General features: G+C 42.7%; 1 protein-coding gene across 4 annotated transcripts; it reads left to right on the forward strand.

Moving 5' to 3' along the window:
- Positions 1–12,268: 12,268 nt before the first annotated feature.
- atp10b (ATPase phospholipid transporting 10B) lies at positions 12,269–376,552 on the forward strand. Of its 4 annotated transcripts, none has more exons than XM_041194601.1 (25): positions 12,269–12,390; positions 146,588–146,734; positions 151,879–152,026; positions 234,875–235,218; positions 246,782–246,976; positions 280,893–281,097; positions 282,436–282,521; positions 283,151–283,254; positions 285,155–285,286; positions 289,531–289,658; positions 291,295–291,547; positions 292,207–292,445; positions 313,247–313,432; positions 321,460–322,063; positions 333,735–333,829; positions 334,475–334,601; positions 338,601–338,785; positions 354,788–355,091; positions 359,481–359,557; positions 360,339–360,464; positions 361,331–361,531; positions 369,823–369,903; positions 369,995–370,099; positions 373,953–374,140; positions 375,363–376,552. In XM_041194601.1, exons 4-25 carry the CDS (start codon positions 234,938–234,940, stop codon positions 375,643–375,645), a joined length of 4,185 nt encoding a protein of 1,394 aa, XP_041050535.1. In that variant the 5' UTR covers positions 12,269–12,390; positions 146,588–146,734; positions 151,879–152,026; positions 234,875–234,937; the 3' UTR covers positions 375,646–376,552. The 4 variants fall into 4 exon arrangements, 3 of the variants coding, with proteins under 3 accessions (XP_041050535.1, XP_041050534.1, XP_041050536.1); XR_005943877.1 differs by lacking the exon at positions 12,269–12,390 and adding an exon at positions 12,427–12,538 and having other exon boundaries at positions 374,021–374,140; positions 375,363–375,493; XM_041194600.1 differs by lacking the exon at positions 12,269–12,390 and adding an exon at positions 12,427–12,538.
- The last annotated feature ends 86,898 nt before the right edge of the window (positions 376,553–463,450 follow it).

Here is a 463,450-nt window from a genome sequence, read left to right on the forward strand (position 1 = left end):
GGTGCTGGAAGGAGTACACATGGCGGAGACTGGGTTCCCTGAGGCCAATCAGGATCAGCACCATCCCGGATGTGACCTCCCCCAGTTGGCGAAGTTGGGGGAGGAGGGCTAACCAGCAATGCAGGGCCGGACTTTGGATAAGAAAAGCCTCTCCGTGGTGGCCTCAAGAGGAGCCACCACCAGATAGGTCCTACCTATGGTGAGCCCCTTGGCCAGGGCTAGGTGCACTGCCTGCTCATACCTCGGGAGTTACACCACCTTACCATTCATGTGTGAGGCTGCAGCAATGGCCGAGAGGCTGATAGCCCTGGCCAAAGCCTTCACACATGTTTCTACAGTCATCGCGGGGTGAATGTAGCTCCCTACCCCCAAGGCCCTGGTCAGGAGGCAGAACAGTGACAGGGCTCGGGAGCAGCGAAGGGTATGGAGGCAGTCACTCCCACATAGGTCTTCTTGGTGAACCCCACCACTGGTGATAGTGCCACCTCCACAGCTGGCCCGGAGGGCCCTGCCACCGGTGACCCTGCGGCAGCCATTGGGGGAATGAGCCACACCCACCGGAGCTCTGTCAGTGGTAGCAACAGCATTTCTAAAGGGAGAGAGGGGGAAATAAAGATTACCCTCTCTCTCCTGATGGTGTATAAAGATGGGAGGGGAGGAGAGAGGGAGGAAAAAAGGACAGCAAGGCACAGAAGGGGTAAGGGTAATGGGTGCAAGGTGGGTGGGTGTCGCTGGGTGGAGTGGAGCAGGGTGGTGGGGGCCTAGCTGTTCTTCCCATAGGGGGAGGGCGATGTCTTTGCCAGGCAGCCGGTACTGCCTGGCACATGGAAATCAGGTCCATCCCTGTTCACCAGGCAGCCCCTGCTACCTGGACTTGGACACAGGTGGGGCAAGAAGGGTAGGGGGTGTGGTGGAAGATCTTAAATGGACACATACACACACCCCTGCTCCCCAAGTCACTTCAGTAGTCATCTTCCTCCCGCTACAATTAAACATGGTCTTCACAGTCCCCACCAAACTAAAGTCCAGACACCCACCGCAGATGTAATAAAAACATAAGTCCTTGCCTCCTGGCCTCACTGTCTCGCAGCACCTCCTCTCTCTCTATCCTCTAATTCTTCAAGCCTCAGGCCTTGCAAGCTCGAGGCCCTAGCAGGAACAGCCACAGGAAATCCCCCAGCAGCAGAAACATCCACAGGAAAGCAGCAGCAGGAACAGCCACAGGAAAACAGCAGCAGGAAAAGGCACAGGAAAACAGCAGCAGGAACAGCCACAGGAAAACAGCAACAGGAACAGACACAGGAATATAGCAGCAGCAGGAACAGCCACAGGATATCTTACAGCAGTGGGAACAGCCACAGGAAGTCCTACAGCAGCAGGAATAGCCACAGGGAATCCCCAACAGCAGCCACAAGAAATCCAACAACAGCAGGAACAGCCGCAGGAAACCCCACAACATCAGCCACAGGAAATCCCACAGCAGCAGGAACAGCCACAGGAAAACAGCAGCAGGAGCAGCAATAAGAAAACAGCAGCAGGAACAGCCACAGGAAAACAGCAACAGGAACAGACACAGGATATTGCACAGTAGCAGAAATAGCCACTGGAAATCCCACTGCAGTGGGAACAGCCACAGGAAATCCCACAACAACAGGATCAGCCACAGGAAATCCCACAACAGCAGCCACAGGAAATCCCACATGAGCAGGAACAGCCATAAGAAACCCCACAGCAGCAGGAACAGCCACAGGAAATCCCACAACAGCAGCTACAGGAAATCCCACAACTGCAGGAACAGCCACAGGGAATCCCACAGCAGCGTGAACAGCCTCTGGAAATCCCACAGCAGTAGGAACAGCCATAGGAAATCCCACAGCAGCAGGAACAGCCACAGGAAATCCCACAACAGCAGCCGCAGGAAATCTCACAGCAGCAGGAACAGCCACAGGAAAACAGCAGCAGGAACCACAGGAAAACAGCAGCAGGAACAGCCACAGGAAAACAGCAGCAGGAACAGCAATAGGAAAACAGCAGCAGGAACAGCCACAGGAAAACAGCAACAGGAACAGACACAGGATATCGCACAGTAGCAGAAATAGCCACTGGAAATCCCACAGCAGCAGGAACAGCCACAGGAAATCCCACAGCAACAGGATCAGCCACAGGAATCGCCAACAGCAGCCACAGGAAATCCCACACTAGCAGGAACAGCCACAGGAAATCCCCAACAGCAGCCACAGGAAATCCCACACTAGCAGGAACAGCCACAGGAAATCCCACAGCAGTAGGAACAGCCACAGGAAATCCCATAACAGCAGCCACAGGAAATCCCACAGCAGCAGGAACAGCCACAGGAAATCCCACAGCAGCAGGAACAGCCACAGGGAATCCCACAGCAGCGTGAACAGCCTCTGGAAATTCCACAGCAGTAGGAACAGCCACAGGAAATCCCACAGCAGTAGGAACAGCCACGGGAATACAGGAGCAGCAGGAATAGACACAGGAGCATAGCAGCAGCTGGAGCAGCCACTGGAAACCTCACAGCAGCAGGAACAGCCACAGGAAATCACACAGCAGCAGGAACAGCCACAGGAAATCCCACAGCAATAGGAACAGCCATGGGAATACAGTAGCAGCAGGAATATACACAGGAACATAGCAGCAGCAAGAACAGCCACAGGAATACAGTAGCAGAAACCCGACAGCCAGCATCAAGCCACAACCACGGAAATAGCACACAGATCAGCAGTAATGAGCTGCAGTTGAGCCCAATCAGGATGCAAAGCCTGGGCACGGGTGTTAATTGCTTGTACATAATACTCAGTATTGTAAATAATCTCCCAAGAATGATACCTTGCCTATGGCTCCTTATTATGATGAGCAGTGTTCGTGTCACTCAGAAGTGAAACCTTGGCTTCTGCACAAGATAGAGGCAGGTGTCTCAGTCCAGGGCCTCTCTCCTGTGCCGTGTGTTAAGTTCAGCCCAAAGTGATAGTCTGGCTTCACAGTTACTAGACACATTATTAATACCCGCATCTGAATGTGTGTGTCATTGTTGCCAGAATGTTTTGAGCAGGCATCACAGAGTTCTGTCATTCTCTCTGGGTACTATCAATACGTTTGAGGTGGGTTTGGCCCCCTCATCTCTTCAGCACCTGTGACCAATGATGCTGTGCTCCTGAAGGGGACAAGTACTGCAGCCTGGCAAAGGATCAAGTGCATTTAATGGCTGTGTCTCCATGATATGACACTAATCACAGAGCTCAAGTGAACTTCCCTCAGCCAGACAAGAAACAAACATTCACAGAGGCTATGTGAAGATCTTTGGGATGTCTCTCTGCATGTCATCATCATTTTCCTGGAATCTAGCAACTGTTAGGGCCTCTGTTGCGCCTCCATGACATGAGCCTGGGCACTGAGAGTATGTGTGTTGCCATCAGCCACACAGGAGTCAAATGTTCTCAGATGCAATGTGAGGATTTCAGGACTGTCCTCACTGCATCTCATCATCATCCTCTATGAATCTTGGGGCTATGAGGGCCTCCTGAGTGCGCCTGCCTCATCTGATCAATGCGGTGGCCTCATTGCCAGTATCCTCACTTTTGAGGACCTCATCACGATCATCCCCTTTGGCATCCTCATTGTCAGAGGAAACATGCAGCTCTTCAACCTCCCCTTCAGCCAGGTTGTGTAGTGCATAGCAAGCCTACGGTGATGTGCACCACCCAAGGTGGACTGTATAGCAGTGCTCCACAGGACCTATCCAAGCACTGGGACCTCATTTTCAAAATGCCTATTGTTTGATTCACCAAAGTCCATGTTGCCACATGAGCCTCGTTGCTCTGCTGCAGTCTGAGGCTGCCACGTGGGTGTCATCAGCCATGTCCTCTGTGGGTAGTCCTTGTCCCTGAGAAGATAATCCTGCAGCCTCTGTGGACTCTGGAAGATGTCAGGGATCTGAGACCGGCTGAGGGTGTAGGGGTCATGGGCGCTCCCTGGGAAATGAGCATAAACCTGCAGGATGCATTTGTGGTGGTTGCACACCAGCTGAACATTCGGCGAGTGGGAGCCCTGCTTGAGCTTGTGCTTGACGTAGTTGACTGCTTGTTGTCACAGAGATCGAAGCGCCATTTGAGTGTAGTCAATGGCATCCTGCACCTGTGGAAAACCAGAGATCTGTGCAAATCCCAGCGCTCTTGCTTCCTGGCTTTCCTGATCCTGAGCAAAATGCACAAAGTTCTGTGCCTATGCAAAGATGGCAGCCATGACCTCCTGGTTACACTTGTGCTTGGAGGCTTGCAATACCCCACATAGGTCCCCCGAGGAGCCCTGGAAAAAACCACTGGTGTAAAAATTGAGCGCCGTGGTCACTTACACGGTCACTGGCAGTGGATGCCCTCCATGTCCCCACGGCACCAAATCCTGCAGCAGGTGACATATGTGACCGACCAGTTCCCTAGACATGCAACACTGTTTTTCAGTTAACTGCAGGAGTGACAAATGCCGTGCATAGACCCTGGGTCTAGTGAGGCGCCGACAAGGGACGGCTCTCTGTGGATCTTCAGCTGTGTATGCAGCAGGCCCTGCTGCCCCTTTATCTTGAGGGAAGGGCTCCTCCCTTTGCTGAGCCAGGTGCCGTTGCCGCTCTCTTCCTCTTCTCTGCTCTCTGTAAGTCATGAGGCATACCGCTAAATCACCAGGCTCCATGATCCTGATGTTCTCCTGCAGGGTCAAAGATAGAGACACATGGGTTAACATATGTGTCCTAAGAACTTCTCTTGGTTAAGGTCCCTTCATGCACGCTGGAGAGTGCTGGCCACCACTTGGATGGCCAGTGTATAGTGCACATCATGGCTGTCCGAAACCCCACCTCCGCCTCACTCCACTTGACCGATTGGCAGCAGCTTCAGCCTTTGGACTGCATGCTGTGCTCTTGGCTCGGGCGCTGGCATTCTCCTAACCCACACTGCAAGGTTGCGCTTGAGCCACGATGGCTACTGGTCCAAAACTTAATAAAGACATTGCAAGAGGCTGTGAGCACCTCCACCAGTGACTGCGCCATGGCTACTTTTTGCAAGGGGATTCTACAATTTGCCCAGTCAGCCAATTGTTCTGCTGCACCCAAAAACGTACATTAATTTGCAGTCTGCACCCGAGGAGTGAAGAGTTTTGGAGCATTTGGTGGCACATTCATGCTTTTGCATTGCCTGAATGGGCAGAAAAGCTTCAGAGGCCCAACTTCAAGGATGTCAATGGACCTGCTGCTAAGCGGTCTCAGCTGTGGAAGAATGCTCAGTTTTGACAAGCTCTTCCAAGTGCTTGGCTGCTTCACTCACCCCCTCTCCCACCTCCACACTCCCCCACCTCCAGCACGTGCTTGTGTATCTCCTTCGGTCTATGCTGCCTTGCCACCCGTCCCCGAGCTGACCCACACTGGAACCCTTACCCCGGCACTGCACTGAAAGCCTGCCAGTGACTTGACTATGCACGCCCCCCCCCACTGAATGCGTGGTGTCTCTTCCTTGATGTCCTATTGGGTGATGGCCAGGAGCTCTGCGCAAGGTTCTGTGCACTCACCTCCAAGTTCCCGTCAGAGTTCAGGTCACCAGGTGCAAGTCTTTTAAAGGCAGCTGTGAAGCATGATATTCAGAAGTCACGCTGACGTGGGCGGTAAATTTGATGTGGGGCGCTGATTCCAACGAGCAGGGCTTATATTGAGGTGCTAAAGTATTGAAATTAGGTTCCCGATGTGTGGAGGAGGGAAATGTGGCCCACCATTGACAGGTGGAACATGCGCTTGCAAACTGGTTTTGCGACGGTGTGAAACTGATTTTTGGCCTTCTCACCCCCATTCCCACTATGATGCCTGCCACCGATGGGATTGGACGATTCCGCCCTATGTTTTGAGATTTGCAAGCATGGGCTGGTTTGGTACGGTCAGTACTTTGCCTGTTGCAAACACCCAAAGGGATGTGCTGTTTGGTACAATCTGCCAATCATTGGGAAATACGGCCTACATACCTCGCATCACACTGGCACTGAAATTCATATACCACATTACTCCATTTTGTGATCATGGGAACATAGGAGTAGGGGTAGGCCATTCTGTCCCTCGAGCCAGCTCTGCCATTTAACTAGATCATGGCTGATCTTCTACCTCAATGCCATCTTCCTGCACTGTCCCCATATCCCTCAATGTCATTGGTACCTACAGATCTATCAAACTCTGCATTGAACGTACTCAAATTACCTAAGCCTCCACAGCCCCCTGGGGTAGAGAATTCCAAAGATATACCATCCTCTGAATGATAAATTCCTCCTCATTTCATTCCTAAATGGCCTACCTCTTATTATGAGATGTGTGCCTTGGTTCTAGACCCCCCCCAACCAAGAGAAACATCCTTCCTGCACCTACCTTGTCAAACCTTGTAAGAATTTTGTACACTTCAATGAGATCACTTCTCATTTTTCTAAACTCTAGAGGATACAGGCCCAGTCCTTCAAAGGACAATCCCTTCCACTCCTATGGTAGTCACTTTAGGCCCTGAAAAGTGTCCAGTCTACTGCAGATTACCCTGGAAGGATAAGATATCTTAAAAATCTGAGCAGCAGGTGAAGCTAGTCATTGCACACTTTTATGATGCAGTTTCGCCACGAACAGGATACTGCCATCAAGCCAAAAAGACATTTTGCCTTTCACACAGATGAGTAACGTGATGTATACATTTCAGTGCCAGTGTGATACCAGGTATGTGGGCCGTATGTCCCAATGACTGGTAAATCTTATCAAACAGCTTTTCCCTTCGGCTGTTCACAACAGGCAAAGTACTGACTGTATCCAACAGCCTGCGCTTGCAAAACATTAGATATGATTCCACAATTGGACAACAGTTGCTAAACAATCCTGTTTGCACTAAGAGTTACACCAAAAACCAAGTTAAGATCATCAGCTGGGCTCAGAGGTGTCTCACTTATGCATGCTGGAAGCCACATATATTCACACACAGGGCCCTGTTCCTTGCAGACAGAAGGAGCATGTTCACGCATTACATCTTTTCCAATTAAACAAAAGCTTGGTGGACAGCCATTCCCTGGTTCATTCCTCAATGCCTGACCAATCAGAGGTGAACTGTCTGGTTTGAATTTGAAACAAAAGTGTGGCAGTTAACAGTTAACTGTTCCCTGTTGAATTCTCCGTGGCAACGCCTCTATGAATCAGTGTCCATTTGCCAACCAGTCAACACTCTCTCTCTCATGCAGTATACATTGTTGTTTCCTTTACTGCCAGTTTATGTTGTGTAGCTGGCCTGATGAGTGCATGGCAAAAAGCTTCGATAGCATGTCTCTTTTCTCAACAATTAAAAAAATCTTATGGTGACATGGAAACATATCGAAAGAAAAAAACCCATTGAATAAAATATTTGTACTGCTTAGAAGCACAATGATAACATCAACACTGATGGAGCAATAATAAAATATATTTTCCTGTGCATTTTTGCTGCTTAGACTGGGATCTGGTGGCTGGGGATTGGTTGCCTTATTGACAGCATTGGTTTGCAGGTTTTCAGGTTGGAAAACTAAATCTAACAGGAGGACCAGTGAAGGTTGCTGTCTCCCTCCTTCCTGTGGACATAAAAATAAATATGCACTTGTCTGAAATCCCATTGTCCCCACTGGAACACACTCCAGATGCTGCAAACTGACAACAGCCCCACCTCTCGATGGTGCACCTCCTTGTTGACTCCAAAAAGCACCACCCACAATATGGTAACTGACTCGAGTGATGACGTCCCAGGTTTCAGCCTTCGCTGGTAAATCTGGACAACTCTCAACTGTTTGAGGAGGAGCCAGGGGAGATGTGGTGACTTGCACCACAAGTGGAACATGAGGAATGACTCAAATTGTGACTGTCACCATCCAAGTCAGAGCATTGTCCATATACTGAACTTCTTCCCTGAGAGATCCATTTCTGGTGGCATCACAACCATTCACACCCTGTCAGCTGAAGCCATTAAATAGATTGTTAACCTTGACATCGAACAATATCTGCTTCCCCAGCCATACGAATGAAAAAATAATCTTGTCATCCATTTTCCATTGCATGAATTTACTCTCATTGAAAGCAACTAATTTCTGTTACAATCAATGGAATGAAAATCAGGATATTTCTTTGACAGGTGGGAAATCCGCAGTGCTAATTTTATGCCAATGTGGCAAGTTGGTAATCTATTCATGGCGGGGACTGGATTTCACAGACAAGTGGAAGAGGTTTTGAATGTATGTGAGAGTTAAAACCTCTGAAAGTGACTTCAGGTCTGGATCCCAGCATCATTCCACTCACTTCTGGGTTGCCGCCAGACTGGTTTGGAGGGAAGTGGAGGAGCTCCCTTGGAGCTGTCAGGTAAGTAATAAGAAGAATCAAATAGGTCATTAAATGCTGTTTTAACCAGCAATTCTGACTTTACCAGCCAGCACATTGATTTCCTGAGCTGTCAACAACTTGTCATTGCCAACCAAGTGGGTGCACAGCAGCCAGATCTTCTTCAGTAAAACTGACAGATGAAATGTTAAACCAAGGCCCCATCTGCCCTCTCAGCTGCACGTAAAAACATCCCACAGCACTATTTCAAAGAAGAGTGGAGGGATGGTAGGGAGAAGTTTATACCTGGTGTCATGGTCATTATTTGCTCCTCAATCGAAATCACATGCAGAAAAAAAAAATCATCTGGCCATTCTCCATTGCTGTTTGTGGATATTTGTACAAACTGGCTCAGGGTAGTGTCCCAGGCCCAAACATCCTCAGCTGCTTCAATGAGCTTCCTTCAAACATAAGATCAGAAGGGGTGATGTTCGCTGATGATTGTAATATTCAGTACCATTCACAACTCCTCGGATACTGAAACAGTCCTTGTAAATATGCAACAAGACCAGGACAACATCCAGGCTTGGGCTGATAAGTGGCAAGTGACATATGCGCCACACAAGTGCCAGACAATGAATATCTCCAATAAGAGAGAATCCAACCATCTCCCCTTGACATTCAATAGCATTACCATTGCTGAACCCCTCACTAACCTAAAAGTTACCATTGATCAGAAACTGAATTGGACCAGCCATATAAATACTGTGGCTACAAGAGCAGGTCAAAGGCTGGGAAATTCTAAGGTGAGTAACTCACTTCCTGACTCCTCAAAGCCTGTCCAGCACCTACAAGGCACAAGTCAGTAGTATGATAGAATACTCTCCACTTGCCTGGATGAGTGCAGCTCCCACAACACGCAAGAAGCTCAACACCATTCAGGACAAAGCAGCCTGCTTTTTCAGCACCCCCATCCATCACCTTAAATATTCATTCCCTCCACACTGACACACAATGGCAGCAGTGTGTACTATGAAAAGATGCACTGCAGCAACTCAGTGCAACTCAAGGCTCCTTTGACAGCACCTTCCAAACCTGTGACCTCAACCACCTAGACAGACAAGGGCAGCACACACATTGGAACAAGTCCTCCGCCAAGCCACTCACCATCCTGACTTGGAACTATATCACCTTTCCTTCACCATTGTGGGACCAAATCCTGGAACTCCCTTCCTGGGAGCACTGTGGGAGTACATACACAGATGGGCTGCAGTGGTTCAAGAAAGGCAGCTCACCACCACCTTGTCAAGAGCAATTAAGGAAGTGCAACAAAATATTTTTTTTTTAAATTGTCTTTTGTGCTTCCTATATTCCAACACCTACCTATTCTTCAGAAGCACTTCTATGGTTGTAAAGGACTTTGGGTAATCCTAAGGTTGTATAAGGTGCTTTATTAGTGGAAGTCTTTTCTTCAGTTATCACAGCTATAGCAATACAAGACACCAGTAATGTTTTATGGACATGTAGCATTGATAGGGCTAACAAGTATGTTGAAGATTTTAGTTGCCTATCCAAGTGAGTATAATTGATTGTGGTGAAATCCATGCACTCTCCCTCACGGTAAGGCTTTTCCAGTTTCTGCACAGTCCTCACTCTTTCTTCCATTCAGGTAGGAGCAGTTCTTTTAAACTGCTGTAGCCACTTGATTTTCCTGACCCCCACCCACCCCCACCATCATGACAGTCTCTTTATGGGAAGATCTCTAAGTTAGAGCACAGTTTGGAACCCAGCAAACAATTCAAATTGTGTTGTCAACAGAAAATTTGCTGGAGTTAGGAGGGGGGCAGTAGGCTGGGGACAAATCTCACAATGGGTCCAATTTTATTGCCTACCCCTAATTTCTCTGAGAAGATTCTGGTTGACCTTTCCCTTGAACCTCAGCAATCCCTGTGGTGATGGTGCTCGCACTGTAAGGTAGGGTACTCTCAGGTTTTGATCCATTGACAATGAAAGAACAGTTAGCCTTTCTTTGCAAAGGTGCTGCTGGTGGTACTTCTCTAGTGCTTTCAGGTGCCTGCCATAGGTTGTCCAAATCTCTGAAGCATATACAAGCTTGGAAATCACCGCTGTCCTGTAAACTATGACTTTAGTCATGGAATGAGATCCTGGTCTTCCTCAATTAGCTGAAAGCTAAGCTAGCACATTGGAGGTGATGGTGAATTTTGTCATCTATGCCTGCCTTAATCGAGAGGAGGCTCCCAATATAATGAAAGTGGTCCACATCAACCAGGAACTCACCATTGATCTTAACCGATGAGAGTTTCAAATTGCTTACGTGTGTGGAAAAAATTTGCAGAACAGGCAGAAAACTGTTCAACCTTTGCCGTCTTCAACCCAAAACCAAAATCACATCAACTTTAGTCATTGCACTCCAGCATGCAGGTGATGCTTGCATGTGTGCTCACACAGGAACTGAGCAACACGCCATTGTCAACTCCTTCTCTGAATCGTATGAGAAAATAGGCCTTTCACTAAACCTGGAAAACTAAGATCCTCTTCCAACCACCACCTACAGCAGGTGAATAATGAGTATTCAATCACAGTTTCTAGGGGGATTAAGTTCAGAAACCTCAAAATGGCCTCTATTTGGGCATAACCTCTTGTTCATGTAGGTAGTGCCCCTTTACATGTTGTATCTTATTGATAATTGGTTCGGCCTTGGGGGGCTGGGGTGGGGGATGGGGGAGGTTGGGTTTGGCCTCGGGAGGCAGTTTCGGGTCAGGTTTGGCCTTGGGGGTGGTGTCGGGTTGGGCGGGGCCTCAGGAGGGATGTCAGGTCAGGCCATGGGGTGTGGTGGATTGGTTTGGGCCTTGAAGGGGAGTGTCATGTCAGGCCTCATGGGGAGAGGGGTTGGGTCAGGACTTTGGAGATGATTGCGTCAGGGCTAGGGTGCAGTTGGATCGTGCCTTAGTCGATGGTCGGGTCGGGCCTTGGGGGGGTGGTCATGTTGGGCCTCGGGGCCGGTTGTGTCGGGCCTCAGTTTGGGTTGGGGTATTCGGTCGTGCCTGGGGGTTGGATCAGACCTTGTGGAGATGTGTCAGGTCAAGCCTCAGTGGAGAGATGGGAGGGGGTTTGGGTCAGACCACAGAGTGGGGGGACGGGTTGGGTTGGGTTGGGTTGGGCCTTGGTGAGGGGTCAGATTGGGCCATGTCGGGCCTGGGGAGAGGTGTTAGATCAGGCCTTGGGAAATTGGGGATGAGATTCAGACTGATGAGGAGGGAAGGGGAGGAAATATTAGTCGTGCCTGGCCAGGAGGTGGCGGGAGTGGGGAAGCAAAGAGTCCCTGTGGGGGTGATGGAATCCCGTGGGTTTGGGAGGGTGTACTCCCTTTGGGGTGGTGTAGTCCCATGGAGGTGATAGTCATGAGGGACGGTAGGAGTCCCCTGAAGCGACTGGATGTGGAGGAGTCTTGTGGGGGGGTGGATCTAGTAGGGGGGGGATCCCACATGGGTTCATGTGTGTCTGTATAATAGTTCTCTAGAAGTTTGAAGGGATTTTAATACTTCAAATTTTCCTGGGTAAATATTGATGTAACACAGTCAGAACATCCGAGGTTTGCGATTTAAATCACATCTTTGATTGTTTCCAGTGCAGGGCAATTGCCAAGGGGAAGTTTGCACTTCTGGGCAATTGTCATGCAAAGCTTACCTGGGAACTTCCAAAAGGGATTTCCTAGTGCATCTTTGGGCTACCCCCCCCAGTATGACACCCTGGAGCTCGGAATTTACGACCCATTACTTTTAGGGGAATCCAATGCAATGAAGTTCTTGCATTGTTCATTCTGCAATTGATTAACTGCCTTGGTCAATGACTCAACAAATCTGTGTTCTATTTGTCTAAACTGGTTTGCCTGCTTTCTTTATTTAGAGCCAAGATCTCCTTGTTTCATGATGACATTTTACGGTGCAGTACGTAAATACCGAGAATGCAGCCCCTTCAAGAAGGCAGTGATCAACTCTTCACGATCTTAAGTAAGTGAGCAGTTTTACTTCTTGGGACTTCCTGGGGATTGGCAGTCCTTTTGTGAGAAAATCAAAGAGAAAGGAAATATGAGCCCAGTAGTCACTGAAGCAGTTTGTGATGGCAAGAAAAAAAAATAATGTCTTTGTCAAAATTTAGGTGAGATTTACAGGTGATAGCTGTTATTCACAGCAATACATTTGAAAAATATTTGGAACACAAACAGGAAAAACTTCAGTTGGGATGGAATTCTCGGCATCTGTTGTCTTGAGAAAAGGTGCCTGGCTTTGTTCCAAATGCCTTTTCTTTAAATCTTGTATATGATGTTTAATCTTGCCTTGTATTTCTGCATTTCTGTCAGCTTTAGAGAGTTATGTTCCCAATGAGATATATCCATCATGGAACTCTGTGCAGTATTTTACAATATTATATCCTATGAGGAAAAGAAATGGGAAACCAAGTGATCTACTGGGAAGAGAATGTGAAATGTTGCCTCATTTTAAAGCTGGAACAGCGTCTGTATCACTCATGGAATGTAATCAGTCATGTGTGATTCCATTGTGGAAATTACACTTACTTATGGGTTAATCACGTTTGCTAGACTCATTATTTGGAATTCTTCCATCTCGTTCACAGTGGGTTTCATGACGGGTGGGAGCAGAGAATTTAGCAGGAAGCCAAAAATTGGAAATCCTCCGGGGCAAAAATAGTTTGCAATTCTGTTAATGACGGGTTAATGGCGGCTCAGGTATTCCATTGTGCAGTGGCGTGAACGCCATTTGCATTCATTGCCATCTCATGAATGCTCCTTAAATCAGTTTCTCGCCGGAATCACTTTCCACCTTCCAATCTCACATCACGCCAGCGGGAAATCACATCCGTCTGCATCATGTTTGAAAAGGGTGGCGCGCAGAAGTCTGACATCACTTCACCCATGGCTTTGAGGTGAGTGGAACACAACTAGCCTACCTTCCATAGCGCTGCGCTGGTCTCATTGCAATGCCAGTGAATGCCACCCCGCTGGGGTGTAGGGTTGGTCTGCTCCCGGTACCTGTCTCCGTAGTCACAAGGACAGCAGTACTCAGGCAGGGCTCAATTTTCAGACACTAAGTAGTTTTGCGCCCGGGGGTGATCTGCTCCCAGTGGGTAGGCTATTGTCCAGTAGAACACCAGTGTGCAGTGGTATTCATACAGGTCTGAGCATTCAGAAACCAGCATTTCAACCGGGGAAGAGGTCGGGGGAGGGGAAAGGGGGAACGCATGGTGGGTAAGGGGGAAGGAAGGCTTTGCAAGGGGAAGGAGGGGTGGGGAAGCGGGTACACATGGGGCAATGGGGAAGGAAGGCTTGGCATGGGGTTGGGGGAGAAGGGGGGCATGATGGGAGGCAAAGGGTAGATCAAGTAGTGGGAAGCTAGAGCCTGATAACGGTAACTGAAATTCTGACAAACAAGGGGGTTAAAGGGACACCATATATATGAATGGGATGGAATGCACTCAGACTGAATAGGAAAGGCGGGGGGGGGCGGTGGGGGGATGGGTAATTAGTGAATTAGTGTGCCACAAGAGGAATGGGTCACATGCAGACTCACAAGTTTGGTGGAGTTGTGTAGTCTGCAGTCCTGAGGGCAATGGGGAACTCCTTGAAAGTCAAAGTCTTTGGCCTGGGGCTCGCAGTCAGGAGTCAGAGTACAGACAATCCTGGGGCTCTGTGGAAAGCAGTCAGAGAGTAGAGTCAGTCCTGGGCCTCTGTGGATCTCATAGTCACCAGTCGGAGAGTGGAGACAGTGATGGGGTGCAGCAGGAATGCTGCAGGAGTAATCATTAAGAGCACGGTGTACTCCACTCAAGGGATGGGCAAGACCTGTGCGCTCAGTGGGAAGAATGCACGGCTTGGTGTGCAGGACAGGTGCACAGTCGCTGTCCACGGGCTTGCCTGACTCTGTACTGGGCCGCAGATGATATGGTGCTGGTAATGGGAAGCACCTGCAGCCTGTATTTGGGGAACACATAATGAAGGGGGATGGGGTATGTGAAACTTTCCTGTGCGGGTTCACCTCGGTAGGTGAGTGTGCACAGCCTCCAGATGGGGAGGGTAGAGGCCCACATGGGGAGGGTAGAGGTTTACTTGGGGCATGGGCGCTTCCATAATGATGGGCTTAGCAGGGGAGGGTAGGAATGTCCATCACAACAACTATCTAGTATTATTAGGGGAGGCTGGGGAATAACTGGAGACAGCTCTACCTTCACATCATAAGTTTCCAGGTAGATTTCTGGGACAGATAGAGAGAGAGGGAGTGTCAAAGCTCATTTTGAAATAGTGGTGCAGAACCACCATCTTGCCACACTGGAGTTATGACGCAGTTATAAATCAAAAGTAGAAGTGAACCTGAACAGGAAGGGTCTGAGACTGTGGGAGAAGCACAATGCTGGAGTAAGGGGCCCTTCCTGAAAGCCAATGCCTTTACTCAGAAGTCAATGGCTTAACATCACATTCATAGCACATCAGCATTAACACATCGGAATGCAAAATCTGGGAATGCAGGCAATCAATAAGGAGGCAGAGGTGCAGCATATATGGCATTCCATTAATGGAGGATTGTCACGTTCTCTCCAGAATTAGCATTACTAATGGGCCAAAAGGCACCCAGCCATTAATCGTTGGCAACTTATTGTTCATTAGAATGCCAGATCAGAGGTTGGAGCACCGAGCCAGGTTAGGTAGCACTTGTCATTCAAACCTCTCATAGCAATGAGGGATTCAGATGTAACGTTTCTGGGATGGCATCTTGATTACCATAATGTGGGTGGAAGAGCCTCAAAGACAAGGCAGCATTAGCGACAATGCAAGTACGGCAGAAACCACTGTAGACAATTACAGTTCCCATAGGTAACAGATTGTGAACTTCATTATCTTGACCCGTTACTCACTAATGTCTTCAATGTTTCATTTCAGAGAGAAGGCAAAAGCATAAATGGATCCAAGGCTCAATGCTTCCTTTTTGAGTGTCCTAATGCAATGGAGGAGGTGAAGGAGGGTGAGGCGATGCACAGTGCAGCTCCATGAGGGGGCCCCACCTGTTGTCCAGGCTCAGGGGGAACCACAACAAAAACAAGAGGGCCAGAGGGAGAGACCCAGACAACAGAGGCGAATCACCAGGCCAAGGGTATACTGAAGAAGACAATCCTATTTGCAAATGAGTGAGACAATACTGGGCATGTCTGCGCTTGTCCCGAGTTTTGGTAGATCACATATGCCACATTCTTTGTGATGACCTGATGCCCATGGAGTTGGAGAGTATCCCCTGCCATTGGCTTCAAATGTGACTGCTGTGCTCAATTTCTTTGCCCGTGGGTTTGCCAGAGATCCACAGGGGACCTGTGCAGCATCTCGTAATCTGCAACACATAGGTGCATAAAGGAGGTAACAGATGCCCTTCACAGCAAGGCACATCACTTTGTGAGGTTTGCTCTGGACAAAAATAGCCAGGCTGCAAGAGTAATCGACCTCGCAGCTATCTGAGGCTTCCCAAGAGCACAGGGTGCAATTGCCTGTACCAATGTGTCTTTAAGGGCTCTGTAGCAGAAGCCCCTAATGTTTATAAACTGCAAAGGCTGCCATTCCATGAATGTATAACTGGTGTGTGATCATCAGTAGCACATATTGCACGCTTGTGCCAGGTACCCTTGGAGTTGCAATGACTCCTACAACCTGAGTCACTCCAGGTGCCTGAGGTTTTTGAAGGGGCAGAACATCAGCAGAAGTGGCTGCTTGGGTTTAAGGGGTACCCACTGAAATGCTGGCTGATGATACTGATGCGTTTCCCTCACAGTCATTCTGAGGAGAGGTACAACATTGCTCACAGCTCCACATGGTCTCTTATAGAGCAGACCATTGGGATTCTGAAGATGCACTTCAGATGTTTGGACTGCTCAGGTGGACTCCCGATAGCGTTTCATGTGTTATTGCCATGTATTGCACCCTTCACAACCTCGCACTGCAAAGAGGTGATCCCTTACCAGAGGGTGAAATGGAGGAGGATAAGGGCTCTTCAGGGGATGAAGATCAGGAGTCCCAGGAACCTCAAGAGGGTGATGAGGGTCATTTTGAAGGCAACAATGCCATAGAGGAAGCAAGACATGGGACACATATCCATGACACTTTAATAACTGCCAGATTCCGGGAGGAGTAAATTGAAGGCAAGGGGAGATGGCCACAGTCCCCCTGGCCCTCAGTGCCATTCCCTTTCATCTCAAGACATTTCCAACCAATTGACACTTGCAACTTTTGGCCACATGATTCACCAGGCCATCATCTCTACAAAGGTCTGTGGAACCCTTTGCATGCACTCGCTCTGGGAAGTGAGAGTCAACAACGACAGCAATGTGAGAAGTGACTTGAAGCTGTTGCTGCCACATAATTAAGAAACAACAGCAGACAGTGAGATGAGGACATGGTCCTCTCTCTCCATACCTTATCCTTTTCCACTGCCACTTAGGAGACATAAGTGCTGCTAATCCCTCAAGGCTGATGAGCTGCCCTCACACAATGGTCTTCCGTGAGGAGGAAAGGTTAGAAGTGCATAAATCACACACTTCTAATAAAGATTTTAACGCATCTCCCTGACATTACAGAAGGGTACGGAGAACACCTTCAGTAAGGTTGACATCACATGAATTTGAATCTCACAGAGGTAGACTGTCACTGAGTCAGAGAATGGATAAACCTCAAAATAAGGGGATTCAAGTGTACATAATCACAACGCCTCCAGTTGACCAAGCCATTCATATAAACATCAAATTTATTTGCAAAAGTTCAACATTTTTACAGTTGTAGCACACCTGTATCCCAAAAGTGATTTCAAAATTCCTTAATTTTCCAACCCAACCACTACACCTGGGTGTTACCCTAACACCCGCAGCACAAGTGGAGGCAGCCTGCTAACTGCTGTGTCCAGATGTCTGCGATGACCTTGTTGGATGTCCTCTGGTAGAGGGTCCCAGCCTGATAAAAGTCTCCTGCTCAGGGGCAGATGTTCCCTCCTCGGCCTGAGCAGCTGGAGTGAGTAGGGCCACAAGCAGAGGGGACTCTTAGTGGCTGAATACCCTTGGAGTGTCCTGTACGGAGGCCCCTGGGGTGTCTGGCTGATGCTCATCCTCCCTGTGGGTGTCTGAGGGCCCCATCCTGACTCCTTGAGGAGAAGATGCGCCTGGAGGGAGGTCAAGGTGCCTCCCCCCCACCCCCTCTGTCTCACCTACATCGTGATGGTGGCCATGGAGTCCAAGGCCAAGCCCAAATCCAGAAAAATCTCCTGGACCACGGTGTCCATGATGGTCATCAACCTTCTCACGGTGACCTTGAGGCACTGGCAAATTGGAGCCACAACATCAGAGAGAACGCAAACGGACTCCTCCATCATTCGCTCTAGTCTGCCGAGTGACTGCTGAATCTTTGCCTGATGTTCTGCCGCCTGTTGTTGCATCTCCAGCATTGAGTCGGCAGCCACTGGCTGAGGTTCATCATCTGACTCAGACTGAGCGGCGGCTGGTCTCCAGGAGCCCTCCGAGTGCCTGACACCTGGGCTGCCCCTGCCTCTGACTGCTGCATGTCAGTGAGGTGTTCTCCAGTTGGTGAGCCCAAGTCTAATCTACAGCAGACACTGAGGTGTATCTCTGTACTGGTGGAGGGTGCAGGTGGGCATTGTGACAGTTCTTCCTTAGCTTCCTCTTTGGACATGGTCTGGGGGCTGGGACTTCTGGTGGGCACCCTGGTGGGCCTCGTAGTGCTGGTGTCTATACAATAGAGAATGGAGTTTTAGTTGATGAGCATGAGGAACATAAGATTGTGTGTCACTCACTGTGACTGTCAGGATGTGACGAAATGATGGAGATGTGATCTGTACTAGGCTGCTGAGACAATCCGATCTCCCCTTCCCCAAAGGAATGATCCCTGTCCTCCACAGTGATCTCAGCTGTAGCCTCCTGAGCTTGCTGAGGGCAATGATGTCGACCATGACCCCCAACCCCTCCCAATTCCCCCTGCTCCCCATCCTTCCCAACTCTGCAGCGCACCCCCCCTCCCCCACAACTGGGTCTGTGCTATTTTCCACCTGTTTTGGGCAGGCATGCCCTGGATGAAGACAAAAGAAAGGCATGTGATGAGAAGCAATGGAGCATAGGCAGGGAAAGATGCATATCCCCTGTGTGTGGTGAGCCCTCCCCAGCAGATCTGATAGATGTCGCATGATAGATGGGATGGTGGTGATGTGAAAGATTCCATTAATCAATCAGTGGTGATATCTACCCCCTGCTAATGGTTGTGTGAGATCCCTGAAGAGAGCAGCCCTTTGAGTACATGATGCCATGATGAGAGTTTGATATTGGAGGGAGTTGAAAGATGACTTACCCTGGCGAAACGGATAAGATCATTCAGCCTCTTCCCACAATAGGTAGTGTTTCGGGTGCAGTTGCCAGCCACGCTGCAATTGTCTCCCAGGTCGGAGACGTGAGGCTGATGTGCTTCTTGGAACTGTCCCTGGGATATAGGACATCCCCATGGACCCGCGCTCCTCTGATCAAAGCCTCGAGTGGCTGGTGGGTGAAGTGGGGTCCTGCCTTCTTCTTGAGGCTTGCTGCCCCCTTCTTTTGGCTTTTGGACATCTTGAATGGTGTCCAGGGGAGAGGTGGGCTGGACACAGTGAAACGTGTATACTCCGGTGGCATTTAAATATGATGCCCGGACCTTCAACCCCACCAGGTAACAGTGGTGCAGGCGCATCTGCTCCCAGCCTGCCGGGTGATTCAGAGAGACATTCTCCTGTGCATAATCAATGAGCTTCCAAGCATGGAATTGGCTGTGATTTCCCACCATTTCGAGCAGCAGAATACAAGCTGTGGAACCCGCCTTGAAAAACAGAAACTTCCATGCCCTGAGTGGGAAGCATTTTCTCTGGATTTGCTTAGAAAATTAATGAAGATTTCTTTTATAAATAGGTCAGTTGGAGGCTATTTTTCTCCGAATTGGCACCTCTTTGTACAACCCTATATACTGTATTTGATTGGCAAAATTAGTATATGCGCTGCATATGTCACATGAATGGTTTAACAAAATATATCTTCAATTATGTTGCATATGATACGTTTCTGTCATCTTTTTGTCACATTTTGTCTCTTCCTTCTTTGCCAATATATTTCTGTCTGTGTATTCTTTTACTTTTGTTTCAATGGATAGAATGGTGGGGAATAGGGAAATTTCTGACTTGGAAAAATATCACTATTCCTTCACCGTTGCTGGGTTCAAATCCGGGAACTCCCTTCCTTACAGCACTGTGGATGTACCTACACCACATGGACTGCAGCGGTTCAAGAAGGAAGCTCGCCACCATCTTCTCAAAGGTAATTAGGGATGGGCAATAGATGCCGGCCCAGCCAGCGAAGCCCACATCCTGTGAATGAATAAAAAAAGTAGTGATGATTGCAGCTATATCCGCTGTTGCCCCTCCCTGTTATTTCATTGGTGGCATGCATGTCTGTTTTGCCATTTTCCCAGTCTGTCCCTTTGCCTGCTTTGTTTAATCAGTTGCCTTGTTATTTCTGCTGTATTCTAATGGTGGTTTTTCTCAGTAAACTTTTTTATTCATTCAAGGGATATGTGGTCAACACTGGTTTTTATTGCTCTTCAGAAAGTGATGGTGAGCCATCTCCTTGAACTGCTGCATTCCTTATATTGAAGATAATCCTCCAGTGCTGTCAGGTAAAATTCCCTGCTTCCACGGTGCCGTCAGGTAAAGTTCCCTGCTCCCACAGTGCTGTCGGGTAGGGTTCCCTGCTCTCATTGTGCTGTCGGGTAGAGTTCCCTGCTCTCCCTTCATTATTTATCAACCTTCCATATCCTTCTGATGAAAGGTCATCAACCAGAAATGTTAACTCAGTTTCTCTTCACAGACACTGTCTGACCTGCTGAGAATTTCTAGCAATATTTGTTTTCAATCCATTATCCTTTTGTTTGCAACACTTAAGTTATCTCTGCAGGTTTTTTTTTCCCTGAACATTGTGGTCTCTTCCAATCCATCCACGCAATGGCCTCTCAATCTCAGTTCACCCACTGGCAGACAGGAGATGAGAATAACTTCAAGGCAGCATTTGAGTGAATGTATCAAGGAACCTCAGCAAAACCTGGAGTCAGTAGGGCAAGTGGGGAACAGTCCAATTGTTGGAATCATGCCAGACACAAAGCCAGTTGTCAGATTCCCACTGTTGATTGTTGCTGGAAGTTCTCTTCTCAGTCTGAGGGCTATTCTCAAGTGTCTCCCACCATGAGTGCTCCCTCCCAACTACAATTTGGCCAGTTGCCAGTGTCATTAAGATTGGCAGTATCTCCACTTCCGTGAACTTGCTGAGTTCTTTGACTATTTTCCTCCTCATCTCCTTGTTAAAGTCTGGGCCGGTGTACAACTGTTATGACCAAGACGACTGTTTCAAGGTAACTAATAACTTAAAATTCTTATTCTTTATATCATATTTTGAAATTTTGATAGTGTTTTCGGACCACAACTACAAACTGGTAGCCAGTTATGGTTGGTGATTTTTAGTGTCAGTACAAAATCCATCCATTGAGGGCTATGATACTTTAGCTCCTGGCAGGTTAAAATTCTGAATGATTGGAATTTTAACATGGATGAGCAGGTGGGGTTTAAATAGGCAAAATTGCGGGTGTGTTGGGAAGCTGATTCCAACACCAACCTCTGGGTTTCACCAAGGCGAGGCAGTGGGCAGGCAGCCAAGCTGCTCCCGAGGAGGTTTGGCATTTGAAAAATGTTAATGAGGCTGGAATTCTAAGCTGTAACCTGCTTTGCAGGTTTAACTGTGGCTGGCTGCCCTGGACCTCAGTGAACCAGGCAGCTGCAGTGGGGCGAGGGCAGCTTTGGGGAGAAGGCAAGTGCCTCCCCAGCAGCCCAGACCCCTGAACTCCCTCCATCATCAGACTCTGCTGCACACTGTGGAGTTAAAGCTCTGCAACATGCAAGGAATTCCTGCATTTCCCATGCATAACTGGACTCCCACTCCACTCCTAATGAATCAGCAAGCAAAAATTCCCCACACCCAATACTGTATATCTCCAAGTAAACTGTATATCTATGAAATACTGTATATTTCTGTATATCTTTGAAAGCTTTCATTGATAATTACTACTGTACCTCTGCATTTCTATTTGTTTTGTTGAAAGCATTCAATTTCCATGTTTTACAAAATAAATCAATTGATGCTAATGCAGTACCCCTTCACTAAAAGGTTCTTAAGATACTGTAGCCTTCAATATGGCATGCATAACTTGTGGCCTTTGCCTAATTTAAACCCTGTATAATTGAAGAACTGGTCACAAGTATCAAATCAATACTTCTTTAAATGAGGTTATACAGCTTAATAATCTGTACCACGAGTTTCTCATAGAGAATTAGTTGTGTAGAGTTGATGCCCAGTACAAACAGGTGATGCTAAGCCAGCTGTACACTTCAACAACAGAGCTGAACTAATATCTGGCTAATCCTGAAATTGAAGGTTATATGAATAAGTATAAACATATGAGATGAAAATTCTAAGTGACATGATGGTTCCGATCCTGCTGGGATCAAGATAATGTCATCATTGAAATGCAGCCAGTGAAGGTTGAATAAAGGACATTGTCACGGTGATGTTCTATAGATTTGATTTGGACATCTTTCAGGGTTGAGGAGAAACTCTAGAGTTTGTTTGAGTTTTAGCTCTGAAAGAGTCTATGACAGTGTTAGTAACATACTCTGTTGGAAAGAACTGAGTCAACAGATTAATTGTCTTTTTTTTCCCTGTTCATTTTGAGTTATGTGAAAACTCCTCTTAGTTAAATGTCCATCATTAAACTTTTTTTCAATATAACATGGATTTCTTACTATTGTAAAATAATCACTACACCACTTATCACTCGTCATAAGGCTCTCCCTGTGTCTCCCTTCCTGTGAGCCCTTTCAGCTCAAACATTATGCAACATGACGTTCATTAAAATACCCTGGCATAATTCCCTCTTATACATTCCACAAGCCTCCGTCATCCTACATAACAACTGGACTTTGTTATTTACTTATCAAATAAAATGCCTAAGATTTATTTTCCCAATTATTAAAAATAAACACTGGTCTGAGTTGCCAATATGTGATTATAAGTAGCATTAAATAATGTTGGAGCAGCTTATTCATTATATGAATCTACCCATTATGAATAACTGGAAATCTTCAAGACTGTCCTCCTGTGAAAAAACTGTAAAGTCATGATTGTAAATAATCCCTGACTCTGTGATTACATTCAAATGCTTTTAGACTGCATTATAGTTATGTTTTTCAGCTGCTTATATCAAAATATATCCTGGGTCACAATAAAAATGAATTAATGAATACCTGTGATGACCATGTGCGTTCATGTGCATAATAATATAGTGTCATGACTACATCAGGAAATTTCATATAAGCAATACTAGCTGAGTATCTTTGGCTAATATAAAAGGCTAACTGTAGTCGGCATTAATGTCACTGCTAATTTAAGGGTACAAGTTGTTTGCAGTAAATCCCCAATTGTGACTGATCTAATAAATCATTTGGTTCGCGCTAGACTTAACCATCAGGGAAGACTGAATACTACAAATGGTAAATTCAAAAGATTTATTGACAATTAAAAGGTGGAAAGGTAACAGGTTAAAAATGTAGAAGACAAAGCTTCAATTAACAGTAAAAGGAGAAAGCTTAACTTAACAACAAAACAGACTTCTCACAGCTTCCACGGGTGATCAGGCAGAAGACACGAAGCGATGATAACATTTGGTCATTCATACGTGGGTAACACACTAACAAAATGGCTTTCCGAAATCTTAATTTTTATACCCTCAGCTCACATTTTCTTATCTTGAATTAGCCCAACTGTTGAACAATAATTGGTTAAATTAACCGACTGCCAATTTATAATTGGTTCCTGACACCTGTGAGCATCTCCTCAAGCAGTAATACAATGGGGGCTACTCAGAATGTTTCATGTGACCATTTTCCCATACAGTAATACAATACATTATTCTTTATCCGTTTTCATGTAACTTCCCAAGGTCATGAATGTTTTAACTTTAGCGCACCTTGTCTTTTCAGACTGGCTTAAGAAACACATTTTATAGTGTACAGACTTCTCATAATGTACATTTAGTATATTAAAATCAAATGTTAATTATGAAACATAAAACATTACATAATTTCTGTTAAGGTTATATTACCAGCCTTAGCAATACATCCATTGATTAATTACTTATTCTTCAACTGTCTCCTAATTGAGACTTACTACTTGCCCTGGCTGGTTTCCAATAATGCAGTAACTGGTTACTTTCTGAAATGGCTCCTGGATTAATTCAAAATGGTTTCTGAACATGTTAGTTTACTATAACTAAATAACATATTGAATCAGACTACAAAATGGTAAAATTATTGATTTTAAGACTACCAATATAAGTATTGAACAGAGAAATGCAGTCGAAGTACTGCTATATTGGCAGTTGCATTACATATAGCCATACCAATTTCAGTATTTCTTTAAGCTGTAGGGACAAACCCCATCAGTGGTGTGCAATTAAATCATTGTGTCATAGGTCATTTTAATTGCTGCATGCTTCTCTGTGTATGTTGGGGTCAACCCTACAGAACATTTTGATTCTTTAATTGTAACCCTTGCATAACATTTGTTTATTGATAGAAACCTGTGAGCTACATTTAAATAATATATGGCCACCCTCCAGTATCTCACTTAAGTGCCCATTCTTCAGCAATAAGTGTTAGCAAGCTATTCACCTGTGAGAAGTATATCTTGTCCGACATCCAGATGCACATATTAGCAAATCATTGAATAGTATTCAAGAGTGGGAAGCCTGACTGTTTCTTTGCTCTTGTTCATAGCCAACTGTAGCCGCTATTGCCCTCAAAGATAATGGCAGCTCAAATAAAATCTAGGAAATTTCTGATCTATCTAATTTATAGTACTGCATTTATAACCAGATCCACTGAGGAGTTGTATATTCTGTGATTTTGGGAGAACTTAGGAACATAGGATCAGGAAAGGCCCTTCGAACCGGCTCCACCATTCATTGAGATCATGGCTGACCTAGTTGTGATCTCAGCTCCACTTTCCTGGCTCCACCGCCCCCCCCCCCCCCCCCCCCCCCCCCACCCATTAGCCCTTGACTCCTTTGCCTAACAAAAATCTGTCTAAATCTGCCTTGAATAAATTCAAAGACCCAGCCTCCACTACTTTCGGGTGAAGAGAATTCCACGCACCAGTGATCCTTTGGGAGAAAAAGTTTCTCCTCACTTCTGTCTTAAAAGGGAGACTTCTTATTTTTAAATTATGTCCCATAGTTTTAGTCTCCTCCAAATGAGGAAACATCTTCTGGGTATTCACTCTATCAAGTCTCCTCAGGATTTTATAGTTTCAGTCAGATAATCTCTCATTCTTCTAAACTCCAATGGGTATAAGCCTAACCTGTTCAACCTTTCTTCATAAGACAGTCCCTTCATCTCAGGAATGAATCAAGAGAACTCTCTCTGAACTGCTTCTAAAGCAATTATATCTTTTTTTTAAAATAAGGAAACCAAAACTGCACACAGTACACCAGATCTGGTTTCACCAAAGCCCTGTGCAGTTGCTGTTAAACTTCCATACTTATGTACAAAAACAGAAAATGCTGAAAAAACTCAGCAGGCCTAACAGTATCTGTGGAGAGAAATACAAAGTTAACATTTCAAGTCCATTTGACTCTTCTTCAGACTTTGAAGAAGGGTCATACGGACTGGAAACGTTAACTCTGTCTTTCTCTCCACAGATGCTGTTTTTTCCAGCAATGTTTGCTTTTGTTTCAGTTTACCAACATCCGCAATATTTTGATTTTACCTTCCTAATGACTTGCTGTAGCTGCATACTAACGTTTTGTGATTCATGCACCAGGACATCTAGATCCCTCTGCACCACTGAGTTCTGCAATCTTTCTCCATTTAAATAGTATATTGCCTTTCAATTCTTCCTGGCAAAGTGACCAAGTTCACATTTACCTGCGTTCTACTCCATCTGCCAAATTTATTCCCACTCACTTAACCTGTCTATATTTTTTTAAAAATCATTTAGGGGGTGTGGGCTTCACTAGCTGGGTTAGCATCCTTAGTTGCCCTTAAGGAGGTGGCGGTGAGCTGCCTTCTTGAACCGCTGCAGTCCATGTGGTGTAGGTACACCCACAGTGCAGTTAGGGAGGGAGTTCCAGGATTTTGACTCAGTGACAGTGAAGGAACGGCGATATATTTCCAAGTCAGCATGGTGAGTGACTTGGAGGGAAACTTCCAGATGGTGGTGTTCTCATCTATCTGCTGCCCTTGTCCTTCTGGATGGTAGTGGTCATGGGTTTGGAGACTCTTTACCTCCTCTTGACAACTTATTTTCCTACCTATGTTGGTGTCATGAGCAAATCTAGCTACCATACATTCACTCCCTTCATTCAAGTCATTGATATAGATTGTAAATAGTTGAAGCCCCAGCACTGATCCCCGTGGCACACCATTAGTTACAGCTTGCTAATCCGAAAAAGATCCATTTATCGCCATTATGTTTCCTGTTAGCCAACCAATCCTTCATCCATGCTAATATATTACCCCCTACATCATGTCTTCTTATCTTTAAGGTGATACCTTCACAAATGTCCTTTGGAAATCCAAATGTGCTACATCTACCAGTTCCCCTTTATCCACCTTGAATGTTATTTCATCAAAAAAACTCTCATGATTTCTCTTTCACAAAGCCATGTTGGATCTGTCTGATCAAATCATGATTATCTAATTATCCTGCTATAACCTCCTTAGTAACGGATTCTAGCACTTTCCCTATGACATATGTTAGGCTAATTGGCTTATAGGTTCCTGCTTTCTGCCTCCCTCCTTTCTTAAATAAATGTATTACAGTAGCTATTTTCCAATCCACTGGAATCTTCCCAGAAGCTAAGGAATTTTGGAAGATTATAACCAATGCATCTACCATCTCTGCCGTCACTTCATTTAAGATCCTAGTATACAGGCCAACAGGCCCTGAGGCCTTGTCAGCCTTTAAGTCTAATAGTTTTCATAGCACCTTTTCCCTGGTGATAGTGATTGTATTCAGTTCATCCTTCCCTATCACCTTTTGACTTTCAAGAATCTTTGAGAAGCTTTCTAAGTCCTTTACCATGAAAGCAGGTGCAAAATACTTGTTCAACGCCTTCACAATTTCTTTAATTTCCAATATCAATTCCCCATCCTCACTCTCTAGAGGACCAACACTAACTTTGATCTTTTCCCATTCAAATACTTGTAGACATTTTCACTATCTGTTTTTATATTACTAGCTAGCTTTCTCTCATACTCTGTTTTCTGCCTCTTCATTTTTTAAAGTAATTCTTTGCTGGTCTTTAAAATCTCTCCAATCCTCTGATCAACCACTAGTCTTTGCAGATTTCTACAGTGATTCTTTCAATTTAATATTATCCTTAACTTCATTATTTAGCCACAGATGATGCATCCTCCTCAAAGAGCCTTTCTTTCTTACTGGAATAAATCTTTTCTGAGCATTATTAAATATCTCCTTTAAAAGTCTGCCTCTGCAACTCTACCTTTTAATTTAGTTTCCCAGTTCACCTTCCCAAACTCTACCTCCACAACCTCATAGTTACTTTTATTTAGGTTTACAGCATTAGTCACAGACCCACACTTCTCACTTTCAAACTGAACATGGAATTCTATCATGTTGTGATCGCAGTCACCTAGGGGCTCCTTTACTATGAGGTTTTGATTAATCCTGTCCCATTGAACATTACCAGCTCTAGGATAGCCTGCTCACTTGTTGATTCTAGAATGTGATGCTCTAAGGAATTGTCCCAAAAGCACTCTATTAACTAATTTTCCAGGTTACCTTCACTAATCTAATTTTCCCAATCTACATGGGGTAGAATTTTCTGGGTGGCATGCGGAGATGGACCCGACACACCGATGCATAAAATGACGCGTGATGACGTCGGCCTTGCGTCCTGATGTCATTGCGCGCCATTGCAATATTTCGTTCAGCAGGCGCGCACCGGATTCGGCTGCATGCCTGCCAAAATTTCAACAGTCTATTCAGGCCATTAAGAAATTAATTAAAGTACTTAAGAACACTGCCCATCCAAACTTAAGGTTGGTGGTCAGGTGAAAAACCCAAGTGGCCTTTGTGTTTTTCAGGAAACCTCATCCGCAGGCGGGAAAAGGTTTCCTGAACATTTTATTAAATAATTTAATCAATTTTCATAAGTATAAAAACATGTCCCCACTCATGTGTCACAGTTATATGAGGGAACACGTTTGAATGCATTTTTTAATTGATTCTTTAATTATTTTTATATTCATTCAATCTCCCTGAGGCAGCTTTGTGCCTCAGGGAGATTGCTGTGCTCTTTCACGCGCATGTGCGAAAGAGCTCTGGCCCCTGCTCACCCCCCTCCCCCCCGTTCTCACAGGTAGCACTGAGCGCGACTGGCCACATATTATGCTGGGCGGGCCTTAATTGGCCCGCCCACGTAAAATGGTGTCACGGATTGGCTCCACACCCACTCCTGCCCTCTCCCACCCAGCCTGCCCACCATAGGAAAAATTCTGGCCATGTAGATTAAAGACATTCATTGTTATTGCAGTACCTTTCTTACACACCCCATTTATTTATTCCTGTATACTCTGTCCTACAGTGTAACTACTGGTAGGGGGGCCTATAAACTACTCCCACAAGTAACCGCTAGCCTTTACAATTTATTATCTCTACCCAAACTATTCTACAACCTGCTCTTTCAAACTAAGGTCTTCTCTCAGTACTAATGCCACTCTTAATTAACAGAGCTACCCCACCACCATTTCCTAGCTTCCTATCATTGCAGTATGGCAAAAACCCTTCAACACTTAATTCCCGGCTTGGTCAGCTTTCAATTATGTCTCTGTAATGTCTATCAGATCAGGGAGGTCTTCTCAGTTTCAATCCCATGATCTTTGTCATGTTTGTTTCTTATCTTGTAACTTAATTTTGTTTGCCCTCTACATTCAACTATCCCAGCCTTTTGTCATTAAGCAAGACATTGTTTCTTGGCTTACTAACACAAGTCCATACATTGAAACAGGTTGCATTTTTTTAATGATATATATGAATAAACAATGAATCATACATCATGTTTTAGTTTGGATTTAGTTTAACTTGGATTTGGTTGCACTGGAATGATGTGATTTATGTGCAAAGAGAAGATGAAACAGTTGAGGTGCTTTGTCCTGATCTGTTCTACCAGATAGGAAAATTACCTCTTGTAAATAAGATTTTTTTAAAAATCATTATAGCTAGACATTTAATTTTAGTTTGTGAAGTATTTTTATTGAAGCAAGTAAGCACAGGCAGACATGGTATTGTTTACTGTTTCCCAGATAACTTTGGAGTACAAAAGAACAAGTTGTTTGAGGGAGTGTCAGCCTAACATCTTTATAGAATGAATGCGCCATTGTTACTTTGTTGTTACTTTCAGCAGGTTTTGTTGCTGTACTCATTCTGAAAATGTTTGCTTCAGGCTGCAACATGAACTATATTCACCATAATATATAGCTGCCAGGTTTAAATTTTGAGCAATGCTTAGCAGTTAACTGTCAGTCACCATCAACTGGTGCATTCTCTATCGCAATGCCTCTACCAATCAGAGTCCACTTGGCAATGAATCAGCACTCTCTGCTCTTGCTGTATAAATTTGTTGTCTCCCTTGGTTTTGTATTCTTGCAAAATGTCCTGATGAGTACAAAATAAAGAGCTTCTGCAAAATATGTCTCTTTTTTCAGCAATATAGTATAAATATTGTGTGGTAAAAGGGTCTGGCACATATAAACATAAAACTGAGTACAGTATCACCCACACAGTGATGTAAGAGAACACATGACCTGCACCTAAGGGTCAGTCTAGTGTTGGACAGAGCCGTGTGACAAGCCAGCATGAAGGTAGCTCCTCTCTTGAACCTCTTACTCTATGTATGTATATAGTTGTGTAGTTAATAAATACATACAGTTAATCTACTTAAGACTATGAGAACTTCATTAAGACCTACTGAAGGTATCCAACACCCTACAGCATATTGATATATTTTGTTTTTGTTTATGGTTGTTATCCTGAGGAAAAGTAAAAGCTTCAAACACCTGAATGCCATATTGTGCACAAGACACTGATTCATTTGAGGCAAATCCAGAGAACTACTTCAAGGTAAATGAAGGCACTAAAATGCAGGCTTAAACTGGTGAAACATCAATCTGGGAGAGATGACTAGTAGAATATCGACACACACAGATCAACATATGTGGAATGGCCTTCTAGGAAGATAGTACAGGTGCAAACCTTGTGTTACTTCAAAGTTAGATGCCAAAATTGGGACAATGGGTGGTATGGAGGAAAGGGGGGTCTCGCCTGCTGGTTCTCCCCACTTTGCTTCTTTTAGGGAAGGCCCACTGCATCAAGTGCCACTCAAGCACTCAGCATGCCAACAGCAGGGCTTCTCCAGAAGGACCCCGGGAGCAGAAGTCCTGCCTGCCTAGAGTTGCCGGCCAATAAGAGGCTGGCAGCTCTATTGAATGGCAATGCCACTGGGAAGGCAGTAGCTGCTGTTGGTATGACACCCAGCCGAGGCCTCAAACCTCACCCCAAGCCCCCAGCTCCATTATTTATCTTCTGGTGTGTCCCCAGGAAGGAAGAATGCTTCTGTAATCAGCTGCAATTTTAGAATATTTTTGCATTTTGTGCCTGAAATTCATTGGGAGGTCTTCTAGAAATGTTAAAACTATAGCACTGTGGCTCTGAAAAACAACCTAACAAAATAACTGTTCAAAGCATCTGAAGGTTTTTCTTTTGAGGACTTCCTGACTCAAACCAATAAATGACCAGAAGATCGAATGTGTCTGAACACATAAATTCTCAGAGTGAAGCATAAATTTGACTTTATTTTTCTTGTTTGAAAACATGCTGATCCATTGTGAATTGGGATTATTTTTGCTCCATCAGTCTGTTCTGAGCAACTTAAATGCTGAGTGTGAAGATCAGCTGCTCCAGCCCAGTGGTATAGAATGCAAACTGTGATAAAGGCTGTTTACTACCACCAGTATTTCTATTTGGTTCAATGCACATTAATCTCTTAAAATGTAAAGTAGTTTTAAAAGTCACATTGAGCTTTACAGTTTAACATTTCCACTGAATGAGGTTACAAATTTTAGCTTCAGGAAGAAAATTTAACTTTTTTTTAAAGAAGAATGCCATGCATTCATGGCAAAAATGTTGGGGCAGTGAGGGTAGATATGGCAAAGAGGAAGAAGGACTTTGTGAACTATTTTTGATTGTATTTGACACAACTGATTTTATTTTGCCAACTCCACCTCCCTCCCCACGCTTTCTTCCCTTTGGAAGGTTACAATTACCAGTGTCCATTTTTCACACCTAAATAGTGATTGTTAGTAGGCTATGTACACCCAAGGCCATGATTTTCTTCACCTAATTGTCCAGTTGTGCTTTTTCCACCAGATATCTCTGGATAGCAATTGGGAACAAGTACACTAGTTCATGATTTTTCTTTATCTCATTTGCAGGGTGGTTAATTTGTCTGACTCCCTTTGTTTAAATATCAAGTATCAGGTGACAGTTGATCTGTAAATATATGCATTTATCACACAGCTCAAAGGTCATATTTTATTCTCATTGCATGGATTCTTCTATTGCATAAACTTGCTCTTTTGTGAAGTATTTCCTTTGGTTACCAGGCTTGCCTTTTGAGAGGTATTTGCTAATTGTTCAGTGAAGCAGATTTGAAGTGCTCACTCTTTCTTTTTTTGTTTCATCTTAATTAGTCTATGATGTTCCTGAGAGGAAAGATCTGCTCAAAGCATGATCAGCCACTCTGGAAACCTGCCTGTTTTCCACAAAGGGTACGGTCTACACCTGCTTTCAATCTGTTGAGGAGCACTGTGCTGAAGACCTTGCCAGGTACTGACAGCAGTGTTACGCCCCTCCAGTTGTTGCTGTCACTTTGGCAGCTTGGCGATTACTCCTCACCTCCACCATCCAGGATGTCCTCCACAGTCCAGATTTTGTTGAACAGGTCTGTGAGCTCTATTGTGATGGTATTCTGGTCATGTTTCAATAGCTCTGCTGATCTCTCGTCAATCCCAGGTGCCTTGTTGTTCTTTAGATTCTTTGGACCTCTGATCTGGCAAATTCTCAGACTGATGTTCAGCTGCTGAGGTCCAGTGCTGTCATTAAACTCAAACATGAAGCTATGGTTGGGCTGGTTGGGAATCTCCCAAAAGAGTTCCACCCACCTCATCTCCTGCTGCCCTTGTCCTTAATTGGTACAGTGGTGTTGTTTCTTACACCAGTCAATTACTGTATGATCCTATACAATGTCTTGGAGTCATTCCAATTTTCTGCCTCTTGTGCCTACCTGTCTTTTAACTCTATCCATCCTCATTTGTCATTCCTGCAACTCTTCTTCATGGCTTTATCCAGTCTTCTGTATTTCCCAACACCTTCTCATCTTTGCTCAATGTTCTTTTTCTGCTCCCTGCTTTTAGCCAACTTTCTTTCATCAATCAACTTACATGGCGGAACAGTGATCTATCTTTCTTTGTTGGTTCCTCTCCTTCACCTGATGGTGACTCTTGCTCCCTCTTTAATCCTTCTTTTGAAGAATTCCTGCTGTTCATCGAAGTTTCTTGACCTCAGTGGTACTTTGAATCTGTTGAAGAGGGTCATGTCTTTGTCCTTCAGTTTCTCCATTGCAGTTTGTGGTTGTTGCCTTCTTCAGTTTTAGGTGGATCTTGCCTTACACAAAATGGTGGTCTGATCCTGCATCAGCAGCTTGATATGTCTGGACATCTCGTAGGGATGTCTGCCATCTGCTACTGATGCACAAATAGTCAATCTCATTCAGAATGTTCCCATTTGGAGTCGGCCATATCTTTCTTTGGATGTCCTTGTGCTTGATGAAGGTATTTCCGATGCTAACCTATTGCCGTTGCAGAAGTCCAGTTGAAGGCCATGAAGCTGGGACTCTTCATGTCCATAGGAGTACCAAGCGCAATTTATGCCAGACAGACCTGGAAGAGAACAGCAAATATGTCACATAAGTTTGACATCTTTAACCAGCACTGCTGACATAAGATCCTGGGTATCATATGGAAATACAGCATCAGCAATGAAGAAATACTACAGAGGACTCAGAGTTGCCTATGGGGCGTTGTGATGGAGAGACGACTGAGACTGGCAGGACATGTATTTTACCTCCTAGAGTGGCAATAGAATTGACACTACCAGATGGAAGAAGAAGACAGGGTTGGCCAAAGAAGACCTGGAGGTCAGAGGACCTCCAAGAGCAGGACACGACCTTGGCTGGAGCGAAAGAGATTGCAATTCACTGGGGTCACAGTGACTGAGTTTGTCCATTGTCCTGCATGGGACTGGAGGAACTAAGTCTTATTGCCATTTATGCAAATGTTCCCAGGTTCCTTTTGTCATCATTCCCAGGAAGAAAAAACTCTTCTCTGCCATGTATTGTTGCATCCTTGCATGTGTTGAAAAATGTCTTCTGCTATTTATGGCAGCAACCGCAGTTACATAGTCTATTAAGATTTACAGGTGATGGGACCATTTGGAATTTTGTTTTGAGCATTTACTAGCAAAAGTTGGAAATTCTAAGGTGGATTTTAAAAAGTAAAATCCTTCAATCCTTTGACTCTTTCATCCTTTAACACCAAAGTGCTGAATATACGACACAAGTAATGGTTGGGAGTTGGGGCGGGGGTGGTACTGGTTGATCGTAATGCTACCCATCAGGTAGGTGACAGTAAAATTTCCACATTACTTAGCTGCTGTAGTAATTATGGTTTTATTTAATGTATAATGTACCTTTAAGAATAATACTTGTTAAGGAAAATCACATGACCTGTATTAACCAATAGGAGAGTAGCTTGGGTTACTCAGCAGTCAGTGTGGAGATAGAGTTAGAGTTGAATGCACAAGTGTAGTTGCTGCTGAGTATATTGTAAATAAGCTTAATGGTTCCACTCAAAACATGTCTACAAATCAACTCTATCATTAATAGTGCAACTCGGCCACCCCATAATAGCTGCCCTGACAATTTGTCTCACAATCAGGTGGCAAGGGCACCCACCCTAAGCCAACAAGGTTGTTTGCAACAAATGCTTGCCATTTTAAAAAAAACCTTTTAAATTTCCTTACTCTCCTCCAGGCCGCATATTGAAACGTTTTAAAATTTATTCACTCATTCACTTATTGTTCTTGTCTTTGAGAAGGTGGTGTGAGCCACCTTTTTAAACCTGCTCCAAACTGTTGTAAGGTTTTGACACACTGAGTGTCTTGCCAGGCCATTTCAAAGGATAGTTAAGAGCCAATCACGTTGCTCTGCGACTGAAGTCACATGTAGACCAGACCAGGTAGGAAGGCAAGTTTCCTTCTACCAGTTAACGGGCAGCCAGCATGAATTGCACACTGAAACATTCAGTGCTGCCCTGGGTCGTGGGGAGGGAGGAGGGCGAGCATGGAAGTCAGCACGTGAGCGCGGATGCCCTCAGTGAAAGCTCCCTGAAGGCACAGAGCTGAAGATTTTTAACATTAAGAATAAAGAATGGAAAAATAAGAAAAACATGCCCCCTAATGTGATTCTGGCACAAGAGCAGGGACATGTTAAAAATTTAGTTTTAAAAGTTTTTTTTTAATCACTGGTCGAAACCTCATACCACTGCTGGATGGGGTATCGCAAAAATTGCAAAGGCCCCTGAACGGTTGGATGGGCAGCGAAAAATTCAAATTAATGAATTAAGGGCCTTGACAGGCTTCTTAATTATCAGCAGGCAGGCTGCTGCCTCTCGCGCGCGCCCACCGAGTGAAATATCACGAGACTGCGCGATGACGTCAGGACGCTCACCTGACATCATCGTCTAATGTTTGACTCCCATTCGGGTCAGGTGCACGCCTGCCAGACAAGGAGAAAATTCTGCCCTGTGTTTTTTTTATTTCAGTTCTCTCAACATTTGGAAATAGTCTGTCTCTATGCACTGTCTTATTCATTTTATATTTGTAAATACCTCTTAAATCACTCTTTAATCTCTCCTGTTCAAAGTTATTTTAATTTTCTTAATCACTTATTCTGTGTCTTAGCTTAGTTTTCAGAGGATTGGTGTTTGCGAACTGTTTCCATTCGGAAGTATGAAGACAATACAGCAAGTTAATTTGATTTTAGGCAATCAAAAGAGAAGAATCCTCCATCTCAGTACCTTAGTTGTAATAGAAATATTTGCTTCTCAACCTTGGCTTAAATCACTGACCTGTTTTCTTAAATAAGTGTCTATGCTGTCTTCACCAATAATGTCCTAAAATGGTTCAAAAGTGCCATTCAAATAATTTCATCTTTTAATGAATGGCAGATTTAAACAATGGGCAGAATTTTCCCTTCTGGGGGCAGGGACAGAGGGTGTTTCCTACCACAGGGGCTGCTGGGAATTTGTGTGGCCCTGGCATCTTTAATTATGTAGTCGGGGGCTTCCTGACATTTTTTGGGGCAGGGCAGGCTGGATGGCACGCTCCCCGCCATCATATCTGGGCACCATATTTAAAAGATGCCTGGACAGCAACTTGCCCAACACGCTGATTTAGGAGATGGCCAGAAGAGGATAGGAAGTTCCAGTTCCCAAGTTCAGCAACACCTCCCTGGGCATCCTGCTCGACCAAGTGCAGGCCAGAAGGGACGTCCTCTATCTACCAGATGGGAGGTGGAGGCCGAAAAGGGATACGAGCCCTGCATGGGAGCAGGTCTTCAGGACAGTCAGTGCCCAGGGCCTCCAGCAGAAGGCTACCCTACAATGCTGCAAAAGGATGAATGATGTTATCTGCTCCGCCAGCGTAAGTGAACTCTCAGTTGTTCACAATCACCTCAATGAATGGTACAGGAGCCATGGGCCTCAGTGGCAATGTGATAAGGTCATGCCTCATAGCCCCACTTCAGCCCTTCTACACTGCAGGTGCAGATGCTACTGTGGGCCCCTCACCCTTCCACACACAGAGTTCACATGCTGTCTGGGAAGATGGGGTGGGGCAAGGGGCTCAGACGTTGAGGGCACCAGCAAGCACTGCTAATGACATTCCATTCTGCACCATATCCTTATATCTGCATGGGCTCACTACTCTGGTGGGTGCTACCCCAGAACCCTTCTGGACAATGTGCAGTGCATCAATCACATGGCACGCAATGCAGTAGGCTATTTGTAAGATTGGAAGCATGGAAAAGATACATGAAACCCAGTTGCTTTCAACACCATCTTATCTCTTTGCTCACAAGAAGTTAAGCCATAATCGGAAAGAGGGGGAGAATATGGGAGGAGGTCCTAGCAGACACCTGCACCCTCCACCAGCCCAGAGATACACACCTTGGTGGGTATTAGTTCTAGTTTAGGAAAGGTCTCACATTCTAGTGGTCACTGTGCGGACACATGTCCACAACAGGAGGAGGCAGGGTCAGCCAAGTTCACTGTTACTTGGAGGAGTGCTTGGGAAGAGGAATGTGCAAGGTTCGCACTTGATGACGGGCATCTGGAATTGGCCTTTCAAGAGATGCTGGAGAGGCAGCAAGAAACAGGAGAAAATCAGGCAGAGATACTGGATGCCCTCACTAAGGTGTCACGTGAGGCGGAAGAGTCCATCCGCCTGCTAGCTGATGAAGTGCTGCCAACCTGTGCAAGCACCGAGGTCTCCATGGCAAGGGGGGCGAACTTCATAGAGAACCTGGGCCAGAAGATGCTGCCGGAGACGTGTGGAGACCTGTGCTCCATCGCTGTAGCCATGGGTGAGCTTCTGCAGTGGCTTCATGAGAGGGGGATGGGGCACCTCGACCTCCCTCCAGGTTCTCTTTCCTTTCAAGGAATCAGGCAGGGGCCTCCAGGCGCCCAAAGGGTGGAGAAGCGGCAGTTGCCTGGTGTCCTGTTTTTCGTTTCAATGATGCACACAGGCCATCGACATTGTAGCTGAGCTAACTTTATTGATAATACATTTTCCTAACATGAACACATATCTGCAGTCACTGAATTCTAAGAAGACAAGCTCCAACATATCAACCCCAGGTCAGGTGATACCATAATCTAATACAGAGTACTGTTTGGTATCTAATATTGGAATCCACCACCACAATCAGCTATTACCATGAGATCTCCCTTTTAAAAAAAAAACTTTTATACAATGCAAGTACACAAAGTCTCTTATCTATTCTTTCTCACTCTGTTTTGATCAATCTGTTTAGTCCTTTACTCATCTCTGTATCTCTGTGGTTTTTCACAATTCTACTGGATGTTCTGAATGGTGACAGAGGTGATTTTGAAGAACAAGGAGCCTTCTCCAGCTCTGTGTCACTATCACCCCTTGGATAGTTTTCAGGACTCTCAGGCTTGTCTGGTTATCTGTTGCTTCACTGGTGCACTCTGTTTTTTGATCTTCAGCTACATTTTCTGGTTCAGAGCAGGGTTGCATTTCATTTGTTTTCTGTAAGATTTCTGGTTTCTCCTGTACTGTTGTATGTTTGTAGTCTGCGCTATGTTAGATTTTGGTTCTCCTGTGATTCCTGTGACAACAGCAGGATTCCAGATCCCTTCGTGCTGAACCCTCACTGACTCTCCCATGTTCAGGTCAGGCAGAGGTTGGGCTACTCCTTCAAAGTACTGTTCCTGCTTCTATTGTCTCTGTTTGAGCAGGTCCTAGCTGTGGAAGTAACAGTTGGGGCACAGTTGGAAGATTAGTCTTCTCCCCATCAGGAGCTGTGCTGGTGATTATCCAATTCCCTCTAATGGAGTATTTCTGAAATCCAGCAGAGCCATGTAGGGGTCTCTTCTGTCCACCTTTGCCTTCTTCAACAGGTGTTTTAAGGTCAGCATGGTACGTTCCACCATTCCGTTGGATTATGGATATTTGGGACTTGGTGTAGTGTGGCCAAACTCCCAGTCCTGTGCAAATTTGGGAAACTCAGTGCATGAGAATTGTGGACTGTTGTAGCAAGCAAAAATTGATTTTAAATGATTTATTACAGTGATTCTGTCATTATTATTTCTCAGCAGCAGAGACTCAAAAAACTTTGAGTAATAATCTACTGCTATTAGGTAACACACTGTTGTCAAATATGAACAAGTCTGCTCCAATTTTCTGCCAGGGCCTCTCTGGAACCCTGTGGGTTGAAGCGGTTCTTTTTGTTGCGATTTACTGTACCTTTGGCATACAGCACATTCATTTGCCAATTCCCTGATTTGTGCTCTCATTCCAGGCCAATACATTACATCCTGAGCTCTTCTCCTGCATGTTTCTATGCTGAGGTAACTTTCATGTATTTACTGCAGCATTTCTTTCCTCAGTGTTGCAGGAATTATGATCTTTTCTCCTTTGTAAAGTATTCCTTCTGCTACATGAAGGTCCTCACAAAAGTTCCAGTTCTCTTGTACAGCAGAAGGGGCTCCACTCCGATGTGTGGGTCAGCCAGTTTGCACAATCTGCTGCAGTTTTCTCAGGGTGTTGTCATTCTTGGTCACTTCCCTGATCTCATCCAGTTTGGTTACAGCCACAGGTAATGTCGGCATGTGAACCTGTGCTTCCATTTCTTTATTCTCTTCCTCTGTGATGGGGAGGTATACATGTGACAGAGTGTCTACGATGTACGTTTCCTTTCCCAGTTTGTACTTAACCCTGGTACTTCTGCAGACACATTAGTAATCTATGGATTTTTGGTGCACAGTTCAGGGGTTTTTTAAGTACACTTCCAAAGGCTTATGATCAGACTCTGCCTCCACGTCTTTGCCATAGACAAACTGGTGGAAGCTCTCTAGGCCAAACACAATTGCTAGCATTTCTTTCTCTATTAGGGCATACCGCTGCCGTGTTTCAGTCATTGCCTTTGAAGCCTATGCCACTGGTGCCTCATTTTGCAAGAGGACAGCTCCCAGGCTAGTCTTTGAAGCATCCACTGAGATCCTGACTGGCTGACTGACATCATAATACTTTAACACTGGCGCCTGGTCAGTGTTCTCTTCAGAGTGGTCAAAGCTTCCTGATGACTTTGTTCCCAGTGCCATTCCACATCACTTAGTCGAAGTTTTCTGAGAGGTGCTGTCAGGTCTCACATGTTCAGAATGAATATCCCTAGATAGGTCACCATTCCCAAAACCTCTCCAAATTTTTCTTACATTCTGGGCGTGACATGTTTACGACTGCTTTGATTTTACTCGGGTGCGGTTTCAGTCGCTCACTTGTTAGCACATGTCCCAAGTACTTGATTTCATGAAGACCTATTATGCACTTTTCCTGCTTCAACCTCAGGATCCTTTCTCTAGCTCTGGTCAGCACCTGCCTCAGTCTGTGGTCGTGTACTTCTCGTGAGGCTCCCCAGACCAGCAGATCATTGATATAGGTTTCCACACCCACCAACCCTTCAAGCAGCTGCTTCACTGTTCTGTGGAACACCTCCAGAGCTTAATTAATACCAAAAGATAAGTGTAAGAACCTGTATCGCAATATGGTGTGTTGGAGGTACAGAGATAGGAGCTGCGTTCATCCAGCTTGACCTGCCAGAAGCCTGAACTTGCATCCAAGACTGAATAGTACTTAGCATCAGCTAGCTTACATGTGATCTCTTTTACTGTGGGCAACTGGTAATGCTCTCCTTGTACTGCCTGGATAAGGTCTCTGGGGTCCGGACAGACTCGCAGATTCCCATCCGATTTTTCTACAATAACAATTGGATTATCCCACTTTGTTGATTCTTCAATTTTCTTGATGATGTGAAGTTTCTCCATTCTGTCCAACTCTGCTTTCAGTCGATCTTTCAGCATTACTGATAGTTTCCTGGGCGTGTGTGTTTTGGGTGTCACAGTTTCGTCAATCTTGATGGTATGTTCTCCTTTTAGGCAGCCAATCCTCTGGAACACATCTTTATACTGGCTGAGGATGTCATCAGTGGTGACAGTCATTATTCTCTTGATCGCTTCTGATTTTCACAAGCCTTAATTCCAAGAATGGGTTTTGCCTCAGTTTTCACCACTATGAATGGAAATGCTTGAGACTGTTCTTTGTTGTTCACTTTAAGTGTGAACTTGCCTTTTGCAGCAATTTTTTCACTTGTATAAATAGACAGCTTCACTTTTGTTTTAGTTAGCTGTTTTTCTTTGCTTATCTAACAATACAGGCTTATGAGAATAACATTTGCTTGTGCACCTGTGTCAAGCTTGAAATTCACCATCATGTTGCCAATTTTTTAATCAACCTTCCATTTGTCTTCTTTGGAATTTATTGTTACTGCACCAACGAAAAGTTCAGTTTCAGTGTCTGTGTCATCTGCAATCATCTGCACTTTCTTCGATTTACACATCTGAGTGAAGTGATTTAGTTTATTACAGTTCTTACACTGCTTTCCGGAGGCTGGAAAATTACGTGGTAAATGCTCTGTTCTGCATCAGTTGCATTTAAATGTTTTAATTGCAGTTCTGTTCTTTTTACTTTCAGGTGGTCTACTTGTTCTTTCCCGGGACTGTTTCTGTTTAACTGCATCTAACCACTTGACCGTGTGTGGCTTATCATCTTCTGTCACCTGTTTAATCTGGCATTTCACTGTCTCTGCTGCTCCGCAGATATTTATTACTTTCTCTAGTATGAGATCAACTTCTCTCAAAAGCCTTTCTCTTAGAGAGTCATTTGCCATCCCACAAATTATTCTATTTCAGATGAGTGATTCTTCAAGCTCTCCAATTTCACACAATTTAGCTAATTTTCTTAGCTCAGTTACGTACTGACTAATGTTGTCACTGCCTTGCCTGCACGTAAAAAATCAATATCTTTCATAAGTAATGTTTTTCTTAGGGCTGCAGTAAGCTTCGAATTTTTCCATTATTTCTTTCAAGTCATTTTGTTTCTCATCACTTTCAAATGTGAATGTATTATAGACCTTGAGGACTTCTTCCCCTACTCCATGAAGAAAGATGGAAGAGGGTATTTTTTATCACTGTCCACCACTATGAGGTACAGTTTGAATCACTGCTGGAACCTCTTATAGTTTTTGGTGAGATTACCTTCCAAACTGAGCTCTGTCGGTGGTTTCAGAACCTCCATTGTTGTGTTTAGTTTACTTCTGACACCGTGTCTTGTTTCTTGTTTCAGTGATGCACACAGGCTGTCGACATTGTAGCTGAGCTAACTTAATTGGTAATATATTTTCCTAACAAGAGCACACATCTGCAGTAATTGAATTCTATCAAGACAGGTTCCAGTGTGTGCTATCTGACCTTCAGCCTCCAGGTCAGGTGACCCCATATCTTGCACAGAGTACCGTATAGTATCTAATACTGGAATCTGCAACCATAATCAACTATTATTATGACACTTGGGACCTCCATTCAGGGCTCTCTGAGGGTTTCCTGCTCTTCCAAATCTCGTTTACCTGTGATCCCTTCTGCCTTGTTCTCTGTGACCGCAGGGAGAACAGCTATTCCACATCAGGACAGCCAAAGTAAACCGGGACCCTCCAGGCCTCAGGTCACCAGAAGATGCCACCAAGGTCCTCCAAAGCAACAAGGCCAAAGGGTCAGTAGGCTGCCAACACCGCAGCCACAGATGTAGGGGAGCACTTAGAAATGGTAGGGAAAGAAAATTAGGAAGTTCTGAATTCACAAGTGGTTGCACGGGTGCACTATCATTGTTACACATTGGACCCTTATGTAAATAAAGTTCACTTGCACTTTAATCATGTCAGATGAGGTTTATTTGCGATAGTCCTTAATCCGGTGCACTCCCTCCACCCCTCCAACCCCACCCCATCATCTTCCATGGGACACCCCATGTCCCCTGGAATCAGGTATGTGCAGGGAGGCAAAGTTCTTTGGCAGGGCTCTTGTGAGCCATGTGCAAGAAGCCTCCCGCGCACGCTGAACCTTTGCTCTCCACACTCTCATCTGTCCTAAGGCTCTAACATTATAAATACAACATGCTGGGGTTTCCCTTCAGTTGTCCAGCTAAGCTGACCTACATCTTCGCCTCTCCCGATGGTCCAACTCCCATGCAGCATCTTGAGGTCTCCACCAGGAGGCTTTGCATGGTTGCATGCAGCCATGGTGCTCATAATGTTTGAGGTAGAGTCTAACACCTTTTTCCCTCCACCCCCATAACTATTGACCCCACTCCCCCCCTCCCAAAATTCACTTTTGACCTCTCCATGGTCACCCTTCAACTCTCCCCCTTCACTTTCCATCCCGTGCAGGTAAATGTAGAAGTCCCCTACCTTCATGACAATGCCTCAATCGTTATGATTGACATGCCCCCATCTTCCTTATGACCCCCCAAAACTGTGTCATCTTCTGCATACCCTCCAGAAACCCTCAGTACCCCTTCACTGTACATTGCCGCGCTCTCACCCTCACACCCTACTGACTCCCACTGTCCCTTTAACCATCACCATCCTGTCCTTCCACCAGTACCCTCAATTGCTCCCCTGGAATGATCCATTGACTCCACTGACCCTTCCCCCTGAACCCCTTTTGACTCTACACCCTCCTCTGCACTCCCCCAATGCCTGTTGCACTCCATTCCTGTCCACACTCTGCATCTCCCCAGGCCCATTCACGCCTGTACAAACCCATGCTTCTGCCCACACTACAACTCGGTGATTCCCAGCCTCCCGCTCCGCACCAGTTCACCCATTGCATGGCCCCCGCTGAATCTCTCTCTTTTCCCGACCACCTCGAGCCTCCCTGCTCCCGTCTAGGCCTGCAAGCCCACTCCACCTCTTCATTCCTCTTCTCCCCGTCTACCCTGCACCCTCCCCGCCTAGCACCAACCTTCGCTGCCCACCAGTACCTTCTGCAGCCTTCCACCTGCAGCTCGACGATCCAAACCCTGGAGTCACTGGCTGAAGATCTGAGCCCTGGAAGTAGTTGCTGCGCTGGGAAGCAACCACCTCCTGGATGCTGCTGCGCAGGGAAGATCCACCTGGCTGATGCTCCCCCTGCCCATTGCTGCACATAGTGTTGCAGGGTCCGGTGGCTGGGGGGGGCCTCCATCTTCTCCTCATCTCCACAAGCTGCCCGGGCCTTCTTAAAATAAACGCTGACCTTTCCATGCCACGTTGGTCCAGACATGTTCTGGATTGGTGTGATTTCCCACTGGTGGCACGGACGATCGGGCAGAGGGGCGATTCCGGTTGGGTCATCACCTGCACTCCCCCATTAGCGGGATACAAATCGGTTTCACGCCAGCCTTTGGAGGGAATTGCGACCTGCTAGGGCAGCGAGATCAGAAGTTCCCACCGCCGTTTCACGCCAGCGGGAAACCGATTTTTGAGCTCATGTCGCATTCCTCCCCCCACCCCCCACCCTGCTTCCCCCCCACCCCACCCCGGCCACCATTAAACCCACTGCGGGGGGACTGGAAAATTCTGCCCTATGTGAGTGGAATCCTATTAAATGTATAGCCATCCACAAGAACATTACAGGGTTTGGATAACCCACAGATGGAAACAAGCAGTTTGCAAATTTTAACCCCACAGCACATTTAATCATTCATTCAGTCATTCCAAATAAAACCGATACTAAGAGGTGAAATTTAATGCCCTCTCCTGTGGCGAATATGGTGGTGGGGGAGACATTTTAATCAGGCATGAGGGTGACAAGTGGAGGCTCTGCTGCTTATCTGCCTCCACCATGATTAAATCCATGGTGGGAAGGCCCATGAATGGCTTCTCTCTCCTTGCTCCCCCGCTGCCGATTGAGGCATTAACCCAGCAGTGAGCAAGGGCTCACCAGGCAGGGAGCGTGACCAGCAAACCCATGTGGGGTTGCTTACGCCGCTTCCAGGGGTGGGTGGGGGGTTTGATTTCCTGTTGAAAGACATTCAGCGCCTGATCAAGAGACCCAGCTTCAGGAAGAGGGGCAGGGTCATCTGAGAGCCACCCCTCTGCCCTTCTTGCTGACTGCTCCATCTCTCAACCTCCCTTCTCCTATCGCTCACCTATGGCTTGGAATCCGGCATCAATACTAGGCCTTGGGTGGAGTCGCACTGGCAGAGCCACCACCACCCCTTGTGGTGCTGCTGCACAATAGAGCTGTCAGCCTCTGATTGGCTGGTTGCTCTCTGTGGTGGTGGGGGGGGGGGGCGGGGGGGGGGCGTTTTCCCGCTCTAGGGGTCGGCCTGCCGCTGTCCAGTTAAGTGCCTGAGGGTCTCTCACTTTGGTAGCCTTCCCTAAAAGAGGCGACGCGGGGCTCTTGCTGGCTCTCACGCTGAAAGGCGTGACCCCATTGCCTCTATTAAATCTGCCCATAGTGTCTGCCCCACATAATTCTCTCTCCTGCTTTCAATCTGCTTTCTCTCCTGGGTGAGTCATGGACTTCACGAGCACACAGCAATATTACATCATTTGCTTTTACTTCTTCCACAGAATTACATGGCATTTTGTGCAGGTTTAACCTTTATTCATATTAATTGTGGTGAAAATGGCAAGAGTGCTACCAGAATCAACGTGAATTCTTTTTTCCATACTTTGCTTTCAAGTCATTTATTTCCTTAGTACGCAAGATTTCTACAGCTTTTAAGTAGTGATCCGGACAAATGGTCCGGGGTAGTTTCTTGCCATCCCTGTAGTTTGGGACCAGGCCAGCCTATAAAGTCTTCAACTCCGAGATACCTTTTCTGTAAAACTTTGTTCTGCTACCATTGTTTTCCTCTGTGGAATGTCATCTCTAGTGCTCTGTAGCTATGACTAAACTGCAGGTGAGTGGCAAAAAATGCAAAATGTTGAAAGAGTAAATCACCAAAAGCAGCATCTGCATTTGGGAGTGCATCGGTGCTTTCATAATTCTGATTTTTTTAAATCTAAGCTAATGATTAATTGCTTGACTATTGATCTAATTAAAAGTCTATTTATCTTCTTTAAAAGGAAACAAAGCGATGAATTTTACATGCCTCCAGCAGGTGTGTTTGCTGCAGGGGTGGGGCAGGGCACGTAAAATAGGAGGGGTGCCCACCCAACACCCAGCTCACCCCATAATACAGGGGGCAGTGGATGTTGAAATTGGCAGCCCGCCCACCATACTTCAATTAACAATTAAGTGTCAATTAGGCTTGTTATCAAGCCTATTGACCCTAGTAAGACGCCGTAATGCATTTGACTTGGCAGCAGGGTGGGGGCTGGAGCGGGAAGGTTGATTTCTTTTTTAACTCAAGTGTTTAAAGCATGGGAAGGAAGTAGGGGCTGAGGGGGGAGGGCGTCGCTATTCGGGGACTGCTTTTTGCTGATCGCAGGATAGCCCCCTTAGGTTGAACACCCCACTTCATTCCTACCTTCTCTCTCATTTAAAACCTATTCCCTCCCCACCCCCACTGTCCGTCTCCCTAACCTGCCCAAACCCTCCCTGCCCAAGACCCTGGACTTACCTGCTCTGGGGATCCAAAGCTTTGGGGTGCTCTCTTCTCCTGGCACTACTGGCTGGGACTGATGGATCTGCCGGCCAATCCGATTGGCCAGCTACCCCAGAGGGCAGGACTTCTCCTCCCATAATGAGGGCAGAAGTATGCCCCGTAACGCTTTATGGCTGCGCGGCAGGTTGGCATGGAGTGCGTCTGGGGGCAAGGGGGGGAGTGGTGCCATCCATGCCCCCAACAACCATCACCCCCTCCAGTATTACTCAGCCCAAAAGCTTTATTTTTGTCAGTCTAACAGAATCTTCCACAGACATTACTCTCTTTATGCAGTCCACACATTACAAACAATTTTTTTTCTGATCCAAACATAAGTTTTATTCTTGTCAGTGCAGCAGACTTGTGCATGGTGGCATTCTGATTGGATCTACCTTAGCTCCATAGGTCCAAAGTTCACTGAAATCCCACTTCAGGGATAGAATGTCTGAGTCAATTCCAAAACAATGTGCTGAGATAACAATGTATATTCAAGAAAATATTCATGGTATTTCCAAGCACTTGCAGAAGTGTAATATAAACACAATAATCTCCTATTTGCTTAAGTTACAAACGGAGGAATGAAAATTAAACTGAGTTTCAGTTTTTCCTTTGTTTAACTCCACCAAAATATGAGACCTCCAAAACCCAAGTTATGAAAACGGAAACTCCCTGATTAGAGTTATTTTGTAAACTGCGATGTGCACAGAACTTGGATTATTACAAAGCTTCTCTATGCTTCTATGTTCCTTATCATGAGAAAATTCCTTTTGGTAGCTCCCATCACTAACTTCAGAATATCTACCTGAGTTTAATGGTCTGCTGGGCATTTTAATATTTACTGCTCACTGAGCTGAGTGAGGTTTTTCAAAACTTTCTGCTGTCAATGAAGCTGACAACAGCACCCTCTATTGGAGGTATTGTTGGAATCATCACATAAACCTTAATAGATTGATGTCTGGTTGTACTGCCTATATTCTGAGTTATGATTTCACTATGACTGTTTACAACCTGAAAGAAAGAGACAGTGATCTATTTGGACCAACAGCTTTGATCTATTTCTTTAGGTTTTCTGCTCCACTTTATAGAGGTAGTTTTTGCAATATAAAGTAAAAACTTTATAAATCATGAAATAAGTCCATGTTCCTAAAGCAGCAGTGCACACATATTTTCCAGAGTCTGTTAGATCTTGCACACTGTTATATAAGCAACTCCATGAGCTTTCAAGGCTGCAATGATTTATGTCTAGTCACTGCTCAGTCAGTAGGTTCTTTTCTGATCAGTACCAATTTCTGTACTTTGGAACAGTTTGGGTGCTTGGGTTAATTACATATGATGATCTTTTAATTCCAACAGCTACAGCAGTACATAATGATCTCTGGATGATAGCTACCAGAATACCAATATAGTTACATTTCCTTTCCCTTTTATTAAAACACAGCAAGCTTTCATTGTCCTTTTGAGTTCTCTATTAATTACTCGTGACATCTATAGACCTTGGATGTGTCACTTAAGATGTGTTACAAATATCATGGTGTCTTTCATTTCAGTATTCATGCTGGGTCTGGACATAACATAAAGGGGGAGTTTTTAACTCTCAAGGATGGTTCAGGTTGGAAGTGAAAATTGTAGAAAATGGAAGCACAACTGTGCCTGTGCTCCAATGTGCCTACTTCCTGGTTTAACGGAGACATGTTTGGCTGTGTGTGAGCTACCTACTCACCGGAGTCAGCACCATCATTAGGCAGCCAGATCGGTAATTAGCACAGCTGTTAACATCATTAGCAGATGATAATGAGGTGATTTTCAATTGAATTAAAGAGGCATTTGAATTTAATGCCTTTAGTATGAGTTTCCCGGGGCTTGGGGAAACTTGCCAGTGCGAAGATGAGTTTGAACTGTACTTCATGTCTTTTAAAGTTCAGATTGCTCAATATCAATTAAGACCTGGGACCAGATTTTCATGGTCCTGCTTAGGACCAAATGAAGGTAGCTCTGAAAAAAATGGCCACAGAACCTGGTGACCTGCTGCCCTCGGCCACCTTCATGAGGGTTGGAGAGGAAGTGGGTCTCAGAACCCATCCGCTCCTATGAAGGATGAAACTGACAGCATTGTGGGCTCATTAAGAGCCCACCCCAGGTAAGGTTTACAACTTTAATGGAGGCAGCTGGCCTTTAGCAACTGTCAGGTTTTACAACAGCTGCATGGATACGTGAACCATGGATTGGAAATGGGAAGAGTTTAAAAGGTAACTCAAATGATTTTGTCTCATTTACATTCACCATTGAATGCTGTAGCATGAGTTGTACCTGTGTTCATTAAGGTGAGTTAGGAAAGTGCTGGATAGGAAGATGTAACTACCTATCAAACAATGTAAGCCAGATTGTAAATTCTGCCAACTGAAAAAGTCCCAAGCAAAAGATCAACATTGTAAATGTGGAAAAGTCTTCAGATAAATTAAAGTTTTTTGAATGGATGAAAAGGTAAAACACATTTGACCCTATTGAAAAATAGTCTGGTATGATAATCGAGTGTAAATGATTCATCTTTTCCCATTGCTTTTATGCATTCAGTCTAGAATGCTGTTCAGATAGCAGTTATGAAGTCTGTTTGTTCACACATGGAGTTTTATGGGCTATTCAACAGCTTCCAAAAGTTATAATAGGTATTCTGTTCAGAAAATGGATAATGGATGAAGGATTGAGCACGGGGGTGTGTTGTCAGAAGGCTCAACTGTATGTAGGTAAACCTCTGATTTCCTCAGAACCATCGTGCCAAGGCTTTTTGGGTATGGGGGAAGACCTTTTAACATGTCCACTCTGGACTTGGCTGACCTCTACTCCCTACAGTATTTGATTTCTACAGTTTACACCTAAACGTGCTCCACAAGGTGAGGGTCAACCATGTATGTTGATCAAAAATGACTTTCTAATTTTGAGTGAAAATGATGACTATGATTTGGTTTGGTGTTTCACTTTATGCCTGATAGCTATTACATTCATGAAAACCAGTTGGTGAAGGATATAACGAGAACCAAACATTCTATATATTTTGAGAAGCATTTATTTACACAGTTACAGATTATGAGCAGGCACTCCCTTACACAACAATTGCAGTTGCAGTCTTTGTGTGTATTTATAGGGGCAAAATGAATCCCCAGTTAATGCCCACTGCCTGCCAAAATTAAACACAATATACAATTAACAATAGAGTGTGTGGGATTCTACAGAGATTTCAGAAGCAACTCTTTACCTCCAATTCCCAGCCAACCAGAGTATAAGATTGATAATTCGGAATCCTTTCTGTTGAATCCCAAGGTGTGGCACATATAGGCACTTAGAGATCCAATCAACATTTCCGTGCATTCACCCCAGAACTGTGTTCTTTCATTGACTTGGAGCCCAGTACTTCAATATTAGGAGGGACTGCATTTTATTCCCACTGGCACTATTTAATTGAGATTAATCTTAACTTCAGCACATTAGCTAGCTTATTACACTTTATTACTGGCAATTCTCTTTATAACAGTAAAACCATCAAAGGGACTTAATAAAGCTTATTGCTGGAAGGTAAAACGTACTATAAGGCCATAACATCTAATTTAGTGGGATGCTGTGCAGAATCGGTGAGCTGAATATTGGGAGGAGGGGGCGGCGCAGTGTTTTGGGGTACTGGGAGAGCAAACGGCATGCACAACCCCCATCCCCCCACCAGGCAGCCATGTTGGCATGGAGCTGACACTCTCCATGCTGATCTGCCCCGCTATCATAAAGATCTGCGGGACAGACTAATGATGACTGAATGGGGGTGGACAGGAAGGTGGTGGGATGGGCACCCACCCCATTTTACGTGCCAACAACTGTGGGAAACACATCCGCCGGGGGCATGTAAGTTTCAGCCTGGTGATTTTTGATTTGCTTTTTTTCTTGCTCCTAATCTGTGAATTCCCAAAATTTATACAAAAAGCTTTAGCCACAATAGAAGCCATTACTTGCATTTAAATTTCACCTTCTAACCCAATAAATTATCCCAAGTTCTTGAGCTAAGTAACAAGATCAGAGGAAAAGGAGCAAGCCATTCTGCCCTCAAACCTATTCCACCATTCAATAAGATCATTATTTATCTGTATCCTACCTTCAGCTACCTGCCTTGGCTCCATATCCTTTTATACCCAAGTCCAGCAAAAACCTATCGCTCTCAAATTTAAAATTATTAATTTAATTAGCATCTGCTTTTTTTTAATGGGAGTTCCACACTTATACCACTTCACATGAAGCAGTGTTTCCTAACTTCTCCCCTGAATGTCCTGGCTAAAGGCCACTTCCCAAAATAGAAGAAAGACATTGTACAAGGATGGTGTTATTAACTTGTCAGCAGTAACAGAAGATGAGGAATATAACAGGTCATAGTCACAGAGGCAGTCATTGTGACTTCGCTAAGGGCAAGATTGGTGCTGTGGCAAGGAAGAAAATCTGACTGGAGAGATTCTGACATGTAATAGCTAATGGTACAATTACACTGGTAGAGACAACAAAAAAAAAATTCATCCCCACTTCGGGGGGCAATGGCGATTAAGGAGAAATTTCATAACTCTCAACAAAGACATATTCCATTGAGAAAGAAATGCTCTTTGAGAAGGATGCACCATTCGTGGCAAGTCAGGCAATGCTGTGAAGATTAGTGGTCACCCAGATGATTGGAAAATTATTAGAAACCAGAGGGAGAAACAGAAGTATGGCCGAAAACTAGCAACAGTAAAAGCTTCTACAAGTATATAAAAAGGAAAAGAGTAGTGAAAGTGAGTGCTGGCCCCTTAAAGTTTGAGATTGGGGAATTAATAATGGGAAACGAGGAAATCGCAGAGGCTATGAAAAAGTACTTTGTATTTATCTTCACAGTAGACGACACAAAAAGCATCCCAAGAATAGAAAATCAAGAGACAAAAGGAAGGGAGGAACTTAGAACAATTATGATCACTAGGGAAAAAGTAACTGGAAAACTGATGGGACTAAAGGCTGACAAATCCCTGGACCTGATGACCTGCATCATAAGGTCTTACTGGAAGTAATCTTCCAAAATTTCCTAGATTTTGGAAAGGTTGCAACACATTGGAAAACTGCAAATGGAACACTTCTATTCAAGAATGGAGGGAGACCAAAAACAGGACACTCTAGGTCAGTTAGTCTAACATCTGACATTGGGAAAATGCTAGAATCCATTATTGAGGAGGTGCTCTTTGTCTTCTGTCTTTCACCCATCCTCTAAGGGTTGGCCTCAGTATGATAAATCTTGCTACACTGATTTTTATTTTCCCTTGCCCTGACTCCCTGTCCTATAGAGAGGCCACATTCTGTGGACACTTTCTGATATTATCCATCTGTGCCATCTTGGGTCTACCTTGTGCACATTTTACAGATGTTTTCCTTACATTGCCTCTTTTACCAAACACCACACCTATTCACATCGCATGTCCAAAATATATAAGCTTCCTCTATATCATGGCCTCAAACATGTTCCTCTTAACACCAGCTTTCTCGAGCACTCACTCGTTTGTTCACTTGCCCATCCATGACTCACGTAATATGCGCCTGAGTCCTTTCATTTCAAATGCTCTTATTTGAGCCTTGACACTCTTCCAGGTGGTCCAGCTTTCACAATCATACATTCTCATTGGCCACACAAGGGCTTTCAGAAGATGAACTTTTTGTTGTCGTCGTGATTCTGTGGCTACTCCATACTCTTTTAAGCGAATTTACATCACCATGACTCTCCTTAAGCCTAACTTGAATTTCATTGGCAGACTCTCTATCTTGCAGGAGCAAATGTAGAATGTAGCCACATGTTATTCATTTAACCATGTTGATGAGTGCATGGGACGGGGGGATGAAGGAGGAGGGATTGGGTAATGAAGTCATTGGGATGGAGATAGCAGGGCATTTAGAAAAACAGAATACAATCATTCACAGTCAACATGGTTTTGTGAAAGAGAAATTGTGTTTGACAAATTCATTAGAGTACTTTAAGGGTGTAACAAGCAGGTTGGATAAAGGGGAGCCAGTAGATGTAGTCTATTTGGAATTCCAAAAGACAACTGCTAAGATGCCACACAAAAGATTACCACACAATATAAGAGCTCATGGTGTTGGGATGATAGACTATTGTGGATAGAGGATTGGCTAATAAACAGACCACATCTAGGGCTGGATTTTACTGTTTTTGGCAAGGTAAGGGAGGCAGAATGGAAAGTGAGTGCTCTGTCTGCTCCCACGCCACCATCTTTGAACGGTGACAGTTTTGGATGGCCTATTATCATCTGCCCAGCAGGAAGGCAGCCAGTTAGTGATGCAAAGAGGGTCCCTGTGCTCAATCAGGCTTCTAGGCCAGGATGTCATTCAAGAGAGGGGTTATGTCATGAACAGGAAATTGGTTGCTGCCACCCATTTAAAGGCCCCAAACATTACACACATTTGGATCGTTAACCAATTAACAAGATATTGAGCCTGCTATTTCAAAATGGCGCGCAGGCTTCCAATATCTGCACCTATCTTATCTTCCATAATATTGGAGACTGGTATGATGATGTTAGATTGCCGCCTCAATGTCATCATGCCTTATTTTACGTATGCACAGTGTGGAGGTGTGGAGGCCTATCCAGTTTGCAAACATAAAATCAGGCCCGTGGAGTATTTTTACTGTTTTGGTCTTCTTACTTAAGGAGAGATATACTTGCATTGGAAGCAGCTCAGAGAAGATTCACTAGGCTGATTCCTGGGATGAAGGGGTTGTCTTATAAGGAAAGGCTGAGCAGGTTGGGCTTATACTCATTGGAGTTTAGAAGAATGAGTGATGATCCTATTGAAACAAATAACATTCTGAGGGACCCGGACAGGGGAGATGCTGAGAAGATGTTTCCTCTCCTGGTGGAATCTAGAACTGGGGGCACAGTATAAAAATAAGTGGTCTCCCATTGAAGATTGAGATGAAGAGGAACTTCTCCTCTCAAAGGGCTGTTAGTCTTTGAAAATTCTTTTCCCCTATTAGCATTGGAGATTGGAAACAATCAGATCAGCCATGATTTTATTGATTGGGGGAGCAGGTTTGAGGGGCCAAATGGCCTACCCCTGCTCGTACTTCTTATGATCTTATTACGATTTCATTATTTTACGCAGGTTTCTAAAAACAAAGCCAGAGACTTAAGATTTTGATCAACTTGTTTAAAAATTTTCAATTTCCGCTAGCATTTTGAATACTTTCCAAAACTGAGACTGGATTTATGCGCTAGAGTATTTGTAGTAAGTTCTTATTGACCAAAGCATTTTTAACTATAGCTTGATGTCCTATTTTAAGAGGAGATGGGATGGTGGAATGTCAACAGGGACAATGTGGACAATGCTTTTATTTAAATAAAAGCAGCAAGTAATTGTTTTGTGAATGAAATGGGCAGCATTTTCCCCCTGTGGGGGGGGGGGTGGGGTTGTGCGGGAGCAGGCACGAGCAGGCGGGTTCCCGATCAGCGCCCCGAGTTGGGGGCGTGCCTCCATTTTACGTGGGCGGGCCAATTAAGGCCCACCCAGCGTGACGTCCATCCGGAAGCGCTATGCGCTCCCAGCACAGGTGGAGGGGTATTCCCTGAGCCAGGAGTGTGCTCTTTTGCGCATGCGTGCCAAAGAGCAGACAGATCTACCTGAGGCAAAGTGCTGCCTCCGGGAGATCGGATCAAGATTCAAAAGTTCATCAAAGGCAGAAAAAATATTCCTGAAATGTCCCCTCATGTGACACTGTCACATGAGCTGGAACATGTCAATTCCTTTTATTTAAACATTTTATACAAGTTTTAAAACCCTCATGAAACCTCATCCCGCCCATGGATGAGGCTTCATGTTTTCTCTGAAGGCCGTCTGGTCTCTTCGCCTCCCCGCCAACCTTAAGGTTGGACGTGCAACTCAGTTGATTGTTTTAATTGCTTGTTAACTGGCCTTAATAGGCCTTTGATAGTTCGGTGGGTGCACAGCCAATTTGGCTGCGTGCCCGCTGAACTGAAAATCTAAATTAAAGTCGGGATGCCCACCCAATGTCACCGTGCGTCATTTTACGTGTCGACGAGCAGGCCCCACCCCACTTGCCGAAGGGAGAATTCTGCCCAATGTGTTTTTAAAAATGCTGCAATATTTTGGTTGACTTGCCCAAGTGGGAGTATCTTCTGTTATGCTTAGTTGTATTTTTGAATCTAATGAGGGGGTTGATATTCTTGAATAATTTGATATGTCATGACCCTATAGTTAGAAAGCTACAACATTGACCAAAAAATAAAAAGTAAGGTAATCCAGAAGCCTTACTAAAGGTTCTATTAAGTGACAAACTTTGGGTTGAATCCTAAGTTCTCAGAACAGACATGTTAGGGGTCAAATCAGAAGTTAAAATTAAAAAGAAAAATTTTAAAATCTGAAGGCAGAACCTATCTTGCGCAAGTGTAGTTTCAACACTGTTGGAAGGGGGGGAGGGCAACCAATCCGATCACAGGGATTGGTTATTTAAATATTATAAGAACTGTGTCTTGTTAGCAGCGATTCTATTTTAAACTTGTGTCAACTAAGTGTCCCAGGCCTTCAGAATACTCGACAGATGAAAGCAGGTCAGAAGGGCTACACTCAGGTGATAAGTATCTTATTTTTGTGAGCAAGGAGGAGCAGGTGTGTTTCCTCCAGGATTAAAAAAAAATCTGGAATTAAAAACCTGATGATGACCATGAAACCATCACCAATTGCCATAAAAACCCATTTGGTTCACTAATGTCCATTAGGGAAGGAAATCTCCTTACGTGGTCTGGCTTACATGTGACTCCAGACCAGTTTGACTCTTAAATACCTTTTAAACAAGGGTAATTAGGGATGGCGATGAATCCCAAGAACGAATATAAAAGAAAAATCCTCAGATGGCTAGGATACAAGCCTCAGTGTCACATTTATACATGCCATCAGTTTTTTCTGTAACATTATAATTTCAATTGCTTTTCATTTTAGTGGGCGAGAAATTTCTAATCTATAATGTTGTGGCTTGTTTAGAGCTGGTAAGAATCCTATTTCTATTCAAAATAAGATGATCAGCAAGTCGTAGATGTGATTGGACAGCCATCTTCACCTTCTGTTTTATGCAGATGTGTTAATTGAATAGAATCAAAGGGGGCATTGACATACTTAGCCACTGATACAGAAAATGTATGTTTTTCATGGTGCACCTTCCCAATGGATTTATTTTTCCTTTCTTTAATCTTTGCTATGTTGGCGATGCTGAGACAGAGCTTTGATTTAAAGTGATGGCATTTCTTGTCCTTGACCTGTTGTATAGATAAAAGCTTTTTAATTCACAATATATATTTATTTTGACATTTTAATGTTGGTTTCTTGCTGCATTTATACTGCCACTACCAGTCTGCAGACCAGCAGCAGTAGGAATATTTCCAATCATGCAGTACCATATTTATACTTCCTGGATCGAACTTCAGTTCTCTCAAGGAGCTGGAAACTCTGTGTTTAACAACTAGTACAGAGCCCATCAGTAGCAACTTGTATTTATATATCCCATTACATTTAATATCCCAATAATATTTAATACATCCCAAGATGCTTCATGGTGGCCTCATAAAACAAACCAAAGAACTTAAGGAGATGTTAGGGCATATAATGAAGAGCTTAGTCAATGCAAGGTGAAAAGCCTTAGGGAGGGAATTCCAGAGGTTAGGATCTAGGCAACTAAAGATTTGGCCACCAATAATGGAGCGATTAAAATCAGGGCAGTTCAAGATGGCAGAATTAGATGAGTGGAGATATCTCTGAGCCAGGGTTGTGGAGCTGGAAGAGATTACAGATTTAGGGATAAGGCAAAAGGGGAGTTCTGAAAACAGGGATGAGTTTTATAAAATCAGGCAATGCTTAAGCGGGAGTCAGCAGGGAGCACAGGGGTGATGGTTGAGTTGGGTTTTGTGCATATTAAGGAATGAGCATCAGCGTTTTGCATGACTTCAAGTTTATGGAGGGTACAATATGGGACACCAGCCAGGTATGCATTGAAATTTTAAGGTCTTTAGGTAACAAATGCATGGATAAGGGTTTCATAAGATAATCTGAGACATAGGTGAGTCAGGCAATGTTATTGAGGTGAAAATAGAGGGTCTGAGTGATGGAGCAGATAAGTAGTTGGAAGCTGTCCTCAATGACAAATACGACACCAAAGTTGTGAGCAGTCTGGTTCAGTCTCAGCTGCTGGGGAAAGTGATGGAGTCAGTAGCTAAGGAGCAGAATGTGGTGGCGGAATATAGAGGCTTATTTTTAAAAAAGGCGGCTTGACATTGCAATATCATTCCTACATGATGGGAGGCTGTCTGGAGGATTCAGTCTCACAAAAGAGTCTGATTTCTTAGTTTATACCGTCCTTCTCATCACCTTGCATTTTTTTATTCTTGCATTACTTAGGCAAAAGAAAAAATGTGAACTTGAAGCCCGAAAATGATGTGATTTCCAACTAATAGGAACACTGAATATATGAGGTCTCCTGTTCCTACTGAAAGAAAGAAAGACTTGCATCTATGTAGTGTTTTTCATGACCATTGGACGTCTTAGCGCTTTATGGCCAATTAAGTACTTTTAAAGTGTAGTCACTGTTGTAATGTAGGAAATGCAGCAGCTAATTTGCACACAGCAGGCTCCCAAAATCAGCCATGTGATATTGATACTGACCAGGAGTAATGACCCTGCTGCGAAGTGCCTCCCCCCGGCGGATGCAGCGAGCCATTTAAATCTCCATTCAGTTCGGTGGGACCATAATATCCCGGTAGGCGGATGAGTTGTAAAATCCTGGCCAGTTGTTTTTGTGATGTGGATTGAGGGATAAATATTGGCCATGATACAGAGTTAACTCCCATGCTCGTCTTTGAAATAGTGCAATAAAATCTTTTACGTGAACATGCAGATGGGGCCTTGGTTTAAAGTCACATCTGAAAGATGGCATCTTCAACAATGCTGCATTCTCTCGGTATTGCACTGGAATGTCAGTCTTCACTTATATGCTCAAACCCTGGAATGTGAACTCAACCTGAAACCTTGTGACTCCAGAGGCAAACTGAGCCACAGCTGACACTCACAATGCCTAAATTACTTCACTGCTAACTTTGTGCTCTGGGGAGCGCTGGCGAAGTGGTCTTGTCACTGGACTAGTAATCCAGAGACCCAGGGTAATGCCCTGGGGACCTGCGTTTGAATCACAACATGGCAAATAGTGAAATATGAATTCAATAACAATCTGGAATTAAAAGCCTAATGATGGCCATGAAATTGTTGATTTTAGTTAAAAAAAACAAACCCATCATGAATGTCCTTTACAGAAGGAATTCTGGTCTGATCAACGTGTGATTCCAGATCCACATCAATGTCGTTGACTCTTAAATGTCCTCTCAAATAGCCAATCTACTCAGTTGTATAAACCACTAAAAAGTCTATGGGCAGAATTTTCAGTTTGGCAAGCGGGCACAATCGGCAGGCATGGGATTGGCCAGGAAAAGGGTCGCCTCCCGCGATTGACCGCTGACTGCAATGTCACGCTGGCAGGCCAATTCAGGCCCGTCCAGCGTGAAACATGGCTCCCCCAGGTTGGGAAGGGCCAGACGGGGGCCTGTTGGCCGCCGGATCACCATGCAGTTTAAAAATGGCACAGGCAGCCCCTTGAAGGCTGCCATGGAAGAACGTCGCTTCTGCGTCTTCAGCATTCAAGTTATGGAGTCGAGTGCAGCTTGGGAGGGCAGATTGAGTGGGCATTCAGCACCACCCCTCCGCTTTTTGGATGAGTGTCTTGCGGTCCTCCCGGAGGAGGTGGCTGCTAGGAGGGACACCCTTGTCCCCAGAGATGGGAAGAGGAGGCCACTGCACCTCACAAAGACGGCATGGGAGGAGGTTGCAGTGCAGATCAGCCATGACATGGTGTGGAGCACATGGGTGCAGTGCCGGAAGAGGTTCAATGACCTGCTGTGCTCAGGAAGGGTGAGTACCGTGTTGGCATGGATCAGTGTGTAGAAGTGTTAAGGTGTGGATGTCCCCCCTGTGGATCTTAGGGGTGCTAGAGTCTGAGTGCCAACTGTCAATGACGCCAGAGCTGGTCGAAGGGGTGAACCCTGGCTGCTTGGATTTAGTAACTTGCAGCTCGTGGGATGTGACTTGGATGTGCCCTGCGAGGTGCCCCTCAGCTGGGGTTGGCCAGGCTGCAGTGGTACTGCAGGTAGACAGTGGACTAATCAATGCTCCTCTGTCCTTTCAGGAGAAGACAATCCATAACCAATCAGATAGATCACGTACAGACGGAGGCCCGTCCAACCTCCTGCTGCTCAGCAGGTTTGAGCAGGATGCCCTTGAGTTGGAGAGCTGGCACGCCCCATGTGTAACTGAGCGTGGAGAGGCAAAGGTGCCAGATGAAGTTAAGAGTGCAGTACACAGAGGTGAGAGCTTCAGATTCTCATGTTGTCTCTTCATTGATGGGAGCCTCAAACCTGGAGTCCCCAACTGATCATTGAAAGACAATGGCACCATGATGCAGATCTCCATTGTCACACCAGGGTGCCTGGCGTGCACAGTGACAGTGTGATGACTTTAGCTAATGACATGTCCTTGTTCTCCCTTAGATTCACCAGTAATCACTCGCACTCTGGTCCCCAAAGGGCCACCCCTGATGACAGAGGACAACCGGGCTTTATTTGCACCTGCATCACACCCACTTTCTGAACCAGGCACTAGCGCAGATACCAGCACCTCGGCGCGCAATAGTTCAGTGGCCAGAATGTCGGTGCACATTGGTAAGGGCATTTCACACTCGCTTGAGGTGCAGGTGGAGACAAAGAGTGCCCTGGGTGCCGGGATGATGCTGAGACGAAGGCAGATGATGAGCCTCTGGAGTTGCTGGATGTCCAGTTTGTGCTGGAGGATCTGGTGGAGATCCATGAGGGTCTGTGTGCCATGGCCTCTGTTGTGCAGGTGCCCATGCAGAGCATGAGCACTGCGTGACCCTCATGGCCAAGCGCAATACCTCCTCCATTGAGAGAATGGCGACTCTCATGGAGAGGCTTCTCCAGGAACAGAATCAGGGGTCCCAGGTTTGTGCTCGGACCTGCAAGCCCTCAGACAGGCAATGACCTCAGGTGCTCAGTGTCAGCGTGGGAGATGGATAAGGTACCCAGTATCCCAGCTAGGTGCCCATCCATCAATGGTGCGCAGGGAGGTCCAGAGCAACCTCATATTGGTTCATGAACTGCTTGTCGTCTCTGAGGGCTCCTCTCAGGGTGTTCTGGGTGATGGCAGCAGCTCCTCCACCCCTCTGCCATTGACCGGGGCATCTGATGAAGCTGCGATGACTGAGGAAATGCCAGCCGTGGCACTGGCTGCTTCCTCCCAGACGGGGCCAGCACAGGCTCCACTGGTCAGAGGACAAACGCCAAGGTCATCAAGGCCAACAAGACAGCAGAGTCAGCAGCTGTCTCCAATGCCAGTGCCAGCAAGGACGGGGGGGCACCAAGATGTAGCACTCAGAAACATACGTTAAAGGCACCATGAACACAAGAGGGACAGCAGTTCACAGGTGATTTTCTGTTCATTTATATTTGGTGCATATGTCTGCTCATGTGGATATCAACACCAGTAATCATAATATTATGCTTTCAATGTGACAATAACATTAAATTTGCTTTGGTTCTGTTGGCCTGAGTATGCTTCACCATTTTTCTTTCTGGTGCAGGGTACACCAGTCTGGACGGGAGTGGCTGGATACTTTATTGCACAGGCATTGAGTGGACTTTGGGTTCAAATGAAAGGGTCATTTCAGACATCCGGGATGGAGGTGACAGCCCTGGCATGAGGTGGAAGCAGATCTTTGGCAGCCTAGCTGAACAAGCATTGCATCAATGCGTCCCTGGTGTCCCTGCCTCCCTGGAGGTTACCAAGGTCTGCCTCCACTCCCTCAGCATTCTCCTCACTGTGCTCCTCTTCTGACTCACCACTGGATTCATTCTTTGTGGCTTGTGGAGCTGCATCAAAGTCTTCTTCCTCCAGTGGGATTCCACCGCCCCCCCCCTCCCCCTTTGCCAGTACCAGATTGTGGAGAGCACATCATGCAACCAATATCAGTGACATCCACTCTGGGGTGTATTTTAGTGAACCACCTGAATAGTCCAGGCATTGGAAGTGCATCTTGAGAAGACCTATGGTCCCCCCTGCCACCACGCCTGTGGAGGCATGACTCCTAATATAACCCTGCTCTGCCTCTGTTCTTGGGTGGGGGAGAGACATCATGAGCCACCTTTCCAATGGATAGCCCTTGTCACCCAGCAGCCATCCATCCAGTCGGACTGGAGCACTGAAGAGCCTTGGCACCTGGGAGCGTCTCAGGATATAAGTGTCACAGGAGCTGCCTGGGTACCTTATACAGACTTGCAGAATCTGCATCCTGTGGTCACACACTACTGCATGTTCACGGAGTGCAATCCCTTCCTGTTGACGAAGGCACCCGGCTGACCCGTTGGCGCCTTGATGGCCACATGTGTGCAGTTGATGGCACCCTGGATGCAGGGGGAATCCAGCAGATGCTGCAAAGCCTCTGACTCACTTAGCCTGGCTGGCCTTGTCCGTACGGTAAAGAATAAAAGTCAGTACTTGCCTGAACAGATCTCCTATCATCAGCTTGATGCAACTGTGGACAGCTGATTGGGAGAATCCACACAGATCCCCCACTGACCCCTGGAAAGAGCGCAGCATAGAAGTTGAGAGACACTGTGACCTTCAGAGCCGCTGGCATGGGGTGTCCACCCACACACTTGGAGCTGATCTCAGGCCTAATCATCTGATAAATGGAGGTCACGCTCTCCCTAGAGAGACGGAGTCTCCTTCAGCATTGCACCTCAGACATAATGAGGTAGCTGCTTCACTACCTGTAAACCCTGGCAGCAAGATTGTGGCATCTTCTTTGGCCCCTTCCACTTTGGACTTCCTGCTGGCCCTGCACCTCTTATGCCTGCGCCTGTCCTCCCACAGGTCACGCCCCTGGAAACTGCATTGCGACATCTGGCCTCCTCTCCCTTCTGCCCCTCTCTTCCTCCTCAGAGGAGGTGCCACCAGAAGAGACCATAATTCCCATTACCAGGGTAACGGAAGGCTGTCTTATACCTGGAAGGGTGCACATGGTCTGAATCCTCCAGGGGCCTTGGAGACACCAGTAAGTCCTGAAATGAAGCCTATAAATGCAAACAATGAAGCCCCGAGCAGAGATGAAGCTATCAAATAACAGTAAGCAACCAGAAGTAAACTATCTCCAAAACTCCTCACGACTCATACTCGCCATGCTGCTGACCCTTTTTATCCTGCCCTTAGATGAGGTTTTGCAAATTGTCGGCTGCCCGTCTGCCGTTTTGCCCATGTGATGAACACAAAATCTAGCTTAATTGCCTTTTCAATGGCTTTAACTGGCCTTGTAATTCTTGGCAGGCTCAGCTCCATGTTTGCCCGCCGACTGAAATATCGCGCAAGTGTACGATGACATCGGGATGCTCGCTCAATGTCATCATGAGCTATTTTATGCTCGAGCGGATCAGGCACCCACCCACCAGCTCAGCAAAACATTCTGCCCTATATACGACATCGACTTAGGCACCAGAAATGACAACAGCAATCTCAGCCCTGTCTACCTTGCAAAGTCCTTCTTACTAACATCTGGGGGCTAGGGCCAAAATTGGGAGAGCTGTCTCACAGACTAGCCAAGCAACAGTCTGACATAGTCAAGCTCATGGAATTGTCCAACTTAATGTCTCAGACGCCAGCATCACCATCCCTGGGTATGTCCTGTCCCTCTGGTAGAGGTGGCGGCACAGTTGGTATTCAGTTGGGAGGGAGTTGCCCTGGGAGTCCTCAACATCGACTCTGGAACCCATGAAGTCTCAAGGCATCAGGTCAAATCTGGGCAAGGAAACCTCCTGCTGATTACCAGGTACCTCAGCTGATGAATCAGTGCTCCTCCATGTTGAACACCATTTGGTGGCAAGAGCACAGAATGTACTCAGAGTGGGGGACTTCAATGTCCATCACTAAAAGTGGCTCGGTAGCACCACTACAGACCGAGATGGCACAGTCTTAAAGGACTGTTGGACTGGGTCTGAGGCAGGTGGTGAAGGAACCAACAAGAAGGAAAAACATACTTGACCTCATCCTCAACAATCTGCTTGCCGCAAATGCATTTGTCCAAGACAGCATCAGTAGGAAATACCACTGCACTGTCATTGTGGAGACAAAGTCCCATCTTTACATTGAGGGTACCCTCCATCATGTTGTGTGGCACTACGACCGTGCAAATAGGATAGATTTCAAACAGAACTAGCAACCCAAGACTGAGCAACCCTGAGGTGCTGTGGGCCATCAACAGCAATGGAATTGTACTCAACCCCAATCTAACCTCATGGCCCGGTATATCCCCTACTCTACCATTACCACCAAGCTAGGAGATCAAACCTGTTTTAATGAAGAATGCAGGGGGGCATGCTATGAGCAGCACCAGGCATATCAAAAATTGAGGTGTCAACCTTGTAAAGCTACAACTCAGGATTACTTGTGTGCCAAACAGCATAAGTAGCAAGTGATAGACAGAGCTACGCGATTTCATAGCCAACGGATTAAATCAAAGCTCTAATGTCCTGCCACAGCCAGTCTTGAATGGTAGTGGACAATTAAACAACTCACTGAAGGAGGACACTCCACAAATATCCCCAGACCAGTGATGGGCGAGCCCAGCACAGCAATGCAAATAATAAGGCTGAAGTATTTGCAACAATCCTCAGTCAGAAATGCTGAAAGGATGATCTGTCTTGGTCCCCAGCATCACAGATGTCAGCCTTCAGCCAATTCGATTCACTCCAAGTGATATCAAGAAATGGGTGAGGCACTGGATACTGCAAAGGCTATGGGCCCTGCAATGTTCTGGCAATACCACTGAAGACATGTGCTCCAGAACTTGCTGCGCCCCTAGCCAATCTGTTCCAGTACAGCTACAACACTGGAATCTACCCGGCATGTGGAAAATTGCCGAGAAGTGTCCTGTACACAAAAAGCAGGACAAATCCAACCTGGCCAATTACTACCCCATCAGTCTACTCTCCATCATCAGCAAAGTAATGGAAGGCGACATCAATAGTGCTATCAAGCAGTGCTTGCTTAGCAATAACCTGCTCACTGACACTAAGTATGGATTTTGCCAGGGTCACTCAGCTCCTGACCTCATTACAGCCTTGGTTCAAACTTGGACAAAAGAGTTGAGCTCCTGAGGTGAGGTGTGAGTGACTGCCCTTGACATCAAGGCAGCATTTGACTGAGGGTGGCATCAAGGAGCCCTAACAAAACTGGAGTAAATGGGAATCAGGGGGAAAACTCACCACTGGTTTGAGTCATACCTAGCACAAAGGAAGATGGTTGTGCTTATGGGAGTTCAGTCATCTCAGCCCCAGGACATCACTTCAGCAGTTCCTTAGGGTAGTTGCCTTGGCCCAACCATCTTCAGCTGCTTCATCAATAACCTTCCTGCCATTTTAAGGTCAGAAGTGGGGGTGTTCGCTGATGATTGCACAATGTTCAGCACCATTCACGACTACTCAGATACTAATGCAGTCCATGTCCAAATGCAGCAAGACCTGGACAAAACCCAGGCTTGGGCTGACAAGTGGCAAGTAACATTCGTGCTACACAAGTGCCAGGCAATGACCATCTCCAACAAGAGAGAATCCAATGATCACTCCTTGACTGTCAATGGCATTACCATTGCTGAATCCCCTACTATCAACATCCGGGTGGCTGCCATTGACCACAAACTGAGCTGGACAAGCTGTGTAAATGCTATGGCTACAAGAGCAGGTCAGGGGCTAGGAATCCTGACTCCCCAAACCTGTCCACCATCTACAAGACATAAGTAAGGAGTGTGATGGAATACTCTCCATTTGCATGGATAAGTGCAGCTCCAACAACACTCAAGAAACTCGACACCATCCAGGCCAAAGCATCCCCTTTGATTGGCACCTCATCCACAAACATTCACTTCCTCCACCACCGACGCACAGTAGCAGCAGTGTGTACCATCTACAAGATGCACTGCAGGAACTCACCAAGGCTCCTTAGGCAGTACCTTCCAAACCCACGACCACTACCCTCTGGAAGGACAAGGGCAGCGGATACATCGGAACACCACCACCTGGAAGTTCCTCTCCAAGTAACTCACCATCATGACTTGGAAATATATTGCTGTTCCTTCACTGTTGCTGTGTCAAAATCCTGGAACTCCCTGCCTAACGCCACTGCAGGTGTACCTACACCACATGGGCTGCAGGCGTTCAAGAAAGCAATTCACCACCACCTTCTCAAGGGCAATTAGGGACAGGCAATAAATGCTGGCCTAGCCAGCGATGCCCATGTCCAATGAGTATATACATTAAAAAAATGTGAATATAGGAATGAAGCTTCTTAGGCCTAGTAATTGGAGTCCACAGGCTGCATTTTACGTGTCCCTACCTAACGCGTTTTTAATGGGGGGCATGTAAAATAGGGCAGGTGCCCAACCGCCCTCCTTTCAACCCTACCCCGAGCTTATCCCCACAATACGGGGGGTGGTTGGACACCAAAATCAGCAACCCACCCACCATATTTAAATAAATGAGGGGTTAATTGGTCTTGTTAACAAGCCAATTAACACTGATAATATGCTGCCCATGCCATAAAACAATTGGAGCAGGAAGTTAGGTGGGATTGGGTAGACTACTTTTTTAAACGACTTTTTCAAAGGGTAAGAAGGAAGGGGGAGGTTATGTCTTCAGTGGGTAGGCCCTTTGCACAACAGGGGCAGCCCCCCTAAGATAGTACCCCCCACTTTCTTCCTACCCGCCTGCTCTATAAAACACACCACACCACCCCACTGCCCCCTGCACCCCCTTCTCTAAAGTGCCCAAACCCTCCTTGCCCAAGACTTAGCTGGCTCCAGGACCCATTCACGGCCGCCTTATTCCTGGTTGCAGTCCTGGCAGTGCCCCCTAATACGCTCTTGGCTCTGCTGGGATTGCTGGAGCTGCCAGCCAATAGGATTGGCTGGCAACTACCGAGGCTAGGAATTCCTCCCCAGTGAGGGGGTTAAGTCCCACACTGCTCCAATTCAGCCTGCCCAAAGCATGTCATGGCTGTGGGGCAGGCTGGAGTGGAACGGGTCAGCTCTATGCTGACTTTCCTTCTGGCGGGTGGTGGTGGGGGTGGGGTAGGGTGCAATCTGTCCACCCTCTCGTTATATGCTGTCCCATATCTTGTCAGTCTTTGCAGTTAGATTGAAGTTGATTAATCCAGATCACACATTACAATAAAAAATAAAGATTTAAAAACCTCCTACTGTTTGCGTTTACTAACTTGTTTACTAAGTTCATTAACCAGTTTAAAGCAATGCTAGCTCTCTAAGCTTTACAATAATTCAATCTGTACATTTAGCTCAACAAAACAGATGGTGATTAAATGATACATATCTTACAAAGCATTGTACATTTTTATTTAAATGGAATCCTATTCTGTCCCAGTTGTTGCATTTCCTAGTATTTTAAACACTGCATTGACCTATGCAGATTTCATTAGCCTCCAGGGAATTGCTTTTTTTAATATATCAAGTTGTGTCTGCTTCTAATTTTTTAAAAAGAAATTTGTTTTACTAAACACTGAAATGAAAATAAAGTGTGACTTGATGTTTGGAAGCATACTGTGTTGTGTTGGCAATGTATTCATTGCAAGTTTTCACAAGTTTATTTTAAATTAATAACTACTTGTGTAACATTACTGAGAGTGTACGGGAGGGGAGCAAAAGTTTTCTGAGAAAAGGTTATGGTTCCTTGAGTGCTGTCTCAAAACTGCCTGCCCATTTTACTTATTTCTTGCTGCTAACAAAATTACTGTGGTTAAATCTCCCGAAGGCAAAACACTCCTAGAAACCATTTTCCAGAATATTTTTGTATTCCTTTCTTGTGTTCTGTGTTTTATTTGGATGGGTCAATGAAATTACTGCATGAGAGGTACCATTTCTGTCTTGAAGATGTAGATAGTTACTTCTCCCAAAACTGCATCAAAAATGTCAAAGAGCATTGATGAGGAAAAAGCCCATAGGCCCATCTACCTTGTTCTGTTCCAGACTATGAATACTTTATGCTATAGTGAGCTCAAATCAAATTATTTAATCTCTTGAAGGCTTTGCAAATCTCTCCCTTTTCCTCGGCAAAGGTAATTGAAGGAAAATCCACACTATCGATCTGACCTTCAAATTTATTATTTGTTTATTGACCAGCTTTTTGTCATACCAAACAGTTCCAGAAGCACAGGAGCTATTGTGTCTTTTTGTTTCTGTTTTCTTCTTTCCCCCCCAACCCCCCTCTCCCCACCACCCCCCCCCCCACAACCAAACCTTGCAGGCTCTTCCCCTCCCCTCTTTGCTCTTATACAATGATCTAAGTTTTCCTTGTACTCATCAATCTATCCCAATTATATTAAATAAAAAGCATTAAAGCAGATTTTTTAAAAAAATAATTCACTGTTGATATCTTGAAAACTTTCATGGAAGAAAGATGGCATTTTTAAAAATTCTTGGGATAACTTTCAAATCTGTCACTGAACTTCTGTCTGCTAATTCAGTGGTCAATCAAAGTTTAAAAGTTAACAGTAAAAAACTGCAGATGCTGGAAATCCAAAACAAAAATACCTGGAAAAACTCAGCAGGTCTGGCAGCATCTGTGGAGAGGAGCACAGTTAATATTTCAAGTCCGCATGACTCTTCAACAGAACTAAGGAAAAATAGAAAAGGGGTGAAAAAAAGCTGGTTTAAGGGGTGGGGGGTGTTGGGACAAGAAGACCTGAATAAAGGGCCAGTGATAAGTAGAGATAACCAAAATATGTCACAGACAAAAGGACAAAGAGGTGTTGAAGGTGGTGATATTATCTAAAGGAATGTGCTAATTAAGGGTAGAAAGCAGGACGAGCAAGGAACAGATAGGCCTAGTGGGGGTGGGGTGGGATGAAGGAATTGAAAAAGGCTAAAAGGTGGAGATAAAACAATGGATGGAAATATATTCAAAAATAATGGAAATAGGTGGGAAAAGAAAAATCTATATAAATTATTGGAAAAAACAAAAAGGAGGGGGAAAATCGGAAAGGGGGTGGGGACGGAGGACAGCGTTCATGATCTAAAATTGTTGAACTCAATATTCAGTCTGGAAGGCTGTAAAGTGCCTAGTTGGAAGATGAGGTGCTGTTCCTCCAGTTTACGTTGAGCTTCACTGGAACAATGCAGCAAGCCAAGGATGGACATGTGGGCATGAGAGCAGGGTGGAGTGTTGAAATAGCAAACGACAGGGAGGTCTGGGTAATACTTGCGGACAAACCGAAGGTGTTCTGCAAAGCGGTCAGTCAGTCTGCGTTTGGTCTCTCCAATGTAGAGGAAACCGCATTGGGAGCAACGAATGCAGTAGACTAAGTTGAGGGAAGTGCAAGTGAAATTCTGCTTCACTTGAAATGAGTGTTTGGGCCCTTGGGCGGTGAGGAGAGGGGAGGTGAAGGGGCAGGTGTTGCATCTTCTGCAGTTGCATGGGAAGGTGCCCTGCGAGGGGGTTGAGGTGTAGGGGGTGATGGAGGAGTGGACCAGGGTGTCACGGAGGGAACAATTCCTACGGAATGCTGCCAGGGGGGTGAAGGGAAGATGTGTTTGGTGGTGACATCATGCTGGCGTTGGCGGAAATGGCGGAGGATGATCCTTTGAATGCAGAGGCTGGTGGGGTGATAAGTGAAGACAAGGGGAACCCTATCCTGTTTCTAGGAGGAATACGAAGGTGTGAGGGCGGATGCGCGGGAGATGGGCCGGACACGGTTGAGGGCTCTGTCAACCACAGTGGGTGGAAAACCTCGGTTAAGGAAGAAGGAGGACATGTCAGAGGAACTGTTTTTGAAAGTGGCATCATCAGAACAGATGCAACGGGTGCGAAGGAACTGAGAGAATGGGATGGAATCCTTACAGGAAGCACGGTGTGAGGAGCTATAGCCGAGGTAGCTGTGGGTGTCGGTAGGCTTGTAATGGATATTGGTGGATAGTCTATCACCAGAAACTGAGACAGAGAGGTCAAGGAAGGGAAGGGAAATGTCAGAGATGGACCATGTGAAAATGATGGAGGTGTGGAAACTGGAAGCAAAATTAATAAATTTTTCCAGGTCCAGATGAGAGCATGAAGCAGCACTGAAGTAATCATTGATGTACCGGAGAAAGAGTTTAAAAGTATACTGAAATGTTCACTGCCCTTACTAAACATTTAAAGATTAGTATTGAGTTACCTCTTAAACATTGTTACTCATGAAATCAATTCCAGTTCTGTAATTGCCTTGTCAATATTAAGTCTTAGTCAATTTGGCATCCTCTTCAAATATCTCTCAAATGTATCAATGACTGTTTGAAAGTAGAATGCCCACAACTGTATGGAAATTCAAAATAGCTTAGGTTAGAATGACTAATTTCTACTTAAAATTAAATGATTTCAGTTCTGCCAATGAAAACTTTTCCTTGACTCGGATAAATGCTACAATGTAGAAAACTCTTCTGAAATAAGTGCTAGCTACCAGGAATGTTAAGGTTGTGATGTTTAATCTCTAAATTCAGATATAAAAACAGCTGTTATATTTTCCCTATTTTAAATTAATCTTTGTAGCCCTTGAATGGGTTCCAGTCAGTATCTTGCTTTCTGATATTTGTTAGCCTAGCCCAGTGCAAGCACTCTTGAGAAAGTTGCAGGTTTAAGATTGACCCCATGAAAAGCAAACATTTCAGCACAGTGAGGAAGTGCTGCACAATTGAAGGTTTTTTTTTTCCAGCTGAGGTGTTCAACCAAAGGCCTCAGCTGCCTGATAATAGACCTAAAAGATTCTATTATAAAAAGTAAAAAATACCTGGAAAAACTCAGCAGGTCTGGCAGCATCGGCGGAGAAGAGTACAGTTGACGTTTTGAGTCCTCATGACCCTTCAACAGAACTAAGCAAAAATAGGAGGGGGGTGAAACAATAAGCTGGTTTAAGGGGAGGTGGGGGGGGGGGGTGGTGGCGGGGGGAGAGAGAAAAGGTGGGGTGGTGGTTGTTGGGACAAGCAAGCAGTGATAGGAGGAGATAACCAAAAGATGTCACAGACAAAAGAACAAAGAGGTGTTGAAGGTGGTGATATTATCTAAAAGAATGTGCTAATTAAGAATGGATAGCAGGACAAGCAAGGTACAGATAGCTCTAGTGGGGGTGGGGTGAAATAAGACTAAAAGGGCATAAAAGGTATAGATAAATAATCGGTGGAATACATGAAAAATAATGGAAATAGGTGAGAAAAGAAAAAATCTATATAAATTATTGGAAAAAACAAAAAGGAGGGGGAAGAAACGGAAAGGGGATGGGGGTGGAGGAGGGATTTTAAGATCTAAAATTGTTGAATTCAATATTCAGTCCGGAAGGCTGTAAAGTGTCTAGTCGGAAGATGAGGTGCTGTTCCTCCAGTATGCATTGGGCTTCACTGGAACAATGCAGCAAGCCAAGGACAGATATGTGGGCAAGAGAGCAGGGTGGAGTGTTAAAATGGCAAGCGACAGGGAGGTCTGGGTGATGCTTGCGGACAGACCGAAGGTGTTCTGCAAAGCGGTCGCCCAGTCTGCGTTTGGTCTCTCCAATGTAGAGGAAACCTAATTCTATTATGTTCAATGCTGAAGAACAGGCTGTACTGGTGCCCTGGGCAAGGAGATTGAAGAGTGATTTGGTAATTGTGAGATTGCTGTATACAAATCAACTCCAGAGTCAATATGGAGGGTTTGGGGTAAGGAATGCCAGGGCTTGTGAAATGTGTTCTATAATAACACATCTTTTCCCCATTCCTTTTCTCTTTTTTTCAATCAGAAGCCATTGATTCAATCATTGCTCACAAATACACGAGTTACTTTCGAGCTATGTGTTGATGTTTTCAGGAAAAACCCATCTGTGGAAGTGCATTGATTTTATTTTTTCTTATTGATTGATAATGAATCACATTTTTCATTCCCCTGGAAACATGGGGCAGGATTTTTAACCTCGTTGGACAGGCGGGCCCGGGAGCGGTTGCGAAGCCGACCACTGCCCATGATCGGGCCCTGACATTGATTTCGCACCGGCTGACCAATAAATAGCCAGCCAGTGTGAATCGTGCACTGCAACGTTGAGGGCTGCTGGGGTGGGGGCGGGAGGAGGGCGAGCGCGGAAGTTTGCACATGCACGCGGATGTGTGCAATGAAAACTCCCTGAGGCACAGAACTGCCTCAGGGAGCCGAAGATTTTTTAAAATAAATAAAGAACTTACAGGTGTTAAAAATGCTCTTTCATGTGACTCTATCACATGAGCAGGGACATGTTATCAATGATATTTCAACATTTTTATTTTATTTTTAATTCCTGTTGGTGACCCTCATCCCACCCGTGGATGAGGTTTCATAAAAATTCCAAAGGCTGCCTGGATGATTCGCCTGCCCGCCAACTGTAAGGTTGCATGGACAGTAAAAATTGCATTCAGTTAATACTTTAATGGCCTTAATAGGCCTGTTAATTGTCAGTGGGTGCGCTGCCAACTCCTGCGTGCGCCCACTGACCGAAATATCATGCGAGTGCACAATGAAGTCAGGACGCACGCCCGACGTCATGTCATTTTATGCTCGAGCAGGCTGGTACATGCCCTCCTGCTCAGCGAAAAATTCAGCCTTTAATAAATGTAACAAGAACCATGACACAATGTGTTAAGTATGACTGTTCAAAACTGAATATGCACAAGCTGGTAAAATGCATTACTGTAGGTTATGGCAGTCAGTATTTATTCAACAGCTGCTTGCACCTTTTTAACAAAAAATAAGTTTGAGCTTTAATCAGGTGTTTTTCAAATGGACTTTGAGACAAGGAGAGGTGAAGAAAAGATTGATGAAAGAGATGGATTTTAAGGAAGCCTTTATGACAGAGGTGAAAATGTGAAGGACTTAATGAAAGGAATACCAGAGCATGGGGCTCTAGGTGGCTGAAAACATGGCTGAAGCAGATGGGATCAACAATGCAGAAGTGGCCAGAGTCAAAGGAATGAAAAACTCAGAAGTGGGTGATTTACACTCTGTTTAGGTTAATATTTTTGAAGAATGTTTAACTTACCCCACCTCCCACTCAATTTATAACTTTCCACAATCAACATCAGATACTCACTAAACCTGATGACTCCAGCTGAATATTCTAGGGGAAAATAAAATGCATTTGACTTCCAGGAAATGCGCAGCAACAACTCCTCATTCCATACAGCAGATACTGGCAATTAAGCATCTGGAGAATTGGAAGCAGGAACCAGTACCCTTCTATATGTAGCAGAATGTTGGAGTTCCAGCAAACTGCACTCTCAGTTTTGTTGCCTGTTCTTTTCTCTAGTAAATAGGCTTGCATAGCCTGTTAACCAGATTAACCTAATCTGTACCAGTGATTCATATATTGGAGATCGTTGTGATACCTTTTAAGGTCGATATGCAGTGAGAAAGTGGATGCAAGACAGACAACTTTACTACAGACCAAAATTCAGTATGAAATAAACATTCTGTGTTCACTGTACATTTTATAATCTCTACATTCCTCTAAAATTGATTCATTGTTTCCTATTCATTTATCAGAGTTGAAAGAGATCTGTTCTTTGGTGCTGTTCAAGTTGTAGAAAGTTTGATCAGGGAATAGAACAACAGCCTTAGGCCATAATCAATAATTGACATGTCTGATATATTATGAGTTAGATGCATGCTTGGTAAGTGAAATTTACTCTACTTCCTCCAATAATACAATTTTAACCTTTAATGCCTTAAAAGCTACTGAATATTTCAATTTTTTTACATTTCTTACACTGATAAGTATCAATGACATAATTTGAAGCCGTGCTGAATTCTAAGTAGATTTCTGCTGTGCACCTGTACTCCATACAAACTGGATGATGCAGTCAGCAGTGAAATCAGCTTCAGTGGGAGTGCAAAATGTACAACAGTGAGCAGTCACCCATTCTATATTTTGCCCAATTATCCTTTTCATTGTGGATTTACCAAAGTTGAACTTCGCCTTCTAGATTCTTTCTAGTGAAACCCATTTTCAAGGTAGCTGAAGCTGGCAGACAGTGGACTCTACTCATCTTTGCTGGATTCAAACCCAGGTTCCAGTGATGACCTTAAAATATATTGACCCAGATTTTGTTGCCAATGGCGTATCAGCAACACTCGCCTCTGATCTTGAATAAAGCTACCCATAAAGACCTAGTGATCTCTCTGGCATGGACTTTCCCTACCGTGAAGACAGTTTAAATCTGGTAGCAAGACAAGGGGAGTGTGCAGCAGCAATGATGTCAGCAAGCAAGTAGGCAACCAATCACATTGAAGTATTCACACACATCAAACCAGGAATTTAAAAATCACTTATTTTTCCTTCACTTTTAATTTAAATTTTCAGATCACAAAGTAAATTTATTATCACTGCAATAAGAAAGGAGCTAAAATAAAGATAAACTTTTTAAAAAAAATCTATTACTTTAAAGATGTGGAATTTTTGCACCTCATTCAACAAGGCGTAACCTTTTCAAAGATTTTTACAGTGAGACAAACTGTGTAAGAGTAGAAATTCTTATTGATTTTAATTGATTGCATTCTAGCAGTCCCTCAACACTGCACCCTCTGGAGATCATTGAATCACTGACAGCAGTTTCCGGATTTCCAAGTTATTTTGCACATGTGCAGACCCTAGAAGTTGCTATCAGTTCAGAGGAGTTTGTTATAGAGTTGATCTTCCAGGTAACTTTTCTTGGTGGACACATTTAACTTTATTTTCAAGACAGCAGCAGCAGCTACATGTGTGTATCTAACTCTATAACTAAAGAAGAACTCTCCCCTAGAGGTTCCCCGCACTGCTAATCCAATGGTTTACATAGATCATGTGATCTTACACCGCAGGATTATTCTGAAAGCTGCAGTCTATAGTTTATCCAAACTATAATTGCTAAATTCCCCCGGCCCCCCCACTCTTTAACTTTTCTGTACGTTTTGTATTTACAAGGATATTTATCTCATGACATTACAGTATTTACACAGATCATGAAGTTACAAGTTCAGTCTTTCAGGTAGTTTCCTGATATGTGTGGAATTTCGCAGCTCCACGACTTCTGATTCTTCTGTGGGAACCACACTCTCTGGAACCGCATTAACATCAGGTACCTCATTAGGCACATGCAGCTCAGTGCCTTCCATTCTGACAGAGACATCGGGCATGTCTGTCCTTTGTTGAGCAACTTCAACAGGAACCATTGGTTCAGCAACTGTTACAGATAGAACATCATTTTGTTTAGGTATCTCCCTTTTTCTGAAATGATCTACATGCTTATGGGTGATTCAGCCCTTCACTTCCACGTAGTACAAAAAGTGGTCCTGGCACAGAGCTTACTATACCAGGTAACCACTTCGGTCCTCCACCAAAATTCTTTATATATACTGCTTCTCCAACAGTAAATTGTTGCTCATGCCTATGCAAATCATGAGTCGCTTTTTGGTTCCCTTGATTTTTCTCCACCTTCCCCTCCAAATTGGGAAGTATCATGCTTAATCTTGTTCGAAGATGGTGCCTCATCAGTAATTCTGCATCTTCTTTCTATGTGTCTTCTTCTTTCTACCATAGAATTTAGTCTTGGCCTTTTTTTTACTTCACTGTCGGCCAGACTTCTCACAGATGCAATCTCAAATTGTCTTAGTTCAGTAGTTGGGCTACCCATGACTTCATTATCTACTTACATCTTGGAAAGTTCTATGACCTTTGCTTTCAAAGCCTCTTTAGCCTCATTCAGCTGATTCTTCAGCTCTTTTGTCTTCTTGTATCTGTTTGCTTCCTCCAGAAACCTTGAACATGGCTACGTCTTCTCTGCCAACTGGTTCTTCAATTTGTTCAGAGTGACATTAAATTCTTCCTGTTTCTCTTCGTAATTTTTCAGAGACACAAACTTTGACCTGAGGGAATCTTGTAGTGCGTGAAGGTCTTTCAACAGGATTTCCTTTTCTTTGTGAAGCTCACTCACTTCATCTTGAACTCTGCCATTAAGCAGAGTCTCTTTCGGTTTCTTCTGCTGTTTTTCCATGTGGTTGTTTAAGACAGTCTTTATTTCTTCCGGTTGCTGAATGCTTACACACTCCTTTTTCATCCAATTGTGATCCTTGGATTCTCCAGGCTCTTTCTGAAGTACCTTGCCTTGTTCCTTTTTCAACTCAGGAACTCTTCCTGCTTCCTTTTGAAATCTCATTGGCCAATCAAGGTTAATTTCCCTCAACTAATTTCGACCTAGGAGGCTTGCTCCTCTGCTTTCTAATAACATCACTGGTAGCTGTGCCCACTGGTGTCTATAATGAACAGTTACATGGTGATACCTTTTGCCTTGATTTCTTCACCTGTACACGTTTTCAACTTGGAAAATGTTTGTTCCAATTTAATTGCTGATAACCTTTATTTAAACATTTGAAAGTGTGTTCTCCTATTATTGTGGTAGAAGTACCCGTGTCTTCTTCCATTTTTAAGGGTTTACCATTCACTTGCACTGTGACAATAATTGGCTCTGTCTTTCCAACTTTCATGCTGAATAATGAATGAACATCAAAATTTGTTATTTCTGGCTCTTCTACACTATATACTTCATTGGACTTCGATTGTTGTCTGGAAGCCTGTTTAAATCTTGCTTTGCAATGTCTCATTATGTGTCCACTTCTGTGACAAAAATAACACTCTACTTTTTAAATTGCCAATCATTATGAGTATGATTGTTTCCAAGTTGATAAAAATTAGTTTTCGACTTTGCTGCCAAGCTGTTTCCTCTAAATTTTCGGTTAGCGGGCTTTGTTTCCCGCTTTGCAGTGGAGTCCCAGCTTTGCACGCCACTTTCGGCTGACTGTTCCCGCCCAGCTAGGAAAACGGCAGCATTTTGCACAGTTTGAATCACTTGTGAATCCCTTACAATGATTTCCATTGCAAACGCTATTTCTAACGCTTTCTTAAAATCAGGAATCACTTTGGCCAACAATCTTTGCTGAATAGCATTCTCCTGCATGCCACATACCAAACAATTCCTGAGCATGTAATTCAGGGTTTCACCAAAATCATAATATTCCATTAGTTGCTTTAATTTCACCACCCCAGAGCTCTATTTCATGAATTGAACCTGAACCTCTGCATTGTGACTGGGCATTTGGGCTGAAAATGTCCCTTAAGGATTCACTAATTCACTGAAAGTCTTCAAATCTGGGGCACTGGGGGCTTACAAGTTTTGAATTAAACTGTAAGTTTTGCTCCCATAAATACTCAGGAGAATCACCCTCCTCTTTTCCTCACCTGTGATTTTGTTGGCTTGAAAGTAGAACGCAACTGAGACCAGTTGTCTGTGGCTGGTTCAAAGGAATCAATTCTGCCAAACTGTGGCATCTTGGATGAGTATATCTTCCTTTATTTTTAATGAACTTAGATACTCACAGTCACTAAGTGAGGTAGAGCACGTATCTGATGTATCCTCATCGCCAGTTTGTTATAGAGTTGATCTTCCAAGCAACTTTTCTTGGTTGGACACATTTAACTCTATTTACAAGACAGCAGTAGCAGCTACATGTGTGCATCTTACTCTATAATTAACGAAGAACTCTCCCCTAGATGTTCCTCACGCTGCTAACCCATTGGTTTACACAGATCATGTGATCTTACACCACAGGGTTATTTTGAAAGCTACAGTCCAATGTTTATCCAAACTATAATTACTACAAGTAATGCTGGTGAACAATAGCCATTTTGCTGTCATTACCATGGCAAAATCTGGGTCATTAAAACAATTCCTTTTGAAGTAAGAATTAACAGCACTACTTTTCACTTCCTTCTCATAAACAATCACACTCCACCTTCATAAGGGAGAAGTACAGGCCTTCTTCAGCTGTCCCATCTTAATTACCTCTCCTTCAGGGCTTGCTTACTCTGTTCTGCAAAACCTCTTTAAAATATCATACTTCAGAAGACTAGTTTGAATCCAGAATGAAATTTTTCTCTCTCTCCAATTCCAGGGGCTACCTGGTAATGTCACTGAACTAGTAATTCCAAGGCCCAAGCTAATGTCCTGGGCACTGGTGTTCAAATCTTACCATGTTAGCTGGTGGAATTTAAATTCAATTGATAAATTTGGCAGATAAAGCTTCTCTCAGACATGGTGACCATGACAACTATCACCCATTGTTGTAAAAACCTATCTTGTTCACTTATGTCTTTTAGGGAAGGAACTCTTGTCATCCTTACATGGTCTGGCCTACTTGTGTATCCAGACCCAGAGCAATGTGGTTGACATTGACAACCACCCTCTGAAATTGTTCAGCAAGCCATCAGTTCAAGAGCAATTAGGTATGGGCAACAAATGTTGGCCTTGCCAGTGATGCCCACATCCCATAAAAGAATAAAGAGGAAAAAATACATCTCTGAGTTGATTACAGGCCTATTGTGTGCAATCACCAAATGTATTTGGTACTAAATTGATCGTCTCCTTTAAAGACAAGAAGGTGTGGAGAAATTGAAAATCCTCACTGTTGTGGTAGGGGGGTGGAACATCAACAGACCATGTCACAACATGGGACGTTGGTTGGCTGGGTCTTCAATTTTACTTTACACTGAGAAATATTGATCCCAACTGCTTTGTTATTGAGACATGGGGAGGAAAGTTTGCCTACCTGGTAGAAGGAAAGGAAAGAAAATTGGATGGAGCGTCAACAAAGGTCATATCCCAGCTGTTTTGGATGATAACAGCTGTCTTCCCCTTCAGCTGTAGTTGACATACTGCGTGGAGAGATTAGGATGAAAGATTTCCCTTGAATTATGTATTACTGCACTGTAAACATGGTGAGAAGACTTACTCTAATCATTTATAGAGACATAAGAAAAGCATTTTAAAAAAGCTTGTGTATGATTTTACTACAGATTTTAATGAGAGAAAATCTTCCCTACAAGGATATAAAAATAACAAGGGAAGCCTTACTATTTTCTTTGTTTCTTTTTAATAAACAGTTAAACAAAGTCTGTACTGAAAGGGTTATATTTGATATTTTCTACAAAACACCATGTTTGTTCCAATTTTGACTGATGCGAGATAAATGTCTGAAAAGCAATGCATTTTAATGTGTTTTGAAGTGAAGTGTGAACATCAAACCTAGCTGCAGCTTACTGATAGCACAGCTTTCATTAGAGCTGGCTCATCATAGCAACTCTCAGTAACTCCCATGTTCATGGCATTTCATAGGGAATGAGCTGTTGGTTCAAATACAATCGTGAAGTACATTCCCCTGCATAAGTAGTTTACTTATTCAGTCACTCAAGAGTGAAGGGTAAAGCAATTCTTTATTTTAGTGCTACACTACCTTGCCTGTGAAACTTGAGGTCCTTTCTAAAATAGCACTGAGTGCCAAGTCTCCCTCTTGCATTGTGATGGTAGTGCAAAAAGCACAATTTTTCAGAGGTGTAAACTTCTGCTCCTGCTACAACTGATTAACATTTTAAATGAGAAATTGGCAACATTTTTTTTTTGAAAGAAAATTGCATGTTACGCTTCTATAATTTTTATCACAATGGTTGTTTTGAAATATGAATGACATTGCATGTTTGGAAATAGAAAGCAAGAAAGGGTGGGATTTTCCAGTCTCTTCCGCCAGTGGGATCTTCCGGTCCTGCCGAAGGCAATGAACTTTTTGTTGGCTCACTGTATCCACCTTGGCGGGACCTGCTGCCAGGGGCTGGAAAATCCCGGCCTAGGACTTGCACTCTATAATGTCTTTCAAGGTTTCACAATATCACAAAGCACTTTACAGCCAATGAAATACCTTTGAAGCGTAATGTCGGAAACACAGCAGTCAATTTGTTCACAGCACAGTTGCACCGACAGCAGTGAGATGGGGAATGAATAGTTTGCTCTTACTGATGTTGGTTGAGGGATAAATATTGACCAGTACACCAAGAGGACATCCCTGCTTTTCTTGGAAATCATCCCACGTGGTCTTCCACCTGAGAAGGTAAATAAGGCCCCCTGCCCCTTCTCCACCTCTCCGACTTTTTTTTTTATCCCCCCCCTCTCTGTCTTGTCTAAAAACTCTGTAAGCAGGAATATTGAGCTGCCATTCCAGCCCTTTTTTTAAAGCCATGTTTCAGTAATAGCTCTGATGTCATACTTCCAAGTGTTGATCTGTGTCCTCCAGTCATCTGCTTTATTCACTAGAATCCTTACATTGAAGTTTATATTATTAAGCAATACCAAAGTCATTTAATGTCTATTTTCTAGCCTTTTTTTCCTCTGCCTTCGATGCTTGCTTGCTAATTTTCTACCTTTCATTTCCATCTTTGCTTTTCTCTCTTCTGAATCTAAGCATAACTCCATAACTCCCTGCCAAGCCAGGTTAAACTCTCCCCAACAACACTAGCAAACCTCTCCATGTTGATATTGTTTCTGGTTCTGTCGTGGTGTAGCCCATTCAACTTGTACAGGTCCCACTTCCTAGTTCCAATGCCCCAGGAGTCTAAAGCTCTCCCTCCTGCATCATCTCTCAAGCTACACTTTAACTGCACTATCCTTCTATTTCTGTACTTGCTAGTGTGTGACACTGGGAATAATCCAGTGACTACTGCTTTTTGAGGTCCTGCTTATTAACTTCTGTCCTAGCTCCCTAAAATATACCTGAAGAGTCTCCCCCTCTTTCTACTAATGTCAGTGGTACTGATTATGGGCTACTACCTCTGGCTGTTCACCCTCCCTCTTCAGAATGTCCTGCAGCTGCTGAGTAACATCTTTAACTCTAGCACCAGGGAGGCAACATACCATCCTAGAAACAGGCGTGCCCACAGAAACGCATCTCTTCCCCAACTATTGAATCCCCGCTATCATGTTGTTTTTTTTTTTTGCCCTTCCTTCTCCCTGTACCCCGTACAGCTGAGGCACCCATGATGTTGTGGACTCTGGCTATAATCCCCAGAGGAACTATCACCCTCACCAGTATTCAGATCTGAAAACTTGTTGGAGAGTGAGACAAACCTGGGAGTCCGGCTATTTCTGCCTGATCCTCTTTGTCTATCTGACAGTCACCCACTGCTTCTCTTCCTGCACACCCTTAGGTTGCACAGTGATACCTACTGAAATCTGCTAGCCACGTAGCTCTCAGCCTCGCTGATGCACCATGCTGATGGCAACTGCTGCTCAAGCTCCAAAACCTAGATCTGCAATTCCTCCAGCTGATCACACTTCCTGCACATGTATTTGTCCAGGGCACAAGAAGCACCCTGGATTCCCCACATGGCACAGGATTTGCATTCAGAAGGACTCCTGTGCCCTGCCAAGCTTCTGTTTGTTAGTCTACTGTCCAAAACATACCAGAAATAAACTTAAGAATGGTTTCTGACCTGGACAAAACCAAAACTGACCAGCTCTTCACCAGTAAGCTCATAAAAGGGGAGGAGACACTGGCATGACATTGTTTTAAGAATTTACTCCATATCATAGGCAGGCGTGGAATTTTGTACATATTCATGATCAGTCACCTCACTGTCTTTTGCCATTGCTGGTCACATATTTACTGTATCATTGAACAGAAAGGTTTACTCAGAAAAAATATAAGAAGGAGAAAAGATCACAGCTAGCTTATCCTTATTATCCCAAGATCTTTCCAGCACCCAAACCTCCACAACTTGACTCACACAGCAGAAAGAAAAAACTTTCAGTTATCATGCACCTTTCATGTCCTCAAGGCATCTCAAAACACCTCAGCAATGAGGTACTTTTCAGATGTAGTCACTGTTGTTACGTAGGCAAATAAGACATCCTATTTGCTCAGGGAAAAATCCCCTGCAAAAAGCAATGTGATAGATGGCTAGATTATCTGTTTTTAGTGGTGTTGGCTGAGGGATGGTGGGGACACCACAATAACTTTCTTCTGCTTTTTAAATAGTGGGATTTTCAAACTAAGAAATCAGAGCTTTTATACCTGATCCTGAGCCCACCACACTTAGAGGCTGCAAGAAATGGTTTAATATTGTAAAAAGTATCGGTCTTACTTGCACAGATATCAAGGGCCAGGAAAAGATCCTAATTGTCACACTGCAATTAGAGAGGCTTTTCCCTCAATAAAAGTAGAAGTGCTCTCCCATGTAGTTGGAAATGGCATAACAGTAAAAATTTTAATGGAACCTAAACATGAATTTACATTTGTACCAAATTTTACATTGTTAATGGTTTATGGAAAGAAATCAAAATGCATTTTAAGAAATACATAATTTTATGGGGAGGCAGGGGAGTGGTGGTATTGTCACTAGATTAATAATCCAGAGACCCAGAGTAATGCTCTGGGGACCAGGGTTCAAACCCTATCACGGCAGATGGTGGAATTTGAATTCAATGAATACATGGAATTAAAAGTCTAATGATAACCAAGCCATTGTTGATTGTCATTAAAAATCCATTTGGCTTACTAATGTCCTTTAGGGAAGGAAATCTGTCCTTACCTGGTCTGGCCTACATGTGACTCCAAATCCACAGCAATGTGGTTGGCTCTTAAATGCCCTCTGAAATTGCCTAGCAAGCTACTCAGTTGTATTAAACTGCTAAAAACAACTCAGTAAAGATCGAAATCAGACAGACCACCTGACATCAACCTAGGCACCTGAAATGACAGTGACAAATACAGTCCTGTCGACCCTGCTAAGTCATCCTTACTAACATCTGGGCACTTGTGCAAAATTGGGAGAGCTGTCTCAAAGATTAGTTAAGCAACAGCCTGACATAGTCATACTCATGTAATCATACCTTACAGATAATGTCCCAGACACCACCATCACCGTGCCTGGGTATGTCCTGTCCCAACGGCAGGACAGACCTAGCAGAAATGGCAGTACAGTGGTATACCATCGGGAAGGAGTTTCCCTGGGAGTTATCAACATTGACTCCCAACCTCATGAAGTCTAATGGCAGCAGGTCAAACGTAGGCAAGGAAACCTCCTGCTGATTACCACATATCGTTTCCCCCTTTGCAAATGAATCAGTGCTCCTCCATGTTGAACACCACTTGGAAGAAGCACTGATGGTGGCAAGGATGGAGAATTTTTTCTAGGTGGAGGACTTCAATGTCCATCACCAGGAGTGGTTCATTAGCACCATTACTGACCGAGCTGGCTGAACCCTAAATGGCATAGCTGCCAGACTGGGTCCGCAGCAGGTGGTAAGGTAACCAACAAGAGGGAAAAACATACTTGATCTCCTCATCACCAACCTGCCTGTTGCAGATGCATCTGTCCATGACAGTACTGATAGAAGTGACCACTGCACAGTCCTTGTGGAGATGAAGTCCCAGCTGCATATTAAGGATACCCTCCATCATCTTGTGTGGCACTACCACCATGCTAAATGGGATAGATTTCAAACAGATCTAGCAACTCAAGACTGGGCAACCATGAAGTGCTGTGGGCCATCAGCAGCAGCAAAATTGTGCTTAACCACAATCTGTAACTTCATGGCCTGGCATATGCCATTACCATCAAGCCAGAGGATTAACCCTAATTCAATGAAGAGTGCAGGAGGGCATGCCAGGAGCAGCACCAGGTAGACCTAAAAATGAGATGTCAACCTGGTAAAGCTTGAACACAGGACTACTTGCGCACCAACAATGATATAAGCAGCAAGCGATAGAGCTAAGCAATTACACAACCAATGGATCAGATCTAAGTTCGTCAGTCCTGCCATATTGCGTCATGAATGGTGGTGGACAATTCAACAACTCACTGGAGGTGGAGACTCCACAAATATCCCCATCTTAAATGATGACTGAGCCCAGCACACCAGCACAAAAGATAAGGCTGAGCATTTTCAACAATCTTCCGCCAGAAATGCCAGGCGGATGATCCATCTCAGCCTCCTCTAGAGGCCCCCAGCATCACAGATGCCAGTTTTAAGCCAATTCAATTCACCCCACCTGACATTAAGAAACGGCTGAAGGCATTGGATACTGCAAAAACTATGGGCCCTGACAATATTCCGGCAAAAGTACTGAAGATGCGTGCTCCAGAATGTGCTGCACCCATAGCCAAGTAGTTCCAGGACAACCTTAACACTTGCATCTACCAGGCAATGTGGAAAATTGCCCAGGTTTGTCCTGTGCACAAAAAGCAGGACAAAATCAACCCGGACAATACCACCCCATCAGTCTACTCTCGATCATCAGTAATGTAATGGAAGGGGTCATCAGCAGTGCTATCAAGTAGCACTTTGCTTAACAATAACCTGTTCACTGACTCTCATTTTGGGTTTTGTCAGGGCCACTCAACTCCTGACCTCATTACAGTCTTGGTTCAAATATAGACAAAAGAGTTGAACTCCAGAGGTGAGGTGAGAGTGATTGCCCATGATATTAAGGCAATATTTGACCAAGAATGGCAAGAAGGAGCCCTTTTCAAAACTGACCTCAATGGGAATCAGGGGGAAACCTGTCTGTTGTTGGAACCATACCTCAGTTCCAATACATCACTGTAAAAATGGATAAAAAGGAGCTCCTAGGGAGTTCATCAGGGTAGTGTTGTAGGCCCAACCATCTTCAGCTGCTTCATCAGTGACCTTCTTTTCATCATAAGGTCAGAGGGGATGTTCGCTGATGATTGCACAATGTTCAGCACCATTCGCGACTCCTCAGATACTGATGCAGTCCATGTCCAAATGCAGCAAAACCTGGACAATATCCAGTTTTTGGCTGACAAGTGGCAAGTAACATTTATGCCACAGAAGTGCCAGGCAATGGCCATCTCCAACAATAGAGAATCTAACCTTTGACCTTTGATGTTCAATGGCATTACCATCACTGAATTCCCCACTGTCAATATCCTGGGTGTTACCATTGACCAGAAACTGAACTGGACTACCCATATAAATACTGTGGCTACGACAGCAGGTCAGAGGCTAGGAATCCTGCTTTGAGGAACTCACCCCCTAACTCCGCAAAGCCTGTCCACAATCTACAAGGCACAAATCAGAAGTATGATGGAATACTCTCCACTTGCCTAGATAAGTGCAGCTCCAACATTACTCAAGAAACTTGACACCATCCTGGACAAAGCAGCCAAGTTGATTGACACCGCATCCACAAACATTTATTACCTTCATCACTGACCCACAGTAGCAGCAGTGTGTACCATCTATAAGGTGCACTTCAGAAACTCACTGAGGCTCCTTAGACAGCAACTTTCAAACCCACGATCACTAGCATCTAGAAGGAAAAGGGCAGCAGTCAGATAGGTTCACCACAACCTGGGAGTTCCCCTCCAAATCACTCATCATCCTGACTTGAAAATATATCACCGTTCCTTCACTGTCACTGGGTCAAAATCCTGGAACCCCTTCCCTAACAGCACTGTGGGTGTAGCTACACAATTTGAACTGCAGTGATTCAAAAAGGCAGCTCACCACCACCTTCTCAAAGGCAATTAGGAATGGGAAATAAATGCTGGTCAGGCCAGCGACACCCACATCCCATGAATCAATAAAAAAAGAAGAAAATTAAGGATTTGGCACTTATACTGAGTTTAAGAAAGATCCTGTATACCTGAAAGAACTTCTGAACCAGTTAATTACTTCTGAAGTGCAGTCACTGTTACAATGTAGAAAAACACAACAGCCAATGTGTGCACAGAAGGTTCTGCAAAACAGCAATCAGATAAATGATTAATTCAACTCTTTGTGATATTTCTTAAGGATATTACTAGTTGTCAGTTGAACTCACTTGCTCTTCTTTGAATATTGCTTAGATATTTTTACATCTACTTGAATGGGTAGACAGGTCTTCAGTTTAGTATATCTTCTTAAAGAGGCCACTCCCCCAGTATTGGATCAACCAAGATTATGTCATCAGGACCCTAGAATATGCCTTGAAGTCTCAACTTCTGAGTTAAAAATGGGAATGGTACTAAGGAGCTAAGCCAGGCAATTTACTTTCTCTATTGTATTTGAATTGAAGCACAATGGTGTGGGAGCAAAATACTCAAGGTCCTTGTATTCTATGCCATATATTTTCTGCAAATGCTGCATGAACAAGGTCATAGGGAAATTCAGATATTCTACCTGAACATAATATATTGCAGTGAGGCATACTAGGAAGCTAAGTAGATCTCCATCCTTCTTCAATTCAGTATTTTTGCATTTGCTAGGCCAGAAACAATTAGAGAAAAGGCAATCTTTTCATTTAAATACACCTTTCTACAGCAACATCAAGGAAGCTGCATGCAATCTCATAAGAAAGTAAATCTAAAATGTCAGCAAGAGAACTTTCTACACAAAACACCTGGTTCCATGTTAGCTCTGACCATCAGTTTCTCCACCGCCCCACTTCTCTTGAGAATCATATCTTGCTTAGGTGGTGGTGCTGCACCAATTGAAGTCATGTGGAAAATTATTCAGGTTCAAAGGATTGTTAAAAGGGCAGCAGGAACATGGAATGGAGAAAAGGAAGTGTTTTAAGGAACATTATTGTTCCCAGAACTGAACTGTAGAGCCGATTGTATAATTATGTATATCTTCATTATTAAGAAACGTGGGTGAAATGCAAAAGACCCTATTTCAGGATTCCAAAGCTTAAAAAGTCAAAGTACATCAAGCAGTTTTTAGACATGATGCACACCCTCAGTCAGTGCATTGAACATTTTACAAATCTAAAATCAAACTGTTCTTGCAAGAACAATTGTCATGATTAGTAAAGAAATTTTCTGAAGTAAATGCGAACTGTGTGGGTAGTGTAACAGATAGGGATGAGAGAGAACTGAAACCCTTGTTCCCTTCTCTTACTGACTGTAATCGGTGTCAGTTTTAAAAAGGTAGAGGTGTGTGATCTTTTTAATCCCTGAGTGTGTGGGCAATTTGAATAACAAGCAGCAAGCTTTTTGTGGGTTTAAATAAAGAATATTATTTATTCACATGTTCACCCCAAAAATCTAATGCTATGTCATCACTCACACCCACACGCAGGAGAGGAAAATACAGTTAAAGAGAACAGTGCATTGAAGTTATAAACAAAGCTATAGTTAGTAATTCACATAAAAACAACCCCAGCCTATATAGTCTCTCTTCATAGCTGAAACATTCCAACTAGGGAATGTCCTGGTGAATTTCCTCTGCACCCTCTCCAGTGCAATCACATCTTTCCTATAGTGTAGCGACCAGAACTGCACACAGTACTCCAGATGTGGCCTAACGCTTTATCCAGCTCCATCATAATCTCCCTGCTCTTGTATTCACTGCCTCAACTAATAAAGGCAAGTATCCCATATCCCTCCTTAATGATCTACCTGTCCTGCTGCCTTCAAGCATCTATGGATATGTACACCAAGGTCCCTCTGATCCTCTGTACTTCCTAGGATCCTACCATTCATTGTGTACTCCCTCACCTTGTTAGTCCTCCCAAAATGCATCATCTCACACTTTTCAGGATTAAATTCCATTTGCCACTGTTCTGCTGATCTGACCAGCCCATCTATATCATCCTCTAGTTTTAGGTTTTCCTCCTCGATATTTACCATACCATCAATTTTCGCCATCTGCGAACTTAGTGATCATGCCTCTTATATTCATGTCTGGATCATTAATGTACACTACAAGTAACAAGAGACCCAGCACCAAACCCCGTGGTATGCCACTAGACACAGGCTTCCTCTCACAAAAAGAACCTTCGACCATCACCCTCTGCCTCCTGCCAATAATTTTGGATCCAATGCCAAATTGCCCTGGAACCCATGGGTTCTTCTTGACCAGTCTCCCATGTGAGAGCTTGTCAAAAGCCTTTCTGAAATCCATGTACACTACATCAACTGCACTACCCTCGTCTACACACCTAGTCACCTCCTCAAAAAATTCAATCAAATTTGTTAGACATGATCACCCCCTGACAAAGCCATGCTGGCTATCCTTGATTAATCCTTGCTTCTCCAAATGGAGATTAATTCTGCCCTTAAAATTTTTTCAAAGAGTTTCCCTATCACTGTTGTTAGACTCATTGGCCTATAGTTCCCTGGTTTATCCTTACCACTCTCCTTGAATAATGGTACCACATTCGCTGTTCTCCAGTCCTCTGGCACCTCTCCTGTGACCAGAGATGATTCGCAAATTAGTGTCAGTGACCTGCAATCTCCTCCCTTGCCTCCCACAGCAGTCTGGGATCTCATTTGGGCCTGGGAATTTATCCACTTTTAAGCCTGCTAAAACTGTTAATACTTCCTCCCTCTCAATGCTAATTTGTTCAAGTATATTACAGTCCCCTTCCTGATTTCTATACCTACATCGTCCTTCTCCATAATGAATACAGATGCAACGTACTCATTTAAAACCTCACCTATGCCTTCTGGCTCCTCACACAGATTGCCACTTTGGTCCCTCATGAGCCCTACTCTTTCCCTAGTTATTCACTTGCTCCTAATATACTTATAAATGCCTTTGGATTTTCCTTTATTTTACCAGCCAGTGTTTATTCATGCCCCGTCTTCACTCTCCTAATTTATTTTTTAAGTAACCCCTGCACCTCCTATAGTCCTCTAGGGCTTCTGTTGTTTTGAGCCCTCAGTATCTACCATAAACTTCCCTTTTTTTCCTTATCCAATCCTGTACATTCCTTGACATCTGGACTTGTTGGTCTCACCCTTCATCTTTACGGAAACGTATCGGCCCTGCACTCTCACTATTTCCTTTTCAAATGACTCCCATTACTTTGATGTAGATTTTCCTACAAGTAGCTGCTCCCACTCCACTTTTGCCAGATCTTGTCTTATCAGCTTCCCTCAATTTAGAACCTATATTTCCAGTCCATCTTTGTCCTTTTCCATAACTACCTTAAACATTACTGAGTTATGGTCACTGTCATAGAAATGCTCCTGCACTGACACTTCTACCACTTGACTGGCTTTGTTCCCTAAAACTAGATCCAGCACCACCCCCTCTCTTGTATGACTTTCTTTGTGCTGGCTTAAAAAGCTGTCCTGGATACATTTTAAAAATTCTGTCCCCTCTAAGCTTTTTCACACTTTGTGTATCCCAGTTAATATTAGGGAAGTTGAAATCCCCTATTATTATTACCCTATTATTTTACACTTCTCTGAGATTTGTCTACTTATCAGCTCTTGTATCACTGACTGTTTGGGGGTCTATAGTACAGTCCCAGTAATGTGATTGCCCCCTTTTTGTTTTTAAGTTCTACTCATATGACCTAATTTGGGGAACCTTCTAAGATACCATTCCGCCTTATTGCAATAATTGACTCCTTGATCAATATTGCAACACCACCTCCTCTTTTACACCACCCTCCACCCACCCCTGTCTTGCCTGAAGATCCTATAATACAAAATATGGAGCTGCCAGTCCTGCCCTTCCCTCAACCATGTCTCCGTGATAACAATGATATCATATCCCCATGGGTTAGTAAACATCCTCAACTCATCTGCCTTACTCACAAGACACCTTGCATTAAAATAAATGCCAACCAACATTGCCATGCTCCCTTGTGCTTTAACTTGACTGTATATGCTCTGCCTACCAGATTCACTTGGGGGAGAATTTTCCAGTTGGCGAGTGGGGACGAGCCCACTTGCCAACGTGTAAAATGACGCGCGGTGACGTCGGGCGGGACTCCTGATGTCACCGCGTGTCATTTAGATTTTCAGTTCAGCAGAGTCGGCTGTTCATCCACTGAACGGTCAAAGGCCTATTAAGGCCTGTTTAAAACTAATTTAATTAATTAAATAGCTGCCTGTCCAACCTTAAGGTAGGAGGGCAGGCGAAGAGCCCAGGCGGCCTTCGCATTTTTCATGGCACCTCATCCACAGGTTTCATGAAGTGTTTATAAAGTAAATACATTTTTAAGTTAATGTTCCTTGATATGTCCCAGCTCATGTGACACTGTCACATGAGGGGACATGACTTAAAATATTTTCAATTCTTTATTTAAATGTTTGAACCTTAAACAAATCTGCGCTCTTTCGCGCACATGGTGCTGATGGTGGCATTAAGGTCAGAAAGCAAAATGTGCACCTCCTTTAGCCAGTACCACTATCACTAACACCTCTTTGTCCTTTGTTCGTGACATCTTTGTCAATCTCTCCTTAGCCCCCACTTATCACTGGCCTTCTATTCAGCTTCACCTGCTCCACTCACATTAAACAGTATAAATTTCATCACATTTTTACTTCTCTTTAGGTCTGAAGAAGAGTCATACAGACTCGAAATGTTAACTCTGGGCCTAATTTTAACTCTGTGTAAGTGAATGGGTTTTCAGTGAGTTAGATTTGGGCCCTCGGTCTTTCTTTCCACAGATGCTGTTAGACCTGCTGTGTTTTTCCAGCATTTTCTGTTTTTGTTCCAGTCATTTCTAAGTTTTACTATTTTTTTCTTCTGGGAACTCACAGTACTAACACTGCACGTTGCAGTACAGGCAGTCCTTCATGGCTGTACAATATGAGTACAATAAGCTAATGATCAGGTCTAGCACATGTATCAGAAAGCCACCAGTTAAGTCCTACTCACCATATTTATAAACAGATTTCACTGAAGAATCTTTCAGTCTGTCTCCTGAAGGACGCATAATTTTTGTTGGTACAACTGAATAATTAGGCCTTTATTTGAAAAAGGGACAAACAGAGCTGTTTAGCCTAGGTCTTTTTAATTAGGTGATTTCAGGAATTCCAGTGCCCAGAATAGGCAAGAACTTAGTGTAATACTATATAGGTACCAGAAAGAACTTGCATATCTTTGACAATAGCGCCGGTCTTCTATGGAGCAGCAAGCATCATCAGATTGGTGCTCTGCTCAAAACTTTCCCCGCCTCAATACTGCTCCGCATTTCTTGCCAGGTTTTCTGACATTGGGTTCTCCAGAAATGCAGAGTGCAGTGTCCCTTGGGAACTCGATCGCAGTCCTTTAGCAGGGGGTTGGCGGGTGGGGTGGGGTTTTCATGGTAAATTTAAAAGCCCAGTGTCAAAGTTAGTGAATGTTTGGACGAATGAGTGGGTGGGTAGGTGGGTGAGGGAGAAGCAGGCAATGTGGCAGCTGGGTGTGGTGGCAGGTGGGTCAGGGGGTAGTTGGGTTCAGAGGGATATAGTCAGTTCAGTGGTTAGTCAGGTTGGGTCGGTGGGGTAGTTGGGGTATCCTGGGTGTCATGGGGCATAATAGGATTAGCGTGTGGTGGTGGCGGTAGGCAGGTGGTCAGGAGCTAGTCAAACCAGGTTGGGGGGGTAGTCAGGTGTCAGGGGATACTGGGAGGGATGCTGGCGGTGTCAAGGGGGATTCGGTAGGGGTGGGGGGAGGTGGGGGTGGTTAGGGTGGGGGGATGTCAGTGTGAGTGCTCTGTAAATGCCCAGGAGATAGACAAGGATTTTTCTGTCCAACACTTCCTGGGTTAATATCCAGGTAAGTCTCATGGAACTGTCCAAAGTCTTCAACTCTAGATTAGAGTTGGAGGCTTTCGTGGTGGGTCCCGAAGAGTTGGGGAAGTGTTCATCGGAGGTTCAAACTTTCTAAGAAATTCCCATGAAGATCAACGCATCAGAGCTTCCAGGGGGTTCCGATGTGCATCTTGGGTCACATGTCCAGACTCCAATGATTAGAGACCATAAGCTCTGTGCCGAGGTGTTTTTCTCTTTCAAAAAAAGTGTGAAACCTATAGGGGGAGAAATTTGTTAGCAGTGCTTCTGGTTCACACACTCTTTTTCATTTCATACTTCTCAACATTCACCACTGCTCATTGCTTTCTGTCCTTTAGTCCCTACTTTTTAATCCCATGGGCTTCAACTTTGTGAATAGGTCAATTTATGTAGTGCTTTAACGAACATCTGTTGCAAGTCCTTATACAAAACATGAACTGTACTACCCTCATTGACCCTCTCTGTTACTGCAACAAACAATTTGATTCAAATTAATAAAACACTATTTGCCTTGAATAAAGCCCAGCTAACTTTCATTTATTAACCCATATTTTTTCAAGTACAATTGCTTTTTGTCCTGATTAGTGCATCCAAAAGTTTTCCCATGACCAACATTATGCTGACTGGCCAATAGTGGTGGGATTATCCTTCTCCCTTTCTTTCAACAGGTGTAACATTTGCAATCTTCTGGTCCTCTGGCACCACTCCTATATCTAAGGAAGATTGCGGCCAGAGCCTCTGCAATTTCTACCCTGAGCAACATCCCACCCAGTCAACTTTTTAAGTCCCTCCTCCTTTATCTACTTTCATTCTACTCAATGTTTCTATCATTGTGACATTGGAAGCATCCTATTCTTCAGTGAAGACAAATCCAAAGCATTTATTTAGTATCTCAGAATGCCTCTGCTTCCAGAAGATGATTTCCTTTTGTAATCTGTAATCAGCCCAGCTTTTCCACAGTTTATGGGGAGAATTTTGTCCCCGTCGGTCTGGCCGGTTGGGAGTGGGTGTGGGCGGGTGTGGAGCCGATCGCCGCCCACGATTGGCTGCGTGCCCTGCCATTTTACGTGGGCGGGCAAATTAAGGCATGCTCATTGTGAGGTGCACCTGGAAGCACTTAGCACTACCTGTGCGGGCGGGGTGAGGAGGGAGAGTCAGGGCCTGTGCTCTTTTGCGCATGGAGCTGCCTCAGGAAGATTAATTTAATAATAAAATATTGCAATATAGAAAAAATAACATTACTCAGACATGACCCCTCATGTGACATTGTCACATGAGCTGGGACATGTTTTTGAATTTACACAAGGCATTTTATTTAATTAATAAACACTTCATGAAACCTCACCCCACCTGTGGATGAGGTTTCATGAAAAACGCGAAGGCCGCCTGGGCCCTGACAATCAGCTTAATTAGTTAATTAATGGCCTTAACAGGCCTTTGGCAGTTCGGCGAGCACACAACTGACTCCAGTATGCGCCCGCCGAACTGAAGATCAGAATGACGCGTGGTGATGTCGGGATGCACACCCAACGTCATCACGCATCATTTTACGCTTTGGCGTGCAGAGCCCATCCACGCACACCGAACGGAAGATTCTGGCCTATGTGTATATTTTTTTTAAAACTTTGAGTTCTCTCCCAATCAAAATGTGTTTAGCAATCTTGCCTAGATCTCATCTGGCTTTCTTCAGCTTAGTTTTCAATACTCTTGCAATATGCATCCTGGTTTATGGGACGGATTTTCACAGAGTCGGGAGAAGACCATTTCCGACAGATCCCATTTTTGCCAGTAGGGGAAAGGGAGTAGGACATGAATCACACGGGTGGGAAACCTAAACTCAGCAGTGCCATTTGAACTTGGGGTAGGATTTTCACTCCCAAGGTGGGTAGTGGGAAATTTCATGACTCAGAGGAAGCTTGTCATTGTATTGGGTTATGTTGTATCTGACCTGGTACCGCTCAATACTAAGACACCTGAACAGATCTCCAGGTTAGACATCACGTCTCTCGACAAGCACAAAAAATGGCCCAAGATCTTTTGAGGGCCCTGAATTGTGTCAATTTTGCTCCGGGGCAGCGGTTGCAAAATAGAGTCGGGCCCACTGACTCCAGAAGCAGATCCTTGGTGACCACAGGGGTAGGCAAGTGCCGGGGAAGGCTGTTTGGAATGCCTTCATCAGTTGTCTGGAACTTCATCCCAGTTATAATAAAAGCATTTAGGCCCTCTAGCCCTCACCCCTCACCCCCATGCACTCCTAATGGCTCTCATCTCTCTGGGCTCTCAACCAAGCATGCATAATGAGGACAGTTGGAAATCCAGGGCAATAAAAGCACAAACTCAACAGGAACTTTGTTTTGACAAGTGAAGTGAATTGTTGACTTCCCTTAATTCATATCTTTAAGAAGTGTGCAGTTTTCGAAGCTTCTGTTGTCGATACTTTAATAATCTCTCTGATTTTTTTTTATATGGGGCTGTAGGAACCGCAGTTTGTTTTTCAAAGAACATTTATGATTTTTTTTTCTCAGCTGTTCCACACTTGTCATTGTTATTGTATAGCTCATGGGTTATATACATAGTGCATCCTGGGTGAATGGGCACGGAAGGGCCATGAGTTGGCACTGAGTTGCATGGAGGATATGAGGGGCCATGGGGAGTGGTTAGGGGAGCATGAGTTGGCATTGAGTTGACATGGGGAGCGAAGGAAGGGTGCATTGGTTAGATCTTTCAAAAGGTTCCTGAAACCAGACTATGGTTCACAACTTGTCTGAGGGGCCACGAATCACACATTACAGAGAAGCTGGCCCAATTCCACAAAGATTGTGGAGCATGTGGAGATGCCTACCCCTCAATGGAGCCTGCCAGGTCTGGAGTACGGGTGCGGGTTTGCCACCCAAAACCTTGAACCCGTGCTGGTGAAAATTGGAGCACTGAGAATTGGGGGTGAGATCCTGGAACCTTGTCCTGCCCTGCATTTTTAAATGGCTCCAAAAGCTGGCCTTATGTTTTTTTTGTGACGTAAAATCTTTGGTTTCGTCTTGGTTCAGTTATTTGATGGTTACAAGCTTGTATTTCAATAAATTCTTTCTACAGTATTGTCATTCTGCTGCTGGCAGTGTGACGTTTTACCTCTTTTTAAACATTTTGTGTTTTTGCTTGAGTTTCCTTCTCACGTGATGTAACTATAGTCATATAGTTGAATATTCCACCTTTTAACATGAAATTTTAAGAAACAGGAACAACGTAAACATATGCATTTTTCTTCTTGAAGTCAATGGAAAATAAAATCAGATGAGGTGTAAAATGTCTGCCTATCCACTACTGCCCAGTTTAACCACTCAAGTTTTCTTCTGGTTTATTTTACTAATAATAGATCTGACTGTGCTTTAACTTAAAAAAAAATGTAGACCAGAGCACCTCAGCATACGGAAGGAATTTAAACATTAAATGGTGAGTAAAAAGTTCTCTTGTAATATTGGATCAAAATATGCATCATATTTACTTCAGTAACTCCTCAAAACACATTCAGCTAAGATAGTGGTAATCTTTTTTGCTTTAGGCAAATACATTCAAGGTTGGGATGAGATTTTCCAAATTGCTGTCTGTCTGATAAGCATTTTCCAAACACACACAATGCTCAACTTTGCAGTACGACAATCCCCTTCAAAATGTAACTTTGAACATGTTCAGGATAATCTGGTTTAAGAGGTGGAGGCGGAAATTAAATTTTTCAGGAGGAGCAGAACAGCCATGTGTTGAGTTTGTCATATCATTTAAGCAAAACAGATATTTTAGACACAACTAATGAGCAAAACAAGGAATTTATATAATATTTCTCAGTGCTATTTTAATTTTTGACAGAATTTCATGGAAAGCCAGCCATTTACTTCCAACAGTTCAATCAATTTGACACAAAAATGCTGCGTGATTGGAATTGTTCAGTTTGTCCTACATTGAGACAGTTGGGGTCAGTAAATAGTTTATAATAGGATACCTGAATGTTTTAATTACATGTGGTGCAGCTGTTGAGCTAAGGAAAAGCACCTCTTTACAAAAGCACTTTAGCATATAAAAATAAAGAAATAGGAGCAGAGGGGTAGGCCATTCGGCCCATTGAGCTTCCTCTGCCATTCAGTAAGATCATGGCTGCACATCATGTTCCACTTTCCACCCTATCCTCATATCCCTTGATTCTTTTAGTCCAAAAAATCTATAGAACAGAGTCTTGAATATCTTCATCGACTTATCATCCACAACCCTCTGGGACCAAGCAAAGGGCAGTCCAACTGAGCTGGACAACGAAGCTGTGGTTAACTGTGTCTGCAAAATAACTGAGGAGGTGGAGGTGTTGGGGTGGCGGTGAGGGGGGGTAGTGGGTGGCGGTGAAGAGGGTAATGCACCACTGTCTCAGAAGAGATTTTTCTTTGTAGTTTTGATCAGGGCCACTGCTGTCGCAAGAACAGAAATTGGATTGAGAAATTGAAACATGTGATGGGAAAAGTGAACTTGGATTTGGAAAATGACAAAACACTCAAGGACTTTTCTGAATAAACGATGATTTTATATTAAATTTAAATCATAAATTTTCTTTTATTAGTGAGCACACTCCTGAATCCCCCTAGAAATTTACCTCCAATTTTGTGCTTTCAACATTTAAATTATTCTTTCAAAACGTTCATATTGGAGAAACAAAAAATGTTAATAACTACTTATTTTTACATTTCAAGGCCATTCTTCTGTTACCAAATTTTTTGAGGTTTTGCTGCATTTCTAGATTGTATGTTTGAATCAACCTTTGTAGCTGTGTATTCCTTACAAACCTGTGAAGTATCATGCAAGACATTGGCTAGTGATAATATTTGCTCTGTATCTAGTTATAAGATGTTTCTACATGGCAAATTATTGCCATGTATTTACAATTGTACTGTGCTAAGTGGCACATACTTATTCACACATGTACTATTTGTTCTTCCGGTAGCCAATGAATGCTTCACATAGAAAGCAATAATATGGGAAGCAAAAGACATTCTACTGCAGTTCTATTTTTGGATCAGTATGACAAATGAGGTTGCAAGTGTGGGATCCTACAGTGGGATAGCAATGCACTTTACATGAAATGTGATCATTATGTGGTGCAGGAAGAAAGTTGGAGACAAAAGAGTACGCTGGTCATCTAATAATAGATCATTCATTGGTTGTGATGCTTTTGTTTGGATTGGAATATTAGGTTGTGTGAAACATGTGGCTGGATATGTATCACCACTCTGCTGTGTAACTGTCCATTCTCAATCAATCTATTTTCATTGTTAGGGTAATTGTGGATATGGTATCAGTGGGTTAATTAGGTACACTTAGAAAAGTATTGTTGAATTTCTTTAAAAGTATGGTCAATTTCATTTATTTCCATACTTTGCATAGCGTATTTTATATGGGGTTGGATACAGGAAAATAAACGAAGGATAGAGAAAACAGTATAGTTTATAGGGAATGTTCAGTCTGGGAACACTTTCACTCAGAACCAAAAGGTTGGATTCTACTGTGGGATTTGGGACCCCAACATCAGGGCCAAACGAGAGTTCCGAGCCTGCACTTGCCAGAAGTGCAATCCTCCTGGACCCCACCTCCTAATTGGCTATTTCTGCACTCACCATCCAATTAAGGACAGAGGGTAAGATCTCAATATTGTCTGAAGCAACTGGAGTGCTGGCAGCTCTGCAGCCTGGGCAACCCCACCAGGAGAGGAGGGTGCTGTGAAAGCAGGTAAGATAACGCAAGGGCATTTCACCATGGAGGTGCCCTTGTTTTAAAAATAAACAAATAATTCAGATGATGGAAGTCAGTAGGCCCCTTGGAACGGAGGGGAAACCCCATCAGTGGGATTACTGGGCCTAGGGGAGCAGCTTTCATGCCCATGGTCCCATCTTTTTGGGATGAAGTTCCTGGCTCCAGTGGCATCTCAACCTACCACAAGGAGGCTACCCCAATTTACGATGATCTGGGCATTTGATCTGGATCCCAGACCTCCGTTGGAAAAAATTCCTTGGTAATGGGAATGTGTCATGGAGCTGGCTTCCTCCTCCCTGTTTGACTTGGCCCCTTGACTCCAAACACACCACCATAGGGCTGGGAAAATTCAGGCCAAGATTTTATCACTTATGGTCTTTTCCTACCAGCAGAAGGAGCAGCTGCTTTCCTCCCAGCTGTTGAGGCCTTGATTAATCCTAATCTCTTCCCAGCAGTTAGTTTTATGGGAATACTGTTAAAGATTTCGAAACAGGCACACTGCCTGTCCCCTTCACCCACGGATGATGCGTAAGCAGAAGTTAGTTAAATGGGAGCCGAGAAAAGGAGCGAGAAAGTATTCAAAATAGAGCCTTGCACTGAAAAGAAAAAAGGCTGTTCCTTGGTTGCTATATCCTAAAGCAGGAAATTGATTGTACTTCTTCCCATTACCAGGAAATAACCATAATCAGATTTCACTATTGTTCTACATAGTCTAATCTCTTCTTAAATTTATTCAATTAAATTTTTTTTAGAAATTGTTTATAGTTAAACTCTCTGTCCTCACTTAAGGAACTACAGGTTAAGCATGTGAATGACAATGAAAAAAGCCATTTATTTTCTTTGGAGATTTATTTACCCTTACTTTAGCTAGTGTTTTCAGGACAATTCCTCCACAGATTGGAACAAACTCTTTGGGTGGAATCATCTCAGGTTTGCAATATTCAATGGAAATTGGTAAAAGTTTTCCTTGTTCTCTCTTGGAACTTGATGTCTCCTAAGAGTTGTTTGGCATCAATGACCACGGCATATGGTACTTCTCCTGTCCACCTGTTATCCAAGTGAGGTAATTGAATCTGTCAGTGTCTGCTGTGTGCTATCAAGTTGATGGACTCTACTGTCACAACTGATTCTTTTGTCCTGATTTGTGTCCAAATATTGGCCAACGAATCACGTTCAATGTCCCCTTAAGGGCATATTGATTATGGGATCCCGGCTGATTCATAACTTGAAAAAAGTTACTTCAAAAAACGTACTCACACACCTGAAGCCTGACTCCATTTATCAGCTGGTTACAATACATCCTGGAACATGAAGACATACTTACTTAATATAATTACATACAATCTAGGAAAAACAACAAAGTAGCATTTGGCAAGTGACCAGCAAGTTACCATAGTAACACTTATCAACATGTATCTCTTTTAATAACTATTTTCTTGATCTGTCTTAACCAATCTATAAACCAGATTCTCGAGTTATTTTTACACTCATGCAAATTATTTTTCTGAATTCCTCCACCTCTACTTTGCCAAATATTAATTTGTTAGTCCACCTTGAAACCTAAGTAAGCTGCCAATTCCACGTAATAGCCTTTTATCACCACCATTCATATGGTGTTCCAAGAGCATTCATATCATTCAATTGCCAACTTTTTCTTTTTAAATACCCTTTTTCATAAGGTGTGCTGCTTTAAATTCTCATTAACATTTTAATAACTGGAGGATTGCTAGAAGTAGTTGCAGATTGTGTCATTGTAGAAGCTGACAGGATTGCCTCTTTCAGCTGGGTTTGTATGAATGACATGTATTCCACCCACCTTTGCATCATTGAAGCATTATGCATAAATCATTAAAGGTGGCAGGACAGGCTGGGACAGCAGTTAACAAAGCATAGAGCCTCCTGGGCTTTATAAATATGAGCATAGCAAGAAAGTTATGTTAAGCCTGTGTAAAACACTGGTTTAGCCTCAAATGGAGGATTGCAACTAGTTCTGGGCATCACACTTTAGCGACGGTGGAAAGGCATCAGAGAGAGTGCAGAAAAGGTTGATGAGGATGGTTTTAGGGATGAGGAAATTCAGTTATGTAGATGGATTGGAGAAATTGGGACCCTTCTCCTTGGAGAAGAGAAGGCTGAGAGGAGATTTGATTGAGGTATTGAAAATCATGAGGGGTCTGTTTGGAGTAGACGGGGAGAAATTGTTCCCATAGGCGGAAGGATCAAGACCAGAGGGAACAGATTTAAGGTAATTGGCAAAAGAAGCAATGGTGACATGAGTAAAAACTTTTTCATGCAGCAAGTGGTTAAGATCTTGAATGCACTGTCTGGGAGTATGGTGGAGGCAGAGTCAATCGCGCTTTTCAAGAGGGAATTGGATTACCAGCTGAAAAGGAAGAATGTGCAAGGCTACATGGAGAAGGCAGGTGAGTAGCTCTCAGTGAATTGCCAGCACGGACACCACGGGCTGAATGGTCTTCACCTGTTGCTGGAACAATCCTATGATTCTATGATGTGATACTGTGCCTGTGCCTTCAGCTGCCTCAGCTCTGGGATCCCCTCCCTAAATACCTCCGACTCTTTACCTCCTTTTTTTGCAAAGTAAGGCCGAACCAGAATCGCCACCCCTGCCTCGCCCCCACCATGCCTGATTTACCGTTACGCGGGTGGGAAACCACATCAGCCCATAACACATTTGGACAAGCGTCAAGTGCAAAAGTCGGGACTTACCTTTAGACCCTGGCTGTGATCACAGGCATCCAAGGAGAAGAAGATGCTGGAGGACTACAGCTACCGGACCCTGGAGGAACATGGGCATCGCATGTTGGGGGATCCTTATGCACATGGCTCCGCCGCAAAGCAGCAGCTTCAACTTCGCTGAGGCTTTGGAACTTCATGGACTTCGCCATGGTCTTTGCCATGGCATCTTCCATGGAATTCGTTGATGCTTCGGACATGCTTTGGAACTTCACAGTCTTCGTCAAGGTCTGGTATGGATGATCAGTGAAAGTTAGGGGTAGAGCAAGTTCTAGGTGAGAGTGGGAGAGGAAGGAATACTGGGTTGGTTGGGGGGATGATGGGACGGGGGGTAAACCAGGGCGTCTGGGGGGAGTGGAGGATGTAAGTATGGGGGAGGAGGGAATCTGGGGTGGGGGAAGGTGTAGCAGGGGAGAATGGTGCATGTGGGGAGGTAGGTGTAAGGGTGGAGGAAAGTGTGAGGGAGGGAGTCCGGAGAAGGGAAGGTGGACTTGGCGAGGAGGGAGTCTGGAGGGGAGAGGTGTCAAGAGTGGGAGGAGGAGTCCAAGGGAGGAAGGAGTCTGGACGGGGTAACGAGTCCAGAGGGAGGAAGGAGTCCAATGGGGAGGAAGGTGTCAAAGGGGGGTAGGATGTCCACCAAGAGTGCATGGGAGGGGTTTGTGCAGTCAATGACTATCTCCAGGGGAGTGAACTCAGGCTGGGCATGGTAGGAGGGGATGGTTAGAGTAACTGGGTAGAGGGAGCTAGTAGGTGGGAGGGTGAGGGTGTGACAGTATCTGTAGAAAGGGCATCGAGGGTGGTTGGTGGGGACATGGAGGTAAATGCGTATACCGGGGAGTGGGAATGAGGAAGTCGGGGAGGTCAATGTGGATGGGGTTAGGATTCTCAGGGAGGTAGGGAACATACATGTTCACATGGACATCCCGGAATGACAAAGGTTCAAGTTTAAAGATTATGGTGGGGAGGTGAGGTGGAAGGTGATGCTAAGGAGGTCTATAGGGGGAAAGGACATTGGTGACTGCGGGAGAGGATATGTAGGAGGAACAAGTGAGGATTTCGACCACTACCATCTTTTCAAAATCGAAAGTGAGCGGAGTCTCGTGTTGTAAGGGCACAGGTGCTGCATGGGAGTGCAATCAGTAGGTGGACGGAGATCCAGGTCAGCTCAGATGAACAACTGAAATAGAACCCCAGTACGCAGCATTGAAAATGCTTGGGACACCGTGATGAGTGTGATGGATGAAGGCTCCGTGTGCATGGGAGAATGCTTGCACGAGGCTCCGAAAGGCCCTGCCACATATACTTCTCCCTCCAGAATCACTTGTGGCCTGGCTGTGTGCAGCTGAACTGCTAGTGAGGGGAGAAGCAGAGGGACCGCTCATGAAAACTGTAAATTATGCTGAGAAACAACATTGCACATTAGTCAGTGAAAGTGAATATATTTTCAGATTATAAAGTGACAAAACAGGTTCACTGGTGCAACCACTTGTGATCGGAATTTCTTAACTTTTCAAGGCCAACCACTTCTTCTAGGTGCTGCCGTAACATCTGCAGCAGGGGTGGAGACACCTTGTGCAATGGTTGGCCCTGTTGCCTCTGATGATGTCGGCATGCATCCTCTGGGGAGGCGAGGCCATTAGGGCTGCAGCTTGCTTTGGCTGTCCTCTTGTGGGCCAGCTGATTCCTCTGCATGACAGAGGGTGAGATTGAGGGGATCATAGGCAGAGGGAACTAGGAGGGAGGGGACAGCCTCTGAGATTCCTGAGTGGATGGCCCAGAGGTATCCAGCTGCCTTGAGGGGAAGAAGCTCATGGAGGGATGTTGGGGTTTCCCTTATCCCCCTTGCGTTGCCACTGTAGAAGCTCACCCATGGCTCCTGTGATGGAATCCAGGTCTGTGTGCATCTCCACATTCTGCTGGACCAGGGTCTCCATGGTGCCCATGATGCTTCCCATGGCACACATGTGGACACCACTTCATCAGAGAGCAGGCAGACGCACTCCTCTGACCTCTGTGCCACTCTCTTGAGGGCTTTGAACAATTCTTCATGATGTCCCGCCACCTTCTGCTGACTCTCCACGATGAATTAGCAGGCCAAATCCAGCGGGTCATCATCTGACTTCAGCCTCAAAGATGCCTCTTCCCCAGCAGTCCTCTGGATGCTGGGAAGTTTGGCTGAACCTGTCTCCGCCTGCTGTGGATGCGTGTCTATGTGGTGGCCACCAGATTGTGAACCTGAGCCTGCTGTAGATCTAGATTCCACCGAAGTGGTGTGTCTCTGCGCTGGTACAGGGTGTGTGTAAGCCACTGTGATGGTGCTTCCAGGCTGCTTATTTCCAGCTGTTCAATGGAGGAGGTGTCCTCTTGGCTGGAGGTGAGGATGTGGATGGAGCTGAGGGACTGGCTGGCTGATGAACCAAAGGAGAGTTCATTAGTGCATGGCAGCAGAGTCAAAAGCAGGAGAGAGAGCACTCACAGTTGTGTTGAGAGAGGGATGATGTGGGGCAGGATCCTCAAACGGGTGTTCGCCATGGACCTCACTGCTGCCGCAGGTACGGTCCACATCCTCACCAGTCAGCGCGATGGCACACTTCTCAAAGTGAGTGAAGGGCTTAAGCCAGTTTATCCTGCATGGAAACAGATGGAGGGAGTGTGGGCACAACACATGCCAGGGTGCAGGGAATGGATGATAAGGGTGCATGGAATGTTTGTGTGGTGAGTGGAACCATGGGCGGGTTGAGGATGCGAACTCCTGTGGATTTTAGCCTGATGGAGATGTGAGGGTGTGTGTGAGAGTTCGTGGTGTTGTCTCTTGAGGTGTGAGATCCCTGTAGATGTGTGATGGGTTTGGGAGTGTCTGTTCAATGTTATGCAGTGGTTGGCTTGCCCTGCCGGAACAGATGAGATCATTCACCTCTTCCTGCACTGGATTGCTGACCTCCTCTGTGCTCTATTAGCACTGAACGCCACTGCCACCACAGCCCCAGCTGGATTGGTGACTCTGCTGGACCTCCTGCGGCCAGAGCAGGGGTAGAAGACATCAAGGCATCCAACAGGCAACACAGAGATGCATCAGCAAATTTGAGGGCTGCCGTGACCTTTGCTTCAAGCCATCTGGCACCTGGAGCAGTCCTGGCCGGTAGACATGAAGTAGGCTGTGTTTTGGTACGCTTTTAAGTATAGCTCCCAAAGCGAGGAAGCACTGAGGTCATGGCAGGATGCACGAATTCTAGCCTGCCTGTGATTTGACGTCAATGCATTATTATGAGAATGAGAAGTGGATGATACGGCGTGAAAATCCGCCATTGCGGCCGACAGGTAAAAAGTTGTTTTTTACGTCTGCTACTCCACTTAGTGCAATTCTGGGACGATTCTGCCCTTCATGTGCAGTGACCTTCAATGTTTGGATTTACAAGAGCAAGATGCTTCTATTTTGCCTATTCGATGTTTTAAAAACAAATCAATCCCTTGATATCTGAGCTTGTTAGCAAGATTTAATTACTTTTATGCTTATGACCCCTCTTATGAGATGAATTTCTTGTTTCATATTGACATGGCTCACCGACTGATGGGAAATGTTAGTTATGACTCAATTGACTGTACAAGGTTGATTAAAATCTGCTGCAGTATGTTGATGTGACTTTGAATTTTGACATTGACATGGCTAATGAAGAATCCTTTTAACTTTCTCATCATGTTTGGCCCATATTGAAAGACAGATGTGTACTCTCAATACCAGAGGAACCATCTGAATAATTATGTCCAGTTTTTATGTTCAAGTTCAAAAAAAGTCCCATGTTTTATTCTGGACATTAATTCTATTTTTGTACCTGAATTATTTTAAATTTTGTTATATTTTTGCTACTATTATAATCTGCTTCTCCCATTGCACCCTCTTTTATTTAAGGTCTCTTGCATGCGGGACTTAGATTGTGTTGTCACTTTATGAGCACCAGGAAATCCATGACAGCTGTATATGCAATTTGCTGCACAGTAACTTCTGACCTGCCCTAGAATATTGCTGAGCACTGAAGGAAGAGATGAGATGTGAGGGGAAGGCTGATCTTTTCAAATTAGAATTCCCAAGTTTTAATAGCATTTGACATTAGGCTGCAACATGTTTACCCAGTGCCAGTAATCTTGGGAGTAATTGGTTTTTATCTGGTCCAAAATGACATGGAGCCAGGATTTTAGCTCCAGGTGGTCTTTAGGTGGGTAGGTGGCGAGGCTTCCCAAAGACCCATTGAGCTAACCATGAGGTAGGGACTACTGGGATGGAAAATTGGACAGGAGGCCTAAATTTTCCTTGTGGAGTCCAGGGAGCAGTCTTGCTCCTCCTGAATTGACAAAGGAAAGTTATTTTTAATATATAAAGGCTTGCCTGTTTGGCCCTTTGGTAGGATTTTTAAAATTCATTCATGGGATATGGGCTTTGCTGGCTGGGCCAGCATTTATAGCCCATCCCTACTTGCCCTTGAGAAGGTGGTCGTGAGCTGCCTTCTTGAACTACTGCAGTCCATGTGGTGTAGGTACACCCACAGTGCTGTTAGGGAGGGAGTTCCAGGATTTTGACTCAGCGACAGTGAAAGAACAGCGATATATTTCCAAGTCAGGATAGTGAGTGACTTGGAAGGGAATTTCCAGGTGCTAGGCTTCCCATCTATCTGCTGCCCTTGTCCTTCTAGATCGTAGTGGTCGTGGGTTTGGAAGGTGCTGTCGAAGGAACCTTGGTGAATTCCTGCAGTGCATCTTGTAGATGGTACTCACTGCTGCTACTGTGCGTCGGTGTTGGAGGGAATGAATGCTTGTGAATGTGGTGCCAATCAAGTGGGCTTCTTTGTCCTGGATGGTGTCAAGCTTCTTGAGTGTTGTGGGAGCTGCACACATCCAGGCAAGTGTGGAGTATTCCATCACATATCACACTCCTGACTTGTGCCTTGTAGATGGTGGACAGGCTATGGGGAGTCAGGTGGTGAGTTACTCATTGCACGATTCCTTTGACTTGCTCTCGTAGCCACAGTATTCATAAGTCTAGTCCAGCTCAGTTTCTGGTCAATGGTAACCCTCAGCAAGTCGATAGTGGGGGATTCAGTGATGGTAATGCCCTTGAACATTAGGGACGATGGTTGGATTCTCTCTTGTTGAAGATGGTTATTGCCTGAGACTTGTGTGGTGTGAATGTTACTTGCCACTTGTCAGTCCAAGCCTGGAAATTGTCCAGGTGTTGCTGCATTTGGACATGGACTGCTTCAATATCTGAGGAGTCGCGAATAGTGCTGAACATTTGCAATCATCAGTGAACATCCCCACTTCTGGCCCAATGTTGGAAGGAAGGTCATTGATGAAGCAGCTGAAGATGGTTGGGCTGAAGACACTCCTGCAGTGATATTGTTGCCCATTGAGCCTGGCAGGAAGCCCACAGAAGTTTCTTCTCTCGGACACCAATAAAATTATTGCACCCTTGCCTGCGTATTTAAAGAAGGCCTCCATTGGCTTTGGGTCTGTGGCTTGGCTGTCTGTGCAGAGACCCAGGTAAAAATCATGGTTGGTGGTATCTGGGCAACTTGAGTGATTTCAACTGCCCATCTGCTAGGTTACCTGGTGGATAGAGTTGAAATTAAGCTCATTGTTTTAGTTGAAGGAGAAAAAGCTCCTAGTGGGGAAAGAAAGCAATATAAGTCTCAGTTGCCAGTACAACAGTTAGTTAAAGGGCAAGGATAAAGCAACTGAGTTACTGTGTGAATATGACCAAAATGATAGAATTGCCTAATTTGATTTCAGTCAATATGTAAAATGGAAACCAATGGATGGAACTTTGACAGCGGTGGGGGAGTGGTGGAGGTGGGGGAGATGAAGGAACTTAAATGGCCAAGAAATGTCAGTGTATCAGAAACTTGACATAATCCAGCCAAAGTCTGAGTTTTACTGGAGCACATTTCCAGCTGAAGGGGAACCCCATGGAGCTATCAGCTCAGTGATTAAAATATTTAAACAAACAATTATTTGTGGCTTTAACCCAAGATTCTGACTTCAACAGCCAACAAAAGGGCTTTCTGAGCTGTCTGGAATTCAGTGGGGTCAACAAAATGCAAGTTCAGCGGGGAATAATTGATCAATGAAATTGATGAGATAGAAAACTTTTAAGCAGTGAGACTGTTTAATTGCTGGCTGGCCTGCCTATGTGAAAGGCTTGTGCTCACAAGACTTATTCTTAGAGAGTGATTTCACAGGTGATTTGCAACATTTCACCTACTTTAGGCTTTACTCACCTTGAACTGCTGTTAACATTTACTTCAGAATGGGAGCAGCTTGAGTAGCATGGACCTCTGATAAGAACCAGAGGAGTCAGGAGGTGAGTTACTCAGCATAAAATTCCCAGCATCTGACTCAGTCTTATAGCCAGAGTATTTATATGGCTGGTTCAGTTCGGTTCAGTTAGGTTTCTGGTCAATGGTAAACCCTAGGATGTTGATAGTGGAGGATTTCAGTGATAATGTAATTGAATCTCAAGGAGAGATAGTTAGATTCTTTCTTGTTGGGGATAGTCATTGCCTGGCATTTCTGTGGTGTGAATGTTATTTGCCACTTATCAGCCCAAGATTGAATGTTGTCTTGCTATATTTGGACATGGACTGCTTCAGTATCTGAGGAGTCATGAATGGTACTGAACATTGTGCAATCATCAGCAAAGATCCCTACTTCAGACTTTATGATGGACTGATGGTCATTGATGAAGCAGCTGAAGATGGCTGGGCCTAGGACACAACCCTGAGGAACTCCTGGACCGATATCCTGGAGCTGGGATGACTGACTTCCACCAACCACAACCACCTTCCTTTGTGCTAGGTCTGACTCCAACCAGTGGAGATTTCCCACCCCCCCAATTCCCACTGACTTCAGTTTTGCTAGGGCTCCTGAACTCAGTAAAATGCTGCCTTGATGTCAAGGACTGTTACTTTTGCTTCATCTCTAGAGTTCAACTCTTTTGTCCATGTTTGAACTAAGGCTGTAATGAGGTAAGGAGCTGAGTGACCTTGGCAGAACCCGAACTGATCATCAGTGACCAGGTTATTGGTGTATAAGTGCTGCTCGATCATCTTGTTGACAACACCTTCCATCAATTTACTGATCATCAAGCATAATTAGCCAGGCTGGTTTTGTCCTGCAATTTGCGAAATGGATACCTGAGCAATTTTCCTACATTGCCAGGTAGATGCCAGTGTTGTAGCTGGACTAGATCACCTTGGTAAGGGGCACAGCAAGTTCTGGAGCACAAGTCTTCAGTGCTATTGCCGGAACGTTGTCAGGGCCCATAGCCTTTGCAGTATCCAGTGCCTTCAGCTATAGGTTTTTGCACATCCAGACAATGTGAGTGGGTGGCTATTTGGAGATAAGGGCTACCTTCTGAGGACCTGGCTGATGCCTCCTCAGGGGATCCCTAACAATTATGCAAAGAAGAGTTACAACAAGAGCCACATAAACACAAGGGTGATGAATAAACCATTGAAGCTGTGAGTCAGATGCCTGGACAGATCTGGGGGGGCTATCAGTAAAGGTGCCCAGAATGGATGTGATCTGCTGTTCCTCTCACAACCTGGCACTGTGGAGGGGAAAAGAGATCCAGGAGGAGGAAGTTTCAGATCAGTTAGCATCCTCCTCCTCCTCTGAGAAGTTAGATGTGGCAAAGATGCTTGCAGCCTCTCACCTAACAGCTAGAGAACCCATGGTGACCTCATACAGACATGCTTACATTAATCTGGATGTGTGAGGCTACATGGCAGTGCAATCAGAAAGCTTCTGGTCTGCACCAACTCACCCGCCCCCACAAAAATAATTTCCACAGTCAAAAATGCAACCATTAAATTCACATCTTTTCTTGTTCTCCAACCTGACTATGTCACTCTCCTGAAGGCAACAATCAATTTTAAATTCAGGATACAACACAGTAGATGACAAGAGAATGACCAGTTCAATAAAATGTTTTGTTCATTTAAACAAACATATACATGACAGCATAAATGTTGTTATACACACCAAAGTTAATACCCTTGTGCAACCAATAAGTCTTTCCCATTGCTTCTCATTACTGCAACGTCTTGCAACCCCTGGGTCTTCAACGGAACTAGAGACAGGCTGCTCGTTCCACTGCTTTTGCAGCTGAGATGTCTCAGATTTCCCTCCACACCATCCTGACTTGAAACTTTATTGTTGTTCTTTCACTATCGCTGGGTTAAAATCCTAGAACTCCCTTCCTGACAACACTGTGGGTTTACCTACACTACATGGACTGCAGTGGGTCAAGAAGACAACTTACTACTTACTTTCTCAAGGGCAATTAGGGATGGGCAATAAATGCTGGCCTAGCGAGTGATGCCCACATCCCATGAAAAGAATAAAGAAAAATCATGATATTTCAGTAGAGGGTGACATCAAGTCACCATGTACGGCTGCTATGTACCAAGTGGCATTGTGATATCGATTGCTATCACCAGGTATGTGGGTAATCCCTATCTCTCCATCACCTATGCAATGAACTGTGTAACCCTACCAATCTCTAAAACCTGCCCCTTTTCCACAGTGGTCAATGTTGCAGGTCCACTCCCAGTTCTCTGCCTTTCCCCGGAGTTGTGCACTCTCCGCGTTCTAGTTGCAGCAGAAGATAAGATAATGTGAGAGGATGGAATGAGAACATTTGTAGGAAGTGACTGAGGGTTGGTTGTAAGATGACACAAAGATGAGAGTGAGTGTGAGCACTAGATGGGCATGTGAGGAGGTGCATGGTGAAAGAGGGATGAGTGCAGCTGCAAGGGGTGTTGGGCTGAGAAGTGTTGTGCAGAAGAATACTGGGCATGTCAGAGTGTGAGGCTTTGCAAATGAAAAGTTTTATGCCGCTGGCCTTTTCTGACTTTGTTAGGTTATTAAACCTCTAGCTGCATGGTATTCAGCTGTGAGGACCATACTCCTGCTCTTTACTCCTGATACCTCCTGCCACACCTATTTGGTTTAGGTGGGTGGCCTCTTGCTTCCGTCTGCAGGAAACGGGACTTCTCTTCTGGTCCTTGGCACCTCCAGCATCACCTCAAGGGAAGAGTCAGAGAACCCAGGGGAGGGGGGGTGCGGGTTGCGGGGGAGTTGGGGGCAGACTTTCCATCTCGTCCTGCTATCATTCTTTTCACTGCTGGCTTCACAAAGAACGCCGGATGCAACCATTCTGACCCCTTCTGGGATCTCTTAAATTAGAGAGTATTCCATTAATACATGCGGGTCAACCATCGGGCCCATACTCTGTAATTGGACAGGAATCCCATGAACGGATGCTAATGCTGTGGCTGAGTGAACAACTTAGCAAAGCCTACTGCTCAAACAAACTGGTACCCGAACCGCTGCCTTCCACATGTCACCGCACAACCACCCACCCGCAACCAGTGTGAACTGGTCCAGTTCACTCTGCCCAGTGTTTCATTATAACTCTTCATCTGACCTGACATATGTTTTCGAAAGTCTTTATGCCTCATAAGTTTGCTTTTTTTAAAAATATTTCATCCAACTTTCATTCTCAGAATAAAATGTTTTAATGGCTATAAGCAAATAATTTGGTCCAGTTACTAATATCCTTTTAACAATACATGTATTCGCAAGTAAAATGACCTTTACAATCTACACTGAAAAGTCCTTTTGAGCCTTTGCTCTGTATGTTTCTCTTGATTTAGAACTTTGCTGTTGATGTGCAGCCGATTACTGGGGAGAGGCAGTGGTGGTTTTTCCATGCTGACTGCTCAAGCTGTTCTCTGTGTGTGGCATTTACACATTTGCCTTTATCATAACAAAAGCATATGGCTGTAAGATTGGTGTGCAAAGTTGAAAAGTCCCATGACAGAAATATGATAAAAGAAAATAAAGTTCTTAAGGTTCTGATAAAAGGTCATTGGCCTGGAACATTAACTCTGTTTCTCTCTCCACAGATGCTGCCAGACCTGCTGAGTATTTCCATCATTTCTGTTTCTATTTGAGGCTCTTCAGGGCATCTCAAAACATCTTCAGTGTCCTCCGTCAATCATGGCTGCATGATTTTAAATTGTGAGAGAGCCTTGCACTACAAGGAACCTATACAAAAGGGACCATTGAATTAAATGTAGAATATCATTGACATTATTGCTGCAAAACTGTTGACATGTTCTTGATATTGATCTAAATACCCTGATTGCTGAAGTGGAGTATCACACCCTGAATCATTTTTATACATTGTGCAATCAACTGCTAATGCATGATACTAAAATTAAGGGGCAGAATCGTGTCAGATTTGCACTAAGTGTGGTAGTGGGAGGGAAAAAGAACGTTTTATCTGTGAGCTGCAATGGCGGCTTTTCACGCTGTATCATCCCAATCCCGCCTCATTAATCATGCATTTCTGGGAAACATGCCATTTTGCTGGCGAGCAGTCTCCCATTTGCCCACCATGCCATCATCTCACCGCTTCCTCACACTGGGTGCCATATTTAAAGTGCAGCTGGGTGCAAACCTCTCAGTATTTCCAGACCAGGACTGCTGCACAAAAGTCATGGCCCTGAGAGCAAGAAGATTATAGACCTTGATTCAGTGACACGTATCTGGACCACCTCTTGGATGCCGTGGAGGCCCGCAATGAGGTCCTCTACCCCTGCTCTGGACAAAGGCCAGCAAGCAATGTCGCCAATCCTGCATGGGAGGTGGTGGCAGCAGTCGTCAGCTCCAATGCCCTGCAAAAGAGGACAGCCATCCAGTGCAGAAAGAAGATGAATGATCTCCTCCGTTCTGTCAGGGTAAGTCACTATTCTCATCACTCTCACTTCACACATTCACAAACCCATCACACATCCACAGGGATTCTCACACCTCAAGGGACAAGACCACTAACTCTCACACACACCTTCACATCTCCATCAGGCTCATATCCTCTAGAGCTTGTGTCCTCATCTCGTCCATGTCTCCGCTCACCATACAAACATTCCATGCAGTGCCATGCATTCTGCTCAAACTCTCTCCATCTGTTTTCATGCAGGAGAAGCTCGTTCACAGCAGCAGGGAGAGCTCCCAGACCAGCGGTGGAGTAGCCTACATTCGGCCCTTCACTCACTTTGAGGAGTGTGCCATCACACTGACTGATGAGGACATGGACCATTGCTGTGGTGACGTTGAGGTCAGTGGCGAACATCCCGGTGAGAATCCTGCACCACATCATCCCTCTCTCAACATGACTGTGAGTGCTCTCTCTCTCTTGCTTCTAACTCTGCTGCCATGCACTAATCATCTCTACTTTGTTTCACAGGGAGCTCTGCCAAACAACCGGCACCTTCAGCCAGCCAATCCCTCACCTCCAGCCAACAGGACACCTCATTCATTGAAGAGCTGGAAATAAGTAGCTTGGAAGACCCATCACAGCGCCTACCCACACCCTCCACCAGCATAGGGACACACAACTCAGTGGGACCTAGAGCTAGAGCAGGCTTTGGTTCACAATCTGTGGTCATTGCACGGATACGTGTCCGCAGCAGGAGCAGGTAGGTTTAACGAGCTCCCCAACATTCGCACAACTGAGAAAGAGACATCTGTGAGGTCCGAGTTAGATGACAAACCTCTGGATTCAGCCTTCAAACTCATCGTAGAAAGTCAGCAGGAGATGGGGGAGCATCACGCAGAGCCATTGGAAGCCCTCAACAGAGTGGCACATGATCTGGAGGAGTGCATCCGCCTGCTCTCTGATTAAATATTGCCCACAAATGTGTGTATGGAGGTCTCCATGGGAAGTCTGGTGAGTGCCATGGAGACCCTGGTCCAGCAGAAGATGGAGATGCGCACAGGTCTGTACTCCATTATGGTAGCCATGGTTGAGTTCCTACGTGGCAACATGAGAGGGAAATGGGGCACCTCAACTCCTTCCAATTGCTCCTTCCCCTCAAGGAGTTGGACCAGGACCCCTGTGCACTCGAAGGGACGTGGAGCGGCCGCTGGACACTGCTGGGTCATCCACTCAGGAATCTCAGAGGCTGCCCCCATCCCTCTGAGCCCCCTTTGCCTGTGACCCACCTCAACCTCATCCTCTGTCACCACCGAGGGAGTAACTGGCCCACAGGAGGACAGCTAAAACAAGCCAGGGCATCCAAGGCCTCGGTTCTCCAGAAGACACATGCTGAGGTCATCTGAGGCATCAGGACCAACCATTGCACCGGCTGTCTCCACCCCTGCTGCGGATGTCAGGGCAGCATCTAGAAGAAGTGGTAGGCCTTGAAAAGTTAAGAAACTCTGATCACAAGTGGTTGTATGGGTAAACACATTTTGTCACTTTTTTTATATATATATATATATATATTCACTTTCAATTAATAGTGTGTAATGGTATCTCTCAGCTGCTTCGTGAGTCCTCCTTCTGCACCCTCCCCCAGTAGTAGTTCAGCTGCATGCAGCTGGCCCACGAGTGATTCTGGAGGGAAAAGTGTCTGTGTAGCTGGGCTTTTTGGAACCTCGTGCAAGCACCATCCTGCACACGCGGATCCTTCCTCTATCACACTCATCTGAATGCCCCGAGCATTATCAATGCTGCCTGCTATGGTTCTCTTTCAGTTGTCCATCCAAGCTGACCTGTACCTTCACCCACACATTGATCGCACTCCCATGCAGCACCTGTTCCCGCCCAAGACGAGTCTCCTTTCATTTTCAAATTTGCAAAATGGCACTGGTGAAGTATGTCTTTAGCTCTCCCATCCTTTCCCTCTGCCCTTTCCCACATCACTGTTGAGCCCCCTGGCATCACCTTCCACCTCCCCACCATCACCTACCAGCAAGATCTCTTTTCTTTTCAGGATGTCCACGTGAATGTGCATGTTCCTTCTTGAGAATCTCACTCTCATCTACATTGACATTCCCGGCCTCCTCCTTCCCACACAGCGTCTGTGTCTGCCTCCGAATCCCCACGAACCACCCTCGCCATCCTTTCTACAGCTAGCCTTACAACCTCACCACCTCCTCCCCCCCCCACCCTACCACCTACTCTGCCCTCTCTCATTCTCACCATTCCGTCCTACCATGCCCACCCTCATTTTGCTGCCAGAAGTCAATCATCAATTCCACAGACCCCTCCCTTGCATGTTCACGTGGACATCCTCCCCTTACTCGATCTTCCACTCTTACTCCTTCCTCCCCCTTGACTCCTTCCTCCATCTAAGTCTTTTTCCCTCCAAACTCTTTCACTTACACCTTCCTCCCTCCTTACACCTACCTCTCGAGGTGCCACATTCTCCCCTGTTTCACCATACTTCCTCTGCCCTTCCTAACCTCATCCCCTCAACACCTTCATTCCCCCTCTCCCAACCTCACCCACCCTCCCCCCCACCGACATTTTCCCTTCCCCCCCTTCGCACCCTCAACCCCCGCCCCCAGTACAACTTCCTCTCCCAGTCAAAGCTAGAACTTTCTCTCCCACCCCGCCAGTACACCTTCCTCTCCCACCCACAGCTGGACCTTCCTCTCCATCCCCTCAACAACCATCCATGGCAGATGTCCTCAATGGTAACCTTCCACCTTCCGTGAGCTGCTTCGTGGCAGAGTCAGGTCCATATAAATCCACCCAACGTGCAATGCATGTATTCCTCCAGGGTCGGGCTCCAGCATCTTCTGCTCCTCAGATGCCCACGATGTGAGCAAGGCCCTGACAATAAGTCCTGACTTCTGCACATCACACTTGTCAAGACGTGTTCTGCACCGGTGTGTTTTTCTGCCGAAGTGGGTGGTAAATTTGATGCTGGGGGGGATGATTCCGGTGAGCAGGGCTTATAATGATATACAAATGTAGTAAAATGAAGTTCCCAACATCCGATGGTGGGAAAGGCAATTGATGGGCAGAGCAGGTGATCACTAACTGGTTTCACGACATTGTGAAACTTATTTTTGGCCTTCCTGCCATTTTGTTCACTCACGCCCACCATGACACCCAACGCCAACGGGCATAGAAAATTCCGCCCATGGATATTGCAAAATAGCACTGTTTGTTGGCTAGAAAAGGATTCATCTTTTATCTAGCTCAGTCATTAGTTCTCTCAACTTCAAAATGATTATAAAATTTTCAGTCCAGAGTGCAAAAGACAAGGCTAAAACATTTTGCAACCATCTTCAGCCAGTAGTACAAGTGAAAGATCCTTCACAGTCTCCTCCATGAGGTTCTCAGCATCTACGCTAGTCACATTCTGTGAGTTCCACATTCTAATGACTCCCTGGGGTAAAGATGTCTCTCCTAAATTCCCTGTTGGATTTATTAGTGACTATTATGGCCCCTAGTTTTGCTTCCCCTTGCAGGTGTCTCTATATCTGCCCTCTCAAACCCCTTCATAATCTTAGAGAACTCTGTTGGATCACCCTTCAACTTCTCTTTTCTAGAGAAAAGAGCCCCAGCCTGTTCAATCTTTCCTGATTGGTGTAACTTCTTGGTTTCTGGCATCAGCACATTAGCCCTATACTCTTTTCATAATATGGAGACCAGGCTGTTCACGGTGCTCCAGTTGTGGTCCAACCAAGATTTTGGGCTAGTTTAAAATATCTTCTCTACCTTTCATTTCTATCCATCTAGAAATGAACCACTGTACTTTGTTTTGCTCTTTATAAATGGTTTTATTAGCCTGTGTTGTAACTTTAGTAGTTTGAGTGTCTGTATCCTAATCCATCTGCTCTTCTACCATATTTAGACATTTTTCAAGAAGTACATGGCTTCCATATTCTTTCTACCACATTGTGCAACCGCACACTTTTCTATATTGAAACTCATTTGCAAATTACATGCCCATTCTGCAAGTTTAATTATTTCCTTGTGTGCTTTGTCACAGTTCTCCTCCTTTGTATTATCCTACTGCTTCAACCCTCTGAATTTGGTGTAGTTTGCAAATTATGAAATCATACTTCTGATTCCCAAACCCAAATAATTTGTCAATGGTGAATAATAGTGGTTCCAGCAATGATCCTTCTGGAACACCAATTCCTACCTTTGAGGCACTACCTTTAGCCACTCTCTTTTCTGGTTTGTAGCCAGTCTGCAATCCATTCTGCTACTTGTCCCCTGACTCAGCATTTTCTGACCATAACAAGTCTACAATGTGGTATCTAAATATCTTGCATTTACCATATTACCCTTATCTACCATTTCTGTTCCTACTTTAAAGAATTCTATAAGTTTGGTCAAGCATGATCTTCTATTTTTAAAATCTGGGCTGACTGGAATTCAGTATATTTCCTAAATGCTTTCCTATTACATATTTAAGTAAGAATTACATTAACTTTCCCACCACTGACATTAAGTTATTTGGTCTGTAGTTCCGTGAAATTTTTATATTTCTGTTTTGAACGCAGGAATCACATAAGCTGCCTGCCAGTCTGCTGGCACTACTTTTGTTAATGATTCTTTTTTATATATGTAATAGCGCCTCTACTATCTCTTCCCTAACTTTTAACATTTGCAGAAATGTGATAATGAAAAAATGTTCTACATTGAGTTGACTGTCTTTGGACAATGAGCACTCACAGTTCAGAGGAAAATGGATGATTTCTGATGAATTATGCATGGAATTCTGTTTCTTTGTAGGATAGTACAGCAGCTGTTATAGTTGTTGGTTGAAGTTGCAGTTGATGCCCTTGTCAGCACTGTACCTTTGTAGTTTATATAATTATGATTTTTGTCACTGTCACTAGGCTCACAATGATATTTCAGTCTTTAACACTGATATGTATTCAGCTGTGTCCTCTGTATAAGATAGGCATTTGGTGAAAAATCTCTCTTGTTCTTTCTCTCTTCATTTTTTCCCATTGTCTTTGCTCCCTACATGTTCTCTCCCACTTTGTCATGTGCGCGCGTACTCCCCTTGCTCACATTTGACCATCTGCTTCACTTTCTCCATACTTTTTGAATCAGGGTGAGACGGTGGTGGTGGTGGTGGTGGTGGTGGGGAGATGGAGGGGGGTTGCTAGTCCAGATTGGTCCACCAGCCTTATTATAATCGCAATGGTGAACTGTGGTGGTGGCGATAGCTTGTGGGAGGAGTGAGGGGTCAGTTGGTGCTAGCACCCCACTATTTTTATGTGGAACTGAGAGAATAGGAATAATTCTCCTGGCTATGCAAGAGGGAGCTTCATTTTTAAAATCACATGTTCAACTTACTTTCTGAGTTGTCAGTTTCCATTGGTCCCTTTAAGGACTTCTGGTTTGGCTGCTGTGCACCTGAAGAAACCTACAACAGAATGCATGGCACATGCTACGGTCATTTGTGGACCAACATAGCAATGAGGCATGGAACCAAGGTTACGCACCTGTATTTGCATTTGCAATAGCCCCGACACCGGCCACTCTGGATGCTGACTGACACACTCTAACCAATATGTTGGATGTGTGCTTCTGGTGCAGAATGGTAAGGCACACGTCACCTGCCAATTTGGATCCTGAGGTGCCACTAAAACAGATGACCTATCTGACAGGCACAAGTCTAGCCAGCATGGGTGCGAAAGAACGCATTCATCTCCCTGAGACTAAGTGCTGCTTCAGGGAGATCGGTGCCAAATTTTAAAATGGTAAATGTAGAGAAATAAAATTTCCCTGACATGTCCTCTCATGTGACACTGTCACATGAGTTGGGAAATGTCCATCACTTTTAATCAATCTTTTATTCATTTTTTAAAAACCTACATGAAACCTCATTTCATCCGTGGATGAGGTTTCATGCTTTTTCTGAAGCCCACCAGGGCTCCCGGCCTGCCTGCCAACCTTAAGGTTGGACGCGCAGGTCCTTTAACAAGTTCAATTAGTTTTTAAATGGCCTCAATTGGCTGTTGACAGGTCAGTGGGCGCACAGCCTCCGCTGACCTAAAAATTGAAATGACACGGGATGACGTCAGGAGTTCCGCCCAACGTCATCCCGTGTCATTTTAGACGTCGGCGAGCAGGCCCCACTCCCAGCTCGCTGACCTCAATATCCTGGCCTATGGATATCACTAGTATTGCTAATGTGCCAGGTCAACATTGGTTTCAGTGCAAAATGTTTGTTCTATGCTTTATAGCTACATATAGCAAGAGAGCAGAGTAACAGTTGCTAAGAGACCCCAGCGGTCATCAAATATTATGCATTGTTTTATTTCAGCTTTTGGGGCAATTCTGATCATTTTCCTTTCCTTAAGAATAATTCTTTTTCCATGACCATTTTCCATGCCAGTCTAATGAATAAGATTAATAAGCTGTGAATTGCTGTGCCAATTCAGGATGTCGCATAACGGAATTCTAAACATGTCAGCCCAGCAATTACCTTGTAATTTTGAAGCATGAAACCTCTAAAAAGGGTGGGGCACTAATTATGTAGCTGCTCATTTTAATAACCTTTAAAGATCTAACAATTCAGTTGGTCACCCTTCTTATTTCATGATATGTTTATTTTGTCAGCTTTTCTTTAAAATTCAACATTTCCTAATCTTTTGAATCATGAAATTGAGATTCTTTATGGGCAATTTAAACAGTCACATTGTATTTTGTCTGAAGAACTTTCGGCTCCTTTTTGCTGTAATCTAGACAGCATTTCTGATTTGTATCCATTTTTTTACTCCTTTTGCACTTAATTATATCTTTTCTGCTTCTGTTGGGTTGTGCACACTTTATTTTTATTAACAATAAATTAGTCTGACTTATATATTAATTTTTATGAGACTTATGATTGATCATCCTGTTTCCATATATATTAGATGCTGCAGAAAATGTTAGCTGTTGGGTTTTCTGGATAGTCTGGTCCCACAGGAGACCAAGTGCTATAAAGAGTGGCAGATTGGATCAGCAGTTTAACAGTCTCAGTCTGCTAACATTGTTACAATCCTCTGCAGTGTTCTGGCACACCTCGATGACCTGGTCAATCCTGCACATATGGGCCTGGATTATATGCAGAAATTTGTCGACAGATTTGCTCCTCTAACTCCTTCTTCAATTGCTTGGATGAGTGCAGTTCCAATAAGTTCAAGAAGCTCGACACCATCCAGAACAAAGCAGCACTTGATTGACACCCCCTTAAACATTTACCCTCCACCACCTAAACACAGAGGCAGCAGTGTGTACCATCTACAAGAGGCACTGCAGAAACTCACTATGGCTCCTACAACAGCACCTTCCAAACCACAAACTCTAGCACCTAGAAGGACAAGGGCAGCAGATACATGAGATCACCACCACCTGCAAGTTCCCCTCCAAGCCATACACCATCCTGACTTAGAACAATATCAGCATTCATTCACTGTAGCTACGTCAAATCCCTGGAGCTCCCTCCCTAACAGCACTATGGGTGTACCTACACCACGTGGACTGCAGCGGTTCAAGAAGGTGGCTCAACATCACCTTCTCAAGGGCAATTAGGGATGGGCAATAGATGCTGGGCTGTTTCCAATGTTGCCTTGCATCAGCTAAAAATGATAGAGGATTGACTAGGGATGAGATTTACACTCTTTCTGCAGGGCAACATGTGACTGTTGTTCAAGTTACAACAATTTGTCAATGTATAGCTTCTTTCCTCTGAACCCTTGTACTATCATATATGCATGAACCATGTTGTTTCATTGTCAGATTCTTGTTTAAAGTTTCCTCTATGAAATATTTTTATTGCCAGCCAAAAACAGAAGAAACATCAATTCCTTGTCACTTCCTATACAATGTGGAAAGTTGTTTGTGATTTATGCAGGCTTATGAACCATAAACCTCTGCAATCATTTTATTATCATTCCTGGTACTTCAAACAGGATTATGGAATATTAATAAATAACTTCCAGTTTAATTGACCCAGCTAACTTCCTTACTTCTTTGTATATTTGAAATTCACTTTTAGAAACAGGTTTCATGCAGGTGTTTCTTTTTACTAACTGAATGTCTCAGTACCTTTTGGATGAAAATCTAAGTTTTAAGTCAGGTTGATACTGCGGAACTTTGACTTCAGTCTGAAGGTCGTGGGTTCCAATCACACTCTAGAACTTTGGCATATAATCTAGGCTAACATTTCAGCGAAGTGCTGCAGTCAGAACTGCCATCTTTCAGCCGAGGCATTAAATTAAGGACTTGTTCAGTTTGTTCAGATGAAAGGTCACATTCAACCAATAGCAGGGTGCTTTCTTAGTGTATTGGTCGTCATTCCTCTGAGCAGAGACCATAAAAAGCAGCCAATTATCCATCCATTGGGCTGTTTCGTGGGCTTTGCTGTGTGAATTTTCATTCCATTTTAAAAATAATTAATTGGATATGAAGTGCTTTGAATCACCCTGCAAAAATGAAGGGTTGCTATGTAAATGCAAATTCACTTTCAGAATCAAGGTTAAATATTGTAATTCTGCAAGAATTGGAGAAACATTGTAATATGATTTTAATGAAGTTAGTTTGTTTGCATGGTTCCTTTTTCAAAAAGTACTACATGAGATATTTTTAAATCATTAATTTTTAAGGTGTGATTGATCTACAGTTGTAGTTACAGATGGTTTTATTTGAATCTACATTGTTAGAAATAAAGCTTAAGCTTGGAAAGTAAATTATGATTCAAAATATAAATAGGTAAACACATCTGTGAAACAAACAACCTGGGAATTTTGAAGTGGGAGCCATTGACCTACCTTACATCCTTAACCTTAAAGTTCTGCACAGTGTTGCCTTTTCACTAACACGGGTTTTGCAGTAAAAATAAGGGTGAGGCTGTCAACGTGCATCGTTTTTAAAGAGCAAATTGGACAGCTTCCTCTGGTAACTGCATGAACACAATTAAATAAACAAACCGGGACATTGCTGTCGTAGATGCCCTGCTCCTCTTCGCTATAATGGTATCTCGGAGAGAAACTTGTCATTGAAAGAAATGGGCCAGGATTTCAGCTCAGCATGCAGGCATGCACCCGACATTACCAAGCGTGAAATAGCACGCGATGACGCTGGGCGAACATCCTGACGTCATTGCACATTCGCACGATATTTCAGTTGGTGGGTGCACGCGAGAGTCGGCAGCACACCTGCCCACAATTAAGAGGCCTATTAAGGCCCTTTAACAGATACGTAAGTAGAATTTTTCACTTCCTGTCCAACCTTACGGTTGGCGGGCGAGCAAATAGGCCAGGCAGCCTTTGCACTTTTTGTGAAACCTCATCCATGGCTGGGTTGAGGTTTCCAACAGTGAATAACAATCAATACCATTTTTTAAAAATCATTTTTAACATGTGACTAAGTCACATGAAGAGGGACATGTGAGACATGTTTACATTATTTGTAGATTCTTCATTTTTCATTTTAAAAATCTCCAGGTCCCTGAGGCAGCTCTGTGCCTTCAGGGACCTTTCAGTGAGCACACATGCGCTCTCAGCACTCATTTCATGTTGGTTGGCCAATAATTTGCCAGCCAGCATGAAATCGCAGTCGGGGCGTGATTGTGGGAGGTGGACCATTTCGCACCTGCTCCCGGCCCACCTGCTCCCAAGCCCACCTGTTCCCAAACCCACCTGCTCCCGAGCCCACCCCCTCCCAGGCCCACCCCCTCCCAGGCCCACCTGCTCCCGAGCCCACCTGCTCCCAAGCCCACCTGCTCCCGGGCCCACCCACCGCGCCCACCTGATGAAGGGAAAATCCCGCCCATAGAATGGGTGAAGTTGCTGTACTTATCCACTAGACACCCACGAAATGCATCAGAGAAAGTTTAGGTTTGAACAATACACATTTGCTAATGTAAATGGAATATTAATGGCATCTTAATTTTTGCCAAATAACTTCTCTGGCACTGGAGGTGAATGTTTACAATTGTGGTGTCATATTCCTTTAGATTTTAATTATTTATAAAGTTTTAAAAACAATTCTTTGTCCCTCATCTCTCTCTTAATCTCATCTTTCTGTCCCTCTCTTTATTTTGCTTTCTGTGCATATTTTAACTTGTACTTCCTGGTTTGGACTCTCCACTGTGCATTAAGAATGTTTCAATCTGACTGGTTAAGGAGAGTCACAGTTATTTGCCCTGTTCACGCATCCCAGATCACCTGTACAGTGCAATGCTGAAATGGATTTCTAAGCACTGCAAATTCCCCCAGTGCAAAAGCCCATAGAAAATCTGTGGGCAAGTTTAAGGGTTATGCACTTCATTCACCATTGACCACAGATTCCGTGCCAACACCTTTTGGAGCAGAGGTGGGTGATACCACAAAAGGATTCATAATTGATTCTGAGCTGCCAATTTTCTGTTCAGGATTAATCAAATTGGGTGGTTTCTACCAAGTTTATGCATCTTCTGTTGACCATGGAGCGTAGGCTACTCACACCACCCTCAAGGTTGTGTATGACCTGAAAAGTAAACATAAAGAGAATGTTTTCTTAAGTAAAAGGGTAAATAGTCTCAAAGACAAATTAGCTGTAGTTAATTCATCAAAGGGTAAATCCGGATAATGCAGTTTGATGACACAGTTTCTAAAACAGAAATTGCGTCAGGTTGCCAATTGTCTAAATGATCAGGCTTCTAAATGGCATAACATCTAATCTGAAAATAGTGCAGCTTTGAACAGAGTACATGAGTACATGCATTTCAAACAGTGGCTGTAACTAAGGATATGCATACTTGTAAGAGTCACTTTTTGTGTTTTATATAGAGTATGTGTGGGAGGGTGGCAGCAGCAAGCCTTCCCTATCTGAATTCTAGCAAAACTGGGTAAAAATTGTAACTAGTGTTTATTGGTGGCAATCCACATAAATAAGGCAGTCTTTTTATCTTCTGAATCAAATTAATGGGCACAGGAGAGGAAAGAAAATAATGAACTTTTTTTTTACAAATTATCTTGTTTTATTTCCCTGTCTTGCCATTTTCCTCTACATCTTCCCCTAACTACCCAGTTAAGACATGGATCAAACATTTAAGCTTATGCTCCTCTAAGTGAAGCCAAGACATTGCTTTTCATAACAAGCTAATTGTGTGAATTACTATACTCTAAGTTTCTAAAATTGAAATGTAACTAAATTGAAAGATGGTAGTTACTGGGGTGCTGTCCTAGTTTTAAGTTGGGGCTATTGAGTACAGCAACAACATGCATTTATGTAATACCTTTTAACATAGTAGAACATCCCAAGGTGTTTCCCAGAAGAGTTATCAGATAGAATTTGGCATTCAGCCACATATGGAGATATTAGCACATGGAAGGTAAGTTTGAGGAGAATCTCTAAAGAGGCACAAAAGAAATAGAAGTAGGCCACATCGCCCTTGAGTCAACTCCATCAATCAATGGGCTAACCTTTGAGCTCAACTCAATTTTCCTGCCCTATCCTTATATCCCTTAGATAGATATTTGGCCACAAAGGGAATCAAACTAAGTCTTGAATATAATCAAAGACTGAGCATCCACTGCCCACAATGGTAGAAAATCCCAAAGATTCACAACCTTTTGGAAAAAATTTCTCCTCAACTCAGTCCTAAGTGGTTGACCCCTAATCCTGAGACTCTGAACCCTAATGCTGGACTTCTGGTGAAGGAAAACAGCATCCAACCCATCAAGTCCTTTTAAGAATTTTATATATCTCAATGAGATCACCCTGCTCAATTCTCAAAAGTTAACTCTCTCATCCTAGGAAGTAATCAGTGGGCCAGCAGAGACATGATGGGCCAAATGGCCTCCTTCTGTGCTGTGATTCTATGATTCTATAATGCCTTCCGCTTCTGTATCTTTGTACAAAGGGAGAAACTGTTCCCATATCTGTTCTGTTCAGACACCTTATGATTTTGAATACCTCTATCAAATTTCCTCTCAACCTTCTGTTCTCAAAGAACATTCGCCACTTCCCCAAACTTTCTACAACTGAAGTAACTGAAGTTCCTCGTCCCTGGAACCATTCTCGTGAATGTTTCTGCACTCTCTCTGATGCCCTCACATCATTCCTAAATTGTGCTGCCAGAATTGGATGCAATATTCCAGTTGATTATGAACCAGTGTTTTTTTAAAGGTTTAACATAACTTCCTTGCTATGCCCCTATTGATAAAGCCCAGAATGCTGCATGCTTTATTAACCGCTCTCAACCTGTCCCACCACCTTCAATAATATATGCACATATACACCCAGGTCCCTCTGCTCCTGCATCCCCTTTAGAATTGTCCACTTTATTTTATAGTGTCTCCCTGCGTTCATCCTATCAAAATGAATCACTTCACACTTTTCTGCATTCACATTTATTTGCCACTTGTCCACCTATTTCATCAATCTGTCCACATTCTTTTGAAGTTCTACACTGTCCTCCTCACAGTTCGCGATTCTTCCAAGTTTCATGTCATCTTCAAATTTTGAAATTGTACCCTGTCCATCAAAGAGTAGGTTATTAACATATATCAAGAATCCAGGGGTCCTAACACCAACCCCTGGGAACCCCACTATAAACCTTCCTCCCTTCTGAAAAACAACCAAACACAAACACTCTCTGTTTCTTTTCACTCAGCCAATTTTGTATCCGTCTTGCTTACTGTCCCTTTTATTCCATGGCCAGGGTTATCCCCTGGGCGATTTGGGGGCGGGGCCCAGTCACCAAGGGGAAAATGACGCGGGATGACGTCGGGAGGAATCCCCGATGTCATCCCGGGCCATTTAAATTTTTAGGAAGGCGGGTGGACAGTGAAATCAGCCGTCCGCCTGCCGACCTGTCAATGGCCAATTGAGGCCATTGACAGGCTAGTTAAAGTACTTAAAGGCCCTGCCGGTCCAACCTTAAGGCTGGCGGGCAGGCCAGGAGCCCCAGCGGGCTTCTGATTATTGATGAAACTTCATCCACTGGCGGGATGAAGTTTCATGTCCATTTAGTACAAAAATAATGAAGTTTAAGTGTTCTTTATTAACATGTCCCATCTCGTGTGACATTGTCACATGAGGAGGACATGTTAATCATTTTTTAATGTTTCTATTTTTAAAGTTTTTACCACTGTCAGTATTCTCCCTGAGACAGGACTTTGCCTCAGTGTGAAGTGGGCTCTTTCGCACGCATGCGTGAAAGAGCGCACTTTGACAGATGGGGAATCCCTCCCCCTCCCCGGCACAGGAAGCGCATAACGTTTCCCGTCGGAGATGCCGCTAGGCGGGCCTTAATTAGCCTGCCCACTTAAAATGGTGGTGGGCCCCGTTACAGTGGCGGGGGTCGGCTGCCCGCCCGCCACCAAGCCGGTGGGGCCTGCCTGCCATCCAAGGGCAAGATTCTGCCCCATAAGTTCTGACTTTGCTGGCAGGTCTGTACCGTATCAAACATGTTTTGGAAGTCAATGTACACCACATCAACTGCATTACCCTCACCTACCCTTTCTCTTACCTCATGTAACTCTTTATTTAATTTATGCTTTATAACTTCCAGGCCCACCATGATGCCTAGTCTAACCAGTAAGATTAGTGTGATCAGTTTTATATCATTGATAGACTGGAGCAGGCACTTCAGAGGAATTTTAACATGGAGGAACATATAGGTTTCGGCGAGAGTGAGGTTTTAACTTTGGCAAAAATGGAAGCATTCCCAAACCCTGACTTCAACCTACCAACTTCTGCATTTAATTGAAGAGGAGTCATGTTGGACTCAAAATGTTAACTCTGTATCTCTCTCTCCACAGATGCTGCCAGACCCGTTGAGTTTTTCCAGCATTTTCTGTTCCTGTTTCATTCTTAGGTTGGCTGCACGAAATATATTCTGCGGAGGTGGGTTATCTATGAACATAATTGCTCAAGTGCAGTGTTATTTCAATAGACTTTTACTGATACATCCATGTATTTTTCAGGCTGTCAGTGAAACTAAGACCAGAACAGAATGACAACTTGATGGGGTTGATTAAAAGTTATACAAAAACGCCTGCAAATATGAGCAGCTACTTTTTTTTTATCCGTGAGTGGGAAAGGGTACAATAATTTTGCTTGTAGTTTACTTTCTATGCTTTGAAGGTTTCTTCAATCCAATCAAAACAAGATGGATGGCACCTTGACTGCCTTAGATTGGATTTCGGATGAGAAGCAATATAACCATCAGCAGCAGCAAGAAGCTCGACAAATATATTAGGCAGATGACTGGATTGTTTGCCAGGCCTGGCAATTATATCAACATTTCCTGTGATGGCACCAATCAGAATGAGTGAGCACTCAGGTTCTTGGCTCTGCCTGCCTTCCCAAAGGCACCGAATGTCACTGACAACACACACATTGCAATTGATGTACCCTTACGTACTATCAAAGTGTAGCTGGTGTGCAACTACAAAAAGGAAATAATGCAAATTTTCACAAGATTTCTAGGGAACAGCCATGATTCTTTTGTCCGGTGGAAGTCCAAGCTCCCTGATACCTTCAGACCTGTAAGCAGACTTAAGTGTGGCACCTGGCGACTAGGGATACCTCAGTGGCTCATGACACACATGAGAAACCCAACCAAGGGAGCACTTGAGCACTACAATGAAAGTGAGATGTCCTCTGTCATCTTCTTATAATGATATAAGTCCTTGAGCTGATTTTTTGCATAAGACACAAGGCACCAATCACTCATAAGGGATTGGGTAAATGCATTGTGTGTTCATTTATTAAGACTAGGCACATGAGAACAATCTTACATAGTTGTACAGCTTGGAGACATTAGGAGCTGTCTCTGTTCTGCTGCTTAAAGCAAAAGTGATACTAAAAATAGATGACATGGCACATTTCCCTTCTAGTGATGTCATGCTGATATCCCTGAGAGGCATATTACAACATCCTCCAGAAATAGCCATGCTCAGTACAGGTTTCAGGTGCCTAGAGAGATCTGAATGTACCTTGCAGTAGTTGCCAGCCAGGCTTCCCAGAATGCTAGGTGTGTGCTGTGCTATGCAGAGCAGCAAGGTTTGGAGCTGCAGGAAGAAAAAGATGCAGGGCACGTGTCATCTGTGGGTGAATGAGATAAGAGGTTGGAAGGTGATGTTGCCAATGTAGCATCTGTTGCTCATATTGTTGCCTCTTCTTTCATGCAATATTCAGCTAGTTAACACCACTAGACCAATGTCAGAACCACATGCAACATCCACTCTTCACCACTACCTCTCAATGTCACTGTCACAAACCAGTCCAGCAAATAATCAGTTACCCATTGTGCATCACCCCCTCCCCACCACCCCCTACCCCAAATTAGGACCTGTCAAATTAAATCTTCGCACTGATAAACCAAGTGGAAAGGTAAATTGCCAGCACCCTGGCTGTACCTATATGGAGATGGAATGGAGTGGCTCAAGAAGGCGCTCACCACCACCTTCTCAAGGGCAATTAGGAACGGGCAATAAATGCTGGCCTTGCCAGTGACACCCACATCCCATGAAATTTTTTTTAAAAAAAACAAGAATGGACACCCATGGGAAAGTGCTGCCAAGTAATAAATTATGAGATTTTACTAAAGAACATAAACTTCACAACATAATATTTTCTCACACACCCACACCATATACCCTTGGTGAACTACAAAGCTTTACTTTTAATTTTCCTACTGCTCCAATGTTGTGCAACGCCTATGACCAAAATGGGTGAAAAATGGAAGTCCTTTGAATGAAGTGCTCACTTTCACAGTCCCTTCAGCATCACCCTGTTTTACTACAGTTGTACAGGGCAATGGTGAGACCACATCTAGAGTACGGTGTATAGTATTGATCTCCATATTTACAAAAGGCTATAAATGCATTAGAAGCAGTTCAGAGAAGACTCACTTAACTGATACCTGGGATGAGGGGGGTTATTTTATGTGGAAAGGTTGGACAGGCTGGGTCTATATCCATTGGAGTTTGGAAGAATGAGAGGCAATCTTACTGAGACACATAAGATTCCGAGGGGATTTGACAAGATGGATGCTGAAAGGATGTTTCTCCTTGTGGGACAGACTAGAACTAGGGGACACAGTTTAAAAATAAGGGGTCTCCCACACAGTAGGATGAGAAGACTTTTTTTCTCTCAGGGGGTTGTCAATCTTTGGAACTCTCTTCTTCAGAGAGTGGTGGAGGCAGTATCATTGAAACATTTTTAAGGCAGAGGTAGGTAGGTCCTTGATTAACATGGGAGTCAAAGATTATTGGGGGTAGGTAGAATTTGAAGATGAGACCACAATCAATCAGCCATGATCTCATTGAATGATGAAACAGGCTTGAGGGACTGAATGGCCCACTCCTTCTAATTCATATGTTCCTATGTACATATGTTCATATCCCTCAGGGGGTCAGCTGTACTTTGCTGCTACCACCTGGCTGGAGGGCAGTTTAGTGCAGATCAGTGATGCACTATGTAACTGTCAGTATTTTCAAGGTGCTGATATCCAGGTCTACATGGTCAATGTAGGCATGGACTCGTTTGATTGATCCACTGAGTTGACTATTCTATCCATTCAAGAAAATGTTGTCACAATGTCTTGTGAAAACAACCCACTTGTACTTGAGGTGGATGCCACCATTATTTGCAATCAAGGACAGTGTGCTTGGAAGGCCTGTCAGTACATTATATGTTTTCTGGTGCTCCTTGATGATTATTCTTTTCATAAACAGCATCTGTGTCCAACTGAGCAGAGCGTGTAAAGGGCTGCACCATCCAATGTGGACTCTCCACAGTTGTCCATGCCACTACTATCTCCCTGTACGCACTTGTGAACTGAGAGTGACCAGGTGATCTGGTAAGCATGAATCTTTGACAGTGCACCCTTTGAAGGAATTAACTCCTCCTGAGGATTTGTTGTCCTGGGGATTTGTTGTCCTTGATGTCCCTGAACTTCTAATGAGCTTCTAATGATGACCATGAAACCATTGTCAATTGTTGTAAAAACCCATCTGGTTCACTAATGTCCTTTAGGGAAGGAAATCTGCTGTCCTTACCTGGTCTGGCCTACATGTGACTCCAGACCCACAGCAATGTGGTTGACTATTAAAAATGCAATCTGAACAAGGGCAATTAGGGATGGGCAATAAATGCTAGCCTATCCCTCGACACTCGCATCCCACGAACAAATTTTAAAGAAGTTACCTGGTAACTGGAGGTGCCCATCTCCCATTTCCAGTGTCCAGAGATGCCACTGACATCCAATGCTTCCTCCTCTGCAGGTGTCTTCTGTGTGATCTTTGGCAGCCCATCTCTCGGTCTCTCTCTCTCGTGTTTTGTACTTTCTTCTTCTCTAAAAGTGGGGAGTGATGCTATGGAATAAGCTTGACAAGGTGGAGTTGTGGGTCACTGGGGGAGGTGATGCACACAGCAGAATGTAAGTGACTTAAATTTCCTGACTTGTTTTTTCACCCCTTATTTTTTTCATGAGATGTGGGCATCCTGGCAAGACCATCATTTTTTGCCCATCCCATTTGGGAGAATTTTTCCAATGGTGGGTGGGCTGGGTGGGAGCGGGCAGGGGCGGGCATGGAGCCGATCGCCGCCTGCGATCAGCTGCATGCCACCATTTTACGTGGACGGGCCAATTAAGTCCCGTCCAGCGTAACGCATGACTGGTAGGCTCAGTGCTACCTGTGCGGGCGAGGGGAGGAAGGAGAGTCGGGGCCTGCACAAAAGAGCACAGCACGAGATTAAGTAGGCAATAAAACTTTTTTAAAAATAAAGTCAAAAATTATTTAAATGTCACATGAGCTGGGACATGTTTGTGAAGTTTGCTAAATTTATTTAATTATTTTATAAAACATTCAGGAAACATTATCCCGCCCGTGGATGAGATTTCCTGAAAAACGTGATGGCCACTTGGGCCCTTCACCTGCCCGCCAACCTTAAAGTTGGATGGGCAGCATTGTTAATAAGTTTAATTACATTTTTAATGATCTTACTAGGCCGTTGATAGTTTGACGGGCGTGCAGCTGCCTCTGCCGCGCGCCCACCGAACGTAATATCGAAATGACTTGCGATGATGTCAGGACGCACGCCCGACATCATCGCGCGTCATTTTACGCGTCGGAGTGTCGAGCCCGCCCCCGCAAGCCAACCGGAAGATTCAGCCCATTATGTTGTGTAAGCACTCCTGCACTGAATCCAGTGGGGTTGCATTATGCGCTTGCTACTGACCTCCTGTGGCCCCTACAGTCATACCTTATTTTCAGCCGCAGCAGCAAGTTTTGTCTTCACCTTTGCTGCGGAAATGTATCTCATGGTATCTCTTCACAGCTCCCAAAGTGCATTCGGGGAGGCAGCATTGAGGTGGGAGGGGCTGCCTTTGACCTTCCTGAATCCATTCTCAAAGTTCATCCTCCTTTGCTTCGAGCTTCCAACTTTTCCAGATTCTATCCTTGGATAGGCCTTTTCAATATTGGAGTGGAGCTCATGGTCTGGATTTTCGGGCCCCGTTGCGGGCGGGAACCGCCGCGGGCGAGGCGGCACTCCAGTCAGAAGTCCTTGAAGTGAAGAGGGTAGGGAGAGTTATGGTGATGAGACCAGAAGATCCTGGCGGCAGGTGGGTGTGGAAAATCCCACCCTATTTGTCTGGCAGATCTTCAAAATGTTCACTGCCGTGCAATCTATGCTAATGACAATGAGATGCTTACATTCAAATGCCAAGAAAGATACATTGAAACTAATTCTGGACTTCCCATGTAATGTTGGACATCATTTCCAAAGTGCCTCAGAGCTAATATTGCATCTTAGTTCACACATATTTATTAACGCCAGCAAAATGCAATTGGGTTATGTAAGTGATTCATTCAGGATTCTGGAACTACTAATAGTTGCCTTTTCTCCCCAAGAAAAGAATAATCCATTGATCAAGCTGTATGGCAAAAGAAAAAAAAATCTGTTCAATAAAATGAGATGATGTAAGGAATTCGCAAATGATACAGTGCAATGGGAATTCAGATGTATTTGTTTTTACAGCAAGCCTTATTTCATTTATATGAATCTGTGGAATCTGATGCTTCTATTTTTCAAAAAAAACTAAAATGAAATTCTCTGGTCCCTTAGCTTAATTATATTGGAGCATTTTGCATTGAATATTTATGCAAGATATATTTTGGTTCTCCTTTTTTGGATTTCCCAAGTCAAAGAGCAGGATAGTAGCCATTTCCTGAACTCTTCCAGCTGCTTGTAAGTCTGTAGAACCATCCTTGAGGTGAAGAGGGTAGGGAGAGTTATGGTGATGGTTAGTCTCCTACAGCCTTTGATCTGCACAAACCCACGTCCCAACACTCTGCTGTGCTTAATGTTGGGACTCTGATGTGCAATTATCCTGCTGCTATGTCAGATTCATTCATCCAGGAAAATGATTCTACCAGATGTGAAGTAATGGAAACAGGCATGGCAAATGCTAGCAAAGAACATCAGATGCTGAACTGATTAACCTTGAAGCAATTAAGCATTTATTATAAGTTTAGCAAATGTTGTGCCATGTTCCAGGTTAGCTATTTAGCTACGCGTTAGAAATTCCTGGCCATTAATAGTTTCCTCATGGACTATTAAGTGGCACAATGGTATGCAATCCTCATACATACAGAATTATAGCTGAACCATCGTAAGATATTACATGACATTTTTTAGTCACGTGGGATTGGTGTTGCAGATGTGATAAGGAGACCTCTGTTATTATTTCTTTTTTGTGTAACAGTCAAATGATATACAGAATATGCAATTACATTATTATGTTTCTTCCATTCCACCTTTATTTTTATAAATAGCTTCAAAGTGAACTGCTAAGTCTGTAACAATTCTATACATAGTCCACTTCCAATTGAAATCACAGCTTAATAATAAAAATGGATTCCTTTTGGAGTGTAGCTACAAAGGCAGAAACCCAATCCAGGATGAATTGTTTTCTCCTAAACTGTAAGCATGATGCTGGACACGGTTCAGCAATATAAATTTTATAATCTAAATTCTGAAACTTATATAGGTGTAAATTCTCTTCTAACTATTATTATATTCAAACTACAAATTTTCAATTTTTTTTGCAAACTCAAGATTGATTTAGAATGAAGCTTCCACTTGAAGTCTTCCCCTATCCCCTAATATCTTCATGCATGCCCGCTTTCAAATCAGAGTCCCTTAATTTCCTCATGCCATGCCCCCTTTACAATCAGACAGAGTCCCTTAATCTCCTCATGCCATGCCCCCTTTACAATCAGAGTCAATATGGTTTTGTGAACGGAAAATCATGTTTGACAAATTTATTAGAATTCTTTGAGGATCTAACAAGCAGCATGGATAAAGAGGAATCAGTAGATGTAGGAGAAGGTGTTAGGTAAAATGATATCCACCAAAAAGTTGTGCATCCTCCATAATGTGCACGACCGCATGATTTAAGTAGCAAACAGCCCTTTAATGATCATCCAGACGGCCATTCCTAGCTCAAGCTAAAATGTTCCCAAGTTTCTGGGCTACCGCTAATATTTGCAGCATTGTACATTATTTCTTTCAATTATTCGTGGTAGCCCAGAAAATTGGGAACATTTTAGCTTGAGCCAGGAATGGGTGTCTGGATGATTATTGAAGCGCTGATCGCAACTTAAAGTGGGATGGAAAAATAGGTTAAAAAGCAAGATAACAGAGACGCAGTGACAGCTATGAAATATTTTCTTAAATATCAGCAAAGATATATTTTATAGAGAAAGGAAGACTCTCTGAGACATCTACCTGGCTATGTAGAAAATTGCCCAGGTATGTCCTATACACAAAAAGCAGGACAAATCCAACCCAATTACCACCCTATCAGTCTACTCTTGATCACCAGTAAAGTAATGGAAGGGGTCATGAACAGTGCTTTCAAATGGCACTTGCTTAGCAATAACCTGATCACTGATGCCCAGTTTGGGTTCTGCCAGGGCTACTCAGCCCCTGACCTCATTACAGCTTTGGTTCAAACATGGACAAAAGAGCTGAACTCCCAAGTTAAGGTGAGTGACTGCCCTTGAAATCAAGGCTGCATTTGACCGAGTGTGGCATCAAGGAGCCCTAGCAAAACTGGAGTCAATGAGAATTGAGGAAAACTCTCCGCTGGTTGGAGTCATAATTAGCACAAAGGCAGATAGTTGTGGTTGTTGGAGGTCAGTCATCTCAGCACCAGGACATCACTGCAGGAGTTCCTCAGGGTAATGTCCTCAGCTGAACCATCTTCAGCTGCTTCATCAATGACCTTCCTTCCATCATAAGGTCAGAAGTGGGGATGTTCGCTGATGATTGCACAATGTTCAGCACCATTCATGACTCCCCAGATACTGAAGCAGACCATGTCCAAATGCAGCAAGACCTGGACAAAATCCAGACTTGGGCTGACAAGTGGAAAGTAACATTCGTGCTACACAAGTGCCAGGCAATGACGATCTCCAACAAGAGAGAATCCAGCCATCAACCCTTAATGTTCAATGGCATTACCATCACTGAATCCCCCACTATCAACGTGCTGTGGGTTACCATTGGCCAGAAACTGAACTGGACTAGCCAAGTAAATACTATGGCTACAAGAGCAGGTCAGAGACTAGGAATTGTGCAAAGAGTTGCTCAGATCCTGACTTCCCAAAGCCTATCCACTATCTAAAAGCCACAAGTCAGGAGTATGATGTGTGATGGAATACTCCATACTTGCCTGAATGAGTGCAGCTTCCACAACACTCAAGAAGCTTGACACTAGCCAGGACAAAGCAGCTCACTTGATTGGTACCACATCCACAAACATAATCTCCCTCCACCACCAATGCATAGAAGCAGCTGTGTGTACCATCTACAAGATGCACTGCAGGAATTCACCAAGCCTCCTTAGACAGCACCTTCCAAACCCATGACCACTACCATCTAGAAGGACAAGGGCAGCAGATAGAACACCACCACCTGGAGATTCCCCTCCAAGTCACTCACCATCCTATCATGGAAATATATCGGTGTTCCTTCATCGTCGCTGGGCAAGATCCTGGAAGTCCCTTCCGAACAACACTGTGGGTGTACCTACACCACATGGACTGTGGCGGTTCAAGAAGGTAGCTCACCACCTCCATCTCAAGGGCAAGTATGGATGGGCAATAAATGCTGGCTCAACCAGCAAAGCGCACAGCACGTGATAAAAAAAGTGAGCAGCTTTGTTTTCAGTTCTATCGGTTCAGCATTTCTTTTTTTTGCAAACTTATTGGCTTGAATTTTGATCCTCAAGGTGGGTAGTGGGAGTCGGGAAAATTCCTCGCTTAGCCTGTCCACCTCAGGAGAAAGTGCCCACAGCGGTGGGATATTCATTGCCACAGCGGTCAAAGAGCCAGAGATGTCAATCAAGCTATGTTTTTTTCTGGGGCACAGCTGTTTCAACAAGAGTAATGGATGTCTGAGCTCTCAGCCTCTCCCTGCACCCCAGCGAAAACATTCTTTGATTGTCAGCTCTGTTTCTTTGATCTTTGCATTTAATTTCACAATGTTTATTTACACAAGGTTAAGTGGTTTCAAGGGTTTGTAGTTTCTGCTATTTTATGCTATTTATGCTATTTTGAAGGGTACAGATGAATGAGATGTTTATGCCTGGTAGGGAAAGAACTCGTTTTAAACACAGTGGAAAGTAATAAATGAATGAATGACTTTTTTAAAGCATTTTTTATACTTCTGTACAGTGTATAGTGGGTCAAAGGGCATGGAAATGCCATAGCTTGGTATAGGGGGTATGAGGGGCCATCATAGTGGTATGTGGGTGGAGTGCCATTGCTTGGTTTAGGCAGTATGAGGGGCTAGGAGGGGTGGGTGAGGGCCTTACCTTGTCATAAGTAGCATGAAGAAGGCCTTTGGAACTCATCTTTTAAAAGGTTTCCTCATGAAGACTAGAGTTCATGACTCCTCTGGGGTGCCATGAGCCACGAATCTTTAAAAATCCGGCCTGATTCCATGAGAACTGCAGAGAGGTAGGACATGCTTAGCCCTGCAATGGAGCTGGCCAGGTCACGAGTGCCAGGTGCGGTCTTTTGGCCCTTAAAGGCACTCCCAAAAATCAGACTGCCCGGGAATAGGGTCGGGAATCCCGGAATTGGGATGCCTCTCCATTTTTAAAGGGTTCGCAAATTATTCCGACTTCGTGTTTTAAAACATGTTATTTTAGATTTACGTTTCAGACCAGAACAAGTTGGCTTAAACTGGTTAAGACAGCAGAGGTTGAAAGGTTGTGTATTTCATCAAATGCTGCTGCCTAGTGTGTTTGAAGCTTGAGGCTCATCACGCCATTGACTAAATGTGACCATATTCAATGATAATGCGTTTGACAAATATAGCAATGAACATTTCACAGGCCTTAAGCATGGACGCTAGTCTAAAGTGACACATTGAGGATACAGTACACTATTTTCTCTAACATTATGAAGAAAAGTAAGGAGCAGAGTAGGCATTTTTTTCAAAAACTGGCCTAAATAACATATGACCCTAGGTCTGTTTGTCGTTACAAATTGAATTATATTAGTCATGAGCTACTTGTAATGGGGACAGCTCAATTCATTCTGCTACATATAATATTAAGAAAGACAGTCCACTTTACTGCTGTCAATTCCCTGTGATGGCTATTACTTGTGGTGACTACTTCAAACAAAAAGCACATTTGCAACAATATGTTTATAAAATTAAATCACCCTGCATGGGCTCCAAAACAGAAAGGAATTTGTGAGAGCTAATTTCAATTTTTCACTGGTCACTTGGTTGCTTAAACTCACTGAAGCATTATATTTAATACTATGGCTGTACTGGTTGCTTCCACTAGTTGTTTCTTCATTATTTTGCAATGCAACAGTTATGCAAGCATGAAATGTTTTGAATTCAGGAGAGAGAAAATGTGAATGCTGACAAATGTTTAACACAATATAGGACAAGTTAAAAAACATTAGGATAATTCTCTTTTATGGCTATCAAAAAAGGATGAATTGTACAAGTTAAAATATAGGACTAGAGTTTTCACTCATTTGCACTGATTTCCAGCTGAAATAGCCCTCATAAAAGGTCATGGAATTTTAAACACAAGTTTCATAAGGGGTAAATCAAGTTTCCACTATCTTTAATGTTGGTTTAACAAACATCGCAATGGAACATGGCCCACAAAACTGGCCATCCATCAGATCAAAATAATGAGCATGGAAGGTTTCTGCCAATTGTACCCATTTGCAGAGGATTTTCGAATTGAGCTTGATTTTCTTTTCAGTCGCACAGGCACTTGTAGACACATTTGTAAAGTTCTTACATATTTAAAATGTATTTCATTTATGAAGAAATTGACTATCGTATACCAATGAAACTGGTAAATGGATCAGCATAGTATTGAAATGTCATTTCGAGCTATTTAATATCAAGTTACTTAGGATTGGGGGACTAGAAATTCTTATTAAAAGTACTTTTTTGTGATAAACCCATTTGCAACTGTATCAATTGCATTGTGTTAAGCTGGTTGATGGAAATTTTTACAACTGTGATTATGCAAATAAGTTTGAGCAGAATATTGAGTCATAATATCATTTCCAAAAAACTGCACAACCTGTGCCAATTGCACCCAAAGTGGCGACATTTTATAAGTGCAATGTCAGGAGTAATGTTACCTTGGGTGGGAAATATTTTGGTAACAAAAGATTGTTGCTATTTTTCTCAAATATTTTGCATTCAACAATAGAACGGAAGATGAGCAGAATTCCAACTGAAAGAGTATATATTTTTTTTAGTTGGTTTAGTGAGCAGAGTTGTCACTGGTCTAAGAGAGACTAGTTAATAGAGGCTCCTTAGGAATCGGTGAGAAATGTAGAAATTGTCATTTTATGTATGTATGATTCTTTAATTTTGAACATGCTATGCACCCATGAGAAAATGAGCTGGAAAGAAACATACCATAAGAATCTAAACAAATTAAAGCAAAGTGAGACTTGAGCTGTCAATAACAACTGATACCCAGTAATCTTGTGTCTTCATATCCTATAGTTTACAGGGAAAACAATTTATGTAAGCAGATTGCCAACAAAATGAAAAAAGCCCATTATCCAGAGGGAAATGAGAGTAAAAAGGGAAAAGGCATATGCTGATCTTCCATTAATGGCTAATTAACAAATGATAGTGATTTTAAAAATAGGATATGACATGGTGTGTGAAGTAGATGCCCCCTCTTGCAGGATGTAGCCATCTATCATCAAACTAGCAATTATTGCAGATGAGGTACTTTCTAGGTTAATTAATGTCTACCAGATTTTAACCCAGTGAAATATTGTTTCTTTATTAATGTTTGAGAAATTAAAAATAATTTAATTGTTCCAGTGTACTCTTCATGGGTTTTTTTCTCTTGTGAGTACACAAATGGAATGAGTTGAATAAGAAGGCATGTGAAATCTGCAGGAAAAGTCAAATTTTCATCTGAGAAATCTAACAAACAGATCATATCATAAAATTAAAATGGAGAATGAAGAAAAATACTCAGCTAGTCACATGGCATCTGTGGTGAAAGAATCAGTATTATCATTTCAGGTCACTGATCTTTCCCAGCGATCCCTGTTGATAGCTTTAAACTGAACCAGCTCTTCAACTCTTTTGCTTTACTGTTGTAAAGAAGGAATAATTGCAGTTACGTGCATCCTGGGTTAGTAACCCTGGCTTTCGCTACATTGATCACTAAAGTGAACCATTCTTTTCAATTACAAATAAAAACAGAAAATGCTGAAAAAACTCAGCAGGTCTAACAACATTTGTGGAGAGAAGGACAGAGTTAACGTTTCGAGTCCGCAGGACTCTTCTTCAGAGCTAAAGAGAAGCAAAAATGTGATGAAATTTATACTGTTTAAGGAGGGTGTAGCAGGTGAAGCTGGATAGAAGGCCAGTGATGGTGGAAGCAAAGGAAAGATTGACAAAGATGTCACGAACAAAAGGACAAAGGGGTGTTAATGGTAGTGGTACTGGCTAAAGGAGGTGCTGATGGTGGCATTAAAGTCAGAAAGCAGAATGTAATAGCAGGATAAGGGTAAGCGCCCTGGAAAGAACAACATGAACAAGTGACAGATGGCCCTTGTGGGGTTGGGGTGGGGGGAGGGGGTGGTGGTGGGAAAAAAGATCGAAAGTAGGATAAAAGGTGGGGATAAAACAATGAATAAAAATGAAAATAAATAAAAAATAAAAATAAGTGGATAAAAAAATTAATATTGTAAAAAGGGGATAAAAAGAGGATGAGGATGGAAGAGAGAGTTCATTGTCTGAAGTTGTTGAACTCAATGTTAAGTCTGGAAGGCTGTAAAGTGCCTAGTCGGAAGATGAGGTGCTGTTCCTCCAGTTTGCGTTGGGCTTCACTGGAACATTGCAGCAGGCCAAGGACGGACATGTGGGCTTAAGAGCATGTTGGTGTGTTAAAATGGCTTGTGATAGGAAGGTCTGGGTCATGCTTGTGGACAGACCGAAGGTGTTCTGCAAAGCCAGTCTGCGTTTGGTCTCTCCAATGTAGAGGAGACTGCATTGGGAGCAGCGAATGCAGTAGACCAAATTGAGCCTCACTGGAACATTGCAGCAGGCCAAGGACAGACAAGTGGGCATGAGGGCAGGGTGGTGTGTTGAAATGGCTAGTGACAAGAAGGTCTGGGTCATGCTTGTGGACAGACCGAGGGTGTTCTGCAAAGCGGTCACTCAGTCTGCGTTTGGTCTCTCCAATGTCAAGGAGACCACATTGGGAGCAGCAAATGCAATCAACCAAATTGAAGGAGATGCAAGTGAAACGCTGCTTCACCTGAAAAGAGGAAAAGGGTTCTTTTCAATTATTTAGATGCTGTTTGCACTGAAAATCATTTATTAATCAAAATCCTTTTTTTTTCATCCACCTCATTGGTTTATTCACCCTTGGATATTCCACCTTTAGTGGCCTCATAGCTTCTTTATGCAGTGTGAAATGATGGATAGTATAACATAAATATTCTACATCTAGTGCATGCCTGTCACATCTCCAAGAATCACACTTAAAGGTGTGATGAATACAAAATGTATATAATAAATATAAAATTATTTTTCAAACTTGCACCTCATTGGTCAGATAGCATTAACGGAAAAGCCACAAATTACCACTAAATAAGCAGGGAATGAATTCAGATAATAAATATGATGGGGGGGACGTGGAAGGACTAGAATTGCTCATAACTCTCTTCAAAAATATACTTGATCACTGTTTCTTTAGAAAGTTATATATACTATTCTTTTCAGTATTGCTGAAGAAAAAGACATGCTATTGAAACCTTTTGCTTTGCTCTCATCAGGACAGATTCACAAGAGTACCAAATCTAAAGGGAACAACAATTTACACTGCATGAGCAGAGGGTGCTGATTGAAGTTTTGCCATGGAGATTTCACCAGCGAACAGTTAACTGCCTGGCGAACCAAGCAGGTTGACTCTGATTGGTCAAGGCATTGCCATGGGGAATGAACCAGTGTGGCTCACTTATGCATGCTAGAAGCTACATATATTTACACAAGGAGCCCTGTCCTTTACAAACAGAAAGAGCATCTTCGTGCATTGCACCTTTTTTAACTCAAAAAGAGCCTGGGGGACAACCATTCCCTGGTTCATTCACCATGGCAACTGCTCGACCAGAGTTAACCGACCTGGTTTGAATTTAAACAAAAGCTTGGCAGTTAACTGTTCCCTGATGCATTCTCCATGACAACATCTCTACCAATCAGAATCATGTGTCCAACCAATCTGCACCCTCTTCTCATGCAGTATAAATTGTTCTTCCCTTTAGATTTGGAATTTTTGCAAATCTGTTCTGATGAGTACAAGGCAAAAATGTTTTCTCAGCATGTTGGCTTTTTTAGCAATACTTCAAATTCTGTATTAACAAATGACTATATATAACTTATCCATAATATTGTTGGATATGTGATCAATATGTCTGTCTCTTCATGAGGTCTAACATCTAACATTTGCCATCAGGCTGGACTTAAATCTTCTCTTGCAGAACTTCCATTTATCAATGGCTATGGTTGCTGTCTGTATTCCTGGTACAGCTGTTTCTTCTTCTCTGTTGCTGGGGCTTTCTTTGATTTTTGTGTATAGTCATTATTGTTTCTCTAATTGCAGCTGAAACTGCTTTCTGGTCGATGCTGCAAACACAGCAAATTTTCCTTCTCCTCCTCCTACTCCTGAGCTACTGGACTGCTCATTTGTCTTTCTGTCTCACTTCCCCAAGCCCCAGTTACCCCAAACCCCAACAAACAAACTGTCATGAAAATAATTTTCATAATATTATTGTGATGTATTATAGAGGTAGGTTAGGAATGGGGCTTGGATTAGTTTCTCTGTGTGTGTTGGGTGGGGGGGGGAAGGGGGTGGTGGGGGATTTAATTGAATTTGAGGCAGCTGGTCTGGAGCTTTTGGTTATCCAAAGGGAAGCTAGGTTTGAAATGCTAAATACGTAAACATGGCTCAAGTTTTAGAATGTGAGGTGTGAGGAATGTTTGCATTTTTAGATAACTTAGATTAGTTTGAATTTCAAAGAGATGGTAAGATGTTACATTTAGCTAAAAGAAGCTAAGTCAAATAGTGTGTTTATTTTTCACAAAGGTTACTGATAATATGAATACTATGAAAAATTTATATTGTAAGAAAGTAAAGTTGCAAAGGCATATTGGAACAATGGAATTTACATTAAAAAGGGAGAAACATGTATAAAGGAGATGAGGGTTTATGTAAGGGGGAAGGCATTCTAAGCTCCAAAGGCGGTGAAGAGCCACGAGCCTCCATATATCAAGTTGCTGTCCACAGGAACCGAAGCTAAAAAAACTCACTATGAATATCACTGTCCAGGGTATTATGTGCTTTGCCTGGATCTGTTGAAATTTATTTGTTTTTATGTTTCCTTAACAGAGGTGTAACTGGGAGTCAGATTAATTGGGGAACGTAGGAGTTATTAAAGTAGTAATCTGTAGACCTATGTATGTGCTTAAAATCTTTTCTTTTATTAATAAATGTTTAATTTAGTTTTGTTTTAAAAAAAAGAAATCTCTAAGCCTGGATGGACTTATTACTACTGAATTCAAGGCACATATCTCGAAATAAAATACAAATTGCAAAACAGTTGTGGTAGCTGTTTCAAGTTTCCCTCTGAGATTTGAGCTGCTTGGCATTTACCATCCGTCTTGCCATAACAAACTTCATAAGTACAGAGCTGCCAATTCCAGAACTATTCATACTGCAGTTTCATTCCAGGAATGGACTTTGTACTGTGGTGTCAGGTAAGAATTTCTGGTCTCCTGACAATTGGAAATCCCTGCCTACATCCAGGTTTTGTTCCCACAGGAAAGTGGCTTGGCAGCATTAGGTGTAAGCTACACCAGATCTGGGAATAAAGTCACATTTGTGAATTTGGGTGGAAAGCATTGTTATGAACTTGAGATAGGAGCTTGGAAGACACAGAGTGCCTCTGTGAACTGGAGGGGTTGTTTGCAGGCAGAGAGTAATTCTGTGAGCTAGAGAAGGAAGCGCAGAGTGCTCTTAAAGAGGGGATAGGCATTTACGAGGTGAAGGGCAGAATAACTTCACTTAATTTTTTGGTAAGTGATCAGCCAGTTGACTTGTAAATGACTGTGGATAAAGCCAAAGATCACAGAAAAATAAATTTTAAATTTCAATTGCGAAATAATTATTTTGAAAATTAACAACATTTTACATTGTATTTTTTAAAAACCAATTCTTGAACATGCAAACTCCCAGACATTTCCCCTGATCCCACCCCTGCCCCTGACCCTCTAGAAGGGTGTGGAGCAGGGGTGGAAGTAATGTTTCGAAGAAGCGTGTGCTTCTCAATATACTGGCTGACTTTGAACAGTTGTTCACCTCAATAAGTTGAACTCTTGCAAGAAATAATTCAAGAAGTAGAATATCTTGGGGTTAACTTTGTTTGCTAACCCGCTGATATGTTTTTTGACTTATAAATATATTTCAGCTGAAAGACACATCATTCAGTGAGCCAGCTTGTGGTTATAATGTTACTTGCTTAATTTCCTTACAAATATTGCATATGTGCAGACCTTAAATAATTATGTAAATGTAAGAAAACCTGTTGGTAAGAGAAAAATGCATCTGCTGTCACTTTGAAATATTATAAGCCAAGGTATACTGTCTTTGAGATTTAAAGGTTGATTAAAGTGATCTCTTTGCAATCCTGGCTCTATAGTAGAACCCAATTTCACTCTCCATCTTCTTTCCATATTTTATATCTGCTTGCAGGAGAAACTTGCATTAAACAGATAGCATTGCTTACAGAGAGGAAGGAGAGAACCACTGAAGTTATTACTTGATCCTGATGAAGAGAGGGCGATCAAGATTATGGGTGATGAGAAATATTGAGGAGCACTCAAAGTGCTAGCTATCATATATCAGTCCCTTTAAGCTCATTTCAGGAATAATCCTTCCCTTCTCCTTAACATAAGCAAACACCTTGCCTTCATTTAATGCTTTTCCACAGTGACTTAAGTGAATACTTGTGAATTCTGGTTAAGGGCAACTATGGCAACTAGGGATGGGCATTAAATGCTGGCCCAGCCAGCGAAGCCCATATCCCGTGAATGAATAAAAAAATATATATTGGGTGGAATCTTGTGCCCTCTTCAGTGGCAGTTTTGGTAGAAGGCGACAGTTAATCCAGCCCACCACCTCTCCCTTCCACCCCAATTTAAATCTTTAGCAGTAAGGCAGATAGATGGCTTTACCACCCCATAGCCATTTGAGGCCCTGAACTGGGCAATTAATGGCCACTTAGGGGCCTCAACCCATTACCGTTTGTATTAGTGAGGAGTGTAGGATATTAATTGCTGCTGGTTGCTTCTGTAAACAGGACAGATTCATTTCACTTCGGAGCTGCATTCAAATATTTTAGTGGCTTCAATTCAGGACTCAACTGTTGTTTTCCAGGCCCCCGGAGGATTTATACCACTTGGGGCCTTCCAGGTATCAGACAGCCTTCCCTTACCCTGTTAATGGGGTTTGTGGCCCCTGCTGGAGGCACCTCCTCTGAGGAGGAAGAGAGGGCTAGAAGGGGGGAGGAGGCCAGGTGCCTATTCAGCTGCCAGGGGAGCGACCTGTGGGAGGAGAGGTGCAGGCATAAGGGGTGCAGGGCCAACAGGAAGTCCAAGGCGGAAGGGGCCGCAGAACACATCACTATCCTGCTGCCAGGGTTTATAGGCGGCAATGCAGCTACCTCAATATGTCTGAGGTGCAATGCCGAAGGAGGCTCCGTCTCTCACGGGAGACAGTGACATCCATCTGTCAGAGGATTGGCCCTGAGATCAGCTCCAACTGCATGGATGGACACCCCATGCCAGTGGCGCTGCAGGTCATGGTGCTCTCAACTTCTATGCCTCCAGTTCTTTCCAGAGGTTAGTGGGGGATCTTTGTGGAGTGTCCCAATAAGCGGTCCATAGTTGCGTCAAACTGGTGACAGATGCTCTGTTCAGGAGTGCATTGAATTTATGGTACAGAAGAGGCCAGCCATGCAGAGCGAGCCAGAGGCTTCACAGTGGTTGCTGGATTCCCTGCATCTAGGGGGCAATTTACTGTACACATGTGGCCATCAAGGCGCCAGCAGGTGAGCCCAGTGCCTTCGTCAACAGGAAGGGCTTCCACTCCATGAACGTGTGGATAGTGTGTGATCACAGGATGCAGATTCTGCAAAACTGTGCAAGGTACCCTGGCAGCTCCCATGACACTTACATCCTGAGACACTCCTAGGCTCCGAGGTTCTTCAGTGCTCCAGCCCGGCTTGATGGATGGCTGCTGGGTGACAAGGGCTATCCCCTCAAAAGGTGGCTCATGAGGCCTCTCCACCATCCAAGAACAGAGACTGAGCAGCGGTACAATAGAAGCCACACCTCCACAAGGGCTGTGATAGAGAGAACCATAGATCTTCCCAAGATGTGCTTCCGATACCTGGACCGTTCAGGAATTGCACTCCAATACTGCCCAGATTGTGTGTCACTGATAGTGGTTGCATGCTGCACTCTCCACAATCTGGCACTGGAAAGGAGGAACACAGTGGAGGAAGAAGATCTTGACCCAGCTGCACAGGCAACATATGATGAGTCCAGTAGTAAGCCCAAGGACGAGCACGGTGAGGAGAACGCTGAGGGCATAGACGCAAGCCTGGGTAACCTATAGGGAGGCAAGGATACCCGGGATGATTTGATCCAACGCTCCTTCAGCTAGCCTACCAAATAAGAACGACCATCACATGCCAGGGTTGCAGGTTCCATACTCGTTCTCTGTTAGGGCCATTTCCTTGGTCAACATAAACTATGTGCCTTTGCAATAAAGTTTCAGGAGACACATGTCCATCATAATATCATGGCCTACCCTGCACCTACAGAACAAATGAAGCATACAGAGGCCAGCTGCACAAAATAACATATCATTTACTTGTGAATGTTGAAAGTAGCAGAAATTAACATGAACCAGTGTTTTCCATCACACCTTTAAAAAAATGAAGAAAAATGGGGGATCCAAATATCACCTGGGATAAGCCCGTGTTGTGCTTAAGGTGATTTAAGTTTTCACTTGCCAGTGCTACATCTAGGTGCTCCCCCTTGCTGGCACCAGCATTGGAGACAGCCTGCTCACTCTGCTGTTCTGCTGGTCTTGATGACCTTGGCGGGAATTCTCTGGCCTGTGGAGACTGTGCTGGCCTTGCCTGGGAGGGCATGGCCAGTGCCATAGCTGGCATCTCCTCAGTCGCCACAGCCTCCTCAGATGCCACGGTCACTGGCAGAGTGGCGGAGCAGCTGCTGTTGAGGAGCCCAAAGAGGCAGCTTGTGTGCCAACGTCAGGTTGCTTTGCACCTCCCTGCTTGCCATTGACGTACAGGCACCTAGCTGGGATACTGGGTGCCCAATCCATCTCCGACACTGACACTGACCTGCTGATGTCATTGCCAGTGTGAGGGCTTGCAGGTCCAAGCGCATCCCCAGGAACCCCTGATTGAGCGCCTGGAGCAGCCTCTCCATGAGAGTCACCACTCTCTCCATGGAGGAGGCACTGTGCTCGGCCATGAGGGTCAACACAATGCTAATGCTCCACATGGAATCCTCCACAATGAACACCATGGCACTCATTCCCTCATGTATCTCTGCCGGATCCCCCCCCACATCCTGCTAGACATCTAGCATCTGCTGCCTCAGGGATGACTCCAGAAGCCCATCATCAGCCATCGACTGAGCATGTCCCTGGTTCCCAGCAGTCCTCTGACTGCTGGCGCCCTGGGCACTCTCTACCTCTGCCTGCACCTCAAGTGAGTGTGAAGTACCCTCACCGCTGTGCACCAATAGACTACACAGTGATGTTATGCCCACCAAGATGCTGGTATCTGCTCTGGTGCCTGCTTGACAGAGAGGGTGACGCAGGTGCGTAGTGGGCATGATGGTTTTCGGGGGTCAGGGGTGGGCCTTCAGGGTCCTCATAATGAATGCCAGTGAGCTTAAAAGGGAGAAGAAGGACATGTCATTAGTTTAAGTCATGAAACTGTCACTGCGCATGTCTGGCACCTTGATGAGGCAGAGATTTGTATCATGGTGCCCTCGTCTTGTGATTATCAATGGCAATTCCAGGCTCACATCAATATAGAGACAACACTGGAATGGTAGCAATAATCGACATTCTCACCTCAGTGCACTGCACTCTTACCTTCCCCTGGCACCCCAGCCTCACCATGGCCGCTTGACCGAGGGGCATGACGCCTCTCCAGCTCCAGGGCCTCCTGCTTATATTGTGAGAGGACAAGGAGCCATCAGTCCATGACCTCTCAGCATTGTTATGGGGTGTTTTCTCCTGAAAGGGCATAGGAGCATTGATTAGTCCACTCTCTACCTGCAGCACCATTGCAGCCTGGCCAACCCCACCTGAAGAACACCTCACAGGGCTCAAGCAATTCATGACTCTAGAGCCGCAAGACACTCAGTCCAAGCAGCCAGGGCTCACCCCCTTGGCCAGCTCCTGCTTCATTGACATTTGGCACTCACAGTCTAACACCTCTGAGGTCCAAGGGGGGATGGGCGGCTTTTAACTGTTCTGCAAAGTGACCCATGCCAACATGGTACTCACCCTTCCCGAGCGCAGTAGATTGTTAAAGCAGTTATGGCACTGGACCCAGGTGCACCTCACCACATCGTGGCTGCTGAACCTGGATGCCACCTCCTCCCAGGTCATTTTGGTGAGTTGGGGGGGCCTCTTCCTCTGATCCATGGGGACAAGGAGGGCAGCGAGACGCTCATCTGAGAAACGCAGGGCCGACTGCCCCGCCGACCTGCCCTCCCACCTGCTGTGTCCACTCACTATGATCTCCAATGGCAACACATCCACGTCTCTCAGTGGCAGTCTTCCATTTGAATTGGCTGCAGGTTCGCCATTGGACCCGGCGGACATCATGCCCACCCCTTTGCACACATTCCAGGCCACGTAACATGCTGGGCGGGCCTTAATTGGCCTGCCCACATAAAATTGTGGAGCCCTGCCAATTGCAGACGGCGATCGGATACCTGATCGCCCCCACCGATCCTGCACGCCAAGGGTAAAATTCTGCCCTTAAAATGTGACAGATGACGCACCACTCAACTGGCTTTTTGCACTATTTGGATGATAACTAGTGAGTTGATGACTTCCTGGCTCATGCCTTGTTACCTCAAAACTGAAAAGAGGTTGGACAGACGTTTTTTGCTGGATGATTCCTGAATTGGCTGCAGGTTTTCTCTATTCGTTTCCCTCCTAGAAGTGTGCATGTGGGTGGATTGGGAGCAATTTGGGAAATGAAATCTGCTGATAAAAATAATAATCTATTTGCACTGTCTTTTATATGAAGTCAAACTTATACATTGTTTCCAAAGAAAAATTAATTAACAACAGGGCACATCCTTGAGAAAAGAAATCTGTTTACAAAATTGTAAGTCTAGCCTGTTCCACTGATTTTTAAATATTAAACAACGGGGATAACATGAGATCACAGTATAGAATCTAACAAAATACACCCAAAGATATATAGAGGATAAATTATTTTTAAATTAATTCTCGTGCAAGGACCTTTCAGTTCATGTTTGTGACTTGGATGCTTTTTCCATACCACTAATTTCGGGGGTGTCCTTGAGTGAGTGCGTCAAAGCCCTAAAGGACATGGTTATTTACTCAAGACTGTATTTCAAACACATGATCTGTTAATATCCTCTATTGTATACTATACTGCATTCAAGATTAAAATTATCTAATTGAACACAGGCTACGATCATATTGAGTGGTGGAGCAGGTTTGACAGGCAGTATGGTCTTCACCTACTCCCATTCCTTACGCCCTGTTCTGTGTGGAATCCAAACCCCTGCAATTCCAGTGCTATTCTTGTATTACTGTAGCTGTGACCTGGGTTTAACAAAATTTGCAGCAACACCTTTTCTTTATAAAGTGAAATCATTCAAGGCAAAGGCCATGCTATTTGTGATCAGCTGGAGATGATCTGAGTTTAATGGGATCACTGGGTAATGGATCACTGGGTATACAAACTGCCCTATTAAGTATATTAATTGCCATGTGAACAAAATTGATCCTCTATAGAGAATTGCAATAAATAGCTAACTGTCTCTCTCACTTGAGATTTCATGAAAGCTAAGTATCAATGAATCACCTTTTTTAATCCTTGTTACAACCAATAATATCTTGGATTTAGTTCAAATATTAGAGTTTTTGGAATACATTTTGGAATGCAAATGTCATGATCCTTAGTTTGTGCAACTTGTACTAAATCTGAACTGCTGTTACAGTTTTACTTGACTTGGTGACCCTGGCTAAACACACAACAGATGTTTTATACTTATTTAAAAAAACATTTTCAGATCCAAAACTCCAAGAGGACACCAGATAACAAGACTCAAAAATATAACATGCAAGAAATTATCAGTAGCATAACTTTATGTCTTATAGAACATAATAATTGTGAGCAAGTAATGCAATTCAAGCTAGAACTTCCCCTACATTGGGCAGGATTTTCCCCTTGGCGATTTGGGGGTGGGGCCCGTTTGCCGAGGTGGAAATGACACGGGATGGCATCGGGAGGAATCCCCGACATCATCCCGGTCCATTTAAATTTTTAGGAAGGCGGGCGGACAGCGAAATCAGCTGTCCGTCCGCCGACTTGTCAATGGCCAATTGAGGCTATTGACAGGCTCATTAAGATAATTAAAGACCTGCCCGTCCAAGCTTAAGGCTGGCGGGCTGTCCAGGAACCCCAGCGGGCTCCTGATTATTCATGACACTTCATCCACTGGCTGGACGAAGTTTCATGTCTGTTTTTTTTCAACATTTAATAAATTTTATGTGTTTATTATTAACATGTCCCATTTTGTGTGACATTGTCACATGAGGGAGACATGTTAATAATTTTAATATTTTTCTATTTTTAGATTTTACTTACCCGTCATGAATCTCCCTGAGACAGGACTTTGCCTCAGGGAGCAGTACACTCGTGCACATGCGCGAAAGAGCCCACTTTGACATAGCGCTTCCTGTCAGGCAGGCTGCTGGGCGGGCCTTAATTGGCCTACCTACTCAAAATGGCGGCAGGCCCCATTTCGGTGGTGGTGGTCGGCTGCCTGCCCGCCGTCGAGCCGGTGGGGCCAGCACGCCATCGAGGGCAAAATTCTGCCCATTGTGTCTGAGAAATCATATTTCCCAGGTGCAATTAGCTGGAAATGGGCAGGTGACCTTATATGTCAGACCTTCACCTTCATTGCATCTTGATGTGGGATTTTCTGGCGCCTCCTATTAGAATTAGGTCTGTGCCTGCAATCGTATTCAGGAAGAAAAAAACACTATCATTCACCCAGAAATTGGACTGCTTGACATCTGATTTTCAAGCTAAAAGACAAGCATTGACAAACCCAATATTGGGTATCTTGTGCCAACATGGGGCAGAACTTTCTGTCTGTCAGGCGGGCAGGCACAACCCAATCTCCAGTGGGCAGGGAGCCGATCCCCACTGGAGAAGTGGGTCCCACCGCCATTTTACGTAGGCGGGCCAACTAAGGCCCACCCAGTGTGATGTCCGACGGGAAGCGTTATGCGGGTGTGGAGGGGATTCCCCAAAGCGAGAGTGCGCTCTTTCGCGCATGTGCACGAAAGTGCACACATCTCCCTGAGGCTAAATGCTGTCTCAGGGAGATCACTGACAGCTTTAAAAATATTAAAAATAGAGGAAAAAAAATTCCTTAACATGTCCGCCTCATGTGACAATGTCACATGAGATGGGGCATGTTCATAAATTGCACTAAAACTTTATTAAACTTTTTAAATCCCTACATGAAACATCATCCCGCCAGTGGCTGAGGTTTCATGTTTTTTCTATTGCCCACTGGGGCTCCTGGCCTGCCCACCAACCTTAAGGTTGGACGAGCAGGTCCTTTAATTGTTTCAACGATCCTGTCAATGGTCTCAATTGGCCATTGACAGGTCGGCGGGCCCGCAGCTGATTTTGCTGTGCCCCCGCCTTCCTGAAAATTTAAATGGGGCTGGATGACGTCAGGGGTTCCGCCCGACATCATCCCGTATCATTTTACGCGTCAGCGAGCGGGCCCCGCCCCCTGCTCACCAACGGCAAAATTCAGCCCATGGTGTGGTGGCATGGTAGCCACCATACTGGACTTACCTTCTTTCAGGTATCACTGGTGATTGCCTGAAAACAGTGAAATTTAATTATACAAAGAAGTATCTTGCAACAATTGCAAAACACTTCTGACATGGTTAGTATCATGATGGAGCTTGCACTTCACAATGCCCGGCAAATCTTTTTGTTTTTGCAGTGGTCTAACTAGTGCTCCTTGGGAACTGCCTGAAGCTGTGAAAGAAGCACAAAAGGTTAAAACCTACCTGAATGTGGAAAGGAGGAGGAGGAATGCTGGCTCCAATTAAAACAGTACCACATTGGTGGTCGTTGTTAATAAATGGTAGTTCTAAGTTGTAGCCATATAGCCACTTTCAAACCAATTAGGATTCGGTTACATGAAAATATCTCAAAACTATTGGCATTTTCTCAAGCCTAATGATTTGCTTTACCCAAGTATTTGTTATAATCCATATTTTAGAATGGTGTTAGGAGACATTTGTAGTATAATCTGAACTCGAGCTTAAAATACATCATCCTATTTGCTATCCTAACCAGTTACTTTTGCTATTAACATGGAATCCAAGTAGCATTGGTGTGATTGGATTTTAAATCCGTCAAGGTTATAGAAAGGGGAAAATCACTGCTTTCCTGTTGTTAAAAAATAAAATACAGAAACAGGAAAGGGAGTGAGAGACTCCAATAAGTGTAAGCTCTTTATGGTAATTTAGATAAATGTAGTTTACTTTTGAATTTTGGCACGTGTGTTAGATTCTCATTGTTTCCTTTAAAGTGGAGAAGCCAGTGGAGTTATGTGATAACAATACATGCAGGGATTCTGTGCTGGATGTATCTCAGAAATTGATATTAGGAAGGCTAATCTCAGTCTAAATTAAGATCAAATATATGACTGAGAAATACCTTCTTATTGGTTGCCCTTTCTTTCCACAGATTAAACTCATAGAACCTACAGAGATTTTGACTACAAGGTTGTTTGAAGGCTTGATAATGAAGATTGGGAATTAGCAACAAAAATCACAAAACGTGAATCTATATCTGGCTTAAATGTGTGGACATATTGCCCTCTTAATGAACGATGTAAGTATTTATTGAAAAACATTGCTATTATTTCTACACATTTCGAGCACACTGTATAATTTATATACTTTATTATTAAACCAAGATGACCTGAAATACTTTCAGTAATTGTAATGATAAAGTTGAGTTTTATTTTAAATCAGGCATGAGCTCAAGCTTCAACAGGTGCCTTAAACTTGCTTGGTCCAGGAAATGGAGGGAAAAAATTCAGCTACAGTCCATCCCAGGTAGCTAAAGGAAATGGAGGTGAAGATACTGGAAGGGCCATAATCCTTCAATATTTCCTAGGTACGGGGAAGGTGCCAGAGAATTGGAGAGTAGCAAATGTGACAATCTTATCCAAAACAGGGTGTAAAGACAGTCCTAGCAACTATGGACCAATCAGTCCTGGGGAAGGTTTTAGAAATAATGATCAGAGAAAAAAATCAAGAGGCACTTGGAGAGGTTTGAGTTAATTAAGGAGAGCTAGCATGGATTTGAAAGAGGCAGATCATGCTTGGCTAATCTAATTGGATTTTTTGATGAAGTAATAGAGAAGGTTGATGGGGAATGCATGTTTTCTATATGGATTTAAAGAAAGTGTTCGAAAAAGTACTACCTATAAGGCTAACAAAACTGAGACCCGTGGAATAGGAAGGTCAGTGTCAACTTGGATAAAAAAACAATTTGGCTTAAGGACAGAAAGCAGCGATTCGTTGTAAATGGTTATTTTTCAGACTGGTTGATGGTAGATAGTAGTATTTCCCAAGAGTCAGTGCCAGGATCACTTTGCTTTATCCTGAGGACATGAATATTGGAATATGGAGTAAAATTTCAAAAGTTGCTGATGATATCGAACATGGAGGAATGGCAACCAATAAGGATGATACCAAGAAAAAGCAAAATACTATGGATGCTGGAAATCTGAAATCAAAACAGATAATACTGGAAAAACTCAAAAGATCTAACAGCATCAGTGGAGAGAGAAAAACAGAGTTAACGTTAATGGACTCAAAACACTAACTGCTTCTTTCTCCACAAATGCTGTTAAACCTTCAGAGTTTTTCCAGAATTTCCTGTTTTAATAAGGATGATACTAATTGCTTGCAATAAGGCATAGGCTAGCAGAATAGGTAGACAAGTGGCAGATGGAATTTAATACAGAAGTGTCAAGTGACACATTTTGGCAAATAGGATAGGGGCAGGCAATATCGACTCAATTACACAATTCTAAATAGCGTGCAGAAACAGAAGGACCTGATCTTTTCTTGGACAGGGAGATGGTTGAATTTTTGTGTAGGTGGATATTTACTTCTTGTCATCATATGTTGCTGTTTTAATGGACTGTCCTGCCCAAGACACCTTCAATATAAAGCACAAATCTTCATCTTTTCTTATCCAACACAGTGCTTGGGACCAATGCTATTCTAAATTGTTTCTTCACCACAGCTTTCCTAAAAAAAATCCTAAATTCATTCACAAACATCTGCATATTTAAATAGCATTTTTTTATGTGCATAGATCTTTGAACGTGGCAGGACATAGAGTGTTTAGCAAAGCATATATGATTTTGGGCATAATTAATAGAGGCATTGAGTACAAAATCAGTAAAGCTAGTTTGTAACTGGTGTATTGCATCCAGTTTTGGCCACCACAATTTAGGGGATAACTCTTTCGAGTACAAACACATTTCCATCTGTTCCTATTCAGATGAAGTTACATTGTTTCATAGTTTGCCATTGTGAGATTTGAACTTTTGATCTTGGGGTTACAAGCCCAGTACCATAACCACTTGGCTATTTAGGCCAAGCACAATTTAGGGGGTATGTGAAGGTTTTTGAGGAGGTGTAAAGGAGATTTACCTGACAGGTTCCAGCTGTAGGGGATTTTAGCCATAAGTTTTGGTCGGGGAAGCTGGTGTTCTCTTTGGAGCAAAGGAGACTGAGAGGAGTTTTGATATAGGTGTACAGGATTATGATAGGTTTGGATAGGTGGATAAGGAAGGTAACTGATAGCACAAGGACCAGAGGACACAGATGCAAGTGTTTTGGAGAGGGATGTGGGGGAAGGAGGTAATGACCTGGAACTCATTGCCTACGAGGATATTGGAAGCAAAGATGATCAATGATTTCAAAAGGAAATTGGATGGGCCCTTGAAGGAAATAAACTTTTAGGACTCTGAGGATAAAGTGAGACACCAAAACTGACTGGATTGCTCCACAGGAAGCCAGCATAGAATCCAAATAGCCTCCTTCTGTGCTATAAATTACTCTCTGACTCTGAGTACCTGCTCTGGATCACTGGCCTCTGACCCTTGCTGGAAACAGTAAGTGTATGCGGACATTGCTGAAAAGCTTACCAATACCTGCAAGTGTAAAGTTTCTAAACCTGTGCAGTCATCAGGAAGCTGCACGCAAAGGGAATAAAGGATGGTGAATCATCAGCATAGCACTGGCACTATCTCAGACCCAAGTGACTCCTTGTTACAGCATCAGTTTACTGAGTTTAGCCTATTGTCTGTGTTTATACATGATGACTGCTTACTAGGAGGAGATAACAAGAAAGCAGGAGCTTGTGCAACTGTACACTGGATACTCAGCAATTTCATAAACAAAGAGAGAAAGGGGATGACAGATGGTTCTTTTCTTGGGCAGGGAGATGGTTGAATTTTTGTGTAGGTGGATATTTACTTCTTGTCACCATATGTTGCTGTTTTAATGGACTGTCCTGCCCAAGACACCTTCAATATAAAGCACAAATCTTCATCTTTTTTTACCCAACACAGTACTTGGGACCTGTCCATTAGCTATTCTAAATTGTTTCTTCGCCACAGCTTTCCTAAAAAAAATCCTAAATGCATTCACAAACATCTGCATATTTAAATAGCATTTTCTTATGTAAAACAATCTTGCTGATATTTCCCCTGAAATCTATTGCCTCTGTGGGGTGATTATCAACCCTGGATTCCATTTTTCATCTAAAATATGTGGGGTAATGCTGACCTCATTGATTCCCAAGGCCTACCTGATGCCATTTTTCAGCAGCATTGTAAATAGGTGAAAAGTTCATCTGCTAAAAAAATTGCAGCCAGTTGGGAAGTGGCCATTAGTTGGTTACTTGAGGGTCTCAATTGCTACAAGGATGGGCACGAAGCATTGCCCTTAACCTGTTAAATTCCGGTCAGGTCAGAGGTGAGCAAGTAGGCAGCGGAAAAGGCGCCCACAGAATTTTATGTGCCTGCAAACTCACATACAGGAGGGGACTGTAAAATCCTTCCCCAGTTACCAGACCCTGACTTTCAAGCTTCAGATGCGAATGAGTGAAGCGTGTACGATGTGCACAATGCCGAGTCATGCCAAGCATTGTGCAGCCTAAGCAGTTGTCCTGAAAATGAAGCTTTGAATGGGTCTTTTTGGTGGAGCCAGGAGAAGCTGGAGTGGTCCTCCTAAGCATAGAAAAAACAACTGTACTCATTTGAAAACCCCTACATCTGGCATTACTTAACGCAAGCAAGGCCTGATTTGCTGGATAGCTCAGAATGTGAATGGTCAGTTTACTACCGCCTCTCCCTCCCACAACAGGTAAGCTACAACAAAGCACCTATCTGGAATCTTCGCCTCACTGGTAGTGACATTTAAACGGGTCCATGCTCCGATATGGTTGAGTTTTCCTCCCAATGTCTACTTGCACCCACAAAACATATCAAAAACTTATTTACATATTGCTCAGTGCACAAAGTCCCACAAGTGTGCTACAGAGAAGATGAGAAATGAAGCATAAATTAAAGTTAAACTTGTTCATCAATATATAGTTTGAGCAACTGAGAATTTGTTTAAATGGCAATGCTGCCTCAGTGGCTAATTTAGATGGCAAAAACTTAACTGTTCTGATTAGTTCTGACCCGAGGACATTTATGTAACAGAAATTGGATGTTTTTTTTATAAAAAGGTGATGAATGCAATAGAAATACAATGGTGGGGGGGGGGGGCGCGGTGGAGGGCGTAAAGTTAACCTTTTCCAAGCCCCAGCAGCTTAAAACAAATTAATTTGAATCAAATCCTTACTAAAAACCAGCAGAAGCTTTTGGAGCCTCCAGAGTAATTGTGCAGTTGGAGACTGACACAAAGTGAATAATACCATCAGGGTTCCTTTCTTTTAAGCACATATGAAAGGATTATTGGATTCTTGTGCATCTGTCTCATCCTGGATTTTTTGGGGGTATTTTGAGTGATGAAAGCCTTATCAGATGTACTGACTCGGAAAGGTTACTAAGCCTGAGAAATGCAGGAGCTGAATAAAACTGCACAGTTGAAGCTGAAACCTGCCTTGTTAATGAGTGTATTAGTGCTGATGTTAATCCAATTCCCTGGCAAATTGGGCTTAGCATTACCTTGCAGCCAGAAACCTGTGTTGATGACTGAATATCCACCTGTTAGTTCAATGCTCTTACACAGTTGGGTTCAGTCACTCCTCAAAGTCAGGAGCCCCCACCCTTGGTGCACTCATTACCATCAACAGTGGCTATCTGTCAGTGATTGCTGGCCTGGGCAGTATAAACTCTTAACTTATAAATGCACAGGCTGGTGGTTTGTTGTATGTAAATCAGCACTCCTTCGCGTGTGTGCTGTATATATTTTAAGTGCTTCAAGTTTTTATCTTATGTTCAAAATTAGCTGCTTGTAGTAAAGGCTGCAGATATTTTTTGTAAAAAAAGGCAAAAGAAATTTTAGTTTGGGGCTTATTTAAAAATGCTCTACTGGGAAATAAAATAAATGTCACATGTATGGGTTCTCCTGTGGTCCTGTTAATTTTTTGAAGGGTCTAAGCGGTGGTTTAAAAGACACATAAATCAAAGAGGCAGAAATAGTAAGTTAATCATCAGTCTTAATAGTGATCTGGATAAAACTATAACCTACTTGGAATAGCCTGCTGGTTTGTACCTGGATGATATAGAGCTATATGGCACTCGAGCCATCATAGTTCGATGCACTATTTGACGGATCATGAATTGGTGGAATTGAAATAAATACAGATAAGCACCACTCACTCCCAACATTACAGAAATAATAACAGGTCAGTGTAAAGTGAAAATTTAACTCCTTGATAGGGCTGATAAATGGAGCTTGTTTTCATTTTCAAGAACATTTACAAAACATGATTTACAGATTTACAATGGTCATAAAAGGAAGTTATTTTGCTGAGGATTTCTACAGACAAAAAAACAGAGGGGAAAAAGTAGAAGCAGGCAAATCACGGCCAAAACCAAGTAAACCACTTTGTTGGAGGAATCGAACAAGTTCTGCAATTCTTCAGGTAATTATGCTCATTACAGTAGCACAGATCCTTGGCTCTATTGACAATTATCTATTCTGACAGTCTTTTCAGTCAAGTGCTTTAATTAGCAACACAATGTTACTATTTGGGCTTTTGTCTTGCATTTATAGCAAAAGGCAGTTTCCAAAAGCAGAAGTCACTTAACCAAAATCTGTGCCCTTTTGTCTGTCATGAATGGGTTTACAAATTAACTCCCTCAATTATAGCATGTCCTTGGCTGGAAATCATGATAAATATTCTGACAGACTATTGTCTCTAAGCTAAAAGCAACTTGGTCAGATTTACTTACAGCTAAATTAATACATAGAAATCACAGATATCAAAACAGATCAATACTTAAAAGACACAAAATTAGAAACTGTGCTGTTGACTTGTCACGAAACATTTTGATGCAATATTAGCTTTAAGAGTTTATAGACCTTTGGAATGGCAACTTTAGATGCACTGGGCAGAATTTTGCCTTTGATGGGCGGGCGGGCAGCCGATTGCCGCTGCCGAAACGGGCCCTGCCGCCATTTTGAGTGGGCGAGCCAATTAAGGCCTGCCCAGCAAGCCGCCCAACAGGAAGCGCTCTGTGCAGGGGGGGAGGGATTCCCCAACTGTCAGACGAGATGGGACATGTTAATAGATATCACATAAACTTTATTAAAGTTTTTTAAAACAGACATGAAACCTCATCCCGCCTGTGGATGAGGTTTCATGTTTTTTCAGAAGCCCGCTGAGGCTCCTGGCCTGCCCGCCAACCTTAAGGTTGGTTGGGCAGAGCCTTTAATTGGCTTAAATATCCTGTCAATGGCATTAATTGGCCATTGACAGGTCGGTGGGCGGACAGCTGATCGCATTATCCACCCGCCTTCCTGAATATTTAAATGGGGTGGGATGACGTCGTCCCGCGTCATTTTCGTGTCAGTGAGTGGGCCCCGACCCCAGCTCGCTGACAGAAAATTTCTGCCACTAAGTTTATGTTGACATATGGTGTTTGGATATCTTGTTAGACCATAGCTGTAATTTACGCCATGGGATACACATTGTGTTGATGCTACTTCCTTGACGTAAACCAAAAGGTTAAGATTTTGACAGATACCATACACTGTCAGGTGTTGATGCCTGAATACTTACTGCTTCTCCTGTACCTTTCCTTCAATAGTTCAGCAATTACAGAAACAAAATTAATCTACTCCACACTCTCTCAATTCACATATGTTATCATTTCAAATGGTTAGCAAGCAACTATTTGACTTAAATAGTGTCTAAACAAAGACAATGAAAGAAAGTCTTTTTGGGACAGATGTTTTCCCCATGAAATGTGCTGTTGGTTTAGCCAGTTACATATTTCAGTCGCTGTTATTACAGAAGCATGTGGTCCAGTTCAAAAGTGAAGCATTTTTGTCTATTAAATTTTGGATTCATTCCTGTTGAACCAGACACATGCAGAGTTAAGATCAGTCACTGCTCACAACCTCTGAAAGTTGTGTACGGAACACATTACAATCTGGCCAATTTCACATGTCATGACAAGGCGGAGCCTTGATAGTCTACAAAAGTCTTAGTTTGTGATTTGCTGTTGTCATTACACTTGAATAGGAACCTGTCTTGCATCATCTCGAAAATAATTAACGCCAATCAATTAATCAAGATATTTCAGTATATTCTAATTTGGCCAGCTCAAAACTTTCATTGGTTGTAGAGGTTCTCTGATCATTTATCTAAATAATGAGCAACTAGGGACACATTCCGGTTCACAAGGGATCCAAAGCCTACTATTTCTTATCTCCATGCTACTCCTTTGTGACGTCATCCGAAGAAACAGCATCAGTTTTGTGGTAATCTGAGGTGTAATACACCTTTAAGAGAATGTGAGCAGATTGACCACGTGACTGTAAGACTCAATAGCTGTGTAGCGTGGGCTACCAGGTTAATGTTAGTCTAGAGTAGAGTCTGGATGGTGAGGCACACATCATGTTAGTGCTCTGTTGTCTGTGTAAATAATAGCATGAGCTTCATTTTATATTGGTCACTACATCTGCAGTATACTGTAATCGACTCACCTGCTGACAGATAAGCATGTAGTTCGCGAGCAAAGCAACCCCGTAGTAGAACATAACAACTGGCGATGTGGTAAAACACAACCAATCGATGACACCAAGGAAAGACGCGAAAACTCAACTGTAGTGAATCAGCCGTGCCTTGCAGGCCGTTGTAAGTACAGCCCTCATCATAGCCATCAAAGTTATCTCCCTCCAATAGCCATAATTTGGCCCCATCGAGCCATTTGATCAGACCACCGATGAGTGGCCACATTACATTGACCGCCTTGCGTTTTTCTTTTTGGCCAATGACATATCGGGGGGGAGGAGAAGAGGTGAGCGATCCTCTTATCAACATGGGGCAGTAAAACATACGGCCTAATTCGTAGTTTAACAGTACCCAACGCCCTAGATTCCAAGAGCTTTGATGAGTTGGTGAATCTTGTGAAAAACCACTTTCAGCCAAAGTATGTTCCCCTATGACTGTTATGGATGCGCCTGCATCCGCCTCTATTCGAATGGGTTTCCTGTTGGCTTCTACTGTCATGTAGATTGGCTCTGTTTTACCCACTCTTCAGTTGTGTAGCAAGTAATTATCTGACTCTGTTTCTTCTGGTTCCTCCTTCATATAAATTTCACGACTTCTGCCTTTTTTGTTAGAAATTTTGCCTCAACCTTTCTTTACAGTATCACATAATGTTTCCATTGCACTGGCAGTAGAAACACTCGGTTCTTTTAAACTGTTGTTTGTTTGTAGGCTGTCTGGTTTTATTTCTGCCATTATTAATGTGGTTTTTATCAGTTAAACCATTGCTTTTTGCTGCACTGTTAATGGCGGCGTTTTCCTGCCTTTCCGCGGAACCCTGCTATTCCATGCCATTTCTAACCGATGCATCCCTCCTGATGCGAAGAATGACACCATTTTGTAATCCCTTGACTTTTTCTGAATCCCCAACTATGCTTTCCATTGCGAGCGTCAACTCCAGTGCCTTGCTGAGTCTAAATTCTAAATTTAAATACTGACAACCTTTTTTGAATGGCATCTTCGTTAATCCCACACACTAATCGGTCTCTTAACATGTTGGTAATTATCTCCTGAACTCACAGTACTCTGTCAGTTGTTTCAAGGCTGCTACATAGCAAGTGACTGTCTCTCCAGGGGTGCAACACCTCGAATTGATTTAAGTATCTGAATGGAGGAGGCCACTCACTAAAGCTGGGAAACTCAGATGCCAGATTAAAGACATATAATGGTGAAAACAAACAAGTAAAAAGTATATGCAACGTTCCAGTACTATAGGGAAGACAGTCTGCTAATCTACCCCTGATAGTGGTAGCAAGGGGGCGGCCAACTCTAAGATAAAAGCAAAATACTGTGGATGCTGGAAACCTGAAACAAGAATAGAAATAGCTGGAAAAACTCAGCAGGTCTGACTGCATCTGCGGAGAGGAATACAGTTAACATTTTGAGTCTGTATGACTCTTCATCAGAACCAGAATGAAAGATCTGCAAGAATTATTACAGAAATATGCCTGTGTTCAGGGAAGAGCTTGGGAATATTCAGGGGCTGCAAGCTAAAATCCATGTGGGTCCTGGAGCAACCCCCAGATATATGAAGGCGAGGCCAGTCCCCTGCGCATTACAAGGAAAATATGGATATTGAATTGGACAGGCTGGAAAGGTTGAGAGTCTTACAACCTGTATGATTTTCTGAATGGGCAGCGCCCATAGTTCCTGTTCTAAAGCCTGACTAGAATGTACGAATATGCAGGGATTACAAGTTGACCATCAACAAAGTGGCCAGACCTGATAGGCACCCTGTACCAAAAACTGATGAATTGCACTCCAAGCTGGCAGAGGGAAAGGCATATACGAAACTCAACATGAGCCATGCTTACCAGCACGTCAAGTTAGAAAAGGCCTCTTGGGATTTTGTGACATCAACACACATAAGGGGTTATACCAGTATACCAGGTTACCCTTCGGAGTCTCATCAGCTTGTGTCATTTTCCAACGGATTGTGGAAAATTTACTCCAAGGTCTACCCCATGTGGTTGTTTATCTCAATGATGTCCTAGTAACAGGACTAACTGATGAACAACACCTGGCTAACTTGGAAGACGTATTGAAGCGTTTCTCACGAGCTAGAAGATGCTTGAAAAGGGAAAAATGTATCTTCCAAGCAAAAGGAGTGATTTACCTGGGTCATAGGGTCAACTTGCAGGGCCTTCACCCAGTAGAAGACAAGGTGAGAGGTATTCGTGTGGCGCCAGCCCCGAAAAATGCCACAGAGTTCAAGTCCTTCTTGGGAATGGTTAACTACTATGGTCGTTTTCTCCCAAATTTATTAACAGTACTGGCTTCAGGTTACTCAAGAAAAACCACAGGTGGACTTGGCAAGCCCCACATCAACAGGCTTTTACTGCAGTAAAGCAGTTATAACATTCATCGGTCCTGTTCGTACATTTTGACCCAAACAAAGAATTGATTTTAACCTGCGTTGCATCCCATTATGGAGTAGGGGCAGGAATACATTAAATGTGACCACCGGTATTTCCCCCGCAGAGTTATTAATGAAGAGACGTCTCAAGACATGTTTGAGACTCATAAGGCCAAATTTAGGGGGGGAGGGGGGTAGACAGAAGTCAGGAGGCCAAGAAAAATGAACACAATTACCACAATTGTGAAAGAAACATCACAGTAGGAGAAACAGTTTTTGCAAAGAACTTTGGAGATGGGCCCAAATGGCTATCGGATGAAGTTAGCGTAGTGACAGGACCCCTGTCCTACCATATATTGGTTGAAAGTTGGATAATCAGGAGACGTGTAGATCACCTTAGGAAAAGATCCACAAGAAAAGGTGTACCAAACATTCCCATTGGAGTCTACACCACAGGTAGAAAGAACTCCTCTTGCTTTGGAAGTACCTGTAGGACCCGTTGAGCATGAGAGAGTCAAAGAGGCAAACTTACAGGTTCCTACTGGGGAGCCAAATGGACAGATAACTCCTGACAGGGAGGCCTCAGATAAAGCATCCAAAGCTGTAGAACTACAACAGTCAACATGTTTGAAAAAGCCTCCTGAGATTCTGAATTTGTAAATAGTTCATTTCTGAAAAATAGTTAATATATTGTAAAATGTACTTTCAAGTAAAGGGGGAGGGATGTGGTAATCTGAGATGTTATACACCTTTAAGAGAATGTGAGCAGATTGACCATGTGACTGTAAGACCCAATGGCTGTGTAGTGCGGGCTACCATGTTAATGTTAGTCTAGAGTAGGGTCTGGTTGGAGAGGCACACATCATGTTAGTGCTCTGTTGTCTGTGTAAATGAATAGCATGTGATTCATTTCCTTTTGGTCTCTGCATCTGCAGTTTATTGTAATCGACTCACCTGCCGACAGACAAGGAGCAACCGGTTCACAAGCAAAGCGACCCCATAGCAGAACATAATAAGTTTCCATGTGCAGGCTGACGACATCCAGCTATACTCTCAACTCTTCCACTGTCTAAATTGTCAGATTGCTTGTCCAACATCCAGGGTTGGATGAGCAAAACTTCCCTTCAACTAAATATTAGGAGGACTGAAACTATTGTCCTTATTTCCCATCACAATCTATGTTCCTAGCCATTAACTCTTTTCCTCTCCCTGGCAACTGTCTTGAGGCTGAACCAGGCTGCTTGCAAACTCGGTGTCATATTTGACCCTGAAGTGAGCTTCTGACCATTTCCACACCATTGGTAATACTTCCTACTTCCTCCTCCATAACAACACCCAACTCTGGCCCTGCCTCAATTCATCTGTGGCTGAAATCCTCATCAATGTTTCTGTTACCTCTAGATTTGACCATTCCAAAATACTCTGGGCCAGTTTCCTACTTTCTGCCCTCCAAATTGACATCATCTAAAACTCAGCACCTCGTGCCCTAATTCACACAAGTCCAGTTCACTCATCATCTCTCTGCTCACTGACCTTTCTAGCCTTGATTTAAAAATTCCCATCCTTGCTTTTAATTCCTTTGATTTCCTCACTCTCCCTATTTCTGTAATTTCCTCCAAGATCTACATTCTTCCAATTCAGGGACTCGCGCATTCCTGATTTGGATCACTCCACCTCAGTGCTGTGCCTTCAGCTGCTGAGGTCATAAGCTCTGGAATTCCCTGGCTAAACCTCTTGGCCTCTCTTCCTCTCCTTGCTCCATTAAGACAGTCCTTAAATCATGCTCAAAGAGTATTTTTTTGGTCATCTACCCTACTATCTCCTTATGTGGCTTGGTGTTAAGTTTTATTAATTTTACAACATTTAAAAAAACAATATAAATATGTTTTTTTTGGTTTTGTTCTGCTTATATCGTTATTGCTGAGCTCAAATAAAGTATCTAATATAAAATCTCAAGACATGTAACTGGGTCCTCCCAGAAATGTTGAATTAGATTCATAGGATCCAAAATATATTTCAGTTATTTTTCCTATAACTATGGCTCTCATCGTGGATGGCCTGAGACCACAGCTGTAGCTGCATGGATATGGCAGATACAGGGCGATTTTTGTGGAATATTTGAAAGATGTTTCTGCATGGAAGGTGTAGTAATTATAGGCTTATTTAATGTTTAATGAACCTTTAAGAGTAATACATGTTAAGGAAGATCACGTGATCTGCAGTAATCAATAGGATAGTAGCGCGGGCTACCTCAGCAATCGGAGTTGCTTCTGAGTATGTTGTAAATAAACTTAATGGGCAGAATTTTGCCCTTGACGGGCAGGTGGGCCCGACCAATTCGGCAGCGGGTGGGCATTCAATCCCTGCCGCTGAAATGGTCCACACCACCATTTTACGTGGGCAGGCCAAATAAGGTCCACCCAGTGTGACGTCCGCCGGAAATGTTAATAAATATCACAAAAACTTTATTAAAGATTTTTAAAACTGACATGAAACCTCATCGCGCCAGCGAATGAGGTTTCATATTTTTTCAGAAGCCCGCTGGGGCTCCTGGCCTTCCCGCCAACCTTAAGGTTGGATGGGCAGGGCCTTTAATTGGTTAAACTACCCTGTCAATGGCCTCAATTGGCCATTGACAAGTCGGTGGGCGGACAGCTGATTGCGCTGTTCCCCCTGCATTCCTGAATATTTAAATGGGACAGGATGAAGTTGGGAGTTCTGCCCAACGTCATTCCGTGTCATTTTTGCGTTGGTGAGTGGGCTCCGCCCCCAGCTCGCCGACGGAAAAATTCTGCCCAATGTTTCCACCCAAGAAGCGTCTGCAAATCAACTCTATCATTAATAGTAGCAACTCGGCCACCCTTACAACAAACTGGCAATGAGGATAAAACAGGATGGACAGAAAGAATTCAGCACTTCTCTGAACAAACTGAAGAATGAGTTGACAGAGGAGACACAACAATGTTCAATTTTCCAGGAGGCAGCAAACAAATACAAAAAAGAGACGGAAGAGCTGAAGAATCAGCTAAGTGAAGCCAATGAGGCTTTGGAAGCAGAAGTTGCAGAATTTTCCAAGAAGCAGACAGAGAATGAAATTTTGGGAGACTCAACCACAGAGATCAGACAAGTTGAGCTTGCATCTGAGAGAAATCTGGCCAATAGTGGAGTCAAAAAGATGGCCGAGATTAAAGTCTGTGCTAGAAAGAAGAAAGCACGTAGAAAGAATATACAGAGATATTAATAGGGCTTTAATTCTGGCAGCATACGAATATGCTTTCGTACATGGGTCTGGAAATCAAATCACAAACACTGATGCCCTTAGTTGTTTGCATTTACAAGAAAATGATAAGCATGTCCCAGTTCCATAGGAATCTGTTTTACTGTTAAATTTCTTAAATTCCTCACCAGTATGTGCTCGACAGATCAGAGGCAGGACTGGATCCCAACTTGTCCAATCTCAACTTCAAGAACTAGTGCTACGTGGTTGGTCACAGGACTTAAGGGAACAGAAAATATGAAATAACCAGCCAGGATGGCATCTTATTGTGGGAAGCATGAGTGATAGTTCCTCCAAAGGGAAGGGAGCCACTTTTAATTGAACTACACAGTGCCCTTCCAGGAATTTTCCAAATGAAGACCATAGCACGCAACTATCTATGGTGGCCTGGGATGGATGGCGAAATAGAGAGTTTAATAAAGAACTGTATGGAATGTCAGCAACTGCAAAAGTTGCCAGTGACAACTCTATTACACCTATTGGAGTGGCCAGGTAGACACTGGGTGTGGTTACACATTGACTATGTTGGACCTTTCCTGAGAATAATGTTTCTGCTCATTGTTTATGCCCATTCGAAATGGTTGGATGCATGAGGTGAAGTCACCAATGTGGGCCACTACAATTGAGAAACTACGTCAGAGTTTTGCCATTCATGGACTACCAGAAGTAGCCGTTTCTGATAACGGCATTGCATTTACGAGTGCTGAGTTTCAACAGTTTATCAGCCTCAGTGGTATCACTCATATAAAAACTGCACCGTACCACTCACCCTCAAATGGACTGGCTGAAAGGGTGGTTTAAACGTTCAAGGCAGGCATGAAAAAGCTAACTGGTGATTCCTTGGCAACCTAGCTAGCACGCTTTATTTTTCATTACAGGGCTACCCCTCACACAACAACAGGAGCCACACCAGCAGAGTTATTGATGAAATGCTGTCTCAGGATGAGGTTGAGTTTAACAATGCCAAATATAGAGATAGAAAGGAGTGAGGGAAGCCAGAAAACAAGACACGACTGGCATGGTTGCGAGAGGAAACTTACCATGGGAGAGCGGGTATACTTGAAGAACTCCGGGGAAGGACCAAAGTGGTTACCAGGTGAAATGAGTGCGGTGACATGACCTCTATCTTACCATGTGGGGGTGGAAGACCAGATGATCCGGAAACATGTGGACCATTTAAGGAAGAGAGAGACAAGTCACCAAGATTTTGGTCCACTAGTGATCATGACCAGCCTGGCAATTCCTGTTGAGGATACTCAACCCAGGACTGCCATGTCTGATGTTCCCACAAGGGTTGAGGATAAAGAACTTCAAGTGCGCACCGAAGCACCTGACATTCATGCAACTCCGGAAAAGGAGATTCCTGACAAAGAACCTGAAGTTATGGAGCTGCGACATTCCACATATACCAGGAAACCACCTTAAAGACTGAGCTTGTAAATTCCTTACTCAGTGTGAATATTATGTTGCCTTGAAAAATATGTACTTGTAAATATATGCATAGCCGAGTTAAAGGGGGAGGAGTGTAGTAATTATGATTTTATTTAATGTGTAATGTACCTTTAAGAATAATACATGTAAAGGAAGATCACATGATCTGTAGTAACCAATAGGAGAGTAGCGCGGGCTACCTCAGCAGTCAGTGTAGAGATAGAGTTAGAGTTGAAAGCACACATGTAGTTGCTGCTGAGTATGTTGTAAATAAATTTAATCAGTAGAAATTTCCCCCAGTCAGGGGGGGTTGTGCGGGGGTGAGAGGGATGGCACAAACCCCATTGGTGTCCCCGATCAGGGCCGCACTGCCATTTTACGTGGGCAGGCCTCAGGGAGATTAGTTTAAGGTTTAAAAATTTAAATAAAAAGGAAATATTTTAAGACATGACAGTGTCACATGAGCTGTGACATGTTCATGAATTTTGATTAAAAAAATTATTTAATTAATGAAACCTCATCCTGCCCGTGGATGAGGCTCCGTGAAAAATGCAAAGGCCAACTTGGCCGCGCACCCGCCGAACTGAAAATCTAAATGACGCGTGATGACATTGGGATGCCAATGCTGTATAACACTATGACTCCATGACTGTATGATGCCTGATGGGCTATAAATGCTGGCCTAGCCAGCGATGCCCACATCCCTGAAAGGATTGGTGACCATCCACGATCTGATGTTACGCTATTTCTACAATCAAGGATGAGTTGATCATTGCTTTGGGAAGTGCAAAATTGTGTGTTGTGAATTAGAAAAGTAATAAAATATATATATTATGATTCTTCAATTCTATCCTGCATTCTGTTTGTTGCTAAACAGATTGAGTCTTTGTGGCAAGGCAAGCATCTGTAATTTTCATTTTCACTGCTGCAAAGTATCCATCTGAGGAACTGTACAACTAACATGTTTATGAGTGACTGAATGGTCTTTCAGATTTGTCTATTTGCCACCATGAAGATTTATATGGGAGTATCTATGTTGAAGATTGCACATCACAAATTGAGGTGACAGTGTAGCATGTCAGTCCTCTGGCATACAAGCTGTAGTATCGTATGGCACAGGTGTAAATCAGAACAATTTTCAAGCAGTGCCATCAGAGATAGCTGGTTAGCAAGTCCAGATGAGGACTTGTGAGCACCAAAAAATCCTTTTAAGAACTTCGCCAGACAGCTCTGGTCCCAGATTTGCATTGAAACATAATTTGGTAACCAACTTCCAAAGATTATAGAACTTCACAGCTATACGGTTAACTTCACAGCTAAATGGTTTCAATCTATGCCATAGCCCATTAGATTCCGCTGTTTGGCCTTTTGACTCTTTTAATTTCTTGATTTACATTTTTACTGGCATTCTTCTTAAACAAGCTAAAATTCTTAAACAAGGAGGTAGCAAATATTTGGTAGAAAAGTAAACGTAAGACTGAAAGGCATTGTCTCTTTTTTGGTAAAGATATGAAGATTACTTGGCATGACACCTCTCAACTATGGAAGATGTAGACTTCTTGATTTATGCTTAAAATCAGGGCAGCAACTAAGCGAAAATCACAGAAATAAATGAACAGCAACCTTACAGCTAGAGGCTTGTCCATTCCATTTTAATGTCATTATTTAACTCAGAAGGTGGTGGATGTATGAAATGGATAGCCAAAGGGGCAGTGAGTGTTGATTTGTATTCATAAACACGAGACAGAGTCGGATGAATACCTAGCGAAATATTTCATAGGTGCTGGGACCAACCAGAAAAACTACCTGCAAGCAAACAGAAATCAGCATGCAGAAGGTCCAACAATCTAATGATCCTTGTATTCCCCACCAAACCCGTTTACAATCGCTCAGAGGATTGATAGGGTACATGTTGAGGCTCTTTCCCCTGGCTGGAGAGTCTAGAACCAGGGGTTGTAATCTCAGAATAATGTGTCACCCATTGAGGACAGGGAGAAAATTCTTCAATTGGAGAATTGTGAACCTTAGAAATTTTCCGTGCCAGGGAGCTGTGGATGCTCAGTCAATGAATACTCAAGGCTAAGATTGCTTAGATTTTTGGGCACTAAGGTAGTCAAGAGTTATGGAATAGGACAGGAATGTGAAGTTGGTGTAGAAGTTTAGTTATGATCTTATTGAATGGTGCAGCAGCTCGAAAGGCTGTTTCATATACTCCTGCTCGTAGTTCTTGTATTTTTGTTCTGCCTCAAGGTATATCAATTGAAAATAAATAACTACAGAATAAGGATTGGTTTGCATTCTGAAATATTAAACAGCAGAAATTATTTTGAATAGGTTTATTAATATGTTTGTGTATATTGCAATTATACTAAATAAGTAGTGGTTTAAGAATCATAATTTATTTATGGCATTAATCTATCTGCAATGAGCCTCCCTATTAACCACGCCTTCCTTTTCTTTTAATTCCTTCATGGGATGTGGGCATTTCTAAATGCTCTTGAGAAGGTGGTGGTGAGCCACTGTGTGAAAACAACTGAATGGCTTACTTAGCCACTTCAGAAGGCAGTTAGAGTCAATCACCATTGTTGTGGGTCTGGAGTCACATATAGGACAAACAGAGTAAGGATGGCAGGTGGCCTTTCCTAAAGGACTTTAGGGAATCAGATGCTTTTTTATGACAATCGAGTAGTTTCATGGTGACCATTGCTAATAATAGCTAATTTATTCCATATTTGCTTCATTAATTGAATTTTAAATTCCCCAGTTGTCATGGTGGGATTCAAACTCATGTCTCCAGATCATTAGAGTGTGCTTTTGGATTATTAGTTCAGTAACAAGACCACTATGTGCTATCTCCAGCTATTTATTAATTGACAGTTCACATGCCAAGGAACATCATTTGCTTTTATCTATTTGTCAATGTATAATGAAGGTAAGTTTTCTGTTTTTGCTCTGTGGCTCAATTATCTATGCAGCAGAATATTTTCTGATCCGAATCAATTTTTCTTTATTTCATTTTCAAATTATAATCATAATTAACTGCTCCACCGATGGCTCAGTCAGTACACAGACCTTGTGATAGATTACTGAGCCTCACTTTGGGCATGAGTTGCACCTCCGCTTGGAGCTTCCTGCTAACAGCACAGCAGAGATCATGAACTTGCCATCTGGGGAATGGCAAGAACAAAACTTGAATCCAAACCCTCCATGGCGCAATGTGTTAGACATCAGCGATATGCTCAAACAAATGCCTCAATATTACTGATCGGTGTCACCGCTTTAAAAAAAAAGTTCTCAATTCCTCATACTGTAAATTAAATCTGTAAATAAATAGTAATTCCTACTTAAACTGACTCTTTTGTAATATGTTAGCCCCATCACACCCGATAGATTGATAATTGGTAGGCACTCTGAGACAGAAGGTCATAATTTGCCTTATGCAGTGAGTCAGTTCTGAAATTAAGTGCAAGTATATACGGTTTTGGAAGAAAATCTGTTCATGTCATTGATCCTTGGTGTTATCAAGAAAGACACTGCATCCTCATTATGTAGTACATATCTGTAATGTGTAAGTAACTGTTTATAAATATGTGTAAAGATTGGTTCTATCCTTCACCACATGATATTCTGGAGTCTAAAAATTAGGATTTGTCATCCTTTGCTGTTGACCTTTGTCTATTTTTTGTGGCAAAATTGCCCTTTTTAAGAGTAGCAGGGAAAGCTTATTAATGTAATAATGTATTGTTTACATCTGATGTCATGCTAAATATGACACACAACTAATTATTTCTCAAACTGATTTATCCTTTAATATTGCTAGGTGTTGATCTTTGGAACAATGTCCTACAGCTAAGTTTTGTCTTGTTATTGCCTTGTTTATGCCTGAAAACAACTGGACTAGACATCAAAATCCTGTTTGACTGCAAGTTGAGTTTCCATGTTCTGTCCATCACATGGATCACCTGCTTCTATTGCTGTAACTTTGTCCAACTCTACTCATTTCCTCTGTCCATCTGATTCTGAAATGATCATTCATGCAGTTGTCACCTCCAGACTTGACTATTCTGGCCAGCATCACATCCTTTATCTCATCTAGAATCTGTTCCCTGAATCCTAACTTACAATTGCCTCTTACCCATCAGCCCCATGCTCACTGATCTAAGTTGTCTCCCAATACACAAACACCTGGAATTGGTTAAAATACTCATCCTTGTGTTCAAATGGCTCTGTAGATAACTCCTCCCTTTCTATAATCTCATCTAGCTCTACAACCCTCTGAAAAATCTTGTATTCTTCTGACTCTATTCTCTTGTGCATCCTTCATTTCCTTCACCCCGCCATTGGAGACCATGTCTTCAGCAGTCAAGGTGCTAACCTCTGAAGTTCCTCTCCAACATCTCTCTATCTCTCTCTCAAAATTAAAGACCCATGTTCAGACTGACTTATTTGCCAATTTAAATGTATCAATCTGACAATTTTCAGTGGTTCAACTTTTGGTAAGCTCAATTCATATTCATATCTCTTTCTGGGATATCAACTTCAATGCCAGTATTTGAGACTCCTCTGTCAGGACTTTCTGTCAGAAACTCCCCATGGTTAGAGTAAGCAGTTTTGTTTTAACAAAGAGAATTACTCTTGAATGTGAAGCCATATGAACAGGCTTAATTTGGTAAACTTTCAGTCATCACTCTTAATATCTCCTCCTTTAGCTTGCTAACAACTTTGTCTGATTATGTTTCTTTGAGAAGCAACCTGAGATGTTTTCCTACATTAAAGCCACTATGAATGCAATTTGTTGTTACTTAGTATGTCCCCACTGTTGTTTGATCTATAATGTATTAGTATATGGGTTCATGCAAATGAGAAAAAGAGATTTTGTGATTTTTGCAAGGACAGAGGGAAAAATCAACATTAGCACAGGAACCAGAAGACAGCCTTGCCAATCCTTCAGGATTGTCCTGGAGTTCCTGGGACTTTAAAAAAAAATTCTTAGACACTTTGGATGGTAGGACTGGGGAGAGTATGGGGGATATTTAAAAACATATTTTTTAAGTGTTAATACTTTCATTTGTTAGCTATATAAATATTGAAGATAGGGAAAATAGGCTGTTTCAGCAGGTGGGTGGTTGAAGATGGGAGGCCCTGTAATGAAACTACTAGAAATAAATTGTGAAGGGTTGCCAACCTTACCCTACAATAGCAATTATCGTATCGATCCCCATTGGCTTACTGAGCTAGTAGTGATGGATTTTGTGATAACATTCCATCAGCACTTGATAGTCTGTTCTTAAAAAAACCCTTCACAATTAATTACATCAATATCCTTAACAAATTAGCCAATTTAAGTGTATCAATCTGGCAACTCTTGCTGATCTCAATACCTTTATCTGAGATGATATCAACTTCAGTGCCTGTGATTGAGACTCCTCTGTTAGGGCTTGGTGTTGGGATGTTTATTTATTCTTATCAGGTAGTTTGTCATGTGTGTGAATAGGTGAGATTTCCCTTGTTTGAAACAGTTTTATTTTATCAAGGGAAATCTGTACTTGAATATGAAGCTCCATGAACAGGTTTTCATTTGACAAGTGATTATGCACATACAACATTTGGAGTTTACAACATTGTGTTTGGATGGCAGTTTTGCTGCCATTATGTTTTATAGAATTGTCTGGAATGTGCAGCACAGAAACAGGCCATTAGGCCCATCTGGCTCAAGCTGATATTTAAGCTCCATCAGTCCTCCTCTCTCTCCAGTTATTTAACCCAATAAGCATAATATTGTCTGAGAAATTATAACTGTGACCAATGTGAAATGAATTGTAAATCATACAACTTAGTGCATTACATGTGAGCTTTTTTTCTATTCTACCATAACCAGTAGTATTTTTGTAAATAGCAAAGAGCTCACAAATCATGATAATTATGCACAAGGTGCAGCACATTAAAACTGCCTTTATATAGCACAACAATGTGTAATATGCCCTACTTCAGGAGAACATCCAAATTATGCCAATGTCCATCTCAGCATCCTTGTGACATCTAAATGTAATAGCAGGTGTTGGATTGGGTTGATAACATTTTCCTTAATTTTGATCTCTGGAAATGGGAGAAGCTGGCAAGGCAACATTTATTTTTCAATTCTAGATTCCCTGAGAAGATAATGAGTTGCTTATTAGGCCACTTGAGAGGGCATTAAGAATCAATTACTAGTGTGAGCTAGAGTCATGTGTACTCAAGATTGGGTAGCGATTGGGATGGTAGGTTCTCTTCCTCAAGGACATCAGTAAATCAGTTGGGTTTTTACATCAATGCGACAGCTTTTATTGTTTTTCCCCCACTGGTGTTAGTCCAAAATTACCACATTTGACAAAGTCAGTGCAATCTGAACTAACTGAGCTCATTTGTGTAGCACAGCAACAACAGCAGAGAAAACATGACTTTCATCCCATCACTTTGGTTAATACCACATCCCAATGAGAAAAGGTCTGTGTGCAACTCATATACTATTGAGTGTGTACCACCTAATTTGTTCCTCCCTTCCAAAAATTGTCTAACTTGCATGTTGCTCTTCAGTCTTTCCCTTTATTATTCCCTTAAAACTGGAATTATTGTACATAAAAATATTCTATACGGGCATGTTGTGAAGAATACTTTGATGCAGGCATCTATTTCAAGCAAGTTGCATTAACATTCAGATTACTTTGAACTGTTCCAATTTAATCTTATGGTTTGTGATACCATTTTAATTGTCCAATGTGTTACCTTGTATTGCACTCTGGCCAGCCATTGTCCTTTCACCATTAACTAATATAGGTGACATATCCTTCTATTTGCAGGGTTCTTTCATGGCATAGCTCATGTTGGATGTTGCCTAGTGAAAGATGAGGGGGAGGTGGTTTATCAACTTGCTGTTTGTTGTTCCATGATCAATCTTATTAGAAAAGTAATTAACTAGGTTAATTTCAGTCCTATTATCTTACCTTACACCTCTCTATCAGTTTAGACACTACTTTGCTGTGGTAAAGTGGTATTTGTAACCTCACAACACAAGCTCAATGAGATCCAACCTTTAAGTAGCTTCAATACTCATGTTAACAAAATGGTGTTCTGCTCTACCAAAAATGTTAATTCCATAGCAATGAAGACTTTCCTGTAATTACCAATTGCTTCCCTTTGCACCTGGTGTCTTGGAAATTGGGAAAGAACGGTTATTTTGTGTCAAACAGTCATACCTACATGCTCAAGTTTCAATTGCTAGACTAAGGACCAAATTTTCGCTACCAAGGCAGGCCACTCGAGTCAGGAGATTTCTTAAATTGGTAGACCCACCTCAGTTTAAAGGGCTCTATGAAACCATTTTGCCTCTGGGAAGGCAGGGGCAGTATAGAGTTGGGCCTACCAAACTTGGAAGTAGAAACTAGGTGGCCACAGAATGGATAAATACTGAGGTGGGCTGGTTATGGCTTGCCTCAGTTGTCTGGGACTTCACCGTGTTTTAGAAGCTGTTAAGCCCTCTAGCCTTCAAACCTCAACATCCCCACCTACATCCATGCCAACTTATTTCCCTTATACCCCTCTCATTCCACCCCCATAGCTACTCACCCAGTATTCACCATGGTAAGACCACAGGAGCCATGTGGAGATTGGGGGAAAAAAGTTCCAACAATATAATGCAACTCTCATTCCTATACGATTGAAAGTAAAATAACTTACATTCATGAAACCCATTCAAAGTTTTAAAATCCCATCAAGTGGTTAATCTCTTATTTTAACAAAACTTATATTCAGGCCCGTCAAAAACAGCTATTCCTTTAATAGCTTCTTTAAACTATGAATGCAACTCCCCCGATAAGATAATTGTAGCCTTATGAACTCAGCCAAGTATTCATAATGGCATAATAATAGCCCTTGGGAAATGTCAACAAAGACCTGTATTGAAACTGCATCAACAGTTTTTGTTTTTCTAATTTACACCAGATCATCTGTCAATCAAAGCAGTCAATCAAAGGGTTTTTTAAAAACTCTCACTAATAGATTCAGCCTCTTTTTTTCATGTTTCAGGAGTGAGGAATTTAAAACATTTGTTTATGACACTTAAACAGACTTTATTGACCATTTAAGAGCGTTTATGTCTACACTATTAATGTGTGACTTCCTCACTGTAGGTTAAGGCCTTTGAAATAGCCAAAATGGGGTATGTTTGAAATCAGCATTAAATTCAATGCCCCTGCTGAGTTTGGGTTTCCCTCCTATGTGAATCACACCCTGCCGCTTCCTCAACCGGCAGAATTGGGGTAGGACATCTGCACCATCACCCCTTCCCCACGGGTGAGTTTGCTAATTAAATTCAGGAAATATTGACTTTGAATGCTAGGCTATGAATAATTAAAGCCTGAAAGAAGCCAAGACCCCTAACATTTCTGGGACTCATTTATTTACTGATTCTACATGAAACAAAAAAATGCCTAGATCTTTCTTCTATGTACTTCAAAATCACCTGCAGTCAATGTCATGCCTGGACAATGTTGTGATATGCCATTATAGCAATAACTTGCACAGAAAGGCATCTGTTACTGAGAAACACACATAATTGGTGTTGGTGAAACATCCTGTCTAGAGAGACAGCTGTTGTTGTAACTGGTGGATTGAACCTTTCAGTTGAGCTGTCTAGAATTGATGTGCGAGTAGAGTATCAAGAAGTTCTGATTGAACATAATCACATGCTTAAATGGTACAAATGGCTTTTTTGATTTGTGGAAATGCCAAGGTGTGACATTTTGGAGCATTTACTTATATTTGCTGTAAGAATTTGTTTAAAATTTCCATTGGGTTATTCAGCTTACAAAAGGTTAGATTCCAGGAGAATTTTTGACATAACATTAACCAGTGAGCGTTAAACAATGGGGAGAGATCTTGGTAATTTGAAATATAAATTAGCTACCCAAAGAGAGATGGGCAGCTAAAAGTATTTCTTGCTATTGTGATGGAATGGATTCTTTACAATGCCTAAACAGTCAAGAATAACCATTTAATATGATGATTATGCCATTATTTGGAGAAATTAGTTTAAACCAAGCCAGCCAACATGGGTTTGTTAAAGGTAGGTTGTGCTTAACCAATCTTCTAGAATCACTTGAAAGGTAAGACAATCGAGCAAAGAAATCCAGAGGACTTGGTTATTGAGGTAATTGAGACAGTAGATATATAGCGTAGTTTTGGTGTTATGTATATAGACTTTCAAAAGGCATTTGATGAAGTACCACATATTAGATTTATTAGCAAAATTGAAGCCCATGGCATAAAAAAGGCAGTGGCAGCATGGGTACAAAATTTTCAAAGGGGCAGAAAACAGGCAGTTATGGTGAATGGCTTATTTTCAGCCTGGAGGAAAGTATTCCCTGGGGTTCAGTGGTAAACCATTGCTGTTTTTGATAGACGTTAATGACTTCAACTTGGCCATAGAAGGCACAGTTTTGAAATCAATGATATGAAACTTGGAAGTGCAGTAAACAGTGAGAAAGATGGTTACAGGCTTCAAGAGGATATAGACAGGCTGCTGGAATGGGCAGACATGTGACATATAAAGGTTATTGCATAGAAATGTGAGGTGATATGTTTAGTATGACGAATAAAGAAGGGCAATAAAAATGTTACAGTTTTCAAGTGGAGGATCAAGAACAAAGACACTTGGGGTTATATGTGCACAAATTTTTTAAGATGGCAGGTTAACAAAGCGATTAGTAAAGCATGTGGGATCCTGGACTTTATAAATAAAGGCATAGGGTGCAAAAGCCAGGAAGTTATACTAAGCATAAATAAAATGCTACTCTGGCCCCAGCTGGAGTGTATTGTATCCAATTCTGGGCATCATCCTTTAGGAAAGGCTTTGGTGAGGGCACAGAAGAGATTTACTAGAAAGGGCTCCAGGTATGTGCGAGAGGGATTACAGATACATGGATAGACTGGAGCAGCTGGGTGTTGCTCTCCTTGGAGCAGGTAAGGCTTAGAAGAGATTTGATAGAGGTGTTTGCAATCATCAAGGAATTAGAGTAAATAAAGGTAAATGGTTTACAATGGTTGTAGGGTTGACAACTCAAGGGCATAGATTTATGATTGCCAAAAGAATCAGAGTTTGTATGAGGAAAACCTCTTTACATAAAGAGTGGATCGAATTTGGAATGAATTTCCTGATAAAGTGGTGATACAGATTCCAGAGTAAACTTCTAAAGGGAATTGGTTAAATACTTGAAGGAGAAAATATTCCAAAAATATGAGGGAAAAGCTGGCACAGACTTGATGGGCTGAATGGCCTCCTGCACTTACAAATCTATGATCTGGACTTTAAAAAAAAAAAATTCAAGAAGGTTCCATGGAAAAGACTTTTGGTAAAGATGATGGAATTAAAAGCAACCTGATTACATGGATGGAAAGAAAGCAAAGGGGTAGGAGTAATGAGAAGTTTTTTTGTACTGGAAAGAACTGCTGAACAGTTTTCCATAGACATTTATTTGAACTTCTCCCTCAGTAAAAGACCTTTTGCTTCCTACACCATTTAACACTTGAGGCATCACTGAATGCAACATGTAGCTTAAAGCCAGTTGTTGGTGAGCCATCTTGTCTTGTGTGCTCAAATAGGTGGATTGAAATGGACAGATAGCAGACTTTCATTATTTCACTCTGGGATGCAGTTTACCCAGATACTATGGGTGAAGTGACAATATCCCAAGAACTGCATCTCTCACAGCCTCTATTTATAGGAAATATGATTAAAAGTTGCTGATATGTGGACACACATTTTGTAATAATTTTATGGCTAGTAAAATTGCAATGAATATTTGAGGGGTGGAATCATTTAACAGTGACCTTATTTTCTATTCAAGGTCATTGACCCATTAGCTCCCTCTCTGCTTGCAGTATCTATTGTTCCTTCACTCTCCAGTCCTACAAATGCTTGCTTATTCTTCAGTTTTGAAAAAAAGGTTATACACCCAAAACATTATCTGATCTTCTTTAAAAGTGTTTTGATGTACATGGTATGTATTTTCTGCATCTGTTTTTGTTTTGAATTTCCAGTTTTTTTTCCTTTTATTTCCACATAAAATATGGCTGTCTCAATCCAGGTCACTAGTGACTTTACCTCAGTACAAATAGTCTTGCTCAAAAGAAAGAAACTGTAGATGGCATGGGCAATGGAAATATCCCACAACTGCAGAAGCATATGCTTTTCACGGGGTGGCATTGAAACACATTACTGGGGCATTGCAGAGAAATTTACCCTTGTCTAAATCAGGTTATAGTTGACCTAGAATTGCACTTTTGTACTGGTTTAACAAATTAGGAAAGTGATCCATTTCTGATCAATAATACCCTTGCCTTCATATTATTGTTAACTTCAAAATGGTGCTTCTGACCATGATGAGAGAGAAATCAGTTCAATTAAATTAATTTCATTATTGAATACAAATAAAGCTTAGTTTTTTTTTAAGAGCAATGTCCACCTCCATGAGTTTGTGATTTACCTTTTTAAGAAGAGTCCTTTGGAGGCCAACAGTGGCTGCATAAGGGTCAATGTTTGTTTGCTGGTTTCTGAATTAATTATGGCCACTTGTATTTGTATTAGTTTTGGTAATCTGTTTAAAACGGCACTGTTGACTTTTGTTGAAATTGAATATCCTGACCTCTCCTCCAATACAGAGATATGCTTAGACACAGCTTATTAATGTGCCATTAAATTGTTATGACACCTCAATTTGAAATGTAAAGCTGTCAGTTTTTGATGAGTATTGCTGATAATCTCTACAACAATCTGCCAGCTTTCATATTTCCATCAGACAGGATTGTAGGATGTCAGCCAAGGAGAAACAAAGTGAATTAAATTCTAGTTGCTACTTGTCTTAACCATATTTACAAAATGAACATGATGCTGCTGAATCCACAATTGGTGTAACAGAGTCTCTTCTTGGTTAATATAGTCATTAACTGGTGTTGTGTTGCATGATTTACCAGACATGCTGTTCCTTTTCATGAAAATTTTGTAGAGGGATTGTTCCTATGGGTAGAAGTAATTTTGTTGCATAGCTTATAGAATTTATTATTTTAAGCTTGTTTTGGTGAAAAAACTTTGTCAAAACTTTTTCATTTAATTGATGGAAATGCATTGTCACTTGTTTACACTATTAATGACAAATGTAAAGCAAAGTTTTTGTAATGCATCTCCCTCCCCAAATGAAGCCGTTTCCGAAACACTTTCTCATGAGGAGGCTGCTGCTTCAAAAGAGCTGTAAACTACAATTCAGCTTCTAGCTTTGAGATTAAGGCATTACCAGTACATTTACCCTTGGTGTTGTTCAGAAGTAGAATCAATTTATAAGCAACTTTAACATTTTTTTAAAATTAGAAGATAGTTGACCTTTGTGACATTGCTCATGAATAAGAAGCTGCCTCTGCCGTTTTCCATTCTCTAATTCTCTCATCTCTCTTTATCTTTCTGTTCTATTGCTCCCCTTCTCCCTTTTTGCTCTCACTCTACGTATATCATTACATAGTTCAGTTCAGTTCAAAATTCTTCAATCGGTCTTCCCTATTTTATCTCTTGTGACCAAGATTATTGCAGGATGGGAAAAAGACAATCAAGCTAGAGTTTCTAATCCTGATTGCTAACCAGTGACTCGTAGCAAAGTATGTGCACAAACACAATTGAATAAATTGGCAATGCAGTCATCAGATGAATAGTTAACTGACCGGGTACTAGAGAGCTGCTGATGCCCATGGCATTGGTCACAGTCTTCAGAAAAGGAGAAGAAATTTGGGAAACTAAGGCAATGCAGCAATGTCTGGATACCAGATAGTATTCAAATTATGAAAGTAAAGCTAATACATGGGTCTCTTTTGGAATTATTGTTCTTATTTTTTTAATTCATTCTCTCCAATAGCAAGAACTTATTTATATAAGCTCCTTTAATGAAATGTCCCAAGGCAGTTCACAAGTGTTATAAAACAAAACATGACACTGAGCCATACAAGGAGATAATGTCAAATGACCAAAAGCTTGTTAAAAGAGGTAGCTTTTAAGGAGTGTCTTACAGAAGGGAAAGCAAGGTACCGAGGTGTACGATGAGTATTGCAGAGCTTGGGGGATAAAAAATGGCCTCCATGGTGGTGCAATTAAAACTGGGGTTGCAGAAGAAGCCAGAATTAAAGAAGCACATATATCTTGGAGGGTTGTGGGGCTGAGGTACATTACAGAGATTGGGGGGGTGGGGGGGTGCGGGTGTGAGGGGAAGAAGCCAGGAAGGGGTTTGAAAACAAGGATGAGAATTTTAAAATCAATACAAATATAAAGAAAGTGGTCTTTTTTATTCAGCTTTGGGTTGGGGAGTGGTGATTTCTTATGCAGACTTTCAGGGTGGGGTGGGGAAACAGTGGTTATTTTTTTATTATTATTGGTGCACATTGTGAATGAGCCTAGTGACCACTGTACCTGAAGAAATGAAATTGCTTCTAATTTCTCCCTGGCCCCAGTTAAATTAAATGTATTACCATGATAGGAACATCCAAAGTTGACACTAGTCAGTGCGAAAAGATTGTGAAGTTTCAAAGACATCACATTAAAAAATCACTTTCAGCAAAGTGACTTGCCAGCATGCAGCTTGTGCCTAAACTCCATTAATGATCAGAGGTCACTGTATAACTGCATAATAGTCTTCATAATTTGACCAGTGGGGATCTTCCAGGGAATACTTTTCTATTTCACATGGAGCCATATTTAAAGGAGCCAATCAGATAGGACTTGGATGAGGAATTGCATTCAATATTAGGACCTCACACCTTATCAAATCTTTAATGTCCATGGAGTCTGATCAGCATAAACCAAACCTACAAGACAGAATAATCATTTATTTTGTTGTTTCACTGCATGGCACAAAAGTGACTGATTCAAGAATTGCAAAATTCACTGTTGTACAGTATTGGGGACATTCTTGACCTTGTGATTAGGCACATTATTTGAGAAGAGCAGAATGTGCTTTACAATGTATCTAGCTCTGTAGCACTCTGAGTACTTGATATTAAAGTTGGCTGCTCCTTATTCCAGCATTAATCACCTTCACCATTTTGAGTACAAAACAAAACTGAAAATGAAAAAGTAAACTCTCTTTTTACATTTCTAAGTATTGATCAACAGCTTTGGCATATTAACCTTTTCCCTCTCTCTCTAACCTGAATCTTCCTGGAATAGAAGGATTTTATAAATATAGAATGCTTGACAGGTATGCACACAGTTGATGAATGTGAAATTCACATGGCGTGTTCACAGAACGAGCAGGAGCTTTGTAGAAGCTGACATTGACAAAAAAGGGTTATCTGGCACACATGAATTTCCTCTTATTTTACAGTCTAAAAATAAATGGCTCGCACATAAGATAGTAACTGAGAGCTGAAATTAAACATATTTTCTGTGTGAGCAGATGGTATTACAACTGAATTATTTTGGGGAGAGTAAAGTCATCAACTTTGCCCTTTTAGGTATATTTTGAGTCATCTGAGGTTCCATATTATGAATATTACTTTTATGACATTCCTTTTGTTCTTAATTTTGGCCCATTGTTTCTTTCCTTCACCTGTAAATCTTTTTGATCCACTGGGCTGACAGGGCTGTGCCAGCTTCACTGTGTCAAGGGGGCTCAATTGTTGGACCCAAATGGTGGTTTTTCACAGTTTTTGTAGTTGTGAGATATTGCCAAAACTTCACAACAACCAACAATATTTTTCACAACAAATCCATATTCTACTCTTACACAGTTAAGGGATATGGTATTATATATAATATAGAATCTCTGAACTTCCTCCAACTTAATTTTCATCAGGCCGGCTGTTTTAGTTAGTGAAATAATTCTGGAGTCACTGAACTACCTGTAGTAACCAATAGGAATAAATATGTCACTTTGTCACTCTTTAATTTTAAGGAATCATTTAATTTTACTGAGTGATCTCCTGTCTTATCACGACCTTAATTTCTTTTTGATCTATTTGAATCTTTTTTTTAAAAAAAAAGGGAAAGAAAATGTTTCTTGGTTGAGGTCACTAATTGATGTTGCTAAGCAACCATACATGGCCTTGAAAAAAGAAAATGAGTCTCGAAAATCGGATCTTTAAAAAATGGGTTAGCTCTGAACTGGAATGTTCAAAGTGAAAAGGTTAATCAAAATAGAAGAATGACACCAAAGAGAACATTGCATAAACTGCACAATACAGTAACCCATATTCATTCTTTCACCAGTCTGTGAACCACGAATACTGCTGAAGTGGCTCGATGTGGCTAAATGGTGTACATCCTACTTCACACCGTCCAGTGTGTGAGACATACAATGGGAGAATTGCACTTCTAAAATAGGTGGACGCTTTACCGTGCAGACACATCTCCAAACTATACAAGTAATTTCCACAAGTTTGGGATGCAGCGGACCTGATGTGCAGAATGACTGAGTGTCCAGCATTGTTAGATGATGATGTACTTTCTACTTTTTAATCCTTTTTTTTAAAAAAGCGTATTCCTTCACAGAATTTTGTTTTTTTTCATTTCTCGCTGCTGCTTTGTCCATTGTGCATTATGCCATTTACCTCCCTGACCTCCCTGCTCCCACCTCAAACTTCTATTATGGAGACCACAATGAAAAGAAACCTTTTCCATTCATTAAATCATCTGCTTCAAGATCACCCATCTCCTCTCCAGCTCAGGCACTACATAGCCATAAAAGTAGTAACAGCCTTGAACTCTCATGCTTGGAGGGTCATTCCAGGATTCCGCTGAGGGACTTCACATTAGACAATCGGCTGCACACAAACAACAAACGATTCACTGGTGCATCACAAGAGCAATTCTTAATTCATCTCCTTCCCCATGGCCAACTGACAGCAGCATGATGAAGCACTACAATTTAACCATAGTCCTAATGTAGTGCTCCTACTCGACTTTACCCGAATGACGAGAGGACAGGAAATAGCTAGTGACTATGTCCTAGAAATAGTGCTATACATTTAATATGGTAGGGGACCAGGTGAAAAGTGCGGGTCATTTCCAGTCTTCCTATGTTCCGCCTATGACCATGAATTAGCTAGACTGCAAAGATTGTGAAACAATTTTAATTCGAATTTAACCTCGAGTTGTTTAATGTAGACCTTTACCATTCTCTAATATTTACCTGCTCCTGGAGGCTGGGTTGGTTGAGCTCTAAGTAACCTCTGATGTACCAGTGAAGGATCTAGCATAGAAGGAAACTACTTCTTGTTTGGCAATTTTCCAATGCCCAATACAAACGGCTTTTAACAGGTTTGCAGTGTTGTCCCTGGAGCTGTGCTTCCAATCCTAGATCACCGGGAGAAAGTTTCTACTGTACATCGTTTTCGTGAAGGGATTTACAATTCTACATAAAGACGGTTCCCCCGTACTACTTCAACAGAAACGTTGCAGTTTCTCTTCAAACACACTAACCATATTAGGAGTATGTAATTACAAAATACTTTGGCTGTGAAAATATGAAACTAAGGCGACTGGTTGCCTTAAGAATGTAAGGCTCCCTACTTAAGTTTTCTATTTGTTTTAGTCTTCCAGCGGAATGTTGTGAAAACCATCTATTTGTCCATAAGGAGAATCGTATATTTTAAACAAGAGTCTCAACAAGCCCAGGTTGCCGCTTGCAGTGGCAGCGCGGTCGTTTGAGACTCTCCGTGAAGTAGTTGTTCCTTTACAATCTTTGACAATTAGGGGATGGTGATTTAAGATTAAAATTACTAACCATAGCACAGAGCAGTGACATGTTTATCTTGCATCTGCCTATAAGTAAAGCCATTCGCCTAGAAAGATATGCAATAGGATGGGGATGGGGGCGAATTCATTGTAACCAGTTCACTTACAGTGTGAAATCGAGAGTGAGAGATTGTTAATTACATAAAGTTTGATGAGACTTTGGAAACAGTCACTGGCACCCCCTGTGAATACTGCAAATTCCCTGTCAATATGAAGCATTTTTCTCTGATAATTATAACCGAGATTAGGATAATATGAAGAAAGGGTGATGCGTTTACTCGGCCCATCGTGAAATGTTGCTGAAAAACAGATACAAACTCAGCCTAAAGTGAAGTCTGACAGCTCCATACTACAAGGAGAAAAGCTTTAAATTACACCAGTAATCCTTAGTATTGACTACTGTACGTTTAGCAAATCCTTTTATTAGATGAGGGTTCAGCTTCGTCAAGTTCTTTTTTGAAGGTCAAGTATTTCATTAAATCTTTATTTTAATCCATGTCCAGTTTCCCCCCTTTTTCAAATGGATTTTTCACCATAATCCTAAGTGTAATCACGTTTATTTTGGCGCTGTGGAATGTATTCCTCCTTTGGATCAGTTGACGTCAAATATTGTTTAAGATGAAAGGACTATAATAAATCATTTAAAATTCCTGAAGGCATCTGCTTTCTGATTTTGATTCTCGGCAGCTGACAGTGCAGGGAATGAGCAGTTTGTTGTCAAGGGCAGGATCGCTTTGGCGTGTGCAGGGCGCCTCCTACCGGAGACACTGAAATTTCCGCAAGTTCAAACCCGAGGCGGCGTGGAGAGGTTAATGGGAAAAAAAATCCGCAGTTAAATTTATGTATCGGTCTGTTGTTCATGTGTCATAAAGATAACACATTTATCTCATTTTATCAGATCTTAATTGAAGAACGTTTTGAGTTATTTCTGTTGGCCATAGTATTCAGTAAATGAAACTGTGACAAAGATTTTGGTCTGATTCCCTACATTTTTTTCCTGTGGAATTTTACATCGTTTTATCATGTAAGGAAATTTTAAACAAAGTCCAGTTGCTTGGTTAATAAAATATTGGAGTGCATTTATACAATCCCAATAACTGCCCATTTTCTCTTTATTTTGTTGAACTCAACACTATTCTAGTCAGAGTAACTGCACTAATTTACAGTAGCAATGCGATTTATACAAATCTATTTTTAAATGTAGCAACATGGTAGGGTGATGGTCTGAGCCTGTGATCTTCCGTATGGCGAGTCGTTGATCTCCCAGCATGTGCTACAAAGAAATACCTAGCCAATGCCAGCCACTTACCCAGAGAGAGGAAGGATAGCTGGAGCTGTCTTCACAAACAATTTTTAACTACAATTAGTAGCCTTTGGGTTAGTCTCTGACTTTGTTTATGATGGTTTAACAGGGACAAACTTTATACTGCAGACACTCTGCATGCATCTTTTTATTGGGTATCACGACCCTTCTAAAGAGATCTGCTTGTAAATTTTCCTGGCTTTTGAACAGCTACATGACCAATTAGTGGTGGGAGAATTGGTTGTGTTTTCTAATAAACACATTATGGACATTATCTAATGGGCTAGATAACCCATGCTCTGCACTTCACTACATCTATATGAATTTATACAATTTTAGAAATAAAAAAAAACAGAACATGCTGGCAGTACTCAGCAGGTCAGGCAGCATCTGTGGAAAGAAACAGAGTTAATGGGCAGAGTTTTCTGCCTGTCGGGCGGGAGGGCCTGACCCAATCTCTGGTGGGTAGGGAGCCAATCCCCACCGGAGAAGCAAGCCGCACTGCCATTTTATGTGGGGGGGGGGTGCAATTAAGGCCTGCCCAGCATGACGTCCAGCGGGAAGCTCTCCTGTGCGGACAGGATGGATTCCCCAAAAGTGAGACTGTGCTCTCTAGCGCATACGCACATCTCCCTGAGGCAAAGTGCAGCCTCAGGGAGATCACTTCCACTTTGAAAAATATTAAAAATAGAAAAAAAATTCCCTAAAATGTCTCCCTCATGTGACAATGTCACATGAGATGGGACATGTTCATAATTTACACTATAACTTTATTAAACTTTTTAGAACCCTGCATGAAACCTCATCCCGCCAGTGGATGAGGTTGCATGTTTTTTCTATTTGCTGCTGGGGCTCCTGGCCTTCCCGCCAACCTTAAGGTTGGACGGGCAGGTCCTTTAATTATTTAAATGGCCATTGACAGGTCGGCGGGCCCACAGTTGATTTTGCTGCGCCCCTGCCTTCCTGAAAATTTAAATGGGGCTGGATGACGGTGGGGGTTCTGCCCGACATCATCCAACGTCATCTTATGCACCGGCGAGCGGGCCCCACCCCTCTGCTCACCGACGCCAAAATTCTGTCCAATGTTTCCGATCGATGATCTAAGCAGAGTTCCAGCATCTGCATATTTTGTTCTTTTTATGCAATTTCAGTCTAAATTTGAACTGCACATTTCATCCCACTGAAATCATCTATAGTTGAATATTCAATTTGAAATTATCTTATTGAACTTTCTCTTAGAATTTTCTCCTTTATTTATACATGCTTTAAGACATTGATCCAGTTACTGGATTAAACCCTTATGGATACCAGATTTTATAGGTACCTAGCACGCTTCAAGGCCTTACTAAAGTGTTCATTGTTGATTTGTGAACTATTTTAGTGAATATTAGCTGACTATCTAATTATGGAGTTTCACTTTGTTCTTGCAATAATTCACAAACTCATTTGCAAAAGGGTTTCCTATATATTCATCTGAAATGAAAACTGGCTTCTTTCACCCTTTCCCCTCCCACCACCCTAAATCTAATGCCAGAACTAACTGTAGCACCCCTACTGAGTGTGGGATTGAAAGTTTACATTACCTAAGCACCTCAATGTCCTGGGCTGTCTGTGGAGTCAGCCATGATGAGTAAAAACAGTTGAGCATAGAATGCGTTTTATCGGCAGGCCTAAGGTAATGATATCCATTCAGATCAAGGAGGTGATGGAATGTGCAAAATTTATTTGGCCATGTCCATGATGGTCTGGAATGTTAGCTTGTTCACCTGTGTTTATCCTGACTGGGAAGAGTTTGAGGACAATATAACCATAGTAATAAGATGATGGGAAGAATTTAAGGCAATATAACCATTGTAACAAGATAATTAGAAGGGACTGATGAGCTAAGTGCACTTCACTGGCTCCATGTTGTATTCTGGTGTCACTTGTATGGATCTTTGAACTATTACTTAGTGGTGGTAAATATGGAGTGGAGATGAAAGGTGGAATTAGTATGTGAAATGTGAGTGAACCTCTCTATGCTCTCTATGCTACCCTCTTACTAGATTATGAAATATGATGTCTCAGTAAAGACCTGACCCTGCATTGTTATGACTGCTGTTTAATGAGATGAACTAGAACAAGGAAAGCATAGGAACATAGGAGCAGGAGTAGGCTGTTTAGCCCTTTGAGCCTGCTCCCATTCAATAGGATCCTGGCTGATCTGGTTGTGGTCTCAGCTTCACTTTCCTGTCTGCCCTCAATGACCATTGACTCCTTTGCCTAAAGCAGTCTAACACTGTTGTAAATTAAAAACACACCACAGATCAAACCTAAGACATTCCTAGTCTCCAAGATGCAAGCAGTGATCAGTCTGAGCCATTGAGAAAACCCTAAATACATTTTAGTGTTATTGTTTCCAGTAAAATAAAGTGCAATTTTCCATGCCAAACATGAGTACATAATCTCGGCTGACACTGAAGTTCAGCACTAAGAGTGTTGCATTGTTTGAGATACCATATTTTGGGTGAGGTGTCAAACTAAAGCCCCATTTGGTTATTCCAATGCAACCCATAGCACTATCTGAAGAGAAGGGAATTCTTCGAGTGCACCAACCAATATTTTTAAACAATCACTGAAAATGGGGTAGCTGTTTATTGCTTTTTATTGGAACTGTGCTGTGAGTAAAATGACCCCACTTCTATTCTATAGCAGCTGCAGAATTTAATTCATTGAATATGAAGTGCTTTTGGATGTTTGAAAGACATGATGATGTACTACACTATTGAATCACAGAATTGTTACAGTGCAGAAGGAGGCCATTCAGCCCATCATATCTGCACCGGCTCTCCAAATGAGCGTTATGACCTACTGCCAATCTCCTGCCTTTTCCCTGTACCCCTGTACATCGTTTTTATTCAAATAATCATCCAATGCCCCCTTGAATGCCTCAGTTGAACCTGCCTTCACCACACTTCCAGGCAGTGCATTCCAGACTCAAAACACAGGCTGTGTGAAAAAGTTTTTTTCTCACATCACTTTAAATCTGTGCCCTCTTGTTCTCGATCCAGTAACGAGCAGGAACTGTTTCACCCTATATACTCTATCCAGCCCCCTCATGATTTTGAACATCTCTACCAAATCTCCTCTTAGCCTTCTCCTTTCCAAGGTGAACAGTCCCAAACTCTCCAATCTATCTTCGTAACTGAAGTGTCTCATCCCTGGAACCATTCTTGTAAACCCGTTCTGCACTCTCTCCCCTAGGACTTCACATCCTTCCTATAGCATGACACCTAGAAATATACTCAAACTTCAGCTGAGGTCTAATGAGTACCTTATATAAGTTCAGCATAGCATCCTTACTCTTGTACTCTATGTTGCTATTAATAAAGCCCAGAGTACTGTATTAACAGCTGTCTCCACCTGGCCTGCCACCTTCAATAATCTATGCACAAGCACTCCCAGGTCTTTCTGTTCCTACGCCCCCTTTAAAATATCACCCCTAATTTTACACTGTCCATGTTCTCTTTACCAAAATGCATCATCTCATACCTCTTTGCATTGAACTTCATCTGCCACTTATCTGCCCGCTGAACCAATGTGTCTATGTCCTTTTGAATTTCTATACTGTCCTCCTCACAGTTTACAGTGCTTCCAAGTTTCATACCATTCAGAAATTTTGAAATTGTCCCCTGCACACTGTGAAAATGACTGTTATTTTAAAAATATTTTTGGGGAATATTGTGTCATTCTGTAAAGAAGGCTAGTTGCCTGAGTCCGTGTATGAGATTTAATTAAGCTGGGCAAGAAATTGATAGGAATCAGGTTGACTTGGGGTGTTTAAAACATGAAAAGGATAGTGGTGTTAAGTTTGAGGTACTTATGAATAGGTTAGATCGAACATTTGCATTTTTAGCTAAGTGGAGTGTTTGCTTGAATAACAAAGGAGAGTCAGAGGTAAGAAGCAACATATTTGCATCTTGCAGGAGTTCCATAAGTAAATAATAGTGGGGATATTATATTTCATTGAACTGAAAGCAAAAACAAAATAGAGACATAAGATTTTATATTTGGACAGCATGAGAGGAGGGAGCAGATAAAATAGCACGAAAGCAGCAGGGCAGATAAAGCAGCGTGAGTGGTGTGGGGCAGATAAAGCAGCTGGTGATCCCCAGAGCAGGACTGGGAGGCAGTGTGAGAAGACCGATGGCTTTGGTAAGATCTAAAAGGAGCAAGAGCGGAGATTGAAAAAGAGCGGGAGCTGGACTCAGGGCTGAAAGCGGCACAAGGACGTCATGATTCAAAAAGTGATGTGATGCAGGGGAGGCAGCTGATTAGTAAGTAGGGTAAGGTGAGTACTTCTACGAATTAAACTGCTGCAGTCTATTAGCTTAAACAAAATAAGGTGAGGACTTTGGACTGTAGTGGGAGAGTTTGGAGTGAATTAAGGCCCCTAGTGTAATTAGTATTTAAACAAAGTAACTAACAAGCTTAGTCTAAAGAGAGTCATAGCAGCAGAGCTTGCACCCATGATATGCTCCTCCTGTGCTATGTGGGAAGTCATGAACACTTCCAGTGTCCCAGGCGAGAATGTGTGAAGGAAGTGTGTCCAGCTGCAGCTACTGGCTAACCGCATTTCAAAGCTGGTGCTGTGGGTGGATTCACTGTGGAGCATCTGTGATGCTGAGATTATTATGGACAGCACGTTCATGAGGTGGTCACACCTCAGGTAAAGACTGAACAGGCAGAAAGGGGATGTATGACCACCAAGCAGAGAAGAGGAAGGCAGGTAGTACAAGAGTCCACTGTGGCCATCCCCCTCTCTAACAGATATACTGTTTTGGGTACTGTTGGGGGAACAGCTTCTCAAGGGAAAGCAGCAGGAGCCAAGCCCATGGCACCATGGGTGGCTGTACTTCACAAGAAGGGAGGAAGAAGAATGGCAGGGCTATAGTGATATGGGATTCAATAGTAAGGGGAACAGACAGGAGTTTCTGCAGCCACAAAAGAGATTCCAGGATGATATGCTGCCTCCCTGGTGCCAGGGTTAAGGATGTCTCTGAAAAGCTACAGAGCATTCTGAAGGAAAAGGGTGAACAGCCAGTGGCTGTGGTACATATTAGCACCAACAACATAGGTTAAAAAAAAGTGGTGAAGTTCTATAAGCTGAATATAGGGAGTTAGGGCATAAATTAAGAAGTAGGACCTCAAAGGTAGTAATCTTAGGGTTACTACCAGTGCCGCGTGCTAGCGAGAGTAGAACTTAAATGTTTTATCAGATGAATACGTGGCTGAAGAAATAGTGTAGGGGGAGGGATTCAGATCGCTGGGACATTGGGACTGGTTCTGGGGAAGATGGGACCAGTACATCTGGGCAGGACCGGGATCAATGTCCTCGGAGTGGGCAGGGACGATGTTTGCTTGTGCGGTCAGGGAGGTTTTAAACTAGAATGCCAGGATGGCAGCTGGATGGGAGCCTGAGCAGGGTGACAGAGGAGGGGGTAACAAGGTTAGAAACAAAAGACAGAAAACTAAGAAGCAAAAGTGAAAGGCAGAAAAGAACAAGGGCGAAAAACAAATGGGGTCATAGTGCAAAATAAAGCTAAGATGACTAACAAGGTTAAAAAGACAAGTCTAAAGGCATTGTATCTTGATGCATGGAGCATTTGCAATAAGCTAGATGAATTAACAGCGCAAATAGATATAAATGGTTATGATATAGTTGCAATTACGGAGACACGGCTGTAGGGTGACCAAGGATGGGAATTGAACATCTAGTGGTATTCAATATTTAGGAAGGACAGGCAACTAGGGAAAGGAGGTGGGATAGCATTGTTAGTAAAGGAGGAAATCAATGCAATAGTGAGGAAGGATATTGGCTCGAAAAATCATGATATGGAATATGTTTGGGTGGAGATAAGAAACACCAAGGTGCAGAAAATGTTGTTGGGGGTTGTCTATAGACCTCCAAACAGTAACTGAGATGTAAGGGACGGCATTAAACAGGAAATTAGAGGCACATGCAATACGGGTACAACTGTAATCATGGGTGACCTTAATCTACATATAGGTTGGACAAACCAAACTAGCAATAATACTGTGGAGGAGGGTTTCCTTGAATGTGTACATGATGGTTTTTTAAACCAATATGTTGATGAACCAACTAGAGAACAGGCTATCCTAGACTGGGTATTGTGCAATGAGAAAGGATTAATTAACAACCTTGTTGTGACCATGACATGATAGAATTGTTCATTAGGATGGATAGCAAAGAAGCTGAATCTGAAACTAGGGTCCTAAATTTGGATAAAGGGAACTACGAGAGTATGAGGTGCGAGTTGGCAATGATGGATTGGGGAACCTTACTAAAAGGATTGACAGTGGATAGGCAATGGTTAATACTTAAGGAATGTATGCATGAATTATAACAATTATTCATTCCTCTCTGGTGCAAAAATAAAACTGGAAAGGTGGCTCAACCATGGCTTACAAAAGAAATTAGGGATAGTAATATATCCAAAGAAGAGACATATAAAATTGCCAGAAAAAGCAGCAAGCCTGAGGATAGGGAGCAGTTTAGGATTCAGCAAAAGTGGACAAAAGATTGACCAAGAAGGGGAAAATCGAGTATGAGAGTAAACTTGCAAGGGACATAAAAACTGACTGTAAAAGCTTCTATAAACATGTGAAGGAAAAAAGATCAGCAAAGACATATGTGGGTTGCTTACAGTCAGAAACATGGAAATTATAATGGGGTGCAAAGGAATGGGAGAAGAATTGAACATATATTTTGGTTCTGTCTTCACAAAAGAGGGCACAAATAAATGTTAGGGAACCAAGGGTCTAGTGAGAGGAAAGAATTGAAGAAAATCAGTATTAGTTTTTAAAAAATGGTGCTAAATAAATTAATGGGGTAAAAGGCTGAAAAATCCACAGGGCCTGATAATCTACACCCCAGAGTACTAAACGAAGTGGCCCTGGAAATATTGGATGCATTGGTGGTCATCTTCCAAAATTCTATCGACTCTGGAGCAGTTCCTACAGATTAGAGGGTGGCATATGAGGGTCCCACTATTTAAAAAAAGGAGCGAGAGAAAAAACAGAGAATTACAGACCAACTAGTCTAACATCAGTAGTGGGGAAAATGCTAGAGTCTATTAAAAAAGACGTGATAACAGAACACTTAGAAAGCATTAACAGGATTAGACAAAGTCAGCATGGGTTTATGAAAGGGAAATCATGCTTAACCAATCTACTGCAGTTTTTTTGAGGATGTAGCTGGTAGAATAGATAAGGGAGAACCAGTGGATGTGATGTATTTGGATTTCAAGAAGACTTTTGATAAGGTCCCACATAAGAGGCTAGTGGGCAAAATTAAAGCACATGGGATTGAGGGTAATATAGTGGCATGGATTGAGAATTGGTTGACAGACAGAAACAGAGGGCAGAATTCCCACCACCCCCATTGCGGGGGAAGTTCATGTGCAGGCGTGCTTCTGGTCGGTGCCCCCAATCGGAGGTGCAGCGCCATTTTACATGGGCGGGCCAATTAAGGCTATGTGCTCCCAGTACAGGCAGAGGGAATCCCTAAAATCAAGATTGCGTTCTTTCGGGCGTGCACATGAAAGAGCGCACACATCTCCCTGAGGCTAAGTGCAGCCTCAGGAAGATCGCCTCTACTATCACAATATTAAAAATAGAAAAAGAAAATGCTCTTATATGTCCCCTCATGTGACAATGTCACATGAGTTGGGGCGTGTTCATAATTTCCATAACAAGCTTATTAAAATTTTTAAAACCCAACGTGAAACCTCATCCCACATGTGGGTGAGGTTTCATGTTTTTTTTAGTTGCCACCAGGGCTCCTGGCCTGCCTGTCAAGGTTGGACGGGCAGGTCCAATAATTACTTTAATTGATCTGTCAATGGCCTCAATTGGCCATTGACAGGTCGACGGGCACACAGCTGATTTTGCTGTGCTCTCACCTTCCTGAAAATTTAAATGGGGTGGGGTGACGTTGGGAGTTCTGACCGACATCATCCCACATCATTTTACGTGTCGGCAAGAAGGCCCTGCCCCCGCTCACCGATGATAAAATCCTGCCCAAATAGTGGGAATAAATGGGTCTTTTTCCAGATGGCAGGTGGTGGCTAGTGGTGTACTGCAGGGATCAGTGCTTGGGCCCCAGCCATACTCAATATATATAAATGACTTGGATGAGGGAACCAAATGCAATATTTGCTAATGACACAAAACTGGATGGGGTTGTAAGAAGGATGCAAGGAGGCTTCAAGGCAATTTAGACAAGTTGCGTGTGCGGGCAAACACATGGCAGATGCAGTATAATGTGGATAAATGTGAAGTTATTTGCTTCAGTGTGAAGAACAGGAAGGCAGAGTATTATTTAAATGGTGATCTATTGGGAAATGTGGATGTTCAAAGGGATCTGGGTGTCCTTGTACGTCAGTCAATGAAACTAAATAGGCAGGTGCAACAAGCAATTAGGGAGGCAAATGGTATGTTGGCCTTCATTGCAAGAGGATTTGAGTTCAGAAGTAAGGATGTCTTACTGCAGTTATACAAGGCCTCGGTGAGACCACACCTGGAGTATTGTGTGCAGTTTTGGTCTCCCTACCTAATAAAGGATATACTTGCCATAGAGGGAGTGAGGCAAATGTTCACTAGGCTGATACTGGGAATGGCAGGACTGTCGTATGAGGAGAGATTGGTTTGACTGGGCCTGTGTTCACTAGAGTTTAGAAGAATGAGCGGGGGTCTGATTGAAATATATCAAATTCTAACAGGGCTAGACAGACTGGATGCAGGGAGGATGTTTCCACTGGTTGGGGAGTCTAGAACCAGGAGCCACAATTTCAGGATACGGGGCAGGTCATTTCGGACTGAGATGAGGAAAAATTTCTTCACTTAGAGGGTGACCAACCTATGGAATTCTCTACCACGGAAGGCTGTGGAGGCTGGGTCACTGAGGATATTCAGAAATAAACTGATAAATTTTTGGATATTAGGGCATCTAGGGGTATGGAGAGAAAGTGGGAATATGGTGTTGAGATAGACGATCAGCCATGATCATATTGAATGGCAGAGCAGGCTTGAAGGGCCGAACGGCCTACTCCTCCAAGTTCCTATGGAAGGATTGGAGTTTCAAAGAGGGGTGGGAACAATGGAATGGGGGATGAAAGAAAAAAAGGTATTTTAGAGTTACTGCGGATAGCTGACGTAGCTGTTGAGCTGGAGCTATGGGGAGATAGCTGGAGCGCTGGGCTAGAAGAGGATGCAGTTTGAATCAACCATCCGGTCAAGCCAGAAAAATCTTGGGCTGCCAGAAGCAGTTTTATTCTGAAGTGGATTCCACCACAAGGGAGTAGAGGTCATATGGTATGCCTTTATTGAAGATACAGCAGTTTGCCTTGTGTAATATTACTGGATTTATTTTATAGTTAACATCTATAAGGGAGTGTTGCCTGGAGGTGGTTACTTGTGGGTTTGACCAAGCAGTTTTTTGGGGGAATGTTTTGTAAGACTAATCTCAGTTGTATGACTTTAATCTTGTGTGCTTAAGTTTTCTTTTATTTCTGTCAATAAAACTCTTATTTTTACTTATTACAATCCCAAAAGTGTTACTGGGCCTCTTATGATGAGGTCAATTAGTCCTCTTCTCGTTTTCAGAATACAAAAAAATGGGTATGGCCCATAAGCCAAGTTTCCCTCTGGGATTTGGTACGCATTGCAATTAATACTGGTGGCGGTCATAGCAACACCAAGATCTAGATCATTAATATATATCAGGAAAATCTACGGTCTCAACACTGACTCCTGGAGAATTCTGCTAAAAACCTTCCTCCAGCCCAAAAGATATCCATTGACCATTACTCTCTGTTCCTTATTACTTAGCCAATTCTGTATCCGCATTTCTATTGTCTGTTTAATTCCATGAGCTATAACTTGTCTCACAGGCCTGTTGTGTGGCATTGTATCAAATACCTTTTGAAAGTCCATGTGCACCACATAAACAGCATTACCCTCATCGACCCTTTGTTACCTCCTCAAAAATTCCAAGTTAGTTAAACACAATTTCCCCTTTGGAAATCTATGCTGTCTCTTCCTAAACAGCCCACATTTTTCCATGACTCCTAATTCTATCCCGAATAATTGCTTCTAGAAGCTTCCCCACCATTGAAGTTAAACTGACTGGTCTGTAATTGCTGGACTTATCCTTACAACCTTTTTTGAACAAGAGTGTAATGTTTGCAATTCTCCAGTCCTCTGGCACATCCCCTGAGTCTAGAGAAGACTGAAAGATTATGGCCAGTGCCCCTGCAATTTCCACTCTCACTTCCTCCAATATCCTTGGATGCATCTCATCCAGTCCTGATGCCTTGTCAGCTTTAAGTACTAACAGTTTATCCAACCCTTCGTCCTTATCAATTTTAAACCTTTCTAATGATAGAATTTCCTCCTCTGTCACCGTGGTCGGGATAGCATCTGCTTCCTCGGTAAAGACTGATGCAAAATATTCACTTAATACCTCAGCCATGCTCCCTGCCTCCATTTGTAAATTCAATTTTTGGTCCTTTTTCACCTCCCCTTTGAACCTTCTGTATTCCTCTTGGTTCTCAATTATATTTTCTACCTGAAACCTGTCATAAACACACATTTTGTTCTTTATCTTAATTTCTATCTCTTTTTCATCCAGGAAGCTCTGGGGTTGTTTGCCCTACCTTTCCCTTTTGAGGGAATATATCTTGACTGTGCTTGAGCCATTTCTTTTTTGAAGGTAGCCCATTGTTAGCTACAGGTTGTCCCCACCAACCTTAGGTTTTAGTCTATCTGGCCCAGCTCCGTTCTTGCCCCATTGAAGTCGGCTCTCCGCCAGTTAATTATTCTTACTTTGGATTGCCCATCGTCCTTTTCTACCATAAATCTTAAACCTTATGATACCATGATCACTGTTGTCTCAATGTTCCCCCATTGCATTCCTTTCTTTAGTTAGGAAAAGCTTGTGCCATGCTATCCCATTTTGTATTCCTACTGGGCTAACAAATAAATTTACTTCATAGATTACTTGCTAAACTTTCTCTCCTCAAATTGAAAAGAAATGGAATTGTAATTTTTGCTCTCCATAAGATTCTGGGTAATAATAAGATGCAGATAGTCCATGTATTGGCAGCCATTAGTTGCTTGCCTTGGACAATGGCTGCCTATTTAATGAGGGGCATTACAACTGAGAGTTATTTGATCATTACTTGTGTCTATGCATTCGCTCTTGCATGTAGACGGAGGGGTGTCACAAGATAGTAAGCCCCCATGTATTATTTTCAGCAGATGCAATATTAGGTGAGAACAGGATTTAGAGACACAATAAATTAACTGTCAGTAAGCCAAATATAACTTGGTATTTTAGGAGACCATACATTTAAATGAAAGTTTCTTTTATTCTCCCAATTTTGTTGGTACACTTTCAAGAATATATAGGTTTATTCATTTGGATTCTTGGAGCTGACAGGTTTGAGATCACAAATTTGTCTAAGAATGGCTTCTTGCATACTACTTATCTCTGAAGTAGGTGATGCATAATTAGTGCTTGTTCTACACTGGGTAGTATTGAGTCTTGAATATTCACCTCCTGTTATCTTGAAGCCCTTGTGCATTGGTCTCCTGCAATTGCCTTTTCTTTTTCAAAATATCAAACATTATTGAATGTACTTTGTGGCACCCATGCTATCGAATTCACCAAAATATTCCACCTTTGTGCTGCTACTTACTCTGCCCAGCATTGGACCTCTACCATTTCCCTCTGGTGCTTTAATGCCAGCGTTAGGTGGGAAAATTAATATGTAGGAATAAAGTAACTTTTCACTTCCACCTTTAATTGCTGCTTAATAAATGGTTAATCAACAAAAGCATTCATGCTGAGACTGTCCTTTAACATGTCTTAACAGATAATTATTCCCAGGAAGAAGTTTAGAAAAATGAGCAAAAATGAATGGTTACTCACTTATCACCAAATCTAAATATTTCTCCGAAATTTACAATTGGCACATGTATTACAGCTAATAGTAAAATCAAAATCAAACCTCTTTTGTTCTAAAATAAGAGTTTACTCTTGGTCTATACATTATCGTTTGGCACAATGACTGTAGACAGTTACATGATTCATGGGAGAAAGATGTGATCTTGACATCATTGGCAGGAAGACGGTGAAAATGATTTGAATGGATCCCAGTGTGAGCCTAAACAATTTAATAAATTGGATAAACTGAATAGCATGTTTCACTCTTCCCTCTTTGCAGCATAGAATTTAACAATATTCACAATTTTTTTTGTACTGAGAAACTTTAATGAGTGGCTTGGGCCTGTAATCCAGAATGCCAAGTTCGAAAGAAGTTAGAAGAAAAGATGAATCAAGTAGTGGTTAGCTTGCCTTATGATCGCCTCTCTTTCTGTTATATTTTATGTCTGCTCATGGGTTTAAAATGCATGAAGATTGTTGTTTGGTTATTTTTGGTAAATGTGAAATATAAACTAATGAAAACACTATCATTTATGTTACTATAGATTCTCGACCTCTCAATTTAGACTGGTCCTGATAAAAATAGCGAAGAGAGAGTAGTTTAGTTTTGCTGGAATTGCAAAGGAGAGTTAATACACATTGAAAGGAAGTCAGTATATGAAACATTTGTTTGACTTAAGTCTTGATGTCTGATTTTTTAAAAAATATATTTTTCATTGGATTTTGGCAAAGCCACTATTTGTTGCCCATCACTAACTGCCCTTGAACTGAGTGGCTTGCTAGGCCATTTCAGACTGCAGTTAAGAATCAACCTATAATAAGGATGGCAGTTTTCCTTCACTAAAGGACATTAGTGAGCCAGATGGGTTTTTACAACAATCGATGATAGTTTCATAGCCACCATTACTGAGATTAGTTTCCAATTCCAGATTTTATTAACTGAATTCCAATTCACCAGCTGCCCTGGTGCGATTTGAAACCATGTCCTTGGAACATTCACCTGAGCCTGTGGCTTATTAGTCCAGTGATGTTACCAGTATGCCACTGTCTCCCCGTGCAGTTATTATGCAGCGTGCCTTGCATCTAACCATGTACAATACCACAGAAGTCCACTTGTTATCCAAAAAGAAATCCTGCGATGAGTCTGAGCATGACAAACTCAGGGCAAGACAGAAGCCCTGCAGTCTTCTGCTTATCAATAAAACCATACTGCTAAGGTGGGGATGATCTGCCAGATGACACTTTGGATGAAACCCAAAATAGATGTTGTAGCAGTTTATCTTTTCAACAGAGTTCTATGATTTTGGTTAATACACATGAATGCTAGTTCAACAGGTATGAGTGGTGTCATGATTTTGATGCTGTTGTAAAAGCTCTTTGCAATTCTTGAATCAAAAATATTGAATCAATAGCGTGTGACAATTGGAGCAGCAACTAATAAGCTGACAGTAATGTACCGACAAAGTAAGATTTGTTGTTGAGAAAGTCCATATGGAACACTCAAATGTGTTAGTGCAACAATGCGCAATATCAAAGGTGATAGGACCCAGTTTAGCATCAGCCTCCGTGTTGAATTCCTGATCTCAGTGGCATCATAGCGGTAGGTGTAGGCTGGGCAATTCTCTGTATCAAATGGGAGAAAATTATTGGCATAACCATAAAATGGGAAGGACATTCATAAACTAGGCTGCTATCCTGTAGCTTGGTGATGAAAGTGACATGTCAAAACTTTTCATCTTGAACTCATCAGGAGACCTGACTCATTGGTCAAGGCATTGCCATGAGGAATCAGTTAAGCTGCCTGGCTTAAATTTCAAACACTGGCAGTTAACTGCCAGTCACCATCAATTGGTGCATTCTCCATGGCAACGCATCTACTATAGAACCATAGAAAAGTTACAGCACAGAAGGAGGCCATTCAGCCCAACTTGTCCATGCCAGCCCAAGGACGCCCAGGGTGCCCTTTCTAATCCCACCTTCCTGCACCTGGCCCACAGCCCTGCAGCTTACAGCACTTAAGGTGCAGATCCAGGTACTTTTTAAGAGTTTAGAGTTTCTGCTTCTACCACCAACTTGGGCAGCGAATTCCAGACACCCACTACCCTCTGCATAAAAAAGTTCTTCCTCATGTCCCCCCTACACCTTCTGCCACTTATGTTGAATCTATGTCCCCTGGTTCTAGAATTCTCCACCAAGGGAAACAATTTTATCCTGTCCACTCTACCTATTCCCCTCATGATTTTGTACACCTCAATCAAGTCACCTCTTAGCCTTCTTTGTTCTGAGGAAAATAACCCCAACATATCCAATCTCTCCTTGTAGCTACACTTTTCTAACCCTGGCAACATTTTTGTAAACCTCCTCTGCACTCTCTCCAGAACTATCACGTCCTTCCTGTAATGTGGTGACCAGAACTGCACACAATACTCCAGTAGTGGCCTCATCAGTGTTTTATACAATTCCAACATTATATCCTTACTTTTATATTCTATAGCTCTGCCAATGAAGGATATCATTCCATATGCCTTCTTTACAACTTGTCTACTTGAACTGCTGCCTTCAGGGACCTGTGTATGTGTACACCAAGATCTCTCACTTCATCTATCCCTCTTAGTATATTCCCATTTATTGTGTAATCTCTGTAACTGTTTGACCTCCCTAAATGTATGACCTCACACTTCTCTATGTTAAAATCCATCTGCCACTTTACCGCCCACTCCACCAACCAATCAGAGTCCAACCAATCAACACTCTTCTTATTGTTTTCCCCTTATTGGCATTCTTGCAGTGTCCTGATGAGTGCAAGACAAAAAGCTTCAACATGTCTCTCTTTTCAGCAGTACTCAAGTTCTGTACTACCAAACAACTATTTATCTTATAGCTCTTAGGAGCTGACGCGCATGACGTTGGCAGACTGGGATCAAGGGATTGGGATCACTTGTTCTTCCAGCTGCAGGTAATGGCTGCACTGGGGAGACGAAAAGACTTAAAAACTGAATGGGTGAAAGAGGGTAAATATCAGAACAATATTCAGTTGTATAAAATGACTAAAAAGTAAACTTTTGGGAAATTTTACATCTTGTCACTTATTAGTGCAGCTTTGGAGTGAGAATAGAACCTTATTATGTTTGTACAAAATTTGATTTACCAGCAGCCTATCAAATGACATCACTAACAGGATAGGGATGAGCTGTTAGAAATTGCAGAGCAGAGCAAAAATAGTTATACATTTATTAAATGATACATGTAGCATCTCTGGATGTTGGTGTAGAAAATCAATACAGCAGATTCATTTGATTACAGAACATACAATTGTACCTTCTTAGATATATGAATGTAACAAAAGAAACAATGGCACTACTTGCTGATCTGGGAGTACACTGCTTGTGATATGCCTGTTTATACCCTCTCAAGTCTCAAAGCTAAGATACGGGGGTAGAAATTGTGCCTTCCATTGTTTAACACAATCCAGATGCAACACACACTATACGTGTATACTCTCAAACACTTTATCTGTAAGTTGATTGATCTCAGGATAAAACAAATAGTTCATGTTAAGTGGCTTCTAGTTTGTAATGAAAATGCATTTCCATATAATAACTTTAAAGTGACATTTTTCATATCAGACTGCAAAGTGTATCTTTTCCACCATGTAGAAGACATGTCAGCAAAGAGACAGCTGAAATATTCTCACTCGAAATTCACTAATCAAATCTGAAGTAACCAACCACATCTTATAAACAGATAATAGGTTTATGATTGGAAATGGGACAGAAGCTCCACGACGCATAAACTGGCCTCTTTATGTTATAAAGTTCTAAAGTGGTATTTATGTGTTGACTACTCAGTGTCAGCTATATTTTAAAATCCAAATTGATCTAAAAAATAATACATTAAAATCTCTCATTGGTCTGTGCATAAGTGGCAACTAAGAAGTTTGTCCATAATGTTTTCTTGTGCATTGCAAACTGGAAGTGGAGAACCAAATCAATCAAACTTAAAAAGAAAAGACCTGCATTTATATATCACCTTATTATGACTGTGAGAAGCACCTCAAAATGTTTAACGTGCATTATTTTGGAAGTGTAGTGACTCATCAAGCGTAATAGTTTATTTTATGCATTCAAGTACATATAGGATTGTCACTAATAAATGCAATAGGTAATTCAGGAATAACTTCTTTATCCAGAGGGTATTTAGAATGTGGAATTTGCTGCCATAGGAGTGTTGAGGCAACTAAAATAGATGTATTCAAGAGGAAGCTAGATAAACACAAGGAGGAAGGAATCAAAGGAAATGCTGATGGGGTTAGATGTAGAAAGGTGGGAGAATGTTCATGTGAAGTATAAGCACTGACATAGAAAATAGGGCAGAGTGAGCTATTTCTGTGCTGCAAGTCTGCCAGCTTCCACCAAAGCAGTTGAGATACCTCAAATTATTTTTTTGGTGTGTTTGAAGGAGGATAAACATTAGCCAGGATAATAAGAGGACTTCCTGCATTCCTGCACCCTTGAATAATGCCATTAGATATTTTCTGCGTCCCTGAACAAGCAGAAGGGCCTGGATTCAGTGTCTTAGCCAAAGGACTGCGCTTCTGACATTTTGGTAATCCCTCAGCGTTGCCCTGAAGTGTCAATTTAAATTATGTGCTCAAGTCTTCTGGTGTTATTTAAATCAGCAACTTCTGATTCAAAGGCGCGAGTGTTAGGAAATGAGCAAAGCTGAAAAGAGTAAAAGATAATATTTATCCTCAGTTTCTGTTAATTGAGCTGATTTTAGCGGTACAAATATTACAATTGACTTTAGAACTCTTAGGAAGGGGAAAGTCAATCAGACTTGCTGCTTGAGAGTGCTGTACAGATCAAATGAGGATAAACTTGGTTTGACTATGATCTCATAGCTCATTGTCATGGACAGGAGGGGGTCAACTCAAACAGCACTGTTTTCCTCTTATCACCTCTCCGTAAACAGAAGGTGTTTGGAATTAGTTTGTTTTAAAGAATCAGGAGGTGGTATTCTTTCCCAACCCCCTGGTTTTTGTGTGATCCAAGTTAACTAATAATCCACAGCAAACTCAGATTAGGATTAACTCAGGAGATCAGTTTATTTCACTCATTCAATACTCGTGAAAAGGGATGTTAGCAATGTCCCACTTCACATGTGCACAGTAAAGGAAGGGATAGAGAAAAAGATTTACAGTACAAGGACCACAGAAAAACTGAACATTGGTCACGCGTTCCAGAGCCCCAAAGTCAAAGTCCATTGAGAAATTCTTTAATTTATGTTTTTTAAGTTCAGCTAACTGAAGACTGGTGCTGTAAGATTTGCATTTTGGGTGGTGTTGCAAAACGAAGTAGGCACACAGAGAATGAGTCGCTTTTGCAGGCAATGGTACAAAATCTTCCAGCAGAGTTAAGTTAGGTGGGCTGGACAAAGTCGGCTTCTTTGTGGTTTGCCAGTTGGATGGTAAAACAGCAAACTGGGGGTGCAGCCCAGAATTGTAATAATAAACTGCTCAAAGGAGCAGAGGCTTGGATCAGGTGACCTTCCTCCTCCACAATGCCTTCAAGAGGGATGCTAATCCAATGTCTGGAATGAACAAAGAACAAAGAAAAGTACAGCACAAGAACAGGCCCTTCGGCCCTCCAAGCCTGCGCCGATCATATTGCCCGTCAACTAAAACATTTTACACTTCAGGGGTCCATATCCCTCTATTCCCATCCTATTCATGTATTTGTCAAGCTGCCTCTTAAACACCACTATCGCACCAGCTTCCACCACCTCCTCTGGCAGCGAATTCCAGACACTCATTAACCGCTGCGTAAAAAAACTTGCCACGCACATTTCCTCTATAGTTTTCTCCTCTCGCCTTAAATCTATGTCCCCTAGTTATTGACTCTTCCACCCTGGGAAGAAGCTTCTGACAATCTACTCTGTCCATGCCACTCATAATTTTGTAAACTTCTATCAAGTCACCCCTCAATCTCCGTTGCTCTATTGAGAACAACCTGAGTTTCTCCAACCTCTCATCATAGCTAATAACCTCCAGACCAGGCAACATCCTGGTAAACCTCCTCTGCACCCTCTCCAATGCCTCCATATCCTTCTGGTAATGTAGCGACCAGAAATACACGCAATATTCCCAAGTGTGGCCTAACCAATGTTCTATACAGCTGCAGCATGACTTCCCAGCTTTTATACTCAATACCCCTGCCAATGAAGGCAAGCATGCCATATGCCTTCCTGACTACCTTATCCACCTGCATTGCCACTTTCAGTGACCTGTGGACCTGTACACCCAGATCCCTCTGCCCGTCAATGCACTTAAGGATTCTGCCATTTACTGTATAATTCCTGCCTGTATTAGACCTTCCAAAATTCATTACCTCGCATTTATCCGGATCAAACTCCATCTGCCATTTCTCTGCCCAAGTCTCCAACAGATCTATATCCTGTTGTATCCTTTGACAACCCTCTTCACTATCTGCAACTCCTCCAACCTTAGTGTCGTCTGCAAACTTACTAATTAGCCCAGTTACATTTTCCTCCAAATCATTTATGTATACTACAAACAGCAAAGGTCCCAGCACTGATTCCTGCGGAACTCCACTAGTCACAGCTCTCCATTCAGAAAAGCATCCTTCCACTGTTATCCTCTGTCTTCTATGACCAAGCCAATTCTGTATCCATTTTGCCAGCTCACCTCTGATCCCGTGCCACTTCACCCTCTGTACCAGTCTGCCATGAGGGACCTTGTCAAAGGCCTTACTGAAATCCATGTATATAACATCCACTGCCCTTCCATCGTCGATCACTTTGTCACTTCCTCAAAAAACTTGATCAAGTTATTGCGACATGACCTCCCCTTCACAAAACCATGCTGCCTCTCACTAATACGCCCATTTGCTTCCAAATGGTAGTAAATCCTGTCACGAAGATTCTTCTCCAATAATTTCCCTACCACTGACATAAGGATCACCGGCCTGTAATTTCCTGGATTATACCTGCTACCCTTCTTAAACAATGGAACAACATTGGCCATTCTCCAGTCCTCTGGGACCTCACCCGTAGCCAGTGAGGATACAAAGATTTCTGCCGATGCCCCAGCAATTTTCTCCCTTACCTCCCTCAGTACTCTGGGGTAGATCCTATCTGGCCCTGGGGACTTATCAACCTTAATATTCTTCAAGACGCCTAACACCTCCTCTTTTTTGATCTCAACATGATCCAGGCTATCTACACACTCTTCCCTAGACAAATTGACCGCTAAGTCTTTCTCTTTGGTGAATACTGATGAGAAGTATTCATTTAGTATCTCTGCCATTTCTTCTGGCTCCACACACAGATTCCCACCTCTGTCCCTGAGTGGGCCTACCCTTTCCTTGGCTACCCTCTTGCTTTTTACATATATATAAAAGGCCTTTGAATTTTCCTTAATCCTGGTTGCCAGTGACTTTTCATGACCCCTTTTAGCCCTCCTGACTTCTTGCTTAAGTTTATTCCTACTTTCTTTATATTCTCCATAGGCTTCATCTGTTCCCAGCCTTCTAGCCCTTATGGATGCTTCCCTTTTCTTTTTGACTAATCTCATAATATCCTTCATTATCCAAGGTTCCTGAAACTTGCCATGCTTCTCCTTCATCCTAGCAGGAACATGCCGGTCCTGAATTCTTATCAACTGATGTTTGAAAGCCCCCCACATGTCAGTTGTTGATTTGCCCTCAAACATCTGCCTGCAGCCTAGATTCCTCAGTTCCTGCCTAATATTGTTATAATTAGCCTTCCCCCAACTAAGCACCTTAACGCGGCGACTCCTGTTATCCTTATCCGCCAGTACCTTGAAATTTACTGAATTATGGTCACTTTTCCCAAAATGCTCCAGCCACCTGGCCGGGTTCATTCCCTAATACCAGGTCCAGTATTGCCCCTTCCCAATCGGACTATCTACATATTGTCTCAGGAAGCCCTCCTGGATGTACCTTACAAATTCTGCACTATCCAAATCCTTAGCACTAAGTTGTTCCCAGTCAATATAGGGAAAGTTAAAATCACCCACTACAACAACCCTATTGCTTTTACATTTTTCCAAAATCTGCCTACATAATTGCTCCTCAATCTCCTGCCACCAATTGGGAGGCCTATAGTAAACCCCCAACATTGTGACCGCACCCTTCCTATTCCGGAGCTCTACCTATATTGCCACCGAGGTGTCCTCCTGTCATACAGCTGTGATATTCCCCTTGACCAGCAGGGCAACTCCCCCACCTCTTCTACATCCCTCTCTATCCTGCTTGAAACATCTAAATCCTGGAACATTTATCTGCCAATCCTGTCCATCCTTCAACCAAGTCTCTGTAATAGCAATAACATCATAGTCCCAAGTACTAATCCAAGCTCTAAGCTCATCTGCCTTGCCTGCTATACTTCTCACATTGAAACAAATGCATTTCAGCCCCCAGTCCCACTGTGTTCAGTAATTTCCCCCTGCCTGCCCTTCCTCTTAGTTCTACTGGCCATATTCACTGGTTCCCAGTCATTTATTTCACCTGCTGACCTATTGCTCTGGTTCCCACCCCTCTGCCATACTAGTTGAAACACTCCTGAGTGACACTAGCAAACATCGCAGCCCGGATATTGGTGCTCCTCCAGTTTAGATGCAACCCGTCCTTCTTGTACAGGTCTCACCTGCCCCGGAAGAGATCCCACTGATCCAGATATCGGAAACCCTCCCTCCTACACCATCTGTTCAGCCACTTGTTCAGCTGCAATATCTCCCTATTTCTAGCCTCACTGGCATGTGGCACAGGGAGTAATATTGAGATTACAACCCTAGAGGTCCTGTTTTTTCACTTTCTGCCTAATGCCCTGAACTCCTGCTGCAGGACCTCATCACTCTTCTTGCCTATGTCGTTAGTACCAATGTGCACCATGACCTCTGGCTATTCTCCCTCCCCATTCAGAATGTCCTGTACCCAATCAGAGATATCCTGGACCCTGGCACCAGGGAGGCAACATACAATCCTGGTGTCTCTTTCACGACCACAGAAGCACCTATCTGAGCCCCTGACTATAGAGTCCCCTATGACAATTGCTCTTCTGTGCTTTGAACCCCCCTGCAGAACAACAGAGACAGCCATGGTGCCACCGCTCTGGCTACTGCTGTTGTTTTCCCCTGATAGGCCATCCCCCCAACAGTATCCAAAATGGTATACCTGTTAGAGAGGGGGACAGCCACAGGGAATTTCTGCACTGACTGCCTGCCCCTTCTAGCGGTCACCCATCTATCTGTCTGTACCTTGGGTGTGACCACGTCTGCAAAACTCCTGTCAATGATGCTTCCGCCACACGAATACTCCAAAGTGCATCCAACTGCTACTCCAACCGATCCATGCGGTCTGTGAGGAGATGCAATTGGGTACATTTCCTACAGATGTAGTTGTCCGGGGCACTTGAAGTGTCACAGATTTCCCACATCCCACAGGTGAAGCACTTCACCCCAGCAACTGCCATTTCTAGAACTATTTAATAAATTAATTTAAATCTAATAATTGCTTATTGATCCTTATTAACTATGTGTTCCCTAGGGCTAGATTTCTACTATAAATGCTAAATTCTAAGAACAGCAATCCCCTGATTCTGGTCTAAAAACCCTCTACTTATTAATCAAGTGATTAATTTATTTGGTTTAATTAGTTTAACAATGTTTTAGTTTCAAATTCAGTGTAGATTCTCTACCAGCCAATCAGGCCACAGATTTACCGTGATGCCACTTTTAATTAGTGTTTTTTTTAAGACCCGAGGTCCGCGAATCCCCAAGAAAAGGTTTTTATACTCACCTCTCTGGAACTCCGCCCTACGACTCTGCTCCCTGGAACTCTCCTCGTGCTCTTTTATCCTGTGTCTCCGCCGCTCTCCTCGCGCTCTTTTATCCTGGACTTTGTTTTCAGGACTGATAATGTCTCAGCCATTATGAGTTGAAAGGGATGCCATTTATGTTGGGGGTCCGGCATTTGGGAAGTCATTGCCTCAGTAGACCCACTGACTGCACTAGCAAAGTTGACTTATCAAATGCAAATGGCATTCCTGTAGCTCCCTTTGGAATTGTTCTGAGCTGTCCCAGGTTATCTGTTAGTAGTTCCCTATGCATAATGAGGCGTCACATTCCAGACTGAGAAAAGAATTATTTTGTTCTGGAGAAAAAGTCCAGTTTAAAAATTTAAAAAATAGCATTGAAGATAAAATTTTTAAATATATACAGTGCAGGGTTTCTTCTCCGTGTTGGAGGAGCCCAATTTTATTGATATTTACTTTGAAGATTTACATATCCATTTTGCTGAGTTATTTGAATTGACCATGTCTCAGTACACAGTCAATATTTTCAGGGGTCAAAAACAGTGGAAAAAAAAGTTTCCAGTAGGGAGAAAAGATACGGTGAATCAAGTAGTGATTTAAGTAATGCTATGTTTAGGCATCAGAAGTTTAAAGAATATGGTAGTTCCATATATTTATATTTATTATCAGATCTGGGAGGCACTGCACTGCAGCGACATCGGTTTTGCTCCTCTTTTTTGCTTTTAGCTTTTCTTTAAAGTTTTTAATGTTTCTTTTTTCCCTTTTTAAGTTTTCTTTTACTATCGCTCCTGTTTTTTTTGTTTTCTTTGAAGAGGTTGTTTGGACGGCAAAGCTGAATGGAGCTGCTGAGTCAATGCAAGGTTGCGTGGAGTGAGACTGGGGTTGGGTAGATGCCAGGGAGGGTGAGGTGACAACAGGATTGGGTGGAGCGAGGCTTTACTGGGACAGGGGAGCAAGGCATTACTAGGACCGAGAGGTGCAAGGCTTGACTGGGGCCTTGGAGTTGGGCTACCAGGCCAGGCAAGGCTGAGGGGGACCAGAGGGAACCGAGGCTTGCCAAGGATCAGAATGAGCGAAGCTGCTTACCATTACATCACGTATGACCACCAGGCTCTGTTTGAACTCACAGTAAATGCAACATATTGATTGGCACACTGGTAATCTTGCCTGTGTGGCTATTGACAAGAGAAGACCTATATTCAGGACTGAAATGGCTTTAATTCAGGTGGAGATGGAAACAAGAAGGCATGAAATAGTGTGTGAAAAGGAGAGAGCAACATTTATCAACAAGGGCAACCTAATTTTTGAGTCTGAGGCAGCCTTATTTCAGGTGGAGGAGGAAATGAGGAGGTATGAAACAGTGAATGAAAAGGAGAGAGTAGCATCTACTACTTCTGGTCATTAATCTTAATAAAGTGAGTTTAGTGAGAAATAAGATTGATGAGATTCAAACCTGCTGAAGATTTCTGTCAGAATTCAAGAAATCAAGTGTGCTTGGTTTCTATGAAAGCTGGTTAACTTCAATTACATTGTCTGGACTGTCTGAAATTGATGGATTTGATCTACTATGTCGGGATAGATCCACTATTGCTACAAATAAATCCTGAGGAGAGGGGATATCTTTGTATGTGAATAGACATTGGTGCCAAAATTTTCAGGTTAAGAAACGTACCTGCTTTGCTGACATTGAATGCTTGTGCATGGCTTTTAGATCTTACTATGTGCCTCTTGACTTGATTACACATTATTTTGGTATATATTCCACCTGATGCAAATGCTGAGGGGTTGTTTATGAAACAGTCCAAGAAAGGGACCAATGATCATCCTTGGTGATTTCAATTACTGTTATTTAGCTTTAAGGGACACACTCTGTAACCACACTCGCTGTGTTGACAAACTAAGTCGTGGAGAGAAGACACTGGATCAATGACTCTTACACGACTTTGACTTGACCAGGGATTGGAAATTCTGATCATAAAGTTGTGCATCTCCTCCCTGAATATCAACAAAAATTAAAAACAGAAAAACCTGTCAAGAAAGTGGTTAAAGTTTGGGGTGGTGTGGCCATTCAAGATTTGTAAATTTTCTTTGATAACATGAATTGGGACATTTTTAAGGGGATGTAGACAGATATTATAAATCATTACATCATCTCCTGTGAACAGCTTCATGTCCAAACTAAAATGATTAAGATCTATCCAACCGAGAAACCGTGGATTACGAAGGACTTGAAAGCAATAATGAAGGAAAGACAAGTTGCATTTAGTGTAGGGGTTCAAGACAAACTTAATGAACTAAAAATCTAAGCGAGAAGGGAAATTCAGAATGTGAAAGAAGCGTACACAGATAACTGCAGATCAGTTTTCGGATAAATAAGCCCAGAGATGTATTTAAGTGTCTGCACAAAACATCAGGCTCCACGTCAAAAAAGAGAAATGACTCCTTTTACCCACAGCCAACTCTCGTGATGTTGCAAATGAATTGAATGGAATTTTTTTAGCTAGTTTGAAAATAATGAATTTAAGGAACATGTGATTCTGCAGCAGACTTCAATTCATGAACCAGAAAGATCTCGTGTTACTAGCAACAAGTGGGAGGCAGAGAAGCAATTCAAAGGAGTGAATCCATGAAATGAATGCGGTCCAGATCAGATCAGAAGAAAAATTCTCAGAACGTGCTCATCAGAAGTTCCTTTCTCCCTGGCCTTTCAGAAACCGTTTGGAATGGAAACTGCTTCTTGCTGCTGTAAATAAGCCATCATCATTCCAGCTGATGAGAAATCGTGGCCTGCTGAGCTGAATGATTACCGAGCAGTTGCTTCTACATCAGCAGTCATGAAGTGTTTCGAGCACATTGTGTCAAAGCGTCTTTTAGATCCTCTTGTTACACATATTGATCAGTTTGCCTATCAACCTCATAACTCAGTGGATAATGTTGCTCTGACTTTGATCCATTTGATCCAACATCACCCAGATTAGGCATCTATGCTGGTATTACTTTTGTTGATTTCTCTTCAATTTTTAGTAGCACGCAGCCATTCAAGCATATTGAAAAATTGATGAGCCTTGATGTTAATCCTATTCTATGCTTTGGATCAATGATTTCCTTCACAACAGGACCCAACAGATATTAGTTTCCAGAATTTAGTTAGGGGCCATGTTAATGAATACTGGATTTCCTCAGGAAAGGACAATGTTAAATGTCATCCTCTTTACAAGTAATTATAACAACATAATGACTCTGAAGTATGCTGATGATATGGTGCTTACAGGTCTTGTAAGGGATAACAAAGGAAACTATAGTTTGTAAAATGTTGTAATATCAATTCTCGTAATCTAACAAAAACAAGATGAAAGAACTAGTTATAGACATTAGGGGAGAAAGCAGTTAATGATATTGCTCCCATTAGTAACTACAAGTATCGAGGTGTCAAAATAACTGATAAATTGAATTGGAGTGAACAGCGTACAGATGTGATGGCGAAGGGACATACGATATTGTACTACCTCAGAAAGCTAAAAACCTTTCGGGTAGATCCCACAGTAATGAAACCCTTCTGTTTTGGCTGTAGTTGAGTGTTATTCTTTTGGGATGCCTCACCTGGGAAAGCAGACTATTTAAGGATTCAGATTATGAAACCAGGCAGGAAGGGTATTTGATGAGCAGATCTTTCCTGATGAAATCTGCTCTCAAAGATCTTTGATGAAAGTAAAGAATGTCATGAACAATAAGCATCACCCTTATCTCAGTATTACTGTTGAATCCGTTCAGGGAAAAAGCTATAATCCCTCAGATGCAGGACAAAGCCGTTCCTGAGCTCGTTTTTTGTACTTCTCTATAAGAAATGTAACAGGAGTTTGAGGCATGGATGAGGATATGCACTCATGGTGAGACTCAGACTGATTATTCTAATGCACTAGAATAGTTTTTTATATATATTTTAATTAAAGGTTCATCTCTGTGATGGGATAATTTTCTTTCTTTTATTGTTATTCACTTCTCACATGTAATTTTTAAATGTATGAGTAATGTACCCAACATGCATTTCCTTATGGGCAATAAAGTGAAATTGAATTGAATTGAAATAGAATTGAAACTTGGGAAAGAATATGCTATTGGAAGACACTGCATCACTTTTCAATCAATGATGGGCAGCAAAAGATCCACTCTGGCCCATCCAACTTGTGCTGTGCAGCCATGATGCCTAAGACGTAAGTTCCTAGGAGAGGCAAACGACCACCTTGATTCTCGTAAAGGGAGAAATGAGGGAACAGAAAAAAAACACTTGGGATAATGAATTTGGAAGGCAATCTTGTGGTGCAATGGGTATTGGCCCTGCCTCTGAGCCAGAAGTTCCTAGTTCAAGTCCCAATCCAGGATTTGATGGCTAAGGAAGGTGCACTAATAATGTAGCTAAGCAGGTTGAGTGCCAACTTGTAAGCACTGCCTGCCATTGGCATACAATGAAAGTAAGAGCAGAAGAAATTCCTGGTCAGCCATGTGATAGAAAAATAAGTTGGAGCCTCTACCATCTTTATCTATAGCTCCAGAATGCAACATGCATGTGAAGTGTATATTGCCACAACAACTCTGACTCTTTGGCTGGATTACTGGTGTGGATCAATTTGGTGCCAACAGCACAGGGTTAAATTCCTATTCCAGCTGGGGTGGACTTGGGACCTCCCTCCTTGCCCTACCCTGGTGGATACCATGGTACTGCAAGTCGGCCAGCCTTTGGGCACAAAACTCAAAAAGAGGAATGAGTTTGGAACTCCACAGAAGTGAGGGAGAAAAGCTCAGGGGACATTGACTATGGTAGTATTTGATAAAATGGAGAGAGATAAGGGACTGGATTTTGGCTTAATATTAAAGTGAGGCGAACAGCGTTCACCATCATTATGAAGTAAATCAGAAATCACTTGTGGTGTCTGCTCCATTTAACTACAAAGTTAAATGCTGCCAGCGATACCACACTCCTCTACAGTGCTCTGTGATAGATGATGCTAGTAGGCTCAGTATTGAAAAACATGCAATGGCATGAGCAGTATATTTGTCCACTAGTTCTTCACCAATGATGCCAGAAAATCTGATTAGCTGCAGAACTTCACTATTTCTAACAGACATCTGGATCAGATGCTGGATTAGAGCAGGTCTCAGCTTTAAAGCCCAGAAGAACTTCCTGAGCAGTTGTCAATGAGGTGAACAGATAATGCTGTTCGTTCACTGCTGACCGCATAATCCAGGCCATTGTGTTGCTGTGGAAACAGAGAATTCTGGAAACTATAGGACGTGGTGTCTGATCTAAGTAAGCGTTTATTGAATGCATACAGTATGTTGAAAGGGATAATCAATATGGTTTAGTAAAAGGGAAATCAAGTTTAAACCAATTTTTTTGAGTTTTTTGAAGGATTCACGTGTGCTGTGGATAAAGGGGAACCAGTGGTTGTACTGTATTAGGTTTCCAGAAGGCATTTGATAAAGTGGTACATCAAAAGCTATTGCGGAAAATAAAAGCTCATGGTGCAGGAGGTAACGTATTGGCATGATAGAAGATTGGCTAGCTAACAGGAAGGAGACAGTCGGCATATATGGCTCTTTTTCTGGTTTGCAGGATGTGACGAGTGGTGTGCCACTGGGATCAGTGCTGGGGCCTCAACTTTTAAAATTTATATAAATGACTTGGATGAAGGGACCAAAGAAATGGTTGCTAAATTTGCTGATGAATCAAAGATAGATAGGAAAGTAAATTGTGAAGAGGACGTAAGGAGGCTACAAAGCGACATAGGTTAAGTGAGTAGGCAAAGATCTGGCAAATGGAGTATAATATGGGCAAATGTGAAATTGTTGATTTTTGGCAGGAAAAATGATAAAGAAGCTTATTATCTAAATGGTGAGAGATTGCAGAGCTCTGAGATTCAGAGGGATCTGGGTGTCCTAGTACATGAATCACAAGGCTAGTATGCAGGTGCAGTGGGTAATTAAGAAAGCTAATAGAATGCTATTCTATTGATTACAAAAGTAGGGGAGTTATGCTTCAGTTGTACAGGACATTATTGAGATCACATCTGGAATTTTGTGTACAGTACTGGTTTCCTTATTTAAGCAACGATGTAAATGCTTTAGAAGCAGTTCAGTGAAGGTTTACTAGACTAATACCAGGAATGGGCGGGCTGTCCTATGAAAGGCTGGACAGGTTAGGCTTGTATCCACTAGAATTTATGATAGTAAGAAGCGACATAATTGAAACCTTTAAGATCCTGAAGAGTCTTGACAGGGTGAAAGTGGAGAGGAGGTTTTCTCTTAAGGGAGAATCTAGAACTAGGGATCACTGTTTAAAAATAAGTGGTTGCTCATTTAAGACAAGAGTTGAGGGGAATTTTTTTTCTGAGGTTTAGTGTGTCTTTGGGATTCTCAGGCGGTAGAAGTAGGGTCTTTGAACATTTTCAAGGCAGAGCTATGTAGATTCTTGATTTACAAGGGGATGGAAGATTATCAGGGGTAGGCAGAAATGTGGGGTTGAGATTACATTCAGATCAGCCACGATCTTATTGAAATACAGAGCACAGGCTCAAGGGGCCAAGTGGCATACTACTGCTCCTAATTCATATGTTTGTATCTTCGTATATCCGAATGTACAGATATGTACATCAGAATTAAGTGAATTGATTCCTTTTATCTTGTACCTTACAGAAAACTTTTTTGTAAACTATGGCAGCAAGTGTGATGAAGAATTTTTCTTTATAATGGAAAAGAATGACATACATGATGAAATTGAAGCTTCGGCACTGGACAGAAAGATTATGTTTGCAAATTATACTGCTCTTCAACACAAATATTTTTATCTTTGTGCAATATAATTTTAATAAAAATATGCATCCAAGTCATACAACTGCTATTTTGGTTCAGGAAAATATAGTAGGCGATGGTGTGGTGGTATTGTTGCTGGACTAGTAATCCAGAGACGCAGGGTAATGCTCTGGGGACCAGGGTTTGAATCCTACCAAGGCAGATGGTGGAATTTGAATTCAATAAAAATCTGGAGTTGTTGTAAAACACCATCTGGTTCACTAATGTCCTTTAGGGAAGGAAATCTGGAATTATGTGACTCCAGACTCAATTAAATAACTCACTGGAGGAAGATGCTCCACAAATATCCCCATCCCCAATGATGGGGGAGCCCAGCATGTCAGTGCAAAAGGCAAGACATTTGCTACAATCTTCAGCCAGAAGTGCTGAGTGGATGATTCATCTCAGCCTCCTCTGCGGTTCCCCAGCAAAGACAATAGCACTGAAGACTTGTGCTCCAGAACTCGCCACACACCTAGCCAAGCTGTTCCAGTACAGCCACAACACTAGCATCTATCCGGCTGTGTTGAAAATTGCTGAGTTATGTCCAACTCGGCCAATTACCGCCCCTTCAGTCTACTCTCAATCATTAGTAAAGTAATGGAATTGGTCATCAACAGTGCTATCAAGTGGCATTTGCTCAGCAATAACCTGCTCACTGATGCCCAGTTTGGGATCTGCCATAGCCACTCAGCTCCTGACCTCATTACAGCCTTGGTTCAAACATGGACAAAAGAACGGAACTCCTGAGGTGAGATGACAGTGACTTCCCTTGACATCAAGGCCGCATTTGACTGAGTATGGTATCTAGGAGCCCTAGCAAAACTGGAGTCAACTGGAATGAGGGGGAAAACTCTCAACTGGTTCAAATCATACCTTGAACGAAGGAAGATGGTTGTGGTTGTTAGAGGTCAGTCAACTCAGCTCGAGGACATCATTGCAGGAGTTCCTCAGGGTTCTCGGCTGCTTCATCAATGACCTTCCTTCCATCATAAGGTCAGAAGTGGGGATGTTCGCTGATGATTGCACAATGTTCACCATTCATGACTCCTCAGATGCTGAAGCAATCCATGTCCAAATGCAATATCCTGGATAATACCCAGGCTTGGGCTGACAAGTGGCAAGTAACATTCATGCCATGTAAGTGCCAGGCAATGACCATCTCCAACAAGAGATAATCTAGCCATTGCCCATTGACATTCAATGGCATTACCACCACTGAATCCCCCACTATCAATATCCTCGGGATTACCATTCACCAGAAACTGAACTGGACTAGCCATATAAATAGTGTGGCTACAAAAGCAGGTCAGAGGTTAGAAATTTTGCAATGAATAACTCACCTCCTGACTCCCCAAAGCCTGTCTACCATCTACAAGGCACAAGTCAGGATTGTAATGGAAACTCCCCACTTGTCTGGATGAGTGCAGCTCCCACAACACTCAAGAAGCTTGACATCATCCAAGACAGAGCAGCCCGTTTGATTGGCACCACATCTGCAAACATTCACTCCTTTCACCACCGATACACAGTAGTAGCAGTGTGTACCATCTACAAGATGCACTGCAGGAATTCCCCAAGGTTCCTTAGGCAGCACCTTCCAAACCCACAACCACTATCACCTAGAAGGACAAGGGCAGCAGATAGATGGGAACACCACCACCTGGAAGTTCCCCTCCAAGTCACTCACCATCCTGACTTGGAAATATATCACTATTCCTTCACTGTCGCTGCATCAAAATCCTGGAACCCCCTCTCCAACAGCACTGCGGGTGTACCTACACCACATAGACTGCAGTGGTTCAAGGAGGCAGTTCACCACCACCTTCTCAAGGGCAACTAGGGCAATAAATGCCGGCCCAGCCAGCGAAGCCCACATCCCATGAATGAATAAAAAAAATACACTGCCAGTCAGAATCCATGTACATAATAAATACAAAAAAAATCTAACTCTCTTCCCATAGATTTCAGTTTTACTAAGGTTCCTTGGTGCCACACTTGATCAAAAGCTGTCTTTGATGTCACGAGCAGGCTTTTCACCTCTAGAATTCAACTCTTCTGTCCATATTTGGACAAATGCTGTTATGAGCTCTGGAGTTGAGTGTTCCTGGCGGAACACAAACTGAGCATTAGTGAGCACAATATTGATGAGTAAGTGCTGCTTGATAGCTCTGTTGATAGTTTTCATCACTTTGCTGATGATTAAGCATATGCTGACAAGACTATAGTTGGCTGGATTGAATCTGTCCTGATTTTTGTGAACCGGCCATATCTGGGAAATTTTTCACATTGTTGGGTGGATGCTAGTATTGTAGTTGTACTGAAACCGCTTCTCAGGAGGCATGGCTAATTCTGAAGCACAAGCCTTCAGCATTACAACTGTCAGGCCATTGACCTTGTTGTATCCAGTGCACTCAGTTATTTCTTGATATCAGGTAGAGTGAATCGAATTAGTTGAAGACTGGCATTTGTAATGATAAGGATTGCAGGAGAATGCAAAATGGGTGCTCTACTCTTCACTTCTGGGTGGAAGATTGTTGTGAACTACTAGTGAAATAGAAAGGTGAACTTCTAAAGTTGGGTGAATGAAATTGTTCTTGGGGCAATATAGAAGAACTTGACAGTATCGATCCAAAACTATACCTGATCTTGGGGTGTTTGATGCTAATAAATAAGTCCAATTCCACTGTTGAGTTCCTTCACTTGCCTAATTTTCTTTCTAAAAGTTCCATCATCCACATTGTCTTACAGTCATGAACTTCTGAAGGACAAAATTTATTTCAGGACTAGTTGCATTAAGCTACTTTTCAATACATAATGTTGCCTTTTGAGGAAAGTGAGTTATTCTTTAATTTGCTAAAAGTGGAGAGTAAATTGAGTTCTTAGTTTTTCATTTTGCCTGAAGTTAAGTTTCTAGCACTGAGGACTTGCACTCCTTCCTGACGTACTGTGAAGGTGAAGGGTTATACGTTTCTTCAATAAAATCCATTAAGATTCACAGTTCCATTAATGTTCCTATTACATAGGAGTGCAAATGATAACATAAAATGCTGGGAAAACTCAGGTCTGGCAACATCTGTGGAGAGAGAAAAATACTTAACGTTTGGAGTCCATTTGCTTCTCTTCAGGGAGCTGCGTGTCCTTGTTCATGAGTCACTAAAAGCTAGCATGCAGGTGCAGCAAGCAATTAAGAAGGTAAATGGTATGTTGGCCTTCATCACAAGGGGATTTGAGTTCAGGAGTAACAATGTCTTTCTGCAATTGTATAGAACTTTGGGAGATTGCTTCTGGAGTATTTGTGCAGTTTTGGTCTCCTTATCAAAGTAAGGATATACTTACCATGGAGGGAGTGCAACCCCTGGTATGGCAGGATTGTCTAATGAGGAGAGATTAGAGAATAAAGGCCCAGTTTCCTTAGAGTTTCGAAGAATGTGGGGTGATCTCATTGAAACTTAGAAAATTCTTACAGGGTGTGACAGGGTAGATGTAGATAAGATGTTTCCCCTAGCTGGTGAGTCTAGAACCAGGGGACGTGGTCCCAAAATAAGGGTCAAGCCATTGAAGACTGAGATGAGGAGGAATTCCTTCACTGAGAGGGTGGTGAATCTTTGGAATTCTCTACCCCAAAGGGCTGTGGAAGCTCAATCATTGATGATGTTCAAGACACAAATCTATAAATTTCTGGATACTAATGGCATAAATAATACAGGGATAGCGTGGGACAATAATGTTAAGGTAAATGATCAGCCATTTATCTAATTGAATGGCAGAGCAGGCTCGATGGGTCGAATAGCCTACTCCTGCTCTTATCCTATGTTCTAACACATGGTGCATCCATTGAAATTCTAAATGGCTAAAGTCAAATCTGGCCCACAATTTTCTCCTCTGTTGTTTCTTTATCTGATGAGGCAAGAGATTCGGTATGACAATAGAGTTTTGTTTATTTGTTGCTCTATGGAGGGGGATTATCCAATCAAGAATTGGTTCTCTTTACACATTGCTGTATGTAAGACAAGGAGGCACCATTAGTGCACCAGTTCCATTGGAGTGCTGAGATTAGGATCCACATCCCAGACCAGTGTATGTGATGTGTGTGGGATACTGGCATGAACTTATCACATTTTTTCCTTGACATCCTCCCACCCTTCTCTTGGGGAACTATTTCCATGCGATATCGGCTTAGATCGTCTGGCCCATGGCAATGCTGGGTGCATTGTTGCTGCCCGCAAAGTTTTTACTGACCCGATGCTATTGCCCATTTCTTCCAGGATTTTCCTACTAGCTGCATATTCAGGTAAGTTTTTAAAGGTCCAAGTCTTTCAATGGGTGAGTGGATGGTTGAGGTGGGTGGTTGAGTCCAGGGTGGTTGGGTCAGGGAGTAGAGGGGTAATCCGGTCGAGGGAGGTAGCTGGGTGGCTAGGGTGTGTTCAGTTCTGGTTTGGGAGGGACTGTTGGCTCTTGTTCAGTGTGGGTGGAGGGAGGAGTAGATGTGTTGGGGTGGTAATTGGGGGTGTTGTTCTGGAGTTACTCAGGTGTTAGACTAGGTTTTAAACTGATTAACATTTCCAGAGTATATACACAGGCCCTTGTACTTAGCCCGAGTATCCATCCTGAGTGCGGTGTGAAACATTTGCAGGGAATCAACCCATTGGAAGTTTAAACTTCCCAAACAATTCCCACATATGTCCATGCATCAGCACTTTGACAGGTCCTGACGTGCATTTCCCAACCAATGACCCAGGTCCAATAATCTGAAGACAAGAAGATTTGAGCCATCATAAATGGAATCAAAATATCACTATGGAGAATGACCAAGCCAAGAAGACAGCATACTATCAAATAGTATAGAGTGCTAATGTACAAAATTAACTGTCTGATCACCTTATCACCAGATCAGCTAAAGATTATCTGTATTGCACTCAGTTGACATTTTAAGGACAGTTACTTTTTGGGCATTTAAATGGACAGCTCTTGTTTAAATAGCTTTTTACAGCTGAAACCATAGGCAAACCAAAAGTCATTTTTTATGGAACATGCAAAATCTCACGTAATCAAGTTGCAAATATAATCTTCCACTTGATCATAGTTCACCTGCAAAAGTCTTCAAACACAATAACATGTTACAAGGGGGGATTTTTTTCTGCATCACACTTAAGAATTCAAGCTCATTTGATTTTAACCTGAATACTATCATCTGAACAATTCATTTAACTGTCATATTGGAATAGAGAATGTATCTTCAGAGCTGAAGAATTGGCCTGTTGATGCCACTTTAGACGCCATCCCATAAAAAGTGATTAGAAATGGCTTACTAATAAATTGAGCAAAGAATATCCAGATGTGTTTAGCTGAAAGGGTTGTTTAGCCATTAAAACACTACTTATTTTTTATTGCACTTGATTGTATGGTTTGAGAAGGCACTCTATCATTTGTCTTCATTTTACCTTATCCCCAATGGGTTATATTCACGTTAGTTTGTTGAGGAGCAGTAATCAAGCAGTAGCTTCAGAAATAACAATTACTCTAGTTAGGCTCATTTTGACTGTAATGAGAAGCACAATTGATCAATTATCAGTCATCTCTTTCTTGATAAACAGCAGTATTTTAATCTAGTGTTTATTATTCTTCATTATTCTTGGGAATAGCATGTGTTTTCACATTCTATTTGCAGATACCAACTTGAGCAGACCAGAGAAACAATGCACAACTCTCTAGAACCATATGGAATCATGCAGCACAGAAGGAAGCCATTTGGCCCATTGCGTTTGTGCCGGTGCTTTTAAAGAGCAGTCCGATCAAGCCCACATCCCTACACCTTCCTCCATAGTCCAGCGTTTTTTTTTCCCCTTTCAGGTATATATTAAATTCCGTTTTGAATGTTACTATTGAATTTGCTCCCACCATCCTTTCAGACACTGCATTCCAGATAATAACTCATTGCATTAAACAATTCAACTCATTTCTGGTTCTGTTTCCTGAAGAGTCTCACCCCTGGTATAGTTCTGATAAATCTCATCTGCACCCTCTCCAAGGTCTTGACACCTTCCCTAAAGTGTGGTGTCCAGGATTGGACATGATATTCAGCTGAAGCGATTTATAAAGGTTTAGCATAATTTGTTTTTTGATTTAACTACCTACCTTAATGATTCCACAATTTTTTGAGCTGCCTTATCAACTTATCAACATGAAATTAAAAAGAATTCCTGTAAAGCACCAATATATAGAGATCAAGTGTAACAGATCCTCTTGAATTGAAAATCACATCTGTAACTAACCTGTTGACCAGTTTCTGGTGCTTATGTTTGGTTGAATGTCCACACTATAACTCAGCCCAATGGAATTTCTTATTGTACATATTACTAAATGGAAATTGTTAGTGATTCAATGAACATTTTGAAACAATGAATGCATACAGTCATATTCAGCTGGAGTTGAGAAGGTGAAGAATATTGCTGCACCTCACCCAGATTTGCTGTTGAATAATGTCCAATGATTATTGAGCTCTCTTATGTCTTTCTTTCATTGAAACATTTTGAGACATTGCTGTGTAAACTATTTGCTATTTTGGGTTTCCCATCTGTTTCTCCCAATTACAGCACTCAAGTTTTTATTTAATTTATTTGGCATTATCCAGATTATGCACAAATTGTGATGTGAGTTTACATGAAATATGATAAATAAGTTGTTGTTAGAATCATTGTTGCAATGTAATGAAGTATGCAGGAAAAAAACACCAAATATGAATCACCCAAATACCAGTTAGGGTCATCATAAGCATCTTAATGTCTACCCAAGAACATTAGTTGATAAGTGTCAATATATAATCCAACCCTGTTCTGAATCATTATCCAGGTGAGGTGGTCTTACTTTACTTGGATAATATTGTAATAATGTAGCAGAGAACAATGATGAGTGGCAAATCAGTTGAATAACCTAACATTTGTTTTAAATTTGATCACATAGTATTCTGATTTCAGAGGATATAGAGACTGAGAATATTTCACACTGTTAATAACAGAATCTTGAGTAGCATTACAAGTAGCTGCATAATAACTAGCAGCTGTAATTGTAGCAATGATATGAAAGGAGACTTAATCAGGAGACTATTTTGGGTGCGAAACATTTACCCTTCTTTATCAAATATGCCATTTTTGCTCAGGATAAGTAGAAGTGCATTCAAGACCAATTGAATTACTGGTCTGGATCATTTCAATTTGGTCAGAAATGTCATTTTATATTCAATGACCAAATAAACTTCTTACAATTAGTTTAGATATAGTGAATGCACTTTTGCATTGTTCATGGAGCCATTGCAAGTAGATCTAAGCTATATTTTGGAGATCTGAATGAATTACCCTTTCATCTTTGGAACTTGTTCCATTTCAAGCTAATAAAATGATGTCTCTCTTGTGCATCCTATCTCACACTCATGCTAAAGTTAGTGTTTATTTTGGTTTCTTTCTTTTCTTTTACTTCTCTCTCTAACTCTATTTCACTTTCATCTCTCTTCTCTCTCTTTCATTTAGAGAAAATACAGTCAGAACTGCTTATAATTCATTGGAAGCAGCAAAAAATAGTTAGAAAATGGAAATAACATATCCTGAGATTAAGATTAAGGCAGATCTGTAGGTGCTAGATTCAGGAGATTTATTATGCATCTAATTGTTATTGTAGCACAATAGAGGGACATATGCTCTGCACCTAATCTACATTAATAAGTGCTACATAAATGTTATGCTTGATGCTGACACTTATTGATTGATTAAAGCAGAAAATTGATCCATTGCATCACACTAATATCCTTTGTCTTGAGTAAATTTAGCCTTTAAATGTTACTCCCTAGTTCAACAATGGATGTAAGGGAAAGCCCAGCAATGACAGGGCAGTCAATTTAACCTCAGTGCTGGGGAAGATTTTAGAAACGATAATTTGGGACAAAGTTAGCCCTCACTTCAGCAAATGAGGATTAATTAAGGAAAACCTCAGATTTGTTAAGAGCAAATTGTGCTTAACAAAATTGCAAACAAGCTAGTTCAGGTATTGGAGAGGGTTTGAAAAGGGTAATGTGGTTGATGTGGGTTACAAGGATTTGCAAAGGCATTTGATAAAGTGCTCCATAACAGGCTTGTGAGCAAATTGGAGTTCATTGATATAAAATTGGCTAAGTGGCGGGAAACAGAGTGGTGGTTAACAGTTGTTTCTTTTGGACTGGAGGAAGGCTTATACTCCAGTTTCCCCAGGAACCAGTGCTAGAACCCTTGCTTTTCTTTTTATATATTAATGAACTTGACTATAGTGTATAAGGAACAATTTCAAATTTTGTCGATGTGACACAAAACTTGGAAGTATTTTGAAGTGAGGAGGATAGTGTTAACCTTCAAAAGGGCAAAAAGAGGATGGTTGCATGGGTGGACAAGTGGCAGGTGAAATTTAATTCTGAGAAATGTGGAGTGATTCATCTTAGTAGGAAGAATGAGGAAAGACAATGTAAAATAGATGGTAAAATTCTGAAGGAGATGCAGGGGCCGTGCTACCTGAGTGCATATGTACACAAATCATTGAAGGTAATAGGGCAAATAGAGCAATTAATAAAGCAGACAGCATCCTGTACATTATCAGTAGCAACATTAAAGTACAAATGCATGTAAGTTACAATAAACGTATAAAATATTGGTTTGGTCTCAACTGAGTATTGTATACAGTTGTGGACATCATATCTTAGGAAGGATATGAAAGCATTAGAGAAGGTGAAGATTCACAAGAATGATTCCAGGGATGAAGGACCTCCATTATTTCAAAGGATAGATCGGAGAAGCCAGGGCATTTCTCCTTGGAGAAAGTTAAGAGGAAATTTGATAGAAGTGTTCAAAATCATGAGCCCTAAACAGAGTAGATGAGGAGAAACTGTTCCTATTGGTGAAAGCATCAAGAACCACAGAACACCGATTTAAGGTGATTGGCAAAAGAAGCAATAGCGACATGAGGAAAAACTCATTTTATGCAGTGAATAGTTAAGATCCGGAATACACTTCCTGAGCCTGTGATGCAGGCAGATTCAATCATGGTTGTCAAAAGAGAATTGGATAAGTTTCTGAAGAGAAATTTGCAGTGCAAAGGTGGGGAGGGGAGAGGAGGTGGGTGGGGGGGGGGGGGGGGGGGGGGGGGGGGTGGGGGCAAAGGGACTAGGTGAGTTGCTCTTGCAGAGTACGGGCACAGATATGATTGGCAGAATGGCTTCCTTCTGTGTGGTAACAATTCTATGATTTTATACCGAAGGATTAGAAGGGGAAAAAAATGCAGCATATGCAATTATTATGAAAGGTTTGAGCCATTAGAAAAATTGTGCAGCTCTGTAAGGAAGCAAAAATCTTTGTTTAAATATGAATTAGACAACAATTTCTTATTCTTTTATGGGATGTAAGTGTTACTGGCAAGACCAGCATTTGTTGCCCATCTTTAATTGCCCTTAAGGAGATGGCTTTTTGAACTGCTGTAGTCCATGTGGTGTACGTACACCCATAATGCTTTTAGGAAGAGAGTTCCAGCCATAGCCTACGCTGTACCAGTGCCTTCAGCCATTTCTTGGTATTACATGGAGTGAATTGAATTCGCCGTAGATTTGGTATTTGTGATTCGAGGGACATCAAGGAGGAGGCTGAGGTGGATCAACTACCCCCAGGCCATTCACTCCTGACTATATGCCACTTGCTGCCACCTCTGGTCCTGCTGGTGGGACAGGATATTACCAGGGATTATGACAGAGCATTCTGCGGAATTGTCTGTAAGGTATGACCACGTCAGGCTGTTGCTTGACTAGTCTTTTGGGAAATTGCTCCCAATTTTGGCCCAGGTATTAGTGCAGAGAACTCTGCAGGTTGGATGGACAGTTTGTGCATTTGTTTTTTCCGAGATCAATGTATGTCTGATTTTATTGTTTTTGACATTTCTGCTGCGATTTGATAGAATTAAGTCACTTGATAGATCATTTCAGAGGGAAGTTAAGAGTCAACAACATTGCTATGGGTCTGGAATTACATCTGGGCCAGATTGGGAAAGGATAGAAAATTTATTTTCCTGAGGACCATTATTGAACCAGATAGGTTTTTTAACAACATAATATAAATGCAAAATATTGCAGACGCTGGAAATCTGAAACAAAAAATGCTGGAAAAACTCAGTGGGTCTGGCAGCCTCTGTGGAGAGAGAAACAGAGTTAACGTTTCGAGTCCCTATGACTCTTCAGTGCTCTGCCAGATGCTGCCAGACCTGCTGAGGATCCAGTAACAGGGCCACTATGCTACTGTTCCCCTTCAGCCCCATATATATAACAGTCAGTACAGGTGAAATAAATGAATGTTGGAGATATAATCCTAATTGAATTTTTTGAAAACTAGGTTCTAGAAATGGAAAATCTGAACAAAACACCTGGACTTTTTGAGGATATTACAAATAGATAGTGGAACTCCCGATAGTCATTTATTGGGACTTTCAAAAAGCTATTGATAAAGTTCTAAAGGAATGACTGTCAATAAACTAAAAGCAAGGTAGAAAATGGGACTGGATTCAAAGTTGAGTTTTAAAAAGTTAGAAAATTGAGACCTGCACATCTGAATTTTAAGTGAGGAAATGGCATTATTTTTCAGTCAGCCGGGGGTGGGGGGTGGGGGGTAGGGTGGGAGTATCGGATGCAGTTAAAGTCTGAAAAATCTGTTTCCTGACCCAAACCATTTCCAACCCATCCATTTCTGGCTTTAACTGAGGCCAGAAGGTGGGCAGGTGACCAACCTGCTCCAAGGTGCCATTTGACATTAAATATTATAATGAAGCTATGAGCCTAACTGTAGTTCAGATTTTCAACTTTAGCTCTGGTTAGCTGGTTGCCTGAGCGTTGGGAAACCTGGCAGCTTCTTCACCGTAACAATTTGGTGGATTCAGGAGGTAAGCATCTCCACATTTATCTCCTGACTCCAGGTGCCTGTCTGAAAAGTCTGCAAAATTGGGCACCTCACACTATCCATCCCACCACTGGGGTTCTGACCTCCACAACACCACCAAGCATGGATCATCGTGCACTGCCTCCAATCCACTATCCTCTAGTCTCTTACCTCCTAGTCTTTCCCCACCATCACCCACTTCCTCAGAGGTTTCTGATTTCCCTTTCCAAAGCTTCAATTTTCATCTCTCCTCCCACTTCTTTCCACCCAGAAATTTGATTTCCTTTCAGGTCAGCAATAATACCCCCCTCTTTAATGTCAGGAAGTTGACTTACCTTTTCAAGGGTGTTAATGATCAGCTGATGGTGCTTAAACTTTCCCTGCATGACAACAGGCAAGCAACTCTCGTCAGTCTGTACGCCCTTAACATGACCCTGATGAAGGCAAAGATAAAATCAATGATGACCTCCACTGCTTGATTGCCACTGTGCCAAAGTCAGCAAGATAATCATCCTTAGTGACTTCAATGCAAGACTTGGTACAGGTCAGCAGGTGTGGGAAAGGGAATGGTCTTCTTTTAAAAATGATGTGTGCTGACCATGAATTGTAATTAGTAACATTTTTTTCCATTTCCCTTTCACAACAAAACATCTTGGGTGTACTCCCATTCTATACATTGACATCTAATTGATTATGTCATCACCAGGTAGAGGGAGAGGCAAAACGTGCATGTAACAAAAGCCATGTGTGGCTCAGGCTGCTAGACTCACCACCATCTTATCATTTCAAAGTTACAGATCAAGACCTAGCACCCTAGATGCCCCCAGGACATGGAAGATCCAGAAGCATTTCAATGTCTCAAGGCTCAACAGGCAGTTATGAAGAAATCTCTCTCCATGAAACTTGTTTTGCCTGTGTACAGAGAAAATCGGCGCTCACTGCATTGAGGATGACTGGGTGACCTGCAGGAATATGGAGCTTTAGAGTCCTTTGGTCCTACTTGCAAGCATCAAGATTAGTTTGATGAAAATAATGAGTAATCCAGAAACTGCTGGAAGAGAACCACTTCTACAGAGTTTACATCATTGACAAATCCTCACTATCTAAACATAATGCTGTCGGAACATACACAGCACTATCCAATGCAAGCTCAGGGATGACAGTTGGATGAATCAGAAAGCAGATGAACATCAGTCATATGCAGACCGCAAAGACTGGAACAGATTCTACGATACTTGAAAATCTGTCTATGGGCCCCAGTCCACTGGTTCATCACCAATCCTCGGTGCTGACGGGTCAATGGGCCTATGTCAGATGCGGGTGTGACTGAAACAGATATCAAATAGACCTGGAGAAATACAGAAAAAGCGCAAATTCTAGAAAGGTGGGCACAGCACTTTAACCAGGCCCTCAATCTATCTTCATCCATCAATGAAGGAGCAATCAACAGCTGCCACTGTCCCTCTCTTGAAGATCCTCCCCCAGTGTTAGAAATGACAAACAAACTTCTGTCTAGTAGCAAAGCTCCAGGAGCTGATGCTCTCCCAGCTGAACACTACAAAGCTGGAGATCAATGCCTGATCAAGAAGCGCATGAAACTCATTCAGTCCATGTGGAAGCAATGAACCATCCTGCAAGAATACAAAGATGCCTTCATTTTCCACCTGTCCAGATAGAAAGGAACTCGCAGGGCTGTGTACTAGTGCTAACCCTCTTCAGCATACTTTATTATCCCACCATGGTCTCTGATACTTCAATGACGGTGATGCTAGCATTCCAATCGGACTGCATGGATGGGAAGCTGCTCAATCTGAGATGGCTCCAGGGCAAAGACCAAGGTCTCTAAGGACATACTTCATGACTTCCTGTTTGCTGATGGTACTAGCTACCAGTTCAGAGCTGGACATGCAATGAACTTGTTCTCCAATGCATGCCACAACTTTGCACTTACAGTTAGCATGAAGAAAACTGAAGTAATGCACTAGCCTGCTCCAGAGAAGCCGCATCTCAACCCAGGTTTTCAGTGACCAGAACCTGTCAGCAGTGGATAAGCTCACTTATCTCGGCAGCGCACTCCTTCGACCTATCTGTATTGATGATGAGACACATACAAGGGTTCCCAAAGAGAGCGTAATCCTTGGCATACATTGGTCTGGGAATGAAGAGGTGTATGTCTCCCTGCCAAACTAAAACTCTATAGAGTAATAGTCCTACACCCTCTGCTCTATGCATGCAAGACTTGGACTTTGTACCAGCATCATGCCAAAAAGCTCAACAACCTTCACTTGAGCTGCCTTCGGAGGCTTTTACAGATAAGGTGGCAGGACAAAATATCGAACACCTGAAGTGCTCACCCAGCTGGCATGCCAAGCATCCACACTATAGGGAGATGCTCACAAGTTGGGCTGCTCATGTAGCCCGAATGCCTGACACTCGCTTACCAAAGTGAATCTTCTATGGAGAGCTTGAGGCTGGGGTGCACTCTCGTGACAGTCAAAGCAAGTGCTAAGAGGACACTCTAAAGGCTTCAATTAGGAGTTTTGATATTGTCTTTGAGTCCTGGAAAACCTGGCCCAGGATTGCTGCACCTGGCATAGTATCTTTACAAAGCAAGCACATATCAAAGGCAGAGAGAAATTGCAAGGAGACGAAACCCTGAGCCAACAACTCATCTAAAACTCAATTGTCTGCAATATTCTGTCCTATTTGCAGCAGAGCTTTCTGGGCCCTGATTGGCCTTAGCTGTCACCTACATACTCACTGAAACCCGAACACAAACCCCAGGTGATGAACACGGTTATTTTTATTTTGAGAATGAATAAATGAAGTGACCTGATCGGGTGTTCTGCAGGAGTTTTCCTTGGACCCTATTCTTATACAATACATTGATGGCCTGAAATTCAACAGAAAATGTTAAGTTGCCAAATACTAACACTAATTGAGAATTGAAAACAGATTGTGACTAAAGCTTAGTAGGTTTTAGTAATTATGCAAGTGGCAGATAATTGGCCACTAGTGCAATGTAATATTACTGATGCAAGTTATTGCACAATGATTGCTTTGAGAAATAAATGTGCATTAATGGAAATGAGTTGTCATGAGAGACTTGTCTTTACACCGCAACTGTAGTGTTATTTCATATTGGCATTGCTTCACACCAGAGGCAGGTAACCGAAACAAAGTTCACTATAAGTGTGATAAGTTGGAGAAGGCAAGGTAAAATATCTTGAGGCTGGACAAATATAAGAGGTCCTTTTGTTGTAAATGGTTAATCATTAGATGAGCATTTAGTGAGTTTAAGAATTAGTGACATTGTGTATATGTACGAGTGCACACATACGGCAGTTTTGAAAAATGAATATTGTAATGTTAAAAAAAAGCAATGTTCCCACTGCAGTTCCCACACCCTATTCCATATTGAGCTGGCAGCTATGATCATTATATGAAAAGAGGAAAAGTTATTTGAAGGAAAGAGTGTCTTGGGGCTTGATTTTAAATTCTGGGTCGACAGACTGATGACCAGACAATTTTCGGGTCCCAACACCGTGTCACATCTGCATCATCAAATGTAAGTCCCCTAATTGAATCAGCAGCAGGCTCAACATCTAATTAGTGGTGCCAAGCATTACCAGGAGGTGGGATCCACCTGCAAAGCAACAATTATGGGGCTTTCTGCTGCCTTGGAAAGGAGAGGAGGCAGCGAATCAGAGGGCCAGCAGGGGCAACAAGGACATAAGTGGCCATAAAGCCAACTGAAATGTAATGCTCATGATCCAGATCAAGATCCCCAAAATTTTCAACATTAAACAAACCCTTTACTGCCTGCAATGAACCTGACAGCTGTGCACTAACATTCACCAGACTGTTTGTTTGGGTTTGGCAATATACAAATTGAAAATCACCTCACCCTTCTTGACCCATTAATCAGCTCCTCAAGGAGCTTTTCAGGTCATTAAATGGAGACAAACAAGTTTCCGATTCCCCACTACCTCGCCCTCACTTTGAAAATTCCAGCGCATACTGGAGGCCATTTGAGAGCATTATTCTCAAACTGTGTCCACTCCAATTCTGGCCCCCATGGGCGAAAGAATATCCTGACAGAGGGCCTGTTTTCAGATGATAATTTACAAGTTATCTTCTTAGGCCATGAAACACCATGTACAAAGAGTGAAACACTGATCATACAAACATTTCACGTCATGACGTTTAGTATTGTCATGAAAAGCCGATTGCAGTCACAAATGACTTACGGGTGTATTGAACCTTTTAAGGAAGACCAGTGTTTTTTGAAAGAAATACAAGCTAAGGCACTGAGCAAAACATGGCTGATAATGTAAAGTGATGGCACACTTGCCCTCTCCCTCGCGCGCCTTCGCCCTCACCCTCTGCCTCGCGCACCCTCGCCCTCTCCTTCATGCGCCCTCTCCCTCGCGTGCCCTCACCCTCTCCCTCGTGTGGCCTCACCCTCTCCCTCGCCCTCACATGCCCTTGCCCTCTCCCTCTCCCTTACGCACCCTCACCCTCTCCCTCACGCACCCTCTCCCTTTCCGTCACGTGCCCTCTCCCTCTCCTTCGCGTGCCTTCGCCCTGTCCCTCATGCACCCTCACCCTCTCCCTTGTGCGCCCTCTCCCTTGCGCGCCCTTGTCCTCTCATGCCCTCGTCCTCTCGTGCCCTCGCCCTCGCGCACCCTCGCCTTCTTCAAGGCTAGTTCTACAGCAATCACGAAATTTAACAGCCGAGACATACTGCCATCTAGACCTCATTGACAAGCAAAGGACTGATTTGTATTCTTTTTCAAACTTTTATTTGGACTCTTAGCTTCTCACTTCTGATCGATGGGTATATGTGTTTTGTTTTTATTATTTTTTTCTCTGGATTTAGTAACTAATAAACTTACTATGTTTTTGACTCAAGAAAGCCTGTTTAAATTGGCCCCTCCAATAAAAGTAAATACATTTGGACGGGGAAAAGGTATCCACGTGGAAAGGATTTTTGAACTGATCTTGTTGCAGTCAACCGAGTGGGTTGAATAAAGAGGGAAACCAGTTCATTCCTTCTCACCTGGAGTCATAACAAATTGGGAACCTTGACCGGGGACCAGTTGGAACAGTATACTACACTGTTCAATAGAGTACACTTTTTTTTAAGAGAAAGGTTAAATGTACCTCTTGGGGTGAGTTTTTTGAGCTGCTTTTCTCTAAATATAATTGTATGAGGGCTAATTGCAACATAACTCTTCTAAATTAAACTGAACTTCCTCCTAGTGCAGCAATAATTAAAAAGAACTCACTTCAAATTAAGTGTTTCAAGTAAAATGTGTTAGCCTTGTGTTAGCAGAACACCTTTTGTGCAGGGAGAAAATTAGTGTAATACAACTATTTGAGCTCTGATTGATGAAATGATTAATGTGGACAGATGTGTTTTCTTTCAAACACTTGCACTTCTCTTGAAAAGGTCAAGTTAATTTATGCAGAGTCTAGAGCTCCATTCTTCATTAGTGAATGTCACATTCATTATAGGTGCTGCATGCATTTACCCTCCTTACAGTTAATCTTCTAACAGCACTGGTGCTGAATAAATTGCATGTTTGCAGTGACTTCAGAAGATAATGCCAAAAAATTCATGAGTGACTGGGAAGAAACTGATCCAAGGCAACAAGGCCAGTAACCATTGGGCATAGATTTGAAATGATTGGCAAAAGAACCAGCGTTGACATGAGGAAACATTTTTTTACACAGCAAATGTCATTAATCTGGAATGCACTGCCTGAAAGGATGATCAAGGCAGATTCAATAATAACATTCAAAAGAGAATTGGATAAATGCTTGTTGAACCAATACTTTACAGGACTATGGGGAAAATCAGGGAAGTGTGATTAATTGGATAGATCTACCAAAGAGATAACACAAGCATGAAGGCCAAATGGCATCTTTTTGTGCTTCATCCTTCTATGATTCTATAATTGTGGAAGACTAGGAGCGGGTTGAGATTGAGAATTTATATTTCACTCCTACATGGAGTCTAACTATATTCACCTCATCTCTTGTCAGCTAGTTTTTTTTCAATCTACTTTTGAAATTAAGAATATGTATTGCTTAAACAGTCATAATTGAAGACTGTGATGGCTCACCAGAGGGCTGAATGCCAAATGAAGCTGACTTTAGCGTTTTATCTAACCCATGATATTTCATGGGCCATGAAATAGCTCCTAGTTCTTGCTAGGCAGTACCTGAATTAACTTTCCCCTGCCCCCTCCCCACCCACTGCCCCCTTTCCTTGCAAATCATGGCTTTTGGCTTTGTCTGTGCCTTCCTGAGACTCTCCTTGTTTCCGGGGGGGGGGGGTTATTAGTGGAAGAAAAAGAATAGAGCATGAGGTAGCTAACCTGGCTACCATATCCACAGAAAAAGCAGTTAAACTGTAACCTAACCAGCTGTGCATTTGGATCATAGAGTACCTTTATAGTTCTGAACAAAAACAAAATTACCTGGAAAAACTCAGCAGGTCTGGCAGCATCGGGGTAGAAGAAAAGAGTTGACGTTTTGAGTCCTCATGACCCTTCAACAGAACTCATAGTTCTGATTTGTTCGACCATTCTATTTTCATTAATTGGCTCATGCTATAGGTTTGAATTAGTTTTGATTTTAATCTACTAGTATTCCTATTGCATCAGTATTTCAATTATCGCAGGTCCGAATTTTCATGCCTCCTTCCATGTTGGAACGGAAGCGGGCAGGGTTGAAAAATAATGGGCAGGCCCCAGTTCAGCGATTCCTGTTGCCATTCCCATTGTGTGGGATTTTCATGGGCTCGTGATAATGATGCAGGTAATGAGCCAGCCCACAGCAATACCATCCTAGTTTACTCCATTCTGGGGGTGGCCATTCTAGATACCCCGCTATTTCCTTGGAGTTGTACCTGTTTTGTTAGGTGATGTGGTTCACAGGAACTCCAGAGGGCAAAACCTAATCTGGAGTTGAAACCTTCTGTCAGATAAGTTGAAAAGGTGCCGACGACTTCACATGTCATAATATAATGGTGTATGATGAGTTAAAACTGTTTTAAATACAGGGATTAATGCTGAGGCTTTGTTTAGAAAAAGTACGTGACAATTAAGTTGAGCAGCAACTGAAAGTGCTTTGCATTCAACAGTATTGAGTTTAGGGGCTGGATTTTTGTGGAATCAGGACAATTTAAAAATGGCGGGCAGGACCCAGATGTGGAAGTTCCACCCTCATTTCTGGCCAATGCAATTTTCATCGGTAGGAGAAAGGGACAGGGCATGAATCGCATAGACGCAAAAGACTAATGTGCCGGGGCCATTTGAAAATAGTGCTGAGTATAAACATTTTTGATTTGCCCATAGTGGATACTGGGTGAGTAACTATGCAGGTGGCATGGGGTTATGAATTGGCAAGGGGGGGTGGAGTGGGGGAATGGTGTGGTGATGGGGGAGGCATGGGGGTGGGCAGTGAGGACCAGAAGGCCTAACAGCCTTTTATAAAACTGGCCCAAGGTCTCAGAGAACCGAGGCAGGCATAGGCACACCCTTGCTTCAGTGGACGCTACCGAGCTGTGTCTGGAGGCTGCAGGCCTGGCTCAGTGGCACCCCCACCTCCCCAGAGGAAAAATTAGATGTGATAAGACACTTTATCAAGGCAATCTGCTGAGTTGAGATATTTCCCAATGTGAGCTACCTACTTCGGAGGCAAAAATCCTGCCTTAAGATTTTAGTGTGTTAATTTCACCTGGGGATGCCTTTTTTGATAGTCCAATCATCTGTTTATCCTTTTGAAGTAGTGGAGCAGATGGGCATCTGTTCCACTGCTTAAAAAGGCTTTTACTCCACTCTAGAGGCTTTGTTGACACAGCTGTGCTTTGGAGCCTAATATTCATTTACAGAACTGGGATGATGTCCTAGTGAATGGAGCCTTTAGTTTGCCTTCACCCATTTCCACCTTGGGCCTGCTTTGGGAGGCAGTGGCCTCATCCTCGCCAATCCTCCATGAAAATAGCATGAACGGGCATTGCCAGGCAGGATGCAGGTTTGCAACATCGGGAAATGGCCCGACTCTCAATTCCCATCTCGAGAATGAAAATCATAATCTTTGCTCCAATATCTTTCTCCACAGAAATCTAGCCCTGCTGGTCAGACTACTGGTGGAAGATATAGCTAGCAAATATTGCATTCAAGAACAATGGGTGATCAGGAAGAAATAAACAAGTAGAAAAATAATAGTTCAATTCCTGATGTAATATTTTGTTAAGAGAATTGTATCTGACACCGTATAGTATGTGACATCTGTCATTAACAGTCAGCATCCTATTGTTCAGTTGAGGGCTTTATATTCATTATATTAAAATTGCAGAGTTTGGATTATATATTCTAATTCTACTGCCTTGTTGCCTACTGGGAAGTTTTTTTTAAAAAAAATCTTTGTCTGCTGTTGTGTGCAAAATAGAACAATTATAGTCCTATTTGTTGTACCCATTTCTCATGTTTTATATTTTTCATCAATGAATGTTACTAGATAGGCTTTTCCTACAGCTGAGGACTCTTGTTCACTATTCAATACTGGTTGCTGCTTACCGCTCAGAATTCAAGTCTCGGCTAACCTGCGCTTGCTGTACATTTAGCAGGTTTAGCTTTGCATGTACAAAAATTTTTGTGCATTGCTAAAGAACTAGATACAATTTCAAAGGTTATTACCCACTAGTGTCTGTCTAAGTAATAGAGGAGGGGAGCACATGGTTGTATTAGGTTTTGATATTTTGCAATGGCTAACCTATAATTTTCCCAAATTTAAATTATTGTGGAAAATTACCATCCTAGAAGGTTGTTCAGTATTCTCAAAATTGGGCTTGTAAGGAGGAAAAGCTAGGCTGCAGGGTATATGAATAGCTAAAGGCAATACTTTTTCTCTTGACAAAACAGTGCACACGAGTAGCACGCTGCAGATCAATAGTGATTGCGGCAAGATTAGAAATGGGATAATCTGATATAGAACTACAGTCCATCCATGTGTTTCTGCATTGCAGGAGGATCATTATTTTCTTATCAACATAAACACATTTGGGATTGATGTCATTAATAATTGTTGGACCCTTCGCTGCTCTATTTAGAAAGTGACAGTGTTTATGTTCAGAAATCATGGTATGTTGCAGAAGAGCTGGAAGCTGCAAGCTGAAGGTGGTATTGATATCTGCTGCACCATTTCTTTCAGTCAGTGGTTTTGGATGAGTGGGTCTGCTCAGCATTAACAAATAGCAGCATGTTTATAATATCTTAGTACCTTTTAAGGTATCTTGTTTGATAAAATGCTGTGCCTTAAGGGCACCAAGGAACACAAGATAGATTGAGAGTTGCACTAGATATTTCAACATTATGCTGCCTGACTCAGAAATTACTAGATTATGTGCAGTCTACTCATTAATTTCATATAACGTCAGTCTCAAAAATGAGAAGAAGCTGGTCATCAACTTCAAAAAGCTGGCACAGACCCATAAAATGTGATGACTGAGAAACAATCCTGAAAATAGTTGATGCAATGTGTAAAATTTGCAGTGAGACATAGACTGGGCTTACTAGAGGTTCAAGTGTACCCAACATACCATCATTACAAATATGGATCACTTTTCTAAATGTTCTGACCATTTTTTTCACAAAAAATATTTTTAACAAGTTTCTTTTGATGCTGAATTTTAAAAAAATTGAGGCCATTGACAGGATCATTAAAACAATTAAAGGACCTGCCCATCCAACCTTAAGGCTGGTGGGCAGGCCAGGAACCCCTGGTGAGGAATAGAAAAAACATGAAACGTTATCCACCGACGGGATGAGGTTTCATGTAGGGATTTAAAAACATTGATAAAGTTTTCATGAAATTTATGAACATGTCCCATCTCATGTGACATTGTCATATGAGGGGGACATGTTAAGGTTTTTTTTTCTATTTTTAATGTTTTCACAGCTGTCAGCGATCTCCCTGAGGCAGCACTTAGCCTCAGGGAGATGTGCGCTCTTTCGTATTTGGGGAATCCCCCCCGCCCGCACAGGAAGCGCATTGCGCTTCCCACCGGACATCACGCTGGATGGGCCTTAATTGGCCCGCCCACTTAAAATGGGGCCCGCTTCTCCGGCAGGGATCGGCTCCCTGCCCACCAGAGATTGGGTCGGGCCCGCGCGCCCAGAAGGCAGAAAATTCTGCCCAAATCTAGTGCTCGATTTGTTTTTTTTAACAGCCTTGCTAACCAGCTCAACTTTTAATGATTGATGTATTTGTATTCCGAGATCACTTTGCTCCTCTACCTCACCTAGACTTGCAGCTTCCAAGTAAATACGTGACCATCCTATTCTTCCCACTGAAATGTACTACCCCACATTTATCTGTGTTGATCAACACTTGCTAATTGTTTGCCCATTCTGCAAGTTTATTAATGCCCTCATGTATTTGTTACGGTCCTCCTCAGTGTTGACTATCTTCCCCGGACCCCACCCCACCCCACCCCTTAATTTGATGTCATCTGCAAATTTAGAAATTGTGTTGTTGTTTTGAAAATAACATGTACTGAATCATGAGGGTGCTTTCAGGTTGAAGGGGGATGATGTGTCCCTGTGGTGTGTCTTCAACCTTGATGGAACTTGATGCCAGGTTTTCTTAGGCTCTGTGCAAGTTTTTCAATGGCCTGTTTCTATTTGGAGATATTGGGCTGATTTTTGCAGATTCACGGAGACTCTGTGGACCTTTTAAAAATAGTGGTTGGGACCCCCCCGACCCAGAAGTCCTGCCCCAGTTCCAACAGATCTTATTTTCACTGGTAGGGGAAAGGAGGCAGGGCATGACTCAAACAAGCAGGGAAACCCGAACTCAGTTGGGCCAATTGAACTGAGTGCTGAGTTCAAATAGACCCCATTTTCACTGTAGCAAGGGCTTCATCCTGCAGGGTGTGGGGTCACAAATTTAAGGAGGACCCATAAATGCTCATGAAGAACAGATGATGTATGTAGAAGTGTCAAGTTAATTAAATTTCCAACCCTTTAAAAATAAAAAAAAACTGTCTGCCTGTGTCAGTGAAAAAGTCTGTTCTAGTAGTTACATTAGTTATTTGTTGATATTACCCCAAGGGCATTATATCATTATTAATGCTATGCTGCTTTCCACAACCTACAATTATACCAGCAAGGGGTTGTAAGTTCCAGTTTGAGTGACAGCTCAAAGAGGATATTAAATGATTAGCTGTCTTTGATGTGGGGTTATGAATACAAGCCTGTTTGTTTTGATAAGGAATTAAGTACATGGACTTTTAAAGTTCTGAATGGATTTTCATGAATAGGAGGGTGGGATTTTCCAGTCCCGCCCACCGCCAGGATCATCCGGTCCCGCTGAAAGCCAATGGACTTTTGGCTGGGCTGCTAAATCTCCCGCAGAGGGTCCCGCCACGATGGGGCCGGAAAATTCTGCTGGAGTGCGTGTTTATTATAGTTAAATCTGTAATAGATATTTATTTTATTTCACCTCAACATAGCTCCTGAGGTCTGTCCATGGTGGATATTGGGTGAATTAGCATGGAGGCTATAAGGGCAAAACACGATAATGGGAGGCATGAGTTTTTCACTGGGGTAAAAGGGACCATGGAGGTGTCTGAGGAGTAGGAGTTGGCATGGAGATTATAAGGGGCCATGGGGTTGAGTGGAAACAATAGTTGGCATGGATCAGGCATGGGGAGTGGGTGGGGAGGGTGATAATGTGTGAGGGGTGAGGACTAGAGTGCCTAATATTTAACAAAACAAAACCAAGGAGAGCCTTTTAAACAGTCCGCCTTGGCGTTCGGCACCCCTGTGGCTGCTTTTGATCTGCATCTGGGGACAACAGGCCCAATTGCATTCTGCACCTGCAACCGTCCACACCCCTAGAATGAAAATTGTGCCATTTTGGGCACTTTGCACCAGCCAGGAAATTTCCCAGCTTTATCTACCTGCTTTGGGAGAAAAAATCCAGCCCATCGTCTCTGCTCTTGCTGTAAAAATGCTGCCATAAAATATTTTCCCTGTATAGTTAGGAAGGCAGGTATGTTACAATTTCATTTCTCCTGTCCAAGTCAATTGCGTCACAGGTTGTGACAAGTGATGTCGCCCCCTCCTATCATCCTACTAATTGTTTAGAAAGTAATTTGAAAAGTTCCACTTGTGACTTACAGAAAGTATGGAAACTCCCCAATGATCTGTAATCCTTGTAAATTCATACCTGGGAAGATGATTCATGTTCTCCATACCTAAATTTGAAAAAAGAGATCCAGGTGTCCAGCCTTAATATTCATGGGTTTAAATCCAGCTTGCTCTGTTCTTACCAAAATTATCACTGGGATTGTACAACTCCTGAATGTACATAGGCATTGTCAATTATTATTGCCTAATAACATTTGTGTTTTGTTATTTTTGTGGGGTGAATATGTTATAGAGGCAGGTTAATGTATTCCAAAGGGTAATAAAGGTAAAATAAACATGTACAAAACATACCTCTCCTATAATATATTACCTCATGTAACTACTTTACCAATTAAACCATGACGGAACTCAAAAGATATTGTAAATCTGTATTTTATACATAGTAGTTTGTCCATGACAATAGCATTGTACATGCAGTATTATGTGAGAGTACACTTCTGGCAGCTTATAATTTAATACACTCCCCTGCTACCTCATGCAACAATTATAAATGCTTTCTAGAAAGGGAGGAGGTGATTATGGGAATTTGTTGATATTCCTTTTGTTCCCTCAGCAAATAGTTCTTGCAAACTCATGGCAACTTCCAACTTACTGATCTATTTCTTTTCCAGTTCTCCTTTTAGATATAGATTACATAGTTCCCCAGGTAACGCCCATTATAAATAGATATTTTACTCTATGTTTCCAATGAAGAAAAACCCTATTTCTCCAGGGCAATTGGGATGAGCGGTAAATACTTGTCTAGCCAGTGCTACCCACATCCATGAACAAATATGAAGAATTTTCTCCATAGGTCCTGGGTGGGATTTTTCAGCCCACCCACCATCAGGATCTTCCAGTCCTACCGAAGTCATTGGACTTTTGGCTGGCCCGATGCATCCCCTTTGGGGGACCAGCCACAACTGGGCCGGAAAATCCTGGCTTTCACCAAGCTAACTATAGACTGCAACTGGAAGAGTAATAATTAACCTCCATAAAAGTTTATTATCTTTTAAATTTTTTCTTGCATGCTGCCCAAACAGTTAATATTTGAAAGTATGTTGTAATTCTAACATCATCTAATAACCACACTTACATTATGTTGCCTATAGTTTTGGGGATGGCATAGGGTGAAAGAGTAGATTTCACTCTGATCGGTATTCACAAAAAAAAACCATAATTCAGACCTTGGTGTATAAAATACCATTGTGTTCATTCCTAATTCTCTGAACATTTGTTATCTGTCTATCTTGGTGCTGCATATCTTTTCCTTTGACACCCACCTTCAACTCTTATTAATGAAATCTTTGTTACTCAGAATTTGACTAGTAAATTCATCAATTACATGGTCCCAGAAGACAGTTTTGCTCAAAGGGAAAGCATGTGGAAAAATCAGTACTGCAGTCTGGTAGCCACTTCTCCAACCCTTCCAGCACAACACTTCATCAGCAACAACATGGGATCGGTAGATTTACCCTTGTAGTTCCTTTTTGAATGTATTTATTGTCACTGATTTGACATTTTTTTCATTTGAGTGAAAAATGTTACTTAGTGAATTTAAGGAAAAATAATTAACTATCAATGATTGTTGTAAAAAAAACCCATCTGGTTCAATAATGTCCTTTTATGGAAGGCAGTCTGCCACATCATGGCCTAAATGTGGCTTCAGACCCATGGCAAAGCAGTTGACTCTTAACTGCTCTCTGAAATGGCCTAGCAAGCCACTCAGTTCAAGGGAAATTGGGGATGGGCAACAAATGCTAGCCCTGCCAGTGACACCCGCATCCCATGAAAGAATAAAGAAAACAAATCCTATTCATCAAATTTTTGAATACAGTTAGCAATAAAGCCTGTGTTCTGTCAGAGAGAGAAAGTTGGCATCAGTTAGCCTGCATCAGAAGGAAAGGGTGTGTGTTTCCAAGTTGTGATCCCTGTAAACATTTTTGGGGCCTATTGATTTTTGCCTTTTTAGAACTATTAGGGTTGTTAGTATTAGAACTGTCTTACTGGTACAGAGTTTGGGGAAGACAGCAGGCTTTACTGTATGTAGCTGTATTGTAGTTGACAGCGCAAAAAAGTAGAAACCGATCAATTCCTTTTCATTAGACTTTACCGAGATGGGCACAAAAAAATCAATTTTAATTTTTTCTCATACTTATTTATAGATTCTTTGTGCAAGATCATATTGTTCTATGTCCCATATCTAACTATCAAATCCTCTCTTCAATACAACTGTGTCCAAGATACATTGAAATGCTTACACATAATGCATTTTTCAGAAAGTTACCATTCTGTTACTTCCGATATTGAGACTAGTATACTATTAGATTATCGGAACAGCCAATTACCAATCTTATTGAAAAAACTCAAGTTATTCATGCCTGCAAATAGGAATTATCTTCACATAGCTAGTCAAAAAACAGTACTCAACAGTTACTAGATTCAGAGGATTCAATTCAAGCTTGAAAATTGAATTTTCTTCATTCTAATGTGAGCCTCTCTTGGTTCCACTCCACAGACATTCATTTAATATATTTACATAAATTGAAACCTTTCACAGTGCTTTACAATTACTTTTTAAGTTAGTTATTTAAAGAGGAACTGCAGACAAATTTGTATTTTGCATTATGGCACCTTGCTTTCAACAGGAAATCATGATAACCCGAGTTAAAGTGTGTGCCACTTCTCCACCAGTACATGATGGGGATGAGCTATCTCCTACAGAGATATTGTATGCTAGCTTTAGAGTCAGCGTTAAATAAACACCAGTGATTAATAAATAGGGAATGGGGTGTGCAAACAGCTTCTTTGTCAACTAGTCTATACTGAGTTAGCCGGCATTGACAGTATGGTTGCTACCTCCTGGCCTCAGCATCCCTGGGTTGGAGAAAAGAAAACCATCAGACTTCCAGTTTCTGTTCTTGATTCCCATCCAGAAATCTCTTCTGCAATTGTCTGTTCAGACTTCGACTGAGAATAAGATTAGCCTCTTTGGTGAACGCTCATGTTCCAAAAGCTTTTTGAGGCTCAAACGTGAATGGTTACTCTGGCAAGGTAACATGAACAACCTCATGATGTTAGCGAGGTGTTTTTCTTTAATTTACCTGTCCATGATCCCAAGTATATTGATCTTGGGCCAGTGTAAGCTAATTTCAAAACATGCATAGTTCCACAGCAATAAACTACCTTTTTATATCAACTGTCATTTTTCAGTTTCACTGCAGGAAACCAGAAAGGATATAAAATGCCTCACTTTTGTAAAAAAATTCAGTACTGCATTGAAGTTAGATTATGATAGAGAAAATTTAACATTGCACTGAATCCTGAGCCTAGAATGCTTCAATACAAAACATGAAATAAGAATAACAAGAAAAAGTATTTCATTCTCGGTAATGCCATCTGTGGCCTTGATTATGAGGCCTTACAAATACATTTTAAAAATAATAACAGGGTTGCCTTGAATACAACTTTTGAAGTGCTGCTTTTGAAATATGTTAGGCCCTGCCTTCAGCTCCACTAGACCCCAGCTGATCAAGAATTTATTGCAAAAATACTTAAGTTAACACAGCTATAATCAGATTAATAACCCTGACTGTTTTTCAGTCTTTTGCTGTTTTCAATTACATCCACTGGACTCCCATCAGTTATTGCTTAGCTCATATTGAATACCTAATGTGGTTTCTGTTTTAACAAAAGGTTATAGTTCATAGTCTAACATCAAACCATACAACTGAAAATGGAAAAGTGATCCAATGAATAATGGCACACTCTATAGAATGGATTAGGTTCCGCTTCCAGCAGCAACAAGCCAGTGGCATCTCTGAAACAACACCGCTGTTATCATCATCATCACTGAATTCTCCAGCCAAGGAGCAATGCTCATCGGTTTTAAGCAACCAAAGAATTATCTTTCCAAATAATAGAAAGTTTGCCAAAGATTCAGAAAGGTTAATGAAAGACTACTTGAGCAACAAAATAAGAACTACGAAATATACTTTCTTCAATTTCCTTCCAAAGAACATTTTTGAACAGCTTTACAGGTAAGCACCATACCTGAGTTACTTTGGTGTTCTTAGTGAAAACCCATGCTTCTGTAAGGAGAGTTTAATATAGATCTTGGTTAATATCCCATGGTTATGCTTTTTTTGAATATTTAAATGTCACAAATGGCTTATTTTGCTGCATTACCCAGCTTGGCACCCACTCTGTCCTGCTTTGTCCAGCTTGGCATGTGTTTTCCTTGGCTATCCCTCACTCCATCTGCTTCTTGTGAATTCTTAGTTTTGATCTGTCAGTACAAATTGACGAAAAAGAATCAAATAAGCTGGGATCTCTGTTACCTACCATTCAAATCTGAAAAGGCCTGATAGAATTGAAATGAATTTTAAACGCATTTGACTCCAGCATATGCATCTAATCGCGACATTGAACTCGAGTGGAACAAATCCCTTTGCACTACTTTCTACTATTCAAAACACAAATATTCAAAAGCAGATCAAATTCTTTCATCAGAACAACATTTGTTTTGAAATTTTGATGAAAGGTAATTGATCTGAAATGTTAGCTGTTTTTCTCTCTCCACAGATGCTGCATGACCTGCTGAGTATTTTCGGCATTTTCTATTTTTATTTCTACTTTCCAACACCCATGATATTTTGCTTTTGTTTTAGATCAAATTCTTTGCAATTTCTCACAATTTGGAAATGGATTTCTGATGCCTACATAAATATTTCAAATTATGCTGATCTCCAAACCTAAAGTCACACACCATGGAGTAGAATTTCAAATACAAGCATAAAACTCATAGGGCCTATTCTTCCTATCACCGGATCATTGAAGACCAGATGTATGACACAGATAGACATTAGAATCCTGTGGAAGGCCTGATGAGCTAACCTATGTGGGGATTGCTTGGCAAATTTCAACTTCCGCTGGACAATTCACCTGCTTCCCAGGATCCTCCGTGAATGTTTCCAGCTCTGAGTTAGGTCGGAGGCTTTGGGAAGTTCTAAGGGACTTGCCTGGACAGTTACCCAGGAAATGTTATACAAATTAAAACTTAGTCGAACTTCTGAGTAGCTACACAATGAGCACCCCCGACTACCCTGCCAATAACCTGACTACCCTTTTTGACCAAGTACTCTTTCCCCCGTCCAGCTGACTACCACCCCGATCAGACCCGAGCCCCCAGACCACCCCAGACCAGACCCAAGTATTCTCCGACCACCCGACTACCTGTCAACCACCTGACCGCCATTCCAACCCGACTGCCCCACAGGCGACACAACAACCTCCCGTCCACCTGAGCATCCCAACTACCACCCTGACTACCTGACCAACCCCCGACCAGACCCAACTACGCTCCCGACCTGACCCAGAGAGGTGGTGATGTAGTGTTACTGTCACTGGACTAGTAATCCAGAGAAACAAGCTAATGCCCTGGAGATCCAGGTTCAAATACTACCATGGCAGATGGATTTTGACCAATAAAAATCTGGAATTAAAAGTCCAATGATGATTATGATTGTTGTAAAAACCCATCTGGCTTCCTAATGTCCATTAGGGAAGGAAATCTGCCTTCCTTACCTGGTCTGGCCTACATGTGACTCCAGACCCTTAGCAATGTGTCTGACTGTTAAATGCCCTTTGAAATGGCCTAGCAAGCCACTCAGTTGTATCGAGCCGCTTAAAAAGTCTCAAAAAAGGAATGAAACTGGACGGACCATGCAGTATTGACCGAGGCACCAGAAACGACAAAGGCAAACTCAGCTCTTACGATCCTGCAAAGCCGTCCTTATTAACATCTGGGGCCCTGTGTCAAAATTAGAAGAGCTGTGGCTAGTCAAGCCTGACATAGTCGTACTCATGGAATCATAGCCAACAGACAATGTCCCAGATACTACTATCGCCATCTCTGGGTATGTCCAGTTCCAAAAGCAGGGCAGAACCAACAGATATGGCGACACAGTGGTATACAGTCTGGAGGGCTTTGTCCTAAGATTCTCAGTATTAACTCAGGACCCTATCAAGTCTCATGGCATCAGGTCAAACACTGGCAAGGAAACCTCCTGCTGATTACCACATGCCATCCCCCCCTCAGCTGATGAATCAATATTCCTCCATGTTGAACACCACATGGAGGAAGCACTGATGGTGGCAAGGGCACAGAATGTACGCTGACTGGGGACTTCATTGTCTATCACCAAGAATGGCTCAGTATCACCACTACAGACCAAGCTGGCTGAGTCCTAAAGGACATCGTCTGTGGCAGGTGGTGAGGGAATCAACAAGAGGGGAAAGCATATTTGACATCATCCTCACCTGCCTGCCACAGGTGCATCTGTCCATGACAGTGTCAGTAGGAGTGACCACCGCAAAGTTCTTGTGGAGATGAAGTCCCGGATTCACTTCAAGGATACCCTCCATCGTGTTATGTATCACTACCATTGTGCAAAATGGGATAGATTTTGAACAGATCCAGCAACTAAAGACTGGGCAACCATGAGATGCAGTGGGCCATCAGCAGCAGCAGCCATAATCTGTTACCTTATGGCCTGGCATATCCCCCCACTCTATCATTACCATAAAGCCGGGGGAACAACCCTGACTCAATGAAGTGTGCAAGAGGGCATGCCAGTTGCAGCACCAGGCATATCTAAAATGAGGTGTCATCCTAGTGAAGCTACAACACAGGATTACTTGCATGCCAAACAGCATAAGCAGCAAGTGATAGACAGAGCTAAGCGATTCCACAAACAATGGAGCAGATCTAAGCTCTGCAGTCCTGCCGTGTCTAGTTGTGGATGGTGGTGGACAATTAAACAACTCACTGGAGGAGGAGGCTCCACAAATATCCCCATCCTTATTGTTTTTATTCATTCACGGGATGTGGGCTTTGCTGGCTGGACCAGCATTTATTACTCATCCCTAATTGCTGTTGAGAAGGTAGTGGCGAGTTGCCTTCTTGAACCACTGCAGTCTATGTGGTGTAGGTACATCCACAGTGCTGTTAGGAAGGGAGTTCCAGGATTTTGACCCAGTGACAGTAGAGAAACAGCGATATATTTCTAAGTCAGGATGCTGACTGACTTGGAGGGGAACTTCCAGCTGGTGCTGTTCCCACCTATCTGCTGTCCTTGTCCTCCTAGGTGGTGGTGGTCATGATTTTGGAAGGTGCTGCCTAAGGAACCTTGGTAAATTCCTGCAGAGCATCTTGTAAATAGTACACTGCTGCTACTGTGCGTCAGTGATGGAGGGAGTGAATGTTTGTGGATGTGGTGCTAATCAAGTGGGCTGCTTTGTCCAGGACAGTGTCAAGCTTTTTGAATGTTGTGGCAGCTGCACTCATCCAGGCAAGTGGGGCGTATTCCATCATATTCCTGACTTGTGCCTTGTAGGTGGTGGACAGGCTTTGGGAAGTCAGGAGATGAGTTACTCATTGTAGGATTCCTAGCCTCTGACCTGCTCTTTAAGGCATAGTATTTATATGGCTAGTCCAGTTCAGTTTCTGGTCAATGGTAACCTCCAAAATGTTGACAGTGGGGAATTCAGTGATGGTAATGCCATTGAACGTCAAGGGGTGATGGTTAGATTCTCTCTCATTGGAAAGGCTCATTGCATGGAACTTGCGTGGCACAAATGTTACTTGCCACTTGTCAGCCCAAGCCTGGATATTGTCCAGGTCTTGCTGCATTTGAATGTGAACTGCTTCAGTGTCTGACAAGTCACGAATGGTGCTGAACATTGTGCAATCGTCAGCGAACATCCCCACTTCTGACCTTATGATGGAAGGAAGGTCATTGATGAAGCAACTGAAAGTGGTTGGGCTGAAGACACTACCCAGAGGAATTCCTGCAGTGATATCCTGGAGCTGAGATGACTGACCTCCAACAACCAAAACCAACTTCCTTTTTGCTAGGGGAGAGTTTTCCCCCTGATTCCCATTGACTCCAGTTTGACTCCATCAAATGTGGCCTTCATGTTAAGGGCAGTTACTCTCACCTCACTGCAGGAGTTCAGCTCTTTTTTCCATGTTTGAACCAAGACAGTAATGAGGCCAGGAATTGAGTGGCCTGGTTGGAACACAAACTGGACATCAATGAGCAGGTTATTGCTAAGTAAGTACTGCTTGATAGCACTGGTGATGACCCCTTCCATAACTTCACTGATGGGACGGTAATTGGCCAGGTTGGATTTGTCCTGCTTTTTGTGTACAGGACATATCGGGGCAATCTTCCATACAGCTGGGTAGATCCAGTGTTGTAGCTTACTGGAACAGCATGGCTAGGGGCATGGCAAGTTCTGGAACACATGTCTTCAGTACTATTGCTGGAATGTTGTCAGGGCCCATTGCCTTTGTAGTATCCAGTGCCTTCAGCCGTTTCTCAATATCACGTGGAGTGAATCGAATTAGCTGAAGACTGGCAACTGGGATGCTGAGGGCCTCCAGAGAGGCAGAGATAGAACATCCACTCGGCACTTCTGGTTGAAGATTGTAACAAATGCTTCAGCCTTATCTTTTGCACTGATGTGCTGGGCTACCCCATCATTGAGGATGGGGATATTTGTGGAGCCTCCTCCTCCAGTGAGTTATTTAATTTTACACCACCATTCACGACTGGATGTGGCAGGACTGCAGAGCTTAGATCTGATCTATTGGTTGTGGGATTGCTTAGCTCTGTCTATCACTTGCCGCTTATGCTGTTTGGCACACAAGTAGTCCTGTGTTATAGCTTCATCAGGTTGACGCCTCATTTTTTGGTGTATGCCTGGCGCTGCTCCTGACATGCCCTTTTGCACTCTTCATTGAACCAGGGCTGATACCCTGACTTGATGGTAATGGTAGAGTGGGAGGATATGCCAGGCTATGAGGCTACAGATTGTGTTTGAATACAATTCTGCTGCTGCTGATGGCCCACAGCACCTCATGCCCATGTTTGACCTGATGTCATGAGACTTGATGGGCTCCACCTAACAATACTGTCATGGACAGATGCACCTGCAGCAGGCAGGTTGGTGCGGATGAGGTGAAGTATGTTTCCTTCTTGTTGGTTCCTTCACTACCTGCCGTAGACCCAGTCTAGAAGCTTTATCCTTTAGGGCTCAGTCAGTAGTGGTGCTACCAAGCCACTCTTGGTGATGGGCATTGATGTCCCCCACACAGACATTCTGCACCCTTGTCACCCTCAGTGCTTCCTCCAGTTGGTGTTCAACATGGAGATGCACTGATTCATCAGCTGAGGGAGGGCAATACGAGGTAATCAGTAGGAACTTTCCTTGCCCATGTTTGACCTGATGCCATGAGACTACATGGGCTCTGGAGTCGACATTGAGGATGCCCAAGGCAACTTCTTCCCAGCTGTATACCACTGTGCTGCCACCTTTGCTGAGTCTGTCTTGCTGGTGGGACAGGACATACCCAGGAATGGTGATGGCGGAGTCTGAGACATTATCTATAAGATATGATTCTGCGAGGATGACTCCGTCAGGCTGTGCTTGATTAGTCTGTGAGAGACAGCTCTCCCAACTTTGGAACTAGCCCCTAGGTGTTCGTAAGGAGGACTTGACAGGGTCGACAGGGCTGAGTTTGCATTTGTCATTTTCGGTGCCTTGGTCGATGCCGGTTGGTCTGTCCATTTTCATTCCTTTTTTTGAGACTTTATAGCGGTTTGATACAATAACATCCTCAATGACATGGGAGCCCAGCACATCTGTGCAAAAGATAAGGCTGAAGCATTTGCAACAAATGTCATCCCGAAGTGCCAAGTGGATGATCCATCTCAGCCTCCTCCAGTGGTCCCCAGCATCACAGATGCCAGTCTTCAGCCAATCCAATTCGCTCCACATGATATTAAGAAATGGCTGAAGGCACAGGATAGTGCAAAGGCTATGGTCCCTGACAATATTACGGCAATAGTACTGAAAACTTATGCTCCAGAACTTGCTGTGCCCCTAGCTAAGCTGTTTCAGTACAGCTACAACATGGGCATCTACCCATCAATGTTTTAAATTGCCCAGGTATGCCCTGTACACAAAAAACTGGCAAATTCAACCTGGCCAATTACCGCCCCATCTGTCTACTCTTCTTCATTAGTAAAGCCGGTGGAAGGGGTTATCAACAGTGCTATCAAGCAGCATTTGCTTAGCAATAAACTGCTCACTAATGCTCAGTTTGGGTTCCGCTAGTGTCACTCAACTCCTGACCTCATTGCAGCCTTCGTTCAAACATGGACAAAAGAGCTGAACTTCCAAGGTGAGGTAAGGGTAACTGCCCTTGACATCAAGGGAGCATTTGACCGAGTGTGGCATCAAGGAGCCCCAACATAACTGGGGTCAGTGGAAATCGGGGACAAAACTTGGTTAGCCATACCTAGCATAAAGGTTGTGGTTGTTGGAGGTCAATCATCTCAGTTCCAGGACATCATGGAAAAATATGGGTTGATAAGGAATAGCCTGCATGGATTTCTAAAGGGGAAATCATGTTTAACTAACTTGCTGGAGTTTTTTAAAGAGGTAACAGAAAAGGTCGATGAGGCTAATGCTGTTGCTTGTTGTACATGGACTTTCAAAAGACATTTAATACAATGCCAAACAACAGACTTGAGAAATGTTATTGCTCTTGGAGTAAAAGGGACAGTAGCAATGTGGATACAAAATTGGCTGAAAGATAGGGAGCAGAGATTAATGGTCAATGGATATTTTTCAGGCTGGAGGAAGGTTTGTGTGTAGTTCCCTGGGTGTCAGTATTGGTACCCTAGCTTTTCCTGATATATATAAATGATCCAGAACTTGATGTGCAGGGGATAATTTCAAAGTTGCGGATGATATGAAGCTTGGGAGTGTTGTGAACTGCGAGGTGTGAAACTTCAAGAGGACGTAGTCAAGTTGGTGGAGTGGGCAGATAAGTGGCAGATAAACTTCAATGAGGAGAAGTGTAAGGTGATCCATTTTGGTAGGAAGAACATGGACAGAAAATATAAAATGAGGGGTGAAATTTTGAAGGGGGTGCAGGAGCAGAAATACTTGGGTGTATATGTGCTCAGACCGTTGAAGGTGGCAGGACATGTGGAGAGAGCAGTTAATAAAGCATATAGTATCCTGGGCTTTATTAATAGGAGCATAGATTATAAGAGCAGGGAAGTTGTGCTGAATTTATCTAAGACATTCGTTAGACCTCAGCTGGAGTATTGTGTACAGTTCCAGGCACCACATTATAGGAAGGATGTGAACACATTGGAGAGAGTGCTGAAGAGGTTTACAAGAATGGTTCCAGGGATGAGAAACTTTAGCTATGAGTGTAGATTGTAAAGGTTGGGACTGTTCTCCTTGGAGAGGAGGTGGCTAAGGGGAAATTTGATAGAGATGTTCAAAATCATATGGGGGCTGGACAGTGTAGATAGGGAGAAGCTGTTCACACTCGTAAAAGGACCAAGAATGAGAGGGCACAGATTTAAAGTGATTTGCAAAAGAAGCAAATGTGATGTGAGAAAAATCTTTTTCACACAACAAATGGTTTGAGCCTGGAATGCACTACCTGGAAATATGGTGGATCAGATTAAATCGAGGCATTCAAGAGGGCATAGAAACAATGCAAAAGGGTATGGGGGAAAGGCAGGGCAATGGCACTAGGTCATAATGCTCATTTGGAGAGCTGGTGCAGATATGATGGGCTGAAAGGCCTCCTTCTGTGCCATTAAAATTCTGTGATTCTGTGATCATTGCAGGAGTTCTTCAGGGTAGTGTCTGATGCCAACCGTCTTCAGCTGCTTCATCAATGACCTTCCATCCATCATAAGGTCAGAAGTGGGGTTGTTCCCTAATGATTCCACAATGTTTAGCACCATTCGTGATTCCTCAGATACTGAAGTAGTCTATATCCAAATGCAGTAAGACCTGGACAGGCTTGGGCTGACAAGTGGCAAGTAACATTCACGCCACACAAGTGCCAGACAATGACCATCTCCAACAAGAGAAATACTAGCCATTGCCGCACTTGACACTTAATGGCATTACCATCACTGAATCCCCCACTATCAACATAGTGGGAAAAAAAAATAAAAACAAAAAACTGCGGATGCTGGAAATCCAAAACAAAAACAGAATTACCTGGAAAAACTCAGCAGGTCTGGTAGCATTGGTGGAGAAGAAGAGTTGATGTTTCGAGTCCTCATGACCCTTCAACAGAACTAGGTGAATCCAAGGAAAGGGGTGAAATATAAGCTGGTTTAAGGTGGGGGTGGGGTGGGGGGGGCGCTGGTGGTTGGTGGTGGGGTGGGGGGAGAGAAGTGGAGAGGGGGGTGGTGTGGTTGTAGGGACAGACAAGCAGTGATAGGAGCAGATCATCAAAAGATGTCACAGACAAAAGAACAAAAGAACACAGAGGTGTTGAAGTTGGTGATATTATCTAAACGAATGTGCTAATTAAGAATGGATGGTAGGGCACTCAAGGTATAGCTCTAGTGGGGGCGGGGGAGCATAAAAGATTTAAAAATAATGGAAATAGGTGGGAAAAGAAAAATCTATATAAATTATTGGAAAAAACAAAAGGAAGGGGGAAGAAACAGAAAGGGGGTGGGGATGGAGGAGTTCAAGCTCACCACCAGCTTCTCAAGGGCAATTAGGGATGGGCAATGAATGCTGGCCTAACGATACATCAATGACTGCTTTGGTGCCGCTTCATGCTCTCGTCTGGATCTGGAAAAATATATTAATTTTACATCCAATTTCCACCTCTCCATCACTTTCACATGGTCCATCACTGACACTTCCCTTCCCTTCCTTGACCTCTCAGTCTCAATTTCTGGCGATAGACTGTCCACCAATATTCATTACAAGCCTACCAACTCCTACAGCTACCTCGACTACGGCTCCTCACACCCCGCTTCCTATAAGGACTCCAACCCATTCTCTCAGTTCCTTCGCCTCCGTCGCATCTGTTCTGATGATGCCACTTTCCAATACAGTTCCTCCAGCATGTCTTCCGTCTTCCTTCTTCCTTAACTGAGGTTTTCCACCCACAGTGGTTGACAGGGCCCTCAACCGTGTCCGGCCCATCTCCCGCGCATACAGCCTCACACCTTCCTCTCCCTCCCAGAACCATGACAGGGTCCCCCTTGTCCTCACTTATCACCCCACCAGCCTCTGCATTCAAAGGATCATCCTCCTCCATTTCCGCCGACTCCAGCATGATGCCAGCACCAAACATATCTTCCTTTCACCCCACCTGGTGGTTTTCCACAGGGATCATTCCCTCCGGGACACCCTTGTCCACTCTTCCATCACCCCCTACATCTCAACCGCCTCCCACGGCACCTTTCCATGCAACCACAGAAGGTGCAAAATTACTTACCCTTCCTCACCGTCCAAGTGCCCAAACACTCCTTTCAAGTGAAGCAGCATTTCACTTGCACTTCCCTCAATTTATTCTACTGCATTTGCTGCTCCCAATGCGGTCTCCTCTACATTGGAGAGACCAAATGCAGACTGGGTGACCACTTTGCGGAACACCTTCGGTCTGTCCGCAAGCATGGCCCAGACCTCCCTGTCACTTGCCATTTCAACATGCCACCCTGCTCTCATGCCCATATGTCCGTCCTTGGCCTGCTGCAACATTCCAGTGAAGCTCAATGCAAACTGGAGGAACAGCACCTCATCTTCCGACTAGGCACTTTTCAGCCTTCTGAACTTAATATTGAGTTCAACAACTTTAGATCATGACCTCTCTCCTCCATCCTCACCCTCTTTCCAATCCCACACATTCCAATAATATATAATTTAAAAATATATCTTTTTCTTTTCCCACCTATATTTGAATTTATTTCGATCTGTTGTTTTACCTCCACCTTTTAGCCCATTTCGATCCCTTCCCCCCATCTCACCCCCACTAGGGCCATCTGCTACTCATCCTGCTTGCTACCCTTAATGACCCCATTAGCACATTCCTTAGATAATATCACCACCGTCAACACCCCTTTGACATTTTGTCTATGAAATCTTTGGCAATCTCTTCTTTGCCTCTGCCTATCACTGGCCCTCTATCCAGCTCTACCTGTCTCACACCCCTCTACCAGCTTATACTTCACCTCATCTCTCTATTTCAATAGTTCTGATGAAGAGTCATACGGACTCGAAACTTCAACTATGTTCCTCTCCGCAGATGCTGTCAGACCTGCTGAGTTTTTCCAGCTGTTTTTATTTTTGTTTTTTTCCCCCCTTCCTTGTCCGGCTGCAGCAACAGCCTTAAGCTTAACAAACACAATGCTCAAATAGTTGTCTGCTTCCCGCCTTGTCATGTATACACTTGCTGATTAGCTCTTTTCTCTGTTAACAACATTTTCATCCTGGCAACCCTCCTTACAGCAGGATTGTCCCGACGGCAAGTTTGGCCAATCTCCTCCTAGATCTGCTTGCTTCAGCACTTCCCCCATCTGTCCCCAGTTCCACCAATCAACTACTGCATCAGGGTGATTACAAACTGCCGAATTTCTACTTATTCAGTGATATGTGAAACAAACAGCAATCATCAGTTGCATTACATTAAGATATTACTTTTTGACCTTACTTTGAGTTTCTAGCAAATAACTTTACATGATATTTGTAATCAAAAAGGTCAGAAACTGGGGGAAAAAATTGTTGCCTGGCCTTTAACCAGTCACCTTCCTAATATTTGCACAAAACCGTGAACAGAGCATAAAGATTCTCTATTAACCATTTGCAGAAATTAGCCTGTGTTAGCCTTATAAATAGTGTTAAGTAGTAATAATAATGATAAATAGTAATTGTAAGCTTAGCTTTTCCCTGTATCCATTAAAAGCTTCCACAATGTAATGACCCTTTTATGATATTCAAAATGCAACAGCTGCCCACACCCTCAACCCACATCACCCATTCTACCCACTTGCCTATTTATCAATCTCACCCACATTTCTGGGAAAGCCAAGCTCAGAAGGTTCTAGAGGAAATGCGGAGCAGAGTCCAGTAGGGGAATATTCAAGCAGAGTGGCAATCTGACAATGATTACCGCTCCTCAGAAGATCCAAGCCAATGAATTTGAATTCAGCAACTCTGCAGGCAGTGTGAACTCAGAGAAATGCAGCCAGCTAAATACACCAGCCCAGTAATCTAAGCAGAGAAGGCCATTTTTTGTGCCTAACTTACAGTTTGGTGGCGGGGGCAGGGGATGGGTGTGGTGGGGTGGTGGGGGAAGGGAACCAGTGAGAAATTGGATGCAGCATGAAATGAGCAGTTTATTCTCCTATAAATTCATTTTTGGTAACAATGGTTAACCAATTGCATCACCCATCTTCCTCCCCATCCTTCGGCCCCCCACCCCCTTTGATTTCTCAGATCTATATTTAATATTCATTAAGAAGTATAGCGGGAGACAGGAGAGAAGACACTGATACAAATGTAACTGAAGCAAAGTACATGTAAAAACCTGAGGATGACTCATCCCAGGAGAGAACATTTATTTGCTTATCTTCTTATAGCCTCTCATTGATAGAGACCTGAAAACAGGTTATCTGTTTTCTCAAACATGTTGTGGCAAATATCCCAGTAAGGAAGAAGAATAACATTTTTTTCCTTTCCCTATTCATATCCTAGGTTTGCCAATATTTACTTCCTGTTCCTGGCCCTTCTGAACTGGTTCCCATCTATTGGAGTTTTCCATAAAGAGATAACCATGTTGCCTTTGATCATTGTGATGTCCATCACAGCTATTAAGGATGGATTTGAAGACTACAAGCGATACAGATTTGATAAAAAGATAAATCAAGCCAGGACACAGGTGTTTGATTGGTACGTCACTTGTGAATAAATGCAAGAAAATGTTTCTACTTCAGGAGATAGTCTTTACATGGCATAATTTGTTGCTACTTTGCACTACACATTGAAGAATGGTAGAGTGTGGTTAATGGTTGGCTGGGGAAAAGAAGGGCTTGTTACCTCCAATATAAGGAGGAGGATCCAATATATTGAGATATGCTGATGCCAGTTCGCAGTATCTATTATAAGATAGCCCAACAGCAACGTTTTAGAGGTCTAGGACCAGTCAGTTCACCGTCCCCTTAATTAGGAATTGAACATAGAATATATGTATCAGGAACAGGAGTAGGGCATTCAGCCCCTCGAGTCTGCTCCACCATTCAAATAAGATCTGATCGTAACTTCGATTTCACATTCCCACCTACCCCCGATAATCCTTAATCCCCTTGCTTATCAAGAACCTATCTACTTCTGCCTTAAAAATATCCAAAGACACACTTCCTCAAAAGGCATTGGAAGCAGAGTTGCAAAGGCTCACATCCCTATAAGAGAAAAAAATTCTCCTCATCTCTGCCTTAAATGGGCGAACACTTATTTTTAAATAGTGACCCCTAGTTCTAGATTCTCCCACTAGGGAAAATATCCTTTCCACATCCGCCCTGTCAGGACCCCTCAGGATCTTATATGTTTCAATCAAGTCGCCTCTTACACTTCTAAACTCCAACGATGCGAGCCTAGTCTGTCCAATCTTTCCTCCGAAGACAACTTCCCATTCCAGGTATTAGTCTGGTAAACCTTCTCTGAACTGCTATCAAAACTTTTACATTCTTCCTTAAATAAAGTGACCAATACTGTACACAGTGCTCCAGATGAGATCTCATTAATGTCCTGTATAACAGGGGCATTATCTCCCTACTTTTGTATTCAATTCCCCTCACAATAAATAAAAACATTCTATTAACTTGCCTAATAACTTGCTATACCTGCATACTAACTTTTTGTGATTCATGCACAAGGATACCCAAATCCCTCTGCATCTCAGAGCTCTGCAATCTCTCACTATTTAGACTATATGCCTCTTTTTTATTCTTCCTGCCAAAATGGACAGTTTCACTTTTTCCAACATCATACTCCATTTGCCAGATTTGGCTCACTCGCTTAACCTAGCTTTATCCCTTTGTAGGCTTCTTATGGTCCTCTTCCAATAGATAGGTTTTCTACCTATCTTTGTGTCATCAGCAAATTTAGCAACCACACTTTCAGTCTCTTCATCAGTTATTTAGATAAATTGTAAAAAATTGATGCTCCAGTACGGATCCCTGTCTCATACCATTCGTTACATCTTGCCAAGCAAAAAATGACCCATTTATGCCTATTGTTTCCTGTTAGCTAACCAATCTTCTACCCCTACACCATGAGCTTTTATTTTCTACAATAAACTTTGTTGTGGCACTTCATCAAATGCCTCCTGGAAATCTAAGTACAGCATATTCACCTTTGTCCGCAGCACATGTTACTTCCTCGAAGAACTCCAGTAAATTGGTCAAATATGTTTTCCCTTTCACAAAATCATATTGACTCTGTCTTATTACCTTGACTTTTTCCAAGTGCCCTGCTATAATGTTTTTAACAATAGCTTCTAACATTTTCCCTAACTAGCCTATAGTTTCCTGCTTTCTGTCTCCCTCCCTTTTGGAATAAAGGAGTAGCATTCACTATTTTCTAATCTAATGGAAACTTGCCTGAATCTAGGCAATTTTGGAAGGTTGAAACAATGCATCAACTATCTCACGAGCCACTTATTTTAATACCCTAGGATGAAATCTATCAGGACCTGTGGACTTGTCAGCCTGCAGTTCCAACAATTTGCTCAGTACCACTTCCCTGGTAATTGTAATTTTCTTGAGTTCCTCCCTCTCTACCATCTCCTGACTTACAGCTACCTCTGGGATGTTACAAATACCTTTCACAATGAAGACTGATGCACAATACCTGTTCAATTCATCTGCCATCTCTTTATTTTCTCTTATTCCTGAGACTCACTTTTTCTTTAAGTCTGATACTATCTTTAACTTTTTTAGTTAACCACAGATGGTTGGACTGCCCTTTGGAATGTTTCCTCCTCTTTGGAAAATGCATCTATTTCCGTGTATTCTGGATTATCCCCTTAAATGCCTGCCACTGTTTATCTATCAACCTATCCTGTAGCCTAATTTGCCAGTTCACTTGAGCTAGCTCTGCTTTCATGCCCTCATAAATGCCCTTATTTAAGCTTGGACCCAGTCTTCTCTTCCCTCAAACTGAATGCAAAATTCCATCATAAGGGTCCCATCTCTGAGGTAATCAATTAATCCTATCTCATTTCACAGTACCAGGTCTGGTATAGCCTGCTGTCTGGTTAGCTCCAGAACGTGCTGTTCTAAGAAACAATCCCAAAGATATTCTATAAACTCCTCATCTAGGCTGCCTTTGCCCATTTGGTTTGTCATGTCTATATGTTGATTAAAATCCCCCATGATTATCACCGTATCTTTCTGACAAGCTCCCATTATCTCTTCCTTGTATGCTTTGTCCTACCACAGAGTTACAATTAGGGGGCTTGTGCACCACTCTCACAAGTAACTCCTTCCCTTTATCATATCTCACCTCTGCCCAAACTGCTTTTACATATTGGTTTCCTGAACTTAGTTCATTCTTTTCCAATGTGCTAATACCATAATTAATTAACAGAGCCACCCCTTCACATTTTCCTAGCATCCTGTCCTTTCTAAATATCACGTACCCTTCAATATTCAGATCCCAATCTATGTCATCCTGCAGCCATCTCTCTGTAATGCTATCAAATCATGCTTCTTTATTTCTATTAGTGCTATAAGTTCATCTGTTTTGTTTTGAATGCTATGTGCATTCAGATGCTGTGGCACAGCAGATGGTAAATGCAGAGTTGTTGAAATCCCAGAGGGAAACGTAAAACAACTGCTATAACTATTTTAAAATTTGTATTTATTTTGAGATGCTTGGCTTAAATTCAGTAGTAATAAGACCACTGAGTCTTTTAGGTTTCTTACAAAACTAAATTAAACCTTTATTAATAAAAAAATGATTTTAAGCATATGCATAGGTTTACAAATTACTACTATGATAACTCCTAGCTCCCCTAGTTAATCTAACTCCCAGTTATACCTCCATTAAGGTAACAGTAAAATACACAGATTTTAAAAGACCCAGGCAAAGTAACACAATACACTGAGCAGTCGAATTCAAAGTGAGTTTTTTCCACTTCAACACTAAAACTTAAAGCATGTTGATTCTTTACAAGTTCTCATAACATAACCTGTGTATAACATTACCTGTTGAAGTGCATTACTAAACTAAAACCCCTTTTTTGTAAATTTGAAACATGTTTCATTTTTTTTCAATTGGCATTCCATGTCCATGCAGGTGATACAATAAAATATGATAAGGACAACCTAGTGATTTGGAGTATCAAAACTAAAAACAAGGAGCAACATTAAGCAAAGATATCTGCAGCTCCCTTGTGACGTTGCTAACCAAGTGTTAAAGATTTATGTGTAAATTTTGTTACAAAACACTTCACATGAAAATTTATTTTAAGCAAATTTTCCATAAATAACCAGCTAATATATATTTTCTTTCAAAACAAAATGAAACAAAAGTCAGCCATTTGGAACTTAGAACAAATCTCATTCACCAGCATAAAATGCCTTTTCAATGGACAGAAGCACAGGTTTTTAAAAGGCATTATATAAATGCAGATTGATACTGTCATAATAGCTATAGCATATGACTTCTTTCAAAAGAGAAAGAAGTTGTCAATCATTTTTTTAAAAAAGCCAATCTAACTTGAATCTTGAACAGCAAACATTGACCTAGACCAACACACTTATCTGCACAAAACTTAACAATTAGATTATGTAGTCTTAAATGAATTCAGCTTATCAGAATGATAATATGCTGTGCCTTAATCCTGTCTTTATGAAACATAATAGTCTCTGATTTACTGTCAGCATCACCATTGGTAATCCACTAGGTATAGTCATCTAGGGGGTGAAATTGGTCCACACCAGTGAAATGAACTTGGTGAATTAGTCTCAGCCTCTTCTACACAATTTTTATTTTCCGTTGACTTGGAAAATATTGTCAAGGTGTTTCATTTTGAATCAAGCGACAGTGAGACTAGAAAATGAGTCTCCAAAAATAATTTTTATAGTCCTGCTTTCTTCAGCCCTAAGAAGATCGGGCGGGATGAAAAACCAGCTTCCAATTATGCCCTGCTTGCATAAACCTATTTTGGCCCCCCTTTCCCACCCCGTGTGCATGCAGATACTTCAAAGCTATATCTGAAATATACTCCTGACCCAGGTTTCATCCCAATGACAAGAACTAAGGAAGCAGCTGCCAATCTTCCAAATGTTAACTGAACAATTAGTTTCTAACTGATCTCAGGAAATGTCTTTTTGGCCCACTTTCCCATGGTGACGAGATTTAAAAGGACAGGTCAGGTTAAGCTTAACTCCATTTTAACAGCTACTTCTCACAACCATTTTCTAGATTCCAGACTAACAGTGAACAATATGACAGCACAGCAGCTATTATAATATAAAAAAGGCGTGTTAATCTAAATATATTGGTTGAAATTTTACAACAAAACTATCCATAATTCAGCACAAACCATATTATTTGGCAGTTCCACCCAGAATGCACATAAGGCTGGCTGATAGGGGAATGAAAATGCCATACTGATCAAGTAGAAGTTTACATCAGAGGCTGAAGTGCATGGTTGGGGCAGAGTGAAAGACCTCTGTGTGACCCCTGTGTACCAGCTGACCTGAGTGGGTTTGGCACCATTTGCAATTAGATTTTTTTAAAAATATTACTCTGGTGCAATGATTTTCCTCATTCAGCCCATTCTGAAAAATATGAAAACATGGAAGAAATAATAATTTTAAGATCTAAATAGGACAAACTGCTAATGAGATACTTACAGCATTGCCTGCTGAAGCAAATGAGATTGTGACAAATATATCGATATATTTATAGGCTTCTTGGAAATCTAGAAATAATTAAGTTTGTCTTTATTTAATAAAATTTAAAACACAGGGGCAGATTGGCTTCAGACAACATGCAAAGAATGATTGCAATTGAAGTGAAGAATGATGTGGCATAATATTGTATTATCCTTGGTGTATACAAAGTTATAATTTTTAAAACAGCATTATGATTAATTAGCAAAATTATTGCAGTTAATAAGGCATCAGCGGATTTGTTATGGCATGACTCTCTGGCTGTGTGAAGGCCTGTGTGCATGCATTATATCAGGGGCTACATATGCATTGTTATTGCCTTCAGGAGGCTGAAATTAGTTTTCCAGAATTTTTTTCTCTTTTTCATTAGAGTAGGGATCCATTTTATTCTATTTTGTTTCTTCCTCTCGTTTCCACGGCTGTTGGTGGGTGAGAATGATTGGAAGTTGGAACACAGCCGAATGGGACTGACTTAATGTACCAGCTGATCTTTGTCAGTCTTTTTCTCATTTCGTACGCCTATAAATTGATTTTTAATGAATGGTATATTGGAGAACTCATGAACACTAACTTTTAAAAACACTTCTTTAAATCACTAAAGGGGATGAGCAAATACCACAAAAGCATCACCTGCCCTGTCCTCCAAACCCCCAGCCCCTTGAGCAGCCATGCTGGCTCTTCATCCATCCTACTATGATGCCCCCCAAAATAAATGTATATAATCAAATTCACACAGTGTAGCAACAAGCACCTTCCCCTATCTTACAATATTTGGAACAGCTTTCCTTTCTTTGGCACCTAAGAGTTACTTTGTGCTCTGTTCCTGTAGCTTAAGCCTCCAACCCAACCCTTGGGTGGAATAATCCTAGATTTGCAGTAGCGGGTGGGTAAAACGATGTTAGACGGTTGGTTTCACGTCATCCCAAATCCACTATGTTATTTATGCATTCCTGGGAAACGTACCATTTCCATGGCAGGCAGGCTCCGACTTGCCTGCCACACCATCGCCTCGTCGCTTCATCACACTAGGCACCACATTTAAAGTAAAGCTGCACTTAGTGTTTTCAGTCCAGGACTACAGCAAAGATGACATGGCTCTGAAAGGCAAGAAAACTGCAGCCTTTGAGTGCCCTTTGGATGCCGTGGAGGCCCATTGTGATGTCCTCCATCCCCACTCTGGTCCCAGAAGGGGCAGTAACATTATCATTATGTCTAGGTAGGCAATGGCAGTGGTGATCCGTAGCAATGCTGCACAGAAGAGGTTGGCTATCCAATGCAGATCTAGGATGATTGATCTCATCCGTGCAGCCTGGGTATGGCAACCATCTAATCACTGTAAACTCTCACACTCAAGCCCATCACATTCACTGGCATCTCACTCACGGCCAGCTCAAGGGACATCAACGCACATTCTCTTGCACATACCCTCACATTTCCCTCTGGCCTCATCTCCTCTGGAGACTGCCTCCTCAGGCATCACCATCTTGAGGCCACTTGCACAGATCAACATGTGTCCCTTCACACACCCTGGCTTACCCCCCTTCCCTAGTACAGCCCTCATCCATCCTGCAGCCTCCTCCCTTGCCTGGGGCCACTTCTCCCCCTTCGCCAAGCAAACCCGAGCCCTGAACTCATTGAAAAGCCAGCCACATACGGCTGATCTGGTAGGTAGAGACCTGCCGTGAGTACCATTGAAAGTGATGTAGTGCTGCCTGTAAAGCTGGTGCTCACAACTGCAAGTGCTGACCGAAGCAAGGTAGGCGAACAAACCTTGAAATCCAGAGTGAAGTGCAGCCCACCAGGTGCACGTCGCTTATGTGCTGTTGTGAAACGCGTTGATGTGTGTTCCTGCTGATGTGGACGAATGATCCAGCGGGGAGGCGGTACTCAATTCCGACGGGCAAGCCTAATAATGATACGCTGATTTATTACAATGAGGTTCCCGACCTCCAATGGCGGGAAACATGGCGAACTGGTTTCACTCCATCGTAAAACCAATTGTGCCATATTGTCTGCTCATGCCACCGAACATGCACAATGCTGGCGGGCACAGAAAATCCTGGCCCTTGTTTCCTGATATTTTCAAGACCCTACATTTTTTTCTTCACCCTACATATATGTGCAATCAGTGCTGAATCTGGCTTCTGCCATTTCTAGATCCCAATGTTCATTCTGCAGTCAGCAAATTCCAGTCTCTACATCCCCAATGTGTGTTATTAGGGCAGCTTATTTTGCTTCCACATCTGAAACTCCAAGCCGCCAACTCCATCTTGACCTCCCTCTATCCACTTCATTCAACAAAACGATGATTTCCCCTGGATTTACCCTCTACCTGCTAATCCTTCCATCCTCCCCTCATCCTCTGCATTCAGCTTCTCCAGCACTTGCATGTGTTACTCCAGCAGTCTTTCTTCAAACTCACTTCCAGGTGGACCTTGCCCATCCCAAGAACATGATAGCCAGTGAGTCCATGTAAATGGGGAGATCATCGTTGGCTGTCCCTTGATTCAAGGATGCTGTCTACTCAGGCTCATGATTTGATGCCATGACTCTTCTGAACAGGCCAATTCTTGACTTGCAGATCTTTGGGCACATTTACATCCCTTCGACTACATAATCCCTTATTAAAAACAACCTTTCATTCAAGTGCTTAATCCCTCATAAAAAAAACAAACATTGGAATCCATAGTCCTACTTCAAAGAGTCTATAACTACTTGTTATTGTTTATTAAACTGTGAAATGGCAGGCACCACACTATAATAATGGAAAGCTGTGAAATTAGACATGCTGCACTAATCCAGTAAAGGAAACCCTCAGCCTTTATGTCAAAAGGCAGAATGAAATAGGGAGCAATGGTATATTTTTAACACTCCATGGTCGTCTTCAAAGATTAAAGGGTAGGGACTTTAAATGCCTTGATAGTTGCTTTTGACAGTTACAATGAGTAATGCACTTTTTACATTCATGTCCACATTTAACAATCCCAAAGAGCACTTTACCTCTCCCAAAGGTGCCCAGAACCATACTAAAGGAGAACACTAACTCTCCAAATGGGTACCCCATCTCTCTAAAGGACTCCACAAGGATTAGACCTGCTCCCACCAGCTCTAGTCTGCACGTGTTGCATTTCCCACTCATGGCTATTGAAAATCAGACATGCTTAGAGACAGCTGCCTCCGCAAAATGTGTAAACACAAACCCCGACTGGACCCCATTCCCACCCCTGTGAAATTAATAGTTACCATGTTTGAACAAAGAACAAAAAAAGTACAGCACAGGAACAGGCCCTTCGGCCCTCCAAGCCTGCGCCAATCATATTGCCCATCAACTAAAACATTTTGCACTCCCAGGGTCCGTATCCCTCTATTCCCATCCTATTCATGTATTTGTTAAGCTGCCTCTTAAATACCACTATTGTACCACCTCCTCTGGCAGCAAATTCCAGACACTCACTATCGTCTGCGTAAAAAACTTGCCCCGTACATCTCCTCTATAATTTTCTCCTCTCACCTTAAATCTATGTCCCCTTTTAATTGACTCTTCCACCCTGGGAAAGAGCTTCTGACTATCTACTCTGTCCATGCCATTCATAATTTTTTAAACTTCCATCAAGTGGCCGCTCAATCTCCGTCACTCTAGAGAGAACAATCCGAGTTTCTCCATCCTCTCCTCATAGCTAATAACCTCCAGACCAGGCAGCATCCTGGTAAACCTCCTCTGCATGCTCTCCAATGCCTCCATATCCTTCTGGTAATGTGGCGACCAGAATTGCATGCGATATTCCAAGTGTGGCCTAACCAAGCTTCTATACAGCTGCAGCATGACTTCCCAGCTTTTATACTCAATACCCCTGCCAATGAAGGCAAGCATGCCATATGCCTTCCTGACTACCTTATCCACCTGCATTGCAACTTTCAGTGACCTGTGGACCTGTACACTCAGATCCCTCTGCCCGTCGATGCACTTAAGGATTCTGCCATTTACTGTATAATTCCTGCCTGTATTAGACCTTCCAAAATGCATTACCTCGCGTTTGTCCGGATTAAACTCCATCTGCCATTTCTCTGCCCAAACCTCCAACCGATCTGTATCCCGTTGTATCCTTCGACAACCCTCTTCACTATCTGCAACTCCTCTAACCTTAGTGTCGTCTGCAAACTTACTAAATAGCCCAGTTACATTTTCCTCCAAATCATTTATGTATACTACAAACAGCAAAGGTCCCAGCCCTGATCCCTGCGGAACTCCACTTGTCACAGCTCTCCATTCAGAAAAGCACTCTTCCACCACTACCCTCTGTCTTCTGTGACCAAGCCAATTCTGTATCCATCTTGCCAGCTCACCTCTGATCCTGCGACTTTACCTTCTGTACCTGTCTGCCATGAGGGACCTTGTCAAAGGCCTTACTGAAATCCATGTATATAACATCCACTGCCCTTCCATCGTCGATCATCTTTGTCACTTCCTCGAAAAACTCAATCAAGTTAGTGAGACACGACCTCCCCTTCACAAAATCATGCTGCCTCTCAATAATAAGCCTATTTGCTTCCAAATGGTAGTAAATCCTGTCATGAAGAATCTTCTCCAATAATTTCCCTACCACTGACGTAAGGCTCACCAGCCTGTAATTTCCTGGATTATCCCTGCAACCCTTCTTAAACAATGGAACAACATTCTCCAGTCCTCTGGGACCTCACCCATAGCCAGTGAGGATACAAAGATTTCTGCCGATGCCCCAGTAATCTTCTCCCTTACCTCCCTCAGTACTCTGGGGAAGATCCCATCTGGCCCTGGGGACTTATCAACCTTAATATTCTTCAAGACGCCTAAAACCTCCTCTTTTTTGATCTCAACATGATCCAGGCTATCTACACACTCTTCCCTAGACAAATTGACTGCTAGTTTGAAGACTGGACTTCTGGATTTAGGCTTCCTCTGCCATTTTTACAATGATGGAGGGGTGTTCTGTCATTGGAAAATCCAGACCAGTGTCCATTCCATCAAAATTGATTTTGCAGAGGTTTTGCCTAAATGTTTGTGGAGCCGGATTCAAGAAGGACACTAGTGTTTGTTCAATGGTTCTTCCATTGAATCTGGCGGACGCGGCAGATGCATTACTGATGGAATTTCTCAAATACTAATGGAATTTCTCTAATGCTCTAATGTGTCGCCAATACATAGTCCAGGTCTCACTGCAGTACAGGAATGCGGTGACAATAAGTGCTCTATATACTAGGCTGCAGGTTAACCTCTAGGCCATTTATTTCAGAATAGTTCATAAGATTGGTGGCTCACTGGCAACATCGGTTAGACACCACCTCAAAAGCATCTGGTGAGGAAAACGTTTACTTTATCCTCACCTCCCATTTTATTCACTTTCAGCCAGGTGTGCAGCTTTTGTTCATAATTACGCCGGTCCTCTTTGTTGGGGTTGAATTTGCCCATTGTCCCCAAATCTGCCTTCAGTGCCATTTTTCAATTACATACAATGCTGACTCACTGTTTATCTGAATACTACATGTACACAAAATTTTTTAAGAATATCAGTGTGCATTTGCAGATGAGGGAAATATTGGATGTTGTATATTTGGATTTTATAAATTGTTTGATTGGAGCCCTAATAAAAGAAGTGACAGAAATCAGACAGGAATACATGTTCTGTTTTTAATTGGTCAGGTGTGCTCTGTATTCTTTATGGATCTCTGAGCCTTGCTTCTTTTCCTTTTACATAAATTATTAGGACAAGGGCACAAGAGAAATAAATTTGAAGTTTTCTGATACTAAAAATGGAAACACAGCAAATCAGAGAATGAATGCAAATTATTCCAGAAGGTCATTAGCAGATCAGTGCACACGGCAGCAAAATGTGAAATATGGGAGAAGAATTTCCTCAGCAATTTTAAGCATAATTGGTGCATATATTCAGGGGAACTACTATCTTGTGGCTGGTTTCCGAACTTAAAATTAATCCTTCCCTCCCCTCTCCCCACAAATTCTTTTGTGCTTTTAGTCCCTTCCTGCAATCCCTCCAGTGCATCCCAAGTAAGCTCACTTCAGCTTATAATAATGGGGGTCAGTGATGTCGAAGATAGGAGTTTCCTATTATTATTTATTAAAACTCACGGTTAATTAGAAGATGCCGCTGTTGCCAGAATCAGCTGAGAGGAGGAAGTGCAAAGTTTCTCATCCTGAATCGTGAGTGAGTAATATTTGCAATTATATTTTACCTGGATAGGCTGTAACTTGCTTCTGATAAGTGTGAGATCACAGGGAGGTATTCATGCTGCCCAGCCATGGTGAGGCTATCCTTGTACCCCTATTATCATGGAGGAGGAGGAGGAGCAGCATAGGTTGGATAAAGGAAGCATTTAGGAGAATGGACCCTACCAGTTTCTTGCCCCCTCTGCACCTGTCTTCTAAGAATATATAGGCACAACAGGTCATATAGGGATCCTCAGTAACATTTACCAAAGAAGCAATTGGGCTTCTTTGCCACCTATTGCATACAAACCTGCAACATCTGTCTGCACTGTGCTCTCTTTGCCTAAAAAGGTGATGCCCACATTCAACTTTTGTGGCAAAGGTTCATTCCTGGCAGTCACTCCTTAGACAGCACTATTCAAACCCACTACCATCTAGAAGGACAAGGGCAGCAGACACATTGGAACACCACCATCTGGATGTTCCCCTCCAAGCCAGTCACCATCATGACTTGGAAATATATCGCCGTTCCTTTTGTCACTGTATCGAAATCCTGGGACTCCCTCCCTAACAGCACTATGGGTGTACCTACACCACATGGACTGCAGTGGTTCAAGAAGACAGCTCAGCACCACCTTCTCAAGGGCAGTTAGGGATGGGCAATAAAAGCTGGTCCAACCAGTGATGCCCATATCCCGTGAAAGAATTCAAAAAATGAGGAACTCTGTATTAGCTGAGATGCAGGTGTGGAAATGCATTTGACAAGTGACTGGGACATTTTATAGGTGTAGGTGGAGAAAGCATCATGTTTAACATCAGCAAGGGTGCAGCAACATACAATCATCCAATATTACAGGGTAGCGGGTTTTCCTCGAGTCTAAGATACAGTCAATGATACCCATGTTCCTTTACAATCTCTTAGAGAAAACCCCTTCAGCCACTTTGACATAATTTTCTGCCCTGAAGATGTAACAATGTGTAGCTTGTGGGCGATAAAATCTGTCTTAATAGAATCTACTGAGTGGCCAGAAGAGCAGCAGTTGAATTTTACAATGAAACATCTACTCCTTCAAGTGTGGTCATTGAAACGCCATTGGAATCTTAAGGGGATGGTTTTGTTGCATAGTTTGGTCAGGGCTCTGCTGTATGCTGCAGATCGAGTGTCATCTGTACTCTGCTTTACTCTGAACATCTAGGAAATAGTCAATTTCATGAATGTTTAAATTAATGAAACTGCATTGACAATCCTTCAATTGAGAGCGAGAATAATAGTTGTGGGGAACTTACATAATTATTTATGCTTTGTGGCAAGGAGTAATTGAAAGTGGCACTTTTATATCTTAAGAGAAAATTGGATAAACATTTGAAACAATCAAAATACAGGGCTAAATGGAGATAAAATAGCAGTGGGATTAGTTTTGGAAGACTTGATCAGCAAGGGGCGTGCGAGGAGGCAGGCAACTATGCCGGAGTGAGATGGGGAATGAGTGAATAGTGAAGTAGGTTTGCGTGGCAGTTCAGTGCATGGGGGAAACAGGTGTGATATACATAGTTAATTGAGTGAGTAATTACATTTAAGTTAATTAAGTAACAATGGCAGGACAGGTATTATGTTGCAGCTGTGGAATGTGGGTCTTTTGGATGCCAAGGCGATCCATGACAATTGTATCTGCAGAAAGTGTAAGCAGGTGGAGGAATTCCAGATCAGGATTGTTGATTTGGAAGCTGAACTGCAGACACTGCGCAACATAAGGGAGTGGAGACACACCTGGACATCTTCAATCATAGGACGGTCAAGCCTTTTAGAAGAGGGTTCTCTGTTTTGGTCAGCAATGAGGGACAGGAGGGTGGTGATGATGAGTAGTGCAAGTAATGGGGCTGAGCAGACAGAGTGCAGGAGCCACAGACTTTGCAATTGTCAAACAGATTTGAGGCACTCACAATCTATGCGGACAAAAGTGATGTCTGCAAGGTAGATGAGCAGGCTGGCCATAGCACCATGGTGCAGGAAGCTGTTCAAGTAGGGGGAGCAAACATGAATGTAGTTGTAGTGGGAGATTGACACTGTGTTCTGCAGCAAAGACAGAGTCCAGAAGGTTGTGTTGACTGTCTGGTGTCAGAGTTCAGGACGTCTGCTCAGGGCAGGAGTGGAACTTGCAGTGGGGGGGGCGATCCAGAAATTGTGGTCCATGTAGGTACCAACAACGTAAGTAGGGCAAGGAAGGAGGTTCCACATAGTCATTTATGAGAAGCTAGGTACCAAATTAAGAAGCAGAACCTCAAATGATCTCTCTATTATTATCTGAGCCTCATGCAAATTGGCATAGGGCAAATAAGATTAGCGAGATGAATGCATGACACAAAGACTGCTGTGGGAGAAGTTGGTTCCGGTTCATGGAGCACTAGCACCAGTACTGGGGCAAATGGGAGCTGTACCATTGGGACAGCCTACACCTGAATTGTGCTGGGATGTGTGTTCTTGTGAATCACATAACTAGAGAGGTAGAGATGGCTTTAAAGTAAACAATGGTGGGTGAGGGATCAAACTTGAGTAAATGTGGCAAATCAAGGCAGGACACCATAATAGTCATATGGGAGATGAGGATCACAGAATAGCTGGAAGGGACAGAGAGATAAAACCTAAGAATACACCAATAGTCAAGATTAGATGTTGCAAAGATAACAAAAAGACAAAACAAAAGGATGTGTATCTGTGCATTGCATTCATAATGATGTAAATTAATTGATGGTGCATATTGAAGTAAATCACAGAATCACATAGTGCAGAAGAGGCCCTTCAGCCCATCGAGTCTGCACCGACTCGTGAAAAACACCTGAACTACTTACCTAATCCCATTTACCAGCACTTGGCCCATAGCCTTGAATGTTATAATGTGCCAAGTGCTTATCCAGGTACTTTTCAACCCGCCTACACCACCCTCCCAGACAGTGCATTCCAGACCGTCACCACCCTCTGGGTAAAAAAGTTTTTCCTCACATCCCCCCTAATCCTCCTGCCCCTCGCCTTGAACTTATGTCCTCTTGTGACTGACCCTTCAACTAAGGGGAACAGCTGCTCCCTATCCACCCTGTCCATGCCCCTCATAATCTTGTACGCCTCGATCAGATCACCCCTCAGTCTTCTCTGCTCCAACAAAAACAACCCAAGTCTATCCAACCTCTCTTCATAACTTAAACATTTCATCCCAGGCAACATCCTGGTGAATCTCCTCTGCACTCCCTCAAGTGCAATCACATCCTTCCTATAATGTGGTGACCAGAACTGTACATAGTACTCCAGCTGTGGCCCCCCCAAGGTTCTATACGACTCCAACATGACCTCCATACTTTTGTAATCTATGCCTCGATTGATAAAGGCAAGTGTCCCATATGCCTTTTTCACCACCCCACTAACATGCCCCTCTGTCTTCAGAGATCTATGGACACACACATCAAGGTCCATTTGTTCCTCAGAACTTCCTAGTGTCATGCCATTCATTGAATACTTCCTTGTCAAATTACTCCTTCCAAAGTGTTTCACCTCACACTTTTCAAAGTTAAATTCCATCTGCCACTTATCTGCCCATTTGACCATCCCATCTATATCTTTCTGTGGCCCAAAGTATAAAGGAAGATACATTGGGTGCTTGTGCTAAAGGGATGGCAACAATCATAGATGATTTTAATCTACATATAAACTGGAAAAATCAGATTGGCAGTAGTAGCCTAGATGAAGAGTTCATAGAATGCTTTCGAGATAGTTCTTTTAGAGCAGCACGTTCTGGAACTACTAGAGAACATGTGATATTAGACTGGATATTGTGTAATGTGACCGGATTAATTAATGCCCTCAGAGTGGAGGTGCTCCTAGGTTGCATGACCAAAAAATGATTGAATTTTACATCCAGTTTTTTAAACTTAAATAAGTGCAACTATGTGGGCATGAAAGCTGAGCTAGCTGAAGTGAAGTGGGATACTAGGCTAGGGGATGGATCAATAGAGAAGCAGGGACAGACATTTAAGGGGGTATATCAGAGTATTCAGAATAAATATATTGCTACTATAAAGAAAAATTCCAAGGGGAGGACCCACCATCCATGGTTAACTAAAGAAGTTAAGGAAAGCATCAAACTTAAGGAAAAAGTATATAACTGCGCAAAGATGAGTGGCAAGACAGATGATTAGTTAAAAGATATAGAGAATGACTAAAAGATTAATCAGAAGTAAGAAAATAGAGTATGAGAAGAAGCTGGCTAGAAATGTATAAACGGACAGCGAGAGTATTTAAAAAGAAAAAAGGTACTTAAAAAGAAAAAGAGCAATTAAAATGAGTGTTGATCCCCGAGAGAGTGACAGTGGGGAGTTAATAGTAGATAATGAGGAAATGGTGGATGAAACGAACAAATATTTTGTTTGTGTCTTAACTATAGAGGATATAAAAAACACTCCAGTAATAGTTGTAAATCAAGAGGTGGAAGGGAGAGAGGGACTTGGTGAAATTACAATCACTAGGGAAGCAGTACTGAGCAAACTGATGGAGCTGCGGGCTGACAAGTCTTCAGGTCCTGATGGACTTCATCCCAGGATCTTAAAAAAGGTGGTTAATGAGGTAATAGATGCATTGATGTTAATTTTCCAAAGTTCACTAGATTTTGGAAAGGTTCATTAGACTGGAAAGTAACAAATATAACCCCTCTAAGGGAGGGAGGCAGAAAACAAGAAAAGTATAGGCCAGTTAGCTTCACGACTATTGTGGGGCAGATGTTAGAATCGATCATTAAGGAGGTTATAGCTGGGCACTTAGAGAAATTCAAGGTAATCAGGAAGAGTCAACAAAGTCTTGTGAAAGGAAAATCATGTATAATCAACTCACTGGAGTTCTTTGTTAACAGAGGGGAGCTTGTAGACATACTGTACTTGGGTTTCCAGAAGTCATTTGATGAGGTGCCACATCAAAGGTTATTGTGGAAAATAAAAGTTCATGGTGTAGGGGGTAACATATTAGCATGAATGTAAGATTGGCTGGCTGGCAGAAAACAGAGTATGCATAAACGGATATTTTTCTGATTGGCAGGGTGTGATGACTCCCTTAGGAGTCTGTGCTGGGGCCTCAACATTTTATAATTTGTATCAGTGACTGAGATCGGGGAGCGAAAGCATGGTAACTCAATTTGCAGATGACACAAAGATAGGTCAGAAAGTATGTTGTGAAGAGGACATAAGGAGTTTGCAGATGGATATAGATAAGTTGAGTGAGTGGACAAAAATCTGGCAGATGGAGCGTAAGATAGGAAAATGTGAAGTTGTGAAACATCAACTTGTTCTTCTCCGCCGATGCTGCCAGACCTGCTGAGTTTTTCCAGGTAATTCTGTTTTTGTTTTGGATTTCAAGCATCCGCACTTTTTTGTTTTTATAAAAGTAAGGATGTTGTGCTTCAGTTATATGGGGCATTGGTAAGACCAGACCTCGAATATTGTGCGCAGTTTTGGTCTCCTTTTTAAGGAAGAATGTAAATGCCTTGAGGGTGGTGGAGATTTACTAGGTTGATATCTGTAATGAGCGGGTTGTCTTATGAGGAAAGGTTAGACAGAATAGGCTTGTTTCCACTGAAGTTTAGTAGAGTGAGGGGTGACTTGACTGAAGTATACAAGATCCTGAATGCTATTGACAAGGTGGACGTGGAAAGGATGTTTCCTCTGGGTGAATCCAGAACTAGGGGCCACTATTCTAAAATTAGGGATTGACCTTTTAGGACAGAGGTGAGGAGAATTATTTTTTCTCTCCGAGGGTTGTGCGACTTTGGAACACTCTGCCTCTGAAGGCAGGGCCATTGAATATTTTTAAGGCAGATGTAGATGGACTCTTTTTAGGCAAGGGAATCAAAGGTTATCAGGGATAGATGGGAATGTGGAATTCACAACACAAACAGATCAGTCATGATATTATTGAATGATGGAGGCAGGCACAAGGGGCCAAAGGCCTACTTCTGCTCTTATTTCAACGCATGGACCCAGTGCGTTAAATTGCTGGCTCGTGTCCTGTAAATTTATATGATCCTGTAATATCAGGAAAGAGTGTGGAAAGGAGCTTGGAGTTGACTGCTCCAGTTGAAGATCAAACACTCTCACAGGCTTACTGCCCAGCTAACTTCTTGTGCTGTAGTTTCCATGATTTGTTTTAAAGCTCTTGATTTTGTGTATATTCGCATCTACATTTATGATAAATGGAAAGTTGTTTGTTTTACTTGGAAGGTGATCCAAAGACCTTTTCTGGCTCATCTGATATCCTCTGGAACCATATATGTGTATCTTGCCTGTAGTAGTGGTGCCTCCTGTGGCTCAGTTGCAGTCTCGTCTATGAATCAAAAGGTTGTGTATTCAAGTTCCAATCCAGGGACTTGGGGCAGGATTTTTCAGTCGGTATGTGGGGGCAGGCCCGACATGCCGCCATGTAAAATGATGCGTGATGACATTGAGTGTGCATCCCAATGTCATTGCACTGTCTCGCAATCTTTCGTTCGGTGGACACAGGCCGGAGTCGGCTGCACGCCCGTTGATATGTAAACTGCCTATTAAGGCCATTAAGGAAGTCATTAATGTATTTGTTAACGCTGTCCATCCAACCTTAAGGTTGGCGGGCAGGCGAAAAGGCCAAGTGGCCTTCACATTTTTTAGGAAACGTCATCCATGAGCGGGATGAGGTTTCCGAAAGCTTTTATTAATTGAATTTTTAAAAAATTCTGAGATATAAAAACATGTCCCATCTCATGTGGCACTGTCACGTGAGGGGACATGTTTAACCAAATTTTTTCTCCATTTTTAAAATTATTTCAACACTGATTCAATCTCCCTGAGGCAGCCCCGTGCCTCAGGGAGATTGAAGCTCCTTTTGCAAGTATGTGCGAAAGAGGCGCTGGCTCCAACGCTCCCACCTCCCCCTGCCTGCGCAGGTAGCGCTGAACGCTACGGCTCACTTCTTACATTGGGTAGGCCTTAATTGGCCCGCCCACATAAAATAGGGGCGTGGGCGGCAATCAGCTCCACAACAGTTCCCGTCGAGCCCGTCCACCGCCTGAAGAATTCAGGCCTTGAGTACAATGACCTAGGCTGACTCTGCACTGTCTTTTTGATGAAACATTAAGCCAAGGCTCTTTAAGGTGGAGTTTACCAAAATCCCATGGTACTATTCAAAGAAGAGCAATGGAGTTCTACTTCCAATATGCTTTTAAAAATTGTTTGTCTGTCCACGTTGTAAAGCTACGAAAGCTATGAAGTCTTCTGCTCTGAGAAAAACTCAAACGTCAAGACCATTTCTGGGTCCAGACCCCACAACACATGAACACAAGAAATAGGTGCAGGAGTAGAGCATATGGCCCTTTGAGCCTGCTCTGCCATTCAATATGAGCATGATTGATCTTGGACTTCATCTCCACTTACCTGCCCATTCCGCATATCCCTTGATTCCGTGTGATTCCGTGAGAGACCAAAAACCTGTCTCTCCCAGCCTTAAATGTATTCAATGATTGATCGTCCACAACCCTCTGGGGCAAAGAATTCCAAAGGCTCACAACCCTTTGAGTGAATAATTTCCCTCCATCTCAGTTCTAAATGATCCACCCCTTATCCTGAGACTGTCCCTGTGTTTTTGTTTCCACTGGCTGGGGAATCTATCTCTTAGCACCTACCCTATCAAGCCCCTTCAGAATCTTGTACGTCTCAATGAGATCGCTTCTCATTCTTCTAAACTCCGGAGAAAATGGACCCAATTTGCTCAGCCTGTCATCATAGAACAACCCCGGCCTGAATTTTTCAGGCGGTCAGCGGGAATGATCACAGAGCCGCTCATCGCCTGTGATCGGCTCTGTACCACCATTTTACGTGGCCGGCTAATTAAGGCCCGCCCAGCATAAGATGCAAGCCATAGCTCTCACCTGTGTGGGCAGGGGGAGACAAGAGAGTCGGGACCAGCGCTCTTTCACACATGAGCGTGAGAGAGCGCTTCAATCTCCCTGAGGCACAGAGCTGCCGGGGAGATTGAATCGATATTGAAATAATTAAATAAGTGGGGCAAAAATTTGACTAAACATGAGATGGGACATGTATTTATATCTCAGAAATTTTTTTTATTCATTTAATAAAAGCTTTAGGAAACCTCATCCCGCTCATGGATGAGGTTTCCTAAAAAAAACACGAAGGCCACTTGGCCTTTTCGCCTGCCCACTACCTTTAAGTTGGACGGGCAGCGTTAACCCAATACATTCCTTAATGGCCTTAATAAGCCATTTACACATTGGCAGCCGTGCAGGTGAAACATCGTGAGACAGCGCAATGACATTGGGATGCACGCCTGACGTCATCGCGCATTATTTTGCGTGTTGGCATGTTGGGCCCGCCCCCGCACGCCAACTGAAAAATCCTGCCCCCTCTCATCCCAGGAATCAACTTAGTGAATCTTTGCTGTACTGCCTAAATGTGGAGACCAGAACTGCTTACAGTACTACAGATGCAGTCTCACCAAGGCCAAGTACAACTCTAGCATTTCTTTATTGCAATGGAATTAGAATACAGGAATAAAGGTCAACATTCCATTTGCCTTCCTGTATGTTAACTTTTTGCATTCTTTGTACGAGCACATCTAAGTACCTTTGAACATCCAAACTTACAAGTTTCTTATCTTTTAAAAAATATTCAGCTCTTATATTCTTACAGCCATAGTGAATAACTTCACACTTCCCTACATTATAATCCATCTGCCATCTTGCTGCCCATTCACTTAAACTGTCTATATCTCTTTGCAGCCTCTCTGTGTCCTCCCCACAGTTTAACTTTCCAGCTAACCTTGTATCATCGGCAAGCGTAGATAGATACATGACTTGGATGAAGAGACAGAGTAATGTAGATTGTAAGTAGCTGAGGCCCCAGCACTGACACTTGTGGTACTCCACTATTCACTATCTGCCAAGGTGCAAAAGTCCCTAAAAAGTCCACTCTGCTTCCTATCTTTTAACCAATTCTCTATCGATCTATATCGTAATATGGATATTACCTCCAACTCCACGCGCACTTATCTTGCCTATTAACCTTTCATGTGGCACTTTATCAAAAGCCTTTTGGAAATCCAGGTATACTACATCTACTTTACTAGTTATGTCCTCCAAAAACTCCAATAAATTTGTTAAACAGAATTTTCCTTTAGTAAAACCATGTTGACTTGTTCTAATAATGCTCTGCTTTTCTAAGTGCATTGTTAACACTTGCTTAATAATACATTCCAGCATTTTCTCAACAACTGATGTTAGGCTAACTGGCCTGTTGTTACCTGTTTTCTCTCTCCCTCCTTTCTTGAAAAGCAGAGTAACATTTGCCAACTTTCAATGTGATGGGACCATTCCCGAATGTTATGAATTTTGGAAAAATCGCATCCAGTGCACCCGCTACCTCTGTAGCTATCTCCGTTAGAACCCCAGAGTGTAGGCCATCAGGCCCCAGGGATTTGTTGGATTTTAGTCCCTTAAGTTTCTCCAATACTCTTTTTCTGAAAGGGTCAGGGGTGGTGGCCAATTACGAAGCTGCATCAGTGTTTGCCATCCACTTAAAGATGATGGGCAATTCCTGAAGTGGGAACACAGGGCATGCAGGCCGTTCAATGGAGGAAAGAAGTCCTCACTGTGGGACCAGTGGGAGCAATGCAGAGAGCCAACTGGCAAGGAAGAACCGCAGTTGCCGTATGATGCCGCTGAACTCCACAGACAGGACATTAATGATGCTCCAACATCCAGTGTGAGGCTCTCTCTGTTCACCTGCACATTTCGGAAATATGCAACTGGTAGGAGGTTAGGAGTCATTCCACTGAAGTTGCTGAATCCTTGAAAGCGCGTTAGCTGATCTAGCGCATGAATATTGCAGGATTCCAAATGACCTGTCTGATTTTCACATGCAACGCGAATGTCTTACAACGTTGTTAGGTCTTAAGTTCAACCCCAAACATACATGCCAGTAAACCTGACAAAGGGACAGGGAAAGTCATCCTTAACAAGCGTGTCTACATCAACAAAATGCACTCCGTTCTTAACGACTGGTCCAAATTTGTATCCATTGGACCTGCCACTCAACATGACCAGACAGCCTTGCTCGAAAGTGATCTTCAAAAAACGCTTGCTGGACTTGCATAACAGCAATGAGCTGCCACGTGATATATATGACAGGGCTTGTCCTCATGGTTCGTTGCATCCATATATGTACAGGCTGCTCAAGCCATACACAAGTAATGTCACTTTACGCCCTATCTTATCTATGACCGGTTCAGTACAGCATGAATTGGACAAATTGTCAGGCAAATTGTTACAACCAGTTTTGAGCAAGTTTTCCAGATACACGGTGAAGGATTCCTTCACATTGGCGAAGATGATACAGGACTTGCATATCGATATCAACATTGTGTCCATGTGATCGTTTGACATTGCTAGCCTATTCACCAATGTTCCACTTAAGAAAGCCATAGATATTTGCACTGCAGCATTTATATCATGGCAAACTAAACCCCCCACCATTGCCTGAATCAGTATTCATTGAGCTTAAGAGCTCGGTAACTCACACGGTTGAGTTCAGCTTTAACTACACCATGTATGCCCAAATAGATGGTGTTGCCATGGGATTCCTACTAGACCCAGCTCTAGCAAACATTTTTGTTGGGTTCCATGAGAAACATGTCTTTGATAGAATGACACCTAACCTCCTACCCCTCGCATATTTCCGATATGTGGATGATACATTTGCTATATTTAAATCCGCAGTTGTATGTAATAATTTCATTACATGTCTTAGTGGGCTCCACCCTGCACTCAAATTCACCTTTGAAGTGGAGCAGTCAAATGAACTCCATTTCCATTATGTACTATTTGAGAAATCTGCTGGGGATTCTCTACCATGGTCTACCACAAGCCTACTGGTCAATACAAGCGCTGGGATTCTTACAGTTCCAAACACTATAGAAACATAGAAAATTAGAGCAGGTGTTGGCCATTCAGCCCTTCAAGCCTGCTCCACCATTCATCATGATCATGGCTGATCATCCAACTCAATAGCCTGCTCCCGCTTTCTCCCCATATCCTTTGATCCCTTTTGCCCCAAGAGCTATATCTAACTCCTTCTTGAAAACATACAATGTTTGGCCTCAACTACTTTCTGTGGTAGTGAATTCCACAGGCTCACCACTCTCTGGGAGAAGAAATTTCTCCTCATCTCAGTCCTAAATGGTCTACCCCGTATCCTCAGACTGTGACCCCTAGTTCTGGACTCCCCCGACAATCGAGAACATCCTTCCAGCATCTACCCTGTCTAGTCCTGTTAAATTTTATAGGTTTCTATGAGATCCCCCGTCATTCTTCTGAACTCCAGCAAATATAATCCTAACTGACTCAATATCTCCTCATATGTCAGTCCCGCCATCCCAATAATCAGCCTGGTAAATCTTTGCTGCACACTCTCTATAGCAAGAACATCCTTCCTCAGATAAGGAGACCAAAACTCAACTCAATATTCCAGGTGGTCTCACCAAAGCCCTGAATAATCTTTAACTGCAGCAAGACGTCCCTGCTCCTGTACTCAAATCCTCTCGCTATGAAGGCCAACATACCATTTGCCTTTTTTACCGCCTGCTACACCTGCATGCTTACCTTCAATGTCTGGTGTACGAGGACACCAAGTCTCATTGCACATTCCCCTCTCTCAATATATAGCCATTCAGATAATAATCTGCCTTCCTGTTTTTGTTACCAAAGTAAATAACCTCACATTTATCCACATTATACTGCACCTGCCATGCATTTGCCCACTCACTCAGCTTGTCCAAATCACACTATAAGATTGGTCTTATCGGCAATCTCATAAATAGGGCCCAAGCCATTTGTTCATCTTGCAAGCTTGAGGCTGAACTTGGTGCATCAAAGACATCCTGCGGAATAATGGCTACCTGATAATGATAATGGCTACCTGATCAGATCATTTCATGCTGTATATCGTGCAAACTCATGAACGGGCCTAAGGCCATCACTTTCATCCCTGAAAAGTGTCCAGTCTACCTCAGAATATCCTGGAAGGGCAAGGTATCGCAAAAATTTGAACAACAGATAAAGCTAGCTGTTTCACACTGCTAGGATGCAGCAGCAACATGAGTGGTATTTGCCACTAACAGGATGCAGCCATCAAGACAAAAAGACATTCTGTCTATCTCTCAGATTAGTAATGTGGTAAGAAAAATTTCAGTGTCGGTGTGACGCTAGGCACATAGGCCATATGTCCCAAAGATTGGTGGATGGTATCAGACAGCATGTGCCTTCTATTGTTCGTAATGAGCAAGGTACAGACCGTACCCACCCAGCCTGTGCTTGCAAAACTCAAAACACAGTGTCCAATATTAGATGTGGTTCCACCATTGGATAACATTTGCTAAATAATATTCAATGTGCTAAGGATTACACTGACAGCCAATTTAAGATTGTGAATCATGTTCACAATTTGGCATATTTTACATGTACTGGAGGCTACATATATTAATACACAGGGCCCTGTTCTTTGCAGCCAGAAAGGCATTGTGCCTTTTTCAGCTAATCAAAATAAGTGATAGGCAGTCACTGGTTCATTCCTCCGGGCAATGCTTTGACCAATCAGAGTCAAGCTGCCTGATTTAAATTTCAAACAATGCTTGGCAGTTAACTGTCAATCACAATTAACTGGTGCATTCTCCATGGCAATGCCTCTACCAGTCAGCACTCTCTTTTCATACAGTATAATGTTGTTTCTTCCCCTGACATTGGTAATCTTGAGATTGTCCTGATGAGTGAAAGATGACAATCTTCAACAAAATGTCTTTTTCAGCAATACTCAAGTTTTGTACTACCAAATGACATTTCAGGCAATGATAAACTTAATAATCCATCTCACTGAATGCATTTGAATCTCTCCACAGTGTATCACCCCAGTTGCACTGGATTCTTTATTTGCACAGCTTTGGACAAAAAAATAACCCATTTATATACAAATAATTTTAACCATTGCACTTTATAACATCAATTAACGTTTAGGATAATTGACTGCAGGTTCATGGATGGGGATCGGATTCACTTCTTCCGTCTGTATGAACTTGCTTACTTTTCTCCTTGTTAAAAGCTCCACTAAAAGTGCTACTGTGGTGATTTAGAAAAGTAACAGGCCGGTATTTTGCAATCACCAGTGAAATGGCAACACTTGCTGCTGACCTCAAAGAAACCTGTCCACAAGATCAAGCTCTGTGGCATGGATTTCACATTTCCCAACATTAATTTTATTCCAGCATCAGCTACAGAGGATCTCTGGCATTTGTTAACAGTAATGTTATCAAGCAGACTAAGCAGTCAATTTCATTGTATTTTACAGGTAACTAAATAAAGATCGGGACATGCATGTGGGATTATAGTTCAATCTGAAATATAGATTTAACAAAATAAATTTAGAAATCTATGGAATTTTTATCAAAATACAAACCATTGACATTCCACTAATATAAAATTTAGCTTCGGGGCCGGAGAAGTTGCTCAAAAATAATTATGACTTAGTATGCTGTTAAAACCAAATTGCAACATATTTAACTTTTACCTGGGACACTAAAAGTGTAAAAAGTGGAAGTTCAGATCCAGTCAACTGATTTCTAAAATTTCCATTGATGAGGACTTCAGAAGCACACCCTGTGAAAGAGCTGGAATTACTGACAGCAACTTCTGGAGTTTCACGTTTAACTGTGCATGTGTGAATGCCAAAATTTGCTGTCAGTTTCACAGAATAATAATGGCGAGCACTCGCAGTTTCGCTGTCATTAAAATCTGGCCCACTGTGTTCACAGCTCGAGTATTTCCGCACTTTCTCCTTCTGGTTAAAGTGCATTTGATTTTTCTCATTTCCTGTATTTAGGTGTATATACAATATATACAATGTACGAGATATACAATACAACCTAAAGACATGGGAAGACACAATGCTCATGGCTCTGGAAATCTTTATGCCTGTTTGCCAGTTTTCTTTTTGTGTTAGGATATTTTTATTTGCATTTACTCCTGTGAAGTGGGAAGGGGGTGGGTGAGGGAATGCATGACTCTCTCTCTCTCTTTCTCACTTTTAATTCCCACAACAGTATTAAGTTGTGGGGCTTACATATGTAAGTTGTTATCATATAAGCTTTTGAGATAAAGTGATCAGAGTTTACTTTCATCATGATTTCATCGGGCCAACGGGGGTCTTGTCCATCGGTTGGAGAACTGGCAGGGAACACTCGTCGGTTCTGTTGGGGAGGCCCAATGGAATCAAGTGCCATTAAGGAACTTAATTGGACGCTGTTGGGCCTTCCCTTCAATTGAGGACCCCTGTAGTGGAAGTCCTGCTCCCTGAGAGTTGCTGACCAATCAGAGGCCAGCAGCTCATCAACGCCACTGGGAATGGTGGCTGCACTGCACCCATCAGAGGCCCAGGATCAAGGAGGGACGCCCACACATAGGTGACTGGTATTCATGGGAGAGGGGAGAGAGAACATGAATGGCAAGGGCAGGGGGTAGCTTTCAGTGGCCAACCCCCTGTCTGCTGCTGCATCCCTTGATCAAACATAGAGTGACTGATTTTGAGGGTCCCCAACCCCCACCCGACACCCAGGGCAGGTTTTGTTGAGTGGTCTTCCTCGGGTGTTGGGTATCTGTGGGGCCACCATTTAATTCCTGCACCACTCCTAAATTGAAGTAGGCTCAGGGATAATGTGTCAATTGACTCATTAATGAGCCTAATTGACATCCTGCTACCGCCAGCTGGGAATCCCACAACAGTACCACCCACCTTCTGACTTAATCAGGGGAGGTTTTCTTGCCGCTGGGAGGCTGACATGGGGCCTCTCCCACAACTAAGTGGGCCTGGTCGCCATAGTTCCGGTTGTAACGGGCTACATTAAATCAAGCATCTTCTTGTGTTATGGTGCTCTCTTTTATTTACCAAACTAACAAATTGAATTTTCAGAACAGTAAATGTCCCAAATGGATTTGATTTGCTGCATGTCCGTCATCTTACTTAGATGGAAAGATGCCAACAAAATGTTCCCTTAATTTCTATAGCTGGTTATAAAACTCTAGGCGGTAGTGTGTGCCAATTTCATCAGGCAAGGAAATGAAATTGTAAACAAAATAATATTGACTGGCAGTCAGAACTATATTGACAACCGAATGCTAATATGATGTATGCATTTAAGCAATAAGAGCAGTCCTGACTCAATACTATAGAGGTAAAAACAAAAAACTGCGGATGCTGGAAATCCAAAACAAAAACAGAATTACCTGGAAAAACTCAGCAGGTCTGGCAGCATTGGCGGAGAAGAAAAGAGTTGACGTTTCGAGTCCTCATGACCCTTCAACAGAACTGAGTGAATATTAGGAGAGGGGTGAAACATAAGCTGGTTTAAGGTGGGGGGGCGGGGTTGATGTCGTTGTAGGGACAAGCAAGCAGTGATAGGAACAGATAATCAAAAGAGGTCACAGACAAAGGAACAAAGAGGTGTTGAAGGTGGTGATATTATCTAAATGAATGTGCTAATTAAGAATGGATGGTAGGGCACTCAAGCTACAGCTCTAGTGGGGGTGGGGTGGAAAGACTAGCAGGGTATAAAAGATTTAAAAATAATGGAAATAGGTGGGAAAAGAAAAATCAATATAAATTATTGGAAAAAAACGAAAGGAAGGGGGAAGAAACAGAAAGGGAGTGGGGATGGAGGAGGGAGTTCAAGATCTAAAGTTGTTGAATTCAATATTCAGTCCAGAAGGCTGTAAAGTGCCTAGTCGGAAGATGAGGTTGGGCTTCACTGGAACAATGCAGCAAGCCAAGGACAGACATGTGCGCAAGAGAGCAGGGTGGAGTGTTAAAATGGCAAGCGACAGGGAGGTTTGGGTCTTTCTTGCAGACAGACCATAGGTGTTCTGTAAAGCGGTTGCCCAGCTCACATTTGGTCTCTCCAATATAGAGGAGACCGCATTGGGAGCAATGAATGCAGTAGACTAAGTTGGGGGAAATGCAAGTGAAATGCTGCATCACTTGAAAGGAGTGTTTGGGCCCTTGGACGGTGAGGAGAGAGGAAGTGAAGGGACAGGTGTTGCATCTTTTGCGTGGGCATGGGGAGGTGCCATAGATAGGGGTTGAGGAGTAGGGGGTGATGGAGGAGTGGACCAGGGTGTCCCAGAGGGAACAATCCCTACAGAATGCCGCCGGGGGGGTGAAGCGAAGATGTGTTTGGTGATGGCATCATGCTGGAGTTGGTAGAAATGGTGAAGGATGATTCTTTGAATGCGTAGGCTGGTGGTGTGGTAAGTGAGGACAAGGTGAACCCTATCATGTTTCTGGGAGGGAGGAGAAGGCGTGAGGGCGGATGCGCGGGAGATAGGCCGGACACGAATGAGGGCCCTGTCAACGACCGTGGGTGGAAAACCTCGATTAAGCAAGTAGGAGGACATGTCAGAGGAACTGTTTTTGAAGGTAGCATCATCGGAACAGATGCGACGGAGGTGAAGGAACTGAGAGAATGGGGTGGAGTCCTCATAGGAAGCGGGGTGTGAGGAGCTGTAGTCAAGGTAGCTGTGGGAGTCTCTAGGCTTGTAATGGATATTGGTGGACAGTCTATCACCAGAAATTGAGACAGAGAGATCAAGGAAGGGAAGGGAAGTGTCAAAGATGGACCATGTGAAAATGATGTAGGGGTGGAGATTGGAAGCTAAATTAACAAATTTTTCCAAGTCCCGACGAGAGCATGAAGCAGCACCGAAGTAATCATCGATGTACTGGAGAAAGAGTTGTGGAAGGGGCCCAGAGTAGGCCTGGAATAAGGAATGTTCCACATACCCCATAAAGAGACAGGCATAGCTGGGGCCCATGCGGGTACCCATAGCCACAACTTTTATTTGGAGGAAGTGAGACGAGTTAAAGGAGAAATTGTTCAGTGTGAGAACAAGTTCAGCCAGACGAAGGAGAGCAGTGGTGGATAGGGATTGTTCAGGCCTCTATTCGAGGAAGAAGCTAAGGTCCCTCAGACCATCCTGGTGGGGGATGGAGGTGTAGAGGGATTGGACATCTATGGTGAAGAGGAAGCGGTTGGAGCCAGCGAACTGGAAATTGTTGATGTGACATAAGGTGTCAGAGAATCACGGACGTAGGTGGGAATGGACTGGACAAGCGGAGAGAGAAGGGAGTCAAGATAATGAGAAATGAGTTGCATGGGGCAGGAACAGGCTGACATGATCGGTCTACTGGGACAGTTCTGTTTGTGGATTTTGGGTAGGAGGTAGAAGCAGGCCGTCCGAGGTTGGGCGACTATCAGGTTGGAAGCTGTGGGAGGAAGATCTCCAGAGGAGATGAAGTCAGTGACAGTCCTGGAAACAATGGCTTGATGTTCAGTGGTGGGGTCATGGTCCAGGGAGAGGTAGGAGGAAGTGTCTGCGAGTTGACGCTCAACCTCTGCGGGGTAGAGGTCAGTGCGCCAGACAACAACAGCACCACCCTTGTCAGCGGGTTTGATGATAATGTTGGGGTTGGAGCTGAGACAACGGAGTGCAGTAAATTCAGAGAGAGACAGATTAGAATGGGTGAGAGGAGCAGAAAAATGTCACGCAGTCGTCCCAATTTCTCTGCTCCTCTCACCCATTCTAATCTGTCTTTCTCTGAACTTACTGCACTCCGTTCTCTCAGGTCCAACCCTAACATTGTCATCAAACTCGCTGACAAGGGTGGTGCTGTTGTTGTCTGGCACACTGACCTCAACCTCGCAGAGGCTGAGCGTCAACTCGCAGACACTTCCTCCTACCTCTCCCTGGACCATGACCCCACCACTGAACATCAAGCCATTGTTTCCAGGACTGTCACTGACCTCATCTCCTCTGGAGATCTTCCTCCCACAGCTTCCAACCTGATAGTCGCCCAACCTCGGACGGCCCGCTTCTATCTCCTACCCAAAATCCACAAACAGAACTGTCCCGGTAGACCGATCGTGTCAGCCTGTTCCTGCCCCATGCAACTCATTTCTCATTATCTTGACTCCCTTCTCTCTCCCCTTGTCCAGTCCCTTCCCACCCACATCCGTGATTCCTCTGACACCTTACGTCACATCAACAATTTCCAGTTCCCTGGCCCCAACCGCTTCCTCTTCACCATTGACGTCCAATCGCTCTACACCTCCATCCCCACCAGGATGGCCTGAGGGACCTTAGCTTCCTTCTCGAACAGAGGCCTGAAAAATCCCCATCCACCACTACTCTCTTCCATCTGGCTGAACTTGTTCTCATACTGAACAATTTCTCCTTTAACTCCTCTCACTTCCTCCAAATAAAAGTGTGGCTATGGGTACCCGCATGGGCCCCAGCTATGCCTGTCTCTTTATGGAGTATGTGGAACATTCCTTGTTCCAGTCCTACTCCAGCCCCCTCCCACAACTCTTTCTCCGGTACATTGATGATTACTTCGGTGCTGTTTCATGCTCTCATTGGGACTTGGAAAAATTTATTAATTTTGCTTCCAATCTCCACCCCTCCATCATTTTCACATGGTCCATCTCTGACACTTCCCCTCCCTTCATTGACCCCCCTGTCTCAATTTTTGGTGATAGACTGTCCACCAATATCCAATACAAGCCTAGCGACTCCCACAGCTACCTCGACTACAGCTCCTCACACCCCGCTTCCTGTAAGGACTCCATCCCATTCTCTCAGTTCCTTCACCTCCATCGCATCTGTTCTGATGATGCTACCTTCAAAAACAGTTCCTCTGACATGTCCTCCTACTTCCTTAACCGAGATTTTCCACCCATGGTCGTTGACAGGGCCCTCCACCGTGTCTGGCCCATCTCCAGTGCATCCACCCTCACGCCTTCTCCTCCCTCCCAGAAACATGATAGGGTCCCCCTTGTCCTCACTTACCACCCCACCAGCCTCCGCATTCAAAGAATCATCCTCCACCATTTCTACCAACTCCAGCATGATGCCACCACCAAACACATCTTCCCTTCAACCCCCCTGGGATCGTTCCCTCCTGGACACCCTGGTCCACTCCTCCATTACCCCCTACTCCTCAACCCCCACCTATGACACCTCTTCATGCCCACGCAAAAGATGCAACACCTGCCCCTTCACTTCCTCTCTCCTCACCGTCCAAGGGCCCAAACACTCCTTTCAAGTGAAGCAGCATTTCACTTGCATTTCCCCCAACTTAGTCTACTGCATTCGTTGCTCCCAATGAGGTCTCCTCTACGTTGGAGAGACCAAACGTAAACTGGGCAACCGCTTTGCAGAACATCTGCGGTCTGTCCGCAAGAATGACCCAAACCTCCCTGTCGCTTGCCATTTTAACACTCCACCCTGCTCTCTTGTCCACATGTCTGTCCTTGGCTTGCTGCATTGTTCCAGTGAAGCCCAACACAAACAGGAGGAACAGCACTTCATCTTCCGACTAGGCACTTTACAGCCTTCCAGACTGAATATTGAATTCAACAACTTTAGATCTTGAACTCCCTCCTCCATCTCCACCCCCTTTCTGTTTCTTCCCCCTTCCTTTTGTTTTTTCCAATAATTTATATAGATTTTTCTTTTCCCACCTACTTCCATTATTTTTAAATCTTTTATGGCCCGCTAGTCTTTCCACCTCACCCCCATTAGAGCTGTACCTTGAGTGCCCTGCCATCCATTCTTAATTAGCGCATTCGGTAGATAATATCACCACCTTCAACACCTCTTTGTTCCTTTGTCTGTGACATCTTTGTATTATCTGCTCCTATCACTGCTTGCTTGTCACACAACCACAGCCCCCCCCCCCAAACCTTAAACCAGTTTATATTTCACCCCTCTCCTAATATTCACTCAGTTCTGTTGAAGGGTCATGAGGACTCGAAACATCAACTCTTTTCTTCTCCGCTGATGCTGCCAGACCTGCTCAGTTTTTCCAGGTAATTCAGTTTTTGTCCTGATTCAATACTGACCCATTTCCATCAGTGGCAGTCGAATTTGTCTTTTTGTAATTCTTGCAACTGTTGAATAAAGCAATGTCAGATCAGTAAAAGTTATCTTAAGTATAATGGGACCTTGCATCAAAATATTTTCTTACAGTTTTATGCTGACAACATAAGTGTTCCAAATCTCTTTGGAGACTCTGGCAATGTCCTGTCATGAAAAATAACCTTGTTACGTTCTTACCTTGCTTTCTGTTCCAATGTGACCTATAAGCAAGTTCGAGTCGCCTGTAAAATTAATTCAATTAAATACCATTAAACCATTAAACACTATAGGTAAATGCATGATATACAAAATACAGACACAGTTAGTTTTCCCATAATGAAATCTGTTGTCATTACCTGGCCTGGCCTACATGTGATTCCAGACCCCACAGCAATGTGGTTGACTATTAAAACGCCCTGTGAACAAGGGCAATGAGGGTTGGGCAATAAATGCTGGCCTAGCCAGCAACATTCACATCCCACAAACGAATAAATTAAGAAGTAAAATAAGGGAGATAAATATTTAGGAAAGGAGAATTTTTATTTATACAGCATCTCTTCATGACATCAGATGTTCCAAGGTACTTCATAGCCAATGTAGCACTTTAAGTGTGGTCCCCGTATAATGTATGGAGACACGGCAGCCAAGTTGCGCACAACAAGGTCCCACAAACAGGATTCTTAATTTTGTTGATGTTGGTGGCGAGATAAATGTTAGCCAAAACACCTGGAAAACTCATCTGCTGTTCTTTTAAAATGTGCCATTGCTTATTTTTTCTGCCCACCTGAGAAGCAGGATGCCTCAGTTTGATATTTTATCCAAAAGCTGACACCTCTGTAATACTTCCATAAATCAAAGAGAAGAGACTTTGTCACTGTGTAAAGCAAACTGATACACTATTTGCCTGCTGCAGCTGACCAATGTCTCCCTCAATGACTTTAACATGAGGGTTGTGTAACTTCAGTTAAGAGTAAGATTAAAGGTTAAAAGGATGAAAATTTGATCAAATTCTGTGCACGAGTACAATGGCTCTTGTGCTGCAAGAACTCGGTGGGTTTGTGAGTTGCAGTTTATTAGGGTTGAAAAGTGTATAGTCATGGAACACATACTGGGGAGGTTCCCCTTATCAACTCCAGTGTTTGGGGAAGAGCTTTCAGAGCTCTGCCTTGGGAGTTTGCCTGTGATTAGCCAATTCCTCCCCTGGGAATGTCATTGATTGGGCCTGGTGCCTGAAAGATAATTCTGTACGTTGAATTGGTGAAATGTTCTATACTTTCTAAAGTATAGCAAAGTAAAGACTTTTCTAACACTTTTACTTCCACTGGTATTTTTATATAATCCTGTATCATGTCCTTAATACGTTTACACCCAATGCATTATTTTTTGAAGAATAGCTACTGCAACAATTTGCACACAGAGATAAAAACAAAAAACTGCGGATGCTGGAAATCCAAAACAAAAACAGAATTACCTGGAAAAACTCAGCAGGTCTGGCAGCATCAGCGGAGAAGAAAAGAGTTGACGTTTCGAGTCCTCATGACCCTTCCTGGTCATGAGGACTCGAAAAGTCAACTCTTTTCTTCTCCGCTGATGCTGCCAGACCTGCTGAGTTTTTCCAGGTAATTCTGTTTTAATTTGCATACAGTATGATTGCACAAATAATTGGATGAATGACTAGTTAATCTGTTTTAGTTGTGGTGTTGTTTGAGGGAAGAATATCGGCCAGAATGTCAGGTGAGCTCCCTGGTTTCCTTTAAATAGTGCTAAGGGAGCTTTTTACAGCATCTCAAACAATGCAATAATCTTTCATTACTACATTGAAGTGTTAGCCTAAGCTACATGCTCAAATTAGTTGAAGGGGTTGAATCCACAATCTATTAATTCCAAGGCTGCACTGCTATTGACTGAGCTAATCTACCACTTCAATTTTATATATATATATATACATATATACTCTTTCATGGGATATAGGTGTCGCTGGATAGGCCACTATTTATTGCCCATCCCTAAGTGCCCATGAGAAGGGGGTTTGCTTTCTTTCCTAATTAAGATCATTTTCTCAATTTCTTGACTCTTACTCAAGGTCAAATTAATCATCACTCCTCTAGTTCATAGCATTTCACTCCAAAAATGTATAAATTCTTAGAGCAATATGGTGAAATAATGTCAGAAGGAAACATCTTAATCCAACTTGCCTGGCAGGAAACTGATTTGAATTGGATCAATCAGAAACTAATACCGGGAGGGGGTTTTCGATCCCTTGGCAATCGCACTGAATGGGTTAAGTTAAAATAGTCCCCTAAGATCTCTGTCTTCTGTTGTCCTGAGTTTTCCCTTTATAGCCACTCCACTAGTAAGAAGGAAAAAAAAATCCAACACATGTTTTCACATTTAAGCACCAACCTGCCATTAGTTTGTAGACTCAACTAAATGTGGATTTTCGTCATCTCAGACTTGGTCTGTGTTGTACTTAAGCATTGGATGTGGAAACAGCATGCTCTTGTAGTTACCAGTACTCACCTAATGTAAGAATATCGTTAGCTCCCTCAAGTTGCAATGTACTATGCAAAGTTCGAGTCTGTATTGATAAATGGAAAATAGTAACGTGGGGGCAAGTTATTTTGTGTTAAAACATGCATATGACTGTCTGAATATTTTGTTTCCTGCAGGAAACAGAAGCAGTATGTTGAAAAATGCTGGAAAGATGTTCGAGTAGGTGACTTTGTACGGTTATCATGCAATGAAATTATTCCAGCTGATATGCTCCTACTGCAGTCATCAGAACAAAATGGAATATGCCACATTGAGACATTTAACCTCGATGGAGAAATGAACCTGAAGCAAAGACTGGCAGTGAAAGGGTTTACAAATCCCGTAAAGTACTCCTTTCCTTTATTTCTTTGATTTGTTGTTCGACGGGAACATCAATAGAAACATCTCGTGTGACATTTGTTACAAGCAGTTCACTGGTGAGGTCCCCCAATTTATGATCCCAGACTAGGTACTCCAATTTTTTATGCTCCCGGGTAAAGAGGGATGAACTGGCTCCCTTCCTTTATTCAACCCCTTCCCTCATGGATGCCTTTTCCCAGTCCAAATGTATTTATGTTTTAAAAGGAGCCAATTTAGCCAGGCTGTTTTGAGTCAAATAGTGAGTTTATTGGTTACCAAACATGAGAAAAAAAATAATAAAAATGCTACACACATATACACAGATTAGAAATGAAAAATTGAGTCCGAACATAAAAAGTTAAAAAGATAAACAAATCAATCCTTTGGCTTGCCCTTGAGGAGTCAATGGTAAAACATTGGGGCTGTTAAATTGGGGGGGATTTTGGTAGCTCTGACTTTGGCAGTTGCATTGGAGTTCTTGATTCTGCAGGTTAGCTGAAAGGAGTTGTGCTGTTTCGTTTTCGACTGTGGCTTTGCTGACTTGTGACTTATTTCCAGCAGTCAGGGAGAGAGTTTTTTTTAACCTGCAAACTGCAGGGATGCTCAGTTGGTGTTCTTCAGCTGTGACCTTCACCGCGCACACACACCAGAATAGAACACCAAAGTAGCACATGGAATTAGGATTGCAGTTGGTGTTTTTAAAACCCCTTTACTTGCATATTCCTGGAAGGGAAAAATAAACATTTCTTTCACCCAGACCTGTTTTCTTTTAAAACTCGGATATAACTCAACAAGGGGTTACAGTTTAGTTTCCATTATATCTTTTCCTTTGAAGTGCCTCTGTCTGAAGTAGGCCATGTCACATCTTTAGGTGCGGCATTCCGTTCTCAATTAACTAGTTGGCCAAATAATTCACATAGGAATTTTTCAACAAGTGATTACCTTAGAGTCTCAGTCAGCTTTTGCTTGTACATCCTTTTTCAAAAAATACATCTTGCTTAAAATTTCAGTATGTTCATAAGTAATTTGGGAATAGGATCTATGGTCATGATACTTTGCTAAAAGAGTATCTAATGTTTGCATTTACAAGTATATGATTACAATATTCATGGTGTAGTGACATCACTTGTGGTAGGGAAACCTCTTCACATAAAAAAAACCTTGGCAAAAATGTAAGTTGACGCTCACTCTTTCCATCTGTGCAAATTAGGAATTGATCTGTTACTTGACCATTATAACATTGCTGTTAATAAAGTGTATTGCGAATCTTTTTCAGAAATCTGTACATTGCACATGGTTACCATTTTAATTATTTTCCAGGATTCTGAGTTTGATCCAGAGAACTTCAACAGCACTATAATCTGTGAAAATCCCAACAGTGATCTCAACAAATTTAAGGGCATTTTGTAAGTAGGGAATTTCTTTTACTGCACCAGTTTTTTCTTTCTGGTTTATGATTCAGCTTTACGTTGACACAAACTAGCAGTGCTTTAAGTTTTTAATAATTAATGGGAATGTTGCAGAATTTCCTAATCCAACCCAGCTTGTTCATTCTAGTTGTGGGTTTGAGAGCATCCTCAAGCTTATTCCTGGGTTTGGTGAGGTCACATTTCTGAATGTTGACTTTAACTGATCATTGACCAGTTAATACATTATCAATAGGGAGCAATAGGATGCAGGATTCACTCTAGAATTATACAGGCAGCAAGTTCCAGCTTCCCACCATGCTGCTGTGAATTCTAAGAAGACAGGTAAATCCTCAAAGAGGGAGTGGAAGGATTATTGAATTCTCATGGCATGACCTGATCAACTCTCAACACTGCAGGCATTAAATACATAGATGAGGTGAAATATTTTTTAAAAAAGTAATCCAAATCCAGGGGATGGATCTCAGCAGAATGTGCTTTTCAAAACTGAGTTAGATTTTCTCTTAGCAATAGTTTCACAGTTGATCTTTTTGCTGCAATGAGCATTAATTTTAAGGTGGAGGAAACACAATAGGGTAGCATTAATTGTGAGTGGTTTTGCTTTGCAGGGAAAACCCTGAAAGTAAGATTGGCTTCAACAAAGACAGCCTCTTACTTCGAGGCTGCACCATCCGGAACACGAAAGTTATTGTGGCAATAGTTGTATATGCAGGTGTGTTCTTGTTGTTAATTTTTCAATGAAATTGCTTTCCTGGGCTCTTAAGCATGAGGTGGGATTACCATTAATCAAAAAGCAGTTGAAGCAGGCTATACTGTGGCAGCAGTAAAGGGCCTCTTCCTCATGTAGTGCTTTTTATGACCTTAAGAGGTACAAAATAATAATCCAGAGAGCAGGATTTCAAGTCCCCCTGTGGCAGTTTGAGAATTTTACTTTAGAAATAATCATTTTAACCTAACTCACTGAAAACTTGTCAGGATTGAAGTTTAAAAAAAACTGGAAATAAAAAGCCTCTGTAGAAGTGACCATGAGGTTGCAAGATGGTTATAAAACCAACCGGCTCATCATGGTTCTTCAGGGGATGAAACCTGATTTCCTTATCCAGTCTAGCCTATATGTAACTCCAATTTCACACCAACCTGGTGATATCTGCCCTCTGAAATGACCCAGCAAGCCACTCTGTTGTATCACACTACAATGCAACAGGGATGGGCAACAAAAGACAATCTTGCCAATGATACCCAGACCCTGAGAATGATTTTTTTTAAATGAATCATTGGAAGTTGAATTTTTGTTTCTGGGTCGGAGCCCTGATGCTGGGGGCTCCTGATACTAGAGGGCCAAAAGAAGGCACTTCAGCACTGAGAGCAGCAGCCCCACTGTCAGAGGTATGCCCTGCTGATGTAGGTAGGAGAGAGAGGGTGGCTCAAGATGGAAGCATTCCCTGAGCACTCCTCATAGGTTTTCAAAACAATGTGGCCACAGCTGTGTGACCACCATTGTGGAGGAGAAACTCTTTTCAGGGCAGCCTGTGATCACAGCTGTGGTGATCTCAGTATGTCAGCTGTGAGGGATGGAGAACAATAGCCCACCATGGTCGAGAAAATTCCAGTCAACCTCAGAACATTGGTCTTAAAAGGCCCTTTAATTGCCTTAATAGATTACCTGTCACTTGTGGTTGGATAATCAACAACTTCCACCTTGAACCTACCTTTACCAAAATGAGCTGAAGGCAGGGACATGCTGGAAAACTGAGATGCTGTTCTCCAAAGCCAAGCTTCCACCCTCCAGCCCCGCCTTGGAGGTTATTCGAAAATTCAGCTCCTAATGTCACTCCACTGCTACAATGTTACATCTTTAACATTCATCCTATAAAGCTGACTATGATTGGTCATATCGGGTCTCTGCATCAGTTTCATTACAATATCTGAAGCCGCATTTTACAGCCTATTCATGATGATTTGTGCTCATTCTGAAAAATCTATTAACTGTTTTATAATGGGTCAACAACACAATGCTGAAAAAACAGATAATGTTGGAAATACTCAGCTACTCAGTCAGGAGAAATAGAAGTTGATGCTTTGGGTGTCAAATCTTCCTGTGTTCTGAAGAGGGCCCAGGTCCAAACTAAACATGTTTTTTTTAGAGTTGAATGGGTTGGTGTGTCCTATGGTACATTCAAGTAACAAATTTTTTAAAATCTTCCTTATTGTTAGGAATCCAGATGGAGGGCAAAGCTTTATTTAACATACCCCTGTAATAGTCATAGATATATTTGAGCTGAGGCCTGACTACTGCTACTGTAATGGGCAATGCAAAGAGGCTGTACCTCTGGGATAATGAAAATGACACAACAGTAACTTAAGCTAAGTAGTTTAATGATTGACAACAGTGCTCAAACAGCTTTTGGACTGAAAATGCCAGTGATATATGTTTCTCTGCATCAGCCATTTGGCTGAGATTTATAGGTTTGGACCAAACTGAAATAACATATTATCCTATATTATTATAATATAAAATAATATCCAATACAAGATTGCAGCTGAATTACTGTCTGACATATATTGAAATGTATGATGATTAATAGCAATTTTTAATATGCATTTTCTTTTAGGTCATGAGACCAAAGCAATGCTTAATAATAATGGACCTCGCTACAAGCGGAGTAAATTGGAAAGGAGAATGAACACTAATGTCCTGTGCTGCGTGAGCCTGATGGTGGTGATGTGTTTTATAGGAGCGTTGGGTAAGATGTGCAAGAGTAGCAACCTCCAACTTATTGCTGTATCTGAGATGGTGCAAATGAGAATGGTCTGTTGAGATTGAATTGGGTAGTAATTGATGCAATAAATTAATTACTGCAGTGAACGATGATGCTTAAGTGCTCTCTGCGTCCTAACTCACCCCAACTCCCGTTCACCCATTGCTCCTGTGTACGCTGGTCTATAAGTCAGCTTCTGGTTAAGTAATGCCTTGATTTTAAAATTCTCACTCTTGTTTTCAAATCCCTCCATGGCCTTCCCCTTCCCTATGTCTGTAATCTCCTCCAGCCCCACAACTCTTTAGTCCATGGTCCTCTAATTCTGGCCTCTTGCACACCCTGATTTTAATCTCTCCACCATTGTACGCCATACCGTCAACTGTTTTGGTCTTAAGTTCTAGAGTTCTCTCTCTAAAACCTCTCTGGCTCTCTACGTTTTTATCCTCCTTCAGATAGCATAGCCAGCCATCCAGTTCTTTACTGGACAGTTGGTTTTTAGCCAGTCTGGCCACTCCTGTACCAGATAGCTTCATATCCAGTATTTTGGCCCATAGTGCACTTACCTCAGTAAAGCACCAACAGGGACCTGTACTTGTTCTTTCCCTCATGCAGCAGCCTTGATATGATGGGGTCCAAAAGTCAGGTTTGTTTTTATTTTTTTTGCTACTATTTTTAAAGCACCGCACTCCCCCACCCCACAGCCTCCCCTCGTCTCTCCAACGGCTTGGAATCTTCAAACATGATGTCACTGTGTATGTGATCACATTGTCGAATACGTGCTGGGGTCATCCCGTGTGTGCTAACACTACCCAACACACATCACAAAGGGTCTGGTGGCTCCCAGCACTTGCCATCCTACCTTTTTAAGACATTTCTTAAAATCTAACTCTGTGACCAAACTTTTGCTCATCTTCCCTATTATTTCCTTATGTGGCTCGGTGTTGTGAAGATGGATTTTTAAAAAATATTTTTAGGAATATGGTGGCATTCTGTAAAGAAGGCTGTGTGTATGAGTGTGTGTGTGTGTGTGTGTGTGTGTGTGTGTGTGTGTGTGTGTAATTAAACTGGGGGAAGGTTAGTACAAATGACTTGCCTGTGGGAGCAGAAAAATGAAAGGTGAAAGTACTAAATGCATGAATTTGAAATGAGAGGCTATGAGGTGAAGTGGCATATGAGCAACTAGATCGGATTTGAAATTTGCATGATATGATAAGTAGGGACTTGACTTTCAGCTATTAATGTTTCAAAGGAAGCTTAGAAGTGACAAAGGACTTTTACAATTTACAAAGCTTTCATAGGTAAAAAAGGGAAGGTTATTAAATTTTATTTGACCTGAAAATGTAGGCAATAGGAAAACATAAAAGATCTTTATATTTTGGCAAAATTGAGTACAAAGAGATGCTCGTAACAATGGAGTCTAAGATCAAAAAGGGAAAAGGATATTTAAGGAAATATGTTTAGTTCAGTTGTGTTGGTTGTTTGGGGGTCCTGAAACCAGATCTGTGCTAAGAAATGTTGTGAATTCAAAGCAGCCAACCAGGTTCAAGCCCGAAAAGTCTTTTTTTTCAGAAAGCAGTCTGTTTCTGACCTTCCTTCGGTTCCATAGCAGAGTGGAAAAGAGCGAGAAGTCATGTTTTATACTTTATTAAAGTAACAGCAGTTTTTGCCTTGGTAATACTACTGGATTTGTGCAGTTAAAATCAGTAAGGGAACCGTTGCCAGGTAGTTTACTTGTGTGTTTTGATCATGTGTGTATTTTTTGGGGGGGAATGTTTTGTAAGACTGTTTAACTGTGTAATTTTAATCTTATGTACTTAATTTTTTTTTCTTGTTAACAAATCTTCTTATTTTAAATCTTAAAAGTGTTACTGGAATTCTATGCTTCTGGGATTAGTAGTTTTCCCCTCAATTTCAGAATAAAGAAAAGTTATGATCAGTAAGACAAGTTTCCCTGTGTGATTTGGCTTGCTCAGCACATAACATCTAACAGTATGCCATTTTGTTTTATGATGCCCATCTGAAAATGCCTTGGATGTTTTATTCTAGCAAAGGCACTGTACAAATTAAAGTTATTGCTGTTGAATTGGTTACAACAAAAACTCTCATGACTATGCATAACTCATGTATATATTTCCAATATAGGTGGTTTCTCATTATGGTTGTAATTAGAATCCTGAATTAAAATTAAAGTTTGAAAAAATGTATTTTCTATATTATTCTTGTTTTAGCATGGCAAGGCATTTTCATTTGTCTGCATCTTTTACTGTTTACATTATTTCATTACTGTTATTGTCTTTCACACAATTTCCAAGATCCATTGACAATAACTAATTTTAATGAGAAAAGCCAGTGAGACAGATTGCAAAATCTATAGAAATTAACAGGTCTGTTTGGGGCCTCAATTATTTACAATACATATTAATGACTTAGATTAGGGAAGTGAATGTACTATTGCCAAGTTTGCGCATGACAAAAATAGGTGGGAAAATAAGTGGTGAGGATGACACACAGAGTCTACAGAGGGATATAGACACGTTAAGTGAGTGGGCAAAAACTTGGCAGATGGAATATAATGTGGGAAAATGTGAGACTATGCACTTTGGCATGAAGAATAGAGGATCTAAATATTATTTAAATGGAGAAAGACTGTAGAAAGCTGCAGCACAGAGGGATTTGGGAGTCCTTGAGCATGAATCCCAAAAAGCTAACATACAAGTTCAACAAGTAATAGGGAAGGCAAATAGAATGTTGGCCTTTACTTCAAAGGGAATAGAGTATAAAAATAGGAAAGTCTTGCTAAAACTATACAAGTTAGATCACATCTAGTATACTGTGAACAATTTTGGTCCCCTTATCAAAGGGAAGATATATTGGAGGCAGCCCAGAGAAGATTCACTAGGTTGATCCTGTGGATGGAGGGATATTCTTATGAGGAGAGGTTGAGTAGGTTAGGCCTGTACTCATTGGAGTTTAGAAGAATGAGAGGTGACCTTATTGAAAAATATAAGATTCTAAGGGGGCTTGACAAGGGAGATGCTGAGAGATTGTTTCCCCTTGTGTGAGACTCTAGGACCAGAAGGCATAATCTCAGAGTAAGGGGGCACCCATTTAAAACAGAGATGAGGAGGAATTTCTCCTCCTAGAGTAGTCGATCTGTGGAATTCTTTACCACAGAGGGCTGTAGAGTTTGGGTTGTTAAGTATATTCAAGGCTGAGATAGACAGATTCTTAATCAGTAAGGGAATCAAGGGTTATGGGGTAAAAGCAGGAAAGTGAAGTTGTGGATTATCGGATCAGCCTCTCATTGAATGGCAGAGCAGACTTGATGGGCTGAATGGCTTACTTCTGCTCCTATGTCTTACGGTCTTATAGTTTCCACTGAGGTAGATTCCATACCCTTTCAACTCAATAGAACTGTGTTAATTTATGGAGGCAGAATGTAAAGCCGCCTGCTTAGGCAGTCTCTCAGGATCGAGGATGGCTTGCTTCCACTCCAGTTCAATGGGTTCTGAGTTGGCTGATGTCCAAAGCGCAAACGAAGACTCTACCACATGCAGGCCAGGTAGTGCATGAAGGATTGGCTAGATGGGTTAGTTGGAGGAAAAGCCTATTGCAATGAATAAAGTTTGTCAGTTTATACATGGTGACTCAAAAAACTTGTTGAGCTGGGTGAGTTGGGCATCATTTGATTCAAATGCTCAGAAAATAAAGAAAATTTAGCCTGACACACTGCTTTCAGTGTCAGGAAGATTTAGTGTGTTTACCCTGACACAGGGATCTGATATGAGGGTGAATGCCCACCATGTTCTGTTGAAGGGTCATGAGGACTCGAAACATCAACTCTTTTCTTCTCCGCCGATGCTGCCAGACCTGCTGAGTTTTCCCAGGTAATTCTGTTTTTGATTCACTATACTTATCCTGACACTCAAGAAATTTGATTTGAAGTGGAAAGGTGGAAAAAAAAATCACACTGTCGCTGCAAAGGCACATTGTGGGTACTCGTATGATGTAGCAACAGGGGACATTTAGTGTAAAATAGATAATGTTGACAGCATTTGTTGTAACTTCTTTATTTTCATTTTTCAAAACGGTCATGCCAAAGCGTATGTTCCAGCTATCCACTGTCCTTGAGAATTTTTTTCCTTTTGTGGAAAAAAAAATTCTCTAACCTGTCAACTTTATTTAGAGATTTGTTTTCTGTAACAGAATATTTTTATATTTTACCCCAGGCCACAGTATTTGGGTTGGAACCTTCTCTTCATGGACTCCATTTGAATTCCCAGACAACAATGGCAACTTCATTTCAGCCGCTGTGTCTGGATTCTACATGTTTCTGACAATGGTGATACTATTGCAGGTAAATAAGATCAATCGCTGGATGGTATTTTGCATGAATCTGTTTACATCCTTGACATGCTGTTCAGGTACATTTGAATTCCAAGTATGCTTAAACAAGCTGCAATCGCTTTAAGATTCAAAGTATCTACATATTTTGTTATGTTTTTGATTGTATTAGCTAACTGATTGAAAAGTGTAGCTGCAATATAAAGATGAATTCAAGCTATGATATAAGCTAGTAGTTAATAGAAAATGAGGGTTAAATTGTTGGGGACACATCAATAAATAGTTGTTTATGGGCACACTATATATTGTATGACTTGTGGACCCTTGACTTAGACACCTAAGGGAGAATTTTCTCCCTGTCTAAATGGGGTTGTGTGCGGACTGGTGTGCAGCCAGTTGGCGCCCCCGATAAGCTGGGTGCCGGGCATTTTATGTGGGCAGACCAATTAAGGCCCCGCCAGTGTGATGCGTGCCCGGAAGCGCTGAGCACTCCCTGTGTGGGCGGGGTGCCTCAGGGAGAATACTTTCACTTATTATACATTGATTAAAGGTTAAAAAAATTTTTAAGGACGTGTCCCCTCATATAAAACTGTCATATGCGCTGGGACATGTCCATTAATTTTATCTAAAATTTTCAAACACTTTAAAAATGTTCATGAAACCTGTGGATGAGGTTCCATGAAAAATTCAAAGGCTGGCTGGGCTCTTTGCCTGCCCGCCAACCTTAAGGTTGGATGGATAGCTCAGCTAATTGCTTTACTGGCTTTTTAAATGGCCTTAATAGGACTTTGACAGTTCAGCGGGCATGCACACGCCCACCGAACTAAAAATCTAAATGACGAATGGTGATGTCGGGACACACGCCTGTCATTTCATGCCTCAGCCAGTGGGCCCCGCCCCCGCTCGCCCAGCCAAAGATTCTGCCCATAAAAGCATTGCAGATTTAGGCCCCTGGTTACATAAAATATATTGTACACTTAAGTTATCACTTTCTCTGCTCGCTAACACTTCGGTTTTAATTAGGAAAGTTGTTTGAAAGTGCTAATCTCAGCCCCGCTAGGCAGCCTGACAATGGTAGATGTAACTAGTTAGCATAATAACCAACAGCTCTCTTGTTCAACTTGCACTTTGCTCTACTGAATGGCACTTATGAAAATAAGAGCCTGAATTCAAATTCTGAAGACATCCTGTGTTGCCTGTAAGACCAGCTAGTTACTGTTGCAATACAAATGTATTCGTTATGAATATATTATGAACAAATGATTTACAATATATTATGCAGCGAGTAATTAAAACCACTATAACTGTCAGTTGCATGCCTCTGTGGAAAACATGGAGCAGAGAATAAGGAAGGTGAAGTAATCATCTCAGCGGCATGCCTTTCTTCTCCACCTAGGACCAGAAGCTTGTGAGGCCCTAGACAATTTCAGAACAATATTACATATTAAATGTGGATTAGACACAGGGTACAAGATTGTTACCTTAGCTGTGAATTCAGGAGATCCAATGGGTACAAATGGTAGAAAGTAACCTAAAAATGCACAAATGCATTACTTTCATAAATAGGATTATTCACATGGGAATATTTAGTCAAATTTATGTCAAACTATGTGAAAATTTTGATTTGTTATCTTTGCTTCTGTTGGCAGATCTTCATCCCTATTTCTTTATATGTTTCCATTGAGTTTGTAAAGTTGGGTCAGATATTCTTCATACACAACGATGCCGAACTGTATGATGAAAGTACCAACACCCGTCTGCAGTGCCGAGCTCTGAATATCACCGAGGACCTTGGTCAGATCCAGTATATCTTCTCTGATAAGACAGGAACCCTCACTGAAAACAAAATGGTTTTTCGTCGCTGTGCCATCATGGGCACAGAGTTCCGACATGATGATAATAGTAAGGATTACAGCCATATGCTCATCAACATAATTGATAAACTAGAACAGGGATCTAAAGTACTTTTTAAAAATTTAATCTCTGTTCCCTGGAAATTAAAATAGTTCAAGATAGAATCAATTGCACATGATTTGTTTGTGCACATATTTGCTGATACAATGTGAAAAGTTAAATTAATTTTTAATGGCAGTGCCATAATGTATATAGGTCCTTAATGGTAGTACATTGTCAGGAATAATTTGGAGATAAATTTGCTAGTCCTTTTCCCCCCCTCATTCAAATTCTGATGAATTGACATATCTGTCACTTCAGTAGTGTGGCATATTTGAGATCATGCTTCAGTCAACATTGTGGTATGTCCAAGAGGCGCATTACCTTCCCAGTATTAATGTTTGTCACATTGTGATAGATCTGTGCTTATTCACCTAAGCCATTAGGAACAGGGTTAAGAGTGAACTGAACTTGGGTCACTTAAGGCAGTATAGCTAATTGGAAAGAGAGAAGGCTTTTATCCCATCCACCTAGATAGATACATGTCTCAATGTGTTAATTTGCTACTCCATTCATTCTACAACCTGTAGTGTTTAATCAAAGTGAATATACTACAGTTTAACTATCGTGATTTTTAAAAATTATTTTCCTGCTGTATTTTAATTTAGCAAAGCGATTATCTACACTGAGAGAGCTGGTCTCATATGATGAAGATGAACCACTTTTGCAGAATGTAAGCCCCAACTTCCAGAGTAGCATGTCCCACCGAAGACAAAAGAGCATAAGGTCTGTGCAGCGATCGCAAAGCATCTGTTCCCAGCAACCGTTCACTGGTTTCAAAAACAGTAAGAAGTCTGTGATGGATTGTGGTAACTTCTCCCAGGGAGTGGCATTCAGCAGCCCACTAGTAAGTAAAGGAGCCGTATTTGCATAAATTTTGGTTGGGCCAAATTCCTCACATTGTTCTTCCATCCTGGGCATGTTTTATAGTTTAAGCCCTGTGAAAAAAAAAAATTTAGATTAAAATCATAATGTATTTCGTCTGTGCTGAGTGAACTAATGAGTCCAGGCAGCAATACGGGTGTTATAAGTAACTCCATGCCCTTGGATTAGGAAGAGGAAAATTGTTTGGGTTTCTGTACTTTATAGTTATCCAATAATACCTGTTTAAGATCATAAGACCATAAGACACAGGAGCAGAAGTAGGCCATTTGGCCCATCGAGTCTGCTCCGCCATAACCTTACTGATTAAAAATCTATTTATCTCAGCCTTGAATATACTTAACAATCCAGCCTCTGCAGCCCTCTGCGGTAAAGAATTCCACTGATTCACTACCTTCTGAGAGAAGAAATTCCTCCTCTTCTCTGTCTTAAATGGGTGACCCCTTACCCTGAGATTATGTCCTCTGGTCCTAGACTCTTCCACAAGGGGAAAAATCCTCTCAGCATCTATCCTGTCAAGCCCCCTAAGAATCTTATATGTTTCAAAAAGATCGCCTTTCATTCTTCTAAACTCCCGTGAGTACAGGCCCAAACTACTCAACCTCTCCTCATAAGAAAATCCCTCCATACCTGGAATCAACCTAGTGAACCTTCTCTGGACTGCCTCTAATGCCAGTAAAACTTTCCTTAGATAAGGGGACCAAAACTGTTCTGACTAGTGCCTTGTATAGTTTTAGCAAGATTTCCCTATTTTTATACTGCATTTATGTATCAATGTTACATGAGAACAGAATCAGATTTTTGTGTGACATCTTATTGGTCAATTGGCTACTTGGCATTTATAAGACTTTCATTTGAGGGAGTAGAAAGTAACAAATGCTGATGAGACTGTTCCCTTGCAAGCAATCAATGTCTTCTAGAGAGGAGCGTGGTAAAACTGATTTTCAAAACAAAGTTGCAAACATCTAAATTTCCACTCAGTTACAGGTTGCATCACAAGAGTTGCACCACGGTTTAGATTCTTCAGATGTTAGCTTATCCTGTCTGAACTATGCAATTAGGAAAACTCTGGATACAATTTAATGCTCTCCCCCCGAGGCAAATTTGGACTGGTGGGAGTGGGTGGGGGGGGGGGTGGTGGAATTTAATTGGGCTAGAGGATGTTGGGTGTGGTGGCGGGGGGTGCAAGCCCACAGAAAACCACTCCCTGCCCTTTCTTCCAACTCCCCTTCCCTCGACCCCCATCTCACTCACTCTCAGCAGTGGCCCTGGTCCTTCGCTGATCCAGGGTCTCTAATGGGTGCAATCCTGGCAGCTGCGTGCACTCCTGGTTTCACTGGCTGCAATGGAGTGAATCTGGCCCGCTGATTGGTAGCAGCTCTCTGGGGAGGGATTTTCACCCCCTGCACCCTCCGCACCCCACCCCCCTCCATGCCTGGGTCCTTGACCCTGGAGAAGCACTCCTGCTGGACAATTAAATGCAATTGGCATTTAATATGGTGGCCTCCCCCATAGAAGATGATGTGGGACTGTCGCTGGATCTCCAGGCAGTGGGCTAGACCACTGCTGCTTGGATTAAATTCTGTCCACTGAGTGTTCAGTGAACAATTCACATTCACTGCAGGGAGAAAGAGAATGAAAGAAAATTGCAGCAAAAGTCATCCATAGATTACTCTTTATTATGAGCCAGCCAGCCTTCATTCTTGGCATTTCAGTTCAAATCCCCATTTGGAGAAGAGTAAAATAGGAGGTATACAAAACCTAACCATTTGCATTAATTTTGAGACTCTTGAGACATTTAAATCAACATCGGGTCTGGGTCCGTAAACATTTTAACAATGTTTAAACAGAATATTCCGATTAAGCTTTGTGGTGTCAAAAACATGCAATGGTCCATTATGGAGTTTTGCACAGCTTCTGTCCAGAGTCATTTCAGGACTTCACTGCCATGATATAGCTATTTATGCAAAATGGTAAACAGGCTCAAGCAAAGAGCACATATGCACTGTAAAATGCTAATATAAAAAGTTGATGGCTGAGCTGCACTGTTAGCTTCATGAAAATGGCATTGTGCCTCTATCTGCATCACCATTGAAATTCATTGAATTGGGTGAAGTTGCTGTGTTTATCTTGTAGATATGGACTAAACTCACCAAAGAAAGTTAAGTCTTATTTCAATCTAATTACACTTTTAGTGTGTTAATTATTGCCAATCAACCTCCCAGGCACTGAAAATTAACTGTTACAACAGTGGAGTCTCATTCCTTTGGGTAACGTAATTAAAATTTTAAAAAATGTTACATTTTATATTTTTAGATTTACTTTTTGCTCTTCCTTTCTGCCTCTTTTAAAAAGAAAGAGACTTGAATTTCTAAAGCACATTTCACAATTACTGAACATCCAAAAGCACTTTACAACCAATGAAGTACTTTTAAAGAACAAAAACAATAATACCTAGAAAAACTCAGCAGGTCTGACAGCATCTGCGGAGAGGAACACAGTTAACATTTCGACTCTGAATGACTCTTCATTAGAACTAAGGAAAAATAGAAAAGAGGTGAAATATAAACTGGTTTAAGTGGGGGTGGGGGGGTGGGTGGTGGGACAGGTAGAGCTGGATAGAGGGCCAGTGATGGGTGGAGATTGCCAAATGATGTCATAGACAAAAGGACAAAGAGGTGTTGACAGTGGTGATATTAGCTAAGAAATGTGCTAATGGTGATATTAAGGGTAGAAAGCAGGACGAGCAAGGGACAGATAGCCCTAGTGGGGGTGGGTTTGGGGGGATCGAAATAGGCTGAAAGATAGAGGTAAAACAATGGATGGAAATACATTTAAAAATAATGGAAACAGGTAGGAAAAGAAAAATATATATAAACTATTGGAAAAAGGGGGATTGGAAAGGGGGTGGGGATGTAGGAGAGAGTTCATGATCTAAAGTTGTTGAACTCAATATTCAGTCCAGAAGGCTGTCAAGTACCTAGTCGGAAGATGAGGTGCTATTCCTCCAGTTTGCATTGAGCTTCACTGGAACATTACAGCAGGCCAAGGACGGACATGTGGGCATGAGAGCAGGGTGGTGTGCTGAAATGGCAAGCATCAGGGAGGTCTAGGTCATGCTTGCGTACAGACCGAAGGTGTTCCACAAGCCATCACCCAGTCTGCGTTTGGTTTCTCCAATGTAGAGGAAACCGCATTGGGAGCCGCAAATGCAGTAGAATAAATTGAGGGAAGTGCAAGTGAAATGCTGCTTCACTTGAATGGAGTGTTTGGGCCCTTGGACAGTGAGGAGGGGGGAAGTAAAGGAGCAGGTGTTGCACCTTCTGCGGTTGCATGGGAAGGTGTCGTGGGAAGGGGTTGAGGTGTAGGGGCTGATGGAGGAGTGGACCAGGGTGTCCCGGAGGGAATGATCCCTATGAAATGCTGCCAGGGGGTGAAGGGAAGATGTGTTTGGTGGTGGCATCATGCTGGAGTTGGCAGAAATGGCGGAGGATGATTCTTTGAATGCGGAGGCTAGTGGGGTGATAAGTGAAGGCAAGGGGGACCCTATCATGTTTCTGGGAGGGAGAAGAAGGTGTGAGGGTGGATGCATGGGAGATGGGCCAGACACGGTTACGGGCCCTGTCAACCACAGTGGGTGGGAAACCTCAGTTAAGGAAGAAGGAAGACATGTCAGAGGAACTGTTTTTGAAAGTGACGTCATCAGAACAGATGCAACTGAGGCGAAGGAACTGAGAGAATGGGATGGAGTCCTTACAGGAAGCGGGGTGTGAGGAGCTGTAGTCGAGGTAGCTGTGGGGGTCGGTAGGCTTGTAATGAATATTGGTGGACAGTCTATCACCAGAAATTGAGACTGAGAGGTCAAGGAAGGGAAGTGTCAGTGATGGACCGCATGAAAATTTTGGAGGGGTGGAAATTGAAAGCAAAATTAATAAATTTTTCCAGATCCAGCCGAGTGCATGAAGCGGCACCGAAGCAACCATCGATGTACTTTTAAAGTGTAGTAGTCACTGTTGTAATCTAGAAAACGCAACAGTTAATATGTGCACAGCAACTCCCACAGATGGCAATGTGATAGTGATCAGACCTGTTTTTGTAACGTTGATTGAAGGATGAATATTGCCCTGGACACCAGGAAAAAACTGCCCAACTCTTCTTCAAAATAATGTTATGGGATCTTTTTAAGTCAACCTGAGGGGAACTGATGGTGCTTCGGTTTAAACCTCATCTAAAAGACAGCAGTGTAGCACTCCCTCAGTACTGTCATGAATTGTTAGCCTAGGTTGTTGTGCCCAAGTTTTGAACTGGAACTTGAACTCACAATCTTCTGACTCAGACAAGAGTGCCACCAACTGAGCCATGGTTGACACTTGTCTGTCACTCAATCCAATCTTTCTTTCCCTTTTTTTATTTCTTTTTCTATCCCTGATTTGACATTGATTTCCCACTTTAATTTACACACCATTCTCAAGCATTGCACTGCTTATTTCACAATCCATTAATCTGATAGTTAAAGAAAAGCACAGCTGGTTGCCCTGTTCCCTCGAGTATTGGGTGCCCTGTTTCCCATGCTGCGTCATTATCAACTCACACATTCAGGAAATTGCCACACAAAAAATGCAAGAACCTAAATGTATAAGGGCAAGTCTAACTAATGATACATCAACAATCTGGAGCAATAATGTTCGCAGAGTCCCAGCTGGCTCCTTTAGAAGCTTTTGAGGTTGGCTTCATTGTAGGTTTAAATTTGAGCTGCTTGGAGATGTTTTCATATTTACAAGCCAAACCTACATGGTATTGTATTTTGAGTATTTATCTGTAAAATACACATCTGCAACTCTTCTTTTAAAGTTTAACAATCAACAAACTTTGGCCTTACAAGTGGAGCTGCTACCTTCCCTGCATTTTTAAAATTCTACAATCAAGATTTGGGATTCTGCCTCTGACATCTGGCTTTTAGCACCCATTGCTATATGTTGAATGCAATGCTGGTACAATGTGGCGGAAGAGTTCAATGTGATCGAGTATTGGCTGCGCAAAGTTGATAAGCCTCAGAATTGCAGCAAAGTAGGTTTAGTTGGAAAGGCAGCCATCCGAAAGAAAGATTCTATTTATATGTTTGTAAGACATGTACTGGGGTTTATTTTATGGTTGGTGCTTGAGGAAAAGATTTTCTTTTATTCTATCTCTGGGCCTTTGAATGAAGCTTAATTGATTCATTCATCTTAAAGCTGCTGCATATTCAGTTAAAGGCAGCAAATAGGAATGAATGGCAAGTGGAGTCACTAAATTAGGCACAACCTTTAAATTTACATAATATGTATAACGTTTAGTACCAAATCAAAAGGCAAAAGATGCCAACATAAGAAAACAAAAAGTTTGTTCTTCAATCTCTTTAAGTGGTCCAAGTATTTTGTACGTTATCTCAATTCTTTGGTTATGCCCCATTCCCACATAAAGAGGGATTATTTTTCAGATCTGGTTTAAGGTAAACACCATTTTATATCTCTTTACTGAACTCGCATTATATTCTATTCTGCTTGTAGATGTGCATAACACATTGGAAAAATAAATGATGTGCAGATGAAGCTTTCCATGCTTAGCAAGGGTTAATCAATACAGGCCAATTTCTCCTCTTAACTGGCCTTAGTTGGAAGTGGTAGGAGCAGATGAGAAGAAAAGGAATATGCATTTGTGACAATCAGAAACATAAGTTTTCCCACATCCAACAATAAAAGTGCAGGCAGATACATCAATGGCGAGTTCAAATATCACAATGGATTAAACTGATTGGAGTTTTTGGGGAAGAACAACCAATTGTAATGCCAGCATTTTGACAAGGTTGGATTAGAAGCTTGTGTTAATGAAAGGCAAACTCTGCTCTGCTAGGAGCATATTGCCCAAACTAGAGTACTTATATAAAAACAAAAAACTGCGGATGCTGGAAATCCAAAACAAAAACAGAATTACCTGGAAAAACTCAGCAGGTCTGGCAGCATCGGCGGAGAAGAAAAGAGTTGACCTTTCGAGTCCTCATGACCTTCTGTTGAAGGGTCATGAGGACCCGAAACGTCAACTCTTTTCTTCTAGGCCGATGCTGCCAGACCTGCTGAGTTTTTCCAGGTAATTCTGTTTTTGTTTTAAAGTACTTATAGGGTACTTATTCTTATTTCTTTTGTTGTGCACAAGGTTTAGAAATATTTCCTACCTTTGTTTTCTGTTTTAACCTTTTGGTTCTCTTAAAACTTACACTCCTCTCTTGAAAACTGTGACACATGCTGAGATACAGTTCTCAAGATGACGGTAGAATTTGTCGGATAGCAGGACTCTTAGACTCTTCCTCCTAATCCAGTGAACCTGTTGCTAACTATGGTTAGCAATATCTTACTGGCTGAAATAAATTAACCATAAAAGACTCAGATCAAACCAGAGATCAGGGAACAAGTGTGAGACCAGTCTGCATGGTTTAGTACCATACCAAGCAGTATATAAATCCACAAACCCTATAAGGATGTTCCTTTCTTTATTGTTTCAGTTTCCCTTTTACTTTTTTTTAGAATCCTTTATTCAGTAACATCATAAACTGTTTTCCAGTGATATTGGGATTGCTTCCCAAAAATCAGATGTTCGAGGTTATTGCATGAGAACACCGATGATAGCTTTCTGTCCCAAACTGGTTTGGGAATTTAAAAAATACAAAAATACCTTGGAAAAACTCAGCAGGTCTGGCAGCATCTGTGGAGAGGAGCACAGTTAACGTTTTGAGTCCACATGACTCTTCAACACAACACAACAGTTCTGTTGAATAGTCATGCAGACTCAAAACATTGTTTTTGTTTTTGTTTTAGATTTCCAGCATCCGAAGTTTTTTGCTTTTATCTGGTTTGGGAATTATGCTGATACCATTGATGGAAATACCTGTGGATTAAATTAGGGAACTCCATTAGGGATAATATCCTGATAGATGTTTCGGAAAGTGAATGTGTCAGTGAGATTATCATAAAATAATTGAAACATAGATTGATGCAGCACCTAAGGAGGCTGGCTCTTTGGCAGAGCTGTCCAGTTTATCCTATTTGTCTGCTTTTCTGCCATAGCCCTGTAAAATTTTTTCATGACAAAAAAGTATTTATCTAATTTTATTTTGAATGTTACAAATAAATTTGCTTCCACTATCCTTTCAGGCAGTGCATTCCAGATTCCTGGAACTATTGAGAGGAGAAAGGAGAATGTGAGAGAATTTTTACCAACCACAATTGCCAATGTATTTTATGTGTTATGATGCCCGTAGAAACGAATAACTTTTAAAAGGAGATATGAATTTTCTAGTGACCAATGCAAAGAATCGGACAACAAGGTTTCATGTTTTAAGGCTTTTACTGTAACTAACAAACTAAAATTAACATGGCTAAACATTAGTGTAGTAGTTGTCTACTAAGTAAACTAATTAAAGGTATTCCCTTTTAACTTTTTAATACATCCAAAAACCCTACGCCACATTTAGACTTAACACCTCGCTCTCAGTAGAAATTTAGTCTTGCTTTTAAAGTCCTTAAGCCTCCCAGCTTTAACTGGATCTCATCTCTCTGCTCCACCAGGCAGGATTTTCCAGTGTCCTTTTAAACAAAACTCACTTCACTCAATCTTCTGAGCATACTTTCATGGCCTTCCAGCAGCAAAGAACCCACTGGCAACTCCTTGGCCCTTTATCCCCACAAACTTCATTGCTTCAAATAGGGAATCCATCCTCACCATTCTACTTGGTGATTAAAATCAAAACAGTTCTTTTTCCCTGCTTGGCATAGCAGCACCTGTGTGGATTCTTTCCCAAATTTTTCTGGCTGATTCTGGGAATCTGTATGCAGAAAGAACAATGGCCTCCGCTTCTGTTTGGGTGTTAAAAGTTGCATTTTACTTTCAGTAGCCCCTGACCCAGTGGCAACCAAGTCACAGGGGCTTGTCTCTAGACCTATTTAATAAGAGGTCATACACCCTCTCCAAACTATATCATTTGAACTTGAATTAAGGGAAACTGTTTAAAACACAACCCTCTTATAAAGTCCAGCATTCATAACATGCAATTGATACATGATGACATCACACTGAAGGTTTAGTGATTGTAGTGTAATTCCTGAAATAATATTGATTGATGCTCAGCAGATGATAACCAAGGAATAGCAGAGTCAGCATATACTGCACTGTCAAACCATACTTTGGTTTGTGATAAAAATTCACATCTTTGAGTACAAAATGCTAGGAGCAATTCATTAGTTCTGATGTATATGTTCAATAACTCAGCTCATTGTATGCCAGTTAACCTAATAGCCCACTAATCTATAACATTAATTTGATGGCTATTCTGTGGTTACTAGCTATGTTTGCATATTTCTAATATGCCCATTCCAACCATTTGACATTGCGCCTAAGGCACTAAGGGCGAAGTTCCATAAAGAATTGAAGTCTATCCATTTGCATAGAATTCTAGTATTCCCTAATTGAGGAAATTGATTGAATCTTTCACATCCTTTTGGACTTCTTCCGCTGCATATTTGGTGAAAGACAATTAGAGTCAAACTTCCATCTTTCAAAGTGATACATAAAATTATTTTTTAATTTTTTAAAAATGAAAACATATAATTCGTATCACTTACCAATAGATTTCAATTACAGAGGAGGGTAAAATCAATTTACAGTTCTAAATACTTCTGGCTGAAGCTGCCTGATAAATCCACCCACTGTTTCAAATCCCAGGGTCGCAATGACTACCAAGGGTGCAGCAGCAGGTTTCTCTAATTAATATAATTAACTTGGCAGCAGCCAGGAGAATTATTATTCCAGTGCTACCTACTATTATCCAAGAGCAAAATGTAATGTTTTGGCAGTCAAAATGTTGGGCCTTGGTGACAGTTTCTGTGTTGATATTTGGCCCTGCATTGAAATTTGATTACCATTCAATCGCACATCTCCATTAACCCTGGAGAACCACAATAGTACACTCTCTCTCTTTTCGGGTATCATGTCCTAACAGGGCATTGGCAACCATGGACCTCCATGTTAATCTTGCTCTAGTGGCATGGATTACTTTCGTTGGTGGTACATTCTTCCAGTTTGCATTGTTCTTCAGAAAGATTGTTCTTTGTCTACCTCGATTTCTTTCACCATTGATCTTTCCTGCCAGCAACAGACTTTCTAAATCATGCTTTCTTATAACGTGCCCAAGAAATTCCAACTATCTCTTCCTGGTATTGGTCAGAAGAACTCATGGTCTCTGGATTTACTGGTATAACCATGGACTGCAATACCAGATAATAAAAAAAGTATTGTTTTAGTTGGATTGTCAGATTTTCCAGGGAATATAATGAATGTAAAGGGAAGTGTGTTCTACTGAATTCTTGCATTCTCCTAAATATGGGATTGGATTTTATGCCACGCAGTAAATCTGCGGTTATTTCCTGGTCTAACCTGCATGTGACTCTGGACCCACAGCAATGCAGTTGACTCTTAAATGCCCTCTAAAATGGCCTAGCAAACCACTCAATTGTATCAAACCCAGCACACCTAAAAATGAGGTGTCAACCTGATGAAGCTGCTACAATGTGAAAAGTTGCCTATGTATGTCCTGTGTAAAAAAGGCAGCTTAAATCCAACCTAGTCAAATACCATCCCATCAGTCTACTCTTGATCATCAGCAAGGTGATGATAGGGGTTATCAACAGTACTATCAAGCAACACTTAGTCAGCAACAACCTGCTCACTGATGATCAGTTTGAGTTCCATCAGGGTCACTCAGCTCCTGACCTCATTACAGTCTTGCTCCAAACGTGGACATAAAAGGTCAACTCAAGAGGTGAGGTGAGAGTGACTGTGCTTGACATTAAGGCAACATTTGACCGAGTGTGGCATCAAAGCGCCCGAGTAAAACTGAAGTCAATGGAATTGGAGAAAACTCTCCACTGGAGAGTTTTGGAGTCATATCTAGCACAAAAGAACATAGTTGTGATTGTTGGAGGTCAATCGTTTCAGTCCCAGGACGTCACTGCAGGAGTTCTTCAGGGTAGTGCCCTCGGCCCAAACATCTTCATCAATGATCTTCCCTCCATTATAAGGCCAGAAGTGGGGATGTTTGCTGATGACTGCTTAATGTTCAGCATCATTTGTGACTCCTCAAATACTGAAGCAGTCCATGTCCGAATGTCACAAGACCCGGACAAGATTCAGGCTTGGGCTGACAAGTGACAAGTTATATTCGTACCACATCTCCAACATGACATAATCCAACCATCTCCCAATGATATTTAATGGCATTACCATCACTGAATCCCCACTATCAACCATCATGGATTATCATTGACCAGAACTGACTGGATCAGCCATATAAGTGCTGTGGCTACAAAAGCAGGTCAGAAGCTTGGCATTTTGTGGCAAGTAACTCACCTCCTGACTCCCCAAAGCTTGTCCACCATCTACAAAGCCTGGATGAGGGCAGCTCCAACTGCAGTTAAGAGGCTCAACACCATCCAGCACAAAGCAGCCAACTTGACTGGCACCCCACCCGCCACATTCAACATTCACTCCCTTTACCACTGACCAAGAGTGGCAGTAATGTGTGCTGTATACAAGATGCAGCACTGCAACAAATCATAAAGGCTCCTTTGACAGCATCCTTCAAACCTGCGACTTCTACCACCTGGAAGAACATGGGCAGCAGATGTTTGTGAACATCACCACCTGGAAGCTCCCCTCCAAGCCACACGCCTGACTTGGAAATGTATCGCAGTTACTTCACTGTTGCTGCATCAAAATCCTGGATCTCCCTCCCTCACAGCACTGTGGGCGTACCTACACCACATGGACTGCAGTGGTTCTAAAAGATGGCTAACCACCATCACCTCTGGGCAATAAGGGATGGGCAATAAATCCTGGCCTAGCCAGCAATGCTCACATCCTGTGGAAGATTAAGTAAAAGAAAAGGAAGTATAGTTCATTTGCTGGTGTCTCTTGATCAACAATGTGTCTATGTGTTATTCTTTAAGCTGTCTCGGAACAGATTTTAAAAAAATACTTTCTTTGGTTAGATCACAAAAAATGTCCTGTGGCAATATGGGGATTGCTGCCCACAAGCCCACTCTTTATTTTGAACATTCAGAGAGCAGGTCTTAACTGAGAAGAATAAATTGTACACAAAATATCTAGTTTGACTCTAATCAAAAGTTTAAAGCATAGAGATAAGGTAATATTAAGGGGCATGGTATGCACAAAAGTATATTCTTTTTATAATAATTAAGATTGTGACAATTCTTATGATTACACTGGTTAAAATAATTCTTCCTTAGACCGACATCTTCATTGTTTGTCATACCCTGATAGATAAGGAGCAACGTGTAATGCAGTGTCACCTATCATTGGGCAGGGCTGATTCATCAGATTGTATGACAGCAAAAGATGACTAATAAATTCATAGAGAGAAATTAAATATGAGTAAACTAGCATGAAATATTTTTAAAAGTTCCTACTATCTTTTAAAAAAATGTAAACAAAAAAAGAGATGAATAAAAATAAACGTGGTTTCCTTGCTGGTTGAGCTCTGAGAAAGTATAATGGTATAGGGAAATACCAGAGATGGCAAGCAATTACTTTGTCCTCACAATAGAAGACACAAAGAGCATACCAGAAATAGTGAATAACCAAGGGTCTAATGAAAATGAGGAACTCAAAGCAGTTAATGTTAATAGAGAAAAAGTGCTGGAGAAATTAATGGGACAAAAAGCCAACTTATTCCCTGGAGCTGATGGCCTTCCTTTGAGAATATTAAAAGAGGTGGCTGGAGAGAGAGTGGAAGCATTGATTTTGCCCTTTCAGAATTTCCTGGATTGTAGAATGGTCCCTGTGGATTGAAAGGTAGCAAATCCAACCTCACTCTTTAAGAAGGGAGGGAGAGAGCAAACTGGGAACTAAAGGCCAGTTAGCCTGACATCATTAGTCTGAAAAATGTTAAATCTGTTAATGACGTAACAACAATATGATTAGATAGAGTCAAAATGGTTTTATGAAAGGAAAATCATATTTAACAAATCTATTTGAGTGTTTTAAGGGTATAACCAGCTGGGTAAATAAAACATTATCCTGATTTGAATTTTAAAGAATACGCAGCTGCTTTTGCTGTGGCAATGGGATAGATCTTGAGTTTTGGGAAAATCATTTTACAGAACACAAATATTGAATTAAATACTGTAGTCCTTTCTAGTATGAGGATCTTAACTGCAATTTCTGGATTTTATGAAAGTTTACCCAAGATACAAAGTGGAAACAAACCAAGAATTATCTAAATGCTTGCCTCTACCTTGGACATGCAGTTACAACTTAGGTTGGAGCCTCCAAACATCAGTGAATTATTGACTTCGGATTGCTTTTCATCCCCTGTGAAATTGTTTCAAAATTCTCATTCACAATGTCAAACTTCTTCATGGACATTGCCACCAGCAGCAAAGGTAAATGGTTGGTACTGCCAACATCTTCTCGTTCCACCACCTTGGATTTGATCTCTGAGCCCATCTCAGAGGGTGAGGTAGGCTAGTACAGGAAAACACTCCACGGTGCATAAAAAATGGGAGTAGGCGTAGTCAATCTGGCCCTACAAGTCTGCTCTGCCATTCAATAACATCCAACCTCAGCTACATCTTCCTGCACGATCTCCATAATCCCTTGATTCCAATGGTGTCCAGAAATCTGTCAGTCTCTGACTTGAATATACTCAAAAACTCAGCTCTCTGTGATAGAGAATTCTAAACACTCAACACCCTCCCAGTGAAGAAATGTCTTCCCATCTCAGTCCTAAATGACTGACTCGCTTATTCCCTTTTTCTAAACTGTCAAGGGGAACATCGTTCTCAAGCCCTTTAATTTTATATTTTTCACTGAGATCACCTTCCATTCTTCTAAATTCTAGGGAACATAGGCCTAGTCTACACAATTGCTTCTCATAGAACTATCCCTTCATTCCAGGAATCAGTCCAGTGAACATTCGCTGTACTCCCTCTAAGGCAAATATGTTCTTCCTTAGGGGTTGAGACAAAACCTGTACACAGGTTTGGTCTCACGAAGACCCAATACAATTGTAGGAAGATTTCTTTACTGTCATACTCCAATCACTTTGTAATAAAGGCTAACATGCATGTTAACTTTCTGTGATTTGCATACAAGGACCCAGATCATTGTTTGAATGGATTTTGCCCTAATATTAGGATTGTTCCTGATCAGAATTGCAGTCATATTTAAAACCTTGTACTAATTGTAGATGTATAATTTTCACAGGCACTCAATTTTATCACTAATTTGGGACTTTATATCCACTGCTCAAGTATAAATCTTGGACATGTGCTTTTGGCTTGTATTTGATTTAATCCAGATCCTGCAATATGAATAGGACAGATTTGTCTGTGAATAGACCACATTATATTATAGAATAACTTTCATTAGATAGTCTGTATTGTCAATGGGACATATGAAAGTTCTATAATTCTTTAATTCACCAATTAAAGTGGGAAAATGACATAGTACTTTACATAGACACCACATAAACATTGCTGAAATAAATGGATGCCAGAAAATGATTTAAAATTGTAATATATTGTAAGGTGTTTATTGGTGTAATGTAATTGAATAGTTCAAGTGGTTTATCACACAAGGTGTCTCCTTCAGAAAGAATTAACTAAAACAACTGAATGTACATCCATGATAAAAAGTAGCTTGATCTATTACTAAAGACTATTTAAGATCTATACAACAGATGGAGGAACTGGAGGCATAATAAAGTGACTAAAGCAAGGTTAAAGCACTTGCACCTGACAGATTAACGGAGTGAAAAATAATAGCATGTAGTGTGGTGGAACAATGTTCATCTGTGCCAGAAAAAAGAGAGGCTGTTTAATGTTTCGAAGATGAATAGATTCATTTCTTATTCACAAGGATAAATGGGACAGAATCTATGGTGTTTGAATTACTGCCCTCACCAAGCAGCCTTTACAATACACGTCTTGTAAAGATGTTTGTCATTTGTTCTTTGCTCTTTTCTATCATGGAAGCTTTTAGAAGCAGAAAAAGACCAGGCCCAAGAAGCTTGCTTATCCAACTGCTCAGCATCCTCTCCAACGCCTTCTTTCCAACAACATATCTTATTACTTTTTAAAACCATTCATACTGCCTGCCTGAATTGTCTCCCCTGGTAATGTTACTTGTCAAGTAGAAAGCCATTTAAGTAAAAAAGGTTGACTTTGTTTCTCTCATTTCTCAGTTTTAACTTTTAGTTAGTTCTTGATGTTTAACAATTATTGGCTTTTAAAGAGATGTAATGACTTTTTAATGCACAACTTCCTGAATTCTCAACTGTCTCTCTCCATGGATGACAAGGGTCATTTTGATGGAACTTTTGGAGATTTATTAAATTCATATTGTACTATATCCTAATCTACTTGGATCAATTAGGAGGTAGTTGTGATTGCTACACAAAATTGGCCTTTCTGAAGATTGGTTGATTTCTGTTACCAGCTGTGATATCTGTTGGATAATTGATGCACGTTGGACACAACACACATAAATTCATTTTTGAGATGTAAGCAAGGCCACCGTTTATTGCCCATCCCTAACTGTCCTTGAGCAGATGGTGGAGACCCACCTACAACTTTCAGAGGGCAGGTAAGAGAGAGTGTGGGTCTGGGGTCACATGTATACTGAACAAGACTGGCAGATTCCCTTCCCTAAAGGACATTAATGAACCAGATGGGCTTTTACAGCAATCTAGTAGTTTTATTATTAATAAAACTAACATTTTATTCCAGAGTTATTAATTACATTTAAATACCTTCAGCTGCTTTGGTAGGATATGAACTCATGTCTCGGGAGTATTAGTTCAGGCCTCTGGATTAATAGTCGAGTAACATTACCACTTTGCAACCTTTATAAACTAATTTAGAAGGACAGGCGTATTATATAAAGTGATGCAGCTAAGGAATAGCTGTTTCTGTATCCCTTAAAGGCCACAAGATTCAACTGCTGTGGGTTACTTAGGTTAATTAGAGACTAATTGTTATTAGCAGACGCTCAGGTCAATTAAAGGTTAGACTTGCCTTTTTTTGAAATCCAAAAGGTGATTAGAGCTTTATTTTCCCTCAGTCAAAGAGAGAATTGAATGAGAAAAGTACCAGTATCAGAAAAGTGGACAATCTATACATAGGCTGTAGGAGGTTATAGAAGTAGAAGCAGATGTGGCCATGGAAGAATTGAAAGGAATGGCAGAAGAGGTAATAGCAAGTGGGCCTTATTGTTGATGAAAATGCAAGTTGGATGACTTACAGTTTAAGAATGGTAGAAATATAGGGAGGAATGCAAGGAGGGCATTGGAGAAGTACAGCCCTCAGAATAATGGAACTGTAGGTTAGGGTTTCAGTGATTTATCAAAGAGATAAAATTAAGAGATCGCGGTAATATATTGGATATGGAGGAGGAATTCGGACTTAGGTGAAGCAGTACACCAGATTTCTGCAATTTGCATCTTAGCCTGAGATGGCAGCTGGAAAGCAAATAGTGATTGAGGCTGGAGATATGGATCTTTGAGAGCCTAACATTATGACTTTGCTTTTAAGATAGGGGAAGATCTGGCTTATTCAAGTCTTGCTGTTATTCAAGTCAGTGGCAGCTCTGGAGCTGATGCAGGAGGCAGTGGCACTATGGAACTAAGCATTTTCACCGTATTTATGAAAGTTGGCTTCCTGATAATTCCATTAACCAGGATCATATGAAAATTGCAAAGATGGAAATATGGATCTGGATTTCATGAAAGCGATGGGTGTCTCATCCGCTGGCTGGAGAGTCGGTGAGAGCTCTCTGTCATCTCTTTTAGGGAAGGCTCACTGAATTAAGTGCCACTCAGGCACTTGACAGGCCAGCAGCAGGCCTTCCCCAGGATCAAGAACCTCATGGGTGGAATCCCTGCACCTGTCTCCCACTTGAGCTGCCAATCAAGCAATGATTTTCCTTTTGTGCAATTGTGAGGCTTGGCTGAGAGCCTAGACATCCATTACTTTGTTGCAAAAGGTGCACAGAAGGGAAAATATTGCTTGATTGATAGATCTCAGAAAAAAATGCTTGTAAACCTATTTTGTCAATGGCTGAATGTTTATTTACACAAGATAAAGAGGTGCCAAGTGCCTATAACTTATTATTGATGCTTTAAAGTTTTGATTGATTGACTCGTTTATAGGGTTCTTGCAGCAGCATTTTTAAAAGAAAGTTATGAATGTTTTTTGTAAGCATTTTCACATGTGCCATTGTTACTATAAGGTTCATTTGTTCTGTACAGAGTGTATACTGGATGAATGGGCATGAACGTGCTATGAGTTGGCATGGAGGGGAGGGGTCATTGGGGTTGGGTGGGGGGAAATGAGTTGGCATGGTTGGGACACGGGAAGTGGGTGGAGAGTGAGGAAGTGGTGAGGGCTAGAGAGCCTAACAAAGTAACTGGGACGTGATCCCAGGGGGCTAAGGTGGGCCTTCTCTCCTCACCATTTGCCAGTCCCTGTGACCACCTCCAATCTGTGCCCGACTCCATTCCACACCTCCTTCCCCCACCTCCCCCCTCCCCTCCACGCTCCCCCACCCCCACCAAACAGGAGCAAAAATCATGCCATTAGGGGCTTTTTCCCCAAGGTGGGTGTGCCAAGCTATGCAATTTCCCAATTCATGCTACCTACCTCCAATAGTGAAAATCTGCCCCAATGTTAACAGCAATACTGGCCCTGAGATGTTCTGGGAGAGCAGAGCTGACTTCTCTCATGAGCTTTTCTATGTATTGAAAAGCAGTGGTAAAAGCTAACATCCTTGTGTGACTTTTTGGCCAAAATTGAATGGAAATGAAACTGTCTTGTCTCCAGATATATGTACTACATCTTTTGCCTGTTCATAAAATCTCTGAATGAGCCAGATTAAGTGATGTGATTCTCCAAACCCATTAAGGATTTTCCATAGCTCTGCATGGTAGACAGAGTCAAAGGCCTTTGCAATGGCAGCAAAGTCATGAAAGAAACCATTGACCAGAAATGGACAAGTGGAATTTGGCCAGATGGTTGGCTAGTTTGATTTAGTGAAGTTGCCAAAAAGTTCATGACATCAGTGGGTTCTCGTAGCATAGAACAATTAGCCTGTTAAGCCATGCCTCAAAGTGCTCCAAGAAATTGTCAGGCAAAGGCTGCCATAATTTATCACATCAGAAATAGATGAGGAACATTATGCTTTCACTGGGGGCAAAAGGACATCAGAGACAATTGTAGTGCTGTGCAACATAAGACTAATTTGACTTTTTTTTCCCTAATATGTATATTTACTATAAGAATGGTGCAGTTGTTTTTTGACTCAGTTATTAGAGATTTTTGAGGAAGCAGCAAGCATGGTGGATAAAGGGGAACTTGTAGATGTGGTGCACTTGGATTTCCAGAAATCATTCAATAAGGTACCACGTCAAAAGTTACTATATTTAAAAAGATTACATGGTAAAGGGGTTAGCATATTAGCATGGATAAAGGATTGGTTGGCTAACAGGAAGCACACAGTAGGGATAAATGGGTCTTTATTGGGTTAGCAAGCTGAAACAAGTGCAGTGCCACAGGGGTCAGTGCTTGGGGCCTCAATTATTTACAACCTTCCTCAATGATTTGGGTGAAAGGACCAAATCTATGGTAACTAAATTTGCCGATGACATCAAAATAGGTAGGAAAGTAAGTTGTCAAGAGGAGGTAGAGAGTCTACAAAGGAGTATAGACAGGTTAAGTGAGTGGGCAAAAATTTTGTAGATGGAGTATAATGTGGGAAAATGTGGACTTTTCCACTTTTGCAGGAAGAATAGAAAAGCAGTCTACTATTCAAATGGAGAGATTGCAGAACTCGGTGGTACAGAGGGATCTGGGTATCCTGGTACAAGAATCACAAAAAGCTAGTAAGCAGGTACAGCAAATGGTTAGGAAGGCACATGGAATGTTGGCATTTATTGTAGGGGGAATGGAATATTAAAGCAGGGAAGTTTTACTGCTGCAGTATAGGGCCTTGGTGAGACCACTTCTGGAATACTATGTACAGGTTTAGTCTCCTCATTTGAAATAAGATATAATTCCATTAGAAGCAGTTCAAAGAAGATTCACTCAATTCATTCCCGGGTTGAGAGGTTTTTCTTATGAAGAAATGTTGAACAGGTTGGGCCTATACCCATTGGAGTTTAGAAGAATGAGTGGTGATGTTATTGAAACATATAACACCCTGAGTGGATTTTGTTGGGTTAGATACCAGGAGGATGTGTGAGAGACTTGTGGGAGAGACTAAAACTAGGGGACACAGTTTAAGAATAAGATGGCTATCATTTAAAATGGAGATGAGACTTTTTTCTCTAAGGGTTGTTACTATGTAGAATTCTCTTTCCCTGAAAGCAATGGAGGCTGGGTCACTGGGTTCATTCAAGGCACAGTTAGACAGATTTTTGATAGACAAGAGAGTCAAGGGTTGTGCAGGCGGATGGCAAAGTGCAGTTGAAACCACAACTGGATCAAAAATGTCCTTGTTGAATGACAGAGCAGGCTCGAAGGGCTGAATGGCTCCTAAGCCCTATGTTCCTAGTCCTAATGTTCCTAGTCCTAAGTCATACAGTCATAGAGTTTTACAGCACGGAAAGAGGCCCCTTGACCCATCATGTCTGCGCCGGTCATCAAGCCCCTATCTACTCTAATCCCATTTACTAGCATTTGGCCCATAGCCCTGTATTCTATGGCATTTCAAATTTTCATATAAATACTACTTAAATGTTGCGAGTGTTCCTTCCTCTACCACCCTCCCAGGCAGTGAGTTCAAGTTATTCCCCCAACCTCTGGGTGAAAATTTTTTTCCTGAAATCCCTTCTAAACCTCCTGCCCCTTACCTTAAATCTATGCCCCCTGATTATTGACCCCTCCACTAAGGGCAAAAGCTTATTGCTATCAACCATATCTATGCCCATCATAATTTTATACACCTCAATCAGGTCCCCCTTCAGCCTTCTCTGCTCCAAGGAAAACAACCCCAGCCTATATAGTCTCTCTCTATAGCTGAAATGCTCCAGCCCAGGCAACATCCTGGTGAATCTCCTCTGCACCTTCTCTAGTGCATTCAGATCATTCCTATAGTGTGGCAACTGGAAATGCACACGGTACTCCAGATGTCCTAGTCCTAAGTGCAAGTTTATTTATACACAATGGACTGACTTTTAACAGCCCCCAGGAGACTGGGTGGTAAAACTGCAAGGAGCCATATTGGGTCAGCTTCCTGGCGATGTCCCACCACTGGGGAATATTAACAGTGGGACTCGAATCGGAGTGGCTGCCCACCTTGAGGAGGCTGGCAGCCAATTTAGCTATATAAAGGCCCTATTAAGGGCCATTTTACAGTGCCATCAATGTTTTGCTGATGGCAGACTGACCACCCTGCCACTTGAGGAGGCTGTCAGCTAAATGGAGGTGGCCACCAACTGGCAGCCTGAGTTGTGTGGGAGGTTTTTTAAAGCAAAGAGGAGGCTGCGATCAGGGAAGGTAGCACTGTGGCCACCTCGAAAACTCAAACCTCCCCTCCTGCACGCGACCCCTCAAATCTTTTAATTTTCTTTTTCCTACCTACTGAATGCAGCAGGGCCCCAACCTGCCTCAGTCACGACCACTGCTCCTGGTGACACTGCAGAGCTGCCAACCTTGTGATTGAAACGGCTGCTCTCAGGTTGGACTGTCATCTTAAATGGGATTATAGCCCCAGCAGCTGCCATTTAATTGGCTTCTGCCTGTAAAATTCCTGGAGAAAGTCGCACTGGTCACTCATGTGCTGAAGACATAGATTTCCTCCCAACGTTGGACTGTCTGTCCAATCGGCAACATTCTACCCAAAATATATATGTGTGCTTGTTTTATATTATATATTTCATCTGGCATTGTTTTGCAGCAATTCTATGTTTGCAATACACATGGGCATTTTATTTTTTAAAACTAATTCTCAACTATGGAAATTGGGAACTAGATGTCTAAAACTGGGATGTCAAGCAGTGAAATTAAAATAAAACTGTCAAACTGGGTGGCAAATGAAATAGAACAGTTGGTCACAATGAAGCGTATTCTTCTGCTCATCAGTCTCTGGTATTATGATGTAAAAATCTTCATTAAATCACAATCAGAAATGTCTATTCCACCTCCTCTCTGGTAAACTCTTTCCGAGCCCTAAGACAAACTTAATAACAGAGCTGTGGAATTTTAAAATAGTTTTATATAACACCTTGCTGTAGCATAAGTGGAGGCAGCAGTAGTTGCTGATAATGTGCATGTCACAATGATGTTAGATGTTCAGCTAGTCAGTACCTGCTGGGGTAATGGAACCATGCCAAGATAACAGTGTCACATGTAAGAAAGCATGAGTATGGAACTGCAGTAGAATAAAATTGAGGGAAGTGAGCAGTGCCTTTGTGAGATTTATAGAAATAAGCTTCACTTTGAAAACAAGTCACTTGTTCATTTTCAATGATCGAGTTATTGCAAATGTGACTGATTAAAAGTCTGCAAAATGCATTTATATTAAAATTAAACTGAATAGCTGAGTGAAGTTAAGTGACAAAGTTATACTACGGTAAATGAATATAGGACCTAGCCTCAGGTCCCAGTGATCCAATTCATAATTAAAAGAAAATGCTGTTTATGTTTTTTTGTGTTTGTGCCTTAGGAGAAAGATATCATTCCTGATGAAGTCTTGTTGAACAGAATTCAAGATGCTGTCGTGCATATGGACGCGTTGACTCGACTAAAAGCTGGCATTGGGTTGGAAAGTGCATGCATCATAGATTTCTTTCTGGCTTTGACATTGTGTAACACAGTTGTGGTTTCCACAGCAACACAACCAAGGCAACGAGTAAGTCGATGCTATTTTGGTTAATTTGTTAAAATTTATTCTATAGACGCGTATAGCAGGAGGAAAAAGATGTGAGGGTCACTAGTTTCTGTGGGCAGTCCAATGAGATAAGCTGAATATTCTGTTTAAAAATTGAAGATTAGATCAAATTTAATGGTTTCTGTCCCAGTATAACATGTTCTGAATCCATTGTGCCTCCAGGATGGGCAGTACAATAAAGCCTAATGTTATTGCAGTTCAAAGCACATGGTAAAATAGCATTTCATTTCATAAGACCATAAGACATAGGAGCAGAAACTAGGCCATTTGGCCCATCGAGTCTGCTCTGCCATTCAATCATGGCTGATAAGTTTCTCAACCCCATTCTTCCGCCTTCTCCCCGTAACCTTTGATCCCCTTACCAATCAAGAACCTATCTATCTCGGTCTTAAATACACTCAATGACCTGGCTTCCACAGCCTTCTGTGGCAATGAATTCCATAGATTCACCACTCTCTGGCTAAAGAAGTTTCTCCTCATCTCTGTTCTAAAAGGTCTTCCCTTTACTCTGAGGCTGTGCCCTCGGGTCCTAGTCTCTCCTACTAATGGAAACATCTTCCCCACTTCCACTCTCTCCAGGCCTTTCAGTATTCTGTAAGTTTCAATCAGATCCCCCCTCATCCTTCTAAACTCCATCGAGTATTGACCCAGAGTCCTCAAATGTTCCTCATATGTTAAGCCTTTCATTCCTGGGATCATTCTCGTGAACCTCCTCTGGATCCTCTCCAGGGCCAGCACATCCTTCCTGAGATACGGGGCCCAAAATTGCTCACAATATTTTAAAAGTGGTCTGACCAGAGCCTTATAAAACCTCAGCAGCACATCCCTGCTTTTATATTCTAGTCCTCTCAAAATAAATGCCAACATTGCATTTGCCTTCCTAACTTCCGACTTAACCTGCAAGTTAACCTTAAGAGAATCCTGGACTAGGTCTCCCAAGTTCCTTTGCACTCCAGACTTCTGAATTTTCTCCCCATTTAGAAAATAGTCTATGCCTCTGTTCTTCCTACCAAAGTGCATTACCTCACACTTCCCCACGTTGTATTCCATCTGCCACTTCTTTGCCCATTCTCCTAAACTGTCCAAATCCTTCTGCAGCCTCCCCACTTCCTCAATACTACCTGTCCCTCCACCTATCTTTGTATCATTTCCAGTCACTTGTTTATGTTGTGGGACCCTGCACTGATCATTATCTGTTGTAAAACCCACTGCTCACAAAAAAGTTGTAAAATTAAGCACTTTTTTCCAATTTTAAGTTTAATTAAGAAGATAGAATGAAGTGCATTTCAAGCACCTAATTGGTTCAGATTGGTGGCACTAATAGTTCAAGCTTTCCTCTTGCAGTTTGACGTCTGAACTCTCTGTCACCAGTTTGTGATGTACTCTGAATTTTGTAGTGGTTTAAAGCACTATCTAAATAATTGATCATTTTGAAATATAGGGCAGAATTGGCCCAGATTTGCACGAAGTGCAGTAGCGGGCAAGAGCAAGGACGTTTTATTCGCTGGCTGCAATGGCATCTTTTCGCACTATATCGTCCCATTCACAGCATGTCCCACCTCATTAATCATGCATTCATGGGGAACACACCGGATCACAAGCAGACAGGCTCAGATTTACCAACCACGCTGCGACATCAGCACTTCCTTGCTCCAGGTGCCATATTTAAAGCACACCAGAGCATATGCCTACTTCATGTCTTCAGAGCAGGACTGCTCCAGGAGACAGATGGCCCCAAAGGCAAAGAAGACGGCAGCCCCCAGTTTTAGTGACCCCTCTCTGGGGTGCCTGCTGGACGCAGTGGAAGGCTGCCATGATGTCCTCTACTCCACTCTGGCCACAGCAGGTCCACCAGAGTCACCAATCCGGCCTGGGGGGTGGTGCCAGCGGCCGTCAGCGTCACCGGAGCACAGAGGAGGTCAGCCATCCAGTGCAGGAAGAGGATGAATGCTCTCATCCATTCTGCCAGGGTAAGTTAACTAGCTCATCACTCTCAACTCACACACTCATAAACTCATCGCACATCCACAGGGATCTCACACCTCAAGGGATAACACCACCAACTCTCACACACAACCTCACATCTCCAACAGGCTCATACCCTCTGGAGCTCACGTCCTCATCCCATCTATGGCTTCGCTCACCACACAAACATTCCATGCAGCGCCATGTGTCCTGGTCACACACTCTCCATCTGTTTTCATGCAGGAGAAGCTGGCTCAGAGCAGCAGGGAGAGGCCCCAGGGATGAAGTGGCCAACATTAGGCCCCTCACTCACTTGGAGGTCTGTACCATCAGCTGACTGGTAAGAACATGGACCATGCCTGTGGTGACAGTGAGTTTGGCAGTGAACATCCACAGGAGGATCCTTCACCCCCTCACCCCTCTCTTCACCCAACTGTGAGTGCTGTCTCTCCTCCTTTTGACTCTGCTGCCATGCACTAATTATATCTACTCTGGTTCACATGAAGATCTGGCAAGAGACTGAGACCCTCAGCAGCCAGCCCCTCAGCTCCATCCATGCCCTTACCTCCAGCAAAGAGGACAGCTACTCTATTGAAGAGCTGGAAATAAACAGCCTGGAAGACCTGTCACATCTGCCCACATCCTCCAGCACCGCAGAGATACACATCTCACTGGGACCAAGGTCTAGAGCAAGCATGGACATGTGTCTGCAGCAGGAGGAGGTAGGTTCAGCTGAGCTCCTTGGCACTCAGAGGACTGCTGCAGAACAAGCATCTGTGAGGTCCGAGTCAGATGATGAACCTCTGGACTTGGCCTTCCAACTCATCATGAAGTGTCAGCAGAAGGTGGGGGAACATCATACAGAGCTGTTGGAAACCCTCAACTAATTGGCACGCAAGACAGAGGAGTGTGTCCGCCTACTCTCTGGTGAAGTGGTGCTCATGTGGAGAAACGTGCAGACCTGCACTCCATCACAGGAGTCATGGGCTGGTTCCTGCAGTGGTAATGTATCCCTTCAGGTGCTCCTTCCCTTCAAGAAGTCAGGCTGGGACCCTTGGGTACCCGAAGGGAGGATGAGTGGCAGCTGAACACCCTTGGATCATCCACTCAAGAATCTCAGAGGCTGTCGTCTCCCTCCAAGTCCCATTTGCCTGTGATCCCCTCAACCTCATCCTCTGTCACTACAACAGCCAAAGCAAGCTGAGGCCCTTAAGGCCTCGGCTCTCCAGAGGGGACACATCAAAGTCATCAGAGGCCAATCCTTGCATAGGCTGTATCCACTCCTCCTGCAGATGGTCAGGGCAGCATCTAGAAGAAGTAGAAGGCTTAGAAAGTTAAGAATTTCTGATCAAAAGTGGTTGCACAGGTGAATGCATTTTATAACTTCATAATCTGAGAATATATTCACCTACACTGAACAATGTGCAATGTTGTCTTTCAGCTTCATTTACAGGCTTCACGAGTTCTCCGCCTGTATCACCCCCACTAACAGTTCAGCTGCTCGCAGCCAGACCATGAGTGATTCTGGAGGGAGAAGTGTGTGTGGCAGGACCTTTCAGAGCCTCATGCAAGCACTTTCCCATGCACGTGGGGCCTTCCTCTCTCACACTTATCTTAATGTCCCGAGCATTTTCAATGCTGCCTGCTGGGGTTCACTTTCAGTTGTCCATCTGAGCTGACCTGTATCTCCGTCCACCCACTGATCACACTCCCATGCAGCACCTATACCCATCCAACATGAGGCTCTGCTCACTTTTGATTTGAGAATAATGGTGGTTGTCACATTTCTGCTCAGAACCCCCATCCTTTCCCCTCCCCGGGTCACCCATGTTCTTTCCCCTGTCATTGTTGCATTACCCTGGGTCTCTGGATTACTAGTCCGGCAACAATACTATTGCGCCATTGCCTCCACCCCTACTTCATCCTCCACCCCTACTCCATCCTCCACTCCTACTCCATCCTCCACCCTAACTTCTTCCTTCCCTTACTGCACGGACTCCTTCCTTTGTCCCCACGTGGGCTCCATCTCCCCAACCCCCATGTGGGGTCCTACCTGCCCCCCCATGCCACCTCCACCCCCCACATGGGCTTTTTCTTTTCACCGACCCCCACACCCTCCACCAAACCCCCGCACAGGCTCCTTTCCCTCTCGCCCCCACGCAGGTCCCTTTCCCGCCCCTGTGCGTGCCCCTCCCCAATTGCCACATTACACCCTCCTCCCCCACTGTACTCCCTCCCCCCTCTCAAGTTCAACCCCCAACACCTTCTTTGCCACTCCTCCCCACCAGTACACCTTGCTCTGCCAGTGAAACCTAGACCTTCCTCTCCCCACCCCCCCCACCCCCACCGCTCTGGTACACCTTCCTCTTCCTCTCACAACTGGACCTAGACCTTCCTGTCTCCCTCCTTCACCAATCATCCCTTGTAGCCCGTAGCCAAGACCATGGTGTTCCAAAGCAGACCCGAGGTATCAACAGAGACCTCCCGCCTTCTAAGAGCTGCTTCGCGATGGAGCCAGGCCCATGAGATTCTACCCAGCATGCAATGCACGTGTTCGTCCAGGGTCCGGTAGCTTTTGGGCTCCAAAATCTTCAACTCCTCAGATGTCCACAATCTGAGCAAGGCTCTAATGGCAAGTCCCAGCTTCTGCACATCAGACTTGTCCAAACATGCCCTGGGCTGGCATGTTTTCCCACTGGTATAACGGTAAATCTGGCCTGGGAGTTGATTCCGTCAGGCCATACTTTGCATTCCATTCACGGGATGCAAAGCGGGTTCATGTCGGCCTCCAGCAGGATTAGCATTCCGTCACGTCAGACACCATTGGACGATCCCGCTGTGCTTTCACACTGGAAAGAAACAGATTTTTGACCATTCGGCCATATTGTCACCTCTGCTGCCGCCCACACACCCCCCCCTCCCCCCTCCCCCCCCCCCAACCGGCCAAATCACCATGATGCCCGACGCCAGTGGGGCCAGAAAATTCCAGCCATATGGTGAATTTCCTGGTTTGCACTCGTCAGGAAGTTGTGTATAATGCTGTTTGCATGCACTGTCTCTGAATCCCAGTGCTCCTCATCTTTTATCTCCTCAGCCAGCTGCATGTGTCATATGTAGTTGACTGCTATTAAAGGTAGAAATCATGTACATTGAGATTGAGGCTTCCTCTTTTGCAATTTTTCCCAAAAAAGGAATGGCATTCTTAAAGCTCTGTATAAAACTGGGCACATATTTAAACTCTCCACCTGGCCTTTAAGAGCAAACCTCTTAAAGGTCATTAGCTGATTTCTGGCTGAGTATGACCTGTTATTTTTAGATGTGGAGCTTTTGTTTGGTATACTTTTTCCAATTTAGAATTTGCAATTTTCAGAGTTTATTTCACATTTTCTCACCTCTTAACACAGAAGGAAATTTGACTCTCAATTTAATCATCCTTCACAAGAAGGCCATTTTTATAGGGATTTTCTCTCGGCCTAGTGAGCTACTTGATAACTTGTACAGGAACACACTGAGGCAGTTGCACTTACACCAGAAGTAATTTGACTCTTATAACTGCCTATAGTTACTCAATCAGGCAGTTCTATAATTTCAGTCAGAGTCACTATCTTGTTGGAGGAGATCTGCTGTCTCTTAACCAGGAAGGCAGTTCAGAATTTTGCTTTTCCCTGTAGTATGACCTCCAGGTCTAGAACAGTTTCCCCTTTAGTAATTAAGCTCATGTGAATTCATCTGGGATTTGGATGGCATGTAGAAAATCATAAAGTTTGCAGTCAGTGACATCCTCATAAAAAATATCATCCACCTCTGTTGGTTGTGCTCTAGTCTGCCCCAGCATGGTTGCCACACCACCTCCTGCAGTTTATCCTCTTGTGCCTACATAGTTATATTTGCTCATACCCCTTCAGTGACATTATCAGCAAGCACAGGGGCCAGCTTACATGTATGCTGATGACACCAAAAGCAACATTGCCTCCAGAGATGTTGCTATATTATCCTAATACTTGTCCAACATCATGTTCTGGACAAATGTAATATCCCTACAGCCCAACACTGACAAACTAAAATGCCTCTACTAAGTTCACACCAGTATCTGTTTCTTACTCAATCAACTGTTCCTTAGCTTACTAAGCTCGACATAAGCACAAGGAATAGCACCTCATCTTTCGACTAGCGCACTGCAGCCTTCCATACTCAACATTGAATTCAAAATTTTAAACCACAACCATTTTGTTTTGTGTTTATTTTGCTAGTTCCATTTTTTTCTTTTATTTCTTTTCTAATTCCTTTCCTTTGTATTTGGACAGTTGCTATTCTCCCATTCGCACTTCCTCTAGACTCATTTTTACTTATCCTATTACCACTCCCTTTGGCTTTATACCACGAAACTTTGTGTTATTTAATCTTTCCTGCCTTCTGCCCTATCGCAGACCTTGCCTTTTGTTCTTTCCACCTTTTCCCCTTTCACTTGCACAAAACCTATTGCACTTCCAACTTTTTCAGTTTTGATGAAAGGTCACAGACCTGAAATGGTAACTCTGCTTCTCTCTCTGTCGGTGTTGCCGGACCTCTTTATTTCCTGCAATTTTCTAATTTCATCCCTAGTTTCTCACTCAGGTTTAATTAAACAGTGTACCACCTTGATATTCTGTTCAATCCTGAGCAGACTTTTCCACCTCGATTCTGATCCATCAACAAGACTGTTATCTTCCACCTCTGGAACACTGATTGTTTTCACCTCTATATCTCCTCCATCATTTGCCAACAGCCAAAGGTAGGCAAAAAGGCATATGAATCAATTATGAATGATGTGAGAGCTGGGGGGAGTTCAAACCTGTGTGACTAATTCTTTGCAGAAATCAACTTTTTAAATTAATTTCATTATTCTCTTCCAATCTTTTAAAAATGGCTAGAAAAAAATAATTACAGTCCAGTGAGTGTGTTTCTACTACATGTATGCATTAAATCATTGGGATTATTTCTACTTTACTGCAGATTTTTTGCATACTGTTACAAAGCTATAACCTCCCATCAGCTGTTTGGTTTAAAATCTAATTTGGTTTGTAGAGGTAAGCACTGTGCTGCAAATTTGTGTAATGCATGTTTTCTCGCCTGTAATTTTCCAACTTGTGGTTCCTGATTTCAAATTTAATGTTGTCACCTCATATCATTGTTGTGCACCTCTTATCTATTTTAAAAAGCCTGAAGAAGCATGTCATCAACTCATGCTATGGGACGTAGGGATTCAAAAAGCCCCAAAATAGGGGTATACTCTGGAATACACTTGGTAGAGGTCATAGGGGGAGTTTAATGCCAAAAAACAGGTAGGTTTCAGGTCAGGTGAGCAGTTAGTGTTAATCACAACCCCTGCCTGCCCACTTCTGGTTTTAACAGAGGTGAGACAGGGGTATGGGAAGCCAACCACTCTGAGGAGGTGGTTTGGCAATTTAAATATTATATCAAGGTTATATGTGCCTCATAGTGATTCACCATTTCAAATTTAACTCTAGCTGGCCAGGTTTCCTGAGTCTTGGAAGGCAAAAGCTCCCTGGATCCAGGAAGTAAGTGCCTTTCCATTCCTCTGCTTGATCCAGCAAACTGCCTTTCCAGACCCTTCTAATCCAGGAAATCAGGCTGACCCCTGGGCAGGGAACCTGCCTGTGATGGTGTACACAGTTCAAGCATCATGGCATCAGGGGAAACTCCAACTTCCTGGTTTCCTGTGCACTACGGCACCCACTGGGTCAAAAAGTTAAACTGCACACCACCACCCCTCCCACCCACCAGCCCCCACCCTCCCACCCACCATCCTATCCACTTAGTCACATTTACAGCTGCTCAGACTGTGGTTTTTCCAATGGCAGAGACTGTACAATTTCTATGATACAAGCCTGAGGACAACATATTTAAACACAAATTATAGTAGATTATACAGTTACCCAGGTTAGAAACAGGCAGTTCTATCTTGTCAAAGTAGATCATTTTGTCAGAGGGCAAGTTCTGATCATTTGTTTTAATAATTTTAGGTGTTGCCTTCATCTTTGTCAAAAACTTCAACAAATTCCCAGGAGAAGCTAAAGCAGCTATTTCAGAAGCTTAAACTGAAACACACAAGTTCCATTTCCACACCAAGACAATCGGGCTCTGATGAACCAGGGAGTTTGTGCAATAAAGCATCACTGTCCTCTAAAATTAGTTCAGCGTCTTCATATAATGCTGAGAGTGTAACAGATGATGCTGGTTCTGGGACTGACCTCATCAATAATGTACATGAAAATGGAGAAGCTGCTAATAACATTGGTAGAGAAGATCATGACAGTATTGGAGAAGCTGATGAAAAACAAACCAATTTGGAGTTCTGCTATGAAGCTGAAAGCCCAGATGAGGCAGCCCTTGTGCATGCTGCACGGGCTTACAATTTCACGTTATTGTCTCGGACACCTGACCAAGTGATTGTAAAGCTACCTCAAGGAGATCTTCTCGCTTTTGAACTGTTGCACACATTAGCATTTGATTCAACAAGGAAGAGGATGTCTGTAATAGTTAAACATCCCCTCACAAAAGAGATTATCATGTACACAAAGGGAGCAGATTCTGTTATTATGGATTTATTAAAGGATCCAGGCAAAGGTAACAGACTTTTCCTCCTCCCTTCTCTCGCAAAATACCTCTACTCATTCTCCGGCCTTTCTTTTGTTCTCACCTGAACCAAGGAGGGTACCCGATCTTCACTCAATGCCTCCAAACTATTCCTATGATGCAGATCATTAGAGAAGTCGTAATTGCTGAACTAACGTTTCCCACAGTCACATTCGGTTAAGTTTGGGGGTGGGATAGTCAGGAAGTCGCACACCCGCGTCCCTCACTCCCAATGGTGCTGGAAATAACATTTTTTTTTTATTAAGTTACTTTGGCTTTAACTTCTCTTGATCCCTTTCAATCTGCCAGTCCATGCTTATTTTGTATGGATTAATGACGCGGATTCTGTAGTGCTATGCCCATTTTGAGAGTCAAAAAGGGACTTCTACCCTTGAATCAGAAAAAGAAAATAATTGTGTGGACTATTCTCCAAGGAAGCCTTGCTGCAACTATTTGAGACCACATGGAATACTGCGCTCAGTTTTTGTCTCCTTACTTAATGAAGTATATACTTGCCTTGGAGGCAACAAAGATTGACACAGGGATCAGATGATTTCCATCTGAAGAAAAATTATGTTGGATGGGCTTATATTATCTGAAGTTTAGAAAATGAGAGGTGATCTCTTTCAAAAGTATAGCATTCTGAAAGGGTTTGACAGCGCAGATGCTGAGTGGCTACATTCCCTGACTGGAAATTCCGGAACTTAGGTTCATAATCTCAGGATAAGAAATTGGCCATTTAGGACTGAAGAAATGTCTTTACTCAAGAGTGTTGTAAATCCTTGGATTTCTCTTCTCAAAGGGTTGTGCATGCTCAGTTCTTAAGTGTGTCCATGAATGAGATTGATAGATTTTTGAACATTAAGGGAATCAAGGGATATGCTGATAGGGCAGGAAAGTAGGGTTAAAGTATATCAGTTGCTATTGCATTAAATATCGGAGAAGACTCAAGGGAGCCAGGTAGCCTACTCACACTCCAATTTCTTAGTGATGGCTTGGAAAATGAGACATAAATTTTACAGTATGGATGTAGGTGCCCCTGAATGATTTGAAACTGCTAGACTGTGCTGAAATGAAGTGTCCTATTTGCATTGTGGTCAGTGTGCTATTGTAACTATGAGCAGAATTGTCTGTGCTTGCTGGGGTCGGGCGTGCTCAATGGTGTGAGCGGACAATAATTGAGAATGCCAAAAATCGGTTTCACGGTATCATGAAACGAGTTTGCAATCATCCACTCAGCCCGTCGATGGTGGGCCATGTTTCCCGCCATCGGGAACCTCATTGTAATACATCTGCATATCATTATTAGGCCAGCCCGCCGACGTGTTTCGCAATAACACATACGAGACGTGCACTTGGCAGGCTGCACTTTGAGGGGAACTCAGAGGTGATTGCACAGTAATGTTGTGGAGCGCTTGTGAAGGATGCCTCTTGGACTTCAAGGTTGAGGTGCGCTGAGTGTGGGTGTAAAGGCTGCCCTGCAGTCAAGGCGACTGCGGTTGAAGGTAGTGTACAAGCTCGTGTGGGATGGGAGTTTGGTGGTGGTGGTGGTGGTGGGGGGGGGGGGGGGTGGGTGGTGGGGGTCGGCGAGGGAAGTGGCCATGCATTAGGGACACCTTGTATAAAGTGACCATACCTCTGTAGCTGAGACTGTTCAGGTGCAGCCACATTGATATGATTGGAGTCAGGCCTCTAGCTTATCTGCCCACTCAAGCAATGCAGAGGCACCAAAGTGCCACCAAGTACTCCAGAGCTTTTCACCCCTCAGGCACAGATTGCAAACTAATGAGCGGTTTAGTGGACTGCAGAACAGTTGGACAACTGGGCATGTTGTAAAACCTCCTTGCTAAAGCTGGCCATGGAGCAGTCACTGGTGGAGGCACTCACATCCTCCTTGCAATGTCATCATTCTGGTTTGGAGCAGATCCCCCATGGTTCAAGCTAACAATGCAGCCTTGCAGTGTGGGTTAGGAGAATGCCTGCACCCAAGCTAAGAGCACAGCATGCAGTTTCAATGGACAAAGCTGCCACCAATCGGTCAGATGGAGTGGGGCAAAGGTGGATGGGGTTTCAGGCAGCCATATAGTGCACTAAACTCTAGCCATCCAAGTGGTGACCAGCACTCTCCAGGGTGTGTTAAGGGGCCTTCATGTGTTAAGAGGCCTTTAGACTTAACCAAGAGAGGTTCTTGGTACACTTAACCCACGAGTCTCTCTCTTTTTCATGCTGCAGGAGGAGTACATCAGGATCATGGAGACTGGTTAACTAGCTGTATGCCTCATGGTGTGCAGAGAGGGAAGATGACAGAGAATAGAGTGACTGAGGTGCCTGGCTGCGCAGAAGGAGGAGCAGCACCCTCTGGAAGGGCTGGATCTCCCGCACACGACGCCAAAGAGCCGCAGCAAGCGTTTGGTGTCTAGTTAGACCCAGAGTCTATAGACGCCACCTTTCATTCCTGAAGATGACAAGAACCAGTGTCACCGAAGATTGTGCATGTCTAGGGAAGTGATAGGTCACATTTTCCAGCTACTGCAGGAATTGATGCCACATGGACGTGGAAGACATCTACTGCCAGTGGCCATTAAAGTGACAGCAGCGCTCAATTTCTATGCTAGTGGCTCCTTGCAAGGCTCATCAGGTGATCTCTATGGGATATCACAAGCTTCCACCCACAAATGCATCCATGAGGTCATGGATGCCATCTTTACGAGGGCACACAACTTTGTGCAATTCATCCAGGACCAGGAAAGCCAGGATGCGAGAGCAATTGGATTCGCCCAGATCACAGTTTTCCACAGGTGCAAGGTGCCATCGCATGCACTCACGTGGAGCTCAGATCTCTGTCACAACATGTGGTCAGTTATGTCAACTGGAAGGGATTCCATTTGTTAACTGTGCAGCTGATGTACGACCACCACAAATGCAGGTCTGCATGTGATTTCCAAGGATTTCCTACATTCTCAGTCGGTCACAGATCCCTGACATCTTCCAGGGTCTACAGAGGCTACAGAGATGGCTCCTCTGGGACAAGGGTGATCCATAGAGGACGTGGCTGATGACACCACTGGCCTCAGGCTGCAGCAGAGCAATGCTATATTGAGGCTCATGTTGCAACTCAGAACTTGGTGGAGCAAGGTGGGATGCTGAAAATGAGGTTCTGGTGCCTGGTCCAGTTTGGGGGAGCCCTGCAAAATGGTGTTATAGTCCCAGTTGAGTTTACCCCTGGACAAGCCTGATCCCAGGGTGGAACCCAACTTAATGGATCCTAACTTTTGTTTGTTTGTTTGGATACATGAAGAGTAGCTACTGAACAGAGTCATCAGAGTCAGCTGATGAACTTTTAACAAAAGTTTATTAAACCAGAAAAGGTAAACTATATTATAATACTCCTTCACCCACAACTATATCTTTACAGAAATATACAGGTTTGTAAGGATAACACAAGTTACAAAAGCTATCTTATACTCCAATGCCCACAGTAAATACACAGTCCATGTAAACCAACAGCAGACTGTGGTCAGACTCACCACACTTTGAAACCAAGTGACAGGTGCCACTTCAACCAGATGCTATGGATTCATCTTCAACTACCCCTCAGGTGCTTGTCACCATGAGTCAACTGGTCTCACTGAACTCAGCCTTTCACACGCAATCTTCACTTTCCAAGAACTCACTTTGGACTCTTCTCACAAACCGATGCTCTCTCTCAGACGCCTTCCACAAGGGTTCACCCCCAAAGTTTCGAATTCTCCTTCTGATGTGCCTCTTTTCTTTCTGGGGTCACTACATGCATTCAAGCAGTCTTCCACACACACACTCACCAACTTGGCAGTCAACAGTGCACCACTATTTCACATACCCATGGCAAAGAGTTACAGACCTTCAGTTGTCTCTTTGGACCGCCTTGCCTCTTGTAAGCTATTCTTACTTTAAATCTGCTTTCTGCAGCTTTTGTCTCTTTAAATCTGAAGCTTGGAGCCTTTCTCTTTTCCCCTCATTCTTAACAGGACCTTTTCCAGGCTCCTGTCCTTCATTTTGGCTAGAAGGTCTTCTTAGGACTTTCCCCTGTTTCTGTCTCACTTCTTTGGCCTGGGAACCTTTTGGTTCTTTTGAGAAACCTGCAGCTCCCTCTCCCAGCACCCAGTCTCTCTGGGGTCTTGGTATCAAACTGAACTCAAACAGCTTCCAAATTCAAAACTGTTTTTTTTTCCTAGTTCTTTCGTTCTGTGTGTGTGTCTGTGGGAGAGGCCTGCCTCTCTGGGTCCTTGATGCTAGGCAACAGCCCAATTTTTCCTACTCTTGCTGGCTTTACTTAGCGTGGTGTCATAAGAACCTTTATTAAAATACAGACACCTTAATATGAAACCAAACTCAATTTGACCTTTTCTTAACACAAAGATACAGGAATATAAACCAAACTTAAACTTTAAAGCTAAAGCTCATTCCTAACACCCATAAAAAAATGCAAATATAACAACTTAAACTACCTCTATTTCCTAACAATTGCCCAGAGAGGGTGTCATGCACCCTTTACAACCTGACACTGCAATGGGGAGAGGAGCTGGCTGCCTCCACCTCTGCTGTGGATGTCCAGGGAGCACCATGACATAGCAGCAGGGTTAGGAAAGTTAAGAAGATGCAGTTGCACAGCCTGGGAGTGGGTGTTAATCACTTGAACATAATCTTCATTATTGTCAATAAATGCTAAAAATATCTCCCTGCCTATGGCTTCTTGTTCTGGTGAGCCATGTTCTTGTCACTCAGATGTGAAAACTTTCTGCACAAGATAAAAACAGGTGTCTCAGTCCAGGGCCTCTCCACTGTGCTTTGTGTAGCCTTCAGACCAAAGTGCTTGTCGTTGCTGCCAGAATTTTGTGGGCAGGCATTACAGAGTTCCGTCATTCTCTCTGTGTGCTCTCAGCACCTTTTGAGTTGGGGCTGAACCCCATCTCTTCATCTGTGATCAGTGATGTTGTGCTCCTGAAGGTCTCAGGTGCTGAAGGCGGACAAAGGATCAGGTGCTTTTAAAGTTTCATGGCTGCATCTCTATGATATGACCCTGGTCACAGAGCACAAGCGAGCTGCCCCCGGCTAGACAGGAGCCAGGCAGTCACAGAGGCAATGTGAAAATCTATGAAGTGTCTGCACTGCATGTCGTCATCACCCTCCTGCAATCGAGCAACTATTAGGGCCTCCACTGTGTCTCCATGACTGCAGCATTATCACACAGGGTATGTGATCACACAGGGTATGTGCGCTGCCATAAGCTGGACTGGAATCAAACATCATAGATGCAATGTAAGGATCTTATTGTATCACCTCACTGCATGTCGTCATTATCCTCCACAAATCTAGCAACTATGAGGACCTTCCGAGCGCACCTGCCTTTTCTGGCCAGTGCACAGGCCTCATCATTGTCATTGTCACCTTTGAGAATGTCCTCTCCCTCATCACCATTGACGTCCACCTCATCAGATGTTCCTCCATCTGACAGCAATGATGAGCACTTTGGTCTGAAGGCTGCACAAAGCACAGAGAAGAGGCCCTGGACTGAGTTTCTTGCTTTTATCTTGTGCAGAAAGTTTTCACATCTAAGTGATATGAACACTGCTCATCAGAACAAGTAGCCATAGGCAGGGAGATATTTTTGGCACTTATTGACAATAGTGAAGATTATGTTCAAGTGATTAATGCCCATTCCCAGGCTGTGCAACTACATCTTCTTAACTTTCCTAACCCTGCTGCTACGTCTTCATGCTCCCCAGACATCCACAGTGGAGTTGGAGGCAGCCTGCTGCTGGCTGTGCCCTGTCTGTGATGACATTGGCGGGTGTTCTTTGGAGGGCCCCAGCCTGCTTTTAGGGTCTGCTGTGTCACCCGGCAGTGGCACCCTCCTTGGCCTGTGGAGCTTGAGCTGCTAAGGTCATGGGAAGAGGGGATTTTGATGGGCCGGACACCCCTGGAGTCACCTGGATTGATGGTCCAGGGGGTATGCCTGCTGATCCTCCTCCCTATGAGTGCTTGAGAGCCCCAGACAGACTCCTTGAGAAGAAGGTGTTGCTGGAATGAGATCGAGCTGCCCTGCACCCATCTCGCGCATACACTGTTGGAGGCTAACTATGGTGTCAGCGATGGAGTTCAGCTTGCGCAGCAGTGCAGGAGCGATGTCCTGGACCAAGGTCTCATGGCAGCTACCATCCTACCTGTGTTGATCTTGGTGTGTTGGCATGCCAGCGTTATCACCTCAGCCTGAAGGTGGACGGAATCCTCCACCGTGCCTTGCAATCTGAGGAGTACAGCGGACATCCCTTCTTGATATTCCCAAATTTGCCTTTGCAGCTCCACCAACTGTGACATTTCGGAGCCGAGAGGGTCATCACCTGACTCAGACTCAGCAAATTTCTGGCCTCCATCAGTTCTCCAAACGCTGGACACCTGGAAAGTCCCTGTTGCCACCTGCTGTGGATCAGAAAGTGCGATGTGCTCACCAGATTGTGATCCCGAGGCTACTCTAAAGCTCGGTCTCATCAAGGCTTTTTGCTTCTGCACCGATGGAGGGTGTAGGTGAGCACTTTGATGGGTCTTCAGGAAAGGTTTCAGTGGATTCCTCTTCTGAGCTTCCCTTTGGGCTTGATAGGAGGCCCAGGTCATGGACTCCTTTGGCAGTTTCCCAGATGTGCCTGCGAAAACAAGGAGGGATGATTAGTGCATGACTGTTGCCTGTGAAACAGGACACATCACTCAAATGCATGGTTGTCTGGTGGATATTGCACTGCTGGATCCTCACTTGGTAGACCACTGCTGACCTCATCTTCAGCACAGGACCGGTCCAGATCCTCGCCGGCCAGCTGGATGACTCTGTTTTCAAAGTCCGTGAGGACCTTGATTTCAGGTGTTCCTCCACCAGTCTGCAACCTCTCCCTCTTGTTGTGTCCCAACATATCTTGCATGAATAGAGATGTAGAGAGTGTAAGCAGGATACCTGCCAGGCCAGATAAGCATGCCTGGCATATCTGGGTGGTGAGTGGTCCCATGGATGGGATGAGGACAATGAAGGTGTGTGTGTGAGAGACTGAATGGTGATGTCTCTTGAACTGACAGTGAGTGAGGGCCCTATGGATGTGTGATGGGTTTGTGAGTTGAGAGTGATGAGAAGAGTGACTTATCCTGGCAGAACGGAGGAGATCATTCATCCTTTTGCAGCACTGGGTGGCTGTCCTCGTTTGCTGACCACCGCTGCCTCCACCTCCCAAACCGAATTAGTGATGTTGCTGCCCATCCTGCAGCCAGAATGTGGGTGGCAGGCCTTCACTGCTTCTAGCAGTCATGGGCTGGAAGCACTGAGGTAAGCGCACTGCTGCACTTTAAACATGGTGCCCGGTGTGATGAAGCAGCAAGGTGGCGGGCGAATGAGAGCCCGCCCGCCATGGAAACAGTGTTTTTCTCAGGTTTGGGACTATATGGCATGAAAAGCTGCCATTACGGCTGCCATTACCTGCCTGCTGCTGCGCTTGGTGCAAATCTGGGACGATTCCACCCCATGTGTAGCATCATTGCAGATTTGGATGTGCGGACTTCCAGATTTTCAATACCATTTGTGTGAAGAAGTGCTTCCTGATATCATCCTGATATCTGGTTATCATCCCCAAATGGCCTAACACTAATTTTAAGGTTACAGCTTCACATACTCCACCAGAGAAAATAGAGTAGATCGTCATAGCATCAAGTCCATTAATCATCTTAAATACCTTGGTTAGATCATACCTCAGTCTTCAGCATTCAAGGATATAGAAGCCAAACCTATGCAACCTGTCCTCATAATGTGACTTTTTTAGCCTCAAGTATCATTGCATCCATTCCAAAGGCTATTATACCCTTCCTGAGCTGAATGCAGCACTCAAAATGAGGTCTAACCAAAGCACTATATAGCTGTAAGATAACTTACATCCCTTTGTATTCCAGCTCTCTTAAGGTAAAGGCTAGCATTCAATCAAACTTTTTTTTGTGCCTGTCCTCCAGTTTGACTGAATTCTATATTTAGCCTTCTAAATCTTCTCTGCTAAGCCACAGTTTCTGGTTTCCGGCCATTTAGAAAATACTCTGATTATTTCTTTCTTAGGTTAAAGTGGATGAGCTCTCACTTTCCCACACTGGACCTCATTAACCACTGTTTTGTCCAATGTATCAATGTCCCTTTGCAACCTTTTGTTCCCACCTATACTATTTACTGTGCCAGCTAACTTAGTGTCATCACTTAAATTTACAGCTCTCTATTTTACTTCATCCAAGACCTTGTGGCCCCCATACAGATCCCTGAATGACTTGCCAATCCTGCCAATTTGAGTACATATCCACTATCTCAACACTATCTCCTACCTTCTAACCGGTTTCCTCTCCAAGCCAATAGACTATATCCTATTTCATGTTCTTTCCTTTTTGTTTAGCTGTCTCTTATGATAAAGAGTTGTTGAATGCCTTCTGGAAGTCCATATGAATAACCATAGATACTCCCTTATCTACCATAGTTAGCTCCTTTTAAAAAAAAACTAGATTTGTTAGACATGACTTCGTGTGGAGTCTCATTACTTCAGATTTTCAGAAGCCAGAAGTGGTTTTAATTCTTCTAACAGTTTCTGGATAACTATTGTTGTAACACAGTCAGAACCATCCAAAGCTTGCGATTGAAGTCACATTTTCAGAAGATTCGCAGTGCAGGGCAATTGTCCAACGGAAGTTTGAACTTCCCGGGCATTTGCCATGCAATCATTACCTGGGAACTTCTGGGGGTGGTTCCCCAGCACACCTTTGGGGTGCCCCGCCAGATACGCTGCCCTGGAGCTTGGAAGTTACCACCCAACATAATTAAATAAAACTTTCAGCTCTTTCTTTCTGCCATAATCTACTGCTCTCTTTTGATTTTTGTATCTAATTTGACATTGAATTAGATATTCTAACTGATACATCCTGATTCAGACTGCACTACTCCTTAATGATTTTTCAATATGATTGGTTAGGGAGATATACATTTGCTTGCCCTGTTCACACAGGTTAGAGATTTCCTGCTGGGAACATTCAGCCACTTTGGCTCTCTAAATCACCGTATGTTCCAATGCAAAATTCCATAGAAAGCCTGTGGATAAATGTAATGAATGATGAAAAGCAAAATCCAGCCGATTATTACAGAAAACTCTCCTGATTACACTCAAAAATTGATGCCTTTTGGACTTGTGCTGTTCTGCTCCCCAATCTCCCCCCTCCCCCAACACCTCATCACCATGCCCCCGCACCACCCCCCCACCCACCCCCCGCCAACCCCATTAGTGGAAATTACAGTTTTTCATTCTGTTTTACAACAAGCTTCTCTGTTCTTTGCATTTATATATCCTATTATCTTATCGTTGCTACCTTGTGGCTTATAAACATCTCCCATGGAGGCTTGCATCTTTTTCCATTCCTCAATTCTACCCATAGTGATTTTACTGCCTGCTCACTTTCACTGGTATCCCCTTATTCCAACACTGTAATAATGTCCCTTATTAATATTGTTATTCCTCCAACTTTTCTAATTGTCCCATTCTTTCTAAAGACCTCACAACCTGAAATGTGTATTCCCCTAGTCATGCCCAGCTTGTAACTAAGTCACAGCAATGGCCTTGTGGTTTTGCAATTCTATTCATTTGTTTCATTTCTAATGCTACGTGTATTAGTGTCAGGAACTTTTAAATTGGCTAAAGTCCCTGAAGATGTTCAGAATACAGGATTTAACTTATCATGTGATTTTTAAAATTTATTTCTGTCATGTTTTCATCAGTTGTTTTATTTCTATATTTTTTCTGAAATGTGAAGTATTTATCTTACCTTTTAACATTATGATGACCTGGATTTTGATCTCATCCTTTTTTATAATTTTAGGTTACTTTACTTCAGTCTGAGTCCTCCACTAACCCCAGCACCTCCCTGCCACCGCCCCCCCGTTTACCAAACACCCTCTTTTATTGGTTTTAAATCCTTTCCACAACCCTTCCTGGTTTGTCTCTGAAGTGTCATGCCATGGGTAACCATTGCAGCACACAAGAAAGGAATTGAATGCAAGTTTATGATGAGAGCTGTCTGTGCAAGGCCAATGTCGCTTATAGCAACAAATGAGATAGCACTGTTTTTTGGCTCATCGTTAGTCCAAAACCTCTGACAACAGTTTCCCACAGTCATAATGGAATTTTATGAAGGAGTACTGATTTTCTTTCACTTGCCCTTCCAATTTAAAGATTGAGCATGGAGGAAAGTGTCAAGGAGAAACGAGAATATAAGGAGGAACTTGAGAGGATGCTAATCTAGGGATACAGAAATGTAGTCTATGCATTGAACTGATCAGCAGTAAACTATTAAACATTGTGTTTTAATTACATTTTTAAAAGTTTCTTTTTTTATTATTTGTTCATGGGATGTGGGCGTCGCTGGCTAGGCCAGCATTTATTGTCCATCCTTAACTGCCCTTGTTCAGGGGGCATTTAAGAGTCAACCACATTGCTGTGGGTCTGGGGTCACATGTAGGCCAGACCAGGTAAGGGTGGCAGATTTCCTTCCCGAAAGGACATTTGTGAACCAGATGGCTTTTTACGATAATCAGCAATGGTTTTATGGTCATCACCAGACTTTAATTCCAGATTTTTATTGAATTCAAATTTCACCATCTGATGTGGTGGGATTCAAACCCCAAAAAATCTGAGTCTCTGGATTACCAGTCCAGTGACAATACCACTATGCCACCACCTCCCAGCAACTCTTCCTGTGCAATATACTTAGTTTGAAAGAGTAGAGTGAAAATCTGGTCCTATGATTGTACCAGTACAGTAGTTTGCCTGACTGCAATCAAACTAGCCTGAGATGACTCACTTTCTGTCCTTGGGGAAGCACTAGGTGCTTGCTAAATATTTTTCAAAATAATGTACATAAAATTGAGAAATCACCATGATGGGAATCACAAGTATGAGCTCAGGTTTCAGCCATATCTAGAGCAGCACATTTGGACTCCATCATAAAGGAATAGAATAGAAATAGCACATGGTACTGTAAAAGATAATAGCCACTTAATCATAGAAAACTATTGCCCTTGAGAGATAATTAGGTGTTAGAACTTTAAGTTATTAGGGAAGTTGGGCGTGTTTTCATTGGACAAACAAATGTGATCTAATTGAACTTTTCAAAATTGTGAAAGGAACTGGGAAAACCCAAACAAACTGCTCATTCGTAAAATGTTCGCATACTACAGGATGGAATCACAGAATCACAGAAACACACAATGCAGGAGAGGCCCTTCGGAAGTAGGTGGAGTTGTGAAAAAGCATTGATGCATTGATGAAATCAGCTTTTAGACTCTGAAGGCTCCTTCCTTGCCCTAAACATTTTTAACTGCCTTTGTGACAGTCTAACCTTTTCAATTTTCTGACATTGGTCAGACTTGGTACTGTTTCCAGTTTTATTGATTACATAAACATATTAATCTTTTACAAAGGGTTGAGGCATACTCTGGGATTGAGCTATAAAGAAATGTTTGCTTTTTTTCTGAGACTGTGGCTTCTGTTGTGAAATTCGACATTGCTAAATGTGCTTGTTTGACAGATTTTCTTTTCTTTTGCCTATTGTTTCTATGATAACCTTGAAGAGGAAAAGCAACAAAGAAAAATAGCGTATGAAACACAAAAGTATCTGGACTTGTACGCAAGTAATGGTCTGCGAACACTATGTATCACAAAGAAGGTAAAATATGAACATCAGCCCCACATTTTAAACATACCAGTTTTTAACTTCAACAAATCATGATGTCAAGCAGCCTCAAATAATGATTTGATTCACACACTGATTGTGAACTATGCAAGTCCAGTTAACACCCTCTCTTAAACACTCTTAGCTGAAAGTGCATTCAACTACATAAGGGGCCCACCACAATCGTTATTTGAAAGGCTAGCCATCCAACTTCCAGATGAGGTGCTTTTAATTTACCTTTGCTGCTGCAGAGTTAGTGGACGTGCAGCATGATTTGAAAATGGAGCACAGACAGCAGAGAGGGGAAACAGTATACAGAGAGAGGAGGAGGAAGAAGAGAGGAGGCCTCTGTTCTAGCTGAGCTGTCTGTAAGTTGATGAGTTTCCAGCTGTTACTATGCAATTTATAGATTATCAAAAAAACAAGGAAAGAAAAGTGCAATCTGATATGTGGCATAACGCTGCCAAGACAAATAACATGCAGTCTCTGCTAACTCTTAGGAAACTCCCAAAAAGCAAGAATTATTTAAAATATTCATGAGACTTTAGGTTCTACTTTTAGTCTGTAGTTTTAGATTATATTTTTTATCAATATCCTGATTCTAACTTTATTTTATCTGTGCTACTTAATTTTGTTAAGGTCTTGACTGATGGTGAATATAAAACATGGGCTAGTTTAAGGCATGAAGCAGAGACCAGTATTGATGACAGAGAAGCATTGATTCTGGAGACATCATTACGACTGGAAACAAATCTAAAATTGTTGGGTAATTTCCTTGATTTTTATTAAATGCTTGGATCTATAATGTCAGTGGCTTGGTGTGACAATTAAATTCGCTTTCAATCTTTCAATGCCTGGCAAACTTATGAATGGCTTCAATGAAATATTGTCTTTTATCTTTTGTAACTAAGCAAGGAAAGGGACTCTAAATGCTAATTTTTTCAAAGCGTCAATGCTTTTTTGCAACTCCATCTACTTCCGTCCCCTAATATTCGAACCCTATGAAATTGTGACACTAATGCAGATTTGGGTGTCTCAGGAGGAGTATAGCATGAATAAATCTACTCTGTATACGTCATTCAATAATTTTGCCAATGACAGGCAGCGTAAGGAGCAATTTCTACTGTAAATGAATAAAAAGATAGACAAACTTCTGTGGGGATAAACTCAGTCCTGAAAATACAAATGCATTCATCTCACAAAATTTAACATGAGTGCATTGCATATTCTTTTGATTTATTACAGCATGTTACAGAATTTGCTAAGTTCTACTGCAGATTTTCAGTGGTTCTCAGGCAGGATACATTCTTTCCTTTCTATGTGGTACAATTTAATCACTGCTAATGAAGTGGTCTCCTAAACATTGAGGAGACCAACCGTAGATTGGGTGTCCGCTTTTTGTGACGCCTCCGTTCAGTCCACAAGAATGACTGCGAGCTTCCAGTCACGTCTGTCGTTTTAATTCTCCACTGGCTTCCACACTGAGCATCCTGTCCTTGGCCTCCTGCTGTAATCCAGTAAAACACAATGCAAGCTGAAGCAGCAGCACCTCAAGTAGGCACTTTACAGCCTTCTGGGTTCGACACCGAGTTTAACAATTTTAGGTTCCCCGTTTCCTTTTTTTGTTGGTTTTGGCTTTTCTCTCTTTTTCTTTCTCCTTGATTTTTTTTCTCCTGTTTTTGCTTTCTGACAGCAGCTGTTCATGATCCTGCCATTCCCACCTCCTCTTGACACATCTTTTGTTTCTTTACTTGTCCCATTATCACTTCTTTTGGCCTTGCACCATGAAACCTTTTGTCATTTAATCTCTTCTGCTTTTCACCCTATTACAGACATTCCCATTTTCTCCTTTCTCCCTTCCCCCCATCTCACATTCTCTGCCTCTGTACTTGGTAAAAACCTGCTATACCTTTAACTTTTGCCAGTTCTGACACAGGGCTATCAAATTGAAACATTAATTTGGTTGCTCTGTCCACAGATGCTGCCAGACCTGCTGAGTATTTCAGCATTTTCTGTTTTTGTAACCAATTTCCAACATGTGCAGTAATTTGCTTTTGCAATCCTCCCTTATATGTTCCTGATTTGAGTGTCTGTAGCAAACATTTTTCTTATCACATTATAAAGTCAGGCTTTTCATTCCTCGGTTTCACTCAACAGAATAGAGCAGTCAAATTTGTATAGCTGTCATTTGCAATCCTAATTAAACAGTGCTGGCATACCATTCATATGTGTTTTTGAATTTCATACCTTAACAAAAATTAGGTAAACTATTTTTGTTTGAGAAATGGGAATTTATTTTACTTGTGGCACATGGGGAAGAATTTTTCCTAAGGCGGGCTGGGGGGACGGGAGAGGGGGAGGGGAGCGCGTGCAGAGCCGATCACCGCCCGCGATCACCTGCGCACCGCCGTCCTATGTGCGCGGGCCAATTAAGGCTCTTCCAGCATAACGCTCAGCGCCACCTGTGCGGATGGTGGGGAGGAGGGAGAGTCGGGGCCTGCGCTCTTTTGCACATGCGTGTCAAAGAGCACAGCAGTCTCCCTGAGGCAGCTCCATGCCTCAGAGAGAATGAATGGATTATAAAAGTCTTTACTAAATAAAGTAAAAATGTATTTAAACATGTCCCATCATGTGACAGTGTCACATGAGCTGGGACATGCCTGTGAAGTCAGGAAAATTTATTTAATTATTTAATAAAACCTTCAGGAAACCTCATCCCGCCCGTGGATGAGGTTTCCTGAAAAACGCAAAGGCCACTTGAGCTCTTCACCTGCCCGCCAACCCTAAGGTTGGACGGGAAGTGTTCTTAGCAACATTTAATTACTTTTTCAATGGCCTTAATAGGCCACTAAATTGATAGTTCGGCGGGCGCGCAGCTGCTTCTGGCGCATGCCCGCCGAACGGAATATTGAAATGATGCACGATGAGGTTGGGATGCAGGCCTGATGTCATCATGTGTCATTTTACACATCGGCATGTGATGATGTCGCACCTGCACACCGACGACAATATTCTGCCCATGGTGTCAGTACTAGTGACTGGCAGTTGGATAAAATTCCTTTGTTTTATCAACAAGGCAGTTTAGGCTTAGTCAATCTCAGATGATTTTTTTTTACCAGTATGTCATCTTCAATCGCAATAATAGTCATCATTGGCTGAAAGGTGAAATTAACGTCCTTCTGAATGAGATTAGGCTCAATCTCTATCCCTTTATCCTCTAAGAAAAGCACTTCATCTCCTGGCAGTATTATATGACCATTTTGAATCAGATGCTGAATCTTAGGTATACTAACTCAAATAATGAAAGGACAATAGAATATTCCAGGAAACCCATTCAAAAATGTTGCCATATTCAATTTAAAGAAAATTTACTCTGTTTACTCTTATTTTATAGTTTTTGTAGTTATGTTTCTGACTGAAGTCATTTTTATACTGTTGTTAACATTGCGTCCTGGAATGTGAGATGTCGTCTGCAGTCTTAGTTGCCAGCAGCACCCATTCTGAATTTTTTCCCCATGAATATATGAGGATTAAGACATTCCAAATGACACAGCTGGCTTGTGGCCTTACTAGCTCAGAAATGTGCCTATTCGGACCTGGTGAAAATTGGGTTAGAGATCTTGAAATGGGTTTCAAACCACGGGATGGTGGCAGCTAACTATATGCTCTCAACAGATTGTCAGCAATATCTCCCAAATTTAGGACCTTGCTGTGCAAAGATTAGCTGCTGCATTTCTTACATTACAATAGTAACTGCATTTCAAAAGCAGTTCTTCATTTATGAAGTGCTTTGGGACATCCTGAAGTCATGAGAGCTGCAATATAAATGCAAGTAATTTTTCTTGTCAGTTTTGTCAATTTTTATAAACAGTGGCACGCTGCTGCTGGTCACTGCCAGTGGGAAAGCCCACCTGCTGGGCAGAATCGTCCCAGATTTGCACAAAGTGCGGTGACAGGCGGGAAATTCTGTGGTCATGCCTGCGAAGCAAGGTAGGCAAACGAACCTCAAAGTCCCTAGCGTGGTGCAGCTCATCAGGTGCACTTATGTACAGTTGTGAAACACGTCGACATGCAATTATGCCGATGTGCCCAGATGAACCAGCATGGGGGAATGATTCCGGTGAGCAGGGCTAATAATGGGATGCTAAAGTATTGAAATTAGGTTCCCAGTGTGCGGCGGTGGGAAATACAGCCCGCCGTTGACAGGTGGAGCAGATGATTGCAAACTGGTTTCATGACGGCGTGAAACCAATTTTTGACCACCTTGCCAAATTGTTCCCCCTCCCGCCTGCCATGACGCCCGATGCCAACAGGTCGGGAAAATTCCAGCCGGTTTGTTTTCAATGACATGCTGAAAACCTAAAATCCCACCAATGAACTTTAATAAATCTATCTTTTAAGAGGGGCTTTAAAGCTTCCAATGTACATGATGGCACAACCAAGTTATTTGTATTTCCTTTGCCCATTTCGAAATGAAAGCTTGGGATCAATTCAAATTAGAGTGCACATTACATCTCAGAATATTATTACATAACAGAGATCATACATTCAAAAAAAGAAGTACTTTGTTGTAAATGTTGTGATATTATGGAATCATGAAATGTGCTATATAAATGCAAGTGTTCATTCTTTAGTATGAACTTAAATTACAGTGAAATTATGATTGCAAGAACTGAAATGTTAATAAAAATCCTACATTGTGTTTTACTTGGCAGTTCTCGGTACCTCTGTAATATTTAGCTTCTTCATTTTTTTGTAATGAAAGGCGCAACAGGCATCGAGGATCGTCTGCAGGATGGTGTGCCAGACACCATTGAAGCCCTCCGTGAAGCTGGCATATTGATTTGGGTCCTGACAGGAGATAAACAGGAAACTGCTATTAATATTGCCTATGCATGTAAGCTTCTGAATTCAAAGGACTTTATCTTCACCCTAAATAGTGAAAACCAGGTGAGTGCAGAGAATAATTACATTCTTGCCACAAAACTGAATTATCAAAATTCCTCATAGATTGAAGCATGGTAGAAAATTTTATTCAGCCGTGGTTCTCTATCAGGCTTCCTTCCTTATTCCTTTGGGTATTTTCATGCATACTTATTAACTTCTTAAAATTGTCCTATATAAGTAATATATAAGAAGGCAATAACATGGACATACCAGTGATCCCATAATCACAATTAAGAATCTTGATGGAATATATAAGCAGAGGGCTTATCATGCAATTAGAAGGGAATATTTTCAAAATAACAAACACCTTCCAAAGCTGAAGTGAATCAAATTTACATATTTACAAAATCCATAGTGACCAATATAAGCCACTTCATGTTCATAGTTTAACATGATGCTCATCATTATGCAAGGGTTTTCGTTTTATGAAGGAAATGTTTCTTGCTGTAGCAGGATGTAGTTAAAAAGAATAACAGTGAGGAAAGATGTTTCATGAAATTAAATCTGATAGTCTCTGCATGCACAAAGAGATTCGGAGAAAATTGTGCTGGGATACTGATGGGCAAGTCACAGCATGCTGTAGTAATCAATGGTTAACTCCATTTTTAAAACTGCTTCTTAATGCACAAATTCCCTTTCTATCACTCCACCTGCCAGTACTTGGTTGGATATGGTTCCATGGGCACTACATACCTCCTGATAACTCACCTAACTGGCATTCTGTACACTTGATCCTGGGTCATCAATTTTAGCAAGCTTATTAATTATGAAAGTCATTACAGTCAAGCCTGATACTGTCCTTACTTGACAGCTATAAATACATGCAGTACAATCAGGAGCATGAACCTTCACTACTCTTTCCACTCTCAATTCAGGCACTTATGTCAATGATAGCTCTCTATATTCCAACCCATCTGATACCAGCTAAATTGGACTGAACTAAATATACCTCTGGTCTTTATGGGTCAGGTATTTGCTGGCCTGAACATCAGCAGAGCCTAACTTTCATTTACATTTCTATGTAGAAGGGACAAAGTTGGAGGCAACTAAGTAACCCAAGAGCAAATTTCATACATAGGAAAAGCAACATTTGGAGGTGTTTTGCTTTTTTGTCTGCTGGTATTTTGTGTGCATTTTTAATTAACACAGAATTCTGTGATGCATAAGTCATTTGATGAAGTAGCAGAGAGGTCTGATGCAGTTAATGTTGCACATCTAGGGTCAAAGCTTCCTCTGGGCTCAGAAAAAAACAACCTGCGCACATTCATGGCTCAGAAACTGCATACCCAATCCACGTGTGACTTCACACACCATTGTTGTCTCTTCACACCAGGGTCAAGTTCGCACTGCAACACTTGAGTTTACGAACATACGAATTAGTAGCAGGAGTAGGCATTTGATCCCTCGAGCCTTGTCTGCCATTCAATAAGATCATGGCTGATCTGTTTGTAACCTCAACTCCACAATCCCACCCACCCCCTATAATCTTTCACCCCCTTGCTTATCAAGAATCTATCTACCTCTGCCTTAATGTTCGAAGACTCTGCTTCTGCCACCTTTTGAGGAAGAGTGTTCCAAAGACTCTCAGCCCTCTAAAAGGGTGTGTGAGGAATGTGGGTGTGAAAGTGGGTCAGTTAGAAGGCCCATGTAGGTTCTCCAACACAGTATCCTGACCCAAAACATTGTTTTAAGGCCCCTTAAACCTCACCCCACCCACCCTCATGCTAGCCCTTGCCTCTTCAGTTCACCCATGCCATCTCTATGCTCCCATATGTCATTCACCCAGTATGAACTATGTACAGTCCTCAGATTCTATACAGTATCAACGAAAAATATTTTATATTCTTTAGTTGGGGGTATAAAAAACCCTCACAATCTAATAAAAGCCCCCATTTCATTGATACTGAGAGAGAATGCATTCTGTCATGTGGAAAATCCTTGTACTAAATGTAATCCTATTAGCTTGTGTCAACAAACCAGAAACCACATCAAAGGGACAATCTGTTATTACAAATTCTTGAAATTATCATTCATTCTCAGATGAATGGGACACCTACTGTGCATAATTTCTTTATTTTTGTGGTCTATGCCTATATGAAGCCTTCTCTGTGCTGAAACTCATTAGCATTTGAAACTCAGCCAAGCATTGATAATTGCCACAGCTGTCCAAATAATAAAATATTCTCTGGGAAAGCAACAACATAACACGCTCACTTCATTTTCAAAGCAGAGTTCCTGTCGTTCAATGTAAGAGATCAGGTGGTTAGATTATTTTTTCAAAACCATTTTTTTTAAATTAGCCAGAGCCCTTTAAATCACAGTAGTAAAGTTTTAATGAGCTTTCATAAACTCACATGACCAGCCAAAAATGGTGTGCAGGAGGAAATCCAATTTTCATCACCATTTTAAATGGGAGACCTGACTTCAGTGGGGGCAAGTGCACATTTTGCACACTAGGCATTCCGGACCTGGAGGAAAATGCCCTGTTGTCGGGACTACAGAGGAAAATAAATTTCCTCCAAAAAAAAGTGTGGCCATTTGTATATCGAGCCATTTGTCCATACGCAGTGGAAAATTCAGCCCATGGGCATTCAAAAGGTGGTTGATAAAATATCATGTAATAGAATTCATAGCAAAATTAAATCCCATGAACCTAAAGGACAGTGACTATATACTTATGAAATTAGTGAGGAACAGAAAGCAGAGAGTAACAGTGGTATTTAATGTAAGTGATGATGATCTCGTCCACTGACTGGAGAACCGTGAAAGCCCCATGTTGCCTCCTTTGGGGAAGGCCCGCTGCATTAAGTACCAATCAAGCACTTAAGTGAACATTGGTGGGCCTTCTCCTCAGGATCAAGGATCGCAAGACAGAAATACCGCACCCAAGAGTTGCCAGACAATTGGGCCAGCAGCTATGCATTGCAGGCAGCACAGGCGGGAGCGGTGGCTACTGCCAGTAATGCACCTGCCAGAGGCCCAATATTGTTGAAGGATCCCAAGCCAAAGGTGAGTGAGGACAGGATGTGGGTCACGGGGAAGGGGTTGCTATCCTGAATTGACGGTGGGTAAGGGTTTCAGCAGCAAGGGCAGGAGGCTGGCTGTCAGTTTCCCTCTACCAATGTCGGGTCCCTTGATTAGGCACTCCCTGACTTTCAGCAAGGCACCCTTTCCTCCAGGAGCCTGCAAGCAACCTTGACAGAGATTGCTTTTCGAGCATGCTGTATGGTGAGTCCCCTGCCTGCTATTGGTTAGTGGGATGGGAAGGCATGAACAAGCCTTCCCTGCCCATACTTAATCAAGGTAGAGGCGAGAAGATGGAGAGGTCCAAACCTGCCACTTTCCCACCCGATTAAATGACCCCCATCTCCAAGCTTGACTTAAGAGAGGGCAATAAATTCTGCCCAAGGAGTGAACGGTTATTTTTCAGACAGGAGGAATTTACACAATGGTGCCGCTGTGGTCAGTATTAGGACCACTATTCTTTTTGATAGATATTAATGACTGGACTTGGGTATATGGTGCATTGTTTCAAAGCCAACAGATGATATTTGGAAATGTAGTAAATAAACAGGACATTAGCAACAGACATCAGAGGACAAAGACTGGTGAAAAGGGCAGACACATGGCAGATGAAATTTAACACAGAGAAATGTAAAATAATTTGCTTTAGTCGGAAGAATGAGAGGCATTAGAACTAAATGGTGCAATTTTAAATGGCTGCAGAGAATGAAAAACAGACCCAGGGATGTATGCATGCAGATCTTTGAAGCTAGCAGAACTTGTTGAGAAGGCTTCACATAGGCATAGACCACAAAGATAAAGAAATTATTCAAAGCCTTTATAAAACACTAGTTAGGTCCCAGCTGGGGTGCTGTTCAATTCAAGGCCTTAATGAAGGAACAGAGGAGAATTACCAGAATGATACCAGGGATGAAAGACTTCGGTTTTTTGGAGACACTAGTGACACTTGGGTTACTCTTTTTACAGCAGAGAAGGTTAAGGGGAATCTTTACATAATTGTTCAAAATCTTGAAGCATTTCAATAGAATAAGTAAAGAGAAGCCATTTCCAGTAGCTTAAGGGTTGAACCAGAGGCTGCAGAGTTAAGGCATTTAACAAAAGAACCAGAAGAAACATGAGGAAACAATAGTTTTATAGAGCTGTTATGCATCACCGGAAATAATGGTTAAAGCAGATTCAATAATAACTTTCCGATGGGAACTGGATAAATACTTAGAGGAAACATATGCAAAGCTAAGGGGAAAGAGCAGGGAGGTGATACTAATTTGATAGCTCCTTTAAAGAGCTGGCACACAGGCCAAATGACCTCCTCCTGTGCTGTACTGTTCTGTGATTCTACGACCAGAGACCTCTTTATGCTGCTTGGGTAGTGGTGGATGGGCAGAGGAGGTGGGTGTGAGAGATGGGAAGAGACTTGGCTTAAGTCCCAGAAACTCCTACATATTGCTTTTGCAATTTTATGTACTCCATGAGACAAGATGCACATTACCAGTAAAGATGAGACAAAACTGAAGTAGTGTGGACCCATTGCTCAGATATGCCCGAATGTGTCTAAGATGAACAGGATCAAAATTATTTTAGAATGTTATTAAATATAATTTAGTCATTTCCCCCACACAATATTGAACAAAATTGTTTAATCACCACCTTAATATGGTTTCATTTTGGTCTCTGTTTTTGTTCTCCTCTAACTTCCTGTCATTTCCAGATAACTTCATTATCCCAACCATCTGTGGCCCTTTAGTTACACCACAGCTGTTTCACTATATCACTCTTCACAATATTTACAAGTTCAAATTGCTTAAAATATCCAATATAATTGAGGCTTGGCTCAATGTTAACAAACAAGATGATTTGTTCTCCTGTTCTCACAAAATATCAATGGCAAAGATGTTAACTGGATGCACTTAATATGGTCCAATAAAATCGAACCACACAAATTTTCTCCCAGTTTCTTCAAGTTTTGAAATTCAGAGCAACAACAAAGAAAATTCAACCAACCAGATTTTATTTTATCATAAACTTCAATTTAATGCTGTATGCAATGATTTTTGAGTTGTCAGCTTTTTTGAGACACTCATTTTTAGTGAACTACCATTTGCCAGCTTTTCTGGGTTCTGTTGAAGGGTCATGAGGACTCGAAACATCAACTCTTTTCTTCTCCGCCGATGCTGCCAGACCTGCTGAGTTTTTCCAGGTAATTCTGTTTTTGTTATGGATTGGAAAGACCTATTTTCCTCAGCAGAAAGGTCAATAACCAGTGGATATAAATTTAAAATAATTGGCAGAAGGATTAGAGGGGAGTTGAGAAATTTGTTTCACCTGGAAGGTGGTAGGGGTCTGACTTGGATCAAGACTTGATTGCTTTTTTGACTGGCACAGACATGATGGGCTAAAGGGCCTCCATCGGTGTCCTATTTTTGTGTTTCTAAATAATTATGCATACACAGTTCTTTGGAAGTTGTAATTCACAGCTTCATTTTTTGATGTTGTCGTAACAGCACCAATCCCTGAGGATATCTGAACACAGACTGCTGACAGCCAAGAAAGAAAGCAGTCTGCAGCTTAATAAAGAACTTTTATATTTCTGTTGAGATTTGAGATACCAAAGAAAGAATATTCTCCTCAGGCCCATTAGACCCATTGTATCATATTTACCTTATGCAACAGTGACTACACTTCAAAAGTGCTTTGTTGGCTGAGAAGCACTTTGGGACGTCCTGAGGTTGTGAAAGATGCTATATAGATGCAAATCATTTATTTTAACTCTGCAGCTTAACTTGGAGCTGCTATCACCAGCAGTGCTGCAAATTAAATTAGTCTAAAACTGCCAGCAATAACATTCTGTTTCTAATGTATGCCCACTTATGCATAGCTTGCAAAGGGCTTGAGAAGCTTTGTAAGCTCCTTTTAATTGAAGCACACCTTTGATGTTTTATACTGTACAATCTTTGATGTTTTGCCCTACATCAAAGAATTTCAGTCAACATGCTGAAGAAAGAACTGAACAATGGTCCTTTGCATAACTGAACCTTTAATCAGACCAGGAGACTGCCAACACTAACCCTTTTGAAAGCAATAGCTTGCACAACAGACTTATCTCTTTCCCCAGGAATGATAACTTTTGTAAAACAAAATTTCTATAGATTGGAGGTTTGAGCACATGTATTTTACCTTCATAGTGCTTTAGATTAAGCACTCAAGTAGTATGGTGATATAAAATGAATCTTAGGACTAGATTTTGGCTACCGAGGTGGGTCAGGAAATTTCTGGACTTGCCAGACATGCCTCAGAAAAAATGCCTCAAAACACACACTTTTTGCTCTGGGGTTAGGGTGGGTGAGAAATAAAGTCACACCCGCTGACCCTGGAGGCAGAGCATAGGCAGCTATGGGGCGGGCTGGTTAGAAGGCCCACCCTATCTCTTTAGGATTTCATCCCAGTTGTCTTAGATGTTGTTAGGTCCTTTGGCTCTCATCTCTCATACCCCTGCTGAGATAATTGTAGGTTTTGAAACTCAGCCAAACATTCATAATGACGTTATAATATCCCTCAGGAAAATGTCAGCAAAGAGCTGTATTGAAATTGCACAACTAAATGGTACAGTGTCTTTTCTAACTACGCCTGCTAATCAAAGCAGTCCAGCAGAGTGTTTTTTAAACTTTCACTGACAGCTGCAGCCTTTTTTTAAGTTTAAAGAGCAGGGTGTTTGAAAGAAACCTCATCATGACAATTATATACCTTTTAAGACTGTTTATGTCTACTCCATTAACTTGTGACCCCCCACAGTATGGGTTAAGGCCCTTGCAACAAGCAAATCTGGGTCTTTTTGAACTCAGTGCTGAGTTCAAATAGCCCTGCTAAGTTTGGGATTTCCTCTTGTGTGAATCACACCCCACCTCCTACCTACTGCTGGCAAAAATTAGATCTGTTGGAAATGGAGATGGGACTTCTGCATCTGAGTCCCGCTGTCCATTTTTAAAGGTCCATGGTCTTCCTAACTCAGTGAAAATCCAGTATTTAGTGTCAGCCATGGCTCAGCTTGTAGCATGTTCTCCTCTGGTTGTGGATTCAAGGCCAACATGGGCTCAAGAGTCTTGAGCATAAATATCTGGGCTAATTTCAGAGCTGTATGGAGGGTGTGTTGCATATTTGGAGGTGTCATCACTCGGATGAAATGTTAAACTGAGGAACTGTGCCTTCTAGGTGGTCATAGAAGCAGGGGCTCCCTGGTGTCCTGGCTGATATTTATTCCTCAACAAGCTACAGGCCAAGTGCTGGAAAATGGGATTAGAATAGATAGGTGCTTGATGGCCGGCATGGACACAATGGGCCAAAGGGCCTGTTCCTGTGCTGTATAACTCTATGACTCTAAACACACTAAAATCTTATTATCTCATTTTTGTTTGTGAGAGCTTGCTGTGCACAAATCTGGCTGTCGCGTCTCACTGTATTACAACAGTTACTACATTTTAAGAAGTACTTTGTTAGCTGTAAACCACTTTGAGACCATGAAATATATTATAAAAAGGCGAGTTCCTTATTTAATATCGGATAGAAATTGTTATTTTTCTGAGTACTAAACAGTAATTGTTTCATATTGCCGACATGTTAAAAAATTTATTTAAGTCAGCTTTCAAAGCTTATAACCTGTTCCTTTAGCTAACAGTTGGGAAAATTATTCTCTGCAAAGTACTAATTTTGTTCAAAAATTAGGAAGACATAAGATAAAAGAAAATAATGTTGTGTAATTCTTAGAATAAATATATATCATGTATTATGGTCTTTGTAGTACATGAACATTGCTACCCTGTTCCTCATTGGCTAGACAATACTTGACAGGAAAGAGAGCAATTTTAATATAAAATACGTTTCCTTCTCCTCCTCTCCCCTCTGCTGCCTCTGTCCCCCTCAATTTGTATAACGTTGAAAATATTCCAAACAAAACCCTCACGTTGTTGTAAGAAGTAATTTGATGTCTTTGCACACTCAGCAGGGAGCCACTGAGCTGGTATCAGTCACATAACCTGCCAATAAGTAACTCCATAGGAAATGTTGCAAATCCATAATAATTGTGCACTTCAAAAGTGATAACTGCGTGAAACATGGTATGGCATCTCAACAGCCTGGCTAAAAGCATTATACATAGAAATGCAGGTAATTTTTTTCAATTAGTCCAAGCCAAAAGAAAAATCAGTGCAGTCAAAGAGCTTCTATGCATGTGCACAGAGCAGTTTCAAGTTGGATCGCTTATCGGGTTGTTTGATGAGGGATAAATCTTGTCCAGGACATGGAAGGCACCTTTTTCCAGTGCTAAGCTCTGATCATTTCCTGCGTCCAACCATTTGATTGATCAGAATATTTTTGTTATCTCACTACCCTGGTTGTGATAGCTTAATTTTTAAAATCTAGTCTTCCACCTGGTTAGGTTTTTAAAACTAAATTAAATGCAGATTTATATAAAAAATGTTCTTGTTATGTCTTTTATAAAAGATGTATACAGCAAGCATGAATTTCACTTTAAGCTTGCATTAGATCAGTGATGGAATACTTGCTACTTAATTTTGCTTTTCATGGCTATAGCACTACAAATCCTGAAATCAAAATAAAATGTTTCTTTTAGTACAAGTAACAGATAGGGATATTCTGTGTTACACCACAGATACAGACTAGATAGATCACTTGCTGTGTCGGAATTCTGGGCATATTTTGATTATCAGCTGAACTCAAAGATTCCTTCCTGCTTCACTATACTACAGTTTTAGTGGTGGATGTTTTGATAAATTTTAATGCAGCCTTGTTGATAGCACAAGCTTGCTTTGCATGCAGAATATCATAGACGCTGAGAATTAAAGTATTTGAGGATACATTTTAGATGTAAATGTTATCTCATTCCAGTAAACCTCCCAGCATTTGTTAAAGACCTATTGGGAAGTGATAATTTAATAAAATAGATGGACACTGCCCAAGCTTGCCTTTTAAGATTTGCTCTATTTTGAGTGCTATTGCTGATATTGAAAAAAATGGCTGTTATTAAACTTTTTCAATGGACCAAAACCTTGATGAATTTAGCAGTTGTAAATATGGGGCTGGATTTTATGGGCCATCAGGAGGGTGGCTGCATCAAATAGGGCTCCATGCCATTGGCAGCATGCCCACTGCCAGAGTGCCCAGCCCCCACTGTGATTTTATAAATGGTATGGGTGGCTTCAGGTGGGCCATCTGACCATGATTTATTTGACACCCTTAATAGGGCATATCCTGCCACTGCTCAGATTTAATGAGTGACAGGAGAGGTTTCAGCTGAATATATAGTCCAGCAGGTTTGACCCTGCAGGCTGGTGGCCAGAGAAGTGGGGAGGCACAGTGCTCCTCCTTTCTGGGTACCCTGTGCCAATTAGAAGCCCCTGCTCTGCAGCTTCCCATGCCTAAACCCTTCCCAGTCCGTCCGATAATAACCCACTCCAACTCCCATTATTCCCTTCAGAGTTCAAGATCCATCATTGGCTGCCTCTGCCTTGGCGTAGCTGCAGTATTGACCACCACTCCTGGTGGCACCATTGGTACTACAGAGCTGCTGGCTTCAGATTGGCCAACAGTTCTATGTTGTAGGATTTCCTCCTGGAGAGAGGTGGAGGTGTTGCCTCATTACAATTAAAGACCCATTGACTATAAAGTTAAAGCGAGGTGAGACAGTCAAGCTGAGGCTGGCTTACCCCTGACATTTATGCTGGGATGCAAGGAGTCCTCCCCCAGCATATATTCCATTCCCATGGAACCTATTACCCTTACAATAGATTTTTGAATATTTTATTAACAAAACATTTTTTTGGATATTCACTCAAGCTTCACTACACCTCCATTGCAACTAAGATATTTGTAAATTATTTTTAACATAAATTACTTCTTTTAAACAAAGATTAAATATTTTGACTGAACTGTACTGAGTGAATATGATTAAAGACCCACCTGAGATTGACAGAGATCAATTTATTTCTCAGCTTGGAGTTCCTCTTTTTTCAAATGAGCACGGGTGACGTAGTTGTCCCTTTATTTCTGGAGTATGGAAGGTGAGAAAGATAGAAATGAGCTTAGCTGGTCTCCTAAGGGCAATGGAAGAGAGAGAATTCATAGTGAAGAAGAGCCCATAGTTCAAAAACCAACTGGGCAATCTGGAGATCAGGTACCAAAAATAATTAGTCGAGTGGTTGGTAGAAATGATAGGCCTGGACCCAATTCTGTACTCGGGCAGTTTCTTTAACCTTTCCTTTCTGCTCCATATTACAGATTAATTTGTAATATGGTAAATGTCAAACCAGTGGGGAAAATGTACTTGGAAATTTTGCAGCTCCAACTTTGAATAGCAGCAGCAGATTATGTATTTGCTTTTCGAAGTTAAATTGCCCAGTGCTTTTAACTATTATATTGCACCTCCCATTTATTTAAGATCAGTTTATTCAACCTTGAGCCCAGAGATATGACAGGAATAACTGGAGGGAATGTTAAAGCCACAGGATGGGCATGGAAGGAATGGTGAGGAAGGGAGGCATTAAATTTTAAAAGCTGATGGAACCTGCCACAAACAAGCCCACGTAGAACCATGGAAATGTTACAGCACAGAAAGAGGCCAATCAGCCCATCCTGTCTGCACCTGCCAAAAAAGGAAAAAGAAAGAAGCTAGCTGTTCATTTTAATCCCACTTTCCAGCACCTGGTCCATAGCCTTGCAGGTTACAGCACTTCAGGTGCAGATCCAGGTACCTTTTTAAATGAGTTGAGCATTTCAACCTCAGCCACAAATTCAGGCAGTAAATTCCAGATGCCCAACAAAAAGTTTTTCCTCATGTCACCTCTAATCATTCTACCAATCATCTCAAATCTATGTCCAGTTTAATTGGGGAAGATTGCAGGGGTCTGGTAGCCCTGCAATTTGCAAGGGGGTGGAGGGGTGTGTATGGGGGTTGGGGGTATATGGTCAGCTAATCTCCAAACCAGCTCATGATCTGAAGCCCCCACCCCATCCCTATGATCTCACTCTCTCACTGCCCAGTTGTGACCTTCCTGTGCAGGTCTCCCTACCCAACAGCCAGTCAGTGTCTCCATCTGGCTGGCTACCAGCTGGGAAACAGAATAAGATACAAATGGGGTCCTGTCATTAAATTGGCAGGGTTTTGCATTACCCAATGTTCCAGGTTTCTCAGCCCATACCTCCCACAACCCCTCCCCCACCTCTCCCTCCTCATAAATATGTACCATTCTGTTGTTTCAAATAAAAATGGGCTATGCTTAAGATGCATAATTGCCACCATGATAAAGTGGAACAACTATGCTTCTTTCATCAATAAAATATATACAATCAAATCTGTCTCTTAGTCCGGTGGATCTAATGTATTACCATACAACAAGGACATCAATGTGGCACTGAAGGAGTGTAGAAGGGATCTGTGCAGAACATCTAATCTTACCTGTGGGAGCAGGAACCAAAGATTTCATCGCCCACTCCTATTGCTTATAGAAAACACATTCTGACATTGGTAGGAAGTAACATCAAGAGAAGACACATCCAAACCTTTGGCTCCATCAAATCTTTTCCTTTAAAAGAAGCACATGGTGGCAGATTACAACTGGCAAGCAGTTCTTTTTAAAAACAAAGTCATTTCTAACCTAAAAATTGTTGACATTTGCAAATAAGTGTTTGGCATTTCTCTAACCTTTCCTTCCTGCTCCGTATTACAGATTAATTTGTGGCTCCTGTTTTTTTGTAAATGTCAAACCGATGGGGGAAATGTACTTGGGAACTTTGCAGCTCGAACTTTGAACAGCAGCAGCAGATTATGTATTTGTTTTCCAGAGTTAAATTGACTTTCACAATAGATTTTGTAGCTAAATGACGTGGAACTTGACTGGAGCAGGGCAAGTATCAGAATTTAGGCTGCCCTTACTTTAATTAGCCTCTTAAGGAATAAAGGCAATACTAGTGAGGCTTCTCAGGAGCAGGTACTTGAAATTCTTTATGAACATGCCTTTTAAATACCATTGTAACAGAGCAGCAGGAGTACCTGAGGATGGAGGCAGCACTTAGAGGCTGTGCCACTCCAGATAATACTCTTCCCGAGAGAATATACAGAGAATGCAAGTCCTATCTTAGAGAGGACATGCGAATAAGAAAACAGCATTTACCAAAGAGGTAATAGGGGAGCTCTGCCAGATACTGAATGCTGATTTGCAGTTGCTGTCATCAGCCTGCCCTGCTATCTCTGTAGCTGTAAAGGTAATGATCATTTATATAGATTTTTCTTTTCCACCTATTTCCATTATTTTTAAATGTATTTCCATCCATTGTTTTATCTCTACCTTTTAGCCTATTTCGATCCCTTCCCCCCACCCCACTCCCACTAGGGCTATCTGTACCTTGCTCATCCTGCTTTCTACTCTTAATGTCACCTATTAGCACATTCCTTAGATAATATCACCACCTTCAACACTTCTTTGTCCTTTTGTCAATGACACCTTTTGGCGCTCTCCATCTATCACTGGCCCCCTATCTAGCTTTACCTGTCCCACCCCCCACCCCTCCCCCCCACTCCTTAAACCAGCTTATATTTCACCTCTTTTCTATTTTTCCTTAGTTCTGTTGAAGAGTCATACAGACTCAAAACGTTAACTGTGTTCCTCTCCGCAGATTTGGTCAGACTTGCTGAGTTTTTCCAGGTATTTTTATTTTTGTTTTGGATTTCCAGCATCCGTAGTTCTTTGCTTTTATCTTAAGGTAATGATCACACTCAACTTCTTTGGCACTGACATTTCATGAAGCCACAGAGGGGTTCCTTGTAATATCAGCCAGACTGCAGCTGCAAGTATGCATTTGATGGTTGTCTGATGCATCATGCATCAGACCTGGGGAATTAATCCAGTTTGATTTCACAGCAAAGTAGCAATAAAATAGAGACAACTAGTTTTATGGAGATCTCACAGTCCAAGGTTCAGGGTGCAATAGATGACATCCATGATGCTTTCCAAGCTCCCATAGACAGACCATTCCACTTCTTCAACAGGAAAGACTTCCTCTCCATGAGTGTAGATAGTGCATGAAAGCAATATAACATATTAACCTGTGATATGCTAGAAGTTCTCATGATGCATTCATCCTTAAAAATTTGTCCCTCCTGACCTCTTTGAGGAAGAAATTGAAGCAAATGGATGGTTTGTTTTTGACTAGCTAAACTCCTGCTTCCATGGGTAATGATTCCACTATAAGTGGTCCAGAGAGCAGCAGAAGGGTGCTACGATGTGACATCTGCCTCCAAGGAATTGCCATCAAGAAGACCTTCAGAGTTTAAAAGAGTGCTTCTACTGCCTAGACAAATCGAGCTGCAGTATGTTCCAGTTCATTTTTCATGTGTTGTTGTCTCCTGCACTCTGCACAATTTTGCTCTATGGTGTAGTTTAAAGGGTTAATGTAACTATGTAAATGAGATAGCTCACAAATTGGGGAAGTGATGTTAAGATTAAATGATTATCATGATTAGGTTCTTTCCTGTAGTCTCGTGGCAAGGATGAAGTCTCATTCTAGATGTAGTTACATTTTTGAATAAAGTTGATGTTAAGCCACATCTCAGAAGATTCCAACAATAGTCATTAACAACACCTCAAACACAAGAACATTAGATGGGTGGCAGCAGGCAAATGCTCAGCAGGAAAATGCACAGCCAGCAACTGAACAGCATGTGGACAAGCAGCAGATTATTTTTTTAAATGGAAATTGCTTCAAGCAAGTTGTGGGTCCAAACCAAGCTGAAATGTGGCTGAACTTGCACGGAAAATTTATAAGTTACCATACCATGTCGGGGCTCAGCAGCTCAGCAAAGAGCAAGTCAGTACACTTCTGTGATTGCACAAGTACACAATGGGTGGTTGCGCAGACGATATCCTAGTCTGACAAGGGATCAACAATGAAAGCATTCACTGCCTACTTCAGTCTCGGGAAAAAAACCATTGTTGAGCGAGGGAAGTTTAATAAGCACACCCAGTGACTGGGGGAAAATGTCAACTAGTTTATTAATGATCTATACCAACCAGCAGAAAATTGCAAGCGTGGCAACTTGAAGAATTAATTCGAGACCAAATCATTGGCGTCTTAGACAAAAACTTGTCAGGCCTCTTGTAGTCGAGGTACAGCTTAACGCTAACCAAGGCAGTTCAGTTGACCAGGCAAGCTGAGGTTAGGAGCCAGGATCGTTCAGTACTTCTAGGTGACAGGGAGGCTCATTTGCAAAGAAGCACCAGTTCAGTGGAGTTCGTTAAGTTTCAGTGTAAAAACATGACTGTACAGAAACAGGGAAATGTGAAGAGGACACAGCCACCTCCGTAGCCAAGTGTTATCAGTATGGTGGGAAATGGCAGAATCAGCACAGAGGTTGTCCTGCCAAATCTGCAGAATGCCATTTTTGTAAGAAGATGGGTTATTTTAAAGCAGTGTGTCAAGGACTTAACATTGCAGAAACAAAAAGAAAAGCCTCAAAGGTTAGCTAAAATCCAATAAATTGAAGATATTAATGATTTAGAGCTGCCAATCCTGGGCTAGATTGAAGGGTCAATGGGAAGTCATTGGAGTGCTGAAATTTTAGTTGACAGGGATAAAGCATGTTTTAAACTGGACACTGGAGCTGCAGTTTTGGTTCTCTCTGATGTGGTTGGTGTGAGATGATCTTCAGCTATCAAGTATAAACTCAGTGGACCAGGAGACATATAACTTAGTTATGGGACAGATGACTGCAACTCTTCAATATAAAGAGAGGAGTATCACCAAAATCTTATACATAATCCAGAATCTGATTTGTTCACTTTTAAATCTGTACAAGCTCTTCTACTTAAAATTGATCTACAGAGTGGAGAAATTGGAAAACCAAGAGCAGCCTTAAGACTTTAGAATTATATTTCCACAATTGTTCAAAGGGATTGGGAAGCTGAAAATAGATTATCACATCACCTTACATCCCAAAGCAAAGCCCAATGTGTTTGGTTACTCTGAGGACGTATTGAGTAAAGAAGACACCTCAGTGTCGAGGATGATTGCTGATTTATGATGACAGATTAGTTACACCTAGAGTTCTACAATTTGTTGTACATCAGAGGTTATACCAAGGTCACTTGGGTATCACAAACTATCATGCCAGAGCGAGAAGTTCTGTTTGGTGGTCAGGGATCTCCAAATCATTAGAAGAGATGATATCCGATTGCATCATGTGCACTATCCATCAGCAGGAGTAGAGGGAACCACTAATAGCATCTTTATTTCCATCCAGGCCATGCGAATTTCTTGGGTTTGTGGAGGAGAGGTCTTTCTGGTTGGGGATTCCATTTCCTGTAGCAAGATTGTGTGAAGTGGAAGGAGGCCAGGAAACTAATATTGTTTGACAGGTGATATGCGATAGGTAAAGTCAAATGTGGTGGTACCATCCTCTTAAAATATAGAATGAAAATCATACATGTAAACAATACTATTATGTGAATTGGGTATGCATAATGTAAACTGCTGAGTTATTGCCTTCCGTAATACAGAGTACATTTTGGACGGGTATTTGTGTAGCTATTAATATTAGAAGCTGAAAAGTGTGCTATGCCGTAGGATCCCAAGGAAGGAAAGGGTGTGTGCTACCTTGTCTGTCTCGTCAGGTCTTTGAATATCTTGCAGCTATGGTCAGCAGTCAGGTGGGATAAGACAATATGTAATCAGTGCTTGTGCCACCTCGCTCAACATGGCACAATCTGTGTCACCTGCAGGTTTCTTTCAAGGATACCCAGCACTAGATCTAGCAAATGCTATATTGAGTAGTTTACAATATGTTATAGCTGTGTCCTGTTGTGTTGGTCATGAACAGATAGTTGTAGTGACCCCTGGTACTAGTTCATTGAAATAACTATTCTATTTTCTAAACTGTATATTTTTTTAATTGAAGGAAACTTTTTTTTTATTTAACAGGAGACCTGTGAATCTTTGTTGGATTGCATCTCTGACGAAATGAGAATGTATAGAGAAATAAATTGCACTACATCCAAATTAACAATGAACTTTGCCCCCATTTCCTCTGTATTCAAACCCAGCTTTGGTCTTGTGATTGATGGAATGACTTTGAGTGTGATCTTCCATGGAAACCTGCAGAAGAAGTTCTTGGATCTGGCAAAGTGTTGCCAATCTGTGCTATGTTGCCGTTCCACTCCTCTGCAGAAAAGCATGGTAGTCAAGCTAGTACAAGATCATCTAAAAGTCATGACACTAGCAATAGGTATATATCTTTTTACTATTATTCCTTAAATATGTGGTAAAGAATTTCTCACTCTTAATGGTTATGCTTTCCCTAATGTAATTAGACTCCATTTTTTTCTTTCTCCCACCACCCCCCTACCCCTTCCTACATTATTTTGGTAAAGTCAGCCCAACTGTAAATTAAGAATGCATAAGAACACTTGCATTAGAAATTTTTCATATGAGATCAATCTGGTCAAAATTAGTAAAGGATCACACTCTGGATAATGCAGGATCTACAGTCATGGTGTGTTTGGAATTTCAACTAGGATAATCCATATCCAAGTTTTCCTATGAAACTAACCATTGTCAGTTTGAAGCCAATGGGATTGCCAATACTCTATGCCTGTACTTTATACATTTCTTGGAATTATGTATATTTTTTTGTTAAATATACACTCTGTAAAGCATTAAGTTTGGACATTTTTCAAATGAGTTAAATAAAAAATAATATTTAATGTTTTTGTACTCATCAGGGTGGAGGGCGTCAGAGCTATGGACTGGATTTTTTTTTTCATTCCTCTTGCCTGTATTTAGCATCAAGTATTCCCAAGCCCATTAAAGCACAACCTCCTGTTGAGTAAACCACTTTCTTATCATCCCAATACCTTTTGTGGCGCTATCAGAAGAACATCCTTACTGCACTGGTATGAATTTTTCCACTTTACATACCAGCAACTGTCTGGCTTCTGAAAGTGAGGCTATCATTTGGTAGTGAATTGGTGGCAATTTGCATACTGGACCAAGGCCAGTGGAAACTGGGTTGATGTTGTTTCAACTAACAGAGAGTGGAGACTTTAAGCCTGGACTGAAAGCCAGAGTCTACCCCTCTGTGTTTCCCAACATTTACGAATGTTGAAGACAATAATGAAAATTCACCCCAAAATTCCATATATTCCTCAATAAGAGGATGGACAGGTGGCCTGCTCCCAGCTATTGTTGATCCCTCTTGCTAATCAACGTGAAAAGAGTTCATATAATTTGTCACGTTCAGTAGAGGAATGTCCTTTCCATAATTTAAAAACATGGACTAAGACAACATCAGCTGCAATCTTCCAGAACTAACTTACTCTTTTTTTTTAAAAAAAGATATTAACAGGCAGTTAAGGTGGCTGCCAAAGGTCAGGTGACTTTTGCATTTCTGCCTCAAGCCTTTGGAAAGTTCCTGATAGAATAATCATGGGTGGGGGTCTCCCCCTTGAAAATACCAAGACAAAACCTATTTGTGGGATTTACACCTGCTATTGTTTACCTGAAACTCCAAATCTCTAGACTCTCAGAACTACCATCTCCGCATTTGATATTTAACAAACGAGAACTGCAGAAACCAGTTAATCATGTGGGTGTGAACAGCCATCATCTATCTCCCATTGTGTGGCAATAGTTTCGGACTTTCAAATCATTCTGGGTGGACAATAGCAGATGTGACCAAAGCCAACTTCAGGTCACAAATTCTTTTATTCCAAGAACTAGAGAGAGACTAGTCAGCCTGCAGAGAACAGAAACTGCTGAAAAAGGCAGTAACACCCACACCTTTTAAAATCTGGAGATGGCTACATTTTAAAGCCTCCCAGCTATTCCTATTCGAAGTCCACCAGTACAGACACTTGATCTCCTGCTAAAGAAACAAGTACCCAACTTTTTGATCGGCTGAAAAAGAAATTTCTTTGAGAGAATCCTGCAATAATCCTGATATATGACCCCAGCTTTTGAAACCACCAAGGCTTCTATTCAGGAGTGAAAATGCCACTTTCAACAGGCCCACAATGACTGCTTTTCTAGCCTTGTTCCCAAGTGACCAAGTCCAAGCTCTCTCATTTATCTTTAGAATGAAAATAGTGGGAAATTGGCTTCAGTACAAACCACATTGATCTCTGTGTTAATTCTATCTGCAAAGATTGCAACAGCGCAGCCTGCAGAGGAGCAGGATATCATTGACAGCAACTTCCATTTTTCTACATTTAACTGCAGATACCAGAAGTTGCTATCTGTCTTATCCTTGACAGCTTCACCGTCATTTGTACAGCAAGATCTAGATCAGTGCCTGTCGAAAATGATGGAATCAAAAGATCCCATGACACCATTTGAAGAGAAAGGAGGTCCCCTGGTGTCCAGGTCCAATATTCTTCATTCAATCAGTATCACCAGATTAACTAGTTACTCATCACATCTGCTGCTTGTGGGGCCTTTTTATTCATGTAATGTTGAAATTCTATGCATGCTGTATCATGGCAGACACTTGTTTTATACTCAATGAAGAGTGCAGGAGAGCATGCAAGGAGCAGCAACAGGAATACCTAAAAATGAGGTGTCAACCTGGTAAAGCTACAACACAGGACTACTTGCATGCTAATCAGCATAAGCAGCAAGTGATAGACAGAGCTAAGCGGTTCCACAGCCAACAGATCATATCTAAGCTCTGCAGTCCTGTCACATCCAGTAGTGAATGGTGGTGGACAATTAAACAACTCACTGGAGACTCCACAAATACCCCCATCCTCAACGAAGGGGGAGCACAGCATAACAGTGCAAAAGATAAGATTGAAGCATTTGCTACAATCTTCAGCTAGATCCATCTTGGCCTCAGGAGATCACCAGCATCACAGATGCCAGTCTTCAGCCAATTTGATTCACTCCACATAATATCAAGGAATGGCAGAAGGCACTGGACACTGCAAAGGCTGCTCCAGAACTTGCCAGGCCCCTAGCTAAACTGTTCCAGTACAGCTACAACACTGGCATCTACCCTGCTTTGTGGAAAATTGCCCAGGTATGTCATGTACACAAAAAACAGGTCAAATGCAACCTGCCAATTACAGCCCATCAGGCTACTCTCCATTGTCAAAAAAGTAATGGAAGGGGTCATCAACAGTGCTATCAAGCGGCACTTGCTTAGCAGTAACCTGCTCACTGACACTCAGCTTGGATTCTGCCGGGGCCACTCAGCTTCTGACCTCATTACAGCCTTGGTTCAAACATGGACAAAAGATCTGAACTCTTGAGGTGAGAATGATTGCCCTTGACATCTAGGCAGCATTTGACTGTGTGTGGAATGAAGGAACCCTAACAAAATTAGAGTCAATAGAAATTGGGGAAAACTCTCCACTGTTTAGAGTCATACCTAGCACAAAGGAAGATGGTTGTGGTTGTTGGAGGTCATTCATCTCAGTTCCAGGACATCTCTGCAGGAGTGCCTCAGTAGTGTCCTCGGCCCAGCCATCTCCAGCAGCATCATCAATGATCTTCCTTCCATCATAAGGTCAGAAGCAGGGGTGTTCACTGATGACTGCAGTGTTCAGCACCATTTGTGACTCCTCAGATACTGAAGCAGTCCATGTTCAAATACAGCAAGCCTTGGACAATATCCAAGCTTGGACAGACAAGCAGCAAGTTATATTCACACCACACAAGTGCCAGGCAATGACTATCTCCAACAAAAGAGAATCTAACCATCGCCCCTGGACATTCAATGGCATTGCCATTGCTGAATCCCCCATTATCAACATCCTGGGGGTTACCATTGACCAGAAACTGACCTGGACTAACCATGTAAATACTATGGCCACAAGAGCAGGTCAGAGGCTAGGAATCCTGCAACGAGTAACTCACTTCCTGACTCCCCAAAGCCTATCCACCAGCTACAAGACACAAGTCAGGAGTGTGCTGGAATACTCTCCAATTGCCTGGATGAGTACAGCTCCCACAACACTCAAGAAGCTTGACACTGTCCAGGATAAAGCAACCCGTTCGATTGGCACCCCATCCACCACCAATGCACAGTAGCAGCAATGTGTTCCATCTGCAAAATGCACTGCAGGAATTCATCAAGGCTCCTTAGGCAGCATCTCCCAAACTCGTGACCACTGCCATCTAGAAGGACAAAGGCAGCAGACACATGGGAACACCACCACCTGGAAGTTCCCCTCCAAGACACTCACCATGTTGACTTTGAAACCTATTGCTGTTCCTTCACTGTCACTGGGTTAAAATCCTGGAATTCCCTCCCTAACAGCATTGTAGCTGTACCTACACCACATGGACTGCAGTGATTCAAGAAGGCTGCTCACCATTATCTTTTCAAGGGCATTAGGGATGGGTAATGAACACTGGCCTAGCCAGCGGAGCCCACATCCCGTGAATGAATTTTTTAAAAATCATGTTACCTAACAAAAACTGTGTAGAGTGCAATCTCTCTCATAGGAGCTTTGCCAAATGGTAGGCCTGTAGTTCTTTACTGTGAGTGCAGGGTTATCATCAGTATTTGGCCCTTTTGAGACACTGGGCAACAGTAAAACCTTGTTTGTGATCAGTTTGTGTCCAACTGATGAAGGGTGGATTAAAAAGTGTAACAATGTGCTTCATCTTCCAGGTGACGGGGCCAATGATGTCAGCATGATCCAGGCTGCTGATGTGGGCATTGGAATTTTTGGTCAAGAAGGAATGCAGGTACAGTGCTTCCTGAAACCTAACTTCCTGTGCTAATCAGATAAAGAATGGATACAGCTGAAAGACTGCTTCGTAAAGTGGATCAGCATACTGTCCTTCCAACACCATAATATTGTATGAAATCCTACCAAAACCAATATACACATTCATGCTGAGTTGCCCTGCTTTAATAACACTTTGGAGTACTGTGTCCAGATCTGGTTGTCATATTATAAAAAGGATATAAAGGCACTGGAGAAGGTTTAAAAAAAAAGATTTTCCAGGATAATACCAGAAATGTGAGGTTATAGCTAATGAGGAAAGAATGAACAGGCTGTCTCTCTTTTATCTTGAATTATGAAGGCTGAGAGGGGCCCTGATGGAGACCTTTTAAATTAAGAAAAGTTTTGATAGAGTAGACACAGCTGGGAGGTTTCCACTTGTGGTGAAGAGCAAAACTAGAGACAAGCAATATAAGAGAGGTCACCAAGAAATCAAATAGGAAATTAAGAAATTTCTTCACTGGGAGAATGGTGAGGATGTGAAATTCGCTACCACATGGAGTGGCTGAGGTGCACATATAATGTATTTAGTTGGCGGTTAGAAATGTATATGAGGGAGAAGAGAATAGAGGGCACTGTTGTCAGATTTTGATGAAGAAAGATGGGAGGAGGCTCCAGTGGAGTGCATATGCTGGCAAGGACTGGTTGCGTTGAATGGTCTGTCTCTGCTGTATGTGCTATGTAATACTGTATGGTATCTAACAAATTCTGAAGTTTCCGCTTGTATTCTGTCTTGGTAGGCTGTGATGGCCAGTGATTTTGCAATCTCTCACTTTAAACACCTAAAAAAGCTGCTACTGGTACATGGTCACTGGTGCTACACTCGACTGGCCAACATGATAATTTACTTCTTCTATAAGAATGTGGTAAGTGGATAAAATTAACATTTAGCCATATAGGTGCCAGATTTATCTGGCTGGGGTCCATTCCGGAGCTTTTTTCATTCTGTACTAATACTTATCATTAGGCTGTAGATATCATTAAGCTGAGCTTCCACATTTTCATCTTCAGCTCCTATCATGACTGTTATAGTCAGCTCAATATCAGACTCTAAAATGTATGAATGCATCTGAGAATCAAACTTTATATTATCAGTTTTAAATAAAAGTTGGTTGCACCATGGTTTAAGTATATTTAAACTCCCACCTTCATAAAATTGTGGCCTCAACCAGTTTTATAACAGATAAGACAACTTCCAGAACTTTTCCTTGTCATCATTCCATATCCCAACATTATCCAAAAAGTAAATCAAGTGAGTGCATACTCTGTGGCTGCCTAAAATATTTTTCCATGACATGCCTCCCTTGTCTGATAAACAACGTTAAATTTGTATTTGTAATATTGTGACAAGCTACAATCCAAGACCACTCTGAATCAATTTCGAATGAGGCACAGTTTGGGAATTGCTGGAACAATTTTAGAAAAATGATGATGATATTAGCAATAGAAATGGTAGAGTGATACACAGTGTGTTGATCTTGGATCATTGGGACAGAATAACGAGGAGCTCACTTTGCATCTATCTCACAGCATACTTTGATGGAGCCCTTGATATTGAGATTTAAAGCAATAAAACAAGGCAATACGTTATTGCAAGCATTATTATCCCTTACTGAGCATTAACATTGTCATTTTTCACTTCCCCTATTTCCCATAAAATTATACTTTGAAACTCCAGTAGTTTTCAGGGATGTTTGCATTCTGAACCTATTTTCCATTTCTTCATCCACAGGCCTATGTGAATCTACTGTTCTGGTATCAATTTTTTTGTGGATTTACTGGGTCAACGATGATTGACTACTGGCTGATGATTTTCTTCAACCTTTTCTTCACCTCCCTTCCTCCATTAATGTGTGGAATATTGGACAAAGATGTTTCTGCGGAAATGCTTTTGGAGTTTCCCAAACTGTATAGAAGCAATCAACAGTCTGCGGTAAATTTAACACTTGCAGTTTTATTGCCTAATATGTAAGTAAACATTCATCAGATCAATCTGTTCTTGAGACTCATGCTGTGATCCATTTCATTGGGTTTGAGTCCTGGTAAATTTCCATTGTAAAAGAACAAAAGACTGACAGAATTATGGCAGAATTACTTTGACAAATGAAATATCCCTATTGCTGAAGCATGCAGTGTTCATTTTTTTAAACTAGAAATATTTTGGAAACAAGGTCAAAAGCAAAGCTTAGTATACATATACCTGCATGTACTTTAGGAGAGAAGGAGGCCAAGATTTTGCAAGCTGCTAAAATAGTTACCAAAAGATTCTGACTCAATTTTAATCCTGAGCCTATTTTAGGTGGGAGAGTTGTGGTGTGAATTAGAAACTCACCAACTACTCCAAAAATTAGGCCTGGGGTATATTTAACTCTTAGCCTCATTTAAATCCTAACTCCAACATTTTTTTATTCGTTCATGGAACGTGAGCGTCACTGGCTGGGCCAGCATTTATTGCCCATCCCTAATTGTCCTTGAGAAGGTGGCGGTGTGCACCCTTCTTGAACCACTGCAGTCCATGTCTTGTAGGAATGTCCATAGAGTTATTAGGAAGGGAGTTCCAGGATTTTGACCCAGTGACAGTAAGGCAACAGCGATATAGTTCCATGTCAGAATGGTGTGTGCCATAGAATAAATCAGCAACTGCAGGTTACTTCAAGAAAAAGTGCAATTTATTTAGCACTGAACAGTACAATGGCCATCGGGAGCAGATCACAATGGATCTGCTCAACGATACAGCATTCAACAAGCAATATTTAAGCAATACAATTACGTGACTCCCGCATATTCACACAGTGAGCCTATTAACTTACCCTTCTTTATTCTCTTACAAATAGGTTAGCTAATTGATTTTGTTTACCCATACAGTTTCTTGATTGTCCCTTATCTCTTCTAACAATGTACCATGAGATAACATCTGATCCTTTTTATCTGAGTTATAATCTTGTAACAATCAGGTAGTTATGCATCAACCGTTATCAGTGCCTGCAATTATATCTCACAATAGGTCAGGTAATCAATAAGTTAACTAAATAATTACATCAAATGCAAGACAGGCAGTTTTACAAGACATGTTGCATCAAGTTAGAACACAAACAACAGTCTACGAGACCTAGAAAAGAGCATTCACAAAGAACAGGGAAGTTAAAAAAAAACAGGCTGGCCACCATACTTATGTAATTAATCGTGCACAAAGTTCATTTTATTCTGGCTATTCTCTAAGAATACTTTCCTGGTTTTCCCACAAAGCTTATAATTTCATTTTAACATTTATCTGCACGCACATAAGGTACAAGTTAAACATAGAACATTTCATGACTTCCTCCTTTGTGTCTGTTGTGGGTTTTGGTAGGCAACAGGACAACTGGCTATTTTCTTAGCTTACTTTTCCTTACCTCTCTATTTCCTATCCTGTAATATTTTCTTTCTCAGTTCCCCCTTTTGTGCCTTGTAGCACAAGCCACTTACTCTCTTCTTATTAGGGTCATCTTTTCTATATCTCTTTGTCTTTCTAACCTCTTGTTCTTTCTTTTATTTATGCACACCAAGATTATTAAAATTATTATGATCAAAATCTGAACGATGACCAAGACGTGGGAAAGAAATTTAACCAAGGATGTATATTTACATTCATTCCCCAGTTCCAAATCTCCGAGAAGAGAGAATCCTTCTTGAGTAGTTCTTCAGCTTTGTCTCTGTCTGTTTTAATCTTTTGTTCAATTTCACTCCATTTGTGGCTCACATTTTTTGCTTCCTTTATCAATTGTTCCCAATCTGCGTTCAATGGAGGGATAGTTGGCAACGGATCTGATACGATCTTACGTATTTCAGTATCATTATTCATTCTTATGCTGTTTGTCTCTACTGCTATCTCTGTGTCCTTTGTTAACAGGCCTATATTATTGCTTCCAAAAGTTAGTTGTTCTTTGATGTTCTTGATTATTACATTATAATCTGGTAAGGCATAAGTCTTGTTTTGTTCAAAGTAAGTCAAATTTGTGGTCACCACATAATAGTGAGTTGCATTGTGTGTTTTAACAAAGTATGAACCATTATGTTTAGTGGGGTTAACATGTATTTTACAGTCTTTCCAGTGGTGTAAACCGTACATTTTCTTATTCATGAGGGCATAGTCTGGGCACAGCCATATGCCTTCCATTTTCTGACATCTATCCCTTTTCATTCCTTTTGCTGTGTTTTCCATTAATAATGCCCATTTTGGGGCTTCTGAGGCTGTCAGCCATTCTTCTCCTTTACCCAGCCTATATTCTCAACTTGATATTATCGTGAACTCAACGTATCATCCTTAGTTTTTGGTATGTGTAGAGCCATTCCCAAGATTATTGTCTCCTTCGTTTTATCACTACTATTGAGGTGGGAGATGCAGGTGGCTAGGGAGACATCTTGGACACCAACATTTGCTAGGGGTGACCCTAGCGCCCATTTTCGTCAAGTCTCTTCTCCTATCCAACCTAGCACCTGGTGATTTTTAAGTTGCAACAAGTTTTCATCCATTTGAGCCAGAACGCAAGACCCTTATAAGATGCATACAGCATCCTTTGTTTCATTCTTTTCTTCGCCCTCTTCTCTGTCGTGTTAGTTACTGGTTTCAGGCATTTCAAACCTTCCTGAATATGAACGGTCAGTTGTTTGCTCGTCTGGGCTGCTTCTCCCTGGTCATCATATTGCTCCTGAGTTACCTGTTTCATGTGGGCCTTTAGTTTGTCAATTTCCATTCGTAGAGTTCCTATATCTAAATTATTTATTGTGGCAGTTCCTGCTGCATAACCTATTCCTGCAAATTCCAAGATCCCTCTCCTTTCTCGTCTTTTTTCCCGTATCCTCCTTTTGTGTCGATTCTGAGTAGGGTTTACAGTGGTAATGCTCACCAATTGCTCCTTTTTAACTTCTAGTTTCAACCCTGTTTGGCTAACTTCCTCTCTTAACAGTTTGGTATGCAGCTTTCTCAGCCCATTAGGGCACCATTCTGGCATATTTAGTCTCGCCATATTTACTGTTACTATCACATGGGTGTATCCTGGCACAATAATCACTCCTTCCTTTTCTGGGGTTATTACTAACCCTGTGTTTAGTGATATTACTTCTGACCCATTCTTGAGGCATTCTGGGGCTGCCACAGTGGTTGTTTCTACTGGGGTAGGTGAAACAGTTAAAGATGCAGTTGGGGCCAAAGTTGTTGACTGGGGCACATAGGGTGGGTCAGGGCAACTTTCTCCATTGATTATTTTGATTTTACCATCTGGGCAGCACTCAATCTTTGTTAGATCAGTCTTTCCCCTAACTGCAGGTTGGAGAGTGCAATTCCAACAACTACCATTATGGTTGCTAGAGCATGTAAAATTGCCAAAAGAGTGATGACTCGATGGTACTCAGCACTGCTGATTCTTACATGTACACTTATTTTTCTCACCCCCACATTGTTCAACTAGATTGATTCCTTGTCCCTGCCCATTCTTTACTAACCCCATCACAAACAGACACAAGAGTAGCATGATTACTTAGTTTCTTATGATTTACTTAAGTGTTCAAACTCAATTAGCTTTCCTCTGGAGCTGGTACTCGCTTGCAGTGAGAGGCACATATCCAAGAAGTTTTTCCCTCACACTTTACTGCTGTTCTGGTTGTCAGTAGCACTTGATAGGGTCCTTCCCATCTGGGTTTAAGGGAATCTTTCCTTTTGTGTACTTTCACAAGGACCCACTCTCCTGGTTTTAGCGTATGGCACTGGAAGTCTCCTGGTTTCTTTTGTGATTCTTTTACCTGTGCATGAATAGATCTCAGTTGTTTGGTTAATGCTTGACAATACTGCATCCATTTATCATCTGCCTCATGTAGATCAAAGGGTTTGGTTAGCCAGGTGGTGTTAAATCCTACCCTCATAGGGCTGCCCATTATTATTTCATGTGGACCCAATTTCACCTCTGAGTGTGGTATAGAACGCATACGCATTAGAACTATGAGCAAAACTTCTGGCCATTTTAAACCAGTTTCTCTACAAAGCTTGGCTAGTTTGTTTTTCAAAGTACCATTATTTCTTTCTGCTATTCCAGATGATTGCGGATGGTAAGAGTAATGCAAGTTTTGCTTAATACCCAAAGCCTTGTATATCTCCTGCATAATTTTTCCCATAAAGTGTGTTCCTCTGTCACTATCTATACTTCCTGGTAGGCCAAATCTGCAGATTATTTCCTTAAGCAGTATTTTTGCTACAGTCATAGCGTCTGCCTTTCACACAGGGAAAGCTTCAATCCATTTTGAAAACTTATCCACTATGACTAGTACATATTCATATCCTAACGCCATAGGTGACTGTATAAAATCAATTTGTATATTTATGAAAGGTCCGTCCGGACTTTGTTTAACTGCTTGTTGGGTAGGCTCTCCTTTCCCTGGGTTAAATTGTTGGCAAATGACACATCTTTTGCAACAGTTAGTTGCTGTTGACGCAAATCCTGGGGTGTACCAGGTTTTCCTGATGGTCTCGATCATCAGCCCCCTTTGCTCACGTGTGTCACACCGTGAGTAATTTTTGCTAAGTAGGGTAGCATTTGCCTGGGGGCTACAGGCCTGCCATCTGTAAAACGCCAGAGGGCATCAGGGCCCTAACTGCAGCCCTGATGGATGCAGGACCGATGTTCTTTAGCCGTTGCAGAATCCTGCAAGGCCATTAGATCTGGTAATAAATCAGGGATGTTGTAGTCTGTCCTACTTCTCCACAGTTTAAGCAATCCTGGGGTTGCCTGCATCATCCCCCCCCCCCACTCCGTCCCCCCTCCACCCTGTCCTTTCCTTCTGTCTCTACCTCTGCCTCTGCCCCTTCATCTTTCCCCAAAATTGTTTTCCTGCAATTGGCCAATTTGCAGAGCAATCAATCTTTCCTCCAATTGTTCTTTCCTTTATTCTAGGCAACTTTGGCAGTGTGAGGCAACAGCTACCAGCTCAGAGAGGGGTTTGGTTTGCCACCCTATACAGATGCTGTTGATCTGATTTTAGATTTTGGGCAAAAGCCCTCCCACAAAGGCGGCTGCAACTGCCTTTGGGGCCATATCTCTGGGCTTGGTAATCCCAGAGTGAGATTCAAAGATTCTAATCCTTCGCTTTAAAATATCTGCTGGAGATTCATTCTTTTCCTGCTTACAATTTTGGATTTTGGACCAATCAGGCCCTTTGGGGCATAGTACACGTACTGCATCAATCAGTCGTCCCTTAAAGTCGTCCAGGGCTTCAGTGCGACCTGGATCATCTTTGGGCCACTGAGCTGCTTCGAACAGCCTTTTCTGTACCTCGCTGGGTACTATCACTCTCAACAATTGCGGCATATCCAACCAATTGGGATTATAACATTGCATTACTGTTAGAAGTCCTTCAGTAAATTTCTCTGGCTGTTCTCTGATAGGGAGAAAATCCTTAGCTAAATTTCTCAAATCCCTCGGGATTCATGGGGCATGGACCGTTACCAGTTTCCCATTTGCACCAGGCAGCTCTCTAAGAGGAGCTTGCATGTGCATTACTGGTTCTGCCTTTGCTCGTTGACCTCTAGTTTTAACTGGGAAAAAGTTTCATCGCCCACATGAGAGGTTTTCAAATATGATTTTTAGGCTTTTGTTTAGTAGGCCCCTCTTAATTGAGGACAACCAATCTTTCAGATCTGATTTATTAGAGGAACTATCTTCCTCAGTTGTTCCTGATGGGAGTAGAGGATACAAGGGTGCTGTTGGCACTCTGGCACTAATAGTCTTGTTAGCTTCCTTTAGAGTTATTACTTCTCTCAGGAGCTTATTATGTGAGTGTTGAAGTCCTCTAACTCTGGAGTTTACCTGTCTTTTACTGGCTTCTTGGTACCAATCATAGTAAGCGTCCCACTGGTCTTGTTTAACTTTACCACCTCCATCCTCCAGCACCCTTTCTTAAAGGTACTAATTTATCCATATCCGAAGTGTCTTGCATTGGGAATTGCTTCTTGGGATCATCTCTAGTTATTCAATGCCATTTTTTCAAAAATTTGCAAGTATTTTTATCATAATTTTGATACATATAATAAGCCAGCGTTTACTTTGGTGGGACCGGAACATCCCCTTTGGATGTGGTTCCACCCCATAGTGCACTTTAACCTTTTTCCCTAGATCTAGAAACCTATATGCCTAAGTCAACTTTTACCTTTCGACAATATTGTCCTACCTTTATCCTTCGGGCCCTTATCCTTTTCCTGCAGCAACCCGCAATACCTTCAAGATTGGATGACGCTGCCTCTCCTCCGGGAGTCCACTTCAAAGCTTTCAGCTGTGGCAGTCTCCCTTTGACGCCCCGCCTTCAAACTGGCTTCCACTTCTGAGTGGCATAGTCATCCGAGTCATGGCACCAAGTTTACTGTCAAAGAATAAATCAGCAACTGCAGGTTACTTCAGGAAAAAGTGCAATTTATTTAGCAGTGAACAGTACAATGGCCGTTGGGAGCAGATCACAACGGATCTGCTCAACGATACAGCATTCAACAACCAATATTTATACAATACAGTTACGTGACTCCCGCATATTCACACAGTGAGCCTATTAACTTGCCCTTCTTTATTCTCTTACAATTAGGTTAGCTAATTGATTTTGTTTACCCATACAGTTTCTTGATTGTCCTTTATCTTTTCTAACAATGTACTATTCATTCCATGAGATAACATCTGATCCTTTTTATCCGAGTTACAATCTTGTAACAATCGGGTAGTTATGCTTCAACCATTATCAGTGCCTGCAATTATATCTCACAATAGGTCAGGTAATCAGTGAGGTGACTAGATAATTACATCAGATGCAAGACTGACAGTTTTACAAGACATGTTCCATCAAGTTAGAACACAAACAAGTCTACAAGACCTAGAAAAGAGCATTCACAAAGAACAGGGAAGTTAAAAAAACAGCCTGGCCACCATACTTATGTAATTAATCGTGCACAAAGTTCATTTTATTCTGGCTATTCTCTAAGAATACTTTTCTGGTTTTCCCACAAAGCTTACAATTTCATGTTAACATTTATCTCTACACTCATAAGGTACAAGATAAACATAGACAGAATGTTTCATAACTTCCTCCTTTGTGGTCTGTTGTGGGTTTTGGTAGGCAACGGGACAACTGGCTATTTTCTTAGCTTACCTCCCCTTACCTCTCTCTTTCCTATCCTGTAATATTTTCTTTCTCATGTGTGACTTAGAAGGGAACTTGCAGGTGGTGGTGTTCCCATGCACCTGCTGCCCTTGTCCTTCTAGGTGATAAAGGTCGTGGGTTTGGACTTCCCACCTGGTTTCTGCTGGTTTTCTCTATTCCTAATCTGTCTATCAAGTGATTTTTCTAACTGATACAACTGGAATAGGCTTTAAGAACACTGATCCAGTCTAGTGACACCTGTGAACATTTAGTTTGTGAAATGATAGGTAGTTAAATTCTTTCATCCCATAGTTCAACTTTTGAATGTTTGGAATTAATTTTCTTTACACTAAGGTTTATTAGCTCTCTTCTCAGAACTTCCAATATTTATTCCCCTGAATTTTCACTCAGTTTTTCATTAAAAACTTATACTGAATTGGGAAGTTAGGTGATGGAGAATTTGGATGCTCAATGCGCTATGATATGGAATGGCACATCCGAGCACTCTCAAATAAATTGGACGGAAGGCTACCTTGGGCAATTTTTATACACCTGTCTATGAATGAATTTTAAAAAGTGTCAGTGTTAAGATTTAAATGAGGCTAAGAATTAAAATACCCCGGCCAAATTTTTGGAGCAGTTGGTGTGGTTCTAATTCACACCACAACTCATCCACCCAAGATAGGCTTGGAGATAAAATTGGATTAGAATTTTTTGGTAATTATTTCAACAGCTTGAAAAATCTTGGCTTCATTCTCTTCTAAAATACGCGCAGGTATATATATACTTTGTTTTTGACCTGATTTCCAAAATATTTCTAGTTTTTTTTAAATGGACAGTGCATGCTTCAGCAGTAGGGATATTTCATTTAGTAAAGTGTTTTTCTCTGAGGTGCTTTGGGACATGTGAATCATGTGATCATGTACTATCTTGGCTAAGATGTTGTGTTGAAAGGACAGCCAAAACATATGGGGGAGAGTCCTTGATGATTAACAAACAGCATGACATGCTTGTAAAAATGTAGAAACCTATCTGGAAAACTATCAAAATTCTGTTTTTGTAACTTCTCTTCAGGCCTACAATCTCTGCACTTTTTTGATCACCATGCTGGATGCCTTTTATCAAAGTCTTGTCTGCTTCTTCATTCCATACTTTGTAAGTATTGTGGCCATCCTACTCATGCTAACCTTGATGATGTTTATATTTTCCCTTTACTCCATTTTATTTTACTTTAATTTTTTTTAAGACTTATCAAGATTCAAGCATTGATGTATTTGCATTTGGAACACCCATCAACACTCTGTCCCTCTTCACAATCCTAGCACATTTAGCAATTGAAACCAAAACGTGGGTAAGTGTCGATCTTAGAAATAAATACAATAAAGTCCATAACTCTATTTTATGATGTAAGAATAGTGGTTAGCAGTGGTAATATGGCGAGGTGTGGGCTTGAGTAGGAAAGCTGAATGGAGGTAGTGCAGGGAGTTGGAATACTGACCACCCCCCTTGTGCCTTGGTGATAGTAGAATCTGGGTTTACAGGTGTGATCCCTCATTTGTTGGTATTGCTGCCTTTAAAGCAGCAAAACAACGTTGCCTGTGATATTAGCATAGAATAGATATCAAATGAGTCAGCTACTTTTACTATTATGATACCTAAATAGATTTTAATTCTAGGCTACAATTTTGAGAAATAATTAAAATGAATGAAGATGATCACTATTAGTTCTTTAAATTCTTTAAATGCAGTAGAATTTGAGTGAGAGTTAGAAAGCCACAGTGTGCTGCATTAAAAAGCTATTAAACCTCAGATTTTTTGTGGTAGGTGGCTACCTGATGATATAGTAGATCATTGATGAGAGAGACTAAAAGAGTGAAGTAAAGAGCAAAGTCAATCCCTTCCAATGAGGGATTGGTGTGAAGATTTTTATTTGAAAAATTCAGCTGAAGATGCATAGTGCAGAACAGCATCCTGGCCAAAAAGCGTGAATGACAGCAAATCAAGACATATTATTATTAAGGAATTCTGAGTTTAGATTTTAAACCTGTAGATTGTAGGAGAAAGAGAAAACATCCCTATTTTTCACTGTGATATGGTGAAATGTTTGGTCAGTCAATGCAGATGTCATTGTGAGCAATTCTAACCTGAACCAAGCTGGCAGGAAGTTATCAGGATTGGATCAAGCATCCATTTTCCACCCACCTGATATTAACTTCTATTGACTTCACCCAGTCAGATCCTGTCAGCACCTATTGATGTAAGAATGCTGCCTTCCAAACCCAAGGCCTGAATTTTACCTTTGGTGGACTGCCCACCGTGATCGGCCCCCGAATGTGATTTCACATTGGCTGGCAAATTAACACCCATTCAGCGTGCTCAGCGCTGCTGGGGTGGGGGCGGGAAGAGGGCAGGAGATGATGTCACCGCAAGCAGGGGTGAGCGCTGTGAGAGCACCCCCTGAAGGCAGACAGCTGCCTCAGGGAGCTGCAGACCTTCAAATAATCAAATAAAGGTATGAAAAGCTGCAACAAAAAAAAATGTCCATGCATCACAATCAAGCACCTGAAAGCATACCTCATATAAATGCTGTCCATAGATATTTTGTTTTATTTTACTTCCTAACGGAGATTTCATCCTGCCCTTGGATGAGGTTTGATGAAAAATGCAAAGGCCGCCTGGCCGATTGACCTGTCTGCCAACCATAAGATTGGATGAGCCACAAAGGATCTCAGACAATTATGGTGTTAATAGGTTTAATTGCCCTCTTAATTGTGGGCAGGCATGCTTTCGACTTTGACGCATGCCTGCCTAATGAAATATCGCGCGAGTGAGCGATGATGTTGGAACGCTCGCCTGCGATTTCATGCCCGATCAGGTTGGACACATGCCCACCCGCGAGGCATAAAGTTCTGCCCCAAAAAGAGATTTCAAAGGGAGGAGAAATAGATAGATGACAATTAAAAATGTGTGTGTGTATTATATATGGACATAAATCATGTGAAGATTAAAATATTTATTTTAATAGCTTTGTCCAGTTTGTGTTGTCCTGCCAAAGAACTTTGCAAATGTGACAACCATGTTAAAGTGAACAAGGGTAAATGTTCATTCTGGAGACATTTTACAATGGCAAAACCAACTTGGTGTAGGATTCATGAATCACTGCTCTTTGTTCAAGACTAAATAAGTACAGTGGAGCGACTCTTTTCCTGCTACACCCAATCTGGCATGGACAGAAACAGAACACCAAAAGAGCATTGCTCCTGTCTAGGCTCAGGTGTGCAAGTGCTTCCCCTCCTACTCCAATAATATGGCCAGCTGGCACATCTGGTACAGGTGTTAGGAAATAGAGCTAGTTTAAGTAAGCTATATTTATGGGTGTTAGCAATGAGTTTTAGCTTCGATGTTTAAGTTTGATTTTTGTTCCTTTATTTGTGTGTTAAGGAAAAGGGAAAGTTGAGTTTTAGTTTCACTTTAAAAGAAGCCTGCATTTTATTGAAGATTTTATGACTCTTGAAGGGGAGTTAAGGCAAACAAGGTAGAAAAAATTGCACTGTTGTCTAGCAACAGGAGTCCCACAGAGACAGAAAAGTAGCTTCAGTTGAGTTGAAAGCAGTTTAAGTTCAGTTGTAAGCCGTTGCCAGCAGAAGCAACAAAGGAGGGACAGATAGCAAGTCCCAAAACAGAGTTCATTTGAAGCTAGGGATGCAGAGAGGCTGGACAGCAGAGGGACAGATAGCAAGTTGCAAACTAAAGTTGGAGCCAGCTGCCAGGAGAAGCTGGAACCAGGAGAAGGAACTGCCGAAGGAGGTTCCAGAAATTAAAGACGAAACTCCCTAGATCCAGGGGAGTGGAACAGGAAATATCTCAAGGGGACAGTCTAGTCAAAGGACAAGGACAGGAATCTGGAAAAGGCCCTGTTCTGTGGAAGTGAAAGTAAGGAGTAGAGAAGAAGGTTCCAAGCTTAAGGGAGAAAGTTGCAGGCTGCAAATTTAAAGTGATATAGGTGTGTGAGAAGCCGGAAGATCCAAGGGGACAGTTGAAGGTCTGTAACTCTTTACTATGAGCAAGTGAAGCAGTGGTGTTCTGTTGGCACAACTGAGTCAGTAGAGAGAGTGCATGGAAGAAAGCTTGAATGCATATGGTGATCCAGGGGAGAGGAACATCGGAGGGAGAGTTTGAGACCCTGAAGCTGGACTCTTGTGGAAGGTGTCTGAGAGAGAGCCTTGCTTAGGAGAAGATTCCAGAGCGAGTTCTTCAAGAGTGGAGATTGAAAATCTCGTGTGAAAGACAGGGTTCAGTGAGACTGGTTGGCTCACAGGGTGACAAGTGTCTGGGGGAGTTGAGGAGAGATCCATAGCATCTGTTTGGGGTGGCATCTGTCACTTAGTTTCACAGTGTGGTTTGTCTGACCACAGGTCGCCTATTGGTCTACATGGACTGTCTATTTACTATGAACATTAGCGTATAAGATAGCTTTTCTAACTTGTGTTATCCTTACAAATCTGTATGCATCTGTAAAGGTGTAGTTGTGGGTGAAGGAGTATTGTAATATAGTTCATCTTTTCTGGTTTAATAAATGTTTTATTCTTTTGTCAAAAGTTCATCAGCTGACTCTTGCGACTCCGTTTAGTAGTCACTCTCCATGGACCTAAACAAAAAATATAAGTTAAGATCTATCAAGCTGGGTTCCACCCTGGGATCTGGCTTGTCTAGTCGTAACATCAGCTGGGATCATAACAGGTTAATCAATGGCTGGGAATTGTACACTTTGAACAGCAAGTTGAAGCATGTCAGGCCTCTGTAATCATGGTCTCCTAACTGCTGTTGGTGATCAATAGCCAAGGACCATTTGCACCCAGATGCCTTGGGGGGATTTTACAATTGAAAGCAAAGAACTATCCAGGGTACTTTGGCTTCCTGTGGGACACTTGCAGACCCATTGATTGGCACATGTCCAGGGCCACGACATCTTACCATGTTTCACTGAGTGCTGGGGCACATTTCTATTTCTGCCCTCCTTAGGAAAGCTTCACAAATTCTGGGACAACATAACAGGGCAGACAAGTCAATGAAATGGGCTTCTACCTCATTTTTCTGACCTTGGTGCCTGGCAATATGGATATTCCCCAGAAACAAAGGTCAGTGGCTATGTTCAATCCTCTAGACTGGTTTATGTCTTACAGTTTTTAATCTTTTTCTGGCAGACCTGGTTACATTGGGGTTCAATGATTGGGAGCATAGCACTCTACTTTTTGATTACACTTGTTTATAGTGCCAACTGTGTGACCTGCAACCATCCATCAAATCCCTACTGGATAATGCAACATCAGATGACTGATCCACTCTTCTACCTCGTCTGTCTCATCACACCAGTTCTAGCCCTGTTACCAAGGTAACCAATTAATTGTAATTTTACAATGACTTATGGGGACTTTGGTAGGGGAAGAACAAGCAGCAGAGAATTGGTCACCCATTTATATCTGATTTCTTTTTTCTATTAGAGTGCCAACCCCATGCAAATTGCTATTTATAATTGAATAAAAAGCCCATAATCTGATGAGAAATTGCAAACTATTTTAGCTGCTCTATGGTCCCAATATTCAATGGGGATGGGGTCTTGGGCAAAGGGAAGAGTAACAGTGAATGCCATGAAGATTCTTTTAAACAGATTCTCTACCTGGCAACCTGATTGACAGGCTTGGTTGCCTGTCAGGCAAGGAAATTCTGCAGAAAAGACTGTAATCAAGGAGCAGAATAGCTTTGTGAGTGTTGGATGAATCATGAGGTGACTGGGGAGGATGGAGGTTTGGATCATGGGGTAGTTGGAGATTGGGTGGAAAGATAGGGCGGGGAAGGGTTGGGAGGTGGTGTTCACAGTGGGACAGGAGATGGGGAGGGTCTAGGGAGAGTCAAAGATTGCAGGGATCGGAGGAGATGAAGGGCATCAATGATCACAGCAGGGGTCAGTGATCGCAGGGACATGGTAATGGGATGGGGGCGCTGTTACAGAGAGATCATGGAACTGGGAAGTGTTTACAGGCAAGTTTTTTGGACCTGTGGAAAACTCCTGGATGTTTCCTCTGGCCCACACTCAGTGCTGTAAAGGCACTTACCTGATGGATCCAGCCTTTCTTGAATTCTACCTGTTGGCTTTTCCGGTGCTGGGAAACCCAACTGACACTGGGTTAAAATAGAAACTTTTAACCTAGGAGCAAACAGTGTCCTGAAAAGGTGTTAATGGCTGACTAGTCTCCAGCAGGTGAATTGGTCGACCCATTAATACCACAATTGATTCGAGGCGGGTTGTATTTTTGTTTCGGGGTTTTAATGTTTTTAACCTCCCACTTGACCCAAACCCACCCATTTTGTGAGGTAATATTACCCCTTAATTATCTCCAGTCCTACTTGGACCTTCCCCCTTATCCCAAGAAATTCTCCAGTTTAAAATTAGAAACAAAAAATTCCATTGCTAATGGAAAATTGCAGTACTTTGCTGGTATAAACTTCTTGGATTTACAGCATTTGAATTAAACTTGAACCATGTTTTGGTAGTTTTTGTTTTAACACATTTCAAGCATCTGAAACAGTTCTCATGCCTTTGTTTACACTCTCAGGTATTTATTTCGTAGCCTTCAAGGCACGTTGTTTGCATCTTGTGTTCTCAAAGCTCGTCGGCTGGACAAACTGGACAGAGAGAAACGCATTCAAACAACCAAACATTGGAAAGGCCTTAACATCTCAGCAAATGACACTTCGTCTTTAACAGATTCTGCAGATCAATCATCAGTTCAAAATGTCAATCACCCTTGTACAATGGCTAGTAATCATGATCCTCAATTTATTTCTTCCAATCGAGTAGGAATGGCAAAAGTACAGAGTTCCATCAACACTGCATGAAAATTAGGCATCACTTTCACAGGAAGAGATGAAGCAAAGTGGGGCCAATGAGGATTCTAGTGAAGCTGCCCGTCCGTAGTCAGCTTCAGGAATGACAGAAAGGCTGCCTCTTTCCTACCAGTCAATACTGAAAAAAAACAGCTCTCCCAAAAGGCCTTACAAGCACAGAGTCTACTGTGGGAAACAGATTTTTGTGTCAACTGAAGAAAAAAACTGCAGTACATGTGCAAAATTTTGAATGACCTAACCTGAGAGCTTAAGACTTTCTCTCTTTCCTCGCATAACCTAGACAACATGAGCTGAACTGCCAATCTACCAATTTTTGTGCCATTAACATTTATTTGTCTTCATGACAGTGCATTAGTTCTTAAGTATGTAAATTTGCATGATTTTCCAAAAGATATTTTATTTACCCCTCTGCATAACATAATTAAGAACGTGTTTATTGATTTAGCAAGAGTTTGGGCATGAAGTTTATAATAAAACTCAATAACCAGAATCACTCAAAAGTAAAACACCGTGGATGCTGGAAATCTTAAATAAAAGCAGCAAATGCTGGAAATACTCAGCAGGTGTGACAGTATCTATGATGTGACAAACAGAGTTAACACTTCAGGTTCTAGCTTTCATGAAAGATCACAGACATGAACGTTGGCCAAGATCTTCCAATTAGTGTCGTAATTGCTATGTCCAACACTGATCAGACAGTACCCACTTACCTGGATACAATTTTCCTGGCCAGACTTACGATCCACGATGCAGAAGAAACTCCCTCAGTACAGGAATCTACGCAGACAGTAGTGAAGAGAATCAGTGCAGAAGCCACACTCCCTTTTTACAGCATTAGCTATCATATTCTGACAAGTGTTTTCAGGCCCCAAAGCTTTTCAGTGGGTGAGTGAGTAAATGGGTAGCTGGATAAAATAGGTGGGTGAGGTGGGCAAGGTGGCTGGTGGGAAGGGTGGAGATGGATGAGGTGGGGAGTTGATTGAGTGAATAGGTGTCAGGTAGCTCGGGTGGTGGGGTCTGTTCAGGACGGGTCAGGAGGTAGGGCTAGTCCGATCGGAGGGGAAATCGGATGTTGAGGGCTAGTCAGGTCGTGAGGATAGTTAAGGTGTCAGGGAGGTAGTTGAGGGGGGGAGTTGGTGGGTGTGGTCGGTGTGAGGGATTGTTTGTGGGGGGTGGGGTGGGGGGTGGGGTGGGGGGGAGGTGGTCAATTGTACATTTACCCAGGTGTTAGACTTGGATTTTTCAATCCAACATTTCATGGGTGACTATTCAAGGTAAATAAATTAGAACTGTCCAAAATCTCCAACTTTAACTCAGAGCTGGAGATCTTTCTGGAGGGTTCCAGGGAGCAGGGCAATTGCCCATTGGAAGCTCAAGCCCACAGAATCAGTACTTTGTGACTTCTGCGGGGTCCCAATGGACATCTTGGGTTGTACATCTGGCCTCTGACAATCCAGAGACCGGAAGATCTGGGCCATTAACTCAGTTTCTCTCTCTATCTCCACAGATGTTGCCAGAGCTTTTGCATTTGCTGCTTATATAAATCAGAATCTTCAAGTCAGCAAATAATATTTGTTTATTGAGAGTTTAATGTTCACAAAACCTTTATGACTAAACCCTCTGAAGAAGATTTGATATTTAAGATTTCCCTCTCCGTAAGTGTTCTTGTCTTCTCTTCCTCTCCAACTGCCCCTTGCACTGACTAGCTGCTGTCAGCTCTATTAGTCAATGTTATGAGTCCCATCCAAGTTCAGTGACATTGCTGTGGTGGTCATGGTCATTATTGGCATCATACAATATTGGCAGTGACCCAGCATCAAAACTGCTCTGGAGCTACTACCCTTCACAAAGTATTTTTATTTTACTATCACTCTTTATTTAACCTTTCCTAAAAAGATGAAGACATAGACTAATGGAGGAATAATTTTGCATCAGATTCATGCACATTACACCTGGAAAATCAGGAAATCAAATTGTTTTCAAATCAAATTTGGGGCAAATTCAAAAATAAAAAATCACTACTAATCTGTGCAGCTGAGTGATATCATGGATATATTGGTTAATGAAGAAATAAAATCCTCGGGGAAGCAAAGTTCTGTTTTTTGTGTGAAGCTTAAATTTTGTAATTTATTTTGTAGGCATTAAAACAAGCTGTTCACAGTAATGAGTAAGGTTTTTTTTGATAGAAGCTTAATATAAATCTTCTCTGCTTTCATAAAATTCTAATAACTAGAAACAACAACTGGGAATGTTGGTAAGTTATTAACTTTAAGGCAGCTGGCATTAACGGACAGAATTGGCAGCTTGTCCACAGAACAATTTCAGTCACTTAATAAAAGTGAAAGGCAAGGTGTCCTCATTTGCAGGAGGTATTGGATTGTGTTTCTGAAAGTACAATAAATGTCCATGTATGTGCGCGCATGGTGTGTCAGTTTTAAAACGGTATGCAATGGATCCTGTTCCTTTCTGCATGAATGGAAATGTTTGGCCATGTGTTGTAACCCAGTGGGGGTGAAATTATTCAATCAAAATGGGCAATTATGAATCTGCTGTCTCGTTTCCACACTGATTCTCTTATCATCCAAGTCTGTGTTGATTTGCTTTCTCCCATTTTGTGCTACTGCTCAGCATGAATTCCCATCTCAGGCTTAGGGTTGATCTGCCTGCCTGTTAACTCTTCAGAATCTGTTAGTTATTTTATCTCATGTTCCACAGCTCTAAACTTAATTTTCACAAATGAGACTATAGCTTGTTCTCTAATTGTAGCTAAAACAAAAACAGAATTACCTGGAAAAACTCAGCAGGTCTGGCAGCATCGGCGGAGAAGAAAAGAGTTGACATTTCGAGTCCTCATGACCCTTCAACAGAGCTAGTTCTTCTAGCCCAGAAAATAAAACTGCTATAACATTGAGGACTTGGTATGGGATGATCTCAAAATCTCGCCTATATAATGCCAAATACAAGAAAAACAGAATCAATGTTAAGCATATACACCTTGTATCGGTTGTCTGGGACAAGATTTTCACTATGGGCTTCAGGATCCCATTGTCAAGTTCAAAAGGAGGTCAGAAGCCCGCACTGTCGGAAAAGATCTGAGGCTTTCCCTGAGCTGGCTAATTAGTAGCCGGGGATGGGCTAGCCATCCAAATAAGGATGGCGGGTGGGCTTTGAATACTGGGGGACAAATAGGAGACATTCCAGCTCAGAAGGAGAGGCAGGGTGCCTTTCAAGGTAAGAGAGAGAGAGAGAGGGGAGACCACCATTTTGAGGTGCCCCATCTCCAACTTTTTAAAATTTAAAATGGAACAAGCCATTTGCAGCAGAGCTGCTGTTGTGGGGTCAGAACCCTTCCACAGTAGGGTGGCCTGCAGCTAATGTCAGACAGGTATTGAGAGCCTCCAAACCTTCTGGGAGCAGTAAAATCCCCAGCCCGTTGCTAGAATGCTGCTTCTAACAAGTTGTCCATTTTCACGGTGCTTCCAAGAACCCAGAAGCCATCAGGAAAATTCCAGTCAGCCTCCGACAATAGGCCTTAATAGGTTCTTATTTCGATGAGTCAACTACCTGCCACTTGCTAGCTCAGCTGTCCCTATCCTGCCTCCAAGAAAGTGGCCTGAGAATGGAATGGAGATGGGGAACTCGCATGCTGGCCTGCCCCATATCTGCCTACATCAAAGCCTAAACATTCAGCCTCTGAGTTCAAATTAAGCCCAAATTAATTGGATAAATGTCTCCACAGTGTCGGAACTCTAAGGTATCACATTTGGAATTCATTTAGGCAGTTTTTAACCCTGTTCTTAGTGGGCATAAGTTGGCACCACTAAACTGCAAGTATTTCAGTATTAATGAACAATCTGAACCAGTCCATTAATTAGCTGGTGTAATAAACAGGAAAATGTCATATGGGACACTGCGCAAAAGTTAGAGCTGAGATATATTCTTGAACCAAAGCTTAGACAACTTTAACCTGCATCTAACAATACCTAATTTGAAAGTGCTTGATTCTGATGGTGGATGCGTAAAATGAGGAAAATGTTCCACTTCGTACTGCTAAAGTTCTACCCTTTGTGCACAAAATTGATTTAAAAAAAGAATGCTGTAACTCCTGATGCTGACTGGCCAGGCACCAGGAACAGGCCCACGTGCACTACGGTTGCCAGTACACGTGCAGCTTCTCCCACCGCTGACGTCATTTGTGTATGCCCATCAGCTGATGCCAGTACTGCTTTGCGCCTGTGCCATGCAGTCCACCACTGGCCTGAGACCTCGCTGTTCCTCTCCCCTCGACCCTGTCCCAAGTCCTCGCAGTCCTTTTCCTGCACTTACAGCACTAGTTAGATACAGAGGAAATTTTGCTGTGCATGGGAAATAGGAGCAGAAGGAGGCAATTCGGCCCCTTGAGCCTTCTCTGTCATTCAATAAGATCAAGGCTGATCTGTTTGTATTTCGAATTCCACGTGACCATCTACCCCTGATAACTTTTGATTCCCTTGTCTAACAAGAGTCTATCTACCTCTGCCTTAAAAATATTCAATGACCCCACCTCCCCTGCCTTCAGAAGCAGCAAGTTCCAAAGTCACACAACTCTCCAAGAGAAAAAAATTCTCCTCATCTCTGTCCTAAAAGTGCAACCCCTAACTTCCAAACACTGTCCCCTAGTTCTGGACTCTCACACAAGAGGAAACATCCTTTCCACGTCCACCTTGTCAAGACCATTCAGGATCTTATATACTTCAATCTAAACTCCAGTAGCCCAGCCTGTCCAACTTATCCCCATAAGATAAAACGCTCATTCCAGGTATCAATCGACTAAACCTCCTCTGAACCACCTCCAACACAGTTACATCCTTCCTTAAATAAGGAGACTAAAACTGCGCACAATATTCGAGATGTGAGGTGGAATAGTCCCAGAATTGCACTAAGTGCAGTAGCGGATGGATAAAACCTGATGGTGGGTTTTCACACCGTATCGTCCCAAACCCACCACATCACTTACGCATTCCTAGGAAACACACCATTTCCATGGCAGGTAGGCTCTCATTCACCCACCACACTATCACCTCGCTGCTTCAGTACGCCGGGCGCCATGTTTAAAGTCCAGCCACATGTACGTATCTCAGTGCTTCCAGCCCACAACTGCTGCAGGGAAGATGTCCACGAAAGATTGCAGCCTCCCAGGTTTAGTGACATATCACTGGAATGCCTTTTGGATGCCGTGGAGCCCCGTTGCGATGTCCTCAGTCCTTGATCTGGCTGCAGGATGGGCAGTGGTATGACCAACCAGGCTTGGGAGGTGTGTGGTCAGCGCCAACGCCCTGCGAAAAAGGGCAGCCACAAGAGAATGAATTATCTCCTCTGTTCAACCAGCATAAGTCACTCTTCTCGCACTTTCAACTTTCACACTCACAAACCCATCACACGTTCACAAGGATCTCACTCATTGCCAGTTCAAGGGACATCACCGTTCACTCTTTCATTCACAGTCATTGTCCTCATCCCGTCCATGGAACCACTCACACAAGCCAGGCATACGTATCATCTGTACTGGCAGGCATCCTGCTTACACTCTTTCCATCTCTATTCATGCAGGACGAGCTGGCACACAACAACAAGGAGAGGTTGCAGACTGGTGGTGGAATGCCTGAAATCATGTTCCTCGTGGACTTTGAAAACAGAGCCATCCAGCTGGCCAGCGACAACCTGGACCAGTCCTGTGCTGACAGTGAGATCAGCATTGCTCTACCAAGTGAGGGTTCAGAAGTGCAACCATACTGTGAGTGATATGTCCTGTTTCACACGGCGCTGCACTAATTATCATTTTTTGCTTCCGCACTCTTATCTGGGAAACAGTCAACAGAGTCCATGACCCAGGGCCTCCAATCAAGCCCTGAAGAAACCTTTGAGGAGGAATCTGAAGGCACTGTCCTTGAAGTCCCGTCACAGTGCTCACATGCACCCTCCACCAGCACAGAGACACACTCCTCAGTGGGACCTAGCTTTAGAGTAGCCTTGGGATCATAATCTGGTGAACACATTACACTGTCTGATCCACAGCAGGCAGCAGCAGGGATATCCCAGGTGCCTGGCACTCAGAGCACTGCTGCAGGCCAGAAATTTGCTGAGTCCGAATCCAATGACGAGCCTCTGGACTCGGTCATGTCACAGATGCTGGAGCTGCAAAGGCAAGCTCGGGAACATCAGGAAAGGATGTCCACTGCACTCCTCAGATTGCAAGGCACGATGGAGGTGATAGCACCAGTGTGTCAATGCACCAAGGTCAACACTGGTAGGATGGCGGTCGCCATGGAGATCTTGGTCCAGGGTGTCGCTCCTGCACTGCTGCGCGGGTTCAACTCCAGCGTTGATGCCATAGTTGGCCTCCAACAATATGTACATGAGAGGGGTACGGGGCAGCTTCATTTCACTCCAGCTACCCTTTCTCCTCAAGGAGTCAGCTTGGGGCTCTTTGTCACCCGTATGGAGAAGGATCAGCAGGTGTCCCCCCGAGGCCATCCATCCAGGTGACTCCAGGAGTGTCCGGCCCATCCAAATCCCCTCTCCCTGTGACCTCAGCAGCTCCAACTCCATAGCCCGAGGTGCATGTCACTGCCATACAGCAAGACCTTGAAAGCAGGCAGGGGCCTTTCAGGTCTCGGCCCTCCAGAGGACTCCCGCCAAGGTCATCACAGACAGGGCATAGCAATCAGCAGGCAGCCTCCACCTCTGCTGTGGATGTCCAGCTGGACGTAGCAAAATGTACCAAGATGGGTTAGGAAAGTTAAGAAGGTGTAGTTGCACAGTCTGGGCACAGGTATTAATCACTTGAACATACTGTCCACCATACAGACACTCCCAAGAGTCACATTCTCCCAAGAATATCTCCCTGCCTATGGCTCCTTGTTCTGATGAGCAGTGTTCATGTCACTCAGATGAGAAGCCTTTCTGTACAAGATAAAGGCAGGTGTCTGAGCCCAGGGTCTCTTCCCTGTGCTCTGTGCATCCATCAGACCAAAGTGATCATCTGGCCTCACATTCCCTGGACACATTACTGATGCCTGCACTTCGATGGTGCTTGTTATTGCTGCCAGAATGTCATGGGCAGGCTTCACAGAGTTCCGTCATTCTCTCTGTGTGTTCTCAGCACCTTTAAGGTGGGGCTGACCCTCAATCTTCATCTGTGACCAGTGATGCTGTGCTCCGGAAGGGTTCAGGTGCTGAAAGCAGCTAATGGGTCAGATGCTTCTAAAGTTTCATTGCTGCCTCTCTATGATGGCCCTGATCACAGAGTGCAAGCGAGCTGCCTCAGCAGGACAGGAGTCAGGCATTCTCAGAGGTTGTGTGAAGATCTATGGAGTGTCCACACTGCATGTTGTTATCATCCTCCTGAAACTGAGTGACTATTAGGGCTTCCACAATGACAGCATTATCACAGAGGTTTACAAGCTGCCATAAGCCAGACTGGAGTCAAATGTTCACAGATACAATGTGAGGATCTATGGGGTCTTCTTGCTGCATGCTGTCATCATCCTCCTCAAATCTAGCGTCTATGAGGGCCTCTCCAGTGCACCTGCCTCGACTGGCCAGTGCGAGAGCCTCATTGCCGTCATTGTCGCCTCCTCACTCTCATCCCTGTCGGTCTCTTCCTCATCGGAGGAGACCTCCAGCTCCCCCATCTCCTCCTCAGCCAGCTCCTCTCCATGTTGCAGCACCAGGTTGTCAAGGGCACAGCAGGTGACGATGATGTGTGACACCCTCTATGGACTGTATTGGAGATCGGTCCAGACACTGGAATCTCATTTTCAGCATCCCGATGGTCTGCTGCTCCAAGTTTCGAGCTGCAGCATGAGCTTGATTATACCATTGCTCTGCTGCAATCTGAGGCTGCTGCAGGGGTGTAATCAGCCATGGCCTCTGCGGGTAGCCCTTATCCCCGAGGAGCCCTGTAGCTTCTGTGGACTCTGGAAGACATCAAGGACCTGTGACTAACTGAGAATGTAGGAGCCGTGCACATTCCTTGGTAATCGTGTGCAGACCTGCTGGTAGTTGCACACCAGCTGCACATTCAACGAGTGGAAGCCTTTGCGGTTGACATAGTTGACCGTGTGTTGTGACGGAGATCTGAGCGCCACGTGAGTGCAGTCGATGGCACCCTGCACTTGTGGGAAACCCGAGATCTGAGCAAACCCAATCGCTCTTGCATCCTGGCTGAACTGCTCCTGGGCAAAATGGACAAAGTTGTGTGCCCTCGCAAAGATGGCATCTGTGACCTCATGGATGCATTTGTGGGCGGAGGCTTGTGATATCCCACAAGCGGTCACCTGTGGAGCCTTGAAAGGAGCCACTGATGTAGAAATTGAGTGCCAGGGTCACTTTCACGGCTGCTGGTCGTGGATGGCCTCCATGAGCCTGTGGCGCCAAATCCTGCATCAGGTGGCGGATATGACCGACCAGTTCCCTAGACATGCGCCGTCTTTGGTGACACTGGTTCTCAGTCATCTGCAGGAATGAAAAGTGTCATCTGTAGATCTTGGGGGTGTCACTAAGTGTTGACCAGCAGCATATGTGAGAGCCCCAAGCCCCAACCACCCCTTCTTCCTGCGGTTGCTGCTCCTCCCTCTGCATAACCAGGCGCCTCAGTCGCTCTCTCCTCTGTCGTCTTCACTCTGTGTCCCATGAGGCATACAGCTCGTGCACCAGACTCCATGATCCTGATGTTGTACTCCTGCAAAATGAAACAGAGACACACATGTGTTAGCATGGGTATACTAAGAGCCTGTACGGGTTAAATGTGAGGGCCCCTTAAAGCATTGCGGAGAGTACTGACCAGAAATTTGTGTGCTGAATGGCTGCTCGAAACCCCGCTTCCTCTGCCTCACTCCATTTGACCGATTGGTGGCAGCTTTGCCCATTGGATTACATGCTGTGCTCTCAGCTCAGGCGCAAGCATTCTCCTAACCCACACTGCAAGGCTGCACTGTTAGCTTGACTCATCGGGAGACTGGTCCACACTGGGATGCTGACATTGCAAGGGGCTGTGAGCGGCTTCACCAGTGACTGCTCCATGGTGAGTTTTAGCAAGGAGATTGTACAACGTGCAGTCATCTGACTGTTCTGCAGTCCATCAAAATACTCATTATTTTGCAGCCTGTGCTCAAGGGGCGAAAAGCTCTGGAGCACTTGATGGCACTTTGATGCCTCTGCATTGCTCAAATGGGCAGATAAGCTAGAAGACCGACTCCAATCATATCAATGGCTGCACCAGTTGCAGAGGAATGGTCTCTTTTTATATCAGATGGCCCTAATGCATGGGCGCCACCCTCGCTCACACTACCCCCCATCCCGAATGATGGTACACTACATTCAACCGCAGGACAGCCCTAGCCCCTGTGCCCCACCACAACCCCCCCCCCCCACCTCCTCCCCACCAAGTCACTTCAACTGCAGAGCTGCCCTTGTAATTAAGATTAAATCAGACTAAATTAGCACACTGCACCGGCCCCACCCCCCAACCAACGTGTCTCAAGTTTGAAGTCAAACAGGCGACCCTGGTGAGCACTGCGCAACATTACTCTCCACAACATACTTTCCTATCTATCTTTATGTTATTGGCAAATTTAGCTACCGCGCCTTCACTCCCCTTGTCTAAGTCATTGATATAAATTGTAAAAAGTCGAGGCCCAGCACAGACTCTGGGGCTTCCTTTCGTCATACCCTGCCAATCAGAAAAATATTCATTTATGCACACACTGTTTTCTGCCAGCCAGCCAATCTTCTATCCATGCTAATATGTTAACCTCTGCACTATGAGCTTTTATTTTCCACAATATCCTTTGATGTGGCACCTTATCAAATGCCTTCTGGAAATCTAAGTACAGTATGTCTACAGGCTCCCCTTTACTCATAGTGCATGTTACTCCTTCAAAGAACTCCAATAAATTGGTTAAGCATGATTTCCTTTTCACAAAACTATGCTGACTCTTCCTTTTTTCCGTGAGTTTCTCTAAATGCCCAGCTATAACCTCCTTAATGTTCAATTCTAACACCTTCCCCATGAAGCTAACTGGTCTATAGTTTCCTGTTTTCTGCCTCTCTCCCTTCTTGAATAGAGGGGTTATATTTGTTCATTTCCAGTCTGTTGAAACCTTTCCAAAGATAGAGAATTTTGAAAAATTAACACCAATGCATATACTACCTCAATATAATAAAATAAAAGCAAAATACTGCAGATGCTGGAAATCTTAAATGAAAACAGAAAATGCTGGTAAAACTCAGCAGGTCTGGTAGCATCTGTGGAGAGAGAAACAGAGTTAATGTTTCAAGTCCATATGACTCTTCATAAGCCATTTCTTTTAAGGCCCTAGGATGAAGTCCATCAGGACCCGGAGACTTGTCAGCTCGCAGCTCCATCAGTCTGCTCTGCCATTCAACGAGATCATGGCTGATCTGATAATTCTCAATTCCACTTTCCTTCCCTTTCCCCATAATCCTTGATTCCCTTACTGATTAAAAATCTGTCTATCTCAGCCTTGAATGTACTTAATGACCCAGCCTCTATAACCCCCTGCGGTAAAGAATTCCACAGATTCACTACCCTCTGAGAGAAGAAATTCCTCCTCATCTCTGTCTTAAATGGGCGACTCCTTACTCTGAGATTATGCCATCTGGTCCTAGACTCTCCCACAAGACGAAACAACCTCTCAGCTTCTGCCCTGTCAAGCCCCCTAAGAATCTTATATGTTTCAATAAGGTCGCCTTCTAAACGCCAATGAGTACACACCCAACCTACTCAACCTCTCCTCATCAGAAAATCCCTCCATCCCCAGGATCAACCAAATGAATCTTCTCTGGAATGCCTCCAATGCCAGTATATCTTTCCTTAGATAAGGGGTCCACCCATTCCAGGAATTAGTCTGGTAAACTTTCTCTGAACTACTTCCAATGCATTTATATCCTTAAATCAGATGACTGATATTGTACACAGTACTCCAAAAGTGGTCTCTCGAGTGCACTGTACAACATAACCTCCCTACTTTTGTATTCAATTCCCCTTGCAATAAATGATAACATTCTCTAGCTTTCCTAATTACTTACTGTACTTGTATACTAGCTTTTTGTGACTCATGCACTAGAACACCCAGATCCCTCTGCACCTCAGAGCTTTGCAATCTCTCACCATTTAGATAATATGTTTCTCTTTATTCATCCTGCTAAAATGAACAATTTCACATTTTCCCACATTATATTCCATTTTCCAGTTCTTTGCCCACTCATTTAACCTATCTATATCTTTTGTAGCCTCTTCACAACTTACTTTCCTACCTATCCTTATGTCAAATTACAAAACTATGTGCATTTTCAGCCATTTTGAGAACTGCTGCTTAGGTTACTTAAAATACTGTTGTTAGTCTTTTTAAAACTTATCCGGTGGGTTCAGGCCATTCAATAAATAAATAAAGTCATTTTTGATATAAAACATGGATTTATAACAATAGCCATAGCTACTCCTAACTGTCTTGTACCCTTTATGCAGTTTTGCATATTTTTCCTTCTTAGAGAAACATCCCTTTGTACAAATTCACTCATTGCTTCATCTGTTCTATTGGACCATCTGTTCTATCACATTCTTCACCAAGAGCTCAAAACTGTGAAACCTCTTAAACATTTTCTCTTCTCCTCCTTTAAAGGTTTTTAAAACCCTAGCATGGTATCAACTAATCATTGATTTACCTGATCTCTTGTATCTTTTTCAAATTTTGGTATTGTGTTGCCCTCGGTGGTTTTGCTGAGACACTAACTCATTGCTTTAGGATAGGAAATCAGTCTTAACACCATCCCCCATTTCATGTAGGAACTTAATGCTGAGAAGAGTATTTTTATTCAGTCTAGTTTCAAATTCATACCAGCTGTGTAAGGAGGTTGCTATGAACATAGCGCATTGCTCAGCCCCCTTTGCTCTCGATCAGTCCCTGTGGGTGCAGCAAGTCATGATAATTAATTTTGAAACCATGGTATATTTTTCCTAATATTGTGACTAGAAGAGGGTCTTTCTCCATAATACTGGATCAGGATTTTATGTGATGCTGCTATAAGGGCAACAAGTTGAACTGACAAATGGACAAGCTATTTTATGAAGATCTCGCTTTGTCATCGATGGGGGTGTCTCTCATTGCTCTGAGAACCAATGAGGAATCCCATCCATTCCCTGGGGAGTCTCAACAAATTCAAATGCTTTTCAGGCCCTTAAGTGGCCACCATTGGGTCTTCCCTACACTTGTGGACCCTGGTGGTGGAAGTCCCGAAAGCTGCCAGCCAATTAAGAAAACTGTACTTAATCCCTGAGCCACTACTAAATTGCAATGGCCTCAGGGATAATGGGTGTCAATTGGCTCATTGATGAATCTTAATTGACATCTGGTCAGTGGTGGCCAGAAATCCTGCATCAGCCCCTTTTACTGTCTGACTTTGGGAGAGGTTTTGCCACCACCTGACATGGGGCTTCTCCTGCAATTAAGTGGGCCTGGCCACCATGGGTTAGGGGGGTAGGCAGGAAGGTGGCATTGAGGCCACAATCAGATCAGGTCTTACTGAGTGGAAGAGCAGTCCTGAGGAGCTGAACTATCTACTCCTGCTCTTAATTTGTATGTTTGTGAGTGCGTACAGGAAGGAATTTGGAACCTCACATGGTAATTTGAAATAGATTTTCCATAGTTTCAGGTATATTGAATCTGATGAATGAAAACAGAGCTTTGATTCAATGAATGACACAAGAAGACATTAAGACGAGAAATACCAACCTTCCCACAGTAGCTAAAATAAGGCTTGGGAAATGCTTACCTACTTTAAAACACGTGGCTTACGGCAATAGCACCATGAATGAAAGAAACTTTTGGGTTGGGAATTTAAGAAAAATGTGTAAACGTTTTGGATGGAATTTTCTGTGCCTGCTGGCGTTGGGCGTGTGTGGACAATATGACGAGAACGCCAAAAATCACGGTGAAACCAGTTTGCAATCGTCAGCTCTACCCATCAATCGTGGGCTGTGTTTCCCGCCATTGGACATCGAGAACTTCATAGTAACATATCTGCATTTCATTATAAGGCCAGCCAGCTGGAATCATTCCACCCATGCTGGATTGTCCACCCCTCCACCGATGTGTTTCAAAACTGTACACAAGAGATGTGCACCTGGCGAGCTGCACCTCGCTTGGGACTTCAAGGTTTGTTTGTCTACCTTGCTTCGGGCAGTGCTCATGATCATCAGCACCAGGCTTCGCAGACAGCACCACATCACTTTTAGGTGGGCTGTGGGGCTGGTCTCTACCAATCAGACTGGCCATAAGGTGGGGCTGGCTTCTCAACAGCTGCAGGGCTAGGGTTTACTTCAGGAAGGGGGAGAAGTTGCCTCAGGCTAGGGAAGAGGCTGCAGGGTGAGCATGTACTAGGAAGTGGGTATCCCAGGGTGTGTGTGGGGGCACATGTAGACTTGTGCAAGTGAAATCAAGATGGTGAGGGCTGAGGAGGCAATTTCCAGAGGAGATGAGGCCAGGTGGAGATGTGAGGGTGTGTGAGAGAGAGCGAGTAGTGATGTACCATGAGATGCCAGTGAATGTGTGATGGGCCTGTGTGTGTGAAATTAGAGTGATGAGATGGTTGCCTTACATTGATAGCACAGATGAGATGATTCATCCTCTATCTTCATTGGATGGCCAATCTCTTCTGTGCAACATTGGCACTGATCACCACTGCCATCACCTACCAAGCCGAAGTGGTAATATTCCTGCACTTCCTGTGATCAGGCCTGGGGTAGAGGGCATCCCAGCGGACCTCCACAATGTCCAAAAGGCGGTCAAGGAACGCATCACCAAATTTGGGGGCTGCAGTCTTCTTGCCTTTCGGGGCCAAGTCTTCCGTGCAGCAGTCCTGGGCTGGAAGCACTGAGAAATGCTCGCGTTAATGCACTTTAAATATGGCACCCAGTGTGAGGAAGCAGCGAGATGATGGCATGGTGGGCAAATGAGAGCCAGCACCCCCCCCATTGAAATGGCATGTTTCCTGGGAATGCATAATTAATGCGGCAGGAGTGGGACAAAATGGCGTGAGAAGCCACTATTGCAGCCAGCAGGTACAACGTCGCTTTTCCCGCTTGTTACCACAGGATGATTCTGCCCTTTGCCTTGTTTGTGAATTGTGGTGCATTATAACCTCAATTTATGTGTTGAGTAAAGTATTATATATACTATGAACTTCCAGGAAAGTGCAAGCGATGTTAAATGGAAGTATCTTGTTGTGTGATGCAGTGGTACTCTTGAGTTGAATTGAAGGGTGCAAGATTTTCTCTAAAGCCAATACAAAGAGAATGCCCCAAGACTAAATGATGGATTTCAATATTTATGCAGTATTTACACATGCATGCATACTGCAATGACCTATTATTCAGTCAAGGATCTGCTGCCCTGTCCTTCTGGGTGATAGAGGTTGCAGGTTTAGAGGGTACTGTTGAATGAGGCTTGAAGAATTGCTGCAGTGCATTTTATAAATGGTACGCACTGCTGCTACTATGCATCAGTGGTAGAATATTTAAGGTGGTGGAAGGGGTGCAAATCAAGCAGGCTGCTTTGTCCTGAATGGTCTTCAGCTTCTTGAGTGTAGTTGGAGCTGCACTCATCCAGGCAAGTGGTGAGTATTCCATCACACTCTTGATTTGTGCCTTGTAGATTGTGGGCAGGCTTTGGGGAGGCAGGAGGTGAGTTACTAGCCACAGTACTCCCAACGTCTGACTCCCTCTTGTAACCACATTATTTATAAGGCTGGTTTAGTTCAGTTTCTAGTCAATGGTAACCCCAGAATGTTGATAGTGGGGGAATTAATGATGGTTATACCATTGAATGTCAAAGGGAGATGGTTAGATTCTCTTTTGTTGAAGATAGTTATTGTCTGGCACTTGTGTGGTGTGAATGTCTCTTGCCACTTATCAGCCCAAGCCTAAAAGTTGTCCATGTATTGTTGCTTATGGACAGGGACTGCTTCAATATCTGAGGAGTTGCTGAAAATTGTGCAATCATCAGTGAACATCCCCACTTCTGATCATATGTTGGATGGAACTTCATTGATGAAATAGCTGAAAATGGTTGGGTCTAGGATACTATGCTGAGGAACTACTGCAGTGATGTCCCAGGACTGAGATAATTGACCTCCAGCAACCACAACCATCTTCCTTTGTGTTGGATGTGACTCCAGCCAGTGGAGATGTCTCTAGTTCTATTGTGGACTTCTGAATCCAAATTGCAGAAGGCCACATTTAAGTGGCCCACAATGCCAGTACACTTTGTAGTCAGTTTCTAGTCCGTGGTAACCCCAGGAGAATCCCTGCTTGGGCTTTTGCTTTGATACCACAAACGATCAGTTTGTTTTAGTAGCTTCAATGGAATCACAGAATGGTGCCCTTTCCCCATAACCAGGCCGTGATTCCAGATTCTAACCAATAAAAAAAAATGTTTTTCCATGTCGCTTTTGCTGTGTTTTGCCAATGATCTTAAATCTCTATTCTTTGGTTCTTAGCCCTTCCACCATTAGGAACAGTTTCTCTTTTCTGGCTAGATTTTCAACATATCTATCAAAACTCCCCTTAACCTTCTCGTCACTAAGGAGAACAACCCCAGCTTCTCCAAGCTATTTATGTAACTGAAGCCCCTCATCCTTGGAATCATTCTTGTAAATCTTTGCTGCATCCTCTCTAAAGCCTTCACTTCCTTCCTAAAGTACAGTGTTCAGAATTGGACAAAATACTCCAGTTGAGACTGAGCCAATGTTTTATAAATGTTCACCTCTTGCTTCTCTTTAAAATCTATGCCTCGATTTAAAACATTCTTATGCCTTTTTAACCAACTGCTCAATTGCCTTACTGCCTTTAATGATTTGTGCACATTTATCCTCAGATTATTTTGTGTATCGTGCATTTGTGGATGTCCAGTTCGCAGCCAAAGTCATCGAGAGCCTTATAAATGTGGTGCTCAGCCTCAACTGCACTCATTGTGTCGAGGTAGCTCAAGTGTGTGGCGGACCCCGGTCTGAGCTGACCCCCATACAGACGGAATTTCACATTGGCCCCACAATTTGAGCCATCTCATGGAAATATCCTCAGTGTCCTTCTACTCTGTGAGGATGGGTTTCCTCTGCGGGCTGCTGCTCCATTCTCATCCTTGCCAACCATCAAGACACACTGTGGCATTCCGTCCGTCCATCCCGAGGTGACTGGGGCCCCAGTGGGAGGCTTTCTACATGGGAGTCTTCCCCTTTTCCACTGGGGTTCTGGCGTGGAGGGTGTTGTACGCAGCAATCCCTTGCAACAAAAGGTTAAGATGTTTCACGGACTCCCAGGTCGTATGTATTTTCTGTGGCCTTGAGGAGTTCATGTTCCATTTGTCCATAGGTTGTGCCAGATTGCAACCCTTTTTTGTTATTTGTGGGGGCTGCCCCTCAACCTTTGCTTGCACTTCAGCCCCACACCCCTGCTCATTGGCCACCTGGTGCAGAGAGTGGAGGCAGGCAAATCAGGCAACCTAGGCCAGGCCAAGGGGACCTTAAACAGGTCCAGGCAGTGGGCGGTTGAGGGGGGTCCTCTGACCCGCCAGTCTGTCTTTCTTCCGTGGTTAGGTCTACTCAGGGTGTCCATGGAGAGGGTGCACGCGGTGTCCACTAGTCCCCTTGAGGCCTTCTGCAACTGGTGAGTGCTGCAAGGGCTGGAGTGCAGCATCTCCCCCCAAATATTTTAACCTAAATTAGATAAGTTTCCTTTAGAAATTTGAGTTTTGTTAAGGTGTCTCTTTAAGGGGTTATCAATTTGTTTATTAGTTAATTTGTTTACTTGATTTTACTCAAAAGAGTACACCCCCAACTTTCTCTGTTCCTGCACCCCCTTTAGAATTGTACTCTTTTTAGTTTATATTCCCTCTCTTCTTTCTTCCTATGTATCACTTCCCATTTATCTGCATTAAATTTGATCTGACACAGGTCTGCCCATTCTGCCAGCCTATCTATGTTCTCTTAAAGTTTATCCCTATCCTCTTACAGTTCACAATATTTTCAAGTTTTTGTTTCATCGCCCAAGACGAAGTCAATAGTATAGGACAGAAAAAGCAGTGGGCCTAGTGTTGACTCTTGGGGGCCACCACTGTATACATTAATCCAGTCCGAAAAATAACCATATGCCATTACTCTCTCTTCTGTCATTCAGCCAACTTTATTATTTCATGGGATGTGAGCATCACTGGCAAGGCCAGCATTTGGTGCCCACTATGCCAACGTCTCCCCGTTAATTAACAGTTATGATTATTACTTACTATGTCTAGTTTCTGTTGAGCTTCATTGAGCACCAGAGTAAATATGCAATTTATCATGTTAAAAGGAAAAGGGTGCAGAGAGAGATGCTCCAGTATCACATCTAGGTCAAGAGAGGCAGGTACTTTGAAAAGAAAAGAGAAAATCAAATATTAGACCAAAAGTAAGGTCAGTCTTACAGAAAAACTATTAAGACAAGTTTTGTCTGAGCTTTTTCAGTGAGTAGCTCCGCTATACAGAATAGAAAAATTCCAAGTTGGATTCCCAGACCATACTGAGTTAACTGATCTCATTCAGCAGCAACCAAAGTCATTATTCCTGTATATATATCCATTGGCTCAGTGCCTACCATGTTTTGATTGTAGAAAATGAAACAATTGTTGCTGAAACTCCACACCTCCAACCGGTGAATCTGTCATTCGATAGGTTACTGTGTATGTCCATATTCTAGTCAGGAGGATAACAACAAATGCATTCACGCATTTTACGATGAACTGTGGTGCTGCACCTGGTATTCATGAATTGCTGATACCTGACGTCCAACTAGCAAGAGGTCAAACTTGTCCTTGTAAATTGTCTAATGACTTACTAGAATTGTAGACCTTGCTTGTAGACAAAATAAACAGGATCAGGGTGACTCTAAACTGGAAATTCAGGTCAAAGTTATGTGGTAGGTATAATATTCTTATACATGATGCAGGAAAGTGCTAATTGGCACCATTATTTCAGTAAGGTGTTCACAAGGTCAAGAGAAAACACAATTGGCAATAATAAAACATTTGCAAAAGTCTGATCATGTATCTTGCAAATATATTTTGAAGATACATTTGTCTTTTTAACCCATAGCCAATACTTTCTTGATCTTGATTAACAAAATGAAGGGATTTGATCTTTCTGATTAATGGTTTGTAGCCTCTATTTTCACAACTCATTTGCAGGTGCAGCCAGCTGTAGATCTGCAAATTTAAATGGACATTGTCATTCAAAATTCTTTGACTGTTCTGTTAACAAAAAGAGCTGACTTGAATAAAAAACACCAAATTCTGCAAAAGTGGAAACGCATTTGTAAGTGAAAAGAAGACCCAAAACCTTTTCTGAAAATCCAAGGACATTTCATGCAGCTGGCATCAGAACATGGAAACAGATGTCCCCTACAGCTAATCTCAGTGAAGTGTTTTTATGTCCAATGAACAAAGCCATATTGTGTTTGAATTCATGGACTGTGTATTCTGCATTCATTCCTCAAAAGGGACCTCAGGGAAATGCCAATTTGCAAATTCCCTTTCTTTAAATAACCAAATTCCATTCACTGAGATGCCATAAACTTGTTTAGAAAAGTAAATATGTTTTCCTGTATAGAGATATAGTTACCATAGTAATAACATGTAAGTTACATTTTCAGAGCCTTTAATTTTGCTCCCAAGGTTGTGAAATTTGAAACATTGCCTACAGAAATTTACAGCATGGTTTATCTGTACTGTTTCAGCACTTTAAAAATAAATGATGAGCTTGCAGCCACTCAATCAGAAGCGAGATCTAAATTAAGCTGAAGCTAATAATTTAGCACCGAATATGCAATCTATTCTATTAAAACTGTGCCAACCTTTTTGAAGTAGTACTTAACTGCCGTCGTGAATAAGAAAAACACTAAGTTAAAGAGGTGAGGTTAGCAGCCTCTATTTCAAGAACAATCCATTTTCAAATCTTTACTAAAATGCCACCATATCAACTTCCAAAGAAAGTTGTGAAGCTGTGTATCTGTTGTAATTTACAGCTCCAGACAAAACTTTGCCTTCTATTTTCCACTCTGTGTAGTCTTGGTAAAATGTCTCATAATGACCTTTAGAAAAATTTTTAAAAATGGCTTTAAGGTAATGCTTATTATTTTGAGCGAAATTTGGCAAAGTTTTATTTGAATTTTATCTATACACAAAATGGGAAATGGTTCGTGTTGTTCCATAATCATATTGCCAATTTATTGATTTTTCTCCTAATAATTGGATACATCTATATCAATCTATGTCCAAAAAAATACTAAATGGAATAAAGATAGGAGGGAGAGTTATCAACAATATCTTCAATACTAACAACACTGTACTTATGGCAACAAGTGGAGAAGACTTACAAAAATTAATCAATACAGTTGCAAATGAAAATGGTAGATATGAGCTTACATTTAACTGCAAGAACATTTACACTATGGTAATCACAAAGGCAAAGGGTATTCAGTATACAACATCACAATAGGAAGCAAGTTAGAAAGCATCAATCAATCCAACTATCTCAGAAGCACAGTAACACCTGATGTTCAAAGCAGTCTCTCTCTCTCTTCAGGTACCATAACATAAGAGGGCATGGGCGACCATGTGCTTCATGTGTTGGTCCGTGATTACACTTGGCAAGGTGCTGCAGTGGTTTGTCCTTGCCGTCTGCAGGTTCTGGCTGACCAGGAAAAGGTCCTGCTCTTGCCGCTTTCCATAGGTGTATTAGAAGGATTCACAGGTTGAAAGTCAACCTGCCTGGCCATGCCGTGAACTTACTTTCTATGGCCATCAAGTCTTGGCGTGGGTCCTGAACCCGGAGTATTTGGCTCAAAGGTAGGTGTTTAGTGGTTTATCTTGTAGCCTAATCTATACTGGGAAGGTTTCCCTCCGGTCTGATTCATATAGGTTACATCAAGCCTACTTTATTTAAACTATGGGTGGAATTTTCCTAGCTTTGCACTAAGTGTGGTAGTGGGCGGGTAAAACAATGTGGGCAGGTTGTCCCAAAGTGCTGCATTATTTATGCACCCCTGGGAAACACGCCATTTCCATGGCGAGTGGGATCTCATTCACCTGCCATCACCTGCTTCATGCTGGGTGCCATATTCAAAGTCCAGCTGCAAGCACACATCTCTGCTTCCAGACCACAAATGCTACACAGAAGACATGGCCCTGCAACTGAAGAAGACTGCAGCCCCCAGGTTCAGTAACGCGACCCTCGAGCGCCTTTTGAATTCCGTGGATTTCCGCCAGGATATCCTGCGCCCCTGCTCTGGCCACAGGATGGGCAGTGGCATGACCAACCAGGCTTGGGAGGTGGTGGTCAGTGCCAACACCCTTCAAAAGAGGCACCCAATGCCACAAGAGGATGAATGATCACCTCCATTCCGCCAGGGTAAGTCACTATTCTCATCACGCTCAACTCTCACACTCAAAATCCCATCACACATCCACAGGGCCCTCCCTCAATGCCAGTTCAAGGGAAATCACCATTCACTCTTTCACACTCACCACCGTTGTCCTCATCCCATCCATGGGACCACTCATTACCCACATAGGCCAGGCATATTTATCATCTGGACTGGTAGGCGTCCTGCTTACACTTTCTCCATCTCTATTCATGCAGGACAACCTGGCACACAACAACAGGGAGAGGTCACAGACTGGTGGAGAAATGCCTGAAATCAAGGTCTTTGCAGACTTTGAAAACAGAGCCATCCAGCTAGCCAGTGAGGATCTGGACTGGTCCTGTGTTGATGGTGAGATCTATGATGGTCTACCAAGTTAGGGTCCAGCAGTGCAACATACATCAGATAACCATGCTGTGAGTAATGTGTCATGATCACAGACCACTGCTGTGCACTAATTGTCTCTCCTTGCTTCTGCAGGCACACCTGGGCAACAACCGATGGAGTCCATGACATAAGGCCTGCAATCAAGCCCCGAAGAAATCTCTGAAGGGGAATCTGAAGGCACTGTCCTTGATGTCCTATCACAACGTTCACTCACACTCTCCACCAGCACAGAGACACACACCTCATGGGACCCAGCTTTAGAATAGCTCAGGATCACAATCTGGTGAGTACATTGCACTGTCTGATCCACAGCAGGCGGAGGCAGGGACCTCCCTTGCATCTGGCACTCAGACAACAGCTGGAGGCCAGAACATTGCTGAGTCAGGTGACGAGCCTCTGAATTTGGTCATGTCACAGTTGCTGGAGCTGCAAAGACAAGCTCGGGAATATCAGGAAGGGATGTCCGCTGCTTTCCTCAGATTGAAAGGTGGAGGGGTCCATCCGCCTTCAGGCTGAGGTGATAGCGCCGGCATGCCAATGCAACAAGGTCAACACTAATAGGATGGGAGCCACCATGGAGACCTTGGTCCAGGATGTTGCTCCTGAATTGCTGCACGGGCTCAACTCCATCTCTGATGCCATAGTTCGTCTCCAACAATGTGGACATGAGAGGGTGTGCGGGGCAGCTCAATCGCACTAGCTAACCTAAGGCACCCACAGGGAGTAGGATCAGCAGGTGCATTCTCAGGGCCATCCACCCAGGTGACTCAGAGTGTCTGGCCCATCCGAATCCCCTCTTCCTGTGACCTCAGCAGCTCCTGCTCAACAGGCTGAGGAGGGTGCCACTGCCACACAGCAGGACCCTGAAAGCAGGCAAGGGCCCTCCAAGTCTCGGCCCTCCAGAGGACATCTGCCAAAGTCATCACAGACAGGGTGTCACAGTGAGCAGGCTGCCTCCACCTCTGCTGTGGATGTCCGAGGAGCACCAAAACATAGCCGCAGGTTTAGGAAAGTTAAGGAGAATTAGTTGCACAGCCTGGGCACGGGTGTTAATAACTTGTACATACTGTTCACTATTGTTAATAAACTCCTAAGAATTTCTCCCTGCTTATGGCTCCTTGTTCTGATGAGCAGTGTTCTTCTCACTCAGATGTGAAACTTTTCTGCACAAAATAAAGGCAGGTGTCTCAGTCCAGGGCCCCTTCCCTGTGCTCTCTGTGCAGCCTTCAGAATAAAGTGATGGTCCAGCTTCACCCTACCTGGGAATATTACTGATGCCTGCACCTCGGAGGTGCTTGTCATTGCTGCCAGAATGCAGTGGTCAGGCGCCACAGATTTCTCTCATTCTTTGTGTGTTCTCAGCACCTTTAAGGTGGAACTGGCCCCCATCTCTTCAGCATCTGTGACCACTGATGCTGTGATCCTGAAGGTCTCAAGTGCTGAAGGCAAACGAAGGATTAGATGTTTTAAAGTTTCATGGCTGCGTCTCTATGATATGACGCTGATCACAAAGCACAAGCGAGCTGCCCTCGGCCAGACAGGAGTCAGACATTCCCAGGGGCTATGTGAAAATCTATGGAGTGTCCTCACTGCATGTTGTCATCATCCTCCACAAATCTCGCAGCTGTGAGGGCCTCCCGAGCACACCTGCCTTGTCCAGCCAGTGCGAGGGTCTCATCCCCATCATCATCGACATCATCACTCCTCACCTTCATCCCCATCGGTGTCCTCATCGGAGGAGAACCCCAGCTCCTCCATCTCCTTGTTGCAGCGCCAGGCTGTAAAGGGTGCAGCAGATGACGACGATGTGTGACACCCTCCGTGGGCTGAATTGCAGGACTCCACCAGACCAGTCCAGGCACTGGGACCTCATCTTTAACATCTTGATGGTCTGTTCCACCAAGTTGCGAGCTACTGCATGAGCCTCAATATATTATCAATCTGAGGCAGTCTGAGGCCTGCCGCATGGCCTCTGTGAGTAGCCCTTGTACCCATGAGCAATCGCTGGACTGTAGAAGGCTTCATGGGTCTGTGACCAACTAAGGATGTAGGAGTCGTGCACACTTCCTGGAAAGCACATGCAAACCTGCAGGATGTGTTTCTGGTGGTCACACACCAGCTGCACATTGAGCAAGTGGAATCCCTTGCAGTTAATGTGTTTTCGATGGAGATCTGAGCACCACATGAGTGCAGTCGATCGCACCCTGAACCTTTGGGAAACCGGAGATCTGGGTGAATCCAGTGGCTCTTGCATCCTGGTCCCCAGGCAAAATGCACAAAGTTGTGTGCCCTCGTAAAGATGGCATCCATGACCTCATAGATGCATTTGTGGGTGGAGGCTTGTGAGATCCTACAGGGGTCACCTGTGGAGCCCTGAAAGAAACCACTGGTGTAGAAACTGAGTGCAGCTGTCACTTTCACAGCCATTGGCAGTGGATGCCCTCCATGTCCCCGTGGCGCCACATCCAGCAGTAGCTGGGAGATGTGACTGACCAGATTCCTAGACATGCACAGACTTCAGTGACACTGGTTCTCAGTCATCTGCAAAAATGACAGGCAGCGTCTATAAGACCCTAGGTTTTGCTAGGCGCCAACCAGCGATGGCTCGATGTGACTTTTCTGCAGCCTGTGCAGGAGCCCCAGTCGCCCCTTCTTCCTGAAGTTGCAGCACTTGCCTCCGCGCAGCCAGGAGCCTCAGTCGCTTTCTCCTCCGTCATTTTTGCTCTCTCCTCCATCGTCTTCACTCTCTGTAGGCCATCAGGCACAGTTCACCAGGCTCCATGATCCTTCTGCAGAATGAAAGTCAGAGACACATGGTTAGCATGGGTATACTAAGGGTCTGTCCTGCTTAAGTGTGAAGGCCCCTTAATGCTTCCTGGAGAGTGCAGGCCACCACTTGGATGACCAGAGATTAGCACACTGCATGGCTGCCCGAAATCCCCCACCTCCACCCCACTGCACCCACTGATTGGTGGCAGCTTTGCTCATTGGACTGCAAGCTGTGCTCTCAGTTCAGGCACAGATATTCTCCTCAACAAAATCAAAAATACCTGGAAAAACTCAGCAGGTCTGGCAGCATCTGTGGAGAGGAGCACAGTTAATGTTTCGAGTCCACATGATTCTTCAACAGAAATAAGGAAAAATTAAAAAGGGGTGAAATATAAGCTGGTTTAAGTAGGGGGCTGGTGGGACAAGAAGAGCTGGATAGAGGGCCAGTGATAGGTGGAGATAACCAAAAGATGTCACAGACAAATGGACAAAGAGGTGTTGAAGGTGGTGATATTATCTAAAGGAATGTGCTAATTAAGGGTAGAAGGCAGGACAAGCAAGGAACAGATAGCCCTAGTGGGGGTGGGGTGGGCTGAAGGAATCTAAAAAGGCTAAAAGGTAGAGATAAAACAATGGATGGAAATACATTTAAAAATAATGGAAATAGGTGGGAAAAGAAAAATCTATATAAATTATTGGAAAAAACAAAAAGGAGGGGGAAAATCAGAAAGGGGGTGGGGATGGAGGCGAGAGTTCATGATCTAAAATTGTTGAACTCAATATTCAGTCCAGAAGGCTGTAAAGTGCCTAGTCGGAAGATGAGGTGCTGTTCCTCCAGTTTGCATTGAGCTTCATTGGAACAATGCAGCAAGCCAAGGATGGATATATGGGCATGAGAGCAGGGTGGAGTGTTGAAATGGCAAGCGACAGGGGGGTCTGTAATGCTTGTGGACAGACCCAAGGTGTTCTGCAAAGCGGTCACCCAGTCTGCGTTTGGTCTCTTCAATGTAGAGGAAACAGCATTGGGAGCAACGAATGCAGTAGACTAAGTTGAGGGAAGTGCAAGTGAAATGCTGCTTCACTTGAATTGAGTGTTTGGGTCCTTGGACGGTGAGGAGAGGGGAGGTGAAGGGGAAGGTGTTGCATCTTCTGCTGTTGCATGGGAAGGTGCCGTGCGAGGGAGTTGAGGTGTAGGGGGTGATGGAGGAGTGGACCAGGGTGTCACGGAGGGAACAATCCCTGCGGAATGCGGCCAGGGGGGGTGAAGGGAAGATGTATTTGGTGGTGGCATCATGCTGGAGTTGGCAGAAATGGCGGAGGATGATCCTTTGAATGCGAAGGCTGGTGAGGTGATAATTGAGAACAAGGGGGACCCTATCATGTTTCTGGGAGGGAGAAGAAGGTGTGAGGGCAGGTGCGTGGAAAATGGGGCGGACACGGTTGAGGGGCCTGTCAACCACCGTGGGGGGAAAACCTCGGTTAAGGAAGAAGGAGGACATGTCAGAGGAAATGATTTTGAAAGTGGCATCATCAGAACAGTAGCAACGGAGGCCAAGGAACTGAGAGAATGGGATGGAGTCCTTACAGGAAGCGGGGTGTGCGGAGCTGTAGTCAAGGTAGCTGTGGGAGTCGGTAGGCTTGTAATGGATATTGGTGGACAGTCTAATCGCCAGAAATTGAGACAGAGAGGTAAAGGAAGGGAAGGGAAGTGTCAGAGATGGACCATGTGAAAATGATGGAGGGGTGGAAATTGGAAGCAAAATTAATAAATCTTTCCAGGTCCAGATGAGAGCATGAAGCAACACCGAAGTAATCATCGATGTACCGGAGAAAGAGTTGTGGGAGGGGGCCGGAGTAGGACTGGAACAAGGAATGTTGCACATACCCCATAAAGAAACAGGCATAGCTGGGGCCCATGCGGGTACCCATAGCTACACCTTTTATTTGGAGGAAGTGAGAGGAGTTTAAGGAGAAATTGTTCAGTGTGAGAACAAGTTCAGCCAGACGGAGGAGAGTAGTGATGGATGGGGATTGTTTGGGCTTCTTTTCGAGGAAGAGGCAGAGAGCCATCAGACCATCCCGATGGGGGATGGAGGTGTAGAGGGATTGGTCATCCATGGTGAAGAGGAGGCAGTTGGGGCCAGGGAACTGGAAATTGTTGATATGATATCGGGTGTCAGAGGAATCACGGATGTAGGTGGGAAGGGACTGGGCAAAGGAGAGAGAATGGAGTCAAGATAGCAAGAAACGAGTTCCGTGGGGCAGGAGCAAGCTGACACGATCGGTCTGTCGGGACAGTCCTGTTTGTGGATTTTGGGTAGGAGGAAGCAGGCTGTCCGAGGTTGGGAGGCTATGAAGTTGGAAGCTGTGGAAGGAAGATCTCCAGAGGAGATGAGGTCAGTCACAGTCCTGGAAACAATGGCTTGATGTTCAGTGGTGGGGTCATGGTCTAGGGAGTGGTAGGAGGAAGTGTCTGCGAGTTGACACTCAGCCTCTGCAAGGTAGAGGTCAGTACGCCAGACAACAACAGCACCACCCTTGTCAGCGGGTTTGATGACAATGTCTGGGTTGGACCTGAGAGAATGGAGTGCAGCAATTTCAGAGAGAGGCAGGTATTCTCCTAACCTGCGCTGCAAGGCTGCACTGTTAGCTTGAACCATCGGGGACACTGGTCCAAACTGGGATGCTGACATTGCAAAGGGGCTGTGTGTGCCTCCAGCAATGACTGCTCCATGGCCAGCTTTAGTGAGGAGGTTGTACAATGTGTGCAGTCATCCACATTTTCTGCAGTCCACTAAAATGTTCATGACTTTGCAGTCTGTGAAAAGCTTTGGAGTACTTGGTGGCACTTTGATGCCTCTGCGTTGCTTGAGTGGGCAGATAAGCTAGAGGCCTGACTCCAATCATATCGACGTGGCTGTGCTTGAACTCTCTTCATTGCAGAGGAATGGTCTCTATATAGGGTTCCCTAATGCGTGGACTTTTACTCGTAATGTGCGTGGGTGTTTTTTAAATTGGAAAATACTTTGCTTTTCTACACTGGACATATTTTTATATATATAAAAATATATATTCTTGGAGTTCTGGATAAGCCAGCCTTTAATATTGTCGACCTGCTTCCTTCGCTGTCAGCCTCTTGCTCTTCTTCTGTTAATTCTTCCAGTGGTGCTTAGGCATTCCAACCCTTTTGCATGGACAACATGCCTGAAGTATTCCATTTATCTTCTTTTGATATTATTTAAGAGTCCTCTTATTCTTCTGGCCTCTTTCAGCCCTACCCCCCACCCTGAATGTTTGTGCACTATATTCAACAGCTGGGCTGCCCTTGTACCCCTCCCCACAGGTCACCTGAACAGCTGGGCTGCCCTTAACCCAGATGCCTTCCCAGCGCCCCTCAAGCTTGAAGCCTAACAGGCAACCCTGGCGAGCACTACACAACGTTACTGTGCGCTCACCCCTGAGTTCCCCTCAAAGTGCAGGTCGCCAAGTGCATGCCTTTTATGTACTGTTGTGATACACGTCAATGTGTTTCTGATTTATTACAATGAGGTTCCCGACATCCGAAGGCAGGAAACACAGCCTGCCATTGGCGTGAAACTGACCACGCCATATTGTCCACTCATGCCACCGATCGCGCACGATGCTGGCAGGCATAGAAAATTCTGCCCTATGTACATGCTAAGCTACTAGGTAAGTACATCTCTCTTGTGTACAGACTATTCCATCTGCTCTACAAAGTCTCTAGCACTAGACAGCTGTTGTCACTGTTACATCGTGTAATACCCATTATGCTACAGCAGGGACACTACCCACTTGTCAAAACCATTTCCAAAATCTAAAAAGGGATTGAACAAGCCAAAGGTGTTTTTACAAAATTAAGCTGCATCCCAGGAAATGTCAGCTTGAGTTTTGAAACAAGAATCCATGTGCTAAAATGTTATGTCTGTTCAATAATGAATTATGGATGTGAAGCTTGGAGCATTTGGTAAGAGGAAGAAAGGAAAATCAACACCTTTGAAATGTGATGCTTAAGAATGACCCCAAGGCTAAGCTGGGTGGAGAAAAGAACTAATGAAAAAGTACTGAAAGAGGCCAGAAGAATAAGAGGACTCTTAAATAATATCAAAAGAAGATAAATGGAATACTTCAGACATGTTGTCCATGCAGAAGGGTTGGAATGCCTAAGCACCACTGGCAGAATTAACAGAAGAGCAAGAGGCTGACAGCGTAGGAAGCAGGTCGACAATATTAAAGGCTGGCTTATCCAGAACTCCAAGAACAAGGTCATCCAATGTTGCCATAACTGGAAAGTTTGAAAGACCATGGTCACCTACACCACTCGGCACAGCACTTAAAGATAGGAACAATACCAAATGTTACCTTTAATGAAGCTACTGCAGTATTGAGGACTACAGCTTTCACTTACAATCTGCACAACATAAATCTGAAGAAATCTGCTTCATTGCGCTAGGTATTAATTATAGTGATGGTTAACTTTATCACCCTGTTCCAGTTGTTTGGTCCTTTCAACCATTTGAAGGCCTGGAACAACCTTATGCAGCCCTTAGTTTCACTCGCCTGTACTCTTTTAATCTTACATGGGATATGGGTGTCGCTGGCAAGGCCACCATTTATTACTCATCCCTAATTGGCTTTGAGAAGGTGATAGTGAGCTGCCTCCTTGAACTGCTGTAGTACAGCTGGTGTAGGTACACCACAGTGCTGTTAGGGAGGGGGTTCCAGGAATTTGGTCCCAGTGGCAGTGAAGGAACGGAGATATAGTTCCAGATCAGAGTGGTCTGTGACTTTGAGGGAATCTTGAAGTTCAACTTGTTCCGATGCATCTGCTGCCCTTGTCCTTCTAAGTGGTAGGGGTTATGGGTTTGGAAGGTGTTCTTGAAAGACACAGTGATTTGCTGCGGTGCATCTTGTATATAGCACACAGCTGCCACAGCATCAGTACTGGAGAGAGTGGATATTTAAGTTGTTAGATGTGGTTCTGATCAAGCAGGCTGCTTTGTTCTGGATTGTGTTAAGCTTCTTGAGTGTTGTTAGAGCCACACTCATCCAGGCAAGCTGGGAATTTTCCATTACATTCCTGACTTGTGCCTTATGTATGGTGGACAGGTTTTGGGGAGTCAGGAAGTGAGTTAATCGCCTCACAATTCCTAGCATCCAACCTGCTGTAGTAGGCATAGTACTTATATAACTGGTCCAGTTCACTTTCTAGTCAATGGTACTCCCAGGATGTTGATAATGTGGGGTTCAGCAATGGTAATGCCATTGAATGTCAAAGGGAGATTGTTAGATTCTGTCTTGGTAGAGATGGTCATTGCCTGGCATTTGCTTGGTGTGAATGTTACTTCTTACTTATCAGCCCAAGCCTGAATGTCGATCAAATCTTGTTGCAAATTGGCATGGGCTGCTTCAGTGTCTGAAGATATGATATAGAACATTAAGCAATCATCAGCAAACATCCCCACTTCTGACTTTATAATGGAAGGAAGTTGATCGATGAAGAAGCTGAAGATGGTTGGGCCTAGGACACTACCCTGAGGAACTCCTGCAGCAATGTCCTGGGATAAGATGATTGGCCTCCACAACCACAACTAACTACCTTCATGTTAGGTATGACTGGAGCCAGTGGTAAGTTTTCCCTGATTTCCATTGACTTTAATTTTGCTAGGGCTCCTTGATGCCACACTCAATCAAATGCTGCCTTGATAGCAAAGTCACTCTCACCTCACCTCTTGAGTTCAGCTCTTTTGTCCCAGTTTGAACCAAGGCTGTAATGAGGTCAGGAGCCATGTGGCCCTGGCAGGACCTAACTGAGCATCAGTGAGCAGGTTATTGCTGCATAAGACACACTTGTGTCGGTGACACTTTCCATCACTTTGATGAAGATCGAGAGGAGACTGATGGGGTGGTAATTGGATTAGATTTGTCCTGCTTTTAATGGACAGGACATACCTGGGCAATTTTCCACATAGCCGGGTAGATGCCACTGTTGTAAGTGTACTGGAACAGTTTGGCTAGGGAAGCAGCTAGTTCTGGAGCATAAGTCTTCAGTACTATTGCCAGGATTTTGTCAGAGCCCATAGCCTTTGCAGTATCCAGTGCCTTTAGCTGTTTCCTGATATCACTATTCCCAGGCTTATTTCTCATCAATCCTCCGCAAATTTGTTTTTTCACATTTCTCTCCATGTCATCTCTTGACACTGTACACCCTCCTTCAATTTGGAATGGTAGGGCCGATTCTCAACAGATGATGGTAAGGTTTATGATTGCAAAGATGATGGCTAATAGTTAAAAGCAGGCAACCTCATGTTCTCTCCCCTTACTCCCCACTTCAGAAAAACATCAAAACTCTAATGAAACCTCACAATTCTGATTGACACAGCTGCCAAGTATTCCTGTGGTCTGAAACAGATTAAATAATAAATTATTGGTATGTTCATTCACTAGCCAAAAACAACTGTTTCTTAAAGATCAGACCATCTTGCAAGTGGCTCATTTACAATTAAGTGCAATATTTGTGCTAATATTAGTAGCTGTTCAATAAAATAATTTATCTCCCTGAAGCTTTGCATTATCCATTTGTCACAATGCATTTAAGATACAATTTTTTTTTTTAAGCGTATCTCACACACCTTTTTCCCCTTTGGTGAATAGCAGGGAGGTGGTGGACAGATTCAGCCTTTTGAACCATGCATTGAATGCTCCTTCAGTGGCCAACAAGTCCTGGCATGGGAGCTTCTGGCCCAGAGGTAGTGATGCTACCACTGCACCGCAAGATATCCTATAAGGCACATTGATGTGGACTAATAAAAAATAGTTTGCGTTGAAGGAAGGAGAACTGCAAGTATTTATCCCATGTTCTGGCTTTTATTGATCATTCCAGGAACTAGAGGTACTTGCAAAAACACCAGTATGAGTATTCCTGCCAAGTCTGCATACTATGGTAATAACCTTATTTTAACCTTAACCAAGAACAAGGTTGGGGTTGGATGTGTAGTCCCCAGAGTCTAAGTCCTGGGAGTCCAAGACCAGGTATGTGTAAGGGTCTCAGGGTTGGAGGGGAAGTGAGACTGCTGGTGGGCAGAGCGGGGTGGACATGTTGATGGCAAGGCCAGGGGGTTGGGGAGTGGTGGTGGGGGAGGGAGTACCACAAAGACTAGGCCTTGTTGTAGGGTACCTTGATGCTGAAAGGAGGACATTGATGGAACCATCCTGTCTGAGGCCTGAGCATAATCACTTACTGGGCATCCACCCTGCCCCTGACCTCCTCTAGCCAGCCTGAAAATTGAAGCTGGGCGGGAAATGGCCCTTGACTAGTTATAAATTGGCCACTTAAAAGCCTCCAGTGGGGCAAGGGCTGTTGGGCAGGCCTACACTTTACCCGTCCAAGCATAAAATTGCGGAGAATTTGGGACAAGTCCAATGGGAAGGCCACTCGAGGAATTTTAAGCACCCCACACTACCCCCCACACACACCACCCCCCCACACACACACCACCGCCCCCCCACCCCCACCCCAGACTATAAACCCACCAGTAGGTGAATGTAAAATTCTGCCCATTTTCTTTGATGTGATTTGCAGACAAACTGACTCCACTCCAATGAATTAGAATATGGAATGTACAGTAATTCAAATTGGGAATAGCCATCTTGGGCTGTGAGTCAAAGCCATGTTCATCACCATGGTTTTTTAAAAAGTCTATTTTTAATAATTCAATTCAGGTTTCCAGCCATTGGACTAAAAATCATTATTTGGCAACAGCAATCAGGAATTTTTAGCAACCAGAAAGGATTTCATTCTATCAATGCATAGCTGATATGCAACTGCAAAAGAAGAGGTTTGTGCAGGTGTGTGCCAAATGCCCTGGGAGCTATCAAAGTGCTTTCACACTGTGGTAATCCAACATTTTTATTCTAGGAAAACAGGCCTGGCTCATGGGAGACAACATAGGAACATAGGACTTAGGTGCAGGGGTAAGCCATTCAACCCTTCGAGCCTGTTCCGCAATTCACAAAGACCATGGCTGATCAGGCTTTGGTCTCAACTCCATGTTGCCATCTGTCCCCATAACCCTTGATTACCTTGTCTATCAAAAAATTCTGTCCAACCTTGACATGATAAATTCAATGACCCAGCCTCCACTGCTTTCTGGGGAAGAGAATTCCACATACTAACAAACCTTTGAGAGAGAAAAAAAATTCTCCTCATCTCTGTCTTAAATGGTAGACCTCTTATTCTTAAACTGTCTCCCCTGATTCTAGTCTCTCCCACAAATTGAAACATCCTCCCGGTATCTACCCTATCAAATCTCCTGAGGATCTTAAATGTTTCAATAAGATCACCTCTCATTATTCTAAACTCTAATGGTGTATGGGTCCAACCTGTTCAACCTATCTTCATAAAATAAATCCCAAGTAATATCCGCTTCAAATTTGGCTCATGACACCTGTGTGAAACCCCATCAGTGAGGTGCAGGAGTGAACAAGAGCCATATCATCAACGTGTATGTGATAGAGTAAGCCATTAGAATGTTGAAGGTGCAATTCAAGTGCTTAACTTGGCCTCTGGGCACCCTTCAGTGCTCACAAAAAAGGGTGTCCAGAATATAGTGATGTGCTGCATGTTGCACAATATTTTGCAACAGAGAGCATTGCAGCTGGAGACAGTTTCATTTCAAACAGAGACTGGGCCGAGTGTGCAGACTTCATTTCAAACAGAGAATGGGCCGAGTGTGCAGACTTCATTTCAAACAGAGAGTGGGCTGAATGTGTAGATTTCATTTCAAGCAGAGAGTGGGTGAGTGTGTAGACTTCATTTCAAACAGAGGGTGGGCCGAGTGTGCAGACATCATTTCAAACAGAGAGTGGGCCAAGTGTGCAGACTTCATTTCAAACAGAGAGTGGGTTGAGCGTGCAGACTTCATTGATCTTCAGACAAAGAGGAGGAATAATATGAAGATGGGGAACCCACAACTAGACAAGCTGCATGCATTGCTGCCAGGGATGTCCTAAGAGCTTAAGTGTTCAGCTAGTGGGGACTCTCATGGGACAACATCACAAATGAAATTCTCTGCCTGGTCCCACCATAGCATAAACACATCAGCAATAGTGTCACACCCAATATGATACAATTAAAGAGTTTTTGGAAAATATCCGATGTTCATATTCCCCACACTGGAATTAAACTAGAACAAAAATAGTAAATTGAATTGTGTATTTTCTTGTGGGTTTTTGAGAGTGACTTTATCATCACCATGAAGGAGGATCTAATTATAAATATATATCTGTTCCTCTAATAGTTGGGGGGAATTGTCGGATACATGCTAGATTTGAGAACAGGAGTGGCTGAAGCAGATAGTTACAAACAAAGTATTAAACTAAAGTTTAAGTTTTAAATGAAAATCATATTGAATGACAATTGTTTTCATGAAGAAATTATTGCACAACTGAAACATTTAACAATGTCTTTAACAAGCTTTGGCAAGATGTTCTTCAAAGCAAGTTACCATCAAGTGTCCTCCCATCAAAGTGATGCTCAACAGATTGCTTCTCACTAATGTAGTTGATGGCTTCTTTTTGATTCAATTTCTATTCTGTCATGAGTTCATGAGATCATAAAAAATAGGAGGAGTAGGTCATTCGGCCCATTGAGCCTGCTTTGCCATTCAATAAGATCATGGCTGATCTGACTCTGGCCTTAACTCTACTTTCCTGCCTGTCCCTCATTAGCCTTAACTCCATTGTTGATCAAAAAAACTGTCTGACTCAGCCTTGAACATATTCAATGACTCTGTCTCCACTGCTAAATCTTCCCTCATTAGACAACATCTTCATCCCAGGAATCAGTTCAGTGAACCTTCTCTGAACTGCTTCCAATGCAAGTATAACCTTATTTTATTAAGAAGACCAAAGCTGTACATAGTACTCCAGGTGAAGTCTCACAAATGCCCTGTACACCAAGACTAAGACGTCCCTACTTCCATAATCTATTCTCTTTGCAATAAAGGCCAACATTCCAATTGCCTTCCTAATCACTTGCTATAACTGCATGTTAACTTTTTGTGATTCATGTACAAGGATACCCAAATCTCTCTGTACTGCAGCATTCCACAGTCTCTGTCTATTTAAATAATACTCAGCTTTGTTACTCTTCCCACCAAAGTGGACAAGCTCACATTTCCCCACATTATACTCCATCTGCCAACTTTTTCCCATTCACTTAACCTATCTATATCCTTTGCAAACTCTTTGTATGCTCTACTCATTCCCCTTTATTCACCTTGCTTGTTACATCCTCAAAGAACTCAAGTAAATTTGTCAAACATGATTTCCCTTCCATAAAACCACGTTTCTCTTCCTGATCGTAATATGATTTTCTAAACATCCTGCTACCTCCTTAATAATGGATTTTAGTATTTTCTCAAGGACAGAGGTTAGACTAACTGGCCTATAGTTTCCTGCTTTCTATCTCCCTCCTTCCTTGAATAGTGGTGTTATATTTGCAGTTTTGCAATTCCAAGCTTTCTAGCAAATAGGGAATTTTGGAAGATTACAACCAATGCATCTACTATATCTGCACCATTCCCTTTACAACACTAGAATGCAAGCCAATAGGTCCACTGGATTTGTCAGCCTTTAGTCTTATTAATTTTCCTAGTAATATTTCTCTGGTGATCATGATTGTTTTGAGTTCCTCTCTCCCTTTTGCCTCTTGATTTCCTACTATTCTTGGGATGCTTTCTGTGTCTTCCACTATAAAGATAGATACAAAATACTTGCTCAAAGCCTCGGTGATCTCCTTGTTTCCTATTATTAATTCCACAGTCTCAGCTTCCAAGGGACAAATTCTCACTTTAGCTACTCTCTTCCTTTTTTCCCTTTATTCTTTCATGGGGTGTGTGCATCACTGACAATTCCAGCATTTGTTGGCCATCCTTAATTGCTCTTGAACTGAATGGCTTGCTAGGCCATTTCACAGAGCAGTTAAGAGTCAATCACATTGCTGTGGGTCTGCAGCCACAGGTAGGCCAGACCAGGGAAGGACAACAGATTTCCTTCCCTAAAGAACATTAGTGAACTAGATGGGTTTTTGCAATAATTGATAACAGTTTCATGGCATCATTAACTGAAACTAGCTTCATTCCAGATTTATTATTAATTTTAAATTCCAGCAGCTGCTATGGTGGGATTTGAACTCATGGCCCCAGAGCATTAGCCTGGGCCTCTGGATTACTAGCCCAGTGACACTAGCACTATGTCACCATCTCCCCCTTGGGTACTTTTAGAAGCTTTTACTGTCTGTTTTTCTCTTTCTTGCTAGTTTTCTCTCATACTCCAATTTCTCCCTCTATTATTTTGTTAGCCATCCTTTGTTTGTTTCTAAAAATTACCCAATCTTCTGGGCTACCACTAATCTTTGCAGCATTTTATATCTTTTTATTTCAATTAGTCATAGGTGATGATCCTTATGATAGAATCTTTCTTTCTCAACGGGATATATCTATGCTGAGGGTTGTGAAATATCTCCATAAATATCTGCCCTTGCTTCTCTATCATCTTTCCTTTTAACCAGAAAGCAGGAAACTATAGGCCAATTAGCCTAACCTCTGTTATTCCATTTTAGCCAACTCTGTCTTCATATCCTAGTAATTGCCTATATTTAAGTTTAAGTCACTACTTTCAGACCCAAATTTCTCACCCTCAAACGGAATGAGAAATTCTATCATGTTAGGATCAGTCTTACCTAGAGGATCCTTTGTTGTGAGGCCATTAATTACTCCTGTCTCATTACACATTACCAGGTCTAAAATAGCCTGTTCCCTGGTTGGTTCCAGAACGTATTGCTCCAAGAAATTATCCCAAATACGCTGTATGAACTTATCCTCCAGGATACTTTCGCCAACTTGATTCATCCAGCCTAAGTGAAGATTAAAATCTCACATGATTATTGCGGTTATATCTTATAAGCCCTAACTATTTCTTGATTCATACACTGTCCTATATTGTAGCTACTGTCAGGGGGCCTATAAAAGACTCCCAACAGTGATTTATTTCCTTTGCTATTTCTTACCTCTACCTAAACTGATTCTATATTTTGATCCTCTGAACCAAAATCATTTCTCACAGATATCATCATTTATTAACAGAATCACCCACCTCATTTTTCTTGCTGTCCTTTCACAATGTCAAATGTCATTGAACATTCAGGTCCTAGCAATGGTCACTTTGCACCCATGTTTCTGTAATAGCTTTCATATTCATTTTTATCTATTTATTCTATTCTCTGCTGCAGAGAACAGTATCTATTCTGTTACCCAGAGGGCGTTGATGGTCTGGAATGCGTTGCCTGGGAGGGTGGTGGAGGCGGGTTGCCTCACATCCTTTAAAAAATACCTGGATGAACACTTGACACATCATAACATTCAAGGCTATGGGCCAAGTGCTGGTAAATGGGATTAGGTAGGGAGGTCAGGTTTTCTCACATGTCGGTGCAGACTCGATAGGCCGAAGGGCCTCTTCTGCACTGTGAGATTCTGTGATTCTGTATTATATTGTCCCCTACTACGACTATATTCCTTTTCACTCCCCCCACTTGGATGGCTACCTGCAGAACAAACAGTGCTGTGGCCAGTTTGCTCATCTCCCTACAGTTCCTGTTCTCGCCCATATAGGTTGCAAGGACTTCGAACCTGTAAGATAATTGCAACAGCTGAAGTTCCTCCATTGATACCTTCTGGATTCCCATAGCTGCCTCACTAATCACACCTTCCTGTCCCTGACCATGCAGCAGACCTAAAGTGCCTAGCCTTAGGGGTGTGACTGTCTCCTGGAACACAGCATCCAGGTAACTTTTTCCTTCCCTGATGCATCAAAGTGTGTGAAGCTAATCAACTCTCAAGCTGTAGACACTTAGTGCAGATGTGGTTGCCATGGTTCACGCTGTTGTCTACCAGCACCCACATGCTTCAAATGCAACACACCAACTACCTTACCATCTGTATTGTGTTTAAATTAATTAATTAGGTTTAAAGTTTAGAAATATCACTCAGCTGTTATACCAGTAGTTTAACTAGTTAAGCTATAAATTAATACAATATTTATATCTTCCTGATACCAGTTTAAACTACTGCTCCTGTTTAGAGGGATAAAATCTTAAAAACTCACCAAAGATGAAAAATAAAACTTTTTTTTAAAAAAACAACCACCTACCTGCTCCTCTAATTAAAGCCTTGAACACACACCACCTTCTGATGAGTGAAAAAAAGATACAAAAAGCAGCACCTCCTTCCCCCCTCTGCACTAAATTTCCATCTGTACCAAATTCCCAAGTTAGCTCTCGTACCTCATCACACTGTGGCCTAGTCACACTCTGTGCTCCCAGGCTCTCCAGGACTCCTTTTATCTCACTGTAATGACTAAATTACCACATTCAAATTTATTAACATAGAAAATTTAGATCGGAGAATGGGTGGGATCTTCCTGTTCCAGCAGAGATAGGTTTGAAGATGGGACCAGGAGCAAGGTTGTAGATTAGGATGTTGGGTCAATGGGGTGATGTGTTCCCACCTGCAGGTGATCCTGCTAGAAACTGGTGAATATCAGCAGTGGCTACCCAAATGGCAACGGCAGGAAACCAATAGTCAGCAATTAAGAGCCTAATGAGGGGTCCAAGGAGGACTCTGCAGGCATGGAACAAACTCCCGTTCATTATGTCTTATTGTGTGTAGATCCCAACTCTGAACTCGCCTCTAACATTTGCACTGTGTCAGTGTGTGAACAGGTGGCTGTGCGTGACAAAACCATAAAGGGAAGTTAGGAGTAGGGGATGGGTAGGAAATATGGAGGTCTATAGTCACTCAATCTGCAGTTTCTATTTCAAGGCACCCCCCCCAAGGTGGGTGTTTGTATGATGCCTGTTGTAGCTAAATAACTAGAGGTTTGTGGAAGCCGTGACAGATGTGTTTGCAGCTGCTGTGCTTCAAAGGTGTGGGTGGGTGAGGTGTAGTCTAAGGATGTTAAGGGTGAGTTTAAGTTTTGGGTGTGGTGCTGGGTGAATGATGGGGATATGGTGCATTGAGCACTGTGAGAACTGTGTGTTGTGATGGATGCAAGATATGATGTGCAGAAGCATTCACTCAAATTAACCAACTGAATGAGGTCATTAACCTTCCTTCATTTCAGCTGCCAAATCAATGATTCCATACTCTGGCGATTTAACACCTTTGCCAAACGCTTCCACTCCCTTCTCAGGGTCATTTTGGAGGGCCTCTTGTCCCTGACTTTAAACATGGCTCCCTTCCTGACTTCAACCTTGCGGCAGTGTGAATCCAGGATGGTGGCACTGGATCTGGGAGCCTTCTCCTTCTCTTGGTTGTGAAAGGTCTTCTCTGTCAGTGACCAAAAGCAATTATCGAGCATTGCTGCAACTTTCCTTTCACAGGGACTGTGCCTTTAAATAGGGAAGACTGACTGGAACATTACTTGGCACCCTAGAGAGTGCAGAGGACACCCGCACTGAAATGAAGACTACCGATGCATGGATACCACACCTTGGTACCCCACATTCATGAACATGAGGTGGATAGGTGAAGTTGATGCCTTACCCAGTCCATTTCTGACATGTGCAGACTTGCCATGAATCCTGGCCCTGCTTTCAAAAATCATGGTGAAGGAATTTTGTGTCCATTGAATTTAATTATCTCTAGCTATCCAATCATACAATGTCCGAAGATACTACTGAACTTGTGAATAATTGCCCGTGGTATTATATTTGCAATAGATTCCTAGCTCCAATACTGCAATGATTAACAACTTGAAAAAGCTGGGTGAATACTTGAATAGAAATAGGATAGATCAAGTTGAGTACAAGAATAAAGTGGTGTAGTGTCTTTGTTGCTGGTCAAGTAATACATAGGTCTGAACTAATAATCCTGTAGAATATAACTTTAAATCCCACTATGGCAGTTTGAGAATTTGAATTCAATTTGTTAAACAAATCTAGAAAATACAAAACTGGTATAAGCAAAATTGACCAATCAGTTCCCCAATAGCCATAAGGGAAGCCATCTGCTATCATAAACCTATCTATTTGTGTCTCTTGCCCCACACAAAATTGGTTGTCTCTTAATGGCTAAAGTGACCTAACAAGCCATTCAGTTATAATGCAATAAGACTGTTGCCACCTTCTCAGGGTAATTAAGGAAATGCAATAAATGCCAGTGGTGCCTACATCGTGTATATGAATTAAAAAAATCAAAAAGTGGAAAAGGTTAGGACAGTACATGTTGTAGAGCTACTGGTAATGAAGCGCTCCATCAACTAGCTCATCATTGACTTCAGTTCCAGGGGCAACAGTAACAGAGTAATTACTGATTGATGAACTTTATTGTGAATCATGTTATCTTATCGTCTAGTGGCTATTGTCTGTCCTTAAATTCAGCTGTTGTTCAATAACAGCTGGAGAACTACTTAAGCTCAGATAATTTAGTAACAGATATTTATTGAACAATAATTTAAAAGCAGCAACAGATGACATTATTACACATTTCTTAAACATTATAATGTTATCAGAGAGTTTCTTTCCTGCAGCCTATTGGTTTCTTTAGAGCGCTTTTGTGCAGTAAAATGGTTTACTGTCAAGACTAACAACAGGTCATTCCATAATAACATCTGCGAGCAGGTATAGCTAGAGAGACAGATGGACATTTGGGGCTGGAGCATAACACATCATCTAACTAATGTAAAATAGCCTTCTGTACTCTTGAAGTAAATCAATTGTGAACAGCATTCTCTGTCACATTCTGGCTGCTAATTATTAAAAGGACGCTGTCATTAGAGAAAAAGAAAGGTTAAAATAATGAAGCACCATTTAGTTGGAACAATATATTTCTGTCCTATTAGCACATTTGATGCACATGATCATCAGAAATTCAAGTGTGCCCATTTTGGGCACACATTACAATCCTTGTGCAAGGATGGTGAGATCTGAGGTGCTCCAGATACTGAGCCTTGGGCTTCATTATAATGGAAGCAACATAGCTTAACTGACCACCAATGAAGACCAGTGATAGATTGCTAGCAGTACTCCTCAGGTAAGTGGGTCCAAGATCAGGGGTCAGCAGAGAAGGCACAGGGAGGGGGCTGCGGAACGGGTGTCAAGAGAAAATGCTGGTGAGGCTGATAGGATTATGGAGAAGAGGCCTTTATGGAGGGAGCAGGATCAGGGGCCTGGGGTGGGTGAGCACAATTAGGTGGGAGGAGTGGTAAATATAAGGTCAGATTGAATATTCCCACTCCTCCCGACTCCACATTCAATAAGTTACTTTGTTGCAGGTGATTCCTGGGGTTGCTTTACCCAGAGCATGGTCAGTAATCGCACTGTCTGCCTCAGGACAAATTACTCTTGGGGGAGATCAAACAGGTGTCAGCTTATTTGCATACACAAAGGGACTAATACCTATTTCGGGTGGGATAAAGTTTGTCTGATGGCAGGTGGTGCCTTTCCAGCTGAAAGTGAGCAGGGGCTTCCTGCTCATGAGGACTATTAGCAGACCACTAGGTGCCTGAAAAACACATACAACATGGTTCAGTTTCTTAGCCAACATCATGGGCTGGAATGCATAGGTAATGGATTTGATCAAAAGAAAGTTGATAATTTCAATAGTAAAATTATAGGTCAAAGGCAACAATGCAAATCTGAACATATGCACGTCAATTTGACGCTTACCTCTGTGTCAAAATGTGGGGTTAAGACACACAAACAGTTGTGCACATAATCAAGGTTCAATAATGAGATAGTACTTATTGTCACAGGTGCTACCTTTCAAATAAGATTTCAAATCAAGGCCTTGTCCATATGTGTTTGTCATGGTGATGTGTTATAGATTACCCATGGAGTTCAAGTTGCTGTGGCAACGTGCAGCTGGACATGCATGTTGTTGTCTGGAGCTTGGATAATGATTGCAGAGGCTTCAACTTTCTTTCACATGGCTGACCAGGAATTTCTCCTGATCACACCACCTGTCATTAGTATTTGCTGGAAGGATTTGCAGTTTGATAATCAACCTGTTTGGTTGCATTATGAATGCACCTTCCTCGGCCCTTAAGTCCTGGAGTGGGATTCAAACCAAGCTTCTGACTCAGAGAAAGGTCCGCTACCCACTATGCCACAGGAGCCTTTGTGTTTGTAAGGATCCTTAAATAAATCTATTCATCTCAACCATCCAATGTGGCAGTGAGTTTGACATTCTCACCACTCTCTGAGAGGGAGCAATGGAAAAAATTAAAAAGTAAAATGCTAACATAGAAATTGTGTGATGTAATAGAAGCATTATTTTATTATTCTGTTTTTATTCAACAGAAGATCAACTAACATACGTAATTGTGCTTACACTAAAAGTTTTTAAGTAAATAGTTTATTTTAAAAAAACTTTACAGGATGATGTACTGTAAAAATCTGATATTCATAATTCATACATTCATTTTGTTTCATGTATATCTTAACCAGCAGCTGCTGTTTTGAATAAAGAACCTGTCTTCATATCTGAGAAAAATGGGTCAGAGTATACTTAGTAAAAGGAAGGGGGAGGTGCCAGAGACGATAACTCAGCAAACAGAGCAAAACATAAATAGCAGAACAGCAGGAAGGACACAGATTTCATTCCTCCACTCTGTTGACCCCTGCACTTCATCCCTGAAGGCTCTGTTAGTGGCAGGAGCCCAGCAGTGAGGAGATTGTAAATACTTAAAATATATATTTCTGGAATTGACCTCTAATGCTACCGCATAAATATATCCCTAAAGAACAGCAGCAGATTTTTTTTTTAAATGGGTCAGCCTTAGCATCTCATCATTATACATCAGAAAGAAATATTTGACTACCAATTACAGGGCACTGTGGCTGTACCTCATTAGTTTATATTGCAGAATATGGTTAAGAACGATACATCTAGTTTTGACATTCAGGTAATGATTGGAATAAAAGAATCACAATGAAAATTCACATTAAATCAATGGTGATGAAATTATTGTACATTAATCCCCAGGCCCACCAAAGGGTTCAGTTTGTATCCTTTTGTTTTAATGCTGTCAGCTGTGGCTTAGTTGGTAATATTCTCACTTTTGAGCCACAAGGTCCTGGGTTGAATTTCTGGTTTCAAGAAAAATCAAGGCTTATACTCCAGTGCAATACTGAGAGAGTACTGCACTGTCAGAGGTGCTATCTTTCAGATAAGGTGTTAAACTGAGGCCCCATATGAATCACTTATGCGAATACTGGAGTGTGTCATTGGCTCCTGCTAATTAGATTTAGCCATTGGTGGTCAACTAATTTATTTAAAATCAAGATTAGTGTCTGTTAGGCTAGGTTGCAAAGTAAATTAGAGTGGTTTAGTTCCATAATCTATGAAAGTATTAAATTTGACTAAATGTGATAAGGAGTTCAACTCTTTAACACTATGCAAAGAAGAGCTTTCTTGGTACTTTGGAGACGGTGTAATGTCGCTAGGCTAGTAACCCAGGCTAGTGCACTGGGACATGAATTCAAATCCCACCATGACAGTTGGTGAAATTTAAATTCAATTAATAAATCTGGAATATAAAAGTTAGGCGCAGCAATGGTGACCACGAAACTAACATTGCTTGCTGTAAAAACCCATCTGGTTCGCTAATGTCCTAGAAACCTGCTGTCCTTACCTGGTCTGGCCTACATGTGACTCCAGGTCTGCACTTTGTGGTTGACTCTTAACTGACCTCTGAAATGGCCTAGCAAGCCACTCAGATCAAGGGCAATTAGGGATGGGCAACAAATACTGGCCTTGCCAGAGACACCACATCCCATGAATGAATAATAAAAAAGATCTGTTTTCTAGGCCAGATTTGCAAGATGGCTGCTGATTGTTTGACAACTTGTCAACTTGCCTTGGAGTTTATATTAAAGAAACATGTATATTTGTTGGACAAAGTAGTTGAGGGCTGAGTTTCCAATTTGGGAGAAATCAACAACTCAGCTGCAAATTGCGTCAAAATTGTACCCATTTGAAAAATGTTTTTTTTTGTTTCCCTCGGTTTTGCATGCACTTATTTGCATATTACTGAATGGAAAATCTGCTATTAACCAGGTCAATCGGGCAGTGTTATGAAACATATTTTTTGTAAATTCTTTAAAATATTCTTTGATATATTTAATAGAGATATTTGATAAAGTTTGACTAATGCAGCTGAAAATAGATTCATTACAAAAAATAAGTCTTTTCATTCACAATATCAATCCATCATCTGTGAGTATCCCAGCACTAGCCTCAGCAACTCCTCAATTCCCCAGACACCCATCAATGACCTGCCAACAATCTATCAATCAGTTCTCATACATAAGATTCATATGCTTCACTACACCCTTCATACACTTAGCACTGCTGCAGGCCTCACATCCATATCTTAAAGTTTGAACAAAGTACCAGCTATTCAATTATTGATAGCCACAACACTCACTGACACACTTCACTCTCTCCAACAGGACAATGTGGCACACAACTGGAGCTAGCAGGAGCTAACTGGAGCAGGAGCAGGCACAGTTTCATGCCCTAATGACTAAGAAGGAGACAGTGCTGGCATTATTAAAAGCCATTATTGAGGCATGGCCAGCACCAACACTGAAAACAAGTGGCAGTATCGTCATACCTAACCCTTCTTCTCACACCTCCCTCTTATCCCACAATTTCTTGCAGTTTACAAGCTGTAGTTGGTCTAAGCAAGTTCTCCTCCTCCCCTCACCACAAACTTACTTTTGCGCCTTTTGGCTTTCGAATCCAAGAACTGGTCAGGCAGTTGAGGAAGATCAAAAAGAGAGTGATGATGAAAACACAACACAATCCATTTGATTTCACACTGCCCACACTCTCTTAGAAGTTTGCACAGTGGTGGGATCGGCATGTGGTGAGACATGTGTATGCTGCAGTCATGGCAAGTATAAAAGAAATGCGCAATTTACACCTCGCTGGGGGATTGCACATGCATTCTGCTGCAGAAGACTCAAATAAGCACTTTGATGGAGCATGCCACAAAGAAAGGCTGATGGTTTCTGAGAATAAAATTGTGAGCCAGTCAGAAACACCTGCGATCAACATCAAGGAGCATGAAGGAGTCTGGCACAAACTTGGCACAGGGCATAGCTTGGAGTCTATCCTTTCCAGCTTGGACCAACTCAATGAACACACTTGTGGATCCAATTGTGATGCAGCGTCTGGTGGCTGATGCTGGCTTCCATTGCAGCATAAAGCCGTATCCACCCAATATCTGAGTGCTATGGATAGGTGACCTACTTATTCCAATAACACTGCTTCATGAAATACAGGGAGGTTCACAATAATACTACGTGTTGGTTTCTTTATGCATTACCCACCTTGCCTGCAAGAAAGTTCCTAGCCTCCAAAACAGTTTATTTTTTCTCAATATAAAGAATACCTTTCAATTAATATTTGATTCAAATCAATAACTAATTAAGAAGCGACATTCACAGGTAATTTGCATAGACCAGAAAGTAATGCTTACCTCAGCATCTACTCCACGAGACATCTTGAATATCACCACCAACAGCTTGCGTTTATATAGTGCCTTTAATACAGTAGAATGGCTCAAAGCTCCATATAACTGCAAGCTGTTGATAGGAGAGTTATCAAACAAAATTTGACATTGAACTAATGAAATGTTATTAGACTAGGTGCACAAAGGTTCAATCAAAGAGGTAGGTTTTAATAAGTGCCTTAAAGGAGGTTGGAGAAGTGGAGAGGTTTAGGGAGGAGTTGCCATCTCTTCGGGGTTAGGCAGCTGAAGGCGTAGTTGCCAAGGCTGGGATGATGGAAACTGCAGTTGGTAAGAGGTCAAAATTGAAGAGTTGAGGTCCCGTAAAATTGTAGAGCTGAGAAAGTTACAGAGATAGGAAGGGGAGAGGTCATTGAGGGATTTGAACAAGGGAATGAGAATTTCAATTCAAGATGTTGCTGGACCAGGGATCAATGCAGTTGAAGAAACACAAGGGTGATGGGCAACAGTTTTGGATGATCTGAAGTTTATGGAGGGTGGTAGGTGAGAAGCCAGCCAGAAACGCATTTGAATAGTTAAGTTTAGAGGTGACAAAAGCATGTATGAGGGATCCAACAGTAGATGGGTTGATGCAAGATGGAGACTGTTAATATTATTGAATTAGAAGTGGGTGGTCTTAACCATGGAGATATGAAGTTGGAAGATCGGCTCAGGATCAAATAGGACTTCAAGGTTGCAAAAGGCTGATTCAGCCTCAGGCAGTAGCAGAGAGATTGATAGAGTCAGTGGCTAGGAAACAGATTTGTGGTTAGGACTAAAGACAATGGTATATGAGAGTGAGGGTTTTAATGGGAACAAGGACATCAAAGGTGGAGGTTAAGACTTGATTAAAAAGGTTGGTAGCTGCTGCATATCCTGGAAAAAGGAGTGCCAAAGGCTAGACAGTTGGGAATTTGAAACTGCTATTGTAAGTGATTTGGGAGGTTTTTTTCCCCCCCAAGAGTTGGGGTTTGTAGGGGGAACGGGAATGGAAGTAGAGAGAAATACAAAGAATTGATCAGAGATGCCTTATCTGTGATTAAGATGTTAGAGATAGAGAGGCTACGTGGGATGGGAAGGTTGAGGGAGTGCCTGGAATATGGGTTGATAAGTTTATATGTAGGGACAAGTTAAGGGAGGGCAGAAGGGCAGTAACCTCAAAGGATAGAAAGCAAAGTGAGTTGAAATGGGATTTGAACTCACTGTGGATTAGAAGTCGCTCAGTGCAGAGGCTGAGGGAGGAAAGCAGTGAAGGTACCAGAAGGAGAAACTTAAATGGTATTGCATTGGAGTGACGGTGGAGAACACAGATTTTAAAGAAGATACTATCAGAACGTGTGAAACAAGGTCTGACACTCAAAGCAGTAAAAGACGCCAGAGGCAAAGAGGAACAAACCAGAGTGTGATTTGGCGATAAGGTCCACACTGCCACCATGACAGTTTGGATGGGGCATGTGGTGGAAGGTCCAGCCCAGTGGGAGGGCTTCTGTAAGAAGGGAGATGTCATCATCAACAAAGACTGAGGAGAGAGGCTGATTCACTGTTTTGCAGCAGATTACCTACAGCTTTTCTCAATTGTGTTTGTCGCATACCCATGAGACTCTCTGGCTGTACTTACAGTGCTTTGTTTCCAGACTGTCTTTTTTGATAGAAGTAAAAAATTGGTGTCAAAAAATGCCCAACCAAAAAAAATCAAGAAGCATCTGCAAGTTGATGTGTGTAGATTTTTTTGATCAAAGCCGATGTATTTAAAAAGGGGTTGGCATAGACTTTAATGACATGCTGAATAAATTATTTATACATTTTAAATAAAAATTTTTTAACTGAAATTCTCAGAACATGTTTAATAGAATTGACTTCACAAGGGCACACCTGCCATAAGCCATCAGTGTCAGTAGCCCATAATTTATCAGATTCAATTTCCTCATCACAGGAATATAATTGCGAAAGAAGATTAAAAACTCTTCTATTAACTCTGCATAAATGCACCACAGTACTGAGACAAGTAGATAAGGAAGGTTTTCAGTTATCCAAACTCAGTGATTCCAACTGGAAATTGAATCCATACGGATGCATATGGATTGCATCCATGCTCAACCAATGATTGAATAGGCTGCTAAAATCCACTACCCAAATTCTAAATTTCTTACATATGTTTCCTCTATTACAACAGTGGCCACACTTCAAAGGTATTTCATGGTAGTAAAGCACTTTGCAACATCCTGAGGTCATGAAAGGCACCATTTATTTACAAGTGCTTCTGCTTCTTTTACATCAGTGAGATGTTGGAGCTGTCTGTTCACATCAGTCACCACATTATGCTGAAGTAAGGGGAGTGTTTTTCCACAAACCCCCATTTTCCCACCCTCCTTATCTCTGTGCTGTAAACCTCAAATAGCACAAGTGATAGATAACACAGTGTGTTCCCATATTTTCCAAGTATAGGAGCCATTGGTTCAATTTTCCTAAATTTCAAAGTGAACACTTATCCACTGCTGGAAGTGCTGTTTTTGCAAAGAACATATACCTTCTCTCTAAACCATTATATTTTAATTATTTCTGACAAGAATGTTTTTGATTAGTCAGATAGATGTTGATGTTAGCCAAGAAAGCTCTGATTCTGGGTTGTGAGCTGTATTCAGATAAGGGATGGAAAACAAATGGAACTGCCTAGTGGGAGATGTGAGAGAGGGAGAGAGTAGCTAAGTTGTGATGCCTCATTGGCAGCATATTAACATGTTATAATAATTTTAGTGTTGGGAAATTACAGGTCGCATCAGACAGATAGGTTCTGAGACTCCACTGTGGAGAAATTAGCGGGGATCATTAGAACTAGCAATTTATGGTGGCAGGAGCCTATGTAAATATAACACTTGTGAGTTAACAAGGTGTGCCATTTTACCCAGAGTAATAGCATACATCAACACCAGCCACCACACCTCAGGAAGGTTATGTTGAATTTGTAGGTAGTTCAGCTAGGTTTACTAGAATAATACCATGGCCATGCCTGAAAATGGGTGCGGTGATTGTAATTCAGGATTACTTGCACCTTTTGATTCTGTTGCAGAAGCATGCAAACTTTGGGCTGCCTGCAAATTTAAATGATTTTTTTGTACAGCCAGCGCTAACCACATTGTTGAGTGGCTGTATGCCTGAGTAGGGGCTTAAAATCTTGCGAAGCTAGCACCCATTCAAGCTCACATGCACAACTTAAAGTCAGTCTGCATCCCCTAAAGAGAGGTTTATTGTAGCTGGTTTGATGTGCAGAACACACAATTATGGCACAAAATGAGCTCCAAGAGCTTCTAACATTGCACTGGAGGCCTTGGTGCAGGAGGTTGAGAGGAGAAGGGATATTACCTACTCAGAAGGGGCCAGGAGGCCCTCCAGAAAAACTTTGCAAAGGCAGTGGGACTAGAAAGCCATGGCAGTCAATGACAGGTATCTAGCCCTGAGGAACTGGATAGAGTGCTGCAAAAAAGTTCAATGGCCTCATGTGGGTGGTCACAATCAGTGAATATATCTTCAAATGCCCTACCCCTCTAACTGCACCACTACTGCCATGGAAGTGCTAAAAACATCAAAGCTGATGCTATCCAGTACCTAATCCTGCTTCCCACATCCCACTTCCACCACATCCTACTTCCCTCACATTCTACCATCTCTTCTGATTCAATAGCTGCTGATGCTGTAACCATATACCTCTTGCTTTCCCTTCCTCCTCTCACCACACTATCCATGTGCCTTTTTCCTTTCAAATGTGAAAGAATTGCAAGCTGGCCTGGTAGTGTTGGATGAACAAAAGATGAAAGGTCAGGAAGAAATGATGAGGAAGAAATAGTGTCTCTCGCACTCACACTTTCAGCAGCAGCAGCTCAGATACTGGCACCATGTGTACTCTACAAGACAGCTAAGAGGCAAGGTCGGCACATGCTGAGACACCATGCAAGAGTTGGTTGCAGTCAGGGCACAGGACAAGGTAGCGCAGATGCCAGCTCGCTGGAGGGTGAGGTCACACAAGCCTTTTGCTACAGGCGACTCAGATGAGGACTTCAGTGATGTAGCCTGCAGAAGAAGTTAGGTGGATACACACAATGAAAAGCTTGGTGCACTGGCAGGCCTGCTAGAAAGCCTGTGGTCATTGTCAATGAGCATGGAGGAGTCCAGGGCCAAATTTGCACAAGATTTTGTGCAGAGCTTGTGGCCTATCCTTTCCAACATGAAACTGATGGCTAGCTCCATCAAAAGATGCAGCGTTGATGGCTGATTGCTCAGCTTCCAGGGCAGCACAAGTAGGAGACACTCGATGTCTGGGTACTGTATTGGAAGCTCATATTGCTCTCTGACCTTGTTGGCAGGCAAACTGAGAATGTTGCCACCAAGGCTGGGGTTGCCAGTGTGCAAAGAGGTTTGCATTAGAGAGGCACCATCCCAAGGGAGTGGCAATGCTGCCATGGAGCATAAAGCTGCTGTCGTCTCCAAGGGTGATGGCATTCCTTCTCTCACCACTGCTTGTTATGACCCTGCAGTTGGTAAAGCTGAGATATTTTAAAAATCCCAGAGGGAAACTTTAAGCAACTGTCATAACCTATATTTTTAAACGATACGTTTGAGATACAGCTCTAAATTCAGGAATCAGGCCATCAGTTCTCGAGAGGTTTTTATATTAAACTAAATGAAATGTTTTATTAAGTTACAATACATTAAACACATATACATGGCTACAAATTACTACTATCATAACTTTTATGATAGCAGTAGACTAACCTCCACTAAGGCAACAGCAACCCAGAGATTTTTAGGCAGACGCCAAGCAAAGCATTTTCACCTTACAAATTCAAAATGAGGTTCCTTCCACTTTGGTTCCTGTGGAGACAGTTGTAGGCTTACAACTACTTTGATTTTACATTGCCTCTGCCCTGCACACACAAAACTGCTGTCTTTTATACCCAACACAGCTCATCAAATGTAAATTCTCATTGTATCACCAGCCCTTTTGATCTCCACCTCTTCTAACAATAAAACCACTTTAATAGTATCAATTTTATTAGTAATATAAACATGTTGCTTGGTCTCTGCTAGCTAGGTGCCAGATGTCACTTGCCTTCTTGAATGCTCTATTCAACAAAATGCAAATATATCTACCACTCTTACATTTCAAAACTACTATACATCAAAACATCCAGACTAGCTGGCTTTAATCCAGTTAAGACACATACACAGACTAAACGTCTATTTTTTAAAATAAAAATAATTTGCAATAATATTATATACATTAATAGCTTCATGACACTGCTACTCTGCCAGTAGCCTCTCAGCCAGCCAGCCCCGGCTGCTACTGCCCATGCCAAGATGTCTCCGTCCAAAATTGAGGCCTACTAGACCAGAGCTTCTCAAGGTTGTCCTCCAAGTCTATCTGCAGTCTCCAGCACTGATAATTAACATTTTTCCAGCAGCTATGCTGCATCCACTGGGGATATATCAGGATAGATAAAGGCACAGGGAAGACAGGTACTAAAGGAATAAACAAGGATGATTTGTTCACTTTTGCTTGCAGTATTTCACAGGTTGATTGATAAATTTTGTTTGGAATATTTACTTTGATGGTGGCTTTTATATTAGCATTGTGGCCAAACAGATGCTGTGATGGGCAGCAACAGGGGGATGGTAAGGTATGGGACTGTAATGGAATGGGGAATTGAGGTTGTAACTACTGGCATCACAGCTGGGTAAGATGATCATTGCAAGAGCTGTTAATAAAACATATAGGATTCTGGGCTTTATAAATAGGAACATTGATTATAAACCTGTATAAAACGCTGTCTTGCCTTAACTGGAATATTGCATCCAGTTCTGGGCACCACACTTTAGGAAAGATGTGAAGGCATTGGAGAGGGTTGGAAAAAGATTCATGAGTATGGCTCCAGGGCTGAGGATCTTCAGTTACATAGACAGATTGATCTACTGATGTTCTCTGTCCCAATTCAGTCATCCTGAAAACGAACATGCAATCCAGATCCTTTAGCCCCAACAAACCAAGGACACTGGATCCAACACACTGACAAATAGAGTGAAAGCACGAAAAGCTATGGAAAAAACGAGGTAAAAAGCGAGGAAGTACGAAGGAAATCAGAAGAATCAAAATGGGGCCGTACTTTATATGGTAGTTGTAAGTAAAAGAAAATTTCCTTCTTGATCGTCGAAGTAATCCCCTCAGAGCATGCCACAGTTTGGAAGAGTGGAGCCTTTCGATTCGACCTTGGATGACTGGTCTCACTGGGCAGAACTTCACCTTTGTTGGTTGGGCTCAGCGGGGGTGGTCGACAAGCCGACCCCTACCCACGATTGGGGCCGGGAGGCGATTTCACGCAGGCGGGCCAATTAAGGCTCAGCGCTGTCTCTGTGGGTGGGGGGGTGGGGGGAGCACGAGCGGGGCGAGCGCAAACTTCACGCATGTGCACGAGTGCACACTTACAAATCTCCCTGAGGCACAGAGCTGCCTCAGGGAGATGAACAGATTTCAAAAACAATAATAAAGATTTTATAATTGTTATAAAACATGTCCCCTCATGTGGCTCTGTCACATGAACAGGGACATGTTATTATTTAAAATTTATGATTTTTATCTTATTTTTATTTGCTTTTGGAAACCTCATCCTGCCCATGGATGAGGTTTCCAAAAAAATGCAAAGGCCACTTAGCCTTTTCGCCTGCCCACCAACCGTAAGGTTGAACGGGCAGTGAAAATTTTCTTTTAATTAACTTTTTAATGGCCTTAATAGGCCTTTTAATTGTCGGCGGGCATGCTGACGACTCCGGCGTATGCTGGCTGATCAAAATATCGCTATCACCGAACGTCATTGCGCATCATTTTATGTTTGGTCAGATCGGGTGCGTGCTTGCCTGCCAAGCTAAAAATTTTTCCCACTATGTTGAGTGCCTCACATTTCTTCTTCCATACAAACAACATTGCGGGGGAGGAGAAGTAGCATGCAATCCATTTGTCCACCTGTGGGAATAAGGCATACGGATCAATTCAAAATCTGTTGGCACCCAGTGCCGCAGACTCAAAGTTTTGATGACTTAGTGAACCTCGTAAAGATTCATTACCAGCCCAAGCCATCGGTGATGATGCAACGGTCTAAATTTAACTCAAGAAATAGAGCTGCAGGGAGACAGTTGCTTGTGACAAGTCTGAAGCAATTAGCCAAATATTGAGAGGTTGGTACATCTATCAATGATATGCTTAGAGACCGTTTGGCGTGTGGTATGAACGGAAATGCAGTTCAGAAGAAATTACTGGCTGAAACAAATTTAGATTTTCAGAAGGCCTTGGAAATCACACAGGCAATGGATGGTGCAGTGTGAGACTCACAAGCCATACAAGGAGTGCAAAATGGCACCTTCTTCCACGTGGGGAGACTCAACCAAAAAAAACATTAAAGTGCAGAGCTTCACTCAGAAGTGAGAAACAGCTACCACTAGCAAACAAATTAAAAGGGATAACTTAGCAGCAAAAACATGGCATAATAGTAATATAGGCAGAAGCAATGAATCACAATTTAAAAAGATCAAATGTTTCTTCTGCCATCGATGTGGACACCTCATGAGACATTGTAAAGATAGAATTAGGCAAATTTTCAGACAAAAGCAAAAACCCAATAAGATTAACAGCGTTGAAAAGCCTGAAGGAATAGATTCTGATATCTATTCGTTATATAATTTAAAGGTGGGAGGAACAGAGTCTATCTATGTAACCATGAGTGTGAATGAGAGGCCTATCAAAATGGAGGTGAATACTGGTGCAGCCACCATGGTGATTGGTGAGCATACTTTTAAGTACCTGAATCATGGAGAAGGTAAGCTGAATTTAGAAGAAACAGATGGCAAATTAAAAGCTTACATGGGAGAAGGCATACAAGTCAAGGGCGTATGTAAAGTCACAGTACACTACTGAGGTCAAACAGTGAGATTACCCTTGATGGGAGTAGCAGAGTAGTCTCCTCAGATGAAACTGGCTGAAAGAAATTAAATTGGAATGGACTGAAATCTCCCATCTGAGAACTAATGGGCTTTCATAGCTACTACAGAAATATACCTCAGTTTTCAAGGATGAACTTGGAAAATTTGAGTGGCTACAAGCAAAAATCCATGTAGGTCCAGAGACAACACCAAGATTCATGAAGGCAAGACCTTAAGTAATGCAGGATAAGGTAGGCACCAAACTGGACAGATTAGAAAAACTGGAGCGATACAACCATACAATTTTCAGAGTGGGCAGTACCAGTTGTACCTGTTCTCAAACCTGAACAAAGCATTCGAATATATGAGGACTACAAATTAACAGTCAATAAAGAGGCAAAATTGGATAGACACCCCATACCTAAAATTGAAGATTTATACACTAAAGTGGCAGGTGGAACGGCCTACAAAAAGTTAGATATGCATCATGCCTACCAACAATTGGAATTAGAGAAGGCATCCCGGAAGTTTGTCACACAAGTACACATAAGGGATTGCACCAAAAACCCATTTTCTTTTTGGCATGCCTTCAGCTTGCGCCTTATTCCCAAGAACCATGGAAAGTTTACTAGAGGGACTGCCCATGTTGTAGTTTATTTGGATAATGTTCTCGTGACTGGACTCACTGAAGAGGAACATTTGATGAACTTGGAAGAAGTTTTGAAACATTTTTCACATGTTGGAGTGAGATTAAAAAAGGAAAAGTGAACATTCCAGGTGAAAGAGGTAATTTACCTAGGTCACAAGGTAGATTCACAAGGCCTACATCCAGTTGAAGAAAAAGTGAAAGCCATTAAAGAAGCTCCAGAGCCAAAGAATACGTCCGAACTGAAACCATTCTTGGGGGTGATCAATCACCACGGACACTTAATTTGTTGACAGAACTGGCACCACTGTTTTACTTGTTCAAGAAAAACCAGAGATGCTCATGCCAAACACCATAAGAAGAAGTTTTCACAAAAGTAAAATAGTTGTTAATAATTATCTACACGTCTAGCACATTTTGACCCAAAAAACAGTTGATATTAATGTGCGAAGCATCACCCCATGGAGTGGGAGCAGTGCTTTCCCCACCAATGGATGATGGATCAGAATGACCTTTGGACATGTGTTGAGAACTCTCAGCACTGCAGACAAAAAGTACTCTTGAATTGAAAAAGAAGGCCTGGCAATCATTTTCGATGTTAAGAAGTTTCATCAATACGTCTAGGGTCATCGATTTACTATCATATCGGACAACAAGCCATTATTAGGATTATTCAGTGAAGACAAGGCTATATCCCCTATACCCTCAGCAAAAGTACAAAGATGGGCATTGATCCTAGTAGTGTATGAGTATACTTTTATTCATAGGCTGGGAAGTCAAATTGCAAATGCAGACGCACTCAGTCATTTACTCTTGCAAGTAAAAGATGAGGATGTTCCAGTTTCTCAGGAATTTGTTTTATTATTGAACTTCTTGGACTCATCACCAATATGCGCTAAACAAATTAAAGATTGGACAAATAAAGACCAAATCCAAAGTGAGAAATCAAGATCTTCATGGTTGGTCACAAAAACGAGGATCTGATGAAATGAAACCATATTTCCAGAGAAGATACAAGAAAACCAGCCAAGAAGGTATTTTATTGTGGGGAGCTTGAGTGATTGTTCCTCCAAAAGGATGAGAGCCATTGTTATCTGACCTTCACAATGCATACCCTGGAATTTCCAAAATGAAGGCAATAGCATGCAGCTATATGTGGTGGCCGGGAATGGGTGGAGAAATAGAAAACTTAGTGTATACAGTGTCAGCAAGTACAAAGATTACCTGCAACAGCTCCATTGCACCCCTGGGAGTGGTCAGGAAGGCCATGGGTATGAATACACATCGACTATGTGGGATCTTTTATGGGAACAATGTATGGGAACTTATCGTAGACGCTCATTCAAAATGGATGGACATATATAAAGTAAGGTCACCCACAACTTCCACTACAATAGACAAGCTACAATAAAATGGACTCACTGAGAGAGCAGTTCAGACGTTCAAATCTGCTATGAAGAAATTATCTGGAGATTCTATAGCGACTAAATTAGCACATTTTCTTTTCCATTATAGAACCACCCCTCATACATCAACAAATGTCACATCTGCGGAACTGTTGATAAAGTGCTGTCTCCGATCGAGACTGAGCCTAATTATGACAAAATTGTTGGGGGGGGGAGGTAGAAAGAAAGCAGGGAAGTCAGAAAATTGGGCATGACTGTCACAGTCAGGACAGAATGTAGCAGAGAAAGTATTTGTGAAAAAATTTAGAGAAGGACAGGTTGTTCAGTGAAATAAGTGCAGTAATGGGACTTCTCTCCTAGCACATGAAAGTAATAAGACATGTGGATCATATATGAAGAGAAGAAACCAAATACCCAGAAATAATTCCACCAGTGTTCGAGACTGAATCAACATCTGTTGAAAGAGCTCAACCGAGTACAAATGTGTTTGAAGGACTGACTCTACCTGAAAGAATTGAAGAAACAGATTTCCAGGTAACTAGTGAAGAACCAAGTGCTCAGACAACTACAGTAAGGGAGGTTTCAAATCAAACATCAGAAGCTGTAGAGCTGAGAAATTTTACATGCGTAAGGAAACCCCCAAAGATACTGACTTTGTAAATTATTGATTTGTGTAAATAACCTGATTTTTTTTTAATTGTAAAATGTATTTTTCAGTAACGGGGAAGGGATGTAGTAATCTAATGTGTAATATACCTTTAAGACAAGTGTTGTAATGTAAGATCACATGATCTTAATACTCAATAGCAGAGTAGCGTGGGCTACCTCTGTAGGAGAGTCTTGAGTTAGACACTGAAGAGTGAAGACAGAATTTTGAGTTGTAAGCACACAATTGTAGCTGCTGAGTTTTGTTTGTAAATAAACAAGAGTGTTTGTAAACACTCTACTGATCTACTGATGTTCTCTGTCTCTGGACCAACTCGGTCACCCCAAAACAAGTGTGCAACCCGGATCCTTTAGTCCCAACAAACAAGGGCACCGGATCCAACACAATCATGGTTCTCAGAAGAGACTTGGGTCATTATCTGAAGAGGAAATCTTTGCAGGGCTATGGGGAAAAACAGCAGAGTGGCACTAGTTGAATTGCTCTTGCAGAGAACTAGCACAGACATACTGGGCCAAATGGCCTCCTTCTGTGCTACAACCATTTTATGATTCTATTCTATGATTCTGTCAAGCACCAGGTAATGAATCATGCCATCAAAGAATGGCCCTTGTCGCCCAGTTTGTTATGATGGCTAAAATGCAAATGGGATGCAGGCTGCCACATGATGAAGGGATCATGAATGCTGCCAAGATACTGGTTATTAACTTGTTTGATACGCTGCCTATGTTGACACTTCATCCAGACTTTGAGGAGTAGAATCCCTTTCAGCTGTGTTGCACTGCCGAGTTGATATGCAGAACCTGCAAAACAACACTCAGCCTGTTAAGGTCACCCTGCACTCTGGGGAACCCTGAAATCCTCTTAAAACCACCTGTTCACACTGCCTGCTGCTCTCTGGCAAGAGGGGATGGAATATGTTTAGCTCTCTTGGAATCCAGTGCTTGTGGAGATTGTTGCCTAGTGGTAATGTCACTAAACTAGCGATCTAGAGTTCCAGGCTAATGCTCTGGGACATGGGTTCAAATCCCACCATGACAGCTGGTGGAATTTGAATTCAATTAATAAATCTGAAAAATAAAGCTTGTTTCAGTAATGATGACCATGCCAACTATCACTGATTGTTGTAAAAATGCATCTGGTTCACTAATGCCAATCTTGCCAACATGTGACTCTACAGGGATAAAGTTGACTCTTAACTGCCCTCTGAAGTGGCCAATCAAGGCATTCAGCTCAAGAACAATCAGAAATGGGCAACAAATATTGGCCTTGTCAGCAACTCCCACATCCCATGAAAGAATAAAAATGTAATACTGGATGGCAAACGAGAAAACATGCAAATACCAGCTACAGGGGGAGGTAGATTTCAGTGAGGACATACTTAGTGAAGTGCAGGCTTCTAACACACTGCTGTTACTGAGATTCAGGTAGGAGAATTACTCCCTAAACCTCCTGGGTGGAAATGGCTTCCTGCTGAGATCCTTTTTCCATCTCTTCCTCCTCCCTTTTCCAACAGCTTGCCCTGATCTCTGTCACTCTCTTATTTTCTTTGTCATGCTATAGTCCAAGGAAGATATACACTATTGCACCAATGTCTGGGAGCAAAGGATTTTGGAGTGAAGATGTGGAAAATTTGGATTTATTTTAAAGTGCTACCCAGGACCAGCAGCTAGGACACAAAACACAAACAATCACAGCCTTACATGAAAGCTAAAAACTTGTACAAAGGGCTCAGCTGTAAATTTGCAATTAGGAAATGGAAGACACACACGGGTGGGGACACAGGATGACTCAATCAAGAAATGGGGAAGGCCATTTTGCAACGTCTGATAGCCTCGAAACCTATCCAGTCAGCCCCTGTAAACATTTTGTATAGAACAAACATACATTCTTTGCTGTCTCCAAAAGGACAATACCCAGTCTCTGCACTGCAATGACTGTAAAAGTACACAATTATCAGCCCACCGGGAGGTCCTTGTGCTGTGGCCTTTGTCTAACTAATACCATTAAGTTGTAACTGATAGCAAAAAATATGTAAACTGTGCTCATTTGAACCTTGGTGGAGAAGCACCTGGATAGCCCAGCGTTTGCTCCCCGCATGTGTATGTCCCCCACTTGAGTATTGCATCTGGACTCTGAGTGTTGAAATTTTGCACCAGAGTATTCCTCGGACCTTTCAGCAGAATCCTTGAAGTCAGGACAAAGTTCTTCAGCGCCTGCCACAATAATCCCTGTAGAGTTCAGCAACTTTAAAAAAAAACTCTAGAAAACACCAAACAATTTCACAATCTCAGCAGAACCAATAGAAATCAATTAGCTCCTAACCTGAATGTAGTTGATGATGTCTTCAAATAGAGGTCCTTCCTGCTGCTGAACACATGTTCAGCTGTGTGAAGTTAAGAGAGGGCACCAGCCAGAGTGTTGAGCTCCAAAATGAGAGCATGAAGTCAAATCAGTTTTACATACTGGTCGACATCACAAATCTGCCTCCTCGTTGTACTTCTGGCCACTGCTCACCGCACACGCACTAACACCTTCATCAAAATGGCATCTGCTGTTGCATGCACTGGAAAGGTGTGCGAGGGCTGCAGACATCATTTTAGAAGAAAAATGGTGCTGATAGAGCCATTAAATTGGGTGCTGAGTTTCCTGGCCCTGGACCCCCAAGGTTAAAATACGAGGAGCGATTACACAAAATAGGACTGTATATCCTGTAATTTAGAAGAGTTCATTCGTTCATTGATGCCATCTTCTTCCTGAAGGTTGATTACCATGGATTTCCACCTCTGTCTGTCTTGTGCTTCCCTTATATATTTCACATGGGTCATCTGCATCCAGTGTAATTATATCCATCATCCAGTTTCTCCTCTGATTCCCTCTACTATGCTTTCTGTCGATGTATCCTTCCAGTGATTGTCCCTGTTTACCATCTGCTCTAACGATGTGACTGAAGCATTGTGTCTTTCTCCCTTTGAGCTTATGCACTAATTTCCTCTTTCCTTCAGCCATTTCCAGAATTTCCTCATTAGTCTTTGAGTCTGTAGGATATGCGGAACATCCTACTTTATGTCCACATCTCGAATGCATTCAACCTATCAATAGTTTTGTTTGTTGTCCATGTCCCCAAGGCGTATAATATAGATGACAAGTAGCACATCAGCATTCTTTTCTAAGATTCAGACTCAGTCTCTTTGTTGTTAAAATGTCCTTCACACTGACAAAGCTGGTCTTGGCTGTCTCATTTATCCTTTGGGTCTCACAATCACATCTCCCATTGTCTGTAATAATCTGCCCAAGGTACAGATGTGAACATTTTCATTTGCTTCAGGACTGGTGTTAGGTGTAGCTCAGTTAGTAGCACTTTTGCCTCTGATTCAAAAGTTTCCAGGTTCAGTCACATTCCAGAGATGATTTAAGCACAAAAATCAAGTCCTACACTCCAGTGCATTACAGGGGGAGCACTGCACTGTTGGACACGCTGTCTTTCAGATGAGATGTTAAACCAAGGTCCTTTCTTCCCTCTCAGGTGGGTGTAAAAGATCCCATGGCACTATTTTGAAGTAGAGCAGGGAAGTTATCCTTGGTGTCCCTGACCAATATTTATATCTCAATCCCCATCACAAAGACACATTATTCCAGCCATTATCACTTTGCTGTTTGCAGAAGGTTGCTGTGTGCAAATTGGCTGCTGCATTTCCCACAATGCAACAGTAACTACACTTCAAAGTACTGCAACAGCTGTAAAGTGCTTTGAGATGTCTGATGGTCATGAAAAGCCCTATATACATGCAAATCTTTCTTTTTCTAGGCCATAGGTCCACAAGCATCAACAGGTATTTTGAACCTCAGTTAAATTGTCAATATTAATATATGATCACGGACAGCAGTCAATTAAATCATTAGGGACATTAGAGTCAAGCCCAATCCTTTTCTCATCCATTGCTCTCTCTCTCTCTCTCTCACACACATATACACAGACACGCACACTTTGCAATATTGATCATTAGATAGCTATCATGAGCAGGAACCTTACTGATCTTCTCCCTCTTCCTAAATCAGTGCTGCTGAGACCAACCGTAGTGCCCCAGCTATTAAACTTGTATGAGTTCAGTTAAACCAGCATGGATGAAAGCAGCTATAAAGCATAGACTGAGGATCAAAGTATACAACATCTTGGCTGGTGTAACATAATGCACCATGCATTAGCACAATTCGCAGAGTAACTGGAGAAGCCCACCTTTTTCAAATGATTAAACTGTGATAATGGCTCTCTGCCACTCTGCTGCTAGAAGAAAACACATAAAGCAGGTAGGGCTCCTAAATTCCTATATTATTCAACTGGCAGATAGCAATGTAATCGATACTGCTCTCTGTAATTGGAACCTAGCTACTGTGAAACATTGTTTATATCACATTGACGATGAGACAAAGTGAATTAATGCTGTGAACTTGAAAGTGGAAGAGTGTTCTGCGTATTTAATAGATGCTGATTTGAGCCTAGTGAATCAGACTCAATTCATGTTGATACTGTGCATCATTTACATAATAACACAAATCATAAATTTTAACAAAAGCAAACATAACTAAGACTGAGATAAGGGGGAATTTCTTTACTCAAAGAGTGGTGTATCTTTGAAATTCTCTACCTCAGAGGGCTGTGGAAGCTCAATCATTGAGCATGTTTAAGACAGAAATTGATAGAATTCTGGATACGAATGGTGTCAAGAGATAGATCTGTTTGAATGGCGCAGCAAGCTCGATGGGCCGATTGGCCTACTCCTGCTTCTATTTCCTATGTTCCTATGTCCTATGTTTCAATAACTAGTAATACAAAAGACCGAACAAATTCTATTTTTATTTCACATTCTAATTTTTTCTGAACTTTTATTGGCTAAAATGTTGTACTTCTCTTCCATGTGTCACAGTGTAAAAGCTTTGGTTTCTTCAAAACATCAAGATAATGGATAATTCCCTTCTCTCCTCCCCCCTGCCCCCAGTCTCATCACATCACCCCACCTAGCATGGGGGTTCTTGAGAATTTGCAAGAAGATTGATTTCAGCAGCCTCAGACTCCAGTTTTGCTATGTTTGGGAATGAAGTGCCAAGGCTTGCTTGAAAGGATGTGATCACATTGCCCTTTCAACCCTGACATCTCAGTTTCAATCTGTCAATCTAGAAAGAAAAATCTCTATTCCCTGATAGAAAGCAAAACCTCACTAAGATGTTGACATCTTGACAATCCTAATTCAGTTGCTAGTGAATAGGAGTCTACAGTAATGAATTGCCTCAAAGTCAGTGTAGTCCATTCCACTTAAGCGTGTGCCTTGAAAAGCAGAAGAAGAGGGTATCACCTACAACAGTGTCACAAAATCCATCACTTCAGTAAGCTGAAAAGCAAAGTTTTGCAAAAAATGTTTCTTGTATATTACTTAAATATACCCCTTAATGTGAAGACACACTAATTTTATAGCACACTTTATGACACCATCTTTATTACATTTTTCATTTCATGGAAATATCTGTAATAGAGAACAGAATGATCAGTGAGGGAAAATTCAGCTCAATTTACATCAGCGGAGTCAGCTTTCAATCATCTGGTTCCCAGTGTATAGATCTGCTATCATATATTGATGTTAATTCTTTATCCAAGGTCCTGTAAACAGAATATCTAACTGGTTATAACATATACCTGCCCTTTGTGGTACTGAGCAAGCCCACTCAATAGCCATAATTTTCCATCCTTTGGTTGGCGTCAGGCGTCAAGGCAGGCGTGAGCGTACAATATGGCGGGAAGGCCAAAAATCAGTTTTACACCATCGTGAAACCAGTTTGTGATTGCCCTCTCTGCCCATCAATTATAAGCCCTGCTCACCGGGATCATCCCCTCACACTGGATCATCTGGGCATATCGGTGGGAAAGCACACTGGCCCAGAACACATCTTAATAAGTGTGACGTGCGGAAGTGAGGACTTACTGTTAGGGCCTTGCTCACATCACGGACATCCAAGGAGCAGAAGATGCTGGAGCCCTAAAGCTACTGGATCCTGGAGGAACAGGTGCATCACATGCTGGGTGGATTCTCATGGACATGACTCTGCTGAGAAGCAGCTCATGGAAGGTGGAAGATCACCGTTGATTTCTGGGTTTTGCTTTGGGACATCAGTGTCTTGTCCATGGTCTGCTACAGATGATCGGCGAGGGCGGAGAGATAAAGGTCCAGTTGTGGATGAGAGAGAAATGTGTACTCGGGGGAGGGGGGAGTTGGGAGGGAGAGAAACAAAGGTGTCAAGGGGGGTGAGGTTGAGGTGGGGGGGGGGATCAAAAGTGTTGGGGGAGTGAGGTTTGGATGGGGGGAGGGAGTACAAGGGGCAGGATGTAACTGGGAGAATACAGCAACTGAGGAGGTAGGTGTTAGGGTGGAAAAAGGTGTAAGCAAAGGTTCGGAGGGGGAAGGAGTCCAGGGAGAGGAAGGAGTTTGGAGGGGTGAAGGAGTCCAGGGGTAGGAGGGAGTTAGGGAGGAGGAGGAAGTCAGTGGGGAGGAAGGAGTAAGGGTGGATGAAAGAGTAAGGGTGAAGGAAGGAGTTAGACGAGGAAGGAGTAAGGGGTGGGGGATGTCCAGGTGAATATGCAAGGGAGGGGTCTGTGGAGTACATGGCCACCTCCAGGCGAGCGAAATAGGTTGGCCATGGTAGGACAGAAATGTGAGAGTGAGAGAGGGCAGAGTGAATCAGAAGGTTGGGAAGGTGAGGGTGCAATGGCATCTGTAGAAGAGATGGCGAGGGTGGTTGGTGGGGAGTCAGAGGCACATACTGACCCTGGGGCTGAGAAGGAGGAGGTCAGGGAGGTCAATGTGGATGGGGGTGGGATTCTTGCAAAGATAGGGAATGTCCACATTCTGCAGGACATCCCGGAAAGAAAAGGTAGGTGAATGTGGGGAGGTGGAAGGTGATGCCAGGTGGTCAACAATAATGGGGGAAAGGACATGGGTGATTGGGGATGGGAAAAGGATGGGGGATCTGAAGACTTGCTGCACAATAAACATCTTGTACAATCGAAAGTGAGCGGACTCTCATATTGGGTGGGCACAGGTGCTGCATGGTAGTATGACCAGTGGGTGGGCGGAGATGCAGGTCAGCTCAGATAGACAACTGAAAGAGAACCCCAGCAGGCAGCACTGAAAATGCTTGGGACATTGAGATGTGCCTGATTGAGGAAGGCTCCGTGTGCATGGGAGAGTGCTTACGTAAGACTCCAAAAGGCCATGCCACATGCATACACATACTTCTCCCTCCAGAATCACACATGTGCCGGCTACGTGTAGCTGAACTGCTAGTGGTGGGGTGGGAGGTAGTGTGGGAGGACTTGCGAAGCCTGTCACTGAAGCTGAAAGATAACATTACACATTATTCAGTGAAAGTGAATATATTTTCAGATTATAAAATGCTAAAATGTGTTCACAACCACTTGTGATCAGAAATTCTTAACTTTTCAAGGCCTACCATTTCTTCTAGGTGCAGTCCTGACATCTGCAGCAGGGATGGAGACAACCTGAGCTGGTGGTTGGCCCTGTTGCCTCTGATGACTTTGGCATGCATCCTCTGGAGAGTCCAGGCCTCGAGGGCCCTGGCTAGTTTTGGCTATCATCTTGTGGGCCAGCTGCTCTCTCTGCGGTGACAGAGGATGAGGTTGAGGGGGTTACAGGCAAAGGGGACAGGAGGGAGAGGACAGCCTCTGATATTCCTGAGTGGATGACACTGAGGTGACCAGCTGCCACTCCTCTTCTTTTTGGGTGACCAAGGACCCTGGCCTGACTCCTTGAGGGGAAAGAGGTGCCCCCGTTTTCCTCTACAGGAACTCACTCATGGCATCCGCGATGGAGTGAGGTCTGCGTGCATCTCCACATTCTGCTGGACCAGGGTCTTCATGGTGTCCGCCATCCTTCCTATGTGGCCACCAATTCATTCGAGAGCTGGTGGGTGCACTCCACCAACTCGTGATCCACTTTGATGAGGGCTTCCAACAGCTCTGTGTGATGTTCCCAACCTTCTGCTTACTTTCCATGATGAGTTGGAAGGCCAAGTCCAAAGGCTCATCATCTGCTTCAGACCTCAAAGATGTCTCTTCCCCAACTGTCCTCCGAGTGCCTCCTGCTGCAGACATGTGTCCGTGCAGTGACCACAAGATTGTGAGCCCAAGCCTGCTCTAGAACCTAGGTACCACCAAGGTATGTGTCTCTTTGCTATTAGACAGTATGGGTAAGCGCTGTGACAGGTCTTCTAGCTTTTCAATGGAGGAGGTGTCCTCTTCGCTGGAGTTGTGGACATGGATAGAGCTGAGGGACTGGCTGGCTGAGGGTATCAGTCACTTGGCAGAGATTCTTGTGAGCCAAAGCAGAGATAATTAGTGCATGGCAGCAGAGTCATAAGCAAGAGAGAGCACTCAGTTGCGTTGAGAGAGGGATGATGTGGTGCAGGATTCTCATGTGGGTGTTCGCCGCTGACCTCACTGTCGCTGTAGGCAGGGTCCACGTCCTCACCAATTAGTGCAATGGCACAGTCTGCAAAGTGAGTGAGAGGCCTAATGTGGGCCATTCCATCCCTGCTCTGGGACATCTCCCTGGTATTGTGAGCAGGCTTCTCCTGCATGAAAACAGTTGGAGAGAGTGTGAACAGGACACATAGCTTTGCTTGGAATGTTTGCATGGAGAGTGGAGCAATGAACAGGATTAGGACATGAGCTCCAGAGAATATGAGCCTGATGGATATGTGAGGGTGTATGTGACAGTTGGTGGTGTTGTCCCTTGAGGTGTGAGATCCCTGTGGATGTGCGATAGGTTTGAGAGTGTGCATGAGTTGTGAGTGATGAGAAAAGTGACTTACCCTGGCAGAATGGATAAGAGCATTCACCCTCTTCCTGCATTGGGTGGCTTCCTCTTTTGCAGGGCGTTGACCACAGCTGCCACTGCCTCTCATGCTGGATTGGTGATCGCCTTGCTTGCTGGCCTTTGCCCGGAGCAGGGTTAGAGGAATTGCAGCAGGCCTCCAGCGTGTCCAGTAGGAGCTTCAGGGAGGCATCTCTAAATCTGGATGCAGCATGCTTCCTCCCTTTGGCAGCCATCAGTTCCCAACAGCTTCCTATCCCTTGAAGAGTGCTAATTCTGTGCAGGGGTGGCCTTTAGATATGGCACCCGGTTTACTGAAGGATTGAGATGACAGCAGGGTGGGGGGGAATGAGAGGCTGCCCCACCACTGACCCAGCATGTTTCCTGGGAATGCATAATTAATGAGGCGGGAATGGGACGATACGGCACGAAAACCCGCCATTGCAGCCAGTGGGTAAAACATCTTTTTTCCCACCTGCTACCGCACTTAGTGCAAATCTGGGATGATTCTGCCCTATGTTTTATCACTTGAGCTACCAGATCAGTCCAGTACTGGGCTCCTCTGCATGTTTCCTCTGTCCATATAAGAGTAGATGTTATTAATTTGTATTAGTTTTAATAGGCAGAAAATATTGTGGGGCCCCAGACCACTTTATCCCAAGTCCTGATATATACTCTGGGCATATAAAACGCACACTAAAAGTGTGTATTTGTCAAACTTACCCGACTAAGTATTAATATCATAAGTTGACTTGTCCCTAAGTCAGAAAAAAGCTTCATGAATTATGGTGAGTTAACAAAGATTCCTTTTAAATTGCAGAAAAACTATAATGTTGCCTTGCTCATGGAATGTGACAGTAACAGCACTGTGGGTGTATACCGCATGGCCTGCAGCAGTTCAAGAAGGCAGCTCACCACCACCTTCTCAAGGGCAACTAGGGATGGGCCATAAATGCTGACCTAGCCAGCGAAGTCACATACTGTGACTGAATTTTAAAAAAAATTAAACTGAACTTTTTATGTATTTCAAAACCTTTTATTGTGCCAGAAACTTAAAAAAAGCTGATTTGAAATTAATTAGAAATCAATTTCCTTTTTAACAAAAAATCCAGCTTGCCGTCTATATTTGAATTCCACTTGGATTGCTAATATAAAGTGTAGTCAGATTGTTACATTTGTTTTAGATTTGCAGTAATGCACTGTTATAGCACCAATCTTACTTTCAGAGATTAAAATGATAATAGCTTGGAATGGAAACATTACACTAGTGTAGTGTACTTCTGAGATGAGGTTTGAGCCATATTACTTGCCCTGAAAGTCATCAATAACATCTCTTGAGGATTAAAATAGCAACATTTTCCTCACCTTGCCATCTTCAACCCATTTTACACCCAGTTATGAAAAAAAAAATGAGGTATGACAGCTGTATGGTGATGTCAAGGGTGCGTCAAAGGTACATTTTGGGCACTCTCTGAGTTGAGTTGAATGAACAGATTTCTGAAAATAGATCTCTGAACATGTTGTTCCTTGTCTTTTGTGAATGCAAAATATGCTTCCAATTGTGATTTGTTGTTTTTTTAAAATGTACTTTTTTTTGTTTTCCACATTGGCATGGTATGCTTTCGTAAGCACTGGCAACCTCTGGAACATTGGTCAATTGGTCGTTATTCAAACTAAGGAGTTATATCACATATCTGGCTGGAGGAGGTGTCAGAGTCATGCTCAATCAGACCTCACCAAATATTCATACATGAGCCCTGCAACCAAGTGTCACCGGATCATAATTAGGAACAGAAACATTGGCCTAAATTTTCCCTCATCGGGTACGTGTGATCGGTGCGCTTGGGAGTGGTCAGGAAACAGGCCCCCGACCACAATTTCACAATAACTCGCCAATTAATGGTCAGCCAGCATGAAACGGGCGCTGAAAAGCTCAGCGCTGCTGGGGTGGGGAGTAGGAAGAGGCCGGGCAACGACATCACTGCGGGCATGGGTGAGCATTGGGAGACAGCTGCCTTAGGGGGTTGCGGACCAGCAAATAATAAAATAAAGTATAAAAAGCTGCAAAAAATGTCCATGCAGCACAATCAAGCACCTGAAAGCATACCTCATAAAAATGCTGTCCCCAGATATTTCTTTTTACTTTATTTCTTAACAGAGATTTCATACCGCCCTTGGATGAGGTTTCATGAAAAATGTAAAGACCGCCTGGCCGATTGGCCCGTCCGCCAACCGTAAGGTTGGACGGGCCACGAAAAAGCGCGTTCAATTGCACCGTTTGGGCTTAATAGTTGGCAGGCACGCTTTTGACTGCTGCATGTGCCCACCGAAATATTGCACGAGCACACAATGATGTTGGCGTGTTCCTGTGCGATTCTACACCCAATTGGGTTGGGCATGCGCCCACTCACGGAACGTAAAATTCTGCCCAATGGCTGATTTTCATCTCAAGCTCAGGCACTAAAACCAATTGTAGAGCCCCCACTAGTATCTTGTCTATGATTAGCTAGCATAGCACAGGATGGTAATTGAATCATTAGGTAGCCCCTGTAAGCCATTGGAAAACTACCACTGAGCTTTCTCCAGTTGGACACTGATATTTCTCTTCTGTAAATAAAATTATGTCATGGCTGATTATTTTTAAAAACAATTTAAGCCACACATTGGGGACACTTATGTCAATACCTCTATCATGATACTTTGTTTTCTCTTTCGGCTTTTCCCAGGTTACATGAGGCCACCACAATGCTGGCAGGTACCCTTTATATCAACCATCATTGTTTGGATTTGGTGGGTGGTTTTACAGCTGGATGCCCTTCCTGCCACTAACCTTCCCTCTTTATCTAGACTGGGAACTGGCATCAATACATGCTGGTATATCTTCACCAGTCACTGGGTTCTAAAATGGGACTCAAACCCAGGACCTTCCACCTCAGAGGCAGGAATGCTGCCAAATGTGCCACTCAGGCTTGTGACAGTGTAACATTGAGGTTGCAAATTCAGACAAGGACTGAAAATAAATGCAGTTATTGCAATGTGTAATTAACTCATGCCCATTGCTTTTGATGCATGCTATCTGCTAATTTGCAGCTAACTGTAAACACACTGGTGACTAGCTACATGCCTCAGCGGGGGCCCAAGTTTGTTTGGTCATGTTAGCACCATTAACCTGCACAACTTAAAACCAACCTGCACCTCCTACATGGCAGCAAGTGCTGGAACTGATCCCAGAAAAGATTGTGAGCTTGAAGAACACTGAATTATGGCACAGCTGGACAGAGATCATGCTCCAAGGTTCTCTGATGCTGTTCTGGATGCCTTGGTGGAAGAGATGGACTGGAGAAGAGAGGTCCTCTATCAGGAGGCCCTCTGGACAAAATGCACGAAGACAATAGGAGCAGAAATCTGTGGCATTTAACGCATGGTGTCTAGCCCCGAGGACCTGAATTCAGTGCTGCAAGAAGTTCTATGACTTCACATGAATGATCAAGGTCATTGAATGGATCTTCAAATGCCATAACCCACCAACTATATCACTAGACTCACACATTGCTCTGTGCACCACACTCCCATCACTCATCACAATCTCTATTAGTCAGAATCTATACCTTGGATTAATAGCTTTGCTTCACACTCACACAATTAACACTGTAGCAAGCCTCACACCAAATCTCACAGGCTGCACACCCTGCCAGCTATTCAACCATGGCAGCTAAATCATCCAAACATATTGCATGATACTTACTGACAAATTTTGTGCTTTCTTGTAGGATAAAGTAGCACACAAATAGAGGCAGTAGCATGTAGTCAGCAGTGAATATGTGCAGCTGCATGTCCTAACCCCATTGGAGAAGATAGCAGTCAATATCATTGGAATGGCCATTGTTGAGGCTGTGGCCAGTGCAGGGCTGAAACAACTGAAGAAGACAGAATCCTAATATATAATCCTCCTTCTGAGATTCCATTACCATTCAACCCACAATCTCTTCTGATATATAAGCTCCAGATGGTGTAAGCAAGCAGCACTTGCATCATCACTGCCTCCCCCACACCCACCTCCTCATCACAACCCTACCCTTGTATCTTTCTCCTTTCAGGTACCCAAAAACAGCAACCTGATGGATAGAGCGGACCAGGAATTTCATGTGGCGGTATGGCTTTTGTTATTTGCACTCTGCCAGCATGTGCATGTTGGGGGAGGGGGGGGGGGGTGCGGGTACCAGAGTCATGAATCCATGCCATCAAAGGATAGCCCTTGCTGCTCAGTGGTCATCCTCGGGTTTGTCATGATCACTTAAATACAGAAAGCACAGTGAACTACCACAGAATGAAGGCATCATGAAACTTTCAGTGTATTGCATTGTATACTGCATTTGGTCGCACACCAGTAGGACATTGAGGGAGTGGAATCCTTTGTGCTTATGGTACATTTCCAAGTTGACACGCAGCACTCGCGAAGCAAATGTACAATCAATGGCACCCCACACTATGGGAAGCCTGCAACCTTGGTGAAGCCATTTCCCAACCCTTTTCCATCAGCTTGACCTGCTCTGTTTTGCCTCTGCTCATTCTCCATGTCGTGCTCTTGTCTAAGAATTTTACAAACTACCGCAGAATCTTTGAAGTCAGGACAAAGCCTTTCAACACATGCTACCACACCTCGTAGACTTAAACAATTTTAAACAATGCTAGAAACCACAAAAACATCTACATTCACAGCAACAGCCAGTAGAAATCAATCAGTAACTAACTTGAAAGAAGTTGTTGATTTCTTCAAATAGCATTGGTAGGAGTTCATTCCTCTTGCTGAATGTAATTTCAGCTGTTTGAGGCAACTGAAGACATTAGCTAGTTGAGCTTCAAAATGGCATCACTGGCATCAAATCAGCAATGTACACTGATTGGCATCATGATCTGTCTACTCTGCATACTTCTGGTGAATGGCCCCTTCAGACGAACTAACCAACATTATATCTATCACGGCAAGCAGCAGAAGCGTGAATGCATACCGCGGATGCCGTTCTGATGGTTTAGTGCTGAAAAAAGCAGGCTCTAAGGAGCCAGATTTAATGGACTAAATATTCAAATCTCAGTGTTGAATAATATTATTGGCAAAAAATTCAAATATTGTTATAAAGAGAGACATGTGACTGAAGTTTTTCATCTTGCACTCATCAGGAGGAATACAAGAATGCCAAGTTTCAAATGATCACAACAATTTATACTAAAGGAGAAAAAGGTTCTGATTGGTCTGCAAGTCAACTCTGATTGGCTGAGATGCTGCCATGGAGAAAGCAACAGGGAATTAAGGGATCCCCAAGCTACCAGGTAATTCAAAAAAGGTGCAAGGCTTGTACATATTAATTTTATTTGAAGAGAATGGATCCCTGAGTATAAATGTATGTCACTTCTAGCAAGCGTAAATGAGCCACTTTAGGAGCTTGACTGATTTTCTTAAACTAGTGTAGCTATCAGCGCACTCGGGGTTATTCAGCAAGCGCTGTCCAATCATATAATGTCATCAAACAGCAGACATTTTATTTTGGGTTTTGTAAGCATAGGCTGATTGAGTACTGTCTGTACTCTGCCTATCATGAAGGAGTATGCTGTTTGATTCAGTCAGCCAATCATTGGGACATACAACCTACAGACCTGGCATTGCACCAGCACTGAAAATCATACACCAATGCCCAATTGTGTGGACTGACAGGACCATTTTGTTAGTGGAAAATACCACTCATGTAGCCACTGCAGCAGGGTGAAACAGCTTGTTTAACCTGTTGTTCAAATTTTTGAGATAACTTTGCCTTTCAAATATTTAAATATTCAGTAACTGTCCTGCAATGAAATGGATTTAACCTAAGAACATTTTGACACGGATCCTGAGTTAGATGCTTTGTGAATATGCAGCATGCTATAAATACTGAAAATGAACCATCTTTTAAATGAATAAGTTATATTAACTGAAAAGCCTTGAGAACATTTCTTTCTAATCAAATTAATGCACTTTTATTTTTTCTTCTAAAGATCCCAGTTTCCCTTCTTTTCCCTGTATACACAGGCAGCTAAACAACTATAATATGTGCTCAGTTCAATGTCACCTACCAGCACAGATGGCTTCACAAAGTGCCTGAGCAACTGCTCCTCTAATAGCTGGGACACGGCAGGATTTCTCCTGGGACAGCTGTCACGTCCTACACAGGTTTTTCCTGCATCCTGCTAGGGTCTGGCAAGGGACTGAGTGATAGGACTACAGAGCTTCAGCCCCAGGGCAACAGATGATGAAGGCAAGCTCTCGGAAAAGAAAAACAAGATGAATAAAGAAGTAGACCTAAAAAAGACCAATTAATTTGTCATTGATGACAATTCCCATTAATCTTCGAATGGTAGGGTTGTCAGCCTCACCTAAGGCTCTGTGTAAGGATTTGGTCTACTTTCCTATATCTGATGACGTTAGAGATGAAACATGACTTCATTTAATGTTTAAATTTTAAGTAACACATTCAGTTTAAATGTATGCTTGGAATGCAATGGGATAGTATGAAAAAACAGAATTACTACTGTATAACTTAAGCAATACATTTCTCTTCCTACCAGTGCATGACCTATTTACATATGTTATGCACTGCAATAAATATATTGACAGAAGATATGCATTGGGTTCCTTGGATGCAACATTAATCAACTGAAGTGCCAAGATCAAATAAAGCAGATGTCATGTGTGCGTCATAATATTTAGTCCAGTTATTGAATAAAGATTGAATTTAAAATAAAAGAGAGAGTGTGCAATTATAAAGCAACTTATCACTGTGTCTTTCTGAAATGTCCCAAAGTGCTTTGCATACAATGAATTACTTTCCAGTGCATTCATTCTTGTGTAGGTGAAAGAATTTTGATATAATTTCTGTTTCCATTATAATGATATAGAATGGATGCATTTATCGCCTAATAAAAGGGAGTAAAATTATGAAAAGGCATGTTCTTGAATAGGATCTCATTTCTTCTAATTTAATGTAAGGTGTATTTTTTTGTTTACTGATGGCAATTTGGATCTAGTGAGTCTTGAATCTAGAAATAGCTGTTCTGAGCTACTGTAGCATGTACATGGTGCCAGTGCTATTAACACTTCTTAGTCACAGAGCAATGCATTAGCTATTTGTTACCTCATTTTAAACAGCATAGTAGCCAATGAGCTATCAATGTGCTAAGAGAGCATGCTATTTTGCACTATTGCATGTTTATTCCTTCACTGTGATTGTGCATGACATTTGCAAAACTGTGTGAAGGCTTTGCTCTCCTTAGGGAATTCATTAGCATTGCTTTGCCTTCCTTGAGGTAAACGTAACTTTGAATGTTACTTTGTTTAGTATTAAGCACTAGGCACAATATTTGCAGGAGCATATCAGCATGGCACGTTATTTCACATTAAAGATTTTTCTTCCTGTCACATAACTCATTGTGACCCTATTAGGTGATATGACACTCCAACTCCCTTTTCCTGTCATATGTGGAAAATCCATATGGTTAAATATGGCAGCCATCAATGGTAAGATAAGTAATAAATTCTTATTGTAAAGGGTAGTTTCCAAACAAATTGTTTAGGTTAGTAATGCATATCCTTTTGTCTCTAGATCTGGATTATCTAATTTTTGCATGATATTGTTTTGGCACACCAAAAGCAAGCCCAATGTTTGGCTTCACTGAACTTTTTTTGTGCCGAAGACAGGATAAAGCCCCTCTTGAACTAAACTGGAAGCCTAGCCCCTAATAAAAAATTGACAGCTTCTAATCAAACAGGGCTGCTGCTTAAGATGCCCAGATCCCTAAGTGATATTATTTTTGACTATTTCAGCTTTGCTCCTACTTAAAATGACCCTCAACACAAAACTATCTATAATTTGGCAGTAATTTGTCAGTCTTAAAGAGAAGCCCTATAACAATGGCTGCTTTTCTCAATGAAGTGGTAGGGGTTGTCAAAGGGGAGGAGTGGCTGAGAGGCGGACTCTGAATTGTATCTAACCTGTTTTTTTTTTAACCAGCCCTTGGAGTACTACAGAATGACACATTTTGTAAAACAGAAATATTTCAATTCTCAAAATGTTCATCACTCACTTTGATAAGCACATTGTAAAATTAGACTATGAAACAAATCCTGCTGAATACTTTTCTACTGTTCAAGAATTAGTAGAGTGGAACTGAATTAAACAAACCAGAATACTAATTCTAATCAAAGGTCAGCTTATAAAGATTTATGTGCTTAACAAGGTTTCAGCACAGACCAGGAGAAACATCTATTATTGCTCAAGACGGTTTTTAATAAAAAGGTTTTTCACTACAGCAGGATGCAACTTAGGAGTAGTTAACTAAAAGCAATGCATTGACACAGAAATCAAACTGTATCTGGTTTTTACACATTTGAATTTTCAGAAGGACATATTATGAGGTGTTCTGTTTTATAGGGGTTCTGTGACCCAAATTAGGTAAGCCCAATTTAGTGGATGGATGTTAGGAACTTGATACAGTTTCTGTGGTTAGTTACATTTTGCAGTGATGGAAAGGAGCAAGAGAAAGTGAACTGCTAGCTAGGCATAGATCCTTAAGTAAAGGGTTTTTGCCTATTAAAAATACTGCTTGGTTCTGGAAAAATGTACCCCTTATTAGTAACAATTATTAATGTAGCTTTTGATGAGCATGAAGTGCAAGATTTTTAGTTTTTGTTCCTTTATTAACTACTACCATCGCTTTGATGTTTTACGAAAGAATGATACTGACCCCTAGCTGAATTTATTTGCCAAAGTACAGTACAGGATTCTGAAAGTCTTAGCAGAATTGCTCTTGATTGTTAATAATGATTGCACCACTATCACATGTGTGGGAAGTGTCGCGTTTTGCACCTTGGAGATCTGCAGAGGTGACATAGTTTTGATGTCTGAACAGCAGTCTTATTTACAATACTTTTAAAATGTCTACTCTCATGCTTACAGCTCCTTGCTTCAGTTTAGTTTCTCTTTCTCTGTAACCAACCCAGGAGTGACTAACAGCACATAGATCAGAGAAAAATCGAATGACACCATCATTTGATGCCACATGATCAAGGCACCTAGCATTGGGAAGTGGGGCGGAGGGCACTGAGAGCCATTCCGCTCCCCTTTTTTCCAACACTTGCTTCCCATCCTAACAAGTGACCCCCATCTAGCTCTCACATATCTGTGGCATGTGTCCCTTGCTGATCCTGGGTCTCTGCATTGCCAGCAGCTGTCACCGCACCCTGGTGGTGCTGACAGCATTGAGAAGCTGCTGGCCTCTGTTTGGCCGGCAGTTCTCAGGGGGCGGGATTTCTGCCCCCGTGAGAACTTGATCCCAGAGGAAGGCCTGACATGGGCCACTTAAGTTCCTGACTGGCACCTAATACAGCTGTCCTTCACCAAAGGAGATGAAGCGGGGCTCTTGTCAGTTCTCCAGCCAGTGGGAGAGACCCCCATTGCCTGGATTAAATTCTGCCCCAAAGTGAGCAAGAGCAGATGATGAAGACAAGAGACAACAGTGAAGAGTCTGATTCAGAGGCCGCAGGATGCTCCAAACTCTGTGCAGCTGGATGCAGATGTTGTGCCTGGGATTTCGCTAATGCAAAGTGTTCCTCATCAAGTCATTGGGCTTGCTTATGGACTCATCTTATTGTCATTTGGGTTTTATTGTAGCACTCTTGGGCCTTATTGGTTGTATTCCTCTTGGGTGTTATCAGTTACGATTTAAGTGGGTATCCTTTGTCTATGAGTAGCCAGTCAGTAAGTCTTCTTCGAGGTATGAAGAGATCAGGGAGGATGGACTGTCACAATGTGAAAGCATTAAGCAGCTGCCCAGGAGTGTTGCACACAACTACTCAAAGATCTTATTGTGATTGCACATCATTTGCACATTGATGCTGTGTCAACACTTGTGGTTAATGAAGACTCCTGATTGATCTATAGGTGTCTTAATTGTCACATGTGTGCAGTAGGTGCATCCCGCACCTGTGGGATGCCAGTCAGAGCCACAATCCCGAGTGCCCGTTCACTCAGAGTTGTGTCATCACATAAAAAGTTGACATTCTTGCTGGACCTGGCAAACAAACCATCAGCTACCTGACTTAAGCATTTGGGAGCTAGCAACGATAAGATCCTGCAAATGTCTCCAGCAGAGCTTTGGAAGAATCCAGAAGATAAAGAATATAAGGGCAGTGGTAACTTTGGCAATCATTTGAAAAGCATGGTCACCAAGTCCACTTGGCAGCCCGTCTTGTTCCAGCAGGTTGCAAATGTCTCCTACCATCTGATCCAAGACTCTGAACCTCCTGAGACACTGGTGTTGTCGTATCTCGAGGAAGCTTATCTTACTTTAAACCCAGTGCGCTGGATATGGTCTTGTGGAAGTTGCACTTTTCTGCTGATTCCCTTTGTCCTGTGGAGCTGCAACCCTTGAGACTCTTGCTGCCGCTGCGGCTCCTGCTGATGGTACTGCTCCTGCTATAGACATTGGTGCCACTACTACCTCTGCTGATGCTGCTACTGCTCCTGTTTCTGCTGGTCCTGCTTATACGACTGGTGCCGTTCCTACTCCTGCTGGCAATGCTGATGCTCCTGCTGCTGCTGGTACTGGTCGTCTTGTTCCTCAGCTGAGATCGAAGGTAACAGAGCCGTGCTGATCTGGTGGACCAGAGTTCCAAAGTGTATATCACACATACAAACCTCTAAAACATAGATGACATCTCCAAAGTGAGAAAAGTAATCTCTCAGCACAAGTGTTGTGAACAAATCCTTTCACACAAGCAAGCAAGAAAGTAGATGTGAGTGCTCAGTAATTCTTGGCATAATTCCCCATCATGTCTACAGCTCTCTTGATTACAGCTGTGTGCTTGCCTTGCTTTCACTGGCATCCCATGGATCCAATAGTTAAATTGCAAAAGCCAAGTTCATATCACTGTTATTGAGGGATTAACATATTGAAAATGAAACCACCTCTCCCAAGGAGGTTGCATGAACATGACGGAATTCACTGGAGTTAAATGTGGAAGTGTGGAAGTCAGCAGGTTGGATATGCTTGTATTTTTCCAGGACATAACAGCACCACCACCACTTGCCCCATGTTTGAACCAAATCCACATTATATATCACCCACCACCCAACCAATAAATGCCATTGTCATCACTTATTTGGCACTAAGATAGATAACACATCTACATCTGCAGGGACTACAGGGATTATCCATGTGTTGGAGAGAATCAAACACGAAAGCATGTTAAAAATTTGATAGCATTCTATCTGTTTGGCTCATATGAAAGAGCAATGATGAGCAATTTACCATTTGTAGCTCAAGAACCAAGACACGAAAATAATTGCCTGAAATGATATTTAATGTACTCGTCTTAAATTAGTTCAACATCCAGCATCACTAACAAAGTCAAATGTGTCACATTTTGCAACTATATATCTTCAATTCAAGAGCACTGAAGGAAATAATCAATTCCCAGCTCCATATTTCATAAATTAAATTATATGACTTTTATCACAAATGTTGCTGAAAGGAGAATCAGACAGACTGCAAGCCACTGGAAGCTATGGTAACGCAACTGTTTGCATGAACCACTATATGAAATACATGGGACTTATGGGTCAAGCAAAAAAGGTTGGCAGCATATCTGCACAGGAGATACGAACATCTCTATGGGCTGAATTTTCACCTCAGCGGGCGGGTGTGTGCCCGACCCGCCCGAGTGTGAAATGACACATGTTGACGTCGGGCAAGAGTCCTGATGTCAATGCGCAGTCACACAATGGTTTAGTTGGCGGGTACACACGGGAAACGGCAGCGCGCTCACCAACAATTAAAAGGCCTATTAAGACCATTAAAGTATCACTTTACTTAATTTTTTCATTGCCTGTTGAACCTTACAGTTGGCCGGCAAGCCAACTGTAAAGGCCAAGCAGACTTTACTTTTTTGGAACCCTCATCCTTTGGAAACCTCATCCTTGGGCGTGATGAGGTTTCCAACTTTAAACAAAAGTAAAATATTTTTTTTTAAATTTCACTTATAACATGTCCCTACTCATCTGATGGAGTCACTCAAGGGGACATGTATTATAACATTTTTCAAATCTTTATTTTTTTTTGGAAAACTCTTCATTTCTCTGAGGCAGCTCTGTGCCTGAGGGAGATTCTCAGGCACGCATTCGCGTGCAGGCGCAAAGTTCGTGTTTGTGCCACTTGGCCTCCTTAATTGGCCTGCCAGCGTGAAATCGCAGTCCGGCCCCGATCGTGGGCAGTGGGCGGCTTCCAGACTGCCCCCTCCCACCCCGGCTGAGCCTGCCCACCGAGGGCAAAATTCTGCTCTGTGGGTAGCAAAAAAAAACCGAGCAGATCACACACCACAAAAATGCAGCAATACATGAAACACAAAAATAAAGATCATTTCCAGTTCAGTGAAGCAAAATGTAGGAGGTGATGAAATTTTGCCAAAAAAAGGAAGCAGTTGTTCCATTTGGGGTTTTATCATTCTTGGTTGTATAGGGTTAACAAACCTGAACATTCTGCAGTTCTCAGGAGAGAAAAATGGAAACCTGTCATTATAACTGTTCTTGAGAAATATGGATTATGTAAAATGTTCTTGCTGCTGGTATGAAAGTCAGAGAATAAATGAAATGAATCCGGTGGGTTAACTGAGTTAAAATTATTAACATGGGGAGTGCATGACTATTTAAACACACAAATTGCACGATTATTTAAATTTAGGCAGAAACCGAGCAGATCAGTTTTGAATGTTAAATAAATAAAACAATAAAGGACCAGTGGGACAAGGAAGTGCTGAACTTTCATACAAGGATGACTGGAGACGGATCTACTTTGTCACTTAAGTAATGCCAGTAAATGAGTTGAATTTACATTGAAAAAATATGACTTGGTACACAAATGGGTTTCAACAGCTATGTGGCTACATTATATAAGTAAACCAATCTATCGTAGCTAGAAAGATCAATGTTCCAAACATTTAACGATGGCTGATCAGAATATAGGGAGATCTTCTTGGCCTTAGGATTTGAAGAAAAATATTGGGCTAATGACAGTAAATTTGACTTTTTAAAAGAAGGAAAATAAAAGAAGGAATCTTTTCCTTAAGACACCGAGCGAGAAAATTCTAGCGCCATAGTTCGTATAGAAGCACTTGGATACATTAAAGCAAATTACTCTTTTTTTGCTCTGGCAACTGATGCCTCAATCAAGGGCATAATGAATTGTTTCCTCTCAGTTTTGAGCTACTTTAATTTAGAGAATGTCATTTTGGATTTCTATAGTATATCCTGGAAAGCTCAGGAGCAATCACAACAGAAACTTAGTCCAAACTTAGTGCCTTCAATCTCACCCTTGCAGGACTTCTCATGTATTTAGCTGACAATAGAAGTGTTAATTGCAGAAAGCACAATGGTGAGGTGAGAGTGACTGCCCTTGACAATAGGGAAGCAATTGACTGAGTGTAGCATCAAGGAGCCCTAGCAAAATGGAAGTTAATGGGAATCAGAGAGAAACCTTTCCTCTGGCTGGAGTCATACTGAACACAAAGAAAGGTGGGTATGGTTGTTGGAGGTCAGTCAACTCAGCTCCAGGGCATCACTGCAGGAGTTCCTCAGGGTAGCTTCCTCGGCCCAACCACTTTTGGCTGCTGCTTCATCATTGACCTACCTTCCCTCATAAGGTGAGAGGTGTGGATGTTCGCTGATGATTGCACAATATTCATCATCACTCACGACTCCTCAGATACTGAAGTAGTCCATATCCACAGGCAGCAAGACCTGGACAACATTCAGGCTTGTGCTGATAAATGGCAAATGACATACATGCCACACATTGACAATCTCCAACAAGAGAGAATTCAACCATCTCCTCTTGACATTCAATGGCATTACCATCACTGAACCCCCGCTATCAACATCCTGGGGGTTACCATTGACCGAAAACTGAACTGGACCAGTCATATAAATGCTCTGGCTACAAGAGCAGCTCAGAGACTGGGAAGTAAAGTACAGCACAGGAACAGGCCCTTCGGCCCTCCAAGCCTGCATCGATCATATTGCCCATTAACTAAAACATTTTACACTTCCGAGGTCCGTATCCCTTTATTCCTATCCTATTCATGTATTTGTCAAGCTGCCTCTTAAACACCACTATCGTACCTGCTTCCACCACCTCCTCTGGCAGCGAATTCCAGACACTCACTACCCTCTGTGTAAAAAACTTGCCCCGCACATCTCCTCTATAGTTTTCTCCTCTCACCTTAACTCTATGTCCCCTAGTAATTGACTCTTCCACCCTGGGAAGAAGCTTCTGACTATCTAATCTGTCCATGCCACTCATAATTTTGTAAACTTCCATCAAGTCGCCCCTCAATCTCCGTCGCTCTAGTGAGAACAATCCGAGTTTCTCCAACCTCTCCTCATAGCTAATAACCTCCAGACCAGGCAGCATCCTGGTAAAGCTCCTCTGCACCCTCCCCAACACCTCCATATCATTCAAGTAATGTGGCGACCAGAATATTCCAATATTCCAAGTGTGGCCTAACCAAGGTTCTATACAGCTGCAGCATAACTTCCCAGCTTTTATACTCAATAACCCTGCCAATGAAGGCAAGCATGCCATATGCCTTCCTGACTACCTTATCCACCTGTGTTGCCACTTTCAGTGACCTGTGGACCTGTACACCCAGATCCCTCTGCCCATCAATGCACTTAAGGATTCTGCCATTTACTATATAATTCCTGCCTGTATTAGACCTTCCAAAATGCATTACCTCGCATTTGTCCGGATTAAACCCCATCTGCCATTTCTGCGCCCAAGTCTCCAACCGATCTATATCCTGTTGTATCCTTTGACAATCCTCTTCACTATCTGCAACTCCTCTAACCTTAGTGTCATCTGCAAACTTACTACTTAGCCCAGTTACATTTTCCTCCAAATCATTTATGTATACTACAAACAGCAAAGGTCCCAGCACTGATCCCTGCGGAAATCCACTTGTCACAGCTCTCCATTCAGAAAAGCACCCTTCCACCACTACCCTCTGTCTTCTATGACCAAGCCAATTCTGTATCCATCTTGCCAGCTCACCTCTAATCCCATGCGACTTTACCTTCTGTACCAGTCTGCCATGAGGGACCTTGTCAAAGGCCTTACTGAAATCTATGTATATAACATCCACTGCCCTTCCATCGTCGATCATCTTTGTCACTTCCTCGAAAAACTCGATCAAGTTAGTGAGACACGACCTCCCCTTCACAAAACCATGCTGCCTCTCACAAATACACCCAATTGCTTCCAAATGGTAGTAAATCCTGTCACGAAGAATCTTCTCCAATAATTTCCCTACCATTGATGTAAGGCTCCCCGGCCTGTAATTTCCTGGGTCATCCCTGCTACCCTTCTTAAACAATGGAACATCATTGGCCATTCTCCAGTCCTCTGGGACCTCACCTGTAGCCAGTGAGGATACAAAGATTTCTGTCAAGGTCCCAGCAATCTCCTCCCTTACCTCCCTCTGTACTCTGGGGTAGATCCCATTTGGCCCTGGGGACTTACCTACCTTAATATTCTTCAAGACGCCTAACACCTCCCCTTTTTTGATCTCAACATGATCCAGGCTATCTACACACTCTTCCCTAGACAAATTGACTGCTAAGTCCTTCTCTTTGGTGAATACTGATGAGAAGTATTCATTTAGTATCTCTCCCATTTCTTCTTGCTCCACACACAGATTCCCACCTCTGTCCCTGACGGGCCTACCCTTTCCCTGGCTACCATCTTGTTTTTTTACATATGTATAAAAGACCTTGGGATTTTCCTTAATCCTGGTTGCGAGTGACTTTTCATGACCCCTTTTAGCCCTCCTGACTCCTTGCTTAATTTTCTTCCTACTTTCTTTATATTCTCCATGGGCTTCATCTGTTCCCAGCCTTCTAGCCCTTACGAATGCTTCCCTTTTCTTGAGTAACTCAACTTCTGACTCCTAAAGCCTGTCCACCATCTACAAGCCACAAGTCAGGGGCGTGATAGAATGCTCCCCACTTGCCTGGATGAGTGCTGCTCCAAAACACTCAAGCAGCTCAACACCATCCAGGACAAACCAGCCTACTTGACCGGCATCCCATCCACCATCTTAAACATTCACTTCCTCCATCAACAACGCACAGTGGCAGCAGTGTGCACCATATACACAGTGTACTGCAGCACCGCACCAAGGCTTATTTGACAAACCCTCAACATCTATCAGCAAGAAGAATAAGGGCAGCCGATGCATGAGAACATCACCTCCTGTAAGTTCCACTTCAAGTCACACACCATCCTGACTTGGAACCAAATTGTTGTTCCTTCACTGTTGCTTGGTCAAAATCCTGGAACTCCCTTCCTAACAGTACTGTGGGTGTGTTGTGTACAATTGTTTAATCGATCTGTGTTTGACTGTGTTAGCTTGTTCATTGAATTATGTTAAGTGTGCTTGAGTGCCTAAGCCAGTGGGTGGAGCTAGAAAGTTAATAACCGACTCCATGCATAAGGTTTCAGAAGCGGGCATGGATCTGGGCTGAGACAGTGCATGAAGGAATCCTGTGAGTGAAGATATTTTAAAGTACTGTAAATAAACTTATTGTGGATTTAGAGTGAGTGTCATTCTGCATTGCTCTGGGATAAATCTGATAGGTAAGATATACAGCAAACTGGCATATACCTAACAAATTGGCAACGAGGTTGGTTGAGAAAAGTTTAACTTTACCAGCTCTAGAAGCATTTCTTTCATCGCCAGAGGATCCTCCCATGCCGTGGCCTGGATTTTAGGTTCAAGACGTAAAGACCTACTTGCTCACTATTGAGATGGACAACCCAGATGTAGCAGCTATCTGTAAGAAGGCAATACTTGTACATTGTCTCAGAGCAGAAGGCCAGCGAATACTCAAGCAGCTCACAGAAGATATGTCTACATTTGATACGGTGGTACGTGCTCTCAAAAAATACTTCAGGTCAAAGAAAAGTGTGATGATTGAATGATATACATTCCATCAGAGATCCCAGGAAAATGGTGAGCACATTAAACAATATGTGGCAGCGTTGCGGCAATTGGCTTCCACATGTAAACTTGACACACTAACCAATGAACTAATTAGTGATCAACTAATTGAAAAGACTTCAATTCCATGAATTAGGGAACATATCCTCATGGAGGGTGATGATTTAACCTTGGAGAAAGCCACAACCTTGTCAGTCCAAATCAAATCTGCCATGTTAGATTTGAAGAGGGTATGCAGCAATGCACTCTTAGACTCAGGGTTGCAGACATAGCTTGCCCAGCCAGTTCAAGTGCAAGGGTTACAGACAAGGAGACCTCAGCAACTTCATCAACATGTGCCCCATCATGGTCAGATACCTTCAAACCTGTGTTCAAATTGTGGAAATGCTCATTGAATCACAATGCCATGTCCAGCATGAAGGAAAAAATGCAACTCATGCTTAAAGTGGAACCATTTTGCAAAGGTGTGCAGGTCATCCAAGAAGAAGCCTTCATCAGTTCAACAAGCTGAGGAGTTCTTCCTGATAGTGAGGCACAACATGTATATACCATCACTAAAGGTAAAACACCAGGCCACTTTAAGGAGTGCTCAGTTGAAATTGTGGGCATCTCAGTTTCACTTCTCATCAATGTTGGCACGAAAGTATCTCTTTTGAGTGACAAACTCTATCATTGATATTTTACTCAATTCTCTCTCACACTTGTGACAGACACTCTTCAAGCTTGTAAAGACTCTATCATTCTGGTTTAGGGAACAATCACAGTTCCAGTCCACTACAAAAAGTCACCATGGACAGGTTCACTTTTTATGTAGTAAAGGCAGAAATCTAATGGGGGGTAAACCTTTTTGATAGGCTTGGATTCAAGCTTGACTCACCACCAGAACAAACATTAATGTGACTGATGACGCAGACTATACATGCCATTATATTTCCTTATTTACTGGCTTTGGGGCAGTCAAGGTGTACTGTCATACACCTCACACTTTTAAAAAATTCATTCGCGGGATGTGGACTTTGCTGGCTGGGCCAGCATTTATTGCCCATCCCTAGTTGCCCTTGAGAAGGTGGTGGTGAGCTGCCGTCTTGAACCTCTGGAGTCCATGTGGTGTAGGTACACCCACAATGCTGTTAGGAAGCAAGTTCCAGGATTTTGATCCTGCGACAGTGAAGGAACAGCGATATATTTTCAAGTCAGGATGATGAGTGATTTGGGGGGGAACATCCAGGTGGTGGTGTTCCCATCTATCTGCTGCCCTTGTCCCTCTAGGTGGTAGTAGTCATGGGTTTGGAACGAGCCTTGGTGAATTCCTACAGTGCATCTTGTTGATGGTACTCACTGCTGCTACTTTGGTGGTGGAGGGAATGAATGTTTGTAGATGTGGTGTCAATCGAGCAGACTGCTTTGTCCTGAATGGTGTCCAGCTTCTGCAGTGTTGTAGGAGCTGTACTTATCCTTGCAAGTGAGGAGTATTCCACCACAATCCTGACTTGTGCCTTGTAGATGGTGGACAGGCTTTGGGGAGTCAGGAGGTGAATTACTCGTCGCACGACTCCTAGCCTCTAACCTGCTCTTGTAGCCACAGTATTTATATAGTTAGTCCGTATGGAGCTGAGGTGACTGACCTTCAACAACTGCAACCTTCTTCCTTTGTGCTAGGTATGACTCCAACCAGTGGAGAGTTTTCCCTTGATTCCCATTGACTCCAGTTTTGCTAGGGCTCCTTGATGCAGCACTCAGTCAAATGCTACCTTGATGTCAAGGGCAGTTGATACATCAATTCTACCAATTTCACAAAATTTGAGACTGTTGTCATTTTCAATCCGTACCAAAGTGTCACAGGAGCTCAAATAACTAGAAGAGCATCATTAAGCGAATCAAGTCATTGCTGTGGATGTCAAATCTAGTCATTGCATGATGAGAAAATGGAGAACTTAGATTACACGTTGACTTTAAGACAGTTGACAAAGCAATTATTCCACACTTTCCTACAATCGAAGAACTGTCAGCATAATTTCATGATTCCACAGTCTTCATAAAGCTCAATATGCAATGGAGCTATCTTCTGATACCTCAATAAGTGCAAAGTCCCTATAGAGCTATAGAAAAGTTATGGCACAGAAAGAGGCCATTTAGCCCATTGTGCCTGCACTCCATATCTTACAGCTTTTGTTACTCATGAAGGTGTGTTTCAGTATAGAATGCCCTATGGACTAAGTTCACACCTGGCTCACTCCAGAAGATTGTTCCTTCAGTCTTGTCAAATATTGAGAGGATGCTCAACCTACTTGATAATGCTGTTGTCCATATAAGGGACAAAGCAGAACATGATCGATCAGTGATTGTCAGCAGTACTCGCTCATCTTGCATAACATAATGTGACGCTCAACAAGGACAGGTGCACATTTGTGACACCAAGATTGACTTTCTAGGGTACAGAGTGACAGCTGGAGTAAAGCCTACATACAACAATGTTGCAGCCATTCATGCACTTCCAACAGCATCTAATGTGAAACAGTTGGCATCGTTCCTTGGTACTACCAACCTTTTATCACAAATTAGTTCCTAAGGATGCAGAGATTATGGAGCTCCTTCAGAAGCTACTGTGCAAAGATGCACAATGGGAATGGACAATGGTGTAGCAAATAGCGTTCGAAATGTTAAAGGTGAAGATAGCACCTCTGCCAGTCCTCACACATTTCAATCAAGATGTATAAACGTATGTCACAACAGATGCATTGGGAACTGGTGCAATTGGAGTTGTATGCTCACATTACATTGAAAGAAGTGAGTGACTAATCATTTACACGTCACACCTGTTATCACAAACTGAATACAAATTCTGTACTGGAGAGCAAGAAGCACTAGCCTGTATCTACACATGTGAACAATGGTACATGTACATCTATGGGAGGAAGTTCACTCTCTGCACTGATCACCCAGTGCTACATTGTTAGCTACCTCAGGATCAGGTCATTGACCTCTATGCATCTACAGATGCTCAGATCATCTTCATCAATACAACTTTGAGTTAGAGTATTTCGCAGGGTCATGCAAACTGACATGCTTAGTGGTGCTACTATCATATAACCTCAAAATTGTAGATCTAATTGCAGACCTAAGACTTTGTATCTCAAAGACTATTTATGTACTTAGAAATTACAGACAAGTTGAATGCTAAGAAATTACTTTGTCTATATATGTTTAGGATGATTTAATTTAAAATAATGTCTTTAAGTAAAAGAGGGAAAAGATGTGGTGTTCAATAGTTTAATTGATCTGTGTTTGATTGTGTTAGTTTATTCATCAATCAATGTTCACTTTGCTTGATTGCTTAAGCCTGTGGATGGAGCTAGAGAGTTAAGTAACTGACTCCATACAGAAGGTTCTCGAAACAGACCTGGATCTGGGCTGAGAGCATGTGTGTAGAAATCCTGTAAGTGCAGATATTTTGAAGTACTATAAATAAACTTGTAAATTTAGAACTGGTGTCATCTCTGCATTGCTCTAAGATAACTATGCTACACAAGATATTATGCACACTAGCAAATACATAATAGGGTGTATTTACACTGCATGGACTCCAGCAGCTCAAGAAGGTGGCTCACCACTACCTTCTCAAGGGCATTTAGGGATGGGCAACAAAGTCAGTGATGCCCACATCCTGTGAAAGAATTTTAAAAAGTCCCATTGAAACCTATTGGGGGAGAAATTAGTTTGCATAAAACTGCTTGTAGCGGCACGGCACAGCACAGATTGATGCCAATTCCCAGGGTTAGGCAACACCGCAAACTGCTATCTGGGTGACCCACACAGTGTTCTTAATTTATATAATTAATTTCCCCATCATAAAATCCCTAAGGGGCTTAATAGAGTTGATCTCAGAGGATGTTTCTCTTGGCTGGAGAGTCTAGAACATGGGCTCACTGTCTCAGGCTATCAATGAAATGAGAAATTTCTTCACTAAAAAGATTGCTATTCTTTGAAATTCTGTAGACAAGACAGCTGTGAATGCTCAGTCACTGAATATATTCAAGGCAGTGTTTGATGGGTTTTTGAATATTAAGAAAATTAAGGGAAATGGGGAGGTACAGTTGAAGTAGAAGATAAGCTGTGACCTTATTAAATGGCCACATGATATATTCCAGATCCTATTTTTAATATCCATGATCCCTTGAAATAATGTTGGTGTAGGTTGCTTCATTCCGTTCAAGGTCAATTTCAGCTTTGTGAGATTAAGACTGGAATGAGGGAATTGGAAAATAGCAGTGATGTTTTCAAATCAAGATTCCACACTCATTCATGTCATCAACTTGCTGTTCTACATGCTGCTGCCAGCCATTAGGGGGCGCTCAAACTCCTTTACCAAGATAGAGTTCTGTGTGCTTCCCATCAGAAATGGGCATTCATATCTCAGGCTCTTTGGCTCTTATTTGGATGCATAATGCCTGAAAAACTGGCATAATTTAGCAATATTCACCTACTTATAACTACACCCCCACATCCTGTACAAACTTATATTGCAATATTTCATTAAAGGGAAGCTTGTGGAGAATAAACAAATCTCTATACAGCATAAACAATTCTGGTTAAATGGCAGACCACTTATTAGCCCTTTGAAACAACAAATGGCCTACTCTCCTAACTTACACCCATTTCATTTGTTATGGATGGGTGTATCAGCTATTTGCAGATTGTGACAGGCAAGCACTGAGGAAATAGTTTACTTGGTGAGTACTAATGTGAAGAAGGATCTACATTGGTAGAAAAACAAAAAATGTTGGAAATGCTGTCAGACCTGCTGCGTTTTCCCTGCATTTTTTGTTGTTGTTTTTGTTTCAGATTTCCAGCAACCGCAGTATTTTGCTTTTATCTACATTGGTAGAGTTCCTCAGAGCATATAACTGTAAATGAAGACACGTCCACTGATGTTTTTGTTTCTAATTGGATTAGAGACACGTAATCCAAATTGTCCAACTTCAAGTTCTTTTGATTAGATCTAAATGCCCCACTTCAGACCATTTGTGCTCTGAAACTTTGTTTTTTCCTTGACACCGACTAATGGTATTTGTTGATCTAATTTTTTCAATCTAAAGGTTCCAGCTAAATAAGCCTAGTATAAAAGAGTAGATTTCAACCATTGTGTAAAGACATTTCACACATTTTTGTAGTTGAGAATTGAAGTTGGGATGAAATGGGGAACAAAATTAGGCTCAAAAAGCACCTGTTGTTTGGTTGCTCCAAGGCCTCTTAAGGCACCAAAATGGTGTCTGTATGTTGATGCAAACTTACTGGGGTGCCATATTGATAAACCAAACCTGTGCAGAGCAGACAGATCAGGACATAAATCAGCGAGCAGCACTAATTGGACACCAGTGCTGCCATTCTGGAGCTCTGCACTCCAGCTAATGCCCATTCTTAACCTTGTAAAACTGGATAAGATGTTAAGCAACATGAAGCAGCCTCCCTCCCATGCTATTTAAAGGGATCATCAATTGCTTACAGATTAGTTGCTGGTTTACTTTTGGCTATTGCAATTTTACATGTTTTGGGTGATTTCTATAATTGTTTCAAGTTTCTAAAGTCTACTGGAAATGGTGTGGCAGGAGCGGAAATACTTTTTGCTGACTTCAAGGTTTCTAAACAAACCAGTTGCTTCCAGTCATGGGTATACTAACAGCCCTTACTCTTGGAATTGAGCATGAGTGGGAGAATGAGCAGAGACTGCACAGAGCAAGACAAGATGTTGGTGGAGGGAGGAGGAGGAGGGGAAGAAAAGTTTTCAGCATGAAGCCATATATGACCAGGGTGTTCAAACAGCAGTTCTACATGAGCCTTAACAGCAACCAATGTTTGAGTTGTCTGTCTATCACTAAAGACAGTGTCATTGAAATCTGGCACCTATTGCAGCTATAATCCCACAGGGATTGCATTCCCAGCTGCTGTGAAGATGACTGTGGTGATTAACTTTTATACATCTGACCCCTTCCAGGTTGGTGCTGGAAAGATTGCAATATCTTGTAGTTTGTCATGCGCTGCTCCAAACAAGAGGTGACTTGCTCTTTATTCAAGAAGAGACAACTTCATATCATTCCCTCTTGTCAGAGAGAAGCAGGTGGAGTGAACACAAGGATTTGCAAGGATTACAGTCTTTTCCACAGTGCCGGGTGCCATTAACCATGCACAATGCTTTGTGGAGCATCAGGTCAATTCTGCTATGCATCTGAATCAAAAGGGACTCCAAATCCTTCAAAGTGCAGCTGGTATGTTGCCATAGAGAAACATCATTCCCAGTATCCTGGCTGCAGTCATGACGTCTTTTTTCCTGTTGTACCAACTGTATTTCAGCCACCATGGCACATCAAAGACTGACGACTGAGTAACAAGAGAAATCCTCGGACAAACATTATTGCACACGTGCACAGCATGCATACAATGAGAGTCATGCTACCTCAAGAAATTTGATAGAACAGACCATTTGCATGTCTAGGCTGCTCTGAAGGAGCTCTGCAGCACTTGTCTGCATGGGTCTTTGGATACGTGCTTGTATGCTGCATGCTGCACAAACTTGCCATCATGAAGGGACCGCTCTTGCCACCACTTATCAGGCGAGAAGCTAAGGAGCAGAAGCTGGAGGAAGAGGAGAAGGGGCATAAAGGAGAGAAGCTCAAGAATTATCCATCACGATTGATCTGCTACTCTTGCCTGTTTTTTTCATTTCCCTTTGAGAAAAGCTCAATCCCTACTAACTGCCTTACTGACCCAACAGCACAGACAAAATCAGGAACTTACTAGAATAAATCTACAATTTGTCACTGGCTCAGCGCAACATATTCCTCTAATCCTATATTGTAATATTCCATGTTGCAAACTCTACTTTGACAAATATAATGGCA

This window comes from Carcharodon carcharias, chromosome 8, assembly GCF_017639515.1.
Source record: "Carcharodon carcharias isolate sCarCar2 chromosome 8, sCarCar2.pri, whole genome shotgun sequence".
In the NCBI taxonomy this organism is placed as follows: domain Eukaryota; kingdom Metazoa; phylum Chordata; class Chondrichthyes; order Lamniformes; family Lamnidae; genus Carcharodon; species Carcharodon carcharias.

Coding starts and splice junctions, on each gene's coding strand:
- atp10b (XM_041194601.1), top strand. CDS start 234,938: ATGGCACACTCTATAGAATGGATTAGGTTCCGCTTCCAGCAGCAACAA. Junction 283,255..285,154: donor GGCAATAGTTGTATATGCAG/GTGTGTTCTTGT, acceptor ATTTTCTTTTAG/GTCATGAGACCAAAGCAATG. Junction 369,904..369,994: donor GCTTCTTCATTCCATACTTT/GTAAGTATTGTG, acceptor ATTTTTTTTAAG/ACTTATCAAGATTCAAGCAT.